Genomic DNA, 406,167 nt, shown 5'->3' on the forward strand with positions numbered 1-406,167 from the left:
AGAATGCAGAGATTTTTTTTTTTTCATTAAAATAAATGGGTTTGGTGGTTAAAACTGCTGGACGGTAGCTCTTCTCTGATTTCTATGTTGGTGTCTAATGTCACGGACGCTGGGTCTTGCCCAGTGTGAGTTCACACTTCTGGCTGGCCGTTTGGGTCCCCCGACATCAAACGGGTGAGTGGGAAAGCCAGCAGTCCTGGACGAGGGCACAGAGAAGCCTCAGGGGCAGGGGCTCCAAGCCTGCAGTCACACTTGACCAGGCTTCCTCCTCTGGCTTCACAGGACGCAGCCTCATGTCTCCCCGGTGGACTGCGCTCCCCTCTTCTGCAAGGCAGAGGGGAGGGCTCACCGCCGAGCACATCCAGCAGCATCCCCAGAGGCCAGGCGGTCAGCAGCCTGGCTCACAGGCTCGCTAACTAGGCATCAGGAAGCTCGCCTCATCCTGAGCCCTCCCTGGGGAGGAAGACAGACGTCGAGTGACCGTCCACTCAAGTGTAAGATTTGCCCTTGCCTCTCAAGCCCACAGGCTCTCCGGCACTTTACAAATCACACCGGTAGCTCAACTTAGCTTAGAACACTGAGAAATCAGAGTAGAGGGCTTACTTCGTGAACAAGCAGGATACGCCTTAATTTCCCCTATTTAAGTATATTCCCTGTCCCCACGATCCTCATCAAGACAGAGATATTTCTGTCACGTTGCTCTTTTGAATCCCTTCAAAAACAACAACAAAACAGACCAATTCTTAGGCACCAAAACGGTACCATTTCCTGAATCATAGGGTGTATACTGGAAAGCAAAGGCAGAATCAAAATGTTATTTCATAATTATGAATGTATTTTATTTCAGTCTAGGTTACTGGAAAAAAAAAAGTCAAGTGAGAGCCAGAAATTGCTTTCCCATTACCAAGCACAAGACCGTGAGGGTTTTATTTTCACTGAATGAAGTCGCACCTTCTCCATTTTTTAATTAGTGTATTAACCTATTAACCATCTCAGTTAATTAAAAATTACATTTTCTCCCCATTTTACACATGATTAATTGTTTCAGATGGTTTGTTCTAACAGGAACATGCAAACATTTTCTAATTTCGATGCAAGTTACCTTCGATGCTGCCAGTTCTCTCCCAACGGACATCGTTCAGGTAGATGTACCTGCCCTGGCTCTCTGCCAGCACCTGCCAATCTGAACATCATAACAAAATAAACCCAGCTACATTTCATGGTAGGTGTGAAATCAGAGACCTCAGTGATCCAAAAGTTAACTCCTGTCCTCCCAAGTACCAAACCAACTCACTACCAAACTGACTGAGCCGGGTGGAGAGCTGAGCGGGGGGTGTTGTGTGGGATCTTTAAGAGCTTGCACTGTACTTGGCTATAGACAAATTCTAAAGGGTCTCCAAGCATTTTCTGATTTTCTAAGTAGAGCGCACTAATCTAGCCACGTGTAGCTGACTTAAGCAGGAATCATCGGGTAAATCACACCAGGGAGAGAAAAGTCACAAGAGAAAGGTGAGCGTTGAGAAAGAAGAAACGACCTTTTCTATTTAACTACTAAATAATAGAAACGACAGTAATAATGGTGGTGGTGATAGTGACGATGATGATGGTGACAATGGTGATGTAGCTGCACTTTTCATAAAGAGGATGCAACCCATCTTATCTGGCTGTTGAGACTCGGAAGATTTGGGACGTCTTGTAATCCTATGATAATGGGCTTTCATAATTGTTGGTCTATAGCAATCAAGAATTCCTTTGCTATGTAAAATGCATTACCCTTATTTTGTTTCCTTTTGCTACTGGATTAGCCCACTGCTGAAAAATTTCTCTACTTTTGACTGTGTTTGGCTCAATAGTAAAGAATCCGCCTACCAATGCAAGAGACGTAGGTTCCACCCCTAGATCAGGAAGATCCCCTGGAGAAGGGAATGGCAACCCAATCCAGTATTCTTGCCTGGGAAATCCCATGAACAGGGGAGCCTGGCGGGCTACAGTCCATGAGGTCGCAAAAGAGGTGGACACGACTGAGTGGCTAAACAACAACAATGTAAAAGCATATACAAAATCTGTAGAGACAGGAAAAATGGTGGGACTAGATGTGTGAACAAGGATTTCAGATAGGAACTTAATTCTATAAATTAAGAATGAGTCTATGATTTAAACAAATCATTTAGATAGTCATCCAACTGGAGAGGCAGAAAAGCTTCTTCCTGCCGTGCACACTGCATCACGATCAGAACAGGAATCATTGGAGGGTTGCTGAACTTGCTAAGCTTTTGAAATTTTGTTTGGTCCCAAGTCACTCAGTTGTGTCTGACTCTATCTGACACAACAGGCTCCTCTATCCATGGAATTCTCCAGGCAAGAATACTGGAGTGGCTGCCATTCCCCTCTCCACAGGATCTTCCCAAAGCAGAGATCGAATCCAGGTCTCCTACATTGGCAGGCAGATTCTTTACCCTCTGAGCCAGTCCCAAGTGCTTGCTGGGCGGTAGGGATGCAGTGAGAAGCACTGGGTGTAGTAAAACCATAGTAATTTTCACTACAAAGCTCTGAAGTCTTTGAGAAAGTGGTTCATAGAAGTCCTATAAATATATGCTGAATTCTCCATTTTCTGCTACTTTTTAAAGCTTTTCCTTTATAAAATTAGTCATTCTTTATAATATACATGCATTCAGATTACTAAAGGGTTTAAAATGAAGGCTATATGAAAAATTTTTGCATTGTCATGCACTCATGTCAATCCTGTTCTGGTGTTAAATATTGTTTATTTCCCACAAGATAAAATTTTTCAGAAATTTTAAGTGAATTTTTTCATAGACATTTAAAAGTGATAAAAGTTTATTATTTAAAACATTTTCATTTGACTGAAGATACTGTACCTTTGGGCCCTAGTTGCTGACTTGCTTATAGTCTCTGGGCTATAAATTAATGTTTGATTTACTGTGTAGTTGCCATGAAATTTTAACTTGTTTGTGAAACAGTCAAATAAAAGTGATCTGAGATTTTTAATGTGTGCGCTTGGGCTTAGACTGGCTTTAGTACAGTTTAAACACAGTGACAGAGCAAAGGTATATTTTTTCAAATGGTGCTCTGGTTGGCCTATGATATTTAATGACCAAAGTAAAACCAACTGCTGCCTACCTGCCTAATAATTAACTCTTTTCCTATCTTCTTTTATAACAGTCAAATCCTTCAGACTTGGAAAAAAATATATATATGACTGGTAGGTAGGTAAGTAGGTAGATAGAGAGAGGTAGAAAGATACAGAGTGAAATAGAGAGATACCCAGGTACAGGAAGATGTCAAGAAGATGACTTAATTCAGATTTTAAACAAAAAGGGGAAGGGGAGGATGCTAATACTTGGAAAGAGCCTCCTATGGTGAGATATTTTACATTATTTGTGTGTATTTGCATATTATGTTATACATATTGTTATACATTATGTTATTACATTTATATGTAATATATAACTGTATATTACATAGATAATTTATATAATTCAAGGAACAGTGAAACAGAGATTATCCCCACTGTATAGATGAGGAAACTCCACTGACATAGTTAACACTGTCTTAACCAGGTCTCACTCCTTTGTCGTTCGGCTGCTCGGTTATGTCTGACTCTTTGCGACCCCATGTACTGCATCACGCCAGGCTTCCCTGTCCTTCACTATCTGCTGGAGTTTGTTCAAACTCCTAGTAAGTGTACGTGTGACTCCAACACTGATCTTTTCCTGCTTATCCTAAGCCAGTATCACCCGTTATGTCGCCATGAATCAACGGAACCAAGTTTGTATCATTACACGCAACGCGTGAAATTGATGATGACAAAGCCACTGAATAATGACAAGATCAGTGAAGCACACCAAAACCAAACTTGTAAGTCAAGAATCGCTAAGACACATTTTTTCCTCCCTAGGCAGTCTGTCCGCAGGAAATTGCTAGTTTTGGTAAACAAACAGGAAATTGGTTTCTTGTCAGGCAATCACAGTGACACTAATTTGGAAAACTGCCACAGTGAACATGAGAAACATCAACCAGCACGTCAAACCAAAAGCAAAACAATGGGAGGTGGATCGGGATGCCACCGGTGACACCATTCTTCCCATGAAAGCAGTTTTCTGCTCTTTTGAGAACGCAACCTCAAAGAGACCCTCCCAAGTCAAAGTCATCAGGGGCTCTCCCCAGGGCGCACTCCAGGGATGCTAGCAAAACTTGATGTCACATGGGAATCCCTGCCAGGAAGACTGGTCCTGGGGCAAAGGTGTTTGAAAGTTAAATTTGTCAGAACTAAATTAAGTTTTTGTTTCTCTCCATAACAAACCCTGCCTTTGGTGTTCCTCCTCTGATCCACCGAGAATGGACCTGGAATCCCTGCCCTGCCCCTTCCTCGCACCAGCAAGGCAGCATCTTCTCTGCTCAGGATTACTGAAGGCTTGTTCTATACAAAATGGGTATCCAGCACCTGCAGAAATCCCCAACCGTCCTGGTTGTGATTTATCCCCCAGGAGAAGGGATGTGTTCCTCTGATTCAGCAGCATTTCCCAAAGTGTGTAATGACAAAATACTTAAAGCAAGCACTACCTCTCTATCTCTGCTTCCCCGCCTTCTCTTAGGGCCGAAGTTTCTGAAACTGTCATCCTGCGGGAGCAACCTCATGGTTTAAGGACATCCATCTCCCACCTCCCCTAACCGGACCACACTGAGATGCCACTCATGCGGTCAGTTACAGCCATAGCGTGAAACTGTATGCCTTTAAATTTGTGATTTTTACTTAAGTCAATGTATTTTAAATGAAAATTGTGCCTACTATGAATACAAAACCAGCATCACTCGGGATATATTCAAGTGATGATCGAAATAAATACAAAGCAAAATGGCAGAAAGAGAGGCTCCAGTCCACACGCCCTCCCCCAGAAACATCAATTTAACAACCACTCACAGATTAGAACACCTTTATGGAAGCCCAGGAGTACACCTGAGATGTTCCAGCACCTCAGTGGAGCCAAAAAAAAAAAAACAAAACTGAAAAAGATGCCTTTCTCAGAGGAATCTGAAAAAGGGCAAGAAGAACAGTTTCACTTTACTGCATCACCCATCCTCCAAGGCAGCCCAGCTCAGAGCCAAGAGACTCCTTGGTCCACAGTTTCTCCTTTGGGAAAGCAAACTGAGTCTCTGCTCCCCCCACCTTTGCAGGACGTTGCCCAAAAGGCCACTGTGTCTGTTCTGCCAAGAACACAGAGGCAATCTGCACAACTGAATATAGTCTGAGCCAGCTAGAAGCTGAGAGGAAGTGGCCCAGGGCTTATAGCACTGAGGAATCTCAACAGCTAGCCACAGATCCTGCTACCTGGCCAGTCTCCACCATGAGTCTGCTCACAAACAATATGGAGGCTCCTCAAAAAAATTAAAAATAGGACTACCACATGATCCAGTGGTCCCACTACTAAATATTTATTCAAAGGAATTAAAATCAGGATCTGGAAGAGATGTCTGCACTCTCAGCTTCACTGCAGCGTTATTTACAACAGCCAAGGGGTGGAGCCAAAAGACCCTGATGCTGGGAAAGATTGAGGGCAGGAAGAGAAGGGGGTGGCAGAGGATGAGATGGTTGGATGGCATCACTTGATGGACATGAGTTTAAGCAAAGTCCAGGAGTTGGTGTTGGACCTGGAAGCTTGGCTCGCTGCAGTCCATGGGGTCACAAAGAGTCAGACATGATTTAGAGAGTGAACAACAACAAAGGTGTGCAGACAACCTAACTGTCCGCTGATGAATGAGTGAATAAAGAAAATGTGGTGTATATGCACAATGCAATATCATGCAGCCTTTAAAAAGAAGGAAACCCTGCCATTTGTGACACCATGGATGGACCTGGAGCTTATTTTACTAAGCAAAATAAGCCAGACGCGGAAAGACAAATAATATTTGACCTCACTTGTAGGTGGGATGTAAAATAGTTCAATTCACAGAAGCAGAGAGCAGAATGGTGGTTGCCAGGGGCTGGAGGGGGTGGAAAGGGAGAGATGTTGGTCAAAAGGTACAAAGTTTCAGTTAAACAGGATAAACAAGCTCTGGAGATCCACTAGAGAATAGTGCTCATAGCCACAATACTGTATACTTAAAATTTACCACAGGGTATTCATTACATTTAGTGTTCTTTACCACACATTTAAAAAAACAATATTACTACTTTATAACACAATATAAAGTATATTTTATTTAATTATATAAAATGTATTACCTATGTTATAGTACATATATTTAATATTTATTAATAGCATATGTTAGTGTATCAAGAAAACTTTGGGGGGGTGACAGATATTTCTGGTTCTGATGGGGACAATTACTTCATCAGCTCAGTTCAGTCGCTCAGTCGTGTCCAACTCTTTGCGACCCCATGGACTGCAGCAGGCCAGGCTTCCCTGACTTCATAGGCACATACTTACCCCCAAACCCATAGAGGTCACTTCCGCCTCTGAGGGAGAAAGGGCTGAAGTGATACAGGTGCGGATGGAGGGACATGTGTAGGTCAGGAGGGAGGTTCTGACAATAGTCTCTGTTTTCACTGCAAAGTAGAATAGTTAGTCATCCTCTGAGAACCAGGGGATGACGCTCAGTGTCTAGAGAGACTGGAAAGGTTTGGAACGTCCACTAAAGGCTGCAGCCAGTGCAGCCCGGGCCACCGGAAGGCCGGGGCACTACAGCCTGAAGCTGCTGCGGGGCATCGTCAGAAGGGACCTGAAACTCACCTGCACTCGGTGACCTGGAGACCCCGGTGCACACAGCTCAGAGCAGGCTTAGGTCCTAACAGCCGATGTGGGTGCCAAGTCGGGAAGGAAAGAACCAATGACAAGTTCTCTCGAAGGCCCGCCCTGCGGTGATCACTCCTCCCCTGTTCAACCAACACGACACCTCACTGCAGTTGTAGACAGGTAAGCATCAGTCCTGCTTGGTGCAAGTCGGGGAACTGAGGATCCAGAAACAAGGCCCGGCCTGAAGCAAAGCGCAAGCGTGAAAATAAACCCAAACCATCTCGAAAGAGGAAAGGAGAATTACTTCAGTCACTCTGTTAAATTAAGAAATAGTTTTTTTTTTTAAAAATGCAAAGAGGAGATAAGATACTTAAACAGAAACGAGCGTTGTTCAAAACCAAAGTTTTAAAGGTTAACTGCTAGTGCCTCACACTTAATAGTTTTGTTAAGAGAACAATATTCAGTTAAGTTTGGTGTGTCAACCCCGCAAGGTAAGTACATCAGCCATGATGATAAATTCGTGGAGCTTTTGCATAAAGCAGCTGTTTAAAAGATGTTGACCTCCACACAGAGAAAGTATGTCGTCTTCCTGCCTAAGTGCAAAAGAAGAAAAGCCACCACTGAAAAAGTGTCAAATTTTCTGGCTGTTTTGAAATTTTCAGTCGCGATAGAAAGGTCTCAAAGCCTCCTGCCACCTAAGAAACACACACCAAACAAAACTCCAGATCCAAGTGCTAAACCATGTTAGTGAGGTGATAAGAAAAGGGCTGAGGGGTCCCAGCTAACCGATCATGTTTCTTGACTTGGGGGTGGTCACAGGAGTGTGAGAACTTTGTAAAACATCGTCTAGGATTTTTGAACTAATCCAGAATGTATGTTCCACTTAAAAGTGAAAATTTAAAAAAAAAAGTGAAAATCAACCTGCCCCACCAGCCCGGCATCTCCACTCGACCCTCGTGGGGAGAAGGAAAAACACTGTGTCGAGGGCGTAACCAGGACGTCAGCTGGGCACCGGCGAGTGGTGGGCGCGCCCCTCATCCCTGGGACCTCAGTATTACCTCCAAGGCACCTGACCCCTTCTCCCTTCTCGGGGTTTGTGGGGTTTTGTTGGAGGACAGGCGGCGACACAGGTCTAGGCTCGGCACCTCTCGGGAGCTCAAAGAAAGCCAGCGCAGCCTTTAACGACGGCCTAGGAAGAAGCCAGGGGCACTTTTCCAAACGTTAGCTTCACAGCACGTTCGTTTCACCTCTTTCCTCCCGGGGCGGGGCCAGGAGGGGGAGTGGTGGGAGCGATGGGGTGGGCGTGGCTTATGGGAAGTGCTGGGCGGGGCCTCGCCTCGGAACGGAAGCGCACAGCGACAGGCCCTTCCGGCGCGTGACGCGAACTACGACTCCCAGAATGCCCAGTGGTCCCGTGAAACTGGCCTCGGTCGTCGCGAGAAGTAGCCGCTGGGGCGTCTGCGCGAACAAACGGAAGTATAGGTGAAGGTCTGAGGCAGCACCGCCAAGCTGGGCACCGGGGAGATGGCTGAGACTGACCCCAAGACCGTTCAGGATCTCACCTCAGTGGTAAGGGGCAGCTGTATGAGACGCGCCCGAGGCCGCTGCAACCCCGGGCGACTCCTGCGAGACCCACGGACCGAGGCGCCCTCTCCGCGGCCGCGCGGGGCGGGTCTCTGGAGGCCCCGTTTCTGAAGGCTTTGCGGCCGCGGCCCCCCTACCTTGACTGCCCCGGGTCGCTGTCTATAGACCCCTCACCTGCTGACGCGCCCGGGTCCCCCGGCCCCTCCCCATTCACTCTCGGTGACCCCCGGACCCCGCAGCTCCCATCCCCAACCCTCCGCCCCGCGCGCTGCACCCCAAACCCACCAAGGCAGCGGGTCCAGAAGGGAGGGGGCGTCACCAGCCCCTCCCACCCCACCCCCGCCCCAAGTCTTATTCGCCAGTTGGGGAAACTGAAAGCCGGACAGGGAAATTGAAGGCCAGGGAGCTGCGAAGAATTGGGGCTGAACCCGGGGTTCTTGGTCTCCCCAAGGGACCAGAGTTCTACCCTGATCCCGTGACGGCGTCTCCGAGGTAAGCGTGGGGTGTTGTGTTTTGTCGTTTCACAGGTGCAGACACTCCTGCAACAGATGCAAGATAAATTTCAGACCATGTCCGACCAGATCATTGGAAGAAATATCCTTTATTTGTAGTCAGTCTCTAATGGGTCATTGGATTCCATTTTTCCAGATAGTAGTGGCGATAAATGGGTAGTTTGCAGGTCAACTTCCACTTGTCATTTATCAGATTTTTTGTGTGTTTGTTTTAGTGAGCTTAGGTGTGCACTTCCTGAGACGTACTGTGCAGAGATCTAGGGATACAGCTGACTAGATCCCTGGCAGCGAGGAACTTGCAGTCTATCGATAATATTGTCTAGAGTAGTTGACTGTGAGCTAAGCATTTCATGTGTAGATCTCCCGTGATCCTCACCATCACCTGACGAACAGGTTGTAGCAGATAAAGAGTCGGGAATCTTAGAAAAGTGAAAGAACTTGCCCAGGTCCTTTCACAAGAATAATGGCAGGGCTGGGGTGTGCTCTAAGCCAGATTCTGACACTGTCCAAAGGAAATTAGGAAAGCACTTTGATTAGGCCGCTGTGTTGAAGGCGCTAGTCTGCAGGGACCTGGGGGAGAAGGCTAGGAAGTGGAAGCTCTGGTGCCTTGTCTTTAACTTCCCCACTTGATGACATGAGCAGTCGCATTGATGACCTGGAGAAGAACATAGCAGACCTCATGACGCAGGCCGGGGTGGAAGAGCTGGATGGTGAAAACAAGATCCCGGCCACACAGAAGAGCTGAAGGTGAGCGGAGGGAGGGGCAGGACCCTGGTACAGGTCTCTGTGACTCTGATGTAGGTGGGCTTCCTCTCAGTCTGTCCTCAGCCATGAACCAGCAAGCATCCCCTTGTTTTTGCCCCTGGGAACTCCAGGCTCTGAATTTTTCATGCCAAACTAATTCCTTATGAGGAGTATATTTTTCCTGTTTTTATCAGTGAAACCTAGATTACCATTAAGTAATATTAGATAACACTGAGTTTATACCAGTACAGCCAAAACAAAAAAGTATATTTTGTTGGCCTGAAAATTCGAATCACTGGCAGATCTTCCAATGACTTTTTTGGGGGTTTTTGTTTGTTTAAGAGAACACCCACTTTGCCACCTTTGTAAATGCCGTAAGTTCTAGGGATTCTCTTTCAGGAACAGCCCCTGCACGAGGTAAGTGCCAGGACAATAACTGATTATGTCTGACTTAGATGACCTTAACTATGGCGATGTTCACCCTTCATCCTAGAGTTGATTTAAATTTCCATGGGAAAAAAAAATAAAAATAAAAATAAATTTCCATGGGAGAGACTAATAATCAAAAATAGCAGTTAAAGCAAGATAGCTAGACACATAGATGACTGCTTTCATCTCACCATAGTGGATTCCTTCATGGTAAGCCTTTTCTAGAGTGTGGCATTTACCTCATTACAACCCAGAAGTCATTTTTAAACTCTCTTTGCACTTTTAGCATTTTGTTATTGTTGTCAGTCGCTGAGTTGTGTCCGACTCTTTTGCAACTGCTTGGACTGTAGCCCACCAGGCTCCTCTGTCCATGGGATTTCCCACCCAAGAATACTGGAGTGAGTTGCCATTTCCTTCTGCAGGGGAACTTCCTGAGCCAGGGATTCCTGCATTGCAGGCAGATTCTTTACTGCTGAGCCTCCTGGGAAGCCCTTTAGCATTTTAATTTCCTGTAAAAAAAATGAAGTTTACTGTGAATGTTTAGGTAACTAGAGTACCAAGCAGAATATACAGGAAAAGACACCAAATTCTTTTTTTATTTTCTGAGCATATCCTGGCTAGACCAAATTAGAGGTAACTATAAAATAAAGGTTGCTTTGAAGTCCAAGAAAATAAAGGTTTGAGAGGTAAAAAATAATTTACTGTTATCTTAATAGTAGATAGGGTTGATGCACTATGTGAGTAAATCACAAAGTTGTTTTTGTGGTTGTCACCTTGATTCCTTGTAGACTTGGGCAATGTCCTTCCTGTCTTAGGAGCTCCTCCAGGTCTCATGTCATCCAGCTGTCAAAAACCCCATCAAGTGAATGAGAACACCCTCTCAAGAACTGCAGGATTGAAGAATTTCAAGTGACGAGCGTAATGCTAAAAAGGGAGTGGGAGTAGGAAACAGTCACAATAGACTTTTTTATAAAGGTTTTATTGTAGTTTTGCTAGGATTTTATGCAGACAAAATACATTTAGTTCAAATGAGGATTCTGAAAGGATTTTTTGTTACTAATTCTATGTATTATTTTTATTTGTCCTTATATAGAATGAATAGCACATTGATGGCTTTTCCTTTTTCAACAGGTTGCTTGTCTTCGCTGGAATCTGGAACACCTTTTTACAAGCCAAGAGGAGACAGATGGCTTTTTCAACTAACTACTATGTGTAGACAGGTTTTATATTATAAAGTGTGCATTCTTCTTACCACATACTATAGAGTTAGTTTATGGAGTGACTTCCCTCCCCTGCCCCCCATGTTTCCTAAACATGGTGACTTCACATCTTGGACCTTGGTCAGTTGTGCTATTAAACACTAAAACTTTGGCAGTTCCTGCATACAGTTGTTCAACTTTCTAGTGTATTTTCGTGAGGTTATTTTTTTTTTCTGTCATTCCCTTTGTAGTAGTTGCTGTTTGATAGAAGTTGCTGTGTGATTTTTCTATTAGACATAGAGTAAACTCTTGGTTATAATTAGATTTTGTGAAGTAAGGCGTTTATAGTTAAGGTTCTTTGATTCTCAGAGTGAACCATTGAGTGAACACCAAATAGTGTGTTGGTGATACTTTTCAAGTGGTTAAAAACATTTAAAATTGTGTATTCGGAATATCTGGCACTACTGTGTCGCCAAAACTCAGAATTGAACCACGATCTTATATCTGAGTCCCTGAGGCCAGATGCCACAGTAACTTAGAGTGACCACTGCCACTTTAGTGTTAGAATTTTTAAATATGGAAAATAACAGAGTTGCCTGATGTGATAAGGCTTTCAGTAGTTAGAATTTTGCATGAGATTTGAATTCTTCAGTCAGACCCTACACTGTCCATTCACAGTCGTTACCATAGGAAATCTGGCAGGATTGTACAACTCAGTTACTCCCATCTTCTGAGCTACTGGCCAGTAAAAGAAACAGAAAAGGAAAACAGACCATGTTAAGCCCACACCAGTTGTTTGGCTAGAAGGTGATAAATAACTTGTAGTAGGCTTGAGTTTTTCAGAAACACTGCTGCTTTATACTGTTCCTTCCTGAATTCAAGCAGAGCAGTGGCTTTATTCCTGATGATGCTGCTCAGCTGAGTGTGTCAGGAGTTTTGATCCTGGAGGCAGTGTTGATGGGAAGGGGAACCACGTGACTGTCGCAGCAGGGTGATTTTGTAGAGAAAATGGAAGAAGTTGAGGAATGAAATAGTGTTATGGAGAGGAAAGCCCGTAGTCAACACAGTATGATTTTTTTAAAGTTTCCTATGTCACCAGTCTTAATTGTTTGTATTGCAAATGTATAATAAGATTAAGGAATAATGTGTCCTGTTTATAAAGTATCTGGGGAGCACAAAGGGTTCAGTTTCTTCTGGACAAGATGGATTCCCCGCTGTTAGCCCCGAGCTGCAGAAAGCCCTTCACTGGGCTGGTGGGTCCTGCTGTGGGTTTGGCCCTGAAAGCCCAGAGCGCGCTGGGGCAGGACAGGAGCTCATGCAGGTGCTTCCAAGCCTGGGAGACGGCAAGTGGGCAGTCGGGCATGAGGAGCTGGCTTCCTTAAGTAACAGGAAGTTTTCAGAGGAAACTCCCCTGACCAAAAATACCTGCCATGAATAAAGGTGCCTGAAATCCTGCTGTTGATACTTCCTTTTGTGTCACAAATGACTGGTTTTCCAAGTTTTCATACCATTTTCAGGTGATCGGCTAGAACCTCTGGAAAGGTTCAGTACCAACAGCCAAAGTGGGTACGGACAGGAGGTGCTGGGGAGACTGTGCTGCCAGAAGGGAAGGCTAGGCTCGCAGCCACGACAAGGGAGAGTGAGCATCGTTGCTATGGGGACAGAGTCCAACAGACAACGTACAGTGAACCTTGCAAAATCCTGTCTGTACACTGACGGTTTCCTATATGGATAACTGTTCTTTTATTCTGTAGTTTCTGTTGTAATGAGATTAAAATGGAGGGATTTTCACAGTGGGTTGTCCGATCTCACCCTAAACATTAACTGGCAACAGTTAACAATTAGTCGTAGCTACCAGCACCTATGAAAGCATTTGTTGTAAACCACGGTGCTGGGCGAGCATTTTGTTTACATTACTTGACTTCATCCTCATGACAGCCGTGAGTTAGTTTTTATCTGATCAGCCCGTTTTAAACAGAAGGAACCCAGTGCTGGGCAACAATTGAGCAAGTCACACAGCTGGCAGCAGGGACCCTGGAACCACCACTGACAGCTGCCCACCCAGGTAAGGCTTCCAAGAAGTCTTGGCTGGGCTGTCTGGGAATGAAAAACCTGCCACCTCAGTGGATCTTGAAATTCAGTTTTGAAAGGCTAATTTCAGTTAAACATGACCTAAATTAAGTAACAAACATGCTTGATGTGAATTTTTATTCAGAATTAAAACTCTTCAGGGCTGTTAGAAATGTGCTACCGGACTAGCATCTTTTTCTTCCCCCTGGAGAGGTTATTTGAGAACAGCTGTAGAAGCAAACCAGTTTCTCAGATGTTTGCCCTGACAGACTGCAGAGAGTGCTGGCTACTGGTTCTCAATTGTTTCCTTACTAGCACCCCCCAGCATTTCTCTTCCTCTTAACATTATCCCTTGAGACTCTCTCCTAATGCCCTTTTGGCTTATGGTCTTGTCGGGTCTCGCTTTGTTTAAAAAAAAGAAAGACAATGAGTACTGCAGCGTTAAAGTTCCCGTGCAGCATCACCCGCTATCTTGGGCTCCTAATGATGTTAAGCATCTGCATTTAGCTGTAACTTCTGTAAAACCTTGAGTGAATGAAGAAGGGCGGGTATGGTATGTGAGTCACTGCCTGAAAACAAACCAGAGGAATGGCGACGGAACGTCACACTCGCCGAACTCCCAGATGACTCTGGAAATAAGGAGTTTGTCTCCACAAGTCATGTCAACTCTGCCAGAAAAGAATCTGCTCGACCCTCACACACTGAGGCTTCCACCAAGTGAGGTTAGGTCCTGGAAGCTTGGACACCTCTCCAGTACAGAACTCCTGTTCCCGAGGGGCCCTGGCCACCACTGGGAAATGACACATTCCATCTCTCCCTGATGCATCTGCACTGATGCAGACTATGTACACATCGTGGGATGCTCATGGCTTCATGATGATCACCTTGGCTGTGTATCTATACTTCCCTATGTTGTGGGTGTATTTTGACAAATGATTCCTATGATCACTGGCAAACATCTGCCTTCTAGATGGAACAGTATCATTTCCCAATAGTTAAGCTTAAATTTCAGGATTGAACAGTTTGGAAGCATTTAGCTGCAAAAGGGGTTTTGTGGTCTCAGGAGGGAGGGTAGCCCCACAGAGAGTGAATTCCATGCCCACAGGATCAGCAAGGACCCAGAAAGCCCCATCCAGGTGAAGCCCACAGACAAGAGAACACCCTCCTCTCATCTCTAAGACTGAAGAAAATAATTCTTCCAAGTTCATGCCGCCCAGGCCTCAGCTCTTCAGAGCACTCAAAGGTCACTGACATCAAGAAGTTTTCCAGCTGCAATCTTTGTCTCCTCAACTCTCAGAAAACACACCCCCAGACCACTGCTAGTGATTTACTGCCTCTTACCTTTTATGCTTCACTGACTACGCTAAAGCCTTTGACTGTGTGGATCACAGCAAACTGTGAAAAATTCTTGAAGAGATGGAAATACCAGACCATCTTATCTGCTGAGAAACATGTTGCACATCAAGAAGCAACAGTTAGAACCAGTCCATGGGATAATGGACTGGTTCAAAATTGGGAAAGGAGTACGTCAAGGCTGTATAAATGTCACCCTGCTTATTTAACTTTATGCAGAGTACATCCTATGAAATGCCAGGCTGGATGAATCACAAGCTGGAATCAAGATTATTGAGAGAAATATCAACAACCTCAGATGTGCAGATGATACCACCCTAATGGAGAAAGCAAAGAGAAACTAAAGAACCTCTTGATAAAGGTGAAAGAGAATGAGAAAGCTGGCTTAAAACTCAGCATTCAAAAAACCAAGATCGTGGCATCTGGTCCCATCACTTCATGGCAAATAGATGGGGGAAAAAATGGAAACAGTGAGAGACTTTATTTTCTTGTGCTCAAAAATCACTGTGGACAGTGACTGCAACCATGAAATTAAAAGACACTTTCTCCTTAGAATAAAAGCTTTGACCAACCTAGACATTATTAAAAAGCAGAGATACCACTTTGCCAACAAAGGTTCATATAGTTAAAGCTATCGTATTTCCAGTTGTCGTGTACGGATGTGGGAGTTGGACCATGAAGAGGGCTGAGCACTGAAAAATTGATGCTTTCAAACTGTGGTGCTGGAGACTTTTAAGAGTCCCTTGGACAGCAAGGAGATCAACCCTGAATATTCATTGGAAGGACTGATGCTGAAGCTGACGCTCCAGTACTTTAGCCACCTGATGCAAATAGCCAACTCACTGGAAAAGACCCTGATGCTGGGAGAGATTGAGAGCAGCAGGAGAAGGGGGTGAAGATGATGAGATGGTTGGATGGCATCATCGACTCAATGGGCATGAGTTTGAGCAAACTCTGGGAGATAGTGAAGGAGAGGGAAGCCTGGTGTGCTGCAGTCCGTGGAGTAGCAGAGTCAGACACGACTGAGTGACTGAACAACAACCTTTTGTGGGTCTTGGGAAGTTGCCATCAAAATCCAGTGTTTCCAGGAAGACAGTTTAAATATTAAATATAAAGCTACAGACCTGTTATGGAGAAGAAAACCAGTTCATTTTAATGGGCTGTAAATAATCAGAGAAGTCATTTCTGGAAATTTAAAGAATACGGTTGTTTCTTTTAATGATACATTCTCCTGGTAATAGACCTCTTGACTGATTCTGCTCCACGAACCTGCTGGGACAAAGGATGAGCCCAAATTCTCTGCAGAATAGAAGCCTGAACTGGCCTGCTACACAGATTGCAAGGCTGCAAAACAGTGTCCCAGAAAGAAATCAGACTTGCCCCTTGATAGGCAGACAGTTCTTGATCAACTCCCCTCAGTCAGAACCCGTGTTCCTTGGACCCATAATTAGGAATCTTAGAGAAAAGGACTGCTCTGAAACTAGCTGAAAGATTGTGCTGTCTTGCCAGCAGAATTTCAAAAAGGTTGTTGATTATCACAGGTCAGCCTTGGGGTCCATGAGCCCTCATCACGGTTGATTATATGAAACATCCATTTCGCCAGCATCGCCCAAAGGAAATACAGTAGGATTCAGTGGGTCAATCTCATTTTCTCAAGAGCAGACAAGGCTTTGAGATGACCTGTGATTCAGCCTCATCCTCCCCAGAAGGAAAAGCAGCGCCTCTGGCACAGCTGAGCCGGTGTTTCTGGAATCACTGAGAGTATATCCCACCCTGCCCCGCCCCCCCGGAACTGCCAGACATTTCTTGGGTATATTTACCCTAATCTCTATTCCAGAACAGTTCTGGACCAGATGTGTGAGTAATTCTTTAACTGGGGGCTGTTTGACAAGTTTAGACCATAAAGGATCTCTTTCTATACTCAGTGATCCAGTGTTAGTCGCTCAGTTGTGTCCGACTCTGCGACCCAATGGACTCTAGCCCGCCAGGGTTCTCTGTCCATGGGATTCTCCAGGCGAGAATACTAGAGTGGGTTGCCATTCCCTTCTCCAGGGGATCCTCCTGACCCAGGGATCAAACCCAGGATCTCCTGCATTGCAGGTAGATTCTTGATGGTCTGAGCCAGCAGGGAAGCCCTGTGATCCAGTAAATTGGGCAAGAATTCTTTGAAACAAAAGCAGACCCTGTGGTTGGGGCCTGGCAACCTGAGCTTTTGGTTTGGGTTGGTCTTTTATTGTTTGTTTGCTTTTTTTAATGTCTTTGGTCAATTTATTTGTTAATTTATTTTTAATTGGAGGATAATTGCTTTACAGTGTTGAGTTAGCTTCTGCTATACAACGGCGTGAATTAGCTCTAAGTATACAAGACTCCTCCTCCTCAAGCCTTTCTCCCACCACCATCCCCCATCCTACCCATCTAGGTCATCACCAGCCTGAGTTGTTACATGACCACCAGGAGACTCTGAGCCCCCTCAAGTGTGAGAACCAGGCCCTCGGGTGCCAGCTCCAGTTGTCTGCTGGCTTTGGGGGATCGGACTAGTCTAAACACAAGAAGCCCCTGGGGGATTAACATGCAGATTCCTGGGCTCCTCTTCTGTAGAATCTGATCCAGTATGGGTGGGACAGGGGCTGGGAGTCCGTGTATTTAATCAGTTCTCCTGTCATTTATTTTTTTATATTCTTTCTTAAACTCAGGAAAACACTACATGGAGAAATGAGGCGGCAGGGAAAATACTCTGACTCTGAGTGACTCGGGCCGGGGCCGGTCCTAAGGTAATTTGAAAGGAATTGAGTCTTAATTACCCAGAACATCAGAGCACGGGGTAGAGCATGACCTTTCCAGCCCCGTGAAATGAGGAGCTCGCCCTCCAGCCCAAGGAGCTGAGCACGAAGGGCCCTCACTCCACAAGGACTTGAAGCACTTTAAATCAATTTGCTTCTTATTAAGATGCACTTCAATAAGAAATCATTTCAACTCTTAAGCCACAAAAGGATAGCCAGTCATTTAAAGCTTCCTGAGTGCTTTGGTTGATTAAAAAGGTTTTAAAGAGTATGGTAAATATTTTACCAGAAGTATAAGTCATTCAATAAGAAGATTATTTATTAAAAACTAGTAATTTATTTAGTTCATATATCTCTATTTTCTTGGAAATACATTCTTTCCATCTGGGCATACTTTTCTACTCCCACAGCAGATTACCCTGTGAATTGATCATTCTGTAATACACAAATACACTAAAGTATAATTTAACTTGTGAAAGTAACGAGATTTTACTAATAATAAGACATATCTGTAAAATTACATTTAAAAAGAACTCTTGAAGGGTTTTAAGCATAGTTTCATGTACTTAAAAAGAAATCATGTTTGCTGTTTTGGAAAAAGAACGAGTTTCTCGTTTATCATCCATGCTAAAGGAAGTAGCTAATGCATGACTGTTTTTCCTCCTTATTGATAAGAAGGAAAGCATTTAACGCTTAGGTCCAAAACCAAGGATTGCATTCAAGTACCTACAGTCAAATATTTTATTTCGATAATAAAAAAAAAAAAATTAGAATAGTTTCCGTTGCAGCAATGAGTAAAAATGGACTTATAACAGTAAGGATATTTAATGACCTCGTAAAAAAGTCCGGAGGTAGGCAGTTCTGGGGATGTGTAATTTATCAGTTCCATGCCAGCTGACTCCAGGCTGGCTGCTCTGTTCTTCTGACTTCCCCATCATCCTGATGCAATATCGCCACACAGCCCATCTGGGGACCAACCAAACACCCCTCCCAAAACACTTTTTCCCTGTCCCTTTCTGCTGTGGGTGAGTCGTGTCCTCTCATGAGATATGTTGAAATCCTGCCCCAGGACCTCAGAGTGTGACCTTACTGGCAAGCAAAGTCTTTGCAGATGTCATCAAGTTAAGATGAGGTAATGCTGGATTGCGATGGGCCCTGATCCAGTGACTGGGGTCCTTTGAAGAAGAGAAGAGATGCAGAGAGGGACACAGACAGAGTGCCCTGTGATAATACAGGCCAAGACTGGAGTGATGTGTCTACAAACCAAGGAGTACCAGCAACGCCAGTACCTGGGGGAAAGGCTATCCTTTTATGGCTTAAGAGTTGAAATGATGTCTTAATGAAGTGCATCTTAATAAGAAGCAAATTGATTTAAAGTGCTTCAAGCAAATTGATTTAAAGTGAAGCGTGAGTGAGGGCTCTTCACCCTCAGCCCACTGGGCTGAAGGACAAGGTCCTCACAGCCTCCAAAAAGGAACAACCCCAGGACACCTTGACTTTGGACTGGCAGCTCACCATCTCTGCCTGCCTCTGCCCTTTGTCCCGGAAGCTCTGAACCCTCGCTGCTTCTCCAGACCTCACTAACTCATTCGCGCCATCTCTGGGTGCCTGGCTTAGCATTTTACAGTCGGCTTTTTAGAGACATCAAAGTTAGCATATTGAGGGTTAACTTGCTTTCGTGAGATTAAGATTTTTGTTTTCATAAGCAAGAAAAATGAGATTGCTCTGGTGCTGGCAACTTCAGTAATCAAAGAGAACCTTAAGAAAACTGATCATTGCAAAGGGAAGAGGGAAATCATGAGTTTGGACTGAGTCCACTCAACCAAACATTTTATTATGAAGATTTACAAACATATGACAGCTAAAGAAATTTGCACAGTGAGCACCTGTTTCCACACCTCAGTTAACACGTGGCAGTACTTGCTTTTTGGTAGCTCTGTTCTCTTTCCACTCCTCTCCCCATCTGAGAATTAGTTTTTTAATTAGATGATTGCCAAATTGCCCTGGGGACTCTCTGTAGGGAAAGTGTAGAGCAGAGTCTGAGAGCCTCCTTTCCAAGTTCATCAGCCCAGAATAGAAGCCCTTTGTACCTGCACCCACCCCTGTGATACTGGGATTTATAAGAGGAATCACATACTTGGTCTTTGCCCCATTTCTGACTCAGAGATCCTGAGACCCTTGGGATTTTCTAAGTGATGCGAACTATAAAGGTGTCTCGATAGCCAGAACAAACCACACCTGAGGTTACCTTAATGAGGTGATTTTCGGAAATCAGCTAAGGGTAGGGCTGGTTGCCAGGGGAAACAGCCCTGTGATTGGAGGGCTGGAAATCTCAGTCCCACCCCCTACACTTCCAGGGGGCAGGAGGGGCTGGAGGTTGACTCTGTTGCCAGGTGGTTTAACCGACCACGCCTCAGTAAGGAAGCCGCCATAAAAACCCGAAACAAGGGGGCTCAGACGGCATCCAGGTTGGTGAAGACAGTCATGTCCGGGAGAGTAGTGCGCCCGCAACTCTTCCCCCCACCCCACCCCATGCAGCTCTTCCATCCGGATGGCATCTAGTTGGTAAGTAAAATATTTTTCTGAGTTCTCTGATCCACTCTAGCAAATTAATCAAACCCAAAGAAAGGATCGTGGAAACTCCTGAAGTATAGCTGTTAGGGCAGGAGCACAGGTAACACCTGGACTGTGACTGGAGCTGACACAGAGCCCTGAGCCTGAGGCGTAAGATGCTGTCTCTGAGTGGATGGTGTCAGAGGCGACTTGAACTGCAGGACCCCTAGCTGCTGTCGGGGGATTGCTGGGTGTGGAAGAACGAACCCACATGTGGGAGTGGGCTCTGAATCTTACCCCCGCCCCCCCCCCCCCGCCCTTCAACCAACACATGTCTCTGTTCATGGCCCCTGAAATCTGTCCCTAACCCAACCTGCATCTCTGCCTGGTAACCTTCTATTCAACCTTTGAGACCCAATTCAACTCTTCCCTTTCAAGGGAAAACAAACAAACACGCTAGCCTCAGTTCTCTCAAGGAGAGATATCCTTCCTCTTTTGTGATCCGCAATGTTTTAAACATGCCTTTAATACTCATCACAATGTCCTCAAACTCCTTGCTGTGTGTCTGGCGCCTGGCACGAGTCCTGGCATGTTGCAGGTATGCACTCCCTAAAATAAACTAAACAGTCCACTTGTAAGTGTGCAACCCTTCTTAGAAGTGTCATGTCAGATGTAAGTTCAAGCTGCCTTGTGACGCCTGTCTCACTCCCACTAGTGGACCAGTCTAAGAGCTCACGTACATGTTGGCGAAGGTGCACACCGTGGCCCTCCTTCTACACAAGGGATAATTCTGTTGCAGCTAAGAGCATGAAACAATATACCCTCTAAGCAGGTGTTTTCTAAACAGTGGATAAAAATAGCTGCTATTCAAAACAAACCAAAAAAATCTTCCGTGATTAAGCTGGGAAAACACTGAACTAAGCAATGTGCACAGATTTCTCCAGTATTTCTCGAAACTTTGAGCCTGCTGACATCCAATGTGAATTTCTAAGATGTGACTGAAGAAAGGCTTCCAGAAGAGAGCCCTGGAACAGCCAGCTCCACAGGGACAAACCCTGGAAGACCCTTCTCTCTCATCTCTGTTAACCTGCTTTGCCTTGCACCCCCACATCCTGCCTTTCAGGCTTAACACTGAATTTCTCATTCTGTGCTAAACGTGGGCATGATGGAGTTACCCTGGGCTTTGCCGTCTTTCAGTCTGGACGTAGTCCATCATGTAGCTTAACTGCGGGATCTGGTGTAACACCAGCCAGCTGGTGACCGCCGGGAGAGGAAGGTCCCAGGCACCCACTAGGATGTGTCGTTGTCAGAGAGGAACCCAGCCCTCAAGAAGAATCTGTGTCATCAGCATACAAAGCCTTAAGGGAGCCAGCACTGCCATGGGAATCCCTGGGGAAGTGCCCGGCACCTAAAATCAGCAGAAAGATTTGTTGCATGTTTCTTCTTGTCAGTTTCATTTTATAACCAGCATAGTAAAATTTGGCTACCCATCTGTTTTTGAAAGTATGCACTAGGTTTACATTTTCTTGTAACCATTTAAGTAAAAATAAAATTTTAATGAAAAAATAAAAAGTTTCCATACCCCACAGCCTGCAGTTCTAAAAATTGCTGACTGGCTGACCTGGAAACAGTCACCTTCCAGGCTCTGTGCCCAGAGCAGTGCCTGGCAGAAAGGAAATGGGCAGCCAACAGTGGACGGTGGGATGCTGTGTGCCCTGGAAAGCTGTGCTCAGAGAGAACATGGACTCCAGGAGTCAGTCTCAAAGATCTGCAGTAGCCTGATGAGAAGAAGGGTTCTCGGGATGTCATCTGGGCTAACGGGAGACTTAGACTCTGGTGCCGGCTCCCTGAGACTTGGAGACCAATGTTCCCTGAGCGTCTGTGTCTCCTCTCACCCCAGGCTGGATGTTCAACCCCCACAAATCCCTACAGGTCCATCACCAACGCCTGGGGGCTCTGTTCAGGGTATTTACATGCCTTATCACCATCATACTTTCAGCTGCAAGTGATTGGTGATCTTTCTTGCATCTGGTAACTCTCAGAGGCAAGAAAGGACATTTGCTGACTCTTGTAAGTGGGAATTTGGGAGTGACTCAGGCCTGGCTGAATCCTGGTGCTCATCACCACCAGTCAGCTGTGTTGTCCTCTGCACTAGTTCACAGCATCATGTGAACCAGCAGTTCCAGATTGCATCCAACCCTCTCTCCAGCCGATCCCTTCAACAAAGAGCTTCCCTGGCCCAGAGTTCCCACAAACATCCTGGGGTCACCTCTCGTTGGTCTGGCTTGGAGCACATGCCCATCTCTGAGCCAGTCACAGTAGCCAAGAGGGATGGAATGAGCTGATTGGCTAGGCCTGGGTCAGTGCCCTGTCTGAGTCCAGAGTCTGGCTTAACCCACTAAACAAAGCACTAGAGGGGCAATCCCAAGATGGCAGAGGAACAGGACGGGTAGACCACTTTCTCCCCCACAAATTCATCAAAAGATCATTTGAATGCTGAGCAACTTATACAAAACAACTTCTGAACACTGGCAGAGGACACCAGGCACCCAGAAAGGCAGCCCATTCTCTTTAAAAGGAGGTAGGACAAAATATAAAAGAGAAAAAAAAAGAGACAAAAAAGTTAGGGACAGAGACCCCTCCTGGGGAGGGAATCATGAAGGAGGAGAAGTTTCCAAACAGCAGGAAATGCTCTCACTGGTGGGTCTGTGGAGAGTCAATGGAATCTCAGAGGGCAACATAACCAGGAGAAAAAAACAAAACCCACAGAAGACCCTCCTAACCACAACCCCCAGTGGAGAAGTAGCCCAGAAGCTCAAGCCCGCCACCAGCGAGCAGGGGCTGGACAGGCAAATGCAGGTTGCATGCATAGGGTAAGGACTGGGCCTGAAAGCCCTGAGGACAATCTGAGAGAGCTAACATGAGATAGCAACCCAAACTGTGGCATACCCAGAGAGAGGAAAAAAACACTTTCCCATGAAAGGCTCTAACCTAATGCACAGCCTGCCCTGCTCACAGAACAAAGGACTGAGCGAATACCAAAGGAGGGCTAGCCAGCTGCATACAGGTTCCTCGCCCCCTGCCAGAGGCAGAGAGGCAGGCGTGCAACAGCCAGAGCTGAAAGGGGCCAATCTCGGCCCCAGAGACCGGCCTCCTCCACCAAACTATAAGCAGGCTCCCAGTTGCTAACCATGTCTCCCTGGTATCCTGGATGGTTGACATCTGCCAGGAGGGTCACAGCCTGAGATCAGCTCCTCAGAGGAGACACATGGCACTCCGGAGACAGCGCTCTCACGATGCAGCCGGGAAACCAAGTGGCTGGGACCGGGGAGGTGATTAAGACGCACGGCCCACCTGGGCCAGTGTGCTCAGCAAGCACCTGGTCACCTTAGCTGCTCAGACCTGGGAAGGGCCCAAAACACACTCCCAACTGAGTCTGTGTCCTTGCAAAGTACCCGAGAACCTGAACCTGAGCAGCTTGGACCTGGGACGTGCATGAGATGCAGGGCCTGTTTTGGACAGTACCCTTGCAGAGCAACCTGGAGCCTGAGCAGTGTAGGCCAGGAAAGCACATGCCACCAGGAGCTGGGGCAAACCCAGTGTGGTCCATACACTGCGAGCACTCTTCACACACACCAGTGATATTTGTTTGGCACTGTTCCCCCCTCCTCACAACACATCTGAACAAGTGAGCCTAAATAAGTGACCACCTTCATCCTCTTGTGTCAGGGTGGAAATTACACACCAAAGAGACTTGCAAACAGGGGAAGCCAAAATAAAGAAGAGGGAACCGCTCCAGAAGTGACAGGGGCAACAGATTAAAACCCTGTAGTTAGCATTGACTAAGCATCAGAAGGTGCCTCTAGACCTTGAGAAGAAGTACAAGCTGGAATAAGGAACTATCTGAAACTGAATTGACCCCATACTGCTCACAACAGATCCAGAGAAATTCCTAGATATATTTTTGCTATTATCATTTTTTTTTGTTTTTAAGTTCTTTATGACTCCTTTAATTTTCATTTTTATAAACTATTACCTTGCAAAAAAAAAAAAGACCCTATTTTTAAAGCAGATTACATATATATATTTTTTATAATTTTTGTGATTGATTTTGTTTTGTATTTTTAATATATTTTTGAGAGTCTAACCTCTACTCTAGATTTTTAATCTTTGCTCTTTGGTATTTGTTATCAATTTTGTACCTTTAAGAATCTAACCTTCAGTACCCATTTTCACTTAGGGGTGTGATTACTGGTTTGATTGCTCTCTCCCCTTTTGACTCTCTCTTTTCTCCCCTAAGTCACCTCTATCTCCTCCTTACCCCTGCTCTTCTCTACTTAACTCTGTGAATCTCTCTGGGTGTCCCGGGCTGTGGAGAACACTTAGGGAACTGGTTACTGGCTAGATTGATCTCTCCCCTTTTTACTCCCCCCTCTTCTCCTCCTGGTCACCTCGATCTCCCTCCTTCCTCTTCTCTTCTCCATATAACTCTGTGTTACATGTGAACCTCTCTGGATGTCCCTCACTGTGGGGAATCTTTTCGCCATTAACCTAGGTGTTTTATCATCTGTGCTGTATGGATGGAGAAGTCTTGAGGCTACTGTAAGAATAAGACTGAAAGCCAGTGGCAGGAGGCTTAAATTCAAAACTAGAGAACACCAGAAAACTCCCGATTCCAGGGAACATTAATCGACAAGAGCTCATGCAAATGCCTCCATAACTACGCTGAAACCAAGCTCCACCCAAGAGCCAACAAGTTCCAAAGCAAGACATACCACGCTAATTCTCCAGCAACGCAGGAACACAGCCCTCAGCATTAAAATACAGGCTGCCAAAGTCACACCAAACCCATAGAAACCCCAAAACTCACTACTGGACACTTCATTGCACTTCAGAGAGAAGAGATCCAGCTCCACCCACCAGAATACAGACTCAAACTTCCCTAACCAGGAAACCTTGACAAGCCACTAGTCCACAGGGAGCAACCTCCACAATAAAGAGGAGCCACAAGCTTCCAGCCTACAGAAAGGCCACCCCAAACACAGCCATCTAAACAAAATGAAAAGGCAGAGAAATAATCAGCAGGTAAAGGAGCATCATAAATGCCCACCAAACCAAACCAAAGAGGAGGAAATAAGGAGTCTACATGAAAAAGAGTTCAGAATAATGATAGTAAAGATGATCCAAAATCTTGAAAACAAAATGGAGTTACAGATAGACTAGAGACAAGGATTGAGAAGATGCAATAAATGTTTAACAAGGACCTAGAAGAAATTAAAAAAGAGTCAATAATGAATAATGCAATAACTGAGACCAAAAGCACTCTGGAGGGAACCAACAGTAGATTAACTGAGGCAGAATATAGAATAAATGAGGTGGAAGACAGAATGGTGGAAATAAATGAGGCAGAGAAGAAAAAAGAATTAAGGGAGATGAGGACAACCTCAGAGACCTCCGGGACAATGTTAAATTCCCCAACATTCGAATCATAGGAGTCCCAGAAGAAGAAGACAAAAAGAAAGGGCATGAGAAAATACTTGAGATAATAGTTGACTTCCTTAAAATGGGGAAGGAAATAACTACCCAAGTCCAAGAAACCCAGAGTCCCAAACAGGATAAACCCAAGGCAAAACACCCCAAGATACATATTGATCAAATTATCAAAGGTCAAACACAAAGAGCAAATATTAAAAGCAACAAGGGAAAAGCAACAAATAACACACAAGGGGATCCCCATAAGGATAACAGCTGATTTCTCAACAGAAACTCTTCAGGCCAAAAGGGAATGGCAAGACATACTTAAAGTGATGAAAGAGAAAAACCTATAATCCATATTACTATACCCAGCAAGGATCTCATTCAAATATGAAGGAGAAATCAAAAGCTTTACAGACAAGCAAAGGTTGAGAGAAATCAGCACCACCAAACCAGCTCTTCAACAAATGCTAAAGAATCTTCTCTAGACAGGAAACACAGAAAAGGTTTATAAACTCGAACCCAAAATGACAAAGTAAATGGCAATAGGGTCATACTTATCAATAATTACCTTAAATGTAAATGGGTTGAATGCCCCGACCAAAAAACAAAGACTGGCTGAATGGATAAAAAAACAAGACCCCTATATATGCTGTCTACAAGAGACCCACTTCAAACCAAGGGACACATACAGACTGAAAGTGAAGGGCTAGAAAAAGATATTTCATGCAAATGGAGACCAAAAGAAGCAGGAGTAGCAATACTCATATCAGATAAAATAGACTTTGAAATGAAGGCCGTGAAAAGAGACAAAGAAGGACACTACATAATGATCAAAGGATTAATCCAAGAAGAAGCTATAACATCTATAAATATATATGCACCCAACATAGGAGCACCACAATATGTAAGGCAAATGCTAACAAGTATGAAAGGGGAAATTAACAGTAACCCAATAATAGTGGGAGACTTTAATACCCCATTCACACCTATGGATAGATCAACCAAACAGAAAATTAGTGAGGAAACACAAACTTTAAATGATACAATGGACCAGTTAGACCTAATTGATATCTATAGGGCATTTCACCCCAAAACAATTTCACCTTTTTCTCAAGTGCACCCAGAACATTCCCCAGGATAGATCACATTCTGGGCCATAAATATAGCCTTGGTAAATTCAAAAACTTTAAATCATTTCAAGAATCTTTTCTGATCACAAAGCAGTAATATTAGATGTCAACTACAGAAAAAAAAATCTATTAAAAATACAAACATATGGAGGCTAAACAACACGCTTCTGAATAAGCAACAAATCACAGAAGAAATCAAAAAAGAAATGAAATATGCATAGAAACCAATGAAAATGAAAACACAACAACCCAAAACCTATGGGATTCAGTAAAAGCAGTGCTAGGAGGAAGGTTCATAGCAATATAAGTTTACCTCAAGAAACAAGAGAAAAATCAAATAATAACCCAACTTTACAGTTAAAGCAACTAGTAAAAGAAGAAATGAAGAACCCCAGGGTTAGTAGAAGGAAAGAAATCATAAAAATTAGGGCAGAAAAAAATGAAATAAAGGAGATTATAGCAAAAATCAACAAAACTAAAAGCTGGTTCTTTGAGAAGATAAATAAAATAGACAAGCCATTAGCCAGACTCATCAAGGAAAAAAGGGAGGAGAATCAAATCAACAAAATTAGAAATAAAAATGGAGAAATCACAACAGACAACACAGAAATACAAAGGATCATAAAAGACTACTATCAGCAACTGTATGACAATAAAATGTACAACTTGGAAGAAATGGACCAATTCTTAGAAAAGTATAAGCTTCCAAAACTGAACCAGGAAGAAATAGAAAATCTTAACAGACCCATCACAAGCATGGAAATCAAAACTGTAATAAAAAAAATCTTCCAACAAACAAAAGCCCAGGACCAGATGGCCTCACAGGTGAATTCTACCAAAAATTTAGAGAAGAGCTAACACCTATCCTACTCAAACTCTTCCAGAAATTTGCAGAGGAAGGTAAACTGCCAAACTCATTCTATGAGGTCGCCATCACCCTAATACCAAAACCAGACAAAGATGCCACAAAAAAAGAAAACTACAGGCCAACATCACTGATGGAGATAGATGCAAAAATCCTCAACAAAAGTCTTTCAAACAGGATCCAACATATTAAAAAGATCATACATCATGACCAAGTGGGCTTTATCCCAGGGATGTAAGGATTCTTCAATATTCACAAATCAACCAATGTGATACATCACATTAACAAATTGAAAGGTAAAAACCATATGATTATCTCAGTAGATGCAGAGAAAGCCTTTGACAAAATTCAACATCCATTTATGATTAAAAAAATAATAATAATAACCCTCCAGAAAGCAGGCATAGAAGGAACATACCTCAACATAATAAAAGCCATATATGATAAACCCACAGTAAACATTATCCTCAATGGTGAAAAATTGAAAGCATTTCCCCCAAAGTCAGAAACAAGGCAAGGGTGCCCACTCTCACCACTACTATTCAACATAGTTTTGGAAGTTTTAGCCACAGCAGTCAGAGAAGAAAAAGAAATAAAAGGAATCCAGATTGGAAACGAAGAAGTAAAACTCTCACTGTTTGCAGATGACATGATCCTCTACATAGAAAACCCTAAAGACTCCACCAGAAAATTACTAGAGCTAATCAGTGAATATAATAAAGTTGCAGGATATAAAATTAACAAACAGACATCTCTTGCATTCCTATACACTAACAATGAGAAAACAGAGAAATTAAGGAAACAATTCCATTCACCGTTACGATGAAAAGAATAAAATACTTAGCAATAAATCTACCTAAAGAAACAAAAGACCCATATATAGAAAACTATAAAACACTGATGAAAGAAATCAAAGATGACACAAATAGATGGAGAAATATATCATGTTCATGGATTGGAAGAATCAATATAGTGAAAATTAGTATAATACTCAAAACAATCTATAGATTCAATGCAATCCCTATCAAGCTACCAATGGTATTTTTCACAGAGCTAGAACAAATAATTTCACAATTTGTATGGAAATGCAAAAAACCTCGAATAGCCAAAGCAATCTTGAGAAAGAAGAATGGAACTGGAGGAATCAACCTGCCTGACTTCAGACTATACTACAAAGCCACAGTCATCAAGACAGTATGGTACTGGCACAAAGACAGAAATATAGATCAATGGAACAGAATAGAAAGCCCAGAGATAAATCCACGAACCTATGGACACCTTATCTTTGACAAAGGAGGCAAGAATATACAATGGAGAAAAGACAACCTCTTTAACAAGTGGTGCTGGGGAAACTGGTCAACCACCTGTAAAAGAATGAAACTAGAACACTTTCTAACACCATACACAAAAATAAACTCAAAATGGATTAAAGATCTAGATGTAAGACCAGAAACTATAAAACTCCTAGAGGAAAACATAGGCAAAACACTCCCCGACATAAATCACAGCAAGATCCTCTATGACCCACCTCCCAGAATATTGGAAATAAAAGCAAAAATAAACAAATGGGACCTAATTAAATTTAAAAGCTTCTACACAACGAAGGAAACTATAAACAGGGTGAAAAACAGCCTTCAGAATGGGAGAAAATAATAGCAAACGAAGCAACAGACAAATAATTAATCTCAAAAATATACAAGCAGCTCAGTATCAGAAAAATAAATGACCCAATCAAAAAATGGGCCAAAGAACTAAATAGACATTTCTCCAAAGAAGACATACAGATGTCTAACAAACATGTGAAAAGATGCTCAACATCATTCATTATCAAAGAAATGCAAATCAAAACCACAATGAGATACCATCTCACACTGGTCAGAATGGCTGCTGTCAAAAAGTCTACAAACAATAAATGCTGGAGAGGGTGCAGATAAAAAGGAACCCTCTTACATTGTTGGTGGGAATGCAAACTAGTACAACTACCTTGGAGAACAGTGTGGAGATTCCTTAAAAAACTGGAAATAGAACTGCCATATGACCCAGCAATCCCACTACTGGGCATACACACCGAGGGAACCAGAGTTGAAAGAGACACGTGTACCCCAATGTTCATTACAGCACTGTTTACAATAGCTAGGACATGGAAGCAACCTAGATGTCCATCAGCAGATGAATGGATAAGAAAGCTGTGGTACATATACATGATGGAATATTACTCAGCTATTAAAATGAATGTATTTGAATCAGTTCTAATGAGGTGGATGAGACTGGGGCCTATTATACAGAGTGAAGTACGTCAGAAAGAAAAGCATCAATACAGTATATTAATGCATATATATGGAATTTAGAAAGATGGTAACAATGACCCTATATGCAAGACAACAAAAGAGACACAAATATAAAGAACAGACTTTTGGACTCTGTGGGAGAAGGTGAGGGTGGGATGATTTGAGAGAATAACATTGAAACATGTATATTACCATATGTGAAATAGATGACCAGTCCAAGTTCAATGCATGAAACAGGGCACTCAAAGCCGGTGCACCGAGACAACGCTGAGGGATCAGATGGGGAGGGAGGTGGGAGGGGGGTTAGGGATGGGGACACATATACACGCATGGCTGATTCATGTCAATGTATGGCAAAAACCACTGCAATATTGTAAAGTAATTAGCCTCCAATTAAAATAATTAATTTTTAAAAAGCACTAGAACTGGTAATAGGGGAGAAGAGTTGCCTAAATAGAATCGGGTGATATTTCACACAAAGGATGAACCAAATATTCAGTTCAGGATGATGCTTCTAATTTCCAGGTTGTTCCCACTATTTGCCCACCTTTCTCTCTGAACCATCACCTTCTCCAGCCAACCCAGGTCACTTCTCCTATTGCCTAATAAGCCCAGAGCCCCTTTTCTGACACAAGTGTGGAGCCCAAAGTGTTTCTCTTCTTGTTCACAATTCAGTTTAAAGTTCAACTTGAGCCCTCTAGTCAGTTCATGGCTCTAAAGAAACTGGAGGATACTTAGTTAATACCCACTGAACACCAGAAACTATGCCAGGGTCTCCATCATGGGCGCTCCAGCCTGCCTGCTCGTTAGGGTCACCTGGAATGCTTTTGCACTGGGCAACGCTGGGGCCTGGCCTGCAGAATTCTGACTTTATTGCTCTGGGCACATTGCCCAGGGCATCAGTGACCCTCCATCGCTTTCCCTCCTCCAGGTGTGCACAGCAGTGTTAAGAATCCCTGCACTGAGAAATGAGACACTTCATCCTACGGGTAAGGAGGTGTCGTCTTGGGGGCTAAACAGGGAGGTGACAGATGTGCGATTTAGAAAGAGGGCTGGGGAAGGCGATAGGGCCCTGGGTTTGGAATGAAGCCCAAGTCTCACTGCAGGACTGGCCTCATAACTAGTGGGCCCAGCACTAAAGGATATGTGGATCCTTTGTTCAAAATCTATTAATAATTTCTAAGGGGAGGGGGGCTGCTAAGCCCAAAGCCCTGTTCAAGGCTACAGGCCACAAACCTGCCCAGGCTCGTCCCTGAAGACCGCAGGGAAGTCACTTGACTGCCTTCAAGCTCCTGACTCTCTGTGCTGTGCATATCCCAGCAAGATCATGGACGGGCAGTGCTGGGGGTGGGGCGTCATGTGCCCATTTGGTGGATGAAGGGAAGGACAGAGAAGAGAGAAAGGGATGGAGGCTGACCAGCCAGTGTGAATGGAGACCCAGCTCCAGCCACAAATGGAAAGATGAGCCTGGTGTCCAGCCCCTATCTTACAGCTGCTGCAGGCAGCTAGCTGTGGCCAGCAGAGGGCAACGAAGGCCCCAGGAGTTGGGGCAAGTCCCAAAGTTGGAGAGAACTATTCGCTGGCATGTACGGCCAGGAGCCTGCATGACTTAAAGCATACGGGGCCCTAAGAAATAAGGCCTGGCCGGACCTTCAGCATGAGACCAGAGCAATAAACAGATTAAAGGCAAAGACACGTGACCCACATGCAATAAAGAGGCAGCATGAAGTAATTGCCTTCCCGGGACCTATAACCCAGTTCCCCTTGGCCTCCATCCCTGGGATGAGGAACTTCAGGGCCCTCCCTGCCTGTTTTCTCAAGACTGGAAAGAGGACACACTTGATGGGCACTTCCTCACGGGGTGTTTCGTTTGATATTCACAGTGCCCTAGAGGCATGTTTATAAATTCACTTGTTTCTAAGCAGAAGAGTAATGACACCCCGAGCTAGTTCTAGGCTGTGCTGACTTCCTTCCCACCCCAGGGCCTTTGCATGTGCTGATCCTTTTCCCTGAAATGTTGTCCCTCCTCTCCACTCCTTTCCTGACTGTCACCTACATCTACTTATATCTCAGCTCACATCACTCCTCAGGGAGACCTTTTCAAATCTTGCAGATCTTGCCTTGTTTATCACTTTCATCATAGTGACCCATCCTTCCTTTTGGAGCTCCTCTCATGGTGTGTAGGTATATCTGTGGTTATCTGATTAGCATCTTTCTCTCTCTAGTCTGTAAGCACCAGGATGGCAGGAACTCACCATTTTGCTCACAACTGACTTTCCAGTGTCTTGGCCATTGCCTGGCCCATGCCTATGAATATATGTATTCACTGAACAAGTGAATAAACTTGCCCAACATCACACAGTTATTACGAGCCAGATCGCCTGACCCTGCAGTCAGCCCACATTCTCCCTTTATCTTGTTGCAAAATATGAGAAAATATCTGTTACAAATAGGATAAAGAAAGTTTTTTTTTTCTTTCTCTATAATAAAACTTTCCACTGCATTGTGTTTTCTTGAACCCATACAAAAAACATGAGTTTGCCCCTCAGAGAGAAACCCTAGTTTCTATGCCTTTTCTGCCTCCAAAACATTAATAAATAAAATATATTATAATAAATAGATGAACCGGGCAAAATTGTTGAAAGTCAGAGGTGGGGAGGAGCAGAGGTGGTATTCCAGAGGCACAGAGGGTGCTATAGGTCATCTGGACCCCATGACCACTCTAAAGAGGGGGAAGGGAGGCACAGTGAGGTTAAGCGACCCGCCCCAAACCACAGAGCTCGTTCATCCATTGTGAATCTCCTGCTCCCAGACCTACGCCTTCCCAGCTTCTGTGTTTCTGCAGCCAGATTGCAGCAGATGTCTTTTTGGTCATTTAAGATCAGACGCTTGCTTTGTCAAGTCCTGCATGGCTGTGCCACCTCATACTTTCCTGCCGCAGGTGGAGGACTTAATGAGTGTCTAGCATCTTATTTGGTATATCCTCACCATCCCATAATAGGCAGGGGCAGAGCATCTTCTTTCCCATGCTAGGACATGCAGTCAAGCACACATTTTTGCAGAAGTTTGCCACTAGTCTCCTGAAGGTTACTGCTAGTCACGAGGAGCAGCAGTCACCATTTATGATTTTTGTGGTTTTCCAGATATGAGGAGATGTAACAATTGGGCTCATATAACCTCCCGAAAATTTCTAGCCATCTGAAGGCCTGTTCTGCCGATTTTTCCCAGAGCACAGAGTACCCCCATACCCAGCCTCCACCCTGAACTACTTTCAGGGATTGTTGAGGGTCATTGAGCACTGCAGCTTGTGACTTCATCCTTGTAGAGGCAGATGGCAAGTGCCCATCTATAGTTGAGAGTGTCTACCAAATACCAGGGCTTCCCTCATAGCTCAGTTGGTAACCATCTGCCTGCAGTGCAGGAGATCTGGGTTTGATTCCTGGGTCGGGAAGATCCCCTGAAGAAGGAAATGGCAACCCACTTCAGTATTCTTGTCTGGGAAATCCCATGGACAGAGGAGCCTGACAGGCTACAGTCTGTGGGATTGCAAGAGTCGGACATGACTTAGCGACTAAACCACCACCACCAAATACCTCGTTGCACCAGCTTTGTGAATAGTTGCAGTAAGCTGAGAATGTCACTGCACTTGAGAGTAAGTTGCAGCTTTTGCTTTTTCACTTCAGCAAAGTTTCCAGGTGTGTGGGATGCCTGCTGAGAACTCATGGCCAGCTGTTGACTGACGCACTGATGGTGAAGTCATTTTGTTAGGAAGGCATCAGTGGTGACTGTCAGGCCCCTAGTGCTCGGTCAGACAGATGGAGTGGGGGGTTTCTCACATAGCAAGAAGGAGGGGACCAGTTTCCTCTCCTGTATGTTGGGCTGGAGACAGTCACATCTATGCCTGAGCCAAATACTGGTGATGCAAATGAGCCGGGCTTTATTTATTTAGTGAAACGCTCTGTGCCAGGCATCATCATGAGTGCTAACTCAGTCCTCTTACAGCCCTATAAGGAGGGTCTAATCATTACAGAAGAGGAAACTCAGGTCCAGAGAAGTTAGCTTATTTGGTCAACCCTGCAGAGCTTGTACGTGGAAAAGCTGGGGTTTTAGCCCAAGCCAGCTGACTCCAGAATGTCCATCCATGCTCTCCCACCCCTCAGTGCCCTTGGATGGTACAGACCCTTCCTGGAGCCTTCGGTGGGAGCAGTTCTCCTGAGGGGAGTCTGCTTTGAGATCGGGGCAGACATGGAATGGACTCAGAATGCCTTTAGGAAGGAGGGCTGGGACGAATGCCCAGGGGGTCCCAGCAGTGGCCTCTGCCCCACCCCCCCCACCCCCGTCTGCCCCTTCATCTCTCTTTCCTGCCTCCTTCCCCGGGTCCATGCTTGCATAAAGCGGGCTGCCAAAACCCAGTAATTACTCCTCTCTCATGTCTGTGACCCTCGTCATCCTTCTGCCCTTTCCCCTCACTTTCTGCTTCTCGCTCTTTGAGTTGTGTTATGAAATGACTTTCACAATGTCAGCCATAAATAGATTATGAGAAGAAAATCTTTTGTTTAAACAGAAATTCTAATTTTCCAAAAGGTGGTGAATAAACACTCTGGGATGCATTAGAGATCAGCAAATCTTGTTTGCGCAAAATCATGCTTCAATTTCCTTTTATAAGCAGAAAATAGCAGCTCTAACGACCTTGCCAGAAGCCTCTTTGAGTCAAAGGATTGGCCTCCCCATTTCAATTTGCCTTGCTCAGAAGAGGCTGAGCCTTGTGTGAACCAGGTGGGTCGTAGGCTTGCCCCAGGGGCACTGAGTGGCTCTTTCCTCCCTTCCTGCTGTGAGCATCTAAGCCCTTCAAATGAACATATTGTCAAGGGTGAATTATAAAGCACTTTTATCAAGGAGAGACCCCCACAGCGTGGGTGCAGAAGCACTGAGCCTCAGGCTTGGGAGAGCTCTGGGTGGCTGGGTAGTTGTAGTTTTTGCTGCTGTCAGAAGCAGAACGTTCTTTTCAACACCTTTCACCAGTGGCACCAGCAACTGCTTATACCACAAGCCAGGGAGGGTCTTCAGCAACTCCTCAGGATGGGTGTCACTGAAGCCATCACAGCCACATCGGTAAAGCAGGGAGGCTGATTGTAAGGACAGGCTGCCCTCATGGAAGCGAGGGTGGGCAGTGTTCCAGTTACTGGTACTGCATGACACGTCATCCCAAAACCGAGTGGTGAAAAACAACCCCTTTTTAATGCCTGAAAACTCTGCGGGTCAGGAAATTGGACAGGGCACAGCAGGCAGCGCCTGCTGCTGCTCCAGGAGCCCGGGCCTTCACTGAGAGGCTGGTAGCCTCATCTCTCACGTGGCTGGTGGGTGATGCTAGCGGCTGGGAACTTGGTTGGGACTGTCGGCAGAGCACTTACACATGGCTGCTCCCTGTGGCCCGGGCATCCGTGAGGAGGTGTCCCGAAGCTCTCTGACTGCAGGGAGGGGACTGCCCTACAGTCCCAGCTGCCACATTCTGAATCATTGCCACATCTGTACTGAGGCCACGCCGGTCGCGGGCTGGGCCCAGCTGGTGACGGAGTGTGGCAGAGACACGAGCCTGGTCCACTCCTCGGGAATGCAGGACTCCATGGGTGACCCTGGCGGGGGGGCCTCCCTGAGAGCCCTGCCAAGCCTTCCCTGAAACGACCCTCTGGGGGAACAAGCCCTCACTCCTTAGGTGCGGTCCACACAGAGCAACCTTCCAAAGAGCACTGCACAGTGGGAAGACCAAGCAGATCAAGGTCAGCCTCTGCAGTGATAAATTGTGTTGAAGGCATGTACCCCTCCTTGACAGGATGTGATGAGAAAGACACTTTAACTCTGGAAGTCTTGATCTTCAAAACTCATCACCAAACTCAGCATGAAAATAGCATCAAACAGATTCCCAAAGGGGAACAGCTACAAAATACCCAACCCGTGTTCCTCAAAACTGTCAAGTTCGTCATAACAAGGCAAGTCTGAGAAACGAGGGTAAGGCTATCAGGAAAGTACACGTGTGGTGGGGGATGGAAGATTTTACAGGAGCTGAAGGAGTTGGACGGGGCAAAGGAGTGAGGAAAGGTGGTCGCAGAAAGTGGTCATTGCAAGTGAGGCTCTGAGGTTGACAGCCTGGAGCTGCTGGCAACTCAGAGGAGGGTCTGTGGCTGGAGCCCCAGCCCCTCCGCCCTGCCATGGGCTGGCCTCATCCTGGGGCTGGGGGCTCGGTGGGGGCCCTCCTTCCAGGCATGACATCCAAGTACATCAATATTCAAAGGAAAGGACATCAACACCTCCAGTTAGTTGTTTTTTTTTTTTTGTTAGCCACAAGAAAACTGTCCTCATGGCCCATTGGACCATTCACTGAAGTGACGTTGGGGCAACCCTGCTTGGCTGAGACAAACCAGAATCCACCCATAGGTTGGAGATGGAGGGCACCTTCTCTCTAGTTTGTTGGGTCTTCTTAGCGAGGAGGGCGATGGTTGCCGGAATGGTACCAAACTCCATCTGCCACCCAGCACTGGAGAGGATGCTGGAAGAGCCTTGGGGGGCTCCACGGGAGCAGGCAGTGGTCCTGAACCGAGCAGAGCATACTTAGAGAACTGGATGAATCAGGTTATCAGAGATGGAATCGATAAGAGTTTCCTATGGACTGGATAGCTTGGTGCAAGAGAGAAGTTCTTTATATGGATTCAGTACTATATGATGGTTTTCTTAAACTCAATTTCATAGTAATCACACCTCAAAACCACAGAACACACTGTTCTGTTATGAATGTGAGCCTTCTGAGAGGGGCGGTTTTATTCTCTGTTAGTAACATAGCATGAAATTCCACAAGAATAAGGACCTCGTTCACTGGGGTGTTTCCTATCCCCACCAATGACTTCACCAAACGTTCCACTCATGAGCACTTAGAATCAATTGAGTCCAATTTGGAATAATTTTTAAAGGAAAAAAAAAAAAAACATTGAATTCAATCAGTTCCACGTTTAATAAAATTATGCCACATAAAACTTCAGTTTGATTAAATCTAAAATATAAATGTCTAGGTATAAAGCAAAACATAATGGCTTTTTTTTTTTTTTTTTTTTTTTGGTGTATTTTTTTTTTTTTTAATTTTTTTATTAGTTGGAGGCTAATTACTTCACAACATTTCAGTGGGTTTTGTCATACATTGATATGAATCAGCCATAGATTTACACTTATTCCCCATCCCGATCCCCCCTCCCACCTCCCTCTTCACCCGACTCCTCTGGGTCTTCCCAGTGCACCAGGCCCGAGCACTTGTCTCATGCATCCCACCTGGGCTGGTGATCTGTTTCACCATAGATAGTATACATGCTGTTCTTTTGAAACATCCCACCCTCACATTCTCCCACAGAGTTCAAAAGTCTGTTCTGTATTTCTGTGTCTCTTTTTCTGTTTTGCATATAGGGTTATCATTACCATCTTTCTAAATTCCATATATATGTGTTAGTATGCTGTAATGTTCTTTATCTTTCTGGCTTACTTCACTCTGTATAATGGGCTCCAGTTTCATCCATCTCATTAGGACTGATTCAAATGAATTCTTTTTAAAGGCTGAGTAATATTCCATGGTGTATATGTACCACAGCTTCCTTATCCATTCATCTGCTGATGGGCATCTAGGTTGCTTCCATGTCCTGGCTATTATAAACAGTGCTGCAATGAACATTGGGGTGCACGTGTCTCTTTCAGATCTGGTTTCCTCAGTGTGTATGCCCAAAAGTGGGATTGCTGGGTCATATGGCAGTTCTATTTCCAGTTTTTTAAGGAATCTCCACACTGTTTTCCATAGTGGCTGTACTAGTTTGCATTCCCACCAACAGTGTAAGAGGGTTCCCTTTTCTCCACACCCTCTCCAGCATTTATTGCTTGTAGTCTGTTGGATAGCAGCCATCCTGACTGGCGTGTAATGGTACCTCATTGTGGTTTTGATTTGCATTTCTCTAATAATGAGTGATGTTGAGCACCTTTTCATGTGTTTGTTAGCCATCTGTATGTCTTCTTTGGAGAAATGTCTGTTTAGTTCTTTGGCCCATTTTTTGATTGGGTCATTTATTTTTCTGGAATTGAGCTTCAGGAGTTGCTTGTATATTTTTGAGATTAATCCTTTGTCTGTTTCTTCATTTGCTATTATTTTCTCCCAATCTGACGGCTGTCTTTTCACCTTACTTATAGTTTCCTTTGTAGTGCAAAAGCTTTTAAGTTTCATTAGATCCCATTTGTTTAGTTTTGCTTTTATTTCCAATATTCTGGGAGGTGGGTCATAGAGGATCTTGCTGTGATTTATGTCAGAGAGTGTTTTGCCTATGTTCTCCTCTAGGAGTTTTATAGTTTCTGGTCTTACATTTAGATCTTTAATCCATTTTGAGTTTATTTTTGTGTATGGTGTTAGAAAGTGTTCTAGTTTCATTCTTTTACAAGTGGTTGACCAGTTTTCCCAGCACCACTTGTTAAAGAGGTTGTCTTTTTTCCATTGTATATCCTTGCCTCCTTTGTCAAAGATAAGGTGTCCATAGGTTCGTGGATTTATCTCTGGGCTTTCTATTCTGTTCCATTGATCTATATTTCTGTCTTTGTGCCAGTACCATACTGTCTTGATGACTGTGGCTTTGTAGTAGAGTCTGAAGTCAGGCAGGTTGATTCCTCCAGTTCCATTCTTCTTTCTCAAGATTACTTTGGCTATTCGAGGTTTTTTGTATTTCCATACAAATTGTGAAATTCTTTGGTCTAGTTCTGTGAAAAATACCGTTGGTAGCTTGATAGGGATTGCATTGAATCTATAGATTGCTTTGGGTAGAATAGCCATTTTGACAATATTGATTCTTCCAATCCATGGCTTTTATTAAACCAGCCCCAGTCAGAAGCCCAGTCAGATTTCATGTGGTTTCACGTCTGCATTGCCTGCTGAGTCCTTCTTTTCATAACAACTTTTGAAATCATAAAGCCTACATTTATCAATGTGGATATGACCATCCTTTCTTGATGAATGAATACAAGTATAAAGTATTATCACATTTACTCTGCTCAGAAGGGAAGATGGCCTGCCAGTGTGTATTATTACCCCAAAAGAAATTCTATAATGAGTGAGCCCTAGACAAACCATGGGTTCCCTGTTCATATATGCTCTGATTCTGATAGGAGCCATGTAAGCACTTTGAAATGGCTCTGAGCTGCTACTTTGATATCCTTCAGAGCCATACATGTTGCTATAAACCTTAAATTTCATCCGGAAGCAGTTTAACCCTCAATTTATCCACAAACTTTTAAAGAAAGTTTTAAAGAAAACTGCACAGTTTCCCAAAGCAAATTCCTCCTGAAATGTGAGTCTCATCAAATCGGCTACCGTACACTTGATAAGGGCTGCATGAAAAAAAAATTTTTTTTTTTTTTTTGCTCAGTCGTGTCTGACTCTTTGCGACCCCACGGACTGTAGCCTACCAGGATCCTCAGTCCATGGGGTTTTCCAGGCAAGAATACTGGAGTGGGTTGCCGTTTCCTTCTCCAGGGGATCTTTCTGATGAAAATTAGGGCAATTCAAATTCACACTGACTCAACAAACATAAATTGGGATTTTAGTTGTGATTTGTTTTATTTCTGTTGTGTTATTGTTTGGGGGTTATTTTGGTTTTTTAATTTGTTAAACATTTTAATGATTAATGATTTATGCCAGTATGCGTTTATGCAAAACAGTGGCTACTCTCATAATAGGTTGATAAGGATACAGACTGGTACAGCTTTATTGGAAGGTACTGTCACAGTAGCTTTTAAAGCATTTGCAATGTAACAACTTCCTTTCTAGATATTAGACTAAAGAAAAACTTACCCCATAACAACCCCAGCACGGGGCAGGTCACTCTGTGATCTGTGCTCTGGTGGCCAGGTACCATTTCTCTTCAAACTCAGCATAACCATGATTATTCAGCCATTCCATAGGTAATTAGGTTCAACTAAGAAATATTCCTAACCTGCAGAGAATAGTGAAAGCAGGCTTGTACACAGACCACCTAGACTTTCATGCATGGTTCATTTATTCAATGTCTATCTCCCCTAGACCCTGAGCGTTACATAATAACCTGTCTGTGCCTCTCTGTGTATTGATGTCAAAAATGGGGCTCATACTCTATGTCTTAAGTGGTTGTGAGAATTAAATCTCTTCTCTATTTTTTTATTGAATATAGTTGATTTACAGTGTCATGTGAGTATCAGGCACACAGCACAGAGATTCAGTTGTGTGTGTATATAACTTTATATATATCTACAAAAGAATATATATACTCTTTTTCAGAGTTTTTTTTTTCCCTTATAGGTTATTACAAAATACTGAGTAGAGTTCCCTGTGCTATACATAGGTCCTTTTTGATGATCTATTTTATCTATAGTGTGTGTATATATGAGTCACAAACTCCTGGTTTATCCCTCCCTGCCAACCTTCCCCTTTAATAACCATTTAAGTTTTTTTCCTATATCTATGGGTCTATTCATGTTTTGTAAATGAGTTCATTTGTATCTTCTTTCTCAGATTCTATATATAAGGTACATTACATGATATTTGTCTTTGTCTGACCTACTTCACTTAGTGTGATAATCTCTAGGCCCATCCATGTTGCTGCAAGTGGCATTATTCCATTCTTTTTCATGGCTGAGTAGTATTACATTGTATGTGTATATGTGTGTATGTGTGTATATCACATCTTCTTTATCCATTCATCTGTCAATAGACGTTTAGGTTGTTCTCTTGTCGTGGCTATTATAAATAGTACTTCTAAGAACATCAGGGTGCATGTATCTTTCCAAATTATAGTTTTCTCTGGATACATGCCCAGAAGTGGGATTTCAGGATCATATGTTAACTGTATTTTTAGTTTTTTAAGGAACTTCTACACTGTTCTCCATAGTGGCTGCATCAGTTTACATTCCCACCAGCAGTATAGAAAGCATTCCTTTTTAAAATATCTTAAGCTGAGTTTCTGGAGAAGGGAAAGGTAAGCCACTCCAGTATTCTTGCCTAGAGAATTCTACAGACAAAGGAGTCTGGCAGGCCACAGTCCATGAGGTTGCAAACAGTCAGACATGATTGCGTGACTGACACACACACAGACTGAGTTTCAGTACTAAATAATAGTGTGGCTTGTTACCCAGCACACACTGACTGCTACATTTGTCCTTGTTCCTTTCATGTAGCAGGGGCTGCCACTAGTAAATTCCCAATAAGTATTTATCGAATGAATGAATGAATGAGTTCATGAGCAAAACAAAGAGCGGATGAATGAATGAACAAATGAGAGGTGGGAGGGAAGCAACCCTTTGATTCTATTGGACAGATTAATTCTAGGGAGTGGGAGGATAAGTTACAACAACAATGATCTCTTCTTAATTGCCTTAATTTCATAGACTGTGTGCTTAGAAAGAGAAATGTGATCAGACTTAATCTTCTAATCGCATTAGAACAACTTGTCATGTCTTTTCTATGGATTGTAAAAGAACATCCAAATTTCAGATTCAGGTCCCCTGACTGCTTTAGAAAACCAAACCATCCATTAATACATTTCAGGAAATTACACTCAAACTGGTTATCTTACTTATTAGCAAGGTTGATATTTCTCCTTCCCTCAACCACAGATATAAAGTGCCATCTGGGAGCACAGACAATAATTTGAACTCTATGGGATTCTTTAGTTTATCTCTATCGTGTATAACAGAAATCTTAATTTTTAACTCGTATTAAGTTCTTCTTTCTCCTGAGGCAAAACCAGAAGGCAAAAAAATCTTCAAAGCCATTGAATTGTGTTCTTGTCTTCTTGGATTTCAGCTCTAAAACAGAGTTGAGAAGACAAAACAGATTAATTAATTCAACTGTCACAATTGTAATTATCTAATTCACTTTATTCCCCAGGTTTTCAACATTTTAAATTCAGGCAGTAGTTAAGTTTTGAGGATTTATATGACATAAACATTTGTTAATCAACTACCAGAAAACTCAGTTTCCTTTTTAAAAATGATTTCCTGGGGCTATTAGGGAGGGAAGTAGGAAGGAAAAATGGAAAAATAAATGGACCAGTTTTGTTTTGTTTTTTTTCATGCCAGAGTCAGTAAATACCATCTAGAGTTAAAACATGGAGCCTTAGAAAAAGTTGCTGACTTCAGCTTCTCTGGTTTTTATCATCTTTTTTTTCTTAAGTTTAAAAGGAAAGTGAACTTGTTTCTCTTAACTGTGTGTGTGTCTCCAAATGGTGGCAGTTTCTTTCATTCAACTTCAGATTTCGTTAGTATCAAATCTAAGTAAAGTCAAATGCCTTCTCATTACAAATACTATATGTGGTAAAATTCCCTCCTTTTCAACAAAGCATATTATTTATTTTTTTCATCCATAGAGCAGAGACCAAATACTGAGGATGGAGGTTATTCGAGGGTGGCAGGGAGTAGAGTATTGAGGTTGTTTTTTCTTGGGCATCATCCTTTGCACTTTTATACTTGTTCCACTTTCAGAAAATATAACCACATTATCATCTTATAAAATGATAAAGGTATTAAAAAAACAAATATCTAAAATGTTTCTCCTAGCTTGCTCCAAGTTAGTCCTTCACCTCAAAATATCTGGCTTTAAAAGCCTACAGCACAGATAATGCAATTGGGAGTGATCAGCATAGAGAGAGTCCTGTGGCCACAGGAGAGGAAATGGCCCAGCCAGAGAGGAAGAAGAGAAGAGCAGCAAGGTCTCCTTCCCCAGAAGATGAGCTGGCACTGAAGCCGGAGTGAGCTCAGAGGTGTCGCGACAAGACAGAGCCTCCTGAACTCACGGATGCAAAGCTTTCAAGAAAAAGCACCGACAGGAGTCTCCCACCCTCAAGAGTTCTCTCTGGTTCACTCATATTTCTTCGAATGACATAGAAATTCCAGAACACTGCTTGCTAGAGACCCATCACAGGGCTTCACATCCCCAGTATTCTTCTGCAGCAGACACCATGACCTCAGGAAGCGCCCCAGACGGCCTCCAGCCCTGCAGCGGGGGTAGAGTCTTCACTGCTGACCCTCTCGGAGCTCCACGGCCGCTGCTAAGGCCTCCCCACCCCCACCCCACGCAGCCCATTCCCCAGCTCTGTACAAACTGAAGAAGACACCTAAGCACAAACATGCTACTTCAGGCCTCGGTGTTTTCCCTGGGACAGACTCCGCGCGCTCACAGTCAATCTAAATAAAACGCACTGGCCTGTGGCGTGGTAGAAGCCCTCCATGGTCAGGTTCCTCTGTAACTTCCCAAACAGGTCTCCTCCAAGGGACTCGGGAGCCTGAGTTTCCCTCTGTTCCATGTTTCCTCCAGAGTCATCAGCAGAGGGCTCGCCCCACGCAGCAGCCTATAGAATGTCTTTGTGCCATTTTGAAAGAGGCGTCCCTTCCTCACAATACTTTTACTTCCATCTGGCAGAAAATCACTGTCATGTACTAATGTACCTAGAAAACTTTCTGGATAGATACCCAAATCCACAGCATCTCTGCTGTAAACAGCAGGCGCCCCTTACAGGGCATCCTTGTGTGTGGCACAGCCTGCCCTCCTGTGCCCTGCCTTCCTGGACCTTTTCCTCTCTGTTCATGTATGTGTTTTTCCCAGCACTACTTCCGTGACTGAGCATTAGGTATCTCAATGTCTTGGGAGGAACTCTAAGGTCAAGTAGTCAAAATCAGCATCTTGCTAGAAAGATCGCATACCCACCTGGCCTGGCCTGTCCTCTCTGGAGGTGATAACTTCCTTTTCAGTCTTAGAAGCTGGACTGTTTCAAGGAGAACCTGTAAAAGGGTATCAAGCCTCCACGTTTGCTGGAGACTGGACTCATCTCAAGCCTCACTGGCTTGTGAATTCACTCTATCCTGCATTTTACGGGTAATAGAAATCGAGGCTTCCCAAGACTAAGCAGCTCCCCCAGGGTTCACTGGAAATGCTATACTGCATGGTCTTCCCACCCTTAAACCCCCTAACTCAGCAGGTTGAAACAAGAGACCAGAGAAGACGAGAGACATGTCCACAAGGATGGGCTGGCTGAGTACCTTGCTATGTGAGCCTAGATGTCCATTTTCACTTAGGGAAAATTTTTACACTGCAGTCCAAAGCCATTTAAATAATAAACTCCGGGAAGACAGTAATGGAAGTGCTGGTAACCTTTAATGACAGAGGCGCTTGCAAAACGTACAGTTCACGAAGGGCTAACGCTTGATCCAAAAAGCTCTTGTTAAAATCCAATCATCGTGAGCAATGAGCATTAGCAGGAGATGGTGGCAATGAACAAAAACTGGAAAGGTTAATGGCCTTCTTTGCTAAAAACAATCTAAGGCTTTATCTCACGTTCCAGCTCAGCCTCAGATCTGTGCATATGCTGAAGATTGTTTTTGGTTTTTTTTGCATTTTAGTAATCAGGAGAAAAATTGATTACCAAAATTATAATTAAGAGCTGGGAAAATATGCAACAATTTGGCTGCTCCATTTAGCACATATTTCAGGTTAATTGCATGATTTTTCTAATGAAGATATTTGCATGAATATTTTCAGGGGCTACATTCACTTTATAGTGTAATGAAAACACTCTGCTGAGCAGAAGACTTCGCTTTTTGTGGGATTCAGGATGAGACGAAGGCTGAAACTCTCGATGAGTTTCTAGCTTCACGTGTCAGGAGTTTAATTCAGTTCAGTTCAGTTCAATCACTCAGTCATGTCCAACTCTTTGCGACTCCATGGACTGAAACACGCCAGGCTTCCCTGTCCATCACCAACTCCCAGAGCTTACTCAAACTCATGTCCACTGAGTTGGTGATGCCATCCAACCATCTCATCCTCTGTTGTCCCCTTCTCCTCCTGCCTTCAATCTTTTCCAGCATCAGGGTCTTTTCAAATGAGTCACTTCTTTGTATCAGGTGGTCAAAGTATTGGAGTTTCAGCATCAGTCCTTCCAATGATTTCCTTTAGGATGGACTGGTTGGATCTCCTGTCCAAGGGACTCTCAAGAGTCTTCTCCAACAGTACAGTTCAAAAGCATCAAATCTTCAGTGCTCAACTTTCTTTATAGCCCAACTCTCACATCCATACATGACTACTAGAAAAACCATAGCTTTGATAAATGGACCTTTGTTGGCAAAGTAATGTCTCTGCTTTATAATAAGCCATCTAGGTTGGTCATAACTTTTCTTCCAAGGAGCAAGTGTCTTTTAATTTCATGGCTGCAGTCACCATCTGCAGTGATTTTGGAGCCCAAAAAATAAAGTCTCTCACTGTTTCCACTGTTTCCCCATCTATTTCCCATGAAGTGATGGGACCAGATGCCATGATCTTAGTTTTCTGAATGTTGAGCTTTAAGTCACTTTTTCACTCTCCTCTTTCACTTTCATCAAGAAGCTCTCTTTAGTTCTTCACTTTCTTCCATAAGTGTGGTGTCATCTGCATATCTGAGGTTATTGATATTTCTCCCGGCAATCTGGATTCCAGCCTGTGCTTCCTCCAGTCCAGCGTTTCTCATGATGTACTCTGCACATACATTAAATAAGCAGGGTGATAATATACAGCCTTGACGTACTCCTTTCCCAGTTTGGAACCAGTCTGTTGTTCCATGTCCAGTTCTAACTATTGCTTCCTGACCTGCATATAGGTTTCTCAAGAGGCAGGTCATGTGGTCTGATATTCCCATCTCTTTAAGTATTTTCCACAGTTTGTTGTGATCCACACAGTCATAGGCTTTGGCATAATCAATAAAGCAGAAATAGATGTTTTTTTGGAACTCTCTTTCTTTTTTGATGATCCAACAGATGTTGGCAATTTGATCTCTGGTTCCTCTGCCTTTTCTAAATCCAGCTTGAACATCTGGAATTTCACAGTTCATGTATTGTTGAAGCCTGGCTTGGAGAATTTTGAGCATTGCTTTACTAGTGTGTGAGATGAGTGCAATTGTGCAGTAGTTTGAGCATTCTTTGGCATTGCCTTTCTCTGGGATTGGAATGAAAACTGACCTTTTCCAGTTCTGTGGCCACTGCTGAGTTTTCCAAATTTGCCGGCATATTGAGGGCAGCACTTTCACAGCATCATCTTTTAGGATTTGAAATAGCTCAACTGGAATTCCATCACCTCCACTAGCTTTGTTCATAGTGATGCTTCCTAAGGCCCACTTGACATCACTTTCCAGGATGTCTGGCTCAAGGTGAGTGATCACAGCATCGTGATTATCTGGCTCATGAAGATCTTTTTTGATTAGTTCTTCTGTGTATTCTTGCTACCTCTTCTTAATATCTTCTTCTTCTGTTAGGTCCATACCATTTCTGTCCTTTATTATGCCCATCTTTGCATGAAACATTCCCTTGGTATCTCTAATTTTCTTGAAGAGATCTCTAGTCTTTCCCATTCTATTGTTTTCCTCTATTTCTTTGCACTGATCACTGAGGAAGGCTTTCTTATCTCTCCTTGCTATTCTTTGGAACACTGCATTCAAATAGGAATATCTTTCCTTTTCTCCTTTGCCTTTTGCTTCTCTTCTTTTCTCAGCTGTTTGTAAGTCCACCTCAGACAGCCATTTTGCCTTTTTACATTTCTTTTTCTTGAGGATGGTCTTGATCACTGCCTCCTGTACAATGTCATGAACCTCTGTCCATAGTTCTTCAGGCACTATGTCTATCAGGTCTAATCCCTTGAATCTATTTATCACTTCTACTGAAAGTTGTAAAGGATTTGCTTTAGGTCATACCTGAATGATCTAATGGTTTTCCCTACTTTCTTCAATTTAAGTCTGAATTTGGCAATAAGGAGTTCATGATCTGAGCCACAGTCAGCTCCTGGTCTTGTTTTTGCTGACTGTATAGAGCTTCCCCATCTTTGGCTACAGAGAATATAATCAATCTGATTTTGGTATTGACCATCTGGTGATGTCCATGTGTAGAGTCTTCTCTTGTGTTGTTGGAAGAGGGTGTTTGCTATGACCAGTGCGTTCTCTTGGCAGAACTCTATTAGCCTTTGCCCTGCTTCATTCCATACTCCAAGGCCAAATTTGCCTGTTACTCCAGGTGTTTCTTGACTTCCTACTTTTGCATTCCAGTCCCCTATAATTAAATGGACATCTTTTTTGGGTGTTAGGTCTAGAAGGCCTTGTATGTCTTCACAGAACTGTTCAGCTTCTTCTGCATTATTGGTTGGGGCAAAGACTTGGATTACTGTGATAGTAAATGGTTTGCCTTGGAAACTAACAGAGATTATTCTGTCGTTTTTGAGATTGCATCCAAGTACTGCATTTTGGACTCTTTTGTTGGCTATGATGGCTACTCCATTTCTTCTAAGGGATTCTTGCCCACAGTAGATATAATGGTTATCTGGGTTAAATTCACCCATTCCAGTCCATCTTAGTTCTCTGATTCCTAAAATGTTGATGTTTACTCTTGCCATCTCCTGTTTGACCATTTCCAATTTACCTTGATCATGAACCTAACATTCTAGGTTCCTGTGCAATATTGCTCTCTACAGCATCAGACTTTACTTCCATCACCAGTCACATCCACAACTGGGTCTTGTTTTTGCTTTGGCTCCATCTCTTCATTCTTTCTGGAGTTATTTCTCCACTGATCTCCAGTAGCAATTGGGCAGCTACCGACCTGGAGAGTTACTCTTTCAGTTTGCCTTTTCATACTGTTCATGGGGTTCTCAAGGCAAGAATACTGAAGTGGTTTGCCATTCCCTTCTCCAGTGGACCACATTTTGTCAGAACTCTCCACCATGACCCGTCCGTCTTGGGTGACCCTACGTGGCAAGGCTCATAGTTTCATTGAGTTAGACAAGGCTGTGGTCCATGTGATTAGATTGGCTGTAGTCCATGTGGTCAGATCAATCACAGATTGATTCTGTGACTGTTGTTTTCAACATGTCTGCCCTCTGATGGAGAAGGATAAGAGGCTTATGGAAGCTTCCTGATGGGAGAGACTGACTGAGGGGGAAACTGGGTCTTGTTCTGATGGGTGGGGCCATGCTCAGTAAATCTTTAATCCAATTTTCTGTTGAAGGGCGGGGCTATGCTCCCTCCCTCTTATTTGACATGAGGCCAAACTATGGTGGAGGTAATGAAGGTGATAGAGACCTCCTTCGAAAGGTCCCATGGATGCACTGCTACACCCAGTGCCCCCAACCCCGCAGCAGGCCACCGCCGACCCACACCTCCTCAGGAGACAGCCAAGCCCAGTTCTGCCTCAGTCTCTGTGGGCCCTCTGGGTCCTGGTGCACAAAGTACGTTTGAGCCCTCTGAGCCTCTCTGGAGGGCATGGAGTTTGATTCTAAATGTGATTTTGCCCCTCCTACCATCTTGCTGGAGCTTCTCCTTTGCCCTTGGAGCACCTACCATCTTGCCCGGGCTTCTCTGCCCTTGGACGCATGTTACACTTGACCTGCGGCTGCAGCGTGGGGACAGCACCTCAGAGAGCCTGATTAGTGACCAGTTCACGCCCTGGTGGGGTCTACACTGCCTGCCGTACAACTTGCATCCTTCTGTAATTTTCGAGAAGACTAGAAGATTCAAAAAAAAAAAAGTTGAGAAAGTCCTTTATTACCACTTTTGGAAAAAGTATATCAAAAAGAAGTATTTGGGGACCTCCTTGGCTGTCCAGTGGCCGTCCGGTGGTTAAGACTCTGCCTTCCAATGCAGGGGGTGCAGGTTCAACCCCTGGTCTGGGAACTAAGATCCCACATGGCTCAGGGCCAAAAAACCAAGACTTAAAACAGAAGCAATGTTGGAACAAATTCAATAAAGACTTTAAAAATGGTCCACATCAAAAAAAATTTTTAGAGAAAAGAGAAGTATTTCAGCCATGCCTACCTAGTGCTAATTTCTACTAGTCATCATAACTTACTTTCATTTAAGAAAAAATAAATGCGATGCTTATAAAATTATGAGATTAGAAGATTTTTTTAAAAAAAAGTCAAAATAAGAATTATCCCTATTTCTACTCCTCAAAGAGAACCAGTGTTAAAAATTGGTTGGTGGGGGGGGGAGGCACGGGGCAGGGTGTAAGATTCTAAATATTTTTCCTTTCTGAAAATGTACTTTTCATTTTTTACCAAAATGCATTTACTGTAGGTAGTTTTTTAGTTATGCTGTTTTTTCACCTAACAATGAATTGTGAGCATGTTCTATATCAGTAAACATTTTTCTACTGCTGTGTAAATATATGAAGTTTTTCATGGTGTGAACATGTCGTACTTTATGTAAATGACCCCCTTTTGTTGCATTAGGTTGAATCTAGTTCACTTTATAAGCAGCAAGCAGTGAACATTCTCAAAGCTTCTTGAGTATATTTATCATTATTTCCTTAAGACAAATTCATAGATACTCAATGCTTAGAAAGCCTTGATGAAAGTGAAAATCGCTCAGTCATGTCCGAGTCTTTGCAACCCCACGGACTACATAGTCCATGGAATTTTCCAGGCCAGAATACTGGAGTGGGTAGCCTTTCCCTTCTCCAGGGGATTGTCCCAATCCAGGGATCGAACCCAGGTCTCCCTCACTGCAGGTGGATTCTTTACCAGCTGAGTCACAAGGGAATAGATGCTGCCCATTTGACCCTAGAATGACAGAAATTTTACATTGCACCAGCAGTGTGGTATAAAGCCGCGTTTTCCTACAATCTCACCAATACTGGGGGCTGATGCTATCATCTGAAAATGGTAGCTAGAATATGTCTCTGTTGATTTAATTTGCATTTCTTCAGTTGCTGGTGGAACCCGTGGTTATTTATGGGCCATTTATGGTTCTTTGTGAATTGCCAGCACAAGCGCTTTGTCCGTTTGTGAAAACTGGGCTGTTAATTTCTTTTTCTGTTTCATAGGATCTTTTTATGTTGTAAGAATATGACCATTAATCTGTATATATGGTCCAAATAGGTTTCCATTGGTTTTAATATTTTTTACTGATGCAAAAAATAAAATGATTACATTTTGTTTACCACATTCATTCCATGGGAGAGTTCCAGGCCTGTGGGGTGGAGCCACCCCTGGTGGGCTGGAGGGTGCACTGATGCCAGGCGCTAGCAGGGTGCACGCTTGCCAGCCAAGGCACTGCCCCCGCCCCCACTCACTGAGATCTCATATTATTACCTGCATCTGATGATGAGGGAAATGGAGGTTCCAAGGGCTTCAGGACTTGACCCAGGTCACTCTGAACGGCGTCAAGACCTAAACCCAAGCAGTCTATTTCGTGGGCCAGAATCTGCCTGCAAAGTGTTGCTAGTAGTGACAGATGATAGAGCAAGCATCCGGTGCTGTGAACTCCAGGCTCTAGCCAGCTGTTCCTGTAGGAACTGGTATCCATTAGGAATGCTTGGCAGGTGGAACAGGAGCTCCAGCTCCAGCGGATTGAACAAATAGGGCTTTTCATCCAGAGATGTTTAATTACTGCTGCGTGTGATGCGCCAGTGGTGAATTGTGTGTGACAGCGTCTGGTGGACCTCGAAGCATCTCTAACAGTATCTATGACTACATGTGTTTTATAGGCATTTGCTCTGCTGCTTGACAGAGAAGGCAGCTGCTGAGTGCATTGTCAGAGGCCTGGTTGACAGTGGAAGATGGTTCAGGGCACAGTTGATGCTGTGCCCTTGTTACCAAGGCTCCTGCTCTTGGTACCTGTTCCAATGGGCCTGCAGAACGTGGCGCTGGAAATGATGGAAGCAGCTACACAGGGCTTAAAAGCATCACAACCCAGCTCTGCCCACCCTAAGGTGCGTGTTCCTCCAGCTCAGCAGCCCTGCTCAGGGGCAAATGCCTGAAAACCCTGCTGGGACCAGAGCCCTCATCATAAGGGGCCTGGCCTCTCGGTGGCTTCAGCCTCCCACCAAGTGAAAGCGCCAGGAGACACCTTCCCTGGTTCACCATTAGCATCCGGGGCTGAGGGGGCAGACCTAGGATGGTTAGACTGAGAGAAAGCCCAGGCTCCGACCCTCCCACTGAGCGGCCAGCTGAGGCTGGGAGGCGGCGGCTTCTCTTTCCAAGCTGAGACTCCCCATGAGTTAAATCTGGAAATGTCAGGAAACTTCAAAAAAGCACAAATAATGTTCTTTTGAAAAGCTATTTAACAAGATTCTACAATGCAAGGAATGAATCTAGATGGATCCTGGATGGGGCAGGAGGGAGTTGCCACCCAGCATAGGACCCGATAATGAAATAATGACTATTATTGAATAATAGTATCGAATCATATTCAGCTCTTCCAGAACTTGATCTTTGGACCCTGATTATGGAAGGGTGCTCCTTGTTCCTAGGGGACACATGTGACCTCTAGAAGAATAAAGTGCCATGACCCCGCCGTGTATCCCCTGGGGTCGAGGGAGGCTTCCTAGGACGATGCTGACAGAGTACGATGTTAACAGGTAAGGATCTGGGTGAGGGGCTTTGTGGAGGGGGACAAGGGAGGTGGGCATCATTTTTCTGTTCTTGAAACTTCTCTGCAGGTTTGAATTTTTCACAACTTAACATTTTTTTAAAGCGTTATTTAATGGGTGTGATCGCCATGGGTGCTAAGGAATTGTTGAGAACTCAGCACAGATTCCTCAGTCCTTCATGAATTTGCCCCAGTGACCTGTGGTAACAGATGACCTGTCAGGCCACCCAGACCCCCTCAATGGGGACGTGTCCCAGCTCCAGGCTCCGCAGTCACCCCTCAGGGTCAGCCACACCCACGGTCAGACCCCTTCCCAGCAACCCAGGCTCCATGACCCACCGACACTGCCGCATAAAGGCCTGGCCATGTCAAGCCAGCTGGGGACAGGTCTGGGGGACCACCTCAGCTCCATAGCTCTGGGGGTGGCACCTGAGCTGCCCCCTCCTCCCACAGTGCTGATGCAAGCCCTCCTTCAACAGACACCCATGCATCAGTTCCTTCCAGGGCTGGCTTCCTGGGGGTCCAACCTGCCACAGGCCCCCCAACCACATCCCCCCCACCTCCGCTCACACTCCTACACCCATCCTCCACCATCACATCTGTCCTGCCCCACGAACATCACACATCACGAACATTTCCTCCTTTAAAGCAGGTTGATCTGAAATATTTCCAACACACACACACGGAATGGGGTGATGACGACCTGACACCCCATACAGCTGTATCAGATCTCAGCTGAAGGGCACATTTGCTCACCTCTCTGTGTTTCTTAAGGAATGAAGCCTCACTGATTCAGCTGAGGCCTCCCACTTACCCGCTCCAGGCCCTTCCCTCACGCCTCTCCTGAGGGTCTCCCATCATCAGTTTGGTATTTCTCCTTCGAGTGTACATTCTCACACTTTTAATACAGCTTTCTTTACCTGTAAACAATATCCGGTGTTGTGTTTTAGGTCATTCAGATCGTATCATTCCATGACTTGCTTTTTCAGCCCCAGATTGTTTGTGAAATGCCTCCAAGTGGATGTCCGTGGTCTGGCCCATTCGATCTGCTACTATACACCCCATGGATTTCAGCCCGGCTCCCGTGGGTGGATGTCTATGTCGTCCTCTGGACAAGCAGTGCTGCAAGCACTGTCCCCACCCACGGCTGCGTGAGCACCCGAGACAACGGCCCACAGGTATAGTTACCCATCAGGGAGGTTATTCCGGGGGGAGGAAGAGCGTTTGACAGGAGCCACCATCTGAATCCCAGACGAAGCTCCTGGCTCAGAGTTCGGGCCCCGTGAGACAGACCCCCACCCCCACCCTGCACTCCATCCCTGCCGCCTGCTCCTAATATAGCAGTCAGGTTTTGCTGCAGTAATGCTGTGTAATAAACAGGCCCAAGCTCCAGGCATACAGGCATTTATTTCTTACTCATGCATCAGCAGGGGAGCCAGGTTCAGCTCTGTCCTGGCCGTGGCTGGGTTTCCATTCACTTTGTGGGTCTTTTATTCCTGAAGGGCTGATGGCTTTCTGGGACATGCCTTCCTCAAGGCCAGAATTGGAGCACAAGAGGCCAAGTTAAACCACAAAAGCAGATGAAAAGACTCTGGTCACACGTGGCATGTGTTTCGTCCACTTATGGTCCACTGGCCAAATCTAAGCCCTGAGTCAGCGCCAGGAGCCAACCCCACCCACAGCGATGTGTCCGTGACAGCAGGAGGGTTGTGAGAACCGTGTGCAGGTCAAGCCGCCCACTGTAGGTATGACCTTCCCTTGCCACCTACATCATAGGTCAACTGTAGTTCAGTTTAAAAAAAGAAAGTGATTTTTAGGATTTTTCCGGAGAAACATGACCAAAGCAGACAAAACCCCTGGCTCAGAGTTTGGGTCCCGTGAAACAGTAATGTATATAAGTGTACATATAAAATGTAAATATATAAAAAAAAAAAAATGTAAATATATGTTTATAAAATGTGCATAATGAAGAACTGGCCCATGCAGTGAACAGTGATGGAGGCTCAGTGGTCCCTTGAGCTCCCGGCTAGAAGCTGGAGCCCGTGGAAAGCAGGTGGTATAATTCAGTCCAAGTCCAAAGGTCTAAGAACCCAGGGAGCTGATGGCGAAGATCCAGACGTGAAGGCAGGTGATGAGATGAGAGTCCCAGCTCAAGCAGGAGGCAAGGAAAAGGCGGGCAGCTTCCTCCTTCCTCTGCCTTTTGTTCTACTCAAGCCATCGAGTTAGATGAGACACACACCACCCACCGCCCACCCTGGGGAGGGCATCTGCTTCACTGAGTCTACAGGTTCAAGCGCTGATCAGCCAGAAGTGCTGTCACCATCACAGACACGCCCACAGTAACAGTGCCTCTGGGCCCCACGGCCAGTCAACTTGACACAGAGAATTAACCATCACGCATTCCTCTGCCTGAGTCTGTGGAACGGAGGTATTTGCTAAAGATTTGAGTGGACTTCATCTTACATGGAAAGTGGGACATGGGCTATCAATTCCATTTTAAAATATCAAGAGACCACAGGCCCCAATGCACACAGCCTATGACAGGTGTGTGATGGCTCATGTGAGAAGCCGTTCAGCTTGTTAACAAGTAAGAGTGTGGGTCAGCAGCACTCACTCTGTGGTTTGTTTAATTAAACAGTAAGAAGATGGTATAGAAATCAATACTCAATTCCATCCTCAATGCCAAAGACACCCAGCGTCTGTGCAGGTCATCAGAGCTGTGCGTTAACATGTTCCCACATAACGAGGCAAGTAGCCATCACTCAGCACGTCCTGGCCTGTTCATTTCATTCTGGCTGGGAAAGCCGGCCATTAGCTGCATTATTCAGGGTTAGGAAATCAATAACACACCGATTATTGATAGACACGCACTGCTAGCAGACGGAAAAAAATTACACGAGGGCTTTACGAGAGTGATTGCTCTGTTCTTTAGAGCGATGGCCATACAATTTCAGCTTTCAATTCCCTGTAACATACTCATCCAGATTTATGGGGCTTTTGTAATGTCTAATTGGGATTGGTGACATGACCCTCGCTTTCACTTTGTGGAATGTTTTAAGCATCCATCAAATCTCGATGAAAAGGAAAGAAGCAAAAGAATCACATCCAATCTTAGAAATTACAGGGAAGGGACCTCGGGGTAATTGAAGGCCTACCTTAGAGACTCTGCAGACACTGTTTCCTTTAGTCTTCACATACTGTTCTCCACATACTGGTGGAATTGGGACTGAGAAAACTGTTCTCCACATACTGGTGGAATTGGGACTGAGAAAGGGAAACTAACTTGACCAGTGTCACTGAGCTCAGCAGCGGGGAACTGAGATTCTAAAGGACAGCTGGTCAGGAAGCCTATTCCCCTTCCACTGGGCTCTATCTGAGGTTCTCTCAAAGCCCTAATATTTTAGTGATGTCCCAAAGATGCTCATAGCATAAGGAGGATGATGATAATGGGGGATGGGGGTCAGTAACCATAATAGTACTAGTGTGATTAGCAAGTCAAGAACAACTTCCTTCCCAGTATGACTATCCCCTCCCTGCATTTGGACCTAATACCTTTTTTAATATAACCATTGGGTTGCATTTACGTTGTGGCCACCACTTCCCATTGCTGGTCTGGAGGTACTTAAGCCTCCTGGGAATTCATATGAACCTCTCTAAAGTTAGGTCTGCTTTGTCCTATACTTGTGGGGTTGGAGGTATTTAAGATGAATTCTTGGCATTCACCCTTGTTTGATTTATCTAACTGTTCTAGCATCCAACCTTTTAAGATTTTTCAAATCTTTTTTTTAATATTTTTTTAATTTGTTTATTTAGCTGTACTAGGTCTTAATTGCGGCATGCTCGATCTTTAGTTGCGGCATGTGGGACATAGTTCCTGACCGGGTTTGATTAGCCACTGGACCACCAGGTAAGTCCCCACTGATTCTTAAGTCAGAAGAAACTATGAACACCAGTCTGTCCCTTGGGGTAGGGGTGGCAGTCCAGGTTCCCGGGTCCCCGTCCATAACCTGCTGCTTCTTTAGTTCCATGGATCATTTCCTTTCTTTGGGCCTGTTTCCCCTTCCATAAAACACAAATGTTAGGTCAGCTCATCAGAAAGGCCCTTCCTGCATGGCAAATAGGACCTCATAGCCCAGAATTACCGGATACATGCCAACCTGGGCCCTGGTTAAGAGTGAACACAACTTTAATTACACTGGTTTTAACAGAAATTAGATGACATGAGACACAGCACTCCGTTTTGAAATGGAATCCACCATTTGAGAGGTAGAGTCAGGGAAACAGGTCACAACCATCTGCCAAGGCCACTCTGCTCATGGCTAGCTTTGCAGCTTCAGCCTCTATTTCTTACTCCCTTTGAGGAAACTGAGGGAATTTTTCAGACTCAGAAAGAATCACCACCCAACAGGGGACGTGTTCCAAGGAGGGGCTCTTCGTGCCACTTCACCCACCAGGCTTTCAAACGCTGGCATTACAGACCCAATCATAAAAACAGTGCCTTTCTGGAAATCTCTGCATTAATTACCATCATTGGAGAAACATTATCTATATTTACATAATAGCTTCCCAGGTTTTGCTGGTTCTGAGTCAAGCTAACAAATTTGTAGCTATTAAAGAACACAAATTGCTTTGCTATGTTTTAAATTCCACAAATGGGAAACTTTGCCTGTGTAGAGAGGTGGCTGGAAACCAGGGCAATTAGTGTCTGATAATTTGTTAATGCTGGAGATGCGTGAAGATACGGCTCAAAATGTCTGCCGTAATGTCTTAAGTGAAAAGAGAACGGCATTTGGAGAAACCATAATCAGGTTAGACGTATTAATATAGCAGCATATTTTTACAAAATGTAAAAGGCTCTTGTCCTGTCTTTAAAAGGGACAGCTAAAGCCCGCATCGTTATTTTTACCACTTAATTGCCCTGTCTTGGATACTAATGACGGACTGATTACAGTTTAAGGTTTAATCACCGAGAGAGGAGAGATGGAGGTGGAAAGGCCGGCGAGATCGGGAGGGAGGGGGCGAGGGTAGAAAGACACCTGGCTGGGAACGCAGGTGGGGAAGGAAGGCGGGTCGTCAGGCCCCACGCGGCACAGGCCACAGACTCCTAGGCGTGTTCACCAAAATGTGGTGAGAACTCAGGCAGACCCGGTGCAGAGAGGCTGGTGGGTGACGGATGACAGTTCACTGTTTTCTGCCCAGAACCCTAGAGGAAGACCTCCAGAAATAGCAGCTCTCATTCCTCTTGGGCTGGTTCTCACACTTGAGCGCTCACCAGCACGTGCAGACTTGTTAAATCATATTCTAATGCAGAGAACCTGGAGGCGGCTGGGAGTTCCTGGCAGGTCCTGGTGATACCACTGCTCCAGATCACACTTGGAGGCCCAGGGATGTGGGGGGGATTCCTTCCCTGTGACCCAACATGGGCTTTCCCGTGGACTGTTCTCCCATCTCAATAGAAGAAGAAAACCACCCCCCATTTCATGGAAATATGTGAGTCTGGGAACTGGGCACAGCTGAGGGGCAGAGCAGAGAAAGAAGCCAGGCAGGGCAGAGGGGCGGACAGGGAGGTGACGGCTTCCTGGTTCCAGTCCCCGAGGCCCATCGTTTTCCAAGGTTTGACATCAGCCAGTGAGCTGCCCTTTCCCTTAAGCAGTTCCTGTTGGATTTCCCTCACTGTCACCCAGAAGTTCTGATCACTACAGGAGTGCAAACTAAAATGCCAACCTGTGAATGTACAAGCATCTCACTGATATGATAGTCCGTGCAGTGTGGCCTCTTTCTGTGAGAGGGGACCAGACAGATGTCGGAAGAGCAGGAGTTTGGGGTAGAGCTGCCAGATAAAATTCAGGATGGATAGCTAAATTTGAATATCAGATGACCAATGACTTTTTCAGATACATATGCCACAAATAGGGTTTCCTTGGTGGCTCAGTGGTAAAGAATCTTCCTGCCAATGCAGGGCATACAGGTTTGATCCCTGGGTCAGGAAGATCCCCTGGAGAAAGAAATGGCAACCCGCTCCAGTATTCTTGCCTGGGAAATCCCTTGGGCAGAGGAGACTGGTGGGCTACAGTCCATGGGGTCATAAAGAGTCGGACACTACTTAGTGACTAAACAACATCCACAAATACCACAAATATTGCATGAGATATACTTACCCTGTAAAATCATTCTTTGTCTATCTGAAATTCAGATGCACCTGTATTTTTACTTGCTAAATCTGACAACCTGCGCTCAGGAGCAAGGCAGTCCCGGGTTTGCCTGTCAGCTCTGTTCCTGGCTGTGATGTTGGCCGTACTTCTGAGGGCTGTGTTCTGGACTCCATGCAGGCTGGTCTGCTCTGGGCAGTGATCAGTGCGCAGGAGAAAGGGAAAAGGCAAAGTGTTTCTGGACCATCTTTGGCAGTGGCCGCCTTTCCTCCAGGGTCCCAGCCTCTGCTAGACGGCCCGCTGTGCATCTGGAGTTGCACGGGCCTGTGTCCTGTTTTTTTCACCCTAGATTGTCTGTCTGTCTGTCTAAGACTCTGTATAACCAAAGTCACACACTGTGAGCTCTGGGGGCCTGCCCTCTTCCATTCAGCGTAATGTTTTTGAGATTCATCCGTGTTGTCGTTTGTATGAGGAATTCATTCCTGTTAGCTTTATTTCCTGCTTTATTGAGATATAATTGGCATTCAATATTGTGTGAGTTTAAGGTGTACAACGGGTTGATTTGATGCATTTGCGAGTGATTACCACCATATGTAACACCTATCACATCACATAATTACCCTTTCTTTTTTGTGGTTGAGAACACTGCGGGTCTACTCTTTCAAGAACAGAATTATTAACTGTACTCACCACTTTGTACATTTGATCCCCAGAACTTACTCATCTAATATCTGGATATTTGTACCCTTAGACCAACATCACCCCTTTTCCCCATCTCCCAGCCTCTGGCAACCAACATTCCAGTCTCTTTCTATGAGCTCAGCTTTTTTTAGGTTCTACATGTAAGTGAGGTTGTACAGTACTTGTTTTTCCCTATTCAGCTTATTTCACTTAGCATAATGCCCTCAAGGTCCATCCAGGTTGTTGCAGATGGCAAGACTTCCTTCTTTCTCATGGCTGAATAATATCCTGTTGTGTGTACATACCCACCATATATCCTTCTTTATTTGGAGATGAACACTTGACTTGTTTTTCATGTCTTGGCTGTTGCGAATAATGCTGCACTGAACTTGAGAATGCAGATCTTCAAGATCTGGTTTTCGTTTCCTTTGGATATATACCCAGAAAAGTTGGATTGTAGGATTGTATGGTAGTTCTCTTTTCAGTTTTGTTTTGTTTTTTTAAGGAAACTCCGTACGATTTTCCATAATGGCTGCACCAACTTACATTTCCACCAGCGACGTGCAAGGATTCCCTTTTCTGCACATCCTCACCAACACTTCCCTCTCATCTTTCTGAGGAGCGCCATTCTACACGTGACGTGATCGCTTCTTGCAGGTTTGATTTGTATTTCTTTTCCCTGATCATTAGTGATGCTGAGCACCTTTTCTGTACCTGTTGGTCATTCGTGTGTCTTCTTTAAAAAAATGTCTTTTCCATTCCTCTGCCCATTTCTTTATTGGATTGTTTGTTGAATTGTCTATTTCTTTTCACTGCTGAGAGGTAATCAATTGCCTGGATATATCACTTTAAAAAAAAAAAAAAACCTCTTTGTCCTGCTGACATTTGCAAACATTTGGATTGTTTCCAGTTTGGGACTATTATGAATAGAGCTATAGAGAGTGTTAGTATGCATGTCTTTGTGTAACACATTTTTTTAAATTTCTCTTGCCTAAAAATCTAGGGATAGAATGATTTGGTTGGAGAGTAAGTGAACGTTTAATTTTAAAAGAAACTTCCAGACCTCCTTCTATAGTGTTTTGTCATGAAACTGTATACAAAGCATTGAAATTCTGTTAGGATGATACAGTTTCTGATAATGAGGCTACAAATCAGAATCTCCGAGATCATTTCAAGACTGGGGTTCTGTGCTTCTCTTGCAATGCTTGTGTCATTGTCTTCCCAACGCAAAATTCTCTGGGTAATTAGGTACACAGAAGGTTGCTGAGTTAGCAAACCCTCCCTTTTCTCAGAACATCTGCAAAGATCAGAAATAAGAGGCAAGTTACTCAGATTGCACTTTTTTTTTCAGCTTTACTGAGATGTAACTGACAAGTAGAAATTGTATGTATTTAAAGTGTATACCTTGATGTTTTGATAGAAGTATACATTGTGAAATGATCATCACAATCAAGGTCAGCAAGGTGTGTATGACCTCACATAGTTAGCATTTTCTCTGTGTGTGTGTGTGTGTGTGATGGGAACATGTAAGATCAACCCTCTTAGGAAATCTCAGGAGCACAATACCTGTGTTGTTGCTGACTGTGAACATACTGAACAGAAGGTGGGAGGTGGACGTGAAGCTGGTGACTGCCTGGTGCATGTCATCAGCTCAGGCTTGGAGAGTGACCTGTGTGCAGGGCCTCTCCGACAGGTCACTGGGAAGCCTGCTGGTCACAGGTAAGCCACGAGCCAGCCTCAGCTGGCACAGTCACTACGCCCTGTGCCTTGAGCAGAGACCTCTGTAAACAGAAAACAGCCTTGAAGACAAAGAACAGGGTTAGTCATTCCTCCCATGTTCTATAATTCTAAAATGACCATAAGCGACCCACGCAGCCATACACAAAAAATGAGTGTGTTTTTGGTCCACATCCCAGGGGGCAGGCAAGGCTGAAGAGGGAATTCAGACCTCACCATCAGGCCCCCTGTGTTTAGGCAGACTCTTCCCAGGTAGTTAGGTCCAGGCTTCCATCCTCAGGTACTGCAACCTCAGCGGACAAGCAGCTTCCCTCTCCAGATACTCCAACCAAACCCTAGAATTGAGCCTCCCTGGCCTGGCCTGGGTCATGTGCCTACCCATGAGCCAATCAGGACCAAAAGGATGGAACAAGCTTATTGGCTGGGCCCGAGTCACGTGCCCACCTCTGAGAGGGCTGGTGTCAGTTGCACAAAAACTCACTTGAGAGTAAAAGGGGGTGATGACTTGAATGGAATCAAGGTGGGCATGCTGAGAAGGAGGAATGGACTTTGGGTCCATTCAGCCTACCTGATGTTATGTTGGTAGATATTAGCTCATGAGAGTCGAGGCATCATGACCTTGAAAAACTAAACTTTGGAAACATGAAGACAAACCCACACAATTTTTTTCAGCAGTATGTAAAACCAGACAATGCTCAGTGCTTTATAAAACTGTGCCGAACATATAATTATGAATATACAAAAGTCTCTCTTGAGAATTTCATAGCAATAGGCGAGAGAGACACATACAATTGGGGAAATGCTTGTTCTTCCTGCTGTGGTAAAAATGGGTAAAATAGTAAAGAAAAATGCATAAAGTAAAATTCGTCTCTTTGTCAGCATTGCCTTTGGAAACGGCATAAAAAACACTGTGGATCTGAACAACCTAGAATTAGAAGAAAGTAAGCTGTGTGGGAGGTTTTCTGTACAACTGGTTGAGAGTATAGATTTAAAAAAAAACATGTCGTAGCTTGTTAGATTTTGTTTCAGTATAAAAATACATAAAGACCACTTTTTGTGAGCCATTAAATGAAAGATGTACCTGGGAATATACATATATATATATATGTATGTATGTATGTATGTATGTATATTCTCAGCAATATATTACTTCTCTAATAACAGTAACATTTTATGGGAAAGCTGTGTAAGTAAAACCAATGTGAAATAGGATAGCTCAGGCCTGTGTGTGTGTGTGTAAGAATTTAATACACAATAAAAGTAGCACCACAAATTAGTGAATAACAGGTAGATTGCTAGGGACTTCCCTGGTGGTCCAGTAGTTTAGACTCTGTGCTCCCAATGCAGGGGGCGTGGGTTTGATCCCTGCTTGGGGAACTTAAGATCCCACATGCCACATAGCACAACCAAAAAATAATAATAATAATAAGATAGATTCTTTCATAGATGGTATAAGGAGAGCTAACTGGCTAAGACAAGATCCCTATGTAGTACCTTATATAAAAGTAGACTCTGATGAACTAAAGAGGTATAGGTGAAAGCTGAAACTATAAAGCTAATAGAAAAAACTTAGGAAAATATTTGTGGGCCAAGATAGAGGAACAATTTTTCAAAACATGGTTCAAAGTATAAGCCAGAAAGCAAAAAAATCAGTGAATTTGACTACATCAATATTAAGGCGTTTCAAAAAAAAAGACACCATGAATAAAATTTCCCCCTTTTTATAAAGAGCTGGGGCTTCCCTGGTGGCTCAGTGGTAAAGAATCTGTCCACCAACACAGAAGACACTGGTTCGATCCCTGGTCCGGGAAGATCCCGCATGCTGCAGAGCAACTAATCTCCATGGACCACAGCTACTGGCCTGTGATCTAGAACCCGGGAGCCATAACTGCTGAGCCCATGTGCCCTAGAGCCTGTGCTCTGCAACAAGAAAAGCCTCTGCAGTGAGGAACCTGTGCACTCCAACTAGAGAAAGCCTGTGCAGTGACAAATACCCAGCACAGCCAAAAATAAATAGAATTTTTTTTAATAAATAAAAATTCAAAGCAGACGGCCTGGGATATGGCATTTACAAAGTCAAAAGTGGGCAAGGACTTAATATCCAACCCAGCACCTTTCACTAGAAATATAATTTGAGCCACTTAGGTAATTTAAACTATTCTTGTAGCCACATTTAAAAGCATAAAAACAAATGAAATTAATTTTGATAATATATTTAACCTGATATGTCCAGAATATAACCATTTCAACATAAAATCAATGTAAAAATTATTAATGAGACTCTTGCTTCCTCTTTTTCATCCTGAGTCTTTCAGTCTATAAGTGTATTTCATACTATCCCAACATGTCTTACTTTGAAGCAGCCACATTTCAAGGGTTCAAAAGCCACATGCATTTAGTTGCCACCATATTGGAGACACAATTACAGACTATTCACAGAACTCCTGAAAATCAGAAAGAACAGAGAGTAATCCCAGCAGGAAAAAGAACAAAAGACATCACCAGACAACTTGTAAAAGAGGAAATCCCAAAAGCTCACAGCATCTGAAGAGATGCTGCAGTGCATTAGTCATCATGGAAGTTAAAACAGTATGATGGCATTTTATCCCTGTTAGACCAATGATTAGAAAGCTGAATCATGCCAGTTGTTGGCAAAGGACATGAGTGCCTCGGACCCTTGTGTGTGATGGTCAGGAAAACAGGGTGACATAGTGTTCTGGGGAGGAAAAAGTCAGCTCTTGGTCCAATAGAAACAGCACACGTGCCCCGTAGCCCAGCAGGGCTGTTCTTGGGTCTGCAATTCAAAGAAGGGCTCGCACAGTTTTACAAAGGGTCGGGGAACAAGGATGTCTAGGGTGTTCATTTTTTCATGGTGGCAGGGAGTCAGAGGCATGCTGACTATCCATTCCAGAGAGAGGAAGAAGGAAAATACAGGGCTGCATATGGTGGCAGACACTTAGAGGGAACAGTTTAGAGGCACACACAGCAGTATGATGGATTTTAAAGCAGGTGCTCAGTGGGGAAAGTAAGGAGATAAAATAACCATTTACATACAGTGAAAATACATCACGCAGAACAACAGTACATATTTTGCAAGAATATATACCCGGGGCCCCCTCCCTTCAAAAAAAAAAACCTCATGAGTACATGAGAACCTTGCTTGGTGGACTTGAGAATCCGGAGTGACCTGTGAGGATATCAGAGAGAAAGGTTTCAGTCTCACAAGGGGACCTTGGCCTGACCGGTGATAAGAGTGTTATGTAACCCCTCCGTCTCTACCCAAGCTCCAAAAAGGAGGAAAGGAGGAAGATGAAGAGGAGGAGGAGGGGGAAGAAAGAAGCAGTTGCTGGCGATCAGAAGAACACCACTGTCAATGGCACGGGGTGTCACCAGGGCAGTTAACTCCGGGCCTCCCACAGCTCACAGCGAGATGAGCAGAAGCCTCCAGACACCTGAGTACCTTGCAGCAGAAGCCTAGAAGAGAGTGAGGACTTAAAGAAGATACACTTTTTACAAACAAGATGACAAGTGTTTCAAATTTGCTGACGTTTCCTGCCATGATAAGCAGCTCCAAGGAATTAATAACCCAGCAAATAATTTCAAAAGTATAATCAATCTGTCACATAAAAATTCCACTCAATACAAATGAGAAAGAAACTGCTTTTCTAGAGAAACTCCTGCTATGGAAAGAGTGTTGGAGGGAAGCTGTTCATTATTGTGTCCCTTTCTCCCCAGAAACTCACTTTTAAAAGTATCAGCTAAAAAAATAAATAAATAAATAAATAAAAGTATCAGCTAGAAGAGTGCCCATAAGTGTGTGCCTAAAATCTTGGAAGCAAACCATTCTAACTACTTACAGAATTTTCTCAAAAAGTTTTGGTAGGAGTTTAGTAGGAAAAGTTATAGTGGGTTTTGAACACACTTGTTAAAAATACAAAAAGAAGTACCTTCCAGTTAGTTTTTAAGAGCAATATCAAGGTCAGGAAACAGGGAAATTTACTGGCCAAGTGTCAACAGAAACTGCATCTTTGGTGGCTGGGATTGGAAAATGATCATTACTAGCATCTTATACAGAAAGCCACACATCTTTGTGGGACATATCTTTCAGTTATGAGTAGTCTTCCAAACCATGTATTAAAATCTACTGAACCTCAGAATCAGGTCCTTAAATTTTGGCATCCAAAAAAAAAAAAAGTGTTAATAGGGTTCAAAATGTAATGAAGCATATTCAGTCCTTCACTGATTAAAAATACTATTACTATTTTAATACAGATAATTGTGATGATAACCAAAAGGGGTTTTTTGCAGGTAATATATCTAAACTTAAAAATGCATTTTGAAATATCTCTTATGTCCTCTTTATCTTATCCTTTTTCATTTCTGTTTTTGTTTGCTTTATAATGTACATAATATACCTGTGCAGTGTCAGTTTATTTTTACTGATAGGTACGGATGATCAAAAATGTTTGGAAACTGTTTCTGTTTCCTGTGGCTTCTGTAACAAATTACCATAACTAGGTTCAAAGGACACCAAGTTCTTGTCCTGTAGTTCTGGAGGGGAGGGCTGACCTCACTGGGCTGCATTTCTTCTGGAGGCTTCCAGGGAGAACCACTTCCTTGCCTTTTCCAGTTTCTAGAGGTGCCTGCAATCCTTTGGCTCCTGACCCTGTTTTTGTCTCCTTCTCAGACTCTGACACTCCTGCCCCTCTTTCACAAGGACTTTGTGATGACACTGTGTCCACCCAAATAATCCTGGCTCATCTCCCCCATCTCAAGGTTGTTGATGCAACCACCTCTGCGAAGGCCCCTTTTCCACTTAAGGAAACGTATTTAGAGGTTCTGGAAATTGGGATGTGCACGTGTTTAGGGGGACCGTCAGACAGCCTGCCACAATGACCTTGGAAGAAATAAACCGTGATGACCAACTGGGTGTGAAAGCCCCACTCCGGGGCCATTCCCACAAGGTCACTTTCCAGCCTGCACTTTGAGGGGCAGCCGGACCTCATCTTGAGCTCAGGCATGTAGCGTCTCTTTTGTCATATTTCTGTCCTTTTGACTACAGGTAATAAACCTCCTCTTGTTTAGGTAACAGGAGGTTGGGATGAGTCTTTTGTTTTCTGCTGAGTCAGCTAGACTGAGTTTCAAATCTTGATTCAGGCTCTCATCCCTGTATGATCTGGATCAATTCCCCAGTGCCTCTGATCCTGAGTTACCCTCTCTTTGAAACAGAGAAACTGAGATTTCCCTGGTGGTCCCGGGGTTGAGAATCCATTTTGCAGTGCAGGAGACACAAGTTTGATCCCTGGTCCAGGAACTAAGATCTCACATGCCTCGGGGCAGCTAAGCCCATGCACCACAACTAGAGAGTCCGTGTAACCCAACAAGAGATCCTTGTTACACAGCCAAGACCTGACACAGCCAAACAAATTTAAAAAAAACAACAACACAGAGAAACTAACCCAGACTTTGTGCAATGGCCCAGAGACTAGAGACTACAGTGTATAAACTGCTCTGGCACAAGAGGCTGCTGAAAAAATGTCAGCTTCTCCCGCTCTTCCAGTAAGAATTTCCATCTCTGCAAAGCCTCGTCCATAAAGATGCAGAAACATGAGAGCAAATGGCGTCCAAGAGTGAATGCCACTTTGCAGCCGTTTCTTGTTTCATCCAGGGATTAAGAAACATACAGCTTCATTCACAGCTTCTTCAAAGGAGTACCACGCACTTCAGTGAAAGTCAGAAAACTGAGAATGAAACTCACACTTGACAGGGTGATGGGTGTCAGAATCCTTTCCTTAAAAACCCATTAAAAACAAAGGTCTTCCTAACTGAACAGCATTTCGCTGTAACAATTTCCCAAATCCTCAGAAGATGAACAAAATCAGGCAGTATTCATTCACCAGAGTGCCGTGGCTCCCTTCTGAGACCTCTAACGCTGGGGAGAGGGCACCTTTCCACAGGTGAGCATCCTTTCCAAGGAAACATCTTCATTTTCCTGCTCTGTGAAGTGGGGCTTGTCCAACGCCGTGTTCCTGCCAAAGGCTTTTTCTTTCATGCAGTAACATCCCCCTCTGCTGGAACTTGGAGGTTTTGCTACTGTATTTATTGCATGCGTGCTAAGTCGCTCAGTCGCATCTGACTGTGATGCCATGGACTGTAGCCCACCAGGCTCCTCTGTCCATGGGATTTCCAAGGCAAGAGTACTGGAGTGGGGTGCCAACCCCTTCTCCAGGGGATCTTCCTGACACAGGGATCGAACCCACGTCTCTTTACATCCCCTGCATCGGCAGGCATGTTCTTTACCACTTGCGCCATCTGGGAAGCCCCTACAGTATTTATTAGGAACAGATTAAAATTGAACATGGGATGCCTTCTGCAGCCAAATGAGTGGTTCTTAAGCTTCTTGTGTGTGTCAGAAGCTTCCCAGGAGATTTATTTTTTGGAGATTTATTTTTACCCTCATGCCCATCTCCTAAGATTTCTTTTGTTGTTGTTGTTGGCTGCGTCAGTCTTAGTTGTGGCATGCAGGATCTTTTGTTGTGGTGTTGGGGCTTTTCTCTTGTTGTGGCCTTCAGGTCCCACGGCATATGGGATCTTCATTCCCCAACCAAGAATCAAACCTGTGTCCCCTGCATTGGGAGGCAGATTGTCAACCACTGGACCACCAGGAATTTCCCTCGCCTAAGACTGAGAATGAATAAGGATGGAGCGGGGCCCAGATCCACATTTAAACCCGCTCATCTCCAGTCCCAGTGAGTTCGACACACGTGGACTTCTCAGGAGAAGTTCTGATGAATTTCTGATGAAAGAGGATAGTGTGGTGGAGAAATGTGGATATCAGGGTTCTCAGAAAATGCAGAGTTTCTCAAGCTCAAGAAACCTGTATCTTCTCATATCAGCTTTGTTGGGGTATAATTGATATATTAAAAACTGCACATATTTAATGCACACATTTTGATGAATTTGGACACATACATACACCTGTGAAACGATAAGTGCAATCTGAGTAATAAGCATATCCGTCACCTCCAAATGTTTCCTTGTAACCTCTTTCTTTTTCTTTTTTATTTTTTCATGGTGATGTTGGTGAAACTTGGCCTCTGTTCGCTGATGTCAAACAGAAATGCAGAGACAGTTTTGGGTGAAGTGGAAAAGAATGGCTTTGTGGCTTTTCCAGGCAAAGGGGCAGGCTAATGCCCTCAAGACTGTGTGTCTCCCCTGGAGGGGGCAGTGAGGAGCCTTATCAAGTTCAAAGAGCAGGGTGTGGCCAACTCGTGGACACTCTTCTGATTGGTTGGTGGTGAGGAGTCAGCATCCTCAACCTTCTGTTGGGGTCTACATGCTTGTGGGCAGCATGCAGGCAACTTCTCCCACCTGGTGGGGTTTTCAGTATCTGGAAAACAGCTCAAAGGACATGGCTCAGAATATTATCTCTAGTCCTTGAGGAAGAGCTAAAGGTCCTTGACTTTGTTTAATGGCTAAAGTATTGTTCTTTTGTCTTGCTTTCTGCATTTTCTCACTTCTCCAATTATATTTATTATCTGACTAAAGTTTTTCTACAGACTAAAGGCAGGTGGAGGACATGGTGGGGGTCTGTTCAGGCCTCAAAGGGTCCTGCTGGGTTACAGTAAGAACACTTAGCATGAGACCTACCCTGTTTAAATGCACAGTACAATCTTGTTAACCATAGGCACTGTACCCTGCAGTAAGTCTCTAGAACGTTCTTGTCTTGCATAACTGAGACTTTAAATCAATTGAAACTTCCATTTTCCAGCAACTCCCCCTTTCCTTCACCCCTCAGTCCCTGGGAACCCTCAGTCTATTTCCTGCTTCTGTGAGTCTGATTGTTTTAGATGCCTCATACAAACAGAACCATGAAGAATTTGTCCTTCTGTGTCTGGCTTATTTAAAGCAGCATAATGTCCTCCCTGGCGGCTCAGTGGTAAAGAGTGCCCCTGTAATGCGGGAGACCTGGGTTCGATCCTTGGGTTGGGAAGATCCCCTGGAGAAGGGAATGGCTACCCACTCCAGTATTCTTGTCTGGAGAATCCCATGGACAGAGGAGCCTGACGGGCTACAGTCCATGGGGTCGCAAAGAGTCAGACATGACTGAGCGACTAACATATATAACGTCCTCCAGATCCATCCGCATTGTTCCAAGAGGCAGGATTTCCTTCCTTTTTAAGGTTGAATATATTCCATCGTATGTGTACACCACATCTTCATCCAGTCACCTGTCCGCAGACGTTGGGATTGTTTCCGTAGCGTGGCTTTCATGAGTAACGCTGCGGTGAACATGGGAGCACAGACATCTCTTCCAGACAGACCCTGATTTCAGTTATTTTTTTTTAAATGTTATTGGAGTATAGTTGATTTACAATGTTGTATTAGTTTCGCGTATACAGCAAAGTGAATCGATTACATGCATACATATATCCTCTCCTTTTTTTTTAAGATTCTCCTCCCAGATAGGTCATTAGAGTATTGAGTAGAGTTCCCTATGCTATGCAGCAGGTCCTTATTAGTTACCTGTTTTATATACAGTGTGTGTACATGTCACTCCCAATCTCCCAGTTTATCCCCGATAACCACAAGCTGGTTTTCTGTATCTGTGAGTCTACTTCTGCATTGTAAATAAGTTCACATAAGCAATACGACGTGACATTCGTCTTTCTCTGTCTGTCTGACTTCACTGGGACAGTCTCTAGGTCCTTCTGTGTTGCTGTGAATGGCGTTATCTTGTTCCTTTTTATGGCTGAGTAATATTCCATCATATATATGTACCATATCACCTTTATCCATTCCTCTGTTGATGATTTCAATAATTTTGGGAAAATACCCAAAAGTAAACTTGCTGGATTGACTGGTAATCCTATTTTTAACTTTTTAAGGGACTTCTGTGCTATTTTCCAGAGCAGCTGCATTCCCACCGACAGTCAAACGGGCTCTAGTTTCTCCTTATCCTCACCAGTGCTTGGTATCGCTTGTCTTTTTGACAACAGCCATCCTGGGTGGTGTGAGGTGGTGTCTCACTGTGGTTCTGATTTGCATTTCCCTGATGATTCGTGATGCTGAGTACCTTTCCATATGTCTGTTGGCCATGTGTATGTCTTCTTTGGAGTAATGTCTCTTCAGGTCCTTTGACCATTTTTTTAAAGTCTTTGATGATTTTGTTACAATATTGCTTCTGTTTCATGCTTTGGCCACAAGGCAAGTGGGATCCTGGCTCTCTCTGATCAGAGCTCTCTGACCAGCTCTGGAGCTTGCACTCCCTGCATTAGAAGGTGAAGTCTTAACCCCTGGACCACCAGGGAAGTCCCCTTTGACGATTTTTTAATCGTGTTATTTGGTTTTTTGTAGAGTTGTAGGCATTTCTTATACATTTTTTTATACTAACCCCCTTTTGAGCACTTGGTTTTGCAGCTATCCTCTCCCGCTCCATAAGTTGGCTGTTCGCTCTGTCACTTCTTTTGCCGGGCAGAAGCCTTCAGTTTGATGTAGCCCCGCTTGTCTATATTTGCTTTGGCTGCCTGTCCTTTTAGTGTCACATCTAAGGAATCAAGAGGATCTCCATCCATAAAGAGCAATACGAAATGGATCAAAGACCTGAATGTAACACCTGAGACTGTAATAGTCCTATATGAAAACATGAGGGAAAAGCTTCTTGACATTGGTCTTCTTGAAGGAAGACCAAAAAAAAAAAAAAATCAAAAAGAGGACATACCAAAAATAATAATAATAATTGTATCAGTTTCCTAAGGCTTCTGTGTGTGTGTTAGTCACTCAGTCGTGTCCGACCTTTGTGACCCCTTGGACGGTAGCCCACCAGGCTCCTCTGTCCATGGGATTCTCCAGGCAAGAATACTGGAGTGGGTTGCCGTTCCCTTCTCCAGGGGATCATCCCAACCCAGGGATCAAACCCAGGTCTCCTGCCTGGCAGGCAGATTCTTTACCATCTGAGCCAGCAGGGAAGCTGTGGTTTTAAACAACAGAAATGTATTCCCCTATGGTTCTGGAAGTCACAAACCTCAGGGAGTGTTTGGGGAGCTGGAGGTGGTGGCGTTGCGGTGCTGGGAAGTGGCCAGGTCACAGAGGGCTTTCTCTAGGTCAGAAGTCCCAGATATTCAGCAGTGGGGCAGGCAGCATCCCCACAGGCAGTGCAGCCTGGGCGGGCGCCCCGCATCCCAGACTCACTCTGAACACATCACCCCTTCTTCTCCTCATCCCCCCAAAAGTGTCTCAGAATGCAACTGAGAGTGACGTGATGGTTAATATGCAGGTCAGTGCAATCCTACTGTTTCTACAGGGCTACAATGCTTGAAGCTTAAATCTACAATCTATAGTTTCTTCACACACATCTGTGTAATCCACTCCAATAAAAAGACAGAGCTTTTCTGACATCTGAAAAGACTCCCGTCCCAGGGAATACAGACACACACCCCACCATCACTGCTATGACCTCTGTTCTGACTTCTGTTGCCATCGATTAGTTCTTCCTGATCTTTCATTTATTTCATTGATATAAATGGAATATTCATCACACAGTCATTGTGTCTGGGTTTTTTTACCCATTGATTTGTAACTTTTAAAAATTTTATTTATTTTTGAAATTATTCTTGGCTGTCCTGTCTCTTCACTGCCGCACAGACTTTTCTCTAGTTTCCGTGAGCAGGCTCCTCACTGTGCTGGCCTCTCTTGTTGCGGAGCACAGGCCCGAGGGATCCCGGGCTGCGGCAGTTGGGGCTCCCGGGCTCCAGAGCGCAGGCTCAGTAGTTATGGCCCATGGGCTTAGTTGCCCCGAGGCATGTGGGATCTTCCTGGAGCAGGAATCAAACCCGTGTCTCCTACATTGTCAAGTGGATTCTTTCCCACTGGGCTACCAGGGAGGCCCCTGTAACATGTTCGTTTTATTTTTGGTGCTGAGTAGTATTGCATTGTATGAATAGATTGCAGTTTATCACTCCCATGCTGATTAATACTTGGGCTATTTACAGTTTGTGCTATTAGAAACACGGTTATATATATATATAATTTTATTTATTTATTTTTAGCTGCGCTGGCTCTCATGGCAAGCAGGGGCTGCTCTTTAGCCATGGTGTGTGTGCTTCTCCCTGCAGTGGCTTCTCTCGTTGTGGAGCATGGGCTCTAGGGCGTGCGGGCTTCAGTAGCTACGGCATGTGGGCTCAGCAGTTGCGGCTCCCGGGCTTTAGAGCACTGGCTCAGTAGTTGTGGTACACAGGCTTAGTTGCTCTGTAGTCCGTGGAATCTTCCTGGATCAGGGCTCCAACCCTTGTCTCCTGCATTGGTCCAGATTCTTTACCACTGAGCTACCAGTGAAGCCCTGTAAACATTCTTATAGAGACCTTTCAGAAATTCCTAATTTAAAAAAAAAAAAATGTTTTTAAGTCATATGAAAACAGCCATGATTTAACTTTTCTTAGTAACACGTGATTTGGAATACAACTTGCAACTGCTCCAAACCGCAAATGCCGTAACTCTGAACCGGTGCTGAAAAATCTGTTTTGTGCGACTGAGAGTGTTGACAGGCTCTGAGCAGGAGAGCGATGGAGTCATTTAGAACTTCAGAATGATCCCTCTGGTGGCTGCACACCAGCATTTCTGTGACTGAATCAATGCCCTGGGTTAGGGCAGCCCTGTGCTTGGCAGCTGAAAACACAGAGGGTGATGCTGAGAAAAGAGAATGCCCACTATTGTTCATTCGCTTGCTTTGCTTTTTCACTCCTGCCATTTCTCATCCCGTTTTGGCAAAGTCTACAGCTGGAATGAAACTTTCAGAGCAAGGAGCAGATTTGTTTCTCTTTGCCCTTCATCTGTCAGGAAGGATATCGACTCAGAAAACTGATGTCCCGTCCCATGGTGACAGCGCTCCCCTTTCACACACACAACCAGGTGCTAGGGAGAGTGCGAAGCAGAGTCCTTGCTGCCGGCAGCCTGTGCAGACGAGCTGGGTGCCGGGCACCTGTCACTGCCTCCTGGCGGGAGAAGACACACAGAGCAATGCCGTTTGTCCCAAGAAACCCAATTTGCAAAGGGAGGCGAGGGGTTGGCTCAGGCTCAGAGGATGAAGAAATGTGTAATGGGAGGTTTGGGGGAGATGTCCTTGGAGCCATTTCTATATCTCCTTCCACTGCTTTCGGAAAGCAGTGCTTCGCGCCCAGCTCGTCTGGCCATGGCTGATGGAATGAGGGCTGCTCCCAGGCTTCAGCATCTGGAAATGGCTCAGAGATGCCACTCAGCCTCTGCTGGTGTGTCCCTCATGGGACACGTGAACTGGAAGAGGACTGCATGTTGCCAACAAATACCACGGGCCAGCACTAGAATACTGTGATCCTGGCTTGCAGCAGAAAGCCAAGACACATGTGGTCCCTGCTTTGTGGAGCCGACGTCCGAGTGGGGGAGAGAGAGACAAAAGTCAAATTGAAAATAAATCAATAGCATAACTGCGTATTTGTGATAGGTGTGCTATGGTGGAAACGAAAGGCTTCAAGGAGGTGGTTTTGATAAGGGTGGGCCTCTGGGAGATTTAAGGCTGTGATGGAGCTGGCCATCTGACAAGTGGGGAGGCATGGTCCAGGCAGGGGAGGGGACACATCGCCATGAACATGCTCCATGCCCATGACCTCACCCCTGCAGCCCGCGTCCAGGCCGAGAAACAACACAACCCCCACCACCACCGCCAAAGCCCCAGGCACATCTCATCCCAGTCATCCGTCTTCCCACATTCCCAGGTGACCGCCGTCCTCACTTCTGACAGCAGTGGTTGGTTTTGACAGTTATTGAACTTTATACAATGTAATCTAAACCACACAACTCAGATGGGACCTGAACCCACAGTCTTTTAACTGAGATCACACCTGGTCTCAAGACCTACTGAAGCTCAGGTTCCTGATGTCTCATCGTAGAGAGAATTCAGTGAGAGACAAAGTGAGAGATAAGCAATAGATTTGTTTAGAGACAAACACTCCACAGACAGAGAATGGGCCATCTTGGAGAGTGAGAGTCCCTGAAATATGGGGTGGCTAGTTTTTATGGGTTGAGTAATTTCATAAGCTAATGAGTAGGAGGATTATTCCAACTATTTGGGGGGAAGGGGTGGCGATTTCCAGGAATTTGGGCTACCACCTACTTTTTGGCCCTTTATAGATGGGCCCTGGAAATGTCCCGATGCCTGTGAGTATGTCATTTAACTGATGTGTTACAGTGAGCATACAATGAGGCTCCAAGTCCCCTGGAAAGCGAATCTTCTACTACACTGTGCCTAGTTGGTTCTAATCAGTTTTCTGTCATATGCTCAATGGCTCTATGCCCCCTTCCTTCCTGTTTCACCATCACTCATTGGTGTCTGGCTTCTTTCACTCCATACTGTGTTTGGATATTTCTCCATATTGTTGCATGAGGCAGAATTTGCTCATTCTCATTGCAGTAGAGTACCCCACTGTATTACATTTCACGCTTCATGTATCCATTCTGCTGTTGATAGGAGTGATGGACAGACTCTAACCCCCTCCCCTTAATAGTGGGCAGGGTATCTGACTCAATTGTCGTCATTGTTGTTCAGGCGCCCAGTCATGTCCAACTCTCTGTGACCCCGTGGACTGCAACAGGCCAGGCCTCCCTGTCCCTCACTGTCTCCTGAGTTTACCCAAGTTCATGTCCATTGCATCAGTGATGCCACACAACCATCTCCTCCTCTGATGCCCCTTTCTCCTTCTGCCCTCAATCTTTCCCAGCATCAGAGACTTTTCCAATGAGTCGGCTGTTCACATCAGATGACCAAAATACTGGAGCTTCAGCTTCAGCATCAGTCCTTCCAACAAGTATTCGGGGTTGATTTCCCTTAAGATTGACCGGTTTGATCTCCTTGCTGTCCAAGGGAATTTCAGGAGTCTTCTCCAGCACCACAGTTGGAAGACTTCAATTCTCTGACTCAGTTGTAGCCAATAGAATACAACAAGACTTCCCTCACATCTGTAGGTTATGTAGGCTGGTGACTGCCATCTTGCAAGGAGACTGTCTCTTGCTGGCTCTGCAGAGGCCCGTGTGACAAGGAACTGAGGATACCCTCCAGCCGACAGCCTGTGAGAAACTGAAGCCTCAAGGTCACGGCCACTAAGATCTAAACTCTGACAATGACCACACTGGAAGCACTTGAGCTCAGAGGTAAACCCTTCCCCAGTTGAACCTTGGAATGAGACCACTGCCCAGCAGACATCTGACTGAGCTTTCTGAGATTCTGAAGCAAAGCCCAAATTCCTGACTCACAGAAGCTGTGGATCAATAATGTATGTCGTTTTGAGCCACAAATTTTGTGGCCATTCATTATGCAGCAGGAGAAGGCAAATGCAATGTGCGTTTGGGTCGCATCCAGGTCTGGGCTTTTAAACTGCCAGACTGCAGTGCACATTCTAGCATGTGCCTTTTGGTGAACACGCTGAGCGCTTCTGTTTGGTACACACCTGGGAGGGAATTTCCGGGTCATTCAGCTCCAGTAGATTCTGCCAACAGGTTTACCAACCACGTTACATTTACATCAGTGAAGATGGGATTTAAACCCAGATGTGTCCAGATCAGAAACCTTCATGTTTCTGAACAGATACTACAGTATCTGTTTCCTAAGCTACCTGACAAGTGATCCTTACAACAGGAAGACAAATATCTCCTCTTAGTAGTTTTAACTGAGCAAAGCTTCCGTGTGTAAAGTACTTTGTGGGCAACATATCTCTTCACATGCATATCTCATTGAATTCCCACAACTTTCCATTAAGGGAGGTATTGCTGTTTTTATTCCCCACTTACAGATGAGAAAACCGAACCCAGTGAAGGTTAAGAATTTCCCTGAAACCAGACAAACCATAAGTGTCTGAAGCCATGTGTTCCTGGGCCCAGAACTTTCCACTATATCATGCCTATTTCTTTCTTCTCTTTTCCCTTCTTTTTGTCCCACCCTTTTTAAAGATATCACAGCCTATGTCAGGATTTGGGATGGGCCATACCCAAGAACAACTTTTCTTTCCTATTTCAGTTGCATTCATCCGCATAGAGACGTTGGTCAGGTTCTGCTTGTTTGACATTAGAAGTTTCATAATTCTGAGTCTCAGTCTCATCATTTAATCCCAATTCTCTGAAGCATCTTCTGTTTCTCTAATTAACAAATGTTTGGAGGGCATCTTAGAATGAATCCTTACCACAATTTAATTAGAAAGGAAATGTTTTCAAAGCTACACATGTATTTCTAGGCAGCTCGGATCTAGTCCATATTTATAATCTTATTGAACATGCAAAGCAGTAACAGATGTGTGCCGAACACCTACGAAGTGCCAAGCTGTCAGCAGCAAAGGTGCTGAAGTATTCTGGAAAGTGACAGGCCTCAGCCTCACACACTTCTGTCCACAGAGTGCTCATACCAGTTATCTGTTGCTGCGTAACAACCGAGTCAAAACTTTGTGGCTTGAGACCACCAATGGCAGTTTGCCTCTTGCTGTCTGAGTGGGTCAGGAACTGGAGAAGGGCTTGTCTGGGCAGGTGGCTCTTGTGTGGTTTTAATCCAGTGATGGCCAGAACTAGAACCGCAGGTGTGCTGTCATTTCAGTCGCGTCCGACTCTTTGCGACCCAATGGACAATAGCCCGCCAGGCTCCTCTGTCCGTGGGATTTCCCAGGCAAGAATGCTGGAGTGGATTGCCATTTCCTCCTCCAAGAACAGCAGGAGATTGGAGTAAATGGTGGCTGGCCAAGCACATCGATCTCTCTGCTGTCTCCCCCTCCTCCCTTCCCCGTCCCCTCCCTCTCTACTCCTCCCCCTTCCTCTCTCCCGCTCCCCCTCTTTCTCTCCCCCACCCCTTTCATGTCATCTCGGCGCTTTTCCATGTGGTGTCTCCACATGGGCTGGCTTGGGTTTCCTCACAATATGGCAGCTGAAGTCTCCAAGAGCGAGTGTTCCAGTGAACAACGAGGAGGCTGCCTGGCCTTTTATGCCCCAGTATTGGAAATCATGCAGCAACACTTCCACCCCATTCTTTTGACAGCACTCCGCTGTGTCAGATGAGTTCTCTGACAAGCAGCCACTGGGATGGAGCTTAGAGTACAAGAGGTCTGCTGTGGGTAGCATCTGAGAGAGAACAGGAGGAGGCAGAATGGGGCCAGGAAAGGCTTCAGATCACAGTGTAGATCTGACACCTTTGAAGGGAAGAGGGTGGAGTGTGCAGGATGGGGCAGGAAGAGCCACTGAGGCTGGTGCACATGGGACAGTTGGGGCCAACCCCGCCTCCCCTGACTCAGGACGGAAGGTTGTCTGCTAGGGGTTTCCCCAAGTGGGGAAACACCAAGCCCTGGACCTCTGCCCTGCTGAGTCATGGAGAGGGCCGCCCAGGAAGAGTGTGGCCTTGGCTCAAAAGCTGAAGTGTGCAGTGCAGGCACTAACAGTTTCAAGCACCAGCTACAGTCTTCCTTGTAGCTGAACAAGGAAGGGAGATCTGAGCAATGACCTGCACGGCTACTACACATGCCCACTCAGATTCACGGAGAGGAGAGCTAGAGTTAGGAGGATAGGAATTATCTCCACTGTCTTTGGAACATGCTGCAATCCATGGGATTATACACTGCATGTAGGAAATGATATCGGGGAGAGATGAATATCTTATGCCTTGGAATTGGCCAGAAATGGGGTGACTGACACTTCACTAACTAGCTGTGTAACTTTGAACACATTACTAACCTGCCCAAGCCTCAGTTTTCTCATCTGTGAAATGGGAAAGTAACGAAGCCTCTCCTTCAGGGTTATCTGAGAGTTAGATGAGATGAAACATGTGACTTTGCACTTTTCCTAGCATGCAGTCAGTGCTCTGAAACATGAATATCATCACAATCAGTACTGACCAGCAAGAAATGGTGACTGTCTATGACCACTCAGTCTAAGGAGTGAGTGACCCCACATGTTGCATAAGCCCCAGGAGCGTGATGTCCGGAGACAGGAACTGAGACCCCACAAAGTATTTCACACCAAGGTGGGTCTTGATGAGAACCCTGAGTTCCCAAGAAGAGACTGAACTGAGTAATATAGTTACTAATATTAAAGCAGGAAACGTGAGACGGGAAGTGATGGCTCAGGCACCCTGAGCTGTCTGGATGCAGTGGCTGAGCTTTGTTCATCCTTGTAATAAACACGGGGGGCCAAGGGCTGGCACAGAGCCAGCACCTCCAAGTGTTCACCCTGTCAAATCGCAGTGAATAAAGGGTGACATGTAGCTTCCTGGAAGATGCACAAGTTATGAAACCAGATAAATATAGGTTCTTTTTTCCCACCCAGAATAGAAATGAAGAAATTGTGGCTTTTTTATTAAAAGTCATGCATCCTCACTGTAATTTTTTTTTTAAAGTCTGGCAACTCAAAACTAGGGTTTTAAAAAATATTTTAAGGTTTCTTTTTTTAGGGTCATCACCCAGAAATAACTTAGCATTAACATTTTGGTGAACTTTTTCTTCAGAATGCTTTGTTTTTTAAAATAAAAATACATTCATGGTATAACAGTGTTTTGAAATGAGATCTTTTTTCACATTGGAACTTGTAATCATCATGAGGGAGGCTGCCCTGGGTGCCCACAGAATGTCGTCCTCCATATATATCCACGTCCTAACCCCTGGAACCTGTGAATATGTTACATTACACATGGCAAAAGGGAACTATGCCACCAAAAGGTGGCAGATGGAATTATGGTTGCTAATCAACTCAGTGTATGTATAAACAGCGCATCTTCTTTATCCATTCCTCTGTCAATGGACACCTAAGGTTGCTCCCATGCCTTGTTTGTTATGCATACTGCTGTTATGAACACAGGGGTGCGTGTACTTTTTTGAATTATAGTTTTGTTCGGATACAGGGAATGGAAGATTGCTAAAGTGTCCCCCACATGATTCGGAAGTGCAGCAGTTTGAGAGCCATTAGTTCCCCAGGGGACGTGTGGTAATGGCCAGAGACATTTTTGGTTGTTGCCACTGGAGCTGCTATTGGTATCTAGTGCATAGAGGCCAGGATGCACAGGACTGCTCCGCGTCACACAAACACAATATATCTGTCGTGTCAAGGGTGAGAAGCTCTCCAGGGACACATGTGCCCCAGGACCTAGAGACGTGTCTAAGGATGTTCGTGGTAGTGCTGTAACAGCAAAAACAACCCACCTGTGTGCGTGTGTGCTCAGTCATGTCCAACTCTTTGTGACCCCATGGACTGTAGCCCACCAGGCTCCTCTGTCCATCCACGGGAGATTTCAGGCAAGAAGACTGGAATGGGTTACCATGTCCTCCGCCAGGGTATCTTCCTGACCCAGGGATTGAACCCATATCTCCTGCATCTCCTGCAGTGCCGGCTGATTTTTTACTGCTGAGCCAAACACACCTGGATGCAAATCAAATAAAAGGAGAAATCCACATTCGCATATATATTCACAGCACAGACACCTCAGAGAACAGCTCGTGGGGAGACAGGCATGAACACGCCAGCAGTGAGAGAAGGCAGAGCCTCCCCTGGGGGAGGTGGGGTCTCCAGGAGTTGTGTCTGTCTGCCCAGGGAGCCCTGGAGAGTTTACAAGTCTCTCTCTACTCTGGGTTTCTGGATTAGTTTGACAATGCATGGGAAATTTTATCCTATTTGGTCGTTTTTAAGTAATTTGGGCAACTCCAGTAAAGAAAAAATCAGTATGCATGAAAATATTTCCTGCAGCAGAATCTATATATTAGCAGAAAAAAAATTAGAAGCTGTGTAAATATCCAGAAATGGCAGAGCGATTAAGAGATTATGGTACATCAACTCGATTGAATGTTATGCAGCCATTAAAAAGGATGATTATGAAGGTGATTTAGAAACATGGGAGATGTTTGTGATGTGATGGGAAGTAAAAAAGAACAGGAAATAAACAGCACAAACACAGTGATTACAACTCAGAAAAATGTGTTGGCCTGTGGACAAATACTGGAAGGATTTGCAGAAATAAAAACTGTCGTAATTAAGATGCTAGAATTATGGGTGATTTTTTTTTCCAAGATTTTTTTTAACTCTTTTTTTTACACTTAAAAGTAGATATCTTTTGGGCTTCCCCAGTGGCTCAGTGGTAAAGAATCAGCCTGCCAGTGCGGGAGATGCAGATTCGATCCCTGGTGGGCAATGCCCCCTAGAGAAGGCAATGGCAGCCCACTCCAGTATTCTTGCTTGGAAATCCCATGGACAGAGGAGCCTGGTGGGCTACAGTCCATGGGATCACAGAGTTGGACATGACTTAGTGACTAAACAACAACAGATATCGTTGAGGACAGCTGTCCAGCCCAGAACCTTCTCCTCTGAATACTGTGTCCCTTCCCAAAAGGGTACATCCCCCAGTCCCATTTACCTTTTATCCTAGCCTGGTCACCGAATCCAAGCTGGACCAATCAGATTCTCTGAACTGAAATTGGCTAGAGAGATGCAAATCCTTCTGAGATGGTCCTTTTTTTTTTTTAAATAAAATCCACATAACATAAAATTAATTTTCATTTTAACTATTTTATTTTTTTCTTTCCAGTGTCACTGAGATATAATTGACAGAAGCTTAAGATGTACAGCATAACGATTTGACTTATATACATCATGGAATGATTCCCACAATAAATTTAGTGAACATCCATCACTGCATATAAATTAAAAAAGAAGTAGAAAAAGAATTTATCCTTATGATGAGAACTCAGGATTTACTCTTTAATAGCAGCTTTCATATGGGACATACAATGGTGTTAATTATATTAATCATGTTGTACCTTACAGCCCTAGTACTTTTTTATCTTACAAGTGGAATTTTGTACCTTTTGACTACCTCCATCCCTGCCTCTGGTAACCACCAATTTGGTCTTTTTTTTCTTTGAGTTTGTTTTTGAAGTATAATTAACCTACAACACTGTGTTAGTTCCTATTACACAACATAGCAATTCAGTATTTCTCTACAAAATGACCACGGCAGGTCTAGCTACCATCTGTCTCCATACAAAGATATTACATAACTATTGACTATATCCCTCACACTGTACATTTCATACGTGTGACTGGAAGTTTGTGCCTCTTTCAGCCATTTTAAAGTGTGCGATTTGAGAGGTTTTAGTACATTCATGTTGTGCAGCCGTCACCACTGTATAATTTCAGCTCATTTCCATCAGCCAAAAAGAACTCCACACCCATGAGCTGTCACTCCCAATTCTCCCCTCCCACAGTGCTAGGTAATCATTAATTTACTTTCTGTCTGTATAGACTTTTGTATAGACTTGTTCTAGAGATTTCACATAAATAGGATTATACAAAACATGGTCTTTTGTATCTGGCTTCTTTCACTTGGCATGTTTTCCAGACTCATCCATGTTGCAACATGTATCAGTATTCCATACCTATTGATAGTTGTTAGTATTCCATTTTGTAGATATATGACATTGGCTTTATTCCATTCATCCAGTCATGGATGTTTGGGCTGTTTTTAATTTTGACTTTATGAATAATGCTGCTGTGAATATTTGTATTCGTGTTTTACTGTGAACATATACTTAGCAGTGGAGTTGCTGGGCCATATGGTAACTCTGTGTTTAACTTCTTAAGGTGCTACCAAAATAATTTCCACAATGGCAGCACCATTTTGGGCTTCCCTAGTGGCTCAGACAGTAAGGAATCCGCCTGCAATGCAGGAGACCCGGGTTCAGTCCCTGGGTTGGAAAGATTCCCCTGGAGAAGGGAATGGCAACCCACTCCAGTATTCTTGCCTGGAGAATCCCATGGACAGAGGAGTCCAGTGGGCTACAGTCCATAGGGTCGCAGAGTCGGACATGACTGAGTGACTCAACACACACGCACAGCACCATTTACATCCCCACCGTGTGTGACAGTTCCAATTTCTCAATGTCCCCACCAACACTTACTTGACTGCTGTTACTGTTTTTGTAATTATTATTGCCATGCCAGTGGATATGAAGTGATAGCTCACTGTGGCTTTGATTTGCATTTCCCTAATGACTACTGATGTTGAGAATCTTTTCACATGTTTATTGGTCATATACATATCCTCTTGGGAGAAATGTTTATTCAAATTCCTGTGCCCTTTTTTTAAATTGTGTTGCTTATCTTTTTGGTATCCAATTATAGGAATTCTTTTTACATTCTAGATACTAGATCCTTACCAGATATGTGATTTTCAAGTATCTCTCCCATTCTGTGGATTGTCTTTTCACTTTCTTGATAATGTCCTTTGATGCATGAAAGTTTTTAATTTTTATAAAGTGCACTTTATTTTTATTTTGTTGTTTTTGCTTTTGGGGTCATATTTAAGAAACCATTGCCTAATCTAATGTCATGAAAATGTATACCTATTTTCCCTTGAGAGATTTCTATTTAGTTCATTGATACATTTTAAGTTAATTTCTGTATATGGTGTGAGGTAGACATCTGGATTCATTCTTTTGCATGTGGATATCCAGTTGTTCTGGTCCCATTTGTTGAAAAGTCTATTCTTTCTTCCATTCAATGGTCATAGAAACCCTGTGAGAAATCAGCAGACCACAGATGCATAGGTTTATTTCTGGACTTTCAATTTTCTCCCATCGATCTATAGGTCTGCCTTTTTGTCAGTACCACATTGTTTTGGATACTGTAAATTTGTAGTGAGTTTTGAAATCAGGAAGTGCGAATCTTCCAACTTTGTTCCTCTTTTCAAAGAACAAAGAAGTAGTTTTGGCTATTCAAGGCCTCTAGCATTTTCATTTTGAATTTTAGGCTGAACTTTCCCATTTCTGCAAAGAGGATTTGATAGGGATTGCACTGAATCTGCATATTCATCTGGGCAGTTTTACCATCTTAACAATATTAAATATTCCAACTCATGAACACAGAATGTCTTTCCATTTAATTGGATCTTCTTTAATTTCAGTGTTCTGTTTTTTTCAGTGTACATGTGCTAGATGTCCTTGGTTAAATTTATTCTTAAGTAGTTTTTCTTTTTGATACTCTTGTAAATGGAATTGTTTTCTCAATTTCAGTCTTGGATTAGGGGAGTGTTTTGAACCACAGGAATATGCAGGGAGAAGCAGAGAATGGCAGTTGACACCTGGAGAAAGATAATTATGAACACAGAGAAAAGCAGAATCAAGAAATTATATGTGTTCCAGGAGCTGCTTAATTCACTTTTTATACATTAAAACCTCCTCTTTATCAGAAAAAAAGGAAATTATATGAATGGATGCAGCTAAAGATTTTCATATTAAGTGAAGTAAATCAGAAAGAGACAAATACCATATGATATCACTTATATGTGGGATCTAAAAGATAACACAAATGAACCTGTCTGTGAAACAGTATCAAGAACATAGAGAACATACTGGTGGTTGCCAAGGAGGGAGCTGGGAGAGGATTGGATTGGGAGTCTGGGATTCGCAGATGCAAACTGGTATGTATAGAACAGAGAACAACAAGGTCCTATGTCAGGGAATGTTTGACGGGAGGATTCCTACGTGCTGTCTCTCATGAGTCCTTTGTCCCTCTTCAAGCGGAACAGCACGCTGCTCCCAGGGACTGAGGTCATTGTGTGAGGCAAGCATGAGTCTCCTTTAGTAAACATTCTCCTTAGGACAAAACAGCTTAGTCTCCTTCCCCTTTCTTGAGATAGGGATTGTCTTCTGACCTTGTGACTAACTTTAGCCCATGTTTCCTTGGTAACGTTTGCTGTACATTTGGTTTTCTGATCTCTATCATTCCCGAAAGAAGTTTCTTGTACTGCAGCATATATATACTCATAGAAAAATCATTAAAGCACCTTTGCTCCATCAGAGCTTGGGTCCCCGGGTCTTTTTTGTCTCTCTCTCTCTCTCTCCCTCTCCTTTTCTGGCTGACTCTCTGGAGCGTGGAGACCCGTCGTGCTCACTTTTCTGCCCGGGCTTCTAAGACCCCCTCGAGAGGGCGCCTGGTGCCTTCATGAGCGATGCAAGTCCTGTGTCAAGGACTTTATTGGTCCTCTGCGTAAACCAAGGGACATTGGCCTCTTTCTCTCTTTCACTTTCTTATCGTCGACTCCATACCTCCAGATTCCGGTCCATTAAAGGACCCCAACAGTCCTACTATAGAGCACCAAGAACTATATTCAATATCCTGTGATAAACCACAATGGAAAAGAATGTATACATGTATATAACTGAATCACTTTGCTGTACAGAAGAAATTAACACATTATAATTCAACCATACTTCAATAAAGAAAGAAAGTATGTGAAAAGGCAGGGAGATGGAAAAGGGATTGAGAGCTGTACTTTAAGCGAATATTAGTAATTAAGCAGTGGGCAGGTTCCTGCCGCAAGGCCAGGGTATCCCGGATACAGGAGAGCACGTGGAACAGGGAACTGTGAGCTCAAGCAGCAGAGCAGCCTGTCTGGCCTAGGCAGACTCCTCTCAGCAGCTGGAGATGCTTCTTGGCCACCTCCTTAGTGAAGGTGAAGTAGTGTGGGCGCAGAAGCCACTGCCAAGCCCTCAGAAAGCTTTGCGTGTCTGTGCCTCGGCAGAAGGAGCCCTGTAAGATCAGGGCAAAGGCTGGCCCCATAAAGAACTACTACCCCTCGGCTTTTTTATACCATAACACTTGGACCAGACAGTTCTAGGGTGGTTCTGGTATCTAGGCAGCCAGGCACTGGCTTTTCTCCCCCCTTGAACAAAGGATGCTTTGGATTTCCATCCGAGTGGAGCAAAGCCCCACATATTCCTCAGGCCTCCTGCAGTTTTTGCTCCGTGGGGGACATGGCTGATGTGTGGTATTCTCCCTTGAATGCAGGATGGGGATGGGATGAGGAGGAGGAGACAACAGAAGGCAGACGGAGCCTCACTTCCTAGGGGAGGAAATCATCTCTCCCAGGAGGATTAACCCATTCTTATCATTTGCCCATTCAGCAGGAATTTATCTGTGCAAATTGCTGGGCCAGTTTGCAATGTTGAGAGGTGTTGCAAAGGCACCCCCTCCCCCACACACAGGGGTGTTACCAAGTGGTGCTCCCTCCAGCGATGGAAGAGGGTACTTGAATTTGGTTGTGGAGCAAGTGAGAACAGGGTTAGTAACTGATAGGGCACCCTGCGCTCCTGCTCCTGAACTTGTGGGAAGAGGCCTTCCTTGATGACCCTGTCCACAGGGTGAGGGGAAGTCCACGCCGGCCCAGTTATATCACTCCACAGTTTATTTCCCTTATAGCACTTACCACAACCAGTAGTTATGCCGTGGTCTGTTTTCCTTTGTTAGAATGTAAACTCCATGGGGGCACGATCAGATCTGTCGTTCACTGTTTTATCTCTGTGCCTAGTGCAGGACCTGGCACCTGCCAGGCCGTTAATAAACACTCTGTTGAATGAGGGAATGAATGAATGAGGACCAAGGGAACGGGGACAGGGTGGGCCACGAGCCGCTTGGGAGAGCCCCGTTTGCCGCATCGGTGAGAAAGCGCTCCAGCAGGCAGCTGGAAGCCTGGGTCCGGAGCTCAGGAGAGCGAAGGCCTGCAGCTCTGGGGGTCATCTGTGCAAGCGAGAGCGCCAGGCAGGGGTCGAGACAGAGGAGACCTACCTTGCCAGAAACGACCACTAGGGTACTTCGGAGTCACGCAGATGCCTGCGCCCCTGCCCCAGACACTCCGAGAATCTCTGGAGTCGAGCCAGGAATTTGCGCGTGTAACACGTCCGCTGGGTGACTGTCATGTTTCTTAGGGCTGGAGAGCTCGGCCCTGGAGGAGAGGAAGGCAGAGGAGGTGACTTTGGGAGAACAGGTGACAGGGCAGGGGCCGCCCCGCCCCTGAACTCACCAACCCGAGCCACCCCGCCGCCGCTCGGCCCTCGGATTGGTCGCCGTCCCGGTTACCTTTGGCCGCACTTGGCCTGGCGCCGGGCTCCGCCCCGCCCCCGTCGCCCCACCCCGTCCCCGTCGCTCCGCCCCTTCCCACCCCCGATTGGTCGCCGCCCAGGCCGTCCCTCAGTCTCGGCCAATGGGGCGGGCGCGCGCGCCGGAAGCCGGAAGCGCGGCGGCGGCGGCGTTCCCCAGGCAGCTGTCGCCGCGCACCATGCGAGTCCTCGGGCCAAGCCTGTCTGCCGGGCGCCTCCTCCGGCTGCGGCTACCCCCACGGCAGCCGCAGCCGCCAGGACCCCGGCTGTCGAGCGGGCGGCCGGCGGCGGCCGGCGCCCTGGAGCGGGCCATGGACGAGCTGCTGCACCGCGCCGTGCCCGCGATGCCGGCCTATGAGCTGCGCGAGAAGACGCCGGCGCGGGCGGAGAACCAGTGTGCGGACTTCGTGAGCTTCTACGGCGGCCTGGCTGAGACGGCCGAGCGCGCCGAGCTGCTGGGCCGCCTGGCGCGCGGCTTCGGCGTGGACCACAGCCAGGTGGCCGAGCAGAGCGCCGGCGTGCTCCAGCTGCGCCAGCAGCCGCGGGAGCCAGCCGTGCTGCTGCAGGCCGAGGACCGGCTACGCTACGCGCTGGTGCCGCGCTACCGCAGCCTCTTCCACCACATCAGCAAGATGGAGGGCGGCGTGCGTTTCCTGGTGCGGCTGCGGGCCGACCTGCTCGAGGCGCAAGCCCTCAAGCTGGTGGAGGGGCCGCACGTCCGGGTAAGGCTCCGCCCGGGCCGTCCCCGAACCTCGTGGGGGCGGGGACCGCCCGGGCCGCGACCCCGCCTAGTGCCCAGGTCTGCTGACCCTTGGCGGCCCTCGCCCCTCAAGCCCCAGACACTCCACCTTCGCTTGCCTGGAGCCGTGCCCACTTCTCCGAGAGTCACAGCCCCTGAACCCTGTCCCCCTTCCTTCCCACGCTTTCCGAATCCTTGCCTCACTCAAGCCTCAGCTCTCTCCAGTCTTGGTAGAAACTTGGCACCCGCTTACTTTCAAGGTGACTGTCACGCCTCGTTCCTGATGAGCATGCTCTATAAAGTTCTCTGTTTTATCTTACCTGAGAGATTTCGTCTGTGCGGTACACTTGAATGAGTACCAAACAAAGCATCGGGTAACTTTCTGAAAACCTGGATGGGGTCAACAAAAAGGTAACTTACTTGTAGCACCAGCTCTGTGAGCCATTATCCTGAAAAACCCTGTGAAACGTACAGAGGTGACTAGAACTCGAGGTCACCACCGTCCAGGAGTCCGGGTGCCCTCTATCGTCTCTGCCACGTCGCCCAGGGCAGGGCGTTTCACCAGCCCAAGTTCAGCCCTAAAACAGGATTCTGAGTTGTCTCCTTGGGTAATCAGGCACTTAGCAAAGTGAGCCCACTTTAGATGTGAACAAAGAATTTAAGATTTAAATAATGATGACTTGAAAGATGACTGATAGTTGAATATAGTCCTTGTATTCCATTGATATCAAGTATGGACCACTAATTTGCTCTATAGCAAACCAAAAATGCTGTAAACGTTATAGAAAGTTCTGACATTCAGAACTTTATCAAGTCCAGTTGGCTTAGGAAAGAAGTGAACACTTGAAAGGATTATGTCCTGATTCCTTTAAGAACTCCTAACACCTGGCATGATGGTTTTCATGTTCATATCCTTACTCTTGGGGAAGTGATATGTCACCTTTTACAGTAAAGGAAACAGGTCAGATGAGTTCACATGACTTGACCAAGAACTCAGAGCAAATAATAATATCTGACCACCATCCAAATCCAAATTTCCTGGGTTCTATATGCTACAGTTTATATCCCCATCATGCTATATGAGTTCTGGTGTTTATCAGAAACTTTCTTAGCCTTAGATGCATAAAAACTGGGTGTAGTTAGGATTAATCTCGGGGTGATAATAGAGGCTATGATTTGACTGCTCTTAGTGGCTGGCTGATCTACACTAGAGTTACCTAGGGCCAAGCTGAGAACCTTGGTGGTTTATTGCATTAGCACCAAGTCAGTCTTGGATTCTGAGTGTGTTAAATTGAGTGTTCCCAACTAAATCCCCATCTGAAAGGCTGAGACCTTGTGTTCCACACCCTGCAGGCATCCCCGTTCCTCCCAAGAGAGTCTTGGGTTTAGTCTGCAATCCAAGCAGACTTTTTTCCCTTTGGGGCAGAGACCAGTGCTCCTGAAAGCCTTCTGAGACTAAATTCTCATTGCATAGGAGACTTGAGAATTAGGTGGGATGTCTGTCACCTGACCCACAGTTAAACTCCCTGCCCATCCATCCATCCATTCAGCCATCTGTTGGCTGGCTGTATTGTACCAGGCATGCTCCAGGCACCAAGGTGGAGTGGTCCGGGAGCTTCCCTTCGAGTATACGAAGAGTTAACCGCAGACACAGTAGGTGTGAGTGCCTTTCATTCACTAGCTCATTTCATCCTCAGCAAGATGTGGGGACTGCCTGACAGATGAGGTGACTGAAGCTTGTCCCATGCAGCCCCCAGAGCACAGAGCTGGTAAGAGCGCCTCCGCCCAAGCCCTGCGCCCGTGACTCCAGCTGTGTACTCCATCATGGCACACCGACTCTCTTAGTTGACAACCTAACTAGATCGAAGCTGGCTTATTCTCTTAGCATGTGCCTTCTTCTCTAAAACGGAAGGGAAGGTGAAACAACCCAGTCGATTAATGGCTTTGTTTTATTCAGTTTCCCTGAGGCAGGAGTTTACTGTTCTCTAGTTGTGAGTGTGTTTATCTTTTCAAGACTCTGTGCAAGCTTCCCTCACACCCACCTCGGTGCCCACCTTTTTCTGAAGCCTCAGGTCAGTCTCTCCTCTTCTGTTGAAAAAAAAATCATCAAACTTCGCGTGGCCGGAAGGCTGGCCCTCGGTGTCTGTCCTTTGGCATTTTTGCTGCCCACCAGCCACCCTGCACATCCCAGCTCCCCCAGCATTTCTCGTTCCCCTCTACAGACCCTCCTCTCCAGCCAGGCCAGCTCCTGGATGGAAAGTTCCTGAACCCGCATCCCTCGTGATTCCTGTCAAGGGTAGGAGCCGCCTCCACCCCCAGCTTGTTTTTTGGACTTGTCCAGCCTGTCCAGCTCAGGGTGGCCTCACCCCGTTCTGAGCTTCATAGGTGTGTAACTGTCTGTACCACTCAGACGCGTTAACCACAGAATCTAGCCTTTGAATGTATTGTTACCCTGCAACTAGACGATCAGCTCCTGGGAAACTAGGAACCTCGTCCTGTGTAGCCAAGTGATGAAGTGTGAATTGGACTCCTGGGTGCCCCACCGTCCAGTGAAGCTGGCAGCTAACCACCCCCATTTGTCCTGAGGTCGGACTGCTCCACTCAAGGGTCCGAGCCTGGAACCAAGCCCCAGGGACCTTGGAAAGTTTCTTTGCGGCCGAGAGTCATCCTGCCCGACGGGGCTGCCCTCACCCGGCAGTTCCTGATGTCGCCTCCGGTTCTCTGTTCTCCAATGCTGTGAGATGTTAGTTACTGAACTGGTTTCCTTCCTCCCCGACAGGTATTTTAATCCATAGAAGTTGTCACTGGGACCTGATGCGGTAATTTGTCCCCAGAATCACCTAGTGTGTGTGGTCCATCTTGATCCCATCTCTTCTGTTCGATTTGGGATTTTGCAGCCACATTTAAGAGGCAGCACAGCTAGAGCTTTTGGCTTTGAGGAATTCAGTGTAGGCAACCAGCAGAGGTTTGGCCCTCGAAGCTTTAGCGCTGGAGCCCTGCATCCCCTGGGCCCTGCCGACCTCTGGAGCTGCCAGGTAATGTCAGGTGAACAAGATCTGCTTGGGGCTCAGCCATGGGCATTGCCCTCCAGTAGGCTCAGTCTGCTGGTTCTCAGAGCCTCTCACTTACTGGATCTTGTGAGCACAGAGGCATCTTTAGAATAACCGCCGGCAAGCGGTAAGCCCAAAAGGAGGCTCGTTGCGTGTCTCACACGGGATAGTGGGTACCGCAGAAGGCACAGCAGGTCGCGGAGGATGGGCTGGCTCCTGTTGCTGCCCTGTGGTTAGAAGCGTGATTTTAGGTGAGCGCTGCCCAATCCCTTCACCGTCCTGGGCCGACAGGCCGGGGTGAGAGACTCTGCCAGTGGTCAGGCTGCCCAAGGTCAGCCTGCTTCTCTTCTAAGAAATGCCCCGAGATGTACTGTGGAGCTCGGCTGAAAACATGGTTACCAGTGAGGGCAGTTTGTCAAGATGTTGGTCTGTGACTGAGGGCCGTGATAATTGGAAATAGAGGAAGATTCTGGAAGCCTGACACTTCCATCCCTGTGGAGCCCAGCGTGAAGCCCGAGGCAGGAGTCTAGGTGGGCGTGGGTCCCCTACCTCGTTCTTGTTCACTCGCTCAGTCATGTCCAGCTCTTTGCAACTCCGCCGCCTGTAGCACGCCAGGCTTTCCTGTCCTTCACCACATACCAGGGCTTGCTCAAACTCCTGTCCATTGAGTCGGTGATGCCATCCAACCATCTCATCCTCTGTCGTGCCCTTCTCCTCCCACCTTCAATCTTTCCCAGCATCCGGGTCTTTTCCAGTGAGTCGGCTCTTCACATCATGTGGCCAAAGTATTGGAGCATCAGCTTCAGCAATCAGTCATTCCAGTGAGGATTCAGGGTTGACTTACTTTAGGATTGACTGGTTTGATCCCCTTGATGTCCAAGGGACTCTCTAGGGTCTTCTCCAGCACCACAATATGAAAACATCAATTCTTCGGTGCTCAGCCTTCTTTATGGTCCAGCTCTCACATCCATACACGACTACTGGAAAAAACATGGCTTTGACTATACGAACCTTTGTCAGATAATTTAAATCAGATAAGGTTTCTTAATTCTTCTCAATAGGAAATTCAGAGTCAGTGTCAAGTCTCTGCTGGGAACATGCAAGTGCTGTGGGGAAAGTTTGTACAATCCGGCAAAGGTGAAATGTTTGTGCTGTGGTTCTCAAGATAGCTGATCCACTGCTAAGAAGCTGGACTTTGCCACCTGTTACTTAGAAGGTCGTGAGGAGCCTGAGTGTCTCAGAAGATCAGCCTGGGACTTCTTGATCCATCCCAAGTCCCCACTCCTGTGGTCTATCCATCTGATGCTGATTTGTAGAACTTCTTGGATGGTAGTAAGTGAACTGATCTTAATGGAATTATTCCAAGAAAGGCATTTTAGTAGTTTTCATAATTAAGGATTCTGTAGCAAACGGACTTGTCAATGTCCTTTAATTCTCTGATCACAGGACCTCCCCCCACCCCACCCCCCTAACCAATTTTAACCATAGGAAATAGAATAATAATCAGTCATCCATTGGTGGTGGTGGGGGTGGGATGGTGGGGGTGATATCAAACCCACAAAGCAGCTTAATTATACCAGGAAAAGAAGCGGTGCCTTGGCTTACAAGATCAAATGTTCTTTTTGTTAAAAAAAGCTTTTCTCTGTTGAAGTTGCAAGTGAGTTGAGAGGCTAATTCTGACGCCTGGACGTGTGACCAGAAGCGCGAATCTGCGTGTTCTTTCCTGGGGAGGGCTTTGGGCTCCGAGGCGTGCATCCAGTCCACCTGCCGGTCGCTCTCCTCCGGAAGGAGACACCCTGTGAACTTGCAGTTGTGCGTCTGCCGCACGCCGAGCGGGGTGCACAGCGTGTGTGTTTTGCGGGGTGGAGTGTGCTTCCTGTGTGTCCTGGCTACAGGCTGTTTGGTTTTCTGCAGAGTTCTTCCCAAAAGCCCTTTTAGGTTGAAGAGTTAAGTTTCTTACAGATAAAACCCCCAGTGAAGCCAAGGGAGCGCCCATTCTAGCAGAGAGTGTAGGTGCCATCAGCGATGTGCAGAGGCGGGCTGGCATTTGGGAAATGATGGGAAATTTGAACACAGAAATTATGGTGAAGGCTGTGGAAACCTTAATAGAAGTCTAGGCAGAACATAGGAGAAGGGACCAAGCTCTTCTCCAGCCAGGTCCCCACAGCACCACTGCAGCGCCCAGCCCAAGACACTGTGTCATAAACTTCCCCTGGTGGCTTGTCCTGTTTGTAAGCTAACCTGGTGGTCCTCATGGTTCTACTAAGTTCTGTCAACCAGACTAAGAGATGAACTTATTTGTACATAAGAATGTTGTGCCAGCAGTTGGCATATTCAAGTGTTGGATCGCTGATGAACAATTTCTGAATTCCTGAGGCTGATACACACATACCCGTTCCCTCTCCTTCCACGGTCAGAGATCCAGCAACCTTACTGCCCTTGGTGCCTGATTTCAGCCCAACAGCTGCGGCCCTGATGGCCCTGAGCAGGGGAGATGGGTCACCTTTAACCTAGATTCCCAGATCTCGTGTCCAGTGTCACATTTATAGCTGTCAGTAGCCCAGAATAGAACGAAGAGACTTAGAGAGGAGGCCACTTCCATCAGCCAGACCATTCCTTTCATAATTAAACTGAACTAACACTGAAGCTAGATTTTTTTCCCCAGCTTTTTCCTATTACGTGTGTCACAGAGATGCCGATACATCCCACATGGAACTCGACTGGTCCATTCCTGACCTTTCAGAGCAGAGGTCCCCAGCCTGGGATCCAGGGACCCCTGGGGATGATCCATAGATGAGTTTCAAAGGGGTCCATGAAACCCAGGAAATTCTATACAGAGTTTTACTAATGTGTTTGCATTTCCCTGGGGAGAGGGTGCCAGTGTTGAGTGCACACTCTATAGAGTGTGCGAGGTCCCCAGGAAGACTGAACCACTGTAGTCCGTGCAGGAAAGAGAGTTTTACAAGAAGCCGTCGGTGTTGACCAGGAAGCCATCCCTCCCTCTCCCTGCTACTTGTAGTCGCTGTTCTCCAGGGTGTCTTCTCTTTTTCATTTGCCATCAATCCATTGATCATCTTCCATGTGGGAGACCCCACAGATGCTTTGAGAACCAGAGGAATGAATCAGAAATGACCTCCACACTTATGGAACTGAGAGCCCAGGGAAGCCGACTAGACCATGGGGTAAAGAGTGAAGAGGAATTAGAGGTCATATGGCCCTCTAATCAAAACATCTCTGCCATGTTCTTGCCCACCCTGTGACCATCTCATCCCCATGGGGAGGGCCACTCTCTGCCAGGAGGAGCTCCATGGGCAGCCCCAACTACACGAATGTTCTTCTCTACATGGAGTCTGACTTTGCCTCCTCTAGTTGGTCCTAAATGACTTACCCCCCACTTCTCTCCCCCATGGGGCCTCTTCTGTGCCCCAGGCCTTCAGTGTTTAAAGATGGAGCTCACTTCATTCTGAAACCCTTTCTGAGCCACCAACCGCATGCCTGCACCATATCTTCAAGTGACAAGGTTCTGAATCCTTTGAGCTTCTACCAGGGATTAGAATGTGACATGGCCCTATAACAGTTTCATAGCTTGTGTCCAGTTTTACAGGTGTTATCCGTCATGGTCTTTGTGATTCCTATGCAAGGATTCATAAGGTCAGTTGTGTACCAGACAAACGGAGATGTTTGCTGTTATTCAGTAATAATACTCAGTGTATCTGTCAGTATGTAGCTCATCTTAAGTAACAGAGGCTCAAGAACAATAGTAATTTGAATAAGAGAAGCTTCCTGCTCTGTGGTGCCCTCAGTTGACCCAGACTTCTGTTTGTTGCTCTTCCATGAAAAACTTTCATCCTCAAAGTTACCTCATGGCCCCAGATGGCTGCTGTAGCTCTAGCCATCACATCACCTTCCAACCTGCAGTGGGAAGGACAAAGAAAAAGATAGGCAAAGGGCTGCTCCTGCCATCTTTCAAGGTTCCCAAAAGCTGCTACAGAACACCTCCACTTACATCTGAGTAGCCAGAACTCAGTGATGTGGCTACCCTCAGCTGCCAGGCAGGCTTTGTTCTGAACATCCTTGTGCCCAGCTAAAGATGAGGCTTCTGTTGATTTGGAAGAAAGGGACACAACTATTAAGGAACGACAGCTGTGTCTCTTGCTTTGGGTGTCCCCTCCTCTCTGGCTGTAAACTAAAAGCTCACCACTTATTTGGCCTGAGGTCACCAGACTAAACCGTGTCCTCACCTCATTCATTCTGGTCCTCAAAGTTTCAGTGTGAATGTATCTCTGATGGTAAAGTTGACTCAGATCATTTTTGGAAGCAGATTCGCTGTGGAAAAGTGAAATTAGAATAATGTCAAATTTAAATGCACAGATTGCCAGATGCACTATTATTCTGCGGCCACTCAGGAAAGGAAAACATGCTCCCGATTCAGCCATGACCCGCCGTCACTCTAGAGATGGGTCCTGAGTTCCGAGACATTAAAAACAGGAAAACACGCACACACCTTAGACTTGTCGAAATGTGGGGCCGGGAGCCAGTACTTATTTCTCTTAAGAAAGAAGGATGGATGTCTTGGTGAATCAAAGAATGGTCCCGAGAGGGTGTCCACATTCGCTCCATGACACACCATTCAGCATCAGCCTAACTCACGTGCATAGCTGTGTCCACGGTGGCGAATGAACCGGAACACATTATCTGACTTGGGGAACTCGGTTCGACTTGGACACTCCAGTCGGCTGTCTTAGTGATGGGAAGAGGGAAGGAATAGCGCTGCGTTCCAGCTGTCCGGCTGTCTCAGCACACACCACTGCCCGGCTTCGTGTCTGATTCCCAGCGGCGCCTTGGGGATGGGCTGGACGTCTTCCCCACGGAAGGTCAGCATTCTCTCCTCTCCATTTCAGGAAATGAACGGGGTGCTGAAAAACATGCTCTCGGAGTGGTTTTCCTCGGGGTTCCTGAACCTGGAGCGGGTCACCTGGCATTCACCGTGCGAAGTGCTCCAGAGAATCAGCGAGTGAGTGTAACACTGCTGCTCTGCTTAGATTTCAGCTGAAAGCCAGCCTCCATTCCCCGCCTCCCCACCCGTTTACGTTTTCTCCCAAGCCTGGTAAAACGCAAACATGGTATTCCCAGGGGTGGCTGTCCTAGCAGATGATGCCGAGGCCACGGAGGAGAAAAGGGCACAGGTAGAAACTGGTCCTTCTGCCAGTGAACCCGCATGTGGGGTCTCGGCTACATGCTCATATTTAAAGCCCTTGGGGGACTTCCTTGGCAGTCCAGTGGTTGAGACTCTGCGCCTCCACTGCAGGGGGCATGGGTTTGGTCCCTGATCAGGGAGCTAAGGTCCTGCATGCCACGCAGCATAGCCAAAAAGTAAATGATAATAATCAATGTCTAAAAGGAAGAAAGCACTCAAGCCCACTTCTGCCCAAGAACCCCCATGATCAGAGCTGCCCAGACTCACAGACCAGGAGTTGGCATTAGTCACCCAGACAGCATCGTCACAACCAGCTGTTAAAATGTCTCCCTTGGATAAGAATCTCCAGACTCACAATACAGTGCGCGCATCCAGCCTGCCCTGGACACAGTGAAAGGCAGACAGTGCTGCTGCCGGCTCTGGTGTTGAAGCAGAGCAGCAGTGGCCGAGGTAGCCGGACTAGCGGAACCCGCCTGGCGATGCGTGTGCACAGGCAGCGATGACTTCAGACTGGGAGACTCAGAGCAGACGCAGGACCCCCAGCGACAGGCATCTGGTCAGGCCCCTGCGTTAAACTCCGCCGCACAGCCGCCCCACCAGGGCCCAGCGAGCTAGTCTTTAAGAGCAGGGCCGAGAGCACAGTTCTGTGTGTAAGACGGTCACCAGCTCTGGCTCCTCTCAGTCAGCACCACTTCACGCTAAAGCGACCTTCTCTGAATTTCCTCCCGAGTCCCTCAAAGCTGTATTTATAGGGTTTCTTTGACCTGCGTGGAGAGCCGAGTAGGGCTCTACCCCGGCTGTCTGACCCGTGAACCGTGACGTTCGTCTCACTTCTTTGTCTCGTCCCCGCCAGGGCTGAGGCCGTGCACCCCGTGAAAACCTGGATGGACATGAAGCGGCGCGTGGGGCCCTACCGGAGGTGCTACTTCTTCTCCCACTGCTCGACACCGGGGGAGCCCCTGATCGTCCTGCACGTGGCCCTGACCAGCGAGATCTCCAGCAGCATCCAGGTACCTGTGCACCCTCGGTTCAGGGCAGGGAGGTGAGCCAGGGTGGGGCCCCGGGGCCCCAGAGGAGGGCCAGCGTGCTTCTCCAGGGCTCGAGGGGAGCGTTTTGCACGGAGGCCCCAGAGAGGCCTGCCTAAGGGCCAGGAGGCATGATCCACTCAGTTTGCATGAGAATCCGAAGTGACAGAAATGATACAGTGCTGGGCACACAGCCAGGGAGATTGTGAGACCACCGCCTCCAGAGAGATCTCAGGACGCATAGCCTGTGGAGCTGGTCTGGGGGGTCGGGGGAGACTGTCTCAACCCCGGGGTCCTTTGTGTTTTCCAGACGATCATAGTGAAGGAGTGCCCCCCGTCAGAGACAGAGGAGCGGAACAAGATCACCACGGCCGTCTTCTACTCGCTGAGCCTGACCCAGCAGGGGCTGCAGGGCGTGGAGCTGGGCGCCTTCCTCATCAAGCGGGTGGTGAAGGAGCTGCAGGTGAGTGAGGCTGGGCGCTGGTCCCGCTCTGTGCGTCCCCGCCTCGGGGTGGCCGAGCAGTCCTGCCCTCGTCTCAGGGACAAGGTGGCGCTCCAGGCCAGAGCGAGCAGGAGGGGTGGAAAAGCACCAGGTGCCCCTTGGCAGCTCCTAGGAGCCCCGAGACTCCTCAGGAGGTGGAAGGCATGCTGAGAAAAAGGCCCCCGAAACTAGCTTCTCATGGACCAGGAGGCTCAGATGCGTCCCGAGGGCGGCGGCATCTGCGGGGGGCCCTGCACCCGGGCTGGTGGGGCCGCTTCTGCCTGGCACGCGGTCACCAGCGGGCTCCCATGGCCCCCTTGGCCGCCACGGCCCAGTCCTGGCCCTGACAGGCACCCCCAGCCACCCTCACCCACTCGTGTCTGCGGGGAGCCCCGAGCTCAGACCAGGCGACTGGAGGGTACTTGCAGTGACACTTGGTTCTCTGGGTTGCCCTGGAAACACACAGAAATGCCCGGCCCACTGTGGGTCTGGGCTGTTCAAAACCATCTCACGAGGGGCTGGGGCGAACTGCAATGCATAGAGCCTCATTTTAAGGTAAAATAATTAAATGGTTAAGAACGGGCTCTGAGAGCGGTGTTGTCTGCTCCTGTGGTCTCCACACACGCGGCGGCCTCCACAGCCCCACCTCAGAGAGTGACGGGCCAGGGTGGAATTCAGGCGCTTGCATGCCTCATGGTAGACTCGTCTGAGCTCTCGGGGTGCAGTTGGGCATCAGCTTCTAGACTCAGGCCCTGCCGCGCTCTCCCCAGAGGTGATGAGAGCCACCTGTTCTAGTTACTCTTGAGTCCCTTCTGCTTCTTTGCTGAAGGTGTTGATGACGGGGCAGGGTTGGGGGAGCGAGCAGGAGGGTCAGGAATGCAGTCGGAGGAGGAGGTGCATCCTGGGACCCACCCACGAGCTCTGCTCCCGAGTCCTGCGGCCCAGGAGCCGCGCTGCCCACGGACGTCCGCTCCCCATCTGGGCTGGAAGCGGGAGCGGGAGAGCCATCGGGGGAGTCTGGAGGGAAGCACAGCCCTGTCCCCACAGAGGCCTGCATGGGGGGTTATGAAAGATGGGAGGAGCAGGGTTAGGAGCGTCCGAGGGTCGTCTTAACAGCCTCCTGTTGTTAAAGTTGTGGTTCTGAATCCTGCATGACGATGAGGACTGTAAATCCTCGTCATGTAAATCCAGACAGCAGGATGTCAGAGAGCTGTCTCAGCCTTGTAAACACCGCCGGGAGACAGAGGAGTTCCTCTCTGTCTGGAGAGCGCTCAGCTCAGAGTACTGGAGCGTGCTGCCTCCTTGGCTTCTGTCCTGAACTTTAAGATGCTTCTTCTGTAGTGAGCGTATGTTACATTTTCAGCTGGAAAATTCTGGCTTCTGTGAAACGAGCAGTGAGGTCGCAGTGCGATTTGAATAGCAGTGATTGAATTGTGTCATCTGGTGTGGAGACCTACCCTTGCCCCCTGCCCCTGCCCCGTCCCTCCCATCCTCCGCCCGGGCCATGGTATTGTTGGGTGATCAGTTATTCATTCAACAGACAGTCACTGTGTGCCGAGCCCCAAACCTGATTACACGGCCTCAGCAGAGTCCCTGAGAGGGTCCTGGTGGGCTGTAGTCAGGCCCCTGACTCTGCAGCGACCCACCGCTCCGACTTCAGGCGAGTCCCCCAGCTTGCCTGCTCGGATGGTGGTGCAGGCGGACAGAGCACTAGGGGACGCTTGTCCTGGGGCCGCAGGACGCCTCCAGGAGCCCCGCACGTCAGATTCTTGCTAACTGTCGCAGGAGAGAAGGAAGAGTAACCCGCCGCACGCGGTGCCGCGTCCGCCAGGCGGCAGCACCAGGAGGCTCGCGCCACTAGGCCGTAAAGGCGGGGGTGTCCGTGTCCGCGCCTCAGCCCTGAACCCTGCGTGTGTTCTCTCCCCTCCTCCCCCGCCCCGCGCCTGCAGAAGGAGTTCCCCCAGCTGGGCGCCTTCTCCAGCCTGTCTCCCATCCCCGGCTTCACCAAGTGGCTCCTGGGGCTGCTTAAGGCCAAAGCCAAGGAGCACGGGCGGAGCGGACTGCTGACGGACTGCGAGAGTCAGGAGATCGCCGAGCTCACGGGCGGCCCCGCGCTCGAGACGCTGCAGCCGCTGCTGAGCAGCGGCGAGTGGGCGCAGTCGGAGCGGCTGGCGCGGGCGCTGCAGGCCCCGCTGATGCGGCTGTGCGCCTGGTACCTGCACGGGGAGAAGCACCGCGGCTACGCGCTCAACCCCGTGGCGCACTTCCACCTGCAGAACGGCGCCGTGCTCTGGCGCATCAACTGGCTGGCCGACGTCAGCCTCAAGGGCGTCACGGGCGCCTGCGGCCTCATGGTCAACTACCGATACTTCCTGGAGGACACGGCTGCCAACAGCACCGCCTACCTCGGCTGCAAGAGCATCAAGGCCTCCGAGCAGGTCCTCAGCCTGGTGGCCCAGTTCCAGAAGAACAGCAAACTCTAGCGTCACGCTCGCGGAAGCCGTCTGGACTTCCGCCGGCCAGGGAAATGACGATTTCCCCCGGGGTGGGGCCGTGGGGTTGTGCACCCAGAGGCACTTCTAGAGTAAAGCGGAGTTGAACTGTGGTCTCTGGCCTGTGGCGGGCTCACACCGGGAGGCCGGGCCCCGGCTTCCACGGCAAGAGGGAAGGCGCATTACCGCTGGGTGGTGGTGGGTATCAGTGGCTGCGAGCTGGGTGGGGACGCGGGGCCCTCCCCCGGGGATTCCGTCATGACATCGGCCTGGCCGGCTGCCCTGGCCACGGCCTTCAGAAACCAGCTCTCGTCCCAGGGCGGGGTGGGTGCCAGGCCCCAGGCAGATGGCCCAGGTGACAATGGATGTTCCTCCGAGCTCAGAACACGGTCCAGCCGTGGTCGCCTTAGCTGATTCTCTCCACTGATGGCGGCGGGGTGGAGGGCTTGCTGCGTCTCACTCGTTAAATTTTGGAGATCAAGACTATATGAAAGGTTTGTGAATGTGCACAAACTTCACTCGGTTAAATTATTGGACACGAGAGTTGTCATCGCCCGGGATTTAACTTGGATTATAGACTCGACAGTCACAGTGATTCAAGTTCATAATGAACTTCATAGCAGAGAACAGGTTTGTTCTGTGAGGCATTAAACGCTTGGTCATTCACAGTCGCGTGGTGGTCGTCTTTGAGGGCCGAGACCTCATTAGCTGTGCCCTTGGTCCCCAGCCAGCCCACAGGCACGTCTGGTCTCTGAGAAGCCGGCCTGGAGCGGGTGGCCTGAGGACAGAGGGGAAGGGGGTTGGGGGGGGGGGGCGCAGGGCATGTGGTGTTGAATCAGATGGCAGATCTGATTCACTTTCTTTGTGAAAGTGAAAGATCCCCCACTTTCCTTGCCTTTCACCTTCCAGACCCGTCCCTGGGTGCCGGGGTCCTTGCCCCCGCAGGATCCAGGGGTACCCTCAGGATGAACGGCGTCGGCGAGTGAGAGAAAGAGAGAGAGACCAGACCGGAGTGTGCAGCAGTCTGGCCTGCGCTTTATTTTTCACCGTAGCTTTTATACCCTGAGTTAGTACATTTTCTAAGGGGAGATAAGCACATAGATTTAGTTTAACATGACATCAGCTTGTCCTTCACGAAACCAGGTGTGCTCTGTATACTTTTTATGAGTCTTTTCCATAGATTTTTTTGTACATTATTCTGGCCTTGAGGCTAGCAGAAAACAGAAAAGTGGCAATCTCATGGTACAGCAGGTTGCAACATAGTAAAAATACAATCCTGTTAACACAAAAATCAGTCTTTTTGCAGAAGTTTTTAGCTAAATTTATCTAAAAAGTTTAGCACACAAAGACTGCGGCTCTGGTGAGGGAGCCCCTGTTTAGCACTCCTGGTTAAAATGAACAATTATCTTATTGTTCTTACACTAGGGCTAAACTCTTATTTTTCTAGATCTTTAACTATATTAACAATAGTTTCCACTGCACAACCTTAGCACATTAACAGCAATCAAATGCTGATCCAATAACCACTTTTAAAACAATATTTTTTGTGTTCTCTAATAGGGCTTCCTCACCCCCCGAAGGGCCCTGTGCCTATTAGGGCCTTTTTTATGGTTAATCTCTATGTATAATATCTTTTGGCCTTCAGGCCTGTTGACATTTTATGGCTTGCACCTGGTATAACTTTAAGCAACTTCAGTAGCAGACTCTGTCTTTTTTGTGGTTAATCTATTTTCTTTCTATTAGGTGTCATCTCCATGGGAACTAGATAGGATTACATTTTTACAGAACAGAAATGCAAAGGATTGCAAAAACAGCAGATATGGCACAAAACAGGCTCTTAGTCTAAAAGTTAATTACCTGCAAGAAGTCACCAGCTAATCTCTATCTAAAGTGTTTTTTATTAGGCACCTTTGTGGCTATTTTATTTGTGGAGCTTTTCTCACCCTGCGGAGGGACCTATGCTTAATGGTGTCTTTTGTTAGCATACTGTGCTTAGGGTGTTTAGAACAATCATGAGCATTTTTTGCAATGGGAGCACACATTTATCAAACAAGCCAGAATGCCAGCAAAAGGGTTTGAATTGAAGCATTTCCTTCATCCCTGGCCCCTTCATAGGGTACCAGTGTCCAGGAGATTTATTAATTAGGGTTTTAAGTTGGTCTTTATTCATTGAAAGAGGAGCAGGAGAACTCTCGGCAGGCAACACAAGAATCTGCAGCAGGGCAAACAAGAACAACAGCAGAGAAGTGGGGAGGAGAAAGGATGGGGTAGAGGCCGGGGCCAACCTGGAGGATCCCTTGTGTCCTGAATGGCCTCGCGTGTCAGGTCTTCTCCTCATGACCTCGTCATGGGTGGGATCTCCCATAATGGCTCCTGACACCTGGGCCTTCTCTGTGATCTTCAGTGTCTGCTTGGGGCCTGGTAACACATAACGCGATCTCGGTCACAGCTAGAAACTGTGCTTTTTCTGTGTCCTGGTGGAAGCAGGGTCCTCCTGGGTGCTGCTTGGAGCTGATGCTGGAGGCGCTGGGGCTCTGTGGGCCTAATGTCACCACCCCCCAGAGCTTGGAAAGAGTTCAGGCACCGACTGCTTGCATGTGGCAGGCAGGGCCTGAGACTGCAGTCCCCAGTTCCCGCACTCTGCACCTTATCTCTGTTCAACTCGTATGTGAGAATCTTCAAACAGAAGACACAAAAGTGGGCAAGTAGTTTAATGACCCTGTGTGCTGATCACCCAGCTTCCACAGTCATCGATAATTTTCCATTTTTGTCAAGTCTTATTTCTTATAAGGCCTCACACGTAGGTGCTCTGTGAAGACTGGATGAAGGATGCTGGATGGGTGCTGGGCAGATGATGGGATTGATGGATGGATGGGATGGATGGGTGAATGATGGGATGGATGGATGGGTGGATGATGGGTGGATGATGGGATGGGTGGATGGTGGGATGGATGGATGGGTGAATGATGGGATGGATGGGTGGATGATGGGATGGATGGGTGGATGATGGGATGGATGGATGGGTGGGTGGATGATGGGATGGATGGGTGGATGGATGGAATGGGTGGGTGGATGACGGGTTAATGATGCATGCTGGATGGGTGGGTATGGAGGCTGTTATGCTCTGAGTGTTTATGTCCCACTGGGTCTCACATGTTCGTACATCTGGACTCTGGGACCACCGTCACACTCACCTGGGTGTAGGTCTATCTGGAAATTAGCGTCGTGATGGTTTCCTGGCTTCTGTCCTACGAGGTGACTGACTCAGTGGACTAGTTTGTTCCCAGGAGCTTCTGTGCACTGAGGCATCCTCGCCACCCCAGTAACTAAGCAGCACCCCACTGTCAGATGAGGGGCTGGGGGCTCAGCAGCTCGGCCCGAGCTCGGAGCTCTCCAGCCAGAGGCTTGTCTAACAGGCCCTGAGCCTGCTCCTCTGTGCTGGCTGGAGTCACACAGATACCAGCCCCCCCCCCCACTTCTCTCCTGCGTGCCCCTGTTCCCCCCCACCCGCCCACCCTGCATGTTTCATCTCAGAGGGCTGGACCATCTCCGCCCTCTAGATCTTGGGAGCTCAGGGTTGCATAGCTCTGCCCTCTCTCGGTCACTGAGGGGCTTTACCCTTCTGCAGAAGGGGGCCACCTTCTCTGTGTGGCTTAAAAGGGTGGAGGCTCTCTTAGCACTTTGGCGATCATCAGCTTACTCTGAGCTTTGTTCTAAATTAGGCATAAGGTACATTTAAGATTTAAATGGAGCTAACTGTCTCTGATTTTTAACAGAGTTGTAGGGCATTCATTGGAATAATAAAGTCCATCTTGAGGTGTTCTAGGATAGAAAAAGAAGCGTCCCCATAATTTCTCATCACCACACAGAGCTGCTGCGTTCTTTGCAGTTTAGAAAAAGCGGGAGAGATGACCCCAGGTCTTTTTTTTTTCTTTTCAAATTGCATTTCTCGACTAGCTAATATTTTAAAACAATTTTTTTTGAACTTGGACCATTTTTTAAGTCTTCACTGAATGTGTTATATTCAGTGTTGCATCTGCAGTATACCCTGGTTTCTTGGCTATGAGGCGTGTGGCATCATAGCTCCCCGACTAGGGATCAAACCTGCATACACACACACACACCCCCCGCACCAAAAGGTGACGTTCCAACCAGGAAGACCGCCAGGAAAGTCCCTTGACGAGACAATTCTTCATCACACAGAAAAGGAGGAAGAAACTGCATTGACTTCTGTTCTGGGCCAGACGCTCCCCACGCCTCCCACCCTGAAGCCCAAGGGAATGACTCTCATTCGCAGATGAGGACACCGAGGCTCCGGCACTGCCCTGCCTCCTGACCCCACCACCCGAGCAAAGCCCCAGAGCCAGAGGCCAGCACCCAGCAGGAGAGAGGGGGGAGGCGGGGAGGCAGCCTGGCTGCGGATGGGCACGTCCTGTGACAGTAACATTCCAGAAAGGGGGAGGCTCCCAGGAAGGTGTCAGCAAGCGGCTTCTCTAAAATCTGAGCAGTCAGGGTGTCCTCGTGGGTCAGGCTCAGACAGCCGGCTCCAGCCAGTTCAGGGCAAACAGCATCAGTGTCGGCCCATAAGACCACTGTTCCCTCGGACCCAGGGCAGCTGAGCACGTGGGCGGAGGCAGCATGGACCACCGGGGTGGGGGGGGAGAGCAGGGCACATGCTGGGGTCCTGCCCAGGACCCCACGCCCTCTCCAAGGCCTCGGGCTACTTACTGGGGACCCTCTTCTATCCTGGGTCTGCCCACAGCTCCACCACTGCAGGGACCACCTCTCGGGGTCACCCCACCTCTAATCACCCCAACAGGCCTGGCCAGGGTGGAGCAATGAGGAGACGGGCCCTGGGAGTGGCCCTGCAGGAAGACAACTTCATCTCCCGACCTGTGTAGTAGAGCCATGTCCACTGTTCTCGTGGTGATGAGAGGTGACCAGTGGCGGGGGCAGTTCCCAGGAGGAGGGTGCACGAGGGTGGGCCATAACCCACCTGCCACGGAGCCTGCCGTGCGTGGGTGACAAAGGCTGGAACCTCCAGGCTTGTCCATTTCAAGTGCCTATGAATCTGCCTGCCACGTCGGGCTCGCAGCCAGGGCCCAGGAGGTATTTTCTGTCCACTGGAGAAACGATGGTCCTCATTCATGTGCCTCAGATGGTGAGCCCTAGGCATAACATAGTCCCACCTCGATAACTGGCAGGGAAGGGGGAGACCAAAGATCTGCCTTAAGTGTTCCAAACGCTGTTCCTGGGAGAGAAGAGGCTTCACGCTGCCCCAGAGAGGCCCCCACAGGCCTCACCCGCTCCGGGTCCACCTCTCAGCAGCGTGGCCAGCGCCCCCAGCAGCCCTCAGCAGGCACCCTCCGGCAGCGGTCAGGGCTGGGCAGCCCGCTCTGCCCATCACTCGGCACCCAGCAGGCGCGCCCCCGGCCGTCCTGCTGCCCACAGACGTGCGTTCAGCGTGAGACCCCGCGGGGGCTGTGACAGGAGCCCGTGTCCCCACTGCCGGCTGAGGACGCGGAGGGAGGCCCAGGGGGACGGGCTGGGTGCTGCCCTCACAGCCGTGCCCTGTGACCTGAGACCCATCGGGACTGGCTCCCTTCAGACACAGAGCAGGGACGTTCAAGGACACGATTCTCCTCCCCACAGCCCCACGTCCCCTCCCCTGAGCTGCACAGTGTCCCCGAGGCCCCCTCCTGGCGGTGAACGCAGTCTGTACGGGATGACAGGAGCCCAGCACGGCGTCCGCCACACGCAAACTCTTAGGTCGGTGGCCCTGTGGTGGTGACTCGCCGTGGCTGGAGGGGGAGGCAGCCCGCAAATCCCCCTTTGCCATCGTCACACGGGGTCAGAGACCAATCTGATGCTGAGAATGGTTCCGAGCCTGGATCCCGACCGTGGGCGTCGTGGGTGCTGTGCACACCGTTCACCACTAGAGGGCGGTGTTGCCCCTCCCCTTCCTGAACTTGGGCCCTTTAACCGCAACTGGGTAACAGTGGGCTTCCCTAGTGGTTCAGCCCTAAGAATCCGCCTTCAAGGCGGCAGACGATCCCTGGGTCAGGAAGATCCCCTGGAGAAGGAAATGGCAACCCACTTTCATTCTTGCCTGGAAAATCCCATGGACAGTGGAGACTGGAGGGCTACTCCACTCCCATGGACAGTGGAGTCCATGGGCTCCCAAGGCAAGAGCCCGACAAAACTTAGCATCTAAACAACAAAGTAACAAACCAACTGGATCCGGGCAGCCCCTGAAACTTGCCCCCAGATGCCACAGGCGCCCCATCTTCTCACAGGAGCCAAGTGACCCGAGCTGTCCAAGCCTGCTGCTCCACTGGCTTCCGCAAAGCTTCACCTACCCCTGCCCCCTCCCCAGGGCTCTCAGGGCTCCCCAGCTGGAGCTGGCGGTCTGTCTCCAGTGGAGAGGAGTGGAAATGTTCCCCAGTGTCCCAGGGCACCCCCTCCCCAGGCCTGCAGGCGGGTCTCCACGCAGGCTGACTCAAGACTGACTTTCTGGTTCAAGCACTGAGCCCAGATCACAAATCCTGCAAATGCAGAGGCCATGGCCTCAAACTTACAGACGTTTGGTAACCGGGGCGGTTTTTATATCATGGACATAATGAACACTCAATATCTCGTGTCAATAAATAATATGTTACAGACAAAGCAGTATTATAAAATTCTGGATAAACGTGGTTGCCGTCTGTGATGTGTGTTAGAGAGTGGGAAAACTGGACGGAGCACCAGATGATCTACAGACGTTCCCCTTGAGGATCCAGTCAGAACTCGGAAGACTTTGGAAGAACAGGAATCAGAAGAGGGTTCAGTGAGGTCCTGGCCTTGTCCGAAAGCCGCCAGGCTGGCACGTGCCTCTCACTCCGGGGACCTTCCTTCTGAAGGGTCCTGTCTCTGGATGCACACTTCTCCCTTGGATGTGTCCACGGAAGCTCCTGCCACTCTGCTCTCCAGGGCCCCGCGGTCAGTACGAGGACCAGAAGGAAAGCCACCTGCAGGCAGAACCCAGAACCCGGCATTTCAGCCTGTTCAGGCCAGGAGGTGGGCGGCTCCTCATTCCACCTGGCGAGGACTTGGCACCCTGATGCTGGGGGCTGCCTGGGCTCTGTGGGCTTTCCTGAGCTCCGCAAATAAACCTTCACTTGAAAACCTGCACACAGGACCTCCCCTGGCTAAGATGCCGCACTCCCAGTGCAGGGGGCCTGGGTTCAATCCATGGTCAGGGAGCTAGATCGCATGTGCCACAACTAAAATAGATGATGCATGCTGTGATCTAAGACCTGGTACAGCTGAATAAATATTTTAAAATTTTCTAATAAAAAAAAAATCTGTACACAGGTCTGCACATGACCTCCCTGCATGGATGCTAGTGTTAGTGGCCCTCCTGGGGCTATGAGATACTTGCTGTGGAGGCTCTGTACCTGCAGAGAAACAGCCCTTCCATAAATGCAATGCTCAGAGGCCAGCACACGGGAGCTTGGGGCCCCAGGTACCCTCAACCTCTTCAGGCCCTCAGATACCCAGGCTGGTCCCCAAACCCACTGAGCTGAATGAAGCCCATGCCAACAGTGTCTAAAACTCTGACCATTTGCACCTTTTTATCTGCATGACTCCACTCTCCCCAGGGTTCTGTGTAGTCACGGAGATGGGTCAGCTTGTTGAAACAAGCACCACACACCCCTAATCTTTCAGTTCCAGTTTCTGCAATTCTCAAAACAGCCTTGTCACCAAGAGATTTTTACCCATGACCTCAGGATCACGAGGCTGCCACCCTGCAAGACAGCAGCCGATAGCTGACCTTCTGAAGAGGAAGGTCGTGCACTGAAGCAGCAGTGGGGATCGTCAGCCAGGCAGGAGGGGGCTGCCAGGGGCATGGACTTTGGAGGGTCTCACACACACGCCCCCATGCACGCGCACACACACACACAAGAAATTTACTGACGGACACTTAGCACCTCTGTCCCTCCAACCTAAACCTCCTGCAGTGACACTAGTCAAGCCCAGAGAAACACTCTCCGTGTTCCTTTGTGTCCTTGAATCAAAAGGCCACCATGCCCGACACTGGGTGGTGACCATGAGCGATGCTGGCTGGTGGGCGGGTGGGTTATGCCGCCGCCCCGGAGCAGAGGGGCATGCGAGCGGCAGGAGAGACCAGGTGAGAAGGAAGACACACCGTCCCAGCGTGAGGTCCTGCCTTTCCCATGGCAGAAACCCAGGGGATTCCGGCAGGGACAGGGGTAGCCACCCAGAGTGACAGCATGGTTCCTGGGTTAGACACGCCTGTACCTTCTCACCGTCCAACCCACCACCCCGTCCACAGAACACCCACACGTGTTCTGTGTGGCCGTCTTTGCTCTACAATGACCTTCAGGCACATAAAAACTGTCGCTTTCCATTGTTTTCCCCCCCTTTTTGTCATTACAAAAGACTATCTGCAACAACAGAGGTTAGGATGTGTTTGATTTGAACCCAGATATGGGTTCTAACCCTGCGTCATCACTTACGAGCTATGGAACCATTACTGAGTTTACAATAAGTAGTTGTAACCATCTTAGTTTATAAAACAGGTAAACTGTAGAATGGTTCCCCCACCCCCACCCCTTGGCACCTGAAGAGGGATTTTTAAAACTTTACTTTTTTCATTGAAGGAGAGTTGGTCTGCAGTGTTGAGTTCATCTCTATTGTGCAGCAAAGTGGTTCGGTTATACATACACATCCAGTATTTATTTACATGCTTTTCCTTGATGGTTTATCACAGGACATTGAATACAGTTCCCTGTTCTATAGTGGGAACTTGTTTCTTGTGCATTCTATTTAAAAGAGTTTGCATCTGCTAACCTCAACCTCCCACTCCTTCCCTCCCCCTTGGCAACCAGCAGCCTCTTCTCTATGTCTGTGAGTCTGTTTCAGCTTCATAGACAAGTTCACTTGTGTCCTGCGTTAGACTCCACGTGTAAGTGGTGTATATCTGCCTTTCCCTGACTTGCCTCACTTGGTGGGATCATCTCTAGCTCCATCCACGCTGCTGCAAAGGGCCTGGTCTCCTTCTTTTTTACTGCTGAGTGGCGTTCCTTTGGGTTTAAGGATCTTATCTCCCCGTTCCTGTCAGTGGACGTTTAGGTGGCTCCCATGTCTTAGCTGTGTGACAAGATGTACCCATTTTCGAGGTGTCCCCCCCAAGGCTGAGGATGGCGGAGGCGCTGCTAAGGGCGGGAGCTGGCCTGGGAGCAGGGTCCTGAGGGCGGAGGCTCTCCCAGGCTTCCCCCTGCAGAGCCCTGGCCAGCCCAGGGCAGGACTTTGTGATGCGACAAAAGGGCCAGCCCAGCCTCCGGTCCCCCCGCTCCCCTGATGCCACATCCAAGTTGGGGGGGGTCCCCCAGGGGAGGGCCAGGTCCACGGTGCCCACTCCTCCCCAGCCAGCGCTGGTCCCCTCTCCGCCCTGCAGACCCAGCCCTCCCGTCATCAGGTAAGGAAGGCGGCCTTGCAGGGAGGAGGGAGCAGGGAGGAGGCAGGCCTCCAGAGAGGTGGTGACCAGGCCTTGTGGCCCCGGCGCGTGAAGGGCGAAGCTGGGGGCTGTGGAGTCAGGGGCCCAGGCGGGAGCCCTGGGCTCTGTTCACACAGTCGGGGGTGGTGTCGTGACCCCTGAGACTCAGTCTCCCCAGCAGTAAAATGGGATAACTGGCCAAGGGAGCCCTCGCAGGGAGGCCCTGGCACACGCCTCCCTCCCCCACTGCATGCAGAAGGTGCCAAAGCAGGTCATCAGCCTCGTAAGTGACTGCCATCTCTCCCGTCTCCACCCGGAGCCGACCCCCGTGGGCCCTCTGTAAGAAGCAGCTCCGGCCAGCGTTCCACCCCGTGCTGCTCCAGGGCCGGGGGAGAGGGAGTGGCCGGACCCCCGCTCCTGCCGCTGTTCCCCTGGACCTCTGGCACCCACCTTGGCACCCGTCAGGCTGACCGAGCCCGGCCCGAGCTCCCTGACTCAGGGTCGCTGGCCAACGAGCTCCCCAGGAGGCCTATCTAGGGCTTCCCGAGGGTGCGGGTCCCCCTGAGTCCTGCAGAGGAATCTCAGCTGCAAGGATCCCCAAGGCCCCCAGACAGGGGACGCTGTGGCCACACTAGGTGGTGACCCCAGCCCTGCACTTCCTGGGCGAAGGGGTCCCCTTGGGGAGCCGTGCAGCCTCTCGTTCCTCGTCTGTAACCCCCGCTTCCCGAGGAGCCCCGTGACGTGAGGCAGGGGCAGTGCTGGCCCCGTGGCGGGGAGTGGTCCGTCCATGGTGTCCTGGGGAGCACCCTGCCTCCGCACGGAGAGCCCGTGGTGGTAGAATGCCGCTCTCACCACCCGTTCTCGCGTGTTAAACGGCCTCCAGGGTTGAGAGCAGGGTTGACTGGGGCTTCAGGGCCGCAGTCACAGGCAGCCAAGGTCAGGCTGCACCCCTCGCGCTGCCCCCTGTTCCTGGAGCGAACACCGCGCCCCTGTAGGTCCTGCACCCGGAACTTTCCCTGCCCCAACGCGCCACACCCCAACCCTGGGATGCAGCGGAGCCGGGCGGGGCCGAGGTTAAAGCCCAGACCTGAAACTTGGAAGGAGGTCGCCTTCCTGGAAGGTTTTAATCCCCTGCAAGTCCTCCTGCGGGAGGCTCCTGGGGCGGCCATAACAAACCACCACAAACTGAGTGGCCAGAGCCCCAAGTCAGGTGTGGTTGGGGCCCCACCCCAAGGCTCTGGGAAGGTCCTTCCTGCCTCTTCCAGCCCCTGGGGGCTCCAACTCCCTTGGCTGTGACCCTATCCCTCCCCGCCCTGCCCCCGGGGTCACACGGCCTTCCCTGTCCCCGTGAGAACTCCCTCTCTGTGACACGCGTCACTGGGTTTAGGCCCCACTCAATCTGGAAGATCTCAGCATCCTTAGCGTGATTCCTTGTGATCTGCAAAGACCTGATTTTCTCAACGAGGCCGTGTTCAGAGGTTTCTGGGGTTAGGACTCAGATGTTTCTTTCGTGGGGCCGCCATTCACCCTCTTGTCCAGGCCCCTCTCCCCAGGATATGGTGGTGTCTGGACACCGACGTGGAGACACACAGGGTTTGCCTCATAGCAGTTCTTGTGGCTAAGCTTGCATCTCGACCGACAATTCCTGTTAGCCACTCCCTGCACACCCCCCGCCCCCAAACATGCACCCTGATATAGAATGTGGGAGCGGTAGAACCAGACACCCAGAATGTCTGAGCGGAGAGTCCCGGGGAGGACCCCGGGGGACCCGCCCACTTGCAGATGAGAAACTGGGGAGCCAGGGGTCTGCAGGTGTCCTGGGAGAGCTGACCGCTCCCATGTCGCATCTGCAGGGGCTGAGCGGTCAGCCCCAGAGGACGGAGCCCTGGAGGGGTGTCTTAATTGTCTCTCATTGAAGGAGTGTTTGTGGGCTCAATTCATGCAGTGGTATTCAGGGAACACCTGTGTGCCAGGCCCTGTCCTGGGCGTTTGCCACCCACTTGGGAACAGAGCAGAAAACACCCTGCCTTCTGGGAAGCTGCATCCCCAGGTGGATTAAGACAAACAAATGAGCAAGTAAGCATGTGGTACGGAAGTGGTGGTGAGAGCCCTGCAGACAAACAGGTGAGGGGGCAGGGGGGTGCTGTTTTATCCCGGGCTCCGGCCTCTGAGAAGACATCTGAGCAGAGCCCTGGATGAATTAGGGAACAAGGCCCAGGGATGTCTGGGGGAAGAGCATTCTCGAAGCAAATGCAAAGGCCCTGTGGTGGGTGCAAGCCCAGGAGAGGCCCAGAGAGGCAGGGAGAGATCAGACAGGTAACGCCAGGTCAGAAAGGATGCTTTACACCCGGGTGAGAGGGAAGTCGCCGGAGGGCTCGGGCCCCACCTGGCCGTGTTTGGTGTGGTTGTCCCAGCGGCTGCGTGGAGGACCAGCCATGCGTGGTCAGACCCAGCACCCCGTGCGGACAGAAGGCTTTGCAGCAACACAGGGCAGAGATGTGGTGGCATCCAGGGGGGTGCCAGGTGGTCAAATTGCCAATATGTTTGCGGGCACAGTCGGTGGGGTCTGCTGGCCGGGTGGGCATGTAAAGGTTGGCTCTGAGCAGCTGGGAGGACGAAGAGCACTGCTCTGGGGAGGGGTCGGTGGGCAGTGGGGGCGCCCGCTCTGGGCTCCCAGGCAGGCCCCGCGTCTTTGTCTGGCTGTGTCTCCCTCTGCCAGTCGCCGCCTGCCCGGGGACGGCGGCGCGTGGGGGGGCAGCCTGGCACAGGGAGTCAGGCCCTCATCCAGGCCGCGGCCCCACCCAGTCCCCACCAGGGCCAGGAGGATCCCTGGCTCTGCCCTCCGAGCCCCAGCAAGGCCCCCGTGACTGTGACCCCGTAGCATCGCCCATCACCGCGCAACCGGAGGCCGCACCCCAGCTCCTCCGCTTCGGAGCAGGAGGCCCGGCCGGCCGGGGGTGGGCGGGGCACCAGGTCTTCCCCAGGGATGTGGTCACAGCCTTAGAGACGCGGAAGCTCCTGGGCCTGGACGGGCTCCAGGCCCTGGGCCCGTGCCAGCGGCAGAAGCTTCCAGATCAGGGGGTGTGTGCGAGGAGAGGTGGGAGGGAGCAGTGAACGGAAAAGGCCCAGAGCCCCAGCCCCGGCTCTGCCTCCTGGGCTCCCCCGGCAACGGCGGTGACGGCGATGCTGGTGGTGGTGGGGCAGCTGGCGTTTCTGCCGGGCTCACTGTGGTCAGGGAGAGTTCTCAGTGCCAAGTGCCATCCCCATGCCCGTGGTCTTGCTGTTGTTCAGTTACTAAGTTGCGTCCAATTCTTTGCGACCCCATGGACTGCAGCACGCCAGTCTTCCCTGTCCTTCACCATCTCCTGGAGCTTGCTCAAACTCATGTCCACTGAGTCAGTGATACCATCCAACCATCTCATCCTCTGTCGTCCCCTTCTCCTCCCGCCCTCAATCTTTCCCAGCATCAGGGTCTTTTCCAATGAGTAGGCTCTTCGCATCATGTGGCCAAAGTACTGGAGCTTCAGTTTCAGCATCAGCCTTTCCAATGAACATTCAGGGTTGATTTCCTTTAGAATTGACTGGTTGGATCACCTTGCTGTCCAAGGGACTCTCAAGAGTCTTCTCCAGTCCTGTGTAGTGCTTATTACTCTTATCCTCATTTCACCTGTGGGGAAACTGAGGCCCAGAGTGGTTAAGTCACTTTGCCCAGGCCACACAGCGGGGAAACAAACCCTGAGGCTAGCTTGTTGCCGCCCTGCTGCTCAGAGCCCCGCGTGGCCAGCCCTGTGCCCTCCCACCGGCATCCCCACCCTCACCCCAGCGCTCAGCACCCTGGGTCCCAAGGCCGCCCTCGCACCCACCACGGCCCTCCCAGCCCCAGGTCCTCGCTGCCTGGAGGCTCCTCCACATCCTCCTGGTCACATTGGAGGCGTCACTTCCTCAGCGAGCCCACTCCCTTCCCACGCCCTACCCATTGCTTGGTTGTTGATCAAGCAGGACATCACCCCCCACCTTCTGCAGGTGATGCCATTATTAACATGACCAAGATTGCCGTACAGAGGCCCTCCCTCTTGCCCCACCCACTGAGCCTGGCTCTGGAGCGGTGGTTCTCAAGCCCGGCTGCACACAGAAATCATCTGGGGAATAAAACCCCAGTGCCTGGGCCACACCCCACACCAATTAAATCCACATGTCTGGAGCTGGCCCCGGGTGAATACATGAGGCGAGCCAGGCTGAGAGGTGGAGGCTCTGCTGTCCTCTGGCCTCCCAGTCCTGTGGGACTCAACCATCCTTCTCCACTCACCAGGTCCCTGGACTCCAGGCCTCCACGGGTGACAAGGGTTATTTATGTAAATAATTAACCTGGGGATCCCAAAGTGTGTTCCAAGGAACAGGTTCTGCAAAATGCACCTTGAGGAATGGGTGCATGGTCAGTAAGTTTGGGAAATGCTGCTGTAAACACCCACCCACCCACACACACACACACACACTCAGCCACCAGATGTGTCAGTGTGGAAACCCCATCCCCTCAGAAAGGAAGGCGAAAACGCCTGAAATCAGGCTTCCTCCATTGGAAGGAGGTGTCAGTCGAGAGCAGCAGGGTCCTGGTGCAGCGGTCAGGCAATCACAGACGTGGCTGGTGTGCCCTGATCCGGACGCGGAGGCTGCAGGGTGTGTGGCCGGGCAAGGCCGTGGGCACCTCACTGCACACCCAGCTCTCACGACCCTCTTCTCAAGCGGGTGTAACCACGCTCAGCCCACGGAGCGAGGGCGGGATGAGAGGATGGACGTGAAGCCCGCAGACAAGAGAGACACAGGGTCCTGCCTGCCAAACCAGAGTCCTGCCAAGTGGGTGCCCCCTGACCAGCCAGCAGGGGGCTGGGGGGGCTGGCCTCACTCAAGTTCAGGGGTCCGAGGTGATGAGGCTGAGCTGACAATGAACAGGAGGAGGCGTCTGTTAAGTACCAGGAGTGTGTGTATTCATTTGTGTTTGAATTGTATCTCTTGATTGACCAGACAGTATGATACATGAAAATGGCCCAGTTCCAGAAAGCGCCAGTGAGTTTCCCGTGAGAAGCTGGGTCCCCAGCAAGCCGAGTCCCCACCCAGAGACGCCTGCTGCCTGGCGTCCTCCCAGACCGCACACCGTCCTCCCTTCCTCTCTTCATTTCCTGCAAATGGAAGCAAAGCCTTGCCGCCACCCCAATGTAATGTTTTCACTCGCAGTCACGGAGAACATTTCACGTCATCCCGAAAAGAATGGCTGTGAAATATTCCACTGTCAGAAGGTGCCAGAACCTTCTCCACATGTAATGAGTCTCCTGCTAAGCGGCACTTGAGCCGTGTGTCCTGTTTTCTTCGGAACAATGCTGTAATGAGTAACTCGAGGCCAACAGCGTCTTGCACAGGTGCGAGTCCGTCTCTGAGACAAACACCTCCCCAGGCATTGCCAGGTCCAAGGCAGTGTCATGGTGTCATGGTGACAGAGAGGGTTCCGGCCACCCCGCCCACCCACATGCCCGAGGGATGCAGGCACTTTCTCTAGTCTGTGTGTGTGTGTGTAAATTAGCTCATTTAATTTTCAAAATACTTTGCAAGTTGTTGCAAAGTGTTATAAGGTCCAGGGATAGGGATCAGAGAAGAACTGGAGGGCTGCAGGGGAGGGACTTGAAGGCAGACTCTCCTGACTCTGAAGTTCAAGGTCCATCCATGTGTCCCACACATGCAGGCACTTTCACAGAGAGCTTTTCTGTCCTCCAGAAGCTTGCCCCGCCCCCCACCTCAGGTTTCTGGTCTCTGGCCTCAGAATCATTTCTCCCACTGTGTCGTTGTTCAGTTGCTAAGTTGCATCTGACTGTTTGCAACCCTGTGGACTGCCGCACGCCAGGGCTTCCCTGTCCTTCACCATCTCCCCGAGTCTGCTCAAACTCACGTCCACTGAGTCATTGATGCCATCCAACCATCCCATCCTCTGCAGAAGAGTGATAACTAGCAGAAGTGGAGGGGGCTGGGGTCCAGGCAGCGGTGGGCTTCTGCTTCATTGTCCCCCAGCCCCAGGACACCAGGTTTGGGGTCCCCAACTGGGGCACAAGGAGAGACGTTGAGTTCTGCCCGGGCTAAAGGGGCAAGAGGAGAAGGTGTCCCGGGAGCCAGGTGAGAGGCAGACCAGGAGGAGGCACCTTGGGTCTGGAGCGCACCCCAGGGGGACGCTCCCAAGCGGCAGACAGCGAGCGTGCTGGCCTGCCTGCCTACAGGAGCCAACGCTTAACCCTTCAGGAATGTTGTGAGCCAGTTTCTAAGCACACCCGTTCTGAAGAATTAAATTATGTGAACTTACAATTAACGCATCATACTCCATCAAAGATAATGCCTACTCAGAACTCATCACTCCCTAATGACTTCGCTCCATTTTGCTGCGAGCTACAGTGGTGAGGTTGCCTACATCGATGTGTCTGGAAATGCTCCTGCATGTCTCTTCCCAGCTCCGTGTGTAAGGCTGTGGTGTGGGGAACGGGAAATCGCCCGTGGCAGGAGCATTTACACCGCTGAAATCGGCAGACACCGTGAAGCGGGGCTGGTCCACCCCCTGGAACCGGCCGTTCTGTGTCCGCCAGCACAGCCTGACCGCTCTCTCCTCCTGCCCTCTGACCTGCTTCCTGCCCTCCTCTCCCTCTGATCAAACACAGCAAGAGACACCCAGTTCTGGTCCTCATCCCCCGTGGCGTGGGGCTGGCGTCTGTGCCCGAGGGGGCGGGGTCTGGCGCTCCGATGACACGGCAGACCACGTCAGCCCCAAGCACTGGGACCCCCTTGGCAGTGTTTAGAGAAACGATAACACATTTCTACTCCAGAGAAGTCATGTTCCCATTTTGATGGATTCATGGCCAGCGTGTTCCCACACCAGGGATCCGTACTTCTCACCTTGAGCTGCACCAGGATCCCTGAAGGGTTTGTGAGAACCCAGATTGCCAAGCCTCACCCCCAAGTCTTGGATTTGGTGAGTGTGATATTGGGATACAATATGTATTGGTACACATCCCCAGCTCCCGGCCAGAGCATATAAAACCTTTGTCATTTCCCATATGATAAAATGCCACCAGCATCCTTTATATTAATGGTTGATCATTGACCCTGGCTCTGGACACAGAGCTCCTCAGTCCTTGGAATTTCCTGGGTGAGGGGAGCATCTCTTGTAGTAATGAGGTGACTCTGGGCGGGCTCGGGGACACCTTCAGGATGTCCCCAGGGGCTGGTCAACACCACGGGGATGGGCAGCTCGGAGATTTCAGCCCCCGTCCCGCCCTCCAGGGAGGGGTGAAAGGCTGGCGAGTGAGTTAATAATTGATCATGCCTACCTGATGAAGCCTCATAAACGGCCCGAAAGTATGGGGTTTGGAGAGCTGCCAGGTGGGTGCACGTGACCCCGTGCCGGGAGGGTGACGCACGCCAGCTCCATGGGGACAGAAAAGCCTGTGCTCAGGGCCCTTCCAGACCTTAAATTGAAGAAAGTAGGGAAAACCACTAGACCGTTCAGGCATGACCTAAATCAAATCGCTTACGATTACACAGTGAAAGTGAGAAGTAGATTTAAGGGATTAGATCTGATAAACAGAGTGCCTGATGAACTATGGACGGAGGTTCGTGACATTGTACAGGAGACAGGGATCAAGAACATCCAGAGAAAAAGAAATGCAAAACAGCAAAATGGCTGTCTGAGGAGACCTTACAAACAGCTGTGAAAAGAAGAGAAGCAAAAAGCAAAGGAGAAAAGGAAAGATATTCCCATTTGAATGCAGAGTTCCAAAGAATAACAAGGAGAGATAAGAAAGCCTTCCTCAGTGATCAATGCAAAGAAATAGAGGAAAACAATAGAATGGAAAAGACTAGAGATCTCTTCAAAAAGTTAGAGATACCAAGGGAACATTTCATGCAAAGATGGGCTCAATAAAGGACAGAAATGGTATGGCCCTAACAGAAGCAGAAGATATTAAGAAGAGGTGGCAGGAATACACAGAAGAACTATACAAAAAAGATCTTCATGAGCCAGATAATCACGATGCTGTGATCACTCACCTAGAGCCAGACATCCTGGAATGTGGAGTCAAATGGACCTTAGGAAGCATCACTACGAACAAAGCTAGTGGAGGTGATGAAATTCCAGTTGAGCTATTTCAAATCCTAAAAGATGATGCTGTGAAAGTGCTGCCCTCAATATGCCAGGAAATTTGGAAAACTCAGCAGTGGCCACAGGACTGGAAAAGGTCAGTTTTCATTCCAATCCCAGAGAAAGGCAATGCCAAAGAATGCTGAAACTACAGCACAATTGCACTTATCTCACACACTAGTAAAGTAATGCTCAAAATTCTCCAAGCCAGGCTTCAACAATACATGAACTGTGAACTTCCAGATGTTCAAGCTGGTTTTAGAAAAGGCGGAGGAACCAGAAATCAAGTTGCCAACATCCGCTGGATCATTGAAAAAGCAAGAGTCCCAGAAAAACATCTATTTCTGCTTTATTGTCTAAGCCTTTGACTGTGTGGATCACAATAAACTGTGGAAAATTCTGAAAGAGATGGGAATACCAGACCACCTGACCTGCCTCTTGAGAAATCTGTATGCAGGTCAGGAAGCAACAGTTAGAACTGGACATGGAACAACAGACTGGTTCCAAATAGGAAAAGGAGTACATCAAGGCTGCATATTGTCACCCTGCTTATTTAACTTATATGCAGAGTACATCATAAGAAACGCTGGGCTGGATGAAACAAAAGCTGGAATCAAGATTGCCAGGAGAAATTCAATAACATCAGATATGTAGATGACACCACCCTTATGGCAGAAAGTGAAGAGGAACTAAAAAGCTTCTTGATGAAAGTGAAAGAGGAGAGTGAAAAGTTGGCTTAAAGCTCAACATTCAGAAAACTAAGATCATGGCATCTGGTCCCATCACCTCATGGCAAATAGATGGGGAAACAGTGGAAACAGTGGCAGATTTTATTTTTGGGGGCTCCCAAATCACTGCAGATAGTGACTGCAGCCATGAAATTAAAAGACACTTACTCCTTGGAAGAAAAATTATGACCAACCTAGATAGCATATTAAAAAGCAGAGACATTACTTTGCCAACAAAGGTCTGTCTAGTCAAAGCTATGGGTTTTCCAATAGTCATGCATGGATGTGAGAGTTGGACTATAAAGAAAGCTGAGTGCCAAAGAATTGATGCTTTTGAACTATGGTATTGGAGAAGACTCTTGAGAGTCCCTTGGACTACAAAGAGATCCAACCAGTCCATCCTAAAGGAGATCAGTCCTGAGTGTTCATTGGAAGGACTGATGTTGAAACTGAAACTCCAATTCTTCGGCCACGTGATGCGAAGAACTGACTCAGTGAAAAAGACCCTGATGCTGGAAGGGATTGGGGGCAGGAGGAGAAGGGGATGACAGAGGATGAGATGGCTGGATGGCATCACTGACTCGATGGACATGAGTTTGAGTAAACTCTGGGATTTGGTGATGGACAGGGAAGCCTGGCATGCTGCAGTCCATGGGGTCGCAAAGAGTCAGACACAACTGAGTGACTGAACTGAACTGAACCTGATGAAGCCTCATAAACGTCCCCAAAGTATGGGGTTTGGAGAGCTGCCAGGTGGGTACACATGATGGCACATGCCAGCTCCACGGGGGACAGAAAAGCCTGTGCTCAGGACCCTTCCAGACCTCCCCCGTCTCTCTCTTCATCTGTCTGTTTATTTGCATCCATTAAAACATCATTTGTAATTAGTAAATTGGCAATCCTATTTAAAAGTGTTTTCCCGGGTTTCCTCCAGCAAATAGCGAAGCCAAGGGTTGGTGGTTCATGGGAACCTCTGATTTGTGGCCGAGGCGGACAAAATTGTGGGTCATCTGATGTGGGGTCACATGGTGAGACTGAGCCCTTAACTTGTGGGGTCTGTGCAGTCTCTAGCTAGTGGCAGAATTGAACTATAGGACCCCCCCCCCCCCCCGCAGCTGGGGTCTGACACTCGGTCGCTGTGGGCAGACACCCACACATCTGTGGTCAGAAGTGCTGGGAGTATGAGACCAAGGGAAAGAAAGAGAGGGTTTTTCCCAGACAGTGAGTCTGGGGTGAACTTGCTTCTCTGAGCTCCCAGAGGGTGCTGATGCTGCTGGTCTGGGGGCCCCACCTTGAGGATTCAGGTTGGAGGTGTGGCCAGGTGGACCAGGGTCACGTGCTGGGCCAGATGTCAGCCAGGGGGGGGGTTTGCAAAGAGGAGCTGCAGTGAGGCGCAGGGGGCAGAGACAGTGACGGGCACCCCCGAGTGGAACCAGGGCACGGCCACGGCTCGGGTCCCTGGATTTCAAGGGTAACTTGCTGACAAAGCCCCTGCCCAGGCTGAGGACGGAAGGAGAAGCAGGAAGAGAAATCTTGGGAGAGGAAGGAACTCTCCCAAGGCCACCGGTCACCAAGGCGGTGGGACAGGCCAGGGGAGGCGCCTCTGAGAGGAGTGAGTGAGTCTGGAGTGAGCGGGGGCAGGCAGATGGGGAGCGGACATTCTGTGTGGTTCCTTATGTGAGGTTCAAGAACAGGCAACACTGACCTCTGGGGATAAGAGTCAGACGGAGGTCCCCGAGTGCTCCGTGTCTTGACCTGGGTGGTCACTCGAGGGTCACAGATGTGCTCTGATTCCCAGGGCTGCACACTCTGGACATATGGGCATTAGCACGAGCAGATGTGTCTTTACCGCATGTTCACCGAGGCCTCCCGTGTGCCAGGCCTCCTGCTGGGAGGAAGGAGCTGCCTTCACCGTGGGGCACCCCGCCCCGGACAGTGCAAACCAGGGTACTCAGCAGAGCCCTCGAGCCAACGTGGCCTCGAGCAGGCAGGTGGACGTGGCCGGAAGATGCAGGTCAGGGCCCGAGAGATGTCAGCAGGTCTCCAAGACGCTCTGGTCAGATCTCAGAAGATAAGGCAGCCGCCCCCTGGGGAGGGCAATGGAGCGTAAAGGACAGTCGGTGCAGAAGGACAGAAGTGACGTGTGTGCCTTTGACACGGCTGGAACATGAGGTCCATGCCGGCCCAGAGCCAGCGACATGGTTGGGGAGATGAGCAGGGCCGATGATGGAGGGCCCGGCGAGGCTGCCCAGGTGGGACTCTGCCCTCCCGCCATGCGTGAGTGGATCCCGGAGCCAGAGATCCAGACGTGATTCTGTGAGATTCCGTTGATGGCAAGGTTTCAAACAGGCGACACCAACGCGTGGGGACCAGGGTCAGAAGGTGGGGCGTTCCTGGAGGCTGGGAGGTGTCGTGACCGGCGGGATGGCACATGGGTGCACACATCTGCACACTTCGTAGTCACGTAAGCGTGACTGCACTGTGAGTTATGTTACACCCACTGTGTGGGGTGAACAGTGACTGCAGGTCAGCGCGATGCAGGCAAGAGAGGGAGGGCCCCTAGGACACGGACAGATGGGGGGAGGTGACAGTGGGAAGCGACGGGATGCCATGCCCCGCTGGCTCTGGGGACTCCTCCCAGGGATCGGGGTGCGTTCAGGTCTTGAGCCCCAGGCATCTGACTGCTGAGGAGAAGCCCAGCAGGAGCTCCGGACTGGTGGGTGTGGGGAGGCCTGGCGAGGAGGGGCCATGGAGCCCTGGGGTGCGGGGCGCTTGCTTGTCCAAGGCTGGAGACAGGACCAGCCTCCAGTCGCGGGGCCTCTGTAGTAGGACGTGGGGTCTGGTGGGAGCTCAGAGCTTGATGACGGCATGAACGACTTAGAGAAAGCGCTAGGGACCACACTCAGGTATTGCGAAATGACTTTGCTGTGAGGCGTCTCTTACCCTGAAAACGACTGGCTGGCAGACCCTCCCCGCTGCGCCTCTGAACGGGGCTACTGCTCAGGCTTTTGGGGCTCAGAAGGGCTCCCGCTGGGCTTAAGGTCTGCCATCGTCGCCTTGATGTGTCTTTTTTTTTAATCCAAGTATAGCTGATTTCCAATGTTGGGCTAGCTTCAGGTGGAGAGTGAAGTGATTCTCTTTTTCTGATTCCTGCTACACATCATTACAAGGTACTGAGGTAGCTCCCAGAGCTGTGCGGTGGGCCAGGGTCGTCCGTCTATTTCGTGTGTGATAGTGAGCATCTGTTAACCCCAACTCCTAATCTGCCCCTCCCCCCTTTCCCCCCGGGTAACCATGAGTTTATTTTCTGTGCCTCTGAGTCTATTTCACGTGTTCGTCGCTCGTCTCCCTGCAGGTCTTCGTCTCCTGGAGGGTGAGTGGGGTCTGTCTTCCTTCACGGCCTTTGTAGGGGAAGCAGCGTGGTGGCCCCTTGAGGCACCCCTTCCCCTCGCGGACCCCGGCTTCTCCCCCGGGAGGTGAGGCGTTGGGCTCCTAGGGCAAGCCCCCCTGAGCGTTGAGCCCCGTCTGAGTGCCCAAGCAGGAGGCACCCGAGCAGAGAGCCATGTGCTCTTGCCTCCAGGCTGGGGGGACACGTCTGCCCACCCTCTTCAAAGAGAGGGTGCAGGCTGGGCTCCAGAAGGAAGAAGAAGGCCGCGGTGCCCCGGGGTCAGGTCCAGAGTCCCTGACGGCCAGAGCTGGACAAGCCCGTCCCCGTCCGGACTTGCGGAGAGAGCAGAGCCGGGCCCAGCCCCCTGATGGTTTAGCCCCAGGGCCTCGGGTTCCCCTGCCAGAGCGTCGTCACCAACAGTGCAGGCATCATCCCGCGGTGAGGAGTCCAGGCGCCCCGCCAACCCCGGACAGCCAGGCTGCCCCCCGTCTCCCCCTGGCACCACACACACGGAGCCTCCAAGGGCCTGCCCCGGCTTGTCTGTGCCCGAGGGTGGTGGCCCAGCGCTGCAGCAGGCAGGCGGCAGGTGGCCCAGGCTCCCCCGTCAGTGCAAGGAGCGGGGCCTGTCGGGTCCTGCTGGACGCAGCGCTGTGAATAAGGCGGGGCTCTCGTCCGTCCAGACAGACACCCCCGTGTCCCAGCCATCTCCTTATTCCCAGCTCGGTGCCACCGCGGGACTGCGTTAGAGTTAGCTGCTCAGTCGTGTCCGACTCTTTGCAACCCCATGCTCCAAGGAATTCTCGAGGCAAGAATACTAGAGTGGATTACCATTTCCTTCACCACAGGACTGCCCCCCTGTTTAAAATGGGCAAGTAGGACTCAGCCATGGCCGAAGATTTGAAACTATGGGTAAAGAGCAGTCCTCTTATCCCTCAACCCAGCAATGCTGCTGATGAAGGGATGGTGATAAAGAAAACGATGGTGGTGGTGACGATGAAGACGGTGGAGATGATGGCGATGATGTAGATGATGGCTGTAATGACGATGAAGGCAAAAGGGGATGGGGATAAGGAAGAAGACGGTGACCACAAGGAACCAGGAGCCAGCTGGGGTTCAGTTTGGTCTCAACTCCAGCCATGTTGGGAATATTTCAGCCATAGGAATTGGCAGGTCGCACCAATCCGGGCTTTTCTGCTCCGCCTTGAGCAGGACGGCGCCCCTCACTTGGATGATAACCCGTCCCTGAGTCACACTGACGCTGGCTCCAGAATGGACTGAGCGCCCATGCCCCCTGTCACCCCAAACCACCAGCATCCTGGTCCGAGGCACTGCCAACTTTCGCCAAGCAGCCGCCGCAGCCTACACACTGCTCCGGAGCCCTGATGGCCAGGCAGGGGCTTGCCCTGCAGCCCAGCTTGTCTCCCGGTTGTTTCTTTGCGGGGCCCCGGCCTCGAACCCTTCCCGCCTTCCCCCAGTTCCTCCAGCACAGTCGCCCGGTTCCAGCCTGGGGGCGTCCGTCTTCCCTCTCCCTCCCCCGCTCCCCCCATGACCAGGCCACCTCAGCGGAAGTGCGGCCACCCCCGTGACTCCCCACCCTCAACCCCATTCCCTCCGAAGCGCCCCCACGCAGTCTTCTCCCTAACTCAGGACACTTGGGCATGAAGCGCGGGTGGTCTTGCCTGGTCTGGTTGGTGAGGCGGGGGCCTCCCGGGTTATAAACCCCGAGCGCAGGGGCTCGGGACATGCCAGCTGCCGCCATCCCCGCGCCCTCTGAGCAGCGGGCTCGGGAGAGGCTTGTCCAGAATGGGAGGAAAGCGAGGCAGGGTGGCCTGCGGGGGACAGCGTGGGTATGGGGGGGGGGACCCCTCGACTGGGAGCCCTGGAGGGACCCAACAGGGAGGGGTGAGGCCAAAGGCACGGCTTGTCAGAGACTCTGGAGGGAGCGGGGCCTCAGAGGGGAGGGACAGGAGTCTGGAATCCTGCTTCCCACGGCCACAGGACCAGAAAGCCCACAGGCCCCCTTGGGCCCTCACAGCACTCCGCAGAGAAACGTGGGAGGCACCCCTGGACTGTGCCCCCAGCCCAGCCGGTCCCTGGGGAAAGGTTCAGCTCGCATGAACTTGAACTCGGGCCCAAGGCCCTGACCCCACTGCTGTCCAGGAAGGCCAGGCCTGAAGGCTTTGTGAAATCCAATAAGGACAGCAAACAGGGCTTTTTTTTTTTAGCAGCACATGGGGCAAAAGAAACAAGGAAAGTGATGCTGCTGCTCCCCTGAGCCAATGGGTGCCAGCTGCCGGCTTCCCCGGGGCCGCTTATCCGCCTGGACAGTGAACTCGGGCTGGAAGGAGCCACGTACCTGCCAGGTAGGCCCGGAAGCTCGGAGGAGGGGCAGGTCACAGCCCTTGGCCAAACCACCGCTCAGGGTGCTGGGGGCCTGGGATGCGGCCCAGGAGGACGCACGGGACGCTGGCCGGAGCTCAAGGTCAAGGACAAGCAGGGGGCACCAGGTGTCTGAGCGGCGAGGGGGCGCCTGCTCACAGCCAGCCCCAGATCGCACACTGCTTCCGGATTACCAACCAGGGGGAGAAGGGCCCGGGGGACCCCGGGACGCAGCCCGGACCCTCCAGGAGCGGTCAATTCAGAGGACTGTCATTCCTTTGTCTTGTGGGGCTGGCAGATGAGTCCGGAGGATGGTGTGGACGGCCGGGGTTCTCAGAGTCACCCAGAGGCCTTGTGACCATGCAGACCGCTGTGCTCACCCCCAGAATTTCTGACACAGTGAATCCTGGGTGGCCAGGGAACCTGCATTTCTAATAAGGTCCCAGGTGCTGCTGCTTCTGCTGGTCCAGGGGCCACACTTTGAGAACCACTGGCCTAGGGGATGTTTGGGGGGGGGCGGGGGTGGAAATGGGGCCTGGATGATCAGAAAATGACTCTGCTCAGAGTGAAGATGTCCGGATGGTGGAGGCAGAGGTTGGGTGTCCACAGTTCACTGAGAACCCACGATGTGCCAAGCAAAGAGACACCCTGAGAGGCAGACGCCCGTTTTACAGATGAGGAGACAGCGGCTCAGAGAAGTGAAGCAAGCTGCCCAAGGATGCACAGCTCGTAACGTTCCAGAGACGCAACCCAGAGTCACTGACTCCACAGACAGGGCCCTTTTCACTCACCCCTCTGCTGTGCCAATGATAGAACCATGTCTGCTGCTGGAAGGGTCTCTAATGGCATGCCACAGGGCTCCATCTTCAACTTTGGCCATGTCATGCCAACCTGTATCTACTTGATATAAAGTGGAGGGTGGCCGTTCATGCTCAAAATCTTTTAAGAATCTATCGGAGGGACTCCCCTGTTGGTCCAGTGCCTGAGACTCCACGCTCCCAATGCAGGGGGCCCGGGTTCAATCCCTGGTCAGGGAACTAGATGCCACAGGGCTTAACTGAGAGTCCACATGTTGCAACTAAGACCCAGCACAGCCAAAGAATTTTTTTTTTAAGTATAAGGAAAACATGGAAACAAGACTCATTCATTCATTCAATTAGTATTTATCAGCCTCTTGATGAAAGTGAAAGAGGAGAGTGAAAAAGTTTAAAACTCAACATTCAGAAAACTAAGATCATGGCATCTGGTCCCATCACTTCATGGCAAATAGATGGGGAAACAATGGAAACACTGAGAGACCTTATTTTAGGGGGCTCCAAAATCACTGCAGATGGTGACTGCAGCCATGAAATTAAAAGATGCTTGCTCCTTGGAAGAAAAGCTATGACCAACCTAGACAGCATATTAAAAAACAGAGACATTACTTTCCCAACAAACGTCCGTCTAGTGAAAGCTACGGTTTCTCCAGTAGTCAAGTATTGATGGGAGAGTTGGACTATAAAGAAAGCTGAGTGCCGAAGAATTGATGCTTTTGAAATGTGGTGTTGGAGAGTCCCTTGGACTGCAAGCAGATCCAACCAGTCAATCCTAAAGGAAATCAGTCCTGAGTATTCATTGGAAGGACTGATGTTGAAGCTGAAACTCCAATACTTTGGCCACCTGATGCGAAGAATGGACTCATTGGAAAAGACCCTGATGCTAGGAAAGACTGAAGGCAGGAGGAGAAGGAGACAACAAAGGATGAGATGGTTGGATGGCATCACTGATGCGATGGACATGAGTTTGAGTAGACTCCAGGAGTTGGTGATGGACAGGGAAGCCTGGCGTGCTACAGTCCATGGGTTGCAAAGAGTCAGACATGACTGAGCAACTGAACTGAACTGATGATTATTTATTATTGATTATACAAAGATAATGAAAATTCAGATTCTAAAACTCCATCTACAGGAATTCCCTGGCAGTCCAGTGGTTAGGACTCTGCTCTCAATGCAATGGGGCACAGGCTTGATCCCTGGTCAGGGAACTAAGATCTCACATGCATCACGAGGAAGCCAAAAAAGAAAAAAATAAAAAATCCATCTACAATTCCATGGCCCTGGCAAACATTCTAGCTTCTTTTTTTTTTTCTCCCTGATTCCTCTCCAGTACCTGCCCACAGGTCCACGACTTTTTTTAAAACAAATATTTTTTTAGATTTTATTTATTTATTTTGGCTGTACTGGGTCTGCTGTGCAGACTCTTCTCTAGCTGTGACAAGCAGCAGCTACTCTCTAGTCATGGTGCACGGGCTTCTCCTTGCAGTGTCTTCTCTTGTTGCAGAGCACGGGCTCTAGGCACACAGGCTTCAGTAGTTGCAGCTCACAGGCTCTAGAACTGAGGCTCAGCAGTGGCCCACAGGCTTAGTCGCTCCGTGTAACGTGAAATCTTCCCAGGACAGCATTTGGCCCCGTGTCTCCAGATTCTTTACCGCTGAGCCTCTAGGGAAACCCCCTTTGTTTCTATCATAAAGGGTTTGCACGTTGCCTCCAGGCTCAGTAGCTGTCGTTTCCAGAGGCTGCAGAATGGTTCCCTCTGAGCACTGGTCACGCTGGCTGGACCATTCTCAGTGGCCAGCACGGAAGTCGCCTAGCTTTTGCTCGGAACATCAGCGCTTGGTGGGTCTCCATGTCTGTCATGGCCAGGGTTTGTTGCTTCGGGTTTCCCCTTAGGATTGGTACTCAGGCTGCGGGGATAGCTGTGCATAGAGAATGAGATGCAAAGCCATTGGCAGGGGGTGGGGGGTGTGGTCAACATTCAAGTTTTTCCATAGGATTCAAATGTCAGAGTCAGAGAAACCAAGTCACAGTGGCTAAGCAAGCTGACGCGCAGTTCTATTCGGTTGGTGGTGGCCCCACCTGGGTCACCAGTTGGCCCCTGCTCTCCTGGTGGCCTGGCTGTTCCAAACACTTACCTCTCTTTCAGACCTCACAGCTATTCTGGCAACAGTGTCAAGAAGGTGGTTTACAAAGAGAAGGGCCGCCAGTCTGGAAGGGAGTCCAGTGTATTGGCACCTCCAGGGCCCAGGAGGTTCCTGGGCTATATCTCAGCTCATCCCCCAGCAGCGGCAGGGACAGAGGCCCCCAGCCCCGCTGTACGTGGCCATCGCCGGTGGTACAGCCCGTGTCCCTCTGCATCGCAGCCCTGGGTCGTCAGAGTCTGTGGGACCGGGGCCTGGGTGTCAGTGTGTCCTTAAATCCACCCCCTCCCAAGTGATTCTGACGTGCACCAGGGATGAGACACACGACTCTGCCGTCTGCAGCTCACAGACAAGACAACGGAAGCCCAGAGAGGTTAAGTCACTCGCCTAAAATCACACAGCTTAAAGCAATGGAGCCAGAACCCTGGTTGGTCTGACTCCAGAGTGGAAGTCTTTTACACCCTAGCCTGGACCCCTGTCCACCCTGAGTGTTGGGCAGACACAGTCATTCCCCTGCCAAGACTTTTCTGTGTTGGCTTTTTTTTTGGCTACACGGACCTTCGTTGCTCCATGGGCTCTTCTGTAGTTGCAGAGAAACTCTCCAGTTGCAGTGCTCGGGCTTCTCATCGCAGTGGCTTCTCTTGCTGCAGGGCTCAGACTCCAGGCACGAGGGCTTCAGTGGCTGTGGCACGCGGGTTAGGTACTCCGTGACATGTGCGATCTTCCCAGACCAGGGATCAAACCTGTGTCCCCCGCACTGGCAGGCAGACTCTTAACCACTGGACCACCAGGGAAGTCCCTTTCCCTCCGGTTTTTTAAAGAAAAGAGGGGACGATCAGGAAGCAGAGAAGGTGGCTGGAGACCCCCAGCTCCTCCTCGGGACCCTCCAGGGTCTCTCCATGTGGGGGGGCAGGGCACAGGCTCCCCCCGCTTTGAACCCACCTACCCCAGGGTCCACGGTGACTACGGGGGCCGTGAACCTGCGCTGAGCCCTGGCCACTCACCCAGTATCCCAGGACCACCAGACTGAAGTCTGAACTCCCTCCCCTTTCTCTGCCCCGCGGCCTTGGGCAAGCCCCTCCAGGTTTCCTCATCTGTAAACTAAACTGGTTATTGAAAATATTTGCCCACCTCTGCGGGTTATCGGGAGAATCGATGGAATGTGGTAGATGACACGACAGGGCTCTGTAAGCGGCCAGGGCAAATATTAGCTCTCCGGTCACGCGCTGGCCAGGCCTGGCCTGGTCACGCCAGGATGCCGGGCACAGGCCACAACGTGGGGCCACGTCTCACATTCTCAGGCCTCAGTTTCCCCACCTGTGCAATGGGAGAGTAACAGCGCCGTGCCTTCCTCACTGGACTGGTGAACAGATTGATTGTACCGATTCCCTGAAACACCTTGCCTTGTGCACACCTCGTAGAGGGGGCGGCCGTGGAGACAGGGGGCCCTCCAGGAGAGTCCAGAGGTCCATGCCTTTGTGCCTGAGGCAGGAGGCAGGCTTCCTTCCTTCCTCAGTTCCTCCATAGGGGGCCTTTTTCCTGCAAGCGCCCAGACTCTGCAGTCACAGCCCTGGGTTCGTGCCCCAGTTCTGCCACACCTGCTGTGTGACTTCAGGCTTGAGATTGGCCTCTCTGAGCCTCCCCCCGACACCCCCCAACCCACACCCCTACCCCCACCCTCAGCTGCCGAACCGGCTGTTGCCACCTCGCCAGCCCCACGCCGGTGCTGCAGGGCCCAGAGCAGGAGAGCGCAGCTCAGAAGCGAGGTGCCCTGCCCCCTGCAATGCCCCCGGGTACCAGCCATCCCGGTTTGCCCAGGACTGAGGAGTTCCTGGAACGCTGTGAGGCTTTCGGTGCTAAACCCAGGAACGTCCCGGAACGCCCAGGTCTGCCCGAGTGGTAGGCGCCAGGGTCCCACTGATGCCAAGTGAGAGCTGTCAGTGTAACTGCCCGTTTCCCAACAGCCTCATTAAACAAGCTCGTGTCCATGATACATCTCCATTAACCCAGGATGTCCAAAGGCCTTTCGTGATTTTCATCTCAACCTGGAATCCATACAAGAGTCATTGAGCCATTTTACCTTTTCTTTTTTAGTTGTTTTTTTTTTTTCATTCTTACTAACAGTTTGAAATCTAGTGTATATTTTACACTTAATGGCTAGATTTTGCCAGGTGTCATACAGCCTGCCCAGGTAACTTTGAATTTTAAGCAATGGAAATAAACATTTTTAGCGTTAAGTATATCCTAAATACTGCATGGGACATACTCAAAGTTTATTTCTTATTTATCCGAAATTTGAAGTTACCTGGGTGCCTATGTTTTTATTTTCTGCATGTACTTTGAGCACATCAGAATGAGGAGGCTCACATTTCAGGGGCTTAATAACCACAGGAGGTCACGGCCAAGCAGGGGGCAGGGTGGGTCTAAAGGAACCGGGGCGCCCAGTGGAGTCCAAGCGAGCCGGTCCCCCTCAGCCAACCTGCAAAGCCCCGCCGTGTTCTTTCTGTCTGCCTGCGGCCCCTCTAACCTTTGCCCCTTTGTCTGCCTGGAACATTATCAGTCTCAGTCTTGGTCGAGCTTTCTGGCAGCAACTCAACACATTTTATTTCTGATCATCTGCTGCAGGTAAACAGGTGCCAGGGAAGAAAGTCCACCTCCCGCACACAGTTCTCCCACATCAGCAAATCCTCAAATTCCGGAAAAGGGGTCAGGGCCAGCGTGGGCGGCGGGGCACTTGGGGGGGAGGGTCCTGCCAGGCCCAGAGATGGGGGTCCCCGGAGCCCACCTCCTTCCCAGGCACCCCTCTGGGTTGTGAGCCTCAGGGTCCTTCCTCCCCCCTCCACCAGGCGCTGGGTGGGAATCTCTGAGCCTGGAGTGTCTCTGTCTGCCTCAGTTTACACACCCAAAACCACCGGGGGGTTGCAGACCAGGGCCCTGGGGTGGGAAAATGGAGACAGCTGGGGGACGGGCCGGGGTGCAGTTTGCTGTCACGGCTCCAGTGTGTGCAAGCCCTGGACTAGAACCGGGGGTGTGTGGGGTGCACCTCAGGGTGTCAGGGAGTTTTGGTAACAAGGCCTCCTGGAACAGAGGCCCAGAGAGGTAGGCCACGGGCCCAAGGTCACACAGCACATGTGCGGCAGAGCTAGGGGCCCGCCAGGGAGCATGGGTTCCTTCCTGCATGTTCTGTCCCGCTGTGGCCCCACGCGTGCCTGCCGCCGCCAACCCCGGGGGAACAGACTGAGTGCCACTTCCCCTGGGTAAGGGGAGGCCCCAAGGGCGCCCTGCCTCCCCCAGGCTCACCCAGCCCGTAGGGCTGAGCCCGGAAACCAGGTCTCACCCGCCCCACCGCACAGTGGGTGCAGCCCTGCCTGGACAGTCACGTGATTCGTGGGTCCCGGTGCCCCAGGGTCTCCTCACCCAGCTCCTCACGCTACCCTCAAACCCTTGCCACCGGCTCCTCCCTGCCAGGCGCCCCTCTCTGCCTCTCCCATCCCCCAGGAGCCCCGTGGTCAGCCCTGGTTCCCGCCCTCCCGGTCCCCCTCTGCATATTCCATGCTGTGCTTGTCCCAGGGCAGGGCCCTGGTCCTCTGCGGCCGCCAGGGCCAGGACTAGGACACAGACATCACCTCGGGCACAAAACGCAGGCCACCAAAGCATTCTGGCATCAAGGCACTTAGTGTGTTCACGCAATATCTTTATTTCTTTACTTTTTACATTTTGGCCATGCCTTTCGGCATGTGGGATCTTTGTTCCCTGACCAGGGATCGAACCCACATCCCCTGCAGTGAAAGTGAAGTCTTAACCAGTGGACGGGCAGGGAAGTCCTCATACAATGTTTTTATTTTTTAAACATTATTGTTTCTTTGTTTGTTTTTGGCTGCGCCGGGTCTTCCTTGCTGCTTGAGGGTCTTCTCTCGTTGCAGCGAGCGGGGGCTAACTCTTCGTTGCGGTGCTCAGGCTTCTCATTGCGGTGGCTTCTCTTGTTGCAGAGCACAGGCTCTAGGGCACACAGGCTCAGTAGCTGTGGGGCATGGGCTGAGTTGCAGCATGTGGGATCTTCCCAGACCCGGGATCGAACCCGTGTCCCCTGCATTGGCAGGTAGCTTCTTAACCACAGAGGTCCCACAATATTTTTAAAAATCAAGAATATCAAAAACACCAAAATCCAGGATGAACAAAATATCAGTGTTAAATAAAGACAGCATCAGCATTCTGATTTTTGCAGCAGGTTCCAGTACCGCTCAGCATGTCATGGTTAGAGATCCTGCCTCTGTCTGAAGCTTTAACATTTTTGTTTATCTTGGGTTTTGGACATTAATTTTTTTTAATCTTTTTTTTTTTTTTTGGTTGCATCGTGAAGCATGAGAGATCTTAATTCCTTGACCAGGATCAAACCTGTGCCCCTGCGTTGGGCACTGGACCGCCAGGGAAGTACCATTTGGGCACTAATTTTGATTTTTTTTTTTTTCAATTGCGTCAAAATTCTCTTTGTCTTGATCACTGGGTGTCTGGGGCATCCCCTTAAGTTTTGTACACAAGGTGAGGGCCTCCTGGCTTCACCCTGGTCCCAGCAGTAGTGGGGTGACATACACCCCCATCCCCCTCACAGGGCAGGGCTGGCAGGAAAGTCTCCAGGTAAGAGAGGAAGATGCAGGTGACAATCCCACGAAAAATGAAACCAAAGCTAATAGGCACTGAGGCTATAGGCCAGGCACCGTCCTCACTCCCTCCTGACCTTCCTTCCTTGAGCGCCCTACTGTGTGCTGAGCGTCCTCCCAGACTTCGGACAGAGCAGACTCGGAGATGCTTCCCCCCACCATACAGAACCCACATCCCGGTTTGGGGAAGAGACGATAATATAATAAAATCCATAAGAATCAGCAATACGTGAGGTGTGCAATGCTACTGGTTAAAGACGGGGGAAGAAATGAAGAAAAGGAGCTATGAACCTCGTCACCAAGCATGCCATCACCAAAACACCACGATCACCCAGGAAGGAGAGGTGCCCCTTGGCCCCGCTCGCAGACGGGGGAACTGAGGCAGCCCGCCCAGGAGGGGCAGGGCGGGGCTCCCAGCCTGGGGCCGAGGCAGGAGAGGACCCGTAGCGCGGAGACCCGCAGCAGAACCCGGGCTTTCTCCACTTAAAGCGACCGCCTTGATGGTACGTTGGGCGGGGCTGTCTCCGCTTCCCTAAAAGGCGAAAGGCCAGGTTGGCTCAGCCTGGCCGGTGTCCGCCCCGCCTCCTCGCCATGGACCACCCCGGGGTGGGCCCTCTAAGGCCGTCCCCCGAGGCTGGCAACGTGACCGCCCGCCCTCAAGTGTGCAAGTTCATTCATCCAGGGGCCCCTGCTGACTCACGCTTATGAAAGTGATTTTCCTGGCCCCGCCCTCCGCCCGCCTCTTCCCAGCCCCTGAAATACCCGGGCTTCCCGGCCTCTCGCACCCTCTTGGATCCCCACGGGGTAATGTGCATCCCGTTCCCTCGGTCGGCTCCCTGACCCCCGTTTCTCCAAGAGGCCTGACAGGGCTCCCCAGTGTCCTCGACCCCGGCCGGTCAGGTGAGTGACCCGGGCGAGGCTTGGGGGAGGTGGGAGAAGGTAGCCTGACCGGGGCAGGGCCCTGGAGCCAGGCAGGGGGACCCCAGGCGGTCCTGAGGGTGGTCCACCCTGGCTCCCCACGACTAGCATGACCCCCGCAACCCCCGAGATCCTCCCCCACCCCTCCTGGCCATGCCCATCTCCAGGTGCCTGGCACCCTCCACCGACAGCTGCCCTGCCGGTTGGCTTGCTGGGAGTTCACCCCAGCCCACGTGATGCTACTCCAGGCAGGAAAGAGAGGTGTGGCCAGCCCAGGCCGGCTGCCCGGAGCCCCGAGGCCACTGGGTCCCGCGAGCAGGCTGGGTGCTGCCCTCCGGTCCCCGCCTCTCCTGCTCTCATGGGACCGAGCCCCCAGGGTCGAGGGGGACCTGGCTTCTCACAGGAGGGTTGGGGGTGCCGGGAATGAGGGCTGGGGTTTCAGAGGGTCTGGAGAGCTCCTGGGGCTCCAGATGGGGGAGGCTCTGGGGGTGCTGGTGTCGCGGGGTGGGCGCCGCGGCCAAGGGCTCACCCTGGTGCTTGGCAGGTGGCACTCGGGCTGACGGAGCACCTCCCCATCCTTCCCTGCCCCAGCCTCACGGCACTTTCCCGGGGGCACTATTGTGCCGTCTTCCTCAGAGGGGACTCCGACAGGTGTCACAGGGCAGGGTTTGGGGTGTGGTCTCCAACATTCCTGGAAGAGACACCTCCCTCCTGACCCCAGTTTTTCCCTTTGGGCAATAGGGGTAACAGAAAAAAAAATCCATGGAGTGGGGTAGGAGGGTTGTCATTAAAGTGAAATGAGCAAAAATACCACAGGTGCTCAGTAAATGTAGCCATACAGGTGCCCTAAGCCTTAGAGCAGTTTAATCTTCAGTAACCCTACAAATTGCAATGCTCCAAACTCTATGCTCCACACCCAGGAAAGCACGATTATTCCCATTTCTTTTGCACTTCTTTTCTCCTGTGAACTCGAAGGCCTTTTTAATGTCAACATTTGCCATCTTCAACCAGAGGGACGTTGGAAACTGACCTTCCCAGCTTCCCAAAACTAAACAGTGTGTGAGAAATAGGAAGTTACACTTTCAAATGGAAAGTGGGCAGCGTGCGTTCTTCTGAGGAGGTTTCGAGAGCTTCACGTCTCGGGACTTGGGCCCTGTGTGTATCACTACGCAGGAAGTAATCGTTCAGGTCAGCCTCTGGGTGGTGACCTCGCGCGTGTGGCATCCAGAAGTTTCTGGCATGAGCACTGGACGTGGGGTCCAAAAGCCCTGGTGGTGAATGGGGCCTTCTTCCTCCTGGGAGCGTGAAGACGGGGCAGTCCATTGTGGTTCCTCGTCTGTAAACGGAGGCTCCTGCAAACACTCCCCCTTACTGGTGCTGGGAGGATTCACGGGGACGGAGCAGAGGACTTGGCCCGGGGTGGGCGCTCCGTGGGCACCCAGTGTGGTGGGCTGTGGGGTGTCCAGGGACCAAACTCTCAATTCATTACCCACTGGCTCTGTAACCTCAGGGGCGTGGCCTCACTGCCCTGAGCCTCAGTTCGCGCGTCTGTAAAGTGGGTTCCGTGAGGATGAAAGCTGCTGATGGGAAAGGAGCTTGTGACGGGGACGTCACCTGCGTCCTGTTGCTGGTGTTCCCGGGGTCAGTGAGGACAGCAGCGCGGCGCCCCGGCTGTGTGAAGGGCGTGTTCTAGGAACCACAGTCCCTGCCCCAGGGCCACCGGCAGGTCAGTGAGACGCTGTCCCCTCCCAGCTGGAGCACCAGCCCTGTGGCCCCCATCCCCGACACCAGCACCAGGACAGAGTTGCACTCAGCCTGCGGGGGCCTCTGTCACACCGCCTCGGGGGGCATGAGAAGGTCCTTGCACAGGGCAGCCTGGGCTCAAAACCAGTTCAGCCTGCACACCTTGTGGCAAATTCCCCACAAGCCGTCCAGGACGGTGGGACGCTTGCTCGGCCTCAGCTTCCCCATCTGTAATATGGGCGCTGTCGTGAGAGTACGTCTAACAAGCCAGTTAAATATGGGTTAAGTTGGTGAATGTGGTCAAGTGTTTAGGGCATGCTCAGCACCCGCTCACCCCACAGAAGTTCAGAAATGCTGGTCGTCCTGTGTGGCAGCGCTGCCACCCCAGGGCGGACAGCAGGGTCCCTGCAGGGAACCAGGCGTGGAGTGGGCCAAGGGGTCCCTGATGGGGGACACAGCTCACGCCCCAGGCCCCACTGAGGCGGTTCTCAGGAGACCGGAGGGCACATCCCCCTGTGAGGCCCGAGGCGCCCTGCTGCCTCCCAGCCCCCCGTCCTCACCTGCCAGCCGGAGGTGACGGCGCCTGCCTCTCAGGGTGCCTGCAGGGCCCAGATGCTGTGGCTTAGCTGCAAGCTCCTCTCCTTGCAAACTGTAAAGTGCGGCGGGCGGGTGCAGTGAGAGGGACACCCAGGCCCTCCGGCCAGCCCCTCCGGCCGTCCCCCACCCCTCTGCCCGGTGGGGGACGCTGGTGTTGCTGTCACTCTTAGCACATCAGAGATCACACGCCAGCCTCAGTCGTGCTCCCTCAGCCTCTTCAAGATCTGCAAAAAATGTGAATCAGTTGCCCACTCTCTCGAATCAGGGAATTCACATAAAAATCCAGATTTAAGCTTTTTCCTGGAAGAATTCTGAAGGCCGGTGGTGCTAGGACCCCATCCCTGGCTGCTGGTGGCTGTCTGGCCATCGACTCACCCTTTCACTTGCTGTGAGCCCCCAGTCTCCCTGGCGACAGGCCGAGAGGTGTGCGCGGACTATTCAGGCAAAGCTGTGCTTGGGGGACGTGGAGAGGGTGGGTCTGGACTCACCTGGAGAGACCTGCAGCTTCAAGTTCTGGGGTTGGGTCCCTCGGAGTGATTTGGGCTTGTGGCCAGCAGAGGGCGCTGGCGCTCCAGAGACGAGCTGGTTTAACGGCATTTCTCCCCAAACCGAGAGGCTCGGGCTTCCCGCGTGTCTGCCTGTTCTAGCCCAGCCCCTGAGCCCTGGGCTCTTCCCAATGGCCCGTTTTCTCCAGGTCGGTACTCCATGTACAGCACCTCCCTATGTCCTCCCACCCCCCAACAAACCTATGAGGTAGAGACTATGATCATTCCCATTACACAGATGAAGAAACTGAGACCCAGAGAGGTCCAGGAATGGGCCCATTGTCACCAGTTCAGAAGCGCCTCTCCAGGCCCAGGTCCACTGAAGACCTGAGCGCTGGCTTGTGAGGTGGGGGTGTGGCTGTCACAGACGTGCTGGGCAGGGCTTGCTTCAAGAAAGAGCCAACTCATTGGAAAAGACCCTGATGCTGGGAAAGATTGAGGGCAGGAGGAGAAGGGGATGACAGAGGATGAGATGGTTGGATGGCATCACCCACTCAACGGACATGAGTTTGAGTAAACTCCAGGAGATGGTGAAGGACAGGGAAGCCTGGCGTGCTGCAGTCCATGGGGTCACAAAAATCAGATACAACTTGGCGACGAAACAACAACCATTACCATCCATGATGAGATGGGAGTGTGGAGTGAGGCTCAGAGAGTGGGAGACGACCAGGCTGGGGGAGGGAGCCCTGCATTATTGGGCCTGTTTAGGAGGTAACAGGTGTGAGAGGGGAACATCATCCTAAGACTCAGGGAGGATCCTGGACTTGACCCTGAGGCCAGCGGGAGGTCACCCTGCAGCTGGGAAGTGACCGCCTGACCCCCAGGCTCAGCAAGTGGCCCCTCTTCCCCTGTGCCCCCAGGTCGGCTGCCAGCCCCACGCCCCCCACCAGCCGCAGCCATGAGCAACCACAGGAAGGACCACCTTGGTGCCTGCAGCTCAGAGCCCCTCCCGGTCATCATCATTGGTGAGTGCTGCTCAAGGCAGGGAGGGTGGGGGGTCGGAGGTCAGGAGCGTCCACTCAGCACTCTGCTCAGCAGTTTCTAAAACATCACTCCAAACAGTCCTTCCAGGAACCCGCAAGGCTGGAGTAGAATGAGTTGGAGAGGCTGCCCGGCGGGTTGGGGGCGGGGTGGGGGGGTGGGCCGCTGGTGGTAAGTGGGCAGCTGGCCTGTGTTTCCCCTGCGCTGGGTGCCTGAGTGAGGGGACACAGCAGCTGCATGTGTCCTGCCCTCAGGTCTGCAGAAAGGGGGGACAGAGGTCCCTGCCCTCTAGGCCAGCATCAGGTTGAACCACGTGAAATGGCCATTCTTGTAAGTTCAGGACGGTTGAGCATCAGCGATTTCACATGGTCCATCCTAACCGTTGTCTCCATAAGTAGGACTCAGGACAGCACAAGATAAGAGAAGGACAAATAGGAAGTGATGTCACGAGGTTAATTGCCCACGAAGGGCCAGTGGTGAGTCCTGGGGCTCATCAGGACCTGCGAGCAGGCGGCCCCACCACGGGTGGCTTTAGCGCCCGTCCGGAGCACCCCTACCCCCGAGCTCACCCAGTCAGCACATCGTCCTACGTGCTGCAGTGTTCTCCACATCCCTCGGACCCACCGCAAGGTCGGTCCTGGAGGACTGGGCTCGTTCCTGGTACTCTCAGGGTCTCAGTCTTGCCGCTCTGTGACCACAGGCAAGTTACTCAGCCTCTCTGTGCTCCAGCATCCTCTCCTAGCAAAGGAGGAAAAGTAGCATGCACCTGGCTCAGTGGGATAATGCCTGGGCTTCCAGGCTACAGAGAGGCTTGTTACAGCAGCAGTAGCCTTATTATTTTGTTGTTAAAATCAGTGGGGACTTCCCTGGAGGTCCAATGGTTCAGACTTTGCCTTCCAATGCAGGGAGAGCAGGTTTGATCCCCGGTCTGGAAGCTAAGATCCCATATGCCTTGAGGCCAAAAAACCAAAACATCAAACAGAATATTATTTTTAAAAATTCAATAAAGACTTAAAAAATGGTCCACATCGGAAAAAAAATTTTTTTAAATCACTTAACACAAAGCTTGACACATAGTAAGCACTCAGTGAACATCAGTGGTTATTTCCACAGCTCTCTTGTTAAAGTGGTGCTGCGCTAATAGATGCTTTGTTTTTGTTTATGAGTGAAGAGCAAATCAGGGAATGAGACAGATCAAAACCGGAGCTCTCGGTGGTGGTCGTGGTCTCGGGGATCCAACGTTCTGCCCTCTGACTGCGCCCTCTCTCCCCAGGCAATGGTCCCTCGGGCATCTGCCTGTCCTACCTGCTCTCAGGCTACACCCCCTACGTGAGGCCGGATGCCATCCACCCGCACCCCCTGCTGCAGAGGAAGCTCTCAGAGGCACCAGGGGTCTCCATCATGGACCAGGTGGGCTTGAGCTCTGGGACAGGGGCGGACACCCCCACTGCAGGGAAACTCTCCCAGGCAAAAATAAAAAAAGCTGCATTTGTGGGAAATCCCCACTCGTCCACTGGTGAGGACTCGGTGCTCTCACTGTCGGGCTCAGAGTTCGATCCCTGGACAGGGAAGTAGGATCCCACAAGCCATGTGGCACAGCCAAGAAACAACAGGATGCGTGTGTGAGACATGGGAGGCCACAGAAACAGGGAAAGAGGGGTGGCAGCTAAGACGTCAGCTCGCCTCGCCTCCCCTAGTCCAGCGATTCTAAACCCAGGACGGTTTTGCTCTCCTGGGGACGCTTGGCCATCTAGAGACAGTTTCAGTTGTTGCGCCCAGAGTGGTGACACCACTGGCTTAGAGGGTTGAGGCCAGGGATGCCGGGACATCCTACCACACACAGGATGAGCCCCCCAGCCCCGGAGCCAAAGCTGAGGACCCCAGTCCTGGATACTGCAGACCTACTAGCCCCTGCTCGTGAGGGCTGACCAGCCCCCCCTCCACACCCCTCGCCTCCCAGGAGGTCACTCAGCGCAGCCCCTTCAGGCAGCATCCATCAAGCTGGGCCCCTCCACCCCGGAGCTGGAGAATGAGGAAGTAAGCCGCCATGCGGTCTAGATAGGGATTTCCCGGAATGCCTCCTACAGGTCACCCGTCCCTCAGTACAATCCACAGAGAAAAACGTTTGTGCTCCAGTAAAGCTGAGAGACGCTGGGTTTGGCGAATCTAAGCAGGTAAATGCCGCTGCAGGGCTTGTCAGAGCCTTTAGTGTGCTGCCCTGTGTGATGGCTTTCAGGGAGGCAGCATTTCCCAAGCTCATCTGACACCCCTATATGAGGGACGGAAGGTGAGACCAGGCGGCCCTCCTCCAGGGGCCCCTCTGACCTGCCCCCCCCCGCCCCCCCCAACTCCAGGACCTAGACTACCTGTCCGAAGGCCTGGAAGGCCGGTGCCAAAGCCCTGTGGCCCTGCTCTTTGACGCCCTCCTGCGGCCAGACACAGACTTTGGGGGCAGCGTGGAGTCTGTCCTCACCTGGAGGCACCAGAAGGAGCGAGCCATCCCCCATCTGGTCCTGGGCCGGAACCCGCCTGGGGGCGCCTGGCATGTGAGTGGGGCCTGGAGGGGGTGCGGGGACTTGCGCCAAACCTTCCTAACGCAGGTCAGGGCTCTTGCACTCCCCACCTTTCCCTACTGGCCCCCACTGCCCCCTCCTCCCTCCCCTCCCCCCACCCCCAGCCCCAGCTGAGGCCTCCCCTGCTCTCCAGCCCTGGGGCAGCTGGGGGCCAGCAGAGACCTGGACTTTGCTCTCCTTCACTCCTAGTCCATTGAAGGCTCCATGGTGACCCTGAGCCAAGGCGAGTGGATGGGGCTCCCCGACCTGCAGGTCAAGGACTGGATGTGCAAGAAGCGCAGGTGAGGGTTCCCTGGAAAGCCACGGTGGGCAGGGAAGACCCGAGCCCGCCCCCGACACTGAACCGGGAGCCAGAGGTCAAGGGGCTTCGGGGGCTCATCAAGCCTGCCCTCGAGGGGGACGCTGTGGCCGGGCTGGGGAAAGGACTTGCCCAGGGCCGCACAGGCGGTAAGCAGCAGAGCTGGGCTCCCCAGGACTCCCCGTCCAGTGCTCCTGCCTCTCAATCTCGACTGGGCCTCCCTGTAGCATCCCAGGCTCTAAGGAGAGCTGACCACTGGCCCCTGCCCCCCACATCCTGCCTCGGAGCCTCTGGCCCAGGCTCCCCGGTCCTCTGGCCTCCCGCAGCCCCTCCCAATATTCTGAGCTTGGCCTGCAACCATCTCTTTTTCTCAGTCAGCTAATCAATCGGATGCACTTTTTAAAATTGATTTTGCATTAGAAACATAACCACAGTACAGGAAATTGGAAACTGAGAAAAAAAAGACAGCTGACTCCTAACCCCGCACTCCTCCCCAGCACTGCCGCACCTTGGAGGGTTCTCTTCCCATCCCACTTCCTGCTCCATAATGACCACACTGCACACTTCTCACCACCCCAGAGAGACAGCCGAATCACAACAGATGCCAGCCCCTGCTCATCCCGGGGCACAGGGCGTAAAGTCGCCCAGTGCTCAGGGTGGCATCTGCCCTTGAACGTTTTCTCCTCCCTCTGGGTTCTGACAGGGGGCCTGTTGTTCAATCTCTCGGTCGTGTCCGACTCTTTGTGACCCCATGGACTGCAGCACACCAAGCTCTTCTGTCCTCCACTATCTCCCGGAGCGTGCTCAAACTCATATCCATTGAGTCAGTGATGCCATCCAACCACCTCATCCTCTATCATTCCCTCCTCCTCCTGCCTTCAATCTTTCCCAGCATCAGGGTCTTTTCCAATGAGTCAGGTCTTCGCCATCAGGTGGCCAAAGTATTGGAGCTTCAGCTTCAGTCCTTTTAATGAATATTCAGGATTGATTTCCTTAAGGACTGCCTGGCTAGATCTCCTTGCTATCCAAGGGACTCTCAAGAGTCTTCTCCAGCACCACAGTTCGAAGGCATCAATTCTTCGGTGCTCAGCCACCCAGTAGGCAGTTGATCTATTGGAAACCTCACTTGACCTCTCTGGAAACTCTGTTCCATCCCTCCAGAGTTCATGGTCTGTCCTTTTGACACAAAGATTTTTTGCCCCAGCAAATGTGGTAGAAAGACATCCAGGCTGGTGTAGTGATGTGTTAACAGACAGACAGGAATGTAAATTTCAGCAGACACACCCTTTCCTGTCCTACTCTTAAAATATAACGTTATGTCACAAGGATCTCACATGGTGATTACACAGTGACTGCAGCCATGCTGTCACACGGCCATGTAATATTCCCGAGAGGGGTGGGCAGCTCCACTCATTCCTACACACCAGCCTTTGTGCTTGGATGTCAGAGCCAAAAGCCACAACAGACGCACCCCCTGTCCTCATGGTGCTGCCGCGATTCCTAAACCACTCCCCAGTCACAGAGCTTTCATTCTTTCCAATGTGCATTATTATAAGGAACCCTGGGTGCAACATCATCTTAGGACAGCCCTTTAAAACACTTTCTACTAAAACAGAGGAGTGGAAATGACCAACCCACAGCCGTGAATTCCAGAGTTCCAGTTTCAGGAGCAGCCTAATGGGTTGGGTTGGCTGCAGTGGCCTTAAGGGATATCTGAGCTCACCTACAATCTTGCGTCCTTACTGACGGGTTGTACTGACGATGTGTCACAAAAGATTCCCTTTGAGTTAATCCATAACAACATGTCCACAAGTCAGCGAAGGGAACTCACTGAAGGTCACCCGGGAAGCTACAGGGAGGAGCTGAGATAGCATCGTCTATGCCTCACCCACTGGCAACAGCCCTGGAAAAGGTGGTAATAATAGCAAGAGTGATAATAACAACAAAAATAACAGTAACAACAGCCAGGGCTGCTACTGTGTGTTGAGGACTGTGTTAAGTGCTCTATGTGGGTTATCATTCAACCTAGTTCTTCACTGAAATATAAGCACATATAGAAACACACAATTCACATGCCTACAGGTGGATGTAATTTCTCAAAGTACACATACGTTTCAGTCACCCAAACTCAAAAAGCAGACCCCTTCTCCCCAGAAGCCCCCCTCAGGCCCCTCCCAATCACCCCCTTCCTAAGAGGCCACCCCTCTCTGAATGTCTAACTCCATAGATGAGCTTTATCTGTGTGAACTTTATAAAAATGGAATCCTACCCCAATGCACATAGAATACTGGTCAGTATTGGAGGAAAGTGTCATGGCCAACCCCGCGTCACTCACAGCCTGTCAGGTTCTAGTCTAAACCCTTCACTCCTGTCATCTGAGCCTCTCAACGACGGCAGGGGACAAGTGCTGTCACCGTGGTCATTTTGCAAATGAGGGACTGAGGCAGGGGGTTCCCACAGGACCCAGGCCCTCTGGCACCAGAGGCCACACTCCCAACCCCACCCTCATCAGCTCCATTGTACAGAAAAGAGAGGTTTTTACAGCTCAGAGGGGCTGAACCCCTTGAGCAAGTCCTACGCCCAGGGGTGGTGCAGCCACACTCCAGGGCCTGACTCCAGCCTGTCCACCCGATGACCGCCCCAGCCCCGCCCCAGTCCACTGACACTCACGCCTCCTCGTCCTCCCCTCTCCCAGAGGTCTTCGCAATAGCCGGGCCACGGCCGGCGACATCGCCCACTACTACAGCGACTACGTGATCAAGAAGGACCTGAGCCACAACTTTGTGTCCAACGCCGTGGTCACGGCCGTGGAGTGGGGGACGCCCGAGCCCAGCAGCCCTGGGGCCCGGGACCCCAGCCCGCTCTTCCAGGTGAGCGGCTTCGTGACCACCGAGGACCAGAGCCAGCAGTCCTTCTCCCTGAGTGCCCGCAACATAGTCCTGGCCACAGGCACGTCCGACAGCCCGGCCCGCCTCGGCGTCCCTGGGGAGGCCCTGCCCTTCGTCCACCACGACCTGTCGGCCCTGGAGGCAGCCACGCGGGCAGGCACAGTGTCCCCGTCCTCGGACCCTGTCCTCATCATCGGGGCGGGGCTGTCGGCCGCAGACGCGGTCCTCTACGCCCGCCACTACAACGTCCCTGTGATCCACGCCTTCCGCCGGCCCGTGGACGACCCCGGCCTGGTGTTCAACCAGCTGCCCAAGATGCTCTACCCCGAGTACCACAAGGTTCACCAGATGATGCGCGAGCAGTCCATCCTGTCGCCCAGCCCCTACGAGGGCTACCGCAGCCTCCCGGAGCACCAGCTGCTGCTCCTCAAGGAGGACCGCCAGGCCGTGTTCCGCGACCCCCAGGGCCTCCAGAAGGTCTTCGGCGTGGCCCTGGTGCTGGTGCTCATCGGCTCCCACCCCGATCTGTCCTTCCTCCCGGGGGCAGGCGCCGACCTCGCCGTGGACCCTGACCAGCCCCTGAGCGCCAAGAGGAACCCCATTGAGGTGGACCCCTTCACCTACCAGAGCATCCACCAGGAGGGTCTGTACGCCGTGGGGCCGCTGGCCGGGGACAACTTTGTGCGCTTCGTGCAGGGCGGGGCCCTGGCCGTGGCCAGCTCCCTGCTGCGGAAGGAGGCCAGGAAGCCACCCTAGCACCTGGCCCGGCAGCCTTACACCCAGGCCCTAAGAGGAGGGAGATCACCACAGCCCTGCCGGGTGCACAGTGCGTCCCAAGATGCCCCAGTGATGGAAGGGGGCCTCTCCTGCAGGAGACAGGAGCAGCCATGAGCCCACGCCACAGGCCTCTCAGATGAAGAGTGGGAAACCCAGACTTCCCGGACTCAGACCAGGGTGGAAACAGTGGCCACAGGACACGGTAGGCCCAGAGCTGTAATTGGGGGTGAAGTGGCCCGTGTGAGCTGGGATCACCAGGGCCAGCGGAGCACCGAGCCAGGAGGACTTCCAGGCCCCACTCTTTCCAGAATCAGGTCCCAAATAAAACCAGCGCCTGCCTCCACTCCTGTGTCTGAGGACTCTCTGCTTGGGGAGGGGGCCAGGTGCCCAGGACCCTGCCCCCGGGAGCTGGGGAGTCAGAGCAGGGGCAGAAGCACAGGGTCGTGTGGGAGAGGGTCCCGGGGCTGGGGGACACTGGGCGGTGCCCCAAGGGGAAGGGCAGATGTGACTGAGGAGTGGGTGCTGGGGAGGCTTTCCCAGCCCCACCCACCCCTCAGGTCTAGTCCCGCTCACTCCCTCTCCCTTCAGTGGATCCTCTGTGTTCTCCACACTTGAACCTGCCACAGGGCCTTTGCACAGGCTAAGCTCTAGCCCAGGGAACTTCCCCATCCTCTCTTTAACTCCTCCTCTTCTTACAGTCTCTGAGCATAAGGACCATTTCCTCTAGGAAGCCTCTTCTGACATATGCCCCTCCGTGGCCTGAAGGTAGAGCCCACTCTAGTGGGTCAGGCTTCCACCCCCTTCATTGCAGTTCAGTTCTCACTCTTCATTATTTGTGGGATCATTCCAGTATCTGGCTCCGCCCACTTGGCTGTAAGCTCCAGGAGGCCAAGGCACGCCCTCCTCTGTTTTTCTGCTGTTCTTGAAACCCAGTGCAGCCACCAGGCCTAGCACCCAGCAGGGGCTCCTTTAATTCTCTGGTTCGGTGGGTGGGGTCTGGAAGGATAGACATGGGGAGTATGAGGGGAAGAGGGTGTTCCAGGGGTGGGGAAGACTAGTTCTGGGCGTTAACGCGCGGGGGAGGTCTGAGGGGCGTGCACCCTGTGGAAGGGACGAGTGGGTACTTGCAGAGTGGAGAAAGTGGCCCCGGTGTGTGGGCGCGCGTTCCCTGGGCTGCAGCCGGCAGAGGGCGCTCCGGGCTCGCCGGACACCGCGCTCCGGCCCCGGCGGCTGCGGCGCCACGGCGCGGGGGAGGCGAGGAATTCTTCCCGAGGGCGGGCAGGGGGAGACTTTCGGAATGGGGGCAGCCCCCAGGAATGCACCCCCGAAGCCATACCCTCCACCACCCCGCGCCTGCCAGGCAGCCCCCTCCGCGGCCGGGCCGGGGTCTAGCTCCCCAGCCCTGCACCCCACTGCCGGCAGCCCCCTGCTGCCGCGCCCGGCCGCCCGGGGCGGGGGCGGTGGCCCAAGGGGCACGTGGCTCCGGGTCCGGGCGGAGCGGCGCCCCCCCCTCCCGTCCCCCGGCGCCGGCCCGTCCCCGCGTGGCCGCGGCCGCGGGGGCAGAGGGAGGGAGGGCGGGGCGCGCGGGCGGCGGCGGCGGGCGGCGCCGGGGAGGGGGTCGCGCGGGGGCGGGCCGCGGGCCGGGCGGGGGTCGGCGGGCTTCCGGGCGGCGGCGGAGGCGGGCGCGGCGCGATGTGCGAGCGGGCGGCGCGCCTGTGCAGGGCCGGCGCGCACAGGCTGCTCCGGGAGCCGCCGCCGCAGGGCCGGGCGCTGGGCGGGCTGCTGCGCTGGGTGGGCGCCAGGATGGGCGAGCCCCGGGCGCCGCTGGCCCCCGACGCCCCCGACACCCCCGACACCCCAGCCGCGGACCCCGGCCCCAACCCGGGCCCCGCCTCGCCGCGCGGGGGCACCGCCGTCATCCTGGACGTGAGTACGCGCGGGCCGGGACCCGTTCTCCCCCGCGGGCGACGCGGACGCCGCGCTCCCGGGTCCCCGCCGGCACCTGCAAGACCCCCTTCTCCCTGGAGGGCGGGGGTCCCCAGGCAGGGACGCCCGCCCCCACCCGCAGCGGTCCAGAACGGGATCCACCGGCTCCTCCTTGTACACATCGCGGCCCCCAGCTGCTCTGCCCCCCGGGCCGGTCTCCGTGCGGGTCCTTCTCGTCCTCGGACTGGAACGACCCCTTTACCTCCCTCCCCCTCTCGGGATCTCCACGTTCTCGGAGCCGGGACCCTGGAGCCCCTCGACCCGGCCACCGCCCCCTACTTCTGTCCTGGCCAAACCCTCATCTTTCTCCAGCCCGCACTTCATCCTTCACCCCGCTCCTTCCCGGGACTCGCGTCCCGGACCGCCGTCGGTCCCTCCTCCTGCCCACCCCGGACCTCTGCCCCCCGTCCTTGCTTTTCTAAGACTCTTCCCCCCAACCCACCCCATCACACACACAATCCCTGGGTCCGGGGCCATTTTTCTTGTCCGAGCTCTGGACCCTAAGCCCTTGTATCCTCAACCCTTTTGCCTCAAGCACCATCTTTTTAAAAGCAAAGCCCCCTCCCCACCTGTCTTCCCCTCTCCTTTCAGTAGGACTGGAGCCATCCCCCATCCTCTCTGAGGACCACCACTCCATTCTGAGCCGTCTGTCCTTGATCCCCTTCCACCCCATCCCTCCCCTTCCTCTCCCTCCTCCTCCCCCAAGCCCTCTGGGGCCCAAACCGCCCCAGCTCACCCTCCCACCCACTTCCCTCCGTAGGAGGGAGCTTCTACAGGGTGGGTGGCTGCCAGGGTTGGGGGGGGCATCCCCCGTGGAGTGCTGGGAGGGGTGGAGGGAGCTTTGCCCACCCCAAGGGCAGCGTGGCAGTGGGGTGTGCCTGTCCTAATGAGGGTCCTCCGTGGTGGGTGACACGGGGGTGGGGGTGCCATGTTTGTGTGAGGTGGGTGGGTTTCCGGGAGAGGTGTGTGTATCACATCCTGCTGAGTGGGGAACAGTGTGGGTTTCCTCTCGCCCCCGCCCCCCTCCCCCACGTTCCTGTTGGAGCCCCCATCGCTGGCTCGGAGCCGAGAGGGCAGGGGGGGATCTGCAGCGAGTGGCCGTGGCTCCCGGGCTTCTTAAAACACGCTCACACACAGCCCACACGCGCCGGCACAGGTGAACCCTCTCAAAGCCCCAGTGGAGTTTACAGCTGAAAGCCCTTGCAGCAGAGAGCTCTGATCAGGCCCCCCCCCCACCCCTTCACACAGGACAGGACGTGGGCTCTGGAGTCCTCACGCCACGCTGGCCTTGAGCCGGCTCTGAGCCTTAGTCTTCCCATCTGTGAAATGGGGGTGATGAGCGAGTGCCAGGGCCACATCTCCTGTCGGGTCAGTCACTTGTTTAACGCTCGCGCCCAGCCCCGAGCGTTTAAAGGTGGGATTCCAGGCTCCTCAAGAACCTTGCAGTCAGGAGCAGGCGTGTGGGGTGCACAGGCTGGGGTGCAGGCAACTGCCCCCTTTTCTGCCTCAGCCACAGTGGCTCCAGACCCGTGTCCCTTGCCCCGACTTGGGGTTCAGCTCAAGGAAGGGGGAATTTTTTGAGAATATCCTTCCTAAGCTGCTGCTTCAGTTTGTCACAGCCCCAGGTGCCCGACAATGGATGCCCCCCTATGGCTTGGAGGCAGGTGATCTCTCTCTCCAAGGTGTGAAGGTCACACGCTGGGGGCGGCGTCTCCCCCTCTTCCTGCCCTCAGCAAAGCTTGCCTGCATGCATGCTAAGTCTCTCAGAAGGGTCTGACTCTTTGCGACCCCATGAGCCTGCCAGGCTCCTCTGTCCATGGGATTCTCCAGGCAAGAACACTGGAGTGGGTAGCGTTTCCTTTCTCCAGGGGAATCTTTCTGACCCCGGGATCGAACCAAGGTCTCCCGCATTGCGGGCAGATTCTTTAGCATCTGTGCCACCAGGGAAGCCCCCAGCAAGGCTTACTAGGTCCTAAAAACCCCAGGAGGAGGAGCTATCTGGTTTCACCTGAGGCTGAAGGGGACCGGGCTGCCCCGCCCCTCCTCTCCCCCGCCCCTCCTTCTGAGCTCCCTGCGGGCTGCTCCAACCCACTGACCCCCCACACCCCGAAAAAACTAGCCCTCCCGTTCCCTGGCGCATGGTCCCGTCGCCAGGCCTCGAGGCTCCCTTGGCAGACACCTCTGTTCAGATTTAACCCACCCTCCCTGGAGAACACCAGGCCCTCGAGGGGTCCTGGTGGGGGTGTAAGGTGAGTGGCTGCCTCCCAGGAGAGGGAGTGGGAGCGTGCAGCCGCCTGTGGGTGCGACACGTGGGCCGAGGGTTCTGGACCTACACCCGGGCTCACAGGATGGTGTGCGCGTTTGTCCGCGCATGCACTCGACCGCATGGCCAGCGGCGCCCGAGGAAGAGGGGCCGCTGCTTGAAAGGCCCTCCCACCCCCGGGTCTCCTTCCTGGGGGGGGGCGGTGAAGGGGCCCGGCTTTCCGGGACCACTGGGCTGGGGGTGTCGGAAGCCTGCTCCTCCTGGCCGATGCTGACTCGACCTCTCTTCTCTGCAGATTTTCCGCCGTGCGGACAAAAATGGTGAGTCTCCCCGCACCCCACCCCACCCCCCGCTGTCCCCGAGTGAGGACCTAGACCTTTCTAGTTGGGGGGGCGGGGTGCAGGACACTGCCCTGCGCCTCAGTTTCCCCATCCTACGATGGGGCCCCCGTGGTTCCTACTGAGCAGGGGAGCGCTGCGGCTTCAGCGGGCAGGTGTGGGCAAAGCGGTGAGGTCAGCGCTCGATGCGCTTCAACTTCCTGCAGCTGGGCCGGGCCAGGGGCGCCCAGGAAGGCCCCAGCCTCACCCCAGGCCCCGGCACACTGCCTCCTCAGACGTCCATGCTGCCGCCCCTGTTCTGTCAACTCTGTGGTGGCCCAGAGAAGTTCTGTCTTGCCCGGGGTCACCCAGCTGTAGGAAGGCTGTCCAGGCTCTGCTGCGGACCCCCCGCCCCCCCCCCCCCCCCCCCAGCGAGACTTCCCGCACAAAGTGAGCACAGTGTTGTGGTCTGTGAATTCAGAACCCCCACTGGGGATTGCTCCACCCCGGCCTTTCTGGAAGGCAGGGGCCCCCTGAGCCTAAGTCTGTCTCCACACTGTAGTCCTCGTTCTTGGGTCGAAGCGGCTTCTGTGGTCTTGAACCAGGACACAGTCCCACTTTAGGCCTCAGTTTTGCCATGTCTAGAGTGGAGTGATAATACGTAACCTGTCTACGTCCCAGGGCTGTTGGGAAAATGAAGGGAGGAGATGTGGCTGGTGAGCTTTGGGGGAGAGAAGCAGGCGGTGCTCAGTGTTAATGTCTTGAGAAAATACTGATTGAGTATCCAGGCCCCTGCCGAGGGAGGAGTGGGCACGGCTGACCCGGCACCTGCCCCCAGCCCCCCTCCCTGCTGACCCCGGGAGTCACTGTCTTGCTGTCCCTGCCTGGTACTGAGGCGAGACCATGAGACTTGGGCTGGCCGCCAGTGCCCGGGAGTTCTCCATCTCTCGCCCCCCCATTCCCAGGTGTGATGGGGGCCCCTCCCAGGCCTCTGGGAGGCAGCAGCAGCCTCAGGAGCAGTTCCTTATGGAGCATGGAGGAAGCGGAGGGACACGGTGGGGGGACTTCAGCAGCAACCAAGAAGTCATCGTGACTTCGCAGCCTGAGCGGTTAGAGACTAGAGGAGAGGGTCCAGGGGTTTGACCCCCTTGCAGGCCTCTCGGACCCTTCTAGTGTATGGCCGGCCAGGGCCCACGTGGTCATTGCCGTGTGTGCTGGCCACGCCCCTCAGCGGATAGCGAGGTGTCACGCTGAGGGGTTTGGGCTTGTCCCTGTTGTGGGCCCAGCACACAGGTGGTCCTTGGTGCCCGGCTGCTGCCTCGCAGGTGGTGACCGGGTGTGACTCCTGGGAGCGTGGTGTGTGCGTGCCCGGGGGCAGCCGTCTGGGTGTGGCTGCACGTCTGTCTCTGTGCTTTGGAGCCTGTGTGTGCGGATCTCTGTGACCATTGCTGTACACGCCGGCTGTGTGTGGAATTGTGTGTGTGTGTGGAATTGTGTGTGTGTGTCTTTCTGGATGCTCAGCTCTGCAGGAACCTTTGCAATGTGTGGGTGGCAGGCGCCCTGGTCTCCCTTCAGGCAAGATTGCTCGCCTCGTCCTCATTGCTCAGCCCCCCCACCCCCCCGCCCTGCTGCCATCAGAGACTGTGTTTCCACCCCCCAAGCACAGCTTCAGAGACCCTCGACTTTGCTTCTGTGGCCCCCACAGAGGCCCCAAGGCCCCTCCTCTCCCTGAGACTTTCGTCTTCCTGGCTGCCGCCAGTGGCCGTTAGGGGGGTTCACATGGGATGTGCTGGTCCCCGGGGAGCACCCCCCTTTTGCTGCAGGGACTGCCTGGGCTCAGCTCCCTCCCAGCTCTGACCTCAGGCCAGTCCCCAGACTCTCAGGGCCTCAGCGTCCCCATCCGTGGGTGGGGATGGTCATGCTGGTACCCATCTTGGGGTGAGGCTGTCGGGGATGGAGTGGGGCTCGGGTCCTGGCATGCTCTAAGGGAAGGGATCTGTGAGCCCTCACGCCAGCTGATGAGCATTGAGCCTTGGAAAATGGGCGGTGATTTGTTAACAAGTGTTGGGTTCCCACCCTGGACATCACGGGGCATCAACATCTGGTGGAGACTGCTGGCGGCTGTGGAGCATCCATTACACACCAGACTTCCTCATTGGACATTCCCTTGGGTCCTAGTGGCAGAGGAACGTCACCCCCCTTTTTTTACCTGTGACAGAATCAAGGCTGGGGAGGACATGCGAAAGATCACAGAGTTTGGGCTGGGGGGCCAGGCAGGAAGTTCGGACTGAATCCAGCCCAGTTTGCAGACATCGTGTGGGCAGGGGAATGGGAGAAGGGGTGAGTGTGGGTGTAAACGGGGGCACACGGCAGGTGTGCGGACACACACATGTAGCACAGGTAGATGCCAGCTCTGCCCCCCAGCGTCCACAGCAGCAAGATGCCTGCAGGGATGGCAGGATGGTCCCAAACGAGGCCCCAGACCCCGGGTTGCAGTGGAATCAGCCTCTGGGATTACAGGAGCAAGGGCTCAGCTCGGGCTGGCCTGTCCTGGCGGCTCCCAGGTCAGAGGCGTCTTCGTGGGGGTGAGGGCGGAGACCGGCCGTGGCCCCCGAGGGGAGGCAGAGAGTAGGGGGGCCTGCCTGGTAGCCGGGGGTCTGGGGCCCAGAAGGGTGGTGTGGCGGCCGGCAGAGGAGTGAGTGCCAGTGCGTCTCCCTCCAGGGGCCGGGGCGCCGGCAGACTCCTGGCATTTGAAAGGTCACTGGGACAGAGGCCGAGCTCCTGCTCATTAGTGTGGACGCCTTCAGACGGCCCGCTCGGGGGTCCTGGAGGTTCAGGCCCGCTGGCTCCTCTAATTGCACAGAGGCCCCGGGCAGATGCCGCCTCCCTCATTAGCTGATCTGGGTTCATTAGCGCTGTGCTGGGATGTTCACAGTAAATGTCAGCCCAGAAGGCTCTGGGCCCAGGAGGCGGGCAGGCCCCTCTCTGCCCGTTCTGAGTGCAGACTGGTTGGAGGTGCTGGCGGTGCCCTGCCCGTGGCAGACACGAGGAGTCGTTCACAGCACACTTCCCCTGAGTCCAGGCCTGGCCGCGGCTTCTCCGTGTGACCTGTGGCTGCCGGTCCTGACAGAAGGCCCTGCCCCAGGTCGGGTTGGGAGCGTGGACTTAGGAGCCAGGCGGCCTGGGTTTGAGCTCCCACTGACGGACCTGGGCAAGTCCCATAACTGGTCTGGCCTGTCTGCTCTGTGAACAGGGGGGTGGTGGCTGCCAGGTGGTGTGTGAGGACCAGATGCGTGAACACACAGAGCCTGTGTGTCTGCCCTGGTTCTGCCCCTGACTGCTGGATCATCATCAGTCTTGCTAAAGGAAATTTGGAAAGCATCCTCTTTCACAGGAGACAGAGCCATAACTTAGCGTTTATGTATTTCACAGCTGTTACCCTGCACTTTTTATGGTTGGTTTTTGGGTCTTCATGTGTGATTGGGGAGGGGAGGGCGTGTTTGTTTTGTCTTCAGGGGGACTCTGGATTTTGAGAGTTAGAAATTCATCCTCCCATTCGTGACATTAAAACCCGAGCCGGGATGTTGGAGGCACACGGCATGTTGCCCCAGCCCCCTCATATGCAAGCCTGCGCCTACTCTCTCATATCCCCCCTCTCAGCATGGGCGGAGGGGAGCCCTGCAAGATGTGAGGAGCTCACTGTCTCCTGTTGCCCTACTTTGAGCCCCTGCAGAGCTGCTGGCAGCAGAGTAGAAGCTCCAGAGCCTTTAAAATGTACAGTGGGGACTTCCTTGGTGGCCCAGTGGTTAAGATTCAGTGCTCCCACCGCAGGGGGCACAGGTTTGATCCTTGGTCAGGGAACTAAGACATTGCATACTGCTTGGCACAGCCAAAAATAATAAACTAAAATGAAGATAAAACACAGAGGTAAAGTGCCTTTGACAAAAAAAGAAAGGAACATATGAGTGACTTCCACCCTGGGCCTAAGTAGGTCTGCCATGTCTGGTTGGGCATGTTGTGCACTGTGCAAGGGCACCTACTTGAGAGAATTGAGGACCTCAGATCCAGCCTGCATGCCCCTCCCCTAAGGAGCTCTAATGCTGGCCTGCATCTCCACCACCCTGCCCACCAGGAAGGGCATTTCTTTCTAATCCACACAAAACACCATATGGGCTCTCAAGGGCTTTGAGTGAAGACTGGCTGGAGGTAATGAAGGGAGTCTATGGAGAGGGGCTGGGGCCAGAAGGGTCTCAGGCTCTCCCTTCTCCCTGACCTCCAGTGCCTCCCACAGACGTGCCTTTGGGGAGGAGCAGGACCGACCTGAGGTCATTGAGGAGGGGGTCGTGGCTTCAGGGGTGGGATTGGGAGATGAGTGTGCTGAGCTGGAGAGCCCAGGTGGGAGGAGCTGGAGTTCTGCTGGGAGCCTCTCTCTCAGGGGCCCAGCTGCCCCCGATCCATGAGAGCTTCCCCAGCAGATGCTGCTACCCAGGGCGGCAGCGGTGGAGGCTGAAGGTGTGAGACGGGGAGGGACGCGTTGGGATAGGTGTGTCCACTGTGGGGGCCCCTTGTCCAGAGCCCCGCCCCGGACCTGCCACCACCTCCCCTTGGGCTCTGGCATCCTCAGGGCTGCCTCCGCGGTCCGCTGAGGACTCTCTGCCCCTGCTGGCAGCGGGTCACGCCACACCCTGCAAAGGCAGAGAGGAGAGAGGTCGTTGCCTCCCCAGGCAGGACCTGGGTGCTGAGGTAGAGATGATTTAAGTGTGCAGAGGTTCTCTGGGCTTTTGGAAGCCAGTGAGAGTGGTCCTCAGACCGCCCAGGTTTAAACCTGCCTCTTACGGGGCTGGGATCCCTAACCTCTGGGATCTAACGCCTGATGATCTGAGGTTTGATAAAATGATAGAACTAAAGTGCACAATGTGCTTGATCTGTCCTGAAACCACCCCCTCCCCCTGGTCTGCGGAAAAGTTGTCTTCCATGGAACCAATCCCTGTTACTCAAAAGGCTGGGAACTGCTGGAGGTAACAGCTGTGGGGTTACCTACCTCCAGCTGGGCAGGTGACTCAGAGAGACGGCTGCCTGACAGGTGCTCTCTGTCTGCCTGTTGCCTGCGGGGCTTGAGGAACCCCAGTATTTGCTGGTGAGGCGAGTCCTGGTACATGGGTGTTGCTCTGTTGGGTGGGGAGTTAGCTGAGTGGGCGGCTGGTCTCTGTGAAATGGTGGCTGCTGTGGGTTCATGCCGCGGGCAGGGGTGACCCGTGCGGGAGTGTGGCTGCTGGTTGGGGGGTTGGCAGGGGCGGGCAGGGATTGCCTGGCTGTGGCTCCTCTGTTGATTTGGGGATGTCCCATCGCTTCGACACCAGCTGCCCTCCCTTCCCCTCCCTCACAGATGACGGGAAGTTGTCCTTGGAGGAGTTCCAGCTCTTCTTTGCAGATGGCGTCCTCAACGAGAGGGAACTGGAGGATCTCTTCCACACCATCGACTCCGACAACACCAAGTGAGCTTAGTCTCGGCGGCTGGAACTGGGAGGTGGCATCCCCCAGTCTCCAGTGCCCACTCCCCTGGACCACTAATCCAGGGTCCCATCTCTTTGGCCCCCACTGGCCAGGGCGGTCTGGGGAGTGGACAGATTGAGATTGTTTTGGCAAGTGTTTGTCTTTTCTGAACGCAATGTGGCGAAGCAGGCAGAGAGCCTAGGTTTGCAGAATATATGTGCGTGCGTGCTGAGTCGCTTCAGTTGTGCGACCCCATGGACTGCAGCCCACCAGCCCCCTCTGTCCATGGAATTCTCCAAGCAAGAATACTGGAGTGGGTTGCCATGCCCTTCTCCAGGGGATCTTCCTGACCCAGGGATCAAACTCACATCTTACATCTCCTCTACTGGCAGGCAGGTTCTTTACCACTGTCCCATCTGAGAAGCAGAGTATACACAGGATGACAAAGGGGTAATCAGCCAGCTCAGCTCAGACCCCAACACCTCACGCTTGTTCTCGGTCCCAGCACGAGCTTTGAGATCCTCTTCCTTACCGGGGCCAACCTTAGACCAGACTGGTCCTCACTCGGACCTTAACCTTTCTTCTCACTCTCTACGTTTTCTCCAACCCAGCCAGAACCCTAACCTGCAGCTCAATCAACCCCAAACTCCTCCAGCCCCAGCCAATCCCTAAATCCAGCGCAAAATGCGCACTCTACTCACGGACCAGACCGACCCTTCCCACCCTGAACTTCAGCCCCACCCTTTCCGAGTGGTGGCCAGGCAGGGGGAGGCCCCGGCCCCTTCTCCACCCCACTCAGGTGATGAGGACCCGAGTTCCTGGAGCTGCTGCGGGGCAGGTTTGATAGGCTGGGGTCCCCTGGGCCAGGCTAGAGGTGGTCTGGAGGAGGAGCTGTCCCCAGGCCTGTGGGCAGGGGGCCCAGGTTGGAGGTGGCCTGGGGCCAGGGTGGGGCAGGTGGCCAGGAAAGGCCACTTGAAAGGGACTGCTTCCTGCCGCAGACCCCAGAGGAGGGCTTTGTGTCTGGAGCCAGATGGAGGTTCTGAGTGGGTCCTGCAGCTCCCCTGGGAGCTTGAAAGGGCTTTGCAGGTGCCCACAGATTATTCAGCCTCATTCGGGCAGCTGGAGTGGGGCGGAGGAGGCACTGATGTGAGTGCGGGCGGGGTGGACTTCCCATCAGCAAAAAGTCAGAGCTCTAAAGACCTTTGGGTGTTTTGTCTCCAACACTCCCTAGAGTGTGAGCTGTAAGCATTCCCTCCTGGGGATGCTAGACAGGTTTGCTACCCCAAACCACCTGCACGTGGCTCGGGAAGGTTGGTGCGATGCTACTTTGAGCACCATGAAGCAGGCTTCCTCTCTGCAGGACCTATGAGAACTTGTCCCTCATGATGCGTTTTGGGGGTAGCCTCCACAACAGAGTTTGCAGAGCCTCTGATCTGGGAACCTTTCCCCAGAGCCATCTCGATGAGGCTGGCTTGCTTTCGAGGCCAGCCCCTCCTCTCCCGGTGAGGGAGCCGGCCAGGAAGGGAGGCTGTCGGAACATGCACAGAGCTGGGTCCCCAGGCGCCCGCCCCCAGCTCCTGCTCACAGCGTCTGGGTTCTGAGGCTGCTGCCTGCACCTGCCCGGCGTGGGCGGCCCGTGCTCGGCCTCTGAGGAAAGACCCGGAGCCTTCTGGCTGCAGGAACGGGAACACGGGACCCCAGGGCTCGAGTGAGAACAAGGGGGGCACTCCCCCCGACAGGGCAGGGCCTGGGGCTGAGGTCACCGGACAGCTCCGCTGACAGCTGTCACAGCCCCTGGCTTAGCCCCCTCTGCTCCAGATGCGCTGGACAGACTCGGGGAGAGGAACGGGGTGGGTGCTGTGATGACAAGGTCAGACAGACGCACAGACGCGGACCCTCTGGACGGGGTGGCGGCCTTCACCGGCTGCTCCCTCATCTGTGAAATGGGGGCCACCTAGGCTGTGAGGGTGGGGGTGTTGCCCCACCGCTGGGGGCTGTGCTCACCCCGGAGGGAGAAGGGTGGGGGACGGGGGGGGGACAGGCCTGCCTCTGAGCCCCCCTCTCTCTCTGCATGCAGCCATGTGGACACCAAGGAGCTGTGTGGTAGGTGCCGCTGTGCGGGGACGCAGACTTGGGTGCACGGTGATTCTGTGGGGGGAGGGGCGCAGACGGCCTTGGTGGGAGGACCTGGGGGAGGGGCGCGATGCTCCTACAACCTTTGACTTCTGCTTTCCCTCCTCCCCCACAGACTACTTTGTGGACCACATGGGGGACTATGAGGACGTCCTGGCTTCCCTGGAGACCTTGAACCACTCAGTGCTGAAGGCCATGGGCTACACCAAGAAGGTCAGCAGGTGTGGGCAGCCCTGGGGGTCGAGGGCCTGAGCACCGGTTTGGGTCTGAGAGCATCCTGGCCCAGGGGTGCCTGGGCCTGTGATGACAGGTGTTGGGTGAAGCCAGTTCTGAAGCCGGCATTGCTTGGGTGTCTCAAGGTCGCTTGGTGAACTGGAACGAGGGGAGGGGCTTGGGGATGGGTCTGTCCAGGAGCATCCAGTTTGGAACATGAGGCCATTTCCTGGAATCGGGCTCGGTCCTGGGACGCAGTCCTAGAGAGGGAGTGGACTCCAGCCCCAAGAACAGGTGTCAGCCGTGCCGGTCTCACAGCCTTTGCAGCCAGATTACAGAGGAGGAAGGAAGAGGGTGGACGCGAGCCCCTGACCTTGACCAGGAGCCCCAGTGTGTCTGGGGCGAGCACGCCATGTCCAGGTCGGGAGACGGGAGCTGGGCAGTGGAAGCATCAGGAGTGTTGGCTGAGTTCAGGACTCCCCGCCTGTCCTGGAGAGAGAGCCCCAGCGTGGCTTTAGGCATAGGCCGGTCACTTTGTTGGCATCCGTGCCCTGGAGGGGAGGGCAGAAGGTGGGAGATGGGGCAGGTTGTGGGCCGGGCAGTGGCGTGGCTCAGCTGGCCACAGGCAGCCCACCTCCTGGCGCCACGTCCCGGCTGAGAGTCTGCACCCACGCTCGCTGGTGCTTCTGGGGGTGGGGGTGCAGGCAGGGTGTGTTCCTTCTCTCTGTCCACACACGAGAGGCGCATCAATTTCCTGAGGATCTACTACAGCAGGATTTAGTGCTCACTGCAATTCCCCCAGCAGCCCTGTGGGCTGTGACTGTCGCCGCCACCAGCCTCCTTTTCTGTTTGTGTTTTGGCTGCACCGGGCCCTCATTGCCGGCACAGGCTTTCTGGACTGTGCCGAGAGCGAGTTACTCTTCGCTGCGGTGCTCAGACTTCCTTTGCTCCAGGGCACAGGCTCTAACGGCTTGCGAGGGCAGTTGTGGTGGCGCACAGGCTGAGCTGCTCTGCGGCATGTGGGGTCTTAGTTCCTGGACCAGGGATTGAACCCAGGTCCCCTGCATTGGCAGACAGACTCTCAGCCACTGGACCACCAGGAAAGTCCACTCCCCTCCCTTTCACAGCGATGGAAATAGAGGGCTCAGGAAGGTGAACCTGGCAGAGTGGTAGGCCAGACAGCCAGAGCTTCCTGCCAAAGTGGGAGGGGAAACTGAGTCAGGGACCCAGCCCGAGGTATGGAGCACAGCCTGGAGCCGAGCTGTCCGGGGCATGGGGGGGCCACGCCGTGCTGGGACGGTGTCACACCGGAGGGCGTGCAGCCCCTCTGAGCGCTGGGAACTCGGGAAGGAGCAGCCCCACCTGCTGGTTGAGGCCAGGGGGCTTAGCTAGTAAAGTCTGCCAGACCGGGCCAAAGGACCCCAGGCACTCACTTCTCTTTCTGAACCTCAGTTTCTCCAGCCGTGAAATGAGAGCATTCACCTTCAAGAGTCCTCGCAAGGCCTGAATAAAGTGAAAGGTCTCTAAGCTGCCGAGAGTAGGTCCCGCACATAGCAGACGTGACTAGCAGTGTCATCAGGCCCCTGTTGTGTGCCCAGTCCCAGGAAGGATTAGTGCCGCGTGCGTTTTCCATATGCTACCCAGCTCCCGCCCTACCCCGTGTCAGGGAATCCCGCCCCCCCCCCCCACACACATATATCCACCAACAGCTGGGCCTGATCCCAAGCTGCCACAGCCCCACACTTCCGTTTCTGTCCTCCTGTCATGCTGTTCTGAGTCTTGGTGTGTTAAAGTATTTTTTAACATTGCGTGAGACCACTTCCCTTTCATTGCTCATCCTGTTGATAGTCTGAAAATACCAAGACGGACAGTGGCTTGAGCAGGCAACAAGGAAAGCCCCCACCCCCGGAACCCTTGCACAGACAATGTGTCAGCCCCGGCTCTGTTTCTCAAGGGCTGTGTGAGGTGTGCCAGCTGCCCGTGTGGGACTCCTCGCAATTGAAGTCGCCACCTTGAGTCTCAGTTTTCAAATCTGTGAATGGGGCCACTGCCCAGCAGTGCTTCTTGGCATTGTTAACATATACTTGTCTCTTGGTCTTTGGGCTCAACAGTTCAGAGATGTGACACAATTCTCCGTCAGGGAGAGGATTTTAATGCCTACCAGTACAGCGTAGAGCAGTTTGGGGGATTTTTGCTCTTGGAAATCTTGCAGCCTTTGGTGTGTTCCTAGTGGTGGTGGTGATGGAAGATTGTCCCAATGGTAACCGGCATTTCTTTGTTTTTTAATTGAAATAGACATGATTTACAATGTTGTGTTAATTCCTGCTGTATAGCAAAGTGATTCAGTTACACATATATACATGTTCTTTTTTAAAACACTCTTTTCTGGTTTGTCATAGGATGTTGGATATAGTTCTCTGTGCTCTATAGCCAGACCTTGTTGTTTATCCGTTTTATATATAAAAGCTTATATCTGCTAACCCCAACCTCCCACTCCATCCCTCCGCAACCTTCTCCCCTTGACAACCACCAGTCTGTTCTCTGTGTTTGTAATTTTGTTCATTTCATAGATGAATGCATTTGTGTCGTGTTTTAGATTCCGCATATAAATGATATCATACGGTATTTGTCTTTCTCTGTCTGGCTTACTTCACTTAGTGTGATAATCTCTAGTTGCATCCATGTTGCTGCAAATGGCCTTATTTCATTCCTTGTTTTATGGCTGAGTCATCTTCCATTGTATGTATTTTTTAAGGCTTATTTTTTATTTATGGCGGCACTGGGTCTTCGCTGCCGTGCGGGCTTTCTCTCGTTGCCGTGAGCGGGGGCTACTCTCGTTGCAGTGCTCAGGCTTCTCCTTGCCGTGGCTTTTCTTGTTGCAGAGCACAGGCTCCAGGGCATGTGGGCTCAGTAGTTGCGGCTCCTGGGCTCCAGAGCAGCGGCCCAATGGTTGTGGCTCACAGACTTAGTTGCTCTGTAGCATGTGGCATCTTCCCAGACCGGGGATCAAACCCACATCTCCTGCATTGGCAGGTGGACTCTTTACTGCTGAGCCCCCAGGGAAGCCCTCCATTGTATATTGTCTTTTGTTTAAGTGGTGTATCACACTAATTTGTGCATTGTTGAACCATGCTTGTAAACTTGGGATGAATCCCACTTGGTCGTGGGACTTTTTTATGTCATGGTCTTGATCTTTTTTATGTGTTATTGGGTTTGATTTGCTAGTATTTTATTGAAAATAGAATTTCTTTTTCTTATGTTTTCTCATCAGTTTTTGTCTGGAGAAATGAAGCTCAGTGATTATTTAAAATACTTCTCTTGTGTCCATTGGCTTTAGTTGACTCGTTTGCTTTTGCAGATATGCAATCCTAGTAGCACCGTTAGCTAGTATAGTTATCTTCATTTCTGGTTTGTGCTCCTACTCTTTCTCTGTTGTATTCTGTTGCATTTTCCCCAAATTCTCAGACACTGTAATATGTTACGTTGAGCATCCTTGTTTCACTTCTGAGGTTCAAATGCATCTCTCTAGTAGTTCTTCACTAATTATAACATTAATACCAGCTCTTATTTTTAGAATCCTCTTCAGCCTGTAAAAAAATATTTTTGTATTCTTTTTATTAAATTTTGCCTTAGGGGGTGGTAGTGAATTCTTTCAAATACCATTTTGTTTTTTTTTCTTTTTCAGGGATCATATGATTTTTCTTGAACTATTGATGAGGTCGATTCTATTATTAGATTCTCTCCTCTTGAACAGTCCTGAGCCTCCTGTGATAAACCCTAATTGGCACATTTTTCTTTTACCATAGTGCTGAATCCTTGTCACTAGCTGAGCATTTTATCTCTGTCTGTATCAGAAATTGAGATTGGATGATAGTTTGGGACTGAACTGTAGGTGGTTTTGCATATCTTTCTGTGTGTGAATCAGCTTGTCTAACTCAGAGTCATTTTTCTATTCAAAAATAGAATTAATGCATAGGCTTGGGTTGAGGTACTTAAACAGGAGGAGAGGATTATTTTAATAGTGATCTTAAAGTCAGTCTTATTTTTAGTTAAATTTTTGGTGTTCATTTTATTTTTAAACAGAACTGCCATGGACATGTTCAGTTTTATGATCAATCATGCTTAGTATGTTCTTATGCTTTTTTTAAATTCTCAACCACTCTCTGAAACAAGACAGACACATGCTTCAGATTACAGTCAATAAAACACCTGCCGATAGAGCTCAGACCTTGATTTAATTTTTTTCCTGTTTTGCTGCGTTTAGACTTCTGTTTGACGGTTTTGCCTGTTTTAATTAGCTGTTTCTAGAAATGAGCCCCTGACACATTTATTTAGCTTTCATATTATGGTATGTTTTCTTGTTGTTCAGCCCCTCAGTCGTGTCTGACTCTGCGACCCCATGGACTGTGGCACACCAGGCTCCCCTGTCCTTCGCTGTCTCCTGGAGTTTGCTCAAGCTCCTGTCCACTGAGTCAGTGATGCCATCCAACCATCTCATCCTCTGTCATCCCCTTCTCCTCACGCCCTCAGTCTTTCCCGGCATCAGGGTCTTTTTCAGTGAGTTGACTCCGCATCAGGTAGCCAAAGTATTGGAGGTTCAGCTTCAGCATCAGCCCTTCCAATGAATATTCAGGGTTGATTTCCTTTAGGCTTGACTGGCTTGATCTCCTTGCAGTCCAAGGAACTCTCAAGGGTCTTCTTCAACACCACAGTTCAAAAGCATCAATTCTTTGGCATTTAGCCTTCTTTGTGAAGTCCAATTCTCAAATCTGCATGTGACTGCAGGAAAAACCATAGCTTTGACTTTATGGACCTTTGTTGGCAAAGTGATGTCCCTGCTTTTTAATATGCTGTCTAGGTTGGTCATGGCTTTTCTTCAAAGGAGCAAGTGTCTTTTAATTTCATGGTTGCAGTCACCGTCTGCAATGATATGGAGCCCAAGAAAATAAAATCTGTCACTGTTTCCATTTTTTCCCCATCTATTTGCCATGAAGTGATGGGACTGGATGCCATGATCTTAGTTTTTTGAATGTTGGAGTTTTAAGCCAGCTTTTTTACTCTCCTCTTTTACCCTCATCAAGAGGCTCTTTAGTTCCATTTTGCTTTCTGCCATTAGGATGGTATCATCTTCTTATCTGAGGTTGTTGATATTTCTCCTGGCAATCTTGATTCCAGCTGGTGCTTTATCCAGCCTGGCATTTTGTTCTACATATCAGTAAAATAAGCAGGGTAATAATATACAGCCTTGACATAACTCCTTTCCCAATTTTGAACCAATCCATTGTTCCATGTCTGGTTCTAAGTGTTGCTTCTTGACCTGCATATAAGTTTCTCAGGAGGCAGGTAAGGTGGTCTAGAATTCCCATCTCTTTAATAATTTTCCAGTTTGTGATCCACACAGCCAAAGGCTTTATAGTAGTCAATGAAGCAGAAATAGTTTTCTTGAATTCCTTAGCTCTCTATATGATTCAGCGAATGTTGGCAATTTGATCTCTGGTTCCTCTGCTTTTTCTTTTTTCTTTTTAAAATTTATTTTTTAGTTGAAGGATAATTGATTTACAGAATTTTGTTTTCTGTCACACCTCCACATGAAAGAGTCATAGGTATACATGTGGCCCCTTCCTCTGCCTTTTCTAAATCCAGCTTGTACATCTGGAAGTTCTCGGTTCAGGTACTGCTGAAGCCTAACTTGAAGGATTTTGAGTATTACCTTGCTAGCATGTGAAATGAGTGCAATTGTGCACTAGTTTGAACATTCTTTGACATTGCCCATCTTTGGGACTGAAATGAAAATTGACCTTTTCCAGACCTGTGGTCACTGCTGAGTTTTCCAAATTTGCTGACATACTGGGTGCAGCACTTTAACAGCATCATCTTTTAGGATTTGAAATAGCTCAGCTGGAATTCTAGCTTGGTTTGTAGTAATGCCTCCTAAGGCCCACTTGACTTCACACTCAAGGATGTTTGACTCGAAGTGAGTAACCACACCATCGTGGTTGTGTCATTAAGCCCTTTTTCGTACAGTTCTGTGTATTCTTGCTACCTTTTCTTAATCTGTTCTGCTAGGTCCTTGCCATTTCTGTCCTATATTGTGCCCATCTTTGCATGAAATATTCCCTTGGAGTATCTAATTTTCTTGAAGAGATCTCTAATCTTTCCCATTCTGTTGTTTTCCTCTATTTCTTTGCATTGTTCACTTAAGAAAGCTTTCTTGTCTCTCCTTGCTATTCATTGGAACTCTGCATTCAGTTGGGTATATCTTTTTCTTTCTCATTTGCCTTTCACTTCTCTTCTCTCCTCAGCTATTTGTAAGACAAATACAACCATTTTGCCTTGTTGCATTTCTTTTTCTTGGGATGGTCTTGGTCACTGCCTCCTGCACAATGTTACAAACCTCCATATAGATCTTCAGGCACCCTGTCTATCAGAGCTAATCTCTTTGTTACTTCCACTGTATAATCATAAAGGATTTAATTTGAATCATGACGTGAATGGCCTAGTGGTTTTCACTACTTCCATCAATTTAAGTCTGAATTTTGCAGTAAGGAGTTCATGATCTGAGCCACAGTCAGCTCCCAGTCTTGTTTTTGCTGACTGTATAGAACTTTTCCATCTTCGGCTGCGATGAATATAATCAATCTGATTTCGGTATTAACCATCTGAAGGATGAGATGGCTGGATGGCATCACCAACTCAATGGGCATGAGTTTGAGTAAACTCTGGGAGCTGGTGATGGACAGGGAGACCTGGCATGCTGTGATTCATGGGGTCGCAAAGAGTCGGACACGACTGAGCAACTGAACTGAACTGAACTGAATGTCCATGTGTAGAATCGTCCTTTGTGTTGTTGGAAGTGGGTGTTTGCTCTGACCAGCATGTTCTCTTGGTAAAACTAAGTTAGCCTTTGCCCTGCTTCATTTTGTACTCCAAGGCCAAATTTGCCCGTTAATCCAGGTATCTCTTGACTTCCTACTTTTGCATTCTAGTCCCATGATGAAAAGGACATCTTTTCTTGGTGTTAGTTCTAGAAGGTCATCATGAAAGTGAAAGTTGCTCAGTCGTGTCCAACTCTTTGCGACCCCACGGACTATACAGTCCATGGAATTCTCCAGGCCAAAATACTGGAGTGGGTAGCCTTTCCCTTCTCCAGGGGATCTTCCCAACCCAGGATTCAACCCAGGGTCTCCTGCATTGCAGGCGGATTCTTTACCAATTGAACTATCAGGAAAGCCCAGAAGGTCTTCATAGCACTGTCCAACTTCAGCTTCTTCAGCATTACTGGTCAGGGCATAGACTTGGATTACTGTGATGTTGAATGGTTTGCCTTGGAAATGAATGGAGGTCATTCTGTTGTTTTTGAGGTTGCACCCAAGTATTGTATTTCAGATTTTTTTGTTGACTGTGAGGGTTTTCCGTTTCTTCTATGGGATTCTTGCCCCCAGTAATATATGATGGTCATCTGAATTAAATTTACCCGTTCCTGTCCATTTTAGTTTGCTGATTCCTAAGATGTCACTCTTGCTATCTCCTGCTGTGACCACATCCAGCACACCTTGATTCATGGACCTGACATCCCAGGTTTCTATGCGGTGATGTTCTGTACACCATCAGACTGTGCTTTCACCACCAGACACACCCACAGCTGAGCATTCTTTCCGCTTTGGTCCAGCCACTTCATTCTTTCTGGCGTGCTAAGTCACTTCAGTCATGTCCAGCTTTTTGTGACCCCATGGACTCTAGCCCGCCAGGCTCCTCTGTCCATGGGATTATCCAGGCAAGAACACTGGAGTGAGTTGCCGTTCCCTCCTCCAGGGAGTCTTCCCGACCCAGGGATAGAACCCACGTCTCTTATGTCTCATGCGTTGGTAGGCGTTTTCTTTACCATTGAGCCACCATTCTTTCTGGAGCTGTTAGTAATTGCTCTGTCCTCTTCTCTGGTAGCATATTGGACACATTCCGACCTGGGGGACTCATCTTCTGGTGATCTTTTTGCCTTTTCATACTGTTCATGGTATTCTCTTAGCAAGAATGCTAAAGTGGTTTGTCGTTTCCTCCTCCAGTCAACCACATTTTGTCAGAACTCTCCACTGTGACTGATCCATCTTAGATGGCCCTGCATGTCATGGCTCATAGCTTCATTGAGTTACACAAGCCCCTCCATCACATCAAGGCTGTGATCTATGAAGGGGGCCAGAGTAATATTCCATTGTATTTATGTATCACATCTTTTTTTTTTTAAGTTTTTATTTTGTATTGGGGTATAGCAGATTAACAATGTTGAGATAGTTTCAAGTGAACTGGGAAGGAATTCAGCCATAGGTACACATATATCCACTCTCCCCCAAACTCCCCTCCCATCCAGGCTGCCACATAACATTGAGCAGAGCTCCCTGTGCTGTCCAGTAGGTTCTTGTTGGTTATCTGTTTTACGTATAGCTGTGTGTACCACGTCTTCTTTATCCAGTCTTCTGTTGATGGACATTTAGGTTGCTTCCATGTCTTGGCAGCCATGAACATTGTGGTGCATGTATCTTTTTTAAAATTTTTATTGGAGTATAGTTGACTTACAGTGTTGCAGTAGTTTTAGGTGGACAGCAAAGTGAATCAGCTATACATAAACATATACATATTTGTTGTTCAATCACTCAGTCATGTCTGACTCTTTGTGACCCCATGAACCACAGCACGCAAGGCTTCCCTGTCCATCACCAACTCCCGGAGTTTACTCAACCTCATGTCCATTGAGTCGGTGATGCCATCCAACCATCTCATCCTCTGTCGCCCCCTCTCCTCATGCCCTTGATCTTTCCCAGCCTCAGGGTCTTTTCCAATGAGTCAGGTCTTCGCGTCAGGTGGCCAAAGTATTGGAGCTTCAGCATCAGTCTTTCCAATGAATATTCAGGGTTGATTTCCTTTAGGATGGACTGGTTTGATCTCCTTGTTCCAGAGGACTCTCAAGAGTCTTCTCCAACACCACAGTTCAAAAGCACCAATTCTTTAGCACTCAGCCTTGTTTATGTTCCAGCTCTCACATCCGTACATGAGCGCTGGAAAAACCATAGCTCTGACTGTGTGGACACACACACATCCACCCCTTTTCAGATCTTTTCCCCATGTAGGCCATTACCAAGTACTGAGTGGGGCTCCCGGTGCTGCAGGAGGTCCTGATCAGTTCATCTGTTTCACATGTGGTGGCCTGTGCACGTCAGTCCCAATCGCCAATGTATCCCGCCCCCACCTCACCACACCCTGGTAACCAGAAGTTTTTTTTCTACCTCTGTGACCCTGTTTCTGTTTTGTAAATAAGTTCAGTTGTACTCTTTTTATTTGTTGTTCAGTCATGTCCAACTCTCTGCGTCCCCATGGACTGTAGCCCGCCAGGCTTCCCTGGCCTTCATTATCTCCCGGAGCTCACTCAAACTCATGTCTATTGAGTCAGTGATGCCATCCAACCATCTCATCCTCTGTCACCCTCTTCTCCTCCTGCCCTCAGTCTCTCCCCAGCATCAGGGTCTTTTCCAATGAGTCAGCTGTTTGCATCAGGTGGCCAGAGTATTGGAGCTTCAGCATCAGTCCTTCCAATGAATATTCAGGACTGATTCCTTTTAGAGTGGACTGATTGGATCTCCTTGCAGTCCAAGGGACTCTCAAGAGTCTTCTCCAGCACCACAGTTCGAAAGCATCCATTCTTTGGCTCTCAGCCTTCTTTATTCCACATGTAAGCAGTATTATGTAACATTTGTCTTTTTCTGACATTTGTCACTCAGTATGACAATCTGTGGGTCCATCCATGTCACTGCAAATGACATTATTTTGTTTTTTTTTTTTAATGGCTGACATTCCATTGTATACATGCACCACATCTTCTTTAGCCAGTCCTCTGTTGATGGACATCTAGGTTGCTTCCATGTCCTGGCTGTTGTAAACACTGCCGCAGTGAACATTGGGGTGCATGTATCTTTTTGAATTATGCCTTTTTTATGGAATATGCCCAGGAGAGGAATTTCTGGGTCATATGGTAGCTCTGTTTCTGGTTTTTCAAGGAACCTCCCTACCGTTCTCCATAGTGGCTGTGTGTGCGCGCTCAGTCATGTCTGATTCTTTGTGACCCCGTGGACTGTACCCACCAGGCTCCTCTGTCTGTGGTATTTTTCTGGCAAGGAGACTAGCAAGTGGATTCTTTGCCACTGAGCCACCTGGGAAGCCCATAGTGGCTATCCCAGTTTACTTTTCCACCAGCAGTGTAGGAGGCTCCCCTGTTCTCCACACCCTCTCCAGCATTTATTGTTTGTAGATATTTGATGATGGCCATTATAACTGGTGTGAGGTGGTATCCCATTGTCGTTTTGATTTGCATTTCTTTAACAATTAGTGATGTTGAGCATCTTTTCATATGCTTTTTGGTTATCTGGTTGTCTTCTTTGGAGAAATATCTGTTTAGGTTTTCTTCCCACTTTTTGATTAGGTTGTTTGCTTCTTTTCGATATTGAGCTGCATGAGCTGTTTGTATATTTTGGAGATTAGTCCCTTGTCTGTCACATCATTTGCAAGTTTTTTCTCTCAGTCTGTGAGGATTGTCTTTTTGTTTAGTGTATGGTTTCCTTTGCTGTGCAAGAGCTTTTGAGTTTACTTTGGTCCTGGTTTCTTTTTTGTTATTTTTCATTACTCTAGGAGGGGCATCAAAAAAGATATTGCTGCGATTTAACACAAAGAGTGCTCTGCCTGTGTTTTCCTCTGAGAGTTTTATAGTGTTTGGCCTTACATTTAGGTCTTTGATCCATTTTGAGTTTTTGTATGGTGTTAGAGAATGTTCTAATTTCATTCTTCTAAACTGCTGTCCAGTTTTCCCAGAATGACTTATTGATGAGACTATCTTCCCCCATTGTATGTTCCTACCTCCTTTGTCATGGATTAATTGACTATAGGTGAGTGGGTTTATTTCTGGGCTTTCTGTCCTATTCCTTTGAGCTATATTTCTGTTTTTCTTGCCAGTATCATACTCTTGATGGCTGTAGCTTTGTAGTTTAGCCTGAAGTCAGGGAGCCTGATTCCTTCAGCTCTGTTTTTCTTTCTCAAAATCGCTCTGGCTATTCAGGGTCTTTTGTGTTTCTACTTAAGGTTTTTTGTTTTTTTTTTTAAATTTTTGGCTGTTCTGGGTCTTCGGTGCTGCACACGGGCTTTCTCTAGTTGTGGCAAGCAGACGCTACTCTCTCGTTGTGTGGGGGCCTCTCACTGCAGTGGCTTCTCTTGTTTCAGAGCACGAACTCTGGCCCCCAGCTGTGGCACGCGGTCTCAGGTTGTGGCTCCCAGGCCCCAGAGCACAAGCTCAATGGCTGTGGCACGCGGTCTTAGCTGCTTCACGGCATGGGGGATCTTCCTGGAGCAGGGCCGGAACCCGCGTCCCCTGCATTGGCAGGTGGTCTTAACCACTGGCCCACCAAGGAAGGCCTTCCATTCAGATTTAAAATTTTTTTGTTCTAGTTCTGTGAAAAATACCATTGGTGATTTGATAGGAATCACATTGGATCTGTAGATTGCCTTGGATAGTTTGTTCATTTTGGCAGTATTGATTCTGTATCTTTGCTCCTGAATCTACTGTACCTATAGTTTTTATCATCATTATTTTCTACTTCCTGTTTCCATAGGTTTTTTGTTGTTACTGTAGTTTTTCATACGTGAAATAGAATGCCTAAATTTTTTTGGATAATGAAGTGTAGAAATCTACCTTTGAATGATACTTTCACTGTAGTGATAGATTTCAGAATGTAGTATTTCCTCTCTGAATATCCTTTAATGGTTTTTTATGTCCTCACTCATTTCCTGGTATTAGGATAAAACCAAGTGACCAGTAGTTTGTATTCTAGTTTTGTTGTTGTTTTCTTTTAACATGCTGAGATTTCTTCACTACATAGTATTTTGTTTTCTAAATTACCCCATGGATACTTGAGAAGATGATGTGGGTCATACTTAAAGAATATAAAATCTGAACATAGTTATCCCTTCTTTGTTATGAAACATGTTGTTAAAAAGACAACTTTGTATAAAGGTAAAATTGTCTCTTGTATGGTTATGAAATGAACACATGTGAAAGATTTTATTTGACTCATTAATGTGAGAACCAGTAAAACGTTAAACTGGCTCCAAGGAGAATTCAAAGAACATTTGCCATACATAAGACAACAGGAACTCTGAGACGAATCTGTGGATAAATACAGTCAGTTGCATTCTACCAGGCAAAATTCATATGCATTTCTGTGGATAGGAATTATTTGCATTACTGTCAACTATTTATATGCTAGAGTTTTAAAAGTAGCTCCAAAACAAGGAAAGACCTAGATAACCCAGAAGAGTGTATTGGACAAGGAACCCACTCATCTTTTTTTTTTTTTTGCCTATTTCACATTTTCTCAATAATGCCATTTACAGTAGACATTTATTGTTTGTAATTTATCTGTTTTGTGGGACTCTGTTGGGCTAGTTTCTCACACTGAATTTTATTTTGTCATTTAACTTTTGTAATTCTAACATTTTTCTTCCTGTATATTTAGCCATGCTGTTTGGTGCCTATAGACCTTGTTGTCATATTTTTGTTATGTAAATAATACACATTCAATATTCAAAATGTAGAAAGTAGAGAAAAATACAAAGAAAAATTCCAAACCACTTCTAATTCCTACTATCTAACCTCTGTTACCCTTTTAGTTAATAGTTGATTTCATTGAGCCTGTTTTTTTTCTTATGTGGATTTCTCTAATACACGTAAAATCACTTTGCATACAGATTTTTTTTGCTTTTTTTTCACCTAGCATTTTAACAAACATTTCCCGTATTATTCAAACTGCATAAAAGTATTTTAAATATTCTTACTTAAATTTACATGTTTTTCTTCTTTTGTTGGGATGTTAGATTATGTCCAGGTTTTTGGCTCCTATCAATCAACACTGTAACCTTGGGACATAAATATTTGTCCACATTTGCATTATTTCTTAAGGATAGATGTTCAAAAGTGAAGAATTACTGGGCAGTGGAAGTCTCTCGATACGAAGCAGAATTGCCTTACAAAGTGGTTATATCTGTTTGCCTCCCCACAACCATCCGTAGAGCCGTAGCCTCTCCTGGTGCGCGGAGGTTTCGTAACGCACAAAGATTTAATAATGTCATGTCCTTGTAATGCATTATGCCTTTTGTCATTTATTCTTACCCTTATCTTATGTAATACTTTCCCATTTAAATTCTTCTCGATCATGATATTGCAACTTGTCTTAGTCATTTGATCAAATTTGGTAGCCGAGTCTTTGCACAGGCTTTTCTTTACAAATCCTTGAGTGCTCTTTCGCTTGACATATGCCTGCATCCTGCTTAATCAAATCTGGGACAGTGCCTTTACCTGGGGCAGTTTAGGTGGACTGTCTTCATTGTTATGATCTATCAGGCCTGGCTGCTGTCATAGTCTCATATGCTTCCCGTTTTTTTATGATCCTTCTTCTTTTCTGACATTTCACCTTTGGGTAGTCTGCTTTGTTTAGTACGTTGATTACGATTTCAAAGTCACTATACCTGGGACTTTCTAAATGAAAGAAAAAGTGTTAGTTGCTCAGTCATGTCTGACTCTCTGCGAACCCATGGATTGTAGTCTGCCAGGCTCCTCTGTCCATGGGATTCTCTAGGCAAGAATATTGGAGTGGGTTGCCATTCCCTTCTTCAGGGATCAAACCCAGGTCTCCTGCTTGGCAGGCAGATTCTTTACCGTCTGAGCCACCAGGGAAGGGACTTCTAAAATATACATTATTAACACTGTTAATCCTATTTTTATACCTGGCTAATAAAAAACACTTTCTCTTCTCTCTTGTGAAATTAAAAGATTTGTTAAGATGACTGGCTATTTTTTCCATTGTTTCTCACTCTTTATTGACTTAATCCAATCTGATTTAAATTTAATTATTAGTGGCTCATATTTTTATTTCCTGATCTTGGTAACCTTCATTTTAATTTGGGTGATCCCCCTCACTTTTGTCCACAACTTCCATACTTTCTCTCGTTCAATCCTAGGAGATTTGGGAGAAACTCCTGGGCATTCTTTGCTGGAAAGGTGCTCATCTGATAAACTTCCAGAGATATGCAGATTTCTGAAGGTCTCTCTGTTCTGCATGTTAGTAACCTGTCCACAGAAAGCAGACTTCCCAACTCTGACTGTCTCCCTCTAGAATCAGTGGTGCTGGCCTATGGGCTGAGGCATCAGTGATGGTGGAGGGCAGGACTCTACAAGCTACATTTTTACTCTTTTGAAAATAACTTGCCTTTTTTTCATTCAACCAGCCAGTTACATTTATTGACCCCTGACTGCATCCTGAATCTCTTATCTGGGTGCTTTTAATGCACCCATCTAAGCTCATTTTTTCTGCTTGATGGCTTCTGGCAGCTTTCTCTCTCTCTCTCTCTCTCTCTTTTTTTTTCTTCAGTTTCTTTTACTTTGCTGTGTCTTGTTCTTTGGGGGCCATTTGCTTGTCCAGCGCCCATTGATCTGGATCGCGTGTGAGTTCAGCCATCTGCTGGGAAGGGTAATTGATCAGGGAGGTACATCTGGCGGCCAGAATCTGGCGTGCATCCTGCCATCGGCTCATCCAAGTCGTCGGGGCTGCCTCCAGCACCCCTGGTCTGATGGTTGGCGCAGGAGGAGCCCCCCCCAGCCTCCCTGCCTGAGGCTGCCTGTCCTCTGGCCTGTCTTCACCTCCCACCTGTATTCCCTGCCCCCCTGGCCCTGGCCTCCATTTCTCAGTCTCTCTGTCTCTAGCCATGGTTCCCTTGTGCCATTACTGCTAATTAATTCCCAGTCAGAGTGATTGATGGTTTAATTTTCTTTCCCTGAGAACCCTGTTTTTCCTCGCCTGGCCAGGGACTGGGCAGACTCCCAAGGTGCTGGGGCAGGTGGCTCAGGAGAGTGGGGTCTTGGCAGGGGAGGTCAGATGGAGCCGCACGGGGCTTGAAGGGTCCAAGCCCCTCAGCTCAGCGTTATTTCCATCACCGTCACCCTGGAGTGACCTGGCTGAGCCAGAGCCTTCTCCTGCCCACATTCGAGTCTCAAAGCCAAAAGACACTCATCCCCATCCAAGAGCCTTGAGCGATGCCCCTGCTGCAGACTCTCGACAAGAGAGGAAATTGTTTCACATCACAGGGCAACATCAGTGGGAAACCCTCTTCATCTTATGCCCAGAGTTCCTCCTCTTGTGGCCGCCAGCTCCCCTCTCTCTGCCCCCAGACTCCCCCCTGCTCCCCTCCCTCTGAGGACTGAGTCTCAGGCACTTTCTTGAGAGACAGTTTAATCCATCCTGCCGCTCTGGCTTCTCTTCCCTCACTTCTCTGAGTAGCAGCAGGAATGCCCAGCGCCCACAGAGTCCACCTTTAAAAAAAAAAAAAAAACAAATTTTAATTATTTATTTAAGGGACATATGGAACATTTAGGAGATTCATTAACAAGAGAGACAGTGTCTCGCTGTGTTGACCAGACTAGGGCGCAGTGGTTATTGACAGGCTCAACCCCATTACTGATCAGTGCAGGAGGGTTTTCTTTTTTTATTGAAATAGAGTTGACTTACAATGTTGTTGTGTTGTTTCTGGTGTACCGCAGGAGGATTCAGTTATATATATACATATATATTTTCATGTTCTTTTCTATTCTGGTTCATCACAGGATATTGAATATATTTCCCTGAGCTATGCAGTAGGATCTGGTTGTTCATCCATCCCATATGACACAGTTTGCATCTGCTAACCCCAAACTCCCAAACCACCCTCTCATGCCTCCCCTCCCCCTTGGCAATGACAAGTCTGTTCTGTATGCCTGTGAATCTGTTTTGTTTCACAAATAAGTTCATTTGTGTTATATTCTAGATTTTACATAATAAGTAATACTTGTCTTTCTACCTTACTTCACTTAGTATGATAATCCCTAGATAATCTCTGCAAACGGCATGAATACTGCATTGTTTTTTTATGACTGAGTAGTATTCTATTGTGTATATATATGCCACATCTTCTTTATCTAGTCATCTGTTGATGGCCAATGAGATTGTTCCCATGTCTTGGTTATTATAAATGTACTGCTATGAACATAGGGGTACATGTATCTTTTCAAATTCTAGTTTTGTCTGGGTATATGCCCAGGAGTGGGGTTGCTGGATCATACGGTAGCTCTGTTTTTAGTTTTTTAAGGGCCCTCCATATATTTTCCATAGGGGCTACACCAGCTTGGGGCTTCCCTGACAGCATAGCTGGTAAAGAATCCGCCTGCAATGCAGGAGACCCCGGTTCAATTCCTGGGTCAGGAAGCTCCGCTGGAGAAGGGATAGGCTACCCACTCCAGTATTCTTGGGCTTCCCTGGTGGCTCAGCTGGTAAAGAATCCCCCTGCAACGTGGGAGACCTGGGTTCAGTCCCTGGGTTGGGAAGATCCCCTGGAGAAGGGAAAGGCTACCCACTCCAGTATTGTGGCCTGGAGATTCTGTGGACTGTATAGTCCGTGGGGTCGCAAAGAGTTGGACACGACTGAGCGACTTTCACTTTCACTCACACCAGCTTACTTTCCCGCCAACAGTGTGGGAGGGTTCCCTTGTCTCCACACCATCTCCAGCGTTCGTTACTTGTGGACTTTTTGATGATGGCCATTCTGACTGGTGTGAGGTGGTACCTCACTGTAGTTTTGATTTGAGTTTCTCTGATAATTAGTGATGTTGAGCATCTTTTCATTTACCTACTGACTATCTGTATTTCTTCCTTGGAGAAATGTCTGTTTAGGTCTTCTGCCCGTTTTTTGATCGGGTTGTTTGTTTTCTTGTTGTTGAGTTGTGTGAGTTGTTTGTGCATTTTGGAGCTTAAACCCTTGTCGGGCTCAACATTTGCAAACATTTTCTCCATCCTGTGGGCTGTCTTGTCACTTTTTGATGGTTTCCTTTGCTGTGCAAAAGCTTGATTACATCTCATTTGCGTATTTTTATTTTTAATTTCTGTTGCCTTAGGAGACGAGCCTCAGAAAACATGGGTACGATTGATGTCAGAGAATGTTTTGTCTGTGCTCTCTTCTAGGAGTTTTATGGTGTCATGTGTTGTGTTTGAGTTTATTTTTGTGCCTGATGAGAGGTTGTGTACTAACTTCATTGATGTACATGCAGCTGTCCCGCTTTCCCAGCACCGTGACGTGCTGAGGTGATGGTCTTTTTCCCATTATATATTCTTGCCTCCTTTTTCGGACATTAATTGACCATAAGTCCTTTTTCCCCCCTAGGGCTCTCTGTTCTGTGCCACTGATCCATATGTCTTTCTGTGCCCATATCACAGTTTTTATTACTGTAACCTTGCAGCACTGTCTGAGGTCTGGGTGAGTTATATGTCCTGCTTTGTTTTTTTCTTCCCTCAGAATTGCTTTGGCAGTTCTGGGTCTTTTATTTGTTACTGTTCAGTCGCTAAGTCATGTTTGACTCTTTCTGACCCCATGAACTGCAGCACACCAGGCTTCTCTGTCCTTCACCATCTCCTTGAGTTTGCTCAAACTCATGTCCATTGAGTCGGTGATGCCATCCCACCATCTGATTCTCTGTTGCCCCCTTCTCCTCCTGCCCTCAATCTTTCCCAGCATCAGGGTCTTTTCCAGTGAGTTGTCTCTTCACATCAGGTGGCCAAAGTATTGGAGCTTCAGCTTCAACATCAGTCCTTCCAGTGCATTGAATAGGGTTGATTTCCTTTAGGATGGACTGATTTGATCTCCTTTCACTCCAAAGGACTCTCAAGAGTCTTTTCCAACACCACAGTTCAAAAGCATCAATTCTGTGGCACTCGGCCTTCTTTGTGGTCCAACTCTCACATCCATACATGACTACAGGAAGAACCACAGCTTTGACTATATGGACCTTTGTCAGCAAAGTGATGTCTCTGCTTTTTAATATGCTATCTAGGTTTGTCATAGCTTTTCTTCCAAGGAGCAAGCGTCTTTTAATTTCTTGGCTGCAGTCACTGTCTGCAGTGATTTTGGAGCCCCAGAAAATAAAGTCTGTCACTGTTCCCACTTTTTCCCCATCTATTTGCCGTGAAGTGATGGGACTGGATGCTATGAACTTAGGTTTTTAAATGTTGAGTTTTAAACAAGTTTTTTCACTCTCCTCTTTCACCTTCATTAAGAGACTCTTTAGTTCGTCTTCACTTTCTGCCACTAGAGTGGTGTATCATCTGCATACCTAAGGTTGTTGATACTTCTCCCCACAATCTTGATCCCAGGATGTGATTCATCTGGCCTGGCATTTTCCATGATGTACTCTGCATACAAGTTTAAATAAACTGGGTGGCAGGTTAAATACGTTAAATATACAGCCTTGAAGTACTCCTTTCCCAATTTTGAACCAGTCTGTTGTTCCATCTTTGGTTCTAACTGTTGCTTTTTGACCTGAATATAGGAGTCCTTATGGTTTTCTATACATAGTATCATGTTGTCTGCAGAGAGTGACAGCTTTACCCCTTCCCTTCCATTTCGGATACCTTTTCGTTTTCTTGTCTGATGGCTGTGGCTCGACTTCCAATACCACGCTGAGTAGAAGTGGCCTCCACCGTCTCTACTGTAATCACCATCGCCGCCACCATCACCAGCACTGTCGTCGTCATCTTTATCAGAGCAGCTGCCGTTCACAGGGCATTTGCTGTGTGACAGCCACGGTGCTGAGCCTCTTATGTACCTTCTGCCTTCCAGTCCTCAATGCAGTGTTGTAGATACTGCGGTTTCTGTTGTGGCCCAAACCTTGGGCTCTGAGTCTGTAGCCCCTGCCTTCCCGCAGGAGCCCTGGGAGGGTGCAAAGCATGACCCCAAGTCGGGGTGTCAGACCCCTCGTCAGCCCCTCTCCCTCTGTGCCCCTCCCTCCCTCCACAGGTGTACGAGGGCGGGAGCCACGTGGACCAGTTTGTGACGCGCTTCCTCCTGAAGGAGACGGCCAACCAGATCCAGTCCCTGCTGAGCTCGGTCGAGAGCGCGGTGGAGGCCATCGAAGAGCAGACCAGCCAGATCCGGTGCGCGGAGGGGCCGGGAGTTAGCCGGGCCGCCGGCCGCGTGGCGGGGCGGTGTGTGCCTGGGGGCTGGCCAGCCTTGGGCGAGCCGCTGCCCCACTCTGGGCCTCCACTGCCCCACCTGTCAAGTGGGGGCAATTATACCTACCTCTTCACGTTGTTGTTGATCTAAAACTATTCCACTGTTTGGCTCATTTTTTTAAAACCTGGGAATTAGGAGACTATGGTGGTTATTACCACCATTGGAAAACAAGTTATCTCATGCGGTGAGTGAAAAATACCATGACTATAAAAATAAGCCCTGTGGGTGCTCAGACCCCTCGACCTGCTACCTGTTTGTTTAGAGGCTGTGAGATGGTAGATGGGCGTTGACAACACAGTAGCATCAAGTCACCACCTCAGAAAGATTGAACAGCAGTGAAGTGGAGTGGGTTTTCTCCTGAGGTTAGTTAGTGTTATTTAAGGCCTTGTTTGCGGGTCCTTGTGAACATGGAAAATACCTGGGGTGCCCCATTTTGGGGCAGACACGGTGTTGGGGCAATGAGCCTGGGGTCCGGAGAGGAGGGCCAGCCCCTGGGAGCCACGTAGGGGGCATTTGCTGTCCCGAGTTCAGACCAGCTCTTCTGTGCTCTTTCGTCCTTGAATAGCCGACGTGCCAGAGGCAAGGTAGAAGTAAAGACAGAAACAAGGACTTCCCTGGTGGTCCAGTGGCTACAACTCTGTGCTGCCAAGGCAGGGGGCCCAGGTTCAATCTCTGGTCAGGGAACTAGATCCCACATGCCACAGCTAAGACCTGGTGAAGCCAAATAATTTTTTTTTTAAGCCATAGGAACAGATGGGCGCAGCCGCAAGGTGCCTGAGCTTTACTGAGCCTGGCGTCTCCTGGCACGGTGGGATGCTGATCCTGGGTGGGGATTCGTCCCAGTCCACTGGCTGCAAAGGTGTTCAGGGATGCTGTTCACAAAACGTGTTTGCTCTGAGGGCCTGCAGCCCAGTCCCCTGGGAAATGCAGGACACAGAGTCCTGGGCCCTGGCCATGCCATCTGGGATTGGGGTCCCTGGGAGCCAAGCCCTGGACTCTGCGTCTGTGATTAGTCTCATGATTCAGAGGGTCCCCAAGGTTAAGGGGACTTCCTGTCACATAGATTTCCTTCTTCCTTTATCATCACTATCTTGATTAAAAAACCTGCGACTTTCTTTCTGTCACAGATCAGATGGAGCACTGCTCACTTATTAGAGCTGATTTCCCTGCGCTTTGCCTTCCCCACCGAGTCAGCCGTCCCCCCACGTGTCAGCTGTCCCCCCCCAAGTCAGCCGTTCCCCCCACGTGTCAGCTGTCCCCCCCACATGTCAGCCATTACACCTGCCTCCCTCCCCAAACCTCACGTAGGGATGATGGGAACATACATCTGCTTCCTGAGCACCCCCACCTTTAACCCTCCAAACCTCAGCTGTCTCAGCTGCAGGGCCCCCCGGGCACCCTGTTTCCCAGCCCTGGGGATGGCGTGACCCGCATTCAAGCCAGCGGTCCATCCCCGGGGGACCCCCGCTGCACCCATTCATGGTCCGCGGACCACGTTTCATTCACTGCTGGTTTGTAGAGGCCCCAGGACCGACACCTCCAAGACTCTGCCAGCCTTTCTCCTCCCCCGGGAGTGGGGGGTGGGCAGCCCCTCCACATGGAGGGAGAGGCTGCTGGACTTTCAGGTTCACAGGAGGCAGACTCTGGAGCAAACCGCGGCCATGCTGGGCACCGGGCGTGTTGGCCGTGCACGCGGGCGTGTGTCTATGTGTGTCCACAGTGACTTTTCTAGTGTTTGCACATGGGGGTTTGGGCATTTGTTGAGTCCCTAGTGCGTGCCAGGCACAGCATTTGGTGGGCTGCGCGTCAGAGGTGCTGGTCCGTGCACATCAGCGTGCGTGGCGGGTGGGGTTGGGCCAGGGCACGGGGCCAGGCTGAGCCAGGATCGTGGATTTTTGTCCTGTTAGACGCCTGTTCTCGACTGAGTCCTACGGCTTCTTTTCTTGGAGGGGGGCTTGTTAGCAAACCCAGGCCCCGACCCCAGAGGCCTCTGAACACGGGATCGGGGCAGGCAGGGTGGGTGAGGGGCAGCTGAGAGCCGCAGGGAGGTGGGGGCCTGGCTCACCCTCGCGGGCCCTGGAACGGAACCTCCCAGATGCCAGCCCCGCCGCGGGAAGCCTCCTCGTGAGACAGCGGCCACCGTGTCCAACTCCAGGGGATGGGGCTCCTGGGAGTTCTGTGCACGTTTCAGCCCCACAGTCGGTGCCGAGTGTCGGTCAGAGCTGCTCCGAGCTGTCAGGGCCCTGCAGCCCCCCTCACGGGGTGCGTTCCCCCACCCCCTCTGCAGACAGAACCACAGCCGGCCCAGCCACGGCACGGTGGAGACCTGGTCCGGGAGCCCCACTCCCCCCTGCGCCCCGAACCACAAGCTCATGGCTGCGGAGCAAGGAAAGAACTTCCTGCCTGGTGAGAGCCGTGGCCCAGGGTGGGGGCACTGGCGGGGGGGGGTCCCGATGGGGCCTGGGCCTCCCGCAGGGACTAGGAATGGAGGGCTGGAAGCAAGTCCTCTGTCCGGGGGAGGGGGGCTCCGGCCTGGCCCTGTCCCCGTCAGCATCACTGTTCCTCTTTCCCAGGCACCTCGGACCCCAAGGAGGACGGCCTGGATGCTCAGATCAGCAGGCTGGCGGGGCTTATTGGACGGCTGGAGAACAAGGTGGGCCCGCCGAGCCCCCACATCCATCCCTCCATCCCCCCTCCACCCTCCCAGCCCCTCAGGGTGAAATTAGGCCAGAGTTTACAAGAGGGAAGTCAGGGAACCTTAATGCCCCTGGGCGGGGTTGGAGGGGTGGTGTGGACTAAAGGGAGACCCTGGGAACATGACCTTTGTACTTGTATGGGGCCTGGGGAAGAGGAGCTCTGAGAGTGGGTGGGCGGCCAGGAGGGGGCGTGCGGAGGAGCAGAGAGTGGGCGTCAAGGGGACTGAGCGTCAAGGAGGCTGTAAGGCTTCGGGTGGTCTGGGCAGGTGGCAGCCCAGACCCGGCGTGGTGGCGGCTGAGGGACGGGGAAGTCCAGGAGAAGTCAGAGTGACCGGCAGTGTGAAGCCTTTTAAATGGGACATGGCCCATCTGCAGGCAATGGAAAATGGAATCATGATTTCAGAGTGTTTCGTGACTCAGTAGGTACTCGGGTCCCCACCGTGCTAGCGTCTCAGGTCTGCGGGAGCCACGGACCACAGCCCAGGGGCTCAAAGCCAGGCGCTATCCTTTCTCACGTGGAGTCTGGAATCAGGATGCCGGCAGGGCTGGGTCCTCCCATGGCCTTCCCTGGGGCATGTAGACAGCCATGTGACTGTCTCCCAGTTTCTTATAAGGACAACAGTCATACTGGATTGGGGCCCACCCATGTGACCTTATTATCACGCAGTCACTCTTCAAATGTCCTGTCTGCAAATACAGTCACGTTTTGCAGCACTGGGGGTTGGGAATTCAACATATGAATTTTGGGGGAACACAATTCAGCCCATAACAATGACCTTTTACTGGAAGAAAGAGAACAGACAGTTAAGGTTTACCAGTAGGCGCTGGTATCAGACTGCCTGTATTTGAATCCTGGCTATGCCACTTAACAGCTGTGTGACCTTGGGCCAGTGACTTACCCTCTCTGAGCCTCCGCGTCCTCCCCTAACCATAGAGAAGATAATCAGAATGGTACCTCTCACAGGGTCGTTGTGAGGATTAGATAAAATATCTTAATGGCTTAGCACAAAGCCTACTGCTTAGTTAGCATTTAATATTAGCACTGTTATTTAGCCATTATTATGAGACATTCTGCTACCAGAACCTATATACACATGCACATCTACACATGTTTATCTACGTAAACCAAGATAACAGGTATCTCTGGGCTGTAGGGTCACAGTGGCAATTTTACATTTCTGCTTTCCTGAAACTTCTCTTTTGCAAAAGGGCAAAAGAAAAACAGTGCTTTGATGGTTTAGTGGGTTAGTTCTGAGGGATGCGTGAGGGCGCTGGGTGGGGCTCCCCAGGAGGAGGCTGAGGCCCAGACTTGGGGGGAGTCCGAGCGGGGAGGCAGTGAGCCCACCTGCAGGGCCGCAGGGATCTCCCCCCGCCCTCCACCCCACCTCCCCCCAAAGCCGGCTACTTGGTGGGAGCGGTAGGAAAGACTCCGCGGGGACCTGAGGCCTGGTTGTCATAACAACTCCGCGGGCGCCCCCAGAGGGAGGCTCTTTGAAGCTTATTTTTAGCGCCCCAGTCGCCTTAACAACCAGCTGGCTGGAAACCAAGGAGCACCTGGGTGTCCTGGAGACGGGGCGGGCCTCTTCCGGCCTCTGATTGGCCCCGGGGCACGAGCAGGAGCCAGGCCCCGCCCTCCACGGAACAGCCGGAGCCCTCCTGGTGAGGCCTGGGCTCCCCGGAGCAGAGGCGAGGCAGGGAGACGGGGACACAGACCTGGGTGCCACCACCCTGCCCCTCATCTCTGCTTCATCCTCACCCTCACGTGGCCCTGCCTGCCAGGAGGAGCCCACGTACACCTGCATCCACACCCTGTGTCCCCAGAAAGTCAGCACCTCTCTGGGACCAGCCGTGTATTGATGGGGTCCCTGGTTCCAGCATTATTAAGAATTTCAAGGCAGTGACCACTCAGGTCATGGACTTGTATAACTGCTACTTTGTTTTCTCCAACAACCAGGCAACACACCTCACACACATGCTTCTATCGAGAAGGAAGACACACACACATACATACCCCCCCAACACACACATACATACACCCCACACACACACATACATACACACCCCCACACACACACACTGTGCCAGAGACACGGCCGGCTTCATGGAGGACGGACAGGGAGGGGACAAAGGTGGCATCTGTTGGGGAGCCCAAGTTAAAGGATTCCGTGAATCGGGGGGAGGGGGCCTGGCCTCAAACCCAGGCTCGGAGCCTGGACTAGCTCCTGCGGCCCTGGGGTTCTCTGCTCTGAAATGGAGGTGCTGGGCACTGCGGCAGCCCCCAGCACGGGGTCAGACGGGGGCTGCGTGGGCTCCCTGCTTCCCCAGGGCTGACAGTGGGGCAGTCTCGACCTGAGAGTCTGGAAAGTTCCCTGACAGTTGGTGTAAAGTGTTTACCCGGGGTCAGTCGAGGGCCAGCGAGCACAGACCACCTCATTCAGACCGTTCTCTTCCTGAGGCCCCAGGTCGGGGGTGACTCGCGAGTTAGGCAGTCTGTTGCCGGCAATTGTGGCAAACCCCCAGCTCTCTGGGTTCAGCAAAACGGAGCCTCCTCTGTGTTCTCTGCGGTAGGTCTGCTTGGCCTCTGGGCTCCAGTGGCACAGCCAGAAGGAATCTGTGGCTCTGGGTGGCTTTGCAGCCTGGCTTCCTGAGTCCCCCTGAGCCAGCACTGTGGGCTGAGCCCCGCCCAGAGAGGGCTGGCCCTGGGAGCTCCCGCCAGCCCCGGGACTCGGGGGTCCCTGGAACCTCGGGGTGGAGGGGCCGCAGCTCCCTGGTGCTCTGTGTCCTTGTGGTGGTGGTCCTGGAAGCCTCCCGGGCAGAGAGGGCCTCAGTCTCCAGCCTCCCTTCATGCTTTGTTGTTGCAGACCCTTTGGTTTGACCTTCAGCAGCATCTCTCGGATGAAGAGGGCACCAACATGGTGAGGACCCCTCCCTGTGGCCCCGTCCCCTTCTGGGCCAGGACTCAAGATGCAGATGGCTCAGTGTCCCTGACACCCACCCCCACCCGGCACCAGCACGTGGCCTCCCTCCCCTCCCAGGGCTGTTCTCTGGCCTGGAGTGACGGGATCAGCAGACACTGATTCAACCAGCAACAGTTCTGCGGACCGTTCATTCTGTTGTGTCTTGGCCCCAGTGCCTTGCAGTCTCTCTCTCTCTCGGGCCTCTCTAAATCCTCTTGTCTGTTCTTCAGCACTTGTGTGGGACTGCTGCTTTTAGTTCATTTTTCGTGAGTTTTCACGAGCAAAGATGACAACTGTGTGTAGTGGGGTTGGGGGGTCGGGTTTATTCTGACCACGGTGTCCTGTCCCAGGGAGGCTGCTAGGTCCTGGGCTGTGCCTCCGGGGCCGGGTGGGGTCCTGGGTGAGGGGGTGGCTCATGGGTCCTGTGGCCCACAGCACCTGCAGCTGGTCCGGCAGGAGATGGCCGTGTGCCCGGAGCAGCTGGGCGGCTTCCTGGACTCTCTGCGCCAGTACGTGCGGGGCACCGCCGGGGCCAGGAACTGCTTCCAGTGAGTAAGCTGCAGGCCGGGGCGGGGCGGTGGCGGGGGGCCCGGCCTGGGGGACGCCAACGACACACCTAGCGGGGTGGTTACAGGAGCTGGGGGCAAGTCCTCAATCGGGCTTTTCCTTGCTGTGCAAATCTGGCAAGTGACTCCGTCTCCCTGACTCAGCTTGCTCATCTGTAAAGGGGACCACTAACGGGGTGGTTGGGGGCCTCAGTGGAGCAATGCACCGTGGGGGGCGTCGGGCGGGGCCTGGCCCCAGTGCCCGCTGTGGTAGTGCCCTGCTTGCTGTCGTGGCTGCTCCTCAGGGCACCCCCCGCCCCGGTCCTTGCTGCCAAGGCCTGCGTCCGGCTGGGGGTGTCCCCGAGAGCTGTTGACACAAGCTGCTGGGCTCCCTCCTCTCCCAGCAGTAGCCCACCCGTCAGCACCTGGTGGACAGTAGCTGTGGGCTCCACGCCTGTTCCCCACCTCCCTTCTCCCCGCCTCCCAGCTGATTTCTCTCCCTCCCCAACACATGTGCCTCCACCTGCTTCCTGGTGATGCCGGGTGGGGGGGCCTGGGGGTGCAGTGTGACTCGGGCTGCTGCTGTTGCTGAGCGCTAATTCCCAGCAGCGGGAGGCGGGCAGGTAAAGATGATTCCAGTCGGCAGCGGGTGCTGCGGAGGCCGGGAATGGGGCAGGGGTCTTCAGGAAGGCGCTGCTGTGTGCTGAGGCCTGAGTGATGAGCTGCCCCACCCGCAGAACCTGAGGTGGGGGACGGGCCGGCGCCCAGAGCCGGGGTGGCAGCAAGGGGAGTGTGTCTAGGAACACACGACAGAGTGCGGCTCCACAGGGTGACCTGGGGGTGGTGGGAGAGATGGCCGGGGAACAGGGGGCAGGTAGGCAGGCCCTGCTCGTTCCAGGTAACAGGTACCACGGGAGAGATGCTGAGCCCAGAGCGGGGCTCAGTCCTGCCTCCTCCCTTGCATAAGGGTGTGTGGTGGCTGGACGGACGTGCAGCTGGGCAGCTAGGGAGAGGGGACTGGCCCTTGGCACGACGTGGGCAGAGCTGGGATCTGTTTCAGAGTGGGGCTGACCAGATCAGCCCAGGGCCAGGATGGGAGGCGGGTTGTAGAAAGAGTAGGCCAAGTGGAGTGTGAGATCCTTTGACTTCAGAAACTCACTGGGGGTGGTAAGGGTCGGGGGGTGGGGACGCGGTCTGAGCTGGAGATGTGGCGGAGCATCAGGTGAGTGGGCGAGGGCTCACACAGGCCTTTGGGCCACATCACACACAAGATGCCATAACATTCGAGGTGCCAGCGTACAAGTTGCCCACCCTGGGGGTGGTGGGCGTGCAGGTGTCACCCAGGGCCACCAGAGCCATGCACTCGTCACGGGAGAAAGCGTGGAAGGAGAAGGGGGCCTATGCTGGGAAGGCAGGCTGGAGACAGCACACAGTAGGCTTCCTGTGGTTGCATGACTGTGTGTCCTCCGTGCACCCCAAGCCTGCCTGCTGTGTCCTTCCAGCCAGAGGCCTCGCCCCACGCCCCTGAAGCCAGTCAGTGCGTCAGCCAAGCAAACCCAAGCACTGTAATTGCTTTTCCTGTGCTGCAATTACCAAATGGAGACGAAGCCCATCCCTCGGTGACCTCTGTCCACAGCGGGGCAGGCTGTGAGGAGCCAGGCCACCTCTGGGCGGGGCCAGGGTCCCCCTGATGACCAGGTGGCACGCAGGCCTGAGCCCATCCCATCGTTGAGATAGGAGCCGCAGCTGGCGGGTAACTTCAGGCTGGAGGTGATGACGTAATGATGCGGTTAGCAGCCCTGTTTCCGTCCTGAGCAGCAGAACCTGGAGCTGCTGTGACTATACAGCAGACGCCGCCTGCGATGGGGGTCCCCTCTCCAGGGGTGCTGGGGGCTCTGTGCTGCTGAGTGCATGGGGAAGAGCAGGGAGGGCTGCCCAGAGGCCAGAGGCGGCGGTGCTGTGATCTCGGAGGCTGGGCCTCCCTCTCTTAGAACCCAGCCCTCACCCCCCGACTTGCTCCAGCCCCCAGCCTGGGTCTGTCCGTCTGTTTGGAACAAGGTGAGTGTCCTGTGTCTCAGGCGGAGAAGGCAGGAGTGGCCTGGGACTCCGGCCAGGCCTGTCTCTAAGGATTAAATGAGCCAACGATTACAGAGGACAGCATGGATGATGCTTTTATTTTTTAAAGATAGGTTTTAGAGCTAGAAGTAGTGAGGAGACTGGTGTGCTAGAAGCCAAAGTATTTCAAAAAGGAGGGGGTGTTTAATGGTATGGAATGTTGCTTATATATACACCTGGATAAAAGGTTTAGCTGCTTTGAAGTAAACCTGATAGTTTCCCCTATGGGTAACCTTTATCATTTAGAGAATCTTAAGTTTGTTCTCCAGATAACTTGCCATATTGTTTTTCACATGTTATTTTGGTCCTTAAGGTCATGTAGAACTTGAAATCGTGAGAAGGGGTTTGATTCAACCTTATGAAATTTATCCCCTAACAATCCCACATCATGGAAGAAACTTTTCTAAACTTATGTTCCAGGAAAAAGCAGTTTCTCTCTTTAGTTTTTTCTTAGTATGCCTTTTTGCTCGATGATTCCTTGTGTTCGTTTCTGACCATATTCTTCTCTTGACCAATTATTTAACCCACTTAAAATTAGAATACAGCTATGAAAATATGGCTAATGTAGTTATTTGAAAAGCCTTTTTTGAAGAATCTTCATGGCAAAGAAAAACAGGATTTAAATAATTATTTTGCCTTCATACAAAACATGTCTAGAAAAGAAATAGAAAATGTGGTTTATTTTCCCACTTGTACAAAAAAAAATATTTACCCAGTATTTGTATAAAATTGTTGATGTTATGAATAATGACTTGTCAATAACTTTGCTATTAGATTTTTTAAAATCATAACTTCATCTGATCTTGGGGATAATCTGGAAAGAAAACAAAATCAGTAAATTTATAGTACCTCACATAACTTTTATTAACATAGTAGAAATCCTCTTTATATCAGATTTTTTATCACACAATGGTTTTCTAGATAGAAGAAAAGTTATTCTCTAAACTGGTATGTTTTTAAGATCTTTTTTCAATTGATACTGCTTTTCACTTTTAAGTTAGGGTTTTTTTTAATCTATAGAGAGCCTCTATTTGTCATGTATTTTAAAAATCTGTTTCTAATAAAGATGGATGTTACAGACTGGGGAAGAAAACAGCTAAGTTTTTTTTAATGAATAAAAAGGCCTTTTAAAAAATGGCACTTCATTAGAATTCATTCACCAGCCACGCACTGGGCACTGTCCGGGCCAGGCCTCGCTCCAGACGGCAGAGCCGTGCATGCAGCTGTCAGACGAGGTGGCAGTCCTGGCCGTGCTGGGGGTTCTGAGCAGAAAGGAAGCGTATTACCGAGAGGCCCCTGTCCTGGACCACAGCTTTTGGGAACCCGTTTCCTGGCTCTGGGCGCCCGGTCTGGGCTCGTTTGTGGGCAGGGCAGGGCAGTGGTGGGGATGGGCCTGTGGGGCCCTCTGCACCCTGGGAGCAGCGGCCTGGTGTGGCCACTGACGCCAGCCTTTCCTCTTGCAGCATCGCCGCCGTGAGGTTGGCAGACGGTGTCACCTTCGTGGTCTATGAGTTCTGGGAGACGGAGGAGGAGTGGAAGAGGTAGGTCTGGCACACACGCTCTCTGGCTTCCAGCCCGCAGGGGTGGGGCGAAGTGTGGGCCGGGTAAGGAGTTGGGGTCCCAGAGGCATCCACCACTCAGGAGGCAGGTCCTCCACCCCTTCATCTGAGCTCTGAATTCAGGTTCCTTGCCAGCCCTGGGAGCTGAGGCCAAGGGTGCTCCCGTTTAGAAACTGCTGCCAAAGGATAAAAATCCAGAAAGAAAGTTCCCTGTTTAAGTCTGCTCACAGGGAGGCAAGAACCAGGCTGTTCTCCCCGCGGGGCCCCAGCAGTCACCCCCGGCCTTCCTACCTTCCCGTGAAGGCTCTGGCCCCTGAGCTTGGCTGACTGCTGTCGGAGCCCCCAGCCCAGGGTCAGACTCGGACCCTGCTCCAAGCCCCAGGAGCTCACGGGCGTCCCCCTGGGTCGCAGGCACCTGCAGAGCCCTGTGTGCAAGGCGTTCCGGCACGTCAAGGTGGACACGCTGAGCCAGCCTGAGGCCTTCTCCCGGATCTCCGTGCCAGGTACTGGGGGGAGAGGTCTGGAGCAGCCACGGGGGTTGGGGGGGGGGCGTGGGGACACCACAGGCTGGCAGAAGCAGCGGCACCCAGACCCAGACTGTCCACAGACCCTTCTGTTCTCTTGTCAATGTTCTGTCGCCCAGTCGTGTCCGACTCCTTGTGACCTCATGGACTGTAGCCCACCAGGCTCCTCTGTCCATCATATCTCCCAGGCAGGAATACTGGAGTGGGTTGCCATTTCCTTCTCCAGGGGATCTTCTTGACCCAGGGATCGAACCTGCATCTCCTGCTTCAGCAGGCGGGTTGCTTACCACTGAGCCACCCAGGAAGCCTTCTGTTCCCTTAGCTGCTAGGAAGTGTAGTCCACGAGTGAGTGCTCAACAGAGAGGGTCCTCGAGGCAGGAAGGCTGGGGCGCCAGGGGGCTGGGAGGTGGCCCCGAGCCCAGCCTGTGGCAGGCTGGACTTCTACAGATTTGAGAAAACATGACACTCATTACAGTAACTCTAAAAATGATTGTAACATTGAAACAGTACTTAGTATACAAAAAAGTGACAGATGTAGATATGTGTGTGTGTATATATTACATAGTTTATTATATATACATATGTAGCCACCAAGAACTATGGTTCCTATAAAATACTAACAGCCAAATACTAGCATATAAAATCTTGGACAAACTCCAGGAGATGGTGAGGGACAGGGAAGCCTAGTGCAGTCCACGGAGGCACCAAGAGTCAGACACGTCTTGGTGACTGAACAACAACAGGTGTATAAAATGTGAAGTTCCAACATCGTGTGCATTTTTTGGAAATCTAACAAAATCCAAAACCATTTTTGTACCTGTTGAAAGTCAAAGATGCTAAATACCTATGGCCCCTGTTTCCTGTAAAGCCACCCTTGACTGGATAGCACAGCTGGTGAATGAGGGCCTGGCACAGGTAAGACAGTTGTCGTGGCTCTGGGAGGCGGCAGAGGATGTGAACACACCCTTCTACATAATTTAACCCCCATTTCTCCCCCAGCATCACCTTCCCTCCCCCAAGGGTTTCACAGAACTCCACGGCCAAGAAAGAATGTAATGCTCTAACTGGTGAGATAAGTTTCCCCCTCCCTTCCTTGATGTTGGGCTACAGGTGAATTTTAAGGCACACAGGGCCGCCAGTCACACCTGTGAGACTTCGGTGCACACCTTCCTTCTGGGCTGGTGGCTCTAAATGGTGCTCCAGTCTTTGAATGGAGCCCGATCTATACGTTAGCTCCAGAAAATACAGACACGAGAGCAGTTTATTTACAGACCCTTTCCCTTCACGTCTCCTTTAACCAGACGTCAGTTTCTTCTGTCAGGGAATCAGGGGCTCCTCTGTCAAGTCGGCTTTACCAGGCCGCAGTGGAAAGACAAGTTCCCGTCCTGGAAAGTTTACATTTACTTTTTCAAATGGGCATACAGGCATACTGCTCCTTGGGTATGTCACTGGCCACCAGGGGGACAACCAGCAAGCACCCCCGGGGTGCCTTGCTCTGCCTGCCCCCTTCGCTGCCCACAGGCCCGCCCGGCATGGAGCGGGTGCCGGACACGGGGACGGCTGCAGGCATCGCTCTCCTGCCCTGAGCGGAGGCAGGACTTGCTTCCTGCCCCCACAACCACAGCCCGCCCCCATCAACCCCTCTCTCTCCCCCAGCTGCTTGGTGCACCCTGGGCCGTGACTGACCGCCTCCCCGAGGCCCCACAGATGAGTCTGCTGCCCTGCTCCCTCTGACGAAGGATGTCCACTCTTTCCTAGAAACTTGGGTATACTAGCTGTCTTTTCAGTATACTTCCAAATAAGAGTGTCTCTTCCCGCTCTTCAAAGTGAAGGCGCACCCCCTCCCCTGGCACCCCCCCGCCCCACCCTTGGCGGCAGAGCAGCGTCTGAGCTGCCGGGGCCCTGCTGACGCTGGAGGGCGGTGGTGACGGAGGCGGCCCCCCGCCAGCAGACGGCCACGCATGACCAGTCCCCGTCCGCCTCCCGCTCCCTGGTCGCCACTCCTCCACGCGGTAGGGGGCCGAGACCCTGTAGTTCCCCCCTAGGCCGGGGCTGAGCCCGCAGGCGGCGGTAGACCCCACGTAGCAGTGCCCTGCTGGGCCAGCAGCCACCGGGACGAGCACCAAATAAACTCCCATTGTGGAAGCTGTGTGTGTGTGTGTGCCATTTTCTGTGACGGCTGGGGAGGGAATCTACTTTATTACCCTGAAACCTGAGCCAAGTCACCCCACCTCGTGTCGGGGGGGACATTCCAGGTTCCTAGAGGCTGTCACCGCCGAGGGCAGAGGCCAGACCTGACTGGACACAGTCTCTCACTGCACCCTGTGATTTGCTGTCCGGCCACACAGAAGGCCAGGCCCAGACTGCATTCAGACCCGACTCTGGACACTGTGACTTCCCTCTGTCTCCCTGGCCGAGTTGCAGGAGAGCAACAGGACACAGAAGTCTCAGGGGTCAGGAAAGGAGCGTCCCTGCGTCCCTTTCCTGGGGGAGGAGGCAGAACTGCTGGGCACGGGGACTGGGGAGCTGGGGGAGGAGGCAGACGGCCCTGGAGCAGGGTCAGGCGCCCTCACGGCAGGACCAGGTCTGATCTCTGCCGCCCCGTTGGGACCGGTGCTGTCACTAAAGCCGCCACTGCCGGGCGGGGCTCTGCCCAGTCTGCCTCCTCGGGCGGCGGGGGAGCCATGAAGCCCCTGCTCCCCGGGAGGGCCCCCTTGCACCGACTCCCAGGGCTTGACGTTGGTGCCTCATGCAAAACCAGTGCAACCACGGGGCCTGGACGGAAGGGTGAAATGCAAGCTCAAATCCCAGCTGCGTCCCTCAGCCTCCCTCAGCCTCTGTTTTCTTACCTGGGAAGTGGGGGGGGGAGACCCCTCCTCTGGAGACCAGGAGTTGCCTGGCTTGTGCCAAGGCTGCTGCGGGGAGTCCCCGTAAGAACCGCCGCGCACACCCCCAACACATACACCTACCTCCCCGGTGCCCGGGCCGCTCCGAGCTGCTCTGCTGTTTCAGCAACAGTAGTCTTGGGGGTCGGGGCTCTTGGAGGTGCAGCTGAGGAGCCCCCATTACCTGGGCCCGCCCCCCGTCCGAGCCCTCCCGTCACGCAGATCTGTGCTGATTGCTGCCACGGGCACTTGGCACCACCTCCAGTTCTGCACAGGAGGAGCAGGCCCGGAAGAGAGCAGACACCCGCCCACCCGAAAAGGTGCGAGAGCCTCCACTCCCCCTGCCCTCTGGGGCCGGGTGCCCTCGCGGCCTCCTGTGTCGTCCTGGGATGGGCAGGCGGGGAATCTGAGACCCCGACAGAGGCAGCAAACCCGGAGCGCCCAGGGCTGCCGTCTGTGCCCTGCCCAGTGCTCGGACCACCTCCCACCCAGTGTAGGAAGGCGGGGGGCAACGGCCTTGGATTAACACAGGTCCCCCCAATAGCTGGACATGGAGTTGCCACACGACCCCACAGCTCCACACCGGGAGGCCCCAGAGAACTGACACAGTGAAGCAGGGTCCTGCGCCCGTGTGTTCACACGTGAGCCAGAAGGCGGCACACACGTGTGCGTAGTGGGTGAGCAGACTCCTGAGCACCTGTGTGTGCAGCAGACTGCGGGTCAGCCATCAGGAGGGACGACGTCCTGGCCCAGGCTGCGGCACGGTGCCCTCACGGACGTTCTGAGTGAGAGGAGCCGGGCATAGGCAGCCACATCGGTACAACCCCATTCACAGGGAACGTCTGGACGAGTTAAACCCCTAGAAGTGGAAAGCAGCTGAGGGGTTGCAGGGGACTGACCGTGCAGGAAGGGCTTTGGGGACGGGATGCAGAAGGCTCAGCGGTGTGGAGGGGCTCAGCTTCAAATGGTTTATGTTACCTGAATCTCATTTCTTTAAAAAGAAAGTCACAGTCAACTCACTTGCCCAAACACGTTCACCGCCTGTGTTCCTTGTGTCCAGTTCCGGACCTAAGCCTGCCGTGGGAGTGGTGCGGCCACAACTCTGGTGGGCACAGGCCACCCCTCGGGGCTCGGCTGGTCCCCGCGTGGTCCCGCGGGGGCACCTGAGCCACTGGGAGGGCCCTTGTCCAGGATGTGCAGACCCCCTGCAGCCCGGGCCACTCCGAGCAGAACATGTAACCTGGACTGCCCTGTTCACCCTATTCATGGCGGTCACTTGAGACAGAAGGGTCTCTAAACACCAGCACGGGTGTCACCATTGATGGACCAGGACCCTGTGATGGGCCTGGCTCTGTGAGTCTTTCTCAGCTCAGCCTCACAGCTATCCGGGGAGAGAGCGGCTGCCCCAGTTCCAAGAAAGGACACCAGGACTGAGAACCACACTCACAGAGGTTTCCTGGGTCAGTGACCTGAGGTTGAGGGCTGTTCAGAGCAGGGATGGGCCCAGCCAAAGTCACAGGGCTGGTAAGCAGCAGGCGGGGTCAGCCCAAACGTGCCAGACCCAGTAGCCCATGCTAGGACCACCCTGAGCCGGAGCACGCACTCCAGCCCTCCGGACTCCAGCCGCTTCCCTGGTAGAGGGTGCTCGCGGTACGGCAGGGACTCGGACCTGCCCCCGGAGCGCGGACGTCAGCCTCGTGTGTGTCTGCATCCCCGTCCTGCGTGATCACGCCTGATCTGAGGCTCGGTCCTACGACAGCCCCATCCGTGCCCATCAGCGGCGGGATGCTGGTGCCCGGGGCGAATCTCGTCACCCCTCCAGGAGCCCCCCCACCCTTCCAGCATCAGTGTCAGGCCGCCCCTCCCTGCCATCCTCTCCTGCGTTGCAGGGAGCCCACGTGTTTGGCCGTTCCCTTTTCCCCCTGGATCTGTGTTCACCTCCTCATCTCAGCCTCGTTTTTCTGGAAATAAAACCACCATTGCTTGGGTCCCCTGCCAGCTGCTATGCATACAGCATCACCTTTAATTCTCACGTTGCCTCAAACACAGTAATCCTGCTCTGTTTGGCTGGTGGGGAAATGGATTCTTAGGAGAGGTTCCTAATAAACTTCCCAGATCTTGAGAAAGCAAATGGCAGACAGTGTTTGAAACCATAGTCTGGCTCCAAAGCCGCTTATCACACACCATCCCTTTAGGCACGCCCCTCACCTGCCATGCCTTGTTCTTACCCAGGACCCTCCTATCATGGCCCAGCCTCCCGGCCAGCAACCTGGAGCCAAGCATGCAGGGTTAATGTAACTGTTCATCTGCACCAGCTGTGGGTGCTAAACGCTCCATGACCTCACTTTTCAGCTCACGTGCTGGTTCTGAGACCCTCATTCAGGAGGACGCGAGGTGTGGGGGCTGATCAGAGCACCTGGAGAAGGACCCCGTGTCCTTTCACGGGGTCAGAGTCTTCAGGGACAGCCAGGGCACTGGGGGGCAAAGGCCCCTACCCCCAGGGTCAACTAGTTCCCCCGCCTTGGCTATAGCTCAGAAGACGATGGAATTTAACCCCTCATCAGTCCCAACCCAACTCTGAAGCTCACAGGACAGGCGGCCTTGAGGTTCTCAAGCCTCGGTTCCCTCCACCTGTAAAAATGTTTGAAAACTTGTGCCAGGTCCAAGAAACCAGACACAAAAGACCACGTATCGCGTGCGTCCGTTCATACAGAACGTCCGGAATGGGCAAGTCCCTAGAGACAGAATGCAGAGCCACGGTCACCGGGGACCGGAGGAAGGGAGAAACGGGGAGTCAGGGCTGCAGGTCCTGGGTTCCTCTGGGGCTAAAAACGCACGGGAACTGGACACTGGTGACAGTGGCGCCACTCTGCACCCACAGACACCCAGCTGTACACTCTGACCTCGTGGTATGTGAGTTAACATCTCAGGCAGACATCAGTACAGGCGGGCAAGCTGGGAAACAGTCAAGCCACGTAACAGTTCCATCAAGACAACGTCGCACACGCCCGACGTGACGTAACGCGGCCCGGCCACTGCCTACCTGGGGCAGCTGTCCTCAGACGTGAGCCCTCCAGGCGCGGGCACCGCTGGCTTCCGGCGGACGTCCCGGGGCAGAGGAGGAGCGGCTTGAATCCAGCAACGTCCATCCAGGGGTCCCAGGCCCTGGGCGGGCTCAGCACGAGTGAGCACAGTGACTCGACAAGCAGCAGTGGCCAGTCCTCCAGCCCGACCCCGCAGACCCCCGCTGCGCCACGGCTTCAGGTGCGGCTCCCCAGCCCAGAATGGGGGTGGGGTCGGGAGGGACCCACAGAGCAGACAGCACTCCTGGCCTCCAGGCTCTTCTGGTCCAGCCAGTGGGAGGACAGGGGGCTCTCTTTGGGGTCCTCCCCACCAGAGAGAGGCCAACTCTGTGTATACATCTCCTTGGGCCCCCGGTGCCCTGGCCTGAGCACCAACTTGAGTGCCCTGCCCTCCCCAACAGATGGCACCCCAAATCTCCCCAGCAGGTGCCACCCCCAGCCCCCCTGGGCTCTCGTCCACTGAGCCATCCATCACCTCACGTCTTTGACCCCAACACCCCAAAGCAGGGTTCCCTGGACTTCAGCACCTACTCCAAGTTATGGGGTGAACTGTGTCCCCCAGAAACATAAGCTGCAGTTCTAACCCCAGGAAACAGTGAATGTGACCTTACTTGGAAACAGGCTCTTTGCACATCCCAAGTAAGTAACTAAGGTCATATCGAATGAGGACCCTGGGCCCTCTAAGAGGGACACATGGACACACAGGGAGCTGGAGGCTGAGATGGGGGGTGCAGACACCCCAGGAGCGCCACGGTGGCCAGCAGGCACCAGGGCCTGGAGGCGGCAGGCGGGGAGAGGGCGCGCAGCCCTGCCCACACCCTGACCCCAGACTCCCAGGCTCCAGACCGAGAGCTCCCGCCGCTCTGGCCTGAAGCCCCTGGTCTGTGGTCACGTGCAGGGCCTACGCCACCTCTCACCACCACACCAGACACCCCGGGACCCAGCAGAAGCCAGGAGGCGCAGCCTGGGAAGGACGGACGAGTCAGTTTCTCCAGCATCTTTATGAAGAGGTCACATGGTTCTCACGGCCAGATGCAGGCAGCCACAGGGGCCCCCCCGTCCTGCTCGGGCGCGGGCCGCCCCTCACAGCAGCTCCATGATGGCCGCCACCGTGCTCTGCCCGAAGATGAAGGCGCCGACCAGCACGGAGACCACCCCCCAGGCCTCCAGGCAGCACCTGCCGAGTCAACGAACCCACGTCAACCACGCGCTTTACCAGAGTCTCCCACAGAAGAGCCAGACACATGTCAAACGCTCATGGCGTGAAGACCAGTAGAATCACCAATTCGGAAACAATTCCAGTTGCCCTCCCCTTACCTGTAGGGATGGGTTTCTGAGACAACAGGAAATAAAGCACCCCTGCAGTTGAAAAGAAAATTAAACCTCTCACCCCAACTGTTACTTCCTAACCTTATTCCTCCCAGTGCTTCACCAAAAACAGAGAAACGGGGGAGGAAAACACTAGGTTCAAACCCCCTTTTTGCCCCTTTTCCTTGGGGGTGGGGTTGAAGCCTCCTAAAAGTGAGGAAGGAGAAGCCCCAAGTCACACAGATGGGAACAGCGGCTGCGGGGCCAGGGAGGAGGGGACAGAGGTGGCTGGAACTGGTGGCCAAGGCCACATCCTTGCGCTTCATAAGGTAACCAGGAGAGACGGGGCAGACAGCGAGACGAGAGCCGTGATAATAAGATTCCCGCAAAACGGCAGGGATATTTCTAGCCCCATTAACAAAGGCCGCGGGGCCCGTTGTCATGGAAAGACCATCTCCAGTTATGCAGCATCGCAGAGGGGCAGCTCAGTGCCAAGAACACCCACCCGGCTGAAGGGGGGAGTGAGGGAACGTGACGGGGCTGCGGGCTCCTCGGAGCAGCTCTGGAGGATCAGAAGGCCCTAAGGCAGCGCTGAGATTAAAAATCCCCTGAAAGCCCATCAGTAACGGCTCCGTGAACCTGGCCAGAGATGCCACACAAAAGCAGCAACACTTGAAAGAGCGCTACAGGGAACAAACCACGCAGGGGGCCCCCCCTGCAGGCCACTGGGGCTGGTGCTCAACCCAAGTCAGCTTTAGAGGCTTCCAGAAAAACACTTCGCAACCCAGCAGGGAACCCGGCCGAGTCTGCCGCTGTGGGAAGAGCAAGCTTGGGCTCTGTGTGGCCGGAGGAAGGGGAGAAAGAGGCACAGGCCCGCAGGTGGGACCCACGTTCACGGCTGCTGTGACGTGAGCGCATCTTTCTGTATGGGGCTGAGTGGGGGCACCCCACAGTCACCCAACTGGAGCCCATGACCATGACCTCAGGGGGAAAGAGGGTCTACGGGGTGACAGAACCAGCCTGTGCCCACCCTGCCCTGGAGGAGGATGCTCGATTACAGCGCTCCAGCTGCCAGGAAGACCCCAAGTCCACAGACCGCTCCAACCATAGACCACAGCCCTCAGCGTGGAAGGCGGTGACACATGGACTCAGCGGGGCGCTGGCTTGGACCGCCCGGCTCAGCTACCCGTCACTGTGCAGACAAGGGCCCCTCCCAGCCTGGCTGGCAGTTCCCTCCTCGGCAAGACCCCACAGACCTGACCACGTCTCACGCCCCTGGAGCCGAGCCCCGCACACGCCCAGTCGCCACCCTTGCATGCACTCACTCACTTAACTCGGGGTCCGATGGGCTCCACGCTGATCGCACAAATGAGGCACAGACCTGCGGGGGAGAGCTGGGGTCACCACAGCTCTTTGTCTGAACCCAAAGCAACCCTGAGCTCTGCAGGGCTCAGCCAACACCCAGCAGCCCCTAGGGACCCGAGAGGCCAGCAGGGCCTTTGCCCACAGTAGCTCCATGGACTCCCCTGGCCCCTGGCGAGAGGGCAGAGCGCATGGCCCATGGCACCGCTGTGGGGTCCTTGCTCGACACCCCCTAGCGCCGGAGTCTCTCCAGCAACAGTGACAGCCACACTCGTCTCTGGTGAGACGGTGCGAGTCAGGGTCAGGTTGGGGACAGACACCCGGGACGCATCTGACAGCCGCCAGCGCCTGTGTTTTTTTTTTTTTCCCCTTTTTTTTAATGGTGCTGCTGGGACTCGAAGTCAGGCAGCTGGGCCTAATAGAGCCTGTGATCTCTCCCCACTTCCAAGCTTGTCCCAGCCGGTCCTTTTCAGCACAGAAATGGCTGGAGCTAAAAGGCCCCCCACCCAGGACACGAGCGCCAAGCCCATCCTGTGTGTTTAAGATACTGCATGGCTGAGCCCATCTGACTCAGACCAGGGCTGGGGGTGGCGTGGGGGTGGGGGGGTGGCAGAGAGAATGGGATCCCACTCCTGTCTGAAACTGCCTTCCAGCGCCAGGGGCTGCCCAGGTCTGGGGTTTTGGCCCCTGTATGCTCCTCCTCCCTCGGGAGGCCTTGGCTACCCTGCATCTCCCAGGCCGAGAAAATGGTCAGGCCAATTCAACAGGAATTTCACATCATCCTCACTAACACTGAGAAGGTTTCCTAGGAACCCACCAGTAAAGGAAACTGTATTCACCTCCCAGGTTTAGGGGAGAAGGAGGAAGGTGTTTGAGGGGCACCTTTGAACCACACGAGTTTCATGTAGTTGAAAACATTTAAATAAGATAAAATCCTACAGTGAGTGGCAGCCTTGAGAGGGTGACTGAGGTTGACTCAGACCTGCTACATGCTACCTATTCCACATGAGAAGCCTCAGGGCCTCAGTCTTCCCGTCTGTGGGGTGGTTGATAACAGCACCCCGCCTCATATGTCCATCAAGGGCTGTTGAGATATTTAATGAGGGAAGGTGTGCAGAGCCCCGGCCCTGTGCCCGGCTCAGTAAACAGGGCTGGGAGCCATCCTATCTACACGGACTCCCGCCCCCTGCACCCTGACCTCCACGTGGCCTCCCCACGGCGGGGAGCCAGGAAGGACCCGCAGGCGGGCGGCTGGAGGAGCCGGGGCCTCACCTGGGAAGATGAAGATGAAGAAGGAGCTGATGCCGCCGATGATGCTGATGATCTCGCTGAGGTCAGGCAGGAACAGGGCCATGGCGAGCGTCACGGCGACCCAGAGCACAGTCAGCGGCACCCGGACCCATGGCCCCGAGGGCTCGGCCAGGGCCCACGGCCCACAAGCCCCACCACAGCCCCGCCTCCAGAAGTCCTGCATCACCGACCTGGAGGCCACAAACCACGGTGCTCCCACAGGCTCCCACAGGAGCCCCACCCACCGCTGGGTGTCCCAGAGTCCCCCAGCAGCCCCGCACACCCAGCTGGGCTCCCATTCCACACCAGGGCCTCGGTCCCCAGGGACCCCTGCACATGAGCAGCTGACGGGGTTGGGCCTCGCTGGGCGGTCAAGTTTTGGCCAGGGCACCAGGCTCCAGTCCTGACCCCAGCTGGGCCACGCTGGGCAAACCACCCGACTCCCCTGCCCCTTCTCCTCCTCCAGGAAAGGGAGGTGACGACCGTCCCCACGACACACAGGCTGGCATGGTGCCCAGCACATGCCAGTGCTTGATGGACGGGTGTGCCCGAGCTGGCCTCACCTTCCCAGGAAGAGCACGATGGGGTAGGCGGTCACGATGGACACGGCGAACAGGACCCGGGCAACAATGACGACCCCGTCGCTGCCTGGGTAGGACATCAGGATGTCCGCAGACACACCTGTCCCGAAGGTCAGGAAGCCGTACACACCTGTGAGGGCCACAGGGGAACCCAGGAAAGCTGGTGAGAAAAATGCCGGTCCCCCATCTCAACCCCCACACACTGGCAGCACCCACCTCCACCGCCGCTGAGGTTTCCCCTAGGAGCTGACAGAAGGTTCCAGAACCTCCTCAGACTTTCCTGTCCTCAGCCTACAGGATCCTCGGTTCTTCTAACTTCAAGTCCTGCTGGGCAAGACTGTCCCTTGTCCTTCTCCCAAACAGCTCAGGGTTCACATACAAGGTTCCCACTCGGGGGTGGATGGACTGGAAGCACTTTGAATAATACTTTCTGTGCCCTGTTCCCCGACTCTCACAGTACCCGGAGAAGGAAGCTGGCCATGCACCCATTTTCCTGATGGAAAAATCAAGGCCCAGTGTCAACAACTGTCTGGAATAACACAGCTTATTACAGTAGCGGTCAGGTCCCTCCCCCACAACCCAGCACTGCCTCCGGTCTCCGGTCACCTGCCCTGTCCTGAGACCCCACCTCTGCGCTTTGGCTTTCTGCCCGTCCCACGATCCTGCTGGAGAACCTCAATCACAGGGTCCGGCCCAGGGGCCACAGAGCCCTGCTAGACAGAGGTCACCCAGCAAATGTCCAGGCCCCCAACACGTCTGTGGCCACCCTGGGGCTTCCTGAATCAGAGGCTCTGACAGGCCAATGAGAGAGAGAAAGCTGCCGGGCTGGAGGAAAGCAGCCAGGAATCAGCCTGAGCCCGGGCCCCGGGCTGGATGAGCCGCGGGACCTTGGGTGTGGCAGCCCTTCTCTGAGCCACACCTTGCCACCTCCGAAGACCCTCCGCGCCAGTGTGTGGATGTTCAAACCCACTGTATCCCAGAGGGTGTCCTGTAAACCACACCGGATGTAACACTCTGATAGCATCACTCCTGCCATCCTTCCAGACGGGCAGGAGAGGGCATGGGGCGGGTAAGGGCAGGCGGTGGGAGATAGTTGGCCAGGGTTTCTGTCTCAGCTTTCCCACATGAGGTTGGGAGACCCTGGATGAGCCAAGGCAATCCTCTGGGTAGAGTGTCCTCCTCTATGAACCATGGACTCTCCCAGGGGCGTTAGGGACCAAAGACGCACAGGTGCTCAAACCACTTAGTGCTGTGCCCAGGTCACATGTGATTCCAATTTCTCCTGCTGCTCCACCCCCAGGCCCTGGGCACCCCAGGCGGGCCCTACCTGTCAGCGAGTAGACGAGGCAGCAGGCCAGCAAGGACAGCACGGAGACCAGCGCCCAGTGCCCCAGGCTCTGGCGGCGCATGCTGCAGTAGATGGACACAGCGGCTTCGTGACACTGCAAGGGGGGCAGGGTCAGTGGGGCTCCGGCCAGCTGGGCACTAGAATCACCTGGCACCATCTAAAGAGTCTCACTGTCCCAAAATATGAGCAATGACCCAAAAGCCCACCAACCAGCAGAAGGGAAAAGTCAGTCACCAGATGTTCATGCGTGGAATATTACACAGCACTGAAAAGGGTAAACACAACTGCATACCCCGTCACAGAGGCCCTGCGGCTCTGACGTGGAGCAAAAGAAGCCAAAGAAGAAGAATGTTTCCACATATGTGAAGTTAAAAGTTACAAGTCAAACAAGCCAGCACGGGGTCCTCAGTCACCGTACTGTTGATGCTGGGGGCTGTGCTGCGCACGGTGTGACGTGGACCAGACCCCGGCCTTGACCCACGAGGTGACAGGAGCGCCCCCTTCAGGTGTGACAATCAGAAGTGTCTGCAGACATTGCCAGGTGTCCCCTGGGGAGGGGCGCAAAGTTAACCCAGTTGACAGCCCTCATTTATGGTGACAGAGGGCAGAGTAGTGGTATGGGTGGGTGGATGGTGCTCCTGAGGGAGCATTCCGGGGGGCTGATGATGTTCTACGTCCCCACCGGGGTGATGGTTTTGTGGGAGCACACATCCTTATGATTTATACACTTCCTATGTACTATATAGGGGCTTCCCTGGTGGCTCAGAGGTTAAAGCGTCTGCCTGCAATGCAGGAGACCTGGGTTCAATCCCTGGGTCGGGAAGACCCCCTGGAGAAGGAAATGGCAACCCACTCCAGTATTCTTGCCTGGAGAATCCCATGGATGGAGGAGCCTGGTGGGCTACAGACCACGGGGTCACAAAGAGTCGGACATGACTGAGCGACTTCACTTTCACTTTATGTACTATATCACATTTTAAAAAATCTAAAATACATATACCACTGCCAAGAGCCCACCTACGATGTGACGTTCTCAGGGCAGGTCCTGGGCAGCCAGGGAGACCCTGCTGAGCAGCCAGGGAGGAGCTGCTGTTTCTGGATACACCCTGTGGGTTCAGGGAACTTCCCAGGCTCCCGGGACAGGGTTCCGACCATCACGTTCACTTACTCCCTTCCGATCAAAACCTGCACGATGACCGTCTAGGCCTGCCACTTGCCACACTCAAGAGCCCCCTTCACCCACCAAGCTCAGCCCACAGCGGTCCCTCTCCACTGCCTCAGGGCCTGAGCCTGTGCTGTGTGCTCTGCCGGGGCTGTCCCCTTGTCCAGCCAGCTCCTACTCAACCTTCAGGAAAGCCCTTTCCTGCTGGCCCCCACGTGAGCACAGCTGGGCTTGCTGGCTCAGCGTCTGTTGGGTGTGTGGTAGCAGACACACTCGCCTCACTCATCCCCAGTGTGGAGTCTGGCCCCTGGTTGAGGGCCGTCCTGGGATTACTCGATCATCCATCCCTCTTGCCCCCACTGCAGCCGTGAGGCCTCCAGCGCCCAGCCCAGCTCTTCACACTCAGGCCCTCACTGGTCCCCTCGGTGTGAGTCTGGGGTAGCGCCTCAACCAGCCCCACAGCCCCTAGCCTCGTGGAGCACACACTGGGAGTGGCTGGGGCACCTCGGCCGCGGGACTCCTGCTTCCAGCTACAGAGGTGGCGTGCAGCCCAGGGCAAGCCCACCGCACCTTCTACACAGGCGAGCCTCAGGGACCTCCCTGACCTCATGGAAGCCCACTGCAGGCCGGCTCAGCCAGGCGGTGGGCACTTAAATCCCCCCAAAATACAAAAGGGCCCTCGACCAGCAGGCATCAATGCCCTGCCTCCTGCACTCGGGAACCCAGGCCTGGGGAAAAGATGCTTGGTGGTGGCTGGATGGAGCCCTGCCCTCCTCCCTGTGTGTCCCGAGACTCCTGGGTCATGTTCCTCTTGGTCTTATTCGAGGGAATACAACTTCTGAGGGCAGGGCTGTCCTTCTGGGACAGCATCTAGAACAGCGTCTGACCGAGAGCAGGCTGACTAGTCACGAAGTGATGGGGTGTGGGGCAGAGGAGCACGTGGTGCGTAAGAGGTGGAAACAGCCCAGACGTCCCCCAGCTGAAGGATGGGAAAGCAAGCCGTGGACTCGGCAGACAGCGGAGCATCACCAGCCGTGAAAAGGGATGCAGTCCTGACACACACACCACACAGACAATCCTCGAAATCACCATGCAGAGTGGAAGAAGCCAGCTACAGAGGACTATCTACTCTGCACATCCAGAGACACTGAGAAAGATTCTGGTTGCCAGGGACTGGGCGGGGACAAGGTGGGGATGGGAGGTGATGGCTAACAGGTACAAGTTTCTTTGGGGGGGGGCGGTGAGGAAATGTTCTAAAATTGACTGTGGTGATGGCTGCACAACTCTGTGAACATACCAAAGACCTAGGGGTGAGTTGCACCCCATGTAAGTCATATCTCAAAGCTGCTGAGCTGTTTAGAAACAAGAGAAAAGAAGCCATACAGATGGCCAACCGGCACATTAAACGGTGCTCAACAATGGTAACTACCATGAGGTATACCACCTCACACCAGTCAGAACGGCCATCCTCAAAGCCTACAAATAACAAATGCTGGAGAGGGAGTGGAGACAAGGGAACCCCCTACACTGCTGGTGCGAATGTAAGTTGGTACGACCACTACGGAGACCAGTATGGAGGTTCCTTAAAAACCTAAGAATAGAGCTACCATATGATCCAGCAGTTCCACTGCTGGACACGTATCTGGGGGAATGGGACTTGAAAAGATACACGCACCCCAACGTCCACTGCAGCACTATTCGCAATAGCCAAGACATGGAAGCAGCCTAAGTGTCCACTGACAGAGGAATGGAGAAAGATATGGTGTACGGACGTGCGATGGACTGTTACTCAGCCATAAAAAGGAATGAAATAATGCCATTTGAAACAACATATAAGAACCTAGAGATTATCATACTAAGAAAGACAAATATCATGATATCACTTATATGTGGAATCTTTAAGAAAAAAAAAACAGAGAGATACAAATGAACTTATTTCCAAAACAGAAACAGACTCACAGACATAGAAAACAAACTTCTAGTTACCAGAGGGGAAAGGGTGGTGGGGGATAAATTAGGGCTTTGGGACTAACATACACACACTACTGCATATACAACAGATAACCCACAAGGATCTACTTATAGCACAGGCAACTCTACTTGGTATTTTGTAACAACCTATAAAGGAAGAGAATCTGAAAAAGAACATACATATACATATATTCAGTTAGCAGAATCACGGTGCTATACATCTGAAACTAACATGATATCATAAGTCAATCATGCTTCAATTAAAACAAAACAAAGGAGAAGTATTACATGTGGCCAGGGTGGCTGGGGCAAAGTCTCACCCCAACCCCTGCTCCCCACAAGCCCCTTTCTGATTCTGCAAAGGTGGGAGGGGGGTCCCCATTGCTAAGTGTGTGGGGAAGGGTATGGTTGAACTGAGGCAGAACTCCTGATGACGACAGGGACTCCCCACTTCCCTGTACGGCCCTGCCCTACCCCTCACCCTCCTCCCTTCCACCTTCCCCTACATCTAGTCCCCCAACCCCCAGATTCCCAACTGCACAAGCTGGATCCTAGCAGCCCCTTCCTTGGCCTCAGCAACTGGTCCTCAGCCCCACCCCCACCCTGCAATCCACATCTTTCTCCTAACTCCCTGTCTCTGCATCCCGTGTCCCTGGAAACTGCAGCCCAGGCCTCGGTTGCTAGGAGAATCAGATGAGGGAGCCAAGGCAAAGGTGAGGGGGGCACCCCCTCCAAGCATCTGGAAAGCGGCCCCCCTCCCCTCCGCTGGCGCGAGCCCGCTACACCATATGGTGCTCGGGCAGCCGAGAGAGGGCTGGTTAAACTCCATCCAGACAGTTGACAGCAAAATCATCACTTTACATCTTTCAAAATATTGGGTGTGTAGGACGAAACGTGAGAAATCCTGTATGCGGCTTGCTAAGTCCCAGAAGCGATAAAACAACTCATTTATAAAAAAGAGAAATGGAAGTGTTTCAGGATTTTTTTCCCCCCAAGAAATGGTTCTCAGAGAAGACACAAGATGAAGAACAGAAAGAGGAGCTGATGGATGGGTAAGTGGAGAAGACATTGGGGCTAGGAAGCTGAGACCCCATCAGTCCTGAGCCCCTCTGTCTTATGAACATGCTTCCACATGGGGTGGTTTTGTTGTCAGTGTGGTGGGTAGGTGGTTGTCTTTAGGAGAGAGGCAAATCTTTCCAAAATAAGCAATGGAAAAAGGGGGTCAGCTGCCACCTGCAGCGAGACTGAGGAACCCCGAGAGACCAGAAGGCAGGGAACAGAGCCCGACCCCCCACTACAGCCATCTCCAGCCTCTCGCCAAGCACCCACCTCACCCAGACCTTAGAAGCTCTCCAGCCTGGGACCCCTCCCCTCCGTGGATCTCCAATGGAAGCATCTCCCTGCACCTGCCACCTCCCACACATTCCTCAAGACTCCTCTTAGGCATCAGCGCCTGGCAAAGAGCATCTCTGAATCTGCCCCCCGCCCCAGAGCTGCAGCAGAAGCTCCCCCACTAGATTACACACACAAAAGCCCTCACTCCATGACACTCTATCAAATTCTACATATCCTGCCCAGCACCCGCTCCTGGACACCTTCTTACCCTCCTAGCCTGCAAGCCTCCAGCCCCTGTGGCAGAATCCACCTGCAGGAAGGCGGCTCTGGGTCCCCAGGTGGGGCGACACTGCCACCAGAACTTTGCAAAGGAGGGCACAGGTTCCGGACCCCCACACTCGACCTCAGACCCAACAAATGAGCTGCTGCTGGTGGTGGTGGTCTGTGGAGCCAGTTCCCAAGTTGAACTGAGAAATTCAGAGCTCTCTGAGCCCAGATGCCAACCCATAGGCACGGTCCCCTAGAGACAGCCTGGTTCATCCCGAAACACATTTGCAAACCTCCCCCACCCCTGACAGGGAGGCAACTTGCCCCCAAGGGAGCAGGCAGTCACCACAGCCTGCAAATGCTGCCCTCCTCAACACAGACGCCAAGGTTACCTGAAATCCAAAACAGATGGTGGGGAAGACACTAAATACAGAGGTCCAGGAGGAGGGACTGTAAAGAGATGAAAATGGGCGTTTGTCACAAAAAGTTAAACTCAAAACAACGTTCAACTTAAAGACGAGTTTTAATAATACAAGCAAGTTGTAACGAAGCATGACTCTAAGGCAGATTTTAATAACCACGTCCACTCCAGGGTTGAGGGGTGGCAGAAGCTGCATGTAAAGTGCTGCACTTTTAAATACATCTGCGCTGACGTTTCACAACTTGACAGTCTCCACGCAGGCAGAATGTGGGCAGGACATGACTAGGAGGAACTCCCAGCCTCCTTGGAGGCTGCCTGTCCCCAGTGAGGTTAGGGGCTGGGGGTGCGGGGGCAGGGCACAGGCAACATCCAAACAGACCCCAATAGGACAAGGATGGTTTGATCTCTAAGCAGCCTAAGAGAACTGAGGGGTGCATGGGGCAGACTCTTGAGGTCAAACACTCTCAGTGGCCCCCAGTGGGTGGCCCTCCAGCTTCCATTTCAAGCAGCTCCAGGTTCTGGCCTCCAGCAGATTTGGGGACACACAGTTGTGGGGGCATAAATAGCACCCACTACACAACCAGGGTTTCCTGGCTGTGCTAGAATAATGGTCCCCAAAGATTCCCCCGTCCTAATCCTGGGAACCTGGGAGTTTGTGACCTTATAACCTACAAGGGACTCTGCAGGTGTGATGAAGGTCAGGACTCTGAGATGGGAGATGACCCCAGATTATCTAGGCCCCATATATCATAATGATTCTTGCCATCAGAAAACCTTCCCCAGCTGTGGTCAGAGGGAGATGTGACCGCAGAAGCAAGATCAGAGAGATGGAACCTTGCTGGCTGTGAAGACTGTGGAGGGGCCACGAGCCAAGGAAAGTGGGTACCCCTAGGAACTGGGAAAGGCCAGGAGATGGATTCTTGTCTAGACCTCCCGAAAGAACACAGCATGGCTGACCCCTCGCGTTCAGCCCAGTGAGACTGGACTTCTGACATCAGAAGATAATATGCTTGTGTAGTTTTGAGTCACTGTGTTTGGCAGTAACTTGCTACAGCAGCCACAGGAGGCTTGCCCAGTGGCATCTCCCTTCTGCGCCGTGTTTCCGGCTGACTCTTAACTCTGGGTGCAGCCCGGGGCTCCCCCCAGCCGAGCCCCGCCTTCCCAGACCTTCCTCAACAGCATTGTCAGCAGACGGCCGGCTTCTCAGAGCCCACGTTTCCGCTGCCCCATCTGCCTGCCTGCATCCTCTGGGCCATGCGCACTGTCCCCTCCTGTTCCTGTGGGTGGTGCCATCTGCACTCCAGCCCTGGAGGATGCACCTCCAGGGCACGAGACCCTCCCCTGAGTGGACCCAGGGCCGCAGGTCAGCAGGGGATCCAGCCCTCTCCTGCCAGGTTCCCTGCTCTGTTGGACTACCCCATCAGTGTAGGGGCGTGTGGGGGCCACTGAGCCCCGACTCCTGCCCACTCCTCTCCTCCCCTGCTCAGAAGACCTCTCTCCCGACCCCAATCCACCTGGGCCTTATCCCCAACTCCTGCCCTGACGAGACTCAGCCACATCAAGACTGGCCTCTGTGGCTAAATCCAGCGCCAGGGCTCAGTCCCATGTGACCCAGGAGCAGTGGTGGTGAACACTCTAAAATTCCTGAAATTTTGCTCACTGACCTCTGAGATCCAGCTTCTATCATCATCTGTCCTGGGCTTATAGTGACCGCCCCCACCCCCAAATTTATATCCCCTGGGAATCTCAGAATGAAACTTTATTTGGAAAAAGGGTCTTTGTAGATATAACTGGTTAAATTAAGACGAGGTCATACTGGAGCAGGCTGGGAGCTGATCCATCGATTGGTGCCCTTAAGGGAAGAGAAAACACATACCCAGGGAGAGCCGTGTCAGGATGGCGCTGAGGCTGGAGTGAAGCGCCTGCAGGCCAAGGAGCGCCAAAGAGGGCTGGCAACTCAGGACACTGAAGGGGCAGCAAGGACCCTCCTCAGAGCCTCCTGAGGCAGCGCAACCCTGCTGACACCTTCATATTCAGTTTCTAGCTTCCAGAACCAAGGGGAGGCATTTCTGCTGCTTTCAGCCTCCCAGTTTGTGGTAGAACAAGCAGCTCCAGGAGGCGAACAGTGCTCCCGACTTGCCATTCCTCTCCTGGGCCCCCAGGACCGGGTGGAGGACCACTGGCTGTTACAGTTTTCACACAGCCCTTGCATGCCACCTCTGGGCTGACATTTCTCCTTCCAGCCGGGGCCTCTCTGAACTCCAATCTGACAGCTCCCCGATGCCTTTAGTGTCTCAAAGCCTTTCCCACCTAACATGTCCCCACCAAAACCCTCCCTCAGCCACCTGCTCCTCCCCATCCCACACAGTCCAGGAAGCAGCATGGCCCTCCGTCCCCCTGCTCAAAGCTCAGAGTCACCCCAGACTGTCCTCTCTCTCCTGCTCCACCTCTGATCTATTCTCCAGGAGGGCCCACACCCTGCAGGCCAAGGAGCACCAAAGAGCGCTGGCAGCTCAGGACACTGAGGCGGCAGGAAGGACCTGCCCCTCCTGGATTTGTGGGGCCACGTGCAAAACGAACATGCTGGTCCTTGTTCAGGAGCCATGAAGAATCTCAAGATGGTGACAGCAGGGTGTTAAACCAAGGGCGGGGCCCTTCTGAGCCTGGGACCTGGGTGACGTCACAGGTCACAGGCCCCTGGAGCTGGCCTGCCACCAGATTTGATTTCAAGGCCGGGCTGTGATCAAAACCCTGACATGGCTTCCATGCAAAACGGCAATCCTCCCGGCAGCTCCAAATCCCTACAGGACTCCTCCACTTCTGGCCTCGCTCAGGCCTCTCTGGCCTCCGCATCTTGCTGGCTGGTTCTGCTGCTTCCATGCTGTGGGGCACATCTGCAACAGCCCAGGAGCCCCCGGCTGACGGGGTATGTAGTTCTTCCGTGTCCCTCACCCTGTCCTCACTAGCAGCAGCTGAGTGGTTCTGAACAAGGAAAGGAGCTTTTGCTGAGCTCTACCACATCAGAGACCTGAAGAATTTCATGAGACGAGCCAGGGCTCTGTGCAAACCACGGAGGGTGGGTAAGTTGCCCTCGCCCCTCGCAGAAGCCCCCGGAAGCCATCCCCAGACCCACCTGGACGCCAGGCGGGGCTCACGGGCGAGGTCTTGGGGCCTGAGGTAGTACTGTGCCACGATGACCAGGGCCAGGTAGCAGGCGGCCAGGGTGCCTAGGATGCTAACACAAGAGAGTGCGGCATCAGGGGGCGACCATGGTGAGGCAGCGCCTGGGGAGCCATACAGAGCAGGTCTCGGAGTGAGCTCGGCCCACACTGGCAAGGGGTCGGGCAAGTTCTTCCTGTCTGGGCCCCAATTATCTGTACAATGGGGACAGCAGGAAGGGCATTCCAGGCGGGGACACCCTCATGCCAAGCAGCGGGACCTGTGAGGCTGTGATCACTACAGGCACCCCTCCTCTCCAGCAACAGCCACACAGCCCCCGGGATCCAGCATCTAAGCAGTCACAGCGTGCAGAAGGACCGGCTGGAGAGGGCTGGGGGCGCCTGGGGGCTCTGGGGTCCTGCCCGCTGTTTCTTGGCTCCACTGCTCTCCACGGCAGGGAAAGGTGGGCGGCACACTTGTGTGAAGGTTTTTGCCAGACTTTATTTTCTCAAAAGTATATGTGCAGCCTCAGACTGTGAAATGAAAAAAGTGTGTGTGTGTCTCCGTGCCTGTCTGTGTGTGTGTGGGTGCAGAAAAAGCCTGCGATCATTAGCTAACAAAATGGAGGCCCTGTTATTACAGGCAATTTTCTTTTCTGTTTATCTGTATTTTCTATCATGCACACGAATGACTTTCGTAATTTAACATTTCTTTCCTCTTCTCCCAATGGGAAGAACCATGCTGGCAGCTCCCCTATCCCAGGTGGACAGAAACCACCCCCAATCGCCAGCCAAGGTGGGGACCCAGCCCCAGCTCTTGCCCCCAGAAGGGGTCTGCAGCCCGTACCTTGTGTGTTTCTGGAAGCCGATCTCCCGCGGCGTGGAGAGGGGCAGGATGACCATCGCGCAGAGCAGGGTCAGGGTGAAGCGTTCGTCGGTGTACCAGGGCTGGGGGGCTGGCGGGGCGCCGGGCAGGAGGAAATCCCACACTGCGGGGAGGGAGGGAAGGAGAGGCAGCGAGCCCCGAGAGCCCGCCCCAGGGTGACCCCATTATTAGATGGCCCGAGTGGAGGAGGGGAATTAGGGCGGGGCTGAGCTAGCTGCTTCTGCTCCACATCACACAGGCTGCGGGCCCTTGGGGATCTGCCACCTGAGCCTGAAACCTTCCCCAAATGACAGATCCTAGGAATCCTTCTCAACCTCAAAATCTTACTCAACTCCACACTACCTTAGACCCCCCTCAACACTGCACCCCTTCAGAAACCTCCTGAAAGCAGAAGCCACCCACCTTCTTCTCAACACAACAGCCCCTAGAATCCCTCTCACACAGTAGCCCTCAGGGTCCACCTAAGTCACAACACCTCAGAACCTTCCCAACATGGCAGTCCCTCAGAATCCTTCCAAACACCGAAGGCCCTCAATATCCTTCCCAACAAGGCAGCAACTCAGAATCCTCCTCAACACGGCAGCTCTTCAAAATCATTTTCATCATAGCAGCCCTCAGAATCATCCTCAACACAGCAGCATCTCAGAATTCTTACTAACATGGCATGCTTCAGAATCATTCTTAGCACAACAGCCCCTCAGACCCTTCCCATCACAGCAGGCTCCCACAATCCTTAACATGGAGCACCTCCAAAACGTACTCAACACAATACTACCTCAAATACTCTTCAACCCTGAACCCTCTCCGAATCCTTCTCAACATAGCAGCCCCTAAGATTCTTTAAAACACAGAGGCCATCAGAATCTGTCTCACCACGCAGCTCTTCTGATACTTCTTAACGTGGCAGCCCCGAAGATACTTCTCAACACAAGAGCCCTCAGAATCCTTCTGACGCAGCAGCCACCCAGAATTCTCAACACAACAATCCCTAAGATCTTCTGAAAATGACAGCCCCTCAGAATCCATCTAAACACAGCAGCCCCTAAGAATCCTTCCCAACACAGGAGGCCCTCAGATCCTTCTCAACTTGTAATCCACGCATACTCCTCAACACAGCAGCACTTCAGAGTTCTTACCAACAAGGCATGCCTCAGAATCATTCTCAACACAACAGCCCCTCAGGTCCTTCCCAACACAGCAAGTCCTCAGAATCCCTGTCAACATGGAACACCTCAAAATCTTACTCAACATGACACTATCTCAGAATCCTCCTGAACACCACAGCCCCTCAGATTCTTGACAACACAAAAGCCTTCAGAAACCTTTTGACATGGCCGCCATTCAGAATTGTTCCCACCACTGCAGCTGCTAAGATTCTTCCTAACATGGCGACACCTACTATTCTTCTCAGCACTGAGGCTCTCACAATCCTTCTCACACAGCAGGCCTTGGGAATCCTTCCCAACATGGCAACCCTTCAGGATCCTTCTCAACAGGACAACCACTCAGAATCTTCTCAACACAGCAGCTTCTGAGAATCCTCCAAAACTCGGCGGCCCCCAAAATTCTTCTCAATATGGAGGCCCTCAGAATCCCCACCAACACTACAGCACCTCAGAATCCTTCTCAACACAGTAGCCCCTCAGAACTCTTCCCAAACAGGTAGTACCTCAGAATCCGCAACACAGCAGCACATAGATCCTTCTCAGAATGGGGGCATCTGAGATCCTTTGCAAAATAGCTGCCCCTCAAAACCCTCATCAACTTGGCAGTTGCTCAAGGATCTGTCTAAATACTCCAGCCTCTCAAAAATCCTTAACATGCCAGCACCTCAGATCCTTCCTAACATGGCAGCCTCTCAGAATTCTTCTAAACACAGCAGCCCCTCAGATCCTTCCCAACACATCGGCTTCTGAGAATCCGCCAACACAGGGCAGTCCCAGATTTCTCCCAACAAAGAGGCTCTCAGATCTCCCCAGCATAACAGCTCCTAAGATTCTTCTCAACACTAAGATACTTAAAATCCTTCTGACAGGGAAGCCCCTCAGAATCCTCCTCAGCACAGCAGCATCTCAGAATCTTTCAAACATAGGACCCCCTGAAAATCCTTCAAAGCAAGGCAGCCTATAAGATACTTCTCAACACAGAGGGCCTCTGAATATGGCAGCTCCTCAGAATTCTTCCCAACATAACAGCCCCTCAGAATCTTCCTCAAAACTACAGGCCTTCAAAATGCTTACCAACATGGCATCCACTTACAAACTTTCCCAACACACATGCCTCAGAATCATTCTCAACACAAAAGCTCCACAGATCCTTCCCAACACAACAGACCCTCAGAATCCTTCTCAACATGGAACAGCTCAAAATCTTATTCAGCTCAATACTACCTCAGAATCCTCCTTAACCCTCAGCCCCTCAGAATCCTTCTGAACACAGAAGCCCACCAGATTCTTCTTAAAACCACAGCCTCTATAATTCTCACATGGTAGCCCTCAAGATCCATCTAAACCACAGTACCTCAAAACCTTGCCAACATGGCAGCCCCACAGAATGCTTCCAAACACTGCAAACCCTCAGTATCCTTCTCAACATGGCAGCCCCTTCAAAATCATTTTTAACATGGCAGCACCTCTGAATCCTTCTGAACACAGCAACGCTCAGATCCTTCTCAACACGGCAGCAAGTGAGAATCCTCTAAAGTATGGCAGCCCCTAAGTTTCTTTTCAACACTGAGGCCTGTAGAATCCATGTGAACACGGTAGCCCCTTAGAATGCTTCCCAACACAATGGCACCTCAGAATCCTTTTCAGGATGGCAGCACCACAATCCTCTTCAACACAGGATGTTTGTGCTTAGTCATTCAGTCATGTCTGACTCTTTGCGACCCTTCAGACGTAGCCCACCAGGCTTCTCTGTCCTTGGGATTCTTCAGACAAGAATACTGGGGTGGGATGCCAATTCCTTCTCCACACAGTAGTCTCTCAAACTCTTCTCAACACAGTAGCTCTTCAGATTCTTCTAAACACAGCACCCTCAGAATCCTTCCAGATACTGAGGCCCTCAGAATACTTCTCAACAAGGTAGCAGCTCAAAATCCTCCTCAACATGGTAGCTGCTCAATATCATTTTCAACATGGCAGCCTCTCAAGATCTTCTGAACATAGCAGCCCTCCTATCCTTTTCAACACAGCAGCCCCTGAGAATCCTCCAAAGGATGGCAGCTTCTAAGATTCTTCTCAACATTTTGAGGCTGCCAGAATCCTTCTAAACACAGCAGCCACTGAGAATTCTTCTCAATAATGCAGCACTTCAGAATCTTCCTCAACAGGACAGGCAGGTACAATCCTTCTCAACTTGGCAGCCCCTCAGATCCTCCACAACAGAACAGCTTCTGAGAATGCTGCTCAACACACATCCCTCAGGATACTTTGCAACTTGGCAGGCCATCAGAATCCTTCTTAATACAACACCTCCCAGATCCTTTCCCAATACAGCTGCCCCTCAGAATCCTCATTGACATGAAAGCTCCTCAAAATCCTTCTGAACACAGCAGCCCCTAAGAATCCTTCCTAACACGGAGCAGCCCCTCAGATCATTCTCAACACGTAATCCAGTCAGATCCTCCTCAACACAGCAGCACCTCGGAATGCCTACCAACAAAACATACCTCAGAATCATTGTCAACACAACAGCCACTCATATCCTTTCCAATGCAGCAGGCTCTCAGCATCATTTACAACAGAGAGCACCTTAAAATCTTACTCAACATGACACTACCTCAGAATCCTCCTAAATACAGCAGCCCGTCAGATTCTTCACACCACAAAAGCCCTCAGAATCTTTTTGACTTGGCAGCCTTTCAGAATAATTCTCACCACCACAGCTGCTAAGATTCTTCCCAACATGGCAGCCCCTAAAATTCTTCTCAATACTGAGGCCCCTCAGAATCCTTCTGACAAAGCAATCCATGAGGAAGTCCTTCAGGATCCTTCTCAATGGGACAGCCACTCAAAATCCTTCTCAACATCACATCTCCTCAGATCCTTCCCAATATGGCAGCCCACAGAATCCTTCCAAATACTACAGCCATTGAGTGTCCTTCTCAACACATCAGCCCATCAGAATCTTCTCAACACAGCAGCTTCTGAGAATCCTTTAAAGCACAGCAGCCCTGAAAAATTCTTCTCAACAGAGAGGCCCTCAGAATACTCCCCAACACCATAACTTCTCAGAATCCTTCTCAACACAGCAGTCCTTCAGAACTCTTCCCAAACAGGTAATTCCTCAGAATCCTTCCCATCACAGCAGCTCCTCAGAAACTACTCTACGCAGCAGTCCCTCACTTCCTTCCCTAAGAGCAGCCATTCAGAATCCTCAACACAACCACCTGTCAAAATCATTTTCAACATGGCAGCACCTCAGACCCTTCCGAATGCTGTAGCCCTGCAGCAGCCTTCTGAACACAGAAATTAAAACCATCAGAACATCTCTACATGGCAGCCCCTAACATTCTTCTCAACATGGAAGCCCTCAGAATCCTTTCCAACACATAGCTCTTCACAAGCCTTTCCAACATGGCAACCCCTCAGGATCCTTCCCAACACACAGCCCCTCAAAATCATTTTCAACATGGCAGCCCCTCACAATCCTTTTGAACAAAGCAGCTCCTCCGATCCTTCTCAACATGGCAGCCTGTGAGAATCCTCTAAAGTACAGCACCCACTAAGATTCTTTTCAGCACTGCAGGCTCTCAGAACACTGAACAAGACAGCAGCTCAGAATCCCCCTTAATATGCAGCCCCTTAAAATCATTTTCAACATGGCAGAATTTCAGAATCTTCTGAATACAGCAGTCCTCATATCCTTCTGAGAATTCTCTAAAGGATGGCAGCCTCTAAGAGCCCTCTTAACACGGAGGCCCCCCGAATCCTTCTGAACATGGCAACTCATTACAATCATTCTAAACATGGCAGAATCTCAGAGTCATCTCAATAAGACAGAACCTCAGAATCCTCCTCAACACAGCAGCCACACAGAATACTTCTCAGCCCAGCAGCCCCAAATCCTTCTCAACATGGCAGCCCTTCACATCCTTCCAACACAGCAGCCACTTAGATTTCTTCTCAATAAGGCAGCACCTCAGAATCCTCCTCAATATGGCAACTCTTCAGAATCCACCTCAACACTGCATCCCCTCAGAATCCTCTAGAACAGCCCCTCATATCCTTCCCAGTGAGGCAGCTACTCAGAATCCTCAGCACAGCAGCCCCTCAGAATCCTTCTTAACACAGCAACTCCACAGAACATTTTCAATGTGGCAGCCCCTCAGAATTCTTATCAATATGGCAGCCCCTCAGAATCCTGTTCAACATGGCAGCACCTCACAATGCTTACCAACACAACCAGGTCTCAGATCCCTCCCAACACAGCAACCTCTAAGAATCTTCAAAACATGGAGGCTCAGAGAATCCTTCTCAACAGATTAGCCCCACCTCAACATGGCAGCACATGAGATTCTTATCAACACAAAAGCCCTCACAATCTTTTTCACACAGTAGCCACTCAGAATGCTCATCATGACAGCAGATCAGAATGCTGCTCAACATAGCAGCCCTTCAGGATTATTTTCTATATAGCAGCACCTCAGAATCCTTCGCCAAACTGCAGGTCCTTAGAATCTTTCCCAACACAGCAGTCCCTCAGAATCCTTCTCAACGTGGCAGCTCCTAAGAACTCATCAACACAGAAATCCTCACAATCCATTTGACACAGTGGGTCCCTTACATCCTTCCAAACACAGTAGAAACTCAGAAAAACCTTTTCAACAAGGCAGCACTTCAGATCCTTCCCAATGCTGCAACCCCTCAGAATCATTCTGAACAGAAGTCCCCCAGATTCTTCTCAACAGCATTCCCACCCCTCAGAATCATTCTGAACAGAAGTCCCCCAGATTCTTCTCAACAGCATTCCCAAATATTCTGCTCCACATGGAGACTCTAATAATCTTTCTTAACACAGCAGCCCCTAAGATTATTCTAAACACAGAGGCCATCAGAATCCATCTCGCCAGGTAGCCTGTTTGTTACTTCTTTTTTTTTTTTTTTAAATTTTTATTTATTTATTTATTTTTTTTGTCATACATTGATATGAATCAGCCATAGATTTACACATATTCCCCATCCCGATCCACCCCCCACCTCGTTTGTTACTTCTTAAGATGGTAACCCCTAAGATACTTCTCAAAATAAAAGCCCTCAGAAACCTGACATGGCAGCCTATCAGAATCCTTCCCAACGTGGGAGCCACTCAGAATTCTCATCAACACAGCAGTGGCTAAGATTCTTCCCAACATGGCAGCCCCTAGAATTCTCCTCAAAATGACAGCCCACAGGAATCCACCTAAACGCAGCAGCCCCTAAGAATCCTTCCCAACACACAGGCCCTCAAAATCTACTCAATGTGACACTATCTCAGAAGAGCCCTTAACACCGCAGCCTCTCTAATTCTTCATAACTCAAAAGCCCTCAGAATCCTTTTGACATGGCAGCCCTTCAGAATCATTCCCACCACTGCAGCAGCTAAGATTATTCCCATCATGGCAGCGTCTAAGATTCTTCTCAACACTGAGGCCCTCAGAATCCTTCTGACACAGCAACCCACGAGAATCCTTCCCAACACAGCAGTCCCCTCAGGGTCCTTCTCAAAGGACAGTCACTCAGACCCTTATCAACACCACGTCTACTCAGATCCTTCACAATATGGCAGCCCCACAGAATCTTTTCAAACACTACAGGTCCTCAGTGTCCTTCTCAACACAATAGCTTCTGAGAATCCTCCAAAACACAGCAACCCCTAAAATTCTTCTGAACATGGCGATAGTCAGAATCCTCCTCAACATGGCAGCCCATCAGAACTCTTCCCAAACAGGCCATGCCTCAGAAACTGTCCCAACACAGCAGCACATAATCTTTCTCAGTATGGTAGCATCTGAGATCCTTTGCATCTTTAATAATTGGGCTTCCTTCATAGCTCAGTCGGTAAAGAATCTGCCTGCAATGCAGGAGACCCAGGTTTGACTCCTGGGTCGGGAAGATCCCCTGGAGAAGGAAATGGCAACCCACTTCAGTATTCTTGCCTGGAGAATCCCATGAACAGAGGAGCCTGGCAGGCTATAGTCCATGGGGTCACAAGAGTCGGACGTGACTCAGTGACTAAACCACCACCAGCACCACTCAAAACCCTCATCAATTCAGCAGCCTCTCAAGGATCCATCTGAACACCGGAGCCCCTCAAAATCCTTCTGAATATTGTAGCACCTAGATCCTCCTCTACACCACAGCTCTTGAGAATCCTCCAAAACACAGCACCTCCTGATTCTTCTCAACATCGAGGCCCTCAATATACTTCCAGCATGGCAGCTCCTACAATTCTTCTCATCATGGAGCCCCTAGAATCATTCTCACATGGTAGCCCCTCAGATCCTCCTCAAAATGGCAGCCCCTCAGAATCCTTCCCAAATGGTAGTTGCTAACATTCTTCTCAATACTATATCCCTTGAGAGTTGTTCCCAATGAGGTAGCCCCTCAGGTCCTTCTGAACACTGCAGGCCCTCAGAATCCTTCTCAACAAGGCAGCACCTTAGATCCTCAACATCAAGCCTTCCCAAATTCTTCTCAATGTGGTGGACCCTCAAATCTTTTTCAACACAGCAGCCTCTCAGAATTCTTACTAACAACATCTGCTCACAATCCTTCCCAACACACATGCCTCAGGATCATTCTCAACACAACAACTTCACCGATTCTTCCCAACACAACAGGTCCTTGGAATCCTTTTTAACATGGAGGATCTCAAAATCTTACTCAAACTGACTTACTCCACTGCCTCAGATCCTCCTCAACACTGAAGCCCCTCAGAATCCTTTTGAACACAGAAGTCACCCACATCCTTCTCAACACAAATGCCCCTAGAATCCTTCTTACACAGTAGGCCTCAGGATACATCTAAACCACAGCATTATAAAACCTTCCCAACATGCCAGTCCCATGAAATCCTTCCCAACACTGCAGGCCCTCGGTATCCTTCTCAACAAGGCAGCACCTCAGAATCCTCCTTAACACAGCAGGTCTTCAGAATAATTTTCTTTATAGAAGCCCTCAGAATCCTTCCCAACCCAGCAGCCCCACAAAATCTTCTCAATATGGCAACCCCTCACTTCCTTCCCAAAGATCAGCCATTCAGAATCCTCAACACAGCAGCCCTTCAAAATCATCTTCAACATGGCAGCACCACAGATGCTTCCCAATGCTATCACCCTTCAGCAGCCTTCTGAACACAGAAGCCCCTCAGAACCATCACAAGGTAGACCCTAAGATTCTTCTCAACACAGAGGCCCTCACAATCCTTCTGATATGGCACCCTCTCAGGATTCTACTCAACACAGCAGTCCCTCATAATAATTTTCAACATGGCAGCCCCTCTGAATCCTTCTGAACACAGCAACTCCTCAAATCCTTCTCAACATGGCAGACCCTTAGTATCCTCTAAAGCATAGCAGCTCCTAAGATTCTTTTCAACACTCAGGTCCCTCATAATCCTTGTGAACACTGCAGCCCCTTAGAATCCTTTGCAACACTGTGGTACCTCAGAACCTTCTCAATACGGCAGCAGCACAAATCATCCCAAACATAGTCCCTTAAATCCTTCTCAACATGGCAGCCCCTACGATTCTGCTCTACATGGAGGCACTAAGAATCCTTCCCGAGAAAGCAACCCCTCAGAATACATCTAAACAAAGCACCTCTCAGAATTCTTTCAACACAACTACTCCTCAGATCCTTCTCAATACAGCAGCCCCCAACAATCTTCTAAACAAAGATCCATCTCAAAAGGCACTCTTTCTAATCTTCCTCAACATGGCAGCCCCTAAGATGCTTCTTAACACTCAGAATTAAGCATTCTTAAGCCCTCAGCAAAAACAAGACCGGGAGCTGACTGTGGCTCAGATTATGAACTCCTTATTGCCAAATTCAGACTTAAATTGAAGAAAGTAGGGAAAACCACTAGACCATTCAGGTATGACCTAAATCAAATCCCTTATGACTATACAGCAGAAGTGAGAAATAGATTTAAGGGACTAGATCTGCTAGACAGTGTGCCTAAGAACTATGGATGGAGGTTTGTGACATTGTACAGGAGACCGGGATCAAGAACATCCGCATGGAAAAGAAATGAAAAAAGGCAAAATGGTTGTCTCAGGAGACCTTACAAATAGCTGTGAAAAGAAGAGAAGCAAAAAGCAAAGGAGAAAAGGAAAGATATTCCCATTTGAATGCAGAGTTCCAAAGAATAGCAAGGAGAGATAAGAAAGCCTTCCTCAGGGATCAATGCAAAGAAATAGAGGAAAACAACCAAATGGGAAAGACTAGAGATCTCTTCAAGAAAATCAGAGATACCAAGGGAACATTTCATGCAAAGATGGGTTCGATAAAGGACAGAAATGGCAGGGACCTAACAGAAGCAGAAGATATTAAGAGGTGGCAAGAATACACAGAAGAACTGTACAAAAAAGATCTTCATGACCCGGATAATCACGACGGTATGATCACTCACCTACAGCCAGATATCCTGGAATGTGAAGTCAAGTGGGCCTTAGAAAGCATCACTACGAACAAAGTTAGTGGAGGTGATGGAATTTCAGTTGAGCTATTTCAAATCCTAAAAGATGATGCTGTGAAAGTGCTACATTCAATATGCCAGCAAATTTGGAAAACTCAGCAGTGGCCACAGAACTGGAAAAGGTCAGTTTTCATTCCAGTCCCAAAGAAAGGCAATCCCAAAGAATGCTCAAACTACTGCACAATTGCACTCATCTCACATGCTAGTAAAGTAATGCTCAAAATTCTCCAAGCCAGGCTTCAGTAATACGTGAACCTTGAGCTTCCAGATGTTCAAGCTGGTTTTAGAAAAGGCAGAGGAACCAGAGATCAAATTGCCAACATCCACTGGATCACTGAAAAAGTAAGAGAGAAAAACATCTATTTCTGCTTTATTGACTATGCCAAAGCCTTTGACTGTGTGGATCACAACAAACTGTGGAAAACTCTGAAAGAGATGGGATTACCAAACTACCTGACCTGCCTCTTGAGAAACCTGTATGCAGGTCAGGAAGCAACAGTTAGAACTGGACATGGAACAACAGACTGCTTCCAAATAGGAAAAGGAGTACATCAAGGCTGTATATTGTCACCCTGCTTATTTAACTTATATGCAGAGTACATCATGAGAAACACTGGGCTCGAAGAAGCACAAGCTGGAATCAAGATTGCCGGAGAAATATCAATAACATCAGATATGCAGATGACACCACCCTTATGGCAGAAAGTGAAGAGGACCTAAAAAGCCTCTTGATGAAAGTGAAAGAGGAGAGTGAAAAAGTTCATTTAAAGCTCAACATTCAGAAAACTAAGATCATGACATCTGGTCCCATCACTTCATGGGAAATAGAAGGGGAAACTGGAAACAGTGTTAGACTTTATTTTGGGGGCTCCAAAATCACTGTAGATGGTGACTGCAGCCATGAAATTAAAAGACACTTACTCCTTGGAAAGAAAGTTATGACCAACCTAGATAGCATTTTAAAAAGCAGAGACATTACTTTGCCAACAAAAGTTCGTCTAGTCAAAGCTATGGTTTTTCCAGGAGTCATGTATGGATGTGAGAGTTGGAGTCTAAAGAAAGCTGAGCACTGAAGAATTGATGCTTTTGAACTGTGGTGTTGGAGGAGACTCTTGAGAGTCCCTTGGACTGCAAGGAGATCCAACCAGTCCATCCTAAAGAAGATCAGTCCTGGGTGTTCACTGGAGGGACTGATGCTGAAGCTGAAACTCCAATAGGTTAACCACCTGATGTGAAGAGTTGACTCATTGGAAAAGACCCTGATGCTGGGAGGGATTGGGAGCAGGAGGAGAAGGGGACGACAGAGGATGAGATGGTTGGATGGCATCACCAACTCGATGGACATGAGTTTGAGTAAACTCCGGGAGTTGGTGATGGACAGGGAGGCCTGGCATGCTGTGATTCATGGGGTCACAAAGAGTTGGACACAACTGAGCGACTTAACTGAACTGAACTGAAGCCCTCAGAATCCCTCCCAACATGGCAGCCACTCAAATCCTTCTCAACATGTAATTCCCTCAGAATCCTCCTCAACCCAATAGCACCTCAGAATTCCTACCAACATGGCATCCACTCACAAACCTTACCAACATGGCATGCCTAAGAATCATTCTCAACACAACAGCCACTCAGATTCTTCCCAACACAGCAGGCCCTCAGAATCCTTCTCAATGTGAAGCACCTCAAAATCTTACTCAACATGACAGTACCTCAGCATCCTTCTTAACACCACAGCCCCTCAGATTCTTCACAACATGACAGCCCCTAAGATTCTTCTCAACACTGAGGCCCTCAAAATCCTTCCTTCCACCACAGGAAACCGTGAAAATCCAACCCATGAGGAAGCCCCACAGGATTCTTTTCATCAGGACAACCACTCAGAATCCTTCTTAATCACATCACCTCAGAATCTTCCCAATATGGCAGCCCCACAGAATCCTTCTGAAAACTACAGGTCCGCAGTGTCCTTCTCAACAAGGCAGCCCCTCAGAATCATCTCAACACAGCAGCTTCTGAGAATCCTCAGAAACACGGCAGCCCCTAAAATTATTCTCAACACAGAGGCCCTCAGAATCCTACCCAATATCACAGTCACTCAGATACCTTCTTAACACAGCAGCCCCTCAAAACTCTTCCCAAACAGGCAGTTCCACAGAACCTATCCAACATAGCAGTCACAGAGCCTTCTCAACATGGCATCTTCTCAGAATCTTCCTCTACACGGAAGCACCTAGATCCTTCTCAGCATGGCAGCAGCTGAGATCCTTTGCAAAACAGCTGTCCCTTAAAACCCTCATCAACTTAGGAGCTCCTCAAGGATCCATCTAAATAATCTGGCCCCTCAAAATCCTTCTCAACATGGCAGTACCTCAGGTCCTTCCTAATATGGTAGCCCCTCAATGACACTACATCAGATCTTTCTCAACACAGCAGCTGCTCAGAACCCTTCTCAACATTGCAGCACCTCAGAATTCTTCAACACCACAGCATCTCAGAACTCTTCTCATACAGGCAGTTCCTCAGGATCCATCCCAACACAGCAGCCCACAGATCCTTCTCAACATGGCATCCTCTTAGAATCCTCCTCTGCACAGAGGCACCTAGATCCTTTTCAACATGGTAGCACCCCAGATCCTTCTTGATATGACAGCCCTTCAGATCCTCTGCCACACAGAAGCTTCTCAGAATGCTGCTCACCACATATCCCTCAGAATACTTTGCAACAAGCAGTCCTCAGAACCCCTCTTAATACACCTCTCAGATATTTCCTCAATAGAGCAGCCCCTCAGAATTCTTCTCAACACAGCAGGCGCACAATATCCTTGTCAACATGACAGCCCCTGAACGTGGAGGTCCTCAGAATCCACCTCACACAGTAACCCCCCAGAATCCTCCTCAAAATGTAAGCCCCTCACAATCCTTCTGGACACAGCAGCCCCTAAGAATCCTTCCTAACATGGCAGTGCCTCAGAGCCTCCTCAATACAGTAGCACCTCAGAATGCTTACCAACATGCCATGCCTCAGAATTATTCTCAACAAAACAGCCCATGAGATACTTTCCAATACAGCCCTCAGAATCCTTCTCAACATGGAGCACCTGAAAAACATACTCAACAGGACACTACCTGTTCTCCTTAAAGCTACCCTCAGAATTCCTTCTAAACACGGCAGCCCCTAAGATTCTCACAACCCTTGTGACACAGCAGGCGCCTCACATCCAGAAACTCAGCAGAAACTCAGAAACCTTCTCAACAAGGCAGCACTTCAGATCCCTCCCAATGCTGCAGCCCCTCAGAATCATTCTGAACACAGAAGTCCCCCAGATTCTTTACAACAAGCAGCCCTGAAGGTTCTGCTCCACATGGAGGCTTTAAGAATCCTTCTCAACACAGCAGGCCCTCAGAATCCTTCTCAACAACGAGCACCTCAAAATCTTACTCATCGTGATACTATCTCAGAATCGTCCTCAACACCATAGCCCCTCAGATTCTTGACAACACAAAGGCCCTCAGAATCCTTCTGACATGGCAGTCCTTTCAGAATCGTTCCCACCACTGCAACTGCTAAGATTCCTCCCAACGTGGCAGCCCCTAAGATTCTTCTCAACACTGAGGCCCTCAGAATCCTTCTGACATGACAACCCATGAGAATCCTTCCCAATGTGGCAGCCCCCCTTAGGATCCTTCTCAACAGTACAGCCATTCAGAATCCTTGTCAACACCACATCTACTCAGATCCTTCACAATATGGAAGCTCCACAGAATTCTTTCAAACACTATAGGCCCTCAGGATCCTTCTCAATAAGTAGCTTCTGAGAATCCTCCAAAACATGGCAACCCCTAAAATTCTTCTGAACACAGAGAAGTTCAGAAGAATTCCCTTGGAGTCCTTCCCAACACCTCGGCACCACAGAATCCTCCTCAATGAGGCAGACCCTCAAAACTCTTCCCAAACAGGCTGTGCCTCAGAATTTGTCCTAACACAGCAGCACACAAATCTTTCTCAGTATGGTAGCATCTGAGATCCTTTGAAGAACAGCTGCTCCTCAAAACTCTCATCAATTCAGCAGCCTCTCAAGGATCCATTTAACAAACACCCCAGTCCCTGAAAATCTTCTCAACATGGCAGCACCTCAGATCCTTCTCTACACTATAACTCCTGCTGCTGCTGCTGCTAAGTCGCTTCAGTCGTGTCCGACTCTGTGCAACCCCATAAACGGCAGCCCACCAGGCTCCCTCCCTGGGAGTCTCCAGGCAAGAACACTGGAGTGGGTTGCCATTTCCTTCTCCATTGCATGAAAGTGAAAAGTGAAAGTGAAGTCGCTCAGTCGTGTCTGACTCTTAGCGACCCCACGGACTGTAGCCTACCAGGCTCCTCCGTCCATGGGATTTTCCAGGCAAGAGTACTGGAGTGGGTTGCCATTGCCTTCTCCCCTATAACTCCTGAGAATCCTCCAAAACACAGCACCTTCTAAGATTCTTATCAACACAGGGGCCCTCAGAATATTTCCTAGCATGGCAGTTCCTACAGTTCTTCTCAACATGGAGCCCCTAGAATCATACTCACATGGAGCCCTACAAATCCTCCTCAAAATGGCAGCCCCTCAGAACCCTTCCCAACCCACAGCTGCTAACATTCTTCTTCTCAATACTACACCCCCTGAGAACTTTTCCCAATGGGGCAGCCCCTCGGGTCCTTCTGAACACTTCAGGCCCTCAGAATCCTTCTCAACAAGGCAGCACCTTAGATCCTCCTCAATACCCAGCCCTCCCAACAGGGTGGACCCTCAGATGCTTTTCAACACAGCAGCCTCTCAGAATTCTTACTAACAGCATCTGCTCACAAACCTTCCCAACACACTTGCCTCAGAATAACTCTCAATAGCCCACAGATCATTCCCAACACAACAGGCCCTTGGAATCTCTCTAACATGGAGCATCTCAAAATTTTACTCAGAATGACACTGCTTCAGATCCTCCTCAACCCTGCAGCCCCTCAGAATCCTTCTCAACACAAAAGCCCCTAGAATCCTTCTCACACAGTAGCCTTCATCTAAACCACAGCATCTTAGAACCTTCCCAACACAGCCGTCCCATGAAATCGTTCCAAACACTGCAGACCCTCAGTATCCTTCTCAACAAGGCAGCACCTTGGAATCCTCCTTAACTTCTTAACCGCAGCTCTTCAAAATAATTTTTATCATAGAAGCCCTCAGAATTCTTCCCAACACAGCAGTCCCTCAGAATCCTCTCAGTACAGCAACCTCTCACTTCCTTCTCAAAGATCAGTCACTCAGAATTCTCAACATGGCAGCCCTTCAGGATCCTTCTCAACACAGCAGTCACTCAGAATCCTTCTCAACATGGTAGCAACACAGATCTTTTCCAGTGCTATAGCCCTTCAGCAGCCTTCTGAACACAGAAGCCCCTCAGAACCATCACGTAGATCCTAAGGTTCTTCTCAACATGGAGGTACTCACAGATCTTTTCCAGTGCTATAGCCCTTCAGTAGCCTTCTGAACACAGAAGCCCCTCAGAACAACAATGTAGATCCTAAGATTCTTCTCAACATGGAGGCCCTCACAATCCTTCTGATATGGCACCCTCTCAGGATTCTACTCAACACAGCAGTCCCTCATAATCATTTTCAACATGGCAGCCCCTCTGAATCCTTGTGAACACAGTAGCCTCTCAGATCCTTCTCAACATGGCAGCAGCCCCTTAGAATCCTCTAAAGTACGGCAGCCCCTAAGATTCAATACTGAGGCCCCTCAGAATTCTTGTGAACACTGCGGCACCTCAGAATCCTTCCCAACACTGCAGCACCACAGAACTTTCTCGGTATGGCAGTACCACAAATCCTCCCCAACACAGTGGTCCCCCCAAATTCTTCTCAACACAGTAGCCCTTCAGATCCTTCTTAACACTGTACCCTCGGAATCCTTCCATACACTACAGGCCCTCAGAACACTTCTCAACAAGGCAGCAGCTTGAAATCCTCCTCAACATGACAGGCTTTCAGGATCTTCTGAACACAGTAGCCCTCCTATCCTTCTCAACACAGCAGGCCCTGAGAATCCTCCAAAAGATGGCTACCTCTAAGATCCTTATCAACATTTTGAGTTGCCTAGAATCCTTCTAAACACGACAGCCCCTTACAATCTTTTGAAACATGGCAGCACCTCAGAATCCTCAACTCAGCAGTCACACAGAATATTTCTCAATCCAGTAGCTCCCCCCAAATCCTTCCCAACACACCAGCATCTCACATCCTTCCAACACAGTAGCCACTTAGAATTCTTCTCAATAAGGCAGCACCTCAGAATCCTCCTCAACAGGACAGGCAGGCCTAATCTTTTTCAACTTGGCAGCCCCTCAGATCCTTCCCAACAGGGCAGTCCCTCAGATCCTCCACAAAAGAGCAGCTTCTCAGAATGCTGCTCAACACACATCCCTCAAAATACTTTGAAACATGGTACACTTTCAGAACCATTGTTAACACAACACTCCTCAGATCCTTTCCAATACAGCTGCCCTCAGAATCCTTCTCAACATGGAGCACCTCAAAAATTACTCAACATGACACTATCTCAGATCCTCAACCCTGCACCTTCTCAGAAGCCTTCTAAAAATAGCAGGCCCTCAAATCCTCAACATGACAGCTCACAAAATTCTTCTTAACACAGAGGTCCTTCCTCTGAATCCACCTCACAGAACAGTCCCTCAAAATTCTCAACATGGAAGCCCGTCAGAATCCTGAACAGAGCAGCACCTAAGAATTATTCCTAACACAGCAGCCCCACAGATCCTTTTCAACATGTAATCCACTCAGATCCTCAAAAAAACAGCCCTCTCAGATCCTTTCCAACTCAGCAGGTTCTGAGAATCCATCTCAATATGGAGTACCTCAAAAACTTACTCAACACAACACTGCCCAGATCCTCCTCAACCTTGCACACCCTCAAAACCCTTTTCAACATGGCAAACCCTAAGTTTCTGCTCCACAGGGAGGTACGAAGGATCTTTCTCCACACAGCAGCTCCTCAGAATACATCTAAACACAGCACCCCTCAGAATACTTCTCAACACAGCAATTCCTCATATCCTTCTCAACGCAGCAGCCCCTAAGATTCTTCTAAACACGTAAGTCATCAGAATCCATCTCACAATGCAGCCCTTCTGATCCTAAGCCCCTAAAATACTTCTCAATACAAAAGCCCTCAAAATCCTGACAAGGCAGCCCCTCAGAATCCTTCCCAAATTGCAGTTTCTAACATTCTTCTCAACACTGCAGGCCCTGAGAATCCTTCTCAACAAGGGAGCACCTCAGATCCTCCTCAGCAAGCCAGCCCTCCCAAATTCCTCTCAACATAGCAGCCCCTCAGAATGCCTCTCACGTGGCATCCCTCAGAAGACTTCCCAATACAAAAGCCCCTCAAATCCTTGTCAACACAGCACTCCCTCAGATCCTTCCCGATAGGGCAGCTCTCGTGAACTCTCCAAAATACAGCAGCCCCTAAACTTCTTCTAAACACAAGGCCCTCAGAATCTTTCTCAACCCAGCAGTCCTTCAGATCCTTCCCAACACAGAAAGCCCCCAGAATCCTTCTGAACACAGAAGCCCTCCTCCAGATCCGTCTCAACACAACAGCCCCCTAATCCTTCTCACACGATAGCCCTCAGGATCCACCTAAATTGCAGCATGTCAGAACCTTCCCAGCATGGCAGTCCCTCAGAATCCTTCCAAATACTGCAGGCCCTTTGTATTCTTCTCAACAGACAGAACCTCAGAATCCTTCTCAACATGCAGTTTTTCAAAATAATTTTCATCATAGCTGCTCTCAGAATCCTTCCCAACACAGCAGTCCCACAGAATCCTCTCAATATGTCAGCCTCTCACTTCCTTCTCCAAAAGCAACCATTCACAATCCTCAATACAGGTGCCCCTCAAAATCATTTTCAACATGGCAGTCCCTCAGTGTGTTAAATCACTCAGTCATGTCTGGCTCTATCCGACCCATGGACTGTAGCCCACCAGGTTCCTCTGTCCATGGGATTTTCCAGGCAAGACTACTGGAGTGGGTTGCCATTTCCTTCTCCAGATCTTCCCAACCCAGGGATAAACAAACATCTCAATATGGCAGCACCTTAGATCCTTCCCAATGCTGTAGCCATTCAAAAAACGTTCTGAACACAGAAGTCCCTCAGAACCATCTCAGTAAGGCAGCCGCTAAGATTCTTCTCAACACAGAGGCCCTCAGAATCCCACCCAACAGGACATCCCCTAAGATTCTTTTCAGCACTGCATGCCGTCTGAACACTTCTCAACAAGGTAGCAGCTAGGAATTCTCAATATCACAGTCCCTCAGAATCCTTCCCCAAACTGCAGGCATTCAAATCATCCTCAGGAGGAGGATTTGAATCAGCATCTTTTCAATATGACAGCCCCTCAGAACCCTTCCCAATACTGTAGCACCTCAGAATCCTTCTCAACACAGCAGCCCCTAACAAAGAGGCCATCAGAACCCATCTCACAAGACATCCCTTCTGAACTGTCCTCAACATGGTAGCCCCTAAGATACTTCTCAACACAAAAGCCCTCAGAATTCTTGTGACACAACTGACCATCAGAATCCTTCCAAACATGGTAGCCACTAAGAATTCTCATCAACACAGCAGTCCCCAAGATTCTTCTCAACACAGCAACCCTTAGAATCCTTCTCAAAATGACAGCCCGTAGGAATCCATCTAAACAAAGCAGCCTCTAAGAATCCTTCCCAACATGGCAGTTCCTCAGATTGTTCTCAGAATCCTTCTCAACACAGCAGCCCCTCAGGATCCTTGCCTATGTGACAGCCCACAGATCCTTCTAAACAATGCAGCCCTTTAGAGTCTTCCTCAATTCCACATCCCCTGAGAATCCTTCTCCACATGGCAGCACCTCAGAATTCGTCTCCTAAGAGCAGCACCACCAGCCGATCATAATTGAAACTTGACATAACCTCTACTGGCCACAACTTTGCACCCATTTACCCACTGAGAGGTTCAGATTTACCAACTTTTATTTTTTTGAGGGATGAGAGCACTTCCCACAACATGGGAGCTTTTAATTTCCAAAACCCCGCGTCGGGGGCCCTTTTTCATGGTTCAAGAGACAGAACAGACAAAACAAACAATAAAATAGACTGAGATTCATCATATCAGTAATTACATTCCAAGTAAAAGTCTAAAATATTCCAATTAAAACCCAAAACTGTCAAGATGATAAAAAAGCAAGACCTGACCATATGCTGTCTACAAGAAATGCATTTTAAAATTCCAAGCCATGGTTAGGTTCACAGTAAAAGAGTGGGAAGAGAAATTCTGTACAAACGCTAATCTTAAGGATGCTAGAGAGGCTATATTCATAGAAGAGAAGGCGGATATAATGACAAAGTAATTCAGAGACAAAAATGGAAATTTCATAATAAAAAGGCAATTCACAGAGTGTGCTTAATAACAAGAGTTTCAAAAACCATGAGCAAAAAATTCATAGGATTAAAGGGAAAAATAGACAAATCGGCAATCATAATCAGAAATTTTAACACTTTCTCTCTCAGAATCAAACAGAATAACTAGACCTCCCCACCCTGCTGCCCACTCCCCAAAAATCTGCAAAGCCATGGAAGGTCTGCCTACGCTCTGGATCATCTTGACATAATGGAGAGTTCTAAAACACTGCATTCAACAACCACAGAATACACACCCTTTGAGAGCTCAGTAAGGGACTTACTTCCCTGGTGCTCCAGTGGTTAACACTCCAAGCTCCCAATGCAGATGGCTCAGGGTTTAATCACTGTTCAGGGAACTAGATCCCACATGCCACAAATAAAGACCTTACTTGTCACAAAGAAGAGCCCACACGCCACAAGAAAGACCTGACGCAGCCAAATAAACAAATATTAAAAAAAAGAGGTCAACAAGACAGACTACACCTGAGCCACAGAATAGGTCTCAAATGCCACAACGACATACATGTGTTCTCTGACCATGATGCATTTGAGGGAGAAACCACAAGTGCATCAAGGAAACTCCCAAATCACTGGAAACTGAATCACACAATTCTAAACATCCCAAGGGTCAAAGAAGAAATCGTAGCAAAAATTAGCAAAGGTTTGAACGACATGAAAGTGAAACCAGAACATATCAAAATCAGTAAGACGCAGCCAAAGCAGTACTTAGAGGGAAACAGTTAGTGGGGGACTAGAGGCCAAGGGTGCGTGGGCCCAGAGTCTTCAAGGTCCCAAAACTCAAGGTGCTACTGGTTCTCACAGGGATGTCTTTGCAGTTGGTGCCACCTGCCATGTGTAAAATGAGTCCCCACGGGACACCCCAGCACAGCCCCCCGCCCCGACTTCTGCTGTACTGGTGATTACTTATCCTAGACCTCCCTTCCCTACAATGTTAGGAACTAGGGCTGGTCTCGGCCTCTGCTGCTCGCCCAGGGCCCAGCCCCACGTCCACGCCCTGCTCATCCACCAGGAGCCCTGAGCTCCACACTGGGGGTCACCTCGACTCCAGCGCAGGTACTCACACTTCTCCAGCTGGTCGCCGACCACCCTGAGGAAGGCCACGGAGATCATGAGCAGGTTGACAATGAAGCAGGCCTCACACAGCTTGCCGATGGCGGGGCCACACAGCACTCCGACCACGCCTTGGTAGGTAGCCTGGCCGCTGACGGAGGCAGCGTAGCCCAGGACGACCAGCCCGCTGATCAGGAAGACCAGGGAGACCTGCCAAACAGGACCACGGCGTTGGGCATGCCCACAGCTGCTCAGCCCACTCCCAGCGAGCCTCAGCTGCAGAGGCCCCGGCCTGACGAGCCACCAGCCCATTCCTCAAAACCAGAGTTACAAAGCAGGTGGAATCTAGAGGCCACGCTGGTCTAAATCTGTAAATCTGGGATCCATGCCAAACCACACCAGCTGGACAAATGAGGCTTTGGAAACCCAGAGTTTAAATGACTTTCCTAAGATCACACGGGTTGTGGGTGGAGAGCCCATAAGGCACGGTGGTTAGGAAGCAGGCATACTTGGGTTCAATTCCAACCCCGCCACTCACCCGCTCTGTGGCATGAGGCCAACCATCACTCTATTTTCCCATCCGTGAAACGGGGATGATACCATCTACCTTACTGGGGGCTTGTGAAGCATTTGGACCAAACAAAGCAATAATGCACTCAGTTCAGTGCCTGGCAGGTGGTACCTGCTCAAGACATGACGGTTGGGGACTGCCCTGTGGCCCGGTGGCTAAGACTCTGCGCTCCCCATGCAGGGCCCTGGGAACTGGATCCTACATGCCACAACTGAGAGTTCATAGGCCTCAACTAAAGAGGCTATGGGCCACAACTAAGACCCGGTGAAGCCAAATAAATAAGTATTTAACAACAAAAGAAATGGTCGTTGTTACTCTCCAGACTCCCTCTCCAGGGCTCTCCCTACTTTAGTTTAAATTTTTCCAACACTATGAAAACTTTTCAAACATCTAGGAAAATTGGAAGAATTTCACAATGAACACCATGTCCTCACCACCTAGATTCTACCAGGAGCAGGTCCCTGTGCTTGTTTTATCACATCTCTTACCATGTGTCCACATGTCCAACTAAACTGGAGGATACATTTCAAGGTAAGTTGTGGATATCAGTATACTCACCCCCAAAGATTTGGGCATGTGTGTCATTAATAGGAGTTTGATGTTTGTTTTTAGTCCTCTCTTGTAAGAAAAAATTTACACACCATGAAATGCACAGAGTCGTGAGTGCATCACTGGAAGGGGTACAACTAAGGCATATGTGTAACCTGAACCTCTACCAAGACACAGAACATCACATCCCTGAGTTCCCCTCCTGTTCCCATCCTAGATCCAGAAAAAAGCCACTCTAACGGTACTTTGCTTTTATATATTTTCCTATCTGGCTTCTTCCACTGAGCAGTAACACTGGGGAGGGCCAGCCCTGTCGGATGCATCAGTAGTTTATTCCTCTTTTTCTTCAGTGCTATTTCACTGGGTGGATAGAATCACTTGGCTGGTCCAGTCCCTTTTGCCAGACATCTGGGCTGTCCTTCATTTTGGCTGCTATGAACGAAGAGCTGAGCATTCTAGAACAAGTCATGCTGAGGACCCACGTTTCCTTCTCCTGGACACACACCTAGGAGTCGAATACGTGGGTGTCAGGGTAGACATGTGTTCAACTCTGGTAATTTCTTATAAACTGTTTCCAAATCATCATCTGTGCCACTCGACACCCACCCCCAGTGATGCACTTGAGCCCCGCTTGTCCACAGAGTTAAATGTTTTTGAGTCTCTCCAGGCTGGACCATTACCTGTGCCTAAGCTGGACCTGGTCTCCACACTCAGACCCCCTCCCACAGTTCTATGGAGGAGAAGGACGCAGCAGCAGCAAGGTGCTCAACCTAGAAGCCTGGGGAGAGCTAGGCTGGCCCCTCAGACATAGTTCGTGCCCTGGACTGCAGGCTTGTTCCTACTCCAGCAGCCTGAGGGCAACATCTAACTGGACCAAGTCAGAGAAACTTGGAAGTTCAGAGCCAGAAAGCACACACATGCTCCCTGCAGCCCCTGGACCTCTGTCCAAGATGGCTCCTCTGCCTGGAACTCCCTCCTGCCTCCAACCACTGCCCCTCACCTGGGAACTCCCTACCTCCTACCACCCCCACCCCCTGCCCCCAGGTCACCTCCTCCAGGAAGCTTCCCCACACTTCATCCCTGAGGTGGGCTCAACCCTCTGTTTCAGGCTCTGGCTGAGCGATGCCTTTTATGGGCACAATTTTTCTTATGGTGGGTTGAATCCCCTCAATAGTCTCCGGAACCTGTGAAAGGGACTTAGTGGCACCTGTCTTTGCAGGCACAGATAATGAAGATGAAAAGGGGTCTTTGCAGGTAAAATTAAGGACCTTGAGATGAGGTCGTTCTGGATGATCCAGTTCAGTTCAGTTCAGTCGCTCAGTTGTGTCCAACTCTTTGCAATCCCACGAATGGCAGCAAGCCAGGCCTCCCTGTCCATCACCAATTCCCGGAGTTTACTCAAACTCACGTCCATCTAGTCGGTGATACCATCCAGCCATCTCATCCTCTGTTGTCCCCTTCTCCTCCTGCTCCCAATCCCTCCCAGCATCAGGGTCTTTTCCAATGAGTCAACTCTTCGCATGAGGTGGCCAAAGTATTGGAGTTTCAGTTTCAGCATCAGTCCTTCCAACACCCAGGACTGATTGGGCCTCAAATCCAATGGCAAGTGTCCTTAGACAGAAAAGGAGGAGACACAGAGGAGCAGGCCAAGTGACGACGTGGCCACCAGTGAAGGAACAGCTGGAGCCCCAGGAGCTGGAGAGGGAGGAAGGACCTTCCGCTAGAGCCTTTGAGGGGACATGACTCTCCAGGACTGGGAGAGAATACACTTTGGTCAGTTTGTGGTCATTTGATCCAGGGGGCTGGTGCATACAGTGTGGGGATCCTTGGAGATCACTACCAGACTCTAAGCTCCATGGAGACTGGGATCGTGTCTTTTAGCTTACATTCAGCCCCCAGGAGAAAACCCAGTACATAGCAGGCACTAGTAAATATTGTGGACCAAAGGAAGTGAAGGGGGCCAGACTGAGCCTCGGCCAGTGGAGGTGCGTCTCTCCTAACACAGTGAGCTGACCACACAGGACTGGGTGACCCTCAAGAGGGTCCCTAAGCCTCTGAGCAGCCAGTTGGCAAAAGCCCCTGGCCAGGCTGCCTGTCTCTTTGGAGCCGAGGAAGACCCAGGCTCATTAATTTCATTAATCCTCCAATGCTAATGGAGCCATTAGAGACCTAAAATCTCACACCACTAGCCTCCCAGTGGCAGGGATGTTTAAACATTCTGCCAATCCAAGAGGGGGCAGAACTGTCTGGTGAAGAGGGAGAGACAGGAAATGGGGTGGGGGAAGGGTGAGCTGTTCACCAGCCTGACCTTTTCCCTTGTGGGGAGTTTCCATTTATTCCTATTTGGGGTCCCCTTTCCTCAAGTCTGCCTGCTCGGGGCAGGAGCTTTAGACCATCCTGGGCCAACGGCAAGCCACCCCAGCAGCACCCGTGTCACCAGGGAGGCCCACCCAGAGTCAGCATCTGCAGGCCTGGAGGTGCTGGGAGACCCCACCCGGAGCCTGGGGAGCGAGTAGGGCGCCTGTCTGCCTCAGCCCAGCCCGTCTGTGCCTGACATGGATCCCCATGCCAGCCCCACCCGCTCCATCACCGACCCTCTGTGGCTGGAGGTCGGGCTCCCTGTTCGGGGACAGCAAACAGCCTTGTTGCCCATCACGTGCACCCACACAAGCTGGGGCTCAGTGCCGCCTTGGAGGGGGCTTCTCAGCTTCCACCATTCCCAAAGAGGTCACCCCACCCCCTCCCCATCACACTGTCCACCATTTCATTTGACCTCCTGAATCTTATCCAAGCTCCCCCTTACAGCAAGCTTCAGGAGGACAGAGCCTGCACGGTCCAGAAGGGCGCTGGGCCAGCGCGGGGGCGGCACGAGCTACTGGACACCACGCAGGGTGGTGTTTGGCAGCTTCCAGAAGGATCAGAAAGGCCCAACGGAGCCCTTATCAGCGGCTGCCAGGAAAAAGCCTTTGACATGATGTCCGTCAAAGAGCTCATCAGGAAACGCCTGATTCCTATCAGCTAATAAAATGAAGCTGTGCTAACCAGCAGCTCTTCTCTGCTGAGGACGGTCAGTCCCTAGAACTTTCTGGAAAGGGAGGGAGTTCGGGCTCCACACGCAGCAGTGGCCAAACACCCCTGACACTGCGCAGGCTGGGGGCTCACGGCAAGTCAGTCCTGCTCTGCCCACGGGATTTGGGCTTTAGCTGTGGAGCTAAAGACAGGCAGTGGCTCAGCTCACAGGCCGGGTTCGTTGGCTGCAGGTGCTACCCTCCCCAACGCGTCCCCCCAAGCCCCACCTGGCCGCGTGGCCCTCAGCTCCAAGGATGCTCATGGCCCGGGTCTACAGGTTTACACCGGGATTTTCCGTTCTCCCCCATGAGCCGAGGGACAAAAAACCAAAACACAGGAGTGTTTGCTCTACAAAAGCAATGCCTAGGGCTCCGCCTGGAAAAATAAAATTCAGCTCCCACCTGCTCCCAAAGACCACCCTCCCCCGCCCCTCCCCGTGAAACAGCCCCCGACAACTTACCAGCTCCACGAGGAAAGCGGGGGCCACTCCCCCCGCCTTGTGGAAGGCCCACGGAAAGTTGAGCAGGCCAGCACCCAGCGCAGACTTAAGGAGGATGAAGACGGCGCCCAGCGAGGACAGGCCAGGGCCTGTGGCCGTGGGGACCGGCTTTTCTGAAAGGCCTCCGCCTCCTGGGGTCTGCCCCTCCATGGCTGGAAGCAGAGTGGGGAGGGGGGTCGTCTCGGTACCTCCTCCCTGGTTCTCGGCACCCTTCTCCAGCTGGGAGGGGTCTTTCCTCCACTGAGCTAGGGCATCCGTCGCAACCACCCCGGCCTCTATCGCTTTCCGAGCCTCTGATCCCCTTTCAAGAGCCTTACGCACCCACCTGCCCTGTAACTCCTGGTCCTCATGCCTTCCCCTCAACAAATGTTTCCCCCCAACTTTTACCCCTGTTCATGGGCACTCCTGCCACCGGGGCCGCCCCCTCCCCTTTCTCTTCCAACCCCCAAACTCCTCCCTCTATCATTCTTTTCACCCATCCCCCTGCCTCCAGCATCTGGTCCTTACCACCAAGTCCAGTCTTCACGGAGACCAGCAGTCCTGGGCCATCGGGTATGGGATTCAGGCTCACTCCAGAGGACCCGGAGGGGTGGGCAAATGAGTCAGGAATCGGGGGGGCCCTAGACAGCACGGCTGAGGGTCACAACCCCAAACCTAGGAGGATGTGACCAAGAGGTCAGACCATCTGTCCCAAGAACTTGCAGCTTCTGAGGCTGCTGGTCTGAGCAGGGGAGGAGAGGAGGCTTAAGAAGCACTGGGGCGGGGCTTTCCCTGAGCCCCGGGTCAGGGGAGCTGGCTGATCTCACCCAGCGACCTAGGCCGGGGGCCCAAGGCCTCCTACCAGGACACCTCTCCAGGCCCCCTTCTGTCACCTGCTAGGGACTCCGTGCCTGGCTACCCAGCTACAGAAAGGGGTCTGTCTGCCCTCCTCACAGGAGGGCTGGAGATTCACATAGGCAAAGGCCCAGGAGTTTCACCGCGTGGCTCCACAGATTAATGAGCCCTCAAATCACCTGGAGGTGGGTTAAGAGGCCAGAGCCAACCCGCTAACCCTGCTCTGGGTGAGCAGTGTGCTGGGGGTCCCTGGACCACATTTTGAGTAGAGGCCACCTCTCCGACCTGATACAGTCAGCTTAGATACAGGCAGAATACAGGAAACAGTTCCTATCTGGAAAACACAGGCCCGTGAAGGTCAGATCTTGAATTCAGAGGTGAACTTGTCTGTTTCCAGCACCCAGGCTCAAATCCCCTCGAGAGTGTGTTAAAGCACGGGCCGTGGGGTCCCTCCGTGGCATTGCTGACTCGGGGGTACGGAAGCCCTTCCTGGGAACTGATGCTTTAAGTTAAACGTCTTCAGCGCCTCCCTCAGTCCAAGTGTCTGCAGAGATGGGCACCAAAGGCGTGTCTCGCGTAGGCTCAAGCCCACGACGGTGCCCCCTCGCTGCAGCGGCTCCGCTTGGTCTGCTGAGTGGCGGGTGAGTCTGCAGGTGCCACGGGACGGGAGCCAGAGCCGGCCGGCATCTGGGCCGTAGAGCCGCGGCCCCCACGTGCACAGTCTCACCGGGACCCGGGCCTTGCAGGGCTTACCGGACGGCTCCTGGAGTCCTCTTGCCCAACCGCGAGGGCTGTCGCCATGGTCTGTACGGAGCAGGGCTCCCCTGAGGTGGGGCAAGTGGCTCGAAACGCGACTGCTGACCAGTGCCAGAGCTGGGAATCAGCCCCGAGTGTCCCCTCAAAGCGAACGGTGTCACACTGCCACCCCCCTCGTCCCTGTCCAGATTCCAAAGGTGCCCGAATGGGAATGGATGAGTAAGGGCGGGGATGAATGGGTGAGAGGGTGGCAGGACACGGTGGGGGTGGGGGAGAGGCTGGGGTGCCCAGTCCCTCCCAAAATCACATGGCTCAGCCCTCCCCCTCCACCACCCCAGGCAGTGAAGATCAAGGGCCCTCACAGCGGCCTGGCTTTGTACTCCTTAATCTGGGCAGGCTTTGTACTCCTTAATGTGGGCTCAGGGCTCCGGGGCACCTCCCTGTCCCGCCTGGGTCCCTCATTAGCTGCCCATTAACGTGCATGACTTAGAAATTGGCCACTGGGCTGTGAAATTCCACTCAATGGGGAAAGCCTCTAATCTGAGGGGCTTTGATATGCCCTCTGCCGAATCCCAGGGCTGCGTGACCTTTCTCGGGGAGGAGAGGCACCCCTGGGGCCCGTCTGTGTGGGCGGGCGGCTCTGGTGGTACAAGGGGCTCAGCCCAGCACCCCGCGCACGGCCCCACATCGCCCCCCAGGGGAGCACCCGGCCAGGGACGTTCCCGGGTCCCTCCTTTCCATCTCCACAGGTACTGGTCACCTGGCAGGGTTCAAACTTAAGGGAAAAGTGACTTCAGCTCATTTCCACGAACTTTTGTGCTCACACCCTTCAGAAAATTCTGGAAGACAGATGGGCAGGTCTCAGGAACCTGAGGGCCTGGGACTGTGATCCACGCCTCACAGGGGTCACCTGCAGAGTGGTGGGAACAGCCCCTCCTACCCTGAGAACAGGGACACAGGAGAGGTCAGAGGGCAGAGAGACAAGGCTGACAGAAGCAGAGGGTGGATTGGTGCACACTGGAGGTGAGGAGGTGCCTCGAGAAGCCGGGACAGGCCAGGAAGCCAATTCTGCCCTGGAGCCCTCCTAGGGAACCAACCGCATTTTAGTTCCACGAAGCTGATTTGGACTTACAAGCTCCAGGACTGCAGGGAATAAATGTGTCAGTGCTTCCTGGTAACTTGTGACGGCAGCAGTGGGAAACAAATACAGCCAGCACCACGAGTTCTGATGGTCGGCACTTCTCAGGGCTGGAGGCCCATGGTCCACCCACCCCGGCTCTGGGCCTTTTGTAAGTAGCAGGTCAGAGACGGGGGCTTCCAGACGACACTCGGCCCACAGCATTGGCCTTGCTGTCCCCTCCCCCTATGAAAGGGATGGACCCCTGAGCTACGATCCAGAGTCCCGCTCTGGCTAAAGGAAAACTGTGCCTTGGCATTTGAAAGTGAGAAATATCTTCAAACAGCTTTAATATCAACCTTCCTCCACCCACTGCATCCATAGGAAGAGTCCCCAGGTGTCAGCAGCCAGACCGGAGGCTGAGTCACAGGGCAGTGGGCCTCAGTTCAGTTCAGTCGCTCAGTCATGTACAACTCTTTGCGACCCCATGGACTGCAGCACACCAGGCCTCCCTGTCCATCACCAACTCCCAGAGCTTGCTGAAACTCATGTCCATCGAGTCGGTGATGCCATCCAACCATCTCATCCTCTGTCATCCCCTTCTCCTGCCTTCAATCTTTCCCAGCCTCAAGGTCTTTTCCAATGAGGCAGTTCTTCGCATCAGGTAGCCAAAGTATTGGAGCTTCAGCTTTAGCATCAGTCCTTCCAATGAATATTCAGGACTGGTCCCTTTCAGGAAATTGACTGGGTTGATCTCCTAGGGACTCTCAAGAGTCTTCTCCAACACCACAGTTCAAAAGCATCAATTCTTCGGTGCTCAGCTTTCTTTATAGTCCAGCTCTCACATCCATACATGACTGCTGGAAAAACGTTAGCTTTGACTAGACAGACCTTTGTTGGCAAAGTAATGTCTCTGCTTTTTAATATGCTGTCTAGGTTGGTCACAGTTTTTCTTCCAAGGAGCAGGCGTCTTTTAATTTCATGGCTCCAGTCACCATCTGCAGTGATTCTGGAGCCCAAAAATATAAAGTCTATCACTGTTTTCATTGTTTCTGTATCTATTTGCTGTGAAGTGATGGGACTGAATGCCATGATCTTAAGTTTTCTGAATGTTGAGTTTTAAACCAACTTTTTCACTCTCCTCTTTCACTTTTATCAAGAGGCTCTTTACTTCTTCGCTTTCTACCATAAGGGTGGTGTCATCTGTGTATCTGAGGTTATTGATATTTCTCTCAGCAATCTTGATTCCAGCTTGTGTTTCATCCGGCCTGGCATTTTGCATGATGTACTCTGCCTAAAAGTTAAATAAGCAGGATGACAATATACAGCCTTGACATACTCCTTTCCCGATTTGGAACTAATCTATTGTTCCATGCTCAGTTCTAACTGTTGCTTCTTGAGCTGTATACAGATTTCTCAGGAGGCAGGTCAGGTGGTCTGGTATTCCCATCTCTTTAAGAATTTTCCAGTTTGTTGTGATCCACACAGTCAAAGGCTTTGTCGTAGTCAATAAAGCAGATGTTTTTCTGGAACTCTTGTGTTTTTTTGATGATCCAATGGATGTTGGTAATTTGATCTCTGGTTCCTCTGCACTTTCTAAATCCAGCTTGAACATCTGGAAGTTCACAGTTCACATACTGTTGAAGCCTGGCTTGGAGAATTTTGAGCATTACTTTGCTAACGTGCGAGTGTAGGGTAGTTTGGACATTTTTTGGCACTGCCTTTCTTTGGGATGGGAATGAAAACTGACCTTTTCCCGTCCTGTGGCCACTGCTGAGTTTTCCAAATTTGCTGACATATTGAGTGCAACACTTTAACAGCATCATGTTTTAGGATTTGAAATAGCTCAACTGGAATTCCATCACCTCCACTAGCTTTGTTCATAGTGATGCTTCCTAAGGCCCACTTGACTTTACATTACAGGATGTCTGGCTCTAGGTGAGTGATCACACCACAATGGTCAGACATGGACACATGTCTGTGTCCCTGTTTATCTTAGGGACCCCTTAAGGCAGATTTCTAGGCTCTTCCCAAGGAGCATACAAGGCCCAGGGATCTCTGCCTGCACTGCTCTCGTGTTACCAGCAAATTAAAACAACATCCTCTTACAGTAACATCCTCTTAATAGCACCACCCACCGGGGGGAAAAAATTGAGTTTTTCCCTCTGGAAACTTCTACTTACTCTACATGTGACAGTCTTAACTCACTTCATCTTGGAGCCAGTAAACATTAGGTAGCACCCCCAGTATTACCAGCAAGCAGGCAGCCTTCCCACCATTAGAAGCAATCTGGCATTGGGGGCTCAGAGCTCAGGCCCAGGCCAGATCTGGGTTGGAAGGCTGGCCCCCCTCAGCTGAGAAACGGTGGTTGGGGTATCACAGGATGACTGAGACTACCCGCCCAGACCCCTTAATGCACGCAAAACATCCCCAAGGCTAGGCCAGCGGTGCGTCAGCAGAGGCAGCACCACCGTTCCAGGCGGGCTCACTGAGCACAGGCTTGTTCTGGTGGGAGGGCCTCAGGGTCCTTGTGCCCGGGCACCAGAGGCTAGGTGGTGCAGGGAAGACCCCAGACCCGGGTGCCAACACAGGGAAGGGCTGAGGAAACGCTGTTCACCCCACTTCTGGCCCCTCTCCACATAGTCAGGATGCTGCCTGGCTGGGTGAGCATGGTTAGGGACCAGCCCTGGGGCCAACCTCCATGCTCAGCTCCTGGGAGACCCCAGGGCCCTCGAGAACTCCCACAACTATCTATAGCTGTGCTGGGGCACCTGCTCCTGCTTTTGGTTTTAAAAGACACGGAGCCATTCCCTAGAACAATGAGAGTCCGCTCCGCACACACACGGGGACTCTTCCAAACAGTGAGTAGGCCTTGGGCACGTGTGTCACCAGGAAGAAAACCACCGTCAGCCAGGGGACACAACTGAGTGCTGCCTCTGCATCAGGCCCAGGGCTGGATGACATCAGACAAGGCCCACCAGCAGGAAGTGGCTGGTCTGGGTCTACAGCCAGGGCCCTGGCATGTTCCTCCCAGGTGGACCTGGTATCCCACAACCCCCGACGGGTCTCTCCCTGGGACAGGGTGGCACACAGCAGATGCCATCGAGTGGTCCTGCAGAGACTCCCCCCATCTGTGCATGCTCACCCTGCTGAAGCCCTCTCTCCAGCTCCATCTCCGGGGGGAATGGGAGAGCTCTGCAGGGCCCTCAGCAATGTCTCCAAGTCCTCAAAGCAACAGCAGCCACGGAACACGGTTCAAAGTTGCAAGGTTACCACTGTGACCTGCCAAGGGTGACATGTGGCAGGGAGAGTTGGGCATTGGTGGCTCCTCCCTCGTCTGGGGTCCCTCTCTCCCCGGGACCTCACCCCACACAACCTGACCCCACACAACCTCTGCCCTTTTCCGTCAGCCTGTCCTCACCTGTCATCTGAAAGCTGATGTCTGGGCCAGCTGAAGGACAGGAAACAGACTATACAAGCAGGGGTTAAAAATTAACAGGCTACCCTGGATGAGGCAATGGTTTCTCAGAAATGGACCCTGACAGATAAAATGAACTTCATCAAAATGAAAAACTCAGGCCCGTAAGGATACCATTAGGAAACTAAAAAGATAATCGACAGAATGAGAGAAACTATTTTCAAGTCATGTATCTCATAAGGGACTTTCATCTGAAATATATAAAGAACTCTTACAAGTCAATGATAAAGACAACTCAAAAAATGGACACAGCACTGAAACGGACATTTCTCCAAAGACAGAAAAATGGCCAATGAACACATGAAAAGATGCTCAACAACACTAATCTTTAGGGAAATGCAAGTCAAACCACAATGAGCCATCAGTTCACATCCCCTGGGGCACAACTGTCAAAAAGACCGGTAACAGCATGTGTTGGAGAGAAGGTGAAGCTGTGACCCTCATACACTGCTGGCAGGAACTACTGATAAAACAGTGCTTTGGAAAGAGAGCTTGGTGGTTCCTCAAAAAATGAAGCATAAAGCTACAGGATTTTACTCTTCGGTGTCATCCCAACAGAAATGAAAACTTATGTTCACACCAAAAATGGTACCCGCATGCTCAAAGCAAGACTATTCACAACAGATAAAAAGTGGAAGCAGCTCAGAGGTCCATCAAGTGAGGATAAACAAACTAAGATGTGTCCACATGACAGAGTGTTACTGAGGTCTAGAAAGGAGTGAAGTACTGAGACAGCTATGACATGGACAAACCACTAAAACACACTCCGTGGAAGCAGCTAGTCCCCAAAGGCCATGTATTACATGACGCTGTTTACATGCAACGTTCAGAACAGGTGAATTCATAGAGACAGCACATCAGGGCCGACCTGGGGCAGTGGGGGAGGCGACAGAGGCTGACTTGCTACTGTGTACAAGGGTTCTTTTGGAGGTGATGAAAATGTTCTGGAATTACAGCAATAATGGTGCACGAACTTGTGAATATACTAAAACCCACAGAACTGTACACTTTTAAACAGAGAATTTTGTAGTAGTGAATTATATCTCAAGAAAAATTCAATAGGCTGATTCAGAACCCATTCCAGGTTGTCATCAGGAGAAAGGGACAGGTGGAAAAGGGACCACTTACACATTGCTTTTTAGCTTCATGCATGCATGCATGAATGTTCAGTCATGTTCGATTCTTTGTGACCCCCATGGACTGCAGCCCGCCAGGCCCCTGTGTGTGGGACTTCCCAGGCAAGAAGACTGGAGTGGGTTGCCATTCCCTCCCTCCAAGGGATCTTCCCAACCCAGGGATCAAACCCATGTCTCCTGCATCTCCTGCAGGCAGATGCTTTACCACTGAGCCACATGGGAAGCCCCTTAGCTTCATACAGGTAATGCATATTTATTGAAAATTTTCTTCACCGACAATGGTGAAATCAAGACCCAAATTACAAAACATGATGGCAGTTGATACTTATAAAAATAAAGCGAAGGGCTATGTTTCACAGATTTGTGCAAGTTTCTTTCAAATCTCAGTCTGTCCTTTCATCAAAAAGGAGATCGCAGCATCTGTGTTAGTCCTCATGATGAAATAGTAAAAAACTGCATTCCATTGACCAAAAAAATAGCTTTGCTTCCAAACAGCACAAGTCTTTAAAGTGACTTTTCCCCAACAATAAATATAGAAAATAGCCTTTATGGAGCACGTCTAGCTTGGTCAGAGCCGCTTCCTCCCCGACAGCCTTTAGACGTCGTCTTAGTCTTTGGTGCACGGCGGCCAGCGAGGTCTGACCCCAGGCTGCCCTTCGGGGCCCTCCAGTGGCCCCAGCCCCGCGCGGCACGGGCTCTCAGCTCCTGCACACGCCCAGCTGAAGGCTTGAGCCCTTTCGAGCCAGGGCTCCTCAGACCCCACGGCTCCACCTGCCCCCTGGCTGCCCGCGAAGGCGCTCCCCAGCTCTCACGGCCAGCTGGGTGGGTGTCACACCGAGGGGGCCTTTGGCGGATGAACCTGCTGCACGAGCTGTGGGCGTTTCACCCTGGGCTTCCTCCGCTTCGGCCTGCTCTTGGCCTTGTTGATCTGCACCACAAAGAAGGCCAAGACCACCATGGCTCCCAGGAAGGCGAAAACGGGAATGGTCTGGCCCACCTCCTGGTTGTAGCGGCCTGGCATGATCCCTGCAGAACAGTGGGAAGATGGTCAGTCTGATGGCTGCAACCAGCTGGGCTCGTAGTGACCCGGAGAAAGGAGGAAAGAAAAGTGCAGGCCGGCAGGGAGGTGAGGACAGCTGCCTCACTGCTGGGAAGGCCTCCCACTTGCGGTGGGCAACTGAGCGTGGCCGCTGCTGGACCGTGGGGTCTGTGCTGTCATCAGCTCTGTACCTGGACAATGCCAGGGTTCCAGAACACAGGGCTGGACCACATGGGACAGGGTACCCCTTCCTGATCCCTGGAGTTTTTCTGGCCAATTCCTAGAACCAGGAGAAGTGCCTCCAGGGAGCTGTGAAGCCATGTAAGAGCACAGGGGTTCCCGAGCAGAAGAGGGGCCCACACTCTGCCAGAACGACTTGTCCCATCGTCCTAGACAGAGGACCACCTGCCCCCGGCAGTCTACTCCGGCCAGAGCCCTGTCAGGGTTGGGGGTGGGCGAGGGACATCTGATGTCACTTGGGGGAAGGGACACCCCCAAAATTAACTGCGCATCCCAGGTTAGGGAAGTCCTATCCCAGGTGGGCTGGGGCAGAGAATTGGTGGTGATGTCTGGGTTGAGGTTTCAGGGCCAGGCTATGACAGACGAACATCACAAAATAAATTCAGATTTGAAAATTCAGATAGGATCTTCTAAGAGACTACAATGTGTTGATCCTTTAGGTCTGCTCTGGCCTTGTGATTTGTACCAGGAAGAAAGCCTGGACCACCGCTGCTCCCAGGAGGGCAAAGACAGGAACGGCCTGGCCCACCTCCTGGGCGAGAGGGAGAGGCTCTTTTGAATAAATCATAGGATAACTCAGCCCCACAATAAAGCACCTAGAACTGACCTCCAGGAATGTCCCAGGCTCCACTCTCTCCAGGAGACAAGGGCCTCACTTGAGGGCGATTCGATCGGAAGTTGGGCAATACCACTTTGTCCAGGTCAATGGAGAGCAACTTCTGGTGTTTCCAAAGGTTACTTCAGGAAAACAGATTCAAACAAAATAAAAATAAGCAACTGTACTGGCCCAGGCAGCTGACCCAATTCCTAAGAAACAGAAAGTGATTTAAACAGAAACGTGAACGGATGTCCCATCTACGTCTATCTAAACACAACTGCGGACAACTAGAGGGGCACTTCCAGGCCCCCAGACAAGGACGTCAGATCAAGACCTTATGCGTGAGATGCAGTTCTGGAGGGTCTATAACATCACCAACAGGAGTTTGTCTTGGCTTCAACCAGGAACACGACCCAGCAGATGAGGAAACTACACGTGACCTCTGAAGGAGCTGGTGGACAGCAGCAGTGGACACAGCCCGGCTAGAAGGACCAGTCTCCGCCATGAGACAGCAGAGCCGGGGGCACCTACTCGTATGTGGCAAAGGCAGCAGACCCGGTGCCAGGAGCCAGCTGTCACCCTGGTCCTCAAGGACACCACTCGCAGGAGGGAGAATGAGGCAGACACACAAGTAACCGAGCAATGGCAGAAACACGGGAATAAAGGAATGAGCATGGGCCTTGCCTGAGGCCTCAGGATGATGAAGGGAACACACGTGCTTTGCAAAATGCACTGGACTCGTTTTGACTGCATCATTACTCTCAGTACTAATTCTTAGATCGGAAGCACATGTAACTGAGGAAGAGAGGCTGGTACATGGCCAAGAGCAGCGTGGGAAGACACAGAGATGAGAGCAAAGAGTGCAGACGGAAAATCTGAAGACCATTCTGGCTAAAACAAGGGAAGAGAATAAAATATGCTTGCAATTATGAATTCCCCGTTCTGCTTCTTATTCATGTGGACCCTGCTGGCCCATCTCTTACTTTGGCCAAGTGAGAGCAGACAGCCGAGTTCTAGCAGCAGTCAAGAGGCAGGTCAGAGGGCAGCCAGGCGATGTCAGCTCCATAAAGAGGCTTTCTGATCAGCTACTATCAGGCACGTCCAGTGGGGTAACTGCTTAGACTATAATCTGCTCTATTTTATATGATTTCACTTCGCTTTTCAGCTTAATCAGTCTGGAAATTAAACTGACGATTCTAAGTTATGGAATCAATGCATTTAAGCTTTATAACCCTGTAGGTGAATATACATGGGGCTGTCTTTTCATTCTCACAGCGCTCTCCTGTTCTGGAATTTAATTACCCCACAGTGATCCTTTCTCGCTGAGCAGCTGGGGTGACAGAGCTCCACGTTATCACTTGAGAATTCCACAACGTCCTGGTGGGAGGACAGGTTAGCCTCGTGTGGGGCTCCTCGTAGGTCTGATCTCCTACAGCTGCTCATAGTATGGACGCCCGACACCCGGGAACGACACCAGGAACTGCATCCCGGTTTCAAGGACAGAGTGAACACCTGCACTCAGCACTGGGCTGATAGACCCTGACCTTTCCAGGGCTGACTGGGGTTGTCTGACATTGTTTCACATCTCCTCAGAGATTCAGAATCTAGACCCAGATCCAGGTCGCTGAGGACTGAGAACAATTTCCAGCAAGAAGTGAGATAAAGGTGGGGCCTGGTGGGTGTTTTAAGAAGAAGGAATTCCAGAGAGCAACAGTGAAAATCAAATTCTAGGGGCAGCACAGCAGCAGCACCCTGATGGGCCAAGCTGGTACGTGACGGGCTGTCTGATGGACACGCAGATACAGGACACTGTCACCTGTCCTCAGAGCCCTGAGCAGTACCATGGAGAAGAAGTGGGTTTCAGAAACCTTTGCCGACAGCGACTGTCCACCGAGTGTGAACTGCTGACAACAGCTTGAATTAAAGTCTGGTTTGAATGTTCAGATAATGATAGGTTATAAATAAATGAGATATAAAAATGGAATCTTATCAGAAAATTTTAAATGATGGCATGTTAACTGGAATGGAAAAGTACTCAGTAATTAAAGTTTCAGGAAGAAACTGCTGACGAGGAGACAACGTGATGAATATCCGATGCTGTTTCCTATCGAGCGTGTTCTAAAGATGACATGGTCAGTGAGAGGTGCACTCAGGGCTTCTGTTCATGACGACAGCTTCACAGGAAGCTTCTGGGCCTTCTGCAGGCATCTCCCTCCTCGTGGCTCACCGTGGAGACGGCAGTCCCGTGCCCTGCCATACACACCCCAACACTGTACATGCTGAGACCCAAGGCAAGTGGGCAGCTGGTAGGGGAGAGAAGGCAGGAGCCACCCGGAGGTGATCTGGCCACGTGTGTGGGGTGTGCTGCCCGTGAGGGAGACAGGGGCTGGCAGCACCGCTCAGAGGAGGAGGAGCCGTGAGGGTTGCGGGGTCTCCCACAGCCATGCCCAGAACATAGGGCCCTGCGTCACTGTACTAGGACCTCAATCCTCCTCGCCACAGCAGGATATTGTCCTGCTGGGGCCAGAGACGCCAAACAGAGAAACAGGAGAGGAGCGATCTACAGAAAACAGGAACCAGTGGACTGAGTTGGCTCTTCTGCCTCAACAGAGAAACAGCACAGGTCGCTCAATTTTGGCTTTTAAAAGGAACTGACACAAATGAAGAGCTCAAGCTTGACAGCCAGATGGAGAAGCAGGCAGATCAGTGTCTGGGCCTGTCACAGTCTGAGGTCACTTTACCAGGGACAACCCAGCACAGGTGAGGGCACAAACGTGGCTCCAGGTCGCCCCGGGGGGACACAGAAGACCCCATCTGTATTCCAGAACCAACACCGCACACAGGCGCACTCAACTCCCAAATCTCCAGCATAAGGAGTCAGAGCGACCCTTCCAGGGACACGACTGTTAGATCACAGCTTTTCAAGCAAAAACCAAGCAAACCTCACCAGAAGGCTAATTACCAGAGCTCTTTTCATGCACAGTACCACCAGGGTGCGTGATTCTAAAGGTCAATATGGGGGCTCGCTAATTTAAAAACCATCACAAATGACAAGCTAGATTTGATTATTCAATAATGATGTCAGTAAAATTCCATTCGCTCTTATTAAAAAAGCAGCAATGAATCATAAACCCAGCAGCAGAAGTGGAAAAGCACAGGAGACACCAACCTGGGAGCCGTCTCGTTTAAAGGCTGTGGCTTGGCCCACGACAGGTGCGGACAGGCCGGCAGCGCGCGTGGCTCCGGGCCTCCGAGCCGGGCCTCTAGGACCTTGGAGTACCGGTGCAGATGGTTCCCTGGACAGCACCCACCGACAGGCCATCATTAAGAGGAGGCAGGGGAAAAGAGACATTGTTAGCTGTTGCTTCCTCTAAAGTGGCACACTGCACGCGCAGCAGCAGCCGACCCCCGCATGCCTGTAATCACACACACGTGCCTACACTCAGGAGTCTAACCTGTAGATACACTCCATGGAAACAGCATCTCTTCAAATATTTAATACTCAGACCAAAAAGAAAATCTCCATTTTCAAAATTCCAAACTCCTTTTGTTTCTCAGATCGTGCTGCCCCTCACGGTAGCCACTGCCCACACACGGCTACTGAGCAACTGAGAGGCTGGGCGCCACATGTTTACACAGTAATATTCCGGGGACGGGGGCTGCACAGTTTCATCACAAGGAACTGCCCGTTTTTTCACTCCGTAAATGCGGCCAGTGGGAAGGTCAGAACTACACCGGCTCACAACACGGTCCACGGACAGCCTGGGAGACGGGGCTCAGGCCGTGAGGGCTCGCAGCCCAGGCTCCGCTGAGGGGCCCCCCGCTGGGGGACCTGGGCCCATCTCTTCCATGGATTTGGAAGAAGTATCTGCTTTCCAGGTTCTAAGGGGACTCAGAGAGTAATCCCTGTGAAGCCACCCCGGCCCAGCGCCTGGTACCTAGTGAGCGCGCAGACCTGCTGACCACTCCTCCCCAGAGCCCTGAACCCATATCGTCTCAAGTGAGCCCGCACCCCGAACCCCCACCCCCCGAGGCCGCTCACCTTCCATCCTCTCCGGGGCTGCCAAGCCTGCTCCGCTGGGGGGGCGCTGCCGAGCCCCTGAGTGGCTGAGGCTGGGGGGCGTCACCCCGTACGACGTGAACTGCAGGAGCGCATCCAGGAGCCAGAAGCAGTCTGCGGGGTCAGCAACACACTGCTTAGGAAGTAGACTATTTTATTTTATTTTTTTTAGGAAGTAGACTATTTTAAAGCAGCCTCTACAGGAAAACTAAAGTGAGCCCCGAACAAGGCGGAAACGGGGTGGGAAAAGATCAGGTCCCAGCACAGCCCTGCGTGAGACACTCGTGTCCTCACAGTCATCGGCTGCCCACGGGGCCTCCTTTCAAGGAGGCCAGGCTGGCCCAGAGGCTCGGGGCTGCACGAGCTGCCCATGCACCCCTCAGCTCTGGGGCCCTCGTGACAAGGATGGATGGGGTTCCTACACGGACAGCAGGACCACATGACACCGCTGAAAGAAGCGCTGCTTGAGAACGGAGGGCCCGGTGAGAGGAGAGGAGAGCGAGGAGCTGACCCAGGCCAGCGCCCGCAGGCTGTCCCAGAGGAGGGCAGAGCCAGGACCGCCACGTGCGTCTGGAGAGGTGGGCTCGAGGTCAGTGAAAGTGCAGACTAGTGGTTTGGGCTGCCCTGAGTCAGTGGCCCCAACCACAGAGTGGGAAGACAGTTATCTTGGGAACGTCACTGCGAGTCCTGTGCTGGGCTGGGCTCAACAACCCCCTCGTGCGGCCACGTAGATGGACTTTCCTCTCAGGAGACCAAGGAGCTGCACTGGCTAAACCTGGATCACTGCCCCCACCAGCTTCTCCCCGCGGCTGCCACATCCCCCAAAACTAGCACGGACAGGAGGAGGCTCACAGAAAGGAGAGGGGATGGCAGGAAGCGCCTGTCCCCCAACAGAGCCTGAGTCAAGTGCTCACAGCTCCAAAAGCTCCCCCAGGCGGTCACAGGGAGTGTGGGACGGGACAGGCCCCCTACCACTGCAGGGCCAATAAAGAAGCTTCCCAAGACCTCAGGTCTGCAATAACAGTCTCCACAGAAATAAAACATTAATCTTCTTTCAACTATAACTTACCTTCACTTTTGACTTTTATTTAAAAAAAAGAACCATATTCTAATGCTTCACGTGAAATGGTAGGAATGCAGTCACTTAACCTTCTGATCACAGAGCGGGCACAGGGAGAGAGACAGGGGGAGAGGTGCACCCCAGGCAGGCCAGCTACGCTCAAGCCGCCTCGCCCCTCCCATGAAGCCTGGTCATCACCTGCCCGTGAGGACACGCCTCCCCCCGCCCCCCGCCCCCCCAGCAGAGACAGAACACTCACACCCATCCACCCCTCCTTTACAAAGCAAGAGAGAGACAAGTCTGTGTCCAAGCTCATCCTTCAAATGTGAAGGACTCATCAAGAGATGCTAGCAAAGAGGGGTGCTAAGGACTAGGTGCCCCCTCACGCCCAACAAGGATACCACATGCCCCTCTCAACAGCCCAAGCTCCCAGGCCTGGCATAAGGGCCAAGTGCCGGGCCCGCAGGAAAGGGGTGGTCAGATACGAGAGGGGGCCTGCAGAGTAGTGTCAGGGACACAGATGCCAGAGAGGGGGCCAGGGAGGGCAGAGACAGTAACCACGGGCCTCCCCGCTGCGTGTGGTGGGTCTGCCATCCGCCAGCCTCTGGAAGGCCACAAAGTTTTGTTTTGCTTATTAAACGTGTCTAGCCCAAGATACCTATCGAAACACCCCGAGCAGCCCCTACCTATTCACCAGCGTCTCATGGGGGCCTGTTTGGGGACCAGCGCAGAAAGTGCAAAACGTCACGGCCACCAAGCCCACCCGCTCAGCCGCACCACCGCTCACCCTTCTGCCGGTGACTGTCGTCCAAGCAGTTGGAGTCTCCGTACAGCACGACACGGCCGCCGCCCTCGGCTGGGAGCTGGTACAGCCCCAAAATGGGGACGTTTTCAACCACCACCGTTTCCTGCTTCAAGACCTCCAGTCCTGAAACAACACAACAAAACAGGAGTGAGAACTTCTGCGAGGGAATGAAGGACGTCCCAGCTGCCCCTTGACTTGCCATTTAGTCCACCTAACAAAACAGGGGAAAAAAAACACACCAAGATAAAACATACAGTCACAACAGTGCAAACTTTTAGGATAAGAAAACAAAGTATAAAGTGCCACTAATTTGGGTTGTAGCGAAATTCGCATATGTGTGTATGTATATTCCCATAATCCTCCTTTTCCATTTTCACGTAAAATGATGATACACAGTATTCACAGTCCTAAAGGCATCACTTCTCTCTTTTCATCCCCCAAGCACAAATTTTTGTCCCTTCTTATTATGCTGATAGGCTATGTCTTCAGACTACACACACACAAGGGGAAGTGCCCCCTCACCACACAGGTACCTATGCACAGTTATACACACTGATACCCAGGCTTCATGTTTAGTAACAAAAGCTATGACAATGACACTCATCTTCAGAACACATGCCCACGTATTTCTGATTTAAGGTATCTGTTACATGAGTCTCACAAACACAGTACAAATGCTCCAACAGCAGAGCTTCCCGCCTCTGCCCAAACCGACAACTCACAACATCAACTGGACCAAGATGACACTGCACAGACACCACAGCAGCTGCTGCCAGTGACACCAGCTCATAAACAGAGTCTCAGACCCTAAAGCAAACGCGGCCATGCACTGAAACGACACACACCTGCATCCAGCGTCTACCCCGCCGGTCACTCTAAAACATGAGGCTACAGGAACGCAGTGCTTCCTATTCTCTGCACATAAGCCCCCAGGGAGCCCGCGGAAGGGAACACAGGATTTTCTCTGTCAGAGGGAGAGACAGGGCAGTGGAACAGATGAAGCAGGGAACGTGCACAAAGCACTGCAGCCTGGCCTTGTGGTCTGACAGAGCTCTGTCTCTAACAATAGGGTCCTTTTTGATCCAGCATAACCCAGATTTTTAAATTCCTATTTTGTACCCACAAGATTATTCAAGCAACTTAAAGCCTGTTTGGAAATAAAAAGCCCTTTAAAAAGGATTCCAAGGTAATTAATCTTTATTTTCAGACTAGCAGAACACCAAAGTAAAGTATGCACCCTTAACCTACTTCCTCTCGCCGCAAAATGAAGAGCTACCAGATACCAAGAGGCTGACAAGGAGTCCACGGCCTTCACCCGGGGGCGTAGGGGGTGTCCAGAAGCAACAAAGCCTGGTGAACAATGGAGCTCAGCAAGAATCACTAAGCCACAGTGCACTGTGCCAGGGGACTGGGAAGACAGAATCATACATGCTTAAAAGTTAAAACATAATCTTATGAACAGAGAACTACTCATTGACTGACTTCTCGACTGGAAGGAAGGAACCCCTTCCAGACAACACAGCAGTAAATTTCACCTTGCAAACGCAAACACATGAGTGAGAAATCCTGACTTCTTGTCATTCTCTATTAATGAAACTGTCCCTGACTTCAACTACAGAAAATGACAAACATCACAACGAAGGGGCCTGCCATTCTGAAACACGAAAGAAACATCAAGCTGCACAAGGAGATGGACCCAATCTGCAAGTATCCATCACGCGGTCACATGATAACCTCGCAGGTGAGAGACACAGGGTGCGGACGCCGGCTCTGGGGCACAGGGCTGCAGGATGACCACCCCGGGCAGGACGGGGGTGGCGGCACCTGCAGGAAGGGCAGAGGCTCCCCAGCTCCCCCTGCACCCTGACTGCTCTGCGCGCCAAGCACGGTCACAGCACCGACGCTGGGGACACAGCATGGCTGACCTTCCAGGGTTAGAAAAGAGGAAACTGAAAGCAAAGACCTTTCCTCCCTTCTAATCCTTCAGAGAATTTTACGAGATGACTTTGTATTACAATATTCTTTATCTTCACATAGTTAAGACATTCAAAACAGTCAACATTTCTCTAAAATTTTAGTTATCTGGCAATCACAGAGTAGAACAATTCATAAATAGTAACAAAAATTTCAAGCAATTTTGAAGGTAGTTTAAAAAAAAACACAAAAAAACCCTTACCAACACCCTCTTCTCCTATAGGAAAGTCAACTTACTTTGCAGTGCTCACTACCCATGTCTTCTAATTATCAGCAAGAGATGGTTGAACCTTCCTAGGTTCACATCACACAGACGTCTTACCTGAAGTACCACACAAACACTGTGATGAATTTTTTAAAAATCCAAACTGCTAATGGAGAATGGATTTCTTTTCTGGTGATGAAAATGTCCTGGGACTAGGTGGTGGTGATGACTGCACAACTTGTGAATATACAAAAAAATCACTGAACTGTAGACTTTAAAAAAGCGAATGTTATGGTAGGTGCACGCATGCATGCTAAGTTGTTTTAGTCATGCCCAACTCTGCGACTCCATGGACTGTAACCCATCAGGCTCCTCTGTCCATGGTGTTCTCCAGGCAAGAAAACTAGAGTGGGTTGCCATGCCTTCCTCCATATGGTAGGTGAATTACATGTAATAAAACTGTGATTAAAAAATTAAGAAGAAAGAAAGAGAGAAACCAAAAAGCATATGAATAGCATATTCCATACCTTGGTCCTTAAATGTCTGTGTTATCACGATGCCATCTTCTGGAAATTTAGCAATGCTGCACCCTGACGCATAATACACTAGAATAAACAGCCATTCAGTTAGAACCTGGAAACACTGAAGGCATTCAGCAGCAGCTGCTCATTTACCTGGATGCACGCTTTAGACATTATATATTTACTAAAGCCATTCCTAATCTTAAGAGAGGAGCTATTATTATTGCCTGGTCACACAAACTACAAGTAATAATCTCAAAATTCAAGCTAAATTATGCTATTAATCTAAGGTTTCTGGGCAGATTAAAGAAACTGGAGCTGTCAGCCTCGGGAAAACCTAAGTCAGGACGAGCAGTCTAGGTGACAATAATGCTCAAGATGCTGTTTCAGAAACTAGTCACCAGAACGAAGGGGGACGGTAGGATACTTCTTACGTGAGGTATGCAACGTTATTTCATAAATAGAATTTCATAAATAATCAGAGACCTGGGGAGTGTTCCTTATTTGGGAATATACAGGACACAAAGAACCAAAACTAGGAATGCTGGCAAGAAGTATTTCATCTTAAAAATCTGGACAAAGACTGGGGGAGCACCCAGAATTACAGGTGTCTTTGTGAAGACACTGCACAGTTCTTTCCACAGGCCTTGCATATTTAGGTGACAGCACATTATTTTCTCTCTGAAAACTCAAGACTTCAAAGATGCACCGCATCTGCTAGCCCACCTCTGGGAATGACGAGCCCTACTAAAAGCAAACACAAAACCTTACTGTCATGATTCGCCAAGGTAAAGTCCCCCTCGTACAGGCCATCGCTGAAAGCCATGTTCCAGACTGACAGCAGCTCGTTCAGGGCTGGGACGTTGGCTCCTCCAGTGTCTGGCATCCACCACTGCCTATGACAGGGACAGGGCCTTTGTGAAGCACTTGAGGCATCCCACAAACCCGTCATATTTTGAGAAAATCAATTTCTCCCACCAGAGGCCACTTCATCCACACTAGGCTTCACCTAAAACTAACTGTCCTGGTTTGAGTAACAACACAATGTAAATGCTCCAACTAGTGTACAGAATAAACCGAAGCCCAATTTATTTCATGAAATGCACCACATTTAACATAAACACACACATACACAAAAAAAAACATAAACACACTGCATATACAGCCTGGACCTTGAGAGGGTCAGTGAAGGAAGAAGGAAACTTATGAAGTTCAAGTCACAGACTCCGAAGAAAGAACATGTATCATAAGGATGAGACATTCATAATACACTGGAAATTTGTCATCCATAACCATCTACTGCAAGGTTTCTTTAAATAACAGTTCTTTTGGTGCATTTAAACATATACAGTAAAGGGGAGATGGAAGAACAGAAAAGAATAAACAGAAATTTAAGGCTCCAGTGTCTTAAGATCAACAAAAATTGTTTTTTGTTGTTTTTGAACCCTTTGTTGTTTGTTTTGAACCCTTTCAACCAGTACTTGGTTCAATGAGCAGCTGACTTTCAAGAGCATCTCTGCCAAAGGAGAGCTTGCCCTAACCAGGCGTCTGAACCTGCATCATGGCCAGAAAGGTCATCACTCTAGGTCTCTGCTGCGGGATTTAATTCCTATAAAGTCAAATTTCTTATCCAAATACCAATTCGTGTCAGTACCTGGTGTTTTCATCGTAAAACTTGACTTTCCTCATCACGGATGTGTTGTACCAGTCACTGAAGACAATGAGTGAGAGGCCGTTGTCCACGTCCCTCCGCAGCTTGGCCACCTCCTCCGGGAAGTACTCTTCCTCACTGTCCACCATGAGCAGCGTTCCTGAGGGACAGGGGTGAGAACAGCCATCTCACCATTTCAGACATGTGGTTTTACACTGGCCTCAGTATCTCCAGCTACTGGCTTCTAATATTTTGTCCTGTGCCCCTATTCCACGTCAGAAGGGAGTGTAAAAGAAAGGATCAGGGTCCGAAAGCACGTGGCCACTGGCCAACTGTGGCCTGTTTCACTGATGATGACCTACGTGAGGATATTTCACTTATTCAAAAAGAAGCAAAATTCTGTGCTAGAGTTTCTTTTGATTAAAAAAAAAAATCAACAACTTATTGACCAGAAACGTATTAATACGTATTTTGTTACTCAAACATTACAGACCAGAATATTTCAATTTTTACTTACATAACAAATCATAGGCCACAGGCATTATTTTCTGCAAAAATCACCTAGTCAATAATGTTGATGCTAACATAATGAAAGTGTACCAATGTTCTTGTCCCCAGTAATCCTGAGGGTTTCACATTTCAGCTGAACATCAGGAGCATAGACCCTAGCCTACCCCACCCATCCCCAGCCAAGCGGGGCAGCCTGCCAGCACCTCGCATCACTCACCGTACTGATTAGCATCAAAACACGTGAAGGGGGAGCCGAGGACTTCAACGAAGTAGCCCATGCTCCTCAGGTGCTGGTACATGTCCCTGAAGTTGGTGTGGATGTGGTCACCATTCCTGAAACAGAGGAAGCCCAGCACTAACCCTCCCAGCCCTTCCACGGATTGAAGGCCACATGGTTGCAGGGTTCATTTCCAAAGGAACAGCTTCACCGCCGAGAGGGCTGGTCCACTGGCACGAAAGCCAGCCTTTCAGACCAGCTTGCCCTGGGCTGCATATAAAGTAGTGATAACAGGAAATCACCCGCACAGCATAGACATGAAGGAGAGAAAATGACGAGAAGATATGGCCAAAGACATGTTTTGTAAAGTGCACCAAAGCATCACTTTAGTGGGGGCACAGATGTAAAAGGCCAGCAAGCAGTCACCTGTGCTGCACAAACTCAACATGGGCATGCAGAGATGCCGACAATGAACCGTGGTGGCCACACAGGCAGCCTTACAGGCCTGCCACGGGTCACCTTCGCTCCCGCCCCAGCCTGGCCGGGGAAGGACAGGGCAGGGGTGATGGGCTCACCAGTCCAGAGGGTCGTTCTTCATCCTCAGGTTGTCCCGGGGGAAGTAGCCGGGTGGGTAGCGCAGGTTGTGGTATTGGTCCCAGAGGACGCGCTTGCTCCGGGGAGGGGCGGGGATGATCTTCACCTTGATCGGCAGCTTCACTGTGGACGTCTGTTCTGCACCACTGTTTGACTGAAGGAAGAAAAGAATTCTGAAACAGCCCTTCTGCTCAGAAGAAACGTCTTACGCCAGAAACATGGCACACAACAGCCCACTTGTGCCTCCTCACCGTGCAGGTTGTGCCCGCAGGTGCTCGCCAGGCCAGGACCCCCACAGCCTGTGTCTCATACCCGAGTGCCTGGCGCTCAGCCCAGCCCACCTTCCCACCAGCCCCCCAGGCACACGTACGTCCACCTCTGCCGGGGAAGCCACGGTGACCATGACGTGGCCCTGCGCGACGCCTTCCCAGGAGGCGGCCTTCTTAGTGACAGAGATGGAAATGGCCAGGTAGCCAGACCAGGGCCACAGCACTGAGGAGTAAGAGAAAGCGACCTCGATGTTGTCTCCGTGCTGCGGTAAGTAGGGCTGCCACTCGGGCTGCAGAAGGAAGAGGCAGAGGCCCGCGTGAGAAGCTCAGTTCCCAGCTTACCCAAGTCGGTGTCTGAGAAACACCCCACTGGACAGGTGGGGTGAAATGTACGCAGACACTGAGCAGCCTGTCACCAAGGCCGCCCGCACAGGGTCTGGACCATCATCCACTAGAATAGCCTAGAAACACTATTTTTGACAAACTCCAGGTTTTTTTAAAGACAAATCTACTCCCCTCCAAGCTTTAAAAAAGGAAGGGGTGGGGACACACATGGTTTGACAAAGAACTCGTTTCTGACAGAGAACTAACATAAAAGAAAATGCTCAAATGTGGGGTTAGATCTCAGCTGTGTGCTTAAAGAACCAGACTACTTAAAAGAAATAAAATAATAAAAAAGACACGGATATAAGCTGTGACCAATCAGATTCCAAGGCCAGTGACTGGGCGGGCAGGGGGGCCCAAAAAAAGCTGGCCATGCTGTGAAGGAGACCACCCGCCAGGCTCTCCAGGCTCGAGGAAGAAGGGAAGCCTGAAAGGGGAGACAGACAGCGGCTCTCACAATGAACCAGTACTTCAAGCTAACTCCCTCACAAGCTAGAAAACAGTAATATACTTCCCAGGAGAGTAAGCATATTAAAAAAAAAAAACTGAAAAAGAAGAAAAATATTCATGGGATACAGCATCACAGACAATGAGAAAGGACAGGGATTCTGAATAAGTTTTTTTGAGACTGCTGGTTAACAACCGAGAAAAAAATGAACTCTCATCCATCTCTTGTAACACACATCAGATTGACTCAACACACATGAAAACATTAAATATTTAACAAGCATAAAAGAAAAGTGAGTCGAAAATAAAACTGAAATTTTCTTATATTTCTGGAGAGATGAGTTTCTAATTTTTTTAACAGAAAAAATCATAAAAAATGACAATAACAACTACATGAAAAAGTGAAACCTTTACCAAACCATCCCCTCACCCCAAATTTTTAAGCCACCTCTAATATTAAAGAGATAAGAAACCAGTAATTTGGGCAATCTTTCAGCATGACACACAATAATGGTGCAAAGATGACAAGGACAACCTAGATTCTAGTGAAAAATGGGTCAAGAAATGAAAAGCTAATTCACACAAGAGAAACACAATCAGAAACAAACATGCAGATCCGCACCTTATCAATTACCAAAAAAGTACACATTAAACAAGGTACTCCCTATCCCCTGTAGATTTAAAGTTGTAAGATGAACCACATAAAAACAGAAGGTTCATCAGCTGACAACGTGGGGTCTGCCCACATAATAAGGCACCATCAGTCATGAAAAGGAGTGCACAGATACACACTGTGTGTGGATGAGCCTTTTAAAGACCACACTCAGTGAAAGAGGCCAGTCACAAAGACCATGAAACCTGTGATTCCGTTCACGGGAAACGTCCAGAAAAGGTAACTCTGTGAAGACCAAGTGGATTAGGAGTTGTCAGGGTCTGAGGCAGAGGAAACGGGAAGTGTTGACAAGGGTCTCTCCTTCCGAGTGATGAAAATGTTCCAGAATTACACAGTATGAGACTTACATAACTACTTGGAACATAGTTAATAACCACTGAAATGCACAATTTAAAAGGGTAGCATTTCATGGCATGTGAATTTTATCTCCGCTTTTTAAAATTTCATGCAATTGGGAAAAAAGAATGTACCACCAGACACCCCCCACTCTGTACACCATCAGTGGCAGCCTCAGGTGATGGACCTCTTTTTCTGGAAACAATCTGTTATTATGTCCCGAGAGCCACAGTAACATTCATGTCCTCTTACTTGGAATTCTAACCCAGAGAAATTATGTTAAGGATATAATTCAGTACAAAAGAAAACCAAATATACAAAGATATTCAGTGAGGTATTTACGGGTGAAACAACCTTGTTCAAGTAAGAATAGTAAGCAAATTATGACTTAGCAATTCCATGCAATATTAAACAACCATTAAAAAGATCATTAGCATTTATATGTAGTAACATTTCTAAATGCTTATAATGTGAGAACTGAAAAAAAAAAAAACCACTAAATTTTTGCCTACCACACAAAGATAACTAAAAATATCCTTTTCAGATAAGGGATAGAAAAGATTCTTTTTTTTTTTCCCCTCCTAGGCAACTGACTTTTATTAATCTTACAAAATCAAAAGAAATGTACTTTCTGGGGATTTCCCTGGCAGTCCAGTGGTTAAGACTGTGCTTCCACTGCAGGGAGCAAGGGTTCAACACCCTGCCAGGGAACTAAGACCCCACATGACACACTGTGGCCAAAACGTAACCAAAAAAAAGGAAAAAAAAAACCTTTCCATGATAACTTCATGAAAAGTGAAATCCTGCCATCAAGACATTCTGCACTAATCCTGGTGGTCCAGTGGTTAAGAATCCGCCTGCCAGTGCAGGGGACACAGGTTCCAATCCTGGTCTGGGAAGTTTCCACGTGCCTCAGGGTAACCAGGCCCATGTGCCACAACTACTGAAGCCTGCATGCACTGGAGCCCGCGCTCTGCAACAGAAGCCACCAAAGGGAGGAGCCTGCATACGGCAGCGAGAGAGCAGCCCTGCTGGCGGCAGCTAGAGAAAGGCTGTGCCCAGCGACAGAGAGCGAGCACAGCCAAGAATACACAGAAATCAGAGGAAAGGGAGCCGGGAGAGGAAGGGCTCAGCAGTGACACGGAGCAAGGAGGGAACAGTGCTGGGAGGCACTGAAGCCATTTAAGTACACTTATTTAAACAGCTACAGCAATCTGTTACAAAATATGACTTGAACTTTCTTTTTAATAGTGGCTCTATTCATGTCTGGGGCTAAAATCACTTTTCTGTTCTTTTTCCCTATCCTTTATTGTTGTGATACTGTTTATACAGTAAGTATAAAACAAACTATATAAACAAAATTCAAATAAAGACCATACCTTCTAAATAAAAACACCCATTTGTACTCATTAAACAATAAAATAATTACAAGTGGGCCTTTAATTATTGGTGATTAACTGTTAAAATGAGGACTCAAATGCAATTAGCTGATTCAGGAACCAAACTCAAGACGCCAAGTACAAGCATAGCAAATTGGTCTCATCACTCTATCTCTGACCTATCTGCAAAGGCCTCAGAGGAGAGCAAACCACTGCTTCCCACCCCAGCTGCGGACAGGAGGAAGTCTGGGCCACGTCTAGGTCCCCCGCCAGCCAAAGGGCAGTCTCACCTTGTCCACGATCCTCCCCGTGACTCCCATGCCATTGAGGATGGTGACGTTGACGATAGTCGGCATGCCCCCATAGTAGATGGGCTGGGAGCAGTAGGGCCACATGTAAGGACACTCGGTCAGGTCGATGTAGCTGGGGCTCAAACTGAAACAGACAGGACAGTGTTGCAGGAGACAGAGTTGGGAACAGCAATGATGCGGCACAACCGCAGGAAGAGTCATCAGGGCGGGCCTGAGTCTCAGCCAGGCCCGGGAACCTGGCCTCACAGCACTCCCTGCAGTGAGGCGGCCTCCAGGCCAGCCGGCCTCGCCCGCGGCACAGTGGGGTGCGTGGGCATCACCTCTGCCCCACAAGCCTGGAGCCTGCAGCTGGGGAAGAACAAGTGCATGAGCGGCCCCAGGGAGGACCTGGACTCAGTCTCAAGTCATGGGGCAAATATGGACTTTTCAATAACTGGACCTGGGATAAATGGGTGGCCATTTGGTAAAAGATAAAATTAGATTCACAACTCACATCATACATATTGCAGTAAACCCCAAATGGAGCAGAGTCTCAAGTAAATAAAAGAAAGCAACAAGTAGCAGAAAACAGGGGTGAGTCTCTCCTTTACCTCAGGGCATGTGCTTCAAAATCCAGGGGCAAAAACAACAACGGACAAACTAACACAGCAGTTAAAATAGAAAAGACCGCATGGCCAGAAACACTTTTACAACAAAAGGCAGCTAACAAACTGGGAGAAATACTTGCAGCAAAGGGTTACTTGCCCTAATATGTAAACAACACTTAAACCAAGGGACAAAAACCCCAGAAAAAAAGAAAAATGGTTGAAAGAAATGAACAAACACTTCACAGGAAAGATACAGAAAAAGTTCTTACCTACAGATAAAGTGTTCAAACTCACTCAAAACCTGAGATCTGCAAATAAAAGCAACACTGAGGGAGCACTTCCCACGTGTCAGACAGGCATGAAGTACGGCTCTGGGCAGACAGGCCAGCGGTACCCCCCGGGCACCCTCTGCTCATGGCCTGGTCCCAGCAACCCTACTTCTAGGAATCTTCCTGCAGACACACCTCCAACAAAACTAAGACACACAGACACAAGCAGCTAAAAATGACAAAATACTGAAAACATTTTAAATGCCCATATATAGACATGTACTTGAATACACAAAGGTATCCACGCTAGGAAGCTATAAAAAAGGAGAAGCAAGATCTCTGTGAATGGATACAAAGTGATTTCCAGGATACTGTTGCATGAAAAAAGTACAAAAGAGTATTTACAATAATGTATCCTTCATGTAACAAAGGAGATATATAAGAAGATAGACATGTATCTGCTCATTTGTGAAAAAAGAAATGCAAGAAGGATAAACCAAAAACACCCGGCCTTGTTACCTGTGGGGGATGGGAGGACCACACCTGGCCAGGTGCGCTCTGGGCAGTTCAGACCTTAGAGTCACCGTCCTCTTTCACAATACAATACATAACTATAACTGAAATCAACCAGAATGTAGTGGGAATCGAGAAGGAAATACACATACTAACCAATGAACTCAACTATACTAACAATAAGCAGCAAAATCAGACTGACAGGGCCTGGTGGGGAGAAAGGAAAGAAATGGACTGAGGTCACCGACAATATGATTCCGTTCTATAAATGTAGAAAGAACTACCCACAACTGCCATCCTCTACTGAGTGAACTTGTGTTTACCAGGGTACGAGTTACAGCTCTAACACTTTCCACATGTGCGTCCTAGGACCACACATGTCATCAGAGAGACATGGTGGAGAGTGACAGCCAGGCTGCCTGAGGCTGGAGAAGGATAGCCAGCGAGAAGACCCGGTGAGGGGCCATGGGTGGGACAGGCGACAGGCGGCATCACAGACACAGACAAGTACAGGAGTGTGTGTGCGGACACTCGCCAGCTCGGGCTGCAGAAAGGGCCCAGAACCAAGCAGGAGCGCAGCCGCCAAGAGCACACCTGCAGCCAGGTGTCCATTTCTAAACCCCACTCTCCAACTGAGGACCAGGGCCGCTGGGACAAGAGCTGATACCCACAGTGGGCACAGAAACGCTGCCAGTGGACAAAGATGGAGACACGCTGAAAAGACACAGGAGCCAAACAGAAGGAGCTCCAGAGAGCCAAATCTGGGACAACAGGAGCAATGAAATAAACAAAGACATTAATGGATTATAGTCAGAGTGAAACAAGGATCTGTGTCCATGCTGATACAACTGAAATAATAAACGAGAGGAGGACAGCGCTTCCTTACAGCAGAATTTCAGCTAATAAATGCACAAGGAATGAGAGAAGCAGAAAATCGCCAGGGGCAATCTCTACATAAGAACCATTAGAAGAAAGAACCATCTAAGGATACTAAACGTAGTGATGGAAGGTTTGGCAAGAAACAAGATCATCTTCAAGTGTGCCCCCCCCCAAGACACTTTGCAGTCACAGAGACAGAGAGCCCCTGCAGTGGACACCTGGCACCGCACCTCCTGCTGCCCAGCCCCGCGGACCGACGCCCCGGACACTCCACCACATCTGTGCCAGGGACCGAGCGCAGCGGGCACCGGAGCAGCCCAGCCCTGGGGACTCAGCCTCCTCTAACGGTGACCTTAATTCAGGGATTCTCCGGGACGAGGAAAGATTTCAGACCCGTGCTGGCTTGAGGGTCCTCTCCCCACTTCTCCCGCCTCCTCCCCCTCATCCTTCATAGGCCCCTCCCCCAGGAGATCTCTTGGCGTCCGCTTCCTGGAGGGTCCAGCCTGACACATCACCTAAACCTCAGAATGCAGGCAAGCACCACCAAGAATAAAAGGAAGGGCACTGAGCCAACAAGCCCACCTGGAGAAAACCAAGGACACATGACAACTAAACACAACGTGGATGCTGGCCTGGATGACGGGATGGGAAAAATCTGGGCGAAATCCAAACACAGCCTGCAGATTAGTAGATGGTAATGCATCAGTGTTAACTGGCAGGCTATGCGGCGTGTGCAATGGTTACGTAAGATGCTAACACCAGAAAAGCCAGTGCAGGGTTGGAGTCTTGATGTACGATACATAAGAATGTCCATATGATTTTTGCAAATTTCTGTAAGTTTAAGGTTACTTCAAAAAAAAGTTTTACTAAGTAAAAGAAAGCAGGAATTCATTACTTCAAATGGCTGACATTACAAACAGAATGTGGGGAGGTGGGGAGCAGTCCTGACGCCCCAGCAGAAGCAGCAGCAGGAAGCTCCCCAAGGCCCGCAAGCCTTGTGTGGTGGGGTGGGTTGTGTTTTGAGGCAAACAGCCTGTGCTGAGGGAGCCCAGGAAGAGGAGAAAGGCCTGTGAAAGAGGCGGGCACACCGACCTGGCCTGGGGCTTGTAGCTGTTGAGGATCTGATAGGCTCGGAGGAGATCCAGCTTGCCGTGGCCTTGCTCAAACATGTTGACACCGGGAAGCCGCCGGGCGGACGCAATCAGGGCCTGCTTCATGCTGGCTGGGTTCACTAGTTCACGTTTCTGGACTGTGCTGGGGGGAGAAGTGCATATTTGCTCATCTGCTCTTAGCAAAAGAAGGAAAACCAGACCATCCCTACCTAACCCGTAGCAGTGCAATCACACGACCTCCAACCTTGATGGGATCTTTAGTAAAACTCATGTAAGACAAGGGCAAACATGCTCATTTCTGCTGCTGCCTCGGGACTGACCACTTACCTCCTTCCAAGCAGCTGTGAGAACACAGACTCTGGGCTCATACTAAATTGACCAGGAAAACATACTTTCCTACTAACTCAATACAGCTGACCTCAGAGGTTGCAGGTAGGAGTTACAGATTCCTGACAGGTGGACACAGCCTGGCTGGGAGAAGGGGAGGATGGAGATGGGTCCAGCAGGCACTCGATGCTGCGTGGTCTAGAGGCATGGCCAGGAGGGAAGCCCACTGCCCCCCAGGCCTGCTTTGTCTGGAGGCCTGTGTGGGATGCGCCACCCTGGTGGGTCGAGTCTGGTGGAGGGCTCATCATCAGAACGCAGCTGGACTCAGGCAGCAGCACCCAGACCCTCTCGCTTGCTTTAGAACACCAGCATTAAAACACGTGCGTTTGTGTACCTACACGTTATAAATACAAGTAAACTGTGGCTCGCTAAGTGCAGAGAAGAAATCCAGTAAACAGTAAAGAAAAATTCACTCTCGTCAATTGCTAAGTATTTTTCTATGAGGATGGCTGGTCTTAGAGTGTTGGTGCGTTTTTTTCTAACAGGTCTAGATGGGACGCTGACTTCAGGAGATGTGAGGAGAATAAAGTGGAACTTTTGGCAGAAACAAGAACTGCTCACAGCTCAGCCCCAGGTGGACGCCCTGCTCCTCCTGCCGACCAAGCAAGACCAGGCCCCAGCTCCGGCTGCTCCCGGGGCTCTAAGGCCAAGGCTGAGGAAGCACTTCCCCGTGGCCCGGCATCTGCACGAGCTGCTTCTCACACTAAAGCACTGCTAACCCCCAGAGGTGCCCTCCCTGCTGCAGGGAGCAGGAAAGCAAAGGCGTCCTCCCTGAAAACATCCTCCTCAGAGAGGCTGCAGGGCTGGGAACGGAAGGCACCAAGGCCTCCCCTCCCGCTCCTGACAGCAGGAGACCAGACAGCTCCGTTCGCTCACCAAACACCCACGAGAACTGTCAAGACACAGACTCTGACTCCTCTGCAGAGACGGGCTGAGGCCCCGTGACAAGCTGGTGAGCAGCAGGACTCAGTTCCTGGCCTGCTGCTGCCCACCCCTCCCAACCAAGTGACACTCACCTCACCAGCAAGGTGACAGCACCAGCCACCACTGGGGAAGCCACGCTGGTCCCTGAGAGGGCCCGGCACCCCCCTTTCACGCCTGAGCCCCGCACTCCAGCGCCGTAGGTGACAATGTCAGGCTTCACGCGGCCATAGCCTCCAGGCAGCTCCTGTAACAACAACAGTACGGTCTCTACCAGGCCCCCGCGTGGGCACACAGCCCTGAGCAGTTATGAGTGAATGAAACCAGAAACGCCATCAGCTAAATAGCGTAGCCTGAGCATGGTGCTGGTTTTCATCCAAAATTCACTGCAATTCAGAAGAAGCTTAAATGATCATACAGAAAATAAAATTATTTTTGTGTTTTTATAATGACCAACATAATGCAATGCTCTACAGTCTTTAAAAAATGAATATTTAAAATTTTGCTAACATGCAAGACTAGAAACTGATTTAAAGATGACTTAAAAACTAGAAATATGTTAGAAAAATCAGCAAGTTAAAATTAAAAATTAGGGGAAAAAAGACACATTTTCTTAATAAGGTAAAAAGTTACATGATATGACTGTCATTTCAATCTATCACCAGAAGGGACAGAATGACTTAGAACAGTCAGTGTAGCCATACAAGCAACCTAGGATAAGATTTTAACTGAGAACTCTCTTAAACTTCCCAGAAACTGGGGGAAATGAGAATTCCATTGGCACTTATATTCTGAAAGAAAGAAGGACACATGTGAAGTGAAAACTCCTTCCTGGCCACCACATATAAATGGACTCTGGACCTGCACACGTGGGGCACTGAGCAAAGATGTCTTCACCTGCAGCTGCGCAGATTATTCAGGAACATTTCTCAAAATGCCATTAAAACACTGGCCTAGATAAAGGCCAAGGACACAGCAGGTGGGTGACAGGACCAGGAGGACAGCGGGTACAGGTCAGGGTGCCCGGCTGCCATCTGAGGAAGCATCTCCTCAGACTGGAGGGTGAGCCAGCTGCATAATTACAGCTCATGGAAGTACACACACACGCGTGCACACGCACACACACTCCAGCAGGAAAGGAGCCCCACATACCCAGGTGGTCATTCCCCGCGAGGAGAAGCGGGCGATGTTGTCCTCAAAGTCAATGCCACCCACTCCGATGACATCCATCTGGTCAGCAGGGTTGTTGAGAGTGCTGCATGGACGCACAAAAACACAAGGGGAGAGGAACCATTTTAAATGAAAGATTCAAATGAGGGCGCGGTCTGAGTCTGCAGCAGGTGCTCCTGCGACATGGCATGTAGCTGTGGCCCTGCCCCGTGCACCGCCGCCTCTGCCGGCTCAACCTCCTCACACCTAGGCACCCTCTCCTCTCCGTCCTTCCCTCCCTGTCGGCTTACCACCCTCCCGCCCCAGGCTCACGTCTCCCTCACTACTGCCAGGAGTGAAGGAACACTCCCTCTGAGCTTCACAGCACCAGTCACCGTCACGGCACCACCTATGTACACACCCTCACATCACCTCCCAACTGCTGCAAGTGCGTCCTCCTGCCTCCCCAGCTTGAGTCCAGATCCAGCGGAAGGAACTACAGCCATACACGTACCCCTGCCCCCGTCAGAAACAAAGCTCTCAACTGGTCTTGGGCAGGAGTCCCCTCCCTCAGGGCAACTGTGGGGGCCACTCATCTCTCAGCAACCTGAGCTCTTCAGGGAGACGACACGGATGCACAAGGGAAGACCGTGCAAGTCTCCCCAGCACCTCAAGGGCACGAGATCTACAAAGAAATGACGGTGAAGCAGGGAATGACAAAATCGCTTACACTATGGAGTCAAGGTGGAAGTCAAGACGAAGCTGAACTTTTTGAAAGTATAATACCACCAATTATGGAGCTTTGTCTATTTCAGCTCCACCACCAGTAAATGAACTCCTGAACCATAACTGGCTCCATGCAGCTGAAATGACATCAGCAGGATTCAACTGTTTTAACCCACGGAGTCGATCCTGGCATCGCCTCCCTAGCTCACCCACCACCAACACACTACCAGCTGGTTGTACAAAGGCACCAATGGTGATTTTTCAGTTGGCTGACAGTGAAAGTTTACAAATTTCTGTGACATCAGAGAGCAGATATTAGAACAGAAATCACCCGCAGAACTTCCCACTCAAGCTAGCACCAAAGAATGCCACCTTCCTGCTATCCCTCTCCCTGCCAACCCCACACTTTGTGAGCTTTAACCCTTAACACACAGAGGAAAGCACTGAAAAAGCTCTGGTGGCACTGAAAAGGGGGACGTGCAACACAGACTCCCAGGTACCGTGAAGTCCAAGTGTCAAGGGGGCGGGACCCCAGAGACCTCCCAGAAAGGGTACCCATGGAGGCGATCAGGCAGTGTCAGGCCTACAATACATAGCTCGGCTTCTTAGTGCATTACGGTCACCTGCCCTGCCCTATCCAATGCCCAGCAATAAGCCACACCTACTCAGGCTGTGCCCTGGCGAGCGGGTACCACCCTCGGCCTGCCCAACAGCTGGTGGACTCTGGATCCCATGAGGCTTCGTGGGCAGACACAAGTCTAACACCGGGGCCTCCTCTCCTGGGATCCTTGCTAACACGCTGAGCACAAGCAGCTCTCTGATTAGAGGCTCCCACATGTGACTGCCCACAGGAGTCACAGAATTTCAGAAGAGTGACCAGTGTGTACAGAGCAGTCAGGATGGCATGTGGAAGAGCTGGTATGAATGGAAAGGCAAGCCAAGGGTGTGGGGCGGCAGGGGCAGTCAGCAGCAGGAACAGGTGATGGCGACTGAAACGTGGGGTCCCAGGGAGACCCGGGGAGGATCGGGACTTGGGCAAGACGTGCACAGGTGAGTGAGCAATGAGGCCACAGCTGTGGAACTATGCCTGGGCTGGACCAGGCCCCTCACCCAATATCCTACGTAAGGTGTTACCAGGACACAGCCATGCCCACTTGTCCACACACATCCACACCACCTTCACACTAACAGGCTAGGTGAGCAGGTGCAACAAAAACCACGTGGCCCACAGAGACTCCACTGTTTACTGTCTGCTCCTTTCACAGAAAGTCTGCCGACTCCAGGCTAGACTACACAAGACCTTGAAACCCAAGAAGTTGAGATCTGCCCAGGGAGTAACAACCCACTGCAGATCCTTAGTTAAGGAAACTGCTTGACTACACTTTAACAACAGAAACCCAGAAAAGGGGCTGTTCTTTCACCCAGAAAAGGGTGAAAAAACCCACAGCCCAAAAAGAGAAAGGAACAGCTACCACTCACAGAGGCTCAGTGTTCAAGGTGCTCTCCCTTGGATGTCTGATTTCATCCTCACAGCCACCACCCTGAGGAAGGTCTCGTGCCCTCTGGAGCCACACGGGGTGGACAGGCCTCAGAAAAGCAAAGGCCCCTCGGCCTAAGGATAGTCAGACCTGCCTGGCTCCGTCCCATATCACCCATGCAGGGAGGGGAGGGCTGGGGAGACTGAAGGCAGGAGGATGGGCTGGAAACCGACAACCTGGGGGTGCTGAGCTGTGGATAGCTGGCCTTGAGCAGGGACATCAGAACTGGGGGAGTGGTAAACGGAGAAATATTAGAAAGAAAGGACAGGAACGCTTAATGAGAGATTGCTAGGTAACTGGTATCTGTCACGGCAAAACTTAGTTGGGGATGTGTTTTGCCACTCACACTAGTGAGTCACAACCTGGACCCACACAAGCAGAGTGCGATCAATGAAGGAACTGAGGCTGGAACCGTGACCCAGAGCATCATTAATTTCACAGAGTTCAGCCTAATCCTCTGCCCTGGACAGTTTCACACGCGCTGTCAGGGCTCCCGAGGCCTGCTCTGTGCAACCACACAGCCAGGACGCCACACAAGACAGCACGCAAGCTCTGCGGGGCACGAGCACACGGCTGTGCCGGCGGCTCTCCTGGACCGGGGCACGTGGGGACAGGACCGTGTGTTCGGTCCTCCCCGGCATCACCGCAAACCCTCTGCCACAGCACTGAACTGCACCCAACCCGGGAACCCGTCAAGGACAATGGCAGACGCCCCATGCCAAGGGTGTCAGCCCATGACATTACTAGAGACGTTATCTACAGAATAAAACTCGGAGCTACGAGCAGAAAGGAAATTCGGATCTCTAAGAGATACCGCCTGTGAACCGGTGAGTACTGCCCGGACCTCCAGCCACTCTGAAGTGACCTGATGCACCAGAGCAACCAGCACAAAGGGACGTCTCGGGGACACTGCTCTCTGGCCCCTCCCACCTGAGCTGGTCCCTCCCGTCTGGGCCCGTCACGCCAGCCTGCACGCTCTCCTCTTGGTTTCGTTGTAGCCCCATCTTTTCCTAAAAAGGCAGGCGTCTCGTCTTATCTACCTCCTCAGCCTGTGCCCTGTGCACAGTGGGTCTCAATAAATACTGTGGGACCCACTTATTTCTAGCAGATTTACTCTCCTGACTGCTTGTAGGGGTAGAAAGAGTAGAATAAAAACGCTAGGCCTCCAAATCGCTATTTCCAGTAAAGGTGAAAAAAAAAAAAATTAAACAGAAACGAGACTGTCCTTGAGTCACAACCGCTGGAGTGTGTGAGTACCTGGGATTCATTACTAAGTCTTTTTTGTGTGTTTTGAAAATTTCCACAACACAAAGATTTAGATAGATACAAACAGGTGCAGAAAAATACAGAGACAGACAGACAACAGTGTTTCCGTTATTTCAAGGAAAAAGATACCTGTAAGATTATTCTCATCAGAGATACTTACCCATAAAGAGGCCCGTCATTGCCAATAGCAGAAACCATGATGACATTGTTAGCTGTTAACTCCCACACCTACAAAATTAGCAAGCATTTACTTATAAAAGGACATCACTTTTAGACAATCAACATATAACTGTCCAAAAACAACCACAACTTTCAAAAACAATGCTAAAAATAGGGGATCCCCAGAAGTGCAACACTGGGCAGTAGAGACATGGCATGTCTGGCAGCCAGCGTGTCAGGAAGGGAGACTCCAGGACGCAGGTCCCTGCGGCCCAGCGCAGACCCGGGCTTTCCTGACATGTCCAGAGGGGACGGGCCTCGTGCTCAGGTGAGAGGCACCAACACGGCACCGTGACCTGCTGCCCACACAAGTCTCTACAGCTCACGTCCTCAGAGCTGTCCCCATGTGGGTGACAAAGCCACCAGCACACTAGACACCAAGCAAAGTGGGGGAGCGGGAGAGCAGGAGTCGCCACCAAACCAGCACGGTCCCCTGCAGAGACAGGACCAACCTTGTCGACGAAGGGGTGGTCCATGAAGTCGGGGCCGCCAATGCTCAGGTTCAGTACGTCGATCTTCTTCAGGATGGCATAGTTGAAGGCATCCAGGAACCAGGACGTGTAGGAGACCTGGCCATGAGAAAACAGTGCTTTAGGTCGTGCAGTGGAAGTCTCCAAATACCAGACTCCTAGTGGCATGAAGCGTTCACGTTAAACTTCAGAAAGAGGTCCCAAGAACCACGAAGGCTCTACCATGTAACACCACTACACCCAGAGCCTCCACTCCTCGGGCCTGGACACCGGGGAGGGCGGGGTCCCAGGTCCTGTCCTGCCGGGTCTCACATACAGCACCTGCCTGACCTTACAGCCTGCCTGCCTGCCCAGGGGAGACCCCAAACTTCTAGTTGCCGCTCTTGCAGAAGGACTTGTCCTAAGACACATCTACTCAGTTAAGTGTTTTCAAACAGTTTAACATATTTGTCTAACATTCTTTACTCCTAAACAGACTGAAGGTCATTTCACAGAATTATTTCTCTGATAGTTATTATTTCTTTCATAGCTTCCTCACAAAAGTTAAATTACTTCATGTACCACCATTCAGGTGCTTTATAAGATACAAAATTAAATAGTCTGAAAATAATAGACTGAAACAATGGAGTAAAGTGCTGGAGGGAATAAAAAGACTTTCAATCCAGAATTTGATGCTCAGTTAAAATAGTTTTTTGAGAATAAAGATGAAATAAAGATCTTTTCAGATAAACTAGACCTGAGAGAAATCAAAGCTAACAGACTACATTACAAGCAATACTAAAGGCATCTCGTCATGCTGAAAGGAAATTACATGATGTAGAAACTTAGATCCACAGGTAAAAATAAAGAGCATTAGAAATTAAAAACATGTGAATAAACACAAAATGTTTAAAAAAAAACTGTAGAAAGAGAATATGATTCAGAATTATGTTTTTTAAAGGCTTTTAAACAAAACAATACAGTTACACTTGCTTGAATATGCAAAAGAAATTCTAGGAGGAGAGGATATAAGAAGAAAAGAATCCATCTCATGGGGGACATGGTTAAGTGAGGTAAAAACCTGCTGGATGGGAGGGTTGGGAGAATTATCCCTGTGTGCCCTGGATGTTTGTGAACTATGTATTACCCGGGCAAAAATTAGACTTTAACAATAAATAAATAACCAGGACCCTCCCTCTTTTCAGTAATGTTTCCAAATGCAGAGGGAGGGAGTAGGCTTCTAAATCCTCATGACCCAACACGATGCTGGGTGCTGGGCACACAGCGACCCTCGAGGCGGTCAGTCCAGCAAAGCAGCAAGAACACAAACATGGATTATTCTCAAGTACAAGTGTGCCCAAGGCGTGGTGGGCAGGAGAAACGGGAGGTCAAAGAACACCCTGGAGCAGGGTCTTGGGTTCCGGTGAGGCTGGTGGAGGGGGTGGCGGGAGGAGGGCAAAGGCACGTGGAGGGCCAGGAGATGCTCAGCATCACGGATGTGCACTGCCTTTAAACCAGCACGTCTCTTCTAGAGTTTCGACTTTTCACATTTTAAAACCAATTCTTTAAGTTTCAGGGGCCCTCAAAACACATACCTGGTTGTTGGTAAAGACTCTGAAAATATGAAGTTCTGCATCAGGAGCAAATCCCTGGCACTCTCTCATGCTGGCTATCACGCCTGCCACGAACGTGCCGTGGCCCAGCCCTGCTGTCCAAAAGGAAAAAGGCATGAAGCACGGCTGATAATGTGGGCCATCGATTCAGAGAGACTCGTTCTCCAAGTCCAAGACAGAGTCCCCAGTGCCTCTCCAGGGCCTCCACTCAGAGCCTGCACCTCACCAGCCCCACCTCGGGGGCCAGCAGCTTCTGCTCCCCTAAAACAGCAAGGATTCCTCCCACCAGGAAACCCCTCTCCTCAGTCACCTCCCAACCTCCTGAAATAATTAGAAAAGCTTCTGCCAAAGGCACAAAGCAAGTTGAATTTGTCTGAATAACTATCATATATAGACTATTTAATCATTTAGAGAAAAACCCCCTCAGCTGATAAAAGGGAGGATGGGAGCAACCAGAAAGGTCCCTCAGGCCCTCAGGCCCCCAGGCCCCCAGCCACCCACCGTCGTCCAGTGTTCGCTCATTGGTCCAGTTGGTTCTCTCCTTCACGTTTTTGAAGTGGGGGTGCTTCTCACTTAGCCCAGTGTCAAACACAGCAACCCTTACGTTAGTGCCTTATTCCAAGAAGAGAGCAGAATCATGTTCAGAGAAACCACTGTTCTGGATTTTTGTCTATAAAATACGTTCCTCGTTGGGACCCACACAGAACACCAAGGGACCCAGGGCAAAGCCCACCCACAGAATGCACACAGTAGGGAGACGCCCAGGGCCTGGCTGAGCCGAGGCCAGAGAGAGGGGACAGCTGAGAATGGCCGCCACCAGCTGCTAAGGAAGACCCACGGACACACAGAAGGTCCCTTTGGCCACCGCTCAACTGTCACCCGCACCCGGGGGTGAAACCACCACCCCCAAATCCTCCGCCCAAGATGGACTGTCCTCTTCAGGCCATTTTCTCCAGGCTCCTTTCCCCTCAGAGGGGCCCTGGTAGTGCAGAGCACCACAAGGCCCTCACTCATGGGGGGGGGGGGGGGGAGGGCTCCTCCTCCTGACAAGGACTCAGTGCTGTTTATTCATGACAACAACTCTGCAGACAGGAGCTTTCACCTACACGCAGGGAAAACCACACTTAAAGGAAAACCACTGTACCACACACTTTCCTATAATAACAAGTCTATTTCAGATACTGGCCAAAAGCTATGTGCTCCAATGTGAAATATGACTGATACTGTCAGATCAAGAAATTCTAGAAAATATGTAGAGAAAAAAATACAAGATACTCATATGATTTAAAAGCTAACAGGAGTAAGCCTTGATACGTAAATATCTTTCCAGTAAAAGAGTTGTGTTCACATATCAATATTACATTAAATAATCAATTACAATGAAATAACCACCAAAGTATATCATTTCCTTTTTTAAAATGCACACACAATACTAAAAAACAGCTAGTTTGGGGGAAATAAAAAATGCTTTTCTGATGATTAGAGAATTTCTGTTTTCTGAAGCTTTTGCCCTAAAAAGGCAAAGCGAAAGGAAATCATCATTTAATAAAATGTCAGTCTCCTGAGTGTTACGTCTGAGCAGGGGTAAGGTCTCTGGGTCTCTAAGCCAAGGAGAAATGGAATGACACCAAGACAAACTGTGACGTATGACGGGCCAGAGACATGAGTTGACGTTTAGGGTCCAAACTTGCACATCAGTTAAAACAGGAATTTTCTGCCATGATGAATCAGTAAGAAAAAACGATTGGTTGTGAGTTCTATTTTCTAAGAAACGGTCTTTAATACTGTTTCCTGTTCTGAAACAAAAGATCACAACCTCAACAATCACTTAGCCACACTGCACACAGGCCACTGCATGGGAGTTTGTGCCCAAACCAAGGTGACGTCTCTGGATCTGACCTCCTTCCCTGGGAAATGACAGAACTCTGCTGGACCGCCAGTCAGCCCTGGTGTGGGCAGCACTGTGTCTGCCCTGAAGGAAGGAACGTGCCCTGACCACCTCAGAAACAGTAAGACACAAAAAGTGAGCAGGACTAGACAAAGACAGGAGCTGTCACCCACACGCGGGACAAAGGGACAGCTGAGTGCTCAACCTGCAGAAGGAGAGGTGCATGAGGTGGCACACCCTCAGCCACAGGTCTGGAGAGGGAGGCGGCCTTCCCGGCCCCCAGGCCCACCTGTGTAGCCCATCTGCCACAGCACGTCGGCCTGCAGCGTCTGGGCCACCTGGCGCGGGATGGCCCTGAGCAGCCGCCGACTCGAGTGTCTCCCGGTGGCATGCCAGAAGCCGGAGCCCAGGGAGAGGCTGGCCCTGCGCAGGGGCCGTGACGACTGCCACTTCTGGCTCCAGCGGGTCTCGTTACAGGGTGCGCCGGGCTCAGCTGCAGGCAAGGAAAGAGAGCAGAAACTCAGGACGCGTACCTGTCGGGGGAAACTCCTTCCACCAGGGCAGTGACCCCCTCCTGAAATCCCCGTGCGGGAGAGTGACACTCTCTCCCCTCTGCTAGAAGGAACTTCTCAACACAGTTACGTTCACAGGACATTATTTAGCCACCACATTCTTTCCAAACAGTTCTTTACCTGGAATCTTCTAACCAATAAGAGGGAGGGAACAAATGATAAAATCATCATTTCTAAAGAGATGAAGTCAGTTTTGATACTGGAATTGAAGAAATGCTTGGTATTTCACCAACCACTTATTCTCAATGAACCAGAAAGGGGGTGGGGGGAGGGCGGAGTGCAAGAAAACGTGCACTAAGCAACAGTGCAGTTTCTCCGTTTACTGCGTGATCTCAGACAGGAAGAAGCCCTGTGACCCCAGGACACCTCGCTCCAACCTTGTCCTACTGTGACCTGCTCAACGTCCTCAGCACAAGTATCTACTAGAACATCGCCCTTCAAAAAACAAAACACCTACAGAGGACTCGGGGAGAACTGCTGGGGGTGACATTTTACATCTTGATTTTGTTGGTGGGTACCTGACTGCACTTTTATCAAGACCTGCCAAACTGTGCACTAAAAAGCATGAATTTTACCATCCATAAACATTCATTTTTTTAATGGAAGAAAAAAGTAGAAATATCACAAGGGTGTCCCTTTACCTTTCAAAAACCATGCTATAAAGAAGAAAAAAACATATTTCAAACCCTTCTCTACAGGACCATCTGCAATACTACTGAGGTTCTGTTTCTAAAGGAAGTTGTTATCTCTCTCCTTCCAGTCTCACCAGGCTACACCTATGAAAATACGGGGACCTGGAGAAATACACAGTTGTGTCAATTCCATTAAGTGCCTATTTGCACAGTGCAACTGAAACGATTCCGCACTGACCCTCCCACATTGACTCTGCCTTCAGTCAACAGCCGGGGCACTGACTGAGGACAATATTCAAACCAAGGCGGGTCTGCCAGGCCCTCCCTTCCAGCAGACTGTACTACACCTGGAGGATTGAGCTCAGTTCTGGCTTTACTCATGAGGAGCAATTTAGAGAAAACAGGACATATCTGAAAGCAAGCCATTAAAAGGGTAAGGCCAGGTCATATGAGCAGCCCCTGAAGGAACTGGTATCTACTATCCCAGAGACAAGTAACAGATACGGGACACCAAGATGTCCTCCAAACGCCTCACAGTGCTGTCTCGTGGAAATCAGGTCAGCTCTGTCTTACAGCCCACCGAGACCAGGGGTGGGATCCAGAGTGTGACAGGTTCCGATCCAAAATAAAGCAAAGCATTCTAACAACAGAGCCACAGAAAAATGAGTTGGTTTTTTTTTTTTTTGGCTGCACTATACAGCACACAGAATCTTAATTCCTTGACTAGGGATTGAATCTGGGCCCCAGCACTGAAAGCTCGGAGTCCTGACCACTGGACCGCCAGGGAATTCCCAAAAGCAAATATTTAACATCTGTTTATAACAGCCCAAGAACTCTGCTGAGTTTTCTCCACATGCACTATTTCCTTTCACCTTCATAAGAACTCAGCTGGGTAGCATCATCTCCATTTTCTGGATGAGCGGAGCAGAAGCTTAAAGAAAAGGTGCTCACCACAGGTACCCAGAGCTCCTGACCAGAGGAAGAGATACACTATTTCCTTTCAGGGCACCCCAGCAACTGACAACCACGCTAGAGAGGGTACAGAAGTGGACCCCCAACCATGAAACTCTATATACTTCCTGTGCTACCACATTCCCTAAAATATTCTGCAGCTCTTTAAAGAAACAGGCACAAGGCATACATTTGGCTAACTGCACAGGTCTGATTTGTTTTTATCTTCGTGGATTGCTTTGAGGTGACTGCTTTTCAAAGAGAAAAAGCACCACGAAACAAGGACGAGTGGAAAGAGCTCTGTGAAGTCAGACACCCCTGAGCTCCGCAGCTGGCATGGGAACTGGCTTGCCCCCTGGGTGTGTTTTTAAACCTCAGAGGCTCTCAGGCCTCATGTGACAAACATCTTATTTTGTTTTTCCTCTAATGAAAGAAATAATAAGTGATAACAGCTATTACCTATTTGCTACCCCAGTTTCTGACAAACAGGGAAAAACCCTCTCCCCTTTGGTAGTATACCTGCTTTGGAAACTAGCATGTAATAATCTGCAATTGGTTATCTGAGAAGGAACTTCTCTCCACAAGCCTGTTGTAAGGACTCAGACAGTGAGCCCTGGAGCTGAAAGGGACTCAGCAGATTCCTTCCATCCCCGCACGTGCCCGGCTTCCAGCTTCAACAAGCCCGGCTGAGGCACTATGGTGCACAGTCAGGAGGGTCCGAGAAAAGCAAAATGAAACCCAAAGAAAAGGCATTTTGCCAGATGCATCCAAAATAAACACACGCACTGAAAGACGCAAAATGCAAGCAAGGGGACTCAAAGACACCATCTTGGTTTCCGAGTGTGAAGGGGCGTCAGGGCCTCACAGCCTGAAGGCCCTGAGAGAAAGCTGGTGAAAATCTCTTCCCACAGAACAGAGATCACTCTTACTGCAAACTTTCGATCAGAAGCACAAAGTCTCTTTTCTGTTTTTTTTAATTCCTGCTGAGAAAGCGTTCACAGCTGATGAAAGACGGGGTGTTCACTGTACTGTTTCTCGATACCACCCTGGGTGGACACGCACACCCCCTCTGTTTCCAGTGCAGCAAAAACGCACACAGACCAGCCCTCGGGAGCAGCACTCACCCTCCGTGTACTTGAGGGAACGAAAGACTTTCCGCTGGGGTGTTACCCGCTTGATGTTCGGATGGTCTTCAAGAGTCAGCAGGCCTGCCTTCTGTTTCTCTTTTATCTGAATCACCTCAAAATCACTAGGATAGTCACTGGATGGATTGTTTCGAGGTATAATTCTCCAGTTGTCGATTGCACTGCTCTTCAGGGCGCTTGAAATAAATGAATTTCTAGCTTTGGCCGTAAAATATCCATTGAAAGCCACAATGTACTCTGAAATCAATAACAAAAAAAAAAAAAAAAAAGAACTTACAAACCTATATTATGACATTATACAAGATTATATCTAACACAAAATTTTCCTGGTAAAAGAAAACATATCTATCATAAAACCTACAGCAGGAAGAGCAGTAAACACCCTGGATGGCAGTTCCCAGAGCTCTGAGCGAAAACGATCTGGATGAACCCCACTGATCACAGGACACAGCACTCAAAACCAGACCCCTGAGCTGTTTTTCAAACACCGAATGTTAAGAGAAGTCTGAGCATGTGGCAGAGAAATGCACGTAAGGTTTCAAGTAGGAAGGAGGAATTCAGAGAAGTGAAGGCTCTCTTCTTCCTGGAAAGTTAACGAAACTTAGAGCAGATCATATAAGACTCATTGCTTAGTTATTCACAACTGGTCACATAAACTTTCATCCCCTCCAAAGTACCCACCCTCACCAGCTACCATGACATTTGTCCCATGGAATTCATTTTTAGGGAAATAATTCAGAATGTCAATTTCCTTGCTTTATATAAAATAATTAAACTGAAAAAACAAACCAGCAGAATTAATATACAAACACTATGCACTCAGCCCATTTTATATTTATTGCAGAAGAGAGGGAAATGTTTTTGGCAAAAGCTAATGTTTATAATAACTCTGAAAAAAGAAAACAAAAAAAACCCAACACACTGAGGGGCAAGTCCCTAACATTTAAAATAATATCATTACCATATTCCACAACCGTTGAGGAGAACTCCACCTTCAAATCCAGGTGGGAACAGCCAGGGCACGGGGCCTTTTCAAAAGGTTTCTTTTCCAGTCTGTCGCCCAGATGCTTCTTCCCACAGAGCAAAACCACCAGCAGAAGCAGCCAGATGTTGACAAGCTTCATGGTCGTGAGTGAGTATGGTCATAAAATCGCATAAACTCAAATCGTACTTTTTTCTTCCTTGATTATAAGTTAATTTTTGTTTCAGCTAAAAGCTGAAACATTACTGATCCGCCATTTTACAGTCTTGTCCAACGTAAATAAAAGTTAAATTTCATGGCCTCTGTGGCTTGGCCTGAAACGAGGCTTTCATTTCTTTCTTCGTTTCTTCTCCATCTTGGGCCTCAGGCTTCGCTCACTCCGGCCCAGACCCCTGAGTCCTACACTCCATGAGCACCACGGAACCAAAGTCCAGCGGGGATGAGTGATCACTGTGAGCCAGTCTACAAAACAAAGCAAGCACACAGGGACATGAGCAGTGCACCGACAGAGCCACGGAGGTTTCGTGATCTCTGCAATTTGGATAAGAGGGTCTAAAAGACACACCAGCTATAAGACAAAACAAAGGCATGATGCAACCATGAAATATTTATGGGCTCATTTTAATTTAGTGACTCTTCACCCCTTTCAGGGGGAAAAGAAAGTTTTAAGACAGCTTCAAAAATAAAATAGGATAAAATAAATGAGAAAAATGGAGAAAAACAAGAATAACAAATAACCCCCAGAATAATAAGCACATTAGCCCTAAGCTAATGAATGGGAGTCATGAGTCTTTGCCCAAGTTCGTTCCCTTTGCCTCAATTTCAGATTCTTGTCTTTTCCTATCAATTGCATTTCTTTATGCCCAGGGCATTGCCCCAATCAGCACTTTAATTCCCCATGTGTATTTAATTCCCCACATGCACGGTTAGTTCCTCAGTGTGTTGGACTCTTTGCAACCCAAGGCTCCTCTGTCTACGGGATTCTCCAGACAAGAACACTGGAGTGGATTGCCAATTAAATTCCACCAGTTTTTCAAGTAAAAGCTTGGTACACATTCTTTTCTTTCTATATAAAAGTAACATCTAAGAACAGACTAATTTCCATACAATTCATGTACCTACCACCCTCTAAGACACACAGTGCCCTGAAATTACTCAAACTACACTTTTTCAGGTTTTGAAATATTTTCTGCCAATTCTATGAAGAGAGCATGGAAGAGTTTTTATTGTCAGTAAATGTATTTTACCTCAAGCCGCAACTTAAAGACTTTCAACCTGCTGAATGTGTTATAAAATCAGATTATCTCTTTACTGGATGTGTATGAGAGGACGGACAGTTGGTGAGGTAAAAGCTGTTGCCAGAAAAATGTGACTTGAGTATTAAATTGCATGTGAGCACAAATACCTTTCAAAATATCTGAATGGCAAGGAAAAGGGTAATTCTTCACAGTGAAGAATAGAACAGCAGTTAAAAAACAAAAAACACAGGCTGTAGAACGTCCAGAAAGATACACTGCACAGATCACATCAGAAACATAAATAACCCAGCAGGGGGAAAACAGAGCAATAAAACAGTCCTTCCTTCCATCACTACTTGTTTCTTAGAAGAAAACATTTAGGACAAGGAGTCAGCCCCTTTTCGAGAGAGGTGTGTCAAGGTGTTAATAAATCCATTCTTCCTGCAGAAACTGGTATCTGAGAATAACAACAAGGGGTTTGTGGTTTCTGGGACTATACACAAGTGCTTCTATTAGGAAAGCACTGATAAACAGGAAAACAGTGATAAAGACAGGTAAGCAATTGGAGTATCTAAACAATCTCTGAAATAATCATTAGGACATTCATCATTATAATCACAAGTGATATGAAAAGCAGGCCTAACTTGAACTGGAAACCAAGGCTGGTGGAACAGTTAATCAGATAGAAATGAAATATTAAAAGCTATTTCCATAGCAACACGGAGAATAAGAGAATGTCAATCATATAAACAATTAAAACCAACGACCAGAAGAGAAAGATGGAAGAAGAGCAACAGGAGACACAAAAGCCAGCCCAAGCTGTTTTAGAGGAAGACACCTGGCAGTGAGCGCCAAGCTCCTGTTCATACTCGGTACTCGCAGCAATGAGGCATCACAGGACACAGTGACCTGAGGCACACACCTGACTCGGCGTACAGGTCAAAGGAGAGAAAGCTAGTCACAGTGACAAAGGCTCCCGTGATACAGGAAATGAACTTACTGTGAAAAAACAATTAAAAAAACAAAATACAAATAGAGCGCTACACAATCTGTGACACATTTGGACTGGATACCACACACATATTAGTGAGCCACACTAGTGAGCAAATGTTAGATTCAGTGAGTTTAGTTACATCAACTTTCATTAAACCTGTTCCAAAATAATTCACACACAGGTAAAGACAATGAACTTAAAAGTCAGCCTGTGGGGAGAGACAGCTGACGCTCTCTTACAACTGAGGCAGTGCCCACACTATCACTGGGGTCGCAAGACCAGCCACCAGCCACGGACCTCTGCAGCCCTGGCCTGTTTGCTTTAAGATACAGTCCCCTACTCCTCCGTGGGGCTCCGAAGGCACCCCTCACCATGTCTGCGATGGCTCCTTCCACTCACTCCCCAGTGCATACCTGGAGAGCATATTCCCCCGGCCAGGCTCACCATCTAGTAGCAAACACACATGCAGCAACAAGCATAGATAAGCACAGAGGATGGAAACACAGACACTTAGGAAAGGAAAAACACTTTTTACAAAAGCAACAGGCTGAGGACAAGAAGGCAGGTGTTGGTGGGAGAGCCTCAGCAGCCCAGCCTGTGTAGAGTGATGGATACTGGGGCGGGGCGTGAGGCCCCGGGGTGTCAGAATCTGAGTTGAGGGGTCAGCAGTGACAGGAGGACACTGATTGGGTCAATTAAATATTTTGTAGAGAATGGAGGCACCTTTCTCACCATCAGAGAAGGAAGTCTCAAACATGAAGGGAAACACTGGAATGAGCCATGCAGGATAACAATGGAAATACTGGTGTGAATGCAAGGTTTTCAACAGACAGGTGTAGAAACATACACTCGCACCAATACATGGACATGTATATCCTAGCTCTGTCTGCTGAAAGAAAGAACATGGGGGCAGCAATATTCTCATAGGAGGGAACCCCCTCACCCCCACTAGTGCCCAGCACTGGTTTTCTAAACACTATACTCCATTGAAAGAAACCAGGCTCCTCAGAGAGAGAGCGAGTTTCAGGCTGGGCCAGGTAAAAAGAGACAAATCTGGAACATGTGTGCCCAAGGGGAAGAAGGGCTCACAGAAAGGCGGGGAGGGTCACAGGGGCCCACTGGGATCTGTGCATCCAAGTAAACGGTAAGAGTAACAGATCTTGACCCACTGAAGACAAAAGGAAAACACGAGTCCACCGTGGCATACACACAGAAAATAAACTGAAGTGCGAAGAGGATTAAGCTATTTACATGATCTCAGAATGCCTCCCAACAAAGTCCTGATTTGTTACAAAAGAAAGTAGAGGAATGCTAGGTTGCAGACGCTTCATCAAGTTAACCAGAGATGGGACAAACAGACCCGGGTCCACCAGGCAGACGTGGTAGAAGAGCCTTGCATCTCCCAAGGGGTTCCTGCCAAAGACACACAACTTCCATCAGGTCATGAGCAAACATCAGGACCCAAACTGAGGGACATCTTTCAGAACGACTGGCCTACAACCACCCTAAGTACTGAGGTAATGAAACCAAGGAACGGCTGAGATCAGGCTCCAGACTGAAGGCAATTCAAGACTCTGAACTGGATCCCTTTGCTGTGAGGACATTACTGGAACGAACAACTGGCAAAACCTGCATGGGACCAGCCTGTGATTAGATAGCGGTAGAGTATCATGACTAACTGCTGGACTCTGAAGGCTGTGCCGTGGTTATGGAAGAAGGTCCTTGCTTGCAGGAAATGCCCACTACAGTGCCTGGGGATCAAGGGCATCAGATCTGCAACTTACTTAAAAATGCAGAGAAAAAAGGGCTTGTACTATTCTTCCTCCCTTTCTGAAATGGTGGAAATGGTTTCCAAAATATACAAAAAAAAAAAAAAAAAAAAGGTCCTATATCTAGTCTCAGTTGCTAGGACTGCCCTCAAGAGGGTGGGAGTATGAATTTGAAAATGTAGGGGAGGAGTGGAGGCAACTTTAAGCCTCTTGTAGACTCAGTCTGCACCGACCCGATGTGTGCACAACCAGACCATGGACCTTGTCAAACAGATTTACAACCATCAACTGTCACACAGAATGACACCTGAACATCCCAAAAGATGTGCTGGGCTACTTACAGGGAAATTAAAAGTATTTCTCATTCAGAGGAATTAAGGAATTGAGATAGTAAACAGCCGCTAGAATTAACCCCAGTGTCTCCATAATTTACATCATAAAAGTTAAGTAACATTTTGACAGACAAAACTGAGACAGCCAGATAAAATGAAATCAAGTTTAAGAATTCAACCTGAATACTTTCCTAGTTTGCTAGTGAATGTAAAAAACTCTTAAGACCTCTGAGAGTTGAAACTTGTCAGTACGTGAATGTAAAAAACTTTTAGCCTGATAAATTTGGTCATAACAACAATGAACACATCCTGAGCACTCAGCATGTAGCAGACACTATCCCACATGATGTGCATGTATTAACTCCCTTAATCCTTACAACAATCTGTCCCCACCCCACTTTCAACAAGAAAACTGAGGTCCAGGCTGGCTCCGCACTGCCTAGAGTCACCTGGCCTCTGAGTGGGGAAGCTGGGCTGGGAACATGCGTGGTCTGGCTCCAGAGGCCACACTCTTAAGAGGAAGGTTACCCGGCTTTCCTGAAATCCAGACAAGTATGAATCTAAGAGCACACAATTTATGTCCAAGGCTTTTAACTGGGGAAAAATCAGAGACCACCTAAAATGCAACAGGGAACTAGCTAAATAATTTATGTACATTATGGAATGCAATACAGCAATTTAAAATTAGGCTCCCTGGGAAGGCTGAATAATGGTTCCCAAATGATGTCCGCAGAACTTATGTTACTTTATACGGCTGACAGGACTCGGCAGGTGTAACTAAAAGGATGTCCTGATGGGGAAAGCATCCTGGATGGTCCATCTGGGTCCAGAGTAACGACAAGAGTCTTTATAAGAGGGAGGCAGGGGAGTGATGATGGGAGCGTGAGGCTTAAGTGATACCAGGAGGAGGTCAGGCACCAAAGACTGCAGGTACCTCTGGATGCTGGAAAAGGGATGGAAATACATGCTCCCTGGAACTTCCAGAAGGAATGAAGCTGACACCTTGACTTCGGCCCAGTGACACTGATCTCAGACTACTGACCTCCAGAACTGCCAGACAACAAATCTGTGTTGTTTTAAGCCAACAAGTGTGTAGAAATTTGTTACAGCAGCCACAGGAAGCTAACATATTTCCCAGAGAATATGGGGGAGTGCTAATGAAATATTAAGTATAACAGTTAATGTGATCCAAATTTTCATTTTTAAATATGTAACTATACGCACCAGGGAAAAAGAACGTGAAAAAAGATAACTTTGTGCAATAAAACTTGCACAGTCAGTCAAAATATGTTAAAAATGGAATTTCAACTATACATATAGTTGTATACAGATCCCTTGAATCTGCATGTGTGCGTACTAAAACACTTCAGTCATGTCTGACTCTCTGAGATCCCATGAGCTGTAGCCCACCAGGCTCCTCTGTCCGTGGGATTCTCCAGGCAAAAATACTAGAGTGGGTTGCCAAGCTCTCCTCCAGAAAAGGAATCTACTTCCTAGGATTTGTTTTCAAAAATCTGTCTACCTTCTAACTTAAGGTTATGCTTTCAGCTAGTTCATTCTAAACAGCTTTGTCATCTGTAATATCACTTACTTACAGGGCCTGGTTAGGGTTGTCTCTGGATCTACTAACTGTTGACTGGATTTAATTTCTACAGTTTATGTAGAAGGCCTGGTTATTTTTCCACACAAAGGTACACCCTAAAAGAAGGTATTTACAACATCATGCATTTTCCATAAGTAAGGATATCTTCAATACAGGTACAATCAAAAAATATTTGACATCAAATACTAAATATAAAATACAAAGCTCAAATAGCTCAAATAATACAGTGCCAGGAATAAAATTTAATGAGACGTGTATAAGAGGGAGACAAAGTAGAGGAGATGTATTACTTGGGCAGGCAACAGTTAACATTTCTCATAGCCCAGAATCTTCTATTTTGCATTATAAAACAGTGTCACTGGGATAATGATTCTGGGTATAGCTAAAGTACATACAAATTTGTTTCTTTGCAAATAATTAAAGAACATAAGTCAGGGAAATGACTTTTATCACCCAATAGTCGTCTAATTAGGAAGATGCGCCTTGCTTTTTAATGACCCTTTACTGAAACAGATCCAGAGAAAACTGTTTAGGCCACAAAAGGGTACCATTCAGTTCAATCAAAATTTGGCTGTAAAAATACCACTTTCATAACTAATTGCACACTTGACTGTATGACCATTGTTTAACAGACTAACATTTGAGAGATGCCAGACCACACTATCTTAAAACAAAGGTGTATTCTTAAGCCTGATTGAACCATTCATTCTGGCATATTCGCCCATCAGTAGGTTTTGTAGGGGGAAATTGAGCCCAGCGAGTCAAGAGCACCAAAGTCAAGAGTCATGGTCCACACTGTTTCTATCGTCTGCTCTTCCGCAGAGGCTGCTGCTGTCTCCTCACTCTCTTCACCCTCCCACCATGCAGGACCCGGCCAGCCACAAAGGAGGCTCACACTTTCCGCATTTTAAACTCATTCCTTAAGCAACCTTAGGCAAAAAGACATCCTCAATATTAATAAACCAAGTGAACAGATTTCTGTAGCAGGTCAAAACTGATTAGGCCATAGGGAGGAGGAAATCAGTTTCAAGCTGACTCAGATCATACACTGAGAGACCAAGGTCCATCTCCCATTCTTAATATTTCAAGTCATCAAGGGCTGGACTTGCCAAGTTCTTCCAATAAAATATAAGCAGTATCTCAACTCTCTCGGGATGTAAAGGGGCAGATGCAAATACACCACCCCCTACTCCACTTAAAGCACTGCACTAGGAGCTACATGCAGTCTATTGGGCCTGTGGCCTCTAGTTACCCTGGCACTTACTGTGGCTGCCACACAAATGACAGAGACAGCAGGCGGGGCAAGAACCATCTCCCACCAGACTGACAGACAAGGTAAGCACACAACATGAGGACGCAAAGGGGATGATAAAACCTCCTGTCTCTTCAGAAGGGAGCCTGCAACATCTCATGCGGCCCGAGGAGCTTCTACGGCGCTGCAAGCACTAGACTAGAAATGCTTTATTTACAGACACAACCAACTCTTGATTATAAGGCTACCTGGGAAGCACAATGGAGTTAGCTTATGGGCCAGGGTCCCACCCGGCGTTCCCAGTCGTCCCCCTCCCCACCTCTAAGAAAAAGGGCTCTAGCCATCTGCTTCATACATGGCAACAAAAAATATTATCTGCAAGAAGTGTCCTGCATGAATGGATAAACAAAATGTGTTACATGCAAACAGTGGAGTGTTAGTGTGCCGTAAAAAGGAATGGAGTATTGAGGGAAGGGGTAAACTAGGAGTTTAGGATTATCAGATACACATCACTATATATGGGGGCTTCCCTGATGGCTCAGATGGTAAAGAATCTGCCTGCAATGCAGGAGACATGGGGCAGGAGACCAGGGTTCAATCCCTGGGTCAGGAAGATCCCTTGGAGAAGGGAATCACAACCCACTCCAGTATTCTTGCCTGGAGAATTCTAAGCAAAGAGTCTAAGGGGCTGCAAAGATAAACAAGGGCATACTGTAGAACATGACCTTCCCAGATGGCACTACTAGTTAAGAACCTGCCTCCCAAAGCAGGAGCTGTGAAGGGACATGGGTTTGATCCCTGGGTCAAGAAGATGCCCTGGAGGAGGGCATGGCAATCGACTCTAGTATCCTTGCCTGGAGAAGCCCGTGGACAGAGGAGCCTGGCAGGCTACAGTTCACAGGGTCACACAGAGTCGGATGGGACTGAAGCGACTTAGCACTGTACAGCACAGAGAACTATGTTCAATATCTTGTAATAACCTACAATGGAAAAGAATCTGAAAGAGAATATACATATGTATAAATGAATCACTTCTGCTGTGCACCTGAAACTGATATGACATTGTAAAGCAATTGTACTTTTTTTTTTTTAAAGAAGGAATGACACACCGATACAGGGTACAGATTACATGAAGTTTAAAACCAGTCTGCAAAGCAAAAGAAGCCAGACACAACAGGCACATATAACCCCATCTGAATATACGAAATAGTCAAAAAAGACAAATCCAAGGAGACAGCAAATTAGTGGTCGCCTGGAGCTGGAGTTAGAAATGGGCAGTGACTGCAAATGGGCACAGTGGGGGATCTTTTGGACATGGAAGAAATGTTCTAAAACTGGATTATGATGATTGCACAACTGCAGACTTACGGGGGGAAAAAAAAAGAACAAATGCTGAATAAGCACACTTAAAAACAGTAATTTTAACCTTAATAAAGCGCTCACGTTAAAAAAAAGTGTGTGTGTGTGTGTGTGTGTGTATGTAAAATGGGTGCTGCAGATTAAAAGTTGGGGAGAAAAAAAATCACTGTTCTCCAAACCCTTCGTTTTTATACTTAGGCAAACTGAAACCTTGAAGCGAGAGCGTTACTTACCAGCACAGTCAAGATTAAAGGGCCAAAGGAAACGAAATTCTCCAGTTCAACTCCGAGACCTTAGGCCACTCTCTCTTACTTGGAAGTGTCCTTCGGAATCTAAAGTAAATATTTAACTTAATCTGCATAGGCAAATAGGCCCAAAGTCTCAAGGGCGCTAACCCAGACAAGGGGTAAACATCTTAAATGAACGTAAAGGAGATGGTGTACAACAGTCTTAGGCAGCACGTGAAGCTCCTACAGGTCTGAGAGTCAACCAGAACCTCCCCGACCCAAATGACCGACGAGCTTCTTACCCCGCATTTATAAAACACCAGACACGGAAGGGGCAGGAACCGAGGTCCCTTAAGATCCCACAGCAGGCTCCCCTCTGGGAAGCAGACCGAGAACCGCGGTCTGTTCCCAGGCTGAGGGCCCGGACGGGGGATACCCCCGTTACACGGTGTAACTCCGTCAAAGTTCACCTCAGATAAAGGAAGCGGGGAAGTGGAGCGACCACCGAGGCGTGTCAACGCGCAAAGAGGGCCAGGCGGGGAAACCGGCTGGGAGCCCGGCCGGGGCGAGCGGCGGGACGGCGCGGCTCCCGCGAGCTCGCAAGTGGCGCACCGGCACGTCTCCAACGCTCCCGCGCCCCGCACCACCCGGTTCGCGCCCGCGCGGCTCCAGGGGCACAGGGAGGCCCCGCCGCCGCCGCCGCCGCCGCCGCCCCCGCCCGCACAGACCCCCGCCCTCGGGGCGTCGAGCGCGGCGAGCAAGCCGGAGGGCGCGGGCAACCCGGCAGGTCGGGAGGGCCGGCGGCTCTGGAGAGCGGACTTGCCTGACGTACCTGCGGCCGCCTCAGGCTCGGGTCCGCCGGGCCCGGGATAACGGCGCCTCCGCTGCAAACACGCCTCGGGTCTCCATTCGGCGCTGTTTACTCCCAACTCTCGCGAGACTGCGCGATTGGGGCGGGGACACCGACGACCAGGAACGCCGGCCCCCGCCGACCGTGCGTGCCCTGCGTGCGCGCGCTGGAAGCCGAGGTCCCGGGGCGGGGGGTACCCTGGCAACGGAGGCAGGGTGGAGGTCTCGCGACGTTTGCGGCCCTGGGGCAGGGCCGGGGTCAGGTTGCTGGGACCTGGCGGGAGTCTGGGAAAAGGACTATTGGAGTGGGCGGATGGGAGATTCTCAGGAGCTCAGGGAACCTGTATGGCCCCCGGCCGGGCGCGGCCCTGCGGAGGACAGCCGTGGCGGAACAGCCACTGAACGTTCGTGTTCATCCAGTGCTCTCTTCCTGGGGCCTGTAGAGCCAGGTGCGGCGGCGCTCCCTCTGCAAACCTCCACCCGTTTAACCCTCGCTGCAGCTCGGATGCGGGCGAGTCAAGTGCTTACTCAAGGCCTGAGGGTGCGAGTCCTCGCCTGACTTCCACCCTGACAGGCGAGACCCCGGCCTCTAGGCCGGTCTGCTCTACTCTTAACCCCTCCCAGCGTCGCCTGGACCACGGACGCCAAGCGGAGACCCGTATTAAACTCTCTAAAAGTGTGCCCCCCCCCCAGTTGTCTGGGTGATTGAGATACTAAAATCACCCACTTAATGTCTAAATGTTGAGCTGATCGACAGTAGACATTGGGCACAACTAGGGGATGGAAGGGCTTTCCAGGTGGCGGCAGTGGTAAAGAATCTGCCTGCCAATGCAGGAGACGAAGGCTCGATCCCTGGGTCGGGAAGATCCCCTGGAAAAGGAAATGACAACCTTGCCAGGAAAATTCCATGGACAGCTGAGCCTTGAAGGCTATAGTTCATGGAGTCGCAAAACAGTCGGAGACGACTGAGCTGGCACGCAAGGGGGACTGAAAGCCTGTTTTAGGTCATTTTGATGACAAATATTGTGCTACGTCCTGAGATAAAACTGCTTGTATCTTGTTTGACCTTTCCACAGCACCTGGATAATGCTCCAATATTAGAAACCACAGCACTGCATATTCCTTTTAACAATATTTAACCAAACTGATATAATATAGTGGAGAGAAACAGACTCACCTACTAGCTTTTTGTAATCTTAGGCAAGTTGTACCTCAGCTCTCTGTAACTCACCTTTCTCACCCAAAGGAGATATGAATACCTCCCGAAGATGAAGGTTAAATGAAGCATACACATACAGACTTTGACACAGAACACATTCAATGAATGTGGTTGTACTAGACCAACCCCAACCTGATCAAGTTCTTCCCCACCTCCTGAGATCACATCAGTGTTAGGAACTTTCAGAGAACTCTTGACTCTTTCATTTGTAAATCCAGAGCACTCCCCGCCACCGCCACATAAGGGACTTGATCTTAAAATTAACTGTGATATTCTAATCAGGGTTCTTTTAACAGCCCTTTAGGTCCCTATGCCACTGAATACAAAGCCCCACTGTTAGGAACAGAGGTAGGTTAGTGAATCGCAAACATCCTCCTCATGTGATACTGAAGGGGAAGGGAACTTTGCAGCTCCTGAGAGCCCTAGAAACTGCAGGGGGCCTGGAGCATGACAGGAGGTGGCCTGGAAATTTACCAAGGTAGGCTGAGTGCCCCAGAATCCTGGTCTACCGGTTTTCCACCACTCCAGGTTCTGGTAACTCCCTAAACTAACACTTCATGTGTATAATAAAGCATTTGTAATCCCATGGGAAGGTAAATCTTTATTAAACCTGAATGCTATTTTAAAGAGTAACAGTCCAGAGACAGAGACACAGAAAGACTGATTTGGGAGTGCACACAGTGGCAAGACTCGAGATGCTGTTTAACCCAAATGTGCCAAGATTTTAAGTAATTGAGGTGAAAGCAAAACAAAGCAAAAAAGACTCCTCAGAAGAGCCGTCTCTACTCATAGTCTCCCTTTTTCGTCCCACTCCTTGAACTTGCTACTTTTCATCCCCACCGCTCAACGAAAAATGGATCATGGCAAAACCACCAGTGATCTCCCTATCACCCACGTCAAGGAACAAAAATCGGCCTTTATTTTATTCAACCTATCAGGAGAACGAGAGCAAAAAATCAACTCTGTAGTTTCAAGACTTATGAGACATATGACTATGCACAATTTTCTGACTGAATTACCAGCTTTTAATGAATTACTGTCACAGGTGTTCAGAGATTAATTTTTTGTAATTTTTAAATATTTGTTTCTATGGGGGGGGAGGAAAATGTTTCTCTCTTTCCAAACATACGGACCAACATCTCTTCTAAAGGAAGCAGAAGCAACTGCTTTTATTGTTAAATTTTCAGGTCACAGGTTATTTCAAAGGTTTATTTCCCACATCCTTAATAAGAAACCCCAGCTACAGTGGTCCAATTATGACTCTCAAATGAGCGCTGGGAAAGATGAAACCTAAGAAAGATTCTTGGTTTTCATCTTTTGTTAACTTTGCACTGATCAGCATATTTACATATGTCCTGCCAAGAAGAAAATTTTAAAACATCACTGACATGGTTTACTTAGTCTCATCATGTAACAATGATCCAACATCTAATCTATAAATATTAGACACTGCTGTACCACATAACACCTTAAATATAAATATGGTATTTTTACATCACGTTGCTACTTGTTATACATCAAAGTTCAAGTCAATGTGGCATGAAGTCAAGTTTTCTCTAGTCTTATTGACCATCAATTAACTGTCAGGTGGGGAAATGCCAAATATGACAAAGGCTTCCAGCTAACGCCATCAAAATCATCACTTCCATGTAGTATCACTGGTATGTGACTTTTCACACCTGCAGTTCTTCCTCTTGTGTAATGAAGGCCTGATCTGTAAATGGAAGAGCTTCTGAATTTAACCTCTGATCCTAAGTCCAAGTCAGATCTGGAAATACTAAGGCAATGTCACTGGCAAAACTGTGGGCATAAAATAAAAAGCATGCTCAGGCCTCCTCGTAATGGATATCAGCTCAGGAGTAAGCGATTCCATGAAAGTCCTGATTTCAATGAACTGGTTTCTGCATCAGCACTGCAATATTAAACCCTGGATTTCAAATGTGCACAGACTGACATATTCGTCTCATGATTTACAATTGTCAAAGCACTAGGTACATGGTTCTCAAAAATGTTTGGCTTCATAAGACCTGAACCAAAAAGACTACACAGTAGACTTCAGTGCAAACCCATATAGTGGTGGTTATTGGGCATTAATTATCTTCACACCAATGAAAGTGTTCACTGTAACATACAAATTTGTTACATGAACCAAGAATGAGCTTCTAACTGATTTCAACATACAGTATGTCTTTTCACACACGTAATTTGTCCATATTTTAACTATTATTCTATAAATACTTGATATTTATATCATTAATGCTACCGGGATGGAATAATATTACACAGAAAAGTGTTTCACAGCCAGGTATGAGAAGTTCTAGAGGGCTACACTTCAGTTATAAAATGGGTCATAGGCTGAGAAATCACTACTTATCCACAGTAACTATAAGTCAAGAGATGACTGAGGGTCAGTCATCACATGTCCAAAGCTAGGAATGAATTAATTCCTTAGTAGATTAAAAAAAAAAAAACACACAACAATGTTGTTAGGCAACATTGTTAGGTGATATTATATATGGCAAACCTATAGCACAAAATTAGGTGGCCTTGTTTAGTATGAAAAAGAATAATGTAGAATTTTAATACCCCTTTGGATGCCACATTAAGACATCTTGACGAGAAATCTTTTTTAAAGTAACCTACCAATAAATAAAGTTGCCTGGATGTACACAACATATGCACACACATGGTTCTCTAATTATCAGTTGAAGAGCGGCATTTCACACACAGAGAGCCAAACGACTAAAGCTACACAATGTAATACAGGCTTCCACGAATTATACCAGCAATCTTACCTAGAAAATAACACTTTTCAATAGTCTTTCCTGATGAACACTGAAAACCAATACTATAATTCATCTACTGACATAGATAATTTCCCTTAAGAAACATGTGAGACTGTAAGAGCTCATATCGTATTTCAGTATCATATTACTGTAGCTCCTAGAACAACATAAATCACACAACTTCTGAAAAGTTTAAAAAAAAAAAAAACACATCAAATTTTAGGTTTCCTCCATCAGTTCTCATGCCACAGTCGATATTTACTCTGTGCCCTCTGCGCGGCCCTTAGGGTTTTCCCACAGCACTCTTAAAAGGTTTATGTTTGTTTTGCAAAGGATAAGTCAAGAGTATGCTAAATAATCGAAAAAAGTGCAGAAGATAAATTCCATGTGTTCCTCCAAATGTAGAATACTGCAGGCTCCCACAAGTCGGCCAAACTTCCCAGCCGTCATCCGGCTTCAAGCTTTGCAGGATAAGGCCTCCTTACGCAAAGAACGGTTGAGAATATTTGCTCCCCACACCCAGAGCCATTCAGGCATATACTGTGCGAAAAGAAACTAAAGATGAAAGAGAAAAGGATTACAAGGTTAGAATCCAAAGCCATCGACAACAAATTGTACAGATCAGCAATGATTTAAGCCAACAAACATCACCAATCACCTTAAATACAAAAGAGGAAAGAAACCTTAGGTGATACTGCACTGAGTACCCACTTCTGCACAAGACCCTATGCTAGACTCTCTGGGGAGCAGAAATGGGATCACCACCCACTCATCCCTTCCTCTAAGCAGGCAGGACAGACCTACATGCAGTGATACAATTCCATCTTTACTCAGTGTGATATAAATAGCAGGTCATGTAGGTAAGAATTCCAAGTCATCCCAGAAATAAAAGGCAGGTCAAAGAGCAAAATGCATCCACGGTCAGTACAGTGAGAGAGAACTGGGGTTTGAGGGGCAGGGTGGAGCTTACTCTACTGACATTAAAACAGCGGATTTCCTCTTCTAGATGTCATGCAGCTGGAACTTGCGAATGTTCTTAACATAATAAATCCGCAGAAGAGAATTCAGTGACTGAACTGGAACCACTAAGATTTGAGAATCAGAATTTACGATCCTCATCTTCCAGCATCAGGCTTCAATCAGATTCCCATGTATCTATCGTTTGGAAAGGTTTAGGATGCCTTAACCTTAATTACGAGGGCTGAGCACACACGGCTGGTTACCTGGATGGAATGGGACCAGTATCCTGTGGTCCTTTTTGAAATCCCGAGGGTAGAAACAGCATGATGTGCGTACACTTTTGGGGAAGGCACCAACCATGGGCACTTGTGCAGAAAGCTGCCAGGGGCGGCCACATTGGTAGCCACGTAGAATGGGATTAAACTCTGTACAAAGATTCCCTTGGAAGCATATTCATACTGCAATGCTCTGCTGAAGTGGTCTAAATACGCCTGTTAAATAAAACAGGAGGGGAAAAGACTGATTTTGTTGGGAACTCGAAAGAAATCAAGAAGAGAAAAAAAGACCTATGGTCATTTTGGGAAAAAAATACAGCATAAGCAAACATCAGCTGCTGACACAGAACTCAACAAACTAGACCAAACCATTGTGATAAACGTTTTCCTACATGATGACTTCACTTTCCACCTGGGAACAGGTTACCTTAGATGCTGAGAATGCCGCCAGCTGGGGGGTGGGTTTGCAGCAGGAGCCGGAGGAGATGGTGACGATGGCGCCCTTCTTCCTCTCCACCATCCCTGGCAACACGATGTGGACCATGAGGCTGGCCGCGGCAATGTTCACGTTGACGATGTCCCAGAGCGTGTCCTCAGAGACCTGTGTGAAGTACTGTGGATAGGGGTAGAACACACCCACATTATTCACCAGGATGCCAATGTCTCTGTCCTGCAAGGCTTCCCGGATCATGTCATAAATCTCTCGGCCACTGCTGAAGTCCGCGACTATAACGTCAGTCTCCACTTTGTAGGTGTCAGCTATGTCTTTAGCGACCATCTGCAGCTTCTCTTGGTTCCGGCTGATCAGGACGATGTTGAGCCCACGGCTGGCCAGCTCCTCTGCATAGGCCCTTCCAATCCCATCCGTGGCACCTACAGGACAAGCCGGGAAAGGGAGCAAACTCATTTCACGGTGCAACCCTTAAAATGGACCTTAAATACCCCGTGTCTGGGTTTAATCAGAGAAGGATTCACACTAGAAATAAACTCAGTTCTGTGAGTAATCAGTCAAGCACAAGGTGGAATCCGTAATACAAATGACAGGAGCTGATCAAATGCTCGCCCAGACACTCTGACAGGTAGAGGAAGCGCTGCTTTACGTTCGCCAAGGTGACTGTGAGACACAGTGGGAGACTGCTCTCAAAGCCTCATCTGGTCTCAGTGAGTGTCAGAAGGTACTTTCCTAGGAAACAATGGTAAATGAAAATGAAATTTAAAAGAAGGGAAGCATTTCTGAAAGTGGTACCAGTTTGTAAGGACACTTTCGAAACAGAGAGCAAGAAGGAAAAGCAAGCAGCAGGAAGGCGGGGCTGGATGGGGAACAGGAGGTGAAAGAAGAAGGACAAAGTCACTGGGAAACACCTTCCAAGATGAGTGGTGAGAAATGTGCACATAATCATAACAGAGGAAGTTTTATTTCTTTATCCCATGAAAACATGATTAAATTCAGTAAGTCCCTGAATGAAGCATCCAACTTATAACACAGATCAAACGGGAAAGATGACTTCGTTTTTAAATCAGGCAAGAACTAAAATCTCATCTCTTACCACTCACGACCGCCCATCTTCCATACTGCTTGATCAGGTCCGCTCTGCTCACCAGGCGCGGGATGAAATGCAGCCTGATGAGGCTGTAGAAGTCACAGACGACGGTGATGCTTTTTCTGGCCGTGTACCAGGCTCCAACCAAGGCGAGGGCTTCCATGTAGCAGTTGCAAGACCTCGCGATTTCCCTGTACAAGAGGTAGAAGCTGTCGACGGCAGCCATGGCAGCCTGCAGGGGCGGGAAGCGAGAGAGGTGGTCTTTGCTTAGTAACTGAAAGGAACACACACAGTTCGGGTGAAGAAGGACGTTTGAGACATCAGGGCTTAACAATTTTGCATTCAAATAACAGTAACTGTTCAAATGCACGTAGCCTGTGGATCCAGTCAATTTATGATATCATTACTTGACATCTGCAGCTTACAAAGTTCTTTCCGTCCAAGAAGATTAGTCAACATGATTATCAGGAGTTGCCAAATTCCTACTAAAATCCAGGCACTGAGCTAAATGTTATGGATATGACAATAAACACAATATGCTCTGTGCCCTAAGGAGTTCCCAGCTCAGCTTAGTGACAGGCACAGACTTTTTAATTCACGTAAGAGCTGAGAGTAATGTTTATTTCTTTTATTGAATTTATTTATGCAAAACTGGCAAGGACGGAGGACCTACTATCCCTGTAGAGACAAAGTATGAAAAATAGAGGCACTATTAAGACATAGCCTTGGCCTCAAAGGTGGCTTCCTGATCACTCAGACAGTATAGAAACTGCCTGCAATGCAGGAGACCAGGGTTCAATCCTTGGGTCAGAAAGATCCCCTGGACAGAAAAATGGCTACGCACTCCAGTGTGCTTGCCTGGAAAATCCTATGGATAGAGGAGCCTGGTGGGCTACAGTCTACAGGGTCTCAAAGAGTCAGACAGGACTGAGCGACTAACACTTCAGCCTCAAAGACCTTACAGCTCACTCTGAGACAAACTATGCTCTAATACTCTAACATAAACGGCATTATGTATAAATAATATTCATAAATGTACAGTTTAAAAAGAGATACTCCCCGAACCTGAAGACATGGTTTTCAGAAATGACAGAGGCTAAGCACACTTCATCTGGCTGGCATCACTGGCACATCGTCCTCCCCGCCTGGCCCCTTGTGTTTGGGGAAACAAAAGCCCAATATGGCTCTTATAAGCATCCACCCAGCAAGCATCTTTACGTGCCACGCACTGGGATGGACACTAAGGTTCCAAAGAGGAAGCAAACGACTGCCTAGGAGGAGAGACTGACAGCTAACAAAACAACTTAAAATTCCATATGAACTGGTGTGTGCACCTGCAATCAGAGAGGCATAGAAAGGCTGGGCATGACCAAGGCTGATAAACTTCCTTCCAGACTAGACCAGGGGAGTCACCAAGGCCTGAGCCAACCACGTGCTCTCAGTGAGGGTCAGGTATCAAAAAGATCAGAACCGACCACAATTAAACTACAGGGAGCTCAGACGTGCACAAGCACAAGGGTATATAGCATTTATTAATATTATGTAAAATAGATTTAAGCCAAAAACAAAATTTACGTAAACTTTCTGGAAGTGGCCCCTTTCATAGAAATCTGTATAGAAGAAAACTAAGTTTTTTTCTGAAACTAAGAAAAAAATCCCTGACAGTACCAGCAAAAATTGGCATAAGCTTAAGGAAGAATAATTCCCTCCCACTCCACCGCAATGCAATTTGAGCTCAACCAAGGTCTGCAGAGTAAAGAAAACAAATTAACCTCTGGAATGGGACACGCTGTAAGAAATGACACCACACTGGTAACAGGCGCATAAAATAACAAAAAACTACTGAATGTAAATATGTGTGTGTGTGTGTGTGTGTGTGTGTGTGTGTGAGTGTGTGTGTGTTGAGTATGCATATGAGTGTGTAGGCCAGATTACAAACCAACAAAACATACGAAAGAAATATGATAGAAAACTGAAGAAGCAGGCAGTAGGATTCCTAAATGCCCCACAATGCGCATATGACCCCTCAAACATTAAACTTTACAATCCCGTCCTGTGCTGTGCTCAGTCGTGTCCGACACTTTGTGACCCTATGGACTGCAGCCCACCAGGCTCCTCTGTCCATGCGGTTTCCCAGGCAAGAATACTGGAGTGGGTTGTCATTCTCTCTTCCAGGGAATCTTCCCGACCCAGGGATCGAACCCACTGCTACCACACTGGCAGGCAGATTCTTTACCACTGAGCCACCAGGGAAGCCCTTGGGGTCACAGTCCTCCACCTCAAAGGCATCCCCTCTGTATGCTATGCCTCTCAACGCTTCCAGATGCTCGTGATGAGGCAGTGACGGGTCCCCCCCACACCGTGGCAGAACAGAGCCACATCCTGGGGGGCAGGTGCTGGTGGAAAGGCCCCTCCCAGTCACACTGGCTGCTTCCTGAGACAGAGCTGATTCAAGATTCCCAGAGAAGTGACCAAAAACACTAGCTCCTTACGAAGAAGAACATAAAAACTGAAAATCCGAGTCCAACCATCCTAAGCTGGGAGTTCCCGAAATAACGCTTTTATAGTGGACACGTGCCATCTGTCACACTTACTCAAAGAGTAGGCCATGAGGAAAGTAAATGCAAAACGTGATACTTGCATGCACCAGTACTTTTTGAACAAAATGTAATAACACAACCATAAGCAAAACAACAACAACAACTAGATTCTTGGAACATTAAATCTCGTCTTCAAAATAATAGGTGGGTATACGTCTAAGATGTTACACAATGTTTTCAGTAAAACACTGGATGCCACATATCAAGGTCTAATAGATTGGAGCCAAAGAAATACTTGTGGGGAAAAATGCATGGCAGGCGTGTCTGTAATAAGGTTCCAGCTAAAAGGAGGTCACATGTGCCTTGGGGAATGACCTCACCTCAAGGAGAAGCTGTGTAAAGGGAACTTCAACCCCTCCTTGAACACCATTTTTCTCAAGAATGTGAGATGGAAAAACTTCAGAAAAGATGCCTGACTATGACAGAGTCCTCAGTCGTTCTGTCTGCCCAAGTCATTCTCCCCAGTCATTCTCCGCCTACAGTCTCCTCTTACCTCCTCTGCCAGCTCTGGGCCTCCAGAAGCTGCTCTGTCTTCTTTTCAGGACAAGCTGCAAGCAAAAACAAACAGCAAACGCCTTTCCCTCACAGCTCAGCTGGGAAAACTTTACATAAAACTCAGACCAAAGGTTTTTAAAAGTTAAAAGTGTAAAAATGCATGTGCCATGAATCCAAACAATACTTTGGCCACCTGAGGCAAAGAGCCAACTCACTGGAAAAGACCCTGACGCTGGGAAAGACTGAGGGCAGGAGGAGAAGGGGACGACAGAGGATGAGATGGTTGGATGGCATCACCGACTCAATGGGCATGAGATTGAGCAAACTCCAGGAGATGGTGAAGGACAGGGAAGCCTGGCGTGCTGCAGTTCATGGGGTTGCAGAGTCGCACACAACTGAGCAACTAAACAACAATTTAAGAAAATTGGAAAAATGTACACCAAAGCTGTCTATTATGCACAGCTCAAAGAATAAAAAAACACTCATGGGGCCCCAGGACTCCACAAATCAAATCAGAGTCTTAGAAGGCCCAATGCCTCCTCCCTGGTCACATCCCCTTCCACCACACTTGGAGTAATCACTCTCCTAAGTTCTGATGTAATCATTCCCTTGCTCTCTTCTTTCTTTCGTAAATAGTTGTATACCACCCTACCAGAGATTCTGAAATAACAGTACTCCGTTTTGCCCCTTACATAAGGAATAGGGCCCACGTACCCTTCAGGGACTTGTTCCTCTCACTCAGGGCTGTTTCCCAGACCCAGGCACACCTCCGCAGCGGCAGGCCATAAACGCTCACTGCTGCACCGTCTCACGGCACAGACACAATCCGTATGTCCAGTCTACTGCTGATGGGTTGTTCCTGTTGGTTTTGACTTTACAACTACGAACAGCGCTGCTGTCAACGTTCTCGTGCATGCACAAGAGTTTCTCAAAGGGACAGGCCTAAGAGTCGAACTGCTGGGCCACAGGGCGTCCATGTGTTCAACCAGATTCTGCCAAAGCGGCTGAGCCACTTTACACGCCCACCAGCAGCAGAGTGTGAGCTCACGCTGCCTCCTCTCAATGGCTGGCAACATCCAACAGTTCGCCTCCCGCCAAAGGCTGGCTGTGAAATGGGATCTCACCATCGTCTGCACTGGCATTTCCTGACTGTTAATAAGGCTGGCACTCCCTCCTGACGTTTATGTGCTGTTTCTGTTTTCTCATCTATGAAATGCCTGTTTCTAGCTTTTGTTCTTACTTCTTTTCAAGTCAACTTTTTAAAAAATTTAATTTTTAAAAATTGTATTTATTTATTTTGGCTGAACCACACAGCATGCTGGATCAAACCCAAGCCCCCTGCACTGGACATGCAGAGTCTTAACCACTGCACCACCAGGGAAGTCCCCTTGTGACCTTCTTTCTATTGTGTTGTCTTTTTTTTCTTTCAGAGTTCTAAGTATTCTCTCTACATTCTAGATACTAGTCCTCTGTATGCTTTGTCTCTTTATACAAGTGCTTTTGATGAAATGAATGTCTTAGTATCAACATCAACATAGTCCAATTTATCAATCTTCTTTCTGCATGGGTTATGCTTGTTACGTCTCATTTCAGAAATCCCATCTTAACCCCAGGTCAGAAAGATATTTTTCTGTATTATTTTCCAAATTTTTTCTTTTCTTTTCTTTTTTTACAATTCTGCTTTTCAGATTCAAGTCTTTAATCCACCTGTGGCCTTGTGATGGTGTGAGGCTGGGGTCGCATCCATCTCTACTGTTCCTCCCCAGACCCTAGCATGGTGCTAGGTATACAGTATTTATTTAACAAATAGAAGCAAATAATGCCTTGTGTTCAAAGCTCAAATTTCACTCCGGTAGAAATAACTTGAGAAGCTTCTCCAACTTTGCATCAGCACTTTGAAGCTGTTATTGGTGTATCATGACTTTTTGGAGTTTCCTTACCCCCCTGTGCCAAGTTCCAGTATACCGCTAACGTAAACTACATGGAGAGAGTCAAAACATGGGAGTTCTTGTCCAAGATCCAATACCCCTCAGTTTCAGGTCTCCACTTCTGCAGTGGGAATTAAAACTATAACAGCATCCACTCCTGGGTATAGACCCAAGATAACTGAAGACTTAGGCTCACACAAAAACCAGTATGGCTGTGCTCATTAATCACTAGCTAAAAAGTAGAAATAACCCAAATGTCCAACAACAGATGAATGGGCAAACAAAATGTGGTCTCTCCACATGATGAATATTAATTCAGCAATGAAAAGAACAAAGTATGGATACATGTTATGATATGGACAAATCTCGAGAACAGTATGCTAAGCCAAAGAAGCCAGACACAAAAGGCCACTCGTCATATGACTCCATGTATGGGAAATGTCCAGAAAAGGCAAATCCAGAGACAGAAAGGAGACGAGGGCTGCCACAAGGCAGGAGGAGTGGGAAATAGGGGGTGACTGCCAATGGGGTGTGATTTCTTTGGGGAGTGATGGGAATGTTCTGGAATTAAACAGTAGTGATGGTTGTGGACAGTTAACATGCTACTATGAACAACACATGCTTAAGTGGCTAAAATGGTGAATTTTGTTATGTGACTTTTATTTTTTAAAAAAATCTGCTTAAAAAAAACAATTTGTTGAGCTCTATCTATGTCTGTGGAATATTACTGTAGTGATCACAACCACGGACTCCGAAAACAGACATCCTGGGTTTGAACCCAGGCTCCCCATGTAAGAGCTGTGTGTCTTGGGTGAAGTTACTTAATTACTTCACAGAGCTTTCCTTATATTACTTGCAAATATGGGGCTAATATTTCCTGCCTAAGATTATAATGAAAATTAAATCAGATACTATGAAGCACTCAGAGTCTGGGAATATCAGCCCTCAATAAATCTTGGCTATTAACCACTATAATTTAATGTTCAATAATGTTAGCTATTGTCTATTTGCAGCGCTCAGGGTTAAAATCTGGCTTTCTGCAAAAGACTCCACTAAGTGCTTTCTTCCTATCATGGCACTTCTCTCATCAACCCTTCCAGGCAGAGTTGTAATCATGCCCAGTTTACAGACATGGAAACTGAGGCTTACCGAGGTAAAGTGGCACAGCCAGGACTCTGCAGCTAAGAAGTGGGCGGTGGGAATTCAGATCAAGGTCTGTTAAAGTCCAGAGGCCTGCCTGGTAACCCCCGCTCTGAGACCCCCAGGCGGGCATCCTGCTGACATCACCAAGCGGGCCGCTGGGTTGGGCTTCGCCGGGCTGCACGTTCCTTCGGAACAGCGACAGCCTCCCTGGTCCCCAGAAACCCTCCCCTCCAGCACCCGGCAGGGCCCAACAAACCACATCCGCTGGAGAGCTGGTGGGGCCCTTTCTCCAAGAGCGCCCTTATTCTGAATTACTTCTCATTCAGAACAAAGACGAAGACAACAAACCCCACTCAGACCGAGTCCCTTTGGAAACGAGAATAAAGAAGCACAAACCGGTGCCTTTCAGAGCCTCGTGGGGAGCACCCGGGTCAGGTCCGGGAAAGAGATGGGCCCGCGCTCGGGGTGGGTGGGGCACCAGGTCAGCCGGGTCCCGGGGGAGGGGCGGGCCCAGAAGACGGGCTCCTCTTGGGGGTGCAACGCCCGGATGGAGTTGGGGAAGAGGCGCTCAGGGTGGACAGGCCAGGAAGGAGGGGTGCTGGGGGCGGGGGGTCCCAGGGAAGGGAGGGAAGACAGGGTCCGGGGGTACCGAGGGTCTCGGCGAGGAGGGCACTGGTCCCGGGGGGCGTGGTGGGACGCAGAACGAGCAACCGGGCCGAAGCCCCGCCAGGCGCCAAGAAAGCCTAGGAGGCTCTGGGACCCGGGGGTGCGCGCGGGGGACGGGGTACCTGCAGAGACGGCGCGGCCTCGAAGCTGGTCCCGCCAAAGACGCGCGGCCGCCGCCCCCGTCACCGCCGCCGCAGCAGCTCCCCGGGCCGCGCCCCCACGTGACCCGCGCACGCGCTGGGGGCGTGGCCGTTGCTGGACCCGCCCCCGGCGTTCCGACGCTCAGGCCCGCCCGAGTGCGCGTGTGCAGCGGTTGCCGTGGAGACCAGGGAAGCGTTGGGCCGCCAACGACGCGGGCTCCGGTGGCCTGGTGGGCTAGGGTCCATAGCTATCCCGCAGAACCGGGCTCCCACTGCTACGAGGTGTTCGGTATTTCCGAAATAAACATGCACCCCGAGGCCTCAGAGCCTGTGGTGGACGGGGTAGCGGAGCAGGAGTGCGCGCAGGAGCCTGGTGTGGAGGAGTCGGCCGGTGACCACGGGAACGCAGGCGAAGGTGGCCGCAAGGAAGGTGCCGACCACCGCCCCAGGGAGGCGAGGGGGGTGACGGGCTGTGCCCAGCACCACATACCTGGTCTTCACAGCCAGCGGTAACCGTAATAATAATAACAGGGTCTTCCCTGGCGGTCCAGTGGTTAAGACTCCAAGCTTCCACTGCTGGTGGCATGGGTTTCCATCCCTGGTCGGGGAACTAAGATCCCGCATGCCACAAGACGCGGCCAAAAAATAATAACAGCAGCGGCCCACACTTACTGAAGGTTGTGTACCATGCACTCATCATATTACAACCATAGGCCAGCCCTCTGCGGTAGGCACTCCTCTTGCCAGGTCAGACAGATAATTTACCTGGAACTTAAAGAAGTTTAAGAACTTGCTCCAAACAGATTACCCTCAGCCAGTCAATGATAGAACAGACTCATGCTTGGACAGTCTGACGCCAAGAGCGCAAGCCCTCACCCAAGACACCATTCCCCTCACAGCCCAACTTTTGAATGTATCCCTTCATTGCCTTCACCATGTAAGATCAAAGGCTCTCTCTCCCTCTGGATGGCAAGCTATGTCAGAGCAGACACCCCAAATGAACTGGCAGTGTCCAGTTAAGCGCCTGATCTGTGGTGGACAGGGTGAATGACGAGCTGGTGTTTCTGGGATCACCTGGTGACTCCTCACCAAAGTTTTCCTGAATAGGCTTAGAAGATAGCCTCTCCTGTTGCTTGGCTTCAGCCATAAGGGAAACCTTTTAGGGACTGATAAAGAAACTGCTTGATTTGTTTCATTTTTTTAACCCAGCCAACAATTGTAAGCAATGACTGTCCAGGCAAGCCCTGTATGAGTTGCTATAGGGAAGCCATGTTGTGCTATGGACACACATATGTTTGGAGCAAGTTACTCTGGGTTCACACTACTCCTCTGCAACTTGCCAGTTTTATGGCGGTTTGCCCAGAGCTTAACCTCTCTAGGGCAGTCTCATCTTCCGCAAGCCGGGATAGTTATAATTAGAGTGACTTGCATACAGTGGGTCAGTAATAAATGGTAGTTTTGGTATTAATATAACCAATCCATTATTATATATATTGAGCACCTATTCTTTTGTGTGTGTGTGTGTGTGTGTGTGTATGTGTGTGTGTGTAATAAAGTTTTATTAAAGTATAAAGGAGATAGAGAAAGCTTCTGACATAGGCATCAGAAGGGGGCAAAAGAGTACCCTGTTGAGCACCTATTCTTTATTGGGCTTCCCTTGTAGCTCAACTGGTAAAGAATCCACCTGCAATGTGGGAGACCTGGGTTCGATCCCTGGGTTGGGAAGATCCCCTGGAGAAGGGAAAGGCCACCCACTCCAGTATTCTGGCCTGGATAATTCCATGGACTGTATAGTGCATGGGGTCGCAAAGAGTCAGACACGAATGAGTGACTTTCACACTCATACACTTTCTTTATTACCCCAAACTATCATCTGGTGCCTCTTGCAGCTGGGCATTGTATGCAGTGGGAAATGGGAAACTGTAAGACACAGTCCCACATACAGAATGTTTAATCTCTAGGTAGTCCACAGGGACACCCAGAGAGCAGCAGCAAACAGCCCTTAAGATTAAATGCATTGGGGGACTTCCCTGGTGGTCCACCGGCTAAGACTCCACGCTCCCAATACAGGGGACCCGGGTTCAACCCCTGGTCAGAAAACTAGATCTCATAATACCACAACTAAAGATCCCACCTGCCACAATGAAGATCCCACATGCCACAACTAAGATCCAGCGCAAATAAATATTTCTAAAGATAGAGAAAACATTTCAGATATATTTGATGTTTTTTGCCTTCAGTTCAGTTCAGTTCAGTCGCTCAGTCGTGTCCGACTCTTTGTGACCCCATGAACCGCAGCACACCAGGCCTCCCTGTCCATCACCAACTCCCAGAGTCTACCCAAACGCATGTCCATCAAGTCGGTGATGACATCCAGCCATCTCATCCTCTGTCATCCCCTTCTCCTCCTGCCCCCAGTCCTTCCCAGCATTAGGGTCTTTTCCAATGAGTCAACTCTTCACATGAGGTGGCCAAAGTATTGGAGTTTCAGCTTCAACATCAGTCCTTCCAATGAACACCCAGGACTGATCTCCTTTAGGATGGACTGGTTGGATCTTCTTGCAGTCCAAGGGACTCTCAAGAATCTTTTCCAACACCACAGTCCCATTCCATTTTCCTCTCTAGAATTTTGTGTGGATTCTTTCAGTCATGTCTGTCTCTCTCTTTCCCTGTCTGTGCATTCTATTGCAAGGCAGAATAATGACCCACTGCTTTATTTAACCTGTCCCTGTGAATGGACATTTGCGTTGTTAAGTGGTTTTGGCTATTACAAATAATGCAGAAGTGGGTATGTTTGCACACATCCGCTTGTCCGTCTGTACAAGAGGTGTTATCAAAGATCTGCCTAGAAGTGAAATTCTCATAATCCTTATCAATGCTTTAAAAATTGTGATACATTTAAACAATACTGATTCTACACTAAAAGCAGACAATTATTCATCAAGTTGAAGTAGAGGGGAATTTTTTTATACTCTTCTTGCTCTCCAGAACCAGTCTCTTATTTTACAGAAATGAATGATCCTAAGGAAACGTGTGTGGGTCCTTCGAACACTTCTTATCTCAGTGAGCAGAAGCAGGGTGGTGACAGCTGGTCAGATGGTCGCTTAGCACACCAAACAGACGACAAGGAAGATGGTGGCACCAGGTATGTGGGCGAGCTGCCACCGCTCAGAGCACACTTTTACACATTAAGGTGGGTGTTATGATCACCCCTTTGTCCAGATAAAGAAATTGGGGCTCATGAAGATTAACTAGACAGCCCCTTGTCTGAGGATTAGTAGGAGAGTCAGGATGGTTAGTTAGTTATGCCTCTGTGGCATATTAAAGTCTATTAAACTTTAATGCCAAACCTGGAGAGAGGCACACATTAGGAGTTCTTGATGACACAAAGGTATTTCTATGAGAACATACGCTGCAGTTTTTAAGCATGCTGAAAGTCACAATATTGGATGAGGCCCTGAAAGCTATTAACAAGCAAGCAGTGTCATCAGGCATACAGAAGGTTGTGGAATTTGGAGACGGAATGGATGCGAAGAATTTATGGGGTATATCTTAGAGCTGACAAACTGAAGTCAATTTCTCGTTCATGTTTTTCATTCAACAGAATGACTAAAAAGTTTCTGCAAAAGCTTTGCAAGCAGCACAAGCTTTACATTACCCCAGCACTGAATGATACGCTGTATTTACACTATAAAGGTAAGGATTGGGTGGAGGAGGTACCTCAAGTCAGATGGAAAGACCCTAGCGGTATAAAGAATTACTCACAGGGATCATCTAGAGTTCTTACATTTAAGTAGAAATTTCAAGGTTTAGTGGAGATGCATGGAAAAGCAATAACATTTCTTGGAAGAAAGAGTCTTACGTGACCAGAGTTTATATGAGTTCCAGGGAAACATACTGGCATCTTTTATTTGTACTTGCTAAAGGACTCATAGTTTCCCAGACCACTAACTACTTGTAAATATTCTGCACTTGGGAGGGACACATTGTGAAGGACTCTGGTGGTGTCCAATGGTCACATGGCAACTTAAGTTCAGGTTCATAAACAGGGCTTTCCCTCACAGTGACAAAGCAGAGCAATAACTCCCAGTTGATGCTGAATTTGGGATGGCTAACCTGCCTCATTGGGCCCTTTATTCAGTAAATGTTTACTGAGAGCGTTCTGTGGGCCGGCACTGGGCGCAGTGCTAGAGATACAAAGATGGATATGCTGAGGATGCTCTGGTGTCTTGGGGGACAGGTCGGCCACCATGAGACGATTCACACTGTGCCAGGGAGATTCATGGAGGGCTCCAGCCGCACATATCCTTTAAAGGTGGGGAAGGACCCCCAGCTGGTCTCCTCACGTCCACATTGCCCCCTCCAAAACCCTCCACTCAGCATCTAGGTGTGGCAGTGATGAGATGACATAGGAGGGCAGACCCCAGGGGCCCGTATTTAAGAGGTGGGAAGAAGAGGGCAGAGAGGTGCCTATATTATCTACTGCTGCCTAGCAAATTAACCCCATGCCTCTCAACTTAAGAAATTACTATTTGATACTATTTCTGAGGGTCAGGAACCTGGGAATGATTTAGTCGGGTGGTTCTACCTCACCGTTGCTTTCAACCTTTTTTCATCAAAACTTTTTTGGTTTGAAACTTCCCTGGTGGTCCCAGTGACTAAGATTCTGCACTCCCCTCACAGGTGCCTGGGTTCAAGCCCTGGTCAGGGAACTAGATCCCACACGCCACAACTAAGAGTTCACATGCCACAGCTGGGACCCAGCACAGCCAAATAAATTTTTTTTTTTTTTTTTTTAAAAACACAAACTTAAAAAAAAAAAAAAACACAAACTTCTGGTTAAAACTTTTCAGGCAACCAAATGACTTTAAAAACATTTGGCAACAGCAGATGAACCGTGAACAAATCTGTAATGATTTACTCAAGGAAACAAAAATGTTGGTTTTCCTCTCCTTAAACATGGCTCATAAAACTGAACCATACCAGAAAGCCAGACCCAAAGTTTGCACTGGCTTCAGGTACTCCTGGATTTTCTCACCTCATTCTTCACCACGAGGCTGCCTCTGCCCCTTCTGAAGCCCTGCGTTCCCTTGTGCTCATTCATTTCAGGCAGGGCACCTGCCTCACTCCCACCCACTCCCAGGCGAGAAGGGAAGTTAGGCTCCACCCTACCAGGCTGGCAGTTCTCACAGAGAGTTACCTCTTTCCAGTGGAGCCAGCCAGAGCTCCCCAGGGTTCCTGAATGTTGCCTCACGTGGTTCAGCATGACCAGCTCCCTGCAGAGAGCCATGGGGAAAGGATCAGGACGGGATGTTCTCAAAGAGACGGTGGTTTGCCTGAGGAGGGACGTGTGGATGCTGGGCGTGTGTGCCTGCGTGCTGAGTCACATCAGTCGTGTCTGACTCTGTGACCCCATGGACCCTAGCCCACCAGGCTCCTCTGTGCATTGGATTCTCCAGGCAAGAATACTGGAGTGGGTTGCCATTTCCTTCTCCAAGGCGGATAGGCATGAAAGATGGTGAAACCTGTGCCTCTGTGTGTGTGGAAGCCCAACCAATACTTCCTTCCTCCCCACCAGGCTTTGACCGCATCGAGAACCTGGAAGAGTACACGGGGCTGCGCTGTCTCTGGCTGGAGTGCAACGGCATCCAGAAAATCGAGAACCTCGAGGCCCAGACGGAACTGCGCTGCCTCTTCTTACAAGTGAACTTGCTCCATAAGATCGAGAACCTAGAACCTTTGCAGAAACTGGATGCTCTCAACATCAGCAACAACTACATCAAGACCATCGAAAACCTCTGTAAGAAGGACCCGCCGTGGTGGTGGTGGTGGGGTCGTTCTCCAGACCCGGGGCCACCGCCGGCCCCTGCAGGAGGGTCTTAACATTTTCTTTGCTGCACATGTCGCTCACCTCTGTCCCCTCCCCCTTCCAGCCTGCCTGCCAGTCCTGAACACACTCCAGATGGCGCACAACCACTTAGAGACCGTGGAGGACATTCAGCATCTCAGGGAGTGTGCCAGACTCTGTGTCCTTGACCTTTCCCACAACAAGCTGAGCGACCCCGGGATCCTGAGTGTTCTCGAGAGCATGCCTGACTTGGTAAACAAACAGAAAGAAAGAAACACGCACACTCGAGACTTCCCTGATGGCCCAGTGGTTATGACTCTGAGCTTCCAGGGCAGGGGGCATGGGTTCAGTCCCTGGTCAGGGAAGATCCTGCGTGCCGCGTAGTGTGGAGTGGAGGGTGGGGGCACACCCATGGACACAGCTTGTGTCACCTTGGGTTCTGTAGGCAGAAAATCTCTTTTCTTCTCCCCTCTCTCCCTCCCTCCCCCCTTCCCTTCTCCCCGCCTTCTGAACACCCATCACACTTTTCCCCTCTATTTTTAGCTGCCGTGTTTTAAATGCCCGATGTCATGTCGTTTCACCTACAATTTCAGTGTGTATTCCTGACAGATAAGGACTTTTTAAAAGCATCATTACAGTACTATTATTATACCTAAAATAGTATCGGAATGACAGTTAATACCCAGTCTATGTTCAGTTTTCCCTATTTGCCTCAAGCATGTGTTTTGACCATTGGATTCAGTTCAGTTCAGTTGAGTCGCTCAGTCGTGTCCAACTCTTTGCAACCCCACAGACCGCAGCACACCAGGCTTCCCTGTCCATCACCAACTCCTGGAGTTTACTCAAACTCATATCCATTGAGTCGATGTTGTGATCCAACCATCTCATCCTCTGTCGTCCCCTTCTCCCCCTGCCTTCAACCTTTCCCAGCATCAGGGTCTTTTCCAATGAGTCAGCTGTTCGTATCAAGTGGTCAAAGTATTGGAGTTTCAGCTTCAACATCAGTCCTTCCAGTGAACACTCAGGACTGATCTCCTTTAGGATGAACTGGTTGGATCTCCTTGCAGTCCAAGGGAATCTCAAGAGTCTTCTCCAACACCACAGTTCAAAAGCATCAATTCTTCAGTGCTCAGACTTCTTTATAGTCCAGTGCTCACATCCATACATGACTACTAGAAAAACCATAGCCTTGACTAGACGGATCTTTGTTGGCAAAGTAATGTCTCTGCTTTTTAATATGCTGTCTAGGTTGGTCATAACTTTCTTGTCAAGGAGTAAGCATCTTTTAATCTCATGGCTGCAGTCACCATCTGCAGTGATTTTTGAGCCCCAAAAATAAAGTCAGCCACTACTTCCAATGTTTCTCCATCTATTTGCCATGAAGTGATGGGACTGGATGCCATGATCTTAGTTTTCTGAATGTTGAGCTTTAAGACCATTGGATGGTGCCAATCCAAACCAGACCCACACATCGTATTTGGATTATGCAGCTCATCACAGACCTCCCCACTTGTCTCTTTCTCTCCCCTCCCCCACCCCCTGCCATGAATCATCTGAAGAAACTGGGTCCTTCTGGTTGTCAGCCACACCCTGGATTCAGTCAACTGCATTCTCGTGGTGTGGTCTAATGTGTTCTGCTGTCTCCAGTATCTCCTGTAAAATGATGATGGAGCCAGAGGCCTGGTCAGATCCAGGCTCAGAATATAACCCTGCGGTCAGCTGTGGCATCAGTCAGGGCACGTGTAACACCTGGTTGCCTCTTGTTGTGACTTTAAGCGTCACTAGTGGGTTTGGCTGCTGTCAGTCTGATCCAGCTTCAGTCTGATCCAGCACTCAGCCTCCCTTCCCCCGACTGTTCCGACAGCTCCCAGGCGCACTGCCTCCCTGTATGAGTTCATTAGCAGTCGCTCAGGGATCATATTCTAATTCCCCTACTCCTTCTGCCTTTCTTAGCGGTGATGCTTCCGCAAAGAGCACTTTTGCTCATCAACAATTTACATCCCTAATGCAGAAAACACTGGGATGAACACTTCTTTGTTCTTCTTTTTATGTTATCAGTTTTCAGAGAAATGAATCCAGACCCTAGTGACCTCTAAAGATGAAAGTGAAGGGTTTTTCTTTATCACCATGGACAGATAGATTTAAAGATACAGTATTTGGAGTGACTTAACCTGTCATTTTAATTTGGGGTGCTTGAATGTTCCCATCTTCTAGTCCGTGGCAACCCCTGCAGGCAGCTTCTGTATCCTCTGGCCTCAACTCCAGCAGCCTGGGACAACTTCCTTGCTTTTCAGTGTGTATGTGTTGTCATGCATGCTAGGAAAAAAGATTTTCCAAATAGCACATGAAAACCCTCAGTTCACTGTTTCCTGCTTAGGGCATGGGTAAGCAAGGGAAAAGTGAATCCATTTAAAAGAAAACAGTAAGGAAAGCATCAGTTCAGTTCAGTTCAGTGGCTCAGTCACATCTGACTCTTTGTGACCCCATGGAATGCAGCACGCCAGGCCTCCCTGTCCGTCACGAACTCCCGGAGCTTACTCAAACTCATGTCCATCGAGTCAGTGATGCCATCCAACCATCTCATCCTCTGTTGTCCCCTTCTTCTCCCACATTCAATCTTTCCCATTATCAGGGTCCTTTCCAATGAGTCAGTTCTTCGCATCAGGTGGCCAAAGTATTGGAGTTTCAGCTTCAGCATCAGTCCTTTCAATGAATATTCAGGCCTGATTTCCTTTAGGATGGAGTGGTTGGAACTCCTTGCAGTCCAAGGGACTCTCAAGAGGCTTCTCCAACACCACAGTTCAAAAGCATCAATTCTTCGGCGTTCAGTCTTCTTTATAGTCCAACTCCCATTTCCATACATGACTACTGGAAAAACCATAGCTTTGACTAGACAGTCCTTTGTTGACAAAGTAATGTCTCTGCTTTCTAATATGCTGTCTAGGTTGGTCATAACTTTTCTTCCAAAGAACAAGCATCTTTTAATTTCATGGCTGCAGTCACCATCTACAGTGATTTTGGAGCCCCCCAAAATAAAGTCTGTCACTGTTTCCATTATTTCCCCATCTATTTGCCGTGAAGTGATGGGACCAGATGCCAGATCTTAGTTTTCTCATTGTTGAGTCTTCAGCCAGTTTTTTCACTCTCTCACTTTTCATCAAGAGGCTCTTTAGTTCTTCTTCGCTTTCTGCAGTAAAGGTGGTGTCAGCTGCATATCTGAGGTTGTTGATGTTAGGAAGGCAGAGCTCAGGAGTATTCTGCAGAGCAGCCTGGCACCAAGAACTAGTGTAACATTCACAGTCACCAGCGTATGGCATGACAACACACAGCTGAATTGTCATACTTTTCTGGGTGGCCTGGCTGTCATAACAAAGTACCAGGCTGGGTGTTTTAAACAATAGAAATTTATTTTCTCATGATTCTGGAGGCTAGAAGTCCTAAATCAAGGTGTGGGGGGTAGGCTTGCTTTCTCCTGAGGCCTCTCTCCTTGGTGTGTAGATAATCATCTTCTCCCTGAGTCCTCATGTGGCCTTCACAGTCTGTGTCCCAATCTCCTCTTCGTTCAAGGACCTATGGGATCAGGCCTCACCCTAGTGACATCATTTAATCTTGATCACCTCTTCTAAGACCCTGTCTCCAAATGCAGTCACATTCTGAGGCTCTGGGGTTAGGATTGCAGCAGATGAGTTTGCTGCAGGCGGGGGTTGGGGGAGAAGTAATTCAACCCATAACAGTCCATCTCGTGGTTGTTTTCTGGTGGCTTCTACAGTCTCCACACACACACACACGCACACGTGCACAGCCGTTTAGTGCCTGCCCCTGGGGCGCACTGCTCCTCACACCCAGCCCTGCAGGACAGGTCACTCGAACATGTGGCAAGAACCATGATAGCCAGATGAGAACGAAGTTTGGAAAATGCTAAACTAACCAGTTCACAATATATTTATTTTGTCCAACAACAAAAAGCACTTTAGATATAAAAACCATTTCACCAGTTTAGGCAAACCCATTTTAAATGCTTCACCCACATGTCACCTTGACGGCTCCCCTTCCTGGAGAGGGGGTGACAGGATTTAAGGATGGGGGGACGGCACACTGGCACTGCTCTGTCCCTCTCCTGGTCCAGGCTTGACATCCAGGAGACCTGTAAGCCTGGCAAGGAGGGGCCTCAGGGTAGCTGAGAGGGCGCTCCGCATCCTGTGCCCTTAGTCACCATCTCTTATCTGTCCAGCCGCTGTGTGCATTTTCTTAAAACAGGCCCTGGCCGGGAAGGACAGAAAAGCGATCAATCAGAGATTAATTCCAGTAAAAGAGATTGGGCGAGCAAAATCAGCTGCCCTCGGGAAAGGCTCCAGGAGGTTTTTCCAGCACTGTTCTGGAAGGACCGTGAGAGTTTAAGTAGAAGTTCAAGTAGAAAAAGGGACACCCAATTCTCAGGACGGTTCTGATGGCATTCTGACGGCACAGGAGCAGTGACAGCCCCGGTTTCTCTGAGACTGTCCTCAGGACTTCAGGCCAACACTCCCTGTCTTTGTATTTCTTCTCAACGCGACGCGCAAGTGAAATGTTTTAATTACATCTGTTTCTCAGTGCCTAACGTGGTTCTGCCTGTGTGCTTCCAGCGCGTGCTGAATCTGATGGGGAACCCGGTGATTAAGAACATCTCCAACTACCGAAGGACACTCACCGTCCGGCTAAAACAGTTAACATACCTGGATGACAGACCAGTTTTTCCCAAGGACAGGTAAGGAAGCGAAAAGTCTTTTAATAACACTATGTAACAGTTGAGCATGCTCAACAGGTAAGTTTTAAAATTTTCTGATTTTTGAGTATTCCCACACGTCTGTTATATATTCCAGTGAGGTAAGTTTAATGGCTTACATGACTGTTTATAACAGGAAATTCCCTGTTTTGAGCACTTATTCATAGATTTTTTTTCATAATCCTTTGATAATTATCCTTCTATATAAAGTCTCTGATCCCATGGCTGGTGATTTCCTTAGTGTGGAATTCTGAGTTGTATTGCTGGATTAAAGACTGTAGTTTAAGACTTTTAAAAGGCACTTATAGTTTCTAGAATGTTTGTATCATTTATAACTTTCCCAGACACAGCCATGTTAAAAAAAAAACTTAGCCAGGTTAATTGGTGAGTGAAGATAGTACATCATTTACATTTTGGGGTAATGGATGAAGTTGATAGTTTTTACCACCTTTGTTGGACATTTAAAATTTCCTCCTCTGTGAGTATTGCATTCATGACCTCTTTCCAATTTCCTTTTGGGGAGATTTTTCCTATTGATTCATAAGTGATTATCGCTCAATCGTTTCTGACTCTTTACAACCCATGACTAGCCCGCCAGGCTCCTCTGTCCATGAGATTTCCCAGGCAAGAATACTGGAGTGGGTTGCTATTTCCTTCTCCAGGGGATCTTTCCAACCCAGGGATCAAACTGGGTTTGCATTGCAGGCAGATTCTTTACCATCTGAGCTAGCAGGGAAGCTCTGTTTCATTAAGAACTCTTTGAATATCAAGAATATTGAACCCGGGGCTGCCATGTGTGTATCATCACTGCTTTGATCTGGGTTTTTAACTTACCTTTTGATTGAGGCCGCTCCCGCTATTCATTCCAGCTTAAAATAATACGTCAGTAACTGGGATGGCCTGAAAGGAAGTGCAGTCTGAAGCTTGAATTACCCAACATTTAAAAACACACATGAACTCACAAATTTTAGTCAAACTAACACAAATTTCCAAGGGAGAGCCTCCACACGGACCAGGTGAGACAGCCAGGATCCCTGCTTGTGTGCAGTTGGTCTGAGATACTCCCAGTTCCCTGGCACCCAGCCCTGGGCGTTAAGAAAGACAGCAGGCGGGTAGGGCCTGGGGGCGGACCACAAAGCCCAGCTCTGCAGCTGCGGATCCTATGCCCTAGTCAAGCTTGCCAACCTCCCCAGCCTCAGGCTGTCTCTGGAAAGTGGAAACAAAACCGACCTCTGTTAGTATCAGGTGGGACCCAAGCAGGAGCTCTAGGCTGTCCCGGGGCGGGGCGGAAGGCGGGGCAGGGAATGTGAGCTCTCTGCTGCACCCTGCGGCAGCGCCCACCAGCAGGAACGTGTAAGAGCTGGGCCCTTTGCAGGGAGACCCCTGCCCTAGACGATGTAGCAGGACTCCTCTTCAAGAGCCGGTTTCACTTGGGTTTGAAGCCTCATTCCAGCACTCTCCAGCTGTTCCACACTGGGTCCTTGACCTTCTCTCAACCTGGGATGCTCTTCACAGGTGTTTGTTCACCTGTCACCTTCTGAAGATCTCCATGACCAGCCACCTATCTAAGCCACACCTTTGCCTCTTCCATCTAGTGTCTCTTTAGTCTGATTTCTTTTTGTAGGACACATCTGCCTCTGACATACCTGTTTACTCTTTTAGAGTCTCTTTCCCCATAAAAGGGCAGGTCTAGTAGAGAAAGCCACATCATCTCTCATGTTAACCTGCTTATCTCTGGCCCCTAGAACAGTTTACTCACTTCAAGTGTTCAATTCAATGGTTTTTCAGTATATTCAGAGTTGTCCAACCACCCCCACAATCAATTCTAGAATATTTTTATCACTCCCAAAAGTAACCCTTACTTATTAGCAGTCATTCCCCAACCCACCTCTGACAGCCCCAACAACCACAAAGCTACTTTCTATCTCTATGGATTAGACTACTCTGGACATTTCATATGCCGTGTGCCGTGTGATGAGTCATGTTCAACTCTTTGCGACCCATGGACTATAGCCCACCAGGCTTATCTGTCCATGGAATTTTTCAGGCAAGAGTATGGGAGTTGCCATTTCCTCCTCCAGGGGATCTTCCCAACTCAGGGATCAAACCCATATCTCTTGTGTCTCCTGCATTGGCAGGCTCAGATCTACCACTGAGCCAATATGGATTTGCCTACTCAGGGCATTTCATAAAGATGAAGTCATATGATACGTGGTCTTTTGTGACCGGCTTCTTTCACTGAGCATATTTTTAAGGTTCACCCACATTGCAGCCTGCGTCAGTAAATTCTCCCAAAATAACAGTGTGAAATAATTTCCTGTTTGGGAAGGCCATGTTTTATCAGTTGAGGGACATTGGGGTTGCTTCCACTTTTTGACTGTTGTGAACAGTGCTGCTATCAATATTCATGTGCAGGTGTGTGTGTGTGTGTACATTTGTTCTCAACTCATTTGAGTAAATACTTGGGAGTACGATTGCTGGATTATACAGTAAGATGATCTTTGCTTTGGAATTGGCAAACTGTCTCCCGAGGCGGCTGCGCCAGTTTGCCTTCCCACCAGCCACGAAGGGGCACTCCTGTCGCCCCACATCCTCCGGGCTTTGGTGGTGTCAGCGCTCTGGATCTTAGCCGTTCCATTGGGTGTCAAGTGGCGGCATCTCACTGGTTAGGTTTGCGCTCTCCTGACGTCACCCAATGATGAGCTCACTTGCTACCTAACTTCTTGGTGAGGGGCCCAGTTCTTTTGTCCACTTTTAAAACACTTTGTATGTTTTAGATAACAAGCCATCTAGCGGTTCACTCTCTTCCAAGTGTTGTCTCCCCATGCAGTTTCTTTTAACCTTTGCCCACCTTTAGGTTGTGCTGACTTTGTGTGAGCTGTAACAGGTCTCTATATAGTCTAGATACAACCCCCAGTCAGGTATCTGATCTGCAGACATCTTCTCACTTTCTGTGGGTTCTTTTATTTATGGGATTCTTTACATAACACCCCTTTTTAATTTTGGTGGAGTTCACTTTCTCCATTTTTTTTCTTTTGTCATGCGTGCTCTTGGCCTTATAGCCAGTCGGGCTTTGCAAACCGCTAGAACTTTTAAGATGAAACTATGCCTCTGTTAGCAAGTCTCCTTACAGTCACATGCCTTCTGTGCCTTTAGTTTGATTTGGGGGGCAAAGAGCAAGTTTGGTCAGAGAGTATATGTTTTGGATTTACTGTTAACCCGTGACAGTTCAGACCAGCCCCCCGACTTCTGGGGTCTGGGGTTTGTTTTTTTGTTTTTAATCCTCCTAAACAGAGCTTGCGCCGAGGCCTGGGCCCGGGGAGGGTACACGGCCGAGAAGGAGGAGAGACAGCAGTGGGAGATGAGAGAGCGAAAGAAGATCACGGACAGCATCGAGGCCTTGGCGGCCATCAGGCGCCAGGCGGAGGAGAGGAAGCGGCAGAAAGCGCGCCAGGAGAGAGGTGTGAGCGCGAGACATGGGAGGCCCCCAGAGCTCCGCTGAGATTCATTCTGGGACGGGGGGTGAGGGACGGAGCCCTTTGCCCACAGCCCTACAGATCCGTCTGCCCTCAACCTCACTTGAGGACAGTGCTCAAGGCACGTTAATAACTAAGAACCCCGTCCTCCTCTTACACACAGCAGGAAAGAGTCAGGGGCTCTGTGTGTACCGTTTTTTTTTTTTTTTTTTTTTTGTCTTGTGGGATCTTAGTTCCCCAACCAGGGATCGAACCCTCACCCCCTGAAGTGGAAGCAAGGCATCTTAACCACTGGACCACCAAGGAAGTCCTCCATGTGTACTTTTAAATGACACTTAGTGTTTTTCACCTAATTACAAACTGTGACTACACTACACATAGAAAACATAGACAAGCAAGGGTCATCACAGAATTGCAGCAAGAACTGCTCGGTGTTCAGTGTGAGCGTCTCCTGGCTTTTCCTCGTGAGTGTAGTGCATACTTTTTTTTTTAACAGAAGAAAGTGGCACAGCTCTATTGCTTTCTGCCCACTCACATTCCCATATAATAGACGTTCTCCTGCAGTATGCATTTTTCCCCCGTTTCCAACATTTAATTTGGACATTGTTCAAACAATGGTCAAATGAACACCTGTGTCATCTCCTCACGTCGAGTGTTGATGAACATTTTGGCGCAGGTGTGCGCACACACACCTTCCTGACCTGCTGACCTGCTTGAAAGCCAGGGCAAACATCATGGCTCTAACCCTGGCCCCTCAGCCCGCATCTCCTGAGAGCACCCTGCACCGTCGTCCAGGGGCCTGTGCGGGCAGTGCTCGTGCTGGGCATCCCCCTGGTGGGCGTGCAGCCTGTTCACCCAGCACCCCACTGACCGCCCTGCCGCAGGTCCCCACTGCCCACCCTCGGCCTTCGCTGTGGGTCCTTCCTTGTCCTCCTGGGACCGTCCCAGCTCACCTGTGGACTTGTGCTCAGGAGAGGAGCCCACTCCAGCTGGTGCTGGGGACGTGGACACCGAAGTGGAAGGAGAGGAAGAGCCTCAGGAGAAGAAAGAAACAAGGCAGAAGATAGAGCAGTTTGTCAAGGAGAGCTTCGAGGCCAAGGATGAGCTGTGCCCGGAGAAGCCAGCAGAGCCGAGCCCCCTGGAGGAGCTGCCTCTGGATGTTGGGGAGCCGCGAGGGGTGCTCCCCCCTGAGGCCCTGCCACCGAGCCCCAGAGCTGCCTGGGCAGGTAGGTGGTCGAGGACAGCACAGGTGCATTATACCTGGGGCGGCTCCCGACTGGGGGCCCCGGGCTGCCTCCCACCCTGACTGCTCAGCCTGTAAGGTGATGTCCGCACACTACCTCACAACAGGACCATGAGGGGAGCCGGGACTGCGTTTCCAGTATCAGGTCCAACGTGGCTCAAGGAAATGGGTGAAACACCAACAGGGTATTTTATCCAACTCAGAACACCTAAAATATGGCTTCCCAGGTGGCACAGTAGTAAAAAAAAAAAAAATCTGCCTGCCAAAACAGGAGACCCCGGTTTAATCCTTGGGTCAAGAAGATCTCCTGGAGGAGGAAATGGCAACCCACTCCGGTATTCTTGCCTGGAGAATCCCATGGATGGAGGAGCCTGGCAGGCTACAGTCCATGGAGTCGCAAAGAGTCAGACTCAAGTTAGCGACTGAGCATGCACACCGAGAATATAATTTAAATCAACATGAACTTATTCATGAAATAGGTTCCTCTTTTTGACACTAAGTCTTCTAAATCCACTTCCTTGTTTCATTCTAATTGGGTGCCTCAGTGTGGCTCTTGAGTCAAACCGGGCCTGGTCAGTCCCCAAGGTGGACAGTGAACTGGTGTGTCTTGAGCAGAGCAGGGTCACTCATCTCTGATGACCGAGGCTGGAGAGGAAGCAGTGGGCAGGAGCAGGAGGGGACGGGCGGAAGAGAGGAGCCCCGTCTGGGCAACCCTGCAAGGACGTCACAGGTCTCCTTGACACTCTTGAAGCAGGAGGGGCTGTGAAACTTGGCCACTGATGCCGTGGCCTTTCTTTCTTCATCTCCTAGTCAAGCGATCATGCTTTTCCCAAGGTTCCTGCATGTTCTGTATAGACTCTTGCTGGAGCTTCCATCTCCAGGTTGTAGAAAGAGGGTGCTCGCTCCCTTCCCTTCCCTTCCCTTTCACACATAGCCGTTTCCTCAGCTCTTGTCACAGGAGCTGGAGGTCTTCAGACAGGAGGGTTCTGTCCTTTCTCTTGGAATCCACACTAACCGCAGTTGCCTGTCTGACTGCCGTGTATGAAACAGACTCCGAGATTACTGTAACTCTGTTGTCCTTAGAATTGGCTCCCCAGACTGTGGCCACTGAAAATGCATCAGGCACAGAGCCCGATGGAGCTGAAAATCTGGAGGCCGCGGGACCGGAGACGAAGGAGCAGCTCTTCATCGACGTACGTATCCCGTGCATCCGCAGAGAAGCACGCACGGCATAGCCAGGGTCGGTGTCTGATCAGACACAAACCTCCTGCATCTTGAGCTCAGTGGGGCCTGTGGGCTGGCCCGCGTGGCCTCCCCTGGAGGCGCCACCCAGACCCAGTGCTCAGCATCTGCAGTCAGTAAGCTCTCCCAGGGCAGGTAGTGGGGAATCCATGCCTGTGCACTTTCAATACTGAGAGCACTGGCCAGACGAACCCCCTTGAACTATGTCTGCGAAACTCTCGATGTGTTTCCCCATGAGAAGTTACCCTCTCAGCAGCTCGGTCTGGCTGTAGATAGAACCGCTGGGAAAGCTACGCTTAATCATCAGAGCCTCGTGTGCTCTTGGGACAGTTGCGCATCTTCCTGGCCTGTCCCACATCCTGTACCTCAGGACCAATTCAGGGGGGTCGCCTGACCTTGGGCCCAATCATGGCCTTGAGAACAGCTCTTCTCCCTGCAGCGTGTCCGCTCTGACAGCCTTCCACGCCGTGCCCGCGGGAATGCGTCCCTGGGGATATGCCCTTTTGGCACGACCCCTGGGCACTGTGCTTTAGGGGGGTGAGGAGTCAGGGCTGGTCCCCCCACCTTTAGCTTTACACCCTGCTTCCCCAGAGGACAGCCACCTCTCTGCCCATGAGCGAGCTCCTTCAGTTCAGACAGTGTGTGTGGTTTTGCCTGCCCTCTGCCCGCTCCCTTTATGAAACATGAAACATGAAACATGAAACACTCGTGTTTCACTCCCAACTTCACAATTTCACGTGACTCAGTAAGGTTCAATTGAGCACATTCAGTATTCAGAGTGGCATTTCCAGTTTTCTGGGCCTAATATAGATACAACAAAAGTAGGCACTTCAGCCCTAACGTGTGAGAACCAACCATATACAGGACCCTGATGCTACGCTAACACTGACTGTTCTTTCTTTTTGTCCGGCGCTACTTTAAATACCTCTTGTATCGACTGATTTAACCCTTCCAGTAACACTAAGAGGTAGGTTTCATCCCCATTTTACAGACAGGGAAACTGAGAAACAAAGAGGCAGAGCACCCCGCCCAAGGCTACACAGCCAGACAGTGGTGGGGCAGGAACGGCAACCCAGGCATCTGACTGCCTCACATGCGGGTTGGGGTGCTACAGATGAAGACACCCCGAGACACAAAACAGAAAAGCGCCACCTCCCCACCCCAGTTTTGGGCAAGGTTCGAAAGAGACTCATTTTGTGCCAGGTGGGGTCCTAGGATCTAGGACCTAGCTGTACATAGGAGGTAGGATTCCCCCCAGATGAACTGGGTAATACCAAAGTGAAGTGGAGAACGAGGTGGAAATTTTTGAAACACATCACGCCTTACAAAGCCCTTTCACTGATCAGATCCAGGTACCTGGAGTGGTACGTGGAGTGTGTGTGCTGCCTGTACACGCGGCTCGAGTGTCCACGTGTGTGCTGCCTGTACACGCGGCCCAAGTGGCCACGTGTGTGCTGCCTGTACACGCGGCTCGAGTGTCCACGTGTGTGCTGGGTGTACACGCGGCTCGAGTGTCCACGTGTGTGCTGGGTGTACACGCGGCCCGAGTGGCCACCTGTGTGCTGGGTGTACACGCGGCCCGAGTGGCCACCTGTGTGCTGGGTGTACACGCGGCCCGAGTGTCCACGTGTGTGCTGGGTGTACACGCGGCCCGAGTGTCCACGTGTGTGCTGCCTGTACACGCGGCCCGAGTGTCCACGTGTGTGCTGGGTGTACACGCGGCCCGAGTGGCCACGTGTGTGCTGCCTGTACACGCGGCCCGAGTGGCCACCTGTGTGCTGGGTGTACACGCGGCCCGAGTGTCCACGTGTGTGCTGGGTGTACACGCGGCCCGAGTGGCCACGTGTGTGCTGCCTGTACACGCGGCCCGAGTGTCCACGTGTGTGCTGCCTGTACACGCGGCCCGAGTGTCCACGTGTGTGCTGCCTGTACACGCGGCCCGAGTGTCCACGTGTGTGCTGGGTGTACACGTGGCTCGAGTGTCCACGTGTGTGCTGGGTGTACACGTGGCTCGAGTGTCCACCTGTGTGCTGCCTGTACACGTGGCTCGAGTGTCCACCTGTGTGCTGCCTGTACACGTGGCTCGAGTGTCCACGTGTGTGCTGGGTGTACACGCGGCTTGAGTGTCCACCTGTGTGCTGCCTGTACACGCGGCCCGAGTGTCCACGTGTGTGCTGCCTGTACACGCGGCCCGAGTGTCCACGTGTGTGCTGGGTGTACACGCGGCCCGAGTGTCCACGTGTGTGCTGGGTGTACACGTGGCTCGAGTGTCCACGTGTGTGCTGGGTGTACACGCGGCTCGAGTGTCCACGTGTGTGCTGCCTGTACACGCGGCTTGAGTGTCCACCTGTGTGCTGCCTGTACACGCGGCTCGAATGTCCACGTGTGCTGCCTGTACACGCAGCTCGAGTGTCCATGTAAGAGTGTGCTACATGTACACACGGCTCGAGTGTCTAGGTTGCTCCGTGGGCCCCTCCACACACTGTGGTTGGTTGCTGCGGTGGCCACGTCTCTTCCGAGGATTGGATGCTGAGCGCACGCCCTCCTGCTGACCAGGGTCATTTCCTCTTCCAGGACCTGCCCGACTTGGAAGATGTGAATGCCGGCGAACCTCTGGGCGACTGGGATAGGGTGAGCTCCCCTGCATCCCCGCAGTTCCACTTCCCTTCTCCTCTCCCAGCCCCGACGATGACCAAGTATGTCGGGGAGTCGCAGGCCCTGCCTGATGCCTCACACACCCAGGACTCTCACCTCAACCTCAGGAAAGGCTTACTGCTGCTCCTTTCTCTGAGGTTTTACAACCAGCCACTTGGGGATTTTTTGGGGAACAGACCTTTTATCACTGAGCTTTAATAACCATGTACTGCACATCATTACCTGGACTCTTTTCCATCCTTGACGTTTCCGTATGTTTATCTGATGAATGCCGGTAGGACAGTCACACACAGGCAGGGAAAGGAGAGCGGGGAGGAGAGGGCAGGGGCCCGATGCGGACGTCTCCTGAGCTGACCTGACCCTCCCCCCAACATTACCAGAGCCCCGCGGGGCCTGAAAGAGAGAGAGGCGCCTCGGACATAATCTCAGGGTGGGAGCTCGTGATCACAGGAAGGACACAGACAGAACCCAGTTCTGTGGGGGCCTGACCACCAACGCAGGGCTAGGTGGCTGGTGCAGACGCAGCCCGCCAGGAGCCCGGGCTCACAGATGACTGGTTCAGGACCCAGGCAGGGGTTGGTGCAGCAGGAGCAGAGAGGGTGGGCCCGTGCCCCACAGAGACCCAAGGTGGGGGGCGCCAAGGGAGACCCAGCCACAGGGCTTATGACCGCCTCGGGGTCAGCGCTGTGCTCCCAGGGGCCGTCCCTGATGTGGCGCCAGAGTGTGACAGACAGAAACGCAGAATTAGCAGTGTGCACTTTAGGGACGCTAGTGTGAAAACAGCACGGCTCAACACACCTTCTCCTTTTAACAGGAGCAGTGCTTTCCAAAGATTACAGCTGTCTTGAGCCCAAGCGACAACAGTGAGCCTGACATGGACATCTCACTCCTAGCGCTGGAAAACGCATCCTCAGACACGCTTTCCAGTATATTTGCAGTCCCCAAGGACATCTCCTGGAGGGTGGAGACCGAGATGCCCTTCACAGACATACTTAAAGTGGCACCCGAGACGGACCCAGAAACCCAAAGGAGAGCGAGCGAGGTCCCTCGCCCGCTGATTGAGGAGCTGGGCAATGACAAGGAGCCTTTGGGGTCACCAGCCCTGCCCCCCGTCTGCGAGGGGGAAGCCATGCCTGCCCCACGCACTGAGGATGGCAATGGGGACCTGCTTCCGGCCCCTCCTCCAGGTAATGTCCACTGACCTTCAAGGTCACAGGGGCCAAAAGCTTCTCGGTGGGGAAACGGACGGTGGACCACCTAAGCCCAGAGCAGTGGCCACCTGGGCCTTTGTCGTCAGGATCCCATGTTCTCGGTGGTGGTGGGGGGTCACTCACAACCTCTCTAGAATCGGCAGAGGCCACAAGAGCGTGTTCCCACGTGGGCGACTTGCAGCGTTCTTGGCCAGAGAGCTGAGGAGCTACCAGGATGCCCCCCTCCCCACCATCCCCATGCTTGGCCCTTCCCGACCAAGGAAGGGGACCAGTGACACCACAGCTAGGGATATGGGATGAGACCAGGGCTGCAGCTGGCCCGAGGGTGGGGCTGCACACGTGGGTGCCCGGAACGGCACAAGTGATAGATGTGCCGACCGGGAAGGGAGCTGCGGCAGGTGCGGGCGGCACCCACAGTGCCGGTGGGCGGGGCAGGAGAAGCCACTCTCCACACACCGCCCGGCCCGCCAGCCTGGGGGCCTGTGCCCGTGACCAGGGAGAGGCACCGTCGGGGCTCACTGCTCACAAGCACACCGGGGTAGCTCCATGTTCCGAGACTATGCTCCCCGACTGCGAACCCAATGCGGGGAGCCCGTGGTGCAGACGATCCCCTCTCTGACCCACGGCACGCAGCCGCCTCGAAGCCGACACACAGGAAGGGGTGAGGGCTGACCACGCTTCCCCAGAACACTGAGCCACCCCTTGCCTAACTCTGCAGGAGACAGCCCTGAGAAGGATGAAGTCCAGTCTGAGGTGGAGCCCAAGGAGCGCCCGGGGTCCGAGGCAGAAGACCGGGAGGACATTGAATTTGGCCTGGACTGAGCCCCGGGCAGCCCCTCCACTCTTGTACCAGCGGGCACGGGCCCAGGCCTGACCCCCCAGCGGGGGCGGGCTCCCCTTCCCTCCCGAGAGCTGCGGTTACCGAGGGCACGGGCCCTGGCTCCCTTCTCCCGTGGGCACAGCCCCTGTTGCGTAGATGGCCCCCTGCACCCCGCGCTCTAAGCCTCACACAAGCCCAGTCATTTGCAGTGTAAACCATGTCACGGTATAAACATTTCAACATCCACGTGGGCCCTTGTGTTACTGGATTATCTAACATCTGGGTGAGTCACAGTACTCCATCAGGTACCGAAATTAGAGCCTTTCCATTCTTCTGAGGAGAAACCCAGGTCCCGCTCCGGGGCCTGTGCCATTCCCAGGGGTGTGGTGGTGTGATTTCCCCGCAGCAGAAGCAGGCTCTTCACTGGGGCCACAGAGCCACGGAGGGTGCGAACCTAATGCACTGAGCGTGGAAAGCCATGGAAGGGGACGTGGCCAGCCTGAGAAAGTCCATCATTCAACACCAGGCTCAGCAATGGGTTTATTCAACCCCTAACATGGGTCCAAAGCACCTCCCTCTCCACGTTAGATTGTGCTAGGAACCACGTCACACAGACACTGACCACAAACCACTGACACCCAGTGAGCGCGGGCCGGCTGGGGAGCTCATTTCACCATCACCCACAGTGCCGAGGAGCCACGGCTCTGGCCCCGAGGTCACTGGGGTCCCGAGCGCGCCTGCAGCCCCTGCCTCCAGCATGACCCTGTTGGCCAGAAGGGATCCCAGCGACACCGACCTTCAGGACAGGGCTGCCAGGGCTCCACCACGTGCCCCAAGACCGTGACCTATGGGATAAAGGACTACTTTGCTGTCGTCCTTCCCCCGACATGGCTCCAGACTGCTTACGAGCGTCTCCCAGTCACGAAGGCCTTCCAGAAGCAGGAGGTCTGCTCCCTGGGGACTGTTCTCTGATTCCTGTTTCAACCACGAAAGACGCAGCTTATCGAGGATGGCAGGCTCCTGGAGCTGGCAACCTCCCCGGGCCTCAGAAGCCCATGCGGGGCTTCTTCCGGAGCCGCTGAGAGCCAGAGCGTGTGGCCAGGATGCTGGGTGTCTGGGAGGAAGGCGGGGTGGCGCCCTCTGGGGTGTCCCCTTGGGGCAGCTGCTGGACCATGCTGTCCTGGGGGGTGTGCTGCCTGGAGGGTGTGGCCCGGATGCTGGGGGTCTGGGAGGAGGGGAGGGTAGCGCCCTCTGGGGTGTCCCCTCGGGGCAGCTGCTGGAACGTGCCAACCTGGGGGGTGTGCTGCCCCAAGGGTGTGGCCTGGACGCTGGGGGTCTGGGAGGAGAGTGTAGAGGCCCCTCCGGGGGTGTCTGCGTGGAGCGGCAGCTCAGCCATGTAGTCCCGGAGGGTCTGCTGCCGCTCCGAGGGGACGCCCTGGGCCCAGGGCTCCTGGGTAAGCTCCTGGGAGGGCGGGGTCCTTGGGGGCTGGGGCCTGGCCTCGGGCACCATGCGGTCTGGGCTGGGCGGGGGGCTGGCAGCGTCCGAGAGGTCCACGCGGCCACTGAGGGAGGAGAAGGTGCTCGACAGCTGAGTCCGCCGCTTCTGCCGCTTGGGCTGCTTCCCAGGCCCCGCGCGGCTGCCCCGCCGCCTCTCCCACCAGGCCGCCGCCCCGAACTCCCAGGCTGCCTCCAGACGCTCGCTGAGCTCGTCCTCGGGGCCAGGCTCGGGGGCAGGGGGCCGCTCCTCCGGGGGGACCAAGCCCAGGTCCCTCTGCTGCAGCAGCCGCCCCTGGGCCATGGCCCTGCGGAGACCCTCGGGCACCGGCCCCTCCACCTTCTGAGGCTCGAAGCCACCCAGCAGCCGGCGGTGGGAGAAGGTGGGTGCTGCCCACACCGGGGGAGCCAGGGGCACCTCCAGCAGGGCCTTCAGCCACCGGCTGCAGCAGGCAGTGGCCTGGGGTGTCCAGGAAGCTGCAGGGGCATGAGCGTTGGGCCCGGGGTCTGCCTGGAGGTGGAGATGCTGGTAGAAGACGTCTCCGGCCGCGGACAGCTGGAAGAGCGACAGCACTGGTGTGGAGGCGGGGGGTGGGATGACAGCGGCCAGACCTGGGGACGGAAGGACAGTGACCAGAAGGCCTGGGGGGTGTGGCTCTCTGCCCGCCCCGGCCCCCAACGCACCTATGGTGGGTGCTTTCAGACGCTCCTGCAGCCTCCGGTGACTCTTGGGCTCCAGCAGGGGGAAGGCAGAGAGGGAGTCGCTCCTGGTGGGGAGAGACTGGGGGAGCCCTGCCAGCCGGGGCGTGGAGGCCCCCGCTCCTGTAGGAGGGACAGACAGCTGAGGCCCTGTCCAGGCCTGCCCCGCCCAGCCCCCTGCCCCGCCTGGCCCCTCACCTGCGAGGTGCAGCAGCTGCAGCTCCCCGCCCTGGCTGGCCAGGAGCAGCGGCTGGGGGAGGCCCGGGCGCAGTGGGGGCAGCAGCCGGGCCAGCAGAGGTGCGGAGCGGAGGCCGTGGTTCCACTTGAACAAGGGCACCAAGGGGAGGCGCTCATCCACCAGGTAGACGGAGAACTGGCAGAAAACAAGGGATGAGACCGACGGGGCGGGACAAGTCTCCCTGGGTCGCCCCCTGGCCCCTTCCAGAGCCCCATGTGGTTTTCAGAGTAGCCTGGCTCTGCACAGGGGGCGTCTCTCCAGCAGGTGTCCCTTGTCCTGATGGTCCCGCTGGGAGAGGGACTCTCGGGAGAGGCTCTCACAGCCTTCCCCACCCTTGCCCGAGGCTGGCACACATGCCCAGACACCCAGGAGCGCCCAGGGTGCTGAGGGGGCGGGGCGGGGCAGGGCGGGGCCAGACCTCCTCCCCCTCCCCGGCTGCTGTCCAAGGCCCTGGGACCTGTGCCTCCAGTCACCTGAGACAGGGCAGGGCAGAGAGAAGGGGAGGTGAGCCCACCTGGGTGCAGACAAGGTGGAGCATGGGGTGCAGAGACTCGGGGCCAAGATCCCCCAGGTGCTGGGTGAGCAGGACCCGCTCTCCTTTCTGGCATGACGCCTCTGCCCCTCCACGAAAGAGCAGCAGACCACAGCCTGGCGGGCCCTGGGGGACACGATGGGTCAGCTCTCTCACGGTCCACCATCTGTGGTTTCAACCGGCCGGGGACTCGCTGGCCCTGTGGCTCGTCACGCCCGCTGGCAGAGGCCCCCCCACCCCGTGCCCTCACCTGAGTGTCCACCATCTTCACTCCGGTGCGGTCACCCACCGTCAGCACTCGAGGGTGGGCAGTGAAGTCTGCCCAGCGCCAGGGAGAGGGGTCCCGGAACACCAGGGTCTCAGGGTCCTTGTAGATTTGCCGCAGCCTTGGGGAGACAGGCCAGCCGTGGTGGGGGGACAGGCTGAGGGGGAGGACTGGGCACCCTGGCCGGGCCCCAGCCGGGTTCTGGGGGGGCCGTGTTGGGGTGTGGGTTTCTGTGGCAGAGGCCTTACCCATCTTCGGTGCTCCACAGACAGACGGCTCCGGAGCGGCTGCAGATGACCATCTCTCCGGGCAGGTGAGGGCTGCAGGGCACACGCATGAGGAACGCCGGGCCACCCCTTCTCCCAAGCCCGCCTCCACGCACACTGCCCCCTCCCCCAAGCCCCTCACCTGAGGCTGATCCCTGTGGCCCCCTTGTCCACCTGCAGCACCTGGAGAGGGGCCGGCTGCCCCTGCGTACTGACCTTCCACAGGGCACAGTGGTGGTCAGAGCGGACAGCCAGCAGAGCTGGAGGAGGGAGAGGGTCAGGGTGAGGGTGAGGGTCAGCAGCAGAAGTAAGCCAAGGGGGCGTCCACAGCCTTACCTTCTCCCTGCACGCTGCGGGTCACCACCTGCCGGACAGGTCCCCGGAGCTGGATACGGCCAGGGTCTCTGAGAACCTGGGGCTCGCTCTCTGGGGTCAGACTGACCTTCTGGAAACCTGGGCATCTTGCTAAGGACAAGTTTATGGACTCCGGCCACTCGAGGCCCACAACTCCCTGCCCGTCCCTGGCCTGTGCCCAGCGAGGGAGGATACGCAGTGTGTCCATGGTGCTGCCCACGGGGTAGACCAGCTGCCCAGCCCCGTGGGTCCTGCCGGGCACCCAAGCCAGCGCGCCCCCAGTGTAGACATCATCCAGGAGCAGCTGCTCCCAGCGCAGGGCCAGCTCCTCATGCAGCAGCTCTCCCAGGAGGCTCGCCACCGACGTGCTCAGGATCGGGGCCCCAAGGATGGAGAACCGGCGCTGGCGCTGGCTGAGGTAAGCCCAGGGACAGCTGGGACGAGAGGACGGCAGGAGGGTCAGGCCAGCCCGGGGAGGCCCAGTGTAGTGGACGCGTTTTAAAATCAACCTAGAACTCCTTCCTCTGCAAGAACACCCCACCCTGTTCCTGTGCTGCAGTCACATGACCCAGGCCTGGGCACTTGGGGGTCGCCCCAGCCACAGTGATGGGCTCATGACGGGCATGACACCCAAGCCAAGCCGAGCCAAGCTCATCCTTCCTGGGACTTCTGCTGGTGCCTCAGGAAGGCCACTAGTCCTCTCCCTGGAATCATAAACCACGTTGCTGCCACCTGGAAGCAGTCTGCCTAGGAACTAAGCCAAGCAGAGGCAAGTGGGTGAGAAGGTAAAGGTAAAGCTCTAATAACACCTGAACGCCTGGATGCAGCCACGCCTGCACTCCACGAGCTTACCGTCCTTTTCCCCTACACTGCTAGCGCAGCTGGGGTTTAGATGAGGAAGTGTGGCTCATGCTGCACTGGGGAGGGTGGAAGCAAATGTTGATGGGAACTGGCATCCCGGCCTGGATCCTTCCAGAGCCCCACCACCGGCTAGGCCTACCCAACCCGTCCTCTCTCACTAGCCACTTGCCCCCAGGGCTGGTGTCCACCGAGGTCCTGGAGTAGCCTCTTCACACTGACCACTGTCTTCGTCTTAGAGCGGCTCTGTGTAGAAAATCCTTGTCAAGCTCACACGCCCGAGGGCCCACCCCGATGGAAAGTGGGGCGCTTCCCCCCTCCTGGCCGGCCAGGGTTACTCACATGTGCTCCTTCCAGTTTGAAATTCTCCAGCAGTAGCCTCCCCAGGGGTGCAAAGGCTATGTCTCCATGGTTCCACAAGAACCGGCTGACCTGCAGGAGGAAAGGAGGCCGGGTCAGGAGGCACAGCCCCGGGCCCACAGCACTGTCCCCCGGGTGGGCCCGCGCACCTGCTCAGTAACATCCAGCACGGCTCGGGGATGTCTCCGGAACTGGTAGCCTCCCCGGAAAAGCAGATCTTTGGCAGTCAGGCCAGGGTCCCAGGGATCTGAGGGAAGAGGGAGGCTGGGAAGGGACTGGAGTGGAACCAGGCATCCCCGTGCCTAGAGGTGCCAAGGACCCTGCTGGGTGGAAGGAATCAGCAGGGGGCTGGGGAAGCAGCAGTGAGTGGGAGCAGCTCGGGAGGGGCCCCCAGCCCGAGCTCCTTACCGGGGCCAGGAGGCAGCAAGGGCAGGGGCCCAGGCGTGTCCGGCTCCCAGAGCAGGTCCTTGGCCACAGGTGGCGCCCTGTCCTGAGGAAACACAACCACGGCCACAGCGTGACACAGTGAGCGCCCAGGCCAGGCCCTGTCATCAGCTCTTGTCTCTTGTTAACTCCTTCAGTCCTCACCAGGCGCCTGCCAAGCTGGTCACTGTCACTTTAATGATGAAGAAAATGGGAGGAACGGGGAGGCCATCCCAAGTCCGGGCAGCAGCCAGAAAAGAGAAGGGCTGGGATCTGGACTCAGGCAGCCTGACGCCAGTCTGTGCTTCCCACCTCCAGGCTGCACTGCTCTCGGAGGATGGCCCGGCCTTCGCTGGCCGGCCCGGATCCCACCCATGTGTCACTTACACTCGGGAGACCATGCAGTCGCCCACAGGCTCCTCTGCTCCCCTGCAGGGCTGGCCTCAGACAACTCAGCTCCACACTCGGGGATGGTAGAGCAACAGGTAAGGCTCCTGATGGAAGGCCTTCCTTGTCAAGGGAGCCCTGCCAACCCCGCCCCCGCCCCCCACCACCCGTCCAGGGTCTCTCTTAAATTTCTCACCCATGTGCCTCTGCCTGGTGTAACCCTTAGCCAGCCTGTCTCTAAGTGGCAGCCAATGACTTAGGCGTCCAGGGAAAGAGCAGGTGTCCTTCCTGTCCCAGGTCCCCCCGCCCCCATCACCTTGCACTGTGTGGCTCCAGCATCCTTTTGGTTTCGCTCAGAGCTGTCCACACTTTGAAATGATTTTATCTTCTGACCTATTCACTTGTCAGTCCCCACTCCACCTAACTGTTCCCCAGGGGCAGGGAGCACATCTAACTTACTCACTCTGGACCCCCAGGGCCTGAGAAGGCACCTGGCACACAGTAGGGCTATTCAGTGAGTATTCGTTGAACAAATAGAGAAAGGAGAAGGTTGGGGGAGAGGGAGCCAGGAAGGAGGCTGAACTCTCTGTGGATGGCAGGGCACCCCAGGTCCCCAAAGGACAGGATTCTGGTTGAGCCTGGGTCTTAGTAGATTTGTACCAAAGCCCCCCACTCTGCACTCCTGCCAACCGGTGTGACCTCTAGGATGGGGGGGCCAATCGATGTCCCCCCCACCGCCGCGGAGCCACCAAGGCTCTCCCTGCCATCCTCACCTGAGAGCCTTGGGGCGAGGACGCTGGCAGGGTCAGCGCATCTCTCCAGCTGCACATGAATGACAGGTCAGGGACATCACTCTGACCAAGGGGGCCGGTCATGAACAACGAGGGTGGGAGGGAGCTGGGGAAGTCCATCTTGAAAAAGAGGAGCCACCGTCACCCTGGCCTTCCTCAGAGACCTGAACTGGACAGCGGCTTCCGGGGCTCCTGGGAGAGTGAAGAGTGCCTTAAGAGAAGGATAATCTCTTTGGGGAAGCAGATAACAAAGAACAAATGAACGTGTCACCGAACGCCCGAGAATAGTAGGTGCTATACCAAAACCAAGCAACCCGCCAGGAGGGAAGGGGTGGCAGGGCCTAAGGGTGAAGCATCGGTAGCTTCATGAAGATGGTGTCCGGCACACACAGAGCCTAATGACAGAGACAAACATGCCAACTACTGGGAAGAGGGTACTGGGCAGAATGAACAGCAGGACCAAGAGTCCTGGGGTAGGAAGTACGTGAGAAGCAACTGTGCAGCCATGGGAAGAACTAGGGGGTGAGTGATGGGGACCGAAGTTAGAAGGTGGCTGGTGGGGGTCAGCTTCCATCACGCTCTCACGTATCACATTATAATTACATAGTCCTACCTGGACGACAAGCCCCACACTCTAGGCTACACTCTCAAGACAAACTCATGTTCCCCAAAGCCAGAGACGAGTCTTATTTGTCTGCCTTCCCACTGTCGAGGACAGTACCCTCCACCAAAAAGGAACCAACTATGTACTGAATAATAATGTTTATGTCAAAGGGCTTTGGTGACTGCAGCCACGAAATTCAAAGATCCCTGCTCTTTGGAAAGGGAAGTTATGACAAACCTAGACAGAGTATTAAAAAGCAGAGACATCACTTTGCCAACAAAGGTCCATATAGTCAAAGTTCGGTTTTTTTCAGTAGTCATGTATGGACGTGAGAGTTGGACCAAGAAGAAGCCTGAGTGCTGAAGAATTGATGCTTTCAAACTGTGGTGTGGGAGAAGATTCTTCAGAGTCCCTTGGACTGCAGATAGATCAAACCAGTCAATCCTAAAGGAAATCAACCCTGAATATTCACTGGAAGGACTAAAGCTGAAGTTTCAATACTTTGGCCACCTGATGCGAAGAGCCGCTTCATTGGAAAAGACTGAAGCTGGGAAAGAGTGAAGGCAGGAAGAGAAGAGGGTGGCAGCGGATGAGATGGTTAGAAAGCATCACTGACTCAGTGGACGTGAACTTAAGTAAACTTCAAGAAATAGTGACGGACAGGGAAATCTGGCGTGCTGCAGTTCATGTGATCACAAAGAGGGTGAACAACAACAACAACAAAATACAAAGTGCTCTAGAAGAATAAGCAGCTGTAATATCCTTTATTACCTGCAAAAGTAAGAGAAGTTCTCACTTACTGAGTGCCAGCATCTGCCCGACATGGTACTACAAGTTTTATTCTCCTGCCGCTAGTATGGAGGTCAGGAAACAGGCTGGGAAAGAGCAACTTGCCCAAGGCCAATAGCGTGATCCTCCAGCCGCTCCAAAACCTGTTTTGATCCACTACTCTCCCTGCATCCAGAAGCGAGCACCAGCCTCAGAGCCTCACTAAGCAAAACCTTTCCCCTTAGAGCTACCACTGCATGTATCCATTTATTTTGTAACCTCGGTACCTCCAGGTACTCTGAGCACCTTGCAAAGTGCTCACCACACAGTAAATGTTGGTAGATGGTAAAGAATCTCCCTGCAATGCAGAAGACTGAGGTTTGATTCTTGGGTAGGGACGATCCCCTGGAGAAGGGAATAGCAACCCTCTGCAGTATTCTTGCCTGGAGAATTCCACGGACAGAGGAGCCTGGTGGGTTACAGTCCACGGGGTCACAAAGAGTTGGACACAACTGAGTGACTAGCACTTTCACTTTTCAAATGAGGGACTTCCCCGGTGGTCCAGTGGCTAATGTAGAGGGCCCAGGTTTGACTCCTGGTCACAGAACTAGATTCCACATGCTGCAACTAAGAGTTCGAATGCCATAACTGAAGATTCTGAGTGCCATAACTAAGACCCAGTGCAGTCATGTAAATAAATAAATAAATAGTAATTAAAAATAAAAAAACTGGTCAAATGAATGTGTTTCTCAGGGCACAGGTCAGCCTCATTCTAATTGTGGTTTATATGCCTTATCTCTTCTTCAGGACTGCTCTCTGGGACAGGAACTGTATCTGACTCATTTCTGAGCTCCTGGCATCTGATTGTTGCTGTCTTTCTCCTCCATCACAGGAGAGGACAGTGGTGGGAATGCATCTTTTCACGAGAGGACCCTTTCACACTATCTCTCCACTAAAAATGAACACCATTGCCCTTCCTACCCACCTATAAAATCCGCCCCCATCCTTCAGATTTTGTCAGGAAGCCTCTCCTGGTTCCTCCAGCCCTGTCCCACATCACCCTGCATTCCTCCTCTGGAGCACGCATTGTGATGTGTGATAAGATATTTAAAGGTAAAGCTATGTGATTCCAAACTGCTCTGAGAGTCCCCATGGGGAAGGGACTTTATCCCCGGTGCCTGCCTTATTTACTACGTGATGTACAGGAAAGCCTGGCGCGCTGCATGCAGTCCATGGGGTCGCAAGAGTCGGACATGACTGAGCGACTGAACTGAACTGAAATCAGTACGTAAAAGCTGAAGGCACAAATCCAAGAATAAGGAACTAGACAGCCTCAAACAAACGCAGGGAGGCTGAGGGAGTTGGTGGAGCCCACGACCTCAGAAAAGCCCCGAGACAAGACAGCCTCGACTTCCCGCCCTCGTTCTCTCCCGGATCCTAATTTAGACCTCCGGAGTTTCCTCGGGTCTGCACGAACGCCGGGTGTGGCAATAGGTGCGCCTGCCGGGGTATGGGAGAGGGGATCAGGGAGGCCCTTCCCTTCAGACCTCTACTCGCCCACGTCCTCCCCATCCGTCTCTTCCCACTCCACGTCGAGGCCCCAGAATTTCAACACAAGAACAGCAGGCATCTCACACCAAGCGCTGTGTGCCAGACAGTTGTTGCTACGACGCTTTACAATGGCGTGATGCTCCCCTCTCCATGAGCCAGCGGCTGCTCACCACCCACTCTGCAAAGGTTGGGCGACTCGTCCCAAAGCCACACAGCTTGGGGCTGGTGGACTGAAGCAGGGGGACCCGCCCCTCCGTCCCGTCGGAGGGGTGCGCGCACTTACGTGATCCCGTCGCGCCGTGCTTGTCTGGGAAACTGACCTCCGCGTGACGCTTGCCTGACCCTCGTGCTACGACGGAGCCCCAAGGCGGAACCCTAGCTCCCGAGCCCTCAACCCGAAAGCCGCACAGAAACAATGAACCGCCTCCCCGGGCTGGGCCGGAAATGCTCTCTGGAAGGCAGGAAGTCCCGCCTCCCAGCCCGGCCTCAGGGGCGCTCCAGAGCGCCACCTCCCGGGAGGAGGGAGAATGCGAGTGCAGACTGCGTCGTGGGCACTGGAAATTAAGTAAAAGGAAATGAAAAGTGAAGTCGCTCAGCTGTGTCCGACTCTTTGCGACCCCATGGATTGAAGCCCGCCAGGCTCCTCTGTCCATGGGATTCTCCAGGCGAGACTACTGGAGTGGGTTGCCATGCTCTCCTCCAGGGGATATTCCTGACCCAGGGCTCATACCTGCGTCTTTTGCAGTTCCTACATTGCAGGCAGATTCTTTACCGCTGAGCCACCAGGGAAGTCCTCAGAATTGTCTTTCTTGAGGTCAATCCTTGAACCGTTTGGGAGGTTAAATCTACCTTGCTCCACATCTGTTCTTCCAAGTCAAATGTTAACAGATTCTAACCGACTGTTTCTCTATGCCTTAGTGTCCACATCGCCCCCCTCCTAGCTCGTATTGTCAGATCCGAAAGTAGCAAGCAGCAGCAACAGTAACAAAACTTACAGACGGTAAACTCAGTAACTGGTCACATTTTCCCAGTCACTGGCTCCTACAAGACTGTTAAAATTTCCATCTCCTTAAAGCAACATGGTAGCGAGACATATGTAAATTGTCTTCATTCTTAACTTTATTTTTGTTATTTCTCCTTCGTCGCTAGACCCTCATTTTTAAGAATTGCTATCTCGACATGTTTTTACGAACCAACCCAAATTCACTTCTGAGGGGAAAAAAAGCGGCCTGGGGAGGGCAGGATATAAAATGACTAATTTTAGCTAAAGCCCACATGGAGCACTTACAGTTGGCTTCAGGAAGGCTTAGGGTGAACAGATTTTAAATGTTGGCCCTAAAGATTCTGTGAGGCTGCTACAAATGAAAACACCATCTCTTACAGAATGAGGACCTCCCGTCCTCCTCTAGGCTCAGCTGCTTAAGCAGCTGGGGAGGGCAAACTGGCAAAATGGGGAGTTGAGGCCAGCCTTGGACCGCAGCAGGGGTGAGGTGCTGAATTTGGGTCCCCAGACGCCTCCCCTGGCTTTTATTTCCCGAATACCACGCAAGCGCAGAGAAGATGATGGGAGGGCCCTGTCTTCCACCCTCACTTTACACCCGGAGCCCCGCCCGTGAAGTAAGGAGATTGGCCAGGTGGCCACTTAGTCCACATCCGGGCTCTGGCTGCCTGGGAGACTGGCCTCCCATTGGCTGGGCATACTGTCCTGCTACAGCTTTATGGGCTCTCATTGGCTACGAGTGAGGTGGGAGGCGGAGCTCACCATGCGCCGCCGGTTGTACCACGTGCTCCCCACGTGGGCGCTCGCTCTGGCGTGTAAAAGGGCGCGGGTGGCGCCACAACTTGCCCGCTGTCCCCTCCGGTTCTCGAATCCAGCCATGGCTTCACAGGCCAGTGCAGCTCTGGGCACCGACGACAGTGGCCGCAGGAAGCCCCGTCTGGCAGCATCACTGCAGATCAGCCCAGGGTCTAGCCCCTGGAGGCCCTCGGCCAGTCTGGGCCAAGAGTCTGCGCCCACCCCCAATGCAGAGGACGATGAACCGGGCGGGCAGCTCCAGGCCTCTGCAGCGGCTGGGGATGGTGGGGCCTGGGTGGGGGGCAGGGATCGGGGAGCTGGGGGCGGCCGGGCACAGGAAGGATGGGGAGGTCCCTGAGGGTCGCTGTATCACCTACAGGGCCCGCCGGGGACTTCCCAAAGGTGGCCAGACATCTGGGCCTGCTTCTCAAAGACCCGCCGCCGGGCCAGGCCGTGGTCTTGCTTACTCAGTACGCGGCCAATCTGGGCGTCTCCCTGATCTTTCGAGAAGGCCAAACAGCAGGTGAGGCCCAGGGGGCTGGGATGGCAGCGTGCCCTGGGCTGTTTTCAAATGAAGCCAGGAAGACTGAGTTGGGCCTGGGGCCCGGGGTAAGCCTGCTGTGAGCAGCGTGGTGCCAGGGGCACCAGGTACCCCAGATTTCTAACTAGCAGGTGACGGCGGGGGGTTGGAGGGGTTGGGGGGGTGGGAGGGGCGGAGGGGGCACATCTGAAGCTCAGGTTGGTTAAGGGATCTGCCTCAAGCTACCCAGCCTTTCAGCAGGTTTTGAAGGTCAGTTACAAACAATTACAGAGTTATCATGCCAGCATTGGAGAGGAGGTGCCTAAGTGAGGGCCAGCCCACCCCAACTCAAAGAGGTTATCAGATACAGTTTAATGATGGCAACACTGTGTGCAGATATAATGGTTACAGTCGTCCTCCCAGAACCATCCATACACCAGGTCCCTCCTAGATTCAGATTCCCAACTTTCAGCCAGCACATTCCCTGCTTCTAAGAACTTTTGGGAGCATTTGTAAAACTTCCTTGGAGAACCCCAAACTGAACAACTCAAAACGAGATAATGTATTAAAAAAAAATCTACCTGGGATTTGTTTTAATCAGGTATGTTAAGACAGCAGACATGAGAGTGCTTGTCACGAAGGAGGAAGTATGGATTCCTAGAAACAGGAGGCACAGATGGCCATGCGGGGCTGTGTAGGAAAGGATGGAGTGGTCAGGAGGAAGAGGAGAGGGGCAGGCACAGCCCAGGGCGTTAATTGGGTTTTCTTGGAAAAGAATGGTTGGAGCAGGGTACCTATGCAGAGTGAGATTAGGATTGATAAAAGCAAGACACTGGATAAATTTAGGGTTTGTGGGGTGGTTCCTAGCTGCCTAGTACCTGGCCTCGGGAATGATTTAGGGCATGGGGAATGTTGGCTTGTGAGAGAGTTCTGTGGTTGGGGTGTGAGCTCTGGATTGATCGGTTTTTATATGAAAAGAGTGAGCTTGCAGAGAAGTTGTTTGCTATGTCTAGGAATTAGCTAGTCCTGGGAGGGATGGTTTCTCCAGGATTAAATCCCCAAATGCCAGAGCATCAAGAATACAGAAAATAGGGACTTCCCTTGTGGTCCAGTGACTAAGACTCTGAGCTCCCTTGCGGGGGGCCCAGATTTGATCCCTGGTTGGGAAACTAGATCCCACATGCTGTAACTGAGACTTCGCATGCTGCAACTAAAAAAAAAAAAAAAAAATACAGCAAACAAGGAAATCAATTCAATACCAGTGATGACAGCTAACGTTCTTGTGTTCTGGGTGACAGACCAAGTGTTATTTGAAGGTCTTCAGATACATTAACTCATTGAGTCCTCACAAGTGTTCCTTAAGAAAGGCAGATACCATTACCACTGCTTTACAGATGGGAAGACTGAGGCCAGAGAGGCTGAAACTGCCAGGGGGCAGCCTGGTTTCAGAGCCTGAGCTGAACCACTGAGAATATTGCCACTCCCTTCCGCCTAAGGTCCCTCTTTCCACTGTCGATGCGGGTAGGCATTTTTTGTCATTTTTATTCTTCATTTTGGTAAATTTTCGAAGAATAGTATAAAAGAGCTCCCATAAACTCTTCACCCAGATTCTCCAGTTCACATTTGTCACATTTACTTTGTGTCCCTCTTTCTCTTCTATATATATTTACATATAAATATCCACATTAATTTGTTTTGAACAATCTGAAGGCTTATTTACCCCTTAAACATTTCAACATATATTTTCTAAGAACAAGGGCATTGTCTTATCTAATTGCAGCACAAGGATCAAATTCTGGAAACTTAACAAGTGATCCCATGGACTATACAGTCCATGGAATTCTCCAGGCCAAAATACTGGAGTAGGTAGTCTTTCTCCAGAGATCGTCCCAACCCAGGGATTGAACCCTGGGCTCCCGCATTGCAAGTGGACTCTTTTCCACCTGAGCCACAAGGGAAGCACAATAATACTGGAGTGGGTAGCCTATCCCTTCTCCAGCGGATCTCTCCGGCCCAGGAATAGAACCAGGGTCTCCTGGAATTGCAGGCAGATTGTTTACCAGCTGAGCTATAGGGGAAGCCCATTGATATATTACTTAGTTACCATTCATGTTCAAATTTTGCTGCTTGTTACAGTGATGGACATTTTTTTTTCCAATCCAGCACGATTTATTACATCAGCCTCTTTAACCTCCTTTTATCTGAAACAATTCCTCAGGCTGTCTTTGGCTTCAGGACAGTGATGATTTTGAAGGGTAAGGTCTGGTTATCCTGTAGAAAGTTGTTCATTTGGGTTTGTCTGTTTCCTCAGGATTGGGTTCAAGTGATGCGTGACCAGCGGAGGCATCTGTGGCAACCTCGTGTCTGTGGCGGTGCCTCCCGCCAGGGGGCCCGAGATCTCCTTATTCTACCCCTGGGGGGTCAGCTGGGACGGCCTGATCAGGGTGGTGTCACCAGGTGCTTTCACTTGCCCGCTGGGTGTGACGATCCTGTTCCCTAGAACTCCATCCCCCGACATGGTTGTAACATCCTTTGATGATTGTGGCCAGAGTTGATTATTACTGCACTAGCTGCCAGAGAGTCCTGATGCCAGCCTGCCTTCTGCATCTCCCAGCTGGCATTCTTTTGTAAATATCTATTTGGCTGCCTCGAGTCTTAGTTGTAGCACTCGGGGGTCTTCATTGACACATGTGGGATCTTTTGTGGCCCGTGGGCTCAGTAGCTGTGGCTCAGTAGTTTCCCCAAGGCATGCAGGATCTTACTTCCCTGACTAGGGATTGAACCCACCTCCCCTGCATTGGAAGGCAGATTCTTAACCACTGGACTGCCAGAGAAGTCTCCCTAACTGGCATTCTTGATGCTCTTTTAAAGTTGGTGAATCTCCATGCTAGTGAGGGGTACTGAAATTCAGGTTCTCTTCAAAAGAAAAAGGCAGCCCTTTTGGGGGACAATTTAGCAGCAGGTAACAGCAAATACTGTGAATGGAAATAAATTTATGCCCTTTGACCAACTGATCCCTGTTCTAGGATTTTCATCTGTCTCTATTGTGTCATAAGTAACACCTGGAGTGGTCATGTTTGGAAGACGAGCTTCTTGTAGAGAAGAAATAGAGCAGTGTGTCTGAGAGAGGACAGGGGACCTTCCTCCTGGGGACAGTGCAGCCATGGATCTGGGTCCTGACAGCACCTGGGCTTGCTGGCCACCTGCCTGCCTTGTCCCCCTCTGTACAATGGGGTCACAGGGACCTATTTCAGAGGGGCTGGCGCGGATCTGTGAGCGGCCATGGCCTGGCATGCCGAGGCCTGCAGCGGCCTGGGCGGAGCTCAGCAGGCTGTCTCCCCGTCATTCTGGTCATCCTCGCTGGCAGGTGTCGTGGTCCTGCTAGGAAGCGCCCGGGACAAGGATGAGGCGCACGGTACCACTTCTCAGCTCCTCCTTCCCCAGACCCCTGCTCGCCCTTCTCTGTGGCCGTGGAGCTGGATGGGGTGGTCTGCCCCCCGAGCACTGCCAACAGTAAGCCGGAGGCCAAGCAGCAGGCAGCTCTCTCTGCCCTCCACTACATCCGGCGTCAGCTGGAGGGCCCAGCCGCAGGGGCAGGTAACCCAGGGCACGTCGGGGGCGGGAGTGCACATGCACCTAGGGGTGAGTTGCTGCAGAGACTATCTGGGCACCAGGACCCAGCCTGCAGGGAGCTGGGGATGGAGATGTGAGCAGACCCCTGCCCTAATGTCCTTTGAATCCCACCCACCCTGGGCCCAGGGACTGCTGGGGGCAGCTGAGGGACTTTTGGCTTCCGGAGGATGACCTGAGCCCCCCCCCCAACCCTCCACACACACCAATCGCCAGTGGGACCTCTTGGATTCCTGAAGGATGAAGGATGGGAGGGCAGTCCCCAGCACCCACGACAGCCCACCCTTTGTCTCTCTTCCAGAACCCCCAAAGACCCCCAACCAGCCTCCTCTCGCTCCTCTGAGCATAGGTAGGTGAGACCCCAGTGACGCCCACTGCCCCAGCACAGGAGGGCATGGCCTGTGAAGCCACCTCCGCCCCCTCCCTCCCCTGCAGAGAACATCGTGACCCATGAGCAGCGCTGCGCGGCCGTGGTCAGCGCAGTCTTCGACCGCCTGGTGGATGCCAGCTCGCCATACTGGGCCTGCAAGGGGACCGTGGCCGCGGTCATCCTGGAGCGAGGTAGGGTGGCCCTGCCCCCGCCTCCCCGGGAAGGCCCCTGGGCCCCCTGCCTCAGGCCAGTCTTCTCTGCCCCCTTCCTCGCAGAGGTCCCGGGTGCCAGGGGCCACGCCAAGGAGACCTACCAGCTGGTGGCGCTGGGCACCGGTGGCGGCAGCTGCGCCGGGTGGCTGGACTTCTCGGGCCGGCAGCTTCACGACTGCCATGGGCTGGTGGTGGCCCGCCGGGCCCTGCTGAGGTGAGGGGTGGCGGGGGGCCCTCTGCCCAGCCAGCCCCAGGGAGACGGGACCACCCTAGCTGCCACTCCACCACCCCCAGGTTCCTGTTCCGGCAGCTCCTGCTGGCCACGCAGGGGGGCCCCATGGGCAAGGAGAAGTCCGTGCTGGTCCCCAAGCCGGGGCCCGGGCCCCCCTTCGCCCTCAAGCCCCGGATCTTCCTGCACCTCTACGTCAGCAACACGCCCAAGGGAGCCGCCTACGATATCTAGTGTGTGGGGTACAGGGTGAGGGGGGCCTGGGGGGCTGCACCAGGGAGCGCCACGTGGGGGTGGGAGAGGGGCCCTGACCCCCTACCCCGGTCCTCCGCAGCCTCCCTCCGTCGTTGGAGGGCGGCCTCCTGCACGGCCCCCCGCTCCGCCTGCAGGCCCACATCCAGGGGGAGCTGAAGCCGGTGTGCTACGTGGCCCCCGCGCTCCGCGACACGCACGTGGGCTGCCTCTCGGCGAGTGACAAGCTGGCACGCTGGGCCGTCCTGGGGCTGGGGGGGGGCCTGCTGGCCCACTTCCTGCCCCCCCTCTACACCACCAGCCTGGTCCTGGGTGAGCCCTGCAGGGCAGGGGGGCAGGGGTGGGCCGTGGGGCGGGGAGACGGGCGGACAGAGACTCAGACCTTGTCCTGTGCCCCACAGCCGACTCCTGCCACGACCCCTCGACCCTGAGCCGGGCCATCCATACCCGGCCCAGCCTTGACAGGGCCATGGGGCCGTGCCTGCCAGCCCCCTACACCCGGACCATGCTCCACCTCTTTGCAGGGCCCTCGGTGGCCCCCTCTGACCTCCCCCCCAACACCTGCCAGGGCCTGAGCCTCAACTGGAGCCTGGGGGACCCAGACGTTGAGGTGGTGGACGTGGCCACCGGGCGTGTGAAGGCCGAGTAAGAAGGGCCTGGGGGCAGGCTGGAGGGGGATTTGACAACCGGAGGGGTCCGCCATCCCCTTGCCTGTGGGGAAAAAAGATGCATCTAGCCACCAGCTTCTCACCAGCAATGGGACCCCCCCAAGATCGTCAGGGTGGAGGTGGTGTGAGAGGGTGGCGCGGGCCTGGTGGCTCGGGCCTCCTTTGCCCTCCCCCCACATTGGGCGCCTTTCTGTCCTTCCCAGCTCTGCCCCCGGGCCTCCCTCGCGCCTCTGCAAGGCCTCCTTTCTCCGGGCCTTTCGCCAGGCTGCCCATGCCCTCAGGAAGTCCCACCTGCTGGCCTTGCAGACCTACGAGGCAGCCAAGGTCAGCGCCTTCCCGCCCCCGCAGCCCTCTTTCCTGCACCCCTGGCAAACACCCCCTCTCATCTGCACCCCTCCTGCTCTAGGCCGGGCCCTATCAGGAGGCTCGCCAGCAGCTGTCCATCCTCCTGGACCAGCAGGGCCTGGGGGCTTGGCCCTCGAAACCGCTGGTGGGAAAATTCAAAAACTGAAGCAGAGCTCCAGGGGCCGAGGTCCAGAGCCCAGTGGGACCCCGCTGGAGGAGTGCCAATTGGGGGGTGGGGGTGAGGGGGTGAGGGCGGGTTGAGCACTGGTGCGCAGGGTGAAGCCAGGGATGGAGGGAGGCCCTGAAGCGGAGGCGGGGTGGGGTCTGCTGCACACTGGGCGCTTGAATAAAGAAGTTGATTCTGGTGTTCCTGTGTGCTGTTGGCTTTTTGGTGGGGAAGAGGGGAGCCCCAGTCCCTGCCCTCCAGATCCTCTGGGTCCTGCAAGAGGTGGGCAGCCCTGGGAGCTGGCAGGGGGCTCATCCCGAGTGAGTCCCACCCTGCCTCTGTGTCACCACAGCTGTCCTACCTGGTGAGGCTGTGATACCCAGAGCCCACCTCTCAGGGGTGGGGGTTGTGGGGAGTCTGCAGGAATGTCCAGGCTCCCTAAGGACTTTGGGGGCGGAGGAGGAAGTGCAGCCTGCCCAGGCACATGCCCACCCCCTGAACCCGGCACCGGGCACAGGTCTGCAGGCCTGGGCAGGGGCCTGGAGCAAGAGCAGGAGCGCAGCAGCTTTGAAGTCTGGGGCCCGAGGTGATGGAGGACCACACCAGCCTCCAGCCCCACACCCTGTGACAGGGGCCTCCCTGCTCCCCCAGCAGTTTCAGGGTTCAGAACTCCAGATCGCTCTCCCCGGTGGGCTGGGAAGCTGGGTTGGCATTCCGGGCCAGGCAGGAGCAGACACTGAAGCCCGGGGATAGCATCCGTTCCCTCCAGGCCACCTCCCGGCCCCCGCGGGGTGGATGTGTGTGTGTGTGTGTGTGACCTTGGCGGCCACTTAACCTCGGTTCACTCCGGTGGACTCATCTGGAGAAACAACCGGAAGGCCAGCCCACATGGCTGTTCTCCAGCCCACCTGGCCTCAGGCTGGGCTTTCCCTCTGTCCATCTGCTGGGCCCCGTCCTCTCCCTTTCAACCAGTGCTGCTGCCAACAAGGGGGCGTGGCGGGGAGGGGGCGATGGAGGAAAGAGCTGACAGGCTGGAGCAGGCCTTGCCCCCCGCCACCTGCCCCCAGGCTTTACAGATGCTGTCACATTAAACCTCCCACCAGCAAGGTGGATGCTCTCGCTGCTCCACTTTACTGGTGAGAAAATTCACCAGGTGAGGGTGGGCACCTCCCAGAAGAGCACAGCGTTGGGATGGAGCTGCAGTTCCTACCCAGGCCCCTGATGTCCCCAAGTGCCTGGAAGCCCCCAGGCTGCTGCTCGAGTCGCTTCTGTGACCTTGGACAGAACCCCTAACCTCTTGTATAGCGTGGCTGGACTGTGTGTTTCCAAGAGCTCCCTCCTCGCTCTCAGCAGCTCTCCTCTGCTCTTTCCTAAAGGCCACGGGGGTGAGAGATGCAGCTTTTGCCCCTGAGAGGAAGAGCTGTGGGCTAGAGGGCTTGGGAGGGGGTGAGAAAGGGGCTGGGAGGGGGCATGAGAGGACGGGGGCTGGGGGAGGCGGGAGCAGCTGCCAAAGGCAGGCTGGTGTTCAGGATCACGCACGTGCAAAGGAAGGACAGCGGGGAGTTTGAACCAGGATGGAGGGTCTCAAAAGCCAGACAGCTGCTGATTTTGTTTGTCTTTAATTGAGAAAACAGTGAGATTATTTTTTTAATACCAGTATTGTTATTTAAGGGCTTCCCTGGTGGCTCAGATGGTAAAAAATTCTGCCTGCCACTCAGGAGACCCAGGTTCAATACTTGGGCTGGGAAGATCCCCTGGAAAAGGAAATGACAACCCACTCCAGTGTTCATGCCTGGAAAATTCCACGGACAGCAGAGCCTGGTGGGCTGTGGTCCATGGGGTTGCAAAGTGTTGGACATGACTGAGCGACTAACACACTTTATTGTTATTTAAACAGAAAAAAAAATAGGCTAACTTTGAAATAATGATTTCTTCTTATTTTTTTTTTCAGGGATGGAGAGGATTTTTAAAACACCCAAGCCTATTAATTAGCACATTTATTACACATTGTTTTCCCCCGGAGATCATTTAAATTGATTTACTTTTTGTCCTGTGATGGTGACTACAACCAGATCCCAGCCATTCCCAAATGCAGTTCTATGCAATGAGCCTTTTGATATTCATTAATCACATAATCAGTGGGTAAACAAGTTATTCAAAATGACATTAACTCTGCCGTGTTCTGCCAAGTAAGTAATATTTGTCCCCACATTGCATAAATCTGCCTGTCCAATCCTTCTCTCCCAAGGCAGTCCCTGTTACCACATTATTCGCTTGGTTCCTTTGACTCAGCTGATTTATTATTGCAGGGTGATGATGAAGATTGCTTTTGAAAGGGAGAGCCTGTTAATGTCTTCTGGCCCAATCCCCACCGGGCGGAGTTTTGCCAACAACCGCATTTTGAGCTGGGAGGTGACATGACCTACCTGGGCACAACACACAAGCCACCTTTGCCATCACTCCCATCCCCCCTTGCCTGCAGCTCTGAGCCCCGGGGTCTCTCCTGGACCCCTGCCCCGTGCTGCCTCTCCCCGTGTGTAGTCTTCACCACTGAGCACGAGGGTAGACCCAGGAGGCGAATCGAGGGGCCACTCCACCTTTCCAAGCCTCAGTTTCCCCACCTGGCGAATGAGAGCTGGTCACCAATCCATGGCCCACAGGGTCACGGTGGGATGAACTGGGAAGTGAGCCAAGCGCTGTGCCTGGATCTTGGCCGTCATCGGCAGTGGTGGTGGCTGTTGCCAGGCCTGGCTGTTCTCAGCTTGTTGTCTCTCTCCATGCCCCTGGCTCCCTGCCCCATGGAGTCTCCCACAAAGAACATGCCCAGCAAACCAACGTTGAATGGAAAATGAATGACTGATAGAATCCTGTCTTCACAGGAGTGGGTTAGAGTAGGGGTCCCCAACATCCAGGATCTAATGCCTAATGATCTGAGTTGGAGCTGATGTAATAACAATAGAAATAAAGTGCACAATAAATGTAATGTGCTTGAATCATCCTGAAACCATCCCCTGTCCCCCATCTGTGGAAAAACTGTCTTCCATGAAATCGATCCCTGGTGCCAGAAAGGTTGGGGACCATTGGGCTAGACAGAAACTCTGTTCCAAAATATGGCTCTGGAAGATGTTTTGAAAATTTCCATTTTACTATGAGCTATTTTTTTTTTTTTTTTTTGCTGACCTGTAGAAGCATTCTAAAAGACCTAGAGAGTGACTTCCCTGCTGGTCTAGTGGCTAAGACTCTGAGCTCCCAATGCAGAGGGCCCAGGTTTGGACCCTGGTCCAGGAACTAGATTCCACATGCTGCAAATCAAAGATCCTGCATGCCTCAGTGAAGACTTAAGATCCTGCAGGCTGCAACTAAGACCCAGAGCAGCCAAACAAATAAATAAATTGATCAGTATTTTAAAAATAAATAAAGACCTAGAGAATGTGGATCAAACCACACCTGCACTCCTTGTATATTGTCAGTCATAAGAACCAATAAAATCTCCTTTTGTTTGTCCGTTTGATTGATGAAGTCTGAGTTTCCTGTCCTTGGAAACAAAACATCTCTAACTGATGTTTGTGGATGTGTCCTAAAAATGTACCGTGTTTATTCAGATGATCTCCCAGATAAACTGCCTGCCTGTAAATCCTTGCCTCAGGGTCTCCTTCTGGGGGAACCCAAACATCTGGGAGGACCAAGACAGACCTCCTCAGAGCAGGTGTCCCATATGCTCCTCCCATCACCACTCTGCCCTCTTCCCTCCTAGGCTCTGCTCGTCCTGTTTATTTTTATTTTGGCTGTGCTGGGTCTTTGTTGCTGCCCACTGGCTTCTCTTATTGGGGCACACAAGCTTACTTCCTGTGGCATGTGGGATCTTAGTTCCTAGACCATGGATGAAACCCACGTCCCCTGCATCGGAAGGCGGATTCTTAACCACTGGACCACCAGGGAAGTCCCCTGTCCTGTTAATTTCCTTCTTAATTTATCTGTGGTCTGCCTCCCTCCTCCGATCGTCCCCTCTAGCCACATGTCCAGGAGCATCTGTCTTGCTGACAGCACAATGCCTGGCACAAGGCAGGCATTTAAGAAACAGTGCCCTAGAAACCAACCATTGCCCTTCTGACTTCTGACTTGGCCATGATCCAGAGATACGTGAGCCTGACCCCTGCCACCCATCACCTGGGGCACCCTCCCACCTCCTCCCGCATCCCGAGGTCAGCCCCAGCAGTCTCTGAGACTAGACCTGCCCCAACACACCAGAGAAGCCACTTGTCATGTCTCGGTATTGTTTAATGTTTCTCTAGGAGCTGCAGGGGTGGGGGAGCCCCAGAAGCTTATAGTTAGGAAGGCGCAGGTGAAATTGCCGAGTTCTCCCAGGGATCTTATTTCAAACCAGTCATTGACTGAGTACAATGGAAGCCTTTGGAACAGCAAGATTGGCTAATTTTAGCTGAGGGTGCCCAAATTCATTCTTTTTCCTTTTGTCCCGCATACAGGAAAGGTGACTTAGGAAAGTCACGTGCTTTCTCTGTGTGTCACCTGGAGCTGGCATCCGGGGAGGTGGGGCCGCTCTGGAAGGCCTAGGAGCCTCAGGGCCGGTGAGGAGAGCGGCGTCCCTTTGTTTTATTTTTAACCGACACTGTGTTCCGGGAGGTGCCCCTTGGTTAGATGTCAAATGATGGATGAGCCTAGTGCTGGGTGAGGGTCAGGAGGCCCAGAGCTGCCGGCACTGCCTGCCAGTCCTGGCTTTGCCGCCTCTGACCGTGTGACTTGTCCCATCCTGTCCCCTCCCTGGGCCTCCGTGTCCATACCCGTGAAAGGGGCAGGTTAGACACAGTGACCATAAGCATCCTTTAGCTCTGAGAATGTGTGCGCCAGGTGGCTCCCAGGCTGGCAGAGGCAGAGGGCGAGGGACGGTCCCCTCCTCCTGGCAGCCTGGGAGAGAGCAGACCTGCTCTGAGCCTTGGGGATGAGGTCACCTGCCAGGCAGACCCTCTCTCCTCCTCACCAAGGCGCTGGGGTGGTCCTTCTAGCATGTTCTATGCAGGCTGCATGGGAGCTGGGGTTCTTTTCCTCATTTGAATGCCTTTGGGCCAGCCAGCACTCCCCAGCTCTCTTGTTCCACTCCCCTGCCAGCGTTTCCCAGGTCACCTCCCATAATAAAGGGCTCGTATGTCACCCCTGGATGTGATTCCTGGAGAATAACACAACTTCTGGCCAGAAAAGCACAGCCTCAATCTAACCATGAGGAGACACAAGGGGATGGGTGCAAAATGAAGCACATTCTGCTAGAAAAGGGAGATGAAACTCACCCTGAATTTCCATGCCATCTATGACAAATGAAAGCTGTGGAAAGATCTACTACAGGAGGCTAAAGAGATAGGACAAGGATAGGAATAATGCAACGTCCCAGCCTACCCTGGACCCTGTCCCAGAGTGGAAAGTCTATAAAGGATATTATTGGGTCAGTCGACAAAGCTGGACCGGACAGTGGTTAACTGCCTCGTGGCTTTGTAAGAGAATGTCCTTATTCTTAGGATCTAAACAGCAAAGTATTCTGGATCTCCTTGGGCTCTCCATCTTAAAATGAAGGAGTTGGTTTCCCTTAGAGCTTCTATCTCTTTATTTGAGGGGAGGAGTTGTAGATTCCTTTGAGAGCCTGATGAAATCATTGGACACTGCACTCTGAAATGCACAAGACATACACGTGCTTTGTTGCGTGTCAACACCAGAGATTCCCAAACCCCTTGTGGAAACTCTTGGCTGGGAACCCTTGGACCCATGGTGTTCTGACAGTCTTTTCAGTTACCATCTTCTTAAGTTCTGAGAGCAAAGTGCCATGATATAGTCACCTACCCTCAAAGAGTCCAGAAAACATCCTACGTATAGATAATAATTTTAAAAAAAATAGAGCAAATGATACAGCAAATGGGGCTAAATGTTTCTTAAAAGGTGTATGGGAGTCTTCTGTGTACTATTTTTGTTCTTTACAACTTCTTTCGGTGAGTTTCCCAAATAAAATGTTAAGAAATCAATTGCCCGGTGCCCAGTAATCATTCAACAAGTGAAGCCCATGATAAGCATTTCAACAAGCAGCAGCAGAGGGAGAGAGTTTAAGCCCTTGGAGGGAGGCAGGCGGGGGAGGCCGAGCTGTGCAACCAGGCACTGAGCATGAGATGCCCAGGTGGACAGGACAGGTAGGAACGTGGGCAGCTTGTGGGCAGAGATCTCCGCTAACCCCTATTCAAGCTTGAGCCACCTGTGGTTTTTGCTAAGGGAGCAGTTCTGCAGACAGTCAGGGACCGTGGTGAGTGCTGCTTTCTCAGCTCTCTCTCGGTTTCTTACCTACCCCCACCCCCCATCATATAAACAGTTGCAATAAACTTTCCAGAATCACAGACAGTCCACGCTGGGAGAAAACTTAACAACCGTGTCCTCCACCCTCTCCATGGGATCAATGAAAGAAAGAAAGCCCAGTGGAATCAATTTCCATGTCCATGTTATACGCAGGGTAAGAGCTGGCACTCAAGAGGCCCCAAGACGACCCTCCTTACCCTGCTCAGGGTATGTGGCAACGTGTTACAACCTTGTTTTGAATAGTTTCTTTGTGGTCTTGGGCACCGTGTCAGATGAACCTGAGAGCTGATATACTATTAATAGGGTGTTTTGCTGGAATCAGGATGCTCGGCTCTAACTAAATGAACCGGCTGTGTGGCCTTGGGGAGGTGGCTTTCCCTCTCTAAGCCTTGGTCTCTCCAACTTAAAATGCAGAAGTCGATTTTTCTTAACTTCTTGTCCTTTTTCAGGGGTCATGGATTCCCTTGAGGGTTGATAAATGTCACTGGACCCTTCTTCAAAGCTGTGCACTTATAATCTCAAGAGGTTCACAGACACCCCATGGTAACCACCTGCTTAGACTGTCTTCTGATGGGCCTTCCAGTCCTAAAAGCCATGAAAACAGAATCACTGAGTCAAGCCCCACCTGCAGGGTGTTGAAGAATTAACCTATCCATCCTCAAATCACGTGGGCTCAACTCTTGGCTACAGAGGTATTGAACCACCATTTTAAAGTTGCCTCTGGGAGCCACATGGAAGTGACTTGAAGCAAAAGGCCCTTTGCTCTTTGCCTTCAGCTGGAGAATTTCAACTTTTGGCTGCAGTCATGCCCATTGGCCTCCAAGAAAAACAAGCCTTTCTGGGAATCGCGAGACTCTTTTCAGCCAATGGGGATGAAGAGACTGCCTAGCAACCTGCTGGTCACCCCCATTCTACCCAATCAGCATGAAGGAAAGGCAGCTCTGCCAAGCTAGACTAACACAAGGAGATCAGTCCCCAGGGGACATGGAAGGGAGAGAAAAATAGAGCTTTTAATTAAGCCCTACTTGCGAGCAATCAATTTCAATTTTCCACTTCTAATTTGGTAAAGAATGTCCACCGGGCACGTACTGAGACACTGTAGAGGCTCATAATGTTGGTGATGGGCTCAACTATTTTTCTTTTAATCTTGGCACATTTTTGTTTGGATGCCAAAGTATGGGAAACAGGAAAAGAGGGCGGCCTTGGTGGGAGCCAGTCACAGAATGGGCTGAGTGGAAGTGAGGGGTTTTTGCCACAGGTTTGCAGCACAAAAAAAGTCTCAATCAGAAGAGAGAGAAGGACCTGGGACTTCCCTGATGGTCCAGGGAGATTCCCTGCTTCCAATGAGAAGGGTGAGGGTTCGATCCCTGGTCGGGGAACTAATATCCCCCATGCTGCACAGTGGCCAAAAATTTAGTAAGAGAAAAGAAGGAGGAGAGGGAGGATCCATGTGGGGCCTGATATGGTCCTAGGCCATTCCAGGTCTGGGGTGAGCTTGCCCCTCAGTGGGGCCATGACTAAAACGGGGAAGGGTGTCTAGAAATTTGCACGTTCTTTTAAAAAATCATTATTTGCAAATGCTGCGCCTTGGAACAGAAGCTGCCCCGAGGATCTTCGTGGGACCCCAATTGGAAAACCACAGATTTAGCCCAGCCCTTGAAACTGACAGAGAGGGATGGGGCTAAAGTCACAGTGGCTTTTCTGAGGGGCAGGACTTTTCCTTGTGTGACTGGCCATTGTGCTGTGCTGTGCTTAGTCACTCAGTCATGTCCGACTCTTTGTGACCCCACGGACTATAGCCCGCCAGGCTCCTCTGTCCATGGGATTCTCCAGGCAAGAATACTGGAGTGGGTTACCATGTCCTCCTCCAGGGGATCTTCCCAACCCAGGGATCGAACCCAAGTCTCCTGCATTGTAGGCAGATTCTTTATTGTCTGAGCCATCAGGGAAGCCCAAGAATACTGGAGTGGGTAGCCTATCCCTTCTCCAGGGGATCTTTCTGACCCAGAAATCAAACCGGGGTCTCCTGCATTGCAGGGAGATTCTTTACCAGCTGAGCTACCAGGGAAGCCCTGACTGGCCACTCTGCTACCATGCAGAGTGCCTATTTGGTGAAATGTCATCTTGGGAAGGACTAGGGGGGTGCCCTGATGATTCTTGGGGGGCTAGAGGAATGGGGAGACATGTATGCCCATCAGCTGAGATGGCACTCGGAGCAGTCAAAGGGAGTGAGGGCTCCCCACGAGGTCAAGGCCAGCTTGAAGCTAGATGCTGGTGTAGATGGCCCCCTGCCCAAGCCACCTGTGGTTAAACTGACCCTGGCATTGTGGTCAGGGGGAAGTGTATGCCCAGTACATAGTAGGCCTGCACTAAACACTAGTGAAATAAAGGTTGGTTGTCCCCATCGATGAAACGCTTACACATGAACTATATTAGATCCAGAGGTCCACAACCTCCTCTCCATCATCCATTTGCAACCTTGTGCTCTTTCTTAGCAGATTTACAGCCCATGGCATGTAGCAGTGCACAGCGGAGCCACTGGTGGGAGGTCACTGGCCTCACCCAGGTGTGCTCAGCTGGGAAACAAAAGATGAGACTCCAGGACCTGGCACCACCTGTACAATTAATGACGTGGAGGAGGTAGGTGCTTGTAGCTTGCCCAAACTGCTCAATTGTTCCCTGTTCCAAACTGGTCCTCCAGCGGCCCATCCCATCATCTTCATCCACACTGCAGTCCATTCACATTGCCCCTTCCTCCAGCATATGTCTCATCTGCATCTACTGAAATGTCCAAGTCCTCTACACAGCATCTCATTCCGGCCCACCTTTCCAGCTTTGTCTTCCAAAACAACCCTTTGCATCCACCCTCTCCTGTGTCTCTGTGAAGCCCTCCATGAGCCGACTGCCCAGAACTCACTGCTTCTTCCCCTCTGCTCAGGATGCACTGCTCTCTCCAGTGACTTGGTCCAACCTCTGCCTCCTATGCTGGATGCAAAGGGCCAGGCATGTTACTGAATGAACCCTAACCCTAAGTGAATGAATTCGTTTAAATATCGGCCAAAGAAGGTCTTATTCTCTGGCATCAAGGGATCTGGGGAGCAGGAGGGGGGGTGTGGATCCTAAGGCTGCCTTCATTTCTATGCTGCGTCTCTGGCAATTTTGCTGAGAGTGGAAAGCTGAGGTCCCCAAAGGACTAAAGGAACCAGCAGCAGGAATGGTTCTCTCAAGGGACAGTTGGGTGCTCTGAGTTAGCCTCTGTCAAGGCCAAGGACTGGATGATTGGAGAAGGTCCCACCAAGAGCCCAGGAGGGCTTGCTGTGCCGGCAAGTGGCGCTTCTGCCCAGGTCCCAGGCAGGTCAGGAGGGATGGTGGGCCCCCAGTCCCCAGCGTGGGATTTAACACAGATGCAGTTCTGCCTTCTTGGCTAAGGGCTTCCAGAGCTGGGCAGGGGCAGCTGCATTAGGAAAATGCCATGGGTGGTGTGAGCAACGGGAGGGTACACTGACCCAGGCTGGAACCCCCGATAGGGCTGGGCAGAGAGATCTGATCAGAGGGGTTTGCAGTGACTGACCCCTCCAGTTCCTGGCGGTGGGTTGGTCCAGGAAAGAGGGTCTTAGGGGAGGAATGGAATTCTGTAGGTTCAGTTCTGTGGGCGTCTGGAACCCAGCCTGGGATGTTGAAGACTCTGCTGGGAAGGAAGGGAGATAGAGCTAACCCAGCGAAATTGGATGTGCTCAGCGAGGGGCAGGGAGAGAGGAAATGGCAAGTGACATGGATAAGGCCGGCCCGGACCACTGTGCCCGGGAGGGTCAAGAATCACCCGACCAAACATCCTTGGCCTCAAGCCCCTCCCAGCTTTGGGAATGCGCCCCCAAGCTCTACAAACACACTCCTGGAGGATCCAGGCGCTGGTGTTCTCCAGCTCATGTCAGCCGAGGGCCATGCGCTGAAGGTCTAGCATCTTCGGGGGAGGATTTTGAGTTAAATGTATGCGATGGGCAAGGCAGGGCCCTCCAGGCTCAGGTCACTGACGTCCTTCAGGAGTTCGTGTTCGCCGGCCGTGGCTGCGTTCTGCAGGCGGCGGAGGCGGGCCTGCAGCTCCTCCTGCTCCTTCTTGAGCTCCAGGTAGGAGTGCGAGAAGGTGTGGAAGATGGACGTGGCTGGGAAGGCCATGATGAGGATGCCGCTCAGGATGCTGCTGAGGGCCACCATCTGGCCCGGCACGCTGCTGGGTACCATGTCTCCGTAGCCCACCGTTGTCATGGAGATGACGGCCCACCAATAGGAGGCCGGGATGCTAGTGAACTCCAGGACCTGCCCAGACTCATTCTCAGCCACGTAGACCAGAGGGGAGAAGAGGGTGATGGCCACGCACAGGAAGAGGAGAAGCAGGCCGAACTCTCGCGTGCAGCGGCGCACCGTGAGGCCCAGCGTCTGCAGCCCCAGCGAGTGGCGCGCCAGGCGCATCACGTAGAGGATGCGGAGGGCCCGCAGCACGCGCAGTGCCAGCCCCACCTTCTCCAGGTACGAGCTCCCGCCCGGCCGCTCCCCATCCTCCTGGGGCTCGTCGGACACCGCGAGGGACACGTAGTAAGGGAAGATGGCCAGGATGTCTATGATGTTCAGGGGCCCTTGGAAGAACTGGCACTTGTTCTGGGCCTGGACAAACCGGAGGCAGAACTCGAGGGAAAACCAGGCCACGCAGACGGTCTCCACGATGAAAATGTAGTAGCATTTCTGTGAGCACTCCCCCTGGAGAGGTGAGGAAACGCAGGGTACAGAGACGAAGCACCAGAAATGGCAAGAGAACCATGCTGAAAAGCAATTCTAAAGCTTTGTACCGATATTGAGACTGATTTCATATATACAGATTACATATGTACAGTCTCTACTAAAAATGCTATGCTAACTCTATACTAAATATATTCTCTCTATATTTCATATATTAAATATACTGTTAATATATGAATATGTACTACCACATATTAATATTTAGTAATAATAATGTATTAATATTTAGAATACATGTTATATATGTCATCACATATTGATATACTATATGTGTGCTAAGTCACTTCAGTCATGTCTGACTCTTAGGGACCCTATGGACTATAGCCAACCAGGCTCCTCTGTCCATGGGATTCTCCAGGCAAGAGTACTGGAGTGGGGTGCCATGCCCTCCTCCAGGGATCTTCCTGACCCAGGGATTGAACTCGTGTCTCCTGCGGCTCCTGAATTGCAGGCAGATTCTTTACTACTGAGCCAACTGGGAAGCCCGTTATACTATATATTAAACATTTAAATATATATTCTCTATATATTCTTTGTATAGTATATAGTCTCTATATTCTATCTATCCATCTATCATTAATCTATAACTCTATATCAGTGGAGGTCTGTTTTAGACTCTTAGTCATCCGCCAAAACTCCCTTTTTATTGTAGTTCTCAAGTTGCAGCTGGGTGCATGGCCAGTCATCTAGATCAGAAACCACCTGATCTAGCCTCCCCTGCAGCTGCTGCTACTGCTGCTAAGTCGCTTCAGTCGTGTCCAACTCTGTGCGACCCCATAGACATCAGCCCACCAGGCTCCCTCGCCCCTGGGACTCTCTAGGCAAGAGTACTGGAGTGGGGTGCCATTGCCTTCTCCACCCCTGCAGCTAAGTGTGGCCAAATGACCAAGCCCCTACCGACAGAATGTAAACAGAGGTGATGCGCCACACCTCCAGCTCCAGGACTTTAGTGGTGGGCGTGAGTTCTTGCACTCTTTCTCCCCTTCCTGTGAGCTGGGACCACCCAGCCGGCCCTGAAACCCAGCTTAGAACCAGCAGACTGAACCAATGCCCCAGGAAGGGTGAGCATCACCGTGGGAAAAACCTGGGTCTCAGAATGAGAGCCGCCTACTCACCTTGGTCCCTCTTTGGGTGGGAGAGAAACCAGCGTCTATTGTGTTGAAGGGCCTCCCTGGTGGCTCAGATGGTAAAGAATCTGCCTGCAATGCGGGATACCTGGGTTCGATCCCTGGGTTGGGAAGATCCTCTGAAGGAAGGCCTGGAAACCTACTCCAGTATTCTTGCCTGGAGAATCCCCATGGACAGAGGAGCCTGGAGGGCTACAGTCCATGGGGTCGCACAGAGTCAGACACGACTGAGCGACTAAGCATGTTGTGCTGAAAACCGTCCTGTCGTGGAGCCTCTTGGTTACAGCAGCCAACTTCTCCTTTACCAACACAAGCAGTTCTGCGTACCAGGCGCTGATCTGGTACTGTCACTTAAGCCCCACAGCGGTGCCATGAGCAGGCTTCACTGACAGTCCAAGAAATGGTTCTGAGCACTGAACTAACTTGCCTGAGCCCACATTCGGAGGAGATGGTCTCCTGGAGACTACAGACTATTTTGTAACTTCTGTGCCCACAATCCCTCATTCATTCATCCAACAAAACACATGGAGGGTGGGCTTCTCTGGTGGCTTAGTGGTGAACAATCCACCTGCCAATGCAGAGGATGTGGGTTTGATCCCTGGTCTTGGAAGATCCCACATGCTGTGGAGCAACAAAGCCCATTCGCCACAACTGCTGAGCCGGTGCCCTAGACCCTGTGCTCCACAATAAGAGAAGCCACTGCAATGAGAAGCCTGTGCACTGCAACTATGAATAGAGAGTAGCCCCTACTCGCTACAGCTAGAGAAAAGCCCGTGTAGCAATGAAGACCCAGCGCAGCAACAAATAAATAAAATTACTTAAAAAAAAAACCCACATGGAGGGCTCACCTTGCGCCAGGTCCCATGCTAGACTTTGGAGGTAAAGGACCAGAGAAGTAGCTGTGGTTTCTGGGGGCTCAGAGGCTGGGGGTGGGTGGGTGGGGAGGGCAGAGAGGATGCCACCATTCCTAGTACAGCCCTGTGATGCAGATTGCAACTATTTCCTTCCCGAGAGATCCCAGCCAGGTGGGGCATCTGAGGCTTCCTCCCTGTGTCATTCACACCCCTGCCCCTGCCCCCAGCAGAGACTTCCGCTAGCCCTTCTGCCACTCAAAGTGTGTCCTGGGACCAAAACCATGAGCCTCCCCTGGGACCTGCAGAATCTGCATTTTAACAACAATTTATGCACACAATAAGGTTGGAGAAGTTCTGTTTCTAGTGTAGTGGTTCTCAGCCTTGACTGTGCATGTTAGAATCACCTGGGGGCTTTGAAAAATCCTGATGTCCAGACTGGGACATCTAGGTTTGAGTCTGAGTAGTAGAATTTTCCAGAAGCCCCATCAATGATTCTAATGTGAAGCCAGAGTTGAGAACCTGACTCTAAATGTTACGACTCTATGTATATCATCTATATCTCCCTCTTGGTTTGCATCTACCTCTGCATCATCTCCATCTCTATGTCTAGATCTCTAGCATCTGTATCTATGATGGATGAGGGAAAGAATGATTGAAGCCAGTTGATTGAGTGAATAGCAACACATTGGCAACTGCAGTTTTCTTTGGATTAAAAACCTCTGAGGTGGAAAAAGGAATTATTTCCAGTGCCTGGGCTCACTGCTGCTGCTACTGCTGCTAAATCGCTTCAGTCATGTCTGACTCTGTGTGACCGCATTGACAGCAGCCCACCAGGCTCCCCCGTCCCTGGGATTCTCCAGGCAAGAACACTGGAGTGGGTTGCCATTTCCTTCTCACAGGAATGCTAAATTGAAATATTCTTTTTGTCTGACCTTTGGAGGGAGAAAGGGGCTGGACTGTCCCGATCTCTATTCACCAGTCCTGAGTGGGGCAGCTCTCTCCCCTGCCCTCTCTGATCCAAGAGGTAGGAGTTGGTGGGGGTGCAGTTGAGGGCATGGAGTCCAGAGTGTCTGTGACTCAGGTTCACTTCCACCTACTTAGGCAAATCCTTCATCCCCCCTGGACTGTTGTTCCTCTGCCGTGGGAGAGCTGGGACCAATGGGAATAATGCAGGAGAAGTAGTGAGCAGGCTGCTACTGCTGCAGGTGCACAAAATATTGCAGCTACCTGTGCGGGACAACCCACTGGTCCAGACATAGTCTGCCCGCTCAGTTGAAGGGTAACTATATCTTTTCCTATCCTGAATTCTACAGGAAGTGGAGGAAATTCTCCAGAACACAAGAGGTCTTTGCCATGACTGCCTGGGGTTTGCTTCGGGGTTCTGCAAAGTTCAGGAGTTTTGGATCCCGATTCCCCAGTCCTGCTACGAACTTGCTCTATGACCTTTCGATGGTCACTGCCCCTTCCTGTGCTTCACCTTCTGATGAAGAGGGTGGGACAGAAGCCGCATTTCTCAAAGCCAATTCATAACCCCTGCGTCAGAATCCCCCAGAGTGCTTGTTACAAATGTGGGTTCTGGGGTCCCCATCACAAAATCAAAGCCCGGGAGGGTGGCCCAGGAATCTGCACTTTGGCAAGACCTCCTGTTGACCCAGAGGTACCTGGAAGTTTTTCAGACTCCGGGCCAGATTCTCTCTATAAGGCCCCTTTCATCGCTGACATTCGGGGAGTTTTCCCTTTGGGGTAAGAGCCTCAGTGGCCTGGGAATAATCTCCCCAGACCAGTGACCCTGTAGCTCAGGAAGGTGACTCCTGGGAAGCAGAGATGGCTCTGTGGGTCCTCCTCCCTCTGCCTCTGGTGCCGGCTTTTGGATATTCCAGGCATGAACCACCCACCTCCCAGCACTGCAGCAAGTGCTGTGCGGAGTCACCCCTGCATTGCTGCTCAGCTCTGCATCCTAAACCAACCTCCCAGCACTGGTCCTCAGAGAAATGCCCTACGAGCAGCCGGCGCTGGGGTGGTGGGGATTTACGGGGCTCAAGCTGAGAAAATGATTCCCAGCCCAGTCAATATCTGAGGAAAACTAGTAACAGAAGGAAAGGAGGAAGTCACCTTCTCTGAGGAGGTTTTCGGTTGTATTCTGCAGGTAGGATGGACCACTCATCCTGGTTTGCCCAGAACTTTCCAGACTGAGCAACAGAAAGTCCCAGGTCACCAGAAAGTCCCCCCTCAGCCCTGGGCAAACTGGGGTGCTTGGTCACCTTCATGGGGGCACTTGTTCCTGGTGGGAATGAGGGGTGCTCTGATTCCCTCCCGTGATGAACAGAAACATGAGCAGCCCTGGGAAGGCTGGAAGGGTGAAGGGTATGACGAATGTCATAGGCAGATGTGGGGTGATGTTTCCATCTGGGTGAAGTCCAAGAGCAGGAAAGCTCACGGGAGGTGGACAGAATCACGGAAACACCAGCCGCCTCTGGATGGGATAGGGAAGACTACAAAGGAGCCTGAAAGAGCATCCTGGGGTGATAGGAATATTCCATACCAACCAGGGCTGTGGGTGACACGGTGTGCCCCATTTGTTACATCGGACAGCTAAGACTTGTGCATTTCAATGTATGTAAATTTCTCCCATAAAACTGTAAAATAACAATAAAACAAATGATCATGATGCTAAATGATTGGAGGTGGGAGGGGCTGGAGAGAGAGAACCCGAGTGGCAGGCTCTCGACAGTCTGGAAGGCTGAGTCATGGGTAGTAATTAGGGGTTTGTTAGATTATCCTATTTACTCTGCAAATGCCCCAAATTTTCCATCATGAAAAGATTTTTTTTAAAAAATCAGAGTTGGAAATCAAAAGCACAATGAGATACCACTCCACCCTCACCAGGACGGCTGTGATTATAAGGACAAAAAATAAGTGTCAGGGGATTAATAGGTACAAACTACTAGGTATAAAATAAATAAAATACAAGGATGTGATATACAGTGCAAAGAATACAGCCGGTATTTTATAACAATATCTTTAAATTGAGTATAAGGGACAAAAATGTCGAATCACTCTGTCATACCCCTAGAACTAATGTACTACAGTAAAGCAGTAATACTTGGATAAAAACAAACAAGTTTTGTTGAGGCTGTGGAGAAATTAGAACCACCCCCCCCAACCCAAACGTTGCTGGCGGGAATATAAAGTGGTATAGCTGTTGTGGAAAACAGGTGGGTGGTCCCTTGAGAACTTAAACATACATTTGCTGTATGACTAAGCAATTTTGCTGCTAAGTGTATACTTCAAGGAACTGAAAATCCACATGCACACAAAAAACTTGTACATGAAGATTTGGAGCAGTGTGATTGATGACAACCCAAAAGTGGAAAGAAACTAGATGCTCAACAACAGTGGAATGAATAAACAAAATATGGTCTGTCCATATGATGGAGTACTATTCAGCCACAGAAATGAAGCTCTGACACGTGCTACAAAGCTGATGAACCTTGATAACCTTATGCTCAATGAAAGAAACCAACATAACAGACCATATATTGTATTATTTTGTATCTATAAAGTGTCATTGGAAGGACTGATGCTGAAACTGAAGCTCCAATACTTTGGTCACCTCGTGTGAAGAACTGACTCATTGGAAAAGACCCTGATTCTGGGAAAGATTGACGGCAGGAGGAGAAGGGGTTGACAGAGGATGAGATGGCTGGATGGCATTACTGACTCGATGGACATGAGTTTGAGCAAGCTCTGGGAGTTGGTGACGGACAGGGAAGCCTGGCATGCTGCAGTCCTTGGGGTCACAAAGAGTTGGACACGACTGAGTGACTGAACTGAATAAGGTGCCCAAAAAAGGCAAATTCATGAAGATAGAAAATACATTCACAGTCACCTGGGGCTGGTGGATAGCAGGGGGCGGGGGGAGATGGGGAGTAGCCAGAAGTATGTGCAAGGTTGCTTTTTAGGGTGATAAAAATGTTCTGGAATTAGTGGGGATGGTTGCACAACTGCATACTAAAAAATCACTGATCTGTGCACCTTAAAAGGATGAACATTAGATGGTACATTATATCACAATAAAAAAGAAACCCGAGTTTGAGTGACCGCATCAGTTCGGGCAAGGTGGAGCAGCTGGCCCACAGTCTTGCCCCGTCCTCCCCCAAAGCTCTGGAGCAGAGCCGCTCTGAAGGGCTCTGGGGTCAGGGGGCGGACCGGGCTTTCTGAGGGACCATCTGGACAGGCTGTCCGGCAGACGGCTGCAGGTACAGCCAGGGCCAGTTCTAGAAGTTCCATCTGGGGGGGACTCGGGGCCAGAGTCTTGACCTTGGAGCCTCCCTTGCACCCTTTGTGTCTCTCACAGCAACCCCTGCCAGCTCCCCTTTGGGAACGCAGCCAGTCTGACCCTTTCAGCTCAGTGCTGGCCTCACGGCTCCATTCAGCATTTCCACCTCCCTCCCTTTCCTTCCTCCTGGCCATGAATTCCATCATCTGTGCCTCTGGTCCTAGTCTCGGGGTGCTGGCGGTGCTGACTCATGCCTTGCCCCGAGAGCCAAGTCTCTCTCGGCCACCCTCCTCTCCTTTGGGCCTCTTCCATGGTCCTCTCCCTCCCCACCTTGAACCCAAACCCTGAGAGCTCTGAGGACGGTGTGGAGCAAGCAGGGGCGGGTTAGGAATTGAACCCCCCAGACACCAGGGGAGCGTGGTGAGGCGGAAGGGACAGCATGAAGTATGTGTACTCAGCAGAAGGGGGGGCCCCGTCCAGGAAATGGGGATTGGTGCTGTTGGCTGGGATATTAGGGAGACTCAGCTGGGGGCGAGGAACACCCTAACTCCCCAAGCCAAGTTAAGAAGACTTTTCTAAAGCCATCGCCAAACGTCACTGAACACAGAGAAGCCACAGAGAGCGGGCAGTACTATGCGGAGCTGGTTCAGGGTCCAAGAAAGGACCACGGAGGAGGAGATGCTGGCTCCAGCCGGAGGCTTTTTAACCAAGGTGGGGGAGGGGTGACTGCGTGACTGCAGCCCAAAAGGTGAGTTGCAACCACAGTAGGAGAGAATTCTTCCATCAGGGGACCTCAGGGGATCCACCTGATCTTTAAAAATCTCTATGCCTTCCTTCCCAGTCCCCGTGAGACTGGGGGCACAGCACAGGCCAGGAGGGGGTGGGAGACGCAGAGTCCGGCGGTCCTGCCCTCAGCCCCCTGCTGGCTCCGCCCCCAGCCGGTTCGCTTTGCAGGGCGGCTATCCAGAGTGTGTCCCTTCTCAAGGTCCCCGAAGTCCCAAGCATGCCTCTGGGCGGAAGTGGAAGCTAAAATGAGGGCAGGGGGTGGGATGGGGGGGGTTGATGTGAGAGCACATGCCTGTGCTTATCCCCTGAGGTCCTGAGAGCCGGGAGAGAGCTTGAGGAGCACAGCAGATGCGCACGTGGTAGGGGCATGAGCGAGTCCCCGAGGTGGGGGAGAGCAGCCAGCGCTGCCTCTGTGCCCACACAGGAGAACTAGACCATAGTCCTAGGGCTCTGTCTGAGCAGGGGTGCCACTATCCTCATTTGCAGGTGAGGAGATAGAGGCACAGAGACAGAGGGACTTGTCCAAGGGCAGAGCCAGGTCGCAGCAAGGAGGGAGGAAGGGGTCAGGATAAATGAACAAGAGTTCAGCTGTAGCTGCCCAGTGACCCCCAGCTTCCTCCAGAGGGAGGACAAGGCGATCTGACCAGCAGAGACGCTGGGCAGGGGCTACTCGTACAGGGCACTAGGGCTGAATGGCAGGGTTGACGACCGTGGCAGAGGACTCAGGCAGAGGGAAGCAAAGAATCTGAGGAACTATCATTGGACAGATGGACAAACACACTGTGACATTTACAGACAGTGGAATATTATGCAGCCCTTAAAAGGAGTGTAGTACTGACATAGGCTACAACACAGATGAACCTTGAACACATTATATGGAGTGAATGAAGCCAGAAACAAAAGGGCCACATATTGTATGATTCCATTATAAGAAGTGTCTAGAACAGCAAAATCCACGGAGATGGAAAGCAGCCTGGTGGTTGCCAGTGGCTGTGGGTGGAGGTGGGGAGCGGCTGCCTGAATGGCCCAGGTTTTTCTCTTAGAAATATACTGGAACTTAAAAGGAATTAAAATATATATATATTGGAATTTGATAGAGGTGTTGGCTACACAGCATTATGAATTTTGCTAAATGCCACTGAATTGTTCACTTTAAGATGGTTAATTTTACGTTATGTGAACTTTAAAAATGGAGCTGGGATGTTCAGAATACAAGCTCCAGGAAAGTGAGGAATTTGTCTGATCTGCAGCATCTAGACGAGTGGATTTAGTTGGCACTCAGTGACTATTGATGAATTAATAAAAGGATAAATGTGATGACTTCCTGTTAAGTAGCACCTGATAAGTGAATAATGATGATGACTAATATTTTTGAGCCCTTCTTATGAGTTGGTATTGTTCCAATCATGTTACACAAATATTAATCTTTTAATTCTCACCATAATCCCCTGAGGAAAGGGCTAACAGCATCCCCATTTTACAGATAAGAAAACTGAGGCTCAATCCATGGCTGATTCATATCAATGTATGACAAAACCCACTGGAAAAAAATAAATAAATAAATAAATAAAATAAAATAAAAAAAAACAAAAAAAATAAAGTAAACCTCAAGAAAAAAAAAAAAGAAAGAAAACTGAGGCTCAAAAAGGTAAGTGAGTTTCTGGAGATCACTGAGCTCATGAGGGATGAAACCAAGATTCAAACCCAGGAGGGTTAGAAGAAGGTTCTGTCATGAGGGGTCAGGTTTTGGAGCCAGGCGGAGGTGAGCTCAAATCCTGACTGTGCCACTTTCTTACTTCGGGCTTAGGAAAGTGACAAAACTTCCCTGAGCCTCAGTTTCCTTACCTGCAAAATGGTCGTAGCTACAGCATCCATTTCCTAAAACTGTTACAAGGATTAAGTCCATCCTGTCCAATGCCAGCATCCTGAAGGGCACTTAATAAGCATCAGTTCTCTCATTCCTTTGGGGCTGAGCTCCACCAGGGAACCCAGAGAAGTCCAAATGCTTCCGGAGGGGCTTTAGGTACTTGGCTTGGTCATTCCTGTCCATCTACTTCCTCCCTCTTCCATTTTAATTTGCAATCTTGGGCACAGACCTTGCTCCTCAACTGCCAAGTTTACTTAAGGGATATTGCTGTAAGAAGCTAGAAGAAAAAGGGAAGGAAAGTGCTTTCTTTGCGTGAGTGCTGATTCTCCATCCCAGGGTGACACCTTCTCTATGTTTGATGGATGAGTTCTGTGGGTCATGTCCCCTTGGGACAACGACTCGGGCCCCCACACCTCCTGGGCACTGTCTGTCCCCAGAAGCAACTGCCCAGCTTTGCAGCCGGGGCTGAATCGCTGCTTTCAGACTGATGTCCCAGCAGCCAAACACGAAATACCAGGCATGTGTGGCCGAGAAAGAACATCATCTTTTTATGTAAATATAAGGGCATGGTTTGAAAGAACAAAGCCCGCCTGGTCCTCAGCCTCCAGGCTCTCTGAATTACCATCAGAACAGGGACATAGACACACTTTTTTGTTTTTGTTTTTGAGGGCAGGGCCTCACGGCCCCTCTCTAGGCAGAGCACCCAGGGGCGGCTTCCCAGGTGCACGGAGCTTGCGACTGGACTGGGGACACCACCTCTCTCACTCCCCGCTAGAAACGGCTTCTACAGGATTCTCACTCACCTCTAATTGAATTTTCCAGGTCCCTGTCACACCAATCTGGGTTCATACCCTGGGTAATTTTAAAAGCATTAGGCTTTGTAAAGAGCTTGTCTCTCTGCACAGTCTAAATCCTGGCTCCCTGAAAATCCCTAAGAGGAACAGGCTTGTGAAAAATCCAGGGGTCCTTCTTCAGCAACTAGGATCCAGGGCACCCTTGGAGCACAGGAGACTGAGGCTCCTTACTTTGTCCTAATCTTTTGACTGCAGTGTCCACACATAAATATTTCAGTGAACAAGCAAATTCTTAAATCACATAATTTTGTGCTAAAGAATGAAAAAAAAAAAAAAAGGTCCACGATTAGAGCTACAGTTCTCTCTATGGGGAAAAAAGCTGTCTGAAAGTCAAAACATTTTGGTTGGTTTGCTTTATGACAAAACATGTATAGATTGGGCAAGATATTTTAATATCTTATTCAACAAATATTTATTGAGAGCCTACTTGGTGTGAAGCACTGACTGGTTCTCCATCTAAGTCTTCTCTATATGGAAACTTCTCTGATCATCCCTGAAATACATGTTTAAGGGATGAGAACTTAGGTCACCTGACACTGGCTATAAACCATCCACAGCCTGCATAACCTTATGTATATGTTTAAATGATCGGCTCGCTCTCTCTGCTGTAATGTAAGCTCCATGAGTCAGATGATGGGGAGCCATGGAGGATTATAGAGCAACCTTTTAACTTAGGAAACAGTCCAATTCTCAGTTTGAAGAATAACCTCTCCAATAACCTTCCCAATAAAATGCTAGGTCTTTAACTCACGTTTCAGACCATCTGACCCCTTGGGGTATGTGATGGGGGTCGGGGGGAGGGTTATCTCACAGCTTCCTGGAAAGACAGGACCTGCTAAGTCACTTCAGTCGTGTCCAACTCTCTGTGACCCCATGGACTGTAGCCCACCAGGCTCCTCTGTCCGTGGGATTCTCCAGGTGAGCATACTGGAGTGGGTAGCCATGCCCTCCTCCAGGCAATCTTCCCAATCCAGGGATTGAACCCACATCTCTCATAGTTCCTGCGGTGGCAGACAGTACCTTACCACTCAGTTCTTTATCAGTGAGCTACCAGGGAGGGCAGGAGTGGGCAAGCAGATGTTTCTGCTCCGGCCTCCTGGGGCAGGGACACTTCTGGATCGACCCTTCCATGAGTTCCCTGGAAGGAGGGCCAGGGCCTGACTGGGAGGGTCAGGAACGAGGGCTGAGGCTCTCTTCTGTCATCAGCATCTTCGCTAGATTACTCCCAAGAAGCTAAGTGCCCTGAGCCTCAGTTTACAGAGCTGAGATGCCCATGAGAAAGTTGGCTAAGGAGGTAAGGAATCTGGACCTGGTCGAGAACTCAGCACAGAATAGCTGCTCAGTTAACACACGAGGGGAGCACTGAGCGCGTGAGCCTTCACAGTGACGTCAGGTGTCTCATGGAGGAGGAAACTGAGGCTCAGAGAGGTTGGCGTGAATCACTCAGCTCACAGAGCTAGGAGAGGCAGGGCTGGGTGAGCTCAGTCCATTAAGACCACAATGTCCAGCGTTTGCTCTCAGAGGCGGGGGCCCCTCCTGACTTTCATGGGTCCCCTTCATGTGTTTCTTTCTCAGAAACCAAAAAATGTATAAAATATCTTTTACAACTGCCTTGGTCTGAAACTGAACACAATCCACACGGGATCATATTCATTTCTGGCCTTCTTGTCTGAAAAGACATGAAAACGTTCTCGTGGGCCCCCAGTCCCACGGCCCCGGGCACCCGCGCCTGACGGAGCGATGGACCACTCACCTTGTCCTCCTCCGCCCTCAGGTCGGGCATGGTGCTGACGCACAGGCTGACCGCCGTGGTGGCCACGAAGAGGATGGACAGACAAGCGAAGACCTTCCCGGGGAGCCCAGACTGCGGGTTCTCCACCGTCTCGCGCAGCCGGCTCCTGAAGAGCCCCCAGCGGGACGCGTGCACGGCGGGCCGCCCGGCCTCCCGCTGCCGCTGCAGGGCCTCCTCGCGGCGCAGCTCGGCCAGCTCGGCCCGCTTCCGCAGCAGCGTCCGTAGGCAGCACTTCTCCAGGCTGGCTTCTGCGATGCCCCAGTAGGTCAGCTCCTCCTGAAAGGACAGCACGCACATCTCCCGCAGGAGGACCAGCTTGCCGGCCGCCAGGAAGCTCACAATCACCCCGAAAGCGCTGGGGCTCCGGTCGAAGAAGAACTCCTGGTTGTCCTCGTCGTAGTCGTCGCAGAGCTGCGCGATCTCCTCGTGGCTCCGGCAGAAGCGGAGTTTGCTCAGGCGGCTCAGCGGGAACTCGTCCAGCGTGCTCCACGGAAGCAGGTACCGCCGGCCCCCCACGTTGACCAGCATCTCCTTCTTCAGGTCCGCCGTCCGGGAGGCGTCCAGCGCGCCCACCTTCCGGGCCCTGCGGTAGTAAATGCCCTTGATGGACGGCGGCTCCACGGGGCCCGACAAGAAGGGACTCAAGGGGCTGCAGGGGCGGAAGGGATGGTGTCCGGCATGCAGGCCCCTGTCTCGGGAAGGCATGGATATTGCGGAAGTCGTCCTGGAGCCCGAAGGACAAGAGCAAGAGAAGGGAGGAACCATCAGTCTCAGGGCAGAGTCCTAGACCACATCGCCTCATGTCTGCTTTCCCTCACCTGCACCCTTTATCCTTTTAATCTTTCATCCAACACAGATTTACTGAGTACCTACTACGCACCTGGGATCTATCAGTGAATGAAAGGACATGATGACATCCCTTCTCTGATGGAGCATTTATTTATATCTCAGAAGAATCTCCCTGGAACAGGCATTAGGTGGACTGGGACTCGGGAAGTGCGGTCCCGAGCTGGACAAGTCAGAGCTGTGTCACTTCCAGACTGTGTGATCTTGGGCCTGTAGCTTAACCTCTCTGATCTCAGCATCCTTATGCCAATGACAAGACTCCTCCCAACCTTGCAAAGTACAGTTATTGAAAATAGAGCTTAAGAGTGTAAAAGTTTCTCAAGTTCATTGCTGGGTTGTAATCCCTTACAGACTGCCACCCCAGCTGGGTTTCTCAGCCTCGTTGAATCCTTTGCTTCACTTGCTCAGCTGGGGCAGTTTGGGTGCCCACCTCACTGGGTACAGTGAGGGTTACATGCAATAATACATGTGAAAAAAAAAATACATGTGAGGTGTATATTAAGCACCCTTCTAGACGATTCTGACATGCCAGGCACTGATCCACATGCCCCTCCTATGTTAAGTCATCTCAACAACCCCCTGAGGTAGACATTAATATCTCCATTTTACAGATGATGAAACTGAGGCCCAGAAAAGTTAAGTAACGAGGAACTGTGCTTGGCACAGCATCTTCCAGGAGAAGCTCCACAACCTTTGCCTCAGTCCTCTTTCTTGCTTTCCCACTTAGAGGACTTTGCTATCAATGACAGTGCTCCTCTGTGTTCATGGACTACTTGTCTCAGCCACCTTGCTGTGTGACCTTGCATCAGTTACTCCCCCTCTCTGGGCTTTGGTCTTGTCATCTGTGAAATGAAGGCGCCTCTAATGCTCTATCCGTTTCAGACCTATTTGGGATGCTTGACTTAGAGGAAGGGTTTCAGGTTTAGCCCATGCATTAAAGAAAGTCATCGCCACAATATTTCTCATCCTCTGCCTCCCACAACTGTTTTCTGTGCTATTCATTCTAGCCAGAGCTGCTTCCGAAGCACCTATAACCTTACATTCCAAGATGCACTCCAATCAAGAGGAAAACTCAGAGACTGAATGGAAATAAAAGTTGTCTCAGTTTCAGAGCCAGTGGATTCCAGCAGGCAGCGAAGAGTTGAATCACAGCCTATGCATTTCACACTTGCTCAGCACACAATGGTCTGTTATTCTGCGTGTATTACTTCATTTACAATGTACGGCCAGAAAATGATGAGCAGCCTGCAGAGAAAAGAGTATTTTGAAATCAAGAGAGCCTTCCCAAGCGTTCTTGTTTTTCTAGTGAAAAAGCCAGACCCAGAGAGCTGAAGTGACTCGTCCAAGGTCACACGGTGAGTCCCAGTGCAACCAGGGACTCTGTCTCCCAGTAGGGTCTCTTTCTAGAACCCCCCAAACTTTCCTTTCTTCATTCATTGCACAAACCTAACTTTGTAACCCACTGCCCCCCAGGAAGAGCCGGCACACAAACCTCCTTCCAGAGCGTGGGAAAGGTATTCACTCAAAACAGCGCTTTGGAAGGGATGTTTAAGAGCATCCTGTATACCCCCCACCCCCGCAGCAAATACTAACTTCGTCCCCTGAAGTTTAACTCACCCTCCTGTCTCAGGGAGCCCAATTCCAGCTGTCTTTCTGCCGGGCAAGGCAAGAGGAGCCCATGTCTCGATGCCCAGGGAAGAGATGGGTTTGTGTTGAAGATGAAGGGGAAGAAAAGAAAAATCCCAAACACAGCAGTTTCTGGCTGAGTTAGTTTTCAACCTTTCTTCCCTCGCCTCCTTCAGAAACCAGAAGTCCATTCATTCTGCATTTCTCTCTCCAGCAGCTGCAGAAAAGCCCAAGAGGAGTGGGGTGGGTTGTTGTTGTTGTTTTTTGAAAGGACCTAGAAGCCCCTTTCCCGGCTAGAGGTGAGGGTCTGAGGGGTTCGTAGTGGGAGGGAGCCAGGCCAGCTGTCCTGCTTCAGCGGCAGGCTCTGTACTGAGTCCCACGGGGACAGCCAGTGTGGTCCTGCAAGAGAAGGGGGGGGGGGCGGGAATGGGAAGGGCTTAGAAATAATCTCTCCATCAGCCAGGCAGCAGGCAGGAACAGCAGCCGCTGCTCTGCCAACCGCCTGGAAGGCAAGGAGAGCTGTCCTCCCTCCCCTCCAAGGAGGAACAGAACTCGGAAGGAGTGGAGGGCAACCTGGGGCTGGGGCATCTGCCTTTATCTGTCCCCGGCATCCTGAGGCTCCTGGGGATGTGTTGATGATGGGGAGGAGCTCAGGGAGAGGCTGCAAGAGGAACTTTTTCTGCTTTTAACCAGCCCAGACCTCGGACAGGTTCTGAGAAACCCAGCATCTGAGCACTGGGTGGGAGTCCTGGAGGCTGCGTGATGGGTCAGGGCCGGGCGTGAGCTCGGAGTCACACATACCTGGCTCCCTGGCTCCCGTGTGAGTGGCTGGGTGACCTTGGGCAGGCGAGAGTCAGTTTCCTTATCTGTAAAAAAATATGTGAAGGAGAGGGGGTTTGGGGAGAATCTGGCCAGAAGGCACATGGCAGGTTCCTTCTGTAGGTTTGGCTGCACACTCAGGGGAAAGAGGAAGAGGCTCAGTTCTAGGGCCTGTGTCCTGGTTTCAACTCTGCGCTACCTTGCTGTGTGTCCTTGGTCGGTGACTTCACCTCTCTGGGCCTCAGTTTTCTCACTGGTCAAATGAGGACAGTCGAAATGGTGACGGCTAAAATTGCAACAGCATTTTCTCATGTAGGCGGTCAGTGTACACCGGCTCGTCTTAATTTTCTTAAGAGGTTCTGAGGCCCGGTCTCTTGGCTTCCAGAGGGGAGTTGTTATTATCGGTTCCATTCTGCAGATGACGCCCGGAGGTGCAAGGACGAGGCTTGCTCAAGGTCACTTGCTGGCTGGAATGTGCACTGAACAGAGACTTTGAGTTCTGTGCAAGGATCTGGGAGTGAGGAAGTCCAAGCTGGAGCCTTCCGAAGCTACCTGGAGGGGGTGGCAGGGGCAGAATGGGGACTCCGGGGGCTCTCTGTGGTCCGGGCAGTGGAGGAATCCATGCAGGAGCAGAGGAGCTGATGAGATGGAGGCAGGGTAGCAGTTTTCAAATGGTATTGCCCAAAATCCAAGGGTTCTACACAAAAGACTGGAATTGGGGGAGTGACGAAGGGCAGGGCGGGGGCGAGACCCTGCCTCACCATGGCAACTTCAGTTGGATCGGTTTCCCACAGTGAGTCTGTGTAACCCAAATCAATACTCTGGCCCCACCAGGCCCAGTCCCCACACTCGGCCCAATCCGAGACCCCAGGGTGCCCTTCAGTGACGGAGATGCCCCTCCCCTTCCCCTGACCCTCTCCACCCCGGTTCTCTCAGACCCCACGGCTGCTCCAGCGCCTCTGTTAGACCAGACTCCAAAACCATCTTCCCAGCTTCTGCTGGCTTTTGCCCCTCCTCTTTCTCTGTCTCCCCACCTCCCCCAGCTCATTACTACTCATCTTGATTTAACATCTCTGCCCAAATCTCCCCCAACCTGTTCCCCTACCTCTCAGTTCTCTTTGGATCTGAAGTGCATGCGTTCCAGTCAAGAATTTACCACTTCTGGGACCTTCCTGGTGGTCCAGTGGTTAAGAGCCTCTGCTTTCAAAGCAGGGGGTGTGGATTCAATCCATGGTCAGTGAACTAAGATCCCACATGCTGTGTGGTGTGGCCAAATTTTTTTTTTAGTTAAGAAAAAGAATTTACCACTTCCCTGCTGGGTGACCTTCAGCAAGTTTCTTAACCTCTCTGTGCCTCTATTCCCTCACCTGTGAAATAAAGATGACAGCACCTACTTATTGGTTTGTTATGAGTATTGGACAAGTCCGTTTATGTTTACAAGGCAGAGCACGAAGAAGAAGAGTGTCTGGGACCAAGCAAGTCCATTTAAGTGCTTGCTGTTATTATGATTATTACCTTAACAGGTCACCTGCGAGAGACCCCAAAAGGGCGGAAAGAGCCTGAGCTCTCCAGGCCGGCCAGTGGCAGGCCAGCGCTCTTGCCACAGCCCCAGTGCTGTCTCAGCACTGTCTTTTTGTCCAGGCCATCGGGCCTTTGACTTTAGCCTGGTGTCCTGGCCCGGGGCATGCCCCGAGTTTTTCCACAGGACTTGGTAAAGTCCTGATCCCCATTTAACTTAATGCCACTGCCTTCCTGCCCACAGTATTCCCTCCTGTTGTGCATACTTGACCTCAGCTACCCAGGGAGTGTAGCCCAGCCCCCGTTCCATCCCTTTCCAACCTCCAGGGAATCTTGGATACAGGACAGCCTATGCCTGCCCATCCTTGCTGTCTTCTGAACGACTGCCACCTGTCATATTTTTGTGATGAAGGGATGGCCTGTGACCACGCCTGAGTCTCCTAGGGCTGCTGGAAGGAAACACACAGATGTAGTAGCTTAAAAGAATGCAACTGTGTTGTCATGTAGCTCTGGAGGCCAGAAGTGCCAAATGGATGTTAGGGGCTAACATCAATGCGTTGTCAGAGCTATGTTCCTGCTGGAGTTTCTAGCGGAGAGTCTGTTTCCGGTCCTGGGGGCAACCCACATTCCTTGGCTGGTGGCTGCATTACTCTGACCTCTGCTTCTGTCCCCCTTCCCTAAGCCCCCTGCTTCCCTCTTATAAGGACCCTCATGATTACCTCGAGCCTGCTGGATAATCCAGGATAATCTTTGGATTTTAAGATCCTTAACTCAATCGTATCTACAGAGTTCTTGCCACGTCTGTAACATATTTGCAGGTCCCAGGGATTAAGATGTAGATATCTTTAAGCCCAGTGAGACCCATTTTGGACTTTTGACCTCCAGCACCGTGACATAATAAATGTGTGCCGTTTCAAGCTGCCAATTTTGTGGCATTTATTACAGGAACAACAGCAAACTAATACAAACCCTAACTCGGGGAGGGGCAGGCAGGTAACAAACCAGGCATCAGAGATACTTATAATTTGTTGAGGAAAACGTCCTTTCTTGTCCACACAGCCAGGCCTGCCAGTACCTGCTTCCAGAAGTTAAGATCCATCCATCCATGTAACATACGCTTACCGAGATCTACTCTGCCACAGTGGTTGCTCACTTGCTGTGTGATTTTGGGCAAATTGTTTTCCCTCTCTGTGCCTCGGGAAAAATTGGGTAATGATAGTCCTTACCTCACAGTGTGATTATGAGGTGTGAATGAGTAAATGCATGGGAAGTGCTGACTTCAGAGCCTGGCATATGGTAAGTGCTCAATGAGAAATTATTATTTTCATCATCTCCGTTATCTGTAATTACAGGAGCTCAAGTCTCCTGATAACAGAGCATGAGAAGAGCAGATCCCAGGATGTTGAGAGTGAGCAGAGGAGGCAAATAAATGGTGGTGGGCTGTTAAATGATAATAACTGACTTTCTGGTGGGGGTGGGCAGAAATGCTGGTTGGTAGCATTTGCCTATTACTGTGGTGTCAATACTCCTGTCACGGGACCTCATGCTGAGAACAGAACATCTTGGCTCTTCTAAGCCTGTGCCACTTTGCCCTGTGCATCATAGTTTACCAGGTGGCCAGGGACTCGCTCCCCAAGCAGGACCCCCCGGTAAGCCTTGATGGGCAGGTGGTGAGTTCATGATGCAAGAGAGTAGACAGGCAGGTGGGAATAAAAAATGATGGGATTCTCTACCTTGCCGAGGGCTACAGACGTTTCCCTGACCTGGGGGAGCCATTGGCGATGAAAGGCGCGGTTCTCCACACTGGAATGTTTTAGCATCACTCTGGTGAGGTTGTAAAAACTCCAGTGACTGGGCCACGTCAGTGAAATCAGAACTTACAGGTTTATGCACGTTTTTCAGAGCCCACAGTAGCTCACTCAGATGCTTCTGGAGGCAGTGTAAACTGACCCTTTCGTGTCTTTTGTTTCATTTTGGTTTTGACTGGCTTGCTGGATATTAGCTCCCCGACCAGGGATGGAACTCATACTGCCCGTCAGTGAAAGGGTGGAGTCCTGACCACTGGATCACCAGGGAATTCTCCTCATATGACCCTTTCAAAAGGCAAGTTGGGACTATTAACCAAAATAAGAAATTTGAATGCCCTCTTGCCCCCAGTCATATGTCTAAGAATTTATTCTGCAGATATACTTGCACATGTCTGCAAAGACAGTATAATCACAGCATAGTCTGTGATTGCAGCAGACTGGAAATGACTGAAATATTCCTCATTAGGGTGTTGGTTAATAAATGGTGGTCATAAAGGCAAGAAAAAACTCCATCTGTTAGAAAGAAGCAGAATCTATACATACTGACATGGAAGGGCCAGCAAGACGGGTAAAGTGCAGGGTGCAGAACAGATCATTCTCAAAGCACTAGTTTGAAGTAGACAAGAGGTGTTTGTATGTGTGTGTGTAGAATAGAAAATGGGTAAAACTTAGAAATTGGGGTTGCCTCTGGGACAGATTGAGAGCAGGAGAGAAGGGGGCGACAGAGGATGAGATGACTGGATGGCATCACCGACTCAATGGACGTGAGTTTGAGCAAACTCAGGGAGACAGTGAAGGACAGGGGAGCCTGGCATGCTGCAGTCCATGGGGTGGCACAGAGTCAGACATGACTGAGTGACTCAACAACTGAGGAGGGAACCCCAGGGTTTGGGGAAGGAGTGAAATAGAGGGGAAATTTCCTTTTCTCTATATCATTTTGTACTGTTTGATTTTTGAAAACCATGGATGTATATTGATTCAAAAAAACTTCTTCTTAAATTAAAGTAATAGGCATCTTGGTGCCAGCGGGAGGAGGAGCCATCTGGGGAGAGATCATTTATCAGCAGCCCCAACCCCCACCACTGGAGTGACCGGATCAAGGTCTTTATGCCCCTGGGGCCATTCAGCATGACCTCATTGGGGAAACTGAGGCAGCCAAGTAATCTTTATTAAGGACTTGAAGTAAAAGCACACTCAGATCATTTCCCACGTTCTGAGAGTCCCAAGGTCAAGGTGCCTCCAGAAGCCAAGAGGGACGGCATGAGGCAGGTTGGGTGAGGACTGGGGGGGAACCAAAACACCAGTCACAGACGTGGAATGCAGGTCCCATATTGTGGAATCTTTGCACTTTGAAGGGAGAGCTGTAACCCTGATTTTTATGCTAACTCTCTCATGTTCTGAATGTTGCCAACTCATGAGAAATTTATACAGTGCCAGCATATCAGATATGTGCATATCTGCTGACCCGGCAATTCCGCTCCTAGGTGTATGCCCATGAGGGCCGTGCACATATGCTCCCCAGAAGGCATGGGTTAGGAGGCTTGTCAGAGCGCTGCTGTAACAGCGGCAAATTGCAACCCGCACTAACAGGAGAGTGCGTAAACAAACCACGTGTGTTCCCACAGTGAAATACCACAGGGCAACAAGGATGCACACACCACAACCATCTGCAACAACACGGAAGAGTCTCACAGCCATTATGTTGAGTGAATGGAGCCAGACACAAATGAGCAGATACAGTGAGAATCAAAAGCAAGCAAGACTAACCCACAGTAATAAGTCTGGAAAATGATTGCCTTTGGGGGTACATAGCAGGTTCTGGGGGCTGATCACAGTGCGTTAAACCCATGCAAGTAATGTGTGTACTTTAGTATGTATGTTGTGTTTAATTTTTAGAAGTGTTTTAAAAAAAAAAAAAATACCACAAAGGGCCAAATAAGACATGTCAGTGGGCTGGATTCAACCCTGGGCTCCCAGTTAGGACCAGACTGTCACAGCAAATGGCTTTGGAGCGGCCAGGTTTTCAAAGCCACTCTAGCCACAGAACCTGTTTTTTGTAAGTCACCCCTGAAGCCTGCAGTTACACCCAGGTCTGTCTCTTCTTCAACCAGCCTCCCTCCCATCCTCATGGAATTCTGAGGAAAACTAGAGAAAACTCAGCAGGGAAGGCTTACCTTTTCCCTTCTACCTTCCTTTTCTGGAAGGAAGAAGAAGATTGGACCAGTGACAGCTGCTTCAGCTTTCTGTTTAAAAAGATGGCTCAAGATGTAATTATCCCCAGTGAAAGATGCAAGCTCTTCTGGAAATGAGTCTGTCCTCAGGCAGTTTGCTGAAGTTGTGGGGACAGTTTCTGCTACAAAGGAAGCGTGTGCCATTGCTTCTGAATGCCAGGCAGCTGAGTCCTTTCACTTGGAGGAGAAATTGCTGCCCCTCCCCCACCAAGCAGACAAGATATTTTATATATTTTGATTGGGAGATTACAGAACAGAACACCTGCTGGGGTCTCAGCTCCCTCCACCCTCCAGGTGCTTCTAACTTCTTATTAAAGTGATCAGGTCAGCTGTTGTGTAGACTGTTTGCTTCTCTTTCTAGATTTACCACATGGTTGCCAAGTGTCCCTCTCCTCCCACTCTTTCTGGAAATTAGGTCTAAAGGATTGGTAACACTTGGGTGAAATAGTTTGGGCAAAAATGCTTCGTAAGTGGGGACCTGGGAGCTTCAGATGCTTGGTGCACCACCAGGGATGATGCCAGTAAGTGGGGTGTGTGGTCAGCACAGCCAGACAGCCAGAGCAGGCTAGAAAGGGAAACAGGAGTCAGAGAGAACATGGCTTTGAATGCTGGGTCAGCACTTGGATCTTAATCAAAAGGCCTTCCAGTCATTAAAAAAAACTCAGGAAGAATATGACCAGATCTGACCTGGGGAAGATATGTCTGGGGAAGGATGCAAAGACCAGATGAAGAAAAAGATGAGGCAGGGACCCCAGTTAGGACACCATGGAAAGAGGGCAGGAAACAGAAGGCAGGGACCCGAACAGGATAGGCAGGCAGAGGGATGTAGACAGGAGTCAGGAGGAGGTTGGCAGGAGGTGCGTGGGGAGTGGAGTGGGAGGAGGCTACAGTGACCCCGAAATTTCCAGTTGGGTGGCAGAGCAGATGGTGGGGGAGGGGACAGTAGCCCAACTAAAAAGCGATGGAGAAGTTTAGGAGAGAGAGGATGTCAGCTGGAACTTGCTAGTTACGGGCGCCCAGGTGCAGGTGTTTGGGAATTTGCGTCCAGGGCCCCATGGGTCTCGTCAGACGCCCCCCACCTCCCAGGAAGCTGAGTCTCGTCAGACGCCCCCCATCTTCCAAGAAACGTAAGTGGCCCCTGGAAGGTGCGGCTGAGATGACGGGCAGGGAGGACGGGAGGCAGGTGAGGGGTGACCCAGAAGGCCAGGCTGTGTGGAATTTCCTCGGATTCCAGGAGAGGGGAGGGAGGACGAGGAACAGCCGGGGGGCCCGGGAGGCCCGGGAGGCCTGGAGGGCCGGCCTTCGAGGGAAAGTTCCCGGATGAGAAGCCGGAAGTGAGTGGGGACTTGGGCTTGAAGGGAGCAGAAGCGGGCTGGAACCGCGAACCCCCTGCCTGGTCAGGGGTCCTGGCCGGATTTTCCTCTTGCCAAGAGAACCCCCAGGAGAGCCTGAGGCCCACCTCTCACCTCGGAGGGCATCGTGTGGGGACAGCCTGGCCGAGTCTGTGTGGCCTGGCCAACAAAACCACCTCGGGGGTCGCCGCCCCTCGTCAGGCTGCAGGTTACGTCCTGTAAAGGGGTGAAAGGGGGTCTTAGAGGGCCTCTCCTGCACCCCCACCCCCCGGGAACATTGGAACTTGCACGGCCGACCCTAAGACGCCTGCTCCAAGGCCTCCACAGAGAAAGATGCTGTCCCAGGTTTGTTCGGGGGTCACAGGCCAAGCGGGCTCTCTCTCCTGTTCAGCATCTCAGCCACTCTTAAGTGAGAAGGGTCTCTGCTAGACGGGAGGCGGGGGCTGGCTGGCCTTTGCCTGTGAGCCCCCCAACTTCTTGCTCCCCGTTGCACCCTTTGACAGGCCGGCTCTCTGCCCTCTGTGGTTGGGGAGCTCAGCCTGGTACCCACTGGGCTCTTGGGTGCATGGCAGGACAGCCAGGTAGCTACGCAGAGGGGAATGGGCTGGAGTTTTGGTCAGGTCCACGGCTCGTGGTCCATTCTCCCCAGCGTCATGCTGCAGGCGTGAAAGTGCCAGCGGCAGGAGCTGAGAACTGGGGAGCCCAGGAGGCCCCTGTTGGCAGTTGGGAGGCTCCAGGGTGGGCACAAGGAGGAGAGAAGCAGGCCCACGGTCTGGTGGTCTGACCTTAGGAGGCCTCCTCTCCTGGAAACTCCAGCTTCTGAAATGTACCCCCCCTCCCCTCTGCCAACCCCGCCTCACATCAAAGATATGCTTTGCTTTGCAAAGATGTGAGAAGATATTTCTCCATTATTGTGGTTTTGCATTCTTTTGACAGGAACGAGCTTGTTGATTTTAGGATGGGTCTGACTCCTTGGTGTGCTCTGTACATGGTTCAGATAGGCCTCTTCAAAATGGACAAGAATCAGATTGGTTTGTTTGTTTTGGCTTTTTACTTTATTCATTTTTTAAAAAATTGGATGATAATTGCTTTACAGTCTTCTGTTGGTTTCTGCTGTACAGTAATGTGAATCAGCTGTAAGTATACATATATCCCCTCCCTCTTGAGCCTCCCTTCCCACCTTCCCTCCGTTCCACCCTGACAGACTGGTGTTGATGTGCTGAAATATTTTGGGTGTGACTGGTCAGTGAACAGATACAAATGTTAAGCATCAAAATCGATATTAATAGCAATTGTATTTTCCTCATGATTTGGAGGCTTTGTTTTCAGAACTGTGAATGTTTTAGTTGGTGTATGAGAACCTTGGGGGCCAGAAGGTTCTAGTGGAACAGGGGAGGTGGGGAAGAACTTGGGGCCTAGGAGAAGGACTGGGAGCCCAAGGTCTCTGGGAGGACAGTGACAGAGGGAAGGCAAAAACTCCAAGTTCAGGATGTCAGGATAGGAGTAGTTTTAGAGGAAGGAGTCCCAGCGTTCCAAGGACAAATGGGGATGTGAGGTCACGGTGGCAAGGTGCTCCCAGGACTCTCAGTAGGAAGATGACGAAACGCTTGAGAGACAGGCAGATGGATGTCTCTTGGTCCTTTCAATATCACACCACAGCATCGACCAACAGGCCAGCCCAGGAGTTATTTATATTTAATTCTCTAAGGAACCTTGCCTTTGTTCGCCTTTCTTATTACTATTCATTAGGGTCCAGAATCTGAAGTGAACATTCTAACTGGCAAATTTGTGTCTGATAGAGATGAATATAATTTCTGTTAGCAAAGAAACCCAGGAGGACGTGGTTGCCTTGCCCTGCAGAAGGCTCACTGGTTTTGTATCTCACCCAGCAATCTTATCTCGATGCTCTTAGGTACCTGTAAACACTAGGTCCTCATGTACTTCTTGGATGTGCTTCACAGTCCCCTTGTTAATGAACCCAATAGATTTTCTATACATGTTCATTCTATATTGCTACAAAAGCCTTAAAAAAAAACTAATTGAAAATTACGCCCTTTTGATGCCCTTTCCTAGCCAAACATGCCTGCCAGAGCCCCAGGCGTGGTAGGCCCAGGGAGCTGTTGGGAACTTTAGGGAATTTTTGGTTTTGTGCTGCCTTGATGCAAGCAGAGTAGCCCAGAACTCAGCTCAATGTTTGTTTAGGTTGATCTCTATTTCCAGGTACCAAATTTTGTTCCAGGAATCCATTGCCATGAAACAAACCATATCAAACTTAGTGTCATAAAATAATGAGCACTTAGTTTTTTAGATGAATTCTTACTGGAGTGTAGTTGATTTACAATGTTGGGTTAGTTTCAGGTGTACCACAAAGTGAAACAGCTATTCATATACCTATATCCGCACTTTTTTAGATTCTTTTCCCATACAGATCATTACAGAATATTGAATAGAGTTCCTTATGCTCTACAGTAGGTTTTATTTTTCCCCTCAGATGTTTACTTTTTATTATGGAAAAACTTAAACCCATAAAAATTCCAAAATGCAAACATAAGCAGTTGTATAATGAACCAGCATTTACCCATTACCCATCTTTAACAATTAACAACAACTATAATATACAGTAGCTTCTAATTATTTATTTTATATGTAGTAGTGTGTATATGTCAGTCCTGGTCTCCCAATTTATTTGTCCCCCAACCCCCAAGAACACTTTATTATGCAAAAGAAAGAATCATGGATTCTGTGGGTCAGGAATTTGGATGCAGTGAGAAGGGCTGGTGTCTGTATGATGTCAGTCAGGAGAACCAGAGGCGGGGGAGACTTCAGCATCTGGGGCTGGCCCCTGGGCAGGGATGGGTGGAAGGCTGGGCTCAGCTGGGACACTTGGCCACAGCGCCTCTCAGGTGGCCCCTCCAGCATGGTGGCCTCAGCGAGTGGCTGGACCTTTCATGGCGACTCAGTGCTCCTGTGTGCCAAGGGGAATCTGCATGGTCTTTATGACCCAACTTCACAAGTCACATGGCATCACTTCTTTTGTACTCTATTGATCAAGCCCGCTTGCCCTCAGAGGAGGCAGCACTGCCCCGGCCCTCAGTGAGAGGGCATCAAACACCATGGCCATGTTAAAGCTGCTGCTGGTCCTTTCAATTTCCTCTTCTTTGGTCATTTGATGTCTTGTGACCTCCCATGTCTCATAATAAACCAAGAGGCTTTGTCTGAAACCAAGGAAAGAGAAAACTCCAAATTAATCCTTGTTCCCCGTCCTGACTGTCATCCTTGAGGTTTTTATCCAGTTGTAATATCTTCTTTTCCTTGGTTTCTCTGATCATGAAGATGGAGCTTCCAATTAACATATGTCCCGGGTACTCAGAATAGAAAATATGCCTGTTAATTTAAGAGAATATTATTTGGTAAGTGAAAAAGGCAAAGGAAAAATAAAATGGAAGAATATCTGTCAAGGTGCTAAATTGTTATCTCCAAATGGAAGGTTTAGATGTGATTTCTATTTTGTTGTTGCAAGTAGGTAGTTTTTTCTTTTTATACAAAGTTCAATCATCATGTGGAGACCAAGCTTGCAGACTCTGGAGTCAGACCATCTGTGTTCAATCTCAGTTCTTTAAACTTCTAGTTTGGGCAGATTACTTTGCCTCTCTGAAATTTAGTTTCCTCATCTGTAAAATGGGGCTAACAGTAGGCCAGTGAAACTACCTCAAAGGTAGGATTATTGTAGGATTAGATAAGGCAATGCATGTATCCAGCGTAAAGTAAGCAGTCAAGGTTCAAAAGTATTCTTAGTGGCATTATTGCTAGTAACTTTCTAAAAAAGATAACTGATCAAAGGTTATGCACTTATACAAAAAAGGCAAATTATAGAATTACAGAGAATGTTTAAAAAAGAAAATAACTGGGTGTTAATTGCTTCTGATGTCCTCACAACAGCATCGTATGTTTAAGTGTGTGTGTGTTTTATTGCTGGGGGAGAAAAATCTCATAATTTGCTCTCATGCCTTTTAAGAGCTGTTTGCTCCAGACATATTCTGCCTTCCTGGAGATTTTGAAAATGTAGGGCAGTGATTTTCTTTAGAGGGGAGTGAGAAGGTCACTAGAAAAGTGTGCTGTCCCCTGGATCTTCAATATTCTAGAACAAGCACTCAATCGGGCAAGGTTGAGAAGCTAAAAGCAATAAAATAATTGACCTGATTAAAAAAAAACAAAACACTGCAGAAGCATTGTTCTCTGCTGGAACACAAAAGCATTTGTTATCCTAAAAAGAAATGTTTCTTTGACTGGTTTTGCTGTCAGCAGAAATTTTGCCTTTTGTGCCCAATACCCTTCCTAGCTAAATAAATAGGAAGGACAGACAGAACTATCAGTTGTGTATTTAGAGCAAGTCTGGTTGGGCAGACAGCAGTGCGGAGGTGGGTGATGGTCCACTCATCCGGTCAACATGACAGACAGATCCCCCAGCAGCCTGGGTCTTGGGAGCAAGGCTGGCCTGGGTCTGATGAGCTGAGATTATGTCTTGCTCTGTTGCAGAGGGTAAAGTTGGGTTGCAGCTGGAAGTTTGTCAGTTTTGTTGCTGGCATGAGGACTGGCATGGAATGGGCCATACAGTGGCATTGGTTAGATGGATAAACAGAGGAATTAAGTGGAGTTGGAGACATTTCCTGACCCCTGAGCTTCTGGGCAGTGTGCTTGGGAGCCATGTGCATGCGCGCTTCGTCATGTCCAGCTTTGCAACTCCATGGACTACAACTTCCTCTGCAACAGCCAAGCTCCTCTGTGCATTGGAATTTTCCAGGCAAGAATGCTGGAGTGGGTTGCCATTTCCTACTCCAGGGGATCTTTTTGACCCAGGGATCAAAGCTGCATCTCCTGTGTTGGCAGGCAGATTCCTTATCACTGAGCCACCTGGGAGCCATGACCAGAATCCAAAGGAAAGGACACATTTTGGTCATTTTTCTGCACTCCATGTAGGGTTTACCTGGCTGACGATAAGAGTATTTATTAAGACCCACCATCTCTTCCCTAGAAATGTGGTGCTGGGGTTGCCAAAAATAATATTTATTTTATTGCAAAAAATTTTCCATGTTATCTAAATTTTCTAGAGTAAGCATGTGTTGTTTTCGTATACTCATACAAAATTTATGACTGTGTATAAAGAAGCCAAGTGCACATTCTCCTCTTAACAAAGAATCACTGTTCTTACTTTGTTGTGACTATTTCTGGACCCTTTTCGACACATTTTTCATTATATGCTTGAAGGCTTGCTGCATACTGTTCTTCGTGACTTCAGTTAGCCCCAACAGCAGCTTTGAAATGAGGGCTTTTCATATTGTCTTTTTACAAATATGGTGATAGAGGCTCAGAGAGGTTAAGCAACTTCTCTGAGGCCACGCAGCAGTCAGGGGCTTGAGGGTCTGACATCAGGGTCCATGCCCTTAAACACCCTTCTATACTGTTTCATCCTTGGAAACATAATGTAGCAAAATTAATTTGCAAGTGTATTTTTTGTGATTTAAAAGGCAGATTCTTTTTTTTTTTTTTTTAATGGGTAAAGGTGAGGATGACAGCTAACTGATAGGTGCAGAGCACCTGGTCACTTTTCTTGCAGACCTGGTTCAGGTGCGTTCAGAGTCCTAGCTCCAACAGCCCAGGGATGCCCAGGAGGCTAAAGGGCAGAGGAATGGCTCTGCCTTAAGTCTTGAACCCCGGTGGCCAACCTGTCCTCTCTGTCACTTGGAAGTCTTTGCAGAGGGTCAGCAAGAACTTTGATACCATCAGGGTCTATTCTCCAAGCCATGAGCATAGAATTTCATTTCTCTGTAGTAAGAATTTAATTGCTTTCAGTTGCACCATCTTACTCCAGCTGCAGGTGTTGAGAGCTTTGAAGATTAAAGTATGCAGACATATTAATTATTTAAGGAAAAGCATTTGAACTTGAGACAGAATAAACCTAAATTTAAAAAGCAGGAGGTCCAAATTGTCGAATACTGCTGGCGCACACTTCCTGCTTGACAAAAATGTAGCTGACACGTTGCATGATGCTTTATAATTTACTTTCACAATGTAGTTAAGTCTTAGGTGATTTGGGAGGTCTCGGATATGATTGTGTCAACTCCATTCTCATGGATAAGGATGCCAAGGCCCAGAGAAGTTGAGCACCTGGCCCAGGGTCACACAGCTTCACAGAAGACCAGAGCAGGAATTTGACCCCAAGTTTAAAGTTTCTATGATTTTTAGGTCCACTATTCCTTTGGGGCTGGTTCAATACAAAAATATATTCATTCCAATAGAAAGCATTCAGTGAGCCTCTTTGTGAATCTTGCTTTTTCTATTCATGATGTATTGATTTGAGGTTGAGAAACAACCATTTGCAGATGTATTTAGAAATAAAAATAATCCCATGGTGTCACTGGGGATGCTTAAGCGACCAGATATTATGCAGAAGACTTGCTATTGCCTTGGGTAGAATGTGGACTCTTAGTTATGGAATCAGCCGACGGTGACAGCTCTGTAATGAGGCCATTGAATGGGTTCCCAGCAGCCTGATTCCAATCCTTGTGTATGTGGGGAAACCAGATTTCCATTTGCGCTTAATATCATCAAGCCCCATTGTCTTCCCAGCTCAAAGTTATTAAACGCCTGGGGTTGATGTAATTTTTAGAGGATGTGATGGTAACTGTTGCTTAATGGGGTAAAATTTGCAGCTGTGGTTAAGCATTAAGCACTGGGTAATTGGACAGGCCCAAGCATAAACCCCAGCTCGGCCTCCTCCCAGCATCACTCAGGTGAAAGGCGTCACTTCCTGAGCTAAGGCTGTGTCCCCTTGTCGCCGCAATGGGATAAGGATAGTGTCTCCAACGTAACAGTGTCCTGCGTGGAGGCCTGCCAGGTGCCTCCTGGGTTCATGGCAAGCAGTCAGTAAACACTGTTGCCAAGGGTAGTGGCCTTGTGGCTGTGTGCATGTACATGCATGTCTTTTAAGGCCGTGGGAACGGCTAGAAATGGGATCTCAGGGACTTGACTTCTCATTTCCGTGGAGCTTACTGATGATTCTAAAATCTGGGCAAGTTGTTTATCTTCTTTGTGCTCCCCTGACTATGAAATAGACATAGCATAGATTATCTGTACGTTTCCTGTCTGTATAAGACGTTCTTAGAGTCTGTACTCCTTGTGCCAGTTCATACAGACGATAAAGCCTTGCTGGTGGAGAAGGAGCTGGTCACCAACATGAATTGGCTGGAAGGGAATGGGAGACAACAGGGTATGTTGGGAACTGTCGCAGGTGAGTCCCGTTCAAAGGGGTCACCACCACTCAGAAACAGCGGCCTGCTGCTGCATGGGAGGATGGACTCCACACAGTCAGACTTCCCTGTTTATTCAAAACCAGCCAGAACATAGATTTTTAACACAGAACTTTTGTAATTTTTGAATGCTGACAGCTAATTTAAAAAAATGTCAATACCTGACATCCCAAAGAAAACTGTCTGAATGTGAAATTCAGACTTGGCCCATGTTAGCAGCCTCTGAACCAGCCACGTCTCCAGGCCAGCACGATTCCCAGGCAAGATCACCCTGGGGACTGGGTGATCTTTTCTTTTAGTGTTTTTTTTTTAATACGAAGACCCAGATGATAGTCTTGCTGACACCAAGAAGGAGATGGAAAAGGTCCCTGTTCTTGAAATGGCTTACCTGTTTTTAGCTCTCTGGGCTCAGTGTGTGATTACATCACCCTACAGGGCTGCTCTTCTGGAAAAGGGCTTCAGGGAACCCCCTAAGTCTTCCTCAACCCCTCAATTTGCACCATTTATACTGGAGACTCCGACCTCCTTGCACCCACAGAGGGTCTCCCACCTCAGTCTGTTACCATACATTTTTTCATGGTACAGATGAGCTTCAGAGTTCTTCAAAGTATTTCTTTAAAAATTTTATATAAATACAAATATATTTATCAATTACCTAGATAAATATACATATACTAAAGTTTACTATTTGAACCATTTTCAAGTGTTAAAGAATTTAAGAAGTGGTTTTTAAAAATTTTACGTTCTGTAAAATCAAGTATGTTCACATTATTGTGCGACCATCACCACCATCCATCTCCAGACTTTTTTCACGTGTGAAACTGAAACTCTGTCCCCATGAAATGGTAACCTCCCACTTTCCCCTCCCCCAGCCACTGGCAACCACCATTGGACTTTCTGTCTCTATGAATTTGACTACTCTGAGTACCTCTTGTGAGTGGAATTGTATAGTGTTTATCCTTTTGTGTCTGGCTTATTTCACTTAGTACATTGTCTTCAAGGTTCATCCATGCTGCAGCATGTGTCAGAATTTCCTTTTTAAAGGCTGCATAATATTCCATTGTATGTATGTATGTATGTATGTATGTATATGCTACATTTTGCTTATTCATTTGTCCATCGATGGATACTTAGGTTGGTCTTTTGGCTGTTGTGAACAATGCCACTACACACAGGGGTGTGTAAATATCAGTTCATTTTCAGTACTTTTGGGTATATACCCCGATGTGGAATTGCTGGATGATGTAGTAATTCCATGTTTAATTTTTTGAGAAACCTCCCTACTGTTTTCCAAAGCAGCTGCAACATTTTACGTTATTTGCAGCAGTGCACAAGGGTTCCCATTTCTCCATATCCTCACCACCACTTGCTGTCTTCTGGTTTTTGTCTTTTAAAATTTAATATTAGCCATGTTAATGGGTGTAGTGGGCAGCTTTTTTTAAGAGCTCAAAATAAGGGGAAGAGGATAAAACATGAGGAGCCTGCAAGATAGAAAGTCCTTAAGGGGAAGTGGTATGAAGGGCTCCATCACACGCAGCAAGTGCTCCAGAGCCACACTGTCCAATAAACGCAAGCAGAAGCCCAGTGTCTCTATCACATGGGCACATTTCAAGTGCTTGGTTGCACAGGTGCACATGTAGTGGCTGCCATGTTGGACAGTGCAGATCTAGAACATTCCATCATCACAAGTTCTGTTGACTGGCTCGTGCTGCTATGACGTTCACAAAAAGTGTGTATACAAATATATCTCATTTTGATGTTCAGGACTCCAGTACTGGCCCTGGTTGGTGACTTGATCGAAGTTACGTAGCATCTGGGTAGCAGAATTGAAAGGGGAGTCCCTCCGATTCCTGCCCCAGTGTCCCCTGTTCCCTTCCACTTACCATAAATCCGTGCAGTACATGGAGGACAGGTCTGGGGGTGGGGGGAAGGGAGAGGGAGTTGATTGTAAAGGATGCTGGCCCCACAGCATTTCCCAGGATTTTTTAGAGATGAGTAGGCTGTGCTTTTATTTTTGTATGTGTCCTGCTAATATTTCTTGTCTAGTGGTTTATTACAAGTAATGGACCTAGCTCCTAGCATTATATCACCTTCATGGCCTGGTGACTCTGACAGCTTTTGGCTTTAATCAGCTTTCTGACTATAGTGAGCTCAGGAGATTCCATGACCTCGTGTAGCCAATTCTGTCCTCTTCCACAGTAATACCATGTTAGCTGGGCACATGGCTACACTCAATAAAAACTACATTTCCCAGCCTCTCTTGCAGCTAGGTATGCTCATGTGACCAAGTTCTGACCAATGGGCTGTCAGTGGAGGGCCAACCTGGCAGCATCTGGGGATCTATTTTAAGAGCTGGCTGGCAGGCCTGTGCCCTCTGCTTCTCCCTTATCCCTTTTTCATACTGCTGTCTTCAGCTGTCACTTTGGTTCCTGAGGACAAGGTCGAATGTTAGGGATGGAGGAGAGGAGCAGAGCCACCACATAGCCCTGAACTGCTGACGTTTGGCCTTTTATGTGAAACTGAACCAAGCTGCTCTCTGGGTTAAGTCACGTTATTTTCAGCTACTGTTACTTGCAGGCAAAACCATTTCTAATGGATGAACTCGGCGATGACAGTGGCTGACTATATGTCAGGCCCTCTCTGTAAACCATTAACCCTCAGAACAGCCTTAATAAAATGGGGATTCTCAATGGGGATGACTTGCCCCCACGGGGACATTAGGCACTATCTGGAGACATTTTGATGGTCCTGTGTGTGGGGGTGAGGTGCTACTGATATCCCTTGGGTCAAGGCCAAGGGTGCTGCCTGACATCCTACAGTGCACAGAACAGTCCACCCCAAAAGATTGATCTGGTTCCAAAGATCAATAGTACTGAGGTTATAATGCTCTGTTTTTTGTTTTGCTTTGGTACATATAAGAAAATTGAAGCCAAAAGGCATAAACCGCTTGCTTATGGTGACACAACATGTAAGTGACAGAGTTGGGATTCAAAACATCTCAGTCTCAGTGCAGAGGTGTGGCTTGGTGTGCACCGTGGGGGTCAAGGCATGGGATGCGTTGAACACACCCCACCAAACACCCTGTATGGTCCCGCCTCATCTCTAGGAGCCCAGCAGCTCCTGGCTCTACCACTCACTGTAAGAGTGGCCCTGAGCTGGTCACCGCCCCTCTGGGCACCTCCGTTTCTTCTACTGTATTGGTGGGGGATGGTAAAGCCCTCATCCCTGTTGCGAGTACTGGTGAGCCCAAGGCAACACCTTGGTACTCTGACCAATCAGAATGGACTTGCCCAATATAGCCCCGCTCCTGACCAATCGGAATGGACTTGAATGTAAATCCCAGAGGCTCAAGTTGTGCAGGGCAAGCCCTTTAGTTGCCAGACTGTGGAGATTTCAAGGGGGCAGGGGTTTTGGAGGCTGGAGTGGAAGGCACTTGGGCATTGAGGGGGGATACTGTTTGCTAATTGGTATGGAAAGAGTTCAAGACTTTGTGCAACCCACACAGTTATTCTGTTACTGCCGGCCACATGTCAGCATGAGTAGAAGATGTAGAAATCACTCAGGTTGGGAGGGAACCCAGCCTCATTTGTAAGAATGAGTCTGAAGAGCTGGTCTTCTTTAGCTCCCAAGTTGTTCCACCCATCCTGGGCTTAAAGCAATCAAAGTGCACCCACCATTCAGATGAAGAATTAAGGGTGAGAGGTGACTGCCCAATGAGCTCTGCCTAAGATCAGGAACTTCGCTTGTGATGTAATTCATTTCATTCCCACAGTTGTCCTGGGAAGCAGGAAAGCAGTGGTGGTTATTATTTGCTCCCATTTTAAAAATGAAGAAACTGAGCCCCAGAGAGACTTGGTACTGCTTCCAGGATTTTGTAGCTGGTAAGCGATTTCAGGAGTTTATACAACCACTCAGTTGAAGGCGAGGAGTGGTATTTGGAGGCCTGTGGCCACCTCCAGTTTATGCAGAGGGGAACTTTTAACACTCAGAAAGAAACAGGGAAAGGATCTGGCCTCAAAGTGTGTTTGGCTCGCTGACTTCACTCAGTTGGCCTCAGCACCTAAGTTCACCAGGGCCTCGGACTGACACATCCCATTTGTTTCCTGCCGCCTTCCTCACCTTGACCCCTAGGACCCCCTTTGCACTCCCTGATTGGCTCCCTGTCAGCACGAGCCCAGGGTCCTCCTGCCCCGTCCTGCACACTCCCTAGCAGGTTTGAGCCACCTCTGGATTAGGGAGGTGCTAATGATTTGATATCTTAGTCTGGGATTTAATTGACCTCTTAGCTAAATTGGGAAAATTCCCTCTCTCAAATAGCTCTTTTATCTCCCGGCCCCTGCCACCACTTTAATTATACTAAGTCCTCATCAGATGCCTCAAATGAAAGGGGAAAAAAGGCAAGACAGGATACTGGAACAGGCTGTGTTTCATTTGTAGACCATTTGGAACTCAATTGCTTGTTATCACCCTCTGAATGGCTAGCTTTTACCTGGAGATTAAAAGGCATCCCCTGAGGCCACTTGAAATGAACAATAAGGCCTATAGGAGCTTAATCTTCTCAGTGGTCATGAAGCCTGGGTTTTATGGAACATTGCCTCCTCCAGCTTCCAATTTCCCATCTCAGGCCATCCATTCCCTTGGCAAAAATGGTGCCCTGGGAAAATTCACACCTCCACAAAGTGGTTAATGGTGCATGTAACAGTTTCAAAACCATAACTAGAATGACATGTTCCCAACATTAAATTAACCTTTGGTGGAAGGACACCACTGATTAGACTTGGAACTTTTGAGTTCCAGATGCTGCCAGGGTGAATACTTCTGTTCCATCCATCCATCCATTCATCCACCCCTTCCTTCCTTCCTCTCTCTTTCAGTAAAATTGAATACTTTTAAAGTTTTTGCTTTTAATATAAATTATAAATCTTAAAACTTTAACATCTGTGTCTTTCATAAAATTGGAAAAGCCACAAGTTGAAACAACATACTAATGTATAATTCAAGAACAATTATAGAGAAAGAACGCATGTTTAATACAACTATTTTATATCCAGTGTGGTGTCACAGAACCCTGATATGCAGTTTCTTGGGGTTTGGAGGAGTCTAACAGGGCTTGATCTTCTGAGGGCTGATACAACTTAGCTGTATGAATTTTGGATTAAGAAACATCAGTGCTAATAAAATGTTCATCTTTAGCTGTCTGTATTTACCAACCTCTGAGAGTTGGTGATGGACAGGGAAGCCTGGCGTGCTGCAGTCCGTGGAGTTGCAAAGAGTTGGACACGACTGAGAGACTGAACTGAACTGATTCACCAACCTGGATGGGTTTTGATGAAAGGTGATGGACCCAGGGTGAGAAAACCTGACAATGGCTGCAGCAATTATAACTGATGTCTGATAAACAGTCACAAGCCAGGCACTCTGCTGACTGCTTTCCAGGCATTATTTTACTTAGTCCACCCCACAACTCAATGTAAGAGATGCTATTACTGCCCCATTTTACAGATGAAGACGTTGAGGTTTGGGTGCCAGGAACTTGCCCACAAATAGGCATGCTGCTATTACATGCTTTGTAACCTTGGACCATTTATTAGTGGAATTCTTACGTCGTTGTTCAGTCACTAAGTCGTGTCTGACTCCTTGCAACCCCATGGACTACAGCACACCAGGCTCAGCTGTCCTCCCCTGTCTCCCAGAATTTGCTCAAACTCCTGTCCATTGAGTCAGTGATGCTATCTAACCATCTCATTCTCTGCTGCCCCCTTCTGCTCCTGCCCTCCATCTTTGCCAATATCAGGGTTTTTCCAGTGAGTTGGCTTTTCGCATCAAATGGCCAAAGTGTTGGAACTTCACCTTCAGCATCAGTCCTTCCGATGACTATTCAGGGTTGATTTCCTTTAGGACTGACTGGTTTGATCTTGCTGTCCAAGGGACTCTCAAGAGTCTTCTCTAGCACCACAATTCGAAAGCATCAATTCTTCAGCACTCAGCCTTCTTTATAGTCCAGCTTTCACATCCGTACATGACTACTGGAAAAGCTATAGCTTTGACTTCATGAACCTTTGTTGGCAAAGTGATGTCTCTACTTTTTAATATGCTGTCTAGGTTTGTCATAACTTTATATGGCTCTAAAAATGTGGGTCAGACTTTGACCTTGGCAGCTCCCAGGCAGAGTATAGCCTGTGGGAGAGTTTTGGGTTGGCCTTCACAACGTTATTAAAACAATGTGAGTGATGTGAAGTTTGGAAGAGTCAGTCTGGGAAACAGCAGTATCTGCTACACTGAACTCAGCCACCGTAGGGCCTGGCAATTCCACTCCTAACTCTTCCCGGAAGATGGTGAATACCACTGCCAACCAAAAATTTGCAGACCAGAAGAGTGTCCCCGGCAGCTCCATTTGGAGTAGCCCAAACATGGAACTATCCAAATGCCTGTCCACGTGGGTATATTGATTCCTCTCTTGTCATACAGTAGAAAATTCTACACCAGTAAAGATGACTGACCCTCCTCTGTATGTCAGTATGAATCTCACAAGTAGCTTTGAATGAAAGAAACTAGGCATGAAAGAATATACACTGATTGATTGCTTTCTTAGAAAGGACTAGAAAGGCAAGGCTAACCTGCGCTGATGGAAGTCAGAATTGAGGTTACCTTTTCAGAATGAGAGGAGAATGTAATCACGTGATCGGTGAGATGGAGCGTGAGAAGGGGTTTGGGTTGCTGGCAGGGTCCCCGACTTCTCTGAGTGGTGGTTACGTAAGTCAGTTTGCTTTGTGGAAATTCATGAATCTCTGTGCTCTTTCTCTTTTTTTTTTTAAAACGTAGCCCTATCATTTTTTGGAGCAGCTTTGTTTGAGATATAAGTTACATATCTAAAATCCACCCAGGAACCGTGTAAAATTCACTGGATTTAGTACGTTCACAGAGTTGTGCCGCCACATCTAATTTTGAAGCGTTCTCGTCTACGCCAGTGGCAAGCTGGTGCTGCCTGCCGTCACTCCCCGTGGACCCCCACTCTCAGCCCCGGGCACCCAATAATGTGCTGTATGAGCTACACACTCTCTTTTATTGGCTCTTTTATAAATTGAGGTAGAGTTGATTTTCAGTGTTGTATTGGTTTCAGGTGGACAGAAAAATGACTCAGTTGTGTATGTGTATGTATATATGTGTAAAATATGTATGGTTTTTTTTTTTTTCAGATTCTTTTCCGTTATAGGTTATGACAAGATATTGAATATAGTTACCTGTGCTATACATCACGTCCTTGTTGGTTATCTATTTTTACATATAGCAGTGTGTATCTGTTAATCTCAAACCTCTAATTTGTCTCCCAACCCCTACCTTTCCTGTTTGGTAACCGTCAGTTTTTTTTCTGTGTCTGTGAGTGTTTCTATTTTGTAAGTACGTTCATCTGTATCATATTTTAGATTCCACACATAAGTGATATCAGATGATATTTGTCTTTCTCTGTCTGACTTGCTTCATAAGTATGCCAGTCTCTGGGTCTATCCATGTTGCTGCAAATGGCATTATTTTGTTCTTTTTATGGCTGAGTAGTACTCCGTTGTATATGCATACCACATCTTCCCTATCCATTCATCTGTCACTGGGCATTTAGGTAGGTCTGTGTCTTGGCTGTCGTAAATAGTGCTGCCATGAGCATTGGGGCACATGTATCTTTTTGATTTTAGAGTTTTTTGTTTTTTCAGGGTATATGCCCAGAAGTGGGATTGCTGGACCATATAGTAGTTCTATTTTTAATTTGTTAAGGAACCTCCTTCCTGTTTTCCATAGTGACTGCACCAAGTCACATTCCTGCCAGTAGCGTAGCGGGGTGTCCCTTTTCTCTACACCCTCTCCAGCATTTATTATCTGTAGAGGGTTATACACTCTAAAGCGTGAATACAGTTATATTTAAATGAAAACGTTGCTGAAGTAGCCGGTGTACCTGGTAGGATCTGCACTGAGCCCCTAGCTCCTATGGTCTTACACTTGCCTGTCCTGTACATTTATATCCTCTGCCTGCGTGCCACAGGCATTCAAATCCGTGACCTCGGGAGCAGAGTCTTGAGAGTGTTTTCCAACTGGATTATCTCTTGTTTCTCATTTCTTCTGGCTGAGAGCAGGTCTGGGTCACATCATCCTTTAATTTAGACGACACGGCGGAGATGTGTTTGACGGCCAGATGTTGAAGTGGGTCAGGTTGCTCTGTGTCCGCATCAGGGCCCTCCCCGGACAGCAGGTGCCCATCTGGAGACTTCTTCACTGACTTCTCTGACTCCACTGCCCCTGGGCTGCTGCTCTGGATGAGAGAGAGGTCAGTCTCCTGTCCCCTCCCCATTGTGCCAGGTCAGTAGGACGGGAACCCAGCACCAGGCTGGTCTCAGAAGGACAAGACAGTGGAGGGGGCAGAGAGCTGTATGTCTGGGCCACTGGAGGATATGAGAGTGCCTTGGACTTGAGTCCCAGTGGGTGGGGAAGAAAAGTCAGAAGGGATGGGTTGTTCCCTTGGCTGGTCCGAAATTGGCAATCAATCCCTGACCATCTTCCTTTGCAACAGACATGGAAGGTAGAAACTTCTCTCATTTCTCAGGTGGGGAAACCAAGGCTGATAGGGTGAACCAGATGGCTCAGTGGTAAAGAATCCATCTGCCAGTACAGGAGATGCAGGTTTGATTTCTGGGTTGGAAAGATCCCCTGGAGAAGGAAATGTCAACCCACTCCAGTATTTCTTGCCTAGGAAATTTCATGGACAGAGGAACCTGGCGGGCTGCCGTCCATGGGGCCACAAAGAGTCATGCTGAGTGATTGAGTATACACACACACACACACATACACACACACACACACACGAAACCCACCCAGGGACTTAAGACAGCAATGATTTGTGATTTTCCCACAGTTCTGCAGCTGGGGTGCAGCTGGATGGTTCTACTGGTCTCCCCTGAGCCCAACTGTGCAGCCTGGAGCTTGGCAGGGAGCTCAGCTGTGGCCGGAGCGTCCAAGGTGCCCTCATTTGCTGGGGCATCTCTCCACAGGGCCCCTCTTTGGGAGGTAGTCTAGCCTGGACCTCTTCAGAGCATGGCAGCCAGGCTCCAAGAGAGAGGGTGAGAGCTGCCAGTCTGCTGACGACCTAGGCTCACTGCATGCTGTTGGTCAGACCAAGCCACAGCCTGACCCAAGGTGAGTAGAACAGGCACCACTTCTGGGTGTTTGGGAGTGGCACGTGCTTGCACAGTGGGGGTGTTTCCTGGTGGCCTGATTGGCCTGTGTCTTCCACAGAGGGGATTTGTGGTGCAGATGTTAGGGGCTGTACTTGGAGTACCGGCTGGGTGGGAGCCCAGAGAGGGAACAATGGACTTTGGCTGGGGTGGGGAAAGAGAGAAGGCTTTCTGGAGGATGTGGGACCTCATCTTGGGTGGCTCCTTAGTGCAGTGATTGAGAGGGAGGCTCTGGAGTCATACTGCCTGGATTCACATCCCAGTTTCAGTTGCCAAAAGTTTGGACCAGTCACTTGAGCTCTCTGCCTCAATTTCCTCATCTGTGAAATGGGCATAACAGTCATCCTTGCCTCATAACCCAACAGGATATTTCTGTAGTGCGCTAGCACTCTGTCCAGCACATAGTGAGTTCTCAGATGTTAGCTGCCCTTGCTGTTACTGTGGTTAAAATCCTGGTGATAATGTGACGTTGACGGTGTGGAGGATTATCCAGACTAAGAGGTATAGGAACAAGGGTGCTAAGCAGAGGGAGAAGTCTCTCCTCAGTCCAAGAGCTTGAGAGAACCTGATACCCAGAAGGAATGGAAAGGAAGCTTGTATAGCAGATGGGCAGAATGTGGGGGGATGGTGGTCACAGGCTGGAGAGGTAGGTGGGGGTAGACCAGAAAGCCTTTGTGAGGCGAGGAAAGGATTTGAGGGTTTTATTTTAAGGGTAGCAGAGACCCATTGTAGCAGGGGCCTGATGGGGCCAGGGTGATGCTTTGTTGTGGTTTGGCTGCAGTGGTGGGAGTGAGCAGGGATGGGGTGGGTCAGTGAGTGTGGGGGCCTCTACCTCATCCATGGCAGAGGGAAGGCGCAGCGGGCCTGGTGGTGGCAGAGAGGATGGTCAACTGGGAGCGCTTCAATGCTGCAGTAGCACGGGTGGCTGACACTCGGCATTTGACAGAACACGAAGGATGGAGGAGAGGGCAGCCTCCTGAGTCTCTGGTCTGGGGGTCGGGGTGGATCCTTTGAGGACCAGCTTGGGCAGGGGATGATGACGGCTTCAGCTGTGAAGATGCTGTGTTTGGGGGACCAGTGGAGCCTCCTTGCCCTGACGAGTGAGCTTCTATTGGTAGATGGAAGGACGTGTAGATGGAGAGAAGAGATGCCCATGTGCGGGGTCAGGAGGACAACGTGCATGGGGCTTGGGGGCCTGCAGCCTCAGGCTCTGTCCTCAGACAGGAGAGGAATTCCTTTGATGGCAGCACAGTGGGCTTAAGGCCCAGGAGCACAAGGATGGTGAGAAATGAGGCTGGAGAGTCACGCCAGGACCACGACGTGAAGGGACTTGGAGTGCCCTGGAATTTGCACGTGTGTTGAGAGCCGCAGATTACCCGCTGAGGGCTTTAAGCAGAGAAGTGATGTGAGAAAATCTTTTTTGTTGTTGTTTGGATGGAAGCCAGAGCGCAGAGGGACCCCCGCTGGTGGTGGGAGAAATTAATGCTAATGCTTTGAACCCAGATTATCAAGCCCTGTGATAAAGCCGCTAAGTCAATACTGGGCGTGGGGAGCCAGGCATCAGGTGGGGAACTCATTAAATATAGATATTTGCCCATGAGTTAAGACGATTATGGAGTCTGGTTCCAAGGATTAGAGGCGCAAACAGCCTGTTGACTTCTGTCCCTTGGTAACAGAAGTCCTCGTCAGAAAGGTGTAGAGCAGCTGGGCCCCCCTTCAAACACAGAAGGGAGTTATTTAGCATCAGCACTCTCCAGCCAGATTAATCTGGCAGCCACCTCATGGAGATTTCACATCTTTCCTTCCTTCCATCCATCTGCTCTTCTTCCACACCATTCACTCATCATCCCAGCCATTCCTCCCCCTAGCTTTCCTTCTCTCTCTCTCTTTCTATTCCACTATCCTCCTCTCATCAACCCATCTTTTCTCCCATCCATCCACCCAGTCTTCCAACCACCTATCTGTTCCAATCAGCTCTTCCATTTTTCCTTTCATATGCCAATTTCCCACCCATCCATCCTTCTATCCAACCATCATCCATCCATCCATATCCATCTGTCCATCCACACTTCCTTCCCTTTACCCACTCATTATCCTATCCACTCATCCTCCCATCTTTCCTCCCATTCACCTAGCCTTCCCACCCAAATGGATGTTTATCCATCACCCATATTTTCATCCACCCACCAATCTGTCCATCTATCCATCCTTCCATCTGTATACACCATGATGCTTCCATCCTTCTGTCCATCTTTTCATCCATCCATTTCCCCATCCACCATCCTTTTATCTTTCTTTAATCCAACAGTCTTCATCCATCCATGTGTCTCCATCCATAAGTATTTGGATGCCTACTGTATTTCAGCTTCTGTTCTGGGCACTCAGAAGTGACCAGCATGCAAGATAGATGAAGTCTCTTCACTCATGCAGCTGACCTTCTTGAGCAGGAGACAGGTAGTAAACAAAGGTTAAAAAAAAAAAAAAGAGAGTGATGGATGCTAGAGACATCCTGGACATCCATCCAATCTATGAGATTGACTGGATGACTGGTTTTGGTAGAGTAGTTGGGAAGACCTGTCTCTCTCTTTTTCTGAGGAGGTGATATTTAAGCTGCAACCTAAATGGTCAGGGGACAAACATGAACACTGTTTTGGTGGTGGGAGGAGAGCATTCTAGATGGAGAGGGTAGCAAATGAAAAGGCTTGGTCCACGAACGAGTTTGGTGTGTTTGACAGACAGCACAGTGGTGGGGCTGGGAAGGGAGAGGTCAGCAGACAGCAGAGGGTGATGACCTGCAGGAGGATGGGGCCAGGTCCCAGGACTCTGGACGTCAAGCTGAGAAGTACAGAGAGAGGTCACTGCTGGGGAGAGTGACCCGACCTGACCACGTGAGTGTCTCCAGCCCCGTCTTCCCTGCCTTTGTCCTGTATTATTTTCTTACTGCTGCTCTAACATGCTACCACAAATTAGTGGCTTAAAGCAACACAAATTATTATCTTACAGCTCTGATGTTCACACGTCTGAAGAGGGTTTTACGGAGTTAAACCAAGGTGAAACAAACACACTAGGCATCCTGTTCCAGAACTCGTTGTTACCTCTTGGCAATAGATTAGGAACGTTTTCCCAAGTCAGTAAGCAGACCAATGCCCCGTTTCAGTAGCGTGTGGAATCCCAGTGTCTAAATACATCTAATTATGTTAACCGAGTAGGGGGACATTTGTCCCCCTACCCCATTCCCATGTTTTGCAGTGATACACAGTGCGGTGATGGGCTCCCTTGAACAGACATCTTTCTGGATTCATCTTTATTGCTGTTTGCTTAGCATCCAGGCAGAGGGACTAAAGTCAGACCAGTCACTCTTTAGTGCAAAACACCGAACTTCTTTCCCCAGCAGTGGCAGGCTGCTTCCAGCAGGGGGTGTCGTGAGTCAGCCCTACAACTGTCCTTGACACCTGGTATTCACTTCATAATTAATGATAGGTTCCAGTCCCTGCAGAGTAGTGCCTGGGGCCCCTAACTTTCTCAGGGTCTGTTGGCAACTCTGAAATCTGTTGGAGATTTCAGATGTCTCCCTCCTCCCTTCTTTCCTTCCTTCGGTCTCTTTCTTTCTGAAGATTTCATTATGCTCACTTCCTCTACCCATCCTGGACCACTTTTCTGAGACTTCTATTAGACATGTTTATCAAGAACTGGAGATGTCACTCCTCAATTTCTGGAGGGCTGGAACAAGTGTGAAGGGGCATCGCTGGAAGCAGACTGCTTGGTGCTTGCCTCTGCGGGGTCCTTGCCCAGTGAGCAGACGACCCTGGAGGCAGGTAGTAGGAAAGATGCTCTGGTCGAGGGGAGGGGGCTCATGGCTCTAGGGGGTAGGGGCTGAGAGCCTCATGCATTTGTCCTCCAAGGAGCTGCCACCTCCTCCTTTCCCCAGCCCTGGGAGGTCTGGGCTCTGGCACTGGACAGTAGGATTTAGCTAGAAGCAGGGAAGGGCACTGGGGGAGAAGGCAGGACACCAGGAAGCCATGTTGCCAAGCACGTATCTGGGCTGCTTGGGCATCAGACACAGGGCACACACTGGGATTTCACCACGAAGAAGATGCTTGGGGAGGATCCAGATTCCTGTGCAGTCCCTGGGGAGCAGAGCAGAGTGTGTGGACCCTTCTACCAACCTCCAGGGGAGAAAGTTCTCTTGGGCTGGCCCAGGGTGACCCAGGGTACAGGAGCTGGGCATTGTGTCAAAGGGGAGTTTTTGGGTCAGGGAAGCTGGGGCCTATGTGCCTCTAGGTACTCATGTGTATGTTGGGAGTGGGAGAGATATGTCTTGGGCCATCAGGTGACTTGGGACTCATCTCCATGTTCACGTGTCAGGGCAGCAAATGGAGAGCCCTGGTGACAGTGTTCTGATTATGATGGAGCCATCTCAGCCCTTGACTGGCTGGGTGACCCTGGGCAAGCTACCTCTGAGCCTCGGCTTCCCCATCAGTGATGTGAAGCTGATGATAGTACCTGCCTCATAGAGTTATCATCTGCATTGAGCATATGACGTTCTTGGCTTAGAGTAAGACTACGTAAGTGTGATTATTGTTATTGTTATTCTTCCCTGTGGCTCAGATGGTAAGGAATCTGCCTGTAATGCAGGAGACCGAGGTTTGATCCCTGGGTCAGGAAGATCCCTTGGAGAAGGGAATGGCAACCCACTCCAGTCTTCTTGCTTGGAGAATTGCATGGACAGAGGAGCTACAGTCCATGGGGTTGCAGAGTCTGACATGAGTGAGGGACTGATACTATAGTTATCACTGTCCATACCGTGTACACAAAGTTCACAAATTTCCTGTCCCGGGGCTGAAACTGCCAAGAAAAAGGGGTGTGGGTAGCAGTGGGTCACAGGTTCTGTCACCTTTGAGCGCTTGGCTGCTGCCTCGGCCCCCTATTGGGCTGGGTGTCAGGCACCCGCTCTGCACAGCCCCCTTCATAAAAGCTTTCAGCTTCGGTTAAGAGTGCAGCTGGTCCCTCTGACGTTGACGCACGTCTCTCTGTGTCCAAGACGTGCTCATCAGTCATTCACTCCTGTCTCATTTCCTGTCCTTCTGGCTGATCCGCGGTCGCGTGAGATCATTCCCCAGATTTTTTTTTTTTCCCAGTTGCCTTTTGTTATGTCCCCAGATCACAAGCACCATGAATGTCAGTTATTTAGACCAACTTTCCAATTTTCTATACAGATCACCGTGATTGACATGTAGTAAAAACACTGTGTGTTATATTCTGTACAAAGTCTTTATAGATTTTTGTAAAGTTTGTGCACCAGTCCTGTGGGGCAGAGGCCATTATGGTGCCACTTGGTGGTGGGGTGTGTGTCAGAGCGTGGATGGATTTGTGCTCCAGGGGACATGTCTGGGAAGTGGCAGAGCTGGGGTTTGAACCCAGGGCCATGGTCTTAGTAGTAGGCGATCATTGTAGACAAATTGGAAACTATAGATTAGTAGTAAAGGGGCTAAAATGAAATCCACCCAATTCTACCATCCAGGGAAAGCCACCATGAGCATTCTTTTTGTTTTGGCAGTGATAGTCCCTCTTTTATTTCTAGTTATCATAACATTTGTCATATTGATTTTTCTTCATTAGTCTCATTTGAGACTTGTCAATTTTACTGATCCTTTTAAAGAACAAATTATAGTGTCATTAATTTTCTTAATTGCTTTTATGTTTTTAATTTTATTAATATAAGCTTTTCTGTTTATTTTTATGATTGACCCTCTCTTCCTCTTGCTTTAGGTTAACTTTGTTCTTTTTTTCTAATTTCTATAGATATAAACTTAAATTATTAACTTGAGATGTTTCTTTTATTCTAATATACGTGTTATAAATATGCCTCTAGGCACTGCTTTAGCTACATAGTATAAATTTCGATATGTGGTATTTTCATTTTTATTTGGATCACAGTACTTTCTTAAGACCTCATCTTTGACTCATGGATTATTTAGAAGTGTTATTTAATGTCCAGGTGTTTGAGGATATTTCTTTTGTCTTTCTTCCATTTATTCCTGTTTCAATTCCATTATGGTCAGAGAGCATACTTTGTATGATCTGATGCCTTTTAAATGTGTTAAGGTTTATTTTATGATGTAATATATGGTTTATTTTGCTGAAAGCCCCATCTGCACTTGATAAGAATATGTATTCTGTTATTGAATGGAGCATTGTACAGTGTCTTTTTGTTGTTTAGTTGCTAAGCTGTGTCCGACTCTGCGACCCCATGAACAGTAGTAGCCTGCCAGGCTCCTCTGTCCATGAGATTCTTCAGGCAAGAATACTGGAGTGGGTTGCCATTTCCTTCTCCACACCAAGCGTGTGTGTGATGGGAGAGCCAAGGCTGTGGATGGTGTCACTGTCTGTCTGGCTTGGGGCCTCCTTCCTGCCCCCCTGACATGTCACACGTCACTGTGGCTTGCTGGAGCTGGGTGGCCCCAACACCACAACTCTGGAACCCACCCCCTATCTATTTGCATTTATTAATATGCTTGGGGAGACTTTGTTATGTTAGGTTCAAAGAGTGACCACAGTCTTTGGGAGGAAGAGCTGTCCCAGAGAACAAAGAGCCAGAATTGCCTGGGGGTCGAGGAGGAACAAGCCTAGTGTGTGGTCCCTGGAGCCTCACAAGGAGCCTGCTCTCCAAGAGAACTCGGAACTAGAACTTGGAGTTAGCACAACTGGACAGAATTTCCTGAGTGTCCTGATATGCAAGGCAGAGTCATGAGGTCCCACATAGCATGGCTGAGAACTGTTTCTTGGTTTTGTTCCACAGAGTAAAAACCCTTTGGCATGTCAGTTACGTTATGATGCTTACAACAAACCAAGCAGGTGCTCATCTCAGGGCCTTTGCACCTGCTTTGTCCATTGCCTGGAAAATGCCTTGACCTTCTCTCCATACAGGTGATTCATTTTCATCACTCTGATCTTGGCTAGGATGTCACCTGCTCAGACAGACCTTCCCTGCCCACCTCCGTATCATTCCCCCTGCTCATGATTGCTTTATTGTCTTAATAGCACCCACCACCCTGAGATCATCTTGTTCATTCATTGGTTTCTTGTTCTGATAGGGGGAGCAACACTCCCTCTCTTCCTACGAGAATGCAGGCTCCCCAGGCCTACAGGAATACCTGGTACACAGTAGATGCTCAGTAAATACGTTTAACAAATGAATGGAAAATTTCTGCCACTGTGGTTTGGGTTCTGTCAGCTTTTGATCCAGTTAGAGGAAGCAAAAGAGGAAAGGCAGGGATTGTGTGTGTGTGTGTGTGTGTGTGTGTAAGGAATGGGGACTGTTTTGTAGTGACTGCCTGTCTACCTGTACTTGATGGGCCTGTTTCCCCTAGAGCCATCCTCCTCTCCTGTGGGGGACTCTACAAGGGGACTAATTCCAGTGGGCAGTCCACCCCCAGCTGTCGTGTCACTGGGCTCCGCCAGTGGGAGGCCCTGATGGAAGGCGGGAGGGCAGGAGGCAGAAGCAGGGGAGAGGGGTTTCTCCCCATCTCTACACTAGGAGCAGGGCCCTGAGCAGTGGCTGTGTCTCCTCTGTGGTTTCGGCATCACCAGGCATCATCCTCCTGTGACCGCATCCCATCTCCATATCACCTCCCACCGGGGGGTGGGGCAGCGGCGTCTTGCTGTTGTTTGTCTCCAGGTCACTTCACTGTCCCTTGTTCGGCTTCTCAGCCCTCCCATAGTTTGTGTGACCAAGTCCTGGCATTAATTCACCTGCTTTAAATGTGCATCATTGTTTCCGTCTTCCTGTGATACAAAAATCCATGCCTCTGCAATAAGAAAAATAGTTGAATAAGAGCCAGAAAGGTGGCTGGGGGTTGACTTTTGAGGAATGGATACAGAAGAAGAACAGGACAGGGGCCCCGAGCAAGGCTGTCACCTTTCCCACCCGCTGGCCAGAGCTAGGACCCCACATGCCCAGCCAGGCAGAAATCGCTTTCTAAATGACTGTTCCCATCGCACAGTGATTTATGGTAGGACAGCATGTTTCTGCCAAGCGACAGATTCATGTGCACCAGGCACTGCTTAATAAGGGTCAAGGATTCTTTCCATCTCTTTTTTCTTTACCCTGCTGTCAAGCTAGAGCATTTTCCAAGGTCCCTGCAGGGAAGGGCAGGGTGCCCTGCTGTGTCCATGTTGACCACTCCCCACCAAGTGGCCCGAATCACTGACCCCCCCAGAATGGAGAGGCAGAGGAAGGAAGGAGGGGTTTGCATGGAGTCGTCATGTGGGTTTTGACAGTGGTGTCCCTGTGGTCGAATGGAACCCCACCAGGTTCCCTCTATCTCTCAGGGGGGCTCCTGGCTCTTGGGGGCTGCTGGCTGTCAGGCAGATCAGTGTCCTCAGCTCTTGGGAGATGCTGGATGTCTGCAGAAAACCCTTGCTCAGCCCACGCTGAGGCTTCTCCCCTGCCAGGGCAGCACCATCACGCCTCCAGGAAGTAGGCTGGCCAAGTACCCAGGCAGACCTGGGTTCACATCCTGCTCCTGCCAGTTGGAATCGGGCAAGTGTCTTCGCTTCACAGCCTCAGTTTCCCCTTCTGCTGAGTGGGATAACGTTGTAGGAGCTGCCTCAGAGCGCTGGTCTGAGGATTAAGGACAGGCCTACATAAAGTGCCTCGCACAGAGCATGACACGTAGTAGGTATGTGCCTACTCAAGAAATGTGAGTCCCTACTCTCTTTCCCCTGTAGCTTCTGCTTTCATAGATGCTCATCAGCCAGATTAGACAGAAACTTGGTTTTTATCCATCAGGATGTATGCAGCAGTCACTAACAAATAGCTCCAACTCTCCTGGCTTAACCCTGAGGAAGATTAGCTTGTCCCCTGTAATAAGAAGCCCAGAGGTAGGACAACTCCAAGACTGACTAAATTCAACAGCTCAAAAACATCCCCAAGAATTCAGGGTTGTTTTTTTATTCCCATGCAACTATTTCACTGTTGGCCTCACTCTCTGATCAGCTACCGTTGTTGGGGCAGAGTGGCTGCTACCGATCCTGGCATTGCAACCTGACTGAGTAAAGTCTAGATGCATAGATGGATTACCACTTTTCCACAGGTCTCTGGGTATGAGGACCCCTTTCCCAGAAGCACCGCCCCTGACTTCTCTTCACACCTCATTGGCCCAGATCAGATGACAGACCCATTCCTGAGCCAATCACCAGTAGGGATTGGGTGGTACTACATGATTGGCTCCAGCCAGTCATCCAGGTGGTCAGAGCTGTAGGGGAATCATCCACCCTCATCACTAAGTGACTGATCTTGAAAATCCTGCTCCTACCATCTTTTTCTCCAGTTCCTCCCCTCATTTCAGGATACAGGAAGAGCCTGCTTCTCACCCCTCCAGACCTTCACAATTTTACCTCCCAGCAAGATGGGGCCAGAGGCAGGTGGCCCCTTCCCGGAAGATTCTTCCCACCTTGTTGCTTCTCCCCACCTCTGGTTTAGTCAACCCCGGACTCTACTCCTCCCCATCTCTGGTTTAGACATCATCCCCTGGACACTGCTCTTCCCCACCCAATCTGAAAGGGATTCCCCATCCCAGAAGATATCCCACAGTCACTGCCTCAGACTTTTGGGTCATTTCAGCACGTAGCACAATTTACCTGCCTTCTTGGTCTGTGTCTTCCCACTGGACCGTCCCCTTCGTGACAGAGGGGATCTCCCCCACTTTATCCAGTACTCTATGTCACTGGATACAGAGATCCTGATGGCCCCAGGAAAGCGCAAGATAAGGCTGGTGTGTACAAATGTGGGAAACATTTGGTTCCCAGGAAAGTTAAGCCTTTCTTTGGGGAAAGGATTGTGAAATCTCCAGCTTACCTCCTAGGCCTTATATCAGCAAAACGGAGTGTTTTGACGTCTAGCTTTTCTGGAGTCAAGAGTTGTTGTTTTTTTCCCTTCATTAAAAAAAAAAAAAAAATGACATCCTTGGCATTTAAACAGCATCTTGGATGATTTCACCCGGCTTAAGTTTTGTGGAGCCCTCATCAGTGGCATCGTGGATTGTCTGACCTTGACCCCCATGAGGTTGACTGAGTCGACTGATCAACCAAAAGAAGCAGCTACTTGCTTGTCTTGGCAGCTGAGCTGAGTTCTTGGGGTCATTGCTGAACTGTTGAATTTAGCTACCCCCTTGGCCTGGTGTAGGATACAGGCACAGATAAATAGAATCTGTTTCTGCCTTTTTTTCTTCTTTTTGGCCATGCTGTGTGGTTTCTGGGATCTTAGTTCCCCCTATAGGGGCTCAAGTTTATCCAGCCAGGTCAGGGGACTTGGTGCTAGATAGGTGGCAACTTGGGTCACTGGCTGGCATTGTGCTCACTTGCTTAGTTGTGTCCGATGCTGTGCAACCCCCCATAGACTAGAACCCTCCAGTCTCCTCTGTCCCTGGAACTTCCCAGGCAAGAGTACTGGAGTGGGTTGCCAGTACTAGAACCAGCAGGGCTGGTTCCTGCTCCAGGGGATCTTCCTGACCCAGGGGTTGAGCCCATATCTCCTGCATCCCCGGCATTGGGAGGCAGGTTCTTTACCACTGGCAGCACCTGGGAAGCCTCACGGCTGACATTAGGATGGTCCAGCAAAGCCATCTGGGCCGCAGCCCTGGAAGAGGGGTGTGGGAGCATCCATTTAACTGGTCAGTGGGTGTTCACTGAGCCCCTGCTATGTGCCAGCTGCACAGTACGTAAGAAAGAATAAGCCAAAAACTGTATAGACAGACACCCTCCTGGCTCTGAGGGTGCTGTCTATCCGGAGAGTCAGGCATGGTAAGAAAGAATCGTCCCTTCCACCATCGGGTTGTGTGGGTCCTGGCAAGCACAGGTACACACGGACATGAAAGCCTGCTCTAGGGGAACTGAACTGGTCTGGAGCGTTTCCAGCAGGAAGGGACTGTTGGTGAGAGCTGAGGCTTACCGAGGTTACTCAGCAGGGACTTCGCTGGCGGTCCACTGGTTAGGACTCCGAGCGTTCATTGCCGAGGCCTGAGTTTGATCCCTGGTCAGGGAACTAAGATCCCACAAGCCACATTGTTGTTGTTCAGTCGCTCAGTTGTGTCTTGCTTTGCGACCTCATGGACTGCAGCACGCCAGGCTTTCCTGTCCTGCACCAACTCCCGGAGTTTACTCAAACTCATGTCCATTGAGTCGGTGATGCCATCCAACCATCTCATCCTCTGTCCTCCCCTTCTCCTCCTGCCCTCAGTCTTTCCCAGCATCAGGGTCTTTTCCAGTGAATCGGCTCTTCTCATCAGGTGGCCAAAGTATTGGAGCTTCATCATCAGTCCTTCCAATGAATATTCAGAACTGATCTCCTTTAGGAGGGACTGGTTTGATCTCCTTGCTGTCCAAGGGACTCTCAAGAGTCTTCACCAGCACAACAGTTTGAAAGCATCAATTCTTTGGCACTCAGCTTTCTTTATGGTCCAACTCTCACACCTGTACATGACTACTGGGAAAACCGTAGCTTTGACTCTACAGACCTTTGTCCAAGCCACATAGCACAGCAAAAAATAAAAAAAATTTACTCAGCAAAGTAAACCAGGAAGAGTGCTGGGATGTGGGAATAGCGTATGCAAAGGCCCTGTGGCCTGGGCACATGGTGTGTGTGTGTAGGGAAAGGCTGGCATGCGGCAGCAGGGAGAAGTAGGAGGGAATGTGTGGGGACAACGGCCCTGAAGGTCAGGGTGGGGACTGGTCGGGGAGGGGCCAACTTTGTCAGCGCTCCTGACCCTGGCTCTTCATTAGAGTCAGCTGGGGAACTTTGGAAACCACCGGGTTCTGATTCCCTTGATCTGGGCTAGACCCGGGTGTGGATGTGATTGACAGTCCCTCCCATGGGTGATGCAGCCAGAAAGGCCAGTCCAGACTGGCAAGGCCCCGGGGAGTGTGTTTTATCCACGTCCCCACAAGACCATGGCAAGGCCTTCAGCTCAGGAGGGGCGATGGGGAGGGGTTTCATGATCAGAGGTGCTTTGGGGGAGAAAGACAAACAAGCGGCAGAGAGAGAAACGCTGCTTTGAGGGTGAGTCCAGGTCCTGTGGGCAAAACCACGAGAAGCCAGCAGCGACCTGGCCCGGCAGCTAGCGAGGGGCCGAGCCTGCTGGTGGAACTGGTCCCAGTCTCAGCTGTGGGAGGAAGGGGCCGCGAGGCAGCCAGCCTCCCCACCTAACCTGTCCATTTGTGTCCCACGGCTTCATGCCTTCCTGCTGCTTGAAGGGGACCTCGCCCTGCAGCCACCCTGAATGGCAAGAGAAAGTGAGGGAGGTCCCAGTGGCCAGAGCGGAGGGTCAGTTCCCGGGGAGCCTGGTCCCAGACCAGTCACTCTGGGGCGCTGGAGGAGGGGAGCAGCGGAGAGAAGTGGGGAGTTTCCCGGCTGGAGAGCAGAGTCGAGGAAGGACAGGGACGCTGAGCGGAGGTCAGGGACAGGGCGGCGGGGTGCAGTGAGGTCAGGGCCGGGGTCTCCAAGGCCGGGCGGCCAGGGGACATCTGCTGTCGTTCACCGGCTGGAGCGGAGCAGGGTGGGCTCTGCTTCAGGCCAGCTGAGCAGGCTTTCCCCGCGGCCCTCCCTCCTCTCGCAGAGGACACTGCTGAGACCTGGCACCTCCTACACAGACTCACCTGTCGTCTCTGTTTAATTCTGGCTCGGAGGGTGCAAAGCCTTGCCCAACGTCACACAGCAGTGTTTGGCCCAGGGTCATCTTCAGGCACACAGCCCAGGGCCTACTAGACTTTTATGGGCCCAGAAAGGTGTGTTAAATTCTTTTAAAATCAAAGGAAGTAGGGACTTCCCTCTCAGTCCAGTTGTTAAGACTCTGTGCTCCCAGTGGAGCACAGGGGTCACAGTTTCAACTGTTGGTCAGGAAACTAAGGTCCCGCATGCCACACAGTTCAGCCAAAAAAAAACCAAAGAAAATAAAAAGAATATATTCCAGCTTGGATTATATTTGTCTTTTTATCAGTGCAGTCATAAAGGATTATTGTTACTATTATTTTCTTTTTAGTAGAGGAAAGGCCCAGGAAGGCAAAAGCACCAAGGGCGCATGGAACAATGTGATTCTGTTCGGATGGCAGCACCACCTCACCACTGGGTAAGGGCCAACCCAGGCTCTCCTCCTGCCCCCGCCCTCTTCCTGGGCAGCCGTGTGTTCTAAGCCCATCGGTTGGCATCTCCAGCCCGTCCTCTGTCCAGCCTCATCCTTCACTTCTCAGGCGTGTGGCCACTTCCTGGAAGACCTCTGCTGGCTTCTGTGAGTAGGTCACAGCGCCTCTCCCCGCAGCCCATCTGCCCACGTTGCAGCTTAGCTCCTGTGGACACACTGTGCAGTGGTTTTGAGCCCAGACTTTGAAAGCAAATGTCTGAGTTGCAGTCCCAGGTCTGCCAGTTACCAGCTGTCCACAGTTTGGCACGTGAAAAAGAGGAGAGTGAAAAAGTGGACTTAAAACTCAGCATTCAGAAAACTAAAACCATGGCATCTGGTCCCATCACTTCATGGCAAATAGATGGGGAAACAGTGAGAGACTTTACTTTTGGGGACTCCAAAATCACTACAGATGGTGACTACAGCCATGAAATTAAAAGACGCTTGCTCCTTGGAAGAAAAGCTATGACCAACCTAGACAGCATATTAAAAAGCAGAGACATTACTTTGTCAACAAAGGTCTGTCTAATCAAGGCTATGGTTTTTCCAGTAGTCATGTATGGATGTGAGAGTTGGACTATAAACAAAGCTGAGCGCCGAAGAATTGATGCTTTTGAACTGTGGTGTTGGAGAAGACTCTTGAGAGTCCCTTGGACTGCAAGGAGATCCAACCAGTCCATCCTAAAGGAGATCAGTCCTGAATAGTCATTGGAAGGACTGCTGCTGAAGCTGAAACTCCAATATTTTGGCCACCTGATGTGAAGAACTGACTCATTGGAAAAGACCCTGATGCTGGGAAAGATTGAAGGCAGGAGGAGAAGGAGATGACAGAGGATGAGATGGTTGGATGGCATTACCGACTTGATGGACATGAGTTTGAATAAACTCTGGGACTTGGTGATGGACAGGGAGGCCTGGTGTGCTGCAGTACATGGGGTTAAAAAGAGTCAGACACGACTGAGCGACTGAACTGAACAGTTTGGCAGTTTGTTCATTTCTCTGACCCTCAGTTTTCCTGTCTGTAAAATGGGGATAGTAAGAGTATTGACATAACATAATTTTGATAGATTAAATGAGTGAATATTTTTAAAGCACTCCACTGTATGTCTGAGACTCAGTCTCCTTATCTGTAGAATGGGATGATAATAGCTATTTAATAGAGTTGTGATAGGTTAAATGAATTAGTATTTTTTTTATGCACTTGAAACTACCTGGCACCAAAAAGTGCCATCAAAGTGTTTATTAAAAACACTGATTAATATCTGACTCCTCCATTTGTTAAGCCCTGTAAAAGCAGGGGCTAGGCCTGGTTTTACTCTCGCCAGTCTGGCACATAGTAGGTATTCAAATGTTGGAACGAATTGAATGAATGTTCTCTGTTCTTCCTTTTTATGCCTTTATGTTTCTTTCTGCTGGAAGTCACTCACACTCTAGTATAAGTATGAATTTAATACTCCCTGTCCCTTTTCCTAAAGTACTTATTTGCCTGATTGGTTCACTATGGAAGAAATGTCCTGCCTTTTAGGGGAAGGAATCATTGCCTTGGTAATCTGGTGGGGAAGCTTATGGGGGTTGGAAGGGCAGGATTTCCTCCTAGACCCTGTAACCATGAGCCATGTTCTCTGCTCCTTAGAGAGAGGCCCTACTATGCACTTGCGCCCTCTGTATTTTTAAGGGAGCTATTTTCCTGTCTTTCTGGAGGGAGGAAAGCGGTCAGACCCCGGCTGGCAGGCCTCGCCAGCTGGCCCCTGGCAGCAGAGGAGATGAAAGGTCTCACCAGCTCCAAGGCTTTCCCAGAGGAAACCTCGCCCATAGTTCTGCAGGAAGTCACACTCCGGCTTGATGAGTCCCGGGAGGGCAGCCCGCTAAGCTCAGGATCAAGTCCAGGTCTCCAGAGCTCAGATCAGCCAGGAGGACCTCTGCCACTTGGAACATAAAGTTCTGAGGCTTGGCAGGAATAGGGGAGGAGCCGCCCGCCCTGACATCCTGAGGGGCCCCCTCGGCCCCAGCTGGGAGCATCCAGTCAGGCTGTCAGGCCGGGACCCTGCCTCACCCTGATCAAAGGAAAGTGCTGCTTTCCCGGGGGGATTTGTACCATGTTTATTTCTTGTCTCAGAGCCCTTTCTCCTTCCACATGAAACCCGCAGGGCGGCCGTGTTCCCAGAATAGTCGCTCTTGTGGTAAAGGCGTGGGGAAGAGCATTTTCACAAGTTAACAATCGCAGGACATTAACTGTTGGGACATTGCTTGGCGTCCTGGGTCCCCGTGGTCCGAATCCAGCTGAGGAATTGATAGCTCACTTGAAGAACATTTATTGAGCACCTGCTGTGTGCCAGGCCCTGGGAGATGTCCTGAGGGGGTGCCTGAGAGGTCAGCCATGAAGGGGGGCTTCGGGAAACATGCCTGACTTTCATGACCATCTCTTCGTCTGTAGATGCCCTTGTGGAGTCGTCACGGTGATGAGTTATTCTGTGCATCAGGCCAGTGCCTCCTGGGTGCTGATGCAGCCTGGCACTGCGCAGGGCACCGGGGTGCATGCAATAAGAGAGATGCGGGGACTGGACCTTGAGAGCCTACATCCCACTCCAGGGTGTGGGAACTTCCCACTGTCACTGTGACGAGTGGCCGCAAACTCCGTGGCTCAGATGAGAGAAGTGAGGAGCAGTCAGCACCCCACAGACCGAGCCTGAGCTGGGACCCGGCCCGGGGGCATCCAAGCCCAGAGCTGCCCCTGGTGGCATCACGGTCATCAGACAGGGCAGCCGTGGAGCCCCAGCTGTGCCACCATTGCCTGACTTCAGGCAAGCATCATACCTCTATTGCTCCATCTGTAAAATGGACGTCACAGCGATGCCTGTCTTGGGGTTGCTGAGAACAGGCGATAAGAGTACAAAGTTTATGAAATATGGAGTTGTGTATAAAACACATGCAAGCTGACATTTATAACACTGTTAGGATGTCCCTGAAGTGCTTTACTTGCACAATGTATGACAAAAACCACTACAATATTGTAAAGCAATTAGCCTCCAACTAATAAAAATAAATTAAAAAAAAAGAAAGAACTCTCCCAAGAGACCCATGACATGTGAGTAGCAGTCTACACGCCCATATTGGAGAGGAGGTTTCCAGGGTTCAAGGGCACTCTTCAGCCATGTGCTCCGCTGGCCCCGTTCAGCAACAAGTCTTGCGAGGAAGTTTTGTGGGCAGAAGAGTTTGTCAGACCAGCTTCGAATTTGGACAGAGTAGCAGCCGGAAGCCCCCAAACCATCCCCTGGGTGCCCACCCCCGCCCGGCCCCAGCCAGCCCCCAAAGCCAGCAGCTCTCCTGGGGAGGGGACTGCCCAGCTTGCAAGGAAGTGCTCATTATCCCCGTGTGACAGGGCCACTCCCAGCCACGTCTCCAAGCAGCGTGATGCCCCCGTCTGCTGCCGCTGCCTTCTGAGCCGCCTCGGCTGCAGAGGTCTGGCGGGGAGTCTCTGGGGCCAGATGGAATAGGGCAAGCTAAAAATAACCCGGCGGGCGGCCCCCACCAGGGGATGGGGGTGGGGGCCTGGGCTGGGCGCAGACACATGATCCCAAGGACCCGGCCGAGTGAAGCTGAGAAACTCTCCAGCAGCCCGAGCACACTTCTGCTCCCCCTTCTAGGACCCACCGGCCGGAGCACCCCTCTCCTCTGACCATCCGGGGAAGAAACACCTCAAACCAGCTGCAGGATGGGCAGCGGCCGGAGAAAGGTCAGCTGGACTCTGTGCTTCCTGCTTCTGCTGCTCCTTGAAGCCGCTTCCACCAAGAACCTCTGGAAGCGGGCATTGCCCTCGAGGCTGGCGGAGAGGTCCCGTGTAAGTGCCCAGGTGAGGGGGGGCTGGGGGCCGGCGGGAGATGGGCAGTTCTTGCCCCCCACACGCAGGCAGGCCAGGGCAGGCGTCTTTATCTGAATTGTGCCAAAGTCGGGTGGGCAGGCAGACGGACCTCACAGCCCTCAAAAGGCTCTGTGCCTGGAAATAGAGAAGCCAGGGGCCCCTAAAAACACACGGGGGTGGGGGTGGGGGGACAGCGATGGGCTTTCCCTAACCAAAGTTACTTTCTTCTCCTGATAAACAGCACCTAATTTAAGAATCCAAGGACTTAAAACTAAGTGTTGTTTCTCAGCAATCAATAACCAAATGTCGATAGGATGCAATTATGTTTCCGTGTGCTTCCTGACTCACTCAGTAAACACTTGGTGGAAACTGCTCTGGGCCAGGCTCCGTGTGTGGTCCTGTGGGAACAACACAGAGACAGCAGGCAGCTCCTGCCCTTAAGGGTGGCCTCATTGAATGGGGTAAGCAGCTGGGTAACATGTGACAGCCATAGAGGGATGGCACACCATGACCAGAGGTGAGAAGCATGGGCCTTGCAGCCCTGAGTTTGGATCTGTCCTCTTGCTCACAGTCTGTGTGACTTCAGGTAAGTTGTTTGACATCTCTGAGCACCAGTGATCTCATCTGAGAAAGTACCTGTGCATTCCTTTCAGTTTGTTTAAACAAATAGGCAGTTAGATGGCCACTGTTTACCCCGGTTGCTCTAGGCTGTGAGGATGCCAACTTATATCTGCAAGCCTTGGGGAACTGTGTTACCCCCACAGGCCTGGGGTTGCAGAGAATGAATGAGAAGCGAAAGGGAAATGTATCCAAGCACATCAGATTTTCCTGTGGAGGTCTGTGGGTATACCGGCATCATTGTTCCGACAGCATTTGTGGCTCTGTGTCTTGTATCCCACGTTGGTAATTCTCCCGCTATTTCCCACTGTATTTTTATTCTGTTTGTTATATTGATCTGTGATCAGTGATCTTTGATGTGACTATTGTGAAAAGATTGCGACTCACTGAAGGCTCAGAGGACAGTTAGCATTTCTCAGCAATAGGGTATTTTTGTGATTAAGGTGTGTACATTGCGTATTTTTTAGATGTAATGCTGTTACACGCTTAATATGCTGTGGCATAATGTAAATGTAACTTGTAGGTGTGCTGGGAAACCAAAACATTCACGGGATTGGCTTTACTGTGGTGGTCTGAGACCACACCCACAGGATCTCTGATGTCCTGTGTCTGCTGGGGGGAGTATGTCATTTTAGGTTCCCCGCCCCAAAAGGGAGCACAGAGGCATAACACTCTCAGCCTAAGGGTGAAGACTGAATGACTCCATAACCATCAAAGACAGCACATACTGAGTGGTCCATGTGACTTGATGACTTTTGCTCAAATAATTATGAAATTGGGTGCTGTTTGGCTCCCTGGAGGGGGTGTAGGCTCTTCACAGTAGGGCCTGAGTCTGCCTCCCTCAGTGCAGTGTTCCTGGTGCCCTGCCAGGTGCCTGCTGTGAAGAAGGCATCCCATACATTCTTGTGGGTGAATCATGGGCAAATGCAGAGGAAGCCCAGAAGAATATGTACAGCTCTGTGCCAGGAGAGTCAGGGAAGGTTTTCCAGTGTTGGGGATATTCAACCCAGGGCTTTGAAGGATGAATAGGAGTTTTCCAGGCGGAGAAGAAGGTAAAGGGAATGTTTAATGATGCCAGGCATGGTACGATGTATGAAGCTGTACTGAGGCTAATCTCAGCCTCCAGAGCTTACACTTTTACAGGTCAGGCAGGAGGCCATGTGGGTGTAGAAAAGCGTAGTAGTACATGAAATGATGGTAAGTGTTTGGAGGGAGGAGAGTCAACTCTTGTCAGATTGGGCTCTCCTGTGCTCTTCACTGGCCCAGTAGGCCAATTTAGGCCACAAAGTATCTAGTTCTATGGTTCTAGGACCGCAGAGAAATTTCTGATACATCACCTGGTCTCATTTCCACCTGACCCAGAGCATCACAGAAGCCAATGTCATGACATCTCACTAGGAGGAATGAGGAGGCTGGGAAGATTGGGGGCAGTGTGCACTGGGGTGGGGGAAGTCTCTAAAAACACATGCCTGGGTGGGCTTCGGGAACCAAATTACTTAGCCACTGTTTGTCAGAACATAGGTGCTTTGAGTGTGTACTCACTTGGTTGAAACTCTCCCCTGTTATCAACAGATATCTGCTTCCCTCCCCAGCTCCAGGACACAGGAGAGATTTGTGCCAAGAATGTACCTTGCAGAGAGCCCCTGGGGAAACATAGGCTGTTGACTGGTGACTCAATGGGTTAGGGAGACAGCAGGGCCCAGGAATTTATCTCAGTGACATCTCTAATGAGCTGAGCAACCTTGGGCTGCTCGCTGCCCCTCTCTGGGCCTCATTTCCACTTGGGAAATGGAAGGCAGAGAATCAGATGACCTCCAGAACCCTTTCAGTTCTGATTCTAATTTCCATGCAAATGTCCAGCAGGGAATTTAGGAGTGTAGGAAGCAGCCCCTGCATATTCAGGGGCCAGACTTCCCACGTGGCCCCCACTGCCCCACCTAAGCTGAGTCAGCTCTTCAGCTGTGGCTTCCGGGACAGGTCAGGGCAAGGGGAGGTGGGCCTCCAGGTTTATGTGAAGCCCGCTTGTACCCACTCCAGAGTTAAACAGAGCCCTTACTAAAAATTAAGTCATATAAACTTAGTAATTTACATGAAAAAGAGAGGAAGTCCTCCTTATCAGAAGCATATTACTTCCTAATTATCTTGCTACATCTTAACCATGCTCCCTGCTCTCAAGAGTATTCATGTCTGTAGCACCTATGAGGTAGAAATACTATCCATCAGGAGCTTTTACACATCTCTTCTCCACTCCTTACTCAGCAGTCTCACACTGGTGGCTTGAAATCAGCCCCGGTGGGAGTATTTACACCATGGAAACTGGCACAGACTGCATGTGGAGAGCTGGGTGTTAAACCTGGACCAGTGTGGCTGCCAGCATCCTCCATCCTGGCTCCTCCCCTTCCTGAAGCCCCGCCCCTTGGCAAAGTGGGCAGAGGGGGTCCGGGGAATTTCCTGGACGCTGTATGCATTTTCCTGCTCTAGACACAGTGCCAGAGAGGAAGACGGGGAGGCCTTTTCGGGAGGCTCATAAGGAGAAGGCGGCTTGTCATTTGTGAGCCTCCGTTGCCTTGCCTGCAGCCTGGGAGACGTCCAGAGGAAAGACCACAAGCGCCTCCAACTCAGGGCCTGGCAGGGGAATACCGCTCTCTATGCATTAATAAAAATAAAACAAAGACAGAGCCAGATATTTACGAGGCTAGATAAGGCGGAATAGGCCAGGAAGTGGAATGTTTATCAATAGCCCAAGAGCCTTTCTGGGGAGCTCAGGGTCTGTTCTCTAGAGCTGGTGTTTTGAGCTTTGCTTTCCTTGCATTTGATGAAAGTCATAAGAACAATCCTTCCTACGTGTCAGGCCAGGCGTTCACCCTGCGTTCTATCTCAGGATCCTCTGAGCAGATAGATCCCCCAGATGGGGCTCACTGTAGCCGCCGTGGCAGCCTGGTGGCCTGATGATCTCTATGTGTCCCTGTGGCTGTAGGTCTGTTTAGTCTCCTAAGCTCCCATCCGGGGCAGCTGGAAATGGACATACGGCTCTAGTCACGGTAACCAAAGCAGAAACAGCCCAGATGTCCACAAGGTCAGAAGGGATCAACAAAATGGGGTCATCCGCCCAGTGAAACATTATTCAGCCATAAAAAAGAATGGCGTACCGGGATGTGCTCCAGCATGGATGAACCCTGGAAACCTCATGCTCAGTGAAAGGTGCCAGTCAGGGGACTGCCCTGGGGGTCCAGTGGTTAGGACTTCGCCTTCCCACACAAGGGGGTATGGGTTCCATCCCTGGTTGGGGAGCTAAGATCTCACATGCCTCATGGCCAAAAAACCAAAAGATAAAACAGAAAAAATATTGTAACAATTTCAATGAAGACTTTAAAAACAGTCCAGATCAAAAAAAGATGCCAGTCAGAAAATGCCACATAGCCTGTGACCTATTGATATTTACGAAATGTCCAGAAAATTCATAGGGACAGAAAGTAGGTTAGAGGTAGCCAGGGGCTGGGGTGGGGATTAGGAAGGACTGCTTACTGAGAACAGAATTTTTTCAGAAACTAACATAGTTATAAGTTAACTATACTTATAAATATAGTTAAGTATAAGTCAACTATACTTCCATTAAAAAAAGAATTTCTGTTTGGGAATGATGTAAACGTTTTAGAAATATAGAGGTAAGTGGTTGTACAGTATTGTGAATTTAGTCAGTGCTCCAGAATTGTGCATTTAAAAATGGTGAAAGTGGCAAATTTTATGTTGTGGTCATCTTGCCATGATAATTTAAAAAAAAGAATGGGAACCTGAGGGGTTCCCTGGCAGTCCAGTGGTTAGGACTTGGCACTTTCACTGGTTGAGGAACTTAAATCTTGGAGGCTGTGCAACGGGGCGAAAAAACAAACAAAAGCCGTCACATACCTAAGGCACCTCTCAGGGACTCTGTGAAGGCCTCTTGGCCAGGTTTGTCTTGGTTCCGTGGCTCCTCCTCAGAGGACCCTTCCCTGGGCCCGGAGCGCCCTGTTTGGGTCGCCCTTACAGGTTTTCTTAATTTCCTCACTTCTCCTTCATAGCATTTAGCTCCCATATCATCTATCATCTGCATGACTTTTTTTTTTATTTTGGCTTTGTTTCATTTCTCATTACTTACTTGCACAGATAATCAAAAGGAAGGCAACTTGTTTGCTTCCTCTGTTTATGTTTGGTTGGTGTCCGTCGCTCAGCCCGGAGCTGAGCCATGTGAAGGCAGGGCCAGTGCTCAGGTTAGCTCTCCTGGCATGCAGCCAGTGCCTGGCACATAATAGGCCTGAGAACTATGAATTTACCATGAAATGAATGGATTACATTAAAAATTACATTTCTAGAGCAGAAGAGAAGGGGTGGGAAGTTCTAGAAGGCTCTCAGGTACCCAGCAGGGCTCAGTGAACGCGCCAGCTAGAGGAGTTGGCCGAGTTTGCGGCCCTGCTCTGGACGTGCCCTGAGATGGCTTGTCCTGGGGTGAGATCCGGGTTTCCGAGCCCCTCCCAGAGGAAGTCCCGTGAGCCTCTCACCAGACTCTGCTCCCTGAACCCGGTGTCAGGAAGTGGCAATCAGCGCACACTGAACTCTTATCCCGCCGTTCCAGGGAGAGACGTATTTTTAGATCTTTGACGTCCGAATTCCAGAGGAAGAGCGGGTAAAGCTTGGAGGAAAATTGGCTTTCTTCCTGCACCCAGCAAACCAGTCCATCCTGGGATGCGTTTTTTTTGGTCAGGCCATTAAGTCTCTGGAACATTCCAAAGAAGGGTAACGCTCTCGCTGGGGATCAGTGTGTGTGGGGTGGGGGCCGGGGGCGTGTGGAGGGAGGGATGTGGTAAACTGGGGCAGCTCTGGGGACTGGATTCTTTCTCCTTAAATGGAGATGGTTTCAGTGTTTTTCCCCCAATTATAAAAACGATGATGTTGACTGTGCAAGACATTCAGACAATACAAAAAGTCACGAATAAGTAAAAATGGTCTAAATTCTCCAGAACACAAGCTCTGTTGACATCTTGGTATATGTGTGTGTACCTAGACTTTTTCATGAAGTGCTTATACTCAGCGTACATTGTTTTTTTAATGGTATTTTGCTCATGTTGTTTAAATTTTTTTTATTGAGATGAAGTTCACATACTATAAAGTCACATAGTATGTTCACTCACATAAATAAGACGGAACCATTTGGTGGCATTTAGTGCATTTGCAATGTTGCACAACCACCACTTTTTTCTACTTCCAAGGTATTTCCATCACCCCAAACGGAAACCCCAAACCCTTTAAGCAGCTGCTCCCCACTCCCCTCTGTGTCCCTGCTGCCTGGCAACCACCAGTCTGCTTCCTGTCTACAAAAATTGCCCTGTTTTGGACGTTTCATACAAATATGATCATATTTGTATGTGAAATTTGTGTCTGGCTTATCATTCATGTTGTTTTGTACCTTGCATTTTTCATCAAATGATGTAAGGTGAATGGTTTCCCCGGTGGCTCAGTAGTAAAGAATCCACCTGCAATGCAGGAGACACAGGAGATGCTGCTCTCATCCCTGGGTCAGGAAGATCCCCTGGGAAAGAAATGGCAATCCACTCCAGTTTTCTTGCCTGGGAAATCCCATGGACAGAAGAGCCTGGTGGGCTACAGCCCATGGGGTTACAAAGAGT

General features: G+C 50.4%; 12 protein-coding genes and 1 long non-coding RNA gene across 28 annotated transcripts in view; 7 read left to right on the forward strand and 6 right to left on the reverse strand.

Annotated features, from left to right (window-relative positions):
* The first annotated feature begins 8,169 nt into the window (after positions 1–8,169).
* Positions 8,170–12,677, forward strand: HSBP1 (heat shock factor binding protein 1). The gene is made up of 4 exons (XM_043898159.1): positions 8,170–8,324; positions 8,867–8,933; positions 9,478–9,598; positions 11,156–12,677. Exons 1-3 carry the CDS (start codon positions 8,280–8,282, stop codon positions 9,594–9,596), a joined length of 231 nt encoding a protein of 76 aa, XP_043754094.1. The 5' UTR covers positions 8,170–8,279; the 3' UTR covers positions 9,597–9,598; positions 11,156–12,677.
* Positions 12,678–79,270: 66,593 nt separating this feature from the next.
* Positions 79,271–85,821, reverse strand: LOC122691576. The gene is made up of 4 exons (XR_006340449.1): positions 85,703–85,821; positions 84,333–84,489; positions 83,974–84,113; positions 79,271–81,846 (listed from the first exon to the last, which is right to left on the reverse strand). It is a non-coding gene; the product is annotated as an uncharacterized LOC122691576 (long non-coding RNA).
* MLYCD (malonyl-CoA decarboxylase) lies at positions 84,769–98,293 on the forward strand. The gene is made up of 5 exons (XM_043898160.1): positions 84,769–85,365; positions 93,334–93,446; positions 94,483–94,639; positions 94,965–95,117; positions 97,085–98,293. The coding sequence occupies exons 1-5, from the start codon at positions 84,823–84,825 to the stop codon at positions 97,616–97,618; spliced, it is 1,500 nt and encodes a 499-aa protein (XP_043754095.1). The 5' UTR covers positions 84,769–84,822; the 3' UTR covers positions 97,619–98,293.
* A 31,847-nt stretch (positions 98,294–130,140) lies between these two features.
* OSGIN1 (oxidative stress induced growth inhibitor 1) lies at positions 130,141–141,065 on the forward strand. Its single transcript, XM_043898162.1, has 6 exons — positions 130,141–130,302; positions 134,066–134,170; positions 135,460–135,596; positions 136,541–136,732; positions 136,949–137,040; positions 139,753–141,065. The coding sequence occupies exons 2-6, from the start codon at positions 134,104–134,106 to the stop codon at positions 140,699–140,701; spliced, it is 1,437 nt and encodes a 478-aa protein (XP_043754097.1). The 5' UTR covers positions 130,141–130,302; positions 134,066–134,103; the 3' UTR covers positions 140,702–141,065.
* NECAB2 (N-terminal EF-hand calcium binding protein 2) lies at positions 140,788–184,789 on the forward strand. Of its 6 annotated transcripts, none has more exons than XM_043898166.1 (13): positions 140,788–140,924; positions 145,267–145,291; positions 150,675–150,783; positions 152,859–152,884; positions 153,030–153,127; positions 172,034–172,170; positions 174,537–174,655; positions 174,823–174,902; positions 177,807–177,860; positions 178,338–178,450; positions 182,026–182,103; positions 182,533–182,624; positions 184,302–184,789. In XM_043898166.1, the coding sequence occupies exons 1-13, from the start codon at positions 140,859–140,861 to the stop codon at positions 184,328–184,330; spliced, it is 1,026 nt and encodes a 341-aa protein (XP_043754101.1). In that variant the 5' UTR covers positions 140,788–140,858; the 3' UTR covers positions 184,331–184,789. The 6 variants fall into 6 exon arrangements, with proteins under 6 accessions (XP_043754101.1, XP_043754102.1, XP_043754098.1 ...); XM_043898164.1 differs by lacking the exon at positions 140,788–140,924 and adding an exon at positions 142,338–142,648; XM_043898167.1 differs by lacking the exon at positions 152,859–152,884 and having other exon boundaries at positions 140,810–140,924.
* Positions 184,790–189,621: 4,832 nt separating this feature from the next.
* SLC38A8 (solute carrier family 38 member 8) lies at positions 189,622–229,162 on the reverse strand. Its single transcript, XM_043897440.1, has 11 exons — positions 229,141–229,162; positions 228,595–228,785; positions 223,957–224,155; positions 203,664–203,805; positions 202,792–202,893; positions 199,630–199,687; positions 194,482–194,596; positions 193,137–193,284; positions 192,556–192,764; positions 191,251–191,302; positions 189,622–189,790 (listed from the first exon to the last, which is right to left on the reverse strand). Exons 2-11 carry the CDS (start codon positions 228,781–228,783, stop codon positions 189,697–189,699), a joined length of 1,308 nt encoding a protein of 435 aa, XP_043753375.1. The 5' UTR covers positions 228,784–228,785; positions 229,141–229,162; the 3' UTR covers positions 189,622–189,696.
* Positions 229,163–236,182: 7,020 nt separating this feature from the next.
* MBTPS1 (membrane bound transcription factor peptidase, site 1) lies at positions 236,183–280,774 on the reverse strand. The gene is made up of 23 exons (XM_043898169.1): positions 280,632–280,774; positions 271,005–271,487; positions 270,023–270,280; positions 267,033–267,236; positions 265,357–265,467; positions 264,838–264,947; positions 263,246–263,362; positions 262,735–262,802; positions 259,048–259,150; positions 257,991–258,142; positions 256,568–256,729; positions 253,207–253,351; positions 249,799–249,987; positions 249,410–249,582; positions 248,835–248,950; positions 248,111–248,267; positions 247,228–247,352; positions 246,463–246,540; positions 243,739–243,879; positions 241,874–242,005; positions 241,001–241,127; positions 237,841–237,971; positions 236,183–236,980 (listed from the first exon to the last, which is right to left on the reverse strand). The coding sequence occupies exons 2-23, from the start codon at positions 271,165–271,167 to the stop codon at positions 236,784–236,786; spliced, it is 3,159 nt and encodes a 1,052-aa protein (XP_043754104.1). The 5' UTR covers positions 271,168–271,487; positions 280,632–280,774; the 3' UTR covers positions 236,183–236,783.
* A 2,235-nt stretch (positions 280,775–283,009) lies between these two features.
* HSDL1 (hydroxysteroid dehydrogenase like 1) lies at positions 283,010–294,510 on the reverse strand. Of its 2 annotated transcripts, XM_043898171.1 has the most exons (6): positions 294,384–294,510; positions 290,523–290,577; positions 287,436–287,661; positions 286,316–286,761; positions 285,877–286,104; positions 283,010–285,208 (listed from the first exon to the last, which is right to left on the reverse strand). In XM_043898171.1, the coding sequence occupies exons 3-6, from the start codon at positions 287,653–287,655 to the stop codon at positions 285,110–285,112; spliced, it is 993 nt and encodes a 330-aa protein (XP_043754106.1). In that variant the 5' UTR covers positions 287,656–287,661; positions 290,523–290,577; positions 294,384–294,510; the 3' UTR covers positions 283,010–285,109. The 2 variants fall into 2 exon arrangements, with proteins under 2 accessions (XP_043754106.1, XP_043754107.1); XM_043898172.1 differs by lacking the exon at positions 290,523–290,577 and having other exon boundaries at positions 294,384–294,506.
* An 81-nt stretch (positions 294,511–294,591) lies between these two features.
* DNAAF1 (dynein axonemal assembly factor 1) lies at positions 294,592–315,904 on the forward strand. Of its 2 annotated transcripts, none has more exons than XM_043898177.1 (12): positions 294,592–294,831; positions 297,411–297,546; positions 298,006–298,097; positions 299,980–300,201; positions 300,335–300,501; positions 304,872–304,993; positions 308,306–308,472; positions 309,459–309,713; positions 310,814–310,923; positions 313,547–313,603; positions 314,442–314,814; positions 315,557–315,904. In XM_043898177.1, exons 1-12 carry the CDS (start codon positions 294,708–294,710, stop codon positions 315,658–315,660), a joined length of 1,929 nt encoding a protein of 642 aa, XP_043754112.1. In that variant the 5' UTR covers positions 294,592–294,707; the 3' UTR covers positions 315,661–315,904. The 2 variants fall into 2 exon arrangements, with proteins under 2 accessions (XP_043754112.1, XP_043754111.1); XM_043898176.1 differs by having other exon boundaries at positions 309,372–309,713; positions 315,557–315,688.
* Positions 315,905–316,176: 272 nt separating this feature from the next.
* Positions 316,177–325,694, reverse strand: TAF1C (TATA-box binding protein associated factor, RNA polymerase I subunit C). Of its 3 annotated transcripts, XM_043898175.1 has the most exons (15): positions 325,532–325,678; positions 322,308–322,517; positions 321,133–321,214; positions 320,874–320,971; positions 320,707–320,796; positions 320,537–320,610; positions 319,702–319,940; positions 319,489–319,605; positions 319,295–319,412; positions 319,135–319,206; positions 318,872–319,007; positions 318,604–318,747; positions 318,050–318,224; positions 317,837–317,974; positions 316,177–317,764 (listed from the first exon to the last, which is right to left on the reverse strand). In XM_043898175.1, exons 2-15 carry the CDS (start codon positions 322,443–322,445, stop codon positions 316,704–316,706), a joined length of 2,682 nt encoding a protein of 893 aa, XP_043754110.1. In that variant the 5' UTR covers positions 322,446–322,517; positions 325,532–325,678; the 3' UTR covers positions 316,177–316,703. The 3 variants fall into 3 exon arrangements, with proteins under 3 accessions (XP_043754110.1, XP_043754108.1, XP_043754109.1); XM_043898173.1 differs by having other exon boundaries at positions 319,489–319,940; positions 325,532–325,694; XM_043898174.1 differs by lacking the exon at positions 325,532–325,678 and adding an exon at positions 325,333–325,469 and having other exon boundaries at positions 319,489–319,940.
* A 1,364-nt stretch (positions 325,695–327,058) lies between these two features.
* ADAD2 (adenosine deaminase domain containing 2) lies at positions 327,059–333,628 on the forward strand. 2 transcript variants are annotated; one of them, XM_043897454.1, is made up of 11 exons: positions 327,059–327,327; positions 327,423–327,566; positions 331,008–331,160; positions 331,495–331,542; positions 331,629–331,754; positions 331,839–331,989; positions 332,070–332,237; positions 332,339–332,568; positions 332,658–332,901; positions 333,128–333,248; positions 333,331–333,628. In XM_043897454.1, exons 1-11 carry the CDS (start codon positions 327,126–327,128, stop codon positions 333,433–333,435), a joined length of 1,692 nt encoding a protein of 563 aa, XP_043753389.1. In that variant the 5' UTR covers positions 327,059–327,125; the 3' UTR covers positions 333,436–333,628. The 2 variants fall into 2 exon arrangements, with proteins under 2 accessions (XP_043753389.1, XP_043753384.1); XM_043897449.1 differs by having other exon boundaries at positions 331,629–331,989.
* Positions 333,629–341,904: 8,276 nt separating this feature from the next.
* KCNG4 (potassium voltage-gated channel modifier subfamily G member 4) lies at positions 341,905–365,011 on the reverse strand. 2 transcript variants are annotated; one of them, XM_043897466.1, is made up of 6 exons: positions 364,922–365,011; positions 359,404–359,468; positions 358,594–359,001; positions 358,017–358,221; positions 356,092–356,854; positions 341,905–344,532 (listed from the first exon to the last, which is right to left on the reverse strand). In XM_043897466.1, coding segments are annotated over exons 4-6 (1,536 nt in total). In that variant the 5' UTR covers positions 358,019–358,221; positions 358,594–359,001; positions 359,404–359,468; positions 364,922–365,011; the 3' UTR covers positions 341,905–343,761. The 2 variants fall into 2 exon arrangements, with proteins under 2 accessions (XP_043753401.1, XP_043753396.1); XM_043897461.1 differs by lacking the exons at positions 358,017–358,221; positions 358,594–359,001; positions 359,404–359,468; positions 364,922–365,011 and having other exon boundaries at positions 356,092–357,493.
* Positions 365,012–399,333: 34,322 nt separating this feature from the next.
* WFDC1 (WAP four-disulfide core domain 1) overlaps positions 399,334–406,167 on the forward strand; it is a 31,063-nt gene continuing 24,229 nt past the window's right edge. For 2 of the 5 annotated variants that reach the window (XR_006340450.1, XM_043898178.1), the window contains exon 1: positions 399,535–399,880. Coding sequence is in view for 4 of the 5 variants with exons in the window: in XM_043898178.1 (XP_043754113.1) it covers positions 399,743–399,880 (138 nt within the window). In the remaining variant the exon portion in view is untranslated. The other 3 variants (XM_043898179.1, XM_043898180.1, XM_043898181.1) reach the window with 3 other exon arrangements.

The sequence above is a fragment of the Cervus elaphus genome, chromosome 4 (assembly GCF_910594005.1).
Source record: "Cervus elaphus chromosome 4, mCerEla1.1, whole genome shotgun sequence".
Classification (NCBI taxonomy): Eukaryota; Metazoa; Chordata; class Mammalia; order Artiodactyla; family Cervidae; genus Cervus; species Cervus elaphus.

What these genes read in the sequence shown, in the direction of transcription:
- HSBP1 (XM_043898159.1), top strand. Translation starts at nt 8,280, where the DNA reads ATGGCTGAGACTGACCCCAAGACCGTTCAGGATCTCACCTCAGTG. An exon ending in TTCAGGATCTCACCTCAGTG is followed by an intron (nt 8,325 to 8,866) that starts GTAAGGGGCAGC and finishes GTCGTTTCACAG; the next exon opens with GTGCAGACACTCCTGCAACA. An exon ending in CGACCAGATCATTGGAAGAA is followed by an intron (nt 8,934 to 9,477) that starts ATATCCTTTATT and finishes TAACTTCCCCAC; the next exon opens with TTGATGACATGAGCAGTCGC.
- MLYCD (XM_043898160.1), top strand. Translation starts at nt 84,823, where the DNA reads ATGCGAGTCCTCGGGCCAAGCCTGTCTGCCGGGCGCCTCCTCCGGCTG. An exon ending in GTGCTCCAGAGAATCAGCGA is followed by an intron (nt 93,447 to 94,482) that starts GTGAGTGTAACA and finishes CGTCCCCGCCAG; the next exon opens with GGCTGAGGCCGTGCACCCCG. An exon ending in GGGTGGTGAAGGAGCTGCAG is followed by an intron (nt 95,118 to 97,084) that starts GTGAGTGAGGCT and finishes CCGCGCCTGCAG; the next exon opens with AAGGAGTTCCCCCAGCTGGG.
- OSGIN1 (XM_043898162.1), top strand. Translation starts at nt 134,104, where the DNA reads ATGAGCAACCACAGGAAGGACCACCTTGGTGCCTGCAGCTCAGAGCCC. An exon ending in CGCCTGGGGGCGCCTGGCAT is followed by an intron (nt 136,733 to 136,948) that starts GTGAGTGGGGCC and finishes CTTCACTCCTAG; the next exon opens with TCCATTGAAGGCTCCATGGT. An exon ending in TGGATGTGCAAGAAGCGCAG is followed by an intron (nt 137,041 to 139,752) that starts GTGAGGGTTCCC and finishes CCCCTCTCCCAG; the next exon opens with AGGTCTTCGCAATAGCCGGG.
- NECAB2 (XM_043898163.1), top strand. Translation starts at nt 142,020, where the DNA reads ATGGGGGCAGCCCCCAGGAATGCACCCCCGAAGCCATACCCTCCACCA. An exon ending in CCGCCGTGCGGACAAAAATG is followed by an intron (nt 145,292 to 150,674) that starts GTGAGTCTCCCC and finishes CCTCCCTCACAG; the next exon opens with ATGACGGGAAGTTGTCCTTG. An exon ending in GAGCAGACCAGCCAGATCCG is followed by an intron (nt 172,171 to 174,536) that starts GTGCGCGGAGGG and finishes CCCCCTCTGCAG; the next exon opens with ACAGAACCACAGCCGGCCCA.
- SLC38A8 (XM_043897440.1), bottom strand. Translation starts at nt 228,783, where the DNA reads ATGGAGGGGCAGACCCCAGGAGGCGGAGGCCTTTCAGAAAAGCCGGTC. An exon ending in CCATCTGTTTTGGATTTCAG is followed by an intron (nt 194,597 to 199,629) that starts GTAACCTTGGCG and finishes CCCCCCTTGCAG; the next exon opens with TGTCACGAAGCCGCTGTGTC. An exon ending in ATCGTGCTCTTCCTGGGAAG is followed by an intron (nt 192,765 to 193,136) that starts GTGAGGCCAGCT and finishes TGTGGCCTCCAG; the next exon opens with GTCGGTGATGCAGGACTTCT.
- MBTPS1 (XM_043898169.1), bottom strand. Translation starts at nt 271,167, where the DNA reads ATGAAGCTTGTCAACATCTGGCTGCTTCTGCTGGTGGTTTTGCTCTGT. An exon ending in AATGACGGGCCTCTTTATGG is followed by an intron (nt 259,151 to 262,734) that starts GTAAGTATCTCT and finishes GCGTCCATGCAG; the next exon opens with CACTCTCAACAACCCTGCTG. An exon ending in AGCCTGGGACATTCCTGGAG is followed by an intron (nt 236,981 to 237,840) that starts GTCAGTTCTAGG and finishes ACTGTTCTGCAG; the next exon opens with GGATCATGCCAGGCCGCTAC.
- HSDL1 (XM_043898171.1), bottom strand. Translation starts at nt 287,655, where the DNA reads ATGGCTGCCGTCGACAGCTTCTACCTCTTGTACAGGGAAATCGCGAGG. An exon ending in CGGCATTCTCAGCATCTAAG is followed by an intron (nt 286,105 to 286,315) that starts GTAACCTGTTCC and finishes TTTATTTAACAG; the next exon opens with GCGTATTTAGACCACTTCAG. An exon ending in ACTGGTCCCATTCCATCCAG is followed by an intron (nt 285,209 to 285,876) that starts GTAACCAGCCGT and finishes TTTCATCTTTAG; the next exon opens with TTTCTTTTCGCACAGTATAT.
- DNAAF1 (XM_043898176.1), top strand. Translation starts at nt 294,708, where the DNA reads ATGCACCCCGAGGCCTCAGAGCCTGTGGTGGACGGGGTAGCGGAGCAG. An exon ending in TCGAGAGCATGCCTGACTTG is followed by an intron (nt 300,502 to 304,871) that starts GTAAACAAACAG and finishes GTGTGCTTCCAG; the next exon opens with CGCGTGCTGAATCTGATGGG. An exon ending in CTCTGGGCGACTGGGATAGG is followed by an intron (nt 313,604 to 314,441) that starts GTGAGCTCCCCT and finishes TCCTTTTAACAG; the next exon opens with GAGCAGTGCTTTCCAAAGAT.
- TAF1C (XM_043898173.1), bottom strand. Translation starts at nt 322,445, where the DNA reads ATGGACTTCCCCAGCTCCCTCCCACCCTCGTTGTTCATGACCGGCCCC. An exon ending in CTTGCTGCCTCCTGGCCCCG is followed by an intron (nt 320,972 to 321,132) that starts GTAAGGAGCTCG and finishes CTCTTCCCTCAG; the next exon opens with ATCCCTGGGACCCTGGCCTG. An exon ending in CTGTGGAGCACCGAAGATGG is followed by an intron (nt 319,008 to 319,134) that starts GTAAGGCCTCTG and finishes TGTCTCCCCAAG; the next exon opens with GCTGCGGCAAATCTACAAGG.
- ADAD2 (XM_043897449.1), top strand. Translation starts at nt 327,126, where the DNA reads ATGGCTTCACAGGCCAGTGCAGCTCTGGGCACCGACGACAGTGGCCGC. An exon ending in CTCTGCAGCGGCTGGGGATG is followed by an intron (nt 327,328 to 327,422) that starts GTGGGGCCTGGG and finishes TATCACCTACAG; the next exon opens with GGCCCGCCGGGGACTTCCCA. An exon ending in CACCACCAGCCTGGTCCTGG is followed by an intron (nt 332,569 to 332,657) that starts GTGAGCCCTGCA and finishes TGTGCCCCACAG; the next exon opens with CCGACTCCTGCCACGACCCC.
- KCNG4 (XM_043897461.1), bottom strand. Translation starts at nt 356,895, where the DNA reads ATGGTTCCTCCCTTCTCTTGCTCTTGTCCTTCGGGCTCCAGGACGACT. An exon ending in TGAGGGCGGAGGAGGACAAG is followed by an intron (nt 344,533 to 356,091) that starts GTGAGTGGTCCA and finishes TCACCTCTCCAG; the next exon opens with GGGGAGTGCTCACAGAAATG.